This window comes from Caretta caretta, chromosome 2, assembly GCF_965140235.1.
Source record: "Caretta caretta isolate rCarCar2 chromosome 2, rCarCar1.hap1, whole genome shotgun sequence".
NCBI classification, from domain to species: Eukaryota; Metazoa; Chordata; order Testudines; family Cheloniidae; genus Caretta; species Caretta caretta.
In genome coordinates, this window is record NC_134207.1 from 59,652,075 (window position 1) to 60,228,790 (window position 576,716).

Here is a 576,716-nt window from a genome sequence, read left to right on the forward strand (position 1 = left end):
AATCTCTCTCTTTCGGTGGGGCTGACATAAGCCCTGATCTGTGGATGAGAGAGACAGAAAATGAGAGAGAGAGAGATGGGTTTCTTACTTGGATGTCTTCTTGTTTAAAAAAATAAATGAATAAAATAAAGAACAAAATCCCACATCTTGTGCTAATGGTGAGGGCTCTGCCAGCCTCAGCTGCTGAGGAGGGACGTGACTGAGTTAGCTGTTGGTCTGAGCACCACTGGGGGCCCTGGCTGACCATTGTTGCTGGGCATTACTCGGGAGAGGACTGTTCAACCCGATGAGCTCAGTTTCAAAGCTGTCACAGACTGTGACCTGTTAATCTTGCCAAAATCAGATGAGAGTGACTCAAGCAATTAAGATAAGCTAACATCTAAATAATCTAACTTACCTGCATTCTTAAGGGAAAAGTGGAATCTCAGGAATTCCTTTTTTATGTGGCTGTTCAGTTTTTAATCATATCTCAAAGATGGTTGTTACCACTGAGTCTAGATTCTCGCTTGAAACCCTGGGTCCAGCTCTGTTAGCCCGAGGCTGTGTGGGAATCTGAATTTCCATTTCATGGGAAATACCGACGTTTCAAAATCTGTTTTCATTTTGAATTGGAACAAAATGCTGAATTTTAAAACTTTCCCAAGATATGAAATTTTTGAAAAAAATTCCTTTTGGGTGAATTGTAATTTTGATCTTTTTATATTATATTATATTTTATATTTTACATTATAAAAACTTTTCAAATAAAATATCATTTCAAAATGAAAACATTCTATTCCAACACAATCAAAATGCTTTGTTTTGGATTTTTTTCTAAATGAAATTTTGTCAAAATTGACACATTCTTGCAGCTAGTTTTGATTTTTGACAAAATGGAAAATTTTCAACCAGCTCTACTTACCACTTCTCCACAGCATGTCAGCTAAAGTTACTTGCTATCTCACGCAGGTTTTTGCACATCAGAGCAAGGAAAATGTGTATTTCTACTGAGTTTCATTATGTCAGGGGTGAAGGGATGGTTTTTGCTTCTACCTTCCCTGCAAAATAGGCAAAAGTTTTGGCTCCTGTGGATCTCAGGATACTTACAGGAAGTGGGGGAGGTGCTACACTTTCCTCAGGCATTCTTCCTCTCCACAGTAGCATTATTCACTCTCCTGGCAGCTATGCAGAGATCCCCCCTCCATGGGGTTTTACAGAAGCTGATGGGGAGATATTAGTGGTTCAAGACGAAATTCACCCAGACATGAGGGAAGTGTGCTGGGGAGAGAACTGTCTCTCCACTCCACATATTTGCAGGGACACTGCAGTGTGGGTGTCTCTAGAAGTAGGGAACAGAGCCACTGTTTACCCCCATCAAAAGTTTAGCACTCTTCAAGAACATTTTTCAGAGTAGCAGCCGTGTTAGTCTGTATTCGCAAAAAGAAAAGGAGGACTTGTGGCACCTTAGAGACTAACCAATTTATCTGAGCATAAGCTTTCGTGAGCTACAGCTCACTTGCTTATGCTCAGATAAATTGGTTAGTCTCTAAGGTGCCACTAGTACTCCTTTTCTTTTTTCAAGGACATTTTGCTGCTCTCCATGTCTTTTGGCTGGGATAGTTAGTGGGCCATGTTTGCTGTAACACGAGATAATATGCAGACAATAGAATAGCTGAATAGTCCAGGTGTTATCTGTAAGATAGAAGTCCCCCACAGCTCCAGTCAAGATTGGGAATCCATTTGCTACACGCTACACAGACACAGTCCGGCCCCAAACAGATCAGTGCTAGTAGTACTTTTCCCCATTTGTGTTCACAGTACAATAGCTAGGCCAGTGACTGGGAAGAGAGAAACTGGCAATGATCAATTAGGCCTTGTCTACACTGGCAAGTTTCTGCGCAGTAAAGCAGCTTTCTGAGTGGTAACTCCCGAGGCGTACACACGGCCAAGCCACTTAGTGTGCAGAGACTGCGCAGTTGCAGCGCTGTAAAAAACCACCCCGACGAGAGGCGTCCAGCTTCCTGTGCCAGGGGTACAGTGCCACCATGCCAGTGTAGACACCCTGCTCGATTACAGCCCTGCGATTGGCCTCTGGGAGGTGTCCCACAATGCCTGTTCTTGTCATTGGTTTGAACTGTCCTACCCTGCCCTCAGGTGACCAGCTGTCAATCCCACCCCTTAAATTCCTTGGGAATTTTAAAAGTCCCCCTCCTGTTTGCTCTGTGACATGTGCAGTGGTCTCAATGCATGTTTCCAGGTGTCCATGCCCGCTCCACACACCAGGCAATCCCTCACTTGGAGCAATGCCGAGCTGCTGGACCTCATCAGCATTTGGGGAGAGGAGGCTGTCCAGTCCCAGCTCTGCTCCAGTTGTAGGAATTATACCTATAGACAGATTTCACGATGCATGACAGAAAGGGGCCGTGACCAGGACACACTGCAGTGCAGGGTCAAAGTGAAGGTGCTGTGGAACGCCTACCACAAGGTGTGGAAGGCAAACAGCTGCTCCGGTGCTATGCCCATGAGCTGCCGGTTCTACAAAGAGTTGGACGTGATACTTGGTGGCGACTCCACCGCCACTGTAAAGGCCACTCTGGATACTTTGGGGGCTCGTGTGCCAGTCGAGAGTGGGCAGAGCCAGGAAGAGGAAATCTTGGATGAGGATGTGGAGGGGGAGGGGGACCCAGAGGCAGAGGATGACTCGGAGGCCAGAGATGCATGCAGCCAGGAACTCTTCTCTACACCAGAGGAGACTAGCCAGTTACAGCTGTCGGAGCTTGGTGAAGCGCAAACATGAGAGGAGGCACCTGGTAAGTAGATTTGATTTTGGGAATAGCTGAAGCGAGTTGTTGGGGGCAGGAAGGTTGCAGAAAGCAGGCTTGTCTTCGTGATGCATGTACTACCACATGCCTAGTCTGAGCAACGGAAGAGGGTGTTGATTGACTCCTTCACTTCATGGGAATCTGCCTCAGAGATCTACAAGAAACTCTCATGGAGATACTGGGCAATCCGCTGCCTCAGGTTCTTTGGCAGAGCTGCTTTGTTTCTTGCCCCATTAAGGGTAACTTTCCCATGCCACTCTGCCGTCACTGGGGGGAAGGAGGGGACCATTGCTGCACACAGGTGAGCCGCATAAGGGCGAGGGCAGAAGCCGCAGTCTTGGAGAAGACCCTCCCTTGATCCCCTGCCCACCCTCAGCAGCGACATATCTTCCATAATGAACACAGCCTGTGGAAAATGTTGGGGACAGTAATGATTATAAGGCCCCCCCCTACAGTGCTGGCTCTCCCCAAGAGCTACATGCCCAGTGTACAGTACAGTCCTGGAACATTGATTTCCCCTGCCCCTGCAGTTACTCATCATTTGGGGGTCCTGAGGCTCATGTGTGCTTGCCTGGGGTCAGCCACTTAGTGACAGGTATGTGAATAGTGGCTGTGTTTTAAATCAGTGGTCTCTGTGTTGTAAACAATGCTGCTTCTGTAAAATGTTGCATTTTGGCTTCACAGATATAACCTTGGGAGCCCAGCCTTCCTCTTTGTTATTGCTGGCTGAATGGCTGCGCAGAATTAGAAAGTGGCCATGAAGAACTAAATAGGACTTTCTGCGTGATGTCATGATGCCAAAAAAGAAGAATTGAAGGAGTGGCAGGACAGCAAGAGGAGGGACCGAAAGGAGAATGTGGCATGCCAGAACGAAGTCATAGAGCAGTTCTTAAACGTTATGGAGTGCCAAGCAGACACGCTCCAGATGCTACTAGCACTGTAAACCGAGCAGCTCCACACCCACCCTCCCCTGTAGAAGTTGTTGCCAAACTCTTTCCCATGCACCCCCCACACACTGCCAACACACTCTTATCAACCTCCTGGCTTTAGTCTGTACTCGCTGCATTCCACTCCTGCCCTGTGACAGTCCAACCCTGCAGATTCCCAATACCCACTGCACTCAACACCCGTTCCTCTGCAGTTTAGCCCAGCTGAAGTACAGTACCCGCTGCACTGTACTCCAAAGCAGAAGGTTGGATATGTTACCTGGACAAATCTTTAACCATCCCAGGACCCCACCTCCTCCTGGGACCTTCCCTTCCCCCCTTCCCCTCCCTGCGGATGTAATTTTTCATTTGACTCTCTCCTCCAGTTGTTGTCTTTTAACAAAAGAATTGTGTTGGTTTGAAAGCAATCTTTATTCCATTAATTGAAAGCAAAAAGGGCACTGCAAAGCAACATACAATTATGTTAAACCCACTTAGCGCAACATCTGCACCAATCACAATCACCTCCTAGCATTACAAGCACTGCACTCCCGAGCATAGTGGAAATATTAGTGGCTTTCAGCTTCAAATTGCTGTCTCAAGGCATCCCTGATCCTTATGACCCTGCGCTGTGCTCCTCTACTAGCCCTGGTCTCTGGCTGTTCAAATTCAGCCTCCAGGCACTGAGCCTCAGTGGTCCAGCCCTGAGTGAAACTTTCACCATTTCCTTCATAAATATTATGGAGCCGTACAACATGCGGCTATAAGCATAGGAATATTGTCATCGGCCAGGTCCAGCCTCCCATATAGGCAGCACCAGCGGGCCTTTAAATGGCCAAAAGCACACTTAACAGTCATTCTGCACTTGCTCAGCCTGTTGTTGAACCACTTCTTGCTGCTGTCAAGGTGCCCATGTATGGCTTCATAAGCCATGGCATGAAGGAGTAGGCAGGGTCTCCCAGGATCAAAATGGGCATTTTGATTTCCCCTATGGTGATCTTCTAGTCTGGAAAGAAATTCCCCGCTTGCAGCTTCCTGAACAGGCCAGTGTTCCAAAAGATGCGTGCGTCATGCACCTTTCCAGACCAGCCTGTGTTAATGTCCATGAAACGTCCACGGTGATCCACAAGTGCCCGGAGAACCACTGAGAAATACCACTTTTGATTAATGTACTCGGCGGCTAAGTGGTCTGGTGCCAGAATTGGAATATGTGTGCCATCTATCGCCCCTCCACAGTTAGGGAAGCCCATTTGTGCAAAGCCATCCACTATGTCATGCATGTTGCCCAGAGTTGCCGATTAATGGCCCTGCACACTTCCATCAACATGAGTCCAGTGGTCAACTTTCCCACTCTGAACTGGTTAGCGCCCGATCGGTAGCAGTCTGGAGTAGCCAGCTTCCACAGTGCAATCGCCAAGTACTTCTTTAATGGCAGGGCAGCTCTCGTTCTCGTGTCCTTGCCCCTCGTGTCCTCGCTGGGGCGAACTCCTCACACAGTCCCATGAATGTGGCTTTCCTCATCTGAAAGTTCTGCAGCCACTGCTCGTCATCCCAGATGTGCATGATGATGTGATCCTACCACTCAGTGCTTGTTTCCTGAGCCCAAAAGTGGTGTTGCACTGTGGTCAGCACCTCTTTGAATGCCACAAGCAATCTCGTGTTGTAGCTACTACGCGTGGCGAGATCAATGTTGCACTCCTCTTGCCTTTGTAGTTTAAGGAATAACTCCACTGCCACTCATGCCATGTCAGTCAGAGCAAGCAGCATATTGGTCAACAGTGCGGGACCCATTCCTGCAGACCGAAGAGGCAGGGTGTGCAGTACACAAACCATTGAAAGATGGCGCCAAATGTGGATGGAAGCACAGGAATTGCTGGGATGCAAAGCAATGCATCACGGGGCATTGGGACAGGACCCAGGATGGCCTGCAAACCCCTCCACCTTCCCACAACTGTTAGCGGCAGAAAACGAAGAGATGCTCTGTGGGGTACCTGCCCAGAGGGCACTGCTCCGAATATCGCTGCAAGTGCCACTAGTGTGAACGTGCTATTGCGCAGGCAGCTGACAGTGTGAACACACAACAGCGGTTTCCCTTCCGCGCTCTCTGAGTGGTGCTGTAACTGCCAACACTATAACTCTGCCAGTGTAGACATACCCTTAGTCATTAACCCACTTACTTTTGCAGCTGGCTCTTTGGGGAGTAACTAAATAACAGATCCAATACTTTGATGAAACACTCCTTTGCTGACATTCTGAGAGTTATCCTCCTGCTTTTGAGCTACCTTCTGGCAAGCACAGTGTGAATTTACCATTTACATTTTTTAAAATTAAGTAACTTTCCATGTAGCCACTAGTTTCTGCTAATCGTAGAAGTAAAAGCAAAATTTAGAGAAAAACAAGTGAGCAGTATAAAGCCTCCAAATAATATCATTTCCTCCTATTACAACATTTCTTTAAATTCCTAGTAAGAGTTTGCTGTACCTTCAAATCCTTTTCTGGTCTTGGGAGGATATATATTCATAAGACCTGGGTACCTTTTCCTTATAGTGTCACATATTAAAGTAATTACAATATATGTGAGTATTTAATCTAATAAATAGCAGGTTTTATTATGTTGCATGGATTTTCAAAGATTTTGTTAGATTTTATTATAGGCAGAGCTGGTAATGTCATTTATAGCTAAGGTTGCCTGATACTTCCCATTAAAAGACCCTGTTTTCTTTCGTTATAACTTTGCCAAACTTCAACTGTTTGGGCTGAAATTTTCCATGCCTCACGTCTGCCTCAGGCTGAATATTTCTGGAAAGTTTCAGCAAAAATGGTTCAGCAATTTCCTAGAATGTTATCAGGGAAAAAATCCCATTGTTTTTGCCCATTGTGAAAAAAATAATTTTACAATAATTTCACGAGAAGTTCTAGAACCTCCATGCTTTGGCTCAGGGATTTGGTGTTTGGTAGGAGGGGTTGTCCTGGTGTCAGGGATATACCTTCGGCAATTCCCATGAAATATTGCTCAAATATGCCCAAGTTATAGGCCTTGGAAAAATCTGTTTGCACAAGCTCAGTGAAGACTTGTTAGAGTTTCACAGCTAAATTCTCTGAAAATTCTGACAGGAGTGAGCATGCTCCAGCCTGAGGCTGAGCGGGAAAAACCATACAAAAATGCCATTTACCTTTCTTCCTAGTTTCGAAGTGCATGTAGAAGGTGAGATCCAAGGCACCTGTGATACGGTGCATCCTGGGGCAAACCAGTGAACAGGAGCTAAAGATTCATGTGGGGCTTCTCACTGTGGGGCTTTCAAGGAAAAATACTATGGGATTTGAGATAACAGTACTAGGTGAAGGGACATTCAACACATATTTCTGAAGTGGAAGTTGAGGGTGTTCAGTGACCCTATGGATCAGAGCCTTTTGTCCTAATCCGGGAAGCATGTAGCATGTCTGCTCAAGTCCCATTAACTTCTAAAGTGCATGAGGCATTTCACAGTAAGTCGCACTATAATTAGGGTGACCATGTCACCCATTTTGGTCGGGATAGTCCCTTTTTAAAAAGGGACCAGTCCCGGTCATCCTGACTTTTTTGGTAAAAGTGGGTGTTTGTCACTTTTGCCAAAAAAGTTGGGCATACACCCATAGTGGGAAGAACGTGTGCGTGTGGGCAAGTGGGAACACCAGCCCTGTAGGCTGGGGAGACAAGGCTCCCGCAGGTAGTGATGCCAGCCACAGGATGGGGAGGCAGAGTTCGGGCAAGCAACAGCCAGCCACATGGGGGGCAGGCAGTATTTGGGCGGGTAATGATACCAGTTGCTCAGGGGGGCAGGCAGGGCTCTGACAAGTGGCGATGCTAGCCCTGCATGTGGGGAGGGGAGGCAGCAGGGCTTGGGCAAGGAGCAATGCCAGCCCCACGTGGGGAACAGACTGGGCTCAGATGAGAGCCTATGCTCGGGGGAGGCAGGATTCAGGCCAGCCCTGTGTGTGTGTGTGTGTGGCAGGGGACAGAGCTCAGGTGAGCATCTTGGGCCAGCCCTGTGCGGTGTCCCATTTTCCCTTTGGGAAATATGGTCATCCTAACTACAATTAAAATGTTAGATAAGACACAGCAAATGAGGATGATAAATAATGAAGACTAGACCAGGTGGGGATAAGGGTTATACTAATACAGTAACATGGTTACTCTATATAGGCAATTGCACATCTTAGTGATTTGGAGGGGAGCAATAAAGAAAAATTAAGGCAAAAATTGAAATAAAAAGCTGAAACTCTGTTCTTAACACTCTTTGTTGTATCTAAGTATTATATGGTAGTAGATATGACAGGCAAGATCATCTTTGCAATACCAAAGCAATGGCCAGATGATGAAGGACCCAATTTTAACCTTCATTTCTTTTAAACAAAATTCTAGTTCATTTAGTTTTTGGGTGAATTTTCTTTTTTTGTTGTGACGTGGTAAAAATGCGAGAAGTTGCTGGAGCCCTGTTTAATTGGGAGCTCCCAATGGTGCAACTGAACCACTTGCTGCACTACTGGGATTATTTTTCTAAAAAAAATAAAAATTTCCTAGTGTAGACAGAACTGTTATGATTACTTATAAAGATACGAGCTTCTGCTACATGAGATAAAACTGCAGCTTTATTGCTTTACTCAGTAGAAGAAATCCTCATGAAAATGTGATGTCTGTTTCAGTCCTGAAGTTATCCTAGTGAGCAAAACTTTATACAATTAAGCAGGTCTGGCAGATTTTATCCAGTAGCAGCCTGTTCACATGGGGTCCTGGCCATGACTGAGATTCCCAGGCACTGCTATTCATAGATTCATAGATATTAAGGTCAGAAAGGACCATTATGATCATCTAGTCCGACCTCCTGCACAATGCAGGCCACAGAATCTCACCCACCCACTCCTGCGAAAAACCTCTCACCTATGTCTGGGCTATTGAAGTCCTCAAATCGTGGTTTAAAGACTTCAAGGAGCAGAGAATCCTCCAGCAAGTGACCCGTGCCCCATGCTACAGAGGAAGGTGAAAAACCTCCAGGGCCTCTTCCAATCTGCCCTGGAGGAAAATTCCTTCCCGACCCCAAATATGGCGATCATCTAAACCCTGAGCATATGGGCAAGATTCACCAGCCAGATACCCAGGAAAGAATTTTCTGTAGTTACTCAGATCCCACCCCATCTAACATTCCATCACAGGCCATTGGGCCTATTTACCATGAATATTTAAAGATCAGTTAATTGCAAAAATCATGTTATCCCATCATACCATCTCCTCCATAAACTTGTCGAGTCTAATCTTAAAGCCAGATAGGTCTTTTGCCCCCACTGCTTCCCTTGGAAGGCTATTCCAAAACTTCACTCCTCTGATGGTTAGAAACCTTCCTCTAATTTCAAGTCTAAACTTCCCAATGACCAGTTTATATCCATTTGTTCTTGTGTCCACATTGGTACTGAGCTTAAATAATTCCTCTCCCTCTCCGGTATTTATCCCTCTGATATATTTATAGAGAGCAATCATATCTCCCCTCAACCTTCTTTTAGTTAGGCTAAACAAGCCAAGCTCCTTGAGTCTCCTTTCATGAGACAGGTTTTCCATTCCTCGGATCATCCAAGTAGCACCTCTCTGTACCTGTTCCAGTTTGAATTCATCCTTCTTAAACATGGGAGACCAGAACTGCACACAGTATTCCAGATGAGGTCTCACCAGTGCCTTGTATAACGGTACTAAAACCTCCTTATCTCTACTGGAAATACCTCGCCTGATGCATCCCAAGACCGCATTAGCTTTTTTCATGGCCATATCACATTGGCGGCTCATAGTCATCCTATGATCAACCAATACTCCAAGATCCTTCTCCTCCTCCGTTACTTCTAATTGGTGCATCCCCAGCTTATAACTAAAATTCTTGTTATTAATCCCTAAATGCATAACCTTACACTTCTCATTATTAAATTTCATCCTGTTACTATTACTCCAGTTTACAAGGTCATCCAAATCTTCCTGTATGATATCCCGGTCCTTCTCTGAATTGGCAATACCTCCCAGCTTTGTATCATCTGCAAACTTTTTTGGGCTGCATGCGGCCCGCGGGCCGCAGGGTGCCCACCACTGATGTACATAATACCTGTATAGCAACAAATTAAACTAATCAGGAAGTTCAACAACAGCATTTAAAACTATTGGCCAAATTCTTGGCTGATGTAAATCAGCATAGTTTCATTGACTTCAGTGGATCTACACCAGCTTCCACCAGCCAGGGATCTGGCCCATTACAATTTCTTGTCACTTAAATATGTGTGCTTTTTAGGACACATCTACTATTCAGTAGTAAACCACAGCAATTTAAAACTGAGATTTCATTACAAACCTTGGTCTTGTATTAAAAGTATATTACAGTTAATCATGCTGTTAATGGATAGTTTGCCATTCAGTCTCTTCCCTTTCCCTCCAGTGATGCTGATCCATTCATTGATAAACATCTTATGGATATAATAGAGAATAGTTTTTACTTCCTGGCAAGTATGAGCTTTTATTTTATATACACACTGTGTTAATAAATCTACCTATCAGACTATTGCTTTTGTTCTTTTCCGCAAGAGGAAGCCTCTGCCCAAACAGTAAAAATACCTTAAATTTTATGTACATTAAAAAGATCGTTATCTAATGAGTTAGTCTGAAGTTGGCAATGAAGCTCAAATCCAATAGAGGTTAGTTCTTTTTATATGTTGTTTTTGTTTAAGTGCTTTAAGAAATCACCAATCAACTCTAATTGTTCGAAACAGTCTGCATTAACTGTGATTACCCTGTTTAGTTCCCACTGTTGTTGGGGTCTTTATTTTAGCAAAGAGCCTAAGCACTTATCAGATCTTTCTAACAAAACACTGTAGCCTCAGTCCAATGCCTTAACCCTGCTGAGCTATTGTCTAGTTTCAAGTACATCCTGCATCTCTCTATGCCATCTTTGATGGATCTATGTAAATATGGATTGAAAAGCCTCAACCAAACCTTTTGTTAAGTAAATATAGAAATCTAAATAGGCACACAAACAGTAAAAGCAGTTTCATTACATTTTTAAAGCTTGTGTGATATAGTCCAGCCCCACAAAATATACTTATTACGTATATTAAAAAAATCCTTTAAAAAAATCTGAATTCATAAACTTTGAATCTATGTATAAAAATGTTTGTGCATCAGTGTACAGATTAAATGATTTGAATGACTCTAGCCAATCTCGGAAAAGGTTGCAGCTCTTCCTGTCAATACAGATGCAAACAATGAGAAATATGCATTATTAACCCAATGAGACAAAACATTGAAACTTTATTATTTCATGGCCAAATCATGCGGACCTTGCCCAGTTTACAGTCATTCCCTCACTGAGGCTCAAGTAAGGGAGGAGCATTAATGGAGTAAGGATCTCAGGGTTTGGAGCTTTATAATTTTGCACCAATCTAATTGCCTAACCTAACAGGCAATAAAATGAAGTTGGTACAGACTTTATTTATGAAGAAATGGAGGAACCTTTTTATTCATTCTCCTCCATCTCACATTTTGCTGAAAAAGCAAAAACACAATTTATTGATATTTATGAAATATTGCATATCTGGGTAATATATTCTACTTCTTCAAATCTTTATATTTATGAAAGAGTTCTTCTAACATCCCTGATATGCAGGTAAATGTTTTCATTCCTGTTTATATAGATGTGGGGAGAGGGAAAGACAAGGAACCCCAGGTTTTCTGAGCTGTGCTCAGAGGGAGTCCAGAAGTAGGAAGCAGAAGTTGAATTCAGTTGAATTAAGTGGCCTTTGCTACTCCCTGATTCTGGGGTCAGCATGTGTGAGCCTGGTTACTGGAATAAAATGAAGTTATTCTATCTAAAGGAACTGGTGGAAGGGCCAGTCATATTAGTTTCACATAGGGCCTCTCCCTGTCCCCCTTCCACTATTCTCCCCCACCTCTCAGACTACTATGGAACTTTCATCCAAATTGCCTTTCACATTCAGATTCATTACTAATTCTTCTCTGTTGGTCAGAATCAAGTCTAAAATGGCAGTCCCCCTAGTTAGTTCCTCCACTTTCTGGAACAAAAAGTTGTCACCAGTCACATTCCAAGAACTTATTGGAAATGTTGTGTTTTGACGTATTACTTTTCCAACAGATGTCTGGGTAGTTAATGGCTCCTGTTACTACCATGTCTTGTGTTTTGGATATTTCTGTTATTTGTTCTTGAAATGCCTCACCCATTTCCTTTTCCTGATTTGCTGGCTTATAGCAGACCCCTACCGTGATGTCGCCCCTATCTTTCCCCCTTTTATCTTTACCCAGAGACTTTCAACCGCTCTGCCTCTCACCTGCAGTTTCCACGGTATGCATCCGATGAAGTGAGCTGTAGCTCACGAAAGCTCATGCTCAAATAAATTGGTTAGTCTCTAAGGTGCCACAAGTACTCCTTTTCTTTTTGCGAATACAGACTAACACGGCTGTTACTCTGAAACCTGTCACCTCCTTCTGGACTTCAGAATGAGTGTAATATTGTAGATGTGTAATGCAACAGTTCCACTCTCTGTATGCTGCCTGTCCTTCCTGAACAAACTATACCCTTCTACACCGATATTCCAGTCATGCGATTTATCCCTCTGTGCTGCCAATAAAGTCATAATTTAGTTTATGGACTAATACTTCCAGTTCTTCCTGTTTATTCTCCATACTCTTTTCATTTGTGTATAGACATCTTAAGATATCAAGCAGATTCCCCCACTGATTTCCCTCTTGTTGCTCCTATGACCTGATTATAATTTTCCATGTCCCTCCCCCCAACATCTAGCCCTCTGTTAAAGTTGCCTTTTTTATGCTTACCTGTGGGCTTTTGTCACCTGCCCCCTTTGAATCTAGTTTAAAGCCCTCCTCACTAGCGACTTGGTGCACGAAGACTCTCTCTTTTTTTGGTCAGGTGGATCCCAGCTCTTCCCAGCACACTTTCTTCCTGGAACAGCTCCCCAATATTCTAAAAGGCTGTATTTGCACGACTGTTTTCTTCCCTGTAAATATTACTTTGATGGCAGACTATATGGTCCTATTGTTTAGCTGGTATTTCTTGCTAATATTTTTGCATATTGCATTTTTTCATTATTACTCAACCACATCTTTCATTTGTTCAGTATAATTTTTCTGTTTGTAGGTTTTCACTTTTCTTTTTCATTTGACTTGAATCAGTCTCTTTCTTTCTTTGACCTTTTTTATTCTAATCAGGTGCATCTTCCATCTCCCCCAGCTCCCCCCCATATTTAGACCTATAGGGCTGCTATGGTCACAGCTGGGTTGTTACAGAACCTGGATTAGAACCCTGAAATCTCTGATTCTATTTGTTGTTCATACCTCTTCCAGCATGATGCGAGCGAACACCCATTTAGTTACAGAATGACATTGTCTATCAGAGATATACCTTTCATAGGCAGGACAAATGATCTATTTCCGTATCATGTTTGTCCAGTTTATCAGCTTGCGTTGGAGAGAAATGAGGGTATCACAATGTTCAAGTGAAGATGGCATGGTGGTGCAAGGGGACCCTTCTTCCAACAGTGTCTATGACTTGCCAGCTGCTCCTTTGGGTGCCAGGCTTTCGCTGCTGGAGTAGAAAGGAACCACAGTGGTTGTTAATGAAATTTGGAGGTGGTGGCAAAGCTGTTTGTAGCTAAAACCCTTTCCATAATGCTCAGAAGTATAACCCAATGACAGATTGTTGTATTCATTAAGGCCTGTCTTACTTATCAACATGAAAACTATTCTTGGATGGTGAGCAAGTGTCCCTTGCTGATTGCTTTGCGTATATAGATTATACCCAAATACCAGAGAGTGAATATGTAACCTGAAAGCATATTTCCCCCCAGGAAGTACATCCAGCTCTACATCAAGATCTGAAAAACACTTAGTCATTTTTTCATGGAAGGTTACAACCATCATTTTATTTTATGAACCCTCCCTCTGTGGAGACTGATATACAGGCATGTGTAAGCACAAAATCACTGGGTCTCTGTGTGTCCTTCCATGGAGGTGTGTGCTGGGGCAGGAAGCAGGGCAAATATCAGAAGTGTTTGGTGTTATTGCCCTTTCTTGTTTGTATTACACCATCATCTAGATAACCTAACCAAGGTTAGGGCCCCATTGTACTAGGTGCTCTACAAGCATATACTAAAGCTAGTCCATGATCCAAAGAGCTTACAATCTAAATGGACAGACAAAAGAAATATGATTAGCACAATTTTATAGATAAGGAAAAGGGGAACACAGAAATTAAATGACTTGCCCAAAGACACACATGAAGTCTGTGGCTGAGCCAGGAATCACAGTCACATTGCTTCTGCTCCTTTCTTCAGTTCAAGTTTCTGCAGTTGCTTGGGGATGTTTCACAGGTGGTTTAAGAAGCTCATTAGGCTCTTCTGAACTCCCCCATGTTCCCTAAAAGATCATTAAAAGTTTGTGGAAATTTTCTTTCAGAGCATAATTCCCTGGTTACTACTCTAATTTAATAGAAAATCTCAAACCCGTGTTTGTACCTGCAGCTCACAAATGTGAAAATAACATTACAGGTGTCATTACGTTCCTGTCTCCGATATACCCAGGTGTCTCTTTAACATGATGCAGCTATTGAGCGAGATGCTTCATGCCCTTAATAATCTATTCAATAAGTCTATGATGTGCATTTGGAAGTAGTGGTTGGAATAACCATAGAAGCATAAACAATAGTAACAGATGAACACAGTATAATTGTATATTCTACTTGTATCAAAACTATAAGGAATCATTCTAAAAATTAAATATGATTTCTTGTTTTCTACAAATAGAGTACAATTAATTTAATAATTAATCCACTAAAATTTGCATTGTTTTTAGGTTACAGCTAATTATGTAATTTTTTTGAGCATAAGCTTTCGTGAGCTACAGCTCACTTCATCGGATGCATCCGATGAAGTGAACTGTAACTCACGAAAGCTTATGCTCAAATAAATTGGTTAGTCTCTAAGGTGCCACAAGTACTCCTCTTCTTTTTGCGAATACAGACTAACACAGCTGTTATTCTAAAACATATGTAATTTTTATATACTCTTCAGCAGTTGTTATTTAGTGAAGCTGTGGAAGATTCAAGGTGAGCAGTGCCTACTAAGTCTTGATAGGTACAAGTAATTATTCATGGATGATCAATTCCCCTCTCCCCCACCCCCCGAATAGCCTACCTAAAAATGAATTTTGCACAATAGGCAACTGTAAACAAGGTTCTATGTGCATACTAAATTATACAAACATCATATGGGCTCCAAAGAAGTGCTTATTATAGGTTTAACATGATGCATTGTGAGTAATCCCATTGAGTTCAATGGGTCTATTCATATTGCATAAAGTTAAGTATGTGCCTGTGTCTTTGCTGGATCGGGCCCAAGATTTGTATGTGTACACAGTACCGCAAAGAAAAGGAATGTGTTTTAGATGAGATTTCAACAACAAAAACGTGTGATTTCAGTTGTATTCAAGGGACATCAGAAGACTCAAAGGCATGGTAATGATTATAAAGCATATCACCTCCTTAACTGGTTTTGAATCCTGCCCATGTCAGCAGTGTTTATCAGTGGCCCTTTGTGAAATGAGTTGGTGATATCAAAATTCCCAGTAAACAACTGTCCAGGCCACCAAAACCACCGGTGGAAATGATAATCCTATTGGCAGTTCCAGTAGAGTGCTTAAGGAATTGAGTGTTCATGGAGACAAAATTTGCTTGCAGAGGCAATTCTTTTGGAGTAGAGTGGAAGTATATTAGTGATCTAGTGTGTGGAAGGAAGCACTGTTGCTGTATCTTACTGTACTTGTGTGGATAAAGAGAGGACTTCATTAACTAGAGATCAGTCTAGTATCTTTCATGGACATTCATTTAAACAAAACCCTACACAGAAAGCTCCTCTGACTGTTTATATTTTGGATGTTCTTAAAATTTAATTTAATTATACAACATTGTCTGGTGGCAGAATTGTGACATCACTGAAGTAAATTAACCTACATAATTCTGTTTACTTCAGTTCATTTGTAAATATATTCCTATGGAGTCATAAAGCTGTATTTTTCCTTTTATAGCTATGATCTCACAAGCTGTGGTTTTATTTTATAGTAATGATCTCACCCAGGTGAAATATATCTGTGGGAGATCTATGGGAGCTGCAGCTGGTCAACCCCTCTCAGGATTTTGTCCTGTATTATTAAGAACATTGAAGTATATGTGCTCTTGTTTTTGGAATATTCACTTATTGTAGGCAATCCTGTTCCAAGTGGAGAAAAAGCTATGGAACAATGAACTAAATTTGTCTTCAACATTTTTTCTGCTTAAATTTTAGCTCAAAGGTTTTAGTTCATTAAGAACAATGGTTATCAAAATTTGGTTCACTTGTTCGTCAACCTGTGTCAAATATTTCTCAGCCCTCTGGCTGAACAGTTGTGTTCATGTAATAGTCACTTTGAAAATGTCAAATGACCCTTCAGCCTTTACTGAGAAACATTATCTATTCAATTAATGGACCATAAAATGATTTAGGTAAAAGACAAGTCTGCAATGCCTTCAGAAATCCAAGAGGAGAAAGCTAATACTACCTAATTTCCCAAACTTCAAGGCTATAAAAGGTTTAGGAAATGTAAAATATCACTTGCACAGGATTCTGGATAACACTTTAGGAAATCAGAAACTAAAAGGGAAGGAAAAGTGCAGTATCCTATGAAGGCTAAAACACACATTAATGCATGCACTCACACACACTGGTTTTTTTGGAGTGCTGCATTTTACATACTTTCTAGCTAGCATGACTGAAGAACAAGAAGGTCAAGTGATCTGCATTCAGACATTGGTTAGTGGCTGTAGGATTAAAACCAGCACCTTCGTGGCTCCCACAAGCCACTAGATCAAACCTCTTAGACGGTTTTTACTCGGTGATAGTTTACTACACTTCATAGACATTGTTCTACTACAAAATAATATAGTAGGCGTCTTTGTTGGTTTATACGGAAGTTTTAAAGAAAAACACAAAAAACTAAGGATTTGGCTCCCATTGGCTTCAGAAAGAGATTTGCTTGAATAAGGACTGCAGGATCATGTCCTAATTTTCCTAAACAAACAGTGATACTGAGCACCAATGGCATATACACACGGACACCCTCACCAGAGTTTCTGGATTTTAGTGAATTCTCTAAGGCCTATGTCTACACTGGCACTTTTGTCGTCAAAATTTTTGTTGCTCGGGGGTATGAAACCCCCCCCCACCACCCTTGATGCAAAAGTTTTAACCATGAAAAGCGCCGGTGTGGACAGCATTTTGTCAGCAGGAGCCGCGCTTCTGGTGAAGAAGCCACCGCCCCTCATTGGAGGTGGTTTTATTTTGCTGCGGGGAGAGCTCTCTCTCAGCCGTAAACAGCAGCTACACAGCACAGCTTACAACAGTGCGGCTGCAGTGGCCAGCCGCGCCATTGTAAGGTGCGCAGTGTAGACATAGCCTAAGACACTTGTCCTTGGCTTGAGGATTTTTGTCCTGGGTAGTTTACAACGTTAGGCTTAATCCATCAGTTCTCAGTAACTCACTAACTTTCAGTTAGATATGATATATAGTGATTATATCACTTCCATTTATGAGGAGTCAGAAATGGTAGTGTAATCCTTGCATGTTTTCCCTTGGGCTATCCCGCAGGAAGCACACTACTGAAAAATCTTAAGGGTGCGTCTACACAAGAAATACAACAACAGCACAGCTGTGTCTACACCGATGTAGCATGAGTGCAGATACTTGCTACAGCAACAGAAGGGGTTTTTCCATCACTGGAATTAAATCCTCTCGAGAGGAGGGAGTTAGGTTGATGGAAGAATTCTGGCATCCTAGTGATGTCTACACTGATGCTGGGGTTGGTTTAACTACATATCTCAAATGTGAGTTTTTCATACTCTTGAGAGAGGTAGCTATGGCGACCAAAGTTTTAGGTAGACCATGCCTTAAAGAGCAGTCAGAATCAACATGAGAGAGACCAATTTTAGCTCTCCTGTTTCCCCCTTCTTTATTTCTGTCCACTTTACTGTAGTGTCTTACCTACTGGCAAGGCCTCATGTACATTACCACAAGCTGGATTCAAATTCTGCAGCAAGGCCACTGGGTTTTATGGCATTTGGGTGTGGAAATTCTGTGGCAGTCTCAGGTAAATTAAAAAAAGGAAGGTATTTGTTTAATTAAATGTGAAAATGAATGACAAGCTCAGTATGGTGTTATTTATTTTCAATGTCCAATGGACTGCAGATTTTTGTACTGACAATATATTGCATACTGTCATTGTAGGAAGACACCAGGGAGAACTGTGGCTTTTGGCACATGGGAGATTATGAGAGGTGCTTTGGGACAAGTGTATTAGCTGGATGGTTCTGCTAAAATGATCATCAGTCAAATAGTTAACAGTGCTGATACTTTAATTGTTGTCTTTAGGTTCCATTCCATTTAGGTGAATGGGCCAGTTTACACTTCTCTTAGAGCTATTATTTCAGGCTGTATACAGATTCAGGAAATCACCAATGCATCAGAATACCTTCAGTTCACATGTGGAAGGTTTTCATCACAACCATAAGGACTATAAACTTAGGCTTTGTCTATGCTGTGTTTTTGTTTTCTCACCAGTGCAACCCCTGGTATAGATATGTTGCACTGGTGTAAACTAGTGTAACTAATGGGTAACCCACGTTGGTCTAAGTTCTGGTTTATGGTGCAATGCATTTATAATAAGGGTTTGAACTAGTGTGGCTACATTTGTGTAACTCTACCAGTGCAAAAAGGGAGTGCAGAGAAAACAGTGTGGACAAGGCTTTATTTCTCGCTAAAATGGAAACTTAAAATCTGGAGCAAATTCTACAGCCATGGAACTGTGCAGTACATGGGGCCCTATTGTTTGTATTCATATTCAGTCTTGATCTGCAACTTTGGCACCTTGTGCTGTGATATTTTTAGATCTCACAAGTTCACAGCATCAGGCCTAATTAGCTCTTGAATGATTATTGGGATCATGTAGGATGTGAGATTAGTGATTCAGTAGGTGGCACTCTTCCATCTAAGTCACTACTGATGAAACAATCACAATTTGATGAGATATAAAACCAAGGACCTAATCACTTGTGATCATTAAAAACTGCAAGGTTCTTTTTCATGGACTGTCCTGGCCAACTTCCAAATCAGGTAATTACATACAAACTACTTAAAGTCTCCTTTCAGTTTTAATTGGTTATGTTCTTTTTCACTTCCTGTCTTAGACTATTGTGTAGCATTGCTTCATACTGCATACTCCAGAGATGGATTCTAGTGGTGTGTGAAGTGATCCATCAATATTCCTTACCTACATTAACCAACAGGTTTGGTGTACTTAATTAATTAATATTAGCAAAACTCTTTGAGATCGTTGGATGATGCAAGCTGTAATTATTATGATTATGATTATTTATTTTGTATTAATTGAACCAGATTGTGCCACTGGGATTCTGCAAATACTGCTTTTAAAAATGAAGTATAAAATTGAGACTTAAACCACTCATGATTTCCTAGGAAACTTTTTGCAAGAGCTGGGATTTAACAATGGAGCCCTGATTCCAACTTGGGCTATATTTTGCCCACCTAACACTTTGAGAAAAGTAATACAGTTATTCTAGGTTTCAGAGTAACAGCCGTGTTAGTCTGTATTCGCAAAAGGAAAAGGAGTACTTGTAGCACCTTAGAGACTAACCAATTTATTTGAGCATGAGCTTTCGTGAGCTACAGCTCACTTCATCAGATGTATAGTACAGTTATTCTAGTTACCTATGCCCTCAGTTATATTGAGATTTTGCATGTACTCTGTTGATCAACACTTCTAATAAAAGTGGTGTATGGCTGCCACCTACAGGATTTGAAGAAAACTTCTGCTCGTCTAGTGAGCAAAACCTCCACACAGATAGGTTCTAAATCATAGGCGCAATGACTGGAGGAGTGAGGGGGACATTTCCCATCCAGTTTTCAGGCAGAGTAGGGACAGCAATCTCTTTCCCCTCCAATTTTAAGTCTGTGGAGGAGGGGAGGGAAGGGAGGGAAGAGGAAGCCAGTTCCAGACCCCAGCTTAGCAGTAGGTTCAGCATTCTCCTTCCCTCCCCTGTGTGGCCCTGCAGGGGCAGCCCAACCATGGCAGAGAATTACAGGCAGCACCAGACTCAGACATTAGGGGGCGCTAAAGGGAAGAATCCAGCTTCCCTCCTGCTGGCTGCTCTGTGCTCTCACATATAGGGGAAGGAAGAGCCCCTCTTCCTGCAGGCCTGGAGCGCATGGCAGGAGGCAGGAATCTCCTGCCAGCCTTCTTCCCAATGGAGGGGCTGAGGGGGGAAGATAGTGTTGGAAGGAGAATGACAAACCTCCTATTGGGGAGCCTGGACCCAAAGTGGGGGGTGGGGGATGCAGAGCACTGGGGGGACACAGAGAGGCACAGAACTCTGGGTGAGGGAGGACAAGAATGCCGGAGGACACAATTTCATAGCGCTTGGGAGGCAGAAAGCCCTCGTGTGGGGACACACTGAAGGGATACATAAAAAGAAAAGGAGGACTTGTGGCACCTTAGAGACTAACCAATTTATTAGAGCATAAGCTTTCGTGAGTGCTCAAATACATTGGTTAGTCTCTAGGGTGCCACAAGTCCTCCTTTTCTTTTTGCGGATACAGACTAACACGGCTGCTCCTCTGAAACCTGTCGTTATGAAGGGATATAGACAGCAGTACGCATACACACATGCACCGTGTGCCCGCACGCACGCACACACACTTTTATGATATCAATGGAGGAGGAGGGGGACTGCTCATCGTTGGAGCCAGCTGCTTGTCCGCCTCCAACATCGGGCTAACATAAAATGACTTTCTCCTTCCTCCCCCTCCTTTGTGTGTGGGTGTGTGGCTTTAAATTAGCTTATAAAACTGTGGTGACAACTGGCAGGATTTAGAACTTCAGGTGGATGGTGTAGCTGGTATAGAACCTTTGGTATCATCTGTGTGGGCAGGGCTCTAACAGGGCGAGCACGTGGATCTGTGCAGGACCGTGTGTGAACTACTAACTGAAGGAGGAGTTATTAAAAGGGGGGAAATATCACATATAGACAACATATGTATTTAAAAAAGTTACCTTTGATTTGTTCTTTTTCTTTGTAGATTTAATTCTTTCAGTCACACCATATGTATTTTAGGTTGCGTACTAATGCCCTCGTCTGGCTAAATACTGAAACGGCTTTATTGCTGACATTCTGAGACAGTAGCTATGTGAGGGGAACTGCTGTAGACATCTCAACAGGGGGTTCGCTCCAAGACCTGCTGCAGAGGCCTGTATGTGTGGAAGGGGGCAAAGAGTGCAGGGGGCCTGGCTCACCCACCATGCAGATACATCTCAGCTGCTAGGGGAAGTACCAGGTCCTGCTGCCTCTCCTGCTTCTCTGCCTCTCCTGAGGGGAAAAGAAGAAAAGACCCCTGCTTGTCATGCTGCTGCTTCTTAGGGGGAGGGTTCTGCTGCCACTCGTGGGGACAGAAGGCGGCCCATTGCAGCTGCCCTTTCTTTTCTGCTAAGGGCAAGTGGGGCCTACTGTCACCACTCCAAGTGAGGTGGGATGCAGAAGAAGAGCCAGAGGTGGCCCCTGTGTTGTGCTGAGTCTAAGACCCAGAGTGCTGTAATCTTGTCCTGCTTGCATATCACCAATAACTGCCCTGCAAATGGACATGCAGAATTCATCACAGCTGCACATGGGAGATAACTTTTGGGGTCTGTGTAATAAAAATCCATGTTAATAAATATACAAACTGTGAGTCTTGCAAACTAAAAACCTAATGCAAAATTAAAACTGGTTTTGTCCATGGCTAATGCTGTGCTAGAGCTCCTAACGCTGAATGCTGGAAAGACCCTGTGGAACTCTTCCATCTTTTTTATTTCTTCCTATTCAAAATTCACCTTTGTGGTTTGCTCTGGCCTCCTTTTCACACCTTGTAAGACAGTGGCTAATGGTGTGCCTGTGTCACAGGAGTGAATGGGTTGACTCAAGGTTATCAATAGGCTAGAATAGGGATTATTAGCACAGTGAAGAGGCTGCTTCATTGCAAATGGATTTTGTTCAGAGCCAGTAATGGATCAGGGAATGGGGAAGTTTGTGGGGCCAGAGGTCATAGGCACCAGCTTCCTCATTTCCCCAGGGGTACTTAACCCCCCGCTCAGTCCCAGACTCCACCTCCACTCCTCCAAGTTCCCATCCTGCCCTCCCTCTTCCTGCCCCTGCTCTACCCTGCCCCGCCTCTTCCCACCGTTGCTCCACCCCCTTCCACCAGCACCTCCTGCATGCCACTGAACAGCTGCCCCACGGGCAGGAGGCGCTGGAAGGGAGGTGGAGGAGCTGATCGGCAGGGCTGCCAGTGGGTGGGAGGCGCTGGGGTTCTAGGAGGGAGGGGCAGGAGCTGATTGGTGGGGCTGCCAGTGGGTGGGAGGTGCTGGGGTTCTAGGAGGGAGGGGCAGGAGCTGATTGGTGGGGCTGCCAGTGGATGCTGAGCACCTACCTTTTTTCCCCATGGCTGCTCCAGCCCCGGAGCACCCACGGAGTCGGCACCTATGCCAGAGGTCATGTCTAGCAAGAGATTGGCGAGTGGGTGTGGAAGGATTTAGTGCTTGAAATGATTCCCCACTTGCGACCACGCTCTAGTCTGTTGCTGAAATCTCGCCTCTATCCCTGTGACCTCAACCCCAAAGAGGCCTCCTTGCCCTGAAGCAGCATTCTTCCTGCTCTTCGTCCTTGGAGGAGGAGAAGTCAAAAACCGCTCAGAGCCAGTGCAGTGTTCTAGGAGCAGGTTTGGAACACTTTCTTAAACAGCCTGTTATTCTGATATTACATTTGGTTCTGGCCATGACTTCATAAGCGGGGTGGTCAGCAGCCTGGTCTCCTACTTAAAATGTGGAGGTGAGTCTCTGGAAAAACAAAATATGGGGATAAAATGAAAATATTAAACAAATTAATAATAATTTAAAAACAGACCCAAATTGGGGTTTGACTCCAAAGTCACTTTTAGGGCTGATCAGAAAATATGGGTGAGGGAGTAAAATAAGGAGATTTTAACAAAATTTCATTTCCATTTTTTGTTGAAATTTCATCTTCATCAACATTTTCTGACTAGCTCTAGAATTCTCACAGGTTTTTAAAGAGACAAGTTGGGTGAGGTAATGTGGGACTGACTTCTGTTGGTGAGAGAGACAAGTGTTTGCACTACACAGAGCTCTTCTTCAGGTCCCTTTCAAGCACTATGTGGCTTGAAAGCTTGTCTCTCACCAACAGAAGTTGGTCCAATAAAAGACATTATCTCCCCCACCTTGTCTCTCCAATATCCTGGGACCAGCACAGTTACGACACTGCCTACAGAGTTTTCAGTGTAGTCAGGAAGTAGAACCAAGTGTACTTTAAACCACTCGAGTTTCTGGCCACCCATTGGCAGGTATTAGGGCATCACCACATGATTGCAATATTTTTTGGGCTCCGACTTTCATGATTGCATGATTCTTCTAACCATCTTTCAACTCCTCTAGGCCTCTAGTCTACATCCAGCTGATTGTTAAATTTAGTTCAGCTTTACCTACTGAACAAAAAAATGCTTTTATCATCAGAGCGGACTACAGCTACACTCTGCATCTCACCCCCTTATAGAACTTTCTATAGATAGGGTGTTTATTGCTTCTATTCGGTTATTTGTACTCAAATGGCTACATAAATTAGTAAGGTCATGTCTACACTACGAAAGTACTCCAATTTTACAGAAGTCGATTTTGGGGAACAGATTGTATAAAGTCGAGTGCCTGCGTCCACACTAAGCACATTAATTCAGCGGTGTGCGTCCACAGTACCGTGGCAAGTGACATTCCGAGCGGTGCACTGTGGGTAGCTATCCCACAGTTCCCGCAGTCCCCGCTGTCCACTGGAATTCTGGGCTGAGCTCCCAATGCATGATGGGGCCAAAAATTTGTCGCGGGTCGTTATGGGTAAATGTCGTCAGTCAACCCTCCCTCACTCCGTGAAAGCAACAGCAGACAATAATTTCGCGGCCTTTTCCCTGGGTTGCCCGAGCAGACGCCATAGCATGGCAAGCATGGAGCCCATTCAGCTCACCGCAGCAGTTATGACCACTGTAAACACCTCTCGCATTATCGTGCAGTTTATGCAGAACCAGCACCTAAAAAACCAGGCAAGGAGGCGACGGCAGCGCGGTGATGAGGACATGAACACAGATTTCTCTAAAACTGCGGTCCCCAGCAATTTGGAGATCATGGTGTTATTGGGGCAGGCTCATGCTGTGGAATGCCGATTCTGGGCCTGGGAAACAAGCACAAAGTGGTGGGACCGCATAGTGTTTCAGGTTTGGGATGATTCCCAGTGGCTCCAAAACTTTCGCATGCGTAAGGGCACTTTCATGGAACTTTGTGACTTGCTTTCCCCTGCCCTGAAGCGCAAGAATACCAAGATGAGAGCAGCCCTCACAGTTCACAAGCGAGTGGCAATAGCCCTGTGGAAGCTTGCAACGCCACACAGCTACCGGTCAGTCGGTAATCAATGTGGAGTGGGCAAATCTAATGTGGGGGTTGCTGTGATACAAGTAGCCAACGCAATCATTGAGCTGCTGCTATCAAAGGTAGTGACTCTGGGAAATGTGCAGGTCATACTAGATGGTTTTGCTGCAATGGGATTCCCTAACTGTGGTGGGGCGCTAGACGGAACTCATATTCCTCTCTTGGGACCGGACCACCTTGGCAGCCAGTACATAAACCGCAAGAGGCTTTTCAATGGTGCTGCAAGCACTGGTGGATCACAAGGGACGTTTCACTGACATCAACGTGGGATGGCCGGGAAAGGTTCATGACAGGTCTTCAGGAACTGGTCTGTTTAAATGGCTGCAGGAAGGAATTTACTTCCCAGACCAGAAAATAACTGTTGGGGATGTTGAAATGCCTATAGTTATCCTTGGGGACCCAGCCTACCCCTTAATGCCCTGGCTCATGAAGCCGTACACAGGCACTGTCATAAATATAAAGGGAAGGGTAAACCCCTTTGAAATCCCTCCTGGCCAGGGGAAAGCTCCTCTCACCTGTAAAGGGTTAAGAAGCTAAAGGTAACCTCGCTGGCACCTGACCAAAATGACCAATGAGGAGACAAGATACTTTCAAAAGCTGGGAGGAGGGAGAGAAACAAAGGGTCTGTGTGCTGCTTCTTGCCAGGGACAGAACAGGAATGGAGTCTTAGAACTTTTAGTAAGTAATCTAGCTAGGTATGTGTTAGATTATGATTTCTTTAAATGGCTGAGAAAAGAATTGTGCTGAATAGAATAACTATTTCTGTCTGTGTATCTTTTTTGTAACTTAAGGTTTTGCCTAGAGGGGTTCTCTATGTTTTTGAATCTAATTACCCTGTAAGATATCTACCATCCTGATTTTACAGGGGGGATTTCTTTATTTCTATTTACTTCTATTTTTTATTAAAAGTCTTCTTGTAAAAACTGAATGCTTTTTCATTGCCCTCAGATCCAAGGGTTTGGGTCTGTGGTCACCTATGCAAATTGGTGAGGCTTTTTATCCAACATTTCCCAGGAAAGGGGGGGTGCAAGTGTTGGGAGGATTGTTCATTGCCCTTAAGATCCAAGGGTCTGGGTCTGTAGTCACCTAGGCAAATTGGTGAGGCTTTTTACCAAACCTTGTCCAGGAAGTGGGGTGCAAGGTTTTGGGAAGTATTTTGGGGGGAAGGACGCGTCCAAACAGCTCTTCCCCAGTAACCAGTATTAGTTTGGTGGTGGTAGCGGCCATTCCAAGGATAACGGGTGTAATATTTTGTACCTTGGGGAAGTTTTGACCTAAGCTGGTAAAGATAAGCTTAGGAGGTTTTTCATGCAGGTCCCCACATCTGTACCCTAGAGTTCAGAGTGGGGGAGGAACCTTGACAGGCACCCTGGACAGTAGTCAGGAGCTGTTCAACTATAGGCTGAGCAAGTGAAGAATGGAAGTAGAATGTGCATTTGGACGTTTAAAGAGTTGCTGGCACTGTTTACTGACTCGCTCAGACCTCAGTGAAACCAATATTCCCACTGTTATTGCTGCTTGCTGTGTGCTCCACAATCTCTGTGAGAGTAAGGGGGAGACGTTTATGGCGGGGTGGGAGGTTGAGGCAAATCGCCTGGCTGCTGAATACGCGCAGCCAGACACCAGGGCAGTTAGAAGAGCACAGCAGAGAAGCTTTGAAAACCAGTTTCATGACTGGCCAGGGTACTGTGTGACACTTCTGTTTGTTTCTCCTTGATGAAAACCCACCCCCTTGGTTGCCTCTAAATTCCCTGTAAGTCACCCGCCCTCCCCCCTTCGATCACAGCTTGCTTGCAAAGGAAATAAGGTCACTATCATTTACAAAACATGTATTCTTTATTAATTGATTATAAAAATAGGGAGATAACTCACAAGGTAGCCCTGGTGGGGTGTGGGAGGAGGGTAGGAGGGAAGAAAAAGGCCACTTTAAAACTTCTTGAATGCCAGCCTTCTGTTGCTTGGGCTGTCCACTGGGGTGGAGTGGTTGGGTGCCCGGAGCCTCTCTCCCCCGCGCGTTCTTCGGCGTCTGGGTGGGGAGGCTATGGAACTTGGGGAGGAGGGAGAGGGGTTAAACAGGGGCTGCAGCGGCAGTCTGTGATCTTGCTGCCGTTCATGAACCTCCACCAGACGCCAGAGCATGTCCGTTTGATCCCGCAGTAGCCCCAGCGTTGCTTCCTGCCTCCTCTGATCTTCCTGCCGCTGCCTCTCCTCACGTTCATCGGCCACTTTCCTGTACTCTGCTATTGTGTCCCTCCACACATTCTGCTGAGCTCTGTCAGTGCCAAACGACTGCATGAGCTCAGAGAACATTTCATCGCACGTGCGTTTTTTTCACCGCCTTATCTGAAATAGCCTTTGGGACGGAGGAGGGAGGCTTGAAACATTTGCAGCTGCTGGAGGAAAAAAAGGGAGTGAAGTATTTTAAAAGATACATTTTACAGAACAATGGCTATACTATTCACATTATGTAGCACATGTGATTTTGGTACAAGGTCGCATTTTGCATTTTATATTGAGTGCCTGCAGCTTTGGTGTTAGAGATCACACACACAGTGCCAGGCAACAGAATTCGGCTTGCAGGCGGCCACAGTAAGCCATAGCCTTTCGGCTTCTGCAACCTTCATAACAGCAGCACCCTCCTCTCCCATACCAAGCAAAGCACGTTGAGTTGGCCATTTAGTGCTGCGGTTTTCCTGTTAACATGCAGCAGCAGAAACCAAACTAACCGGCCCCGCATCCAATTCTCTGGGATGATTGCTTTACCTCTCACCACACCGTGTGGCTGGTATCAGGGAAGATCCCAGCTAGCCAAACGCAAACAGCTCAGTGCCAATGGCCCCCCTCCCCTCCACCGCGTGGCTAACTGCGGGGAGGATTTCTTTTCAGCCACAGACAAACAGCACAGTAGGAACGGCCACCTTTGAATGTCCCCTTAATTAAATTCCCCTATTTCAACCAGGTTACCATGAACAATATCACTCTCCTGAGGATAACACAGAGAGATAAAGAACGGATGTTGCTTGAATGCCAGCACACACTGGGACCATACACTGCCAGGCTTTGTCATGCAGTGATACCAGATTACTTGTTACTAGCATGGCGTGGTAAAGTGTCCTACCATGGAGGACGGAATAAGGCTGCTCTCCCCAGAAACCTTCTGCAAAGGGTTTTAGATTTCCTCCAGGAGAGCTTCATGGAGATGTCTCTGGAGGATTTCTGCTCCATCCCCAGACATGTTAACAGACTTTTCCAGTAGCTGTCCTGGCCACAAATGCATCCCAAGTCCTCAGGGCTACTTAATCATTAAAAAACGCTTGCTTTTATAACATGTATTATATTTTAAAAGGTACACTCACCAGAGGTCCCATCTCTGGCTTTGTTGGGTTGGGAGGGTATTTCAGTCAGGGTGATAAAAAGATCCTGGCTGTCGGGCAGAATGGTGTGCTGTGTGCTCTCCTCAAGCTTGTCCTCCGTCTCCTCATCTTCCCCATCCGCAAAATCCTCAGGCATGGCGGAGAGTAGCCCATCATCAGAGTCCACGGACAGGGATGGGGTAGTGGTTGCAGCCCCCACTAGAATTGCATGCAGCTCAGTGTAGAAGCGGCATGTCTGGGGCTCTGTCCCGGAGCATCCGTTTGATTCTTTGGTTTTCTGGTACGCTTGTCTCCTTAAGTTTCACGTGGCACTGTGTTGCATCCCTGCTGTAGCCTCTGTCCCTCATGGCCTCGGAGATTTTTTGAAATGTTTTGGCATTTCGTCTTTTGGAACGTAGTTCTGATAGCATGGATTCCTGTCCCCATACAGCGATCAGATCCAGTACCTCCCATTTGGTCCATGCTGGAGCTCTTTTTTGATTCTGGGACTGCATGGTCACCTATGCTGATGAGCTTGCCTGGCCAAACAGGAAATGAGATTCAAAAGTTCCCGGGGCTTTTCCTGTACACCTGGCCAGTGCATCCAAGTTCAGAGTGCTGTCCAGAGCGGTCACAATAGTGCACTGTGGGATACCTTCGAATTGCGTCCACACTAACCCTAATTTGAAATGGCGATGTCGATTTCAGTGCTATCCCCTCGTTGGGGAGGGGTACAGAAATTGGTTTTAAAAGCCCTTTATTTCGAAAAAAATGGCTTCATTGTGTGGACAGGTGCAGGGTTAATTCGATTTAACGCTGCTAAATCCGACATAAACTCGTAGTGTAGACCAGGCCTTTGCCTGCTCCTGAAAGCTCACTGTGCATGGAACTCCCATTAATGCTGGTGGAGTTCTGCATGCGGAATCAAACCCGAAGGCTCCAGTTTTGCAAGGATCTCTGCATGGAGAGATCTCTGGATGGAGAGACCCCTGCATCCAGACCAGTTGAAGTCCAACCACAATCTAATTACAAGATTAGGCATATGTGTGTGTATGCCATGGAGGGTGAGGTGTTATGGGAATAGTGGACAGAGGTTTCCCTTAAACAGGAGGAGGAGGAAACCTGTGATGTCCTCCAGACAGAACCACAGTAACATGCAGTAAGTGCAACATTTAGATTCCTCAGAGGTTTCAAGTTACTAAAACTCTGCTAATTTTTATTCCAGACCTTGTAGTGACTATCCTAGTAGAACATCAGTCAATACAGGAGTCCTTTATGGCTTCAGGCCTGGGCAGCATTGTCTGAGCTGGTCCTGTGAGAACTGTTTAAGATCTAAGCTCTTTCGGGCAGGGTCTGTTATTTGCTGTATATTTTTGTACAGTACCTAGTCTAATGGGCCTTCAATCTGGGTGATCTCTCTAGGACCTAGAGTCTAGGTGAAATGTAAATGTTAAATAAATAACATTACCTACAAGATTGGTTTCACAAATTTCCAAGAAACTGGGAGTTCCAGAGTAAGTATTGCGGGTTGTGCTATTATACTCTTAGAGACTGTCCTCCATATTTCACCCAAAAGGTGAAATGTGGTTTCTCAATATGCTTTTTTTCACGAGAAGACAATTCCTTAGAAGCTACGGGTCCAATCTGGCTCCCACTGAATTCCGGGATAATTTTGCTACTGAAGTGAATGGTAGCAGACTCAGACTGTAATTCTGTATGCTTCTTATACATAAACTCATCACAGGCAGGCTGAGTGGTAACAGGAGAAAAAGCCAAGCAAAGATTGCTCAAATAAGTACAGTAACTCCTCTCTTAAAGTCTTCCCGGTTGACGTTGCGTTGCTGATCAATTAGGGAACATGCTCATTTAGAGTTGCACAATGCTCCCTTATACCATCGTTTGTCGTTTGGCAGCCGCCTGCTTTGTCCACGGCTTGCAGGAAGAGCAGCCCGTTGCAGCCAGCTGGTGGGGGCTTGGAACCAGGGTGGACCGGCAGCCCCCCCATCAGCTCCCCTAAGTTCCCTGTGCAGCAGCCGCCCAGCAGGCTACCAATTGCCGGCAGTTCAGCTGTCCCTCCCCACTCTGCCATGTGCTGCTCCTGCCCTCTGCCTTGGAGCTGCTCCCGGGCGCCTCCCGCTTGCTGTGCAGGGGAGGGGAGAAGAGGGGGGCTAATGTCAGGGTGTCCCCCTCCCCCCTACTCCTGCCCCCTGTTTACCCCTTCTCCATATAGAGCAGGGTGGGGACAGGACAGGGCTCAGGAAAGAGAGAGCTTGCTGGCCTCAGCTGCTGTCTCAACTGCCTGATTTTTTTAAAGGCAATATACTTAGAATGGGGTCAGCGTACTTAAAGGGGCAATGCACATCTTTCTCTCCCACACACAGGGTGCAGGATAGATTCACACCCCAGATTGCCATGAACTAATTGCTCATGTCAACAAACCCTACAGCATATATGTTATTGTTTTTGCTCTCTGTTTGGATCAGTACAACTTTTAGAACAGGAAAATAATGAATGATGACAGTGAATAAGGTATGGTGAACAAGGTACTTCTGTTACAACTTTTAAGACAGCTCATCATTTGTGCTGCAATTAGGTGAAACTTCTGAGATTTGTGAATACTTTCATAAATAGCTAGAGGTTGTCCAAACATCTGCAAATAACGAAAAGGACTCTACAAATGTTAGCAGCATGAAGTCAGCAAGTTAATTTGCAAATATATTTTAAAATTTCTTCATTTTCTAGTTGCTCTATGACAGACTGTTCAAGTATTTGGCCTAAACTGCAGATACTGTGACTGACTGGGATAGGAACAATATTTTTAATGCAATGCCATCATTTTACAGATCTGTCTAAAGAGGGTTATCATTATTTCTTACCAGTCTGTAAAAAGGAGGGAAACACACTAGCGCTTTCTGTAATAGAGCAGATGAGTTTGTTTGATTATTTTCCTCCAAAACAGAAATTTAAAAGATGCAGAAACATTCATGTTTCTGAATCTCAGTGCTGCAGGATCCGCAGTATAACAATATAAACTACTCTTTAAAATAATTAGTTTGCCGAATTTAGTGATCAGGTTGGTTATAAATTAAAATCATGGTTGGTAAATCTCACTTAGGGTAAGCAGTACATGGGAAAACTTACATTCCTAGAAGGGAAACATCAGTCTAGTCTTACTTTAAACTTTACTCATCAGCAACAATGTAAAGTTTCAGAGTAACAGCCGTGTTAGTCTGTATTTGCAAAAAGAAAAGGAGTACTTGTGGCACCTTAGGGACTAACCAATTTATTTGAGCATAAGCTTTCGTGAGCTACAGCATCCGATGAAGTGAGCTGTAGCTCACGAAAGCTTATGCTCAAATAAATTGGTTAGTCTCAACAATGTAAAGTAATTTGTCCATTTGTATATAATGTTGGTTAGGCACAAATTAATCCAACCTGTTTAGCAAGAAGATATTAACAAAATTACAGTATTAAAAAAATGCTCATCTAGGCCAATCCATTTCCCCTCCAAACTTGCCAAAAATTTAAAGTAAAAATCCCTGTTTTAGGCTCAGATGAAGTGTGTGATGTTTCAGTCTGAAAATATGTATTTTCCCAAGTGTCATATATCTTTGCCAAATTTTTTCTTAGAAATACTCTCTCCGCCTTGGTAGTTGTGGCTTCAGCATTGTCAGCAATATTGTATTTTGTATGTTACTGTTGGCCTGGAGTGGGCACTTGATGTACAAATGGAGAGGAACACGCTGTCCCTGCCCTGAAGATTTTAGAGTCTGCAGCAGTGGTTCTCAAACTTTTGTACTGGTGACCCCTTTCACACAGCAAGCCTCTGAGTGTGACTCCCTTTATGAATTAAAAACACTTTTAAAAATATTTAACACTATGATAAATGCTGGAGGTGAAGCGGGATTTGGGGGTGGAGGCTCACAGCTCACGACCCCCCATGTAATAACTTCGTGACCCCCTGAGGGTCATGACCCCCAGTTTGAGAACTCCTGGTCTAGAGGGCCAAAGCCTTCAATGATGTATTTATATGCTTAACTTTGTGCACCTGAATCGCCCTACTGAGTTCTGCTCATCCCTGTCCTCTGACTTCAGTGAGACTATTCATGTGTGTGAAGTTAAGCACATGTGTCTTTGCAGGATCAGGGCCTAAACAGACAACAGATAGGGGAAAGAGGGAACAATGCACTGTTATAGTACTGACAACTGCTGTGAGCCACATAATGCTGGCTAGTGTGCAATTGTGTGTGTAAGCAGTGTCAGGATGAGCTCCACCCTGACATCTGGTGGTGAGGTGTGGCAAGTTGTGGAAAAGAACTTCAGGGGCCGGTCTCATTTGCATAGGCACACCCACCCCGCCTAGAATGAGGCCATAGCTGCCCAAATGGTCACTTTGGCTGCTGTGGGATCCCCAGTGTCTCTGTTATTGGGGCAGGAAGAATAAATTGTTATTACCCTGATTATGGGAACTATGCTTGGAACTGTACTTGGCCTTTTGTTATGATGGAGGGACTCACCATCAACTAAGTAGCACTCGCTAGGTAAGGGTCATGGGTTCCAAAACTCTGTGAATTGAGAGAGGTTGGGAACAAGTATTAATACTTGGTGGCATGGGCCCTTTGGTGAGGGCCTTACATGCTAATTGCACTTCCTCCTCTCTCCACTGTGGAATATCAGAGTTAATTTTGATTTCATTAGAAGTCTAGTTACAGGTTGCTGAGCTCACTTGGGCTAATGGTGCACCAGCACTGAGGCTCCCCTACTACAAGCTGAATTCACCAAAGAGCTGAACTGACTAAGAGCTGAAATCACTGAGCGTTGTGTTAAGTAGTGGGGGAGCCTGAAGATATATTGTGGAGCAGTTTGCAGGATGGCTGGAGTGCCTTGTGGACAAGCTGGTGGAGCAGTTTGTAGGATGGCGGGAGCTGCTGGTGGGATGCAGAGCAGTTTGTGGACTGGCTGGTGGAGCAGTTCGTGGGACGGCGGGAGCTGCTTGTGGGCCGCGGAGCGGAGCTGAGCGAAGGAGTTCGTGGGGCGGCTGGTGGAGCGGAGCGGAGCGAGGGCCTATGGAGCTGTGGGGCGGTCAGCTTCAGATCATGTAAGGTGCCTCTTACCCCTGTCTCATCTCCACCCAGGTTGGGAGGTAAAGCTCTGTAGATAAACTTTCGAACTCTGGGGCTGCCCTGACCAGGGACAGAGACTTTTGGGTCATTGGACTTTTGGGACTTTGGGTGATTTGGGGTTGCTGGACTCAAGAACCAAAGGGAAAGGGGCATGCCCCAATTTGCTTGGGGTGGGTTTTTTTTTTTTGCTCATGGGTTGTGTTATGAATCCTGTTGGTGGTGTTTCCCCAACATAATGCCACATTGTTTCTCTCTGTTATTAAAAGGCATTTTGCTACACTCAGACTATGTGCTTGCGAGAGGGGAAGTATTCCTCTTGGAGGTGCCCAGCGGGGGTGGTATATATTTGTCCCAGGTCACTGGGTGGGGGCTCGAGCTGGTTTGCATTGTGTTATTGGAATGGATCCCCTAGATATTGAACCCGGCCCTTGTTGCTGCCAACTCTGACGGTCAGAAGGGTTACATGTGCTTTTGGGAAATGGAGAAATTCCATAATTTTTGGTGGTGGAAAAGCACTGCAATTGCCTCTTTAAATTTCACATGAGATAGAAATGGACACTTGTAAGGATGTATGTATTTCTTGTATTGCACAATGTACCTAGATAACCTATATGTATATATGTAGTATATCTAGTAAGAAAAAAAAGAAACTATTTTGAGCTCTGCTACAATAACTACGAGAGACAGAATGGCTACCTCAATCGGCAAAAATGTTAACTAGCAACAAGTCAAAGGAAAGACAACCTATAATGTCCCTGTTGTTGAGAGAAGATGTTCTCAGACTCTGGGAGTTGCTTCAGTCCTGCTGTCCAGTGTGCTCATCATTTGGGATGGCTTTCTCCATCTGGAGCCTCAGCAACATGGCACTGGGGACATTGGCGAAGGCCATAGTTATTTTGGACTCAGTAGACTCCTTGAACCCAAGGGTCCTCTCAAAACCCTCAGAGAAAGGGCAACTATTTCTTCATGACCCAGAGTGGTGGTTTGAGTGCCAGACTTGCTTACAATGCGTTTTCAGGCCTTCATTTTCTCCTTGCTGGGTTTCTTGGTGCACCTGATTCCACCTGTCAGGCATTTAGAAAACAAGTCCTACATGAGGTTGTTCTGGATGCCAGAGTTCAGTTGTAGCTTAGGCCATTTCTATACTACTGGTACTCTGGTGGTATAGCTATAGCGCAGTAGTTATGTTGCCATAACCTGTCCTGTAGACACTCATTACAGCAATGGAACAGGTTTTTCCATCTGTAGGAACGCCACCTCTCCAAGTGATAGTAGCTAAGTCAATGGAAGCATTTTTCTGTCAATCAAGCTGCATCTACACTATAGTTAAATCTATGCAACTGTGGGTGTAGACCAGACTTTAGAGACACCATTCATTTTCTGGTCTGGTTGTGAGGTTGCCCAACTGCATGCTGCCTCTCACTCAGGGCAGATTGTAAAGACACAGTCTAGCCCTTAATATTCTTGTGAGAGATTGTATTTGTCTTAGTGTATCTAGGCAGGCAAATCAAGATGGAGACAATTGTTTTTTTTACTTCATGTAATACTGGAGAAAAAAAATAAACTTCCTGCCTTTCAGTTTTACTGTCAGTCTGGGGTTTCTCAGACAGGTGTTCTGCTTTAATATACAGTAGCATACTTCTTTATTTTTAATTAGAAATAATCACTAAAAGTGTTAGCTGTTTTGGATGTCTGATATTTTTTCTGGATACCCAAGCAGCTGTCCTGGTGAGAGGGGTGTGTTGTCATTAATTAAAAGGAAAAATAGTCTTCAGATTAAAGTATAGGACTGGGAGCCAGGGGTTCAGAGACAGACTTTCTGTGTGACATGGACAAATTACTTACATGGGACTTTTCAGAGATGCTGAACACCTGCGATCCCTATTGTCTTCAGCAGAACAGTGCTCAGCATATCTGCAATTCATACTATTAACTTCTCTGGGCTCAGCATTGCAGTACCTAACTTTAGGCACTCTGATTTAGGCACCCAGGCTTCCTGTACAATGCTTGAGACTGGGATCTACAAAAGACGGCACGCTGAACTGGGAGTTGCCTAAACTAGCCAATAGAAAATGCTGAAAAGAGGGGGGTGGCCTAACCTGCACCCTTCAAAAGCAGTTAAGTGCCTAACTCAGGCCAGAGGGAGTTTGTTGTCTAAGCCAGGTCAGCCCTTTTTCAAGAAAGGCTGTGGTACATGTGTGCACATAGACGTCTTCTGCATGCTCCTATTGAATCCTGGGAAGGCAGCTGAAGGCCCCTCCCCCAGCCTGAGGAGAGGAGCCACTGAACTCGGGGTTCAACTGAATGCGGGGGACAACAAATGAATAAACAGGATGGGCATGGGGGTCACAGGGTCATAATAAGGGATACAGAGGGGGACACCAAGCAGAGAACCCCAGACAGCACCCACTCTCCGCATAGGTGTCTAGGGAGCCAGCAGATGCTGCCCAGGGAAACTCTGCCTGGATATGTGATTGAAGGGAGGAATGGAAGTAGGCCCCACAGTCACAGAGCATTTCCCCGTCCAGCATCCTCCTCCTGGTTTTATATATGGCCACTTTGGCCAGTGCTAGGAGCAGGTTGACAAGGAGGTCTCATGACTTTGTGGGGCCATGGATGGGGTGTGTAAACATCAGGAGGTGCGGGGAAAAGTGCAGCCAGAACCTTAGGAGAAGGCTCTGGAGGAGCTAGAAAAGAGGCTGCAGCCTGGTGCCCTTCAGTTAAATGTGTGCCAGGGTCTCTCTCACACTGCAGAAAGGGCAAGCACCAGGGATAGGGGTGAACTGTGCCAGGTACATGCCTGTGCTCATAGCTCCATGAAGGAGCTGCCAACTGATATTCCGAGCAGGCCAGGGGATGAAAGCGGAATACAGGCTGGCCCACCAGGGTTCCTCACCCTCCACAGGTGGGAGAAGGTCAAGTCACTTAGTGTGAGGGAGGGACACAAGGGTGAGGAAATGGAGCATGAGCGTGTACAGATATGCCCCTGGTGAGGTTCGAAAATGAACCGGCTGCAGATCACGCAGCCAGCTCAGATTATGCAGGGTGGGAGCCGATGAGGCTAGCAGGGCAGGGGCCTGATGAAAAGATCCAGAGCGCCAGGGGTGAGCGGGGAGCACCCTCCTGCAGGACCTGCTCAAGGAAAGCCCGAGAAGTGGGCAGTAAGCCTCCCCTCCCCTTCTGGGGTAACTTCCAGGGAGTATGAGGGGTGGAGAGCCCCATGTGCCGAGTGAGTGCCAGGGGATCCACCCAGTCTCTCTGGTCACAGTCCAGGAGGCCTCTAATCCTAGTGGTTCCTCCACCACCAGCACACTGAGTTGGGGATTGTGTAGCAGGGGCTCCGCAAGGAGATCTACCCCCTCGGTGACCACCACTGACGTGATCGCTGAGACCAGCTTCCTGGTAGAAGACCGGCAGCTCGGAGCGGTCTCATGGAAGACCCCTCGGATGGAGAAAAAAGAGCTGCAGGTCGCATCGAAGCCCTCAGAGGCGGCAGAAGAAGACATGTGCCAACACTCTCCATGCTGGACTTCCTAACAAAAGCCAGCACATTGAACTGGGAGTTGCCTAAACTAGCCAATAGAAAACGATGAAAAGAGGGTATAGCCATTGCCTACCCTGCACCCCTCAAAGGCAATTAAGTGCCTAACTCCGGCCAGAGGGAGGTGCCTGGAGTCAGGCGTCTAAGCCAGGTCAGCCCTTTCACAAGAAAGGTGGTGATGCATGTGTGCACATAGACATCTCCTGCATACAGGTGAGCCTCAACATTTTAAAATGGTCTCACTTCCTGTATTTAACTAAACAGATTTCTTTACATGTTGTGGCATGAAAAAACCCAATGCATTTGAATAAAATCTCAGACTCTCATCACAGCTCATTTGTTCTTTCTGCAAGAATCCAGTTCTCTCACTCTTCCCTGTGTTTCCAGGGTACTGTTGTTAAAGTTGGACTGGAGACCTTTCTTAAAAAATATCTGTTTTCTATCCAAAATTAATAACAGCATATGTGTCATTTTAGCAACTCCTGGCACTACAGGTGTTCCACCAAAATATACTCAGAAACTGCACCGCAAAACTCCATAGCCTCTGTATTAGAAAATGATGTTAATGACTAGAATGTAATTCAGTAGTGGCTTGATCTTGTGAAGTTCTGATTAGAGCTTGATAAGGAAACAGTTTCCATATCCCATGAAAATTTCAAAGATTTAAAAAAAAATTCTTATCCCAAATTGGGTCAAAAAGTCAATCACAATTTCTGGGGAACTGAAAAGCCAAAAAACTTTTCAGTTTGGATCAATCAAAGTATTTTGTTTTGATTAAAAAAAAAACTTTCAAAATTATTTTTAAAATAGTTAAAAATATAATTAGCTTGAATTTTTGAAGCCAAATCCTTTCAAACTGGAATTTTTCATTTGGAAAATACTGTAACAAAACCTTTTATTCTGACAATTTAAAAACTTTATTGAACTTTTTCTGAGTTGAGAAATTCATCAAAACACAGAAAACTTTTTGGTTCTGTCAAATTAGCATTTTCCAACAAAAAATCCCATTGTCAAAAAATTCTCAACCAACTGTAGTTCTGAGTATCCACAGGGCTCTCAGCACCTCACAAGATTAGGACTTGTTAAAGATAAAGGGCAATAACTGGATCCTTTTATCTGAACAGGTGTAACTGAGAGCAGAATCCGACTCCATTTTGTTTTCAAAGATTCCTCTCTCTTTGTAGTGCACAGGACAAAAAATGGATACGGTAATTGTAATGCGGTATATTAGCCTTTAAGAGTAGAGAGGGCCAGAAGATCCCGTTCCAGGGAGTTGGACTGAACAAAGGCTCAGGAATGGCATGGTAGCAGAAGAGAAGAACTGGTCCTGGGGAATTAGGAGTTCAATTTGGGGGGAAAAATCCAGGCAACTGTTCCTTTAAGGGCTTGGAATGAGGAGCCCTGTAGTATAGGGTGTGGCAGGGCTCCCCGTCTCCCATCCAGGCAGGAGGAGCTCTCTGGAGCAGGGGCAGTATACAGATTGCCTTCTTACTGGCTGGAGGGAGATGGAGGATTTTCTGACCCCAAATGAAGTCACTCTGAAAATTGAAGAGTGGATTAAAAAGGGAGAACGGTTACAAAGCAGGAAAAAAGGAAAGAAAAGAGTAGAAGCAGAATCAGATGATGTTATCAGCAGAAAAGCAAAGCTGAGGAAGGAAAGAATCCAAAATGTTATAATTGTAAAATCCCTAGCCAAAGAAATAAGATTAGGTGATTGTAACTGGTGAAAGTAGCTCTGACTGGATTAAAAAAAGCCTGGAGGTTATTGTAAGAGCTGCGAGGCTGTGAGATGGGGATCTTTTAGTTGAATGCAAAAACAAAGACAAAGCAGATAAACTGCTAACAACTAAAAGGGAAAGTTAAAATAAGTTCTTGGCTATCAAAGTATTTGACTGAAATGAAAGGGGTAATATAAGGAGTGTTAGTGGGGGGAGGGATAGCTCAGTGGTTTGAGCATTGGCCTGCTAAACCCAGGATTGGGAGTTCAATCCTTGAGGGAGCCATTTGGGGCAAAATTGGGGGTTGGTCCTGCTTTGAGCAGGGGGTTGGACTAGATGACCTCCTGAGGTCCCTTCCAACCCTGATATTCTATGATTCTAACTAACCAGTGATGAGATAAAGTAGGTGACTAATTAGTAAAAGAGAAGGTGAAAACAAGCCATCAACAGCTGTTCTGATTTTATTTAAGGTGGGACTCTACCTGAGAAAGTAGCACCAAGGTTTCAGAAATTCAGAACCAAGCCATATGTCCCCTCTCCTCTAAGGTGTTATAAGTGCCAATGGTATGGGCATGTAACAATTATTTGTAAAGGGAAAATGAGATGCTGTAAATGTGGGGCAGAGAATTCCTGTGAAAATTGTATAGAAGGTGTCATAAATATAAAGGGAAGGGTATACAGAACTATAAAATCCCTCCTGGCCAGAGGCAAAACCCTTTCACCTGTAAAGGGTTAAGAAGCTGAGATAACCTCTCTGGCACCTGACCAAAATGACCAATGAGGAGACAAGATACTTTCAAAGCTGGGGGAACAAAGGGTCTGTCTGTGTGATGTTTTTGCCGGGACCAGGTCAGGAATGCTCTTCAGAACTTCTGGGAAGTTAGTAAATAATCTAGTTAGAAATGCGTTAGATTTCCTTTTGTTAAATGACTGGTAAAATAGGTTGTGCTGAATGGAATGTACATTCCTGTTTTTGTGTCTTTTTGTAACTTAAGGTTTTGCCTAGAGGGATTCTCTATGTTTTGAATCTGATTACCCTGTAAGGTATTTACCATTCTGATTTTACACAGGTGATTCTTTTTCTTTAATTAAAATTCTTCTTTTAAGAACCTGATTCCTTTTTCATTGTTCTTAAGACCCAAGGGTTTGGGTCTGTGTTCACCTATGCAAATTGGTGAGGATTTTTCTCACGCCTTCCCCAGGAAAGGGGGTGTAGGGCTTGGGGGGATATTTTGGAGGGAAGACATCTCCAAGTGGGCTCTTTCCCTGTTCTTTGTTTAACACGCTTGGTGGTGGCAGCATAGGGTTCAAGGACAAGGCAAAGTTTGTACCTTGGGGAAGTCTTTAACCTAAGCTGGTAAGAATAAGCTTAGGGGTCTTTCATGCAGGTCCTCACATCTGCACACTAGAGTTCAGAGTGGAGAAGGAACCTTGACAGAAGGGATAGAGACCAAATGTAGTAATTGCGGTGTTAATTGTAGTCCAGCATATAGAGGATGTATTGCAGCAAGACAAGCTAAGACAAAACTTGTTGATAACATATCATATGTGGAAGCTGTAAGGAGACTCTCAAAGCATTAGGAGGAGAAGGAAGAGACAATCGGCATAAGAAAAGGGGAACTGCAGACAGCCTCATTCTATAGAAAATATGATAAACACTGTAGAAGGAATAGGCAATGATATACTAGTAGTGAAAAAATGAAATTTATTGCATGTATGATAAAGGTGATAAATTGTGCATCACAAACTGGGAAAAAAATAAGAAAAATGAAAATTATAGCAAAGGCAGCAGATAAATACTGGCATCCGATGAAGTGAGCTGTAGCTCACGAAAGTTTATGCTCAAATAAATTTGTTAGTCTCTAAGGTGCCACAAGTACTCCTTTTCTTTTTTAGATAAATACTTGTATGTTAGCAATTTGTTACTGGACCATATTCATGCCATTTTGAATGAGGTTAATGGTGAAATATGACTAGTATGGGGATCTCAATCTTTTGTTGGAATAACCACTGTCTGATAGCACATGGTCAAGAGCTTTAGCACACTAAAAGAAAATATCCTGGAAATGAAAACTATCATGCACAAACATCCTAGGTGTCCAGGAAACATGGCTAGTTGAAAAGCTTGCTTTTAAAATTCTAAAGTTTATTGCCTTTAGGCAAAACTGAAAACTAGGATGGGGATAAGGCATTTGTACTTCCATAAGGGAAAGATTAAATTATATAGCAGTAGAGAATAAAGAAGTAAGCCTAGAATATAGTATTGCTGAGATCCCAGTGCCTGTTGAGATCCCCATGATGTAGCCGTCATGGCGGCCAAACTCGTAGCAGCAATGCTAGCATTACATTGGATTTGAGATGCACACCCAGCGGCAACAGCCTTTTTAAAAAATTCAGTCTGAGGCCTCTTAGCGATAAAAAAGGGGTGTCTCAGTATGTAGAAGTGATTTAATCAATGAAATGATATTTCTAATAGCACAGGTAGTACAGATGGAGATACATGTAGCTGTAGCGTGGATCCCAGTGCATACTGTGGTAACGGAACAAAATGGCAGACAAAGCCGCTCATAACGCTGTGAGAGATGGAAGGATGACATAGAAATACCCTGGAGTAAACAGACATTCAAAAGCCTACTACAGACAAATGTAAAAGAGGAATGGCCAAAAATCTGGATTAATGAAAAAAGAGGAAGAAGATTTTTTTTGAATTGTGCCCTAGAGTTGACGATTACAATGTACTTCAGGTCCTGGAGAGGACTAACAAAGTGCTTTTCTTTCGTGGCCATTGGGACTTAAACAAAAATCTTTTTCGAATAAATAGACACAAAGAGGGACTACGTGCACTCTGTAAGACGGAAGAAACAATTGATCCCCTTTTATGGGTGTGTAAGGGCTTTGATAAAGAAAGGGAAAAGCTTTCTGAGGAATTCAGATGTCTTAAGGTAACACAAAAATCACATGATGTTATTTAATAAGAACATTGGGAAATGGGGTATTATTAAAAAGGCATTGTTACATTACTTGGAAGACACAGGGCAGAGTGAGAGAATATAAACCACTAAGTATCGAGGAATTATCTAGCAGTTGGTGGCGGCTATATATTATTGTCAAATCTGCTCCGCTGTAAAAAAGAAAAAAAAGAAAAGAAAAAGGAAACGTGAGAAACTGAAGGAAAAGTAAGCTGAGCCCAGAGGGTTGAGCACCAGCTAGAAAAAAGGGCTGGGACTGCTGACTTGGGTGGAGCAGATGTTGTCAGAGGAAGAGTTCTGTGCGTGGCAGAAGAAGCAGGGCTAAGTATGAACTTTTGTGATATGGTTATGGACTTTATTTTGGGGACTCTCTGAGGATTGTTTGAACCATTTTTTAAAGGACTCTGAGGACTGTTTGAGTCTTTTCTACTATTAATTTAGCTCTGGGGTACTGCTAAACACAAGATAGATTGTGTAGCATGTTTAAGGGGCCTGCAAGAGGGAGCTAACAGGGGCAGCAGGGAACATGCAAAGCAGTGGCGCAAATAAAATCCATGTCTTACTGGTACAGGGGGGCACCAGCTAAGGCGGGCACATGACCTCCCCATGAGACTTCTCACTGCATCACCCCCAGCCCAGGGCCCCCACGCTCTCCCCATCCCTTTCCCACATCCATCCCATGTTACCTTGGGGGGACGGGGGTGTTCTGTCATCCTCTTGCTGCACTAGAGACTTCCGGGCAGGGCTCTCCCAGGAACTGCAGTGGGGAAAGGCGCAGAACCCCAAGCCCTCTCCTCCGGTGTGGCTGCTGCTGTGTCTTTCCAGTACATCGTATCGGCGATAACTAGCTTGCTGGTATGGCGTACTGGAGCATATCAGCCTACTTGCACTGCTGATGCGAAGTGACTGCTGGCTATGAGGGGTGCTCAGTAGTAAGTGGCCACCCTATTACAATAATAAAGGTCATGTTTCAATGGTAGATTTTAAAAAGATGGATTATATAGCATTGCCATAATTTGGTTTCAATAAAGTTAGGTGCCATGGCGGATTACTTTCTTTATAGCACTGCTGAAAGGAAAGGAAGTATTTTTACTTTATTTTATGATACCTGTTCTTCAACCATCTTCATTCATTCCAACTATAACAGCTGAGAACACAGCGCTTGCTCTGCTATTCCCTGAATAGTGGTGGAAATGGGAGGTGAAGCAAAGGTTAGTAGATAATAGGCAGTCTAGAATAAAACCACACATGCCCATGATTGTCATTCCTAGTTTAGCGAGCACTTGAGACTGATGAATTCTTGCACCTAAATTACCTTCCTCTAGAAAGTGTGGTTCATCCATATACTATCTGAAGCTTTTGGGTCCACAGTCATGCCTGTTATATTTAGCCGGGGATAAAAGGATTTCTAGTTTCAATCTGCCATCCGCAAAAATACTCAAAAGCACTCTACCCCTCAAGAAAAAATGTATTCGCACACTCTCCTGCACTCATACAGATAATGCTTAGAATGCCTTTAATTCCTTCTCTCTGCATGCAAACCCTTTCACTGTCTTATAAATGGTTTTAAAACTCAGAACAATCTGAATCAAATGGTGAACATCATCAGCTGTAGTGATTAAGGCTCTTTTGGGATAAATACAGAGTTCAGCTGCCAGACACAGAGTTCAGTTTCTTGTCATCATTTTTGGAACAATTTGGTCAGCACAGGAATTAATAAAATTGGGATTGCTAATTTCAACAAGGAATCAGAGAAATTATGATTTAAAGTCCCAACTGACATTTCTGTTAATATGTATAATTTTAAATGTATTTATCAGAGCACACAATAATGATGAATACAGAACAATAAACAATAATTTGGCTCATTTTCCTGATGTTCTGAGGAAATGCAAGTAAACTGTGCTATTGTTAATGCTAATTGAAAAGTAGATTATCCCACAGCTCTTTGTAATAACTCTGTTATTATTTTATTGCAGCAGAGACTCCTGCATTCAACATGGGCATTTCTTTGACTGATTGTCAGTACCAAAGGTTTAGAACTGTCCTTTACCACTCTAATACAGCAGTTTATCTGAGAACAAAGGAGTGGATCTCATTTTCAGTCTGCAGTACCTTTTCCTTAATATACTCCTATCTTTCCCCACATCCACTCGCAGCTGCATCACAGATACCGTGGTGACCACCTACAAATATCTCTACTAATAATCAAAAATAAAATATTAAATAATCAATGTGGCTGTAATACCACATCTCTGGCAGTTAGCCATCCCATAGCTTGATTCTCACAGCATCTTCCTCTCACAGCCTGAGGGTTGGATTCAGACCTCACTGAGAACTGCAGGAGCCTTTCCATTGACTTCAGTGGGCGATGGATCATGCCCTAGGAGTATTAGCTCTACATTGCTCTCACGCAGATGGCGTAAGACATCCCCAGATGATCCTGAACCTACATCTGCACGGGTGGCACTGTCCTTCTGACTATGAAGTTTACATCTTGTGTTGTTTCTAAGAATTCTAGGGATGTAAGAAGTTTATTAACATGCCATATTTCAACGTATTATATTTGTTGTAGTCTGACAACAGCACCTACACAATTGATTAAACAGAAGTGTTATAAGCAACTGCTGCTTTTGCCACTCATATTACAACCTAAAACAAATACATAGAACAACTATCTGACCAGACTTGAGGTTCTTGGACCCCACAGTGTATGAGTATGATAGGAACCTAGATAGATAATTATGGCGTTTTACAAGGAATTAAAAAAAAAATTCCCACGTAATTTAACAGTCTGATCCTGTGAACACCTGCTACTGAGCATAGTGTTTACCGTGGCTGTCCCACTGAGTGTTTGCAGGAATGGCACCTAAGTTCGAATGAAGAGATATTGAATGAATAACTGATGATAAATGTGTTGGAAGGACAACAGTAAATAAAAGAAGGCAAAAATAGCCCTTTCAGGGCATGGCTTTCCATGGAAAATGAATTGTTCAAGCTGGCTGCATCATGAATTTCCTATTTCTTTATATTTGTATATACACTTTATCAGTTCACATACTCATCTGGTCGATGGTGTTACGCTGATTCTTACCAACTGATTATATGAAAATGGGATAGAATCTGAGGCTAAAATAGGGAAAGAGTAAGTTAAAAATTACTTAGACAAATTAGATGTCTTCAGGTCGGCAGGGCCTGATTAAATGCTTCCTAGAATACTCAAGGAGCTGACTGAGGCGATATCTGAGTCACTTTGAAAATTCATGGAAGACAGGAGAGATTCCAGTGGACTGGTAGAGGGAAAATATAGTGTCAATCTATAAAAAGGGGAATAAGGACAACCCGGGGAATTATATACCAATCATCTTAACGTTAGTACCTGGAAAGATAAGGGAGCAAATAATCAAACAATCAATTTGCAAATACCTTGAAGATAATAAGGTAATAAGTAACAGTCAACATGCATTTGTCAAGAACAAATCATGTCAAATTAACCTAATAGCTTCCTTTGACAGGGTAACAAGCCTTGTGGACAGGGAGGGAGTGATAGACGTGGTATATCTTGACTTTAGTAAGACTTTTGATGCTGTCCCACATGACCCCCTCATAAACAAACTAGGGAAATATAGCCTAGATGGAACTACTACAAGGTGAGTGTGTAACTGGTTGGAAAATCCTTTCCAGAGAGTAGTTATCATTGGTTCATAGTCAAACTGGAAGGGCATAATGAGTGGGGTCCTGCAGGGATTGGTCCTGGTCTGGTTCTGTTCAATATCTTCATCAAAGATTTAGATAATGGCATAGAGAGTACACTTATAAAGTTTTCAGATGATACCAAGCTGGGAGGTTACAAGTGCTCTGGAAGATGGGAGTAAAATTCAAAAGAATCTGGACAAACTGGAGAAATGGTCTGAAGTAAATAGAATGAAATTCAAAAAGGACAAAGGCAAAGTACTCCACTTAGGCAGGAACAATCAATTGCACACATACAAAATGGGAAATGACTGCCTAGGAAGTAGTACTGCTGAAAGGGATTTGGGGGTCATAGTGGATCATAAACTAAATATGAGTCAACAGTGTAACATCGTTGCAAAAAAAGCAAACATCATTCTGGGATGTATTAGCCGGAGTGTTGTAAGGAAGACCCAAGACTTAATTCTTCTGCTCTACTCTGCGCTGATTAGGCCTCAACTGGAGTATTGTGTCCAGTTCTGGGCACCACATTTCAGGAAAGATGTGGACAAATTGGAGAAAGTCCAGAAGAGAGCAAGAAAAATGATTAAAGGTCTAGAAAAATGACCTATGAGGGAAGACTGAAAAAAAATTGGGTTTGTTTAGTCTGGAGAAGAGCAGATCTAGGCAGGACATGATAACAGTTTTCAAGTACTTAAAAGGTTGTTACAAGGAGGGCGGTGAAAAATTGTTCTCGTTAACCTCTGAGGATAGGACAAGAAGCAATGGGCTTAAATTGCAGCAAGGGAGATTTAGGTTGGACATTAGGAAAAACTTCCTGTCACGGTGGTTAAGGACTGGAATACATTGCCCAGGGAGGTTGTGGAATCTCTGTCATTGGAGGTTTTTAAGAATAGGTTAGTCAAAAGCCTGTCAGGAATGGGCTAATTATTACTAGCAAGGGACTGGACTAGATGACCTATTGAGGTCCCTTCCAATCCTACACTTCTATGAGTCTAGAATATTTGTAGATATTTTGTAAAGGAATGAAGTCTGTTAAAATGGTCTTGATTCGTATTGCAGAAAAAGTGAATTTTATCATGAATTTTGAAAGAGGCGAATGTTGTCATTTTTGGATTTAAAATATTTTGGTTAAAAACAATTCGTCCAATCACAGTTTAGTTTTTGATCTCATACCAATATGTGAAGTTAAACAAAATGCCCAATTTTAAACCTAATTGGTATATTTCCAACTGAAACTATGCCTGTACAATGCAGATGGAAGTGTAACCTGGTCATTTGCTTGTTAATGCCCTATCTCACTGTCACACAGAGGTTGAACACTTTCTTATGCCGTGGCTACTAGGGATGCAATTTGTCTAAATCAGTCTTGCATGCCCTTGCAGTGTACTTGTGGTCCAGCAAGAAGAAGACTCACAATTGCTAAGATTCCTCAGCTACTGAAAGATTTCTGTTTATTTAAATTGCTGCTCTTAAAAATAACAAGCTCATAGCATCGGTTCTATTATTTTTGCTAGCAACATCTATCTGACATTGACAATACTCACTGTCCATAAGCAATATATAACTAATATCCTTAATGACTAAACTGGAATGGGCTTCTTGTTTACTATTTCTACTGCTGCCTAGTTGTCAGAACTAAATGTTACAATGCAGCATTGCTCTGAGCCTAAATTCCAAAATGATTGCGTACTGTTATATCAGTGTGGGTGAGCAGGATTCTAAAAAGGGTACAGAGAAGAGAACAGGGTAGAATGTGGATTGCAATAAGAATTAATTATTTAGGCTCTTTATATGTCTAAATGGTACCGCTGTATAGTCAAACTTTCATTTTGTTTATCTAGTTAATATTTTAATTATATTCTACGGACCAGAACTTCAGCTAGTGTAAACTGGCATACTGCCAGAGAACTAACTGGAGCTACATCAGATTACAGAAGCTAAGGATCTGGCCCTAGGAGGGAGTGTGTGGGTATCTGTGTGTGTGTGTTTGTATATATTTGTTCTTTCAATTGGAATAGATACTGTTTATGTCTATCAAATTTAGAAGTAGATTGTCATGTGCAATGCTGCGAGCCAGGAGCAGTTTGTGACTGAGTCATAATTCCCTTCTTGTTACCTCATTTGCCCCAGTTTACTTCTCTTCTGTGCTGGCTCAGTTGTTCTGGCTGGTGCATTTGGGGACACAGACAGTCTCCGCCCATTCCTCAGCCCTTCCAGCCCACATCTTTACCCATCTGCAAAGAATAGGGACAAGTCAATAGAGTCTTCTCTCCTGCACTGTGACCCTAGATAGGAGGAGTGCTCAGGAAAGTTGGAGGAGCCTATGCCCCCTTATGCCCTACCCAGGCCTGTAGAGCAAGTGACAATTTTGCCCTTAATATTTTGTAAACCTGAATAAATGCTCTTCATTGGTAGGTATCCTCCTCTAGATATCTCCCAGTACCTCAGTATCACTCTTAAAATCAAATGAGCCAGGCTTTGAGCACAATAGTCTAAATTCATCCTTGGTGTAACTCGGGTCTGAATTTATCCCTGTGTTCTCAAGTACATAAGCTTTTTAATGATCTTCTGTGGTGTTGCACCAGAATGTTTTATTGCTGATCACATTGAATTTATTTGACTCCCTTTAATTTTTGTTTCAGAAAATTGTAAACCTGTGTGAGTGTGTTTTATAATAAAATTATATGCAGCTCTGGTGGCTACACTTATAGTTAAGGTTGCCTGCACTTCCATTATAAGGCCATTTTCAATTGCTTATAACTTTGCCAAACTTCTAGCCATTTGAACCAAAATTTTCTATTCTGGGTCTTTGCCAGGCTGATTTTTTTTTTTAAAAGTAAAACAATTCAGTCATTTCTTCGAACAAAGTTAGGGAAAAATGTGATGTTTTGTTCATGAGCACAAACTCCTCTAGTCATTTCAATGAGAACCTCCGTGCTTGCAACAGGGACTTGACATGTGACCGAGCCGTTGCCATACTGTCAGGGATGTGCCTTTTGCTTTCCCAGTAAAAAACCCATCTACATTTGGCGATATTATAAGCCTCTGAAAATTGCAATTTGCACATGCTCAGTACAGGTTTGTTAGAAGTTAGCTGTATTATTATCTGAAGATTCTTCACACAGCTGCTGTGTGCTGTCTGGATTGAGCATGGTCCATATTTACAGAGTAATGGAGCATGCTCCTTGTTTGCTCCTTCTGCTTGCCAGGGGCTCCTGTGGCTCCAGATACAAGAATTGAGAGTTGAAAAACTCTCCTGTGCTCTCAATGCTCAGGTGTAGGTAGCACAGAGAAGAAGGAAGAAGCAATGCAGAGGGGGGAGGAGCAGAAGAGAGGATGGGGTCAGAAGAATTTAAAACCAGAAGAGCACACTCCTCTTCAGAACCTGGAATTGAACCCAAGTTTCCTGAAACTCAATATCCCTCTGCTGTCAGTAAATAGCCATGAAACCCGCTGGCCAAGTGTATGTCATATTCACCTCTAAGGGATGGAGTACTTGTGGCACCTTAGAGACTAACCAATTTATTTGAGCATGAGCTTTCGTGAGCCACAGCTCACTTCATCAGATGTGTACCGTGGAAACTGCAGCAGACTTTATATACACACAGAGAATATGAAACAATACCTCCTCCCACCCCACTGTCCTGCTGGTAATAGCTTATCTAAAGTGATCAACAGGTGGGCCATTTCCAGCACAAATCCAGGTTTTCTCACCCTCCACCCCCCCACACAAATTCACTCTCCTGCTGGTGCTAGCCCATCCAAAGTGACAACTCTTTACATAATCAAGTCGGGCTATTTCCTGCATAGATCCAGGTTTTCTCACTTCCCCCCCACCCCCATACACACACAAACTCACTCTCCTGCTGGTAATAGCTCATCTAAACTGACCACTCTCCAAGTTTAAATCCAAGTTAAACCAGAATATCTGGGGGGAGGGGGGGGGTAGGAAAAAACAAGAGGAAACAGGCTACCTTGCATAATGACTTAGCCACTCCCAGTCTCTATTTAAGCCTAAATTAATAGTATCCAATTTGCAAATGAATTCCAATTCAGCAGTTTCTCGCTGGAGTCTGGATTTGAAGTTTTTTTGTTTTAAGATAGCGACCTTCATGTCTGTGATTGCGTGACCAGAGAGATTGAAGTGTTCTCCGACTGGTTTATGAATGTTAGAATTCTTGACATCTGATTTGTGTCCATTTATTCTTTTACGTAGAGACTGTCCAGTTTGACCAATGTACATGGCAGAGGGGCATTGCTGGCACATGATGGCATATATCACATTGGTGGATGTGCAGGTGAACGAGCCTCTGATAGTGTGGCTGATGTTATTAGGCCCTGTGATGGTGTCCCCTGAATAGATATGTGGGCACAATTGGCAACGGGCTTTGTTGCAAGGATAAGTTCCTGGGTTAGTGGTTCTGTTGTGTGGTATGTGGTTGTTGGTGAGTATTTGCTTCAGGTTGCGGGGCTGTCTGTAGGCAAGGACTGGCCTGTCTCCCAAGACTTGTGAGAGTGTTGGGTCATCCTTTAGGATAGGTTGTAGATCCTTAATAATGCGTTGGAGGGGTTTTAGTTGGGGGCTGAAGGTGACCGCTAGTGGCGTTCTGTTATTGTCTTTGTTAGGCCTGTCCTGTAGTAGGTAACTTCTGGGAACTCTTCTGGCTCTATCAATCTGTTTCTTTACTTCTGCAGGTGGGTATTGTAGTTGTAAGAAAGCTTGACAGAGATCTTGTAGGTGTTTGTCTCTGTCTGAGGGGTTGGAGCAAATGCGGTTGTATCGCAGAGCTTGGCTGTAGACGATGGATCGTGTGGTGTGGTCAGGGTGAAAGCTGGAGGCATGTAGGTAGGAATAGCGGTCAGTAGGTTTCCGGTATAGGGTGGTGTTTATGTGGCTATTGTTTATTAGCACTGTAGTATCCAGGAAGTGGATCTCTTGTGTGGACTGGACCAGGCTGAGGTTGATGGTGGGATGGAAATTGTTGAAATCATGGTGGAATTCCTCAAGGGCTTCTTTTCCATGGGTCCAGATGATGAAGATGTCATCAATATAGCGCAAGTAGAGTAGGGGCTTTAGGGGACGAGAGCTGAGGAAGCGTTGTTCTAAATCAGCCATAAAAATGTTGGCATACTGTGGGGCCATGCGGGTACCCATAGCAGTGCCGCTGATCTGAAGGTATACATTGTCCCCAAATGTGAAATAGTTATGGGTAAGGACAAAGTCACAAAGTTCAGCCACCAGGTTAGCCGTGACATTATCGGGGATAGTGTTCCTGACGGCCTGTAGTCCATCTTTGTGTGGAATGTTGGTGTAGAGGGCTTCTACATCCATAGTAGCCAGGATGGTGTTATCAGGAAGATCACCGATGGATTGAAGTTTCCTCAGGAAGTCAGTGGTGTCTCGAAGGTAGCTGGGAGTGCTGGTAGCGTAGGGCCTGAGGAGGGAGTCTACATAGCCAGACAATCCTGCTGTCAGGGTGCCAATGCCTGAGATGATGGGGCGCCCAGGATTTCCAGGTTTATGGATCTTGGGTAGTAGATAGAATATCCCAGGTCGGGGTTCCAGGGGTGTGTCTGTGCGGATTTGATCTTGTGCTTTTTCAGGAAGTTTCTTGAGCAAATGCTGTAGTTGCTTTTGGTAACTCTCAGTGGGATCATAGGGTAATGGCTTGTAGAAACTCGTGTTGGAGAGCTGCCGAGCAGCCTCTTGTTCATATTCCGACCTATTCATGATGACAACAGCACCTCCTTTGTCAGCCTTTTTGATTATGATGTCAGAGTTGTTTCTGAGGCTGTGGATGGCATTGCGTTCCGCATGGCTGAGGTTATGGGGCAAGTGATGCTGCTTTTCCACAATTTCAGCCCGTGCACGTCGGCGGAAGCACTCTATGTAGAAGTCCAATCTGCTGTTTCGACCTTCAGGAGGAGTCCATCTAGAATCCCTCTTTCTGTAGTGTTGGCAGGGAGACCTCTGTGGATTAGTATGTTGTTCAGAGGTATTTTGGAAATATTCCTTGAGACGGAGACGTCGAAAATAGGATTCTAGGTCACCACAGAACTGTATCATGTTCGTGGGGGTGGAGGGGCAGAAGGAGAGGCCCCGAGATAGAACAGCTGCTTCTGCTGGGCTGAGAGTATAGTTGGATAGGTTAACAATATTGCTAGGTGGGGTGAGGGAACCATTGCTGTGGCCCCTTGTAGCATGTAGTAGTTTAGAAAGTTTAGTGTCCTTTTTCTTTTGTAGAGAAGCAAAGTGTGCATTGTAAATGGCTTGTCTAGTTTTAGTAAAATCCAGCCACGAGGAAGTTTGTGTGGAAGGTTGGTTCTTTATGAGAGTATCCATTTTTGAGAGCTCATTCTTAATCTTTCCCTGTTTGCTGTAGAGGATCTTGATCAGGTGATTCCGCAGTTTCTTTGAGAGCGTGAGGCACAAGCTGTCAGCATAGTCTGTGTGGTATGTAGATTGTAATGGATTTTTTACCTTCAGTCCTTTTGGTACGATGTCCATCTGTTTGCATTTGGAAAGGAAGATGATGTCTGTCTGTATCTGTACAAGTTTTTTCATGCAGTTGATAGATTTCCACTCCATACGGCTAAATGCAGTGCCTTGCATAATGACAGGTTTCAGAGGAACAGCCGTGTTAGTCTGTATTCGCAAAAAGAAAAGGAGTACTTGTGGCACCTTAGAGACTAACCAATTTATTTGAGCATGAGCTTTCGTGAGCCACAGCTCACTTCATCAGATGTGTACCGTGGAGAATATGAAACAATACCTCCTCCCACCCCACTGTCCTGCTGGTAATAGCTTATCTAAAGTGATCAACAGGTGGGCCATTTCCAGCACAAATCCAGGTTTTCTCACCCTCCACCCCCCCACACAAATTCACTCTCCTGCTGGTGCTAGCCCATCCAAAGTGACAACTCTTTACATAATCAAGTCGGGCTATTTCCTGCATAGATCCAGGTTTTCTCACTTCCCCTCCACCCCCATACACACACAAACTCACTCTCCTGCTGGTAATAGCTCATCTAAACTGACCACTCTCCAAGTTTAAATCCAAGTTAAACCAGAATATCTGGGGGGAGGGGGGGGGTAGGAAAAAACAAGAGGAAACAGGCTACCTTGCATAATGACTTAGCCACTCCCAGTCTCTATTTAAGCCTAAATTAATAGTATCCAATTTGCAAATGAATTCCAATTCAGCAGTTTCTCGCTGGAGTCTGGATTTGAAGTTTTTTTGTTTTAAGATAGCGACCTTCATGTCTGTGATTGCGTGACCAGAGAGATTGAAGTGTTCTCCGACTGGTTTATGAATGTTAGAATTCTTGACATCTGATTTGTGTCCATTTATTCTTTTACGTAGAGACTGTCCAGTTTGACCAATGTACATGGCAGAGGGGCATTGCTGGCACATGATGGCATGATGGCACAAGGGATGGTTCACAAAGAAGATGACAGCCTACTACCAGAATCAGTTACTTCATTATTTCAAGTGGCCCAGGACTGTGCTATGGATCTAAATGTCCAAAATCTGCCAATGACCCTTGTGAGAGGTCGATATGATTTCACATGATGGAATTTCTCCTTTTTCACTTTGCTTTTCAAAAAACGTAGAAAATTACATAAAAGCTGTGTTTAAAAGAACACTCAGGTCGCAAAGTCAAGCACTCAAAAGTTAGGACAAGCCAGAATTGGGATTGCCTATCCAACTGTGTAGACTGAGATGCAGTTAGATACAACAATAGGAAATAACTAAGCTTAATTACAATCAAATTTCTTCATCTATGGCCTATGTGTAAGATTTCAATTAATTTTAACTCTGTGTAAAGTTTGAAGTGCCTGCTTCGTTCTTTTGCTAAGATCATTGAGGACAAAAAAAGTGACACACACTAAGTTTCTTAAAGGGCTCTGTTTTTAAATTATTTTTAATTCATAAACTAATGAGTTTACTTGACAATTCTCAGAAAATTCATTCTGTACTCAAAGAGTAAGTGTGGAAAATTTAGGGAGAATCTGCTGTATTTTTGATACAAAGCAAAAGAGGTTGAATCCCTTCCTTAAGTGTGAAATGGCCCTCAACTTTAACTATGGAGTCACAACAGGCACCTCCACAATATTCACATTGAAGTGAATCTGGTAGGTAGGATGAGGCTCTATTAGGAGAGGAATGAAAGTCCAGTGCAATGTAGTGAAACCGTTCAAGACTTTTAGTGTACTATAAATGTAAGATGTATTTTCATTAATTATATCAGTATTAATCAGCAGTAATTAGTTTTTGGCTGTTTGTCCACATATTGGCGGTAAATTGTTTGCCATTCTCCCTGCTTGTGTGAGAGCATGACTTAATTTGATCAATAAGGTATGAACTACGAGGCGTAGCAATAGTTAGGAACAATTCTCTGCTCCTAGAATAGCACAGCTCAATAGGCCTTTGGAAGCCAACTTCCTCTGCAATGGAGAATAGCTGCAGACCAGTTCAATTGTTTCTCCAGCTTTTTGCTTTAAAAATATTGTGTGTGGGTTATTTGGGGGTGTGATGGGTTTGGTCACAGAGATCCCTTTGGGGACTGTGACCTGATGTGCTGAGACTACCTCTGAGTCTGTTTTCTCTGCCAGTTTGGGCCTCCAGAACCCTGTCTTGTTGGGCCAGACACGCTAGCCAGCTGCAACACACACCCAGGGTCTGACCTACGCCCTCAAAGCTGCAGACTTAACTGAAAAGGGGTTAGCAAGTGCTCCTGTTTCTAGCACCCAGATACCCAGCTCCCAGTGGGATCCAAACCCCAAATGAATCCGTGTTACTCTGCATAAAGCTTATACAGGGTAAACGCATAAATTGTCCATCCTCTATAACACTGATACAGAGATATGCACAGCTCTCTGCTCCCCCAGGTATTAGTCACCAACCCTGGGTTCAATAATAAGCAAAAGTGATTTTATTAAATATAAAAAGTAGGATTTAAGTGGTTCCAAGTAATAACAGACAGAACAAAGTAAGTTACCAAGCAAAATAAAACAAAACACGTAAGTCTAAGCCTAATGCAGTAGGAAACTGAATACAGGTAAATCTCCCCCTCAGAGATGTTCCAATAAGCTTCTTTCACAGACTATACTCCTTCCTAGCCTGGGCCAATCCTTTTCTGACCAACGTTGTGGTTTATGGCCTAGGTCCAGCAATCACTGACACCCTCATAGTTACAGTCCTTTGTCCCAGTTTCTTTCAGGCATCTCTTTGGCGTGGAGAGGCCATCTCTTGAGCCAGCTGAAGACAAAATGGAGAGACTTCCAGGGCCTTTTATAGTCTCTCTCTTGTGGGTGGAAACCCCTCTGTTCTTCTGTGCAAAGTCACAGCAACAAGATGGAGTTTGTAGCCACCTGGGCAAGTCACATGTCCATGAATGATTTGACTTTTTGCAGGCCAACACCATTGTTTACATGTTAGTTTGAACGTTCCCAGGAAAGCTCAGATGTGGATTGGTGTCTCCCAATGTCCACTGTCAGTTAAGTGTTTCTTGACTGGACACTTACTGAGAATAGTCCTTTCTCAAGAAGCTGACCAAATGCTTCACTGAGGCTACTTAGAATCAAACACATTGAGATACAAGTACATAGCCAATATTCATAACTTCAAATACAAAAATGATACACACATACAGACAGCATAATCATAATCAGCAAATTACAACCTTTCTATAGACACCTTACTTTTCCTCCTTTGTACAAGATTTGGTGCAACTACAGGACCTTGGTTGCAACAATGATCTATACGGTCACAGTTCATGTCAATAATGTCACAGGGGGGAAATTCATCTCCTGTTAAAAAAACAAAAAACCCAAACAACCTTACATAAAGTACATGTCCCTTGTTAAGCTCTTGCTTGGAAGTATGCAGCATGTTAGTGGAATATTTCCACTGGGGCTCAAGCTTGAAATCAGTGGCGTCTGTGGAAATATGAAAAGCCAGAGTAGGAATATTTCCAAATTCCCTAGCCTCTTTTTCTTCCCATTCAAGCTATGTTATGTTTCCGTTCATCAGTAGGTGTGCAGAAGGTATAGCACACGTAGGGTGAAAACCTGGCCCCAGCGTAGTCAATCACAAAACTCCCATTGATCTCAATGGGGCTAGGATTTCACCAGGCAGTATATCTTTTAAAGAATGGACTAATATTCCATTCGGATGTAGCTATTGGAGGTAACGCATCTCTATGGTTCTCAGATCACTCACTTCCCCCTCTTCTTAATACAATTTATGTACATTTTACAGGGAACACCACCTTCATGACATAGATCACTACTGATCTTATATATGGACCCCAAACAAGAGAAGCTGAATGCCTTCTTTGGGGCACTCTCAGAGTAGTCAAGAAGGGGATCAGTGGAATGAGATTTTTTTAAAAAATCTTGTGACTGTACAACTTTAGGCAGAAAGAATGGATGATTTTAACTTTTCTCCCCACTCACTGGCCACTGTTCCAGTTCTGCCATTAGCTGTACACTCTGGATATAGTGCACAGCTGTCAGGGCAGTTTTTGTTGGCAATTTTTAGTGTCAGTTGGAATGATGCTGCATTTCAGGATGGATTTTTTGCTTTTATCTAGTTACACATTATATAGAGCACACATTACAATGATGAGAATTAATTGGCCCACATTTTCTGTGTGGGGTGTGCATGGGTGGAAGGGTGCTGTATTCTGTTTCTCACATTTTTTGTAACCATTTAGATTTGTTTGAGGGCTTGGGGGCCGTTTTACACAGCCATCAGCTGCATGGCTAAGAGAGTGAGTTGAAAGGGGAATCTTAATTCTTTTCTAATGCCAAAGTTGCCTGAAGCACATTGTGTCATTTTGAACACTTGTACGCCAGGATGGGCACATGCAAAATGGGTGACTAATTCTAATGCTTATAGTAGAGGTTTTATTTCATTAGTTAACATTGTCATAATTTTCAATATAAACTAATGAAATAAAACCTATACTATAGGGCTCTTAATTTTTTACTTTTGGGGCACAAGTTTGCTCAAATTAGCATTTGTTACCTTTGAGTTTTCTCATTTTGTATATACAGCCATAACTAGGAAGGTAAAACAAGATGAAACAATGACAGGCACAGCAAATTGGAATGTATTATCCTCTTTGAATTTGCTAATCTCTTTGCAAAGAACAGGGAATAAACCACAGCATGTGGATAGGACATAGAAGTAAGTTAGAAAAAAAATACACAATGATCAGTTTCCTCTAGACTTGCTTCTAGTCTATATAACATAATGCTCTGAGCTTTGTGCTGAAATGGAGACACAGTTGTCAAGGGCCAGGGTTGTCTTTTAATTTGATATTTCTTGCTCTTATTCACTAAAGCGTGTTGTTTATCTTTGCACAGAGGGAAAAGAATAACCTCATTTGTGCTCCTACACCTTAAAATCCTTAACCTTGGGTTTGGCTCCAGAATTGTCTTCATCTGAGAGGGCAGGCAATCTCATCTTACCTCCTTCCTAGTAGATCTTTGCACTTTGTGTAGGTGGAACTGGAAAAGTGTGCCAAAAGGTAGAAGAAAATATGATTTCTTTAAATCAAGCTCCCCAATGCAGTTCTTTGACTTCACCCTCAGATTCCATATATGGTGCCTCCTGATGGGTCATGTTCCACTTCAGAAAAAAATGTTGAGTAAACCTGTAACTGTTTAGAATTGGGGCACAGTTTGGATATGCATCCAAAATTTGTTACCTGAAGATCAACTAATTACCCAGCCATTTGAGTAACCCTCCCATCCCACACAACTTCTCCTTCCATATGCCTCCTGGCTTTCCTTCCTTCTCTGCACAAGTTTCCTTCTCCACTGCCCCTGGCTTTCCTTACCTAATGCTGTCTTTCTGTGTGGGAGGCCCAACACCTTCTATGCCACTGATCCGGCAGCATCTTGGCAGGTCCACTTCTCTCTCCAGCACCCAAGGGAGGCATGGTAGGCCTTTGGATGTGGATAGATCCTATTAGTTTATGGGATTTTTTTTCTTGTTCCAAATGAGTTATTTTGATAAAAGGAAGAGCCCTCAGAGAAAGTCTGCATTTCTGGCAGGTTTCCTTGTCTGTTCTCTTTTACTCTTTTCAGGGATTCCTAAAAATCAAACCTGGAAGAACAGTGGATGATAGCTGCATACTACCTCCTTCTTGCTTTTTGATAATAAGAATTATACCTGAGCATTCATGGAGGTGTTTCACTAATTCTACTTCTTAGAACACTGACCGACAACTAGACATTGTGAGGGTCATCCTGGTTTCAAAATGCATGGTTTTTCTAACCCCCCACTTTCTCTCTCCCTCTACCTGCCTACTCATCTGCCCTGTTTGGGAGAGTAGACTCACCCCAGGAAAGCACAAGCTTTGCTACCACTACTGTATTCAACTTGGATTTCCCATCAGGGTTGTGGAGGAGCAAGTTAAACTTCTACTAGATCTTCACAGGAGCCTTCCCATAAGAGATGGGGAAATCGCACATCTTCAAGTGTTCTGGCCATACCCGCTTTTGAGCCAACACTTGGTGCACTCTGATTGCTATAATATGCATCTCATTCACAGGTGTGCTGGCACAAAACTGACTATTTTCTGGCCCTAATCACATGATCTGGGTCAGGAAATAAAGTATCTTGGGTACTATTCCAGTTTCCCTCTTTTAAAAGACATAAACACTTAACAATATAATACATCATCATAATAATAATAATTAATAAGCATACATACTAATGCTACCTCAGAACCTCATTGGCTTGATGATCAGATGGCCACTTCGTTCTCAAAATAACTCCTTCTGCAACGACCTGTTGAGCTGCAGAGGTGAAGCTGAGTGCTGGAATCTGAGTTTTTTGCTTCTAGTGTCTTTCATTGTCAGTGGATGGGAAGGCATATGTTAGTCCTGCCAGCACATGAACGCTACTGTAGCATTCTTAATGGCTTCAAGAAGACAGCCAGGCTACTCCGTGGTTTCATGTTGATCTAGTCCTCCTGGGACTGACCCCCAGAGATGTTGGCAAAAAAACCAAAAACAAAACAAAACACCCCAATCAAACCAACAACAAAAAACTGGACTACATTTCCTAGTTACGATGACAAAGGGCACTAGCATGTTCACATGCCAGAGCTCAGTATTTACTGAAACACCATCCTGTAACTTGATATTGCCTGTTTCTCCCCACCACATATCTTCCTTATTGTCATGTCATATCTAAAATTGCAAACTCTCTTTGGGGGAGGGACCTTTTATGCAGCTGTTTTTCTTTAGGGAGCATGTATGAGAGATTGCAGGCCTCAAACCCAAGTGTCCCCAGGCACTGCTCAGACCATGCCACCACCCAGCAGATCACCTGAATCTGTGGAGAATGGGGCCAGTGAAACTCTTGTTTGAAAAAGGCCCTGTCCATGAAGCTCCTGATTGGGGAAGATGTCTAGCTCCACTGATTGGCTGGGAAGCTCTATTTAAACCAGAAAGAGGCACAGGAAGTTGTCTGAGCAGCTAGGGGAATCCTTAGCTGTGTGCTACTATGGACCCTGCCTGCCTACCTGCCTGCCTCTTGGTTCCTGCCTCTCAGCTTGTTCCTGGTCTCTGTCCTCTTTATCGTGGAAGCCCATCTGTTCCCAGTTCCTGCTTTCCTATGTTGCTCCAAGTCCCTGCTCCTACACCCTACTGCTGATGCCAACTCCAGCTTTGACCCCTGGCTTGGCACCTAGCTCTGACCCCAGCTCCAGGGCCTAACTATTAGGCCTGCCCAATCCCCACAGTATGAGCATTTTTAACACATGTCCTTAGCACAAATGTATCAGAAACAAGATAGTAACAAATACAAAAATAAACTTGGCACTTTTTATTTAGAGAAACATTATGCAACAACACAGTCATCAAGTTTTTCTACCTGACAACCTAATCCTAAATTACAGGATGATCTTCCATATAGAACAGCTAACCACTCTATTTAATGAATCTACATAATGTGGTAGTACCTGGTTTTAATCTTTTCTTATCCCATATAAATTCTAACTTCATTTTGATTCGGTGAAATTGTTTGTACAGTATAATGATAACACAATACATACCATTTAAAAACTCACTGTAATCACAATGTGCTTGTCCCGTGGTTGGCATCATGATGCATAAAACCTTATTGGAGTTGTCCTTGGTTCACTTTCACTCAGGGAAGAGCTGAGCCAGGCTTGGGCATGGGACCTGAGCTTTGACTGACTTGTTCAGCTCCATATGGGTGCTACATCTGCCTGTTCTTCATGCACGCTACAGACTTGGATATCCATGTGCAAATAGATCGCATGAATACATACCTGTGTTTAACATATACTGAACAGGGAGTTCTGTGCACAAATCCTGTTTTTGCCAGTGGAATCTGTATGTGTATAACTCCCTGTGCACCACTTTTAAATCTAGTCCTATGTGTAAAAGTCTTTGATGTTTCAGCAGAAGCCCTATGCCAAGATGCAGAAAATGCCCTTGATAGGATTAAATGGGTTTCTTTATTTTCAACCTTATAAGAATCTGGATTATTCAATGGATAAAACTCTGCACACTCAGCAACAAGCAAGTGCATTTATAAATGGGTTAATCTCTTTGTCAGCTGAGTTATTTTCTGGGAATCTTTTGACAAAGGCCCTAGGGCCAACACATCTGGTGTTTATGTTCTCCCATAAGTTGTTTCCCCCTCTGTAAATGAGAAATTACATAAGCCTCAGCCCTTGATAAATATAAGACATCGGCTCTGACGGAGTCTATTCTGGGATTGCATTGCATTAAGAGTGCACAGGATTTTTTTAGATTCACCTACAGTATTTTACCACTTAGGGGAAAGGATATTCTTCTCTGGCATCGCTTTGATTTAAATTACAGCAAAAAAATGTTTTTTCTAAAAAAAAATCCATGTAAACGGGTGTGCTTATGACTGATCCATGTTGGAATGTTACCTTATATTTGCTTTGAATGCTGTGAGTATCTGATTTAGCCCTGTGCTTGTTAAACAGATAAAACGCTGCACACTCAGTGACAGGCAAAGTGCATTTCTAAATGGGTTAATCTCTTTGCCAGCTGAATTTATTTTCAGGGAATCTCCAACTCTCTCCCTCTTCTCTGGACTTCAGTTTACATTGGCCCACGTAAATCTAGTGGTATAAAGCTCAGGTCAGCTCTGAGATTAGAGGTGTGGAAACTGGGCAAAGAGAATATAATCGGTTCCTATCTGCTGATGCGATGCTAATGAGACCGTTACAAAAGTAATTTTAATCCCAAATATCCTAGGTGTTCTGCAAAAACGTGTCAAGCCAACCCGCCAGGGTTTAAGATAAATCCCCTAAAAGGAAGGGGGTATTTGGGCTTTGCCTTTTTGTTTAAATGTGCAGGCTTTTAAAAAATCAGATAAAAATTCAAATGTCCGTATTTAAAAAAAATATGAGTTAAAATAACGTAAACTTTCTTGTTTATGCAGCAAGCTGTCCAGCTGTGAAAAAAATTAGATTTCTGCTTGAGTGCAATTTGGGAAAAGTTCATTATGCTACAGCAGTGAGGGACAATTAGCCCATGAAAGCGCTCAGGGCTAGGGCAAGCCTGCTCCTACCACTGACTTCAGTGTTGAGGACCACTTTAGGATCTGGCCCTCCGGTTATCTGAGCATTTCAAATGATAATTCAGTACATGAGAGGCTACAGGAAAGCTAGATGGATGGTACAGCTACTGTATGTGTCAATAATTAAGAACAAGCATATGCTCATTTATGAGAGGAACTTCTTCAAAAAAAATCTCTTTTTAATTCTTCCCCAAGCTGCTTTGTCATGTAAGTGTATGAGTCCCAGATTGGTATTCTCTTGAATCAGAGGGTCTTTCCTTAGGAGAGCACATCAGAGTATAGTGAAAGAAAGCAGAGTGGGTCTCTCATCAGCCTGAACTGGAACTTTAGAGTTTATTTTTAATCACGTCGTCACACGCAGTCTATTTTCCTTGCCTAGTTCAGCTACTAACCTTCTACAGCAGAGTGACCCAAGTATTCTGTAGTGCTTTTGCATTTCCCTTTTATTTTTTTCTTTATTTTTCCCTTGTTAATTGTCGTGTGAATGTAATTAGATACAGTTTGGGCCAGATCCTCACCTGGTCTACATGGGCACAGTAACAATTTTTACACCAGCAAAGGATCTGGCCATAAGTTTTTCAGAGCCACAACTGCAGTATCTGAAATTGTTCTTGAATCTGGCGTGTCCACTTAAAAAAGACAACCCAGCAGAAATGAGAGGTTCCAGCTAGATACCTGACCTGTGCTATCGGACAATATGGCCAGGCAATGGCTGGGCCAAAAAAGTCAGAGTTTCATCAAGTAGTTATCCAAGCTGAATGATGGCCTTGACGTTTGGAGAGGATTTCTGGATTATATTAACAATGGCATATTGACTTTGTACAATAATTTAATGCACTTGGCTGGATGGCAGTCATTCTCATGTTGATAGGGCTTGTAGTAGTCCTTGGAGGGTTCATGGTATGTGACAGGTGGCCTGATATTTGGGGAAAACAGACATAAGTAAGGGGATTTCCTTACTGAAAACAAGTGCATGTATGTGAGTCTTGGGAGGGTGGGTCGGGTGACAGGTCAGCAGTTAAAGAGCATGAAGCAACTCTTTTATTGAACCCAATGAAGCAGTCTGGAAAGGCACAATGGACTTGGGAAAGATCTGAAATCTTTGCAGGTATTTCGGTTACATTGGTCTTGCGGGGGGAGGGATGGAATGTGTGGGTATTTAAGTAGATTAGCTTTCAGTACAGTGCTTTATATGTGTTGATTCTAAAACACTTTAAAAAGTAAGGCAAGTATATTATCCTCATTTTCCAGATGGGGAAACTTGGGCACGGAGAGGTGAAATGACTTGCCCAAGGTCACACACCAAGTCAGGGTCAGAGCCAGGAATAGAAGCCAGGCGTTCTGATTCCCAGTCTAGTGCCAATGGACCATGCTGCCATCTACGAAGCCTAACCTATTGCTGTGTATGGAGGGGACAGAGGTCTAGGAACTCATGGAGAGGTTCAGACCCCCTACACATTGCAGAGCTCTCTTCCACTGGGGCTTCCTAAGTCCCAACATATAAAGGAGCTTTTGGACAGAGATGAGATGAAGAGGAATGCATGTGAGGCTGGTGGGTCTGGAACTGTGAGAATCGCCCTGGAATTTCCCCACATGGAGGGGACCGCAGGAGCTATGAACGGTAATGCAGGCCCAGACTTTAACAGTGGCTCTAGAGTTTGGTCGAGGTAGGTGATGATTTGAGCCCCTGCCAGGATCCCAAATGCACATTCCTCCACTTGTATGCTGAGATCAGGATTTTACCCATAAGGCTTTAAAGTAAAATATATGAAAAAAGAAAATATCACTAAATCTAAAAGTGATTTTTTTTTACTATCAAGTGACAGCACTGACTTCAGTGGGCTTTGGATCAGGCCTTTGGAGAGGAAGGAGCTGAGTTCTATCTCTAGTCACAATAGTAAAGTCCTGAGCAATCCTGGAATGAAGTATCATGAAGATCATAAAGTCCTGGGCAGCCTCAGATCCATAAAAAAGGCCAATAAATGAACACTTTATTGCTCTTAAGAGTGTTTGCAAAGGCATATTCTATGGCTGACAAAACAGTTTAGTCTTCTGTGAATGGCACATGCTCCACACAGGGCTGGATTATGACATTCTGAGGCCCTAAGCTATGTCAAGTATAAGAGGCCCCATACCATAACAAAAAAAATTAAAATTATTTTCACAGAAAGGACATTGAATATATCAACATGAAAGCTTTATATTTGCATATATACAAAGGCAAAATTATAAAAACAGAATAATAATCTAACTAAAACATGTCTTGCTATATGCCTGTTTGCATTATAAAATAGTTTCAAATTAATAAATTTTCATATATGATTTCTGAATTAGTAGATATGAAAAGTTTATATCTACAGCAACACAAAAGCAGTTACACAGACTAGCTTACTTACTGCAGGTTGTACTGCTTCCGTTATGTCTATTTGCACATCACATTAATTTTGACACTGAAATTTAGAACATTTTCTATCATGACCTTTTGGAGAGCAAATTCTTTGATGTCTTCAAATGATAAGAGTTTGTCAATTTCGATGCACACAATGCTTAGGGCCAATAGCTTTTCTTGTAGCATTTTTCAGACAGATATCTCTCTTTGCGTTTGCTTCTCTGTCCTCTGTCTCCCGCAGGTCCACTAATTAATCTTGAGTAAACACCTTGGACACACAGAGTGACAACAAGCTATAGGCGTGAAAGAGAAAGAATGGTAATCTCTAGACAAGCATTGAGAAAGTGAGAAAAACTAGCTTATATTCAAGCAAATATAATGAATATTATAGGTTTTATAGCCTATAAATCATATATGCACATAGTCTGAAATAACTTGCTCATCAAGTACTCAGAATATTTTGATATATATGTATATCTTCCTTCACTTCTCTCAAAACCCTCTATTTATCCTTTCGTCAGAACTCTCTGATATTTACTGTGAAGGTTCCCAAAACTGAGGGAGGGAAGCCAACACAAATGTATCCTCCTCAAGATCCACTCGACCCAAGTCCATAAGACAATCACCTGCAAATTCAATCATGTGAAGCATGGATAGCGCATGAAGCAGAAAGCGGTGTGCCCGCTAAAATACACAATTGTACGTATGTACAGCTCAAAAGAAGAAAGAACACACTGACACTTAAGCAAAAGAAGAAAAAAAGGAGCGAAGGCACTGTGCGACTGAGCGTGCTGGACCGTAAACAAAAGATGGCGGCTGTCCGGCTATTACTAGCCAAGGGGGACACGATACATGACGTCACTCCTAGCATGAGTCCCATACGACTACGAGCTTGGCAGGATTGCTTGACGACGCTGCCATCTCCGACCTCATATTTTTCCTGGTTTTATCAGCAGTGAGATTATTTATTTATTTATTTTATTTAAATAAGTTATGAAGGCACAGTCAGAATTTTACCAGTAGCAGCTGGCCAACAAAACGCTGCCTTAGGAGACTGATAGCAGACTTACTCGTAGAAATACTATTTCTATAAGTGTAATTAATTGTCTTTTTCTCAGCCCTTGCCTCCTGCCTGTCAATAATGAACAATTAGTGAAGGGTAAGGGTATTTGTGTAGCCAGATGTGTATAGCTTTGCCATATTAGAACGAAAATGTCTATATTTAGAGAGAATCTTCTTTGTCCCATATCTTCTTTATTTATCAACCGATTTTGATAAAATTGGAACTGGAGTCAGTTTTTTCTTTTTTAAAGGCACTTCATATTGTGAGACCCTAAGCTGTAGCTTCGTTATCTAATGCCTTACTCCAGCCCTGGCTCCATAGCTGTGGAGTCAAAGAGCTCCAGCCTGCAAACCGGCCGTGGCAGAACATGGTTTTTGGCTTTTTGTTTGTTGTTTAAATTAAGCTCAGGTCTTTGGGTTTATTTCACAAAGAGCTGTTCCTGAGCTGCACATGAACTGCAGAGCTCATGATATAGGCCTGGAAGCACAACCATGTATTTATCAGGCAAATGTATTTTGAATATAATTAGATCATAGAAGTGCGCAGCTAATGTAAGTCGCCAGATGTGCAGGTCTAAGTTAGTGGGACTGACTGAATATCAATGTTGGTATTACAGGCAGTCCCGGACTTTACGATGTTCAACTTACGACAGACAGCACTTACGACGTTTCTGAATTGGCACCTTGATTCGACTTATGACAATTGGTTTCGACTTTACAAATTATTAATTATGGTAGCACTTAGAGATCCCAATCATGGACACGGCCTTATTGCGAAATGGGCTATACAAATATAGAGGTAGTCACAATCCCTTTCCCAAAGAGCTTCCAGTCTAAAAAGTGGATCTGAGCGACATTTGCACAGGGCATGCTTAGTTATTTTTTCTGTATTTTCACTGAGGTGATGCATAGCAAACACATTGTAGACACAGAGGCCTTGAACACAAACACTTGCATTAATCTGAGACTTTATCTATACAGAACCAGGTTTAGGCCCTGATTCAGCAAACCACTTAAGCATGAGCTTAACTTTTAAGCACATACTTAAGTCTCATAGACTTTAATAGTATGTGCTTAATTATTTTGATGAATAGGGATGGGACTAAGTATATGCTTTAAGTTAAGCATGTGCTTAGCGCTTTGCTGAATCAGGGTCTTAACCGTCAGCTCTGAATAACAAGGAATATCCAGATCTAGTCCCAGGAGCATCCAGCTCTAGCAATTGCAAGTCATACTGTTAACTGGATCCATTATATATTATAATTTTCAGTTGAACTAGGTCTGTCTGTTTCAGTGTTGAAAATTCTAAATTTCTGTGCATACTGATTTACACTCCTGGATTCTTACTTAGGCTCATAACATGCACTCTTGCAAAATCTATCCTCAAACATTTAAACACTTACTTAAAAAATTAAAAGCTAAAAGTATAACAGTAGCTGCTGGGAGCTTTAGTACAACTAATTGTAAATCTGTACTTGTAGACCATTTACTGAAATGGTGACATGGGATACAGGAAACAGTCTACTGAAAGGCAAAGTAGGATCTGATCTGGGAGTGGCAGAACAGTACTTGATGTTCTTTTCTCTTTCCATAAGGTAGGGTGTGTGTGTATAAAAATTTTAATTCTCTCTTGGACTATTATGTAGATAAATTCTAGCCAGTGTAGATTTTCTTTTTGTTGTGGGATAGGATTAGTGATGCAAAAAGCAAATTCTTCCATAGCCAACAATTCATATTGAAAAAACCAAACGTATAAGTTTTTTTTTGTGTGTGCAAATCTGGCAAAACCTCGTTTCCTGACTGATGTACTGTATGGGCATAGCAAGAAAGAGCTGAGAGAGCTATTTGCAGTTGCAGGGGGAAAAAGTGATTTCTAAAAACATTGTCCAAAATCTAAGTGCATCTAAGATAGGTCAGACTGTGGGACGTTCACATAATTGTGTCTACTGCATTAGATTCATTATTGTACTGGCATTTTCTGCTACTAACCTCTGCTTCATAAGATCTGCTGAGTTTCCATGACAAATTGTGGAAATATGTTGATTCCAATGAGAAGCCAAGATTTTTGCTGCAATATTTAGAAGCAATATTGGATGGTAATTCCCTACAATAAATCCTTGCTTTTTCCTTTGTTAAGTCTAACATAATCAGGGCTTTTCTCATACCTCTGGGTTACTCCCCATATCACACTACATTTACTTTGAGTATAGTTGGACTAGCACTGAAACAGTTTATCTTCTGAAAGTCCATAAAGGACTGTTTGGAATCTGTCTTTACCTGGCAACCGGTCTGGTCATAATCCTTCCACGTTCTACTGCAAAATAAATAAAGCAATGGAAGTATCCAGTTATTTGCTTAGTTCTACTCTTAGTGTATAATACATTGTATTTTCTATGAAGTTTATCAAACTCAGTTGGTCTGAAGAGTATAAAGACTGATAATATTTTCTGAATTAACCATATACTGTATACTCTTAGGCAGTAAACTAACCCCACACTGAGTTGAATAGTCATATTTTTATGGTATTCAAGAAGTTTGGATCTGGGGCTGCCAGGATCTTTATCATATTGGTTGCAATACCGTACTATGTAACTTACACCTTCCCTTGTTATAAAGGATATGGTCATCTCATCCTTTGCCAGTTAGGGCCAGATTCTGGACAGCGTCTCTGGGTGAACAAGATGGGGAAGAGTACAAACATATTCCCTTTTCCCAATGCACTCCAGCCCAAACCTCAGTGCTCAATGCCTAAAACAGGATGAGCATAGGGCCATGGGTCTGAAGTGTGCTATGTCCTCTTCAAGGTGATGTAGCAGGTGCATGGCCTGGGAGACTGAGTTCCTCCTGGAGACTTCTATGTGCTGTGCAGCCCTTCTGCCTAACTTCCAGTGCTGCTAGCCATGCATAGGGGAGAACCAGGAAAAAAACAAAGCCTTACCCTAACCCCTTTTTTTGTCACAAATTTAGGATTTCTGGCCATATCAAATTCAAAATAACATGAGATACTGTGTACAAGTGATGTTTCTCTTATGATTAAAATCCCTATGATTTCAAAACCACCTATATTAGAAATTAATCAACAATGTGATAAACCTGCAGGATATAGGATTAGCTGGAGAATATCCAAATAAGGTAAAGAGGGGACCAAGTCTTGAAATCTTTACTCAGTTTTTATTCAGTCTGAACTCCCTTTGACTTTGAGCAAGAATTTGGCCCAGTATAAATAAATTGCAATTAAATTATAATCAGATTTAGGTTAAGTAACCATCCACAGTACGGTTATAAAACAAAGAGCAAATGATATCTAGATGGCAACAACTGCCTTCTTTCTCACTGTCCAGAATTCAGATAGCAAAAACATGGTCCTAAAATTATTCTGGGAAGGTTAGTTTTAAAATATTTGGCCTGACCTATTCAAAAAGACTCCACATTAGAACTACGGGTTCCTCCCTCGCTCTCAGGTAAATTCAGTCTTGCCTCAGCTTTGCTTAAATTGTTTTCTGTGCCTTTTACTGTTGCAAAAAAGAATAATTCTTAGAAAATGGCAAAGTACCACAAACACACCTCCTACTGAATGGTGACAGCATCAGTTAACTACAGTTGTACCAACAGCCATGCTTGACTTAACAGGGAGAAATTCTACCCCAGAAGGAACTGACAAAATCTGGAGTTATAGACACAAATTTAAAGAATTACCTGACTCATTTCCTTAGTATATATGCTGATCACGGGTATTTTGGATTCAATTAATAAGACCACTAAGTGCCTAACTATGTAGTGCCTGATCTAAAGCCCATTGCAATGTGAGCGTTTCCAGTGACTTCAATGGGCTTTGGATCAGGCCAAAATACTATATCTTCTACATAAATGGTGCTTAGATATCACAGAGACAGGCACATTGAGAATGCCTAAACAGAAGGAAGTGCACTCATGAATTCTCTTAACATAAAGTACCAAATCCTGATTTTAAGGCAGAAGCTTGAAAAGTGAGGGCAATAGCACCGTAAAAGACAATCAGCTCCAGAGGCCTCATTACAAGGCAGGCCATACATGGGATCTGCTGAATGTACTGGGCAGAACTATTTGCCATTCTTTCTTGCAAGAGCAACTACTTTGCTGCAATCCTTGCTGATTTGCACATGCTGTGGGAGGCAGCATTTGCATTTGCTGGATTAGGGACCAGGCCTATCCCATCACTGAAACATGGATGGTTTGTAATAAAGCATCAGACTACGACATTAGACTACGAGCCATGAGTTCAGTCCTCATCTCCACCACCTTTCTGTGTGACCTTGGACAAGATGGTAATCTTTCACAGCATCAGGTTGCTGTCTGAATAAAGATTTGTTAATGTTTGTGGGGTCCTAAAACAATACACTGTTATGGGACCATCTAAGCACATAGATAGATTATCTGAAACCACCATCATGGTGGAAATATGCCTGGATGTTCCTTGCTACAGTCACTGTTCTGTCCAATATGTGTAGAGAGCAATAGATACTATTAGTGAAATCCTGGCCAAATTTAAATCAATGGCAAAACTCCCACTGACTTCAACGAAGTCAGAATTCCACCCTGTGTGACTACTAACCATGCTGGCTCTTGTAGGACACTTATTATTATTATTTATTATTTACTTATTAGGCTTCTGTTATTGCCTGCAATGTTCTAGGAGCTTTCCAAATATGTAACAAAGTTACAGTTCCCTGCCTGAAAGAACTCCCAATCTAGGGAAGACAAGCAACATAAAATCCACTTTTTTTTTACTTTTAAATATAATTATCTGCACTGACCTTGCTCCTAGCCATTATTAGTTGACAGGGTCTCACAGGAAATAGAAGTGGGCCTTGAGGAGGGCTTTGAAGCCTTAAAGACTAGTTCAGGGGAGGCATTCCACACATGCCAAGAGTCCATGCCTTAGACTAACGAAACACTGTTTCAAAAATCTTTTCCTCCAGACCACTCAATAGTATTATTCTTTTATGTATTTATCATTCTATTGCAATAATACCCAAATGTCCCAGTCAGGAACAGGGCCCCAGTGTACTTGGCACTGTACAAACATAGAGGAAGACAAGCAGCCATGTCTTCTTTGATGTAGTACTGTATGGTTAGGACTGCTAAGGAGATTATTATTGAAATTGGCAGCTCCCTTTCAATAACGCAGCGGGCTTTGATATATGACTTTTCCATTCTTTTAGGACCTATAGTTCTTAGTTTTGACTTTGATGTTTTAAACTAATTGAACTACTTGACCTATCTATCTGAGTCGGTCTTCTCCCTTTTTTCCATTGTGATCAGCATCCTGCCTATAGTCTATTTTTGATCAATAGTAGTTAAGGAACAGAAAATGGAACTACTTTGTCGTAGAAAATTTTAGTAGTTCTAGCAACTAAATAACTTATGTCTAAAGTTGAATGCAACCATATTTTAGATCAAAACACAATTTGAGAACAATGTTAGCCCTTGAAAGTCTGTCCCTCCATATTACCGATCTTTGTTGATCTGTCATTATCACTGAATGCTGCCATGTCTTCTCAATAAAGTTATTTTACCCTAAAAAGCTTGATATTTCTGGTGCATGAACAGTCTACCCTGTACAACAAATTAAAGGTGCAACTGAACAATTTATCCAGAAATAAGTTTACATTGGATAATCCTATCAGCTGTCTTTGTTCATGATCACAATGTAGAGATTCATAAACCCATTCAGAGAAGATGTAGTCTGCTTGAGTGTTTAAATTCTAATTAATGACTCATAGTAGTCTGATGTCTTTGTCTTCGATTGAAATGATTGGATTTCAAGGCTCTGAAACAATAAAAGCCCAGTACATATTTTGGGTGAAACCATGGAAACAGCATGCTCCATTTTGCTCAAAATAGAAAAGTCAAGTTTGGGACCTCTTAGTCACGAATGACCTTGATATTGCAGCTGATGCAGCGCATTATAATTTGTACAGTCAACTCTGTGTGTGTGTGTGTATAACCAAGGCCTTGATCTCAAAGCTACATGATGCACTTGGCTTTTCTACTGAGCATTCAGAGAAAGTGCTTTGGAAAACTCAGGACTGGTCCCATCCTCACTTTATACAGGTGCAGAGTAGGAAATATGTATAAACCTAAGGTAAACAGAGGTACCTCTTTGCTGTGGGATGACTGGCTCCTTTAGGGTATCACTGTTGACTAGGACCTTGCATAAGGTAAGTTGCCCTAAGTTACATCAACTCCAGCTACATTATTCACGTACCTGGAGTTGCGTAACTTACCCCTGTAGTGTAGACAAGGCAACATAATAAGAGTCAGTCACCACCCTGACCTTAGCATTTCTCAGCTAAATGAGATCTGAATAGCAAGGTCCTAAATGGACTTCATGGAACCTTCTGTTCATCTCCCTTCCCTCATTATAGAAGCTCTGATTCTAGTTTATTTGTGTGTACATAACATTTTTTCTTTCTGTTCTTTCCTTTTCTCTTTAAGTCATACTCATACTTTTAAATCATGTTTTTAATATTAAGGAAGAGAGCGCCTGCTGCCCTTGAAGGTATTAGTTTCTCTGTCTTGTCCTCACTCTGGGAGCAGCTCTTCCTTTCAGTGATTGACAATAGGCACATTTTCTGGAAGTACAGATACAGCGGTGTCATAGCAGGATGGGCAGATTAATGGCTGCAGCGGCAGCAGTGACAGACTTAGAAAATATTTAAGCAAAATTTTCCTCTTACAGGCCTCATTCTAGGCAGGGTATTTTTTTGTAAAATCAATATTTTTTTTAAAAAACCATATGGAAATTCAGTTAATTCAATTCATCAAGCAAAATAGTTCCGGTTTAAGGACAAAGTGTTCTCTTGTTTTCTTATGTCGATACAAGCTTTGCCTACTTTACCAGGAGGATCATAAAGGGCAACTATTTAAGCAGAGTAAGAAAGCAAGCAATTTTGAGTTTGTTTGTCTTGTGATTCAAGGCCTACTTGCTGCATGCTAAGGGAAAGAGAAAAGCACAGAAACTACTGAAGCCCCCAGTCCTGCAATAAGCTCGTGCAGAGTCCCCTTGACTACAGGGACTCTGCGTGGCACCCAAATGAGCTCACTGTAGGACCCAAGTCCTAATGGGAGCAGTATAGATCTCTGTATAATAATACAAATTAAGAAATGTCTCCATTTGAAACAAATTATAGTCTGTGATTCATCTTGAGTAGCATCTTCCTCTCTGACTAGTGCCACTGAAATCAATGGTGCAGCATGTGTATGAGGGAGAGTCACAGAATCTAGCCTTTCATCATCATAAATATACTTCTGGTAAGTTACCTTGTGCATTACTATTCACAAAAAGGAAAGAAAATAGCTTGTATTTAGTAATTGTGCTTTTACTACATACTCAGGGCTGTGTTCCTAATGAACAGTTCCATCTTCATATGAATGTTTAACCTGTTAATTAAAAATGAAATAAGAGTAAATACTTCTCAGGGTCAGATATCATTGTGATAGGTAGTGCTGCCTAGGTTGTTACCTTTCCCTTACCCAATTCAATGCAGCCTACATCCTGCTCCCATTCCGCCCATTCCCTGCCTTTTCCTGACCACAGGGTCCTAGCAAAGGGCAATGATACTGTAGGGGCAGCTGACTCCCTCCACCTTTCACTGCAGGAAGAGGTTGATCTGCACACAGAGGATCCCCTCCACATGTGAATCTGGCCCCTGTCTCTCTTACAGCACTAGCCTAACATGTTGATCATCATCCTATCTTATCCCTGCTTTTGGTGGAAGAGGCATGTAGACTAAACAGACAAGGTGTTTTACAGATTTTTCCATCATACCTACTTGGTGCTGTGGATAGTCCATGTTTTGTCCCTTTACTGGGCTGGCTACATATATCTAATGATGACTTTATAAACATTTGCAATTTCTCCCATTGCACTGGTTATTTCTCCCAGTGTTTTATCTATTTTTCTGTATCTCCAAAAGACTACACATAGCAAATTGGTGTCAGTAATGGGAAAACGCAATCTACTGTGCTCCAAGCTATCCCCTCCTTAGCAACATCTTCAGACAGGATTTCATCTTTTACCTCCATCTCCTGGAGCGTCATACATGGCAACTGGATAAGGTAGAGTAAAGGATCCAGATTCTGATATCTGTTATCCTGATGTAAATCCAATGGAATTCTCCTAGTCCAAGGGAGCTACTTTGCATTTACAACTGAGATCAGGATATGGCCCAAAGATTCCATTCTGGAGAAGTGGGAGGTGGGCAATACTTAATGTCGTCTTTCAGGACTACTGGAAAGCTGGGACATTTTAAAATTCCCACTAGAAATCACAAGTAAGCCTTCACGACTGCAGAGCCCAAAAGGTTTATTTGGGTCAGCAGCGGCAAGGGCTGTTTCTTATTGAAATAAGCCCTCAGAATGCCTCCATCTAAAAAAATGCTTTCAGGGATAAAAGGTGAATAATGTCTTGGCATATGTCTTGGCAATAATGTCTTGGCATATAGCATTTCTTTCCTCCCCACTACAAAATGATCTCAACATTTTTATTGTTATATGCATTCCTCTGAGAGATCTGCAAGTTTTATTTGATGAAGTGAGCCCAGGGTTGTAAAACATGTTCTGGAGGGCAAAATATTTTCCGAAAAATCAACAAAAACCTGCTCTTGTATCTCCTGCTAAATTGGTGCATGTTTACCAGATATGAGTATTTTCTTGGCAATGTGATCTGTTTTTCTTTACGCTCTATGGCTTCAAACTACATAACAGAGCACTCTGACAGAATTATAAGTTGCTTGATGCATTCTTTTTTATTTATCATAGCGTAGGCAGAGAATTTGGTTTAAGTGCTAGAGATGTATAGTAGCTCCAGAGGTTTTGATCTGCTTTACCCTTTCAGATGCAGGGAATGGAACTCTTATTGATTTATCTTGAAATATCAGTTTTCTTTAAGCATTTTTCCCTTTTCAGTCTAGTAATAATGGGAAAACTCCATATTACTGCACAAAATATTTAGAAACCTTTTTAACATTCTCAGATTTATTGAGCCAATTGTGGTAAATCCCATGCTGGAGGTTAATATCCTCCATAGGAGTCTATTCCCCTAGCAATATGCAAGGAATATACAATCCTTCTTCCAATGAGTCTTGAACACTACGGTGGCCAATTTATTTTATTTCTACTCACAATATAATTCAATTAATCATTTAAACAGTGTTGGTTTTGAATGATGAACCTCTTTAACGTTTGAATCCTGGCCTCTCTGTGAGTGCTAAGGCATTTGAGATCCTACTTAAACTTAAGCTGGCAGATCCCCGATTAGTATATTAGGTGGCCGAGAAAGCGGAATGTCCATAACTCAGGAATTTGGTTCTCTCCTGCTTGGTCCAGCAAAGCCTGAGTTTGATGGCAGTCTCTCTCAGATCTTTTCTGTAGGGAAGCTTTATGTTTTGGAAGTCAATGTTTGGTTTAGTCAATGTTTCAACTATCATAACGTTTTGTGTTTTTAGTGGTACTATGGGTGAATCTAGGGAAACTGATACATTGTAAAAAATAACCTGAAAAAGACTCCAGCAAACAAGTTCTCTGTTTGGATACAGAGTTTGGGGTTTTTTAGGTCTGAGCAAACTCTCTCGTCCCCCTGCCGCCTCCCATTTATTAAAAAATATATCAGCCTTAACTTTCTTAAAATATGTTACATAACCCACTAATACGTATTAAAGCTATCCTGTTGAATGGCAAGGCAAGTAACGTTTAAGCTTGACTACGGCCACGACTCATATATCAGACTCAGGTTTACAATGTGACTACAGAATTCTTGCTCCAGGGCTGCTGAAAGCTGACACTGAAACAAGGGGAAAGTTCTCAGTTTCCAGAGAGAAAGACAGTCTTCACTGCTCTCCTTAACCATGGGCAGGTCCACACTGATCTCAGATGAGGCTTCCAATGGGCTATTCAAATTAGCAGAGAAAGGTATAACATGCTCCAACGGCTGGAAGTTGAAGCTAGATAACTTTAGACTGGAAATTGAAGCAGCTTACCAAGGATTGTGGTGGATTCTCTTTCACTGGCAATTTTAAAATAAAGATTCGATATTTTTCTAAAATATCTGCTCTAGGAATTATTTTGGGGAAGTTCAATGGCCTGTGTTATACAGGAGGTTAGACTAGATGATCACAATGGTCCCTTCTGGCCTTGGAATCTATGAGTATGTCTACACTGCAGTGTAAGCCTGGGCTCAGACTAAGGCTTGAGCTGTACCCGCCCCCTTCCGTCTACTAACAAATCTCTCAGACTTGGGCTTGGACCCTGCAGGGCTGGAGGGTCTGAGCCCATGTCAAGCCAGGAGGGTTTGAGGCCTATTGCTTTGCAGGGTAGACACAGCCACACTTGATTTGGGTCCCAGGAGTCCACCAACAGTGTCCCATAATCCCATGGGCCAACTTCCTTTGTCCTCTCTATCCCAACAATCTCCAGTCGACTCAACTGAAAACGGAAGCCAACCCCCTTGGCATACAGCAGCAGCTCAGTGAGTCAGTGTTAACCACTCCATTGTCTTCTGAGCACTGAGTTGCAAACCCATCATCTGAGAGCAGTCTGTGTTTGCAATGGAGACCAAACAGAACAAGCCTTTTGTAAAGTGCACTGCTTCATGGTCCTGGGAACACAGTTAAATTTTTGTGAATCTCGGGTGCGCAGCCAGCAGAACTGTGGACTTTAGCCAGAGTACCCAGAATGACCACATGCACCAGCAGACAGCTAAAAAGCTGGCAGCTTTGCAAATTTGCTGGACTAGTGAGCAATGCAGGGAGCAGATTCAGAAGCCTGTGATGAGGTGTATAAACTCCTCACTAGACTTGAGGGAGTTAAGGGGCAGCTTTGCGCTGAGGAGGCTCTGCCCCTCCACCCATGCGAAGAATGCTCACATTGGAGGTGGGGTTTAAAAGCCAGCCAGCCAGCTCAATCAGGGGCTAGCAAGCCAGGGAGGAGGATGTGCCCTGGAAGCTCCAGGGGAAGACCTGAGCTGAGCCCGCACTGAGCTGGAGAGTGGAGGAGTCACAGCATTCAGCAACTGGGACCAGGGCTAGAAACCCAGAAGGCAACGGTCCCCATGGACAGGCGGCAACCACATGGGGTGCAGACCAAGCTAGGAAGTGGCCCAGGGAAGCCAACTTAGATTCATAGATATTTAGGTCAGAAGGGACCATTATGATCATCTAGTCTGACCTTCTGCACAACGCAGGCCACAGAATTTCACCCACCACTCCTACAAAAAAAAAACCCTCACACCTATATCTGTGCTATTGAAGTCCTCAAATTGTAGTTAAAGACTTCAAGGAACAGAGAATCCTCCAGCAAGTGACCCGTGCCCCATGCTACAGAGGAAGGCGAAAAACCTCCAGGGCCTCTTCCAATCTGCCCTGGAGGAAAATTCCTTCCTGACCCCAGATATGGTGATCAGCTAAACCCTGAGCATATGGGCAAGATTCATCAGCCAGATACTACAGAAAATTCTTTCCTGGGTAACTCGGATCTCACCCCATCTAACAGCCCATCACAGGCCATTGGGCCTATTTATGAATATTTAATTACCAAAACCATGTTATCCCATCATACCATCTCCTCCATAAACTTATCGAGTTTAATCTTAAAGCCAGATAGATCTTTTGCCCGCACTGCTTCCCTTGGAAGGCTATTCCAAAACTTCATTCCTCTGATGGTTAAAAACCTTCGTCTAATTTCTACTCTAAATTTCCTAGTGGCCAGTTTATATCCATTTGTTCTTGTGTCCACATTGGTACTGAGCTTAAATAATTCCTCTCCCTCTCCGGTATTTATCCCTCTGATATATTTATAGAGAGCAATCATATCTCCCCTCAACCTTCTTTTAGTTAGGCTAAATGAGCCAAGCTCCCTGAGTCTCCTTTCATAAGACAAGTTTTCCATTCCTCGGGTCATCCTAGTAGCCCTTCTCTGTACCTGTTCCAGTTTGAATTCATCCTCCTTAAACATGGGAGACCAGAACTGCACACAGTATTCCAGATGAGGTCTCACCAGTGCCTTGTATAACGGTACTAAAACCTCCTTATCCCTACTGGAAATACCTCTTCTGATGCATCCCAAGACCGCATTAGCTTTTTTCACAGCCATATCACGTTGGCGGCTCATAGTCATCCTATGATCAACTAATACTCCAAGGTCCTTTTCCTCCTCCGTTACTTCTAATTGATGCGTCCCTAGCTTATAACTAAAATTCTTGTTATTAATCCCTAAATGCATGACCTTACACTTCTCACTATTAAATTTCATCCTATTACTATTACTCCAGTTTACAAGGTCATCCAAATCCTCCTGTAGGGTATCCCTGTCCTTCTCTAAATTGGCAATACCTCCCAGCTTTGTATCATCCGCAAACTTTATTAGCACACTCCCACTTTTTGTGCTGAGGTCAGTAATAAAAAGATTAAATAAGATTGGTCCCAAAACCGATCCTTGAGGAACTCCACTGATAACCTCCCTCCAGCCTGACAGTTCACCTTTCAGTAGGACCCGTTGTAGTCTCCCCTTTAACCAATTCCTTATCCACCAACTTGAGGCTGACACCATATGGTGACAGGTGAGCAGTTGAACCAGCCTCCCAGGGTCCTGGGTGGGAACCCAGTGGAGTGGGTGGGCCCAGGTTCCTCTACCCTACACTACGCTGTAGCCACTAGGCAGAGTTGCCACCCCAAAAACTGTATCCACTAGGCAGCCTTGCTGCCCCGAGAACTGTATCCACTAGGCACTAACCACTAGGCATGTGACCCTGCCTCACCCAAGTCTGTGTGAAGACCAAGAAAAGGAAAAAGGGGGGTGGGAAAAGGAGAGAGAGACTCTCAAAAGCAAGGAGGGAACAAGAGTGGGGGAGCTATGGAGATAGACAAGCTGTTAAAGTGGCTGGCTGACAGTCAGCAACAACAGGCCGCGCAGCAGCAGTTACAACAGCAGTTGTTTCAGCAGATGGCCACCCATCAGCAACAGCAGGCTGCACAATTACAACAGCAATGACAACAGCTTCTCTGGGAATTGGCTACTCAACAACATGAACAGCAACAATGTCTGGTCCAACAAGTGGCCACCGTCCTCCAACGGCAGGGCATCAGTGCCAGACTGGGGCAGAGGACCCCAGTCCCTTGGTTACAGGTACACCACCCCCACCGCCCCAGTGAAACTCATGAAGATGGGCTCTGAGGAGGACCTGGAGGCATTCCTGGCCATGGCTGAAGACTTCCTGGCCACAAAAAGTGTCATGGGAGCAGCCTCCTGCTTCAGGGGCCCTAGGGCCAGAAGCATCATGGCTGAAGGGTGAGAGGCAACCGGGGACAATGCATGCCTTGGAGTCTGGTCTTAAGTCCCAACCTATGACCCAGCAGCAGCCTGGGCCTGATCACAGGATTAGCTCCCTGTCCTACTGCTTCCACCCACACTCCACTCCCACTCCGCCCCAGGCCCTGCCTCTGCTCCACTCTCTACCTACTTGGCTTCCCTGCCGCTGCGTTCCTCCTCTCTTCCCTCCCACAAGGCCCCTGCCTCTCATGCTCTCCATGTCTCTCCTCTCCTCCACACCCCCTTTCCTCTACAAGGCCCCCACCACCCACAGGGATGCGGTGAGCAGCAGATGTGGGGGCCGAGCAGGGGAGGGGGTGGAGGAGAGGAGGGATGCAAGGAACGGTGGGGACCTCTGTGGGCGGTGAGTGGAGGAGAGGAGGGACACACCAGGCAGCAGTGCGTGGTGGGGGCCTTGGGGAAGGGGCAGAGCAGGGACAGGAAGAGGTGGAGTGTAGGCAGGGCGACCACAGCCCAGGCGTCTGCCGGTGGGGCAGCTGCGCCAGGGGAGGCTTAGCTTAGCCTTCCCTGGCCTCTTCTATCCATAGGCGCTGACTCCCTGGGTGCTCCGGGGCTGGAACACCCATGGGGAAAAATTAGTGGGTGCTCTGCACCCACCGGCAGCCAAGCTCCCCACCCCATCTCACCTCACCTCCTTCTCCGCCTCCTCCCCTGAGCGCTCCAAGTCCCCGCTCCTTGCCTACCTCCCAGTGCTTGCCGCCGCCAAACAGCTGTAGGAATCGGAATAGGGGCACGGAGGGGACAGAGTTGGGGCGGGGACTTTGGGGAAGGGGTTGTAATGGGGGCAGGAGGGGGTAGGGCAGGGGTGGAGTTGGGGCAGGGCCGGGGGCAAAGGGGGGTCGAGCACCCACTGGCACCATTAGAAGTTGGCGCCTATGCTTTTATCTGCCGCCTATGCACGATACTAACATCTGCGTGGTGGTACTAGTGGGGGAAGGCCTGCAGCTGGCAAGCACAACCCTCAGAAGAAGGCAGTGCTTACTGGGTAAAGACCATGAGTAGGCTGGCTAGGGAATGTGCTGATTCATTGTTTCCTTGAGACAGCCTCTGCTGACATGGCAGACCTCTAGCTGCAAGTTAAAGTTGCCCTCTCTAGTAGAATCCCCAGGGAAAGGCTTTACGGCAAACAGTGCAAAATTCCATTCTCTTCCTTCCCCTTCTCTGCAATTTGCACTTCCTAGAGCACCTGCAGGGAAGATGAAGGCCAGCATGTAATCTAATCTGTCAAGCACCTCCTGATGTACTAAGTAGCCATGAAATGCAAAGTTAATAACCACAAGAACTTCCCTTTCTGGAATGAAATCTGCCATCTACTGTTTTAGAGCCTTAAAATCCCATCGGTCCAATTGGAAATTTCCTGCTTTTGAGGGTGGATTGTAACATATAACAGTGAGTTCTGGTTTTAAAAAAACAAAAAAAAAAACCCCTTTTTCCTTGAAGGCAGCTGCAATTTTCTTCCCTTCCTTCTGTCCATCAGTTTCTTTACTCTGTTCATGAGGAGTACAGGTGAGTAGCATCATATCGCATTTAACTTACGCAAATTCAACTATACGCGCTCAGCAAAAAAAGAAAAAAGAAAAACAACAAGATACCTGTAAATAGTGCTGGCAATTCTGCCCACCATTCCACTCAATGAGCGTATGCCCCGGAGTGTGCGTGAGATGAGAGATGTGAATCTGCTGTTCCCTCAGTCGGTCTCGGTTTCCGCGTGCCTCTCCTAGTGTGATCATCTCGCCACGCTGAGTGTGATTCTAGTCTTTAAAGATACGTATTTTTTGTACAACATGGCCCCTAAACGCAAGCCAACTACTTCATCTGGTGCTCAGCTGAAGAAACAGCGATCTGTTCCAATGCTGGAGGAAAAACTGGCTGTGTTGGACTTTTTGAGAGACGGTATGTCGGTCTCCAATGTGGCACGTAAATATGGCCGCAACAAATCTAGCATCTGTGCCATCAAGATTCGAGAGAGAGAAATTTGTCAAGCTGTGGCATCAAGTGCTTCAGTAACTGCTAAGGTGATGAACCAGGTGCATGATAAGACTTCACTAAAGACTGAAAAAGCATTAAACTTATGGCTGGAAGACATGAACCGTAAACGTGTGCCTATTGATGGCAATGCATTGCGAGAAAAGGCTCTTAGCCTCTACGCACTGTTCAAACCTCCCACTGATGAGGGACAGCCTTCTGATAAGATGGAATTCAAAGCTAGCCAAGGTTGGCTTAACAGTTTTAGGAACCGCTTCAACCTCAAAAACGTGCAGACTACTGGTGAAGCTGCATCTGCCAATGAAGAGGCACCAAAAGCCTACCCCGAACAATTAAAGAAAATCATAGAAGAAAAGGGCTATCTTCCGGAACAAGTTTTTAATGCTGACAAGACTGGGCTCTTCTGGAAAAAAATGCCCAACCGCACTTACATTTCGAAATCAGAAAGACTAGCCTGTGGCTTCAAAGCAGCTAAAGACCGTGTGACCGTGTTGTTTTGTGGCAATGCGACTGGGCATTTAATAAAGTCAGGCTTGCTCTACAGAGCTGCAAATCCCCATGCCCTAAAAGGCAAGAACAAAAATCTCCTGCCTGTGTTCTGGCAATCAAATAAAAAGGCTTTGGTGATGGCAGCATTATTTCTGGATTGGTTCCACAAGTGTTTCATTCTGGAGGTCAAGCGGTACCTCGAAGAGAAAGGACTTGACTTTAAAATGTTGCTGATCGTAGACAATGTTCCTGGCCACCCTGCAGCACTCTGGTTTGCGCATAACGACGTTGAAGTCGTCTTTCTCCCCCCCCAATACCACCTCCATCCTCCAACCTCTCGACTAAGGCATGATTCGCTGTTTCAAGGCCATGTACACGAGGCTTACGTTCTCATGGATACGTAGCGCTATGGATGCTGACCCCAATCTTAATGTGATGGAGTGTTGGAAGTCCTTCAACATTGCCGATTGCATCACTTATATTAAACAGGCAATGGATGCAAACAAGCCTGAAACAGTCAATGCATGTTGGCAAAACCTACGGAAAGAATGTGTGAATGATTTTAAGGGTTTCCTGACCATTGACAAAGAAGTGAAACGCATTGTTCAGGTGGCCAGGCAAGTGGGTGGTGATGGCTTTGTCGACATCCTTGAGGAAGAAATTGAAGAAATAATTGAGAGCCATAGAGAAACATTGACGAACGAAGAGTTAGAGGATTGATAAAATCGTCTACAGAAGACGAAGATGATGATGACGAACAGGAAGAGCCAGCAAGTTGGAATCTTCATAAATTTGCTGAAGTGTTCCAAGCAGTGAAACACTTGAATGATTTAATTTCTGGATATGATCTCTCCACGGAATTAAGCCTCAAAATCACACTTAGTATTACGGACTATTTGAGACTGTATCAAGAAATGTTTGAGCAGCTCAAGAGACAACAGTGACAGTTGCCGATCACCATGTTTTTCAAGGAAAAACAACCAGCAGCAGATGAGCCTATGCAATCAACTTCTCGAGCTGAAGCAGAGCCAACCACTGTGTCTACGACTCGCTCTCCATCACCCAAGTTCTCCGTCACCTCTGTCTCCTGGATCGACATCAAGCCCTGATGATCCCCTGTAATTACCCCCGTAATTAAAAATACAGTACTGTAAAATTATATTTTGCATATGTACTCTATTATATACTGTACGTTACTGTATACATTATACATATTACTGTACAGGGTTGTATACACACAATCATGTACAGTATACTGTACTTTATGGGCGATTTAAGAGATTTTCAAGGGTAATTTTGACTATACGTGATTTTTGCCTTATGCACTGACTTTAGAACCTAACCCCCACGTAAGATGCGACTCCACTGTACTAGCTTCTTCTGCTCTGTAATTGTGAGAAGATTGGCACCAAAAGGGGGCTTTTGCATTGTGCTCTGAACATGGTTAGGTTTGGGCTCCTCTGATCTTTTGTGTAAGTGATTTCCATAGTGTTAAGAATGCTCTAACTCTGGCTCCCCAAACGAAACTAATGAGTCATTCTCTACCAGCAATAAGCCACACCAGGGAGTTCATTAGGAAGCCGTGCTGGTGTACATCTCTAATGAGTGAGGTCACTTGTCCTTCAGCATCACGCTGCACAGTGCACTTGGGGCTTGTACCAACAGCTTATTAATGCACACCTTTTTTTGCATATTGCTCTATTGATATTAGTCAGCAGTTGTCAGAGTAGAGATGTGCTGTCCAAGAAATGGTGGTGCTGCCAGGGAGAGAGCATGAATAGGGCAGCCAGGGTGTGTGATGATTCATTGCACTTGTTCTGTAACATACACTGGAAGAGTCCTGTTGGAAATTAAAGCAGAAACCCCCCAATGGAGGCAAGTGGCCAACCCATGCCATCCTTTGGGTGAATCCCCCCCCACTGTGTTGAAGTAGATCAGGTTGGCATAGGAAGGTGTTATTCACATTTCCCTATGCCAGCAAGAGTGCAACAGGCCCCTAACCTGTAATCACTGTAGTCTGACCTTAACGTGGTGATGTTTCTCCAGGGAGTAGAAATTAAATTAAATTAAAACCAAAATTGTAGCTTTTAGCTCTCTGGTCACGCGATTACAGACCGAAAAGTTGCAATTCTTCAACAAAAAAAACTTCAGAAACAGACTCCAACAAGAGACTGCTGAATTGGAATTAATTTGCAAACTGGACACCATTACATTAGGCTTGAATAAAGACTGGGAGTGGATGTGTCATTACACAAAGTAAAACTATTTCCCCATGTTTATTCCCCCCCGCCCCCGCCCACTGTTCCTCACATGTTCTTGTCAACTGCTGGAAATGGCCCACCTTGATTATCACTACAAAGGTTTTTTTCTCTCCTGCTGGTAATAGCTCATCTTACCTGATCACTCTTGTTACAGTGTGTATGGTAACACCCATTGTTTCATGTTCTCTGTGTATATAAAATCTCCCCACTGTATTTTCCACTGCATGCATCCAATGAGCTGTAGCTCATGAAAGCTTATGCTCAAATACATTTGTTAGCCTCTAAGGTGCCACAAGTATGCCTTTTCTTTTTGCAGATACAGACTAACACGGCTGCTACTCTGAAACCTGCAATATTACAGAAACTGATATCATTAATGATGTACAACCTGGTCCTGTGAGGTGCTGCTAACCATCTGTAAATGCTATTGCCTTCACTGGATGTGAATTGGGAGAGTTTAGTATCTCACCATATCAAGCCCAGAAACAGCAGCTGGCAATGTCTTGGGCTAGGGAGCTATCTTGGAATCTGATTAGATTGTTCTGTTAGCTTTAGGAAACATGGATTTTTATTCTCCTAATGGTAGACCCAAGTTTGTGTCTGAATAAGGAAGCAGACAGTTCATTAATACAGTTACTCACCTGGAACTATGGGAATATTGAATGTTTTTCTGGGTGCTACTTCAGAGGCTGGATATGTTTTTATATAATAAATTGTGCAAATTTGTGCTTTCTTGTGAGCTTAGGTTCCATCATTGTGACCTCTATAATCAACTTAATTGGTAAGGTCTCTTCCAGCAAAGGCAGTGACACTGGTTTGCCACAAATGTGTTCATAACTTGGTGGCAGCATATTCATATTGACCTTTATCCACAGCAGACTGCAAATACTTCCTTCACTCAATGAAGAATAATTTTTAAGAGCTAAAACTGAACAAGGGAAGCAGGCTTTTGCAGCAACTGCTCCAATCAGGTGAAATAAGATACCTGGCTCCTAAAACAAATATTTGTATCTTGTTTTAAGACATTTTTGAGCTTTTATCTTAGGAAGCCTTGCCACCGTAAAAAGAAATGAAATTGTACCTGTTCAATGTTGTCTGCTAGTTGAGACTGAGTAGCCTACCTTGTATTTTTGTACGCTAGTATAATGACTTATTCCCATGGACTCTCATTAAAATTATTATTATTATTATTTATTTGTATTACTGTAATGTCTAGGAGCCCTAGTCAGGGGCCAGGACTCCTTTGGATTAGGAGCTGTGCAAACACAGATGCGGACAAAATGATGGTCCATGACCCAAAGAACTTACAATCTATGTAGTGTGACCAGACGTCTCAATATTATTGGGACCGTCCCAATATTTGCCTTATATATGCAACTATCTTCCACCCCTCCTTCTCCCCCCCAAAAAGTGCCCCGATTTTCACACTTGCTATCTGGTCACTCTAAATCTATGTATAAGACAAGAGGCAACAAATGGATACAGACAGATGGGGTGGAACAAAGTAGCAATGAGACAATATTGGGCAGCCTGCTAGGCTGTGACCTCAGTGTACCAGCTGTCTAACCATTATCAAATTTTTTGTAGGCATCACAGAAAAGTTAAGTTTTAAGGAGGGATTTGAAAGAGGATAATGAGGTAGCTGTGCAGATGTTTATGGGGAGCTCTTCTCAAGTGTGAGGGGAAAGTACAAATGTACTTGTTAAATTTTCAAACAAGCGGGTGATGGGAGCTAGCATCAATGGCCAATCGGAAGGTGTCAGGTTCCCTCCCCTCTCTGAACTCTAGGGTACAGATGTGGGTACCCGCATGAAAGACTTCCTAAGCTTATTTCAACCAGCTTAGGTTAAAAACTTCCCCAAGACACAAATTCTTCCTTGTCCTTGGATGGTATTGCTGCCACCACCAAGTGAGTTAGACAAAGATTTAGGAAAAGGACCACTTGGAGTTCCTGTTTCTGCAAAATATCCCCCAAACCCCTTCACCCCTTTTCCGGGGGAGACTTGAGAGTAAACAAGGTGAGCACAGACCAGACCCTTGGGTTTTTACAGATTCTTAAACACAGAACGTTATTATAAAGAAAAAAGTAAAAGAAGCACCTCTGTAAAATCAGGATAGAAGGTACTTTTACAGGGTAATACGATTTAAAACACAGAGGATTCCCCTCTAGGCAGAACTTTAAAGTTACAAAAAACAGGAATAAACCTTCCTCTTAGCATAGGGAAAATTCAAAAGCTAAAACAAAAGATACTCTAACACATTTCCTTACTATGTCTTACTATTTCTATAATTTTAGATGTATTATTCAGTAGGAGCTGGATTATTGGCTTAGTCTCTCTCTTTGTCTAGGAGAGAACAACAAAGAGCACAAACAAAAACCTTCCCCCCCCTCCACTCCCCAGATTTGAAAGTATCTTCTTTCCCCATTGGTCCTTCTGGTCAGGTGCCAACTAGGTTAATGGAACGGATTAACCCTTTACAGGTAAAGGAGGGATTTTATGCTAACCGTAGCTGTATGTTTATGACAGAGGGGAAAATTGACATTTCAGTAGAGAATGAGAGATGATAGGTAGGGTGGGGATAGGCCTGTGAAGAGCCTTTAAAGTGAATACTAACAGCTGATTGTAATGGGTTCCCCCTAACTTCAGATACAAAAATGATAATGCATCCAAATAGGATAATCATATTCAGTAAATCATAACCTTTTCAATGATATGTCACATGCCTTAGCTTGCACAAAATACATCATAATTATGCCATACTCATGTCATAATAATATTAGTATGAAGAATATGGGGCGTAATGTCCCACTTATGTTTGATACAATAGAATGATCTTTGCAGCAGCATTCTGAATGGGTGTGTGTGTGGGGGGGATTGCATTTATCAGGGCCAGAGAAAAGGATTTTATTTGTTTGTTTGTTTGTTTGTTTGCATCAAGATGCAAGATGATGAGAGCCTGGATGACCGTTTTAGTGATGAAGAGGGATACGAGATGTTGTAACTCAGAGATATTATGCAGAAAGAATTTGCAAGATGTGAGGCCATAGAGAGAGCTCCACGTTGAAGATGATACCCAGGTTATGGGCATGAGTGGCAGGTAGGATGGTGGTATAATCCACAATGATCAAGAAAGGAGGGTGAGAGGGCTTGGGCTGGGGAGAAGATAAAGAGCTCTGTTTTAGCATGCGCTGATGGCTAAATATCAGAGAAAGGTTGACAATAAAAGATGTATTTCAACTCACTGAGAAAAAGTTTAAGTAAAATAGATATGTAATTTAGTGACCACAGCCTAAAGACTAAGATTTCTGTTAGAGGAAATACAAAAAGTTTCCAAAATACAACTGAATCTTATTCCTCAAGTCCACCTACTTTGCCTACCATTCTTTCATTGTTGTAAGGAGCATTGAACCAATTGTTAGTTAATCAAAGCAGACATGTAATATTATGATATTCATATCATATACTCTTCATGATCTTTTTAGGATAGGGAATGGGTCAAAATAGAGTAGACTGATGCATGCTTTGTCAAATCATACCTTTAATAATTTGCAGGACTATGTCCAGAATTATAATAGCACAGTAGAAACTCAGAGTCACGAACACCTTGGGAATGGAGGTTGTTCGTAACTCTGAACAAAACGTTATGGTTGTTCTTTCAAAAGTTTACAACTGAACGTTGACTTAATACAGCTTTGAAACTTTCCTATACAGGAGAAAAATGCTGCTTTCCTTTTTTGTTTTTTAAGTAGTTTATGGTTAACACAGTACTGCACTGTATCTTTTTTTCTTTTGTCTCTGCTGCTGTCTGATTGTGTACTTGAGGGCCCAATGAGATGTGTGGTTGACTAGTCAGTTTGTAAATCTGGTGTTTGTACCTCTGAGGTTCTACTGCAGTAGGGATTTAACGAAACTGAACAAACAAAAAACCTCAAAGTTTTGGAAGGGATCTAAACCCTCATGCTTCAGGGTACACACCAACCTCTAACTAAAGGGGCTTAGGAAGAAACTTTCCCTGTGATTAGGTTATTCCATAGCTGCTTTTAGCAGCGTTTCTGAGGGCCACCATCAGATCCCGGACACTGGACTAGGTGAATCATCGTTTAGTCTGACATGGTATGCATGGGCAGTGGGTATCAAAGGCTGGGGAAGGCTGTGCCTTCTCTGACACCCAGGGGTGGCCCCGCCAATTGCTCCGCCCCCAGCCCCCTCCTGCTTCCCGCTCTGGCCCCCTCTTCCCAGTTCCCCTATGCAGTGGCCCCACCGCGGGCCGGGGCTGGCGCTGCGCGTGCCGCCTACCCAGCCAGCGCTCTGGAGCTGGGGCCGCGCCCCCCACCCTCCCGGCACGCCGGGGCTGGGGCCACTCCAGGGCCGGGGGACGCTAGCCTCGGGCAGTGGCCGGTGTCCACGGTGCGGGGCTCTGGGCTGCAGCAGCGGGGAGGGGGCGCTCAGCTGGAAGGGGCGGGGCGGGGCGGGGCTAGCCTCCCCCAGCAGCCAGGGGCGCACGGGCTGCCCAGGATGATCGGGCGATTTCTAGATTCCTAGCAATACTTGAGAGACAAGAGGGCTGAGGCCATCGCTTTTATTGGACCATCTTCTGCCGGTGAGAGAGACGCGCTTCCCAGCCGCAGAAGCGCCTCTCTCTCTGCCACAGAAGTTGGCCCAGTCCCAGATGTTGCCCCGCGGGCGCTGGCCGGTCCTACCCCCGGCTACGGCGAAACGACCGAGCTCGCTCACTGGCTCCTTGAGCGACCGGTGCGGATCGGCGGGGCAGGGGGCATCCCCCTCTCCAGGGCGCACCGCGCTCCCCAGAACCCTTCCCAGGGGCGGCCGCCGGCAGACCCGCGCCCCGCCCGCTCCGCCCAGGAGGCTGCCCCGGCGCGCCTGCGTGGGCTGCTCCGCTGCCGGGACGCGGCGGCGGCGGCGGCAGTGGCCGGGGGGGCCCGCGTCCGTAGGGGGGGGCGAGGCTTCCGCGGGAGTCCGGCTCAGCTTGTAGCTCCCGCCTCCAGGACCGCGCGGAGCCGAGCCGGGCCCTCCCATGCCCCTTCCCCTGACGCAGCGCCTCGCCCTGCGGGGTGAGTAACAGGCTCTTTCTTCTTTATTGTTGGTCCTGGCAGCCCTCCTGGGGTTCAGTGACTCTCCCTCGTGCCGCGCTTCCCCCGCCTGCTGTGTCTGACCGTGCTTGGGTCGGAGGCAGTGGACGGGCGCGCAGAACAGTGCGTGGGGGTCGCTGAACGTACAACACATGCAGGTTGTAACTGGCAGCCACTCAGCGTAGAGACGCGCGTGCCCTTCAGCGTGTAACGCACATGCACATTATTGCACGGGAGTTGCTGCACTTGCCAGCTACATGGAGAGAGTGTGGGAGTCATTGAAGGTGCTGTGTGTGCATGCACGCGTGCGGCTTATGCTGTGAGAACAGGCTGGAGACATGCTCGTTATTGTATGTGGGTCATTGCACACGCTAAGTACATGGAAATTATTGCACGAGTTGTATGGTAGTGGCAGCTGCTGAGTTGAACTGATACCCTCCACCTCGACCCCTACTTTCTCCCTTTCAGTGTATTTGTGTCTGTCTTCACCGGTTGCACAAAGCGGAGCTGGCCGGAAAGACAAAAGGAGAGCTGACACACAAAGGCCAGCAGTTACTCTCCCAGATGGCGACACACGCAGAGACATATTTCACTAGCGGTATACTGATTATCATGTGTGTGCACTACATATGAGTAGGTTTGCATGTATTCTGTATATGTACTGTATGTCTCTGTGTATGCATGTAATCTGTGCGTGCAGTTACAGCTCCATTAGCTCTTTGTGCCTGTGTATGTACCAGGTGGATCTATGTGTATTGTAAGGACCCTGTTTGCTTTTCTCAAAAAGAAAAGGCGGACTTGTGGCTCCTTAGAGACTAACAAATTTATTTGCTTTTCTGTGTGCTGCATGTGTGCATCAGATGGGTGCCTAGAGAGAGTCGCGTTTCTGAATCTCTTTGTTTCCTGTGTCCTCTTCTTTTCCTTGTTTTGAGAAATACCGCTCATGATTTCCAAGTCTCCGTAGATTAGGAAGCTAGCCAGGCGAACTCGGTGTGGGATGCAGACAGTCTGCAGTGTCCCTGATATTTGTAATTGAATATTTATTCCAGTGTGTTTATTTTTAGTACTGAAAATAAAGGAGTTGGTATGTTGACCTTTTGCTGATGCATTTGGCTGTAAATAATAGGATCTCTCTTTGAATGAGGCACATGAATTTTTTATATATATATATATATATATATATATATATATATATAATATTACACATTCATCTTATACAAATATCTGTACTTTTGTTTTCACAGATAACATAAACTGAGTGTGTTCAAATGTCTTGCAGTTCTTCTATTTCAGTGGGAGCAATCCAGTAGGGGGTGGTTATGATTATGAAAATGGTTATAATTAGTTCCCTCAAAATAAAATGAATCTGAGTGAGTTGTAATTGAGAGGTTAATTATGAGACCACTACAAGAGAGAAGCTTTAAACTGGACAGAGTCAAGGGAATGGGTGTGGGGTGGGGGTGAGGGGGGTATACGATTGCTGGGAAAGGGTCTCAGACGTCCTGCTCTTATTGTTCAGGAGTGGAGAGGGAGTTTGGCAACAGAACCCTTCATGTCCTTTTCTAGTCTCGGGTCAGGGAGCTGCAGTTGGGAGCTAGTGCCGGGCAAAGCAGGACAAAAGCAGCACACTGACCTTCTGCTTGATCTCTCTGCGTTACAGATTGGCAGATTTAACATCAGGAGGTTTTAAACAGGATTCTGTGCCGACAGCCTCCCCGCTGCAGCCTGCGGATAGGAAGAGGCAAAGATGCAGATGACCAAGAGCTCTCTCTTGCCCAGGCTGGGCTGTACCTTACACCCTGGCACTTTTTCATTGTTAAACGTGGCCAGTTAATCCACGTGGGAAATGTTCCAGCAGAAGGATAGAGGCACCGTCCAAGCTGTTCATAGCTCGGCTGCTAGGATAGCTCCCTGAAAAGCTCTAAGAAGGATGGAGCCACAAAGGACACCGCTAGACATGTGCTCTTATACATTGATATGTGCCACGGTTAGTTGTGTGTTGGAGTCGGAGAAGTAAATCCACAGAGAATATGTTACACTTCCTTGGGTTTGCATGATGAAACGGCAACGGAGGTTCTAACTGAACAATACGATGTGTCCAATGTTTTTTTTTTTAACTTAACCCAAACTAGAGTTGCTGCCAGCATGGCGTCGAGGGCGATAAAGCAGCAGCACCCATTCTCCCCCAGAGAACAGCAACTGGAGGATCAAGCGGAGAGCTTCAGGTCCAAAAGTTTGCCGGCTCTGAACAGGTCTGCTCCTCAGATTACTGCAACACAAAGCACCCTCCTTGAGGCAGAACGGAGTTTCCTGCACAGTTTCCAAGAAAGGTCTGACCTGAGATGTGGCCTTGACACCGACAAATCAGCTCACAGTAACGGTGCTGGTGCTTCTGGGACTGTGTTTTCTTTCACAGCCTCCAGCTTTTCAGGGATCAGGAGTTTCACTGAGAGGACAGACTGTAATAACTTTGCTGGCACAAGCAAAGGTGTTTCCCCAGCTTCCACGTTGCTAGCTCTCCCAGGTAGAAAGTGTCTCAGCATGGTGCTGACAGATTCCCGTTTCTTCTTGGTGTGCATGTGCTTTCTGACCTTCATTCAGTCCTTAATGGTCTCTGGGTATCTGAGCAGTGTTATTACCACCATTGAAAGGAGGTACAGTTTGAAAAGCTCTGAGTCTGGGCTGCTGGTCAGCTGTTTTGATATTGGTAGTCTGGTGGTTGTGGTGTTCATCAGTTACTTTGGGGGGCGCGGACGGAGGCCGCTCTGGCTTGCCATAGGTGGGTTTTTCATTGCTCTTGGGGCTGCACTTTTTTCTTTACCTCATTTCATCTCTCCACCATATCAGATCCAAGAATTGAACTCTTCCCTCTCTAACGAGGGCTTGTGTGTGACTGGCAATAATACCGCCAAAGACCATTTGGAGTCACTGGCCTGTGTCAAGGACTCAGGTGGAAATGATCACTCCCTCTATGTAGCTTTATTCATTTGTGCACAAATTCTCATTGGCATGGGCTCCACACCCATCTATACCTTGGGACCAACCTACTTAGATGACAATGTCAAGAAAGAAAATGCATCACTGTACCTAGGTAAGGCATCTTAGTAAAAATAACTGTAAGCTTTTTAAAGGGACACCATTGGCTCAAAATCTAATCCTTTTCAAAAAATGAATTAAAGTTAGTTCCAGGTATTACACCTGCCCTGAGTTTCCCTGCTACTTTTTGTAGTGTAATGGTGACATTTTAAAATTTATTTTATTCTCTCCCCTGCTGTATTGACCAACTCTCTTATATATAATCAGTTAGTGTCACTTGTTTTTGAGAAACTGTGACACTGACTACACACACACGGTCTCAAATGTACAGTGGGTCTTTTTCTCTAATGTTTGTCAGTTATAGTAATTTTTGGGGTTATAAATAACAATTGTAGGTAACAGTTTTTCAGAACTAAATGTTATTTTACAGTTTACAGTGTTCCATAGAGATCTTTGATAATAATGAAGCCTTGTATTTCAAAACTTCAGCTAACATACGTTTACCATAGAATCATAACATTTTGTGAATACTGTGGAAGAGTTGTCATATTCGAATAACATACTTTATTTTCCTAACATTTATTTATCCTTTTTTAGAAATGTGTTTTGGCACTCATCACTAAATCATCTGAAAACTTTACATAATTTAAAAAACATTAGTAAAATAATGGGAAATAATCAACCTCCATGGAAACGTCACAAAATTAAACAGTCCCTCCCCCACATCTCAACTGTTAAATTGATCCTTAAATCAATCAAAAACGTGACCAGAAATGCATGTCAGGCTGTCCCCTGAAGTTCTCCAACCTTAGATTTTGGCGGACAACTGGTAGGAGATATTAGGTCACCCCCAGAGAACAGCCGGCACCTGGCCCTTGGTAGTTTAATCCTGAGAGTAATTCCAATGATGGAAGACAGGTGATCTTTCAGATAATTGGGTCACAGACCAGTAGGCTTTTAGAGATCAAGGCTAGCACTCCAAATGTGCTTATGGGGGAAGCAGTCCACTGGTTTCCATGTTTACAGTAGTATTTTGTGTTATCCTATTTTAAGCTTGCTTACATTATACTGTACTATTTTAAAGGAAAGTAGAGTCTCTGTGAGGGATTGAGAGGACTACTAAATGGTTTTGGATGCTCATCGTTACTGTTTTTGTAGAGTTATTGTCATTGACCTTAAGTTAAATTATTTTGCCCTCAAGTTAACCTTAAAAGCAATAGTTCCATGGAAAATAGGCATTCATGAATGAAACATGCTTAATGAAGTGAGAAGGTTTGCATGTAATTACTGTATTAAGCAGAAATATTAGATCACATGGGGAAGGCCCCAGGCTCACTATTTTTGTTCCTTTTGACCTATTCATCAGCAATCTGATTGTGCTCTGAACCATTTTTAAGCTAGTTCTCTAAGCGGTGTCTTTACAAAGCCCAAGGCATTTTGGGCAGTGCTGGTTTTCAAAAAAGACCTAATATGTTTTATCATAGTGAAATATTGAGTAGGCAACAGAGTACCTTTCCTTTCCCTCCTCCCCCCTGGTTAAGTGGTATTGATGTAGAAATGCAAAGTAGCATGGAGTGAGCTTTCTTGGTTTTTGGAAGGGAGGTAAGCAATCAGGTCAGGATAAGTAACTATAGATTGTAGTAGCAGAGAAAGGGATTTGAAACTTTCACGAAAAAGAGAGAGATTTCTGTGGCAAGCAGAAGGACAGTCTCTGAGTCCTGGGTGAAGAGGGAAGCAAGATCAGGATTCTGAAATTGTGTGTTTGTAGTGAAAGTTTTTCTGCTTGCCCAAGTGCTCTGAGTGGAGGACATTGAAATAAAACAAATACTTTGATTTTCATTGTATTAAAAGACTGTCTTTTAGATTAGCAAAGCAAAAGGGAGTTGGAGATGTATGAAGAAATGGATGTGAGCCTGGAGTTATAGGACTGATTTTGCTCTCACTTACCCTGACTGCAACATTATTGGCTTCAGATTCTTTGCTGCAGATGTACAACTCATAAAAAGATGTGTTTTATTTAGGTGCCTAACTTTAGGCACCCACATTTGAACCATTTAGCCTATGAATCCATCAGTGTAGGGATTATGGGGAGAAAAATGTCAATGAATACAATACAAAGACCTCTAAAATAGATTTGTTGTATATAAAAAATATCACAGCTTTATAGTCCAGTATCTCAGGAGCTTACAGGGCTATAAGCAAGTGTTGTTTTCCATTGGAAATCTGGGTATTGCCTCTCTTCAACAGTGTAAAGCTCTGTGGGATTGAATAATATATTGGACTTTTAAAATTGCCACTTGTTCAGGACTGAATGTTGCACATTTGGGGCTTAGATCAGTGATATTATGTTGGTAAACTTGATATTATATTTCATCTTTTGTGAAAACAGAAAACATTTATCTGTTGATTTAAACAAATAAGGCTATTTGAGACTTGCTCAGAGGATTGAACTCTTAGAAGTCCTGATGATGAGATGGATTAGTGGGCAGAGGGCAGGCAAGGTAGCTGATGGTGAAGAATAAATGCATTTGTCACATGGCTCTGCAACTTAGTCACGTGGGCATTACCCCCACATCTGTGGTATGTAATATTCAATTTTCAATTCAATGAGACTTCGTCAGGACAAGCTAAACAAATGTTAGCAAAGTATAAATGTGTGTGGGTTGTGTGCAAACAGAAAGGAAGGGATGGGGTTATGGGTGCTGAGAGACGTTCTGAAGAGAAAAAACAATGAGCTGATGCTTAGTAAAGCATATCTCAGTGAGGAGCATGTATTTTGTTTTTTTTTAAAAAAATCTTTCATATTTCAAAATATAAAGACATTGACATAGGTAATTGAACTTGTTCTGCTTCTGAGTATTTTGCTCTGAAAAATATTTCTTAATTGAGACTTTTTGTTTATAACCATACAACTTTAAAAAAGTTCTGCAAAACCTTAGAGCTTAAAACCTCTTACAACCCTTTAAGGCTTGCCCATTTTTACACTAATTGTAATTCTGTAAAGCCCCTGCAGATCATTAATCCTGATTCTACGAAAACTCACCGTATGGGGCTGTGGAAGCTATTTTATTTATTTTCTAAATTAATCCAGCTCACGGGTTGAGTGGCAATAGCATATCCTCTTCATGCAAGCTCAGGGTGGACAGCTGTTTTAACGTTCCTGGCTGGAAGTCCTGCTCTCAGAAAACACATTTGATGCTTATACATAGTCTCTTGGCTGCCTACACTTCAGCCCATCTGTCAGGATGGCACTGTGCCAATTTACAAGGTGGTATGTCATTTTTATTAAGACAAAGGTGCGAAGCAGTGATGTGCAAACTGCCCAAATATACACAGTGCTGTAAACTCTTCTTTTTTTCAAAAAAAAGTTTCTTTTCTGTAACAGCAATGCTGCACTGATTCCACATGCTACTTAACACCTGTTGACACTTTTGTGCCAACATATGAATAGTGAGAAAGTATAAGATGTGAAATTTGGAGGCCCTCATGTCTTTGAAAAAATCACTATCCTGGCAGGCACCTGAGAAATATAAGAAGAGTCAAAGCAGCAGAATCCAAAACAGAAGCGGGCAATCAGTAGGTTATTTTTATTCAGTACTCCATTCTCTTCCTTGTAGGCTCTGTTATTATGAGACATATCTGCTTTCAGTGGTCTGATATATGCAAATTATCCACTAGTGGCCCATTTCTACTCACATTTATATCAATGGCAAAGTCCCATTGATCTCTATAAGAATTGGATTGGGCCTTAACTTTTTTTTTTGTACTCTTGGCACCATTCCTGCAAACTGACAAATTTTAAAACTGACTTACACGTTGAATAATTCTAACAATCCAGTGAAGGTGTTCTTGGATGCCTTAAAGAACCATGATTTATGCACTTGTGGCTCTTGATTATAATTTATCTCCTGAAAAGATGAGATATTGAGCATTTGATGGGAAGAGTGTTATTAGGCACTCATACCCATACCCCTCACGCTGTGTAAAGGCACTTAAGCTCACCTCTTCCCAAAATTCCCTCTTTGTTTCAGAGCACTTTATTATTTGTACTGGAAATATGTCATATTTTTTTGGTGGGGAGGAGTTTAAATAGCTCTCCTTCTACCTTCCTACCTATCTTAAATTCTCCCTGTTTTGAACCCAGGAAGTTTAATTATATATAATATAATCCAAACATAGAGAAAGCTCTTTGGCTAGATTGTGAGTTCCCTGGGGCAGGGACAGTTCTCTTATTTCTTGTTTGTACAGAACCTAGCACAATGGAGTCCTGACTGTTGATTGGGGCCCTAGGCACTACTGTATTAATAAATAATAATTCTGGAATGCAGTCTAATACTTACTGTTCTAACATTAAAAAACTTTTCTCTCTACATTATGGCACATCCGTTAGTGGGGATCCAGCATCCGTCGTCTTCTGTTAGCTTAATTTTCGTTTGACATTTGAAGTGGGATCACCAAAGCAAAAGCAGGGATCCCCTGCTAATTTCAGAACTAGGGTTGCCAACTTTCTGACTGCAGAAAACCTAACATCCTTGCCACGCCCCTGCCCTGCCACTTCTCTGAGGCCCCACCCCCATTCACTCCACTCCCCTCCCTCTTTTACTTGCTCTCCCCCACCCTCACCCATTTTTACCGGGTTGGGGCAGGGGGTTGGGGTTCGTGAGGGGATGAGGGCTCCGGCTGGGGGTGTGGGCTCTGAGATGGGGATGAGGGGTTTGAGGTGTGGAGAGGGCTCAGGGCTGGGGCAGGGGGTTGGGATGTGGGGGGGTTGAGGGCTCTGGTTGGGAGTGCAGGCTCTGGTCTAGGGCCAGGGCTGAGGGGTTTGGGTTACTGGAGGGGGCTCTGGGCTCGGGCCGAGGGGTTCGGAATGCGGGAGGGCATGCAGGGTGCGGGCTCTGAGAAGGAGTTTGGGTGCCAGGAGGGAGCTCAGGGATGGGGCAGGGGTTGGGGTGCAGGATGTGAGCTCCGGGAGGGAGTTTGGGTGTGGGAGGCGGTAGGGGGTTGGGGTATGAGAGGGGGTTCGGAATACAGGCTCCGGGCACTGCTTACTTCAGGCGGCTACCGGAAGCGGCCAGCATGTCCCTGCGGCCCCAGGTGCAGGGGCCGCCGGGGGGCTCTGCACATTGCCCTTGCCCACAGGTGCTGCCCCTGTAGCTCCCATTGGTTGTACTTCCCAGCCAATGGGAGTTGTGGAGCTGGTGCTAGGGGTGGGGACAGTGCGCAGAGCCTCCCTGTGTAGAGGTGTGCGCGGAGCCAGGGCAGGCAGGGAGCCTGTCTTAGCCCTGCTGCACCACCGACTGAACATTTAATGGCCTGTTCAGCGGTGCTGACCGGAGCTGCCAGGGTCCCTTTTCGACCGGGCATTCTGGTCGAAAACCGGATGCCTGGGAACCCTATTCACAACTGGTGGTAGGATCCAGATTGGATGGCTTATGAGCACTGATAACTGCAAATTAAAGGTTTCAAGGAGTAAGTCTTGTACGTAGCCAAGAATAATGCCACCAAGGACTTTAAAAAACAGTAGTGGGAAGGTAAAGCTAATACTTGCTATTTTATGGACATCCAATGTTATACCAATAAAATAAAAACCATCAGGATCTTATTAAAGGGGAAAAGGCAAAATGCCACATTTATTGTGAATACAGAAAGAATCACAGTAAGCAGTTAGTTATAGTAAAACATTCCATTCAATTTCATATTTATTCACACACTCATTCATACACACACACATACAGGTTCTGTAAGGTTGTTATAAAAGTTACCAGCCTTAGAGTTGCTCATGCCAAGCCACCTGTCCAGGTGGCCTGAACATGAAGAGGGAGCAGGGCCTTGTCAGATGCTCATCTGATGCTCCTGGAAGTTGGTTTGCAGAATCAGACCCCAAAGTTCTCACTTTTTAGAGTCCATTTTTATAGGAGTTTCTTCCTATGCCAGTCTATGGGAATTGCTTCATCATACTGTTGCTGAATCAATCAGCAGATGGCACATTCCTGATGGCTCTGTGCTGCCAGATGTTATCTTGTTCTTTGGTTCTCCCATTCTTCAGGCTGTTGGGTGGATTCCAGTCTGCCCCCCGGTTGTCCTCTGGTTATTTCCACTTGACGCCTTCTTCAGCCGATGGACACTGGATTCTTAGGCTGGCACCTCCCTGATCATTCAGTTATTATCCACAGCAAGCATCCATCCACATACATCCTCTATCTCTATTTTAATCACAATTGTTAACAAAGCGAGATGAATACAACAAAAGGGCAGGGAGTCTCTGGGTGCTGTTTCTGTTGTTACAGAGTATTGCTTTGAGTCTCTCTCTGTGTGAGTAGTAGTTGTTACAAAGAATTGCTTTGAGAACAAGACTCTGTGGTAGAATGTACTAACACAATTAGCAGCTTGCAAGTTTCACACACAGAGGGAGAGAAACAGTACCAAAAACCAAGAGACCTCTTAATTAGCAATACCCTGGAATTTAAACTATGGAGAATCAAACTCATTTGTGATTTTAATACAGAACTTCTTTAATGTGATCCAACATAATCCACCTTTTGAAGCTAAGATTTATAATCGTCAGTGTCACTTTCTATGTAGCCTATTCAAGAGAAGGTACTGTGAGGCAATTTGAGTTTGTGATTCCAATTCATCCCACATACATGATCCTAGTGATGTATCTTTACTACAAGGTTCTGGGGCAACAAGCAAGGTGAGGCACACCCACTTTTGAGGAGTCCATTCAGTACAACCTCTAGTGTCCAATAGCTTCCCTCCCTCCCCAGCCCACCGGCTCGAGGTCCAGGGTAGCCAGAAGGATCCCATGTGTAATATGGGGAGTGGGCTAACCTTCAATACCTTTGCCTCCAGGGACTGTTGGCGTGCAATTTTGACAACAATTTCTCCCATTAACAAATCTGGTTTTACAATACTGGAAACATATTGCATCCATTCATATTGATAAGTGTCAAAACAAAGGAAGAGATCATTGTTTAACAAATGCATCAAACCCTTAATATTTCCCAATACGACCCAGAACATTTTGTGTTCCAAAGTAGCTAGGGCAAGTATCTGCCTTTCAGTGCATCCCATAGCTATGGCTGTGTAGTTTTCTATTTCTAAATTTTTTCTTATGCGTAAGCCATGCGGTAGTATTAAGCCATTGCCAAAGATTCCATCGGTTACCCGGACCAATTTTAGGTTACTCAGACCAATTTGGACCAAGTCTGCATTGGCATGTACTTATTTTTTGTATCAGGCTGTCCTGTAGCTGTGACAGAGAGCTTAATTTATTTTTAATTACCTGCAGGTCTGCAGTATTTTTTTTTTAAAACACACAACAGTGCTAGCGACGAGACAAAACATAGAACACAAAACACATTTCTATTGTGACAGTAGATTCATGGTATTGGGTTGCTCTTCAGCTGACATCAGCTTTTCCTGATTTTCTGAAAGACAAAAGAACATGTTTCTATCCCTTTTTGGGGTGGCAGATTATTGCTTAAAATATTTCTTTTACAAATACCCTTACTGATTGCAGGCAAAACAGAGGAATTACCCCCATATTTTCCTGTTTTTGTTCTATAGGTAGGCCAGGTTTCAATGGCTTCTATCTTTTAAGGGTTATGGGGAAATTATCCCACTGTTTAGTCCTTAAATTCATGAGGTGGGGTACTTCAGTTTCCCTTCTTATACAGCAGACCAAGTTTATAATGTTTTTCCTGCTGTGTTAAGCTTTAAGTTTATTTACAGTAATAGCTGAGAAGCATCATTACAATATGACCTTAAAGGATTTTTCCAAAAATCATACACACTATACATTGTTACAGGGGTAGTTGTTATCATTAAATTTATTAAAATTATCTTTCAGAGTAACAGCCGTGTTAGTCTGTATTCGCAAAAAGAAAAGGAGTACTTGTGGCACCTTAGAGACTAACCAATTCATTTGAGCATGAGCTTTCGTGAGCTACACCGATGAAGTGAGCTGTAGCTCACGAAAGCTCATGCTCAAATAAATTGGTTAGTCTCTAAGGTGCCACAAGTACTCCTTTTCTTTTAAAATTATCTTGTTATCCCATGCCTTTTATTTAGACAATTTGTTTGCTGACCAGGTATGTCCTTTATCTGCAGCTTCTTTGTGCTGCTAGTTCTTTCCTTCCTTTATCATTTAGGTAATTTGCATTTTCACAGACGCTTCCTGCTTTTGGATTTAAACCCATCAGCAGCTCAGAGACTATATCTTAAAAGGGACACAATCAACTTCCACCAGAGTTTTGATTACTTTTTTAACTTCTGCTTCCAAAACACACAGCAATCTGAAAAAGAAAACTCAACCTATTGTGGCTCCCTTTGGAACCCTAATAGCATTTTAATTAAGTAGCATGGTATGTTTGCATTTCTTTTGCCCCTTGTACAATATACCCTGCACGTGTTCTGGGGAAAATGCCCATTCCTTCCATAGTTTAACTTCTATAACATTATCCATATCCATTTTTACATAAGGTGTAACTATTTCTTTTTTTTGCTTACAGAGTTTTCATGCACCTTTATCAAAGTGACAGTCTGATTACACAGAGCCATTTTAAGGCTCAGTGTTTCTAACATTGCTTCTTTTTGTTTTGTGCACCTCACCCCTGCTGTTGCTTCAGAGGGGCACTGTCTTTTTTAATTTCTTATTATTTATTTATTTTCCCCCTACAGCTCTCATCTGCTATTTTGTTACAAAAGCAAACAAACAAACAAAAACCAACCAACCAAAAAAAAGAATCCAGAATTTTTTTCTATTCTCCTGATTTTGACTGCCCTGCTGCAGCAACAACTTAAAAACATTTTAAATTTTGTAAAGCATTAAGTTACCTTTTAAGTGTAAAATGCCAAATCCCAAAGCTAAACAACACTAATCACCTGTGTCTAGCGGAAAGGTCTGTCAGTTTTGCAACTTTGAATTAAAGAGTCAAATGGATTTTTAGTGGCATTATTTAAAATAAAAACAAAACCAATTGGTCCTTAGAACTTTACATATGTAAAAAATGCAGAACCAGTATACTGGTTAGATTTTTATCTAGAATGAGCTCGGGGGACTTGCTTTTATCTGGGCATTGTCATTATTCCTTCTCTTTTTAGATCTGATCAACTTCTCTTTCACCCTATTCCTGTTTAGATTAATATTTGAAAACTGGAGCTCCACAGGAGTCAGGTTGTGAGGTACATTAGTGTAGCTGAGATAGAGGAGATGGTGAAATTACTCACAAGGGAACTGGGGTGGTTGATAAACTGATACACTCTAGTGGAATAGTGTAAGCAAGGCCTCATTTGTATGTAAGGGAATGGTATATTGGAAACCCACTATATATATTTTGAGACATTTGATGCAAGTTGTACTCTCTCTATGTATATTTAAAGAGGAATTGTTAAAATAGCTGCAAATTTATTTTCTGTAAATAAGTTTTATTAAATATAAGACAAATCAAAAGACTTGTATTTAAAAAAAATGCTTTTGTTCCATTGAGACTTCCCTGCTGTGCACTGAACTATTGCAGCAGTACATGAAAACATGAACATGAAATTCATTAGTGACTGATGCTAAGCTAGTTTACTTCCAGTGTTCAGCCTGAGAACGATGGAAAAGGCAAACAAACAAAATGAAAGGTAAATTTGATTTTTAGGCCACACTGTGGCCTCTTTACATTGCTCTGGTTGCATAAAGGCATAGGAATCCAGGGAGATTGTCCCATTGACATATGGGGTGGGGGGCAGGGAAAACACATTTCCTCCCCCGTCAACCCCCACTGTGCACACATGTCAAGGGGACGTATTTCCTCCCACCAGTACAGGGCTGGAGGAGCCGTCTTGTATCAACCTCCTGTGTAGCCCCGGCACAGGGACCTGGTCAGAGCACAGAGCCCTCAGCTGTTCTGCATTAGTGGAGTAGCCTACTAGTGACCAGTAAGGTTGAGTTAACTCAGAGGAGCCCACCGGGTGCTCTAAATTGCATTGGAGGTCAGGGAGGCCCCTGGCAGGGCTCAGAATTTGGAAGGTACAAAGGTGAATCAAACCTGTCTCTGCCCCGCGCCCTGCACCCCCTGAGCTACAGATTTGGGGCCATAAAATCCTTTCTGTTTCCATAATTTAATTTACTAGAATCACAGGTAAGGAAAATATTTTTTTAAATAGGATTTTTAAAATGATTGTGTCTTTCAGTTTGTTAGTTCTAGCCAATGAAGTGCAAGTTTAATAGTGAATTTAAGCTGTTTGTGGTGAAAACAAGTTCAGTAGTAGTTTATAATCCTCCTGTTTCCAAACATAACATAATTTCTACTAGTGTAATGAAATATTAAGGACTAAAGATTCTGTGCACCTGATGAGCAGTTTATATAGACTTGATTTAATGCAGCTGTCTTGCAAAAGGATCAGTGAGAGTATCCATTGGAAAATTTATTCTCTGGGGGGGAATATAGATAATGTGATTTTTTTTTGAGTCTTCAATATGTTGTCTTAAAATAGGAACTTCAGAAAGTGAAATTCTAGAAGTCAGAAATGTTTTTATTTCAGTAATAATGTCAATAGTGATGAAGTAATTGAAGGCAATAAATGACTTTGAGGTTGGCTGAAGGCTGAAGTAAAGCTCTGGTATTTTATAATCACAAAAGTCATTTATTGCAGCTAGAATCCAGTGCCATATGGCGGTGCCTCTTTTCTTCACCAGTCATGGGGGTTGGGTGGTCATGGAGGTGAGGGGAAGTGTATGATGCTCCCTCTTTAAGGTTGGTGAAACTTCTGTGCTCTGCAGGAGGCAGCGCAAGGCATGATATTTCCTTGAGGTTGTACTGACATGATAGAACTACACAATCTACAATGCATTACTGAGGCTTAATGCCACAATTCAGTCCTTGTTGAATAATTATTCAATAGCAGAGCTAAAAAAGGAGTAGCCTACAGCATATAACCATGTTCTAAAATTGGCTTCTAACTGGCACCTGCACTTACCTGGATCTCTGAAGGCTCCATATTGCTCTGGGATCCATCATCTGCTTCAATGACTGAATACTTTCATGGAGCGGTAATTATGTTATATTACAGAGGTGTTGCTGTTCTGCATGTGCTCTCTTGACATGTGCTCTCTTGAGTGTAGGGGGAGAATTTCTGTATTTCTGTTTTGGCATTAATACACACATGCCCTCTTGAATTCCAGACAACAACAACTAAGAATCCATCTTGGCTGCCCTTCTCCCCCCCACTCCTCAGGTATAGTTTCCTGCCCTTTCTGCTGAAAGGCGGGCAACCGGGCAACTGTGTGACATGTGATCTGCCCAGTAACAGCAGGGTATATAAGGGTTAGCATGTCAGAGGGAAGCTGCTGCCCATCTGAGTGGCAGAGTGCTGGGCCACAGAAATGTGTTGTACTCAGGTGCGTAAGCCAGAGCACCATGTCTTAGGGTTGTGGGAGGGTTTAACACACTTGCATGCAGGGAGAGCTGCTAGCTGCCACCCTCTCATCTGGAATTTGTACCCACGATGCTGCAGGGAAGGAGAAAGAAGAATCACCAGCATCAAGCAGAGTTACCACCTACCTGTTGCCTGAGGTCCACTCCTCACCCTGCTGAGTCACCTGGTCAGTTCTGGACCTGATCTGCATAGTGAGATCGAGGTTCCAGACACAAGCTGCAAGAAATGGTAGAGCCCTTTTAAGTCCTCCATATCCCTCACCTGGGACCCATCTTAGGAAGGGAGTAAACCCTTTTTGGTCACAGTATAGTTATAGTGTCACCTTTACCTATTTATCTTGCTTACCTATATTGGGAGTCCTTTATAACATACCCCATTTACTTACCTTGTTTCTAATAAACATACCTGAGTTGGTTTTTATTTTGGGTGATCTTAAACCCCGATGATAGATGTGGGTAGGGAGATGAATCTTTCGACTGGTGTCTGGCTATCCTAGAACCAGTCAACAGGAGGAGGAAACAAGTAGCTGGGAATGGATGATAACATCCCTATGTTTCCTTCCATAGCTGCTCTAGTGACTGTTGGAGCACAGAAGGAAGGGAGGTATCTTTGAAGGAGCAATCTCTCTCATACCAAAATGCTCCTGCTCTGGAGGTGATGCCACAGGTACAGAAGAGTACAAAGTCCTGACATCCCTCTCGTCAGCTCCACACCTTTCCACTCCGCATTGCGAAGGGAGGAGGGAAAGTTGGCTTGATTGAGTTGTCAATCATGGCTCAGAATTAGAAGCTTTTGGGGGCCCATTGTGAGAGGTTTTGAGGGGAATGGCTTGAACCTTTTTGCCACTAGTGTTTAGAGTCCCTCCAAACAGAAAGCGGATAGACAGTTCATCTTGAAATACCTGCTTGAAGACTAGATGGGACAACTGCCGGTCAAACAGACCAGATTAGCATTTGTGACAATTAAAAGGAGATCAGTCCTTCTATGTGAAATGAGATCAAACTGATTGATTAGTCTCTGGGATTAACAGCCAGGAAAGCTAATGGAAAAGGGGGATGAGAGAGGCTGTTAAAGGCTAATGTGTCCATTTGTTCCTTCCCAACCCAAGATTAGGATGGTAGAGGATGGTCTCCAGAGACAAATGAAGGAGTACACAATATACTATAGTTATGAGTCCCTCCAGATTTCCACTGACAGAATTCAAATCTGGGCCATTGTAATAAGTAGTAAGATTTTAAGTAGCAAATGGAGTATTTGATTTATTAATGTAAGGAAACAACAGAATTAGGTCATTAACCTCCCCTTTCCCCCCAAACAAAAACCTAGCATGGTTCAAATACAAAGCCGCACTTTGGAAAAAGCTCATTGTTATAGTTCTCTATTGTTGAAGATGTAGAGAAGCAGACAAACTGCAAGAATAACTGTAAAGACTAACAAAAGGACCCCGTCATGGTACCATGCTTAAGGGTCACTAGATGTGAGAAGTACCCTTTAGATTGTTCATACTGTCCATGTTGTGTGGAGGTATTGGTGGAGAAAGCATGTCTGTAAACTGGAAGAGATAGACCATGTACAGATACTGCGTGGGTTGCTGAATACTTGTGTTAGAAATGTTGACATCACTGAGGTTTATGGTAGAAGGTAGACATTTTCCTATATTTGACAGAAGAAAATAAACAATGGAGTAATATATCAGGAATACTATGAACTTTCCCTTTCTCTTTTAATAAAGATATTCAGCCATTTCAGCCCAGTTGTGTTGTGCTGGTGGAACCTAGGCTTTGGGTCTAAGGGCTGCCCCAAGTTCTAGTTGCTAGAGTGACTCCTCTAGGCTAGAGTGGGTTCAGCCTCATCCCTGGCCTGTCCAGAAACTATCCACATGCTGAGGAAGTTGGTGGCATAGAACTAGCTATTATGTCAGTGAAATCTCTGAATGTTGTGGTAGGGCTATTCTTTGTTGCCTTTGTGCCCTCAGTGTGGCTGGTGAATAAAGAGAGCCAGTGTCCAGCATCTGTGCTGTATTGTGAGGTTTTTGTATGCAAAAGCACTGAAAAATAATATGAAAGAGAAAATTCTTCTCTTGAATATGTGCCTCGCTGCATTTTCCTCAGAAACTAAAAATAAAAAAGTCCTGTTCACATTTTCTGATTTGTCTGTGAGTAACAGACAGTTTGATGGATTTAGGGGAACCATCAGCTGGTTGCTTTCTAATATGGGAGACCTGATTTGAAGAGTAAATGTGTGAGTGTGATTATATGGTTCAGTTTTTTGGTACAGACTTTTGGTTATGTACTGTATACTTGTGCCGATTTTTGTTATATATAGTGCCAAAATAGACATTAATCCTCTTATGTGGGATTGTGAAGCAAGTATTAAGAGAGCACAAGTCAGTGCCATCAGTTCAGAGCAGTTTTTTGGTAAACATACTTGGCATTTTCATCTTCCAGTTCTATAATACTTCTTAATATTTATTTTTAACTAATTCCTTTTTTTCCAGTTAGAGCTGCTAATGTTTCACAATAGATGTTTTAGCTGCAATCAAGACCTCTAAGTATTCATATTTATAACGGATACAATTGCTTTAAAAATGCCATTGGGAATCTGAGTTGTATAATTCAGCATATTTCCTAATATATGAGAGTGCGAAAACAAATCATTTAAGATAATTTATTCTGTACAAAATGTTTAAACTCTCTTATGGGTTATCCTAAGGGTTTGAAACAGAATGTATTACCTGAAAACTATCTTCTTCTTAAGAAAATGTGAAGTTGGCACTAGTGCTTCATGGCATGGAGGAGTTAAATGTCTGTTTAGAAATAAAACAAGTTAAAATGTAAAAAAGAATTCTCAATATTTTTTTAGTATTGATGTGTTTGTGCTCATGAAGAGCGATAGATATGAAAACTTACTACTTCTGAGGACTAAACTGAATGCCGATTGTAAGCAAGAAAAGGTTACTACTCAGAAGGTTAATAAATCATGTATATTTGCAGGAATGTTGCCATTGATTCAGTGAGCGCAGGAATAGACCTGTGCAACTTTTAATTTATTTTTGTAAATTATTGTGAAAATCAGGGTCCAGACACTTCAAGGAGAGATCAGGGAGTCTGAACCTCAAAGAATAATCAGTTGAATCAGCTGGTTGCATACAATGTTATTGTGTATAAATGTATGTCAAGTAAGGTCTTTTATGGAAGCGTGTAATATTCTGACCTGACCTTGATGGCCATTAGGCGGTGTGTGTAGAGTTATGGATGGATACATGTGTATATATGTAGGTAATTGAAACCAGAGTGCAACTACAGCATCACCTCACAATAGGGTGACCATATGTCCCGTTTTGGCCAGGACAGTCCCTTTTTAGGCACTGTCCCAGCCATCCCAACTTTTTTGACAAAACCGTGCAAAACAGTTGGCAAGATCAAACTCGACAAATGCCCAGTTTTGCCAGAAAAGTGGGGTGTGACCCTTAGTGGGGTGTGGAAGAACATGCAGGTGGGTGGAGTGTCGAGTGGCAACACCAGTCTAGCACTGGAGGGAGGACTAGGAAGAGTGCCTTGGGGAGGCTCGGGCCGGTGGACGGGAGGTTGGGAGGGCTCAGGCCATCCCTGGGGTGGGGGTGTGTGGGTGGCAGAGGGGGCCTTGGCTGGCCCCAGGGAGGGGAACCTCAGGCTGGTCCTGCGTGCGGGTGGGCAGTGGGTAGGGCTCAGGCCAGCTCGTGGGGTGTCCCATTAAAGTTATTAGAAGAACATTGAAATTGAAGAGAAAACCCCAGTCTTGAAAAACTAAGGAAGGAGAGAGTTCCCCTGCTCTGTGTAACCATGAATTACCATTGTCTGGCCTGGTCTACACTAAAAAGTTAGGTTCATCCAACTATGTTGGTCAGGCATGTGAAAAATTCACTCTTGAGTGATGTAGTTAAGTCATCCTAACCCCCGGGGTAGACAGCTGTAGGTTGTTGAAGGTATTCCCCTGTTGACTCAGTTGCTGCCTCTTGGGGAGGTGGATTCCCTATGCTGATGGGAGAACTCCTCCCATCGGTGTAGGTAGTGTCTACACTGAGGCGCTACAGTGGAAAGAATAAAAAAAAATCTGCAAACCATGATAAAAGGGAAGGGCTTTGAAGTTCAGGCTATCTAAGTGGGCTGCTGTCAGTGAAACACTGGATCCCGTCTGAGACCGAGGGCATGCTGGGAAACTGTTAAGAGGCCATAGACAACTTGTATTAGAAAAGGGAATATAGTTTATACAGAAGTGTAAAACCTGAGGTTGCGTCTTTATAGTTATTTGCTGTGTAACTTGTATGCATTTGTTTTTTCTTCCTATTTAATGTTTGTATTTGTGATTTTTCTACTAAGTACATTTTTTGTTTATTTGTACCCTAAGCAGGTCTGTGGTGTGCAATCTGGGTGGAGTCTACAGCCCCAAGAGAACTGATAACTCAGGGGCAGGTTTCACTCCTTTGGGAGTGTAACGATACTGCCTCTGACGGGACACAACTGAGAGTACCCATTCAGGACAAATTGCTTAGAGCAGGGCAGTTACAGCCCAAGGCTGCGGTTTCTCCACCTTTAAGTCACACCAACCCATCCAGACAGAGAGGACTTTGGTTTTACCCCACTGGCTAACTATAAGTCATACAAGCAATTCCCTTAGACACTCCAGTTTCTGAGTATCACCACCAGTCCACCCGTTATGGGGATGAATTGTTCGGAAAACCAATACCCCAGTAAAAGAAAAAAGGTTCTCTTGATTCCAAAGGACCAAGCCCCAGACCCAGGTCTATATACAAATCAGATCTCACCCACAAATCATGCTGTTCCAATCCTTTAGAATCTAAAATCTAAAGGTTTATTCATAAAAGGAAAAAGATATAGATGAGATCTAGAATTGGTTAAATGGAATCAATTATATACAGTATGGCAAAGTTCTTGGTTCAGGCTTGTAGCAGTGATGGAATAAGCTACAGGGACAAATCAAGTCTCTGGAGTACATCCGCAGTTGGGATGGGTCATTCAGTCCTTTGTTCAGAGCTTCAGTTTGTAGCAAAGTCCCTCCAGAGGTTAGAAGCAGGATTGAAGACAAGATAGAGGAGATGCAGCAGCCTTTTATATTCTCTGCCCAATGGAAGATCACAGCAGAAAGATGGAGTTTGGAGTCACATGGGCAAGTCACATGTCCATGTATGACTCAGTTCTTTACAGGCCCATGCCATTGTTCACATGCTAGTTTGAATGTTCCCAGGAAATCTCAGATGTGGATTGATGTCTCCCAAAGTCCATTGTCAGTTAAGTGTTTCTTGATTGGACACTTACTGAGAATAGTCCTTTCTCAAGAAGCTGACCAAATTCTTCACTGAGGCTACTTAGAATCAAAACACATTGCGATACAAGTACATAGCCAATATTCATAACTTCGACTATAAAAATGATACACACATACAGACATCTTACACGACAACCGTTGTACGATATTTGCTGCAAATATATAATAGTGGTTGCAACAATGATCTATTTGGTCACAGTTTATGTCAATATCGTCACAGGTGCTGATGAAGCAGAAAGGAAAAGTTTTAGTGTTTGATAGTTAAGAACTTGGGATGGATTTGGGGAGACTCAGGACCTGAAGGGCTATAGGGGTCACTTTACAAGGAGTAACTAGGCAGGTGGAAGCCTTTGTAGTGGTGCCAGAATTTTGAGCTATAGCAGCATAGCATTAAGGCACCCAAAGTTACAAGGCAGGTGGTGACAGAACCCCTTACTGGTCTGGGTGATCCCCAAAATGTCACAACTATGGACAAATCATCTTGAGGTTTCTATACCAAGTATACATAATAGTTTGAAAGAATAAAGTACATTTGGATTGCTAAAGATTTTATGAACCAACAAACCACTGTTAAAGCTTCAGGAAAAATATAAAACTTAAATTTCTTTTACACTTTGATAAAAGCGGAGAAATGGTGTCATGTTTCCTTGTTAACAGATCTGGGTTTGGTGGCAAAAGTCTTCAGTCCTTAGTAAAAAGAAAAGGAGTACTTGTGGCACCTTAGAGACTAACAAATTTATTTGAACATAAGCTTTCGTGCATGCATCCGATGAAGTGAGCTGTAGCTCATGAAAGCTGATGCTCAAATAAATTTGTTAGTCTCTAAGGTGCCACAAGTACTCCTTTTCTTTTTCCTGGTTGGTTTTAACTAGCACACATCCTCTAATAGGAAAAGCACAGTGTGCCCCTTTTCAGAGGCTACTGGCAGTGAAGCTCTTTGTTTGCTGTTATCTTCCCCCAGGAGATCTAGTATGTCACTCATGGTATATTCAGTCTCTACTAGCCTACAGAGTAAGAATGTTGTGGTTGTTTCCCATAGCTGCAAAGAATGCTGTCACTGTAGTGCAAACTTACTTGTTTTGACATTTTGTAAATGTTTCAGCAATGGCATTCCACAGCAGTACTTTATTAATAAAGTGCTAAATTCTGCACTGACTTACTCCCTGTGAAACACCCCTGATTTCAGTAGAGTTTCCACAGGGGGTATTTGGTTCAGAGACAGCAGCAAGGAAACACCCACAGACTTTCCAGTTTTGTTTAGAGTATCATTAATGACCAGAGTGCCACCCCTTACATGGATCAGCAGTTACTCATACAAATAGTCCTATTGAAGTCATTGGGGCTACTCGTGTGAGTAAAGGGGGGAGGTTTCACAAGTTGGGGCAGAAAAATGTGTGTGTTGAACTTTATAATATTATTTTACTGTGCACATTGTCTACTGCTATACACATTCATCAACTTTTATATAAGATTATGAAGTTCTTAAAATTTGCTTTCTTGAATACATCTATTTATATACTAGAATGGCTAGTGTATATCCTCACCTAATCTATTTTGTATATCTGAAGCATAATTCAAAATACTGATGTAGGATCATAGGTGTTTAATATAATTATTTCTGTAACAAGGAAAAGTTTGAGCAAAAACATTTGGGTTTTCTTATTCATGTGCCTTCCTTGTGGCACATCTCCCAGACATTTTTTTATAAGTTAAATGCTCATATTTTAAAAGGCTTTTCATGTATTGAAAGAAATGAATAAACTACTTCCATTACTGCCACACAGGGTGGATAAAAATTGATATTTAATTTTATTTTTAATCAGCTTTTTAAAATTGAAATCAAATACAACTTATTTTTAAAAAATAGACCTGCTTTAACTAAATTTGAAATTATGATATCCTATATTAAGGCCTAAACTTATTATATAGGGCCTGATGAAATTCATCCTAGAATACTCAAGGAGTTGACTGAGGAGATATCTGAGCCATTAGCGATTATCTTTGGAAACTCATGGAAAATGGGAGAGATTCCATAGGACTGGAAGAGGACAAATAAAGTGCCAATCTATAAAAAGGGGAATAAGGACAACCTGGGGAATTATAGACCAGTCAGCTTAATTTTGGTAGCCGGAAAGATAATGGAGCAAATTATCAAGCAATCAGTTTGCAAACACCTAGAAGATAATAAGGTGATAAGTAACAGCATGGATTTGTCAAGAACAAATCATGTCAAACCAACCTAATATCCTTCTTTGACAGGGTAACAAGCCTTGTGGAGAGTGGGGAAGCAGTAGATATGATATAGCTTGACTTTAGTAAGGCTTTTGATACTGTCCCCACGCATGATCTTTTCATAAACAAACTAGGGAAATATAGCCTAGATGGAATTACTATAAGGTGGGTGTGTAACTGATTGGAAAATTATTCCCAGAGAGTAGTTATCAGTGGTTCGCAGTCAAGATGGAAGGGTGGAGTGGGGTCCTGCAGGGATTGGTCCTGGGTCCAGTTTTCTTCCTCATAAATGATTTAGATAATGGCGCAGAGAGTACAGTTACAAAGTTTGCAGACGATACCAAGCTGGGAGGTGTTGTAAGTGCTTTGGAGGATAGGATTAAAATTCAAAATGCTCTGGAGAAATGGTCTTAAGTAAATAGGATGAAATTCAATAAGAACAAATGGTTGATTCAAGGAGTGTGAAATTTTTTTCTCCTTAACCACTGAGGATAGGACAAGAAGCAATGGGATTACATTGCAGCCAGGAAGGTTTAGGCTCGATATTAGGAAAATCTTCCTAACTGTCAGGGTAGATAAGCACTGGAATAAATGACCTAGGGAGGCTGTGAAATCTCAGTCATTGGAGGTTTTTAAGAACAGGTTAGACAAACACCTGTTAGGGATGGGCTAGTTATTACTTAGTCCTGCCTTGAGTGCAGGGGACTGGACTAGATGACCTATTTAGGTCTCTTCCAGTCCTACATTTCTATGGTTCTGTGATTTGATAATCTATTGAAATCATTTAAATTAATTACAAAAAATAATATTACGCAGTACATGTAGGGTCAGACAGAGGTTTTTGGGGGCCTAGGACAAAATCTGAAACTTCCAAAAACATTACCATGGAGACAACAGAGTTTAAGAAGAGGGAAGGAGATTGGGGTCTCAGACTTGGGGGGTCCCTCCCCTCTGCCACAGGGATGGGGAGCTGAGGAGGGCATGGGGGATCAAAGAGGGCTCAGGCCTGTGGGGTTGCTGCCCTCCTCATGGGAATGAGGTGTGGAGGCTCTGCCTTGTGTGTGGCTGGGGGGCCGCTCTCAGTCCTGCCTCTCCTTGAACCTCTACTCCTGCTGTTGGTGGGAGTGTATCCATATAGTCCCCCCTCTTTTCTAGTCACTTGGGGGGACAGGTCAGTGTCCTCACACTGACTTGGTCTGCTGCTGCAGTTGAAAGTAACTCCCTGGCTCTCTGGCCCCGAGTCTGAACCTATATCTTGGTTCTTGGCTTAGTGAGTTACCTCCTGGCCTGGTGCAATGATGGCAGTGACGGTGGGATCTGGGCCCAGCTGGGGTGGGGGACTTGTTCCCTGCACTATCAATGGTCAGGGTCAGTAACAAAGCATCTCTACCACCCCCGACAGAGTGACAAGGGGCTTGATGCCAGGTGCGCTAACCTCCAGGCACCTATCACACTGTTGAATCATCATAATGTAAAGCCCAATTAGTGCTCCAAAATTATCAACATGGTGGGGGGCACCGGCACCAGAACTGGGGGAAGGCAATTGGCCATGTCCTTGTACTTTTTAACAAAAGAAACATAAGCACAGAATTCATGTCCCCTGCAGATTTTTCCCTCTCCCTGGCAGAATAGTAGATTCTGCCAGGGAGGCGCTGCAATTACACCTTTTGCCCATCAGGGGCTGCAGTGATGCCAGAAGAGAGGGCAGCTGGGTCACCACTGGAGCAGCCAACTGCAGAGCGGGAGGGGGCGCTTTGGCCTTGGCACACCCCACACCACCTTCTACCAAGGTTTCGACGCCCTTGGCTGGGAGGGGTGGAGTGGGGAGAACCTCGGGATTACTGTTCCTCTCCTGTAGAGAGGTTCACTAACCTTTAGAGCATCATTCTCCCTCCCAACATCCTGGTTCTTGCAGAGCTCCTTCCACAAGGTTAGGAATCTGCAGCTATGTAGAGGGTGGGGGAAGGTGGTCTGTATTGTTTCCTGCTCAAAGTCTTGCTGAAGTCCAGTGCAAAGTAAATGCATCCTGAGGCTCATACCATGATTGTCTTTCAGATAGCATGGTGATGACTGTGGTAGAAAAAGCTGAATAGAGTGGTATAGACTAGCTTTTTGAGATGGAATGCTGAACTTCAGTGGGTGTTTGAGTACCATAGAGAAAACTTAATATCTTAACTCCAATAAGGAATTTTCTTTGGTTCTGAATATATTATCTTTACACTGAGGTAGTCAAATAGCTTTACTTTTAAAAAAGGGGAAAAACCAAAATACTCCAGCAATGGGTAAAAAGTTAGATGCCCTAATGAATGTTAACTGGTCTGCACAAATGTTAAATTTTAAGATTATGTTTAGATACCTGTTTAGAGACAGACCAGAACAACACATATGTCCAGAAGAAATATCTGTCAAGACCCATCTGCTCTACTTTGCTTGGGCTTCTGGTTTTAAGGCTAAACTCCTTTCTTTTCCCGCTTGTGCTGTAGTTCATGCATCCTCGGAAAGGGTGTTTCTATAAAGGTAAAGAAGGGACACCCAATCTTTAGAATTAATCCAGGTCATGAACATTTATATGTGTATTTTCATCAAGGATTTGAAGTAACTGAAGAGGGAGTAGACTTCTGTTCTTCATCATTAAAGTTCAATTGCATAGTATTCTTCTATAGCTTTCCTAAACACTGCTACCTGAAGTTGCACTGAAACAGTTATGACAGGCTGCTCCTGGGACACTGTGTAGGACAAGTGTTTTGGGAAGCCATTCTGTAGTTATATCATGGTCTCTGGGAAGGAATTCTGAGAGGAAATTGAACATACTACTTGATATGTACTATATGATAAAAATATTTTGGAAATTTCATAAATGTTTGACTCCTAGAACAAAATATCTCCAGAAGAATATGAATAGCTTCTGTTTCTTATTAGTTTTGACTGGAATAATTGTATCATGAGTGAAAAGTGCAAATCAAGATATATAATAAACTTTCTATTTTCATATAAATAGTGAAATATTTTCTCCCCAAAACGCAACTCAGACTCCTTTCCAAAATAAATTAAAAGAGGCTGTTTCATCTCCACTGGAACAAATTTAGTATCAACAGTTTTGAAACTTGCTGACATAGGCAATAAGGAGAGAAGGACCCCGCGCTTTGGGGGCCCCTGTGCTTCAGTGGAACGTGGGGTCCAGGGCGGCCTGGGAGGCTAGTGGGGGGCCTGGCACCAACAGCAGCAAGTGACCCGGTCCCAGTCTGCCCTGCTCCGCTCCGTCCCGCCCTGCCAGCTCCCGGCGTTGCTCAGGGGTGTGGGTGGAAGCTGGAAAGAGGCAGGGTGGGGGCTTGGCGGAAGGGGTGGAATGGGGGTATGGGAGGGAGGGTGAGAAGAGGCGGGGTGAGCTGGGGATAGCTCTGAAAATATAAGCCCAAACATTGGTGGAGCTAGGCTCATGTTCCTGAATATTGATGAAGCATGGGCACTATGGGCCCATATAACTTGCCGCCTACGGGAGGGAGATACCTTTATGAGACCTACTGAATCTGGCATATAACCAGGTGAAAGGGTTAGAAAGTATCAATCACATCCTGTCTCATGCAAAATAGGGTTTAACAGGGATTGAGGTGGTGCTGGCCTTCTGGGGTGAATTTCACCCTCAATGAGGAAGCAAACTGTCTTAGATTTACTTTCCCAAGATTTTGGAGTGGCAACTATGAGTTGTCCTGTCTGTGGAAAGGAAGGTGCAGCCCATTAGAAATGAATTAGTGGACATCACTTCAAACAAGAAAAATTACAAAGTAAGAAGTGTTTATTACTGTTGTTCAATAATACTTGCTAAGGACAAATACCCAATTTTGCTTGCAGATCTGCATGGTAGTCCTCAGTTGCAGTATTTTGATCTTCGTGTATGTAAGGGTTTCTCAGTAATTCAGATGTATGGAAAGCAGAATATCAACGTTTACTATCATTGTTCAGTTTTGAGAGGGGAATTTTGCCCTAAGTGATTAATGTGATTCAGCAGATGGTGATTTTAATGCATTTGGTTCAACAGAGCAAAATTTGTTTTTTCATGCATCTTTCAAGCTCAAAAAAATCTTAAAATCAATGAGCAAAATATTGACAGTGCATGGTCTGCAGCCCTAATGTATTCAACCATGGTTTGCACAGATTTGGAGATTATAATCTGATTCAAGCCAGTGATGTATCAGTCCAGTGTACTGTACATAAACCAATCACATCAGTGCATCTAAAAAGTAATATCTGTGATTCAATGGATGATTTATTTATTTTTGGTTTAGAAGAGTATCGCCAATGTGAGCATGAAATATGTTGAGTTCACTGTGTAATACATTTATTTCAGCATTCTGTGTGTGTGTTTTACACACAATATAGACTTAGATTTCTAGCTCTTCTTTTCAGAATATATTATAGCCAAATAATTTCAGATTTATTTGAATTAACATAAAAACAGCCCTACTGGGTCAGACCAAAGGTCCATCTAGCCCAATATCCTGTCTTCCGACAGTGGCCAGAATAGGTAATCATCAAGTGATCCATCCCCTGTCATCCATTCCTAGGTTCTGGCAATCGGAGGCTAGGGGCACTGAGAGCATGGAGTTGCATCCCTGACCATCTTAGCTAATAGCCATGGGCGGACCTAACCTCCCTGAACTTATTTAGTTCTGTTTTGAATCCCGTTAGAGTTTTAGCTTTCAGAATATCCCCTGGCGCCCACTTCCAGCTTCTGGGAAACAGAGGCTAGGGCCACCATCCCTGCCCATCCTGGCTAATAGCCATTGATGGATTTATCCTCCATGAACTTATCTAGTTCTTTTTTGAACCCTTTGCAGGTAGTATGTTGAGGTGTCTCTGACCTGCTTTTATCAGCAAATTGTTTCACAGATCCATCCTTCACGTGTGCTGTTATGTCTAAACTGTGTGTATCACAGCGCTGTATACATTCACTTAGAGCTCAGTTCTGCCTCCCTACGTCCAGCAAGGGTGGTGGAATTGGGACTTTAATCTTTTGACATTCCTTCAGTACCTACTAGAGGCACAAAATCTAGGTTAAGGGTAGGTTGGTATCAAATATAAAAGATAATCATTATAATATTATAACAGTAGTGATTTGAGTGCCTTATGTAATCTATAATCTCAATATTATTTTTAGTTCAAGACAACTTGTTAGTCAAAGGGATTTTTTCTTTTTTTGTGAGCAAAATACATCAAACGGGAGATAATATTTTAATCAGTGTCATCTAGACGCTGATGAAAATTTGCAAACAAAGCCAATAAGCAAGAGCTATCAAGAAATTTGATTATTACCTGATACTTTTCTGAATTGTAAATGTTAGTGGCACAGTTCACTGTCTGAGCCTTACGTATTCTCATTAGTTATGCCGATTGCAGTCAGCTTATTTTTCTGACCCTCATTGTTTAATTTACATTACAAACACTTTATAAAACGACCATTTCATACCTGAATGAAGGCATTCCAGTGTGAGAATTTTGAAACATCTTTTATTGCCTAGGTGCACAGTCTTCATTCTTTTTGCACAAAACACTGAGGGGAACTAATTCAACCATGCCCTATCAGCTATTATTGTATAATTAAATTTCAACTTCATATCAGCAGAAAAATTCCTGTAATATATGGTGTAATAATGCATGTTTCTGTTGAGAAAACTAATATTATGTAGTTTGGAAATCCCAGCAGAACAAAGATCTTCCTTTTAGAGTAAATTATAGGCTTCTTTTATGCAAGTATTAAGTTTTCTTCAGTTGCATAAGTAAGACTGTGACAGACCAAGGGGAAGGATATTAGAGGCAAGGTGTTTGTAAGGATCATTGTCATGGGCACAGAACTCTGCTGATCAGAATAAAGAAGAGAAGACAATAGTGATTGCAGAGTTCAAAGTATCCTGCTTGAAATGAAATGAAGTGATTTATAAATAGCTGATATTTTCAGATGGGGCAATTGTGAAAAGCAGAGACACAGAGTGAGTACTTGGAGGAAGAACAGATGTGGATCAAGTGGAGGGAGAATTTATACTCAGATTTGATGACGGTGGTTTTCTCTTGTCTACATTTAAAGGCATGGGATTTTTCAGGAAGAAAATAGATGAGAGAGTGGTCTTGAAGAGGAGAAAGGGGTTTGAAGTTCACTATGAGGAAAGAATATTGATTTCAAATTTGAAAGAAGAAGGCAGGTCTAATGATAGGTGGTGGATGGGGGGAAGTAATTGCCTTGAATGTTGCCTGAAAAAAATGCTAACTTCTAACAAAACAACTTGCAAAAAGATTTAATATAAAGAATTCAATGGCACCAGTTCACAGATGAATTCACAGTTGCATCAGCATAAAAATCATTTTTCAGAGTAGCAGCCATGTTAGTCTGTATTCGCAAAAAGAAAAGGAGTACTTGTGGCACCTTAGAGACTAACCAATTTATTTGAGCATGAGCTTTCGTGAGCTACAGCTCACTTCATCGGATGCTTAGAGACTAACCAATCTCTAAGGTGCCACTCGTCCTCCTTTTCTTTTCACTTAAGGTGAGCTATTGCCAGCGGGGGTGGGGGGAGAGGGAGGAGAAACCTTTTGTAGTGATAATCAACTTGGGCCAGTTTCAGCAGTTGACAAGAACATCTGAGGAACAGTAGGGGGTGGGGAAGGGGAATAAACATGGGGAAATAGTTTTACTTTGTGTAATGACCCATCCACTCCCAGTCTCTATTCAAGCCCAAGCCCTGGTCTACACTAGGACTTTAGGTCGAATTTAGCAGCGTTAAATCGATTTAAACCTGCACCCGTCCACACAATGAAGCCCTTTATTTCGACTTAAAGGGCTCTTAAAATCGATTTCCTTACTCCACCCCTGACAAGTGGATTAGCGCTTAAATCGATGTTGCCGGCTCGAATTTGGGGTACTGTGGACACAATTCGATGGTATTGGCCTCCGGGAGCTATCCCAGAGTGCTCCATTCTGACCGCTCTGGACAGCGCTCTCAACTCAGATGCACTGGCCAGGTAGACAGGAAAAGAACCGCGAACTTTTGAATCTCATTTCCTGTTTGGCCAGCGTGGCAAGCTGCAGGTGACCATGCAGAGCTCATCAGCACAGGTGACCATGATGGAGTCCCAGAATCGCAAAAGAGCTCCAGCATGGACCGAACGGGAGGTACGGGATCTGATCGCTGTTTGGGGAGAGGAATCCGTGCTATCAGAACTCCGTTCCAGTTTTCGAAATGCCAAAACCTTTCTGAAAATCTCCCAGGGCATGAAGGACAGAGGCCATAACAGGGACCCGAAGCAGTGCCGCGTGAAACTGAAGGAGCTGAGGCAAGCCTACCAGAAAACCAGAGAGGCGAACAGCCGCTCTGGGTCAGAGCCCCAAACATGCCGCTTCTATGATGAGCTGCATGCCATTTTAGGGGGTTCAGCCACCACTACCCCAGCCGTGTTGTTTGACTCCTTCAATGGAGATGGAGGCAATACGGAAGTAGGTTTTGGGGACGAAGAAGATGACGATGAGGAGGTGGTAGATAGCTCACAGCAAGCAAGCGGAGAAACCGGTTTTCCCGACAGCCAGGAACTGTTTCTCACCCTAGACCTGGAGCCAGTACCCCCCGAACCCACCCAAGGCTGCCTCCTGGACTCAGCAGGCGGAGAAGGGACCTCTGGTGAGTGTACCTTTTAAAATGCTATACATGGTTTAAAAGCAAGCATGTGAAAGGATTACTTTGCCCTGGCATTTGCGGTTCTGCCTTTGCAAAAGGTTTCTGGGGAGGGCAGCCTTATTTCGTCCTTCATGGTAGGACACTTTACCACTCCAGGCCAGTAACACGTACTGGGGAATCACTGTAGAACAAAGCATTGCAGTGTATGTTTGCTGGCATTCAACCAAAATCCGTTCACGCGGTGGGAGGAGGCAAAATGCGACCTTGTAACGAAAGCACATGTGCTATGTATGTAATGTTAACAGCAAGGTTTACCCTGAAAGAGTGTAGCGACTGTTTTATAAAATGTGTCTTTTTAAATACCGCTGTCCCTTTTTTTTTCTCCACCAGCTGCATGTGTTTCAATGATCACAGGATCTTCTCCTTCCCAGAGGCTAGTGAAGCTTAGAAAGAAAAAAAAACGCACTCGCGATGAAATGTTCTCCGAGCTCATGCTGTCCTCCTACACTGACAGAGCACAGACGAATGCGTGGAGGCAAATAATGTCAGAGTGCAGGAAAGCACAAAATGACCGGGAGGAGAGGTGGAGGGCTGAAGAGAGTAAGTGGCGGGCTGAAGACAGGGCTGAAGCTCAAATGTGGCGGCAGCGTGATGAGAGGAGGCAGGATTCAATGCTGAGGCTGCTGCAGGACCAAACCAGTATGCTCCAGTGTATGGTTGAGCTGCAGCAAAGGCAGCTGGAGCACAGACTGCCACTGCAGCCCCTCTGTAACCAACCGCCCTCCTCCCCAAGTTCCATAGCCTCCACACCCAGACGCCCAAGAACGTGGTGGGGGGGCCTCCGGCCAACCAGCCACTCCACCACAGAGGATTGCCCAACAAAAAGAAGGCTGTCATTCAATAAATTTTAAAGTTGAAAACTTTTAAAGTGCTGTGCTTAAAGTGCTGTGTGGCATTTTCCTTCCCTCCTCCACCACCCCTCCTGGGATACCTTGGTAGTCATCCCCCTATTTGTGTGATGAATGAATAACGAATGCATGAATGTGAAGCAACAATGACTTTATTGCCTCTGCAAGCAATGATTAAAGGGAGGAGGGGAGGGTGGTTAGCTTACAGGGAAGTAGAGTGAACCAAGGGGCGGGGGGGTTCATCAAGGAGAAACAAACAGAACTTTCACACCGTAGCCTGGCCAGTCATGAAACTGTTTTTCAAAGCTTCTCTGATGCGTACCGCGCCCTCCTGTGCTCTTCTAACCGCCCTGGTGTCTGGCTGCGCGTAACCAGCAGCCAGGCGATTTGCCTCAACCTCCCACCCCGCCATAAACGTCTCCCCCTTACTCTCACAGATATTGTGGAGCACACAGCAAGCAGTAATAACAGTGGGAATATTGGTTTCGCTGAGGTCTAAGCGAGTCAGTAAACTGCGCCAGCGCGCCTTTAAACGTCCAAATGCACATTCTATCACCATTCTGCACTTGCTCAGCCTGTAGTTGAACAGCTCCTGACCACTGTCCAGGCTGCCTGTGTATGGCTTCATGAGCCATGGCATTAAGGGGTAGGCTGGGTCCCCAAGGATACATATAGGCATTTCAACATCCCCAACAGTTATTTTCTGGTCTGGGAATAAAGTCCCTTCCTGCAGCTTTTGAAACAGACCAGAGTTCCTGAAGATGCGAGCATCATGCACCTTTCCCGGCCATCCCACGTTGATGTTGGTGAAACGTCCCTTGTGATCCACCAGAGCTTGCAGCACTATCGAAAAGTACCCCTTGCGGTTTATGTACTCGGCGGCTTGGTGCTCCGGTGCCAAGATAGGGATATGGGTTCCGTCTATAGCTCCACCACAGTTAGGGAATCCCATTGCAGCAAAGCCATCCACTATGACCTGCACATTTCCCAGGGTCACTACCCTTGATATCAGCAGATCTTTGATTGCGTGGGCTACTTGCATCACAGCAGCCCCCACCGTAGATTTGCCCACTCCAAATTGATTCCCAACTGACCGGTAGCTGTCTGGCGTTGCAAGCTTCCACAGGGCTATCGCCACTCGCTTCTCAACTGTGAGGGCTGCTCTCATCTTGGTATTCATGCGCCTCAGGGCAGGGGAAAGCAAGTCACAAAGTTCCATGAAAGTGCCCTTACGCATGCGAAAGTTTCACAGCCACTGGGAATCATCCCAGACCTGCAACACTATGCGGTCCCACCAGTCTGTGCTTGTTTCCCGAGCCCAGAATCGGCGTTCCACAGCATGAACCTGCCCCATTAGCACCATGATGCATGCATTGTCAGGGCCCATGCTTTCAGAGAAATCTGTGTCCATGTCCTGATCACTCACGGGACCGCGCTGACGTCGCCTCCTCGCCCGGTATCGCGTTGCCATGTTTTGGTGCTGCATATACTGCTGAATAATGCGTGTGGTGGTTAATGTGCTCCTAATTGCCAAAGTGAGCTGAGCGGGCTCCATGCTTGCCGTGGTATGGCGTCCGCACAGAAAAAAGGCGCGGAACGATTGTCTGCCGTTGCTCTGACGGAGGGAGGGGCGACTGACGACATGGCTTACAGGGTTGGCTTCAGGGAGCTAAAATCAACAAAGGGGGTGCCTGTACATCAAGGAGTATTTCAGGCAGGACTGCACGGAGGGTTCCAATAAGAAATGGTGCACCTAAGTTATCGTTGTTATTGGAACAAGGAGGTTAGCCTGGCCTCTGATTGATACATGGCTAGATTTACCTCGCTGCACCTTCTCTGTGAGTGACTGCAGTGTGACCTAGAGGAATGAGTCCCCTAGACAGGGGAGGAGGCAAATGAGTACAAAACAAATCTGGTCTATTTCTTGTTTTGACCCACTCCATCTATCTTTTACATCTTTGGCTGGCAGCAGACGGTGCAGAAGGACTGCATGCCATCCACATCTCATGGCTGCTCGGCAGAAGATGGTACAGTACGACTGCTAGCCATCCCCATCTCTTGCCTGCCTGGCAGAAGATGGTGCAATACGACTGCTAGCAATCCTCATCTCTTGCCTGCCTGGCAGAAGATGGTACAGTACGACTGCTAGCAGTCCGTATCGCCTGCCCGCTCACCATAAGACGGTTCAATAGGACTGACTGCAGGACTAAAGAGAATGACCTGGTCAAGTCACTCCAAATTTAGTCCCTGCGACCATGTCTGCCCAGGCTCTCCCAGCCGACGCGGCCAGGAGCACCTCGGACACGACGAGGATGACTACCAATCGTATTGCACCGTCTGCTGCCAGAAGGCAATGGGTTGCTGCTACTGTGCAGCAAAGCCGTACCGCATCTGCCAGCACCCAGGAGACATAGGGTGACGGTTACCTGAGCGGGCTCCATGCTTGCAGTGGTATGGCGTCTGCACAGGTAACTCAGGAAAAAAGGCGCGAAATGATTGTCTGCCCTTGCTTTCACGGAGGGAGGGAGGGAACGGGGGCCTGACGACACGTACCCAGAACCACCCGCGACAATGTTTTAGCCCCATCAGAGTGCTCCATTGTGACTGCTCTGGACAGCACTCTCAGATGCCCGATTGTTTGCCATTGCTCTGACGCTGGGAGGGGCGCATACAGAGTTGGCTTCAGGGAGCTAAAATCAACAAAGGGGGTGGCTTTACGTCAAGGAGTATTTCAGGCAGGACTTCACGGAGGGTTCCAATAAGAAATGGTGCACCTAAGTTATTGTCCTTATTGGAGCAAGAAGGTTAGCCTGGCCTCTGATTGATACATGGCTAGATTTACCTCGCTGCACCTTCTCTGTAAGTGACTGCAGTGTGATCTAGAAGAATGAGTGCCCTAGACAGGGGAGGGGGGGAAGCAAATGAGTACAAAACAAATCTGGTCTATTTCTTGTTTTGATCCACTCCATCTATCTTTTACATCTTTGGCTGGCAGCAGACGGTGCAGAAGGACTGCATGCCATCCACATCTCATGGCTGCTCGGCAGAAGATGGTACAGTACGACTGCAAGCAGTCCGTATCGCCTGCCCGCTCACCATAAGACGGTTCAATAGGACTGACTGCAGGACTAAAGAGAATGACCTGGTCAAGTCACTCCAAATTTAGTCCCTGTGCCCATGTCTGCCCAGGCGCTCCTGATCGACCTCACAGAGGCGACCAGGAGCACCTCAGACATGACGATGACGGCTACCAGTCGTACTGTACCGTCTGCTGCCACAAGGCAAGGGGTTGCTGCTACTGTGTAGCAATGCCGTACCGCGTCTGCCAGCACCCAGGAGACATAGGGTGACGGTTACCTGAGCGGGCTCCATGCTTGCCATGGTATGGCGTCTGCACAGGTAACTCAGGAAAAAAGGCGCGAAATGATTGTCTGCCCTTGCTTTCACGGGGGGAGGGAGGGAACGGGGGGCTGACGATATGTACCCAGAACCACCCGCGACAATGTTTTAGCCCCATCAGGCATTGGGATCTCAACCCAGAATTCCAATGGGCAGCAGAGACTGCGGGAACTGTGGGATAGCTACCCACAGTGCAACGCTCCGGAAGTCGACGCTTGCCTCGGTACTGTGGAAGCGCTCCGCCGAGTTAATGCACTTAATGCACTTAGAGCATTTTCTGTGGGGACACACACACTCGAATTTATAAAACCGATTTCTAAAAAACCGACTTCTATAAATTCGACCTTATTCCGTACTGTAGACATACCCTAAGTTAATTGTATCCAGTTTGCAAATTAATTCCAATTCAGCAGTCTCTCGTTGGAGTCTGTTTTTGAAGTTTTTTTGTTGAAGAATTGCCACTTTTAGGTGTGGATCAGAATCTGTCCTGCAGCGTATGAAGTACTTGTTATGTTCAAAGTGCTTTACAAACATTAACTAATTCATCCTCATGATAACTTTGTCAGGTAGGTAGGTATTATCCTCATTTTGCATATGGAGATACCAAAAGACAGAGAGGTTATGTTATTTGCCAGAAGCCATAGAAGGAGACTTTGTCAGAGCTGGATTAAAATTTAGAAGTTGTGATTCCTTGTTCATGTTCAAAACATTACTTCATACCATAACTGTTTCACAAGACACAAAGTTCACAAGACATAAACTTCAGCACTGATAAGGGTATATTTATGTATATATTTTCAGTATAATTGAATTTATATTCCTTATTAACACAAGATCGTCTGATAAATTACAATATAGTTTGTTAAAAAACAGGGTGTATTGATTTAAATCACCAAGTGGAAAGCCTCAGTTTTAATCAACTTTTCTATTTGTACTTCAGTTATTTTCTAAAGTAAAGTGCATTCTCATTGGTTAATATAACCATTAAAACATGCTGATTTACAGCTAAAAAGAGAGCCTTTACACAGATTTGAGGCATCTTTTTGCTACCTAGGAGTGTACACTTTAACTATATACATTTATTTAAGCAATTATGCATCATAATATTTTCAGATTCTTATTAATTGCACATTTTTAGTTTGTTAGAAAATGATGAATGATATTGCTCATTTACTAGATAATCTTTTTGCTCATGGTGTGTCAAGCTGCATTAGGATGGTAACTGAAATTTAATTAAACACACATAACATATAATATTTATTTTTATTTTAAAAAAGAGCCCTTAATACAGTACATGACCTGTCGTGTCATATTTATAAAGTTTGACCCGGAAAGTTTTCCCCTGATTCATTCTTTATATAGAACAGCAGCCTTTAACTCAAAGTTTGTGATAGAAGCTCATGGATTCACCATTTTTTTTATTTGAATGTTTTAAGAGATTATAATAAGTTTAGAGTTTAACATAGTTTTATTAAATTCAGATTTCATTTTAAACTGGTTTATTTTTTTTAAAAATGTATAGTTTAAATATTTGTTAAATATTTGTTTAAATAACAAACTCAAAAAATCCAATTTAAATTAAAAAAATCCTATTTTGTGATTTTTTTTTAAAAAAAAACATTGATTTTCATTGACCCAGTTAAGAACAAAGAAATGTATTGCATATACCATACTTAATCCACTAAGTAGTAGATTTATTACTTTTTTGCTGATTGACATTTATACTATTTCCCCCCCCCCCCCCATTGTCATGATTGTGCTAGTTTTGGTGGCTGGTTTATTATTTACATGAATCTGAAAATTTAGTTAAGGGACAAACCATGAACCGAGATACCTCTATTCTGTTACTTTCAGTAAAAATCACCGATTCAGTAGAATCACCCTGCACTTTAAGCAGGGGGTGGTTTGTCTGGCTGGCCGGGAGAAGAGGACAATGCTTTCTGTCTTGGTGGGAGGAGGGGAGACATATGACTGCTGGAAGAGCAGTCAGCGTGGTGAATCACTGCTTTCTGGCTTGCAGGGAGGAGGGGGGATGTAAAACTGCTGGAAAAGTAGTCAGCGTGGTGGATTCCTCACTACATAGGAGACTACTTGTTAGTCTCTAAGGTGCCACAAGTCCTCCTTTTCTTTTGCGGATACAGACTAACACAGCTGCTACTCTGAAACCTACATAGAATGAGGAGTTTTAAACGATCAGCATGGGGCTTGGCCCCTCCCTCATTCACTTGGAGCAGGCTGGGCAGCACCCACCCTTCGACCCTATTTAGGTCACAGATATGCTGGGTGTTTTGCTATATCTGTTGTGGGCATCATGCTAGCTGCCCTGCTAAAGGGGGCTGGGAAAGAATTTTTCCCTTACCACCATATTGGCCAGGTGCAGTGGGTTTTTTTCTCGCCTTCCTCGCAGCAGGTTCAGGTGGGCTCTGTTCATGCACAGCATGACGGGCAGTGGGCCATATGTTGCAGCTCTTTATTTAACTGTATAGCAGATGTTCAGTGCAGGCACTCCATAAATTAAGGCACAAAAGAATGGAAAAAATGGCCTGGAAAAGGAATTAAGGAGAGGTGCTTGCTAATTGAGCAAGGTGGGGGGTAGTTGGGGACTCCTAAGGTTAGTTCAGCAGGGAGCCAACCCCCCATCATAGTCCACCTTAACCCCTCCTACAAGGTGGGTGGTCGGAAAGGTCCCAGCAAGGGAATTGCTGGAGGGACCTGGATGAAAAGGGGGGTTGGGAACTGGTGAAAGCCCCTCTCCCCCACCCGCCTGGAATTGGATGGAATTGGTAAGGTCCGGGCAAGGGAATTGCTGGAGGGACCTGGATATATGGTGGGGGAGCTGTGGAAGCCCCCTCCCCGCAAATTAGCTGGAATTGGTAAGGTCCTGGCAAGGGGATTGCTGGAGGGACACAAATTTTGCACCTGCACTACAAATTTTTTATCCACTGGGGTAGTCCCAGACATCTGTCAGTAATAAAGTTGTGGCCTAATTAAACCTATATCTAATGTCTCCTGTCATTCGTTTGGCCTAGCCAGACATGATGCCAAGTGGATTTTCATCACACTTTCATCACACATCACATTTTCATCAACCCCTAACCATCCTCGCCAACAGCAAACATAAGTAGTAACACTTCTGGTACTGTTAAAATTGTGTTTATTCAAAGCAACTTCCAAATAATTTTTAAAGGACATCTGTCACTGTGATTTAGCAACTGAGGCTGGGATTTTCAAAAGAGTCTAGGGAGCCAGACACCCAACTCCTGATAAATTTCAGTAGGAATTGGGCACCAAACTCCCTTTAGTTTCTTTGAAAACCCACCCGGAATTTTCAACAAATAATGAGTTTGTGGCAAATTGATTAAAAGCTTTGATATGGTTTACAGATTGTTTATGGAAATGTAGTCTCACGATAAAAACATCCTAATATAAATAACTGAGAGCACTCACTATAGAGTAGCTTGTGTCTCTGACGTCTGATATAACCAAGACAAATCCCAGAGAAAATTCAAAGTACAGTTTGATAAGCAAAATCTAGATGGTAAAAGCTATGTTCTAGGGATTCCTATATTAATTATTATAATTTTATTTGATCTTTTAATAGGCCTAATGCTGGCTAAATGTGTGTGAACTTATACAGTAATGGGAACTAAGGGACGTCTTCTCCTGTACACTCCTGCTACTTTGCACTGGTAGAAAATCATCTTAACAAACTAGCTGGAGATTCCCCCAACACTGATGGAATCCCTGGGGTGGCACAGTGCTGGCCTAGTGGCTCTAAGTTACCTCCTCTTGGTGCCGCACTGTGTGGGTAGAGCACCTCTGCATCCCACTATTCCTTGCTGTCAGAATGACCCCTTGTGGTGATACACATCAGTTCTAAGGCTTTTCTGACTTTGGTGGTTTTAACTAGCCCCTGATAAGCCCTAGAATCAGGGAGACACAAAGGGAATGTAAGGCCACCTCTGATCCTCTCCCATATAGACTGCTGAGACCCAAGTGGAGAATACCATTTTCTTTAAGTGTTTTGGTTAGTATGGACATGTAAAGAGAAGGTTAATAAAGTGATGATTGTGTTTGCATATCCAGTGCAGTGGTGTCAAAATGATGACCTTGCACAAATTCATAGATTTTAGAGCCAGAAGGGACTGTGATGATCACTTAATGTGACCACCTATGTGGAGTAGCCATAGAATTTCGCCCAACAATTTCTTCTCCTAGCCCATAATTGCTGGTTAAGATAGAGGCTAATTTTTAGAAAGACATCCAGTTTTGATTTAAAGTGATGGAGAATCCACCATATTCCTTGATAGATTGTTCCAATAGTTAATTCTCTACCATGTTAAATGTACCTCATTTCTAGTCTGAATTCGTGTAGCTTCAGCTTCCAGACATTAGATTTTGTTATGCCTTTATCTGCTAAATGAAGGAGCCGTCTAGTATCAGAGACTAAATATTAAATCAAATAATCTCCTAATCTAGATACTTCAGAATCAAAGTCTTCATGCCTAACTCTTCTTGTGAGACGAAAGGAAGAAACAGAATGAACAGCCTTTATTGACAATATAGTATTTACAGAATAAATGAGAGGGTTCTTGGACAATTTCCAAAAAGCATCTCAGAAGAATAATTAAATTATCTAATTAGTGAAATAATTATCTTTGTGGTTAATTTTTAAAGCCTTCAGTTCTCCCAGATCAGCTGTGTATGCTCTTTTGAAATATCTCAGAGGCATCCTTCTAGTAACATAAATCAATTTATCCTGAGATCAGACATTGCAAGTTAGTAACATTTTTGTTCATATTTATTAACACATGAATGACAATTACTGTACATGGAAGTGAGCTGTAAATAAAACCCTGAATCACAGACACATTTCATAGCTAAAATAAAAGCAGACACATCTAATTAGAATAGTTTAAGACCAGCTTTAGTAACAGTAGTTTGGTGGCTCTTTTTAAAAGCAAGACTGTTGGTGTATAAACCATGATATTAAATAGAATTGCTTGAAAATTTTCCAGTGGAACAATTTTCCTTTGGAAAACTCTGATTCAATGAAATCAAAACATTTCACAGAAACTGTATTAATGTTGTCAATATTTTTACATGGAATTATCAAAACAGTTCATTCCAATCAAGTCAAAATGTTTCTTGTAGACTTCATTGTTTATATTTTTATATTATAATATACAGTACTTCAAAAGTTGCCGCAATGCTTCGGTGAGATCAGTCTGTAACCCTGGTAGGTGTGGAAGTAAATGGTGTTGCAAAGTTCTTAAGGTGTGACAGTGTTTTAAATTTGGTTTCAAATATGGCTCCAGACTTACCATGGACAGGACTTTACATTTTACTGTACCAATCATTATTTAATAATTACTTATTCACACTGTCACACCTTTAGACCTCTTTGAGTAAAGAACGGTAGGAAAGTAGTTTGTTCAACAATACACTAAATGTTGGATAATATAACTACCGGGGTCAGCTGCAGGCTGCTGTAATAATGCACATTTGCTTAAAGGCCGATGTACATACAGATATGAGTAATAAACTGTAATTATTGTTTCAGATGAAGAATGAAAATATAACAGCAACCAAAGGGTGGGGGAGGGAGAAGAAGAAGAAGCAATAGAGTTAGGATAGAGTCACTTGATCTTTCTTATAGTTTAATATAAAAGGTAACAATAGAACTCATTTAGCTTGATCTAAAAAAAATCCCCAATCACCAATATCCTGAGTAATGGATCTAGGTATAGGGGTCACAGTTTTGCTTTTGAAAGGAATTAATTTAAAATGTGTTTGAATTTCTTCCTGCTTTTACTAGTTTACTTTTTATTAGTGACTCCTGTCCCTCTGAGGGTGAGCAGAAGAAAACTGTATACAAAATCCTTTGACTATCACTGACTTTCCCCCTCTGCCAGGGAATGCTTATCCTAGCTCAACCCACCCCTTACAGTTTCTCTCCTAGGCACAATGGTTCTGATTTTTAAATAGTTTAGGTGAGTAATTGAACGTGCAAAATGTGTCTAACTTGCATATCCAAATTGTAGATTTGTGTGCAGTTACCCAGTTTGTACATGTAGTTTCACTAGGGCATGGCTGTACTCTTAAAAATCTGGTCCTTGTGCCAGTGATCTTCCTTTGGAAACCTACGGCCCTGCACCACAAAAAGGACTAAAGAAACCAAATTTTAAAATACTTCCTGCTTGCACTGTTTTGCCCCCACTATGGGCAGGACATATGATTTTATTCATTTTTTAAAAAAATATCAAGACAGGGTTATTAAACAAGGTCCACAGTACACTTTAGGAACTGGCTGCCCTCTATTCAGTCTCCCCTGGTCCTCTCATTCAGCTTGTCTGGTGCCTGCAATTCTAGCTCAGCTCCCATTATGAAATTTCCCAGTTCTCTTTTGGACTTGCTGCTCGGTGGTGGAGTTGTGGCATCAACTTTTGATCAATACTTCTGATCAATACTGATCTTCACACTTCTCTTGTGCTTGTCCTGTTATCCATGATCCTAACTGCTCAACTACTATAGGGCTTCACTGGGTCTGAACTCCTCAGTTTCACTGCTGTCTGTTACTTCAGCGGTTATTTGCTGTGTGGTCTACAGCTTGGCTGTGTATTGTGAGAAAAAATACATCCTTCTGTTTGTTTTAAACCTGCTGCCTATTAATTTCATTTGGTGCCCCCTAGTTCTTGTGTTATGAGAAGGAGTAAATAATACTTCCTTATTTACTTTCTCCACACCAGTCATGATTTTATAGACCTCCATCATATCACCCCTTTGTCATCTCTTTTCCAAGCTGAAAAGTCCCAGTCTTTTTAATCTCATACGACAGCTGTTCCATACACCTAATCATTTTTGTTGCTCTTTTCTGAACCTTTTCCAAGTCCCATATATCTTTTTTGAGATGGGGCGACCACATCTGCACACAGTATTCAAGATGGGGGTGTAACATGGATTTATATAGAGGCAATATGATATTTTCTGTCTTATCTATCCCTTTCTTAATGATTCCCAACATTTTGTTTGCTTTTTTGACTGCCACTGCATGTTGGGTGGATGTTTTTAGAGAACTATCCATAATGACTCCAGATCTCTTTCTTGAGTGGTAACAGCTAATTTAGACCCCATCATTTTATTTGTATAGTTGGGATTATGTTTTCCAATGTGCATTACTTTGCATTTATCAATATTGAATTTCATCTGCCATTTTGTTGCCCAGTCACCCAGTTTTGAGAGATCCTTTTGTAGCTGTCTGCCTGGGACTTAACTATCTTGAGTAGTTTTGTATCATCTGCAAATTTTGCCATCTCACTGTTTACCCCTTTTTCCAGATCATTTATGAATATGTTAAATTGGACTGGGCCCAGTACAGACCCCTGGGGACACCACTATTTACCTCTCTCCCTTCTGAAAACTGACCATTTATTCCTACCCTGTGTTTCCTATCTTTTAACCAGTTACTAATCCATAAGAGAACCTTCCCTCTTATCCTATGACTGCTTACTTTGCTTAAGAGCCTTTGGTGAGAGACCTTGTCAAAGGCTTTCTGAAAATCTAAATACACTATATCCACCGGATCCCCCTTGTCCACATGCTTGTTGACCCCCTCAAAGAATTCCAGTAGATTGGTGAGGCATGATTTCCCTTTACAAAAACCCTGGTATTACTGTGTCCCATTAATTATCCTCTCTGCCCCCAAGCTAAGTAGAAGAGAAGATACAACAGCTAAAAACAGCCAGCCAGATGGGGGAGTACAAGGAAACAATGAGGCAATACTGGTCTGCATGAGCGGTTATTTGTTTTTGTTAACACCTTTTTAACTTGTAAGACTCATAGACTAAATTTAGGAGATTCAACATTGTAGCCCCATTTAGTTAAAGTCTGAGAGCTCACAGCAAACATGTGTGTCCTAAAACATCCTCCCTGTATTGGGACATCAGTCTTCCACATAGTCCTTCATGGCAACTGGTATCTCTGCAGCACCATGCCTCAGTTTACTCTTTTCATGCCTCCTTAATACACTCCTGTGATAAAGTGGGAATGTTCTTAATGTTTTGTCTGAATACTCTGTGTGTGCTTCTGTTGCCCCTATGTGTTACTCAAGTGTCTAGATGGTGAGATAAGGCTATGTGATCCTTGCAAAGACCCCTAGAGGGCCGGTGTGACTGCTGACTGGATGCCTGGACACAGACAATGGCTGACACTCTGTATACTGGCAACTGAAGGCCAGGCCCATCCTATGCAAGAATCAGCTGGAGGTGTTGGAGAACAAAGTGAGAGGTGGAGGCCAGATGATCTGTTTGCCCAGGAAAGAGACAAAGGAAGGAGGAGGGCAGCTGCGCGTGACTGAGGCTGGGCTGCTGGAAGCTGGTCAGTCTGCTGGTTTGGGACTCAGTGGGGAGAGCCCAGGGCGCCCGATGGACTTTCCTGTAACTTCCTGCTTTCTGTGCTAACAAGATCTGTTCTACACAGTGTTCCAGATGACTAATAAACCCTGTTTTACCTCGCTGGCTGAGAGTCACTGCTGACTGCAAAGTTGGGGTGCATGGCCCCTTTGGAAGGCATTTAAGGCTTCCCCAGGTGTCCCATTCAGGTGGACTCACTGCAGGGAGCTCAGAGCATGGAACAGGGGTGCTGAATGCGCCAAGATCAGACCCAAGGAGGCGCTGAAGCCCAGGAGGCTTGTCCTAGTGAGAGTGTGCCCCGAGGGGAGTCACACTGCAAGAAGGTCCTGTCTGACTTCATTCAGAGCAGTTCCAGAGCACCGAGCCTGTGCACTCCATGACAGCTCCGCTCACGCTGCTCTCTTCAAACACCTCTCGTTAGGGCCTTGGTTTATAAATATAGAAGTTCAGAACAAAATTCCATAATAATAAAATGATAGACAATAAGTAAAGTCTACAAAGTTCAATTCAATTCCCTATTTTTAGCAGGCCACTCCCAGCCCTTCCTAGCTGGAGTCTTCATTTCTTCTTCCCTAAAGTCTGCTGTTGGCAGCCTGTCCCAGGCTTCTGTCCTGCTTGCACTCCAAGCCAGAGGTTCTTTCAGGCCCAAACCCTTCTCCCTATCAAAAACCTCTTGCAGGAACCACCTTATCACTGTGGCTCTTTTGCAGTCTCTGCCACAGCTTCCTTTCCTTGTTTTCTGTTCCCCTGCTTCTACAGAGACCAGCTCTTTGTAGAAACCAGCTGATCTCTCGTATCAGGCCCCATTGCAAGCTGTTAAAGAGGCACAGGTGCGCTGGGCCAGTTCCCTCTTGAATGAATAAGGTGAGTGGGATTTAGCTTTCTGTGTTCGATTAATGCAGAATGAAGAGATGAATTTATTTTTTGGACTCTAGAGTCTAGGACTTATTTTAGAGTTGCTGTAACAAGGGACTCAGGCTGATAGCCCGGTTAAGTGCATCACATTCTGGCTTGGAAATAAAGTAATCATTGCTTTTGTGAAGTTTACCTGAAGGTTACTTGGGGATTTCAGAGTTCTTAAATCAAAGTTTCGATATTTGCCTTAGGTTTTGGAAGTGCTTATGAACATGGCTGGGGAACTAGGTGGGCTGAGCTTTCTTTGGTTTTTAATTGCTTCTTTAATATAACATTCCCTTCAGTAATCTGAATATAGTTGTTTTTGGACAACTGGCAAAGACTGTGGTGTTTGCTCTTATCCTTAGAGCAGAGTTTCCCAAACTTGGGACGCCGCTTGTTCAGGGAAAGCCCCTAGCGCGCCAGGGCGGTTTGTTTACCTACCGCGTCTGCAGGTTTGGCTGATCGTGGCTCCCACTGGCCGCGGTTCGCTGCTGCAGGCCAATGGGGGCTGTGAGAAGCAGTGCGGGCCGAGGGGCATAGCAGCCGCTGCTTCCCACAGCCCCCATTGGCCTGGAGTGGCGAACCGCGGCCAGTGGTAGCTGCGATTGGCCAAACCTGCGAATGTGGCCGGTAAACAAACTGGCTCGGCCCTCCAGGGGCTTTCCCTGAACAAGCGGCGTCCCAAGTTTGGGAACCTCTGCCTTAGAGGATTTAGAGTAATAAAGGTTTTTATAATGTTGGTTAAAGACATCAGCAGTCTCTGGGCTGGACTGTGACTAGCCCTGTATATGGATTCAAGGGAAGGGCGGGAGGCCTCCGAAGCTCTGCAAGGGTAAGGGAGTTGAACTGCCTGGTAGCTTGAGGGCGGGATGGGGAAATCTCCATAATGAAAGTGTTCATTTGAAATTCTAAGAGTGGGAATTCAGAAGACTTTTCTTTCCCCTTTGCAGGTGTTGTCCTGTAGAAGACAATCTGCAAAATAATGTAGATATGGAGCTCACTCTGTCTAAGAATAAGTTCTTTGTCGTCTGAATGGAGCCTCTTTTAGTGAGTCAGATAAAGTTAAACTATTATTCTGCGATGTATTATTTCATACTAGTTTTCATTTTTATTTCTACATATACTTTTTGTTTTATGTAGTTAGTGATGTTTTGTGGGATTTATACACTTGTCTTAGCTTTGTGACATATTATCACAAGGCACTTTAAGCAATTAAAGTAAAAATGCCCAAAATGTGTTGCTTTCCGTAATTGGGTTCTAGAAAATAGCAAAGCATTGGAAGCAGAGGGCAAAATTCTGCCCTCAGGTTCATCTGTATCACTCTCATTGACGTCAGAGTTATTTGCATTTATATATCTGAGAGCAAACTTTCTCCCCAAGTGTTACATGCGGAAATATGCCTCCTAAGCTTAAGAAAGTCTATGTTGAGTGTTCCTTTAATTGTGCATTTAACGAGATATTGACACTGCCAGTCCCAGCCCACTTTTTTACACTTTTACTTAGGGATGCAATTGATTTCATGCTGTTTGGCACCATGTGGAAAATGTTGAAGTGCAATTTTCGCTTGCAACTTAGGCCTTGATCCTGCAAACACATGCATGCTTAACTTTAAAGTGTTTGCAGGAGCCCCCCGTTTGTATGGACACTCTTTAATCAGTTTAGGAATGACTAAAGCTGATTCATCTTAATTCAGTAACAAATTTAAGCGTGTCATTAGGCTGATTTAACTACATTGATTTAGGAAACCCGCAAAGAAATTGCACCAATATAAATAAGTTGATTTAGGAAGATATGTCTTTTTTAAAATTTAGCTCTACAGTATATATCCAGCCAGGTTGGATTATAGGCAAATATTTACATGTAGGTATAAAAGGAGAAAATCCAGATTTTTTTGGGAAAAAAAGAATAATATTACATAAGAAACATAAAAAAGGCCCTAGTGGGTCAGACCAATGGTCCAATCTAGCCTAGTTCCCTGTCTTCCGACAATGGTCAATGTCAGGTGCTTCAGAGGGAACGAACAGAACTGGCAATCATCAAGTCATCCATCCCCTGTCATCCACTCCTACCTTCTGGCAATCAGAGGCTAGGGCCGTTGAGAGCGTGGGGTTACATCCCTGTCCATCTTGGCTAATAGCCACTGATGGACCCTCCCTGAACTTATCTAGTTCCGTTTTGAACCCCATTATAGTTTTGGCCTTCACAACATCCCCTGGCAATGAGTTCCACAGGTTGACTGTGTGTTTTATTTTTTATTATGTATTGTTTTATACCTATCTGAAAAGAAAGGTAAAACAGACTCCCTAGAGCTGGGGTGATCGTGACAAGTTGGCCATTGCTTTCAGCTGTCAGGTTAAATGAATGAAGTGTCTGATAAAAAGTCCCTGTAAACACTGGGGTAGATTATCTTGGGGCAGCCTCTTTGGTTGTTTCAAAGTTCTGGTCAGAATCTGAGGGAGGAGAGATATCCCAAAGATATAGCACTGAATTAACACAAATTTCTTCTCTCCTCTGTTGTCTATTCTGGATATATGGACAGAAACTGGGGCAGTATGCCTTGTTTTATAAACCCAGTCTTAGCATTGTGCACATATGTATTGAGTCATATGGAACTATGACTGGTCGTAATACTTTTTACTGTAATTCTTTATCTTTGTGGCTCAGTGAGAGACTTAAAGAAAGTAGCCTTGTGGTGGCAATATCTTTAGAGAACTCCACTTCTAAGTAAATAACCTATTTTTACTTAGTTTGCTTGGACTGATTCTTCTGTCCTCAGTGACATTGTAATCATTTTCTCAGGAACCAATTTTGGTGTTATAAAGTATGACCTCAACTGGAGAATAAGCAGTAGAAGCAGTTTAGAAACAACAGTTCTTTAAACCAGAGTTAGGATGCTGTCTTGGTCCAAATGATGAATTCCTAGTAATAAATTAGGAAGAGAAAATAGAAGATGCAGTGTTTTTCACGTGGTATCAGCCAGTCCTTAGACATATTTGCATATAAGAATTTAACATTCAGCGTTCTGTAATAGAATGGTAATGCTGGAACATTCATCATTAGTCCTTTAGTTTGTGCAGTAAGCATGTAAAATTCAGTATGCTTTACTTGCCTGAGACTCATGTCTTAATTCATCTTGTGCTAAGTGGCAGAAAATATTTTCTATACAAAGATTGAGGATCCCTGCTGACGGAGTTTAGTTGCTCCATTTATTACGTTGAGTGGAATGGCTGGTTTGATATACCTTTTAAGTCAGTGTAATGCTGATACATTTTGAAAGGAAATGATTTAGAGATTTTAACTGTATGTTGTTATCTGAATTGTAACAATGCTCACAGCATTGTTTCTTCCTGAGGGAATAACTGAATTTGAAAAAAGTTTATAAACACATAGAAATGTTTCGTGTGTGCTTATGGAGAAAAGAAAAAAAATTAGCTGAACAGGTGGAGGTAGGCTGGAGCGCACAGGAGAGAGTGAGCAGGGCCTCTGCTGCATGCTGCACCCTTTTTGGAAGCCATTCTGCCCTTGTCCCATGGGGTCTGGTCTCCAGGAATATGAGGGAATGGGAAGGGGCAGGGTCTGGAAGCAGCTGTTACACCTGCAGCGCTCCCCTAGTCACCTCTGCTCTGAGCATAATTAAAATGTGCTATTCACCTGCATTAGCCTTTGGGAGGGAGGTGTTGCATAGCCATGTTCATTGTAAGGGTATCTGAGTATAGATTCTCCTGTGGAAAATATCTGCTATCTGGTGTGACCATAGTGAAGAAAAATGATCTTCAGAAGTATTTTTATGAGCTGCTGGGGTCATAATCTCTGGCCATAGTGATACAGCAGCATACCTATAGTATGTGGGGGAACTCCATCATAGGCAAGGGAATCATCCCAAATATGCCTCCAAGTGTATGATGAAGTTTTAACAACGGGCTCCTATGGGCCCCCTCCAGTATAGTATTATCCCAGCCACGTCAATGGGATTACTTGTGTATTCAGCTTGCTTCTGTAGGGGGAACAGCATCTGCATCCCCATGTCTGTCTCCTCCGCTTTGAACAGTCCTGGTTGAAAAATATCAGACAATATTTAATATAATATATATAGACATTAAATATTGTATTTTGACATCAAAACAGAGTTTTTGCCTTATTGAAATTAAACAGCTCAATAGTTCTGTATCGAAATTTTTCAACATTTTTGTTTCACAAGGACTTTTGAAATTTTGGCTTTTCATTTAGATTTTGGATGAAAAAAAATTGAAATGTTGTAATTTCCTTTGGAATGGAAATTTTGTTTTCCAGCCAGCTCCAGTTATCAGTACGCTGCCATGTTACCGTGTGCTTTATTAACTCCAGTCTTGTAGAAAATTGTCTCCAGAAGCAAAGTTTTAATCAGGGAAGCATGAACTTCACAGCATGGACTTCACAATGGCACCATTTAAAAGTGAATATATTACACACATATCCATAAAGAATAGATGATGATGTCGTGTAGCATTATTTTCTATTAATATCCTTCTCCCTCATTTCCAGCTAATTACTCACATACAGGCCAAATTGTGAATGGCCCATTACAGTTGGCACATGGTATACAAAATTGCAGTACTTGTGCACAGAGACTACTCCATGCTAACAACTCCTGGGACACAAGCCACCAGAAAAGGGGTAAGGCAATGGCCCCATCCCCCTCAGCAATAGCTCAGACTCCTAAAGAGTGATGCAGGGAGCATGCTTTCTCTGTGAATCAGGGAGCTCTGGGAGTCATTATACTTCTCTGAGCGTAGTGTGACTCCATACAACTTCAAACAGAGGGCAATAAATAGCTGCCATAATCATGCCCTAAATAGAAAAGGCAGCTAATTTTTGTAGATTCAATTTTTGATTTCAGTGAGAGCTATGCAGAAGACATTATAAAAAGTAGATGAGTTATATGGTCAACACAAATAGAGAGTGGCTCCATAAATGGCTTCCTCATTATGCCTTTTCAAGATGGTCAGTGCTTTGGAAAAGAGCCTTAATCTATATTTGTGTAATGATACACAGATTCAAAACTAGCTCTTCTACCACAAGGAAGGAGATAATATTATTATTTTATAACATAGGTATTTAGTTGGTGACCTGAGAAGTTTAAAGATAACCCGCATATATAAACAACTATAAAGATTAGGGTTTTGAGGCTAAGAGACACATTCAGTACATAATTAATTTAAATTAAAAAAATCTTCTAAATATTGTAATATTCTTCTCTGTACCACTGGATGCTTCCCTTCCAAGTAATATTTCAGTGTCCATGCTGTGACTTTACACAAGCCACAGGACCCTGTGGGAGCAAAGAGGCAGCCTTCAAAGGTTAGGTAAACTCAAATATTCTGCAAAAATGAATGAATAACTTTTAGGTTTTATTTAAAAATGAAAACTGTCCCAAATTGCTTATTTTTGCAGAAAGTGTGGATTTACCTAATCTCTGTAAGACAAGTCCATGTTCCCAAGGAGTTCTATGTAGTGCAGGTGGCAGTGAAGGGACAGTCTTCTCAACTTTCTTTGTATACTACTTATACTACTCATATAATAGTGCTACCATGTTCCCAGAACTGTTAGATCTCTCTCTAGCAGAGATGGGCTGGGAAGGTAGAGCTCAGATAACACTTTGGAGATAACATTAGTGTTAAGCTATGGTTCAGGTTTTGGATTAGAGGCAAAATCAGGGCTAGGATTTGGATTAGATAGTGCCAAATTCTCATGAGCAAATTTTGGTCCACAACAGGACCAGAAATCTCCTGGGACCAGATGTCCTTACAAGATTTCTTACATCTTGGGACGAGGTTTCAGCCTCATCCAAACTGAATCTGAAACACTATTACCTTTTGGGGATTTTTTTATTAATGCTGAATCAAAACCATAAGTGTAGGTTCAGATCCAGGGGTTCAGATTTGAAACCCCAGAAATTCTGAGGGTTCAGATTGGAGGTGCTGGTTTTAGTCCATCCCTAATCTGTGCTGATCCGGTATGGAAAAATAATATCTGCTAAGAAAATGTTAACAAGTCTTGTGACAGAGTTGTATATATATATACACACCATTCTAAAACCCAAAAGATATCCTTGGAAACCCGCTAAAGTTAATTTCTCTACCTTTTATGTTCTCGAACAAATTTTTGTTGCTGGATAGTGGAAAATTTTAGGGTTTCTACTAGATGACCTTGACAATCACATTAAGAGGCCATCTCCAAAAACATGATCTTGTATATCCTGTCATTAGTTAGACTTTTTTAGTGCTGTGCAAATGATGACGTTTTGGAGGCAACCGGTGAGGTCAATGCCAGAATTATAGCCTGGCTGGTGATATCTTTATGTACTTTCTTTGAGCTTCTTAGGGTTAGCCATCCAATTTGTTTTCATCAAGGTATTTTTTTAATACACAGATATTCTATCAGTTATGCAGGATAGGAAATCTGTGAAGAGCGTACATATTTCATTTTTTGCACTTGTTTCCTGATAAAAAATTGTTGTTTTAAAAAAATATATATTTATTTTTATATCTAAAGTGAACGCCTCACTCTAGTTGAATCAAGAAACCTTCCCAGTCAAGGCTGTGCATCATTGCAACCCTCCCTGGCCATGGACAGCTGGATGGGATTGCAGTAAAAGGCCATCATGGCTCCTCCTAGCTTGATGTTGAAATAGATGTTGTTTCACAGCAACTTATTCTTTAGAGATTCACCTTTAGAACCTGTCAGAAAATTTCATGTGGGAATTTTCCGATTTTTCCAAATGGAAACATTTTGCTGAGATGGCTCAATTAAATTAAGTTCCAATAACGCACTGCCTGGTTTTCTGCCAGCTTTCCTGCCTGGCTCCTTGGCAGCCCACTTGCTGGACTGCCTTGGAGGCAGGGACTGGAGGACTTCCAGGATCTTCTGTTCTGGGGCAGCCCACCAGGTAGACTGCCTCAGAGGTGGAGTTCCATTCCTTTTCAAGGAGAATTTCAAAATTTTAGATTTTTTTTTTTCCAAATCAGAAGGTGCAAGAACATTGTAATAGACAATTATGGAGTAACTTGTCTACTAGGTTACTCACCCCCATCAGTTAGTAATTGGCTTATATCCTGAAGCATGAAGGCTTATCTCTTGTCTAAAAGGCACAGGATGTTTGATGCATCTTGCCAGTAAAATATATTTAGAGGAGCTTGGAACTTGTACAATATACAGTATCTCTAAAATACATTTGAAATTTTAGGCAGCATTCCCATCTCTAATGGAATGGAGTGTACATTGTTATTTTTATCTCTACTGTACACTATTTCTGCTTACGATTAAACCTTCTTCAGAGTTACTAACCATACATAATACAGCTGCTGAGTAGTGTTGCTGCACTTCAGCATGCTGTATGTAGCTGTATTTCAGTGATGGGATTGGAGCTGGGCAAACACTGCAAAAATATTTTCCTTAAATAACTCTGCACTTTCAGAGAACTGTTTGCAGTCCATCCAGAGGGGCAAAAAGGTTGAAGAAATATAAATAATGAATAAATTTGATGAAATCATTGTGCTGTTGCTGAAAAAGGGGCTCAATTCATTGCATAAATTATTCAGAGTGAATTATTTGTTTGGCTCTGGTTGATATATACTGAATGGGGCAAATTCTGCTAATTTCTGGAGTTATTCCATTGACTTTAATGGTTACAAATTCTACTCAGAGTTTATGGTCTAATTAAGAGAGATTAAACAAGTGAGTGTGACAATTGGAGAGAAGGAGGAAAGAGAAGAAAGGAATGTATAGATTTATTGCAGGTGAAGATTGAGAACTGCTGTTAGTCTCTCACTTTCATGAGCTTTAAATTCGTTCACTTAAAAAAAGAAAATTAATGGAAAAAGTGTACATCATGTACCAAAAGGCTGTTCCGTTTAATTAGAATATTGCAGGTAAGATAAAGCCTGATAGACTAATGAGATAACATGAGCTATGTAGAATTGAGTCTGATGGTAACAGTTACATACTTGTTTGTTTATTCAAGGATCAAACAAATGAGCAATGTGTCAGCAAGAAATTGCTTAGTATTTAGAAAAAAATGTAGTATTTAATGGCTTCAGGAACACTGCATGTTTCTAAAATGCCAAATCAGTTTGGAGAGATTAAAAGCCTTCTGGGCATGTCATGATCTCTTTGTAAGACTCACGGCATCACATAGTCCAAGTTGTAAGTAACAAGAAATTTGGCAAAGTATAATTATTTTTAATCAGGGTTCCATAAATAATAAAGATGTTCTGTTTAAAGAAAAGAAGTTAAGAACTCTAATAAGTCTATTTAATCAATTTGCAGTGTAAAAGCATTCCGGTCTCCTGTATAGGCAGTACTTAGCCAGAGGGCTAAATTCGGCTGTTGGGCCTATAATGAGGATCTCAGATAAACAGGCTTCTTTTTTTCCACAAGAATGTGCCCTTTCATCAGTCACATCTTTCAAATCATAAGATGAAAACGTACAAGTTAGTTGGATTTAATCAGGCATATTTGGTAACCTTTTTGTATTTTTTGACCTGTGAGATGATATATGGATTTGGGGCTCTCGCTAGGTAGGTGATATGCTATATGAATAAGCTATTGAATCAGACATGTTTATTGTAGGAGAAGCTAGTAGCATAGCCTGTAGTTAAAGTTACCTAACCCTTTCCAGTATAAGACCCTGTTTTTCAGTTGCTTGTTACTTTGCCAAACTTTAACTATTTGGATTAAAACTTTCTATATCTGGTGTCTGCATTGGGATTCATTTTTTCTGGACAGCTTCAGCATCCAAAGTTTTCAGGGAATGAGTCAGGGTTTCCATGGAAAATAGTTTGTGATCTTGTAATTAAGGACTATATCATAATGCACATGTGCAAGGGGCCAAATTAAGGTTGCATAGGCAAGTTTAATTCTGACATTTCAAAATTTTTGAGATTTTGACTTTGTAACCTTAATATTCTTTTATTACAGTTTTTAATGAAAATGCAGCTATTAGTATGATTATTTGATTATGTATTGCCTTATGTTGTTTTATATTTATCTGGTCACAATTGGTTATATTTTTGTACTTGTATTTTAAACTTTGTAAAATGTTAATACAAAGGATATAAAAAAATACAAGAAACATTTTCAAAATGATTACAGAATCAAATATCTATCTGAAATACTCTACACAAAATGCATAAGCTGATCTGAAAGAATTAGAAAACAAAGCTTTCTCACATTTTAATTATCTATCAACCCCAATGTCCAGTGTGTAGATCCCACCCCTTGAAGATTATAGAAGCTGTTATTTTGAAGACTTTTGGGTGCCAAAACTCCCTCCGTAAAAGGCATATAACCTACATTCTGTATCTGTGAATGTCCTCTCCTAAGCCCAATGAAGCATGTACACCTGGCTCCTTGGCACTAACAGAATGGAAACTAAACATTTAAACATACTCCAGTTAAAATGTTTTGATAACTTTTCTGATCTTCTGAAATCCATCCAGAAGGAACTCAGTTTTTAGTGAAGATAAAACTCTGGGCTTTCAGCAACAAAAGCACAAATCCTTACCACTTGTGCTAAAGTGATAAACTTTACCATCAGTTCTTACCATTGGAGCTATAATGGTAAATTTACTTCACTAACTGCTGGAAAGCAGCAGGCTATTATTTTCTATGTGGGCCAGCTGCTAGAGGGACATATGTCCCCATGCCCTTAACCAGTGTATTACATGTACTAACAGATGTAATCCACCTTCATGTTCCCATAGAAGGGATCTGAACTAGTCAGCAGTTAAGATTGGCATTGCCTTTTTCCTCTTTTTCCACAAGGACCTGATTTTCTGCTCCCTGTGGATCTGAGTGGCAACATTAGGGGCCTAGAGGAAAAAAGGATCTTTTATCTCACCATCTGTTGCCAGGTTCCAAAGGGTATTTAAATGACTGAGACTGGCCTGAGCCTCACACATTCCAAACTTGAACCCTCAGCTTAGTCCTCTGAGCAATCACGAAACCACCCTTTGTATTCATTGCAGTAGAGACCTTTGTCTTAAAGTTTATCAGTTTGTACCAACAACAGTCCCTGACTTTGTGGAAACACACTTCGACATTCTACTTGAAACAAGACCTTTCACTACCTTCACTTTCTTGGAACTGCATGATGTCAAGTGGAAGTTTCATTCCTAAGATGTTAGAAGAATGATTAAGTACTAGCTCAAAAGGATAAGTCCTTCCAGAAAATGAGGATGATTTTTGTTCTCTATGGCAGGCACAGAAGTCTCAAAGTCTCTAAAGCTGGCATATTTGAGTGGGTCAAGTTCTGATATAAATAGACTGGATAAATAGAAATCGTATAATTAAGATATGCTCTACAAGATACATAGCAACAACGTGCACATCTCATGTAGAAACCTTCAAGACCAAATTTTCATTAAGAAAGTTAAAGTATGATTTGTTGGATCCTGAAAGCTTTAGTGTCCTACTAATTCTCTCTCTCTACCTTCCCTGCCCGATGTTGTTCGACTACTGAATGGTCGTGTGGCCTAGGGGGAATAGAGTACAGGACTGGAATTCATAAGTCCATGGGTTCTCTTCCTGAAGCTAACTGGCCTGTTGGATGACTTTGCATTCTGTACCTCAGGGTTCTCTTCTGGAAGATGGGGATAATGGTACTGACTTCCTTTGTAAAGCACTTTTGTGATCTACTGATGAAAAGAGCTATAGAAGAGCAAACTATTGTTTATTATTAATTCCCAGTAGCTGTTCAGATCCAAGACAGTGTCACCTCATCTACCTGGTGGAGGACAAATTACCTAGCAGCCATCTAGATTGATGGATGAGTATAGTATGAGACATATATAGTAACAAAACTGTCCTATACAAAAGGAGTGCTTTTAAATAAATCATAATAATGTATTAAATGTAAGTTGGCTAACTGTACCGAATATACAGAATATTATTCTTAAGCACTACATGTTGAAACTAAGTCCCAGATCCACAAAGATATTTATATGCCTAATTTCCATTGAAATGAATGAAAACTAGGAGCCTATACTTTTGCAGGTCTGGGACTAAATTCCATGCGTACATTTGGTCAGTTATAGACATGTAAGTTGGGTGCAATTTTCTTGTTGAAAATTTCACTCATCTGTGAACATAATGGAATGGATATTGTCCAGTTGTCTAATGTGATGAAGGACTGCACCTACAGCATTGCAAAACTTGCTTTTGAATGTGGAGTGTCACAAGCTAACATCCTGGGCTCTAGATTCAAAAGGAATGTAGGTATGATGGCACTGAGCATTACCATGCCTTGCTGTTAGGTGCTTAGAAAATCATTGGGATTCACAAAGCCTGAGTTTGGCGCATAGACTGCCCATACAGTGAACGGGGAGATATAGGCACCTCAGAATAGGATTCCAAAAGCCAGCATGCTATGTGGCTCCTTGCGTAAACTAGCCAATGGGAGATGCTAAAGTAAGGGGTATGTACTAATTCCTGCTCTTGTCTTGGAGATAGTTGCTTAAATCTGGGCTGCTGGGAGGCTCCACATTCTGCATGGGATTCTCAGATGCAAACCCTCTCTTGGCATTAGGTGTCCATGACATTTTAGCAAGAAGGCTGGCAAGAAGAACTTTTAGTCCAGTGATTAAGGTACTCATCTAGATGCTGGAGACCTCTGGTTCATGTCCTCCTCTGCATCTGATCAGACAAAGGGATTTGAACTGGGATCTGAACCCCTGGGCTATAGGATAGTCTGATGTGGGGAATCCCTCAGTCTCTCCTGTTGTGCCTGTGTTCCTGTTGTGTGTGTTCCATTGTGGATAACTCATGAAAGAATATTGGGTGAGAGAAGAGAGTGTGCATGTAAGCGTGAGAATGAGTCTATAGTCTGGTGGTTGGAGCATTCATGTGGGGGATCCAGCTCCTCTCCTCTAATGACTTATGTTTTTAATTATTTAGCCACAGTGGAAAAGTTTCAACGGGAGAAACTGGGGGAGTCCCCTCATTAAAACATCCTAGAGCCCAGTGACTTGGGCATTCACGTGAGAGGTGGCAGATCCCAGTTCAAATGCCTTCTCCCCCTGAGGTGGAGTGGGTGGTCTCCCACATTCAATGTGAGTACCCTAACCGGTGGTCTAAAAGTTATAAGGGAGATGCTCCTTCTCTCCTCCCACCAGCTGCTGCTTTGGGTAAGCTCGCCTATAGGGGCCCCATCCGGTGGGCAAGCTCTGAACACCCTTTCCACATTGGGTCTGGCAGGCAAGAGAGACGGAAGGACGCCTATCTTCTCCTGGTTCATGCATCACACTGGGGCTTAGGCATCCAAACTTCTGGCATGGAGCTGCAGTGTACACGCTCAGAGGAAGAACCGTAGGTGCCTAGGCAACTTGCACTGCAAAAATATAGTCTCTGGGCATTTTTAGGCCCCCTACAGGTTTTGGAAGTGGCTGAGTGAGGGTTTTGTGAATTCTAGTGGGGCCTGATTCTGGAATTTAGACACCTAAGTGGCAGGTAGGTGCCTATGTCCTTTGGTGAATCAATCCCCAATTTCCTGTTCTGCAGCATATTTTTTAAATATAAAGAATTATTGAAAAGCATGTTTATTACTAATGCATGACTTAGCATGATCTGATGTATTGTTTTTCTCTTGTATTTTTGTAGCCATCATGTATGTAATGGGAGCACTTGGTCCTGCCGCAGGTTATTTACTAGGAGGAGTTCTTATTGGTTTTTATGTTGATCCTAGAACAACTGTTTATATTGACCAGAGTGACCCTCGATTCATTGGAAACTGGTAAGAATCAACTGTTTTTCAACACTGACTATGAGTTATCAGTGGTACAGGTCCCAATCATTCGTTGGGAAATATGAGATATCTCGACTGCCTGTTGAAATATGTAGAAAGGAAGCCAGGAGAGAGACCGTAGCTAACAGTTACTGGATCGCCGTAGGATTCAGCAGTACAGACCTAGCAGGCAGGAAAGGTTTGCTATTGACAGACACAAACACATACTATTAAATGGATACAATGACACCATCTTCCTACTGCTGCAGGACTCCTTTTGATTGGTGCTCTGCATATGGTACAGGAAAGGTGGGATGAAATACCAGTACTATATAGCACAGCAGCAGCATATCTAGATGTATGGGGTCACTGCTGTCACACCGAGGCAGGATCATGTGGTGATCCAGAGCAGTGCTCTGCCCAGGGAAAAAATAATAGGATCACTTCAAAACATACCAGCCCCATGTGCTCTTGTGAATTGTGCAGATGTGAGTAAAATAGGTATTTTTGTATTAGAACATCTTATTGAATAATTTCTTTGTATATTAAAATTAATTATACATTTAAAACTGTGCTAAAGACATTCTCCAACCATTAAGTACTGTACTGTTACACCTCTCAGCTCTTGTATCTCATATGACTGAGGGTATGTCTACACTAGAGTTGGAAGGTGTAAATTCCAACTCAAGGAGACATACGTGGGCTAGGTCTGATAGAGCTAGAGCACTAAAAATAGAAGTCTAGTTGCAACAGCATGAGCAGCTAGCTGACCCAAATATGGAGAGGATTGTACTAGCCCCTCCTGCTGCTTGTACCACTCTGACTATACTCTATCTTTAGCAAGCTAACTCAATCCGAGTTAGTGCAGGTATGTCTCAAGCTGGAATTTACACCTTCTAACTCTAGTACAGACATACTCTTAGTTTGTAACTGGCTGGAACTCACAGAACTAAAGATACAAATCATTAAAATCATTCACCAACAATTGGTGGGTACTTAGCTGCTGCTGCGGTATAACAATTGTCATGATTATGGAATATGTCTGGGAACATAATGACTTGGTGAGCATGTGGGATTTCCTTGGAAATGCCACCATGAGCAGTCAGGTTCTGAAGCGAGTGTATCAGGCTTTGGCTGGCCTTCCCAAAGCAGTTCATAAGTCTGACTTGAAATTGTCATGAAGGCCTCAAATAAGTGGTCTTTGAAGATTTTGTAGTCCATTATTTCACATGGGAGTATACACTTCGCATCTGAGCAACTGGTTTCCTTGCTGGTTCAGTTCAGTAGATACTGCAGTATCTTTGAATCATTTTGTTGGTTCATATAAGTTAGAGATGAAGTGGCATGCCTATGTTTTACTGTTGCCAGATCCTTGATGCAGTTCCTCTCTGATTCTCAGCTCCAACTTGGAGGTTTAGATTCATAGATTTATAGATACTAAGGTCAGAAGGGACCATTATGATCATCTAGGCTGACCTCCTGCACAACGCAGGCCACAGAATCTCACCCACCCACTCCTGCGAAAAACCTCACCTATGTCTGAGCTATCGAAGTCCTCAAATTGTGGTTTAAAGACTTCAAGGAGCAGAGAATCCTCCAGCAAGTGACCCGTGCTCCATGCTAGAGAGGAAGGCGAAAAACCTCCAGGGCCTTTTCCAATTTGCCCTGGAGGAAAATTCCTTCCTGACCCCAAATATGGCGATCATCTAAACCCTGAGCATATGGGCAAGATTCACCAGCCAGATACTACAGAAAATTCTTTCCTGGGTAACTCAGATCCCACCCCATCTAATATCCCATCACAGGCCATTAGGCCTATTTACCATGAATATTTAAAGATCAATTAATTACCAAAATCATGTTATCCCGTCATACCATCTCCTCCATAAACTTATCGAGTTTACTCTTAAAGCCAGATAGATTTTTTTTGCCCCCACTGCTTCCCTTGGAAGGCTATTCCTTCTGGCTCAGGTCAAAGCCTCAGCCAATAGATCAACAACTCTCAAATGTCCTCAGCATCAGTCTTGGACTTCCTGAGATCTATTCTCACTACAAACACTATGTCACCATTTCCAGCAGGCCAAACCAAGTTGGAGCTGTGGTACAACCTGGTTAATACTTTCTGCTATATGACTGTAGCCATATCTTGGGTGTGTATATACCTAATTCTGACAACCCCTTCCTCCACAAATTAGTCTTGAAATTATTCCTTCTCTGGAATGTAGTAAAGCCCTTAGAAGATCCATTCAGGTTTTTTGTTTTATTAGTTTAAATCCAGTGAAACAATGTTCAAGACAATGATCTTTAAATGGCTGTTAGACTGAATTTTCACTGTAGTGGACTAGAAATCCATACTCCTGAGTTCTATGTCAGTCATTCACTGTGTGACCTTGGGCTTAACCAGTCTGTCTTAGTTTTACTATCTACTTACTTCACAGAGGTGTTCTCTGGGTTAATTTTGTGATCAAAAAGTGCTTTGAGATATTGAGTAAAAGGCATAAGTGCAAAATATGTTTAATTCTTAGCAATTCTTCAGGGCATGTTGAAGTTTATTTGGCCAGAGATATGTCAGAAATGATAGTGAGCCTCAGATTAGTACTTGTCAAATGATTTGCTGGGCATCCAAATGGGTGTATCTGTACTGTATAGTTTTCCAAAGTGGGGCATCATGTATCCACATTAAGCTTATATGTATTATGAAATCTGTTTTTGAGTTGAGTGGAGATTTACTCTGTCTGCCCTGTAGGTGTATATTTTTAAAGAGAAATTTTTATATTAGTTTTTCTGTGTTATCTATTTGTTGACAGGTATCTTTTTCCCAACTATGTGAAAGAAAGTTTTTTTTCTTATTAATGTTGCATTCCATGCCTGTTGCACTGGAATGTTGTTAATATCCGTTCTCCTTTTTTTCTATAACAGTTTTTTTCATTTCCTATTTCTATTCTGAAACATCCCTAGAACATTTTGGTTTCCAATAGTAGGATCTGTCAAAATTACTTACCCTGGACAAGAGAGAGAAATTTTCAGAGGGAAATAATTTTAATAGGCTCTCATTCGTCCACCCATTTTACCTACAGAGATGGGGATATTTTGTTATGTCTTTTGTGTTACCATTTTGATGTTAAAAGGAACTGACGTGTAGGGTAAGTATTACATCTATCAGCAGGTATGCTCAAGTCATCCACTGGTGCGGAGGCTTAATGGCTTAAAATATTCAGTTATGAGAGTTCCATCCAAGCCACTTGTTGGAAGCATGAACAAAAGAGCAAAGAGGTATTATAATTATAGAATATGAATTACTGGTAAGTAATGTTCCACAGAACAGGCATAGCATGGACAGCAGCACTGAAATGTCTTCCATATTACTTCACCAATGTGCCTTAATTCTGACCTGGTACCACTTTGAGCAAGAGTGTGTTTCTTTCTACATGCCCATTCATTATTTGGTTGATCCGACGAGACTGCCAAAACATGTGCCATTTGTGATGGTGAAATTGGACTAGGTCACTACTGTTTAGTGCCAAATTTGAACCAAAAATGACATAGAAGTAAAAGGCCAATCCCATATGATCCACCTAGTCCTTCCAGGAACTGCCTAAATCAGTACATAATCCTTAATAAGTAGATTTCCATCTCCAGTCTATCTTGATCTGTTCATGGTATTGCAGATTAGCTGTTTTTCACCCCTTAAATACTGATTCAGGAATATTCCTGTTCAGGACCAGAGGCTGGTCTTTGAACTTTGGCTTCACAAGCTTCTTGACATTTGATTAAGTTTAAATAAACTTCTGTCCTGAAGCATTTACTGAAGTAATTTGCTTTCCAACTTATCCACTGTAGAGAAACACTATTGAAAAAGTAGCTGGCAAATTATTATAAGAGTCTGTAAAAGAATTTGGCCAGCTAGTATTAGGCAATTGTTTCTGAGCAATGTGTGTTTGGTTCTTGATTCTGAACCACTAAAATTAATGGGTGTTTTAAAAACGGACTTTAATGGTGCAGGATCATGTGCTCGTTCCTTTGACACATTCATTAGTCCAGTTGCAGGGAGATCCAAAATGTAGCCATCCATGCCACTAACATCTATTTTATGGGGGTCCAGAAATTTCCCCCAAGGAGGGGAATGTCATTTGGGCAGATTTTATTTGATTGATTTTCATCTCAAAATTCTAAGCGTTTTGCAGTCCTTATTTCAGAGGTTTGATATTTTTTTTCCAAAGTAGCGATACATTTTAAGATAAGGTTGAAGTTTAAGAAGAGTCACATTTGGGACCTGGCAGCCTCAACCGTGTCCCTTGAAGTAATGTACTGTCTGATTGTCTTTCTTTGCTTGTGTTAGATCTGTGAAGTGCCTAAATCCACTTGTCACAGAAACCTAGGGGAAATTATATTAATAATCAAAATAATAATAAGTATGAAGATAATATTGCAGAGTAAATGTAACTATAGGGAGAAAGTGTTGGTTGCCGTGGGTTCTGTTTTTTATTAGAAAAAACAACAACCCTTCCTTTCTTCCTTACAAACATATATTATGCAGAAATGTAATTTGGTTTAGACATTATGAGGTCAACTGAATCCAGTAAGAGCCCTTCTGAGGACATCTACTGTTCTAACTCTTCATCTGAATTTCAGTAGAAATTCATTTTGCTCAGCTTATTGAATTCTGGGTCGTTTTAATACATCTTTGTAAAATGCATTGAATAAGTTTGATCTTCTAATGCTGCCTTTCATTGTCTGTTCCACGCAAGAAGTTGAAAGGAATTTCTTCTGCACTGTCTGGATCTTTCCTAGCTTCCATTACTTTTGTTTGACCCTAGTACTTGTTAAGATACCTTTTGAGGTGTGCCCCATATCTTTATCCTTCAAAACACTAAAAAATTTTCTATCTCCTGTGTTCTAATTAATGTAAATGTCATTTGCCTATTCATAGATATTTAGGTCAGAAGGGACCTATTCGTTCCTCATTGTTAATATTGAAACTCCTTATCTCTTTAGTCTGTTGTCCAATTCTTTGATATCTATCATGTAAGTACAAGATTACGTACAATGCTGCAGTTGTGTCATCTCTAGCACTTAGTATTTTGCCCACAGACGACTGGTGCCTCATGTGATACAGCATGGCCAGAGGGCGGCAGGAGAGTGTTTTTTTGTTTTTTGTTTTGGAAGCAGAAAAAATTTTTATTTGTGTAACACTTACAAAGAATTACCAAAGAGAATAAAGCAAATTATGCAACAAAACAAAAGCAAACACAAGGTATAACACAGCAGCCTTCGGGAGGGAGAAGTGTTCAGGCTAGCCTGGGCCCAGAGCGGGCGGGCTTCCTCGACACTCGTGGTCTTCCACTCCCTCGAGTTATCTAGTGCCACGCCCAGTGTCAACCGATTATTCCTCTCCTGAGAGTGCCCGACAAGATGGGCACGACTGCGGGGTGGGCGGTTTGGGGTGGGGGGGAGCTGTACACCCACGTGTTATAGGACCCTTCCTAGGTGACAGTGATGACGGCATCCACAGCGGCAGGGGCTAGGGCCTCTCGCTCTTCCCCTCAATCAAAGGGTCAGGCGGAGGGAACCCGACGGGCTCACCAAGCAGAGAACCTCGGACAGCGCCCACCGCTCCTCAAAGGCATCAAGGGAGTTGGTGGATGCCGCCCAGAGGAACTCCGCCCGGATACGTGAATGTACTGAGGATCGGAAAACGGCCCTACAATCGCAGGACGCTTCATGAGCCAACCTCCCCTCTCTGGTTTTATAAATGGCTGTTTTAGCTAGGGCTAGGAGGAGGTTAACCAGGAGATCTCGCTATTTTGTGGGGCCACAGATGGGGAGTGTATAGATAAAAAGGTGAGGGGAAAAATGTAGCCAAAAGCGTAATAAAATATTTGTGAGGAGCCGGAAAAGGGGCTGCAATCTGGCACACTCTAAATATACGTGCGCCAGGGTTTCCCTCACATTGCAAAAAGGGCAAGTATCCGGGATGGGGGTGAAACGCATCAAAAACACGCCCGTGCTCACAACTCCGTGAAGGAGCCGCCAACTAATGTCCCCGACGGGCCTCGGGACCAAGGTGGAATACAGGCTAGCCCACCGGGGCCAGCAGGAGAGTGTTTTGGTTTTTTTTTTTTGAAGCAGAAAAGAATTTTATTTGTGTAACACTTACAAAGAATCACCAAAGAGGATAAAGCAAAACTATGCAACAAAACAAGAGCAAACAGAAGGTATAACACAGCAGCCTTCAAGAGGGAGAAGTATTCAGGCTAGCCTGGGCCCAGAGCGGGGGGGCTTCCTCGACATTTGTGGTCTTCCACCCTTCTGAGTTACCTGGTGGCCTAGAGCGGGGGGTCTTCCTCGACACTCGTGGTCTTCCACCCCCTCGAGTTACCTAGTGCCATGCCCAGTGTCACCGATTATTCCTCTCCTGAGAGTGCCCGACAAGATGGGCGCAGCTGCGGGGTGGGCGGTTTGGGGTGGGGAGGAGTACACCCACGTGTTATAGTACCCCTCCTAGGTGACAATGATGATGGTATCCACAGCGGCAATGGCTGGGGTTGGGGTCTCTTGCTCTTCCCCTCAATCAAAGGGTCAGGCGGAGGGAACCAGACGGGGTCACCGAGCAAAGAACCTCAGACAGTGCCCACCGCTCCTCGAAGGTGTCAAAGGAGTCGGTGGACGCCGCCCAGAGGAACTCTGCCCAGATACGTGAATGTACTGAGGATCGGAAAACGGCCCTACAATCGCACGACGCTTCATTAGTCAATCTCCCCTCTCTGGTTTTATAAACGGCTGTTTTAGCTAGGGCTAGGAGGTTAACCAGGAGATCTCGCGATTTTGTGGGGCCACGGATGGGGAGTGTGTAGATAAAAAGGTGAGGGGAAAAGTGGAGCCAAAAGCATAATAAAATATTTGTGAGGAGCCGAAAAAGGGGCTGCAGTCTGGCACACTCTAAATATACGTGTGCCAGGGTTTCCCTCACATTGCAAAAAGGGCAAGTATCCGGGATGGGGATGAACCGTGTCAAAAACACGCCCGTGCTCACAGCTCCGTGAAGGAGCCGCCAACTAATGTCCCCGACGGGCCTTGGGACCAAGGTGGAATAACGGGGCCAGCAGGAGAGTGTTAGAAGGGAGCCTTATTCCCTGTAGAGGGAAGAAAGTTTGCTATAGTTTAATTAAAGCACCTGAAGCCAGTCACCTGATAAAACCCCCCTGCTTTAATCAGACAAGGGAAGGAGTTGAAGCAGAGTGGATTGGTGTTGGAGTAGAGAGCAGTTTGGAGGAGTTGAAGCAGAGTGGATTGGTGTTGGAGCAGAGAGCAGTTTGGAGGGAAGCAGAGGAGATTTGAAGAAGTGCTGTGGTGGGCTAAGAAGACCAAGACCCTAGGTAAAGGGACACCTGGTTTGTGCAGGAAGGGAAGTAGCCCAGGTGTAGGAACCGCTCGTTCAAGTGGTTTACCGTTATCCCTAGGGCCCCTGGGCTGGGACCCAGAGTATAGGGTGGGCCTGGGTCCTTCCCTCTCCACTCCTCTCCTCTAGGACACTAGTGGGGCAGTTAATACCCCAGTTCAGGAGCGAGAAATGGTGTCCTGAACCCTCCCCAAGAAGAGAAAGCGCGAGACCCATCAAAGTAGTGCTGGCAATTTGCCACACTCCCCATTGATCCCCTTGATCGATGCTTTATGTTTTGGTGGGTATGTCTACACTCCAGCTGGAACGAGGTTTTCCAGCGTAAGTGGGTAGATGCACTAGCATCGCTCAAGCTAGCGCACTAAAAATAGCAGTGTAGCCAAGGTAGCAGCTTGGGTTAGCCGCCTGCGTAGGTCCCCAGGGATCCGGCAGGGTCATACTCAGGCAGTTACCCCAAGCTGCGCCCCTGCTACTCCAGCTGTGCTGCTATTTTTAGGGTGCTAGCTCAAGCAAAGTGAGCAGGTGTCTGGGAACCCATGCAGGGAGCCTGTTCCCAGCCGCATTTGGACATGCCCTGAGATCCCAAAAGGAATTATTACTGTGTTTTGACGCACTGTACGAATTTATTCTCTGGGTGATAGTGCCTGATAAAACTCCCATTTCTAATGCAAACTTCTCTATGTATCCTATCAGCTGAAAGGGGTGATTTTCTGTTTACCTACTATCAAAACTACATAGCCAAAACTTGCCATCACTTCATGTTTCCTAGCCATTATGAAAGCTGTCTGCGTAGTTTTTAGTGCCTGGCTTGTCCTAGCTCTAACCACTCTTGATCCCATTTTGCATGGCACACAAGTCATCACACATACATGTATGTCAGATTAGGCCCAATTTAAAATTATATCCTGTATTTCTCTGTGCATTGCAAAAGGGGGCCGAATGCTGTTTCCTTTATTCATGTAAATAGTCCTGTTGACTTTTGTGACTATTTTCCTATATGTAGTGTATACTATTCGGTTCAGTGTCTTTATGTGAGTGGTGCTGGGTCCCTAGGTGCAGGTGATGAACAGAGATGTGAAATTCAGCCCTACAAACAGTGATTTGAAGTGCAGGGGCCTGACTCTCTTCTCACACTGGTTTTATGCTGGTGTAACACCATTGATTTCAGTGGATCTGCTCTTCATTTACATCCATGTAAGAGGGATCAGACTCAGGACCAAAGACTTCAGTATTTTTTGAGACACATGTTTTCAGTAGGTTGGAGCAGTTCCGTTGGGCAAATTGTGGACTCTTTTCTTAAGGCTGGACTTCTTTATGGAAACACCCAGGTAGGGGACAGGAAACTTCATAATCTCCACCCACCCTCCTCCCCCTCCCCCCCCCGAATAAACCAGGAGTCCACAAACCCTTTCCCCTTACTGCAGATCTCTTGAGATGAGGAAGGACCTTAAGAGCTTATCCTATATCCCCTGCTCTGGTGCCATATGGCTACCAGCTGGCAGTGTGGGATTCGCCATCTGGCACCTGTCCCTAAAATCCCTTTTTGAGGAAGATTCCCTGCATGGAGGGCGATCCTGGAGAAAGTTGTTAAAGCTTATGGGCTCCAGGCAGTGGCAGGCCTTATAGTGTGGCAGGCAGGGGGTGTAACACCCTCCTCTCTCCCAACCCACTGACTTTTAGGTGTATTTGTGGCGCCTTTTCAAGCCAGTAGGTATAATTGAAAGTGGCACTACTGATGACCCATTGTCCCTCTTGGTTCTGCCACTGCTCAAAACCTGGCTCTGCTACTGGCTCCAGGGAGGATGATCTGCATTCCTGCAGCCATTCACCTCCGTCCTACACACTTGATCCTGCAAGATGCCTTCGTCTGATCCAGGGAATGAGACTGTGCTTTTCTATAAATGCTTGATCATACCTGCTGCCTATGGGAAAGCAGAGATCCATCTGTGCATAAGGGAACCCTGGGCTCGGGTCTCCAAAGGTCCATTTTTTAATCTGGCAAAATCCCATTAATTTCAGTGGGAATTTGCCTGAGTGTGAGCTAAGTAAATCTGAATAAAGAGCATCTCCTCAATATTTGGTATGGTATTGTTAAAAGCAATAAACTCTAGAGAGCACAAAAGTGACATTATTGTCATATCAATTGATACTTTCTAGGTAAATTCTTTTAAAATTAAACTGAATGATGGTGGTGTTCTTAATAGATGCTTCCTTTGATTTCATTTTGCATTCAGTACCCCAGAAGAAGCTTTGTGTTGACTCTTCTGTTAATATTTTTATTGGTTTTCCAAACATTAGTGTGAACTATGGTTTTCTGTCTAGTTACAGAAAGTGATAGCCACATAGTTTTCTTTGCTGTTTTTGTTCCACATAATGCATTAGCTCTCAACTGTTACTCGTATTTCCTCACTTTAGGTGGAGTGGATTCCTCCTTTGTGCCATTGCAATGCTCCTTGTGATATTCCCAATGTTTACTTTCCCAAAAAAGCTCCCACCGCGACATAAAAAGAAGAAGAAAAAGAAGATGAGCTCTGATGACATTTCAAGTGATGATGATGTCATGAAAGAGAAAACCAACAGCAAAAGACAAGTGGATAGTTCAATTCCTGCTTCTATGGGATTTGGAAAGAATGTTAAAGGTAAAGCATATATATTTTTTTTAAAGGAGCACATGTACAATAGGGTTTAAGATCGTACACAGGGCTATATTCTGGACCTGCATGAATTTAACTGAGGGCAGAATTTGGCCATATTATACTTGTTGATATTAAAAAGAGATGGATATTTTTGAGGAGAAAAGTTTTAATAGATGGTCTGTTCTTCTAATTATAAAGCACAGTTACGATTGACATACTGAATGCTGAAAGCACAGTAATATGAATACCTTTTCCTTAAATTATCACAGTGTGTTTAATATTTAGCTGCAGAGAGGTAACATATGTGCTTTGTTTTAACAAATGTCTTCTGTGCTGAGAAAAAAATGAATAGTTTTTTTTCTACAGCTTTTTAGCTTGGCTAAACCATATCTATCTATCTATCTTATTTATTTACTTTACTTATTTATATGACCTCCATTATCATAGTATCTGAGTGCCTCACAGTCTTTAATGTAAATATATACATCTTCACTGAAGCCATATTATTCTCATTGGAATAAAGTGCTCCTCTTACTTTTAATAAAAAGAAAAGGAGTACTTGTGGCACCTTGGTGCCACAAGTACTCCTTTTCTTTTTGCGAATACAGACTAACACGGCTGTTCCTCTGAAACCTGTCTTACTTTTAATAGTCTGTCAAAAATGGAAAAAGGAATCCTTGCTCATCATCTTTTCTTGTATTGGGGCAATAAGTTGTGGAATATTTTATTATTCCATATACATTTTCTGCCAGTTTGATATTAAGTTTCTATGGGTCTACTTTCAGAGTGCTATGTTTTTGTCAGTTTCTGAAATCAGGAAATAATAATAATACTCACTAAAGCATAGGGATCCACCAGTAATTATACAAGACTTAAATTTTATTCAATAACATTATTAGTGTAAACTCTAAACATTGTTGAAATGTAAAGAAAGGACAATAGTGTCACTTTTTAAAAAATGCGTGAATTTAGAGCTCGTGAAAGAGAGATTGATAGCATAGGCTTAATTAAGTAAGGCATAACGTGGAGTGGTACAGGACAAGATTTCTGCTACAGTTCTGTGAATCCATCTGGGTCTTTATACTATTGCTGTTCTAATTTTGGGTACCTGTGAAGTGGTTGTTAAAGGTGCCAAGTTTGTGGTATTTTTCTGATTAGCACAATGGGAACTATGAAGAGACCATGAAAGCTCCTGTCATTTGTGCCATTAGACAGAATTTGAACTCCCGACTCTAGAAGTATGTCTGCACAACAGTTAAACACCCAGAGCTGGTCCATGTCAGCTGACCTGGGCCAGCTGCAGGTGGAGCCTGAGCCTGAATGTCTACACTGCAGTTTTATAGCCCCAGAGCCCAAGTCTTGTGAGCCTGAGTCAGCTGATCTGGGCCAGCTGCAGTTGTTTAATTGCTATGTAGACATAGCCTAGATGTACAGTTAGCACTGGACTGAATGTTACAATTGCTCTTAGTGTTGGTGACAGTCCTGAATTTTGATCACATATTTATAAATAATCTGTTCTTTTAACCATTTTGTTTAGCCATTAGACAAGGGGTTAACCATACTAATGGTATTCTCTAATGTAATTGTAAGGAGCATCCGCGCACATCTGTAATACCTTTCTTTGCAAGGCATTTGCTATCTCTCAGATGTGTATAGTTATAACAGCTGCAAGTCCTGTTAGTCTCTGTGGAAAATTGATAAAATAATGGAAAGTCAAAAGGGCCATGATTGTGTTGTGTGCTGGTTGTCTTGGCAGTACAATAACTGGGTCATAACCAGATGTGCATAGCAAACAAGACAGAGGTACAAGGTCACGTTCTTTAGAATTTCCTTCATTTTGTGTCTCAATCAGAGGTGAGTAGTGATGACACAATGGTGCATTCAGAGGGGCTCAAAAGATAATGGATTCAGAGGCAAATAATTGGATGTAGTTACTTCTCTAGAGACTGCTATCCGCACAGCACTAGTGGCTTTTATTAGGTAAAATTGTTTTCACAAGTCGATGTAGCCAGTTGGATTTCTTTCTTCAGGCATTAGGGGCATGCCATTGGCAGAAGTAATTCTGAGCTCTCTGGCTAGGTCCAGAGTGTGTCACTAGCTTTGGGAGATCTGGGAAACATGAGCACGTTTCCTGTTATCAGCATGACATGCCCAAGTCTCTCAAACTGCACAATATTTTAAGATGAAGGGCCTGTTCTGTTTGTACAGGCACCTGGCCACAATAAAGAAGAAAAACAAATTAATTTTTTTAGAGAGATCCTTCCAGATACTTACTCTGAAGGAATAACAACCAGTAGTTTCATATTTCCTTCTGTTTCATGTACTCATCCTAACTACATATAACAATGGTACATACTGTATAAGGATCAATTCACAATTTTTTAGTCACTGAAAACATTAGTAAATCACCCCAGTATTGGCTATTGTATTAAAAGTTTTCAGTTTCACCACAAGAGAGATTCACCATGTGGAACGGTTAAGAACTGCACTATATTTTGGAGGTGAGAAAGATGTTGAACAAGTTGAGATTGCTCAAGGAAAAGAGATTTGCCTTAAATCATGATAGCTTTTCAAACAGGATGCCTCGAGTCAGGTGCCTAACCCTTCCCTGTAAAAACAGTGGCAGTACACACCCAAATCCACACAATGGATGGGGAAGCCACATTTAGCCTTTAGCTCAGTGGCTAGGGAACTCCCCCAGGATATGAGAGACCTTTGTTCAATTCCTTCTTCTACCTGATGAGGAGAAGGGATTTGAACATAGGTTTCATAGCTCTCAGGTGAGTGCCTTAATATATGGACTATGGGATATTCTGATGAGAGGGGGTCTCTCTATCTCTCGAAGCCATTCCACTTTATATAAAAAATATGTATTGGACCAGAGAGACAGTATGACTCTATAGTCCGGTGCTTAAGGCACTCACCTCTGAGAGAGAGGCACTTTTTGAGAATGCCTACTGGATCGGGCCCTGCAGCCAGGATAGGTGTGGGAATGCTGATCTTCACGTGGTTTGAGAGTCCTGCTGGGGCTTAGGTGTGAGGTAGGCACTCAGTGCCTAAATTGAGGCATTGTGCCCAGCAGCATAAATATAGGTGCTCATGGGACTTTAACATAAAAAAATGTAAGCACCAAGGGATTTTGGGAGCCTCCATAACTAGGCAGTAGCCGAGCAGGGGTTTTAAGAGTTTTGGTGGCACCTACATGATGGAGTTAGGAGCAGAAGTCCTTTTGTGGATCTGAGCCCTTGTAAGCAAAACAAAACAAAAAATATGGTAAAGGACAAACATAATTTAAACTCTTGAGGAGAAGTCCAAGCCAGACTCAGAAGAAGAAATAAAAGGAATGGAGTAAAGAGAAAGTTGGGTATAACATATGAAGGAAAATAGAGAGTACTGTACAGTGTAAGTATCTTGGGCCAGAGCAGGTGTATAATATATAAACCAAGGTTTGATCCCATAAGTGCCGATAAATCATGAACACAAACAGATGGACTCATAGTTTTCCTTTTACTATGTAGGTTGCATAGTTTCATTGTATGGCACTGTGCCTGCGTACCCTTCAGCAATTACCTCAGCTAAGCATATTGTACAATTAGATTAATTAACCTGCAGCTGGCATGGTATAGAAGATAAATACTGTACTGAGTTTAAACATTCTATAAACTCCTCAGGTACATCAATTAAGTGGATTTATATCATAATCTCTGCTTTTCTTTCTAAATTATATGTTTTAAATAGAAATGGGCCTATATCCAGACAGTCCTGAACTTCGGCGTTTACACATCTCCCAGTCCTCTGTTTCATACTGTTTCCAATCACTTTTGCAAAAGAGAATGGCAGCATGCTGATAGTCCATTATATGTGAGGACACAGCAAAAGTTTCAGAATTGCTGGGTTGATCTTGCTAGAGCCAGACTTCAGTCCTGCACCTAGAAAGAGTTCAATTTCGTATTCTATAATGGGCAAATATTTCTCTGCAAAAGTCAGAAGACACTGGAGAAACACGCTACTGGCTCAGTGCTTGAGGTCTTCCATTAAAATAGCAAACGTCAGGAATTCAATAGACACTTGGACTGGGAATCAGGAGATTAGTATCTTAATTAAAACTGTCTTTAGATAGGTTTTTTCCTCAAAGCATTTTATCAAAAAAATCCTATTTAAATTAAAAAAATCCGATTTAATTGATTTTTATCAACCCTGCCCAGGTTCCTTCCCAACAATTTACTTCCCTCTCCCTCAGCTCCTCCGTTACCCCTGACTCCCCCAAGCCTTTGCACTGCTCCTGAGGGGTGCAGGAAATATGGTTCTGTATTGTAGTTTAAATGAATTATTACTCAGAGTTCTGTGTTAATATGCCTAGTGAGGAATCTATTTGTCAAAAGCATTTCCTCAGTCTTTTTTTTTATTGTCTGTATTGTTACAGACATAGAATCATAGAATATCAGGGTTGGAAGGGACCTCAGGAGGTCATCTAGTCCAACCCCCTGCTCAAAGCAGGACCAATCCCCAATGCCCATACTTGCTGACAGGCATTTTGAAATAAATGACCAGAAATAATTGAAACTGGTGTGATTATATTGTGTTATTTTGACAAACAAAATTTGCAGAATTTTAAAATACTGTGCACAGAATTTTTAATTTTTTGTGCAGAATTTCCCCAGGAGTAAATAAAGTAGCTTGTATATATTGCTGTTATAAGGGTGATTTTTTTTTAACAAGTAATGTAACTGATAGAGATTTATTTTGTTTTCTTCCACCTAATCTTTTTACATGGTAAGAGAATGAAAGGGCATCCTTAGAAAAGGACAAAATGGTAGAAGACCGCAAGTTCTTGTTAAACAACAGTCGTCTTATATTTGTGCCGTTGATGTACAATTATGCAAAAATAAGTGCTAATATTTTTGTTTTAATAAGAAACAGCAGTAGGATTTCAAAAGGTTTCATGACAACTCTGAAGCAAACGACTAGGCTTGTGATAAGCTGTTGTTTATTTACAAAAATAAAGATAATACTTGAAATATTGGACACTTGGATATTGTAGAGACTTTAAGGATCCATTATTTTATACCCACAATTCCAACATATTGTCCTATCTTAAATAATTATTATGACTGGCAAATTTAGCTATTTTCAATTTTTTCGCTTATTGTACCCATTTTGTATAGTTTTTTTTATTCATAATGTAATTAAACTTTATAAAGCTTCTGCCAGACAGAGTTTTGTTTTTCTCATGTTAGGATAGTAGTGAAAACCTAATTTTGGATGTGCATTTTATTTCCATAGTGGATTTGTTTAATTTGCACTAACTTTATCCTCTGTGCTAGAGAACTGTAGTTTAGTTTCCAGAGAACTGTGGCTCATACTGATATTAAGTTATATAGCTGGAGCCTGAGGCTGTTACAAGGTGACTTGCATTGTATAATGTCCAGAAAAAAATCTCTGTTTCAAGCCAATAATTTGGAATAATCAAATTAGAGTTTGCCTCTGAAGAATCTATCACAGGTTTTATAGGAGACCTAATGTATGGTACAGGACATTTAGCCCTGGTCTACGCTGCGGGGGGATCGATCTAAGTTACGCAACCTCAGCTACGTGAATAATTTAGCTGAAGTCGACATACTTAGATCGACTTACCGTGGTGTCTTCACCGCGGTGAGTAGACTGCTGCCGCTCCCCTGTCGACTTCGCCTGTGCCTCTCGCGGAGCTGGAGATTTGCGGATGATACTAAAATTTGCGGATGATACTAAACTGGGAGGAGTGGTAGATACGCTGGAGGGGAGGGATAGGATACAGAAGGACCTAGACAAATTGGAGGATTGGGCCAAAAGAAATCTGATGAGGTTCAATAAGGATAAGTGCAGGGTCCTGCACTTAGGACGGAAGAACCCAATGCACCGCTACAGACTAGGGACCGAATGGCTAGGCAGCAGTTCTGCGGAAAAGGACCTAGGGGTGACAGTGGACGAGAAGCTGGATATGAGTCAGCAGTGTGCCCTTGTTGCCAAGAAGGCCAATGGCATTTTGGGATGTATAAGTAGGGGCATAGCGAGCAGATGGAGGGACGTGATCGTTCCCCTCTATTCGACATTGGTGAGGCCTCATCTGGAGTACTGTGTCCAGTTTTGGGCCCCACACTTCAAGAAGGATGTGGATAAATTGGAGAGAGTCCAGCGAAGGGCAACAAAAATGATTAGGGGTCTGGAACACATGAGTTATGAGGAGAGGCTGAGGGAGCTGGGATTGTTTAGCCTGCAGAAGAGAAGAATGAGGGGGGGATTTGATAGCTGCTTTCAACTACCTGAAAGGGGGTTCCAAAGAGGATGGCTCTAGACTGTTCTCAATGGTAGCAGATGACAGAACGAGGAGTAATGGTCTCAAGTTGCAGTGGGGGAGGTTTAGATTGGATATTAGGAAAAACTTTTTCACTAAGAGGGTGGTGAAACACTGGAATGCGTTACCTAGGGAGGTGGTAGAATCTCCTTCCTTAGAGGTTTTTAAGGTCAGGCTTGACAAAGCCCTGGCTGGGATGATTTAACTGGGATTTGGTCCTGCTTCGAGCAGGGGGTTGGACTAGATGACCTTCTGGGGTCCCTTCCAACCCTTATATTCTATGATTCTATGAGTCGACGGGAGAGCGCTTGGGGGTGGGAGGGGGCGTCGATTGATCGCGTCTAGACTAGATGCGATAAATCGATCCCCACTGGATCGATCGGTGCCTGCTGATCTGGCAGGTAGTGTAAACATATCCTTAGAGTTTTACTTAGCCCTATGTAGACATGCAATATGCAGCCCAAAAGGATATATTAAATAAAGCTGCTAGTTTTTAATTAATAATGAACTTTAGCATATTAAATTGAGCTCTCAGTAACCTGAAAGATGTGACTAGAAATGTACTCAAATTAAAACCCCAGATCAGAAGTCCAGCAGAAAATATCAATTTAGTATCTCTATAATGAGCTATACCAAAATCCTGAATCCAAACACTCCTGAAACTGAGTTTCATCATGTAGATTGAACTATGAACTTTACCAAGTGTTGTGACATTTGGATTTGGCATTTTATAGAGATACTGTGACTCAATCCTGAGTCCAGAGTTCAGCTTCCACTGTTTGGTTTCATCTTATTTCTAGAGATAATACTTAGTTTATCATCATAATAAAAGGACTGTTCTATTTGTGGTGGCCATTGTTCTGGAAGTTAGAATGAACAGAATATAGTCCATGTTTTGGCCAGCATTCACTCTGTTGTGAACTATTGTTCAGTGCCTAATTATTGCATCGTTTTCCTTCCAACTCACTACTGAAAACCAAATTCATCTCTCTCTCTCTCTCTCTCTCTCTCTCTCTCTCTCTCTCTGATGGGATTGTTCATGAAATTACAGATGGATCATGGAGAATGCCAAAAACTGCTATACTGAATTCTCAACTCTGAGGGAGGTTGGGCTAGGAGACATGGACTAGCCAGTCACAGTCCTCATCTTCTCTCCCTTTCTGCGGTGCTTTGTAAGGCTCCCTTCTCAAAGAAGAGAAAAGCGCAGGGCATGGCCCTGCCAGCAGGCAGCAGTGGGAGTGGGGGTGACCTGTCAATCTAGGGTTTTCTACTGTGCTCATCACCACAGCAGCTGCTCACTACATATGTTTAAAAACACCAAATAGGCAAACTGAAATCCAGTTTCCAGTGGCAATAAAATCAGCCATGGCTTTCCCTGCCTCCTCCTCTCCAGTCTCATGCTCCCAGCAGCAGAAGTCCACTGCTTTGGGAGGCTGCCAGCCACATATTTTTGGGGGCGGTCATGGCTGCATGGTTGCTGGTGGGGTGCACTGGTGCTTGTTCTGCTTCCCTTCCCTATTAATCCAGGTTTTGAAGGAAAATGAGGTTCTTGGTCCTCCACCTTATCTCAGGGGGACCATTTGTACTGCTCCCCTCCACCAGCCCAACATTAGCGGTTCTCTTCAGCAGCTTGGCTAACCCTGGGAGCCCAGACCCTCTGCTGTGATATCTGAGGTCCTTCAAAAATTGTTTTAAAAAATTGGCCCAGTTAGGGCTATAATTAACATTGACAGCCCCCTAGCCCCTTTAAAAATCACCCCACAGACTGAGGAATGGGAGATACACTAGGAGTTAATGCTATTGTAGTGAATTGGATATTTTTCTCTTAAATTTCCTTTTGAATGTGTGATAAACTTGTATTTTTATGTCTTGAATCTGTAATATAGCTATCATAAAATTTTAGCAGTGTTTCCTTTTCATCCTTGTCATTCTAATTTGGTTTCCAAAAATGTTTATTGATATATTTTTGGCATTGTCAAGAAACCGTAACACCATCTCCTTACATTTGCATCGATATCTTCCTGCCCCAATGTCACCTTATTTCTTTCTGTTTTGACATTGCAATATCATAAATGTTCAATAATAGTGATGCAGGTTTAACTACCTTGGCTATTCTAGAACATTTACGTTTCAAAATAAATGAAAGCTTCTTAGCACAATTTATGGATTAGTTCTTTCCACCAAATTTTATATTTAAAGTTTAATACTTTTCTTTGTAAAGCTGGCAAGAAAACATTTGAAACTGGATCAAAATGATAAATCCTCCCATCTATAATTGATTTACTAGAATTTTGGAGGACTAGAAGAGATTAAAATTGGATGCAGACAGACAGTTTACATGCTGATTTGCAACATGACCACTTTTGAAATGATAAGGGCCTAAATCTGTCTTGCTTTGGTCATACAAATAATCCCACTGAAGTCAACTGAGCAAGGAGAGCAGGATTTGACCTCAGAATACTAGACCCCACAATACGTGCTTTCCAACAAGCACACCAACTCAACCATTCATCATCTCTGTAATATGTTCAATCTGGAGCCCATTAAAGTGTTCAGTGGGTTTGGGATCAGTACATTCCCACACAAGAAAATGTTAAACTGGAGTTAAGGCTAATTGAAAACTCTGACCTGTAGTGACACCATGAACGGGAAAATAGTTTTTAAAATCACTTTTGTCTAATCTAGGACCATAAACATGAAAATGCATGAATCATAATTATATGGTTATCACATGGTATCACTACAGGGCAGAGTGAGGGTTGTTTAGGTGCCTTGACTATTAATTTCTATATCTCCTCATGTTCAGATTTCTTTTAAGTGCTTGTTTTTGGGATAATTACAACGTTGGGTTTTTTTTACCTTTAAGGTACTGTTATTACTCCTGGGGGAATTTTGGCGCCACTGCGCAATTCAGAATATGTGCAGAATTAATGTTCTGTGCAGAATTTCCCTTTTCTCTGCAGAATTGGTGCTGCAGAGCTGCTGGCTACCATTAGGGACCACTGGACCCAGCAGAGCCCACCTCTCCAGCTCCCAAATACAGGACACTGCCAGGGAGGATGGGAAGGGGGAGCTGGAGCATTCCAGGTGGCTGTGGTTCTCAGTACTTCCTGAAGGAAGGAGGTGGCATGCAGGAAACTCTGTACAAGCCCGGGACGCAGCATCAGGCTTTTTCTCTCTCTGGCAGGAGGTGGTGAGGTTATCTGAGCTGGCGGATACCCCATGGCTGAGCTTAGGGGTTGCAGGTGTCTGGGCTGGCGGCTGCCCTGTGGCTGGGCACTGGGCGTGAGGGGGTGCAGGTATTTTGGCTGGGGGGGCCCTGCAGCTGGGCTCTGGAGGGGAGAGGAGTGGAGGCGGTATGTGTGTCTGGACTGGAGGATACCCCATGGCTGGGTTCTGGGGGGAAGGGGGTGCAGGTGTCTTGGTTGGGGAGGCCTTGCAGCTTGGCTCGGGGCAGAGGGGGTGTGGGTGTCTGGGTTGGGGGGGGCGCAACTGGTTTTTTAGGGGAAGCGGTGTAGATGTCTGGGGTGGGGGGCACTCTATAGCAGGCATCTGGGGGGAAAGGGGGTGCAGTTGTCTGGGCTGGGAGGGCCCTGACGCTGGGCTCTGGGGGGGAGGGGGTGCAAGTGTCTGTGCTGGGGGGCACCCCATGGCTGTGCTCTGAAGGAAGGGGTTGTGGGAATCTGGGCTGGGGGTGGGTGGGCGCATGGCTGGGTTCTGGAGGGAGGGGACAGAGAAATAGGAAATGGGTTGTCGTAGGAGTTTCTTTAACTCTCTAATCCTGGGAAATCTTTTTTTCTTGTCTGTTTTGTTACAGTCATAGTTGCCAACAGGTATTTTGAAATAAATTTCCAAAATAATTGAAACTGGTGTGATTATACTGTGTTATTTTGATAAATAAAATTTGCAGGATTTTTACATTTTGTGCACAGATTTTTTAATTTTTTGGCACAGAATTCCCCAGGAGTATGTTATGTGCTTTTTAACTTTCAGTATGTTAGATTTACATGCATTATTAACAAATATGGCTAAATATCATATCCTACTGGTTACCTTCCCAAATTATGGCAATATCATCAATGGATCCCAAATACAATTTTTTAAAAACGTTTATTTAGGCAAAATTACAATAAAATGTTAACATACTACAAGTAGTAGATTGATTTATATGGCCTATCTTGATCATGCAGAGTGCAAGAAATAATCTTTTTTCCTACAGAAACATCAGAATTTTTTATCTTCAGAAGTGAAAGTTACATCAAAGAAATTCTGAAATAACTTAAAACTTTTCCTGCTTTTTTACTATTTCAGCATTACCATCCAAAGCCTCTCTTCCTGCAAGCAGATGGGCTATAATGACTCCTATGCCTGTGTAGGGCTGGAATAGGGCCTAGAGGGGTACATTCAAATAGCAGAAGAACACAGGAAAATATTTCCAGTCCAAATTATAGATACTCTTTTCTTTTTTTAAACTTCGCAAATATGGCTGAATGTTAAGAAACCATTATTTACAGTCCATCTCAAAGGAAGTCAATTTGTTTTTCTTTTCCATTCATTATTTATAACATTTATTTGTCATTTTTGTCATTTTGTAGAGCTTCCAAGAGCAGCTGTCAGGATCTTAAGCAACATGACATTCCTTTTTGTGAGTTTGTCATACACAGCTGAGAGTGCCATTGTTACTGCTTTTATTACCTTCATTCCCAAGTTCATCGAGTCACAGTTTGGCATCCCAGCTTCCAATGCCAGCATCTACACTGGTAAGGCATTGCCTTTAGCACAACATTGAAAGGATTATCATTCTCTAACCACTGAAACAAAAGCAATAGAGGAAAAAAATAAAACTGGCTTTAAAATGATAATCTTACTAAAGCTAAATAATGTCTAACTTTACTTTTTCCATTCAGAATTCCAGTAGTTCCTTGGGTGTTTGCTATGTTTGTTTACTAAAACGCAAACCAAATATTGTTGTTTTTATTTTGTACAAGTGAAGAACTTGCCATTTTTTTTAGGTTATATTAAAGTTTTATTGTGAGGGGAAAAAATAAGGGGATATACCGTCACATTCATAGACCTTAAGGTCAGAAGTGACCATCATGATCACGTGCAAGTTACAGAGAATCTGCCATTAGTTTAAAAGGTCTTATAAGTTCTTATATTATTTAATATTAATTTCTTAAAAGCTAATTTTACTTTGACCTGCTCAACCTTTATAATATTCTCCCTTCCTTTCTCTCCGGTGACCAAATGACTCGTCTATGCCCTACTCATTCATCTTCCACCTGGACTACTGCAATCTCCTCCTTGTTTATTTATTTATAACAGCCTTGCCACAGTCCAGCCCATCCATAATGTTGCTGCCAGAATCATCTCTCTATCACGTAAATTGACAGGTTTCAGAGTAGCAGCCATGTTAGTTTGTATTCGCAAAAAGAAAAGGAGTACTAGTGGCACCTTAGAGACTAACCAATTATTTGAGCATCAAGGATCTACAACCTATCCTGAAGGACGACCCATCACTCTCACAAATCTTGGGAGACAGGCCAGTCCTTGCCTACAGACAGCCCCCCAACCTGAAGCAAATACTCACCAGCAACCACACACCACACAACAGAACCACTAACCCAGGAACCTATCCTTGCAACAAAGCCCGTTGCCAACTGTATCCACATATCTATTCAGGGGACACCATCATATGGCCTAATCACATCAGCCACATTATCAGAGGCTCGTTCACCTGCACATCTACCAATGTGATATATGCCATCATGTGCCAGCAATGCCCCTCTGCCATGTACATTGGTCAAACTGGACAGTCTCTACGTAAAAGAATAAATGGACACAAATCAGATGTCAAGAATTATAACATTCATAAACCAGTCGGAGAACGCTTCAATCTCTCTGGTCACTCGATTACAGACCTAAAGGTTGCAATATTACAACAAAAAGACTTCAAAAACGAGACTCGAACGAGAGACTGCTGAATTGGAATTAATTTGCAAACTGGATACAATTAACTTAGGCTTGAATAAAGACTGGGAGTGGATGTGTCATTACACAAAGTAAAACTATTTCCCCATGTTTATTTCCCACCCCCCACCCCTCACCGTTCCTCAGACGTTCCAGTTAACTGCTGGAAATGGCCCACCTTGATTATCACTACAAAAGGTTTTCTCCCCCCCCCACTCTCCTGCTGGTAATAGCTCATCTTAAGTGATCACTCTCCTTACAGTGTGTATGATAACACCCATTTTTTTCATGTTCTGTTTGTATATAAATCTCCTCACTGTATTTTCCACTGAATGCATCCGATGAAGTGAGCTGTAGCTCATGAAAGGTTATGCTCAAATAATTGGTTAGTCTCTAAGGTGCCACTAGTACTCATTTTCTTATCACTTAAATTATGTACCTGTCCTCTTGGAGAGATTTCACCAGCTCGCCATTGCAACGTGCATCCAGTTCAAACTTTTGTCCTTGCTTAAAAAGTCCTACCTTATACAGCCCGACTGATTTCACTGGGGCTCTGTGTGGGTGCAAGGGGCCCCCTACGCAGAATAATTTACAGAATTGGGGACCATGTGTTGGCCCTGCTCTCTCGACTCTGCTGATGAAAGCAGCCTTTGCTTCTCCTCTCATTTCCTTCTCTCTCTTTGTGCTTTCTTCTGAGCTGCCTCCTTCATTCCCATGCATGGAATGACCTCCTCAAACCTGTACACCAGCCCACCTCCCTCTCCTTGTTCAAATCCCTCCTAAAAACTCACATCTTTCATCTCACCTCTGAGAACCAAGGGAGAGAAACACAACATTTAAAAAAATAATACAAAACTATCAAGATCATACCACCCTGAGTAACTGACCTGTTACATACCTCCCTGTGTAACAAAGCCCCTGGTTGGGCCCATCTATGGGGATTGAACCCAGAAACTCTGGAGTTAAATGTATGACTTTCTACTGCTTGAGTGAAAAGAGCTGGCCCAGTAACTTGGAGGCAGAAACACACTCATAAAACTCTTATGTTGTTCAGCCTCCAGAGGGAGACAAAAGTCCATGCTGGTATAATACGGATTACGCTTGTCCTTTTCTCCCTGTTTTTGTTGGTAATTAACCCTGCCTCTTTTGTGAAGCCACTATTAAATTGTCAGTCTTTCAGGGCAGGGACCACATCTTTGAAAGGCATCCACCGCTATTTTTGATACTCAGAAATAATGAAGAAATAATAACAAAACAAGCAATAATAAGCCTTGATCTTTCCCTGCATGGCCTATTTTGAACTTCTTTCAATATGCACCATTTTAGAAGGAAAACCATTCCACCTTTTCACTTTCAGTATCTTTTCATTTCTGTAGTCAGAAACACTAATTCTCTTAAAGGTATTCTCTTTTCCCATTTTTTCCTGGCTCTGAAGCAGTTCAAGAGTTCGTTTCTGTACAACATACATTAAAAATTCCATAGTTCTTGAGATGCACAATGACCTTATGAAACTCATGGTCACAAATGATTATTGAAGCTAGGAGTTTAGCAAGATTAAAAACAGGGATGAACATTTATATGATAGACTATCCAGTTACATTAAATAAGATTAAAAAAATGGGAGGGATATAAATCCACATGCTTCAGGACATGTGAACCATTAACTGAGAATGGTAGGAAAAACCTTCCTCTATAGGCAAGCTATTCCATAATTGCCAACTTCAAGGGTTTTTTTTTTTTTTTCCCCATCTGTCTCTGAAGCACAAGTTACTGGCCACCATCAGAGACAGGATACTGAACTAGATGGACCACTCATCTGATCTGGTGTGGCAATTCCTATGTTACTTGGAGGCAATGCATCAACAAATCCATGGCCATTATTCAAGTACTCCAAACTTCAAAATGGAGTCACTTCCCCACCTCCCACCGCCGGCTATGCCCCAGCGGGTGAGTGAAGTACCAATGGACTGGGCACGCATGATCGCTTCAGAAGAGAAGGGAGAGCTATAGGAGAAAGAGAGAAAGCTGTCTGGTTGCATGGATCCAGGAAAGGAGAGGAAGCAGTGTGAGATGGAGAGACAGGGAGAAAGAGGATCTGAGTTGGAACCTTGGATGTCTGTCTAGTCTGGGGTGGGTGGGAAAAAAAGAGCAGTCTTCCTGGGATCCTGATCGGGACAGTGGGAAGTAGCAGCAGTGGGAGTTCTCTGTGGGAGCCTGTGGAGTGGGGAGAGACATTCTGTGCAGGGCACGAAATTAATGAACTATATCATACAGATGCTTGCAGTGATGTTGTAGTCGTGTTGGTTCCAGGATATGAGAGACACAAGGTAGGTGAGGTAATACTTTTTATTGGACCGTCTGTGGGTAGACGGGACAAGCTTTTGAGCTTCACAGATCTCTTCTTCAGGTCTCCTGAAGAACCAGTAGATTAGTTGAAGAAGAGATCTGGGTAGCTCAGAAACTTATCCTTTCTACCAACAGAAGTTGGTCCAATGAAAGATATTACTTACTTTGTTTCTCATATAAAATATAATGGTAGTTGTGATTTATGGGACTAATTCCAGATGATGGTTCTAGTGGTTATACAAACTAGGAGTTTTGCTCTCATGGTTTATGGCATCACCGGTAGTTTTGATGGAATTATTGACCCATAACTCACATTAGAGGCTGTATACACACAAGAACGAGTGCCAATAAAACATTCATGTGCCAATAACACACACAAAGGTTGGGAAATTCCAAAAAGTTAGGACTAGATTGAGCCTTTGCTGTATCCTGAGTATGGAGCAGTTTATAGCTGCACTGCCCCAGAGAAGATCCTCAGGGAGTAATTGTGACTCTTAAAAAATTAACGTTCCCACTCTATTGCCCACTTACTAGTGTGGGGGGTGGATAATTTCCTACAGTTATTTAGTAACGTTTAATTTTTCTAGACGAAGGTAAAAGAAGATTTGGAGATAGCCAGTGTACACAGTTACATCAGTGGAGCTTGTAAATTACTTGTACTGTTTACAAGCTCTTCTAGCTTCAGTTGCAGTGTAATTTTGTAAATTCTTTGAACCAAAATATCAACACTTCAGCTGTGCGCTTAACTAGCTGTACACACATGCTCAGTGCATCTATCTTTGTGTGGCCAGCTGAAGACCTAATGAGATTTTGCACAGTGCATTTTCAATTGGCAATTTACAAACAGCCATTTCTTTGTTAAATTTCATTCAGTTTCTTTTCTCAAACAAAGCAAAGGCATTAGTCTTCAGTGAGGATTAAATCCATGCCAGATTTCAAGTTTTGAATTTGAGTTTCCTTTGCTGAAGTCTTTTATTTAAAAAAGAAAAAAGTGGTTAGAATTTTTTAAATGGGAAAAGTGTAATTTTTCCGCCCACAGTGAACAAAAACAAAACAAAACACAAAGCTCTTAAACTTTCTAAAAACAAACAACAAGAAGTTGACCTCAGGGCAGAGGCTAAACTTGGAAAATTTCAGCTCAAAAGATAAAATGATTCAGTAGATTATAAAAGTTTGTGAAGAAAGAGGGTTATATTTTGCAATTTAAACCATTTTGCATTCACTAGTAACTTCTACTGTTCCTACATATAGTAATATACCGTAAACTGGTACAACTTCTTTTCTAGGAAAGGTGCAGTGTACAACTCACACAGAATAGATTTTTAAAATCTCTTTGCTACTACCATTGGAAATGCAACACTGGTAGCAAATATTGCAGATTTCTGTAAGCAGACTGTTAGTAGCTGCTATAATCATCTTTTTCTCCTGTGGGAAAGCTTCAAGTGCTGCAGCATTCCGTCAACAGCAAAAAGGACAGATCCCCAAAATTGCTGACTGAAAATCTTGCCTTGGGGTACTATACACAGCATCAGATTTTGTGCACACACAAAAAATCCTGTATGCCAAATTGTATTGTTTTACAATTATTTACATTATTTTATTGTAAAATAAAGCAAAGTGCAATACAATGACTTACTATCAAATCTCAGTTTTTAGTTCCATTATATGACTTTGAAAGTGAAAAATGAATACCGCAATTAGTTGTTTATGCTTTGCTTTGGAAGCTCCTCTGGAAGAGCCATTGTAGTAATGACTATGTTGTTTTGATAGTTTATTACCTTCCATTTCACATACACTGTATGAAAAAAAATATAAGTATCAAGTTCTGCTTTGCACAAGGGGCAAAATTGCATCCCAAGCTCCATGATATACTGAGAGAATGTATACTGCTGCAGGCTTCCCTCTGTGCTACCAGCTAGCTGCAGGTCAGCATGTTCCTGTCCCCTTCCCCTAAGGGTGAATTTTTTCCCCTGAGGGACACAGAGGAAGAAGCCCATGTGCTCCTTGAGTGCAGGGTTTGCAATTGTTCCCTAGTTCTTGCCTGAGCGGGATGAATGTGGAAGGTGGGGGGCAGGGGGCGGCAAGCATTCTCCTTATCCCCTTAGCTCCTGTTCTAGGGCCAAGGACAGTCTGGCCCAGAATGGATGGGAGAGCAGGACAGCTTTCTGTAATAACTGAAAACCAAGCAAGACAGAGGTAGCAAGGTCATTGAATGCAAAGGATGGGTCAGAAGGATGTAACTGGAAGAATGAAGGTAAATTAGAGGGAGTGGGGAAGGAGAATAAAACAGTGTGAGGGGATTTTTTGCAGAAAGTTGGGAAGAGCAACAAGATGGGCAGTACACAGGGCCAGATCCTGACTTGCTGTAAATTGATATAGCGAAGGACTGATGCTTAAAGAGCGTTCCACATTGTCCTACTCTTCAGTCTTATATTTGTGCGCTACCTCAGAGCAGGTACTGCCTGGTGGACTCAATTAATCAAGTTATCATTTTCCTATTTGTCCTTTTGATAAATATTGAGAGAGAAAATGTTCAGAATGGGTGAAAAGGTTGGAATTATGTCCTTCTCGCATTCATATCCAATATTTTATTCTCCTGGGAGCTAACAGTTCTGAAGTTGTTCCCTCAGAAGAAAATAAAATTTGTTAGTCTCTAAGGTGCCACAAGTACTCCTTTTCTTTTTGCGAATACAGACTAACACGGCTGCTACTCTAAATCCCTCAAAAGAGACCTTCTTTTAGAAAGAATTAAAGATATTAAAGCCCACCCTGTTGGGAGATTGAGAGGTCTTTCTAATTCCACACAGAATTATTATTAAGATCTTAGGTTCACAGTCGACGCACTAATTATGGTCCCAGGGATGAAGCCCCTCGCCCTGCCTATGGCCCAGATCCCTGTGCAGACCCAGGAGGGGTGGGGCTGGCTGGTTGTTGGGGTTCTCCAGGATACCAGCTGCGAGACCCTGTTGTGGGGTGACTGTCTCTCTTTGGGACAGGATCCAGGCCCTGCTCCTGTAACTGCCGAGGGTTTGAATTTGAATCCAGGGAACCAATCGGTGGAGTGGGAAATGGTCAGTGAAAATGCAGATGACCTGGCTGGCAGCAGGGAGGAGCTGCTAGGCTCAGGATACCTGCCTGCCTGTAACCAGACCCCTGGGGCTGGGTGGGACAGAGATGCTCCCCGCCCCCTTGCGCACTGGAAAGGGTGCTCACGCTGGCTCTGGTGCAGTGAGGAAAAAAGCGAGCTCGCTGCCTACCCCCACTGGGACAGCAAGGGCAGCGCTGAGCAGTGGGAGCTGAGACCCCAGCTGAGGGGGTGGGGAGACACAGGCAGGGCAGGTTATCTGTTGGGAGTGGCAAGGTGCTTGGTAAGGAAAGTCTGGATGAGCCTAGGCAGCCTTGTGAGCTTTGTCTAGTCAGCAGGGTGGAAGGCGAGGATAGTGGAAGATGAGTGTCCCTATACCTTACCTGTTACCTGGGTGGAGAATTGTGACAGTGAAGGAAATGTGCCTGTGTCTATCAGGGGTATTGACTTGCCCGTGGAGGGAGCTACCCCAGTCTCCAAGCAGTTGTCTGTGAACACCCCTGTGTGCTGGGACCAGGGGAATGAGATCCCAAGCTGTGTGTCTGGGAAAGGAGAATGTGTCTCCAGCTCTTTGTCTGGGGAGCGGACAGAAGGGGCCTTTCAGCCTGTGATAGCTGACGGTAGTGCAATTGTCTCAGAGTTGGTTCTGGATTCAGCTAAAGCCCAGGAAGGGAATGGTCCTAAGTTTGTGTTTGCTAGGGAGAATGGCACGGTAACTAGGTCGCATCCAGTTAGTGTCTATGTAAAATCCCAGAGACCAGACAATTCTGGTGCTTGTATTTTGCCTGTTGCTAGTGTGTTGTTGGGAAAGGGTGTAGCAACTCTGTCTAATCAGAGTGAGATCCTAGCCAGGGCACAAGGAGAGCATAAAAGTGATTTGATTGTGTTACCTACTGAGGGTGTGGAAACCTGTAGCAAGAAGGAAAAGATTCCTGAACTTGTGTGTGGCAAAGGGAAGGAGAATGCTTCTAACCTTTTATCTAGGAAGTCTGTCAGTTTGCCTGAAAGGGGATTGTGTAGGAATCTGCCTGATGGGCCAGAGGTAATTCTGGATGTAAGTGAGACCCAGAAAGAATCTGTTGTTGCTCAGGAAAGTGTTCCTATAGAGCAAGCCCTAGGTAAAGAGGGTCAGGGCAGAATTTCTGTGAAGGGTGAATTGTTGCATAGAAAAGCCCCTAGGGAAAGGAATCCTCATGGTAGTCTTTGCAAGCAGTTTACTGCAACTGAAGGGTGTGAAAGTGATTTACTCAAGAAAGTTTCAGTTCCTAACAGCCAGAAATTTTCTGTTGTAAATGAAGCTACTGACTTTCCTGTTGAAAGATCCAGTGTGGATAGCTTTGAGAAGGTCTCAGATGAAGTGAAAGCTGTTAAGAAAGTTAAACAGTCCTATAACCAAGTGGCTGTGTTTGGCCAGCTTGTTGGGGAGACAAGGTTGTTGAGAAAAGGATGTCTCCATGCTAGTTCTGTAAGTGAACAGTATATGGCCCAGTTCAAGTTGGGGGCTCTTAACCAAGAGAGCCCGAATTGCAGGCCTCCAGACTGGAGCGCGGGGAGAAGACCTGATCTCAGTTTGACCCCCAGGGGTTTTGGGGTGGCAAAAGGGCACGGGCCGCATAAACCTTCCCACATGCGGCATGCGAGTGCTATTAACCACCCCTGACCTAAGGGAGGGCGTGAAATTGGAAGGGCCTGGTGTAACTCCCACCAAGGAATAGGAGAGATGCTGGGGAATCCATGGGAACGTTGGGGGCTTCAAAATTCCCCAGGTCACCGGCTAAAGTGACCCCACTCAGTTCGGTCTCGAAGGGGGGAGAGATGTGACGAAGCGGGACTGTTCTTAATGTTTCCTCTGAATATTGTGGGAGTGCCTCAGTTTCCCCTATGCCCTTCTTAAGTATCTAGGTGGTGGGAGAAGGGTGTGTGATCGTTGCAGAGCCCTAGAGGGCAGGTATGTGCAGGGGTCTGGACACAGAGAATGGCCAACACCCGGTTTCCTGGCAACTGATGGCCTGGGCCCTTCCCCCGTGCAAGGTGAGAGCTAAAGGGTTGGAGAACAAAGGAATCAGGTGACCTCTTGGCCCGGGAAAGGGACAAAGCCCAGAGGAGGAGGTGCTGGAGGGGGAGGCGTTTGGGGCTGGTTGTGGACATGGAGTGAAGTGTAGACGTGGTTGTCTGGCTCACTGCCCCCCAAAGTGGACCCAGCTGAGGGGTCCTGTTCTCTGCACCTACAAGTGTGGCATTGCTTATCACTCTTATTTATTAACACTTATTTTCACATTTCCAACCTCACATTTGTTACAGAGATTTCCTTCTGCAAATGTTTGTGGGTAAAGCGGGGGAGGATGTGAATGTTCTGTTACGATTGCAACTATATTACAAAATGTTTTTCAATAGACTTTTGTTTTACATATCCCATCTTTTAAAAAAATAAGAATGCCTATCATGATTTTTTCAGCCCCCTTTCACTGGTTGCAACTGTCTGAAAGCTGCTAAATTCACATTTGATGCTGAATGAATCTTCATGAGCAAGACCATCACTTAAAGATGTACAATAAGAAGCAATGGGCAGTGAGAGCCAGGAGAATCTAGGAAAAACAGGAACTTTGCACAGTTTAGCAACTCCACAAGGCACTGGGAGAGAGGGCTAGCCCTTGGCCCCACTACAACACTACCAATTGATGTTCATAGCAGCAAAGTCACAGTTCTTGTCCATAAACTTGTCAGGGCTTAAAGTTTATTGTGCTCTAAATTTTAAGTGCCAAGTCTTTCGAGTGGTGGAATGCTAAGGACCAGATTTGGATACCTTCACTCACAATGAGTCTGCAAGTAGTCCTGTTAAAATCAACAGGACCACTCATGAGACATGGTAATGCTCAACATGAGTAAAGATATCAGAATCTGGATATCAGCTGGTTAGTCTATGACCATAAAAGTTTACAGAGCTCCTAGAAAAAAGGCTCATTAGTTGTTAGAACGAGTTTTGATCCTGCCCTGAAGGTTTGGATTAGTACATATACTTCACTGGTGCTCATCATGGGAATAAGAAAAGCAGGATTTACCCCAACATTTGAACTAATTCTTCAGAATTTCACTAATTAAACTGGATCAATCTGCATTCCTTGTGATGTTCTGGGGACTACCCAGAGCAGTAAGAGGTCCTGTCATCACCTGCCCTGTTACCTTTGGGGTCTTTGTGCTGTGCAGCTATGTTTTGATTCCCTGCCACCAGTAGCCAGACCACTCTGAAAAAAATACAAATCAGTATTTCTGCTTGTATATGCAAAATTTCTTTTTCTGCTGCTGGGAAAATCATAAAGAAGCTTTTATTAATCCTTTGACATCAGTCCAGAGCTCTAAAACTTCTGACTCAGTTTGCTGGTAGTGAATTATTCAATGAGGGCCGTATTGTGGAATTTGTCATAATCTAATTAATGGGTGAAACCAATATTTATTTTCTATTCTCTCTTCACAGTTCCTGTTTTAACCTTACATTTTACTTTCCTCCAAACAGGTGTGATTATTGTCCCAAGTGCTGGTGTTGGCATTGTGCTTGGTGGCTACATTATTAAAAAGCTCAAACTTGGTGCAAGAGAGTCTGCGAAGCTGGCTATGATTTGCAGTGGCGTGTCTTTGCTGTGCTTTTCAACACTTTTCATTGTTGGATGTGACAGCATTAATCTAGGGGGCATAAATATCCCATACACAACGGGGTAAGTGTCTTTGAATTGGTGATTCTAATGCCAGCTATTTGCAAAAGCCTGCTAGAAATCTAGCTATTTTATTTTATTTAAAAACGAGCTATTTTTGAAGTCCATTCATCAAACAAGATCTTGGTGAATACAGTCAGATAAATACATAGTTTGACTGTATGGCCAGAATTCTTTTATTTTACAGCTGATTGACAATAAAAGCCTATCAAACACTCATTTGGGTGGCCTAGGTATTCTTGGTCCTGCCTGAGCCTAAAGGGGATAGATGGTTGAACTTATTTTGCCTGATATCAAACCCATTCAAGTATCTTGGTTTTGAAGTTCAGTTTTGAACTCTAACACTAGTGGATTTGTGTTGCACTCGGAGACACCGTGAAGAAAGCAGAGTGGGAGGAGAGAAAACTATCCAATAAAAAAATGGGGTCAAAGAGGGGACAGAGAATAGATCACATGTAAAACAGAAAGGAAGAATGTGAGAAAAGGACGAGAGAACAAAATAGAAAAAAATCAAATAAGAATATAAATACTGGGTCCCATCTTCTTGTGGTGTTATGTGTCTCCTTTGTACCTCTCTGCCAGCAGAATCTAGCCATAGAGCTGGGGAAACCAGCCCCTGAAGAATCATCCAAATGCCAGGGGGATCCTGCATTGTTGTAAAGCTGGCCTGGTGTCTCCTATGCCACGGACCTCCTTGATCCTGACTCAGATAGGTAGGGGCCAGTGCTGAGGGTCAGGCTGTAGCGTGAAATGATCTTGGGGAGGTGGCATCGTGTCATACTGCCTGGCTGAAGAAGCAGGAAATGGGGACAGAAACCATAGGTGCATTATTTAGCAAGGAAGGAGTGGCATAGGTTATCAGTCTGCAGCTGAAATGCTGTGACACCGTCTGGCAGTAAAATGAAGAAATACAAGTGAACAGAAATCTGCCTTTAATATGATTTGTTCTAAATCTTTCAGATGAAATGTAGCTAACCTGTTCTTTCTTCAGTGAAGTAAGTATTATGGCCCCACTGTCACAAACAAGAGAACTGAGGGCTTGTCCACATGAGTAAGTTGCTCTGGTTTAACTTAAATTGTTTTTTAATTGGTGTAGTTAAACCAGTGCAAACCCCTGTGTGGACACTCATATTTCAGTTTTAAGAGTAGCTTGTAGCAGTTTAGCCTAAACTAATTCCTAATTGACTTCAATTAAACTAAAATAAGCCTTCTTCGCTGGCTTTAACTAAAGAGGTTTAAAGTAACTCCTTTAGTTAAACCCACGCAACTTTCTCATTTAGACATGGTGGTAGACATGTTAAAAGCTGAATCCTTCTAAATATTGATTGCTGTCAACTCCTATTGAAATCAAAATGAAAACTGAAGTCACTGGGACTTCATCAGTGTCAATGGAAGTTGAAGGTGCTCAGCACATTGCAGGAGTGGGTCCTGTGTGAATTACTTAAAGCCACATAGTAAGTCAGTTGATCTACAGATTAATAAAACAAGCAGTACTGACCCCCACATTCATCTTTACAATCTGGTCATCAGCGTGATAAACTTCTAGATTCATTCAGTTGTTATCATTTGATCTAGCTGTAAACCATTTCATTAATAAGAAACTCTTTTACTCAGACATCAAAGAAGCCAGCATTTAAAAAAAAACATATGCACATTTTCTAAAGGAAATTTTTCATTTTAAGGATATCAAAAATAGATAGATCCTTCTTGAAAGTTAAGCTTGTAATAGATCCCAGTTACTAACTCTGTGTCTCATTTTCGTAAGCAAATGCAGAATCTGTTTATAACTATTTCTTTTTGTGGTCAAAAGTCACATCAAAGTAATTTCCTTTTTTCTTGCTTGGACATAATCGACCCATCCAATAGAAAGGAGAGTGAATAGCTGTGTTCTAGTTAGCATAAAAAAACAAACACAAGTCTCAAAATTCAGGAAAACAGGTGATGATATTTCATAATGTAAATGTAGTCTACCTATATGAGGCATGTTCTAAATTGGGGACAGTAAATGGACTAGGAAGCTCAGGTGGATTAAAATATGTTTGGAAAGATTTTCTGCAATTTTACATTGGACACAGGTAGTTTTGAATTTGCTAATTTGTCATTGCCGACTTGTGTTATCAGCAAGGTTCAGGGCAATTCTGTATTTCACATTTCAGCATCTTAAACGATGCAGCTGAATGACTCTAGCCTTGCATCTAAGGACAACCTGACATACGTAACATTTAAATACAACATGAGTGCCCTTCCGCCAGCAGTATAAATTAGGCATGGTCTTATGCAACCCTAATTTGCACTGGGCTGGGCAGTTCAGTATTAGGGAGCTGGCTTCCTGAAGCTCCCACTCAGATGTAGAGGAGAATCAGGATCAATGTGTCACAAAGGGAGTAAAATTCTGCCTACCAGAAGAATTGAATATGAGGAGCATAAAATACTTTAAAGAAAAAGCTTAACTATCTATCTGATACGTCACCCTGAGATTTTTTTGATGGAAGCAAGATACACAACAATTTGAAATTGAGAAAGATGCAAAAGATGGCATGATGTCACTAATCGATTTCAGCCTGAGCCCCAATGTCTACAGTATACTTCTTGACCTATTGGAACAGTTTAAGAATTAATTGCTGAGAACGATAATTAATTCAGTCATATAAGCCAAACCAAATAAATAGTACCTGGAGACAAAGGGAATAAATGTCAGTGAAATGAACAGATCTGTTTTTTAACCACAGTGCGCAACTGTGAAATCGTTTGCCATTGCAAAGCATAATAGTGCTCAGCATTTTAGGGTTGAATCCTGCAAGGTTCTAAGTAGTTCTGCGAGGTGCTGAGCACCCTCAGCTCCAACTGACTGCAGTGGGGGTTAAGGAGCTCAGCCCCTTGCAGATGTGCACAGCACCTCACAGAATCAAACCAATAGTACCCTCCATAGGAAGATCTCAAAACCCTTTACAAATATTTATGAGTTAAGCTTTGCCATACCCCTGTGAGGAATGCAGAAGTAAGAGCATATGAACTGCAGTAGTCTCTGTTCTTAGATATCCGGAATATTTAGAAGATGTGTAATAAAGAGAAAAAAATTAGCGAGGGGCAGATTGTACTCCTCAAATCCATGTATAGAAGGGCCCTACTGCACATAGGCCTCACCCTTCCACTCAGAAAGGGGAGGTGCCCCATAGCGCAATCCCCGCACTATGGAACCTCATAGGGAGTCCGCTGTGGGATCAGGAATTGTGGAAGATGGGAAGAGGGCGAGCACTGGGCAGGTCTGTGTTGGCTAGTGGTGGTGGAGACCACCAAAATTATTTCCTTGTGATCCAGGCTCAACACAGGCCTCTTTCAGCCTGCTCTACAGAAAGCCATTTTTGCATTTCATGAACATTAAACTGTCTTACCTGAAAATAATCAAAATAGCTGCAAAGAGACTCTTCTTTATTTGTCAAATGAGAGAAAAGGATGATGCCTTTTCTTGTCCGTTCAGTGTATAGGGAGAGAGACTAGCCAGGGTAGGTTTCCAGGGTGCTTATTAGCAACCAAAGTCCCAGTATTAGTTTAATTCCCTCCCGTCTTTTTATGATATGTAAAATGTACAACACTGGCTGGTTTGGGTTATATTCTTCTATTATTCTAGAGCAGTTAAAATTATTGTAGATAAATTGAAAGATATAATTGGTTTGTTGGATTTTTGGGACAAATAATACACAAAAAAATCTCAACTTCCCATCCCAAGCATCAGGTTTTGCTGTTATGTCTCTCTCAATCCAGTCAGCCAATCAAAACTAAGTGGCTCAGAACAACAAAAAATGAACGTAGGTAAAAACCACATCATTCCTAGCTTCAGTTTCCAACTCTAGCTGCACATATAATGCCACATGACACGGCTTCTGAACTCTGCACACACAATGTTCTACACCAGTGGTTCTCAACCTTTCCAGACTACTGTACCCCCTTTCAGGAGTCAGTTTGTCTTGTGTACCCCCAAGTTTCACCTCACTTAAAAACCACTTGCTTACAAAATCAGACATAAAAATACAAAAGTGTGGCAGCACACTGTTATTGAAAACTTGCTTACTTTTTCATTTTGACCATATAATAAAATAAATTGATTGGAATATAAATGTTGTACTTACATTTCAGTGTATAGTACAGTATAAACACATCATTGTCTGTATGAAATTTTAGTTTGTACTGACTTTGCTAGTGCTTTTTATGTAGCCTGTTGTAAAACTAGGCCAATATCTAGATGACTTGATGTACCTCATCAAGACCTTTGTGAACCCCCAGGGGTACACGTACCCCTGTTGAGAACCACTGTTCTACACCTTAAAGGTTCAGTAACTAAACCCAGCCTTTCCCACGCTTTTCTGCTTGCTCTTTGCCATTTCAGAAGAACGCTTGGTAGTTTGTCTATGAGGGAATCATATTGTACAAGGAAGAAGCATTGAAGAAGCCAGTCATGTAACATCCTTCTGTGCAAATGGTTTACTCAGACACTTCTCAAAACCACAATTTTCCCAGCATGCTCTTGGCAGCCTTTTAAACAGTGGATCCAATTTATTGATTATTTTGGGATGATGGTTAGTTTAATCAAGACAGAAATATCTTTGCTATGTAGCCAAGGCTTCTCCTTTTCACTTTTTATCCCAGATTTCAGATTGAAGACTTTTTAGGCTGTAAGCTCATCGGGGCAGGAACTATGTTTTCTTTGTGTTTGGAACTGCCTTAGTACATTATATGTGCTACTGCAATCTCAGTAAATAAAAATGAAACCACATGCAAATCCATTTGCTGTTTATAACATTAATGCCTTCCTATATTTTGGATTTATCTGTGGATTCCTTCAATTCTAAGCTCTTTGGGCCATCCTGTGGGGGTTGGGGGTGTGTGTGTGTGCACATTGCCTAACGGAAAGGAGTTCCAGTCCCTGATTGTGTATCCCTCAGTATGAATAAATAATAAGAGGCCTCACAACTCTTAAAAGTCTAGACTCTGCATCTTCCTTCTCCCCTTCTTACTTCTCCCTCCCATAGATTAATAGTTGGAGAGAAAGAAAAATTGAAACTAAAATCCTTGTTAGAAAGTAGATTCCCCTTTATCATTAGACTGTCTAAAAGCTCTTCCCCTAATTAGGTCTGCCAATATTATATAAATGGAAACGAGATATAGAACAGTCTCTTTGAGAGGTTAACCAATGCAATTTATCAAATGGAATTTTGGGATTTGTCTCTGGCGTGTACATGTCTCAAACTTGCAGCTAATCATATTAATGAAAGGAGCAGTGGAGCAATTTGTAACTGGAAGACGAATTCAGGAAATGCTGTCATTTTGGACCAAATTTTAAAATGTGCATGTACCAGTCTTCTTTGGCAGCTTAAGGCCTCTAGTTGCAGAAGAGTTTAGGTTACAGATGCTCAGGCATGACAGCCTAAACCAGTAGAGTTGGCCACTCCTCAGACATAGTGTCCTATGACAGTCGGAATGAGGTGAGTATTTTTATCCAACAGCTTTCTGGAAACATAGCTCAGCTTCAAGAAAACAAAACAATCCCCAGTAAGGGAGGGATGGTTGATGACTGGTTCTTCAAACCCACACAGGAGTTTTTCCTGTGGTCACAAATTCATCACAGCATCAGCTCAGAACAAGCATGCTCATCAGTCTGAATCCCTTCTTTATGCAGTTTGGATCTTTGAAAAGACCATGAATAGGGAATCAGCCAGACAATGGGTTTCCCTTTCAAAGCAGAGCTTTGAAAGACTGAGTTCCTTACTACTGGGGGGAATTCTGCACTACAGTGTGTACGCAGAGTTCATGCCCCCTGCAGATTTCTTTGCTTCCCTGCAGAAAGATGATTTCTGACGGGGTGTGACGAAGTGGGACTGTTCTTAATGTTTCCTCTGAATATTGTGGGGGTGCCTCAGTTTCTCCTATGCAGTTCTTAAGTATCTAGGTGGTGAGGTAAGGGTGTATGATCATTGCAGAGCCCTAGAGGGCAGGTGTGTGCAGGGGTCTGGACACAGAGAATGGCCGACACCCGGTTTCCTGGCAACTGATGGCCTGGGCCCTTCCCCCCTGCAAGGTGAGAGCTAAAGTGTTGGAGAACAAAGGAATCAGGTGACCTCCTGGCCCGGGGAAAGGAACAAAGCCCAGGGGAGGAGGGGCTGGAGGGAGTTTCAGTTTGGGGCTGGCTGGGACATGGAGTGAAGGGCAGACGTGGTTGTCTGGCTCACTGCCCCCCAAAATGGACCCAGCTGAGGGGTCCTGTTCTCTGCACCTTCATGCTCTGTTTTAGACCATGTTCCTGTCGTTTAATAAACCTCTGTTTTACTGGCTGGCTGAGAGTCACATCTGACTGCGAAGTTGGGGTGCAGGATTCTCTGGCTTCCTCAGGAGCCCCGCCTGAGCGGACTCGCTGTGGGAAGCGCACGGAGGGGCAGAGGATGCTAAAGCTCCGAGGTCAGACCCAGGAAGGTGGAAGCTGTGTGAGTTTTGTGTCCTGAAGACAGTCTGCTCCCAGAGATGAGACTTCCCCAGAGTCCTGACTGGCTTCACGGGGAGCAGTTCCAGAGCATCGCCTGGGGACTCCGTGACACGGGGAAGCAAAGGGAAGCTGCAAAAAACAGTCATTCGTCCCTTCCCAGAAGCGTGGGCCCATTGTTTCAGGTGCCCAGAGCACCCGGTGGATAGTTAAATCACCACAGGCATGGGGACGCCCCAGTCAGTGGCTCCTACCCTGCACCGGGCTCAGCTGCTAGTCCTGGTTGGGCTAGGATGAGGGAGGATAAACTTTCTCTTCCACTGCAAGGAATGCCTGGGGCCAGATAAGACCCACCCCAGAAATTTCCCCTGGCTGCAGGAAGCTCTGGTGCGGGGGGCTCTGCTGGGGGGGGTCTGAGTAAGGGGAGGTCCAGATATGCACGGGCTGGGTGGATAGGGGAGCAGCTCCCTGTACAGTGACCCCTTTGCTCCTTCCTATCCTGCACCCCATTGCTCCTCAGCTGTGGGAGGTGGGAAGGGGTCACTGTACAGGGAGCTGCTCCCCCATCTACCCAGCCCATGTGTATCTGGCCCTTCCCCTAGACCCCGACCCCCCCAGCTGAGCTTCCCACACCCAAACCCCCGTGCCACTGAGCCTTACCCCTCTGCATCCGAACCCCTGCCAAGCCCCTCTCCCCTGCATCCGCACCTCCCTCCCCTGCACCACTGAGCCCCCTGCACCTGGACCCCCACACCACCAAGCCCCACTTCTCCAGCATCCGGCCCACCCCTCACTGAGCCTTCCACATCCAGACCCCCTCAACTACAATGTTTCTTTACATGGAAAAAATAATGTATCTTCAGTTTTTAACATTATTTAGCAGTTGGAAAGGAGAACAACTAGCACCATGCAATCAACCAGGTCTCCACAGACTGCTCATGGCCCATGGACCACAGGTTGGGAACTGCAGAAATAGGTCATACATACCAAGGTCAGATACATACACATTGTGGTTACAAGCTCTAAGAAATAAGGCTTCTTTTGAAAATAAACCTTTAAGACTAAAATGTCAAAGTAGCCTCAATTCAGCGTCTAATTTTGGGCTTCAGAATTCATGGGTACCGGTGATTGTATGTGCTTATGTTTTGTTAAACTGGTTTACTGATTTGTGCATATAAATACAACATAGCAATGCAAATCAAGCAGTTTAGACAATAATTAGAGCTGGCCAGGATACTGTCTTTCCCTGACACACAAAATATGTGAACTTTTGCAAAAAAAACTTTTCACCCTGAATTGTGACAAAAGGTCAAAAATTCAAAATTTTTGGTGGGAGTCAGAAACTGAAAAAAAAATTCTGTTTCAGGAGAGCTGAAGTGGAATTTTTTCAGCTTGCTCCCTGGGCTGCCCAGGGAGTCAAAGAGCACAGAGAGCCAGCTGTCTGAGGAGCGCAGCAGCCTGGAGACCCTGGGAGTCCCTAGTTCCACAGTAGTGTGGGCAGGTGGGCTGGCAGGAAACCAGGCAGGTTTCTTGCAGAAACCTGTGCAGTTCCCATAGAATGTTTCGATTTTGATGAATGGGCATTTTCCAGTGGAAAAATGCTGAGTCAGAACATTTCTGTCTAGCTCTATATATAACTGCATGACTATGCAGACAAAAACATACATAAATAAATACCATTTGTGTGTTGCAATCAGTGTCTTGGCACCCAAACTTGGAAGGTGCTTTGGAAAATAGGACCCTTCCTTTCTCCTGGTTATCTCCTTAGCTTGAATCACTGTGGTGTCGCTTGAAATCTGGAAAGATAATACATTAAATAAACACCTGAGATTGTCGGGATGTTAACCTGTCAGCTAGTTATGAAATACTTCAAGACTAATTATTGGTTCTTGTAGTGTAGTGGTAATTCCACTTATAGTCCTGGCTCAAATCAGGAAGTTCAGAGCCTTGTCTACTTTTAACTTTTTTTGAACGTCCAAATATTTTGCGTTTTGTTTGAGTTTTGAGCAGTGGTTCACATCAGTTCTTGTTTTACCCCAAGAGCCTGCTGAAACAAAGATTTCACAAAAAATAATAAAGTTTTCAGCTTTCTAGTATAATACAGTTAAGGCAAGTTTGAGCTGATAGCAGAAAGGCAGGAAAGCAACAGATCTGCTACCAGTCACAACTTTTTAATTATATACTCGAACTCTAGCTTGTATCTAAAACTGTACCATGTCTTTTTGGGGCACAGGAAATAGATTTCTGATAAAAACTTCTAAATAGACCATGAAGTGTGAAGATAGGAGCTGAGTTTGTGAAAGTCAATACCTGGGATCCCTAAGCAAATAAGTATTTAAGCTGTACTATGTAATACTGTATTGTCTGCAAAAATGCACCTCGTACAGCAAGGCAGAGGTATTCAGAAAAAAAAATCATTATATGTAAAAAATAAACCTTGCAAGATTAAGCCATTAAGCTGCAATCATGCCCCTTATGCCACAGAAAGTGTCGTGACAGGCACAGTAACTGTATATACATGAGGATTGCAATCTGAGTGTCTCTGTGTAAGTGCAGGTGTCTGGGACAGCATTATCCCTCACACTATACTTATATCACAGATCTGGAGGCAGGCTGCAGAGCAAACTTGTTAGGAGCCTCTCCTCAACTTGCAGCAGTCTGAGGGCCTGAATACTGTTGTGCTCCAAAGATCTCTGTCATATATAGCCCAGAGTCATTGCACCCTACATTCCTAATGGTTGTGGATTTCATAGATGTTGGCTTTAGAAGAATTAGGTTTTTATTAGTAAATGTCAATTTCACCCCCACACACACACACACACTCCAATGAAAAAACTCTTTTTGTCGATAATAATAGAAAATTACAGATCGTCAAAGCAAGAAAAAAGCTACTTGAGAACTTACTAGAGTCAAAATCCAGTGATTTACACTTTTAAATTAGGCTTGTTACAAATGGATTAGCAGATAAATAGTAAAATCAGGTATGATTTGTTGATTTAAGTATATTTCCTTTGTATATTTTGACATGCAGTGTCGACATTTTGTGTTTTAATGGTTTATAAAGCTTTCACTTTTTGAATATCAATGTCTACTGTCATTAAATAATTGTCTGACCTCCCCTCCCAATAATTCCCCACAACTGTGAAAATTTAAAAAGATAAAAATTTAAAAAATGCTTAAAACTCATACTTTTGTGCACCTGTGAAAATTGAAATAAATAAAAATCTCAAATAATGCTTAAAATAAAGGTCGATACTAGCCATCAAAATTACATATAAAAATTGATTTCTGCCAAGCCTCCATATACCTCATAAAAGATAAACAATAGAGTACATAGAATCATAGAATCATAGAATATCAGGGTTGGAAGGGACCCCAGAAGGTCATCTAGTCCAACCCCCTGCTCGAAGCAGGACCAATTCCCAGTTACATCCCAGCCAGGGCTTTGTCAAGCCTGACCTTAAAAACCTCTAAGGAAGGAGATTCTACCACCTCCCTAGGTAACGCATTCCAGTGTTTCACCACCCTCTTAGTGAAAAAGTTTTTCCTAATATCCAATCTAAACCTCCCCCACTGCAACTTGAGACCATTACTCCTCGTTCTGTCATCTGCTACCATTGAGAACAGTCTAGAGCCATCCTCTTTGGAACCCCCTTTCAGGTAGTTGAAAGCAGCTATCAAATCCCCCCTCATTCTTCTCTTCTGCAGGCTAAACAATCCCAGCTCCCTCAGCCTCTCCTCATAACTCATGTGTTCCAGACCCCTAATCATTTTTGTTGCCCTTCGCTGGACTCTCTCCAATTTATCCACATCCTTCTTGAAGTGTGGGGCCCAAAACTGGACACAGTACTCCAGATGAGGCCTCACCAATGTCGAATAGAGGGGAACGATCACGTCCCTCCATCTGCTCGCTATGCCCCTACTTATACATCCCAAAATGCCATTGGCCTTCTTGGCAACAAGGGCACACTGCTGACTCATATCCAGCTTCTCGTCCACTGTCACCCCTAGGTCCTTTTCCGCAGAACTGCTGCCTAGCCATTCGGTCCCTAGTCTGTAGCGGTGCATTGGGTTCTTCCGTCCTAAGTGCAGGACCCTGCACTTATCCTTATTGAACCTCATCAGATTTCTTTTGGCCCAATCCTCCAATTTGTCTAGGTCCTTCTGTATCCTATCCCTCCCCTCCAGCGTATCTACCACTCCTCCCAGTTTAGTATCATCCGCAAATTTGCTGAGAGTGCAATCCACACCATCCTCCAGATCATTTATGAAGATATTGAACAAAACCGGCCCCAGGACCGACCCTTGGGGCACTCCACTTGATACCGGCTGCCAACTAGACATGGAGCCATTGATCACTACCCGTTGAGCCCGACAATCTAGCCAGCTTTCTACCCACCTTATAGTGCATTCATCCAGCCCATACTTCCTTAACTTGCTGACAAGAATACTGTGGGAGACTGTGTCAAAAGCTTTGCTAAAGTCAAGAAACAATACATCCACTGCTTTCCCTTCATCCACAGAACCAGTAATCTCATCATAAAAGGCGATTAGATTAGTCAGGCATGACCTTCCCTTGGTGAATCCATGCTGGCTGTTCCTGATCACTTTCCTCTCATGCAAGTGCTTCAGGATTGATTCTTTGAGGACCTGCTCCATGATTTTTCCAGGGACTGAGGTGAGGCTGACTGGCCTGTAGTTCCCAGGATCCTCCTTCTTCCCTTTTTTAAAGATTGGCACTACATTAGCCTTTTTCCAGTCATCCGGGACTTCTCCGGTTCACCACGAGTTTTCAAAGATAATGGCCAATGGCTCAGCAATCACAGCCGCCAATTCCTTCAGCACTCTCGGATGCAACTCGTCCGGCCCCATGGACTTGTGCACGTCCAGCTTTTCTAAATATTCTAAAAACATCAAGCTGAGTGACACCAACTGCCATACGATAGACATCCTTAGTGATAGTAATAAGCCATCAGCAATATTTTAGGCAGACCCCATTTCGGTAATAAACTCTTTATGAAAAAAGTAAATTTGTTGACGTAGCTTTCATTTGTCCTTCTACCCCACCTTCCACTCCCTTGCTCTCTGCTCATGCCACCCTTTGCACTCTGTGTTTACTTACCACACTGGGCCTCCATGCCACATAGAGGGACAGACCTTCTGCCCCTGACCGCCTGAACTACACTAGTTCTCCTGCCACTGGGTCCACTGTGGGAAGGGGAGGAGACTCCTCTTAGTGCCTTGGCCAAAAAGCCAATAATCTATAAGCTGTGTTATATATGAGCAAAATGAAATAAGTTTCTGTTGGCTTAAAGAATTCACTTCAGCTCTCAGTATTGCAGAGCCAGATGAAATTTACAGATCCAATACAGAAAATCACAGGAAGCAATAAACCAATGTCTTTCTATGCTGCTTCCTCTGTTCCTCCACTTATTAAATGAATTAAGCAATATGGAAACAGAGTGCAAAGCCCAGAAAGTGCAATAGAAATACAGATGTAAGTATAATCTGCTCCATTAAAAAGCCGGTCACCATCGTAAATGGGCTGTATACTCAGATCAGGAAATAACAGTTGTATCTCATTTACTGTCATGAGGTAACTACTGATAAATGAGATACTCTTAATGGCGATCCCAAGTATTCATTAGAATTTGTAAATGATTTCACTTTGGTCATGACAAGCCCCTTTTGTGTTTGTATTTCATGAACATTAATGCAGTCAAGTGTTAGTACTAGAAAGAATGCTAATAGGAAGCAAATTTCAAAGTAGCATGCATGAGAATTTGCGAAAACTAAATTTCAGATTTGCACATGGGAGTATTCATGCGAGAGGTTCTTACCGCCTGATCCAAGAAACAAGGCTATGTGACTTATTTCACCAATCACAACTAACCAACACAGTTCAAATAATGACTATCAAATACTGGAAGAGTATGCTTCACAATCAGCCCAAAGATTTAAACAAAATATACACATGAAATTAATTAAGTCTTTCCAAATAAATCTGTCTAGCAAAAAAATTAAATCATTATATCTTATACTTTCTCATTAATAAGGAAGAGCGGGGTAGGCATCTATTCCTTTTATCGTCTGTGATAGCTCTTCCAAGAGGTGTCTAATTTAAATTAATATGCAAAGGCTTTTTATGATAGACTCTTTTTTTTAAACTTTGTTTCTCTATACTCACTGTTTATAATCCTATTTCCACCTTTGTTTTCATTCAGTGATTTCTGGTACTCATCTCTGAAAGCTAGTCCCATTTTGTAATTTCTTCATATCACACACCATGCCCTCATCTTACATTACACACATGTTGTTGACACACTTGCAGTACCTCATAATGCAAAATAACATATTGTTGCATTGACTGATGACCTTCTCTTGGCAATCGATGAAGAACAGCTGTTCATGTTGATATTGTTAGATCTCCCAGCTGCTTTCATTCCAGTCAGTGATGAAGTGTTGACAGGACTGCAGTCTGTGCTGGGAGTGGACAGGGCCCCTCTTCAGTGGCTTTGTGCCTTTGTTGCTGAGAGCTCCCAAAGGATAGTGTTGAGCCCATGATCTTCTACCTGGAGGGTTCTAACAGGCTATGACAATGTTCTACTCTGGTTTTCCTTCCTAAAGCAGTTATAACTAGATGTGGGTCAAAGCAGTTTTCAATATGCTGGTGACACCCAGCTTTATAACTATATCTTGCCCAATGCAGAATGTGGCCAAGTGTCTTTCCCAGTGTCTGGGTGAGAATGAGACATGGATGACTGAGACTCTGTCTGGATAAGACTGAGGTGATTATGGTGGTTGGGGGAGCAACTGGATGAGTTGAAGGAGGCTGTATCAGCCCCCACTCCGATCGAAGGTATTTGGCCATCAATTTTAACCACAGTTGACATTTTGATGAGTTCTACATTTAAATAATCCAACAGCAGCATTGACTTGGACTGCTTTTTCTGTCTCCATCTGGCTGAAAGGCTGTGACCTTTCCTTTCGGATGTGGGCTGTGCTATTGCAGTCTGCTTCTCGATCATCTCTAGAATGGGCTGCAACAGTGGACTCTAGTGGGACTACACCTTAAATCGATTCGGACACTGAAGCTGCTGCACTGTGGGATAGCTTGCTTGTTCAGTGTCGTCTCCTGCAACGAGCACGTGATGCCAGTGCTCTGGGATCTGCTGGCTGCCTGTTGGCTTCAGGGTGGAATTTGAGGTGTTGGTTCTGACATTTAAGATCTAAATGGCCTATCAGAGATTGTCTCTCTCCCTGTGCCATTCTGCTGCAGCCGAGATTGGCTGGCGCTTCTGTGGCAGATGAGAAATGTTGCTGCTGGCACAATGCTCCCTGTGTGTGTCTCAGTTCTGGCATTCACCCCCCTCACCTAAAACAATCTGTTGACCTTAAGGGCACACAGCAAAGTCCTTTGTTTGAGAGAGGTTTTAGGGAGGGCTCAGGCAGTTGAGGCTTTTTTGGGAATGGGCAGGATTGGGAGATTAAGGTTTCCATGGTATACTGGGGTTCTGATCTAGGACTGGGGCTCATATGTACTACTGCAGTACAAAATAGAAATAATCATTATGGTTTCTGACTGGTGGGTGGTACCTGGAAGGAGATGTGCTCTTTCAGTTTTGTTATGATTTTTGCATTGCAGTTTTCAGTTAAAGTCACTGATGCTTAGAGACCAGGATGAGCATGCTTTTATGTTACTCACATCCAAATAAATAACTAGAGTCCATGCAACCTTTTTAATACTAAAAATCACTAAATAACCACAGGAGAGATGAAAGGGGGAGTTTCTCTGCACGTACTTGTTTAACATGCTGTTCTAATGTCATCTATTTTTCCTCTCCTCAGTCCTACACTCACTATGGCACACAGAAATCTGACAGGTAGCTGTAATGTCAACTGTGGATGCAAAATTCATGAGTACGAGCCCGTCTGTGGATCAGATGGAATAACATACTTCAATCCATGTTTGGCTGGCTGCATCAATGGTGGAAATCATAGCATAGGGGTGAGTGTATAACAAACCCATCCAAAATGATGTAAATTTATACTGTGGGGCCAAAGGTCAGCAGATCTCAGCTGGAGTGGATGGGTACAGAAAGGATGAGCGTACCAGCTCCAAGGTATGCTTCTTCCTAGCTTCAGAGAATCTTATCCACAAGTGCCCTGTGTGCATGAATTTCTCCATGTTTCAAGATGGCAGGAACACCAGCTGTCCATGAGATCATCCCAGCCTTTGGCAGTATGGGAATTTTTAGCGTAAGTTGACACTAACTATATCGACATTAACTTACACCGAGTGAACCACCTCCAACCAAAGGGATGATTTGGAAATGACGATGGGACCATGGCACTTATAGGAATTGTACTCCACTATAGCAAGGTGGCAGGGAGGCTGGGTTTGCAGCACAAGCACGGAGTGTTTTCATTGATGGCCTGGACCTCTGCTCATGTCCTACGTTCGCTGGGTTGTAGAGGCTGAACGCTTCTTTGGGGGTTGCCTGGTTAAAGCTTGAAAAATACAAAGGAAAGTTGGTGACTGGAAACTTAGTTTCTGGGCCAGTGCACAGGAAAATTGGTGAGAGTAGCATCTGTCCCTGTTGTCAACAGAATACTTTGGGCTGCCAAAAAAACAAGGCTTTGGAATTCATTCGGTATAACACACAGAAAACAATGTAAGACCAAACATTTTTATAAAATATTGTCTTCTATAAAGTATTGTCTATTAAAATAGAATAAAGACAAAAGATAGGAAATCGTGTGAAACAATGTTACCTTGCTTTCAGCATCTAGAAACCACATTCATTACATGTCACACTCTTGCCTTACAAACTTGTGCCCAGTCAGTGAAACATGAGAACTGTCAGTCCTAGGACAATAATTTGATATTTTGTTTTGACAGAACAGTTCTAAATTTGAAGGTCCATATAATCAGTGTAGTGCAGATAAAATTGAAAGCTTCCTTTTACAAGATATTGGGGGGCTGGGAACAATTTTGTGGTAACTAACTGCTATAGGCAGGATTCACAAGAGCCACTACATGTGTAGTTAACTTTAAGCACATTCTTAAGACCCATTGGTTTCAGTAGGTCTTAAGTATATGGTTAAGTGCTTTGCTGAATAGAGTTCATAGTTCTGACCTTTGCTGCTTTTCACATATTATTAAAATAGACCTATTAATTCACTTAATCATGAGGAACTTTGAGAATGCTTACCTCTCACCATGAATTTCAAATGGGTTAAGCAACCTATTAACTGCAATAAATGATACTAAGAAAATGTTCATTATCTGTATCATAATGAGTACACACAAGGGGGCCAAATTAAGGTTATACAGGCATCCTTAATTCTGGCATTTCCGAACTTTTGATTGCTTTATTTTGCAATCTTAACAATATTCTTTTAACATAGGTGTGTGTGTGTGTGTGTGTGTGTGTGTGTAAAATTCCCTCTGTTTTTGAAAAAAGTTATTCCATCCTTCCGTAGTGACACCCACATGGATCATCAGCAGAGCTGAAAACTTTAGATTCATCAAAAAGACTTCTGTCTCTCAGAGATGACTCGTGCCTCCTGATACTAGGGGGGAACAATGTAAAGGGGAGAGGCATGTGACTGCCCCACATATCGCCTCTGGGAGGAACCTTCCAGCCCCACCTCCTGAGTCAGAGCAGCCAATCCCACCAGCTCCTGAAGGGTTAGGGCCACAGGAGTGGGACACATGTGACTCTGAGCCGGCTGGGGTTGGTCCCAGCCAGGAAGACTCACAGCACCAGTGTATCCCCAGAGATGCCTTTGCAGGCACCTCAGCATGGGAGGGGTATGGACAATGTCCCTACCTCCAGCTGAGCAGAGGGACCCTACTTCTAGCGCCTTCCCCAGCGACCCCCCCCCTCCACCCTACATCTGGCCCGGGGCCGCCACACTCTTCTTGCCAGAATTACCTGCTGGGGGGCACTGTGTCCTCCTCCCGTTGTGCCTCCCCCCAGTACATTTTCAGTTTGCTCAGCCCGGGTGAGGAGCAGAGTGGGTGGTATGGAGTCACTTTGCACGCCAGCTGATTGTGGCCACTACTCTGTGCAGCACAGCAATTGCCTGAGAGAGAGCCCAGCTGGGGGTGGCAGCAGCCTATCCCCTCAGCTCCCTGCCCAGGCCTGGCTACCCAGGTACAAAGGCCGAGCTAGCCGGGGCGTCCCCATCCTCTGCACAGTCCAGGCTCTGGAAGGGAATGTGTTCCAGTGGGGAGACTTCTGCCCATTCCCCCACAAACTTGACCTCATCTGCTCCATCTCCTCCAATCTGTCTCTGACCTTTCACTTTTCTGCTGCTGGCTCCTTGTCCCAGCCCCATTCTCCTTGCCACATAATACCCTTTTCCTCTCCTCAGGCTTTTCATCTCATCCCGGTCTCCTTGCCCAGCCAGTCTTATTTCCCCTCTCCCTCCTCTGCTTCACCCTGTGCTCGCTCCCCATCCTAATCTCCCTCCTCAGTCTTCCTCCTCCCTGTCTCTTTGCTGCAATCTACCCCTCCCTGGCTCCTTGTCCAAGTCTTTTTTTCACATACACTCCCTGTACTCCCCAGCTTCTTGTCAGATATGGTTCCACCCTCCCATGCCCCCCCCCTGGTTCCTAGTCCCAGTCTCTAACCTCCTCCCGCTCAGCATTCAGTTTCAATATCCTTTTTCATTTCCCTGACCAGCTCCCAGTCCCAGACTCTCTGCTTTCATTTCCAGTGCCTGGCCCCAGCCCGAAGTAGCCAGAGCAGCCATGACAGAAAAAGCCCAGCTTCACTTCTGTAGTCCTGGGCTGGAGACTGCTCAGTTGCTGTATGGGGAAGGCATGTGTATAATCTGGTCAAGGAAGCTGTGAGGGGATGCAGCATGCTCAGTGAAGATGTACTCTTCGGAGATTTTTCAACTGTGATTTTGAACTGCAAACTGTGATTTTTCAAAGCCTTATCACTTGGTGAGACGAGGGCAGATTTTTGGGAGGCCAGAAGACACACCCCTCACACAAAGGCCACATCCCTGCCAAATTTCAAATCCCGTCTTCAAAAGCATGGGGGCATTAGAACTGTTCAGAGAAAAGATCACAGGAAAGTTTAATGTGGGCAACACATATTTTTCCCTAGCCTCATTCTCAGAAACGGCTGAACCATTTTGGCTGAGAGGTGCCAAAAAATCCAGCCTGAAGCAGACAGTATGGAAAGTTTCAGTACAAAGGGTTAAAGTTTGGCAATGTTATAAGTGACTGATGGGAAGTGTCAAGCAAACTTAATAATAGGAGCATTATCTCCAACCCTGCCTAAAACTAGGATAATCTCTTATGCACAGAATTCCTTTTTAAGTGGTAGTTTTTCACTACAGAGGTTAAAACATCTATGTGGTAAATATTGCACCTTGTCTTGGTTGAAGAGGCAAAAATTGTAATATTTTATGTTTCTCCTCTTTGCTTTTCTTAGGTAAGAAATTATACTGAATGTGCCTGTGTCCAAAGCCGCCAAGTTATCACTCCACCCACTGTGGGACAGCGCGGTCAGCTCAGGGTGGTTATTGTCAAAACATACCTGAATGAGAATGGCTATGCTGTTTCCGGGAAGTGTGATCGGACCTGCAGTACACTTATCCCATTCCTTATATTTCTGTTCATAGTTACCCTTATAACAGCATGTGCCCAGCCGTCGGCAATCATAGTGACGCTCAGGTAAGAATCTAGCTGTATACCTATCTAGATACATATATTATACGTATCGTTAGTGTTTGTATCACGTAAGAGAGACTGTTGGCCAGATCCACAGCAGGTGTAAAGCAGTGCAACTCTATTGAAGTCAATGGAACTATGTCTGTTTACACTTGTTAAGAATTTGATCCCTTATTTATAGCCATAACTAGGGCCCTACCAAATTCACGATCCATTTTGGACAATTTCATGATCATAGGACTTGTAAAAGATTCAGTGTCATGGTTTCAGAGACGTACATCTGAAATGTTACGTGTTGTAACTTTGGGGGTCCTGACCCAAAATGGGGTGGTGGGAGGTCGCAAAGCTGTTGTAGGGAGGGCATGGGATTGCCACCCTTACTTCGGCGCTGCTGCTGGCAGCTCTAAAGCCAGCGCCGCGGCTAGCAGCAGCACAGAACTGAGGTCACTGGGTATGGGGGGGTCGTTACTTGTGGTGGGGAGGGGCAGAGCCGGCCTCACCCATGGCAACCGCCCAGGGCCCCGGGGTCAGAGTGTGCCGTGGACCGTTCCCCCTGCCAGCCAGCTCAAAGTCCCTTTAATGCCTGAGCTGGGGAAAGGCAGGACTGAGACGCTCCAACCAAGGACTCCTACCAGGGTCTAGCTGATAGTCCCCATGGGGCTGGGGAGGGATGGGACTTCCTCCAGGCTGCTCCCGGTCTGACCCAGCCTGGGAGCAGCCCGTGCAGCGGAAGAGAAAGTCCTGTTCCTTCCTAGCCTGGCCAGGACTAGCAGCTGGAGCCTGGCACATGGTTGGAGCCCCTGGCTAGGGCACTCCCATCTCTGCTCTTCCCCACGGGAGGTGGCTATAATAGGCCAGGGGAGGTTAAGCATCCCCTAACCCAGCCTGTGGCCCCACCCTCGCTCCTCCTATCCCCTGAAGCCAGCAGGGGCTGAGCTCAGGCCGGCGGCCTGGAACTCGGGGCTTGGCCAGCTGGTGGCTCGGGCCAGCCAGCGGCTTGGGGCAGGTCAGGCCAGTACTCGGGCTGGCCGGTGGCCTGGGGTTTCAGCCCAGGACTCGGAGCACCCAGTGTGGCTGGGGCAGGCCTTCTGGCATCCCTGAGCTCAGGGCGACGGGGGCAGGTGGGCTGGCTCTCAGGGCAGTTTGGCTGGGGCTCCTCTGGCTGTAGTGGGTGGGTAGAGGGGCCTTGGGGCTCTGGTGGGTGAGGGGGGTGGAAGGGGTGGGGGTATGGGCAGGGCCTCAGGTGGAAGGGGTGGGGCTGGGAGGGGGCTAGTCTCCCCAAAACAGTGGTTCATATACCACTAATGCTCTATCCTACAATAGCTAGATATCATGGCGGGGGGTGGGCGGAAGGATCAGTTTTTATGGTCTGTGGTGCATTTTTCGTGGCTGTGAATTGGATAGGGTGCTACCCATAAAATGATGATGTATATACTTTGTGAGACAAGAAATGTCCAGCAGACACAGCGCAAAGAGAGAAATGTAAAAAAACCCAAAACCTCAAACCCAAACTGGTTAGATTTTCAGGTCTGGAACAGGAAAAACTCTTAATATTTGGCTCATCTAGATGTCAGCCCAGAATGGATATTGTTCAAAATATCAAGAGGGGCTTGTACTCATCTATTTGTCTATTAATTTCTTGAAACTTTTAACTCAGCCCTATATTATACCTTTTCCTGGGTCTTCCTTCCCCCCCGCCCAAGAGCTTTGAATGGTATCAAGTAATTATTGTCTTGACTAAAAGAATGTATATTTAAAATTAAAAAGCGAAGCCTACTTCTCACTGGGATGCAGGTCACTTGCTAGGATCATCTGGCTATATCTCAGTTAATCAGTTCCCTGCCATTTCAGGGGACTCAGGCATTGGTGCATCTCAGTCTCTGCCTGTGGTACACATAGTTTAGTATCCCAAGAGCTGTAATTGTTTGGTCTAATTCTGCTTGTTGGGCTTCTTATGGGGTTGGCTGGGTGACACTTAGGGGCCTGTGGTATACAGGAAGTCAGACTCCATAGATGATCTGGTGATCCCTCTGGCCTTAAACTCTATGAAAAACCATGATATGGTCTTATATTAACACAATTGAACAGACATAGAGTTGCTAGACCAATATTTCAGTTTTAGAAACAGTGAAGAGGGAGAAGTTGAAAGAACTCAATTTTTTTTAGCATGTTTTGCAAAGCGCATGCCGACTTTCAACAGATACTAGGGACAGAAAGAATTAGGAATTTATGTTAAATACAGTGAGGGTTAATGTAGTGTCAGGTATGGTGCTATATTATCAGTATGTGTTAACAGAATAATTTTAATTTCAGTCACTAGGAATAAGTATTTAGAAACTGTTCAAAGTTACAGTCCAGCTAAATTTACACACGTACATGTGGGCTTCCATGAGACATCATCAATGGGGTGAAGAACGTGGGAAAATAAAAGGAAGCTGCCCTATGACCATATTCCTCTTCTTCTCTCATCCCAAACATGAAATGTTAGAAACCAAAGCCTAAATTAAGTCTCTCATATTTACAGTTTAATCTCAGGCTTCTCATTGATAAGGCCCTCTGTTAAGCACCCAAAGGTTTACTTTCCTAACTGTACAAGCTTTTTGGGTCTTCAGAGTTTAGAAGCTTGCCAGAAGAAGCTGTCTTGTCAGATATCTAGTTGGACCAGAACTAATGGTAGAATGGAATCTCTTGCAGTATTTTCTTGGGTTTCATAGGAACTTAGATGTGGGGACATGAAATCAATTAAAATAATAATTTAAAAAAGTTAATCAAAGCAGTCTTTTTCAGACATCAGTATGTTTCGTTGTAGTGTCGGAATACCAAGATGAACTTCGGAGCTTTTTTATTTCACTCAAACCAGTCTTCCCCACCCCTATTGTGACTATAGTTCCTCTACATGGACTTAAATGGAGGCACAACTTACCACCGTGCTGGCAAGACGACTCAGTAACTTGAGGACCCCTGATCTATTGCCCTATTGAGTCAGTATAAGGAGGTCTGGTAGCATTGCCCATCATTAAGATTACATCACTTATTACCCACTGTTCCCATTACTCCGTCCTCACTGAGCATGCTCCATCCCCTTACAGCTGTTATGTGTGACTGGACTTCTCCGTACACCATCTCCACAGACTGACTGAATGTGCTCCCCTCAGCACAGTCCTATGGGGCAAAGCCAGACTTTCCGTATAAAGACCGCTCATAGTTCCTCTGGGCCAAGGTGGGCTGGTCATTGGCACTAAGAGAAGGGATCCTGTCTCTTCTATGCACTCAGTGACAACCTCCTCACACTCCCTGGTACTCATACAGCACGGAGAAAGAAGCTGTTTGACTCAAATGCAGAGGGAACAAGAGTTGGAACAGGAGAATTGGATGGGGAGAGTAAATTTGGACAAGGAGACTTGGGAGGGGAGACTGAGACTAGGTGCTGATGGGGAAGGGGGCGGAGAGGGAAACTGAGACTGTGAGATGGGGGAGGCAAAGACTTGGCTTGGTAGATGGTGGAGGAGAAAGGTGGGCTGTCTGGGTAAAGAGACTAGGATTGGGAGCTGGGAAGGGAAATGAGGGGAGACTGGCAATCAGTGGGTGGAGGTGGAAACTGAGATTGAAGGAGGAGTTGGAGAAGAGACTGCGACTGGCTGGGTAAGTAGACAGGAACTGGGAAGGCGTGGGACATGGAGAAGGAGATGATGGAAGGGAGACCTGATGGGGAGCCAGGGATGGGGGAAGAACTGAGGCTGGATGGGCAAAGGGGCTGAAATTCTGAGCCAATTGGGGAACAGAGGTGTGTGGGGGGGCGCAATGACTGGAGGTGAGGGGGAGATACACAGATTGAAATGGGGGCTGATTGGTCAAGGAGACTAGGAATAAGGAGCTGGGGGTGTGGTGGGGACTGGGAATAGCCAGGCAAGCATAGTGAGGAGAAGGAGCTGAGGTTGAGTGGGGGATAGCTGGGCAAGGACACTGTGGCCAAGCAGTTGTGGGTTTGGGATGGGGAATGTTTGGGAAAGGAGCATCGGTGCAGGATATGGGGAAAGATTGGGGCTGGTTATTTAGAAGGGTGAGACTTGGACTTGCTGGGCAAGGAGCCTGGGACTTGGATGAGAAGCAGGAGGTGGAGACTGGGAATGGCTAGGTGAGAAGAAGTATAGGGAACTGGGGTGGGGCAGAGACACAACTGTGACAGGAGAGTAAAGGTCAAGTTTGGGGGATTGGGCAGAAGAGTCTGTGCCGTCTAAATCACATTTAGAATGGAACCCAGGATTCTTGAGTCACATCATTCCTCTGCTATGAGCAAATAGCTGTGAAACCCACCGGCAATGTGTTCTAGCCTCCTCTTGTGCTGGGCCACGTAGGAGGACAACCTACTACTGCTATCAGTTACTCCATGAGCTCAAGTGGCAGAGTCTATGTGGTGGATTTAGCAGTTATGATCCTCCTGATGAGACGTATGGTACCACGTGATGGAATTTCTGTATTTTCAGCTTGCTTTTTAAAAACCTAGGAAAGCACATGCCTGCTCTCTCTCTCTCACACGCAGCATGTTAAAAGAACATTATTAAGTTGCAAACTTAAAAATTAGCAAATGCCAGAATTAAAGTTGTCTGTATAAGCTTAATTCACCACCTTGCGTGTGTGTTGCAACACAGACTTTAATTACACGATCACATGCTGCTTCTGCCACAGGCTTGAGTACACTCTACCTGTAGGTGTGAGTGTACATGGACCGGAACTGGGCTCCACAGTTGCAGAGCAACCTCCGGCCCCCCCACCCAATCCAGCTTTTTCCTTCTCGAGTGATCAGGAGGTTTACGGAGACATGCAGCTAGAACGTCACTAAAAGATTCTGGAGGAGCTGGAAGAGAGGCTGGGCTGACGCATAGGGAAGTGAATGAGGCAGGCGACTGCAGGAAGAGGAAAGGATGGTTAAGGCAACTGAATGCATCCTTGGAAATGGGAGTGTCTCCCTGGCTCTGCCACAGCGTTCCTGGCTGATGCTAGTATTGCCGAGCTCCCAGGATCAAAGTCAGCACCCTGGCCCGCAGCAGATCAAAATTGATGTGTTGGACCCCCCCGCCCCCAATTCATGTGTTTTCTTAAAAGAATGATTATACTGTGTTTTCATCTTTCATATGATTTTTGCTCTCACCTGCCCATCCCCCCAGCGTGTGTACGACAGTTAATGTTGCCCATTCTCCCCAGTTTGTTGGGTACGGTGATTTTGGCTTCTGCTGCAGGAGCTAGGACGTCTGCCCAGTAATGAGTTCTGCTCCCTTCCAGCCATCCACATGCCATGAGTTCATGCCCTGCGCCCCCAACCTCTCAATTCTGATCCCCCCTTCAGTGCACCCTCCCCCCGTCCACTTCTGCTTCTCCTGGGGTTCTTCACCCACCTCTCCCAGGTCTGGGGGTGGTGGTAAGGGTCCCTCGCCTTCGTCGATGCTGGGAGTCAGTTGCAAGGGCTCATCCTCCCCTTTTGTCCCTTCCCAGGCTGGGTGTTGCAGGGAGGGGGAAGGCAAAGATGCATCATCCTGTCCCTGTTGCTCATAGGAGCGAACCCGCCCAGAGCTTCTGGGCTCTTCAGCTCCCTGCGCCTCTCCTGGTTGCTGTGGGGGGTTGGAGCGGGAGAGAGAGCTCTGCCTAGTCTGTCCTAGGTTATTCTGTCCTAGGAAGTGGGGTGGGCAGCCAATCAGAAGGCTCAGATGCACTGAAAGGCTGGAGCAGCTTTTGTCATCACCAGACGGGCTCCAGCCCCAGCCAAAAACTTGACACGTGTGAACAGATGATTGGCGTTGGCAACACTGAAGTCACTTATGCCAAACTTCTTAGAGATCGCCACTAAAGGCCAAAATCACAAAGGAACTTAGGCACCTAGCTCCCACTGTTGGATTTAGGCACCACTGACAGTCGCAAAATCCCTGCTCAGCTGCTGCCTAACTCTGGAGGTGACTAAATTCCTTAAGTGTTTAAATTTTCACTGTTAAAGTTCTCTAGGACCTCAGTTTCTGCCACTGGGCATGTGTACGGCTGCCTCAGGCAGGCCCCAGGGCGTGGCCCATGCCTAAGACCCAGCGGGACTCTCAAACTAGGCACGGACCCCACTATTTTGCCTGCAGAATGAAATCCAATAGGTGTGCTTTGAGCACAGCTAACTCCATGCAATGCGTTGCAGGGGGCAGTGGCCTCCCTTACAACTGTTAGCCCAGTGCTAGTGCACTCCCCTTTCTGCCTGATTAGGAGAAGGGATTTGAACAGGGGTCTCCCACCTGTCAGGTGAGTACCCTCACCCATAGGCTGTGGGATAGTCTGATGGGGTGCTCTCTCAGTGTTCCCTGTGGAAACTGTGCCGAGGTGCATAATTAACTATCCCTTGGGCTAGAGAGAGAGAATGACTCTATGGTCCCCTGGGGAGGACACATACCGGAGAGGTGGGAGACGGCTGTTCAAGGCGTTTTACCTCATCAGGGTGAGAGCGGAATAGACCCTGGATCAGCCACATCCCAGGAAAGTGCCTTAACCACCGGGATAAAGCTCATTACGGAGGGTGCCTCCTACCCCCCCCCCCACCCCACCTTTGGGTGGAGTTAGGTGTGTGCTGCTGCCTTTCTTACAAGAAATGGTGCTTAACCAGAGGTGCCTAACTCCAGGATCAGCTTCATGGCTGTGAATCTCAAGCAGAGATAGGTGCAGGGGCACCAGAACAGGGGGGCAGGGGGCCATGGCCCTCCTATTTTTGATAGTGGATGGGCCTGGCCCTCTCCTCTTCCCCCAGGGTGTCTTCCCCCCACCCCACCGAGTCAGGCCGAAAGCTGTGAGTAGCCCAGGCACCTCCACCTGCCCTGGATATGGGGGTGGGGGGAACCTAAGAGTAGTCCCTGGCTTATGTCCCCACCCCCAAGGGCCCCTGCCCACAGCAGATGGAGGGCCCGTGGCTCCCCGCAGCTGGCCAGAGCTGGGTCCGGGGGTAAGAGCTGCACGGGCAACTGAGGGGAGCCACGGACCCTCCACCTGCCCTGGGCAGGGGCCTGGGGCTATGGTCTGGGGGCTGCTCTCACCTCCCCTGGCGGGTGTAGGAGCCCTCACTCCCACGTCCCACTCTCGCTTCCAGCTTGGCTGGGGGTTGGGCTTGGGGGGGAAGAAGAGGGGCAGGGGTGTGGCCAAGGGGGGGATTCTGCCCCCCCCACTTTTGGGAAGGCTCTGCTGCCCTTGCGTAGGTGCCTCTTTCAGCCTGGAATTAGGCACTTAAAGCCCTTTGAGGGGCAGGGCTCAGGACCCCTTTGCGTGGTATCTCTTAACCAGCTCCCCACTTGGCAGAGTGGCTTTTGTGAATACCATTCTTGGGCGCTCTCTTGCTCACTCTGTCATTGTATGGGTAGCGTGAGTGCCTACTCAGGGTTATGAAGTGCACTGAGAGGTCAGCTGCCTAAGAGTTACAATGCTCTGCATTACAACAGCTCAGTGCCCTTAGTTAATAGAGGCCTAATTGTGCGTTCTACATTTTTTGACTCCCTGATTTGAGACCCTGGGGTCTGATCTGCAGAAATGCTGAGCACTCAGATCTGCAGCTGAAATCAGTGGGAGCTGTGCTTTGACCATATGACGTGCAATAAGCACTCTGAAAAATCAGGCCCGAGGAGTATGGGCCTCAAAAATAGTGGCTACTTTTCACCTTTGATGGCTCGGCTCCCCATTTGTAAAATGGGGCTAATACCTGCTCATCTCATTGCGATGAATGCCATAGAAAGGCCATGAGGAAATGAACAATTCAGTTTTCAGAGCAGGGTTTGAATAGTGTGCAGTAAATATGCTATGGGGGAGGGGCACACATTGACTAACAAAGAGAAAACAGAACATTGCAGAGCTCTCTTTAAGGGAGCACTATGGATCCTGTGCAATGAAGGACGCTTGGGGCCTGTGGAATAAAAAGAGAATGTAACCGTCTCAAGAGAATGTCTGGGTTAGATTTCCCTGCACTTTGTCCGTCTGGGGATTGACGGTCTGCTCAGGCGGTCAAAGGGGACCGCTCTGGTGGCAGCAGCTGAGTTTAGTGTGTGCTGAAAGGACTCAGTGGCAGCGGGCCTCACGTTAGCGGTGCATGTTCATTTGTAGATACTAAATTTAACAAAACTCCAGTTTTAAAACTGGCCCTGGTGTGGAACGGTAAAAGCGTTATGTAATTCAAGACTGTGTCATAATGCATATGAACAAAACAGCCCAATTTAGATTAGAAAGGGTAACTTAATTCTGGCATTTCCTAAATTTTTGGAGCTTGTCTTCACAACCTTAGTGTTCTTTTGAGAGAGAGAGAGAGAGAGTGCAGGCGTACACACAAAATATGTAGTAAACGTGTGCTTAAAATGGGCTGTTATTTAACCTAAGTGTCAGACTATGTGAAGACTTGGCTAATTGTCCTAATTTATAGTATTTCAAAATATTTAAACAGTCTAGAGGGAAATTTTGTGGTTTACTGTAATTATATATAAATGGTACCACAGATACATTGCTGCTTTGTATTCCGATGTTTTAAAGACCTGATCCTGTTCCCACTGAAGCCAAAGGGAAACCTCCGCTTGACTTCAGGGGGGTTGGATTAGGGCCTTGGTAAATCTGTCGTATGCTTCTACTGATATGTTTTCTGATCTAGCTCAGATGTGCACTCACTGAGAGAAGTTCCATTGATTAGATTATCTGGGAAGTATTACCAGAAACCATGAGCTACTGTAGAATTGTGTTACAGACCTTTCTAACAGCTATGGGCTAAATTCTGCAGTCCTTACTCAAGCAAGACTCCCGTTCAAGTTTATGAGATTTTTTGCTAGGTTTTATCCTCATTACCAAATAAACTGAGGAAATTTCAGCGGGGGTTTATTACAGCTGGAGAAGACCAGGACAGTACTGCCAAAACAGTCTAAAAAGATTATTTGTTGAGACTATGTCTTCAGAAGATACTCTCTTTTCCTGCTAGGTCTGTGGAAGATGGTGAGCGGCCTTTTGCACTAGGAATGCAATTTGTTTTATTACGAACTCTTGGTAAGTCCTATAACAAATGTAAGCACTGATAGCTCCCTGAACAACACCATTTGCAAAATCCTCACAAAATTCTCCAGAAACAAATATTCTGTAAAACAGGGAAATTCCACCAGTGAATAGCAGTAGGAGCCGAAAATCACCATTGAACCTAGCAACTTTTTTTTTACACTACATTGGTTTATACAAACCACATTGCACTGAATTGGCCAACCAGCACCATGGAGACAAAGACACCTACATTGACAGAAAATAAACACCTGGATTTTGCACCATTCTTTAGCAGTAGTTTTCTACCAGCAGTTTTAAGCTCCCATTCCTTCAACACTTCCCTAAAGTAGCAGTTGCAACAGATTATAGCGGATATCTTTTTATTGGGAATTTCCATTGGAATTTCAACAGCTCCCTTTGTTCAGCAGCCTTTTCTTTGTGTTACTTTGTTGCTAGCCTTTCCTAGATAATTTTATTCGCTAAATGGTGCAGCTGGTTGAAACCTTTTTTACATGAAAAGTAAAAATCTATGCAAAAGTTTTCACAGAAATGTCAGTTAATTTTTGAATGGTAAACATGTTTTGAAAAACGATTTTTCGTTGAAAATCTGGAAGAATTCCATACACGGAAAATTGGGGGGAAAAGCAAAACTTTTTGTTTATTTTGAATCCCCCCTCCTTTCCTACCAAAGAAAATACCATTTTCTAGCCTGTTCTACCAAATAATTTCCAGTATCAGCTCTTGGAGAATTCTCACTGGGACCCAGGGTGAATGGCTTCATTTTCTGCTCCCTCTGCCGCTGCTTCCTTTGCAGCAAAACGTTTGCAAAACGTTTCAGGCAAAAACAGGCATTAATATTGGTTACTGCTGCACCAGTTCCATATTTCTTATTTGTCTGTTGCATTCTTTACACATGATGACTCCGTATTTACCACTAGAACGGAGTAGAAAATAGTTTTCCCCTCCCCCAAGACTTTTAGAGGTTTTGAAAACTTTACCATCCTGAATCAGGTCAAACTGTTAAAATCTTGTACATTTTCACAAACCAAAAATCTCCCCCAAAATTTGGATCAGGTCAGTGAAAATGTTGTGTTTAGATTTTGACTTACTCACATTTTATTTCTGATAGATTAACTTACATTTCAAAACAAAAAGTCATTTCAAACTGAAAAATGAAACTTTTTGTTTTGAAACTATCAAGCCAGGTTGTTTCAACAATTTCAAAACATTTGTGAAATGGGAAATTTGTTGAAAGTGACCCTTTATTTAATACAGGATGTTTTGGTTTTGATGAATCGGCTTTTCCCCATGAAAAACATACTGTCAAAAACATTCCTGGACACCTCTATTTACCACATTAAGAACCACAACCCCATTTTCTGCATTGGCCATAGGGTTGCCAATTTTGGTTGGATGTATGCTAGGAGATTTCATCACATGACATAAGCTTTAATTAAAGATTAATCTTTAAGTTTTGGAGACTCCAGGCCAACCCTAATGAGCCACCCCAGCAGTGGAAGGCTGTGATTTCATCTGTTCTTCCATCCTGAACAGCTGTCTATGAATATCAAACAAGGCAGCTCACCCTATAGACCCAGTCCAGATTTTAATATTTTTCCTAAATGGAATTTGTCATGAGATTTTTTTTTTAAACTGGTATTTTTGTTTTCTTCAGATGCTAGATTACCCTTCCAGAAACCAGTTCTCTGCTTTCTAAGACAAGACATGTTTGTATTTTAGTGACTAATTCCTAATTAGTCTTCTTCAAAGCAGAAAGCAAGCTTGTTAGGTTATTATTTACACAAAGATATTCCTATCAAGCTTCTGAAGTAGTCAGATCTTGCCTGACCAAAGCACTTTAGGTGTTCAAATACTGCCAGTAATGATTATTTATAATGAAGAATGAGAGGAGAAGGCTGGTTCGTTCCATCTAATAACTAACCAGGAAATTTTGTTTGAAGAGGATTGTTATGACTTGTTACAAAATGTGAATCACGTTTCTAGGACAAAGAATGAGTACTTAAACTGAGCCAACTGCACTGGTAGCAGCCTGGTGAAATTGAAGCCTGTTTGCATGGAAGAGAATCTCTCTTCAAAGGGACAGTTCGAAAATAATAATTCTGTTCTCTGTCATTTTTCATAAGGGCAGCTACTTGTGTTTCATGCTTTAATATTTTGCTCAGTTCTACTGGGTAATTCCTGTAAGGACTTACTGCTTTCACATCGTTCACGTGTTTCCTAAAAAATGCTATTTGCACGGTTAGGGGTCAAATGTAATTTTGGGAAGATCAGTGGGCCAGTCTTCCAGTTGTTACAATTTAGAGATTTACAATTTACAAGTCATACCAACATTTCCTGGCCATACCTCTGCTAGGCTGTGGCATGGCATACCCTTGTTTGCATGCAGGAACCAAAAAGCTTCTATAAGACATCATTCACACTATTGATGTGAATGTTATGTGTCAGGTTCTCAAATAAAAACATTTAGGAGCCCAAGCAGAATAGAAGGTCATAAATAGTCTCTCCCCCTAGGAGGCAAAGAGCCTCACACATTTGTGAAGAAATTGCTAGCAGGAAAGTATTCAGACTAATACAATTATTATTTTTTATTGGGTGAGTGCCACTGTGTTTCAGCTGAATAAAATGAAACATGGTCCCTCTCTCAAAGGCTGAAGGGCCTGATCCAGTATCCATCAAAGTCAGTGGAGCCATTGACTTCGATAGGAGCTGGATTGAGGTGTCACCGTCTAACAAAAGAAACTTATGGTAGACAACCATTAAGTGCAGGAGCACTGGCTAACCATGTGATGGAGATGCCGTGGTGAAGATGGTAACATCTGCATAGTGAAAATATATTTTTTAAAATATTGGGCTCCATATTGTATCACTAGAAGTGGGACGTGGAGGCTAACTGATGGGCCTTGTGGGGAAAAAAATTATTCCATCATGATATTCAGTGGCCATGACTGAAGAGCCATGTAAAAGTAGAGTATGGCTGCATTGCAATGTTCCCCCCCTCAATGGCAGCAAGTCTCAAAGCTCAGGTCAACTAACCCGGGCTCATGGGGCAACAGGGTTAAAATAGCAGTGTAGACATTCCCATTCAGATTGGAGTCTGGGCTCCGAGGTACAACCCCCTCACCGGGTTTCCAAGCCAGAGCAGGGATGTCTACACTGCTATTTTTAGCCCTATAATATGAATCTCATGAGCCCAAGTAAGTTGACCCAGTGACTCCGAGATTCACGGGCACATGTTTTTTTTTTTTGCAGCGTAGATGCACCTTGACTGGTATTGGCCATTGTCCTTCCTTACTGTCCCCTTGCCACCCCTTTGTCATGTCTAAAAATACTCCCTGATCCTACAGACAAATAGGGCACATTTAGCTTTACACGTGTGAGTAGTCTTATTGAACTCAGTAGGACTACTCACACAGGTGAGGATCAGTCGGGCCTCAGGCTCTGATTCTGGACCTCCCCTAAGCATGTGCTCAAGTCCCATTGACATCAGTGGGACTTGCAGTTAGCATTTTCACACATGCTTAATAGGGATGCTTTTCTGAATTAGGGCCTTAGTTTGTAAGTTCCTTAGGTGCAGTGACAGTGTTTCATTGCTTTAGGAAGTGCCTACCATACTTTTGGATGGTATTAAAATAATAATAATTAGAACAACATAAAACTGGGCTATTGCATTGTACCTAGTTGCTTAAAGTTTTCTAAACACTCACCACTAAATATTATGTTTTGTTACTATTATTACAGCTTACATTCCTACTCCAATTTATTTTGGGGCTGTTATTGACACCACGTGCATGCTTTGGCAACAGGATTGTGGTGTGCAAGGATCTTGTTGGGAATACGATGTAACTTCATTTCGCTTCGTTTACTTTGGATTGGCAGCTGGTCTCAAATTTGTGGGATTCTTTTTTATTTTTCTGGCCTGGTATTCCGTTAAATATAAAGAAGATCAGCTACAGAGGCAAAGATGGAGGGCTTCACCTGTAAACACAGTGAGCGAGATGGTTGGCAATGCTGGACCTCAACAAAACTATGCACGGACTCGATCCTGCCCTACTTTCAGTGCTCAGGGGGAGCACGCTGAAGACGTCTGTCTGGCACAAGGAATGAATTACATAGCCCAGACATATCCTGACCCCTTTTCAGAAGCAATAAATTCCACAACTGAAAATGCATTGGAAGAAGTCACTGCTGAAATATAGACCCCCAGGCTTGAAAATGTAAAATTCAGTTTTGTTGGTTGATTTAAATATGGCGCCTTGTGAAACACCCGTGCCTTCTTTTTTAATCTACATGTCACATGATAAACCAACAAAATTTAAAGCAAACATCAATAGCATACTTGAGGGCTGGATACCTCAAAATGACCCAAGTTCTTATTTCTCCCTTCCAGATAATGAAGTTTTAAAAATTTGTGTTTGTAATTACTTCGGGTGTGTCCATTAAATGTCCCTGCTCTGATCTAGTGTCAAAATAAGGGTGAGGTATTCTAAATGGCAGAAATCAATAGAAGGGTGACAGAAATGTGTATCATTGATGCCAAGACTTTAAGAAAATGTTTAAAGGGATCATCAATTTTGCATCCCCGAATCATGGTTCATAAAGATGAGTAATTACTGTGAGTTCTGCTACAAAGCACAAGTGAGCGTGTCTAAACTATGCAATTTATCTGGATAATTGTTGATGCAGCATGTTAATTTTGCTTTCAAAGTCTTTAATCCAGCTGAACTTGAATGGGGCTATTTTAAGACAGATATAAGATTTAAAAATGGACATAACTGTTTGAAGTACTGTTGATAACATTTTAAGCCATAGAAAAGTTATATAGCAGGTAAAGTTTTCAAATTCTAAGACATCATATCCTTATCCTATTAAAATGTACGTTCATTTTAATTTGATAGGATGTAATATTATTCAGTCTAGTACACAGGATATGAAAGTATAACTCAGTGTGAAAAACTACAGTATTAATTTGTAATAACATTAAGACATGATAATCATACCCATAGATTAGAGACTATAACAAGTAGATGCATATTTCTGTAACTACCTATGCAGTTATCTGCTATAGGTGGCTATTGCTAACTTCAAATCCATGCTTTTCTCAGAAAACACAGTATCCAGGTTTAGTTTGCCAGGAACTGCTTGGCTGTCCTTAGGAAATGCTTGGCTATCTTTTGCAAATGCATGCAGATCTTTTTAAACAAATTGTTCTGGTTTTCCACTAAGTGAAAATACCCAGAGAGTTTGGATAGCTGCATTTTGGGACTGCACTGCTACCATTCCGCACAGACCTTAAACTGAATGCAAAGGGGAGTTTGCTCCACATCTGCCCCCACCCCCATCTTCATTTAAAACTCTCTGTGAGGTATGGGGGAAATGAAGAGTCAGCTGACCCCTTCCAGCGGAAGATTTAGGCACAGAAGGCACCTCCATTCCAGGACCCACACGGCATGTTCTGGCATTTGATTATTCAAAACATTTTAATGAGTTTTCCCACTAGATTGAATCTTCGAGAGACTGTTTCTTTTTTATCTGCTTCCTGTACTAATTCCTCATCCACAGTCTTAAACTGAGGGCATTACAACTGGCTGTTGCTGACATTTAGTGATATGTAAGGTGGAAGGTTGTGATAAGAAGCCAGAGTTATATTCTACTTGCAGGTGCATGTCTCAGAGCATTTGGGAATAGAGGAGGGGATCTTGTCTTTTGTGAAATTTGGTTGGTGAGAAGCACGCGAGTAGAAGCCATGATACATACAGTAGAAAGAATTATTTCTAAATAGATATAAACAATTTTGATGAGGGTTCAGGAATTTCAGAGGAATTTTTTTTAAAGTTACAACTAGAACAAATTGACTAAGTCAGAGAGGACCAAATCCTGTTTCAATTAACGGTAATGGCAAAATCTCCATGGGCTTCAGTAGTCTCAGGATTTGGTCTGTAGAGTATAGATTTTCCTCTCTTGCCAGCTTCCTCCTTTTCTGACTGGCATCTGAAGTTACTCACCATGCTGGCATCAGATCCTGGTTGAAATATTGACTCCATTTATTCCAGAATGTCTTGATTAGTTTATGACTCTTGAGCCTCTAATGACCATCTATCTCTGTGGGTGAAAATGTACAGAAAACTGTTACATTGCTCATCATGTAGTATCAGTGACTTTAAATAGCAGTGCAGTACTTTAGGAACCTACGATATAGGACTGGAAAAGACCTCCTGGGTCATCAAGTCCAGTCTCCTGCTATTGCAGGCATCACCATAATATAATCCCATTCATAAACTCCACCTTTAAAACTAGTTAGGATTCTTACCCCACTACTGTTATCCAGTGACTGTTTCAAACCTCACTCCTCTGGTGGTTAGCAACCTTGTGCTTTCCAGCATAAATTTATTCATGGCCATTAATACCCATTTGTTCTTGTGCCCTTTAGCTTAGATAGCTCTTCTCCCTTAATTCACCTCTTGTTATTCTTTGGATATTAATATTTAATTTGAGCCTTATTTAATTTTTAGAATAGTCCAGTTCAGACTACAAATAAGGTATATTTTTAACAGTGAGGGTAATTAACAACTTACCTAGGGATGTGGTGGATTTGCTGTCACTAGAAGTCTTTTAATCAAGACTGGATGGCTTTCTAAAAGATATGCTCTAGCTCAGCCAAAAGTTATAGGCTTGATGGAGGAGCCACTTGGTGAAATTCTCTGGCCTGTGTTATACAGGAGCTCAGACTAGATGATCACAATGGTCCCTTCTCGCCTTAGAATCTATGAGTTTTGATTAATTTAATAGCATAGGGTCAGATCCGACCAATAATGTGTTTTTCAGTATTCAGTATGCTGTTTGAGCACGGTGTAGTGTCCTCTCTGCTCCCACTGACGTTAGTGACCACAGAGACTGGGCAGCACCTTGCAAGTGGTACTGGGCTCCTTGCTAGAGTAAAACTGGGGTGAGGCAATGGTGAACCAGGCCCAAGGTCTCCTATTGTAGAGTTTTGGGGGTCAGACCCTCAGCTGCTCTAAGGTGATGTAGCTCTATTGAAGTCATTTACATCAGCCTATTATCGGGTTCTTATTTAGAGTTTGTATTCTATTTCCTCTCCAGTTTGTAATGCTGTCTTTATAATTCGACAGAGAATACTTTCCTCCCAAGTTTACCCTGGTCCATTTCCAAGAGTTTATTTATTTCTAATGGAGTTAGAGTCATTTTAACACTGATCTGCTACATGGTGCACCAGCATTGCAAATAATAAATTCAAGCCTATTCACGTCAGGTAGGTAGAACTCCCACTGTGGGAGATTTGCCTGAGAGGAATGCAGGATTGATTTCCATGTTCGAGAAGAGTGTCTGAGTTAACCTACCAGGTTACAACACTTAAGGTACTTTACCTGTTGGGCTTGAACTACTTCACATTGTCCCTTTAAAATGTTCAGAATTGGACAGTCCATTTCATTGGCTTCATTTTTCAATGGGAAATTAGAGTTTTTTATGCCCTTTAGCAATTTGTAGTGGTTAAATATAAACATTTCCATAGACTAGATTGTACACATACAGGTAGACAGCCAACATTTCTGTAAATATATACTGTGACTAAGTGTAGCTAGTAATATGAATCATCATATTGCAAACACCTACAAGCCTCTCATTATACAGATAAGCTGTTTTCTGTTAATTTACAGATCACCTTATAAATGAAGATGGGTCTGACCCTTCAAGTTCAGACCTCAGTTGAAACTGTCCCAAAATGTGGGGGTTATTGAATTTAGGCTCTTTAGTTCAGGCTGATCTCTACTTTTAAGATCACTGTATAATCAGTTGTTTGTATTGTATTATTGTTTTTCCCACACTTCAACCAACTTGTCACCAGATTTCCTGTTACAAGCTACTGTTCAGGTGATGGGATGGGTAAAAAGACTCTGTGTTCGAGGATGCCTGAAAAAAGAAGTGTCCAAAATGTTCTTCAGTTCTAGGAAGAATGAAGACCCTTCTGTCTTAACATCCTTGATCTGCTCTGGATGAATAGCTAAAGCATGTCATGGTGCTAGTTGTTATTGAAGTATTTCATGAGGCATGTTCACCATGATTAACTGACATTCAAAATATTTCATTTATGTAACGGCATGTGCTTTCATTTTGAAAATCTGGAAATGTTCCTGCAAAGATCATAATTACCAGTGGGCCAAATCCTACAGTCCTTACTTAGTCTTTCAGTGGGAATATTGCTTGCACTACAGGATTTGGTTTAGCATTAACAACAGTACTAATATAAAACTATAGAACCTGTAGAAACGTAGTGTATGACTAATTTCCAGTAGAACATTACCTGTTTTAATATACCTTTATGGAGTACTGCTAAACAGTTGTTCAAAGTAAGGTTTCTGTGAACTAAAAGATTGGGCCAAATTCTGGGGATACTTAACTAAGCAAAATTCCTACTGCAGTCAATGAGAATTTAAACTAAAATTAAGGTACCTGAATTTGTCCCATTAATAATATTCCTCTATAAACTACCAAAATGAAGAGCCAAAGTCAAGGGCCCAATTCAGCCAGTTGAAATTCACTCCAGGTATTTTGTCATTTGTTTCTGTGGAGACCGAATTTGGCCTGTTTGTTGGTTTTGACCTTTGAAAGGTAATACCTTTTCTGTCTTACTTTGTGTGGACTTAACTGGGCTAGGGATCAACGGGGATCATTGAGCCGACTTATCAAGATGTGTGCCTGAGAGCAAGGCAACCAAAATTTTACCTTCTGGAAGAAAACATTTTTAAAAACAAAAATTATCGCAGAGCTGTATTAAACCAAAAAGTTGTACAGAAACATATAAACTCAGTTTTTGTGCAGAAATGCAAGTTGAAATCACTGTTATAGTGGGCATTCCTCATAAAGGTCTGCTCCTCTCTCCACTGGAGTAAATGGGAGTTTTGCCATTGACTTCAATAGGAGCTGACCCAAAATGCATACCTCTCCCCCTCCAAAAAATCTGGGTAGTGGCTTAGGAGCATGGAATTACACTGGCCTGTAATTATTTAGTTTAACAAAGCGTTATATTGAATAAACTGGTGTTAGGTCATTTGTAGTGTGTGTATATGAGTGTGTGTGATAAAAGAGAGGGACTAATTGTTAGGTGCATTTGTTTTTGCCTACCTTAAGGTTCTTTTATTGATATTTCTCAGCAGAACTTAGAATAATGTTTATGATGTATAACACACTGTGGTTAATGACATTTACTGTCAACATCTATTGTAAACGTGTTTACAAGAAAACCCTTGAATACTTGATATTTGAAAATAAAAATAGCATATCAAGCGTGTTTTCTTTATGACAAAAAAAATCACTTTTGTGTGTGTGTGTGTGTGTGAGTTGGTGTGCAGGGCTGTGCACACCAGTTGATTACGGAAGATCTGGATTCAGTTAAGGCCCACTTGTATGCATATTGGAATCAATGCAGGTCCATCCATTGATTTCAGTGGACACTGGGATCAGCCTCTTAGGGCCAAATCCTGATCACATGGAAATCAATGATAAAATATCCATTGCCTTCAATAGACTGGGCCCAAAGGAATTGTCACAAACAGCGAAGATGATTATTACAGTGCTACATTTTGCTTGGGGGAACAGAAAAAAAAGGTTTTTTGAAACGTACTGTAACATACATCTAGCTATGGTTGGCATATGTTTATATTATTTAAAAATACACCATTTTGTGACAAATCCAATACATTTATAAGAACAATTTAGCCTGAACGTTATGATCAGCCATTTCTACATACATCTTCTGTCTGGTTATGAGGGTAATGCCCACTAAACTGTGAAACTTTGGACTACTTAGCTGTTTTAAGGGTGAAACAGTTGACTATTCCTGAACACAAGAGGCTTTGCATTAAGGGCTATTAGAGCACAAATTAAAAAATAAAGAGGAAACCCCACCAATATAGGCCTCCATATAAGCAGAGATTTAAGTGATGCTTGCATTAGTTGGCAATACACGTATGGAAATCCTGTTCAGCGTCACAGTGACCCACGCAGAACTTCCAGATCAGAAAAAGAGTAGTTTCCCCTCACCAGCTTCAGAACTGAGCCCTCACACTGGGGGAACTGCCACAAAAGGGATAAAAATTATTCAAATGCTGCTGGAACTTGGCTCCTTTATATGACAGTGCCCCTTTGTTTGGTGTTTGATAAATGGCCCAAAACAACATTTCCGTGAATTCTTGTTGATTCAGGGCTTGATTCTGTCACCCTTGAGAAGTATCTTATTCCCACTGATTTCCAAGAGAACTCACCAAGTCAGGTGCTACTGAAAGCGAGCAAGGGGAGCAGAATCATGCCTCAAGTGTAGTAAGTGGAGTCAGCCTCACGTGCACACGGTGGAAACGAATTAAATAATTAATTAATATTTTTAATTGCACGGAGGCAGCAGGAAATGATGGAGTCAATATTCATTGGTCACTTTCCATTTCAATTGCAAAGTAAGAGTCCTGCAGTTTAACTTTTTAAATAAATATAAAGAATAGAAAAAAAAATTCCATATGGATCCCTTCTAAGGTCTGAGCCTTTACTAAAACTGTCCTGGATCAATAGATTTTTACTATCTGGCACTATCAAGGGCATGGTTGCTACTTTAAAAATCAGTAAGATGGGATGATCTTGACAAAGGCTGAGAGCACTCCAGCATCGTATACTGAGCAATCCACTCTCTGGCAGGAGTGAGCGTGTACTGCTCCAGAGTGACATCTACTGGTTGATCAACAGTAGCTTAACTTGCATCCGATGAAGTGAGCTGTAGCTCACCAAAGCTCATGCTCAAATAAATTGGTTAGTCTCTAAGGTGCCACAAGTCCTTTTCTTTTTGCGAATACAGACTAACATGGCTGCTACTCTGAAACCTGTCAGTAGCTTAATTAAGCTCCTATAAAAGATAGGTCCACCCTCATAACTGGAGAAATGTCATTTGAGGCTACCAGCAAAACTCCTTCTTCACGATGGCATGATGTGGTCCATGCTGCTTAAACTCTCCATTACCAGCCTTGACCAGGATGCAGCCTGAAATGAAGGTTACTCTATATGGGGGAGAGACAAATGTAACTTATAGAGGCCATCACTGGAATGGGTGGGGAAACAAAGGGGCTTGATTCTGCAAAGCTTTACTCGTGTGGGCAGCCATTTATCATGCCATTTGTCTCCTTTACTTCAACTGGAGTAAGGGTTTACTGCTTTGGGCACTAGCTACTTTGCAGCACCTCCGGTAGGAAAGATATATTCACAATCACCATGAATAATTTGTAACGACATTTTCTAAGCTTTTTCTCCATTTGTGGCTGGATTCTTAAGACAGTACATGTAATTAAATTAGAATTATTTTAAAAGGGTAAATTTACTATGAAAATGTGATTATGTGGACTTCTCTGAAGCAGGTAGAGTAGAACACCTTTTATTTCAAGAAATATTGCTTCTAGACTTCCCTGAAGCCAGAATTGTTCTATAAAAGTATCACAGAAATATTGTACAAGATTTAAAAAAAAACCACAGTTTTTATCCTACTAACTTGAAATCTATTTACAAATAGCATCATTCATGACCATAAATACGTTTGTTCTGTCATTCAGCCCCGGCACATACATCAGATACACAGCTAGTTAATTTTAACATAGTCACAGAGTCCATCATAAAGACTGCTTCTTAAAATTATTAAAATCCTACTAAAAGAATCTGCTTTTAAAATAGTTCAACTTAAACACTTAAAGCAAAAGAACAAAATTTTAACCTGCAGTGCTTGCAATAGACTAGAAAGCCCACTAAGCTAAATAACATATAACAAAAGGAACTTTAGTGTGAATTGGAAATGGTGGCAATACATCTGTAGGAGGTGATTCTTTTTATTTTATTTATTTGCTACTTATGTAAAAAAAAAAACTAAGAAAGATATTAAGTTACCAACTGTACAGATTTTCAAAGTCAATTTTGTATTATTCTTTACAAATATTAAATGTTTGGTAGAATCCAGGAAAAAAAACCTTTAGAACACATTACAACAACAAAAGAGGTCTAGCCTACTACTCTGACCTCATGTATCTAAAATATGTAACTCTAATATGATTTTACCATTCCCTTTAATGCCTTTAAGAAAATATTTTAAAGTCACAATAATTTCTGAAAACATCAAGCTATTGTCCAGACTAATAAAACCAAAAATGGTGACAAAGCATACTCTACTCATAGAAACCTTTGTAAGGATATCAGCAAAAAAAATCGAGAAAAAATCATGGATTTTTAATACTGATGGTATCAATAAGTAGGGAAACAAGCCAATTTAAAAAAAAAATCCTCATATAGTGAGCATCCATGAGCTCTACCTTTCTGAAAATACATTTCTGAAAGTCAAGGCAACAAACCATGCAATAGTTTCTGCTAAAATAATATTTGACCAATCTGTTTTCACAATCCGTGCGGTAGCTCTTTCTTGTCAACCCATTTTATTATTTCACAATTACATGAAACAATGAGCAAACTAAGAACATGTACATGATCAGATTAATAAATGGTCTTGGAGACAGATTACAAAAGTGCAATATCATTTTACTCAAAAGTGTGACATGAAAGTGTGACATTTTCCAGTGGTTAAAAATAATTTATCAAAAATACATTATGCAGATAGCATGTGTGGACTGAGACATTCATTTATATGGGACCTTTTGGAAACAGAAAAAGTAACGCTAAGGAAATCATTACTAGTCTAGGAAATGTGTGCATCATTGCACTATAAAGTTAACACTGTTTCTTTTTTAATACTGTGGGAACCTAGTTTCTCAATTATGGAAAATTAGTGCGAAAGTATGTGTATATATGAAATAAACACACACACACACACAGACACACACAGAGCATTGGGCTCATTTCAGCTGCAAAATGTATCCGCAATAAACATGGAATGTCAGTTGTCATGATTACCATTACTAGTTTACTGATCAAAAATAAAGAGAGCCATATATGGTTTACAATTTGATCTAATCCAAGGAGAGTGGAGATGAGGCACTGCCTTCTACATTTAGGATTTTTGAAGTCTCTCCTTCAAAGTTATGTTCCATCTTTTCCAACATAGTCTCCATTTTCTGAGCCCTAATAGATTGATCCCTGATTGAGACATTTACAGCTTGATGAACAGTGGGTTCATCAGAACTCACAGGAAGGTATATCTGATCTTCAAAAATATCCTCTACTGGGTCACTGTCCTGGTGAGAGTCTTTCTGAAGAATGTTAACTGTCTGTAGAATGAAGCTATGCCCGGACTCCAGCTCTGTCAAACCATTTCCACTTAAATGCATTTCAAAACTGTCTAACTCTTTACCCTCCAACCACTTTTCAGCTTGTTGATTTCTCCAGTGTGCAGAATTCAAACTCCTTTTCTCAGGAATATCATTATTTAATTCAAGTTTCCTCACTTGATTTAAAATTACAGTGCTCAAAGCTAGGGTTGCCAAGTCTGTTGGCACGATAGGCTGCAACTCTTCTGCAATCAGACCACTTGAGTCTTCGTCTGACTCGGCAGAGGTCAGTCCTCCCCAGGTAAATGGTAGAGGTAATTCATCCAAGTACCCATTGTTTCGAGCGGTTTTAGTTTTGTCTGTTTTATTTTGCTCAGAGTAACTGTTCAGCAGTGCAAACATTCTATCTAGATCCTTCAAGTAATTAGTCCAGTCATCCAGACTAAGTCTATAGTTGTATCTGTATTCGTACAAACTTTCATTCACACTGTATAAATCTTCCAGTCCTTGCCAGTTGATGTCCTCAGTGAAATTTGGCAGATTAGCCTTCCCATCCATCCCATAATTGTCCCCTGTTAAAAGAAAGAAAAAGGTCTGATGGGAACCACCACCTTAGAAAAGCATGTAAAGCTTCCACGTACATTTCTTTATTATTTAAAAGCAGTAACCATTCCTAACGTACTTGGCTAATGAGTATTGCACTCCACATTTTTCATCATATCAGTAACTCGGCCCTAAAGGCTAAATTCTGATCTTGTGTGTGCACATGACTCCTGCTGAGCAGAAAGATACACATTCTGCCTTCAGCTACTCCCGCGTAACCACAGTGAAGTCAGTAGAAGAGCATGGGTGTAACTAAGAACAGACTCTGGTCCAGAGGGAACTTTATGCATACAGACAAGGCCAAATCTGCCCCCCGGATACTGCAGATAGAGACAGCGAAATTGCTCCAATATACAAGCAATCCATTGGTCTTTCAAAACTGTCACGAGTCCTTTAAAAAAAAATGATCCACACTGGAATGGGGAATAAACAAAGCAACAATAAAATATAAATGGTAGGTCAATCCTGCAAGCCCTCAGCAAGTAGCTCTTCCGTGAAGCGAATAGGAATTTGATGCATGGATATTTGGTGCATCTTGTAAGAGCTACCACTTCAAACTGATTGGCTGAATTCTTCCTTCAGATACACAAGAGGAAATTCTCTTTAATAAACAGCAGTTATAGATATGCTTGGAAGGATGCGATTTTTAAAAAAAATCCATAAATGTCCATTTCACCACATGCACTGATGAAAAAAATACTAATCAAAATTCACAGAGAGGCAATGTAACAAAAGTACTGCTTGAGACCTTATTAGCGATTGATTCAAGGATATTTGCTTTGATATGTGATGTTGATAGTTTGTGCTTTAAGTGTTATAAAACTTTAACATTTTGAATCTCAAAGACATGGTCTTTAAATAATTATTGGGTTGTACCCCCCCCGTAATTTCCCTCAACTATGAACATATAAAATCAATAAAATTAAAAAAAATCCATAAAACATCAATATTATTCATCCATATTATTAAAAAAATAGAATTCTGCCAAGGCAAGTTATAATGGATTTTTTAAAATTTTATTTTGTAAGCATGAATCTCAGTTGACAAGGGCACACAGATGAAAAGGCTTTGTAAAAGCTCTTCAGGTGAATTCAGTTATAAGACTAAGCAATTTTAAACCAGTAACTCATTTTGTGAAAAAGTATGCAGCATATAACTTTAGTGGTGCAGCAGTTTAAAGATTCTTTTTAAATTTAAAATCTATATTGCAATGTCTCTTTTTTTTTGGTTTGTTTTTTTAAATGTTGATGGGAGAAGCCCTCCTGTTGATATAGCACTGCCAAGTCAGGGGTTAGGTTGGTATAATTGTGTCACACAGTGGTGTACATTTTTCACACCCCCTGAGCAATGTAGTTATACTGACGTAAATTTATAGTGTAGATCTGGTCTAAGAGGACGCTTTGGCCAGTAATGCAGGTCTGATGCTGCACTCTTTGGCAGAAAACCATGAACATCTTCAGACCCTTGCCTGGGAAAGGAGTGTCGTCGCAAGTCAGCTGGATTTTATGTTAGCTCATCCAAGAAAAAAAAGAAGACAAAACATTAAGGAAACCTCTCTCTGAACGTATTTGACGTGATCAAAGTCCCCAAAATATATGCTGTAAAATGTATTACCCGAATTGAGTGTAAAGTAGCATGAAATTTGTTTTATAACATGTAACATCCCTAATGGATGGGAACCTTAAACTCATTATATTTTCTAAAAGGATTCTGTTAAACTCTGTGGTTTAGCCCAGAAGAAAGAATATAGAAAAAGATAAAACAGACAATGGAAAATTCTTCCAAGGAAAGCAATGGAAATGTCCTCACTGGCAAGTTCTAAACAAAATTTAATAATGAATGACTGAAGATGGCTTACAGAAACTCTGATCCTACCACACTGCGGGTGGGATGGCCTAGATAACATTTTAGAAGTTTATTATAACAACATATATAATCCAGTAGTTTTATTTAATAGTTTTAATCCATATTGGATCCTCCATGCCACTAATGGCTCCTTAGTCAATTTATTTCTTCTACTTTAACTTGCCCTCTCTGTTATTCACAAGGCTAAAGCTAGTATGTTATTCGTGGTGCCAACTCCTCATGGATGGTTCCCTCTTCCTTATTCAAAGACCAAAATTATTTAAAAATATATCAATGTAAGATTCAATTTTTATAAATTCCATCAAATTAATGTATTGAACGTGATAAAATTTAAATGACTAAGCACTTCATTATTAATTAATTAAATGAAATAAGAAATTGGGTTTTGACTGGTTGTACATGACAAAAGAAGTCTCAGGACACCCCAAGTGACACACCCTTGTGACCAGATTGTTCTGAAGGAGTTGGGACATGCTACTCTAACACAAAGCTTTGTTCTTGTGCAATTTGCTGTGGAATGTCCCCCAGAGCCACTTCCATATTGTGGATGATGCTTTGATAAGCAAGTGATTTTTGAGCGGCTGTACATGACCAAATAAATCTCAGCTCACCCCAAGTGACACGTCCCTCTTCTGAAGTAGTTGGGACATTGCCACTAGCTGAGCCAAACGTCTGTTCCTGTGCAACGTGCTGCATCATGTCACGCCCCCTTTCTATTTCCATGTTGTACATAGGGCTTGAATAAGGAGCTGGGTTTTGACTCGTTGGATGTGACAAAAGTAGTTTCAGATCACCACAAGTGGCATGGCTCTGTGACCATCAGGTTTTTCTGAGGGAGCTGGACATGCCAACTCCCCAGACCAACAGGTGACATGTCCCTTTGACTGGTATTTCATTGTGAAGAGATGAGGATATGCCACTTCCAGTGGTGAACCTATAGTTCTGGTCTGACAAATACATTACCCCAACTTTTGTGTGTTCTTTGTTAGTAAACATACAATCACGCATGTAAAAATAATCAAAAGTCAATATTCAGCCAACTTGTTGCAAACCCAGCTGCAGTGTTTTCACAGAGATTATATGGTAGTCACAAATTAAGAAATCTTTAGGAACTTTGGTGTGTTGTTAGATGAATTAAGAAAAGAAAAAATGAGTAAATGTATTGAAATTTGTTTAATTGTGTTACTGATATAAATCTTTTGTTAAGATTAGTAGGGTGTCTTTTGCTCATTACACAACAAAAATATGAAGACACTGCTTGGGCACAGTCGGCTCCCCAATAATCATGTTTATTAACTATATGCAAACGTACAAGGCTTAGCATAGTGCACTCTTCTGTTCTGAGTGGTTTCTGATGGCTTCTGAAATACAGAAAACAGTAAACACCACTAGCCTGCTTATAAGAATACTATCTGATTTCTGTATTGAACCAACTAGTGCTTTTAGTGTTGGTGTGAGATTCATACAGCATAAATGCGACATGGTACACTTACATGGAATTTGGAGAATTCCGTCTGTGGTTAAAATATCTCCACCGCCTTTTCTTTTTAATCCCAAAATTCTATCATACTGTAGTAATGTGAGACCTGAGTTTGGCCAAGTTTGTGGAAACATACAAAATGGTTGCCAGTGTTGTATATTAACCCAACACTTTCGCTTTAATAAACTCTACTGTTTATGCAAGTAATTCTGATGACTTCTATAGAATTAAGCCATAGTTGAAATGTTATTTTAAATACTAATGCTATATTCACTGTACTTGGAAAAGAGCTACAGCAAGGGACCATGAAGGATTTGGGCCGGGGGGGAGGGCAGGGGCATTTTCATTTTTTTCTGAAAAGTCAGTGAATGATATTTGAAAAGACGCAGGTAACTCTTTAAGCCACATCCACCAAACTGCGTCTTGTCTTCTTTCAAGTAATTTGCTGTCAGCACAGAAATTTCTGATGGGAATAGCCGAGAGTAAATTTTGAATCTTTCTGTGATCAGACTTAACTGCAAGTGTAATGAGTAAGAGTCACCATTCATGAAATGGCATGTACTCACTTGATAATCTATCGCAAAAATGCAGCCGATGAAGTGAGCTGTAGCTCCCAAAAGCTTATGCTCAAACAAATTGGTTAGTCTCTAAGGTGTCACAAGTCCTCCTTTTCTTTTTGCGAATACAGACTAACTCTGCTGCTACTCTGAAACCTGATAATCTATTTCACTTTGACTCTGCTCTTGTAAAACAAGAAGAGAAGTTGCTATTTATTATAATACAAATATTTCACTGAATTGAGCAGCTGTTGCTGTTAGTGCTGGTGACACCTATATTTAAGCATTCCTGAGGATTTGTGCGATAAGACTTGATTTTGCACAGAAGGGAAGTTTCCTCACAAAATGCTGCACATAATTGCTGCAGAATTGGGTGCTGCTTGACTCCCCACAAGAAGGTTTTTACGGTCTGTAATCTTGATACAACCAGCTACTGCACCAAACATCCACATGGAGAGGAAAATGAGATTCAGAGATTTTCAGGCCAGAAAGGACCATCAGATCAGCCAACTTCATCTCCAGCACAGCACACAGAATTTCATCCAGTTACCCTGTACTAAGCCCAGTAACCGTATGTGCTCGACTAAAATATATCTTCTAGAGTGGCATCCACTTGTGATTTAAAGACATACATAGATGGAGAATACACCACTTCCGTTGGCAGTTTGTTCCAATTTATGCCTAAATTCTTTATCAACCAAACTGGCAATGTCATCAAAGAATGTTTGTTCAACAAAACCTTTTTTTCATAAAACCATGTTGACTGGAATTAATTATATTCCTATTCTTTAGCAACTATCAGCTTTTCCATTATCTGACTGGGATTGCGGTCAGGCTAACTTGCCTACAGTTACCCAAATCATATCACTTGCACTTTTTGAACATTGGAACAACATTACCACCCTTCCCATCTTGTGGAATGTCCCTGGTATTTCAAAAATTATTAAAAAGTAACATGGGTTGTCCAAAGATCTCTATAGCCAATTCTTTTTGGACTCTTGGGTTCAAGTTATTAGGGCCTGCTGACAAGCTAGAAAATAGTTAATCAGCCTCATGTGATTTGAATACATCATACTGCTTTATTCCAAATACCAAACAGAAATATTTATTAAATACTCTCTGCATTATTATTAAACATTTACCATCTCCATCTAGTAATGTGCCTATACCCCTATGCCATTGGTAGGATTTCTTTAGTTCCTAATATTCTTAAAAATTTCCCAAGTGTAGTCCTTAGCCCTGCTAGTCATGGATTTTTCCCTGATGTCTTTAGCTTCCCTTATCAATTTTCATAACTTCTAATATATATTGAGTGCTATTTTCCCCTTTTCCTTATATCATACATTGTTTGTTTTTTAGTTTCTAATTGCTGCCTCCACTTCAACACTGAATCAGGATGGACTTTTAACCAAAGCTGTCCTCTCTTGAATGTGGAAGTTGTTTGTCCATCTAAAACTCTTCTTCAAGAACTCCCAATTTTCAATCACATTTTTCTGCCTAATTTTTTTCTCCCAATCAATTTCACTCATAATTTTCCTTAGCTGGGGAGATTAGTCCTCTTGAGCACCAAGTATATATATGACTGGTTGGGACTTTTTGCCCATATTAAATGTAATCAGGTCATGAGCACTAGTCCTTAGGCAACCTCCACCATCCAGGCTAGTGATTAATTTATCTTCATCTGTCATAATGAGGATGAAAATAGAGTTACTTCATATTGAGTGTTATAAAATTATTTATAATTTTTAATAACTGGAATGATGTTTTATTAGTGGCTTCATGAGACCTCCAGAATATGTTTCCCAAATTGAACACCCCAAGAATAGCACTATTTCTGTCAACGCATTAAGCATCTCTCAGTAAGGAGTAACTCATCTTGTTCTCTGGTTGGATTTGGCAGACTGTAGCAGACCCCACCACACCCTGCCCTGGGCTTTGTTAATTAGCATAATGAGCCGAATACATTCTAGGTCCTGTGGGTCTGAGTTATCAATAACTCTAAAACAGGTAGTCGTGTTTTTTATGTAGCGTGCCACCTCTCCACCCTCAATACCCATTCTAATCCTCCTGAACAGGTTATAACCAATTACGTGAACTGTCCTACCAGGTTTCAGTAATTCCAATTAAAAATTTTTTTCCTTATCAATGAGAGTTTCTAATTCCCCTTACTTGTTACACAGACTCCTAGTTTTGGTACATAAGCAACTGAAAAATTCTCTTGACATTCTTTGCCACATTTGTTCATGACATTCTGAGTTTTGGTTTTGTACTGAATTTGCCTCCTTGGCACCCTCTCAGTGCATTGGTAGTTTAATGCCCAACTATTTGCTCCAGTTAGTCTCCAAACAAGGAGGTTAGCCCCTACCTGTGAGATTTAGGACTTCCTGTTTGTACAGACAGCTCTCCAACTGAAATGTGGTCCAATGTTCAACAAAACCAAAACTTCAGCCTCACATCGGTCATGCAGTCAACTGTACACCTCCAGTACTTTCTGCCTTCTCTCACTTATTGGACTGGTAAGATGTCTGGGAAGATCACTTGGACTTTCCTTTTCTTCCACTCTCTTCCAAGATGCATGAGGTCTTCTATAATCTGTGCAGTTCCATGTGATGCTGTATCATAGGTTCCAATGTGTATCATCCTCAGTGGAGACTTACCAGACAATTTTTCACTGTCTAATTCTGCTGTCACAGCTCATATCTTCACTCTAGTCCAGGGGTTCCCAAACTTGTTCCGCCGCTTGTGCAGGGGCCGGTTTGTTTACCTGCTGCGTCTGCAGGTTCGGTCGGTCCCGGCTCCCAGTGGCCGTTTGCTGCTCCAGGCCAATGGGAGCTGCTGGAAGTGGCAGCCAGTATGTCCCTCAGCCCACGCCGCTTCCAGCAGCTCCCATTGGCCTGGAGCAGTGAACCGTGGCCACTGGGAGCCGCGATCGGCCGAACCTGCGGATGCGGCAAGTAAATAAACCGGTCCAGCCCACCAGGGGCTTTCCCTGCACAAGCAGCAGAACAAGTTTGGGAACCACTGCTCCAGAGAGATATAACCACATCCTATAGTTCCTGTGTCCTTTGCTGAATTCTCTGTCCGCTCTTCTTAATATGGAGTTATTGATGATGATTATTTGTATTCTTAGGATGGTTAAAGAACCTTTCTTGGTTCCTGCTTATTTCATACAACAAGGACACCCATCAGTATGTCCCCTGTAGCTTTCTGTTCCATTCATAGAATCATAGAATATCAGGGTTGGAAGGGACCTTAGGAGGTCATCTCGTCCAATCCCTTGCTCAAAGCAGGACCAATCCCCAACTAAATCATCCCAGCCAGGGCTTTGTTAAGCCTGACCTTAAAAACTTCAAAGGAAGGAGATTCCACCACCTCCCTAGGTAACCCATTCCAGTGCTTCACCATCCTCCTAGTGAAAAAGTTTTTCCTAATATCCAACCTAAACCTCCCCTACTGCAACTTGAGACCATTAGCTCTTGTTCTGTCATGTGCTACCACTGAGAACAGTCTAGATCCATCCTCTTTGGAACCCCCTTTCGGGTAGTTGAAAGGAGCTATCAACTCCCCCCTCATTCTTCTCTTCCGCAGACTAAACAATCCCAGTTCCCTCAGCCTCTCCTCATAAGTCATGTGTTCCAGTCCCCTAATCATTTTTGTTGCTCTCCGCTGGACTCTTTCCAATTTTTCCATATCCTTCTTGTAGTGTGGGGCCCAAAACTGGACACACTACTCCAGATGAGGCCTCACCAATGTCGAATAGAGGGGGACACACATCCCTCGATCTGCTGGCAATGCCCCTACTTATGCCCCAAAATGTCGTTAGCTTTCTTGGCAACAAGGGCACACTGTTGACTCATATCCAGCTTCTCGTCCACTATAACCCCTAGGTCCTTTTCTGCAGAACTGCTGCCTAGCCATTCGGTCCCTACTCTGTAGCGGTGCATGGGATTCTTCCGTCCTAAGTGCAGGACTCTGCACTTGTCCTTGTTGAACCTCATCAGATTTCTTTTGGCCCAATCCTCTAATTTGTCTAGGGCCCTCTGTATCCTATCCCTACCCTCCAGTGTATCTACCTCTCCTCCCAGTTTAGTGTCATCTGCAAACTTGCTGAAGGTGCAGTCCACGCCATCCTCCAGACCATTAATGAAGATATTGAACAAAACCGGCCCCAAGAACGACCCTTGGGGGCACTCCACTTGATACCGGCTGCCAACTAGACATGGAGCCATTGATCACTACCCGTTGAGCCTGACAATCTAGCCAGCTTTCTATCAACCTTATAGTCCATTCACCCAGCCCATACTTCTTTAACTTGCTGGCAAGAATACTTTGGAAGACAGTATCATAAGCTTTGCTAAAGTCAAGGAATAACAGGTCCACTGCTTTCCCCTCATCCACTGAGCCAGTTATCTCATCATAGAATGCAATTAGTTTAGTCAGGCATGACTTGCCCTTGGTGAATCCATGCTGACTCTTCCTGATCACTTTCTTCTCCTCTAAGTGCTTCAGAATTGATTCCTTGAGGACCTGCTCCATGACTTTTCCAGGGACTAAGGTGAGGCTGACTGGCCTGTAATTCCTGGGTCCTCCTTCTTCCCTTTTTTAAAGATGGGCACTGCATTAGCCTTTTTCCAGTTGTCCGGGACCTCCCTCGATCGCCATGAATTTTCAAAGATAATGGCCAATGGCTCTGCAATCACATCCGCCAACTCCTTTAGCACTCTCGGATGCAGCGCATCCAGTCCCATGGACTTGTGCTCATACAGCTTTTCTAAATAGTCCCGAACCACTTCTTTCTCCACAGAGGGCTGGTCACCTCCTCCCCATGCTGTGCTGCCCAGTGCAGCAGTCTGGGAGCTGACCTTATTCGTGAAGACAGAGGCAAAAAAAGCATTGAGTACATTAGCTTTTTCCACATCCTCTGTCACTAGGTTGCCTCCCTTATTCAGTAAGGGGCCCACATTTTCCTTGACTTTCTTCTTGTTACTAACATACCTGAAGAAAGCCTTCTTGTTATTCTTAACATCTCTTGCTAGCTGCAACTCCAAGTGTGATTTGGCCTTCCCGATTTCACTCCTGCAAGCCTGAGCAATATTTTTATACTCCTCCCTGGTCATTTGTCCAAGCTTCCACTTCTTGTCAGCTTCTTTTTTGTGTTTAAGATCTGCAAGGATTTCACTGTTAAGCCAAGCTGGTCACCTGCCATATTTACTATTCTTTCTACACATCGGGATGGTTTGTCCCTGTAACCTCAATAAGGATTCTTTAAAATACAGCCAGCTCTCCTGGACTCCTTTCCCCCGCATGTTATTCTTCCAGGGGATCCTGCCCATCAGTTCTCTGAGGGAGTCAAAGTCTGCTTTTCTGAAGTTCAGGGTCCGTATTCTGCTGCTCTCCTTTCTTCCTTGGGTCAGGATCCTGAACTCGACCATCTCATGGTCACTGCCTCCCAGGTTCCCATCCACTTTTGCTTCCCTACTAATTCTTCCCAGTTTGTGAGCAGCAGGTCAAGAAGAGCTCTGCCCCTAGTTGGTTCCTCCAGCACTTGCACCAGGAAATTGTGCCCTACACTTTCCAAAAACTTCCTGGATTGTCTGTTCACCGCTGTATTGCTCTCCCAGCAGATATCAGGGTGATTGAAGTCTCCCATGAGAACCAGGGCCTGCGATTTAGTAACTTCTGTTAGTTGCTGGAAGAAAGCCTCGTCCACCTCATCCTCCTGGTCCGGTGGTCTATAGCAGACTCCCACCACAACATCACCCTTGTTACTCACACTTCTAAACTTAATCCAGAGACTCTCAGGTTTTTCTGCAGTTTCATACCGGAGCTCTGAGCAGTCATACTGCTCTCTTACATACAATGCAACTCCCCCATCTTTTCTACCCTGCCTGTTCTTCCTGAACAGTTTATATCCATCCATGACAGTACTCCAGTCATGTGAGTTATCCCACCAAGTGTCTGTTATTCCAGTCACATCATAATTCCTTGACTGTGCCAGGACTTCCAGTTCTCCCTGCTTGTTTCTTGCATTTGTGTACAGGCACTTGAGATAACTTGCTGATAGTCCCTCTTTCTCAGTATGAGGCAGGAACCCTCCCCACTCGCGCTCTCCTGCTCATGCTTCCTCCTGGTATCCCGCTTCCCCTCCAGAGACAGATTCTTCTGTAGTTGACTTGCTGAATATCTGAAATGTTTTGATACTTCATGTTGCATTGAATGCCTCCTGGCTCTTCCCCCCTCTTGATCACAATTGCCTGTCCACTTCTTTGGTGTCTATTCTCTCCAATTCCCTTATCAACAATCCTTCCCTTTGTGGTGTCTGTGACAATGATTTCTGAATTTGGTTGTCCAAGAAGTTTTCATTTTCTTTGATGCTGCACAATGTTGTGACTTATGCTTCCAGAGCATGAAACTTCTCTTCCTGTACGGACACCAGTTTGCATTTCATACACCAGAAATCTATTTTGCCTTCTGGAAGAAAGGGCAACATAGCACACTGAAGGCAGGTTGCAGCAGTTGTTCCTTCATCATCCATATCTTGTACCTGGTGTGGAGCCATACCTAAAATAGGAATCACACTCTCTCGCTAAGCTCCCACTGATACTTATCTAGTTTGCCATTCCTGTTCAGCTGGCAACTGACATATACTATGCCTCAATGCTCAGCTCCCTCCCTTGCAAACTGGAAGGGAATAACCATTCAGAGACTTCAAACACTGGTTCCATTCAAAGCCCCAAGGGTCCCAGTAACAACCCCCTCCCAGAGACACAAACAGAGCTGTTTCACTTGGCCAGTTCAGGGACCCACAGCCCAGCCATAGAAACCTTCAAAGAGAAAAAACAAACAACAGATGGAATGAACACAACACTCACCTAGTCCCTCTAACTGCAAGCATAGGATCCACTGCGACATCCTCTAAAAGTCCCATTTGCTGCTTCTGTTACCTGGCTAAATGGTGTCTAAGTATTCATGGGGAAAGGGGCCACAATGATTTCCAAAGAAAAAGTTTAAAGTCAGGGAGTTCCATGTCTCAGCTACATCAGAACAGTTTAATGGGGTGACCTGAGACATATTTTGTGTAGCCTATAGGAATAGATATTTGTTAGGTAAGGTATAGGCATAAGTTAAGGCAGAAAAGCAATAAGCCTACAGGTCTGAGGCCTGTAAGACAACAGCTTAGCTAAACAAGGCATAAGGCCCAAAGGCCTTAGCATAAACAGCTAACAAGAAGTAACCCTAGATCATAAGCTATCACAAGATATAATGCTGTACTGACTAAACTGCCAACAGGTAACCACAAGATACTAGTTTATACCAGTTTGGGATATTTTAAGTTAGGAACATCAGCAGATGTCTGACCACAAGAGTGTCATGGTAACTAATTGATGTACATGTTAACAAGCTTGAGGTAAAAGCCCTAATAATCTATAGGAGAAGGGCACCCCAACAATAGTAGCATGAGGAACTACAAATTAGGAAAAGGGATCGAAACTCCTATGGAATATGCATTAGGTATAGTGGTGTCAGCGTAACACATTATAAAAGTCAGGTTTCAGAGGAACAGCCGTGCTAGTCTGTATTCGCAAAAAGAAAAGGAGTTCTTGTGGCACCTTAGAGACTAACCAATTTATTTGAGCATGAGCTTTCGTGAGCTACAGCTCACTTCATCAGATGTATACCGTGGAAACTGCAGCAGACTTTATATACACACAGAGAAACATATTCTCTGTGTGTATATAAAGTCTGCTGCAGTTTCCACGGTATACATCTGATGAAGTGAGCTGTAGCTCACGAAAGCTCATGCTCAAATAAATTGGTTAGTCTCTAAGGTGCCACAAGAACTCCTTTTCTTATTATAAAAATCGTATCCCAGCCTGTGTGCCTCGTGAGATGTAACTCTTGGGAGATGCCAGGATAACAAGCACTGGTGATGGTGAGAAAGATGATGAGAATAACTAATACTTCAGGTCCTTTTGCAAGGGATGGTGAGAGCATATGGCTGTTCAGATGCACATTCTGTATTATCTCTATCTACCTTGCTGGGTTAGAGTGTTTGTAACTTGCTAATTGAAAACAGAAGGCTTTTCCTAATTGTGAGTGTTGCAACTACGCATGTTGGGGCTCCCAACTAAGCTTTAATTTTAATAACCCTGGGCCTGATCTTGGGACAAGAACCTACAAAACCTCAAAAAGAAAAGGAGTACTTGTGGCATCTTAGAGACTAACAAATTTATTTGAGCATAAGCTTTCGTGAGCTACAGCTCATTTCATCAGATGCTTATCTCAAATAAGTTTGTTAGTCTCTAAGGTGCCACAAGTACTCCTTTTCTTTTTGCGAATACAAACTAACACGGCTGCTACTCTGAAACCTACAAAACCTCAGTGTGTTAACTGGGAATTCTTAAGTAGTCAATATAAATTAATACACGATCAATAGATTAGGTAACATTTGCCATGTAGAGCCAGTAAACATCCAGCTCCTTAGTCAAGCTCTACATACAATATGGAAGTAGACATGTGACAGGGACATGACATGTGAATGCATATTGCTCAAGAACAAAGCTTCAGGCTGGTGACTGCTCCTTCGGAACAGTCTAACAGTCATGGGGACAAGTCATCTGGAGGGACTCGAAACATATTTTGTCACATATAGCAAGTCAAAACCCAGCTCCTTATTCAAACCCTGCCATGCAATACTAAAGTGGGGTGGTGGCAGATGCATAGCAATATATTTCGCAGGAATAAATCCTTGGGTCATCTGGTGGCATATCCTGACTACTTCAGAAGAGTATAATGATCACATAGACTTGTTACTTGGGGTGACTTGAGGCATATTTGTTATATTCATACACTCAAAATTCAGCTCCTTATCAGAACACCATCCACAATCTAGAAGTGGGGTGGAGGGGTCACACTTCACAGCATATTGCACAGCAATGAAGCTTCGGGTCAGACATTGCAATATCCCAGCTGCTTCAGAAGAGTACAATGGTCACAGCTATGTGTCACTTGGGGTGACGTGAGGCACATTATGTCATATACAGGCAGTCAAACTCCATATACAAAATGGAAGTCTGGCCAGGATGTCACAATTCACATCATATCACACAAGAATGAAGGTTCAGATCAATGAGTGGCGTGTCCCTGCTCCTTCAGAACAGTGCAGTTATCACAAGGACTTGTAATTTGGGGTAACCTGAGGACATGTTTTGTCACAGACAGCCAGTCAAAACCCAGCTTCTTATTGGATTATTCAATTAATACATAAATTAACAAATTAGAATTTTACTTTTTTATAACATTCAATCACATTCATTTGATGACATTTCTAAACATTTCATCTTACATGGATGTATTTTCAATAACTTTGGTTTTTGAATAAGAAACTGGGAAAACAACCAGCTTCCCCCTCATCTCATATTCTCATGTTTCACATAGGCCAGAGGAGGCTGGATATAGCTACCTATTCCTTCACAGCTTTTACTCTTTGCTTCACGGCTAGCTTTGAGAGTTTGTAAGAAGAAGCACAGTCCACTACACTATGGCAGTGCCAAGAGATGAAAAGTCTGGCTTGGAAAAACACTCATGAGGTTCTTTGTTTGCTAATTTGGGGCTCGAGCCTGCTCCATTGGAGTCAAGGAGAGTTTGGGCATTGACTCCTCCAATGGAAAGTGCCTGAATCTTACACATAAATTGGCCTCCCTTCACTTAACATAACTACGTAAAATTTGGAAATATTTTAACTTTTCTAATAGTATCTTCTAAAAAATATACCCTTTCTTTAAAAATTGGTGTGCTAGATCCTATTTTAACACTCCCACCCCCAGTGCTCATTTGTCTCCATGGTCCTATGTTTCAGTTTAGTAGCCCTATAACTAATTGACAAATTCCTTACAACAGAAAACCCTCTCTGTCTGGACTGGCTGTGTTTACTGGTTCTGGTGAGTGAGCAGGGGGAGAGTAAAGTTGTGTTAGTCTTCTTTCTGAAAGAGATGTAAGGAAATCAACCACAATGAAAGAAACATTGAATGGTCATGTGAGAGCCATCCTTATAAAGCAAAATAAAGTGACAACGACTTTCTGCCTGCAAAAAAGTACATTATAAAGGATTCAAAGAAGAAAGCTAATTTCTTTCTTAAAGAAAAAAAGGCACCTTAACATTTTACTTATCAAGCGTCACGATGCACTAAAAGCATCTATTAAAATAATGAGGTGAACAAACTGAACTGAGCAGTTATAATAAAGTTCCAAGAGCAATTTTTTTTTTCCAAAATGCAGGAACTAGATTCTGATACTCAACACATTTTCCTGAAATGTTACAATCAATGATGGCCAAAGCCAAGCTGTATACAATGGGCTGGCAAGAACCTGAATTTCATAAAGAAACACATCAAATATTCTAAAGAACACAACAAGGTAACTCTGTGTAAATTAGCAATTCTTGTAAGACTTCCCCATCCTAAAATGATTGACCTGATTCTACCCATGAACGTAAGAATTACATTTCAGCTTCAACTTAAAGCCTAACAGGAGTTGTGACATACATTGCTGTAAATAGTGGATCCACCAGCCATAGGAATCACAAGGACTGTATCATCCTGAGGGCTGAAATAGCAACCATACAGCCCAGGCAAGAGTATGTGGATATTTTTAACCAGGGCCATCACAGAACCGCTTCTGCAGCACATAGCTTGGTTATTCAGACTGTGTGCTAGAGGCAGGATTTGCCCAAGATGTTCAAACTCTCTCCGAGTGCCCTGGAGAGTTAAACAAAGTCTAATTTATATTTATTGACAGTATTAATCAACGGTTACATTTTAACTCTGTCATTCTCCGTTGGTAAGGCATGGAAGAAAAATGTGCCTGAAAATTATACATCGGATTCTCTGTTGCATTCGCCTTACGCTGGGCAGAGCAGCAAAGAGGCTTAAGAGAGCCTGTCATAGCTCCCTGTTTACTTTCCTGGCCCCGAGTACAGATTAAAGCATCCAGAGGGCTGCTTTAAAATATGTCTGATGGCTACGGTCCACTAGGGATCATACGCCAGCTGGGGATTGTTGGAGCATATTGTACTCTGGCCACACACCTGACACACTCCTGCACTAGGCATTGAGGGGATGGAGAGATGGAAGACAGACAACCTCAGCAAGAGACTTGAAGAAGGTTTCTGCTCTCTTTGCACTGCCTGAGTGGTACAAAAAGAATTGAGTGGGGCATGAATCTGGTCCCTTATCTTATAGGCATAACTACCATCAAACTATTTAAGGAAGTATTTTGGAAACGCCAGTGTTCTTCTATCAATTCTTTGTATAGATGGATAAATAGTTACATTAACCCCTCCCCCCCCCAGGTCTATGGTAGTAAATGGCTGTGACCGTACTTCACAGAAATTGTCATCTTTGTTGTGTACCAATTAACTGTAAGGAAGACATGTTTTCAATAGGAAAACCACTCAACTTAGGCAAGTTTTGACATATATTTTAATTCCAGGAGTAAGTGCAGGTATTGGGGTGGGTGGTGGTGGTTGTTTTTCTATTTTAATTCAATTCACTGTTTGTTTCCTGTAAGCAAATGTAATCTGGAGTTGTAGATAAAGATAGGCCAAGTCAGGGAACCTTATATCTAATGTTCTGGTTCACTGCTAAGCGGCATGCCCCACTTGGACAGTGCAGTGTGGCAATAGCCACACTTCCCACCTATAAGTGGAAATGTATCCTCCTATTCCCTTCAGAATCCTCCAGACAAAACCCTAGAAACCAGACTTTGTGCTTGGGGCATGAATTTAATCCCTAGAGTAGCTCAAGGCAAAAAACATCCATTGTCGGCAAATCTGTACCTCACTCTCCCAACTCACACCATACAGTGTATCAGTTTAGTTCATATCCCACATTACACCCCCATTTCACTGGCTACTGAAACTAGGCCAGCAAAGTCTCTCTTGGTTCGTTAGTGTATTAACAGATATGATTATGAGAACATCAGCCTGCTGGTTAAATGTGGATTTCTAAAAAAGGATAAGAAACAAAACCCAATAATGAAAAGCTCACTGAGAACTTATAGGCCTACAAAATTGCAACATTGTAAACACAGAGATCTATTTTCCCATCAACATTCTGTGACTTTCTTGTGGGGAAAAGAGGCTAGATGAGGTAATAAGAGGGACGCACCATTAATAAAAGTTACCCTTAGAACTCTCCAGTGCATCAACTTAAGTACAGCGACTACAATAATTACAATTTTACTATGCTTTTGTTATAGTAGCACAATTGTCATTTCATCAGGGATCTAATTGCCAAATGACATACTATTCTGCATGATATATAGAGAAACAAATTGATATACTGAAAATCCCATTGCCAACTAGCCAAACAAGTCTCATTTCAGGGCCATGATGGCAGCAGAAGCTGTTTAACAGCAGCCAAGAAGTGCAACTTTTTGTAATATATAGGAAAAACAGAATAACTTATACTGCAGTTTAACCAACAGGGAATGCAATATTCCCATTTCCTAAAATGAGGGCATGCTGATTGGGTAAGCGACTTATTTCAGGCACTGTAAACCCACAACTCAAGAATGAACTTGAGAGGTTTCATAAATTGAGATAAAAGTGTAAAGGAAAAACAGAAAAATGTTTCCCCCTGCAATAAATCAAACCTTGTTAAAAATAAACACAGAGAAGGAAAACAGGGAAAAATTGTATATGATTAATAAGGAAGTGCTTTTGTTTATAAAGTATTTTGCAATTTATCAGATAAACAGACTAAGACTCAATGTAGAAAAATGCTGCTAAGGCTAGATACATAAACACACATGTTGGGATTCTCTTCTCAAACATTACTCAAGCTGTTATTCATGGCTGAGATTCCTTGAAGCTTCCTAAGGAATTTGGATACTCACATCCCATTAAGAATAATGACAAATGGACATCAAAATCCCGAGGCAGTTTGGAAAGTCCCAGCCTGTGTGTATAGCTCATGGTTACTCTGGGCAGCTATTTATGTGGAGTCAAGATCTGCCTTTCAATGCACATGTGTGGCACAGAGGTCCCATAACAGGTGCTTCCTGAATTCATCCATGGGTAGAAATGGGCATGCAGTGTTCATTCTCTACATAGGCATTAACTGTACTGTGTTCTCTGTGGACAAACTGTACTGTGTTCTCTGTGGACATATATGCCTGCAGCCACAACACAGCTAATATGGTTGTACTGGCCATAAATCAACACATTTAGTTGTGTGTTAAATTATTAACTAAAGTATTTAAATACTCAATACATGTAAGCTGAGCTACTAAGCAGGCCCACATAATACCCAAGCAGTATTTTAAGAGACTCACAACAGCATGGAGCTGCATCCTTTTTAATTCTGCACAGTTTTGGTACATGAAGAATAGGTTCCTCTCGGAGATTCCTTTCAAAGATTACTAAGAAATGGTTAAGGTTTCTTTTATAAATGTCACATATTCACAGGGTCCGAAGGGTCTGAACCAAAACTTTGGACACAAAATCCTTTGACCTTTGGGAATCTCTGTCTGGACCTGCGCTTTACAGGTCTGTATTATTTTAATTGTGCTACACCTATTACTCTTCCCAATAGAATCATTTTAAACGACTTGGTGAGTGGTTAGAATGATTTCACTACTAGACTTCATGAGAAGATGTAATATAATGATATATGGGGCTATTTATTTCATGCAGCCCTACAACATAAAAATTCCATCTCTGTTAGATGTAAAGTTAAAGGTAGCAATAAAAATGCTTGCAAGAAAGTCTTCATATGAGAGATTAAAAAGGATGGTTTTATTTTTTTAAATAAAACTAACAGAATCCAAGAATCTCATTCTCCCTTTGTAGTAAATAACTGTTTCCCATCAGGCTTTAGCAAGAAATGCACAAAACTGTGAAATAACATGAGGTTTCACAGAACAGCTCATCATATCCTCAGTCATGAAACTACACAATTGGGAAAGTACAAACTTGGCTCTACTGGGAAACAGCTGCTTAAATTAGAGATTTATAAAATATAAGATGCATGATTTTGTTTGTTTCCTGACTCCTGTGTTTGATACACAGAGCTAACAATCACACACTCTTTGCTTGCCCCATAAAACAGACCATTTATACAACTGTAGTCTCCTGAGACCCAGTTATGCCCTCACTTACACTGGTGTAAATGACGAGTAATTCCAACAAAGTGTATGAAGCTGAAAAGGTGTAAAACTGATGGAAAATGAGAACAGAACCAAGCCCAAATATCTGGGATCATTTTCTACCATTAATTCTACACTTAACCTGTAGAGTGGACAGTGCAGCAGATACCAATACAGTGATGTTATGACTTCAGCTTTCTCAGTGTCTCTGTCCCTTTTTCTGCTCTCTCCCTGAATCTGTTTTCCCCACTCATAGCAAGGAGTGGTGTGCATACAGTATGCTTACCTACAGCAACCCCACCCCTAGTTCAACCTCATCCAATGCCCATTGAAGTTAGGGAGAATATAGCTATTGACTTCAATGAGTGCTTGCTCGGGCCCTTGGAGTATAGATAAATCAGAGATTATATTTAAACACATTTGTTTTACATTTACAAAGCAGCTGTATAGTCTTCTTAAATAAAAAACACCACTTTGTTCTTTTTGCATAGATTCCCAATATAAACATATAAGAAATACAGGCATGGAATCATTAAAATGAGCTGCATGAAGTCTTGCCATGACACTGAGCTAAGTTAAATGCAGAATGGCAGATCTAATAACCAATGGCCAAGTTCAGTGGAGAATATTGTTAGAAAATGCATGCACCAAAAGCTATGTCGTTTGCAACATGGCAGGATACAGACATTAGTTGAAATGGACTGGATCATGCAATTATTTGGAAAGAAGCTGCTGAGGAGAATAAAAAAGTGTGGATACCTGTGTGGATCATAGCTTCCTCCATCTTTATTTCCTGATATAGGAAAATACAAGAGTAACTTTTGTTAGTGTTTAGAACTTGTAAAAACCATTCACAATGTAGTTTCCATGCACAGCATCTAATCCTAAAAAGAAATGTATTTGTGTTAAATATAGACAGAGCTGCAGTCCAACAAAAGTTTCCTAAAAGATGTGTTCAAAGAATTGAAAAAATCCCATAAAAATCAGATTAGAAATGATAAATTAAGAGAATTTTCATGGAGAAAAGAGAGAAAAATAAAGAAGCAATGGCATAAAATACGAAGAGAATATTCCTGTAAAAGCACACTTTAAGGTCACCCAAAATGAAGTGCAACAAATTCCAGGTAAGTGAAGTATAAATATCACTTAATTTTTTTTAAATTCAGGAACATTTGTAAAGGACTTCTCATATCTTGCTCTCCTTAAACACAGCAGGGACGTCTGTCCATTAAAAGTTTGCAACATACATTCTTGGTTGCAATGTAGAGTTTGCAGTTAATCACTCCTTGGTGGGGATGCTATTGGGAAGCAAAGACTAACAGAATTAATCCTGTAGGAGAGAATGGAAACAAAGTCCTACAAAGCTATCTAGAGTGTAATTAAGCAGCATTAGCATGTTCTTCTATTATTTTTTAGTGTAATGGCTTGGTCACCTTCCTGCCCAATACTTTGTAATATCCATCTATAGTAACCCTACATATCTGCAATGAAACATATCTGCAATGCATTGATAATGCTGTATACACAATTAACTGCCAGGTTTTCAGAGAGAGAGAGAAAGAGAGAGAGAGTTGTAATTGATCCATTTAGTAATTAAGAAAACAAAAGACACCCTAATAAAAACATACATGAATAGTGCCTTCTTTCAGATTTTTTCTTTTTTACCTGTTTCAAGTCCCTTAGGTCGTGGATTGCACTGCTTGTAACCTTGACAACTTCTCAATTCCATTAGCTGCATATGTAATTGATTCAAAATGCCTCTTTCCACTGTGTGTACTGTATTTGTCAGCTGGGCATCAGAAAAAAAGAAATATTTGTTAACAAGAGTGCAACCATACAGAATATTAGTGCTGAAGCGTTTGTAACACAGAAATGGGATTACCTGATAGGGATCAGTGTTCATATCAAAATATTCCAAGAATCCAGTTGCAAACTCACAGAAGAGAAAATTGTGTGTCTCATTAATTGTTCGCAAACACCAGTAGGTGTTGTTGTTTGAACTTGTGCAAGCACAGAAAGACCCCACTGTAATTGGGAGAAAACAATTAGCTTTAGATATAAAATAATAAACATTGCTTTTCTGGTAGCAAAACTTATATTGATTTTAATCGTTTTACTTTATTTTTCTAAAAAGTTCTTTAGTTTTAAGAATAAACCATTAGATTCTATTCAGAAACACAAAAACATATATGAAAATACATATATGTTTTAAATGACAGGAGACATGAAATCCTGTGGATAACAGGCCAAATTCTGCCCCAACTGACATATGATGTAAATCTGACTGCTCTGGGGTGAATTGGATGTAAGGGTTTAAAAAAAAGTTCTTGTCCTCAGTTGCTCATGCAGAATGAGATTCAGTGGAGTTGCTTAGTATATAAGTCAGGGTAAAATTTGCACTAATGTTCTAAAAGTAACCTTAACCTCATTGAATATATAGGATGTACGTTTCATGGAAAATTCCACCCACATGGTGCTATTCTGCCCTCCTCTAGAAGCTAGTGAGAGCTGTCTGTATGTTGTCAGTGTTGTGGCTTGAGCTCCATTTGTTAGGGAGTATACATGATGAGAGGGAGAGGTAATGTGGCAGACAGGAGAGAAGGAGGTACATTATGGAGACTGAAGAGGGGGAGGAAATGGAAATGTGAAGATGGGTTTGGACTGTACCTAGAAGCTGGCACGGGATGTTGCAGTGTGGCATTGGAGGAAGGGATTTGGAAGAGTTGCTGGGGGCCACTACGAAGCAAGAGGAGCAGAGTAACAGAGCTGGAGGGCAGAAAGGAAAGAGACAGGACTAGCAAGCAGGAGTGAAGTGGCACTAGTAGGAAGAATGAAGCCCTGGAGGAGCAGTAATGGAGGTGATGTGTACCATCGAGGAAACCCCAAGGAAGAAGCTGGTATGGGCCATCAAAAGGTTTTCAGCATCACTGACACACAGCCCTCTGAGGTGAGTGGAACCAGCACACAAATATGATGGTGTAGCAGAATGAGAGGGATAAATCATATTATATTTAATAGCATAACTACTAACTTAAAATATTCTATATGTGCAATGTCTGAGTTAAGTTTACGATGATAATGTTAATGTTTATCTTTTCCTGATTTCGGAGTGTTTAAAATCAAAACCTTAAAATTAGCATGAACTAACTTTTGTATTCAGTTTCCCTGCTTTTTATGTTTGTTTGATTTTGTTTGTTTTTGTCTTTGAGGAAAAGATAAGAAAAAGATCAATCAATTACTTTGGGTTAAAACCAGAAGTCATTACTCAATTTATGCTAAATTCTTACCCCATCAAAACTCTCAGTGCAGCTTTGTGTTACAAATGTGCAAAATATCACTACAAATGTAAAACCCAATTTTTATATTTCCACAGTTTGCAATATTTTTCTTTAGCAAACTGGTCTGAAGACTAAGGGCAGAATGTTAGCATCAATGCAACTACGACAATTTCTACCAGCTGAGTATCTGTCCCTAGGTCTCAGTGCGGTCTAGCCACCTGACAATTTTCAGCTTCTATAGAACAGCTATTCCTAAGTTATACATGCCAAAAAAACACCTAAAAATTGTGGAAAAGAATTATTGGATTTTGATTAAACTTTCAAGAAAAAACGAACAAATAAACAATCCCCTTTGTACTGTGATCAAACCTTGAAACTTTCAGCCCCCAAAGAAGAGTTTTTCAGACAGTTACACACAACTGAAAACAATGGTTTATAATGGAAGTCCTGTAGATTCCTTAAATGTAATGTTTGATATAGTACTAGCCTAGATAAAAATTACATGGACTATCAATAAATTCTCTTCCTTCAAGTCAGGAGATGACCCCTAAGGGCCAAGGAAAAAATCCTCCTGCCAAATTTTGGCATAACATTAACTAATGTGAAGATTATGATAGTTTTTGGGTCTCCCCTTGTTCACAGATCCATGACACCAGATTTTTATGTTTTTGTCTCATTGAGTCTGATAATTATTATGCTCTCAATGAACTAAACACTAAATTCAGCTGATTAAATTCTGTCCTGATTGACTCTCCATGTAACTCCTATTCAAATCAACAGGGTTGCATGGGTGTAAATGACAGCAAAATCTGAGCCACTGTATTCATCCTCACTCTACTTCACCCTGTCAAAATGAAGTAGTCATTTACCAGAATTTTACAAGCAGTATTATATGGGTAGGTAGGAAAATAAATGTGCATATAGACAGGAAATAATGGAACTTTTTTTTCTCTTTTAGGATCATAAAACAGCATAATTAGAAGTCCTCTGAAATATTTAGACATCTGGGTCTACAAGAAGAGGAACAAAACCAAATAGATGGTAATAAAAAAGCACAGGAACATGTCTTTTTTGTGTTTTGTGTTTCTACAGTCTTAATTGAGGCCTCTAGGTATTTATATTGCAGTTATAAATAATAACTACAAGTGAAGTTCTTCATTAATTTCTTTACAGGGCAATTACTACTTTGTGTGCATTTTGTGTCAGGAACGTAAGTGCCTGCTTTCCAAAATAACGCCCTCTTTGACTGTCCTATCTGGAAATTATCACATGAGACAGGAGAATGAACCTCATTAAAGTCTGCACATGGAGGTAAGAAATACTCACAGTTCCAGAACGGTGCTGTCTGCCAGTGGTTATTATCATGGGTAAAACACGTAAGTCCAGGAAGGCTGCATTCATCTCCTTTCTTCTGGCGTCTTTTCCCCTTTCTTTCCTTCTTTCTCCTGCGGGTCTCTGTGAATAGCTGAAGTTTGCTGTCCACCTCCTGTGCTGCTTCTCTGTTCAGAGGGGAAGCAATTTGTAGTTCACATAGACTAATTTCTATTTGTTTGAAAAGGGCTTTAACAATTATGTTTATTTGAGTTTTTAAAAGGTTGAATGCTTGAAACTATGTACCAGATAGGGAGTCTAATTAAGGGTGGTCTTTCTCTCTCCCCCCCCCCCCATATCTCTTAATATTGTAAGAAGATGCTCTCATCACAAGTAAATTGAATAGATGCTGTATCAAGTACAGGAAGTAAAGGACCCAGCTAAAGGTTATCAAGTCAGTCAGTCCCCAGAATGATTCATTTCATCCATTTCAGTGGGATTTGTGCCACTGTTTTTAATTTCCCACTGCCCGTCCTGAACTTCAAGTTGGGCAGCCAGTCAAAAGTTGCCAGCTTCTGGTACCCCCAGATAACAGCCGTTTTGGACTGTGGCTCATCGTTGATATTTCACAGTTACTAAAAAGCAAAATAAAACAATGCCCAGCTGATGGCAAAGGGAAAAACGACACTTACTTGAATGGATGAAGATGGCTCTTCATTTTCTCTCGGGCCTTCACCCCTTTCTCTTTGTTATAATAGCTACAGATAATATTAAAAACATCAGCTTTTCATGACTGGATAAAACTTAATTCATTTTCTGCAGTCAAAGCAAAACAGAAGTACACCATCTGTTTTATGTTCTCACTTAAAATAGATACTATTATTGTTTTAGTTGAATGTACAGTCTGTTTTATTTCACTAGCAGAAATGACTTATATGAGCACATACTATATCAACATTATTAACAGAGATGGGTCAAAATATATAACCAGAATCCAAACACACCTAATGCTAAAATACAGATCTGGATCTTAATTCATTCATGATGGCTCCTACCTGTAGAATGGGTTAAAGCAAAATCCTGGAACCAAATTTTGAGGAATTTAGGTTCTGGATCCAAACTCTGCAGCTTGAATCCATATCTGGATATTAAACTTACAGTAGCCAATGTTAAATCTTTCCCACTGTATAAAAGCTCATGAGTTCAGTAAAGTAAATCAGTAAGGAAAACAGTGCTTCAGGTGAATTTTTCTTACCTCTTTTTGCTACAATCACATTCATCAGGTTTTCTTCTTTTTAGGTGTCCTCTCACTTCCCTTAAATTCTTAATTTTATCTTGGAGAGCTTCAATCTGCAAAGCACATTTATATGCAGAGTTACACTGTGATGACATCAGAGTTTAGAATCTTTATTAAGAATAGATTTTGAAATCCCTCTAACCTCCTTATCAATGTAGGCCTTGTGGTCCTTCCAGGCTCTGGATGATTGGTACAGTTCCCTCTCACAGTGAATGGTGTCATTTGGAAGAATAAAACACCTATAGATGCATTTAACAGAACAGCGGAGAGAGATCAATAGCGTTCCTTGTGCACATTCGCCTCTTCCCCCTTTTTCCAAAGTCTCTTCCTGTCCTCTCCTCCCTATAAAGTTTTCCAGTTGTACTCTGCCCTCTGATAAGTAATAAAATAGACCAGTGGTGGCCAAACTTACTGACCCTCTGAGTCGCAGACTATAGTCTTCAGAAGTTTAAGAGCTGGGCACACCTGCCAGGGCTTGGAGTTTCTGCCTGGTGGCAGGGTAGTGGAGCTAAGGGATAAACCCCAAGCCCTGGCAGGTGCATCCCATGGGGCTGAAGTCCCTAGACCCCCCTCTCCATGATGGGCAGAAGCCCCTAACTCTACCACCCCGCCATAGGGCAGAAACCCCGAGCTCCCCATCCCGCAGTCTGGTAGGTGGGGAATGGGAGGGGTGCTTGGGGGGGGGGTCCACGAATGCACTTTAACTGTAAAAGAGCTGCATGTGGCTCAGGTGCCATGATTTGGCTGCCCTTGATTTAGACTCAACAATGGCAGCCAGGGATGTGTGTTGGTTTAGTAGTCCCAAATAATTGCCTCCATCTGTTTTCTCTCCAACATGGAGAAAACTCCTTCTTGGCACGGGCTCTGTGCCTGCTATGTTAAGATGCAACACCATTAACATGCTGGGGATTCTCAGTCCAATCAGAAACAAAACCAAAGTATAAAACTCCATCAAATTCTTAATCTCCCTTTAATCAGAATTGCCACTGCTTGTACAGCCACCAGCTGCAGAGAGGTAGGTTTTTTCCTCACAATCTCGGCACACTACCATGAATCCCCATCTATGAGCACACAATTGGTAAGAATGGGACATGATTGTCCAAAGTAATGAATTAATGCCTCATCAATTTGCTGTGATACAGAAGAGAGTTCAAGACATAAACAATGTGAATAGTTGCGTGCTAAAGTATCTATAGTTATGAACAAAATAAATGGATTAAAGACAGCTATTCAGGATAACGGTTCTAGCAAGAGAAAACAACAGTGAGAAGGCCAAGACTGACTTAACTGAGAATATCTAGTGTTGCTGTACTGTATTGGTCCCAGGTTGTTAGAGAGAGACAAGGTGGGTGAGGTAATATCTTTTATTGGACCAATTTCCGTTAGTGAGAGAGACAAGCTTTTGAGCTACACAGAGCTCTTTTTCAGGTGATCTGAAGAAGAGCTCTGCTTAGCTCGAAAGCTTTTCCCTCTCACCAATAAAAGTTGGTCCAGTAAAAGATTCACCTTACCCACCTTGTCTCTTTAACTGAGAATAGACTGAGAGATAAATACCTGCATACTGTTTTCCCAAAGTTTCCCTTACTGACATTCTCACACAACTTCCTTAACTGTGTATTTCTGAGATTCTAGGGACACACCCTTCACCTGCCCTGCTTCAATTTGATTTCCTTATGCCTCTGCTTCAGAAGAAAATGGAAAGTCATAGACCCATAGGAGTTAGAGATGGAAAAGGTGTACAGAGTCTCCTACTCCAATCCCTGTCATTGAAAGTGAATTATAGAGCTGGTTGGAAATTTTCTGATAAAACATTCTTTCATTGGAAAGTGTTGATTTGTTTAACCCAAAACTGTTTGTGGAAAAGAGTCAGTTCTGATGAATCTCCAGATTTGAAAAACTTTTGAAAAAATGTTTCGTTTTCTGGGTTGGAAATGTTAGTTAATTTATAGTAAAAAGGTTAAAAAATATAGATGGTCAACATTGAAATGAACTATTATGAAATTATCTAAATGAAATGTTTTGATTGACCTGGTCCTTTTTTTTGGATTATTGGTTTGCAAAATTTTTTGAGATGTTCACTTTTTGCTCTGATTTGTTCTGATTTAAAAAATTGGGGAAATTTTTTAAAATCTGAAAAACGCTTGCAGAATGGGAAAACTATTTGCTGTCCATCTCTACTCAGTTGTACATAGGCTTAATTTGCTTTATTTGAGTCTCTGGTGCCAAGTCTTACATTAATACACACAGCTAGGAAAGCTGGAATCGCTAGGCCCAATTCTGCCCTCACTTACAAAGGTACAACTCATCCCATTGGCTTGACCTGTGTAGGAGAGGGCAAAATTATAAAATCATTCTTTTATTATATTATTGTGTTGTGTTATATAAAGTGTAAAATACTGAAAAAGGATAAAGAAGAAAATGCAAAATGTGGGAGAAATTTTACTTCAAGAAAAACAATATAAAGCATTCATACTTGTGTGTCACTCTGACAGAATCAGGTTGTCCAACAGCATTGGTGCCATCAGCTATCATTTCTTCTTCTTCACCATCATCGCTATCTTCTGAATCCTCCTCATTTTCAGTGTCATGGCGCTTACTAATACTTTTGGAGTGTGACACTTGTAGTTCCTCCTCCTCCAGGTTTATGTCAAATATTTCACCTTCAAATTCCACAGACAAGGACCGAGTTTGGCGAGTATGAACAAATCGTGGTTTGTATTCTGCAACAGGAGGGGAAAACATATTCATGCTTATAGATATACAAAAATGGATTTCATAAACAGGCAGCAAATTTCAAAGGGCAAGAAGGATGGACTTGTAACAAAGCACAGACTTGGAGATCTCAGATCTATTTATGGCTTTGCAAAGACTTCCTTGACGATCTTTGGCAAATTAAGGTCCAAATTTGAAGAAGTGGCCTCTTACTTTGGGTGCTGTAATTCTTATGTATTCAACTTTATACAACCAGGGCCTGATTTTCAGACATGTTGAGAAACCAAATCTTCAACTGAAATCAATGGGAACTGTGGGAGCTCAGTACTTCTGAGAATCAAGGTGCAGGGGGTCCAAAATAACTTGTTTAAGAGATGGTGGCACTTTTTCCTTTCAAAGTTAGACATTAAAAGGACAAGATTCAGTTATGTAGCTGAGATGGCTTTTCCAGGTATAAGCATATCATGGTGCTCTGATGTTTTGCTGCATTGCAGAGCTAGAAATGACAAGATTCTCCCACTCTCATGGGGATCCGGCACTCATTTCTACCCCTGGAAGGGACTGAGACTCTGGACTTAGAAATGTCACAACTTTAAACATAGAAATATATAGAAATACAGAAGTTTTTATGGGTTGCTGCAAGTCCTGTACAGGTGGACTCATGGTAACTAAGACACCTGGCTTTAAAGATGGAGATATTAAAAATACCCTCCCAAATAACATGTTAAATACCTTCTAAAACATTGTTAAGGTATTTTTGTTTGGTTAGTTTTTTACTGTTAGACACGTGGCATACATGGAATACATGATGGTATAAAAATTTATTTGGACTGACCTTGGATGACCTCCACAACTCACTTTTTTCCCCATTTGTGAGCAATGTAGCTTTCCCAAACACATGTTGATAAAACCTATATATTACATCACACCATGCTGCATTCCACCCCTGGCCTCCCCAAACCCACCCAACCACACCCACACCGAGCAATGTATTAATTCATACATGAGTAAGTTTGTAAGATCAATGGGATGGGGGAAATTTTTCCTGTAAATTTCAGAAGTGCTGAGCACACTGCTATTACTCAATAGATAACAACACATTTGAAATGGTAGAAAGAGACACCATCTTTTGTAACAAAACTCTTATGGCATTTAATTATACATGTGTTAAAAGTCCAGTGCTAGTGTGTTGTTGTATGGGGAAATTTTGGCAAACATTATGGGATGAGATAGAATAGGTGAAGTATTTCAACACTCAAAATCCATGTCTGATATGAAATACTATATGTAAAATTACTATTGTCATTAACAGTTCTCATTTATCTTGTAGTATAACATAGGATGAAATGATTCCTGGAGAGTTCTGAAAAGGTACGGAGTGACAGATACTGCAGATCATATCACAAGCTTTCTGCTAGTTTCTCTGAGACAACGACATGAAACCTCTCTGTAAGAATCTTTTGAAAGCATTGATAGTGAGCCTCATTTAAAATTTTTTTCAAATGACATAATCCTCACCTAAACTATTTCGGTGGATACCTTTTTTAGAGCTGTCAGCTCTAAAAAAGTGTCCTACTAAGTCAGTGAAGATGTCCACCTTTCAGAAGAGAAAACCAGTTACGAAGTCTCTCTGATGTAAAAACCTATAGTCTAGAGTGAAGGAATAGGCAAAGATTTGCAGGGTGAATGAAACAAACACTGAAACACTGAAACAAACCTTTGCAAGACTACAAACTCCTCCCATGATCTTTATTAATCAAATGACTGATATACAGTTTGGAAATATTCCAATCTTATCAGTAGGAAATCTGAAAAACTGGGTCCTGAGCTGCCCTTACACTGTGCCCCACAATCACCAGGCCCTTCAGACTGTATGCAGCTTGGACGGAACTCAGAGGGGATTTGAAGCAAGAGGTTAGGCTGGGACAGGGGATGAAGAGGTGCTCCTTTCTGTCGTGCCAGAGCCTGCCCTGCTCACAGATTTCCATACCGATAGCTGGGTAGGAAGTAGTAAAGCTCACGGCTCAATACTTCCACTGCGTCCACTTCATGGCTGTTACTGAGCGGCCAATGGCAGCACAGCTTCTGATGGAAGGGGCCCCAGCAGAATAGAAGCAATCTCTGCAGTACAGCTCCTAGCTTGGCTGTCTCTTTAGAAAGGCTCCTGGTTCTCAGAAATCAGAAATGGCACGGACTTCAAAACCTGTGCCCTTCTGACTCCCTATACCCAAGTCCTCCCAACAGAGGGTGGCTGAAGGGAACTTCACAAATTGGATCTCAGAGAGATTTTGCCCCGACCTGGCCCCTCCCAGGTGTTTCTTCTGTGGGAAGATGTGAGGTAGCCTCAGGTCTGAATTGAAAATAATCACAGTTCTAGTCTCTTGCCAGCTTTGTTTATTAGTGAAAAAAGATGGGATGAAGTGAAAAATGAGGCAAGATAATTTTAAGGCATAGGAAGACAAACCTATAAACTGCAGGAGACGACTGCAACAATTATTGCTATAGAGATAGCCTGGAAAGACAAGGATTTGTACTGTAACAAATCCATGGCCTTCTAGGGCTTCACAGCTGTCACTATGGCCAGTTGTAACTTTACTTTGATAGTGGGGACAGAACTTTGATCTTGCTGCTTCAAAAACAGAGTTTTCCAGGAGACGCTCCAGTAGCTGATTGCTTATGACGTACCGATGATGCTGATTCTAGCCAGCAAGAGTCAATTCTAATGGAGTTCATTGGAGTATAACATTATTAAACACAAGAAACTATGTTAATGCAACACTTAGGTTGAACAATTAGAGACCCCAAAGTCAGGAAATGCCTAAGTTATGGCTGAATGCACAACTGTAACTTCTGTCCTCTGAAGAATGTTACAGGCTTTAATTATATCATCACAGGCTATACCTGAAATAATACAATATAGTATCATAATTTTTTCTGCAACATCATATATACGTGCAGCCTCTTGTAATTTTTGTAAAATTTTTGTATGCTTACACAAAATTTCATGTAAATTCCATAACCCACAATGCTGTCTAGACCCAGTAGAATACAGTCTGTCCTTGACTCAGGCTACCTGAACCCAGCTGCTCTTGGCAAGAGTGTTAGAATAGAAAACACACCAAACATGAGAAGATGGAAAATGCTGATCTCAGTGAAGAAACAGAATATATATTTTCGTTAAGCCCTTTACATGGCTTTTGTAAAGGGAAATCATACCTCACCAATTTATTTGAACTCTATGAGGGGGTCAACAAACATGTAGACAAGGGTGATCCAGTAGAGATAGTGTATTTGGACTTTCAGAAACTTTTTGACAAGTTTTCACCAAAGGCTCTTAAGCAAACTAATAGGATAAAAAGAAGGTCCTCCCATGGATCAGTAACTTGTTAAAAGACAGGAAACAAAGGGTAGGAACAAATGGTCAGTTTTCAGAATGGAGAGAGGAAATAGCGGTGTCCCCTGGGGATCTGCACTCGGACCAGTGTTCAACATTTTCATAAATGATCTGGAAAAAAGGGTAAACAATGAGGTGGCAAAGTTTACAGATGATACAAAATGACTCAAAATAGTTAAATCCAAAGCTGATTGAGAAGAATTACAAAGGGATCTCACAAAACTGGGTGACGGGGCAACAAAATGACTGATGAATTCAGTGTTGATGAATGTAAAATAGTGCATATGGAAAACATAATCCCAACTATACATACAAAATGATGGATTCTAAATTAACTGTTACTGCTAAAGAAAGAGATCTTGGAGTCATTGTGGATAGTTCTCTGAAAACATCCACTCTATGTGCAGTAGCAGTCCAAAAAGCTTTTGGATGTTAGGCACCATTAGGAAAGGGATAGATAATAAGACAATAAATATCATAATGCCACTGTATCAATTCATGGTACACCCACACCTGGAATACTGAAAGCAGTTCTGGTCACCCCACCTTTAAAAAGATATATTAGAATTGAAAAAGGTACAGAGAAGGGCAAAAAAACATGATTAAGGGTATGGAACAGCTTCTGTATGAGGAGAGATTAAAAAGACGGGGACGTTTCAGCTTAGACAAGAGATGACTGAGGGGGGGATATGATAGAGGTCTATAAAATCATGAATGGTGTGAAGAAAGTGAATAAGGAAGTGTTAATTATTCCTTCACATAACACAAGAACCAGTGGTCTCGCAATGAAATTAATAGACAGGAGGTTCAAAACAAACAAAAGCAAGTACTTCACACAACACACATCCGATGAAGTGAGCTGTAGCTCAAGAAAGCTTATGCTCAAATAAATTTGTTAGTTTCTAAGGTGCCACAAGTACTTCTTTTCTTTTTACACAACACACAGTTGCCCTGTGGAACTTGTTGCGGGGGATGTTGTGAAGGCCAAAATAAATTCAAGAAAGAATTAGGTAAGTTCATGGAGGATAGGTTCATCAATGGCTATTAGCTATGATGGTCAGAGATGCAACTCCATGCTCCAGGTGTTCCTAAGCCTCTGACTGCCAGATACTGGGACTGGACGACAGAGACCACTTGATAATTGCCCTCTTCTGTTCATGTCCTTTGAAGCATCTGGCATTTACCATTGTTGGAAGACAGGGTATGGGGCTATATGGACCATTGGTCTGACTCAGTATTGTCACTCTTATATTCTTATATTAATTGACACCTGCTTTTCAAAGTAGTTATGTTTTCTCAGTGCTTAACACAGAAAATTAAGCATTGGTATTTTAAACTTGATGGCAGTTTCCCTTTACATCACACTCCACTAGAGGGCACTAGATTCTAACTCGTTAAGTTACAAGTAGGCTGTTTTACTGGCACTTAAAAACTTCAGGTGAGTAGGCTTTCACTTTGACAGCAATCAGAATGCTTTAATGTTTGAGATGCAAAAAAACAAAAAAAAAGTCTACTGCAAATATCCAAACATGTTAACTGAATATTAGTGATGAAAGAAAATGCTTGCTCAGGCTACTATGCCTGTAATAATTACCTAGATTCTGTAATTTACTCTGCAGGTTTTATCTCCAACCGGTACAATAGGTCGCACCAAAACATCATCATTGCTACAAACTGGCCTAAATAACATTTCTTATCGTGATAACAGATTCTGGTAGCTTTTGATTTTTTTTTTTAAAGCAGTAATTACTCAAGTACCGACTGCAAATTACATGTGCATTCATCATATATCCAGGTGAAAACAACTCCTTGCTGGTAAAACACCGCTCAGTTAACCCAATGCCCCCTTTCCTGAGTATCTAAGAGCTCTGAGATCACCTACTTTGGGCACTGGGGTTTCTCATGAACTGTCTTTGATTTTTTCTCTGGGTCCTGCTGGTTCGGTAATCAGCATCTGCACAGATGCATTCTTTGTCTTTATTGCTGTATCCCTGGGAGTGTATGCTTCGTGTTCTCTTTCTGATCGCGAACATGTCGCTGGATCCCTTACACTTGTGAATTCGAAGCTTGCCAGAAGAATCCTCAATGCACTGCCACTTCTGTGAGAGGAAAAATAAAGATGATTTCCCAATGCAATTCCAAGCTCTGTCTATTTCGGATTCTTTTTGTAGCACATAACAGGCAATGAATGCCTTTGAAGGCTAAACAATTCTATAAATGAAGATTTGAGGAGGAAAACATTGTAAGGATTAAGTTCACTCACATTCGTCTCAAAACATTCTATCGTCCTAGGCAAACATGAATTTGAATGAAATCATTGGAAATCTGCATTAAAAAAATACAACCCAGCCAAAAAAGATATATAAATCAAGGGAATCTAGACTAAACACATCCTTGAAAAGAGCAAGTAAAAAGCGTTAGTTTACTCAGCCACAGAGTACAGCTGTAAGGGCTGTTTTCACCAATCCTCCCTCCCCTCTTTTTTCTTTGAAAATACAAACTTTGTTTCTTTGTTCTGTGACTTGGAATTTCTAACATGAATCAGGAAAAAAATGTAGATGAGAGGGAAAGACTGAGATCAGGTCAATTAGAGGATTCTATGAAAAAGGGACAAATTCTGATTTGATTTATGTCAGTGCATGAAACTATTAACTCACTCCCTTAACAGAGGCCAGTGTCGAGACCTGCATCCTTTAGTGTGTCCACTCAAAATCCTGCAGCCACAGGACACAAACATTGCTGTCTCCACATGTTTTATGTACAAGGACAGAGGAAACAGCAAGTGTATTACACCCCCAGTCATGCTCTAATAGACTATGCCAAAAATGTGCAGAATAAGTCATATACAGCCTGTTGGAGAAGGGAGGGGAAGACCCTTCAGGGTAGACAGAGTGTGACCATGGACATTCTCATCTGGATGCCTTTGACTTGCTGTTTATACCAGCCTTGAGGGGAAAGCAATTTGGTCTGGAAGGGAATTGCTGAGACCAGCTTTGTACATGTTGCGAGTATCGTAGTGAGGAAGAAGGAATTAGAGAAAGCAGAATTCCTTCCAGCTGGTCTGCACAATGTCTGTTTGGTTCAAGTGCCAACAGCCGTGAATCCAAGTGGAAGATTCCACCTGGATTTTTGCACAGGGTTCCACTGTTTTCTCATTTGGATATTAGAAAGCAGTTGGACTTTTACTTCCTTTACATACCATTATCAGTCTTAAAATGCCATACTCGAGAAAGATATTTAAAACTCTTAGCCCACTTCTTTTAGGAGACACACAACTACACTGCCACAGGTTGCTTTATTTTAATCATCTTACCTTGGTAAATTTTTATCATGTACCATTTCCTTAAAACTGTGGCCAAGGGACTGAGAGCTGCCCTGCTATGGGCTGGCAGTGCTCTGGACACAGTCAATGGAAAAGTGAATTTATGGAAACAATCTATGTCAATATAATCCCCTTTATGTCAATATAACTGAATCTACACTAGGGTCTTGCACTGATTTAACGATATCTGTTTCTAAATCAGTGTGTAGGCAGGCCCTTCAGTCAAAATGTTCACAAGGTTTAGTACCTCACGTTAAATACCTAAATGCATAGTTAGGTACAGAAATAAAATTGGCCTGATTTTCAGGGCGGCTGAACATCTTAGGCATCTTAAAAACAACAAAACAAAACAGACCTCTTCAGTTAGGTGCTTTGATAGGAATTTAATTCAGTGTTTGAAAATTGTGGCCTTAATACATCTCTATCAGAAAGATGGGGACAATACTTTGAGGACTGATTAGCAGAATCTTATATAGAGCTTCCAACATGATGTTATGAGTACTACTAATACATACTCTTGAATCTTGAATTTTGGGGGAGAGGGATAGCTCAGTGGTTTGAGCATTGGCCTACTAAACCCAGGGTTGTGAGTTCAATCTTTGAGGGAGCCATTTAGGGCTCTGGGGCAGAAATTGGGGATTGGTCCTGCTTTGAGCAGAGGGTCAGACTAGATGACCTCCTGAGGTCCCTTCCAATCCTGATATTCTATGATTCTAAATACACTGCATTAACATTAAAGTTATTTTCTGATTGTTTTGTAATGCCCGGACTTCTCCGCCAACAGTGGTCCTTCATGTCTTTCTAAGAGTCCTGAGGATTCCCTCAGAATGATGTATTCTTACTGGGAACTATCCTTCTGGCAAAATGAGAGTGGATGCAGTTCCTCCTGGAATCCTTCAGCCCCACTCCCACAGCAGAGCCACACAAGCTTCTTCCTTCCATCAAATAACGGTTGCTCCGCTCGTTTCCGAGCTGTTCCCACGGTGGTTGAAGGGTGAAGGAAACAGCCCGAATGTTAAACTTAAACACCTGACTAGTATCCTATTGTGCCACTGCTGCTGTGGTCAGGACACAACTGAAACAACTCCTGAAATGAACTTCATGTATGCCCCCAGGAAAACAACAGCCATACAGTTTACAGCAACGCAAAAGAGAAAAAAGACGTTAAGTCAAATATTCTTTAATACCCTACATATAACCATAGCCAACTTTGCTAATAAAAGCTCAATGCCTGAAGTCGCCTGCAGCTTAGTTTAATAATTGCAGCACATTTTTATTCACCTATGTTTTCAAATACTGATTATGAATCACAGCACTGTGACAGCTCACTCCAGCTTTATGAGATGCGCTAAAGATCCTACGTCCAATAAGAAAATCATCTCTTCTACATATTTACTTTACTTTGACCGATCCAGTTACAGTAAGTTATATCTGAAAGAGAAAAAGCCTGTACGTATTCGCTTGTCTTCTAAAACGTTACAATTATATGGACACTTTCACATAAATCCCTACTGAGAGGGGCTTACAAGAGCCATAATCATTTGCATTTACCTCTCAATGTTTACTTCTAAATGGTTCCTATGATAGTAGAAGAGTGTGGCCATCATTATAGATATTTATAGGATTGCACCAGAGGAGTTATTGTATCTATTAGATATAAACACACATTTAAAAACACAGCTCTATTTTTAATACTATTTACACATGTAGTACTCTTTAAAAATTCTGAGTAATTATTTTTTCCCCCTAATATCAAATATAGCAGTAGCTGTAATTCTTACTTCCTCCATTGGAGGTTGATTCAATGCTCAAGTAAGTCTTTTCCACCTCTTAATAGGATCTATTTTTTTAAACTGTCTATGCATAGATTTAATCGATAAATACTCTTGGATGAAATATGTATGAAATGTATTTCACAGCTTCCCTTGAATGGTTTTGTTCATTAAAAGGGTATCTAAGTGTGAAATAGTTTAGAATTCTACAATGTAATTTTCTTACTATCAGTGATCCCAAATCCAAGACAGAATAGTTATGAACTGACCATATGTTATAGTCTAGAATACTATAATGATCTCTTCTGGTCTTAAGATCTATACAATGCATGAATGAGCAGAAGAAGAAAGCTATGATCAATGTATTTTCCCTCAGTCCTCTACCTTTCCCCCAAATGAACACCAAGATGTCCTTTACCCTGGCTTCACAACCTCAAGCTAGGTCTCTGGATCCCCAATCTCTCCATCAAGGTTACATCAAAGACAAAATGTAGGCACGTGCACAAATGAAACATTCATTTGATAACCTTAAAGTTGTATATGTTTTCTTATTTTTTCATGTTTATTTCCTTCTCTCTTTCTCATTCTTTTAATTTAATACTTTTCTATTCCCACTTACAGCTTTCTTTTCTCTTCCTCAACTCCAGTTCTCTACCTTTTTTCGTTCCCTTTTCCCTTCCTGTGTCTCACTTCATTTATTCCCCATCTCACTTACTTTCTCTGATTTCTTTCCTACTTTCACATATCTTTACTCCTTTCATGTTTTCCCCCTGCCCTTCAACTTAACCACTGAAGTGAATGCAGAGGAGAAAGTGATATTCAGCACCATCCCACTATGGATGAAGTCCTGAGACTTCATGGAGTCTTTAAACACAGGACACATCTTCAGATACATCAATTTCAAGGGAGCAATGCCAATTTACATCAGCTGGGAAACTGGCCAATACTCTCTACATGGAGCTGAGATGCTTTGGTCTACAACCATGGATTGTTGGTGCCTCTGCAGAGCTATCTCCTTCACATGGCTGGAAGATGCAATGGCAACTTAGAGAAGGAAGAGGTAATAAAAGAACTGAATTTTGCTAATAAGTGTCAGTCACTTGGCTCTGCTCAGGAGCTGGAATTCAGCTGCATGACAACAGATGCACATGCCTCAATGAGAACGCTGGTGCTGGCGTTACAGTTAAAGAGCAATAAAAAAACTGAGCATTAAATCTTGTCCTCAGATGACTTCACTAGCAGTTATGAGTTTGCATTTGAGGGCAAAATTTGTCCCTGATTGGGTAAATTGAAAGGCATAGGGGACCAGATGCACTAACTAAAAAGCAGCTCTGAGTACATGATCCCTTAACTTTATATTAGTGTTGGCCTAGTTCCAATCTTAACTTACACCCTCTGTTAACAAGACAGACAACTGTGAATGAATTAACAACAGTGTTTGTGCCCTGGCTTTCAATTTCCAAATTCTTATTGGTTTGTACCACAACCTCAACATTAAGTTATATGTCTTTATTCAATATACTTCAGGCACAAAATATATATAGACACTCAGGCTGAGTCATTGTGGTTTACTGCACAATAAATACCCTACTTAAGAAGTATTTAAAATGAACATTGTTTACCTAATAGACTGTGACAGCTCCAAGGGAGTTGCTGCAGCCTATCACATAGGGAGGAAATTAGACAATTTGTGAAAGGTGTCTTAGCAGTAGGCATGCTCAGAGTTTTATGAAAGGTAATTACTGCACATTTGCACTAGACACTTTAATGTTAAATATATAGACAAGTTTTATAACCAAGCTATAAACCCCTGAAAAACAGGCAACCAGAACTATAACACAGCTACACTGCATTTACAGGTGCTGTCCAATTTCTGTAATGTTCCCTTGAGTAAGCAACTTTGAATATTGCTTTTCAGGCTGGAGGTATTCAAGAAAAAGCAAGTAGGGGGGAAAAGAGTGCAGCTGAAAGCAACTTTAAGATCACACTCCCTTCACCTTCCTGTTATACAAGGATGATTTAGTATTGATGATGATTAATATAAAATGGTATGGGTAGAAATATTGTAGTGAACGGTAGCTGTGTACCCCTTTTCTCTGCTGGACAGAATCAGAAGTGGTTGTGTCTCACAGGTGCTATAGTACTAATAGCTAAGGGAGGTTTTATTTTAGCTCAAGTGGTGACAGACTGTGCTACTGGTGTAGGAAGATCTGAGCTCCATTTCAGTTTTCACCATGAAGTTTCAAGTGGTAACGGTGTGCAGCGTACTGCCAACTGTACTGTACTTAGCTGGCAAGAATATATAGTATATAATATATAACATATTAGCCACATTTTAGTCTGCTGAACTGAACTAGAACACTGAAAAATCAGGTTCAGCAGATATGATAAATCCTTAGGGGTAGGGGCCCACCTCTTCCTATGAATTTCCATAATGGAAACAGGGGGCTCTGATCTTCACTGAGGTGTCTGGGCACGACTGGTATATAAATATTAATTTGCATTGTGATGTTTTATCATGATACAAATATTGCACACAAGGAGAAAGTGGGTGCAGCTCTCCCCAAGATGGCCTCTGTCAGTAGAGCACAGAGAAGACAAATTTGGGATTGCCAAATCTTATGGACAAACCTTCCCAGGTTCCTGCATTCCTAGTTAGCATGGTATCACTGTTAGACACTAACTTATCAAGTTAAAATTCACCTGGTTGCCTATTATAGATCATATAGTAAATCAGATCACTCACGGTTCTGAAGCCCACTGACTCAGGAACATTGATATACAGTAATCTATAATACTAATGTTGCAAATTTCTTCTGTTGATCTGTATCACACCTTCAGTGTTCATAATGGTGTGGAAATTCACTTATTTTGTATTTCTTAAATATTATTTATTGTAGGCTAAAAAGAAATCAACAGATTATTTTAAATAATTTTTAAACTTGTTTTTTATCTTACATTTACAAATAATCTCTAAGAAATTAGTGTCAGATCTGTTCTTTTATTAAAAATATTTTCCCTCCATCATACATGTACAACTGGATTTATTATTGTAGGGTTGCTCACAAGCGCTAGGCTACAGGCCCAGATATTTTTATTTACTTTGATGGGGGGCAGAAGTATTGAAGCAGTGAATTGACGGAAAAAAACCCAACCCTACAGAAATAACATTTGCAAACAGTTGTGTGATGAAAAGGAGGGTAAATTTTAGGCTAGCAAACCTTGACAGTGTCAGTTAGAAAATGGAAAGAAGGGGAAAAAAGCCCTAGAAGTTTTCAGGAAACTGTTAAAATGCACACTAAGAATATTTACTGGATAACTTTGTATTTAAGACACTTTAAAATATGATTCACAGAAGACTTAGGGACATTTAAAATTGCATAATAAAAATGATCCCCTATTTATCACTGCAAAGTATGCAAGAAATGCATGAAAGGTATTGTTCAAAAAGTTGAACCTCAACCCATTTTTTACCACCAAAAAAGGTAACCATTTGTTCCCAAAATTAGCTTCCAAAATATAGAGTTAAAGATAGATATTTTAGGGTCAGGCTGGATAGATGAGGAAATCATATTTATTTGCCAATTTTTCCATTAAGGATATTTACTTTCCGACTGACAGTTTAAAGATTACTTTAATTTGGAAGAAAGTCAATAGTGGAAGCATTTGCACTTAGGTCGCATGTTGAGTCTGTTAATGGACACCAAACAACATACATAACCTAAGTAACCACCTCTACTGGATCTTCTACATATCCTTGCCAGCACTTAAGACTCAACATCATCAGTACAGATTCTTCTCTGATCTTCTATCAAATGTGTGCTGAATAACCTAAAAGGAATGCTTCAAGTTCAGGCTTAAAGTCAAATCCACCCACAGATGCACCCGAATAGCACCCACTGACATGCAGAGATAGAATTTGCCCATTAAGTTACAATAGCAATACCAATAATAATGATATTCCGAATGGGTCAAAGGATTCTTAAGACTTAAAGCCATGCTAGACTTTGGGGTCAAAAACATCCAACAGAAGGTTGAATTTAGACCACAGTGTATTGGACATGCAAGAGTCCTTGGAAAGAAGAAGGACCACAATTGCTGGAACTATGGAAAATGTGTAAAGCTAAATTCATGCATAATCTATGGTTTTTTGCCCTAGAATTTATAAATCCTGAATGGATATGGTAAATAGAATAAATGATTCAGAAAGGTGACATTCATTCTGATATCGTGGTTTTAGGGGTTTCTGATAAACTGCATAGCATAAATAAAACAGAGATACAGTTTCTCTGAAAGGCAACACTGAAGCTGAGAAGGGTGATATTACTGAAATGAAAGTATTCCCTGACATGGACAAAAATAAATGTATGCACTAAATTAGAGGGAATTATAAATGTGGAAAAACTGCATTCTGTTTAAATGAAAAGCTACATATCTATTGTTAAAATATGCTATTTTTTCATGATTTGAAGGAGTATCTCTAATGATAAATTTCAGAGTAGCAGCCGTGTTAGTCTGTATCTGCAAAAAGAAAAGGAGGACTTGTAGCACCTTAGAGACTAACAAATTTATTTGAGCATAAGCTTTCGTGAGCTACAACTCACTTCATTGGATGTATGATGCATTCATCCGATGAAGTGAGCTGTAACTCACGAAAGCTTATGCTCAAATAAATTTGTTAGTCTCTAAGGTGCCACAAGTCCTCCTTTTCTTTTTTCTAATGATAAAGTTTTCCTTATCATCACTTTTGGTTGGCATGTTATATACAGGATGGTGTTTCAACAAGGGAGGGACAATTCCTGATGATTCTTAGGAATCACTGGGTGACTCATCTGCACCTCCGTTTCTGTCAGCTAGGTGGGATTCTGGGTACCAAGACAGTTGGGTGAAGGAGCAGGGACAGGCTGGAGTAAGGAACAGATGGAAGAGCACCCACAAGGTCCAGTTCAGCAAAGCACTTATGTATGTGCTTAACTTTAGGTTTATTTGTAGCCCCATTGAAGGCAACACGATTGCTCAGATGCTTAAAGTCAAGCATGTGCTTAAGTGCATGGCTGAATTGGGATCCCAAAAAGGGTAGCAATGAGGAGCAGGTGGAGAAGCAGTGCTGGGCTGATGTGGTTGTAGTGGCAGGAGGAAGCCACCACATACCAAGACCAGTGGTTACCATTTTAGATAGCCACTAATCTGAAACCTGACTTGTGTAAGGATGAATCAGGGAAATACCCCTGGATTTGTGAACAAATCAGAGCCAGACTGGGTATTCATCATGTCCCTAATTTTAACCCTGTAATTGCCAGTAACAGACTTGTATTTGTTTATATATAACTATATTATATTGTTGGAAGAGATTTATATTCGTTGTTGCATCCGACGAAGTGGGTATTCAGCCACAAAAGCTTATGCTCCGATATGTCTGTTAGTCTATAAGGTGCCACAGGACTCTTTGCCACTTTTACAGATCCAAACTAACACGGCTGCCCTTCTGAGATTTATATTTGTATCTCTCTTTTGAACAAAAAGAAAGTAAAGCAATATTGACAAAATAAGATGATTACGTGGTAAACCAAACTGGCAACAGTTACTGTATCTATTTTTAGGAACTTCTTTCAAAATTTTTTTTTTTTAGAGCAGACAGAACATGGATCATTTATTTGGAGAATGACAAGCCAAGACAGCAGGCACTATTCATTATCAATGCCCTATTATTGCTGGAATTTTTGGGAAGTTACATTGAAATCAATAGGTTTAGTGAGTGATGTTATTATGCTGTATTATAATTTTAGCTGAGTTTTAGTGGGTGCCTGGGATCTGGCCGTCAATTTCTGGCTAGCCATCTGACACTTCTATTGAGCTCTTACCGGCTTATGTGTTTTTATTCATACTCTGCAGCTGGCCATAAAGTTGACCTTTACAAATGTATGGTCTGAGGAATATTTATTTTATGAGAACATAGATACTTGAGCCAAACCAGACTACACCTAACAAGCTACATTCTAATTTCCTCTAAAATATTATCTGTAGGTTGATTGATGGCAGGAGTCCTCTTAGCATTACAAACAGACAAGCTTTTGATTTGATATCAATATGATAACATGAAGCAAAATAAAATGAAATTCTGTCATTTGAAAGCCTAATGTAAAAGTATACATGAGATATACATAAAATGCATGTACAGACTACATAAAATGCTCTTTGGTTTAAGGCCAGAAAAGTTTTACAAACTTACTACAAAATTCATGTCTGTATTCAGTGGCATCTCTCTAGTGACTATCAGTGAAGACTTGTATGACTATAAAAATGTTCTAGCTTACCCTAACTTAATTTCATTATACAGGCCTTAAGCCCATTTTTAAAAATGGAACCAAACCTGCAATATTACTTTAGGGCAGTCCCAAACTATAAATACTCAAGAGAAAATACAACATTTTGCATCTCCCAGTGTCAGGTGTGTAATAAAGGAACACAGTCATGCTGGTGAGTTATGGCTAGGGCTATGATTTTGTCACAGAGGTCACGGAAGTCACAGAATCCGTGACTTCCAGAGACCTCCATGACTTGAGCTCCACTGTGGGCGGTGGGGGGACCCTACAGCTCCAAGCCAGGCCCCCCTGGGTGGTGTGGGGACCCTGCAGCTCCCCATTTTGTCATACATATTTTTAGTAAAAGTCATGGACAGGTCACGGGCTCCCATGAATTTTTCTTTATTGCCTGTGACCTGTTCATGACTTTTACTAAAAATATGGGTGACAAAAACTTAGCCTTAGTTATGACATTATACCTACTAGCTTGGATTTAGTTCATGAGCATGCATGTGATGCAAACACATGCGTACAGTTGCACCATCTTCTCCATTCCGTCGGCTGGCTCAGTTCATTTTAACTGGCATCAGATTGCCACCTTACAAGTGCACGATTCTTGCAAGATTCAATCCTCTGCTGTCCACAAGACCAGAGCTGGAAGGTAGTGTGTTGCAGATGGTAGAAGATGTAGGCCCATAAAATAAACAAGCCCAGTGCCGAATTTGATGTTGTTGGGTCACCCAACTCAGAAGTTGGAACTTAAACATTGAACTTCACAATCCTCACTTTGGAGAGGTCGAATTTTTTTGTGTCAGGAGGAGATTTAAATATAAAACTGTATCTTTGTGAAATTTTAGACTTGGAGGGTGCATGTTTAATAGTTGATTGGATTCTGAATTTCACAGTGGATTTGATAGTGCAGTGGAGATAGGTGTGACATCAGGTAATGGTATCCTGGTGGACAATTTAAATCCCATGGGTCAAATCAGCTCTTGGGGTAAAATTTATTGGTGAAATACCATAAGTTACAAGGGAGACAGAATGAAGTGTAAGTGATGCAGTATTTAAACATGTACTCATTTGCTATTTGGTTGGTGTCCAAAGGAAGATGATGGGAAGACCCTATTAATTGATTTCAGTTTAAATTACATAGGTGGATCTGAGGGCAGAATAGATGCTGTGGGGTTAAAATAAAGTTAATCTAGGGAGAGATTTGTTCAGGCAACAGTTAACCTTCAATTTGATATTGATGATGTAAGATTTTCTTTTAAATATACAATTGTAATATTTTAATATTCTGTCATACATTTGTACTGTTATTGCATTACATATCTATGGCTGAAAGTAAATTTTTAATGCACAAAGGTATGTATCAGATATTTCCAATTTTAAAACACAAACACCAATGGATGGTGTTTTATATATAAATACTTCCTCCTTAATTACAGGAGCTACAAACAGAAGCAGCAAACGGGAATTCTGAAAGGGAGTTGAAGAAAGAGAGACTACATGACCCTTAGGTTGAGTTTGAAGTCTGTTGGCTTGTTTATTGTATGCTTGCCTGATTAAAGTTTATAGTGTGCTCTGTTCTGGGGGCTGTGTGATGACCAAGCAGGCTGGTAGGTGAGGCAGAGAGCTTACTAATGAGGCTATAGCCTGCTCTCTACTGATCCTTGATCCCTTCAGGATCCCTCGATAAGTGGGCAGGGCTAACTCAGGGAGAACAGGTGTTTGAAAAGCCAGCTCCTAAGCTACCCGAAGAGCTAGTGAACAAGGGAGTATTGTGATGAAGTTTAGAGACTGAGTGTGAGAAGCAGATACACCTAACAAACATACTCTAATCTTAGGCCAATAACCTCCCCCACTCCAAAAAACCCAAAATCCTCGAACCACCCCGCAAAGCAAAAATAATGCAGGCAGAGGTCCAGCAGCAGAGCGGGGGCTATCCAGTTTATTGCACTCAATGCAACATGTACTGCTTTGAGGGCAGGTAGCAGATGTTTGCATATATGACCCTCAGATATTGCTCTTAAAACCAGAGTTGCTGAACTGGATTAGCTAAGGGAAACAGAGAGGTACACAGAGGACACTGTCAGGGACACAGGAAAGTGGTGCCACCCCCAATCTAACAGCCTTTGTGCTGTTGAGGAGGATGAAAGTCTCAGGGAAGGAGAACATCAAGCTGGAGCAGAGGGAAATGATCCCATATTTGGGACACTCCTTCCAGGTGATGATGTGGTATCCTCTCGTACTGATGATACCTCTCTGGGAGAGGGAACCCCAGTTATTAGGAAGAGGCAGGTAATAGTAATGGGAGAATTGATTATTAGAAATACAGATAGGTTTGTAATGACCAGGAGAACTGCATGATGAATTGCCTGCTGGGTACAAAGGTCGTGACATCTAGATAGACATATGTGCAATTCGGGGAAGGAGCTGGTGGTTGTGATACATGTAGGTACCAGTGACATAGGAAAGGTAGAAGAGAGGTCCTGGAGGCCAAATGGAGGTTACTATATAAGAGATTAAAATTCAGAACTTCCATGGTAGCATTCTCTAAAATGTTTCCAGTTCCATGCACAAGGCTAGTTAGACAAGCAGAATTGCATTGATGAGACAATGGTGTTGGGATGAGGTATTTATTAGGAACTGGGGAACCTATATAGGAAGGATGGACTTCACCTAAACTAAAATGGAACCAGATTGCTGGTATATAAAATTAAAAAGTTCGCAGAGGAGTTTTCAAACGAAGGGCTGGGGGAAAGACAACAGGTATGGAGAAGCACACAGTTCAGACACATCCTTTAGGAGAAGATTTATTAGATGGGATACTCTATATCCTAATAAAGAGGAGAGACTAGAAGTTGATAAACTACAGGTAAAAATGGAAGAGAAACTGTCAAACAAAAAAGAATCCCATTCAATTACATCACATGAAGGCAGACAATCAATATTGAAAAATTTTATAAATGCTTGTATACAGATGCTAGAAATCTAAATGCTAAGATGGGTGAACTTGAGTGCCTGGTATTAAATGAGGATATTGATATAATAGGCATCACAGAAACTTGATGATAATCAATGGGACACAGTAATACCAGGGTACAAAATATACAGGAATGACAAAATAGGTCAGTGGGAGGAACGTCACTATATATGAAAGAAAGCATAGAGTCAAATAAAGTAAAAATCTTAAATGAATCGAACTGTACCATAGAATCTCTGTGGATAGAAATTCTGTGCTTGAACAATATGAGTATAGTAGTAGGAATATATTATCAACACTCATCAGGATGGTGATGGTGACTGTGAAATGCTCACGGAGATTAGCGAGGTTACAAAAAAAAAGGAAACCCAATAATAATGGTGGATTTCAACTATCCCCATACTGACTGGGTATATGTCACCTCAGGCCAGGATGCAGGTATAACATCTAGACACCATAAGTGACTGCTTCTTGGAGCAGCTAGTCCTGGAACCCACAAGGGGAGAGGCGATTTTTGATTTAATCCTAAATGGAGCACAGGATCTGATGAAAGAGGTGAATATAGATGAATTGCTCAATAATAGCAACTGTAATATAATTCAATTTAACATCCTTATGAGAGAGAGAGTGTGTGTGTGTGAGAGAGAGAGAGAGAGAAATATCAAAGAAACCTTACCACAGTAGGATTTAACTTCAAAAAGGAGAACTACACAAAAATGAGGAAGCTAGTTATACAGCTGGAACAATTTGTATAGTGTGGTGCTGAGAGCCACTGAACCAAACCGTAAACCCAGTATATGATGGAAACCATCTCAAGCCAGGCAGTGGGCAGCACAGAACCCCTAGTTCCAGCACCTATGTAGTTATATAGAAATTAAAAGGAATAGGCACAAAAGTGAAATGCCGGAAAGCTTCATGAAAACCATTTAAAACCACCAAAATAGAGGCTCAAACTAAATGTATACCCCAAATAAAAAAAAAACCCGTAAAAGGAACAAAAAAATGCCACCATGGCTAAACAGCAGAGTAAAAGAGGCTGTTAGAGGCAAAAAGGCATCCTTTAAAAATTGGAAGTCAAATCCTATTGAGGAAAATAGAAATAAGCATAAACTCTGGCAAGTAAAGTGCAAAATTATAATTAGGCAGGCCAAAAAAGAATTTGACAAGCAACTAGCAAAAAACACAAAACCAACACCAATTTTTTTTTAGTTATGTCAGAAGCAGGAAGCCTACCAACAGTCAGTGGTGTCACTGGATGATCAAGGTGCAAAGAAGACAAGGCTGTTGCAATGATGCTAAGTGAATTCTTTGCACTGATCTTCACTGCAGAGGATGTGATGGAGGTTCCCACATCTGAGGTGACAAATCTGAGGAACCATCCCAAATAGAGGTGTCAGTAGAGGAGGTTTTGGAATAAATTGATAAATAATAATAAGTCACCAGAAGCAGATATTCACCCAAGAGTTCTGCAGGAATTCAAATAAGATATTGCAGAACTACTAACTGTGGCTTAAATCAACCTCTGTATCAGATGACAGATAATGTAATGCCAATTTTTCAAACAAAGGTTCCAGAGGCGATGTCGGCAATTACAGGCGATAAGCCTAACTACAGTAACAGGAAAATAGTATGGAACAGAATTCTCTGAGACATACATGAACATGTTAGGGAAGAGTCAACATGGTTTTTGTAAAGGGAAAGCATGCCTCATCAATCTATTAGAATTCTCTGAGGGTATCAAAAAGCATGAGGACAGGGGTCATACAGTTGATATAGTGTACTTGGACTTTTAGAAAGTCTTTGACAAGGTCTCTCACCAAAGGCTCTTAAGCAAAATAAGCAGTCATGGCATAAGAGGGAACGTCCTCTCATGGATCAATAACTGGTTAAAAGACAGGAAACAAAGGGTAGGAAAAACATGAAGGGGAAAGGAGTCCAGGAGAGCTGGCTGTATTTCAAGGAAATACAGGTTGAGGTTACAGGGACAAACCATCGCGATGAGTCGAAAGAATAGTAAATATGGCAGGCGACCAGCTTGGCTTAATGGTGAAATCCTAGCAGATCTTAAACATAAAAAAGAAGCTCACAAGAAGTGGAAGGTTGGACATATGACCAGGGAAGAGTATAAAAATATTGCTCGGGCATGTAGGAATGAAATCAGGAGGGCGAAATAGCACCTGGAGCTGCAGCTAGCAAGAGATGTCAAGAGTAACAAGAAGGGTTTCTTCAGGTATGTTGGCAACAAGAAGAAAGCCAAGGAAAGTGTGGACCCCTTACTGAATGAGGGAGACAACCTAGTGACAGAGGATGTGGAAACAGCTAATGTGCTCAATGCTTTTTTTGCCTCTGTCTTCACTAACAAGGACAGCTCCCAGACTGCTGCTCTGGGCATCACAACATGGGGAGTAGATGGCCAGCCCTCTGTGGAGAAAGAGGTGGTTAGGGACTATTTAGAAAAGCTGGACGTGCACAAGTCCATGGGGCCGGACGAGTTGCATCTGAGAGTGCTAAAGGAATTGGCGGCTGTGATTGCAGAGCCATTGGCCATTATCTTTGAAAACTTGTGGCGAACAGGGGAAGTCCCGGATGACTGGAAAAAGGCTAATGTAGTGCCAATCTTTAAAAAAGGGAAGAAGGAGGATCCTGGGAACTACAGGCCAGTCAGCCTCACCTCAGTCCCCGGAAAAATCATGGAGCAGGTCCTCAACGAATCAATCCTGAAGCACTTACATGAGAGGAAAGTGATCAGGAACAGCAGCATGGATTCACCAAGGGAAGGTCATGCCTGACTAATCTAATCGCCTTCTATGATGAGATTACTGGTTCTGTGGATGAAGGGAAAGCAGTGGATGTATTGTTTCTTGACTTTAGCAAAGCTTTTGACACTGTCTCCCACAGTATTCTTGTCAGCAAGTTAAAGAAGTATGGGCTGGATGAATGCACTATAAGGTGGGTAGAAAGTTGGCTAGATTGTCGGGCTCAACGGGTAGTGATCAATGGCTCCATGTCTAGTTGGCAGCCGGTGTCAAGTGGAGTGCCCCAGGGGTCGGTCCTGGGGCCGGTTTTGTTCAATATCTTCATAAATGATCTGGAGGATGGTGTGGATTGCACTCTCAGCAAATTTGCGGATGATACTAAACTGGGAGGAGTGGTAGATACACTGGAGGGCAGGGATAGGATACAGAGGGACCTAGACAAATTGGAGGATTGGGCCAAAAGAAATCTGATGAGATTCAATAAGGATAAGTGCGGGGTCCTGCACTTAGGACGGAAGAACCCAATGCACAGCTACAGACTAGGGACCGAATGGCGAGGCAGCAGTTCTGCGGAAAAGGACCTAGGGGTGACAGTGGACGAGAAGCTGGATATGAGTCAGCAGTGTGCCCTTGTTGCCAAGAAGGCCAATGGCATTTTGGGATGTATAAGTAGGGGCATAGCGAGCAGATCGAGGGACGTGATCGTTCCCCTCTATTCGACATTGGTGAGGCCTCATCTGGAGTACTGTGTCCAGTTTTGGGCCCCACACTACAAGAAGGATGTGGATAAATTGGAGAGAGTCCAGCGAAGGGCAACAAAAATGATTAGGGGTCTGGAACACATGACTTATGAGAAGAGGCTGAAGGAACTGGGATTGTTGAGTCTGCAGAAGAGAAGAATGAGGGGGGATTTGATAGCTGCTTTCAACTACCTGAGAGGTGGTTCCAGAGAGGATGGTTCTAGACTATTCTCAGTGGTAGAAGAGGACAGGACAAGGAGTAATGGTCTCAAGTTGCAGTGGGGGAGGTTTAGGTTGGATATTAGGAAAAACTTTTTCACTAGGAGGGTGGTGAAACACTGGAATGCGTTACCTAGGGAGGTGGTAGAATCTCCTCCTTAGAAGTTTTTAAGGTCAGGCTTGACAAAGCCCTGGCTGGGATGATTTAATTGGGGATTGGTCCTGCTTTGAGCAGGGGTTTGGACTAGATGACCTCCTAAGGTCCCTTCCAACCCTGATATTCTATGATTCTATGAATAAATGATCAGTTTTCAGAATGGAGAGAGGTAAATAGCTGAGTCCCCCAAGTATCTGGGCTCGAACCTGTGGTGTTCAACATATTCCTAAATTATCTGGAAAAGTCCGTAAACAATGAGGTAGCAAAGTTTGAAGACAACACTAAATTACTCAAGATAGTTAAGTCCAAAGTAGACCGTGAAGAGTTACAAAGGAATCTCACAAAACTGGGTGACTGGTCAGCAAAATGGCAGATAAAATTCAACTTTGATAAATGCAAATAAATGCACTTTGGAAAAAATAATCCCAATTATACATACAAAATGATGGGATATGATAGAGCTCTATAATATGAATGATGTGGAAAAAATGACTAGGGAATTGTTATTTACCCCTTCACAGGGGTTTCTAAATGAAATCAATAGGCAGCAGGTTTAAAACAAACATAAGGAACATAAAGAAGTACTTATTTACACAATGCACAGTCAACTAGTTGTCAGGGAATGTTGTGAAGGACAAAAGTATAACTGGATTCAAAAAAGAATTAGTACATTCATGGGGGATAGGTCCCTCAATGGCTATTAGCCCAGATGCTTAGGGATGCAACCCCATGCTTGAGGTGTCCCAAAACTTCTGGCTACCAGAAGCTGTGACTGGATGATAGGAGATGGATCATTCGATAAATTCCCGTTCTGTTTATTCTATCCAAAGCATCTGGCACTGGCTTCTGACTGACGACAGGATACTGGGCTAAACAGAGCATTGGTCTGACCCAGTACGGCCATTCTTGTGTTCTTATGCAATTACTGTAGTAAAATAGTCATAGCAAATATTCACCACTGACTGAAAGAAAACTTCAAGCCACTATAATGAACCCCCCCCCCCACATAATTGATGCTCGTTTAACTGGGTTCAACTCCACTATAGTCATAGGGTTATACCCAGTTAAGCCAGAGACAAATTTAGCTCATAAACGACATAAAGAGAATATACAGACTCAGATTCTCTGTAGTGCCTAGCTTCTGGCAGGAACAGCAGATATGGGGGCCTTCAGGGAGCCTGCTAATGCTCCCTGATTCTCTGGCTATTTCTATCATGGTAATATCCCAAAGAACCATCCACCAGCTAGGTACAGCAGAAGCACAGCACATTCTTCTCATGCCACCTTTCTGCCCCTTGTTTGGTTTGTGGGGAAGGGGCAGGTAAGGAGCCTGCTACTCGAGCTCTGTAATTATTGGATTCTCTCCCATGCTGGCAGAGGGAATATGGACAGTTTCCACAGTTCAAGCTGTGTAAAGGGAGCAGTGTGGCCAGAGAACTTGGCCCATGGTACTGATATATTGGCCTAGATCTGAACCAAAAACTCTGGATCTGACCAACCAAATAAGTTAGGTGGGGAGAGTGTGACAAAGGTTGGAGTCTGAACTTTAATCAGTCTCTAAATTTCACAGCAGGCCTCTAGCTCACTTATAAGCCAAAGAAAAACCAGCATCTGAACATCCCAAACTGTGAAGGAGAGGAGAAGGGGTTTGAAATACAGCTAGACAGATACATTGAATATGTGCAAAATTTGGAATTTTTGCACCCATGTGGTCAGTCATGCATATAACGGGCTGTGTGTAAGTGACCACATCCAATTTGTGTGTACTTACCATTTGGTTATGTTAGTATATGCTCTCAATTACATATACCTAACTTTGAAAACCAGCCACTTTTCGCTGTAAGCAGAATTATTATTAAGAAACGCATTTAGTATTTTATCCTGGTTTGTCTTGTTCTATTTATGCAATATGGACGAGTTAACTCTGCTGTGAAAACCTGGGACCAAATTTGTCCCTGATATTACTATACAGATGTAAACTGAGTTACCACAGGAATGATTTGTCTTATTAACTTTAGTTCAGGCTGTGGGTTCCTGAAGGCTGTAGAAATGTCACGGCTAATGTTAGAAAAATAATAGGCTGATTTATTTGTGCTGATATCCTTAGAAATGTAACCCAATCATTAGGACTAAAGTTTGTCATTGATTTTTTTCCTAAAGACCTTTGGTTACAAACAGACCCTCATATAGCAGCTCAGGGCTGCCTTTTGGGCTCCATGAACCCATGGCTACAGAGTCCTTGCTTATTGGAGCCCAAATCAATCACAGCTGTGGGAGGCAGCATTAAATACCATTGCTATTGCAAGCTCCCTTCTAGCTTAGTGCCTGCAACCAATGAGATAGCTGATCAAAAGAAGGGCAGCTAGATGGCTTACTCCAGTGGATAAGGGATAGGACTGAGAGCAAGGGATCCTAATGTTGCAGCTCTGACACTTGATCAGCTCACTTAATCTTACCTTTTCCACGTGTGTATTACAAAAGTTATTACAGAATCATAGTTTGGCATAAGATGAAAAAAGCACATGAAATAATTGCAAGGAAAACAGTTTGGTATTTTAAAACTCAACACTTTAGTGTCCGAAGGCCTAATTGAGACCACTGATCTCTCAGTTTTTGTAGAAATATTCAGCTTGCCCCCACCAATTTTAATCGCTGTTTGCAATGGCAATAGTTCGACACTTGAAAACCTTGCCCTTCAATGAGACTGTGATATTGTGTATACTAGGGTTACCATATTTGAACATTCAAAAAAGAGGACATGGGGGGGGGATTTGCTCAAGCACCCCACTCCCGCCCCAACTCCACCCCTTCCCCTCCCCCATTCCAACCCCTTCCCCAAAGTCCCCGCCCCAACTCTGCCCCTGAGCGCACCATGTTCCCCCTCCTCCCCCCTCCCTCCCAGCTACGTGAAACAGCTGTTTTGTGGCGCAAGCGCTGGGAGCTAGAGGGAAAAAGCAGGCACTCTCTCAAGTGACCAACACATACTTTCTTGAATGATCAACATTCACGCTCTTTCTTGAATGATCAACTCTTGTTTGGGGAAAAATAATAATGGCAAAATCCCGGACGTTTTTAGATATTTAAAAATTTCTCCCAGACGTTTGATTTAAGAACCAAAAAGCCAGACACGTTCGGGAAAATTCGGACGTATGGTAACCCTGTGTGTGCCCTTTCAAAAGTGGCTGTGTTTTATGAGCATGTGTGAGGTGAGAACTGTGGCAAAGGACTCTCTTGATGGTGTGCCAGCCAAAACATATTCCAGACCAATCAGACTACTTTAAAGAAATTTTGGGTGAGGGAGAAGATGAACCTTATGCCTATGGAAAACTGTACAGGGAAGGTTTGATACTAGGGCTTTTAACTCTCCCATCCTTCTGGCAAGGTAACGACCACTAGAATTGCTACCTTAATAAAGAAGTGTAGCAGAGAGCAAGTTGCAAGGAGTTCAAAGGGTGGTCCCATCAATTTTGCTAGGACCAAGATCAGACTCCAAGGAGGGATAGGATCTTGCACATGTGCATACAATGCTGACAAAACCTTCAGGAGTCTGGTGACAATGGGGGTTGGAGAAAAGTGATCTACTATCTACTGAGATGTGGAAGGCTGACATAGCTGCCAAAGGCACTCTTATAGAGCTAATAGCCAAACTTTGTTTTAAGTATAGAAGATAATCCAGTATGAGACCCAGGAGTGCCCACTTTGGAGATACACCTTTCTGATGGGACCCAATGGAGAAGCGCTTCAACTTAACCAGGTAAGTGCTCCTACTGGAAGGTTTTCAGCTATTCAGAAGCACTTTCTGAATGTCCTTTAAACAGGATCTCTCAAATGGTGTTAACCATGAAGCAGCCATGCTCTCAGATGGAGGGCTGTGAGGTTGGGATGGAGCAGGCAACTGTGGTCCTGGGAAATGATGTCTGGATCCAACAGGAGAGACAGTGGAGGCTCATAGGGTCGAGTACCAGTGCTGATAAGGCCATGCTGGTGCTATAAGGATGAGGCAAGCATGATCTTCTTTGACTCTGAATAAGAACTTGGGTTGCAAAGAAATTGTAGGGAAGGTATACAGGAGGGATTTCTTCCAGGATAGGGGGAAAGCATCCATCAGCGACCTGGGCTGAGACCTTCCCAAGAACAGACCTGACGGCATTTTCTCACCAACTTATGAGAGCTTTCATGCATTTCCTCTGCCTGAATATCAAGCACAGAGGCCACCCTTCTCAAAAGATCTTGATGAGCTCAGTGGTCCTCTGGCAGTGGAGAATCACTTGGCAGCTCAGTAGCTTCATCTGGTGATGAAGGAGAGGAAGCCACAGGCTTTTGAGGTGGCTGATCTATGTCTTGCTGCAGGGAAGCTGCCTGAGTGACTTCTGGCTGGTTGGTACTGACCGCACTACTGAGAACCAGAGAATGATACCCTCTATGCTGATGCCACCAGCCTGCTCCCAAAGATAGTAAACAAGAGGGTTGAGGGGAAGGATACCCCAGGCGTCCAGAATGGCCACTGACATGGGCCGGGGAAATATTTGGGAAATATAATCATCCTATTTTTAATTTAATTTTTATACGGACTCTCCCCGACTTACGCAATCGTTCCATTCCGGAACGCCTCGCATAACTCGAATTTTTGCGTAAGTCAGAAACATATACCCGTCCACTACGCAAAAAAACCCCAAAACCAACCCTCTTATTTCTAGCTTACGGAACTTTTTCCATAAGTGCAAATTTGCGTAAGTCAGGTCTTGAGTAACCGGGGAGCATCTGTACTTTCTTACTTATAGAGACATTAGGCAAACGTGGTCTCGTTAACCTATTTCTGCTAGACCTTGTGCGGTATGTCACCACATCATTCCAAGAAATACATTCCATTAGGGTGTATACAGTTCTGGAATCATTTGTTGCTCACCTGTCCTGGTTGCTCACAAGCTGTCTGGTATCTCGCTTGCTGGCATAATTCTTTTACTCTCTCATATTTTGGTAAATGGTTAGACTGTTGGGCATTTTTGTTGGGTTCCTCCTTCTTGCGCAGAAATTTGCTTTCAAAAGGGAAAAAGAGTTAAAAATTTTATAGGCAATGCACTCAAACATTGAAGGGGATACATTTAATTAAAAAAGCAATGATATTCAAGATTTAGCATCTGGTGGCCATCTTCTACGACAGTGGTTTTTAAACCGTGGGTCGCGACCCCATTTTAATCAGGTTGCCAGGGCTTGTGTCAGACTTCAGCCCCGGATGGTGGGGCTCAGGTTACAGGGGCTTTAGCCCCCCTACCCAGGGCGCAGGGCTTGGGCAGGCTTAGGCTTCGGTCCCCCCTCCTGGGGTCGTGTGGTAATTTTTGTTGTCAGAAGGGCGTTGCGGTGCAATGAAGTTTGAGAACCCTGTTCTAAGTTAAAAACATTCATGTGCTTGTCAGATATAGAAACAGGAGCTTTTGCAGTAAAGGAATGGCCCAACTGACATACTGGAAACCTACACCAGCAGTCATTGCTTCTCTCTAGGAATTATTAGTGTAGTCATACCCACAAGTTTATTTTCACAGACTGTCATGTCATAAGTGCCATAAAAGGAATTATTGTAATACTTTTACTCAGAGAATTTTCACAGTAATATAGGGCAAGGCAAGGCAAATAATAAATTATGTGAGAAAATGTTGAAAAGCTATATTTATGAATCTCATTTACATATTGACCTTTCCTTTACTTCAATCAAATGGAGAAGGATTCCTAACTGAGGTGAAAACTATAAAATTAACTTATAGAAGAATGTTGCACCATCACATCAACAGCAGGACTTGGAGAAGAGTGATGGAATGGGAAGGAAAAATCAGCCCGGTGACCAAGTGAACAGCTGTGGGTCTGAGGTTAAAGAACAAATCTAGGCAAATGGAAGGGATGGGCCAGTAAAGTTGCTGTGGAAAGCACCCACTCAAATCTCTTATGAAACAGCCTAAGAAGAAGAGCCGCCAGTTGCACAGCTTGCACTGGGAACAAAGAAACCCTGTCAGTGTACTTGCAGACTTTACAGCCTAGCTGACCACTAAAAAGCACAAGCAAGCTTGCCACTAGGCAAGTTTCCCAAAACTTTCTCAGCTTTAATAATTACCCTCTTTCCACCAGAAACGTATCACGCCAAATTTTGGTCTTCTTGTTTGTTCGAAACCTGAAAGCAAAATATTATTATTTACTGCTGGCATCTGTGACTGTTTTTGAATAGCAGCATTAGTGTTAACAATTTATTTGTTTTTAAATGACCTCTTGGCTCATGTATATGTACAATTTTATAAATGTGCTATTTAAAACAGTTTTGAAATGTGAAAGCTGTGGTCATTGGGCTTGACACTGCTTATTTTGCCACAATTTCTTTTCCATTCAGCTGTTGATTTACTCAGGTGTTTGCTGCTGAATAGGCTTTGAGAAATGGCAATGACCCACCTGTTTCCTGGCTTTTCGAGGTCCAGAAGTTTTAGGACAGACTTGCCATCCATATCTGGAGGCGCGTCAAGTCCTGCAATATCCAGAACAGTTGGAGCAAGGTCAATATTCAGCACTATCTGAGGCACTCTGCAAATTAATAGAAAAGGTCAGAATTGAATCATGTGTAAGATATGTAACCCTTCACGTTCTTTCAGAATTAGAATAGCAATAAATGTGTATGAGTTCTTTGAAGATGAAAAGCTCTATATAAGTGCTAAGTGCAGAAGTTCCCCCTAGAGGGCTGTGACTTTGAGGATGACAGACCAATATCATTCGATACTGTCATAAAGGGCATCTGAGCAAGGTTCAGTTACATAAGGAGTTGAAACAGGCACGTTATTCCTCCCATCTTACTCATAATAAATCCATTCTGCTAAGCCAGAAGAGGAGCAATAGATGTCCTCATTTGAACCTAACTTCTTTAAAAATAAAGGACAAAGCCTAACTATCCAGGGCTCTAAATAATACAATTTTCTATTACACATTTTAACCAATTTATCACACACAAAAAGACAGACATGCTTTTGTTCTTCTAAGGCAGTGTCCTGCATTAACAGAGTATTCTTTATGAAAGGAAACCGAACACTTAGAGTGACCATCAGATGTGCTTAGAAACATTTCAAATGAGATACAGCAGCTGTGCTGCAGACATAGGAGAACGTACACTGATCCCGGCTCTACACTTGGCCCACGAATAAAGAAAGGAACTCGAATATCAAAGTCATATGGCATTGACTTTCCCTTGACAAGTCCAAACTGCCCAATATGGTAACCATGGTCAGCAGTGTAAATGATGTAGGTATTCTCCAGTTCTCCTGTCTCCACAAGCATATGGTATAACTGAAATATAGCATAGGAAAAGCTCAAAATCAAATATTGCAAAACATTTTTTACATAATCATAGTTTTTCTCATTTAAACCTGTTGGGCCAAATGTAACAAACTATTGGGGAAACTATTGAAACTAACAGTTATGCCAAGGATGAATTTGGCACATCATGTCCTTACCATGGTGCAGAAAACTGAATAAAATGTTGTTTTACTACTCACCCACTAGGTCTACATCTTGACATACGAGAGTTTGCTTCAGGGGGGATTTCAGAAAGTTTACTTTGGCAATTTCTGGTGCTATTTGACTTGTGTCACCACTACCCACAAATCTCTATATAATCATTGTAATACACTGCTTGGCAAGTTACTATCTCTACAACAGATGCATTCTTGGACTTGCTCAAATGTGTTATTAGTTTGTAAGCATCTCCTCCCCTTCAGTTAGGGGCTTGGAAAGAGGCTGTACATTTTATTGCTACTAAATGTTAAGGGAGTCCCTCCTTTAGCATCAGTGGAAAGGCCTTTGGTCACGGAGAGGGGTTTTGGAACAAAAGGTCAACAATTCTATTCCTAACACCTCATGTGTCATATTATATGTAGTTAGCTGTCCCATACATTATCTATATGCTCACAAACACTAACAGTCTGACACCTGATTTTTGGTCTGTACTTCAGTGAACCCAGATGCCCAGAACTTAGTTGAAGGATGAACTGTGGAGGGAATAGGGTGGAGCAGAGGTAACGTACGAGTGCATGTGTGTGTACATACGTGCCATAGCCCTCTACAGATGAGGAACTTGATTATTTCTTTTTATATTTGCTCTATTGGCTGAGAGTGTGAAACCGATCCTTTAGCTTACTGGACACACGTTAATTTTTCCCCTTTAAAAAGACACCTATTCTACTGCCAGTTAAAAAAGTGGACAACAAAACAGCTGTGTAGCATTACCAGTCAGAGAATTTGTAGTAACTCGTATTTTCACAGGTAGATTTGGGTTCCCTATCACTGGGGTTGCCAGGCATCTGGTTTTTGATGGGAATGCCCGGTAGAAAAGGGACCCTGGCGGCTCCGTTGGGACTGCCAACTGGGCCGTTAAAAGTCCGGTCTGCAGTTCAGCAGGATCTTGGGGCTAAGGCAGGCTCCCTACCTGCCCTGGTTCCGCGCTGCCTCTGGAAGCAGCCGCCAGGTCCCTGCGGCCCCTAGGCACTGGGGCGGCCAGGGACTAGGAGGCTTCATGTGCTGCCTTGCCCCCAGCGCCGGCTCTGCAGCTCCCATTAGCCAGGAACCACGACCATGTGCCTAGAGGCCGCAGGGACCTGGCGGCCGCTTCCTCAGAGTTGCAGTAAGCGCCGATGGGACCCCGGACCCCAACCACCTGCCCCAGTCTGGAACCTCTCCCACACCCCAAACTCCTCATCCCTGGCTCCACCCTAGAGCCCTCACCCCCCTGTACTCCAACCCCCTGGCCAAATCCGGAGCCCCCTCCTGCACCCCAAACCCCTGATCCCCAGCCTCACCCCAGAGCCCACACCCCCTCCCACAGTCCAAACCCCTCATCCCCAGCCCAGAGCCCCCTCCTGCACTCCAAACCCCTCATCCCAGCCCAAGCCTAGAGCCTTCACCCCACCCCAGAGGTCGGGCAGGGCAGGGGTCTTCAGTTTTGTGTGATTAGAAAATTGGCAACCCTACCTATCACTTTAGGAATATAAACATGATTTTCTTCTCACTTACATGGGGTAAATCACAAGTGAGTCAACTGAAGTTTAATGGAATTCACCAGCATAAGGTGAGTAGAAATGAGAGAAGAATCAGACCTGGTATACAAGTTACAAAACTGTGTAATAAAACAATTGATCCTTGACATTTTCAGTTGCTCACCCTTTCCATGGAGTCATCAACTGACATCAATGTCTGAAGCCTTTTGCGCTGTAAGACATTTGTAAATTCCATGTGGATAGGCAGCATAGGCCCAGTGTACTGCATGATCCAATGTTTATCCATGTTTGGTGCGTAGTTATAGCTTGGAGTTCTGCAAAAAGAAAGGAGGGAATTTGCAGAATTTCACACAATAACACAGAAATTACAGGAAAAAAGGAATTGATCAGTGATCCATCTAATCCATACCCCGTTTCTGATAGAGTAAGTAACAATCCTTTAGAGCATGGTGAAAGGAAGGCTGTAGTGGACAGTTATAAAATAACCTGCCTTTAGGTGGACATTTCTTCCTAATACCCACCAGTTAGTGTTTGTTTTATGCCCTGAAGCTATCCCTTTAAATCTATATAAATATATACACACATACACACACGTGTATGTGTGCATATGTGTGTCTGTGCATTTCTCATTTATAACAATCACAGGTAAAATCCACTAAGTAATTTAGGAGCTTAATCATATTTTCAAAAGTGGGTTAGGAACCTAAGTCCCACTGACTTTCAATGAGAAGTAGGCTCCTAAGTCACTTCTGAAAATGAGTTACATTTGAAAATGTTATCCCACTTCTCTAATTTGATCTCATTTTACTTCTTATGAGTCATTTGTTCATAAAACACACTCAGAGCTGGGCTTAATTCAGCAGGGTCACACGTTCTTTTCTGCAGTGGGCCAAGACTAGTTTTGCCATATTTGTAGCTCGAAGAGGAGGATTAGCAAAGCTGTGTGAGGTGCCTTGCACAGCGCCAAATTCTAACATGTACCTGGAGTTATCTCTTACTTCCATGACCTCTAAAAGTCTAACTCATCTTTAAAAAGGCTCATGTCACAATGACAAAAATCCCATGTAATCAGGCACCTTCACATTGCACGAGCCAAAAGGTCAAGTCAGCAAACTAAAGGATGAAATTCAGAGGTCAAAGAGGATTATTCTTCCAGTATTATTAAGGGAGGTTGCAAGTGTACCTCACAAGAAGAATTTATCCCTAAATTAATCAACTTACAATTAAGCTCACAACAAAGACATTTTCCCAGTGGGACAGGGACACATTAGCTTTTCTTGCTTCATTAGAATAGCAGCAACTGTGTCATCAGTGTTTAGTTTTTGATGTCCCCCAAAGAACTGAAGTGCTGATTTGTTTCATCATCTCACCACCATTGTCAAATAAAGGCAAGCTCAGGAAAAGCGCACATGTTTTGAGTTCTATCCTAACCAGTATGGTAGATACATTTGCAATTATTACCTATAATGAAAAAATATATTTGTTTATGTATGGGCTAAATCCTGCAGGAATATAATCTTTGTGTTTGTCTCTAAAGTATCATGAACACCTATAGCAATATATAGGTGAGCTATAGCATCAATACCATAAGAATCATAAGAAGATCTTAGCATGGAATCTACATAATTATCTTGGTCAAATCCCACACTACTGAATCAAAAAAGCATGACTTCTCAGAGTTCCTACAAATGTCCAGAAACAGACAGAAACTCTTTGGTGGGTGATGGCATGTAAATTTAAAAGTGTAAGAGGGAAATCACAGAAACACAAATATTCCATCTGAAATAAATCACGGTTAAGGAATGTATGGAAAAAATTAAACATGCAATATCCAGTGTGTCAGAGCAGCTCATTAGTCCCATTAGCCCTATTTTATATACAACAAACTCATCTGCCTCTTAAAAATTAAAAACAGAAACAAAACAAAATCCATGTACTGTAATTCTACCAACTTGTTGATCACTGCTCCTGATGAGTTCAGTCCCCTTCCCTATGTGATGCAGTCATTTGCAAGACTGGGGCCTTAATTTATATTTTTAAATATTTACCCTTTCTTTTTCTTTTCCTTTCACTTTTCTTTATTATTACATTTTATTATGTTACATATATCATTATGTAATCTTGAATCAATCCATCATTAAATTGAAAAAATGCAGGTAATGTGAAACCAAATTAATTTTATATCTGTTACACATACTGAATAAATATGGGCATATTTTTACTAGTTTAAATATATGATGAAAATAACTATTACATGTTTAATATATCTAATTTGGCAGTTTTTTTAAACCATACATTACACATACAGCACACATGTAAAACATCAGAAACATGTGGATTTTTCTTCCCTCTCCTTCCATATCTCTAGCAATCTGTAGAAAACAACTATTTCTGGCACCACGCCAACTCTTTAGCTAGAGATTAAATAAACGAACCACACCCCCTTCCATCAATTCTGACAGTTTTAGGGAGAAATGACACTGCGACTAAGTTTTTTAAAGAGAGAGAAATACAAATAACTCTCTCTGTACTGCAGAAATATATCTTGCAGAAAGAGATACATACATTAGCAGGTTTCAGAGTAGCAGCCGTGTTAGTCTGTATCCGCAAAAAAAAAGGAGTACTTGTGGCACCTTAGAGATTAACAAATTGATTTGAGCATAAGCTTTCGTGAGCTACAGCTCACTTCATTAGCAGGCATTTTTCACACACTAAAGAAAGCATGATTTTCGTGTCTGTTCATGTCAAGTATAATAAAATCTATACATATATATTAAAAATCATACTAGAATGACAGCCCTGGTGAAGAAAGTCGTCCCAGTGTATATATAGTTTGAAGAAATGAGCAATTTCCCACACTGCCCAACCAGTGTTCCAGAGCAATTTTGATCTGGAGTGGTCAGAATATAGTTCAGTCTCCATGACTTGTTTCTTAGCTTCTCTATGGAATGGATACCGATTTGAAACACTGCGTGGTCTAGATCAGGGATCGGCAACCTTTGGCACGTAGCCTGCCAGGGTAAGCCCCCTGGTAGGCCAGGCCGGTTTGTTTACCTGCCGCATCCGCAGGTTCGGCTGATCACGGCTCCCACTGGCTGTGGTTTGCCGCTCCAGACCATTGGGGGCTGCGGGAAGGGTGGCCAGCACGTCCTTTTTATTCATTTTTCTTGTTTTTTTTTTAAAAAACATGTCAAATACACCCATCACCCTGTCCCTGGACACACATATAGAAGTTAAAATGATTTATTGTTTGTTGATCAGCTATGTATTAGTCCAGAAAAGAGTGACCTTGAGATGAGCAACTGCCCAATGTCCCACTCTGGGCCAGTACCAAAAGGAAAGCACAGAGTCACTCAAGCATAGCCTTGCCAAGTCCAACAGGCAAGCAAAACCTCAGTGGTGTCAAAGATTGTGACAAATCTAAAACAATTAAGATACCCAACTATTGCCCATTGATCACCAACCAACATATTTCAGGTCAGTCTCCAGGCCATAAGCAGGTCGAATGCAAGACTCAAAGGAATCAAAGAAATCAGTGGATTTTAGACACCTGAATTGCTTCACATTAATACTCTCAATAACCTTATCCAAAAAGGGAAGATTAGAAACATGGCAACTGATGGCAAGACAATGACATTCAAGAAGTTTAGAATTAGATCTCAGTTCAACACTGAGGGCTGTAATCAGCGATGGCCAATAAAATGGAGGGGATAATAAACTGATTTTAATTGGTTAATTTTAGTAAGTACTCACAAATATTCCACCCATGATGTAAAGTGGTGGAGTGCCCTGAGTGCGAACCTAGAGCTACTTATGAGTAGTCTGGCACAGGAAGTAATATAGTTATAGCCTATTTCACTTTGCACATGAAACTTTAGTGGATGGTGGGAATTCTAAGTTTTTCCTTGTCTCTTCATTATATATGTTTCCTCTCCTTTTAAAATCTCTGTTTTGTGTTTCTCCATCAGGCATCAGTATTGCATATTTCAAAGAATGCCAATTCTAGTGCTGCTCCACAAATTGTCTAGAAGACAAATTCACCTCATTTTGTAACCACCTCCTGTTTCACCCAGAGATTAAAAATACATTTTGAAAGTGTTTATGAAAGGTTTTAACTGTACCACTAATCCCTGGAGCACGGCTGTTAAAGAGTATCCATTATAAGCAGGATGCTTCTGACAATGGATCTGGGAACAGGAGACTTAAGGCCTACCTCAGCCGCCCGCTCACCCTCTTGGCCGCACAACTGGTGGTCATTGCATGGCTGACTTAACTGTAGCTTGGAGTCATCTTATCACTCAGCAACGAGCAAACATATTCTTTATGTAATTATGTATTACAATGGAAAAATTCACATATACTAGCACAGCGCTGCAGACTTACTATCTCTGCTATTTAATAAACCCTATTAGATACGGCAATCAAAACCTGCTGTTTACTCTCTACTTCATACCCATATGTAACTGGGGTAGGAGTACTGCATGCGTGGACTGAAGAGACAATGGACAGACACTCTGTAAACATACCTGAATTGTCATAAATGGCCTCCAATTAAAATATGGGAGCAATTAGTTTATTATATTAGTTCATTATTACATCCATTTAAATGCTTAACTGACCCTCAAATCACATCACTGGAGGTCCAAAGGGTAACATATAAGGGACAACTGCACCCAAAAGTTTGAGCCTACATTTAATTGTGGAAGCAAAATTGTGCTTGCAATATTGACGGCCAATTTAATACACAGCGCCTTAAAATGTATTGCTTAGCAAAATTCTCTGAACACGTGGATAACAAACCTTCACATTACTTTACTTAAGATTAACCATTGGAAAAACAATGAGGAAAAGCAGACATCTATTTTTAAACAACAAATGTTGCCCCACGTCAGGAAAAATGGTAACCCATCATAAAGGGCAACAAGAATTCACTATTTAAGGCCCTGATCTTACAAATGCTTAATCACATGAGTAAGTATACACATGAGTAGTCCTGTTGAATGCGCACATTTCCGAAGTCCTTAAATTAGTGCCATTAGCATGGAGGCCTCCAACTGCATAGCCTATTTAGATTGCAATCTCCTCATGAAAGGCACACAACTTCTTTTATGATTTGTGCACTGCTGGCATTTTAATATATTAAAATACATCTTGGTATAAATATATATTGCTTTACAGTAGCTGCAATCAATATGGAAACTGCACATATAGTACACATACTGTGAGTTAAAGGTTAAACATCCATTTGGCTGTAGTTTGGGGTGGGAGGGGAAAAGAGAGTTAATAAAACAGTCTATTTACAGCATTGATACATTTTTCTATTACTCCTGAGTTAGTCCTGTAAAGGTTTTATTTTTAAATCTATAATTTTATTTCTATCAATACAAATAAAAAAGTAACTTAAAATAGATTGAGGGGAAAGGAAATACATATTTTACTTCGTGACATGCATATGGACTTATCTACAAAGTGATTTACTGCGCAGCAGGGCCAAGTGTAAATCTGCAGGGCACCAGCTGCACTTTGGTACTTTCATTGCACTTCAGCAATGTCCATCCGGACTGGTATCACTAGCCATAAGCAGACTGAGCAACTGCTTATGGTCCCAAACCGCTAATTCACTGTATTGAATGTGGACTTTTTAACAAGAGAATTAGCATGTGTTGTGTTGGTATATTTTCTGGTTTGTGGAAATAATGCAATTTTTAGGGGATGGGTAAGTGGCAAGGGGGAGGCAAAATTATTCCTGCTTAGGACCTCCTAAGCATTAGCACCACCTCTGCTACATGATGAGTTAAGCTGGTGAGTTGTAGATTTCCATTCAGGCTTGCCGCACAATAACTCTCCATCTTGATAAGCTTTATGAGATAACTAAGTAACTACATAACCTTATATTTATGAACATTGTGCAGTCTTCCCTCTTTTCCTATTACCCATTTTTTGTTGCTCTCATTTATTGTATCTTCTTGTATATTTAGATGTTAAGTTCTTTCAGGCAGGGAATGTGTTTTATTCAGTTTCTGAGGTGCCATAGGGTCGCCAGTAGGGGTGGCGATTAATCACAGTTAACTCACGTTATTAACTCAAAAAATTAATTGCGATTAATCTCACTTTTAACCATACTGTTAAACAATAAAATACCAATTGAAATTTATTAAAATATTTTTGGATTTTTTTACATTTTCAAGTATATTGATTTCTATTACATCACAGATACAAAGTGTACAGTGCTCACTTTATATTTTTTTAGATTACAAATATTTGTACTGTAAAAATGATAAACAAAAGAAATAGTATTTTTCAATTCACCTCATACAAGTACTGTAGTGCAATCTCTTTATTGTGGAAGTGCAACTTACAAATGTAGATTTTTTTAGTTACATAACTGCATTCAAGAACAAAACAATATAAAACTTTAGAGCCTACAAGTCCACACAGTCCTACTTCTTGTTCAGCCAATCACTAAGAGTAACAAGTTTGTTTATGTTTACAAGAGATAATGCTGCCCACTTCTTATTTACAATATCACCTGAAAGTGAGAACAGGTGTTCACCTGGCACTTTTGTAGCTGGCATTGCAAGGTATTTACGTGCCAGATATGCTAGACAGTTGTGTGTCCCTTCATGCTTCAGCCACCATTCCAGAGGACATACTTCCATGCTGATGACGCTTGTTAAAAAAAAAGAAGTGTCAATTAAATTTGTGACTGAACTCCTTAGAGGAGAATTGTATGTCTTTTTCTCCGTTTTACCTGCGTTCTGCCATATATTTCATGTTCTAGCAGTCTTGGATGATGACCCAGCACATGTTGTTCATGTTAAAACACTTTCACTGCAGATTTGACAAAATGTGAGATTTCTAAAGATAGCTACAGCGCTCGACCCAAGGTTTAAGAATCTGAAGTGCCTTCCAAAATCTGAGAGGGACGAGGTGTGGAGCATGCTTTCAGAAGTCTTAAAAGAGGAACTGTCCGATTCGGAAACTACAGAACGCGAACCACCAAAATTAAAATCAGCCTTCTGCTGGTGGCATCTGATTCAGATGATGAAAATGAATGTGTGTTGGTCTGCTCTGCTTTAGATCATTATCGAGCAGATCCCGTCATCGGCATGGACGCATGTCCTTTGGAATGGTGATTTAAGCATGAAGGGACATCTGAATCTTTAGCGAATCTGGCATGTAAATAACTTACGACGCTGATTACACCACTGGTATGGGAACGCCTGTTCTCATTTTCAAGTGACATTGTAAACAAGAAGCAGGCAACATTATCTCCTGCAAATATAAACAAACTTGTTTGTCTGAATGATTGGCTGAACAAGAAGTAGGACTGAGTGGACTTGTAGGCTCTAAAGTTTTACATTGTTTTATTTTTGAAGGCAGTTATATTTTTGTATATAATTCTACATTTGTAAGTTAAGTGAGTGCTGGGCAATTCCCGAGCTGATCTGATCTCAGTGTCTGTGTCTTTCTGCAGCTGGGTGTGGCCCTACCTGTGTGTGTGCTAGAGGAGGCTCGAGGGCCTGGCTTAGCGGGACAGGGTGAGGAAGCTCAGGCTGGTGGAACAAGCAGGCTTAATGGCACCCCAGTACATCAGGTGGCACCCTGGAAGTGTGTGTGTGTATCTGCCACACTGAGTTCCTTAGAATATAGCATAGAGAAGTTTATACTGTGACAAGATGGCCAATGTTAGTATGGTGGGTCCTGTGCTTTTCTTAACAGGGGGGCTAAGATACCACCCCTTGCTCCTGCTCTTGGGCTGCAGAGGTCCCCGCTAGTGGCCCAGGAAGGTGGTAGAGGAGGGAAGCAGGGGAGGAATCTGGGTTTGCTCCTCACTCTGAGCCGCAGCCCCTCTCAACCCTTGCGGGTTCTTACCCTCTTCCCCCTTGGGTGGGGTACCTTTGGGCCTTAGATGCTGCGGTAGGGAGTCTCCCTCCCCTGCTGGGGCAGAGTGTCCCTTACGTCGGTTCTCTGATCTTTCAAGTCTCACAGCACACCTCCAAGCTCCAGTCCTCTCTCCTTCCTCCTTCTCCTTGACTGCCTGAAGCAGGGGGTTTTATTAGGTTCCTGACAGGGCCTTAATTGAGTGCAGGTGCTCCAATTAATCTGTAGCCACCCTCCCTAGTCTACAGGGAACCATGCCTTAATTAGCCTTGGCCTTATATATTTCCCCTCTAGCACTCTACCACTGCTCCCTGGCCCTCCTGTATCACAATACCCATTGAACATAATTGCCTTTTTACTTTAGAAAGTCTTGTTTCTGCTGCAAGAGGGCTAGAGAGTTATGGAGATAAATAAACAAATCCCAATAATTAAATTTATGTCAACATTTCTACTTCCAATCCTTTTTTTAAAATGATGTTTCCAACGAACTGGATGACCACGTCATTCATGTCTAGGTCATCAGTTCAAATAGGCCTCAGAGTAGTAGTGACAAGAGCCACTGAACATAAAAACGGCCATACTGGATCAGACCAAAGTCCTGTCTTCTAACGGTGGCCAATGCCAGGTGCTGCAGGGAGAATGAACAGAACAGGATAACCATCAAGTGATTCATCCCCTGTCCCCCATTCCCAGCTTCTGGCAAACAAAGGCTAGGGACACTATCCTTGCCCACTCTGACTAATAGCCATTGATGGACGTATCCTCCATGAATTTATGTAGTCCTTTTTTTTTAACCCTGTTATAGTCTTGGCCTTCACAATGTCCTCTAGCAAAAAGTTCCAAAAGTTGACTCTGCGTTGTGTGAAGAAATACTTCCTCTTGTTTGTTTTAAACCTGCTGTCTAGAACTTTCACTTGGTGACTTCTAGTTCTTGTGTTTGTGAAGGGAGTAAATAAGGAGGAGTAAATAACACTTTTTTATTACTTTCTCCACAGCAGTCATGATTTTATAGACTTCTATTATATCCCCCATTAGTCATGTCTTTTCCAAGTTGAAAAGCCCCAGTCTTATTAATCTCTCCTCAGATGGAAGCTGTTCCATATCCCTAGTCATTTTTGTTACCCTTTTCCGAACCTTTTCCAATTTCAATATATCTTTTTTGAGATGGGGCGACCACATCTGCAAGCAGTATTCAGGATGTGGGCGTACCATGGATTTAATAGAGACAATATGATATTTTCTGTCTTATTTTCTATCCCTTTCTTAATGATTCTCAACATTTTGTTAGCTTTTTTGAGTGCCACTGCACATTGAATGTATGTTTTCAGAAAACTATCTACAATGACTTCAAGATCTCTTTCTGGATCTAACAGATAATTTAGACCCCATCATTTTATATGTATAGTTGGGATTATGTTTTCCAAAGTGCATTACTTTGCATTTATCAACAATGAATTTCATCTGCCATTTTGTTGCCCAGTCACCCAGTTTTGTGAGACTCATTTGTCCCTATACGAAGTAATTTTGTGATCCCAGTCTAGCTTCTAGTGGATAAGTGCCCACATTACAAAAAAGACCACCATAATTGTCAGGTTGTTGACAGTCTCAGCAGACACATCAATGACTAAATGGGCAAGGAGAATGAACCATTGCCTCACCCCTAGACCTAGATTACACCTGAAGGGCAGTATCTGAGGCATGTTGGGGGGAAGCTTATGTTGATTCTTTTCATGCTGCACTCATATTGTGAATAAACATCACTCACCTGAACTCTCAGTTCAGCACCTTACACTTTTAAAAAAATTAAAAAATAAAGTTTTAAAATCCTAAAAACGTCTGGTTTGTATACCACTTCGCTTTTCTGAAACCATTAATGCCATTCTTGGGGTACTAATTCGTTTCTTATGGTTATAGACAACCATAGATTCTGACAGTGGTCCTCCTGTCAGGCTGAAAATTTTTTATTCAACACAGCAAGAAATGTTCTGGATTTCCATTTCTGACATTTTTTGGTAATGTGGATTTTTACTTCTAAAGTTTGTTTATATCATATAATTTTATTTTCTTTCAGAAGTGCTATAAACATCTCAGGCTTAATTCACAGTTGTTCTAAGACTACTCTATGCTGGAGGGTAAAAGGGACCTAAAGTGCCAGAGAAGCGTAAGGTGGCCTTAGTTTAACTAAGAATTTAGACTTTCATGGGAGCCAGAGAAAGTATTCTCTAAGTCAGAGCCTTAATGCTAGGTTGTGCCATGGAGTAGGACTCCACTTTATCTGACAGACACCTGGATAGAGCCATCTTTTGTATATGTAAATTTCATATTTAAATACAGTATTTCCTAAAGTCTAGCCACCCAGCTTCACAATGGTTGACATCCATTGTGCCAGCAGAATCGCATATTCCTGCATTATGTATTTAATCTTTTCAAATACTGATTTATTCTCTGGAAACAATTTTTTGAGTGTAGATGGATGGATGTGGCAGTATGACATATTTTCAGAAAAGACCACCATGCCAACATGGGATAGATACCAAACAACAGCCAACACTCAAGGAATTCTTTTAACTCTGCAAACACTGTATGGATTAGGAAAAATTCCAAGAGCCCAGAGACGGTGTTCTTCATACTTATAAAAAGATTTCATCCTTTACTGAATCGAATATGAGAAAGTTTGATTTTCACTTTAAATTGAAGATGATTGAAGTTAACAAGTGAACATTTGTAGTAAGGATTCACAGCAAGCATTTCATAGTCTTGCTTGTCTTTTGAAGTGTTTTCATTCAATGTGTGAGCGTTCATTCGTATGGTGGAAGTGGAAGGATAGCGCTGTGAAATGACAGCAGTGTGCAAGTCCATCTTTTCGGTTTGGCAATATTACCATATATATTTTTGACAAAAAAGGATTAAAAAACAATATGAGAATTTCTACCTGTGTGCATTTGACTTTCTTCTTTCACTCAAGTAGGTGAGGACACAAAAGAAAAAAACAAATATGAAATCAAAGAGGAATGGAAATATTGCTATGGCAGCTATACTGCAGCTCAATACATGTGACCCAATAGCTCATTCCTAATCAAACATACCTCTATTTTTTTAAACAGCTAATATTTTAAACAACAAACAATACAGACTCTCAACCAGCAATGAACTGATACATAATTTAAGGGCATGTTTAAACTACTGTCTTATTAAACAGAATCTCCTCTTGCATGTGGCTGATAGACTTAATTCTTGGTCTCTAGGCATTTTTGGTCTCTAACCTTCCAGCTCAGTTTGCAAAGCCAGCAAGCAGCTTTTGACCTGGTTTCCCTTCTTTTCTGGAGATAAGCATTACAGTAACACGATATCACAACTACATTTTAAAAACAAAATCGAAGGTCAGATGGTTGTAACCCAAGGTCAGACAAAAGTGATCCAAATGATGCTTGACCACCAAGGAAGAAAACCCAAGGGTTAAACGTTCAAGTTACACTAACCCAGGCAGGAGGGATTTTATTGCCCTTGCACTGTTTTCACAGGGACAGCCACATATTTGTGTGAGACACTTAGCTTCTTTCTTTTAGTCAGAACATGTTGCTAATGCTTTTGCTATAGAAACCAGCTATTTAGTAGCTTCATGCACCCAAATTGGCAGTTTGTCTTCAATTTGTCTCACTTCTTTGTCTGCTGACTGAACTCTTAACCTGCCCAGTCATTCACAAGAAATACAAAACAATCCACCCAAGTCTCTCTCTCGTGGCAGCTAGAGAAGGAACACTTTACAACAAAGATGCCAGGAAATCCAGGCCACCAAGGTAGACAGGAAGAGACACACCTGATTCATGCTTTCTGGCTTCCAAAACAAGCATCTTAGCAGATTAAAGCTATTTTGATTTCACAGTTTTCTGGTCTATACAGATAATAGGAAGAGTAGTTTGCACAAGCACGCAAAGCAAAGCAAATTTTCAAATGGACAACCACAATCCACAGCTTCACCTATTCAGATAGCTCATGTAACATTTCTAATGGACTTACAAAACAAAAACAGGATTTTTTATGTTCCTTTACTGTTAAACCTTGGGGACTTATTTACTTCATTGGTTCCACCAATGCAAGCCAAGGAACCCAGACTCCAAACACAAGCAGTCATAAAGTCTTCAGAAACAGGATAAAGCAGCAGAAACTTCCTGCCCTCTGGGTTCTACCTGGCAGGACAGATCCTAAAATGAGCTGGTTATCCCAGGGACAGGAAGGACAAGGCCAACAGGGACATGTGCTGATGTAGTGCCTCTCTGCTGAACACAATCCCTAAGGGAAATCTAACAGTATCACCTCCTAGCCTCCCCTAAGATGAATCCCAGCTATAGTTAAGAGTGAAAATTATACTACTCTTTGCCAAAGGGTAGAGAGAATCTGCCCCATTAACTTGTGAACAATGTCTTATTGTATCCTCAGAACACAGAAGGATAGCACCAATTCCAAACCCAATATCTAGAACTCTTCTCAAGAACTGGTTTCCCGTTAAAGTGCGTACTTAACAACTGAACTTACAATACCGGTACTTGTGAAAGCAGGCAGGCATTACCCCATTGCCTAATATAGCCATGAACATTTGGGCTTGGTTTGCACTACTGACAAATGTGAGAATGAATGTGTGATGTGATGTTCACCCCACACAACGCAGAGCATGTTAAATGAGGATAATTAACCTGATAGGCTGCAGCTAGGGAAGAGCAGAGACTGAAAGCCTGACTGAAGATGGAGCCCAGCAGAAGAAGAACAGGAGGGGCTAGAATAAAGCCAGGAAGTTGGCAGCAGATAGGAGCTGCAGGTGAAGTAGCCTGTAGTTGCTCCTAGGAGGAGGGAAACTCAGAGACAGGAGGAAAAAAACATGCAGGAAAGAGTGAAGGGAAAGAGCAAAAGGTCTGGGAGAAAGCAGACCACAGTTGCTAGACATAGGCTAAAGCCAGTGTGCCCCCCATCCCCACCCCAGCACCCCCACAAAGCCGGGAGCGATGAGCGGCTGAAACTGGCAAATCTCCCCCCACCCCAAGCCAGGAGCCAAGAGCCCCAGCGCGCTCTCCCCCTGCCCCCATGAAGCTGGGAGCCCCCCCCCTACACTCATACACAGCCCCTAGCTATGCCCTGCCTGCACCCTGAGCTACTCCCCTACCAGTACACAGTCCCTAGCTATGCCTTGCCTGCATCCTGAGCTACCCCCTTGCCTGGACACAGCCCCAGCTACCCCCTCCCTGCACCCTGAGCTACCCACCTGCATGCACACAGCCCCTAGCTACCCCCTCCCTGCACCCTGAGCAATTTTCAAACTTTTTGAACTGAATCCCCTCTTTGAGTTATATTTTTTGGTTGCATCCCCCCACAGCCCAGACAGGCTGGGTGGCCTCCTGAGTGAGTCAGGGTGTGGAGGTGGCGCTCGCTCGCTCCCTCCCTGGACCCCGCTGTGAAGAGCTGGCTCAAGCCCTGCCAGCTCTTGCCCCTCCGCCAATAGAAGTAAAACTATGCCTTCGCCCAAAGGTCCCACCCCGGCCTGGAGCCCCAAGTTCCCCACCCACGCTGGGCCCTCGCATTTTTATAGCATGTTGAGGGGGCCTCATCAAGGAACCCCTGGACCAGATGACCTCCTGATGATCTCCTCTTTCAACCCTAATCTTCTATGAGTCTAAATTGGTCCACATGATCATGAATGAAAGGGCAGGTGGTAATCGGAACAATTCCTGTACTTCACACTGTGAAAAGAATATGCATAATCCATATCTAGGGGGTTAGAACAGGAGATTTCCAGTCAGAACTCCTCCTATGTTATAATCTAAAACAAAAATAAATTCATTTGGATCTGCTGCTGCCTATCACCTACTTGCACACATTAGAATATATACCTGTAGAACAACACACAAAAAGGGACGTTGTACATGTGTCCTCATTTCCTCAGATAAATGCAAAACCTTTTAATTAACAATTTATTGGACCCAAAGCCAGTAGGGACAGTCATTAGAACAGTAGAACCACCTTCCAAAAATAATAAGCAGCATGTTATTTAAAAACACAGACTGACAGGCTGCTTGGGAACCAGGCTATTGCTGTTCCGTAAGCAAGCCTGGTGTGAACATCTGCACAAAAGCTGCCGAAGGACGATGCCACAACGAACATATTCAGTTAACCAGCTCTCAGGAAAACTATATCCTAGAGGAACATGAAGGAAGTAATACCTTTGCAGAAGGTTCTCACAGTGTCTACTTGTTTCAACATATTGTAAGAAGCTGCCTTAACAAAATGGCCAAGAGCCTTGTACTTCTCTAATAAAGAGCTCTTAGTCTTACACCACTTCCCCAGAGAAAAGAGTTCCTCACGATGGTAAAAGTTGGCATTGTACGTCCCTAAAGGAACAAGCACAGTACAACATACAGTTGGACTAAAAAGGAGTTATATTTGCTACTCACTACAGATCCCTCAAATGTATGGTCCTGCAGCATCTCCATGAAAAACAATAAGAAGCAATACACATACCCAGAGTTGGCAGAAGCCAAATTTTACTTACATGTGCTGCGAAGCATTTGGATAGAGCTCTGAAAATTGTGGTGCAGAATCCTCAGGGCCGTGAGGGGCAGCATGGCTAATAACCATCATTATGGGCCTATGGGGATACATTCTCTTAGACATTTTGAAGTAATTAATGCTCTCATTAGTGATTAAGTCTGTGAAGTAGTCCTGTAACATACATTTAACACAAAATAAAAATTACAAAGTGCATCATTAATCAGATCACAGTATTATGTTATACCAAGCAATCATTAGCGCTTAGATCAGGAAGTAAAAACGTACCTTCAAAGAGGCACATGATCATAAAGAACACAGAACACACCAGGCACTAATTACTTTCTTAGGAAGGCATATTAGATGGGAGTGTATTTTGCAAAACTCTCTTACCCATAAAACAGGTTGTATTAACTGAATATGATTACCAGACTTGGCAACATGGTGTTTTCCAGCACATAAAATAGAGCCGATATATACTACTTAAATTTTGTTAATAAAGCTCTTCGACAAAACATAATGATACCAAAGTGCAAGAAACCACCCATACCTAATATCATTTCATATTTACATCTAAGTCCTTATTATGTGCTTTCTTCAAAATATAGATTTGTCTCTGTGCGACCTGGGAGAAGGCTACAATACTGAACATATTAAAAAAATATGGTTGCCTAGGAATGTCTTTATCAAAGAAATTGCATTTAAACATATAAATATAGGGAGTACTTGAATTCCTGCAGGGTCTGTTCTTTTAATTATACAACATAAAGAATTGCAGCTGCTGAGGTTAAGGTTGTTACTTGCTAATAAACTGGCTTAACCTGCAGCCAAGGTGGCAAATGGAAGTCTACAAGGGAAAGGGAGGAAATGGAAAGAAGAAAAAAAGATGAAAACTTAAATTAAACCACCTGCCACCTCTAAGCATTCTTTGTTGGCCTGGCGGTCTAGTGTGAGTTTCATTGAGAAAGTTCCGAGATGATGTTTGCAATTTCAAGCACTTTCAGGCATGACTAATCACATGTTGTGAATTCAAGACCCCAAACAGCTGCAAAAGCAGTGCCTGAGGGACTGGATCTGTGTCCCTTGCATGTCAGTGTTAGGACAAGCCAACCAGCTGTAATCTCTCTCTCTCTTTTCCCCCATCCCCCTCCCCCCCCCTCACACAGCAGATAAAGTAGTCTAGATGTTAATGCTCCTGTAATGATGTGAAAGAGACTGACTTCTTATTTATAGGAACCATGATGATCCGGTCACCTACCAGGGCACCAGTATTTGGGCAATTTTTGATATCTCAGTCCCGTAAAATGAATTACCCTGAGAGGAGGTCATTGAATGGGTTATTGCTCTCTTAATTTTCTTCCTATTTTCATAAACATTATACATTCTTGCTATACACAGAGGATGTGGAAGGAATTTATAACTAACCAGTATTCTTTATTTTCTTTTTTACACTTTGTATCAGTGTCATGTAATTTCTATGGGTGGGGAAATCAGAAACAGCTATTGTGAGCTTCCAATGAAATCTCATTACATGGGTCAGAAACTACAGCTGCAACATCTGTATCATCCTCCACGAGCTCCATTCTGAGGAAATTCCAGCTTGCATAAAGTGATTTGGAAACTACAGAATTTCCAGTGCTACACACTTCTGAGAAATCTCACTGCAGTGGGCAGGTCTCCTTGGCATACATTCCAAATGTTGTCAGGAGTGCAAACAAAGTCTGAAGTTGTCTAACCCTTGTTTTTTGCACTTATCTATTCTCATTCTCATACCCAGAGCCTGACACCACAGACACACTATTTCCTTCCCCCGCCCCCGCCCCCCCCAGTATAATGGAAAACAGCACCAGATAAGCTTTGCTTAATATGGCTAATAACTAGCAATACTCAGCTATACCATCATCTTAACATAAGAGATCAGCAACACAAGACACAATATTTTCTTCAAGAATGGCCTTTATTCTTTTTTCTTACATGGAGCCATCCATTTCTGAGAGAGAGAGAGAGAGAGAGAGAGAGACCAGATTAAAGACCCTTTGTAGCTTTTTATTCATTCTACAATGGCGCCTTTAAATTTGAGAAACTGATCTCAAATTATCTGATTCTATGACTGTGAGAAAATGACACATGTACTCTTTAGGTGTAATCAATCAAAGGTAAATGTGTCTGGACCATACCTTTGCATAATCAAATCCATGTTTCTCTTTGTAGCCATTGTGACAAACGGAGTAATTATAAAAGCGAGAGTTCTTGATTAATCCAACCCACTCTCTCCACCCAGGAGGGATGTAGCTGCCATTGTATTCATTGAGGTATTTCCCAAAAAAAGCTGTGAAGGAGAAAAAAGGCACATACATCAGGGAAATTTTGGCTTTTCACTCTCAATTTTCTAGTTCATCTCAAAAGCATAAATATGTGAATGAAGGGTCCTATTTTACTGTGGACCACATCAACATAAAAATGTGTTAATATGAGTCAAGATGTTGCACGTCTGAAATTCAGATAAAATAACCGCCAATATTAATAGTTTCATATTTTTAAAATTAAAATGAGGTATTTCCCAGACCCTGTTGCCAACTCTCCTGATTTTAGATGTTTTTCTTAAGCCCCAGCTCCTGGAGTCATGTGATCATATGAGACTCTTACTTTTCATTTAAAATGAATAAGTTTCTAGCAATCATGGTTGTAGAGAAAAGTTTGAAAATGGACTATATGGTCAAAACCCAGAAGGTAAATTAAAAAACCCAAAATTTTTTAGAATCTCATGAGTAAGCCAAATTTCACATTGTTTAGGATTTGGCTCATGATTTTTGAATGTTTGTAGTTGGCCATACTGCTACACTTCCTGGCTGGATACAGGAGTTGCGGACATTGGTCTATGGCAGGACTCATAGCAATCCCTTGGAACTGATGGGCAAAAACGCAGGACACTGTCTTTGGGAAAGAAAATGCTCCTTCTTAGAAGAGCCTAGTTTGAGAAGGTCAGTCTGTTACTACAGGTTCTGTGAGGCAGAAGTGAAGGAGATGAGAGGACCAAGGAAGCAGGCTATAGGTCTGCTGCTACTAAGAGTGACATGCAATAACATGGACAGTTCTTTCCCTGAGAGCTGCTCCTGATCTATTGCCAGAAGCTACCTCCTTTATCCAGAGCTGGTAACTCTCAGAAGTCAGGTCCATTCATTTGCTATTTCTTCCTTCACCCCAACACCCCAAGTGACTGCAGTTCCTCATACCAGTTCCCAGAGGGGAATGAAGAGTGGGTGAATCCTTCAGTGGATACACTTTCCACTGTCTACCTCATCAACAGTCAGAAATGAGGGGCTTTCCTGTGCACACCAAGCCAGACTCCTTTGGGGGTGAGTGACCAAGAGGATGTTTCCCTTCCCACAGGCAAAGTCCCTATGCTGGTAAATTGCCTATAGTTCCCCGGTGTTGTTCTGAATTGTACCTCAGACATGACAAATGCTGTTTTTAACCAGGAAATGGAAGCAGCTAGGGAAACACCAAATTCAATCTGAACAAAAAGCACATGTGTGGGAAGGTTTACAAAACAATTCCCAGTGGAGGGCGGGGGAGGTTACCATGCCAGCTTCACCATTTGAATTTGAAAGTGCTGGAAAAAGGGGAAAATATCAGAATGTTCAGTCTGATCTCCTTTGGCATGTGCAGGGGTGCCTGGGCTGGGTGCCCGGTCAGAGTAGCGAGTGGAAGCCATTCTCCCTGGGATCCCTTATCCCTGCCTTCCAGGGTGCAGAGGGGGCACATTCACTGCTCCATAACCAGTGGTGTGTGTTTTTCCTCTGACACTTTCATTTTATGTCAAACTTCAAAACAAACAGACAAAAATATATAAAAACAACAGAAAAAAACACCTTCTTTGAACACCCCATTTTAAAAATTAAGAATTGCAAGGTTTCATTTTAATAGATTGACAGCTCTGGAGACTCATGTCCTAATTATCTTCAGAAGAATGGGTTAACACTGATCTGAGCGGCTGACCTTTGCAAATGGAGGTGTGACTTCCATTTGCAACAGAGTGCAATAGACTGCATCACAGATTGTCAGCGTAGACAGGACTAAGGAACTATGGGATACATCCAGAAGACTTCCGGGACCCAAGTCAAGCTGGGGCCATGTGCACACAGGAAAGCAATAGGCTTAACACGCGCTTGGGCCCTGCAGGGTCCTGCAGCCCTAGGTTCGAGTCCTAGATTAACACAATTGGTGTGTGGAAACAAGGGGATTAGGGGCTCAAGCCCAGGCTTAATTTTCTGTGTAGACATACTCTTTAAGGCATCTTTCCTAATCCTTTAATTCATGTGGCTTTCGTCTAAAACCTCTCCAATTTATCAATATCCTTCCTGAATTCTGAGCACCAGAACTGGACACAGCATTCCAGCCGCAGTCATACCAGTGCTAAACATAGAGGTAAAATAACTCTCTACTCCTATTTGAAATTCCCCTATTTATGCATCCAAAGATTGCATTAGCTCTCTTGGCCACAGCCACATCATGATCAGCTGATTATCCACCTGGACCCCCAAATCTTTTTTTCAGAGTCACAGCTTCCCAGGATAGAGTCCCCCGTCATGTAGGTATGGCCTACATTCTTTGTTCCTAGATGTACACATACAGATGTTTACATATTAAAACACATATTGCTTTTTGCACCCAGTTTACCAAGCGATCCAGATCGCTCTGTATCAGTGACATATCCTCTTAAATTATTTACCACTTCCCCAATTTTTGTGTCATCTGCAAACTTTTTCAGTGATGTTTTTATGTTTTCTTCCAACTCATTAATAATTACGTGAAATCGAATGCAACCAAGAACAGATCCCAGCAGGACCCGACTAGAAACATACCTATTTCATATTATTCCTTGTTTACAATTACATTGACACCTATCAGTTATCCACCTTTTAATCCATTTAATGTGTGTTATGTTAATTTTATATCTTTCTAGTTTTTTAATCAAATGTGATTATAAATTCAAATGCCTTACAGAAGTATATTACATCAACACTATTACCTTCATCAGCCAAATTTATAATCTCATCAAAAAAGACAAAGTTAGTTTGACTGGATCTATTTTCCATAAACCCCATTCTGATTGGCATTAATGTTATTAGCCTCCTTTAATTCTTTATTAATCAAGTCCTGTATCAGCTGTTCCATTATCTTGCCTGGGATCTAAGTCAGACTGACAAGTCTATAATTACCCAGGTGAGCCTGTTTACCCTTTTTAAATATTGGCACAACATTAGCTTTCTTCCAATCTTCTGGAACTTCCCTGGTGTTCCTAGACTTATTACAAAATCAACATTAATGTTCCAGCGAGCTCCTCAGCTTGCTCTTTTAAAACTCTTGGATGCAAGTTATCCATATCTGCTGATTTAAATATGTCTAACTTTAGTAGCTGCTGTTTAACATCTTCCTGAGATAATGGTGGAAAAGAAAGAATGTTATCATTTGATATGATTACATCATCTGTTTTTCCCCAGAACAGAAATATTTATGGAACAGTTCTGTCTTTTCTGCATCATTATTGATAATTCTATAATTTACAACTGGTAATGGACCAATACGATTGCTAGAATTCTTTTTGTTCCCAATATACTTTAACAATGCCTCCTTATTGTCCTTACACTTTACTGGTCATAGATTTCTCCGTCTGTCCCTTTGCTTCCCTTGTCAATTTTTTATAATTCCTAGCTTCTAATTTATATCCATTACTATCTAATTCCCCTTTCTTCAATTGTTTTTTATATATATTATATATAATGTAATGTATCTTTCTTTCTTTCTTTTTTCATAGCTGCCTTCACTTTCCCTCTGAACCAGGTCAGTTTTTTAACCAATATGGCCTTCTTCCTCAACTGTGGCTTCTTGGCCATTTAGTAAAGTGTCATATACCATTTACATTTCTCTGATGAAATTCCTCCTCCCAGCTGATTTGGTTCATAATTATTTTCAGCTTTGTGAAATTGGCTCTTTTAAAGCACCAAAATATATATTTATATCACTGGTCTGGACTTTATTCTGTTTGCACATTACAAAGTGATCAAGTCATGATCACTTGTACCTAAGTTACCATTAATTGCTAGTTCTGTAATCAGTTCTTCTTTATATTTGATGAGGTTTAATATAGAATTCCCTCATATTGGATGCAACACTTTTTGATTAGTATGATCCATGCGGTTTACATACCTGTCAAGTGTCATTCATCTGGAGTGACAGTCACACATTGGCCTTGATGCCACTATCATGCCAGCGGAATTTCACTCATAAGAAAGGCTGCGAATCATTCACGGAGGTCACGGCTTCTGTGACTTTCCATGACCTCCGTGAATTTTTCAGCACTGGTGCAGCTGACCTCAGGACCACCCCAGCAGCTGGGGAAGCCCAGGGGCCAGCCGCACCGGATGCTACTCTGGCAGCCCCAGGCAGCTTGTCCCCGGTGCTTCCCTGGAGCAGCGATCTGGGACCAGTGGTGGTGGTGGCAGGGCCACGGGCCATCCTCAGCCCGGACCAGCGGTGGTGGGGCCCTGGGTTGCCCCCCGCCTGGACCAGCGGTGGTGGCGGGGAGACCCTGGGCTGCCCCCAGCTGGAATGGCAGCGGCAGTGGGGCCACAGGCCACTCCTCCCAGCAGCGGCAGGGGGCCCCAAGCCGCCCCCCTCCAGTGGCAGGGGGCCCCAGGCTCCCCCACCCCAGCTACAGCGGGGCCTCAGACTCCCACCCTCAGCAGCAGTTTTCAGGAGCGCCCACCTCCCAGCAGGTAAGCTTAAGTCACAGGTATTTTTAGTTAAAGTCATGGACAGGTCATGGGGCTGTGACTTTTTATTTATTGCCCGTGACCTGTCCGTGACTTTTACTAAAAATAACCCATGACTAAAACGTAGCCTTACTCATAAGCAAGGCCTGAAGACAGTGAGCAAGATTTTCTGTCAACTCCTCCTCCTCCCAGCTACTGGAGGCTATCCTGGGACTACTTAGTAGGTGGCTACATCTCCCTCCTGTTCCCCTCTCACTGCTCCCCCTGTGACTCTTAGGGGAGAACCGCAAGGCAGGAAGTGGGGCGGAATAGAATCATAGAAGATAAGGGTTGGAAGAGACCTCAGGAGGTCATCTAGTCCAACCCCCCGCTCAAAGTAGGACCAACCCCAACTAAATCATCCCAGCAGAGCTTTGTCAAGCCGGGCTTTAAAAACCTCTATGGTTGGCAGCACTGCGGTCGTGCTGAGAATCTGCATATTTCACCACCAGAAGGCAGCTAAGATGTGAATCTCTCACAGAACCAGAGGGGTTACAAAGAAACTTAACAAGAGAAAGGACTGATGGGGAGAAATATGGAAGAGGAGGCATTGTCGGAAGAGAAGCCATAGGGAAGGGCCAAACAGTAGGCAAAGAGAGAGACAACAGTAAAGAAAAAAAAAAAGAGAGCTAAGAAAGAGACTGGAACAAAGAGAGGGAAAACACTGCGGATACATGTAAAATAAATGGTAATCTTGTAGCTAAAGCACAGGACTGTAGTCAGGAGTACTGGTTTCCATTCCCAGCTCTGCCACCAATTCACTGAGTGACCGTGGGAAAGTTGTGTCACTTCCCATATCTCAGTTTCCCATCTGTAAAAGGAACATAATACTAACCTGCTTCCCCTATAGATCAGAGAACTGAGAACCTTCAGATCCTGGGATCAAAATATTGTCATTAAACTGTTATGATAGGTGGGGCTGGTACCATCGCTTATAATTAAGGCTGGCTGACACTTTCCATTATAAGGCCCCCTGTTTCAGTTGCTTACATTTTTGCCAAACTTTAACCATTTGGGCTGAAATTTTCCATTCTTTCTGCCTCAGGCTGTTTTTTTTGGGCAGGGGGCAGGGTGGATTTTTGTTTATTTTTAATTTCACCTGCTGACGCGGCAGGTAAACAAAATGGCCCGGCCCGCCAGGGGCTTTTCCCTGCACAAGCGGCAGAACAAGTTTGGGAACTACTGGACTAGATTGTAGCCTCAGGCAATGCACATTTTTAGAAGCAGCTCAGCAAAGCTATGGGGCTTAGGAAGCCATTTCTATTTGTAATGAATAAAACAGATTATGGCTCAATGGGTAAAAAGTCTCACTAAAAAGCAATGCAATTTTCAGGGGACATCTTTTCACTATTGTGTGTAATGGACCCCACGGGGACAACAGCAAAGATAAATGCAGATTTTTGCATTTTAATAAGACAGGTTTTATCTGCATTTTGGCAGTTTTACTAACTGTTCCCAGGACACGGTGTTATTTTTCATGACATGTATAGTAGTTTGCTACATTGGAATAACTGCAGTCTGTGTGACAATGTTCAATGAAGTTTATGCAAATAATAACATGGCAAGGTGAGCAGTTATCTGGATATCCTTATGGCTTTGGAATGTTTTTGTCACTGCAAAAGATAAACATTTGGCGAAGCGCAAGTATCTAGTATAAATGCACTCCTTCAAGCTTGTCATTGATTTTTACCTTTCTCCCTAACAATTAGCAAAAGGTCTTGAACTGGATTGGGGCCTAAAATAATGGTATCTAAGGGGTTGCCCAGGTGCAAGCCTTGGGAGAATGTGACCCAGGAATTTTGTGGATTCTGAGGGTGAGATTTTCATAATTTACTAAGATTCACCGTCTTGCAATATCAAATATATTTTATATAAGATCTTTTCCCAATCTCTTTCTTACTATCAGACTATTTTGAAGACACTGCACCACAGAATTAGTCATGTCACTACCATCTGTGCCAGTGGGTGTCATACAGCTAGACAGTGTAAATGCACTGCAGAGACATCCCTAGCCTTTCACAGACCAAAGGACATTTATTGCATACAGGCTGCAGCTACCCATCAAAAATGTTTGCAGGGACATTTCTGATTTTAACAAAACAAATAATAAAACAAAAAAAAAAATAACCCAAACAACCAACCCATAAAAAACCCACCACACCTCTAAAAACACATGGCACAGTAAGGTTTACTCATCGTGACCCAGACAACTGGTTTAGGTAGACAGCCAACTTCCTTGAACAAAACTAGCTATCAGGAAACCATTTACTGGAGTTGCAAAGAACTGTTTGTATGAGATTTCCGTACTGACGCAGAATGATTCAATGCTTTTGGGGACAGAGCCCAACACAACTGAAAGGCCAGTACTATTCCAGTCACCTCCTCCTCACTTTCTTCCCATTAACCTAACAACAATTTCAAAACTGAAAACTTTAGTTTTTTTTCTCTCCAGAGGTTTTTTGCCTGGTTACAACACTACTTTGCAACATTATAGTACCTCTATCAAATCACAAACAACAATTAAGGTTCACAACACTGCTGCGGAATATTATAAGCGGTATTCCACTTATGCATATGGGGAAACTGAGGTACAAAAATGAGTTTAACCTACAGCTTGCCCAAAGTCATAAGGGAAGTCTGGTGATAGTGCCAGAAATAGTACTCAGATTCTTAGTTCCCAGTTCTGTAACTTAACCATAGTACCTTATGAAGAACTCCGGTTTTCTATTTTTACAGCTTTGGGGGTATTTCCCACTATCTGTCAGTGTTATAATTGTAACCATAAAATATTTAGGGTTTAATAACTATAACTTGAATACACAGGTTGTTAGCCCAGTCTTTATATATATAAACAAAATGCCTTTATTATAGGCCCGGCTGGTAGCACCACCCATTTTTTAGGGTTGCACAGTCCTTCCCGTTATAAGACTGTTTTCAGTGGCTTATAACTTTGCCATACTTTAATTGTTTGGGCTGAAATTTTATATGTCAATTGTCTGCCTCAAGTGGAATTTTTCAACCAAAACCGTAGCCATTTCCAATAACAAGGCTAGGTTTTTACCATGTTAAAATTTCTGTGAGCTTTTCTTTGAAAAGCCCTAGCACCCCCATTCTTTGGAGCAGGGACTTGAAATTTGTAAAGTGGGGGGTGATCTTTCTGTCGGGGATGTGTTTTTTGCTGTCCCTGCAAAACTCCGCCCAAATCTGGCCTAGTTACAAGCCTTTGAAAAAAATCAGTTGAGACTTCCTGGATTCCCTAAAAATCCTGTCAGCACTAAGCATGTTCCAGCCTGGGGTTGAGCAGGTCTTTCCCTGCAGTGGCAGCTCAGGGCTGTGCCAAGTCAGCACCAGAACTGAGAGCAAGAGCCTGTCTCTCATCTGCTCTCAATGATCTGCCCCCTGCTGACCCAGGCAGTGTGGAGGCAGACATGCCAAACCTGTGAAAAAAATGCAGACATTGGGCTTGTTTTTGGGTTAATTGGCTTGTGAGTTGCTTGTTGGCTAGTTTTTGGCTTGTAGCTTGTTGCTTCTTCTTTTTGATTGGCTCCCGGCAAGCAGGAGCAAGGGTGGGGTAGGAGGGAGTAAGGGGTGCACAGCAGGCCCACCACAGTCCCAGACTGCAGGCCGGGAGGATCTAGTCACATAGAGTGTTGGGGTTCTTAGGGATTGGCTTGTTTTGGCCTTGTTTTGAAATGAGATTTGCTTGATTTCTGGCTTATTGTGAAAGTTGGGGTGCTTATTTACTGTGTGACAGTTGGCAATTGTGTGTGGAGGAGGAAAGCTGCCTGATTCTAAAGCAGAAGGGACAACACATGGACCTGGGGAGTAGACATGGAGAAGTAGACTGGAATAAGGAACTTGGGAGGGGATGGAAGCTGGGACTGGAGGCTGGCAAAAAGGGGAGAGGGCAACTGAGTCTGGGAGCCCAGGAAAGAGGCTGGGACAAGGATCGAAGAAGCAGTGGGGGGAGACACTGAGATTCAAGGAGCCCAGGGAGGGAGATTGGGACTGGAAGCCAGCTGGAACAGGGAATGTGGGCAGGGAGGTTACTGGAGGTCAGGGTGGGAAGGGGCCTGGGAATGGCTGGGTAAAGAGGTTTGGAGAAGCAGGGTTTACTTGTTGGGGACACCAGGGCGTGATGGGCAAGGAGACTGGAACTGGGTGAGAAGCGTGAGGAATGGAGAATGGACTGCCTAGGTGAGGAGAATGGGACTGAGATGAGGAGAGAGGAGTGGCAAAGAACAGGACAGGTAGGAGGGAATAGGGCAGAAGGGATCAAACTTGGGGTGGGAGGAGATAGATTGAAGGGTCTGTCTCCACAAAAGCATACTCCTAGAGCCTGGAATGGAACCTAAGATTGCTTAGTCTCACCATTTCTCTGCTGGCAGCAAATATCTGTGAAGCCCCCCTAGTATTGGTCTGCACAGAGCCTGACAACCTGCTACTTCTATCCAACATTCCTTTATCTTAAGTAGTAGGGGTCAGTGATAGATCTAAATGTTCCAACCTTGCTGATGAACCATGTGGGTGACAATGTGGTGTCACGTGATGGATTTTCTGTTTTTTCCATATATTTTTTTAAAAGCTAGGAAATCACACACACAAATAGCATGTGATCATGTAATCAAAGACTGTATCATAATGCATACATACAAGGGAAGCAAATTAAGTTTGCCCAGGGAACCCGAGCTTTTATCTCACAAGGGAGTCTGCTATTGCTATCAATTTTACATGGAAGGCATTCAGATACTTTTAGTGATGAGTGGCAGTACAGAACCCTAAATTAGCTAGCCAGATAGCAAATACTTTAAAAACTCTGAGCAGCTTTTCAGGTGGATATGGTAAAGGTTTGTGAAACAGGTCAGATGTGGATTACTAATCTATAAATCAGGAAATGTTTCTAGCACTTAATCCAGAATTTGAAGGCAGTGCTACAGAGCTGACTTTAACATTTAAGACCCACATAGAGCAGAAAAACAAAGGGCCTCATTCTGCCACCCTTACTCATGTTGAGCAGTATTTTACTTCACTAGTAATCTCACTGAAATCAACTGAACTTCTCAAAGTAATATTCAGTGTGAGTGACAGTGGCAGAATTAGGCCTAAAGAGGATAAAAATGCTTGTTCGGTTTTGTATTTTAAACAGGATCAAGGAGCTCTGCAGGACTGCCAGCTTTGCCAGAGAGAGTTGTATTGTGGGGAGGGAGATGAAGTGGAAGCAAATAGATTTTAGGATGTTAAATGCAGCAGTGCTAGGAGAATTGGTATAAAGAGACATTCATTCTCTCACTGTATGCTTCAAAAGTAATCAAATCCTGTGCCTAACCTGTTAGCGGACACAAACTTCTTTGCCTCCAAATACCTTGTAAAGATTTGTGCTTCTTTGGTCTTATGAAGGAGAGTCTTTATGTTCAAACAATACAACTAGACAAACTGTACCCTGATACCTTGCACAGCTCCTGTATCTTTATAAAAGAGTCAGGCTGGAGCCTAAAATATTTACAGACTTATTCTTAAGGATCGATGATGCATATATGAACTGGAGGTTTTACATCAAGCTGAAGCATAGATGAGAGGAATAAGAAGAGTTCTTTGCAGATAGAAAAGGGAGCGCTCAACTACAGAAAACTACCAAGAATTTACAAGAAAACTATCAAATCTTATTGCCACTCACCAGAACAATTCTTAAATTAGGGGTTCTCAAACTGGGGGATCAGGACCACTCAGGGGGTCGTGAGGTTATTATATGGGGGGTTGGGAGCTGTCAGCCTCCACCCTAAATCCCACTTTGTCTCCAGCATTTATAGTGTTGTTAAATATATTAAAAAGTGTTTTTAATTTATAAGGGGGATCACACTCAGATGCTTGCTATGTGAAAGGGGTCACCAGTACAAAAGTTTGAAAACCACTGCCTTAAATATATGTTTCTGTTCAGTTTCAGAGAATGAAAGTGAAGATTACCCCACACTAAAGTTTAAATTCTCATCTTCATCTTGTTTCACCCCCACCATACACATCTTCACTCCTGTGAGGTCTCTGGTATCAGTTTCTGCAGTGGCCCAAATATCTTCCCTCATAACTGCTTCTCCACAACTTGGCCTTAATACTGACCATAATCATGGCAAGAGCTGCTGGCTCAGAATCACACGGCCATGATGATGCGCATCTCTCACCTAGGTGTAACTGCTCAACAGCCTAGTCCTCACCTGAGACATCCAGATATGAAAATATGCTTCCCAGTACAAGTGGGATTCCTTATTCAGTCTTTGGCTGTAAATCTGACTAAATCATTACAAATAGGCAGTGCTACCCTCACTCATGACACACACCTTTTCCCTGCTCCAACACTGAGCCACTGCTTTGCTCCTTAAACCTAGTTCGAGACACTTTTGCCTCATTTTAGGCAGAGATTTAAAGCCTAAGAACTGTCTCTTACCTGTCCGATAGCCAGTGTTGTTGAGATACACTGCAAAGGTACGTGGTTCATGCGTTGCTTGCCAGGAAGGAGAAGAGCAGTTTTCGTTGTTGGTGTATATGTTGTGGTTGTGAACGTATTTCCCTGTCAGCATGGAGGACCGAGATGGGCAGCACATTGGGGTGGTTACAAAGGCGTTGATGAAGGTAGCACCTCCATTCTCCATGATCCTTCTAGTCTTATTCATCACCTGCAAAGACCCTGAAATAAAGAATAACTGATTTTACTATACCACTACTAAGAAACATCTAAAATATATTTATGTCATGTCACCTGATATTTAAGTATATAAATGTATAATTACATTTGCCGTCTGTTGTTGGCTTGGAACATTTAATTGACTAGCTCTAATTTTAAAGAAAAAGTAAACATTGTAGATCATGTCACCAAAAACACTTTGCAAAATTCTAGGAAGTTTGAGCTCTTTTCTTGCTCAGTCACAAAATAAAAGTGTAGATTAATCTGATAGGCAGATTCACAAGTCAGCAGCCGGTTGAACATTATTGTGCAAAGATAGATGGTGCCATAGAACACATCTCCAAAAGACAAGTAAAACAGGTACCATTCTAAGAATTAATAAGCTCTATTTGACATTGAAGACTCAACGAAATTCTCTCCTTTAAGGGATAAGAAATTTTAATATTTGCCCCACTTCTAACTAATTTTTAATTTGATTTAGAACTTGATCCTGCAGCCCCTTACTCATGTGAATATTCTAACTCATGCGAATATTCTAACTCATGCAAGTTGATTCCCATTGAAGCCTGGGACTTCTCACACATGCACTATTTATAAATGGCTATTTGACTTCTCAAAAGGATTAAAAAAAATATTGTTTTACTGCAATACATGCAAAACAAATAAGCCCTTACAATATTAATGGAGTATTAGGCTTCAACAGCTTTTGCAGTCACCCAGCCAACAGTGATTTAATTATACATTTATCAAGTAGCAAGCAAAGCACAGAGTTATTTTTTAAAAATCACATTAAAAAGAGACCACATGCATTGATAATAACCTCACTGGGTGAAATCTCTCCCCGTACAGAGGAGCAGCACACAGGCCTCTGCAATACCTAAGTTCTGTGTTCTGAGTCAGCTTAGCATTTGTGGTTGAATCAGCAAAATGATTTTTGATAGCAGTCCCAACCAAACTCCTGATCATTATGATCACATCATTATGCCTGGGTCTAGCCTAAGGACTTGGAGATGGTTATCTCAGGGTTTGTTTTTTTTTAACCTTTTGAAGCTCAACAAACTCATGTTGCAGAAAAAGATGAGGGCAGTAGGTGGGATCTTCAGGTGTTCAGCAGCCTCTTGCTGTGAAATGGTGAGCCCGGTTGCTTGTGCTAGGGTCTGTGAGTACTTGCTGATAGCTACCAAAGTTTTGCAATGGTCAGTTGTCCAACAAGCCAGGAACTCTTGGGGGGATGGGATGGGGGGCGGGGGCAATAGGCCAACAGTCACTAAGGGGTTTTGTAGTTTTACAGCTTTGGGGAATTTTGAGAAGTGGATTTTAGCTTCTCTTATTATATTTTAGTTTACTTTGCACAGCTCAGAGCACTTTGCTTACAGTCAGTTTCAGTGTTTCCCTGTTCTTCTGTATGGGTCTATCACAGAGAAACAGGAAGAAGAAAAATATTTTAAAACCATGAAAAATGGGATTGTAAAGTCACAAAATTGCTAGGAAGGCTCAGGGCCAGGTGTAGTATCTGAACTTATCTTTAATTATTTTGAGGGCTGTCGATTAATTGCAGTTAATTCACACGATTAACTACAAAAAATTAATCACGATTAAAAAAATCGTGATTAATCACGCTGCAGATTAATCACTATAGAACACCAATTGAAATGTATTAAATATTTTTGTATGTTTTTTACATTTTCAAATATATTGATTTTGGTTACACCACAGAATACACAGTGTACAGTGCTCACTTTGTATTATTATTTTTTATTACAAATATTTGCACTGTAAAATGATAAAAGAAATAGTAGTTTTCAATTCACCTCATACAAGTACTGTAGTGCAATCTTTTTATTTATTGTGAAAGTGTAATTTACAAATGTAGATTTTTTTTGTTACATAACTGCAATCAAAAACAAAACAATGTAAAACTTTAGCACTCACAAGGCCAATCCGTCCTATTCCTTGTTCAGCCAATCACTAAGACAAAGAAGTTTGTTTACATTTACGGGAGATACTGTTTCCTGCTTCCTATTTACAGTGTCACCTGAAAGCGAGAACAGGCGTTCGCATGGCACTTTTGTAGTTAGCGTTGCAAAGTATTTACATGCCAGATATGCCAAACATTTATATGCCCCTTCATGTTTCGGCTAAAATTCCAGAGGACATGCTTCCATGCTGATGTTGCTCATTAAAAAAATAATGTGTTAATTAAATTTGTGACTGAACTTCTTGGGGGAGAACTGTATGTCTCCTGTTCTGTTTTACCCACATTCTGCCATATATTTCATGTTATAGCAGTCTTGGATGATGACCCAGTACATGTTCATTTTAAGAACACTTTCACAGCAGATTTGACAAAATGCAAAGAACATACCAATGTGAGATTTCTAAAGATAGCTACAGAACTCGACCCTAGGTTTAAGAATCTGAAGTGCCGTCCAAAATATTCAGAAGTCTTAAAGATCAACACTTAAATGTGGAAACTACAGAACGTGAAGCACCAAAAAAGAAAATCAACCTTCTACTGGTGGCATCTGACTCAGATAGTGAAAATGAACATTCATCGGTCCGCTCTGCTTTGGATCGTTATCGCGCAGAACCCATCATCCGCATGGATGCATCTCCTCTGGACTGGTGGTTGAAGCATTAAGGGACATCTTATCTTTAGCGCATCAGGCACGTAAATATCTCGTGATACCGGCTACAACAGTGTCATGCGAATGCTTGTTCTCACTTTCAGGTGACATTTTAAACAAGAAGCGGGCAGCATTATCTCCTGCAAATTGTAACCAAACTTGTTTGTCTGAGCGATTACTGAAGTAGGACTGAGTGGACTTGTAGGCTCTCAAGTTTTACATTGTTTGATTTTTTGAATGCAGTTATTTTTTTTTGTACAGAATTCTACATTTGTAAATTCAACTTTAATGATAAAAAGATTGCACTATAGTACTTGTAGTAGGTGAATTGAAAAATACAATTTCTTTTGTTTTTTACAGTGCAAATATTTGTAATAAAAAATAAACATAAAGTGAGCACTGTACACTTTGTATTCTGTGTTATAATTGAAATCAATGTATTTGAAAATGTACACAACATCTAAAATATTTAAATAAATGGTATTCTATTATTCTTTAACAGCGCGATTAATCGTGATTAATATTTTTAATTGCGCAATTAATCGTGATTCATTTTGTTAATCTCTTGACAGCCCTAATTATTTTTAAACAATTTAGTCGATTTCAAGTTAACTGGTTACCCCAAACACTGATTTGTTGGTTTTTGTGGGGTTGACGTATCAGTGTTAGCAACTGAAATTTGACTTCGTCTTTTGTATCAAATTTCCCTTTTTTTTGTTTAAGTGGGAGATGGAAAATGAGGAATTGGTGTTTTTGACTTTGTGGGAGTAGGGTTGCCAACCCTCCTAGATTGGCCAAGAGTCTCCCAGAATGGGCCTCAATCTCCTGGCTACTGAATCCAATCCAGGAGATTTTAAGCCCCTAAAAGTCCAGTGGCCCCGCGTGGCTCCCAGGAAGCAACCGGCATGTCTGGCTCAAAGGCGCAAGAACCGTGGCCTATGGGAGCTGCAGGGGTGGTGCCTACAGGCGGGGCAGTGCGCAGAGCCTCCTGGCCAGGCTGCCCTTGAGCCTAGGAGCCGGTCGCTTTCCAGGAGCCGCCCAAAGTAAGTGCCGCCCAGCTGGAGACCGCACCTCTTCCTGTGCCCCAACCCTCTGCCTCAGCCCTGAGCTCCCCCACACACCCTAACTCCCTCCCAGAATCCACACCCCATACCCTGTCCTGAACCCCGAACCTCCTGCCCCAGGATCAGCCCGGAGCCCCCTCTCCCGCCCTGCACTCCGAACCCCTCAGCCCCATCCCCAGCCCAGAGCCCGCACCCCCTCCCACACCACAACCCCGTGCCCCAGAAAGTGAATGAGGGTGGGGGACAGCGAGCAACAGAGGGCGGGGGATGGAGTGATGGGGCAGGGCCTCAGAGAAGGGGTGCGTCAGGGGCATGGCCTCAGGGAAGGGGCACGGCAGGAGGTGGGGCAAGGGTGTTTGGGTTTGTGCAATTAGACAGTTGGTACCTCTATGTGGGACTCCTTACATCTCTCCTTTGAGTAGTCTAGTCTGCCACAATACTGTATATGTGACCTTTAAAGATGCACACTTTGCAGGAATGGGCCCATGGTGAGTCGAGTTCATTACCCTTTCACAGATGCTCTTTTCACCCTGCAAACTTGTATAGAAATGTGTATAGGAAAATATTCAACTAAATATAGACAAAGAGCAGGGATTTAAAGATACAGAATTTAGGAAAGTAACTGCTCAGTTCTGCTGCTGCTACTACTGCTGCCGCAGTACATTACTGTCAACGCTGGGACTTGTGAAGAGCAGATGGTGATCTTCCCTTACATTCCTGAGACGCTGATTGTGATGTCCCCGTGCCATAGAGCCAGACCCTGTGGATAGGATCCCACTGATCATTACATACAGTTCAAAGCAAATACAATTTATTAAACAGCAATCAATTAAAAAAAAATAAGGAAAAAATGGAGAAGGTTAAAGGAAAATACATAACCCCACTCTGTGGCATGGGGATATCACAACCAGATAAGGGAAATTCAGTTTGTTCCTCACAAGTCCCAGGCCTCCTTCTCAGGCCCTGGCTGTGCTGCAGGGATGCTGCAGGTCAGACACTTGCTCTGGCAGTGGCCACACGCCCTCAGGCTTTAGATGGTAGGACCCTTCTTCCCAGCATCGCCCCTGCCCCGTCGGGGTTACGATCCCCCTCCAAGTCTGACCTGTGAAGCCTCTTGGCTGGGGGCATCTCCCTGCACTGGGCCCACTGCCCAGGGTCCCCCTTGCTCTCCCCAGCCGCTCACCTCACCCGGCTCCGGACTGCTCCAGCCCCAGCTGCAGATTCACTCTACCTCAGCACTGTGCTCTGTCTCTAGCTCCCTGGGCTGCTTCTCTGGCCCCTCTGGCTCTGGTTTCTACAGCTCTCCGGGCTACTTCTGTGCCTCTGCTCCCAGCACTGACCTGCTTCCTGGGCTGCTTTTCTGGCTCCTCTGGCTCTGGTTTCTACAGCTCTCCTCCCAGCACAGGTCTGCTCTCCAGGCTGTTTCTGTGACTTTGCTCCCAGCACAGCTTGGGCCCCTGCTCTCTCCTTAGCTCGGCCCCACTCTATCTGACCCAGGCAATTCCAGCTCACACAGAGGATGGGATCCCCTGGCCTCCTGACTCCCTCATTAGCCTGCCTGCCCTGTCAGTCAGGTTGACCTGAAGTTTCACATTGGCCTCTCTTCATTGTTCCAGGGGACTGTGAGTGTCAGGGTCCTGATTTCCCATTGACCCTTCCCCTTACTTTTGATACTGGGAGCTAGCCAACCAAAAAACCCCCCACTGAGTTTTAGTAAGGGACCAACAGTCCCCTTACATACAGCAAAATACAAGTAGGATATGAGACTTGCTGGTATTAACAAGTTACAATTATCTGCCATCTGCAGCTCTCCTCACTGCCTGTGTACCTTGCCATCTGGAGACAGTCCTCGGGGCACACATGCAGATTATGTCAGACAACAGGACAATGATGTTGTACGTGTCTAAATTGGGGAGGACCTGAAGGGTACCAGATCCCAGGGAATGTCCAGTCTGGTCATATGAATTAGGAAATTTTGTCAGATCAAAAAATTCAGCCTGACTGCTCAGGATATTCTAATGGAGACCATGTCCAGTAGCCAAAGCTTTATCCCAGAGCAAAAGCTTATGGGAGGAAGCATTACTGCTACTGGAAATTTTCTTCCAATTGCCCCACAGATAGAGGTCTCTGAAACTGCATCTGCTAACCAGATCTCACAATCACAAAACAAAAAGCATTTCTTTGGTTCCCATGCAAGAATGCAGCAAGGAGAGAGGACTTTTCAAGTCTCTGGATACGTTCAGAGTTTCTGTTCCTGTGTGTGCCTCTCTCAGTACTGCAGAAGTTCTACTGAAGGTGATGAACAACAAACCAGGAAGATGCCTGTTGAGGCTCCCCACACTGGCTGGCCCGTCTGTGATTCTACTGTATTTTCAAGCTCTCAGTGGCCCAGCTTAGAAGATGCTATTTCCCATATGTGAAAAATAATACATCTTTATTCCCCATTCATAAAAACAGATTAATTTTGATTTCAAGAACAGGTCATTATGTTTATTTTATGTATGTGTGTGCGTGGAAATAAAGCCACATTATTTCCCTCTTCCCACTATACAGGTATCAATTTGCACACACTATAGCAACAATTCCCAATTTGTGGGTCACAACCCCAAATCTGGTACCTACAAAGATGTTTTCCATCAACTGGAAATCCCAATGAGATTTTATGAGTCCCATCTCCTTCATGACATTATACATTATACATTGTATAATGTACTGTTGTACTAGGGGTTGAGTGAACCTGCGTGTGTGTGTGTGTGTGTGTGTGTGTGTTCTTCATTCAGGATAAATGTAAAAAGCTATCAAGCACGTTTATGGAATAGATAGCTGGAACAATAGAGGCGACCCCCCAAAACATAGGCCACATGCAATGCTGCACAGGAATCTGAGCTATGTGGGTGGAGGGGTTTGACTGCAGGCTGAATGCAAATGGAGGGGACCATATGAGGGAAATTGAGAGATTGACCATGGAGACAGACAGAGAAGGCAGCAAAGAAGAAGTCCCAGAGACAGCCAGAGAAGCACGCGGGTAGCCTGACTCTGAAAAAAAACAGTGAAAGACTTTGGGTAGAGTGCTGGCTGGAAAGAGGCTTGGAATTGTGAGCAAAGAAACTGTATCCTGCTGTTTGATTCCTACTGTGTTCAGGGTAACAGGACTTTATGTACATTCCTTGTAAAATACACAGAGTTGCATCAAAGAAACAGCTGACTCCATCAATTTCTCCTAATTGAAATAAGTTATTCACAAGGCCCTGAATATTGGCTAGCTGCTTGGGTTATAAGGGGAAACATTATTATACACTATCATGCACTCTGTGGTAATTCCCAGCTTCCTGCAAAATTTTATTTTAGATTTTATTTCACTGTTCTGTATAACTCTAGGACACATGGGAGGTGAATTTTATGTATTTTGCTTCAATGATTCTACACTAAGAAGGCAAACATCTTCTATTACAAAGTATGTGATTTGCATAGTTATCAGATATATCGTGCTCAAAATAGAATAGAGAATCATTTATGTTGGAATCCTAAAAGAGTTTGTTACATTCCATAAGTCTTAGACCTCCTGATGCCATGGCATAACCAACTCTAAATATTTTAAAGGAACTGAGCTTTGCCCACGTGGGGTCATAAACAGAAAAATGATGACTCATATGTAGAAAATAATGTATCTTTATACCTTTCAAATAAGCAGAATGATCTATTGTTGAAACTGCAAAAAAAAAAATGACATGCCTTGGGGACAAATCCTGGTTCAATGTGCAAAGGGTATGTACATTTTCTATGCATGGGAAAACTATGCAGGGATTGTGGAGAACAGAACATTCCTTCAATACAGTGGTGAGGCATATGTACAAGCAGGTTGCAGTGGTTTCAGCCCTCTGTGAACCCCTAAGCAAGTTTCTGAGTCAGCAGTTCCAGTAGGTGAACAGAGAGATTTACTACATCCTTGCTACTCTCCCAGCATACCTACAATCCCCTCTCCATGGTCTTGTGAAGACAGCTGCCAGAAAGCACTGTTCTGTGTGCACTTTCTTTTCTACATGGCCTCTACAGCCTGGCCCAGTGCCCAGTGGAAATGGGCCCCTGTTTAGCCGTAGAAGGGAGGCCAGGGCTTGACCCTTGTACAGAAATTTCCAAAATATCTGAAACTAAAAGCAACAAGTCTACATAATAGCTCTAGAATCTCTTAGACGAATAATATAGGATTGTTTATAACCACTGGATGGCCATTTATTACACTGCACGGTTAAATAAACCAGTGATTAGAGAAGACACAAATAAAATAGATTAGACAGACAGATCTAAGGGCTCAATGGAAAACTCACTATGCTCAATGACAGGATTAGCCCTAAGATAAGAAATATGAATTTATTATTTGTGGACTAACAGCCCCAAAAGTTGTACAGTCATTACCAAATCATAGCAAATACAAAAATGCCCATAATTATGTAAGTTTAGTGGTTAATATCTTTCTAGAGCATTTAAGGGAAAATATGCCAAGAAGGACTTCTTGAAGATCATATAAATATTTTAAACACTTTTTTTCCTCAGAAAATTATGAGAAAATCATTTCCTACATGTTGTCCAAGTTGTGAACAACAACAACTGCATATACACAGGACAACTAAACTGGCCTCCTTTCCTATAATTGACATGGTATGAAAATAGCTTAACTTTAAAGATATTTAAAAATTACATATAAATAATATAAACTTGTGAGCTGAAATTAGGTCAAGTTTGCATGTGTGTGTAAGATATCAGATCGTATGCTGTACATGACAAAAAAGAAAATATAGCTTTTTATCCATCTGGTACCATGCAATAGGTAACAATAGCATCAACTTTTTAAAGAGTTATATAAAAGCAGACTGTCAGAACTAACTTAAGTATTATTAATTGAATTTCTTGTTTTTTGAAACTGTTTTTGGCCCTATATGTTTTTACATACTGTATTCCTCCCAACCTCCTAGGTTAACATGGCTGATTGTTAGATACTTATCCCCTAAACTGGAATTAGTTGAGTTAAATCAGATGAGCAATAAAATGTATAATACAATTTTTAACAATATAATTTCCAAATTGGTGAACCATGTCTGATAACATTGCAGAACAGGCACATTTTTGAATGTCAATTATCATGTATAGCAGAAGTTACTGAAATACATGTGTAAAGAAACCGAGTAGCAAATAACATAATTATGTCTCACCAAGCTCCACATCTTGGTCATCTGTTAGTACGAGAATAATGTTGGGTCTGATATTTTTTCGCTCCTGCTGCACACGTCCTCTGAATCTTGGGGATTTGACAGTAGTACAGAGACTTCTTAGCAAGTCAGTACTGAGCACAGTCAAAAGGAGTGCAAAGCAATAATATTTCATTGTAGTTTCAATATCACAAGCAAAATAATTGCCCCAAAGTGTCTGTTCCTTAGTTTTCAAGATCTGTGGAGAGAAAAAGATTAAAATTGAAATGCTGCCGAAACAGTGAATAAACTGGCAAAAACGTTTGGAGAAAGGTGATATTCAGAAGTCAAAACTAGCAAATACAGAGTAGTGTGACAGCAACTCACGTAGATTAATAGTAGTTTTATACTAAGTCATCTTCTGAGAATACACTGAGACATTTTGCAACGTCACTTTTCATTTTACTTTTGCTCCAAGTTAGTCTATGTATTCATACAACTTCCCACGTACACCTCACACTTCACACCACACACCCCTTTTTTGTTTTCAGCACAGTGTTCCTTAAATGCAGTACCTGGGTGTAGTAATGAATTGCTATGATGCAGAGATGTTCAGAACATCTGTAGGAGGAGCTCTAAAAGAAGGTAAAAGCAGAAGACGTGTTAGTCAAAGACCTCACAACTTATTGTGCTCTGAACTAACTCTCCGGAATTGCACATCAGAGCTTTTCTTTCATCTACTAAACGAGAAAAATAGAAGAAATCTACGTTCACCATTGCTTACATAATGGCATATCTTCCTTGTTGGTTAGACGGCACCTTTGTGTTTAGAGGTAAGTGAAATATATAATCTTGTCATTGCCATATGTCTTTGTACAAAATTTATAATCATCCTGTGAAATTCTCAGAATAAGAAGTGTTAATTTCAGCCGGATGACACCTGGAAAGCAACAGAATTATTTTAGGTTAACTCACCTGCATGAGATATTAAACACTCATGAAGCAGACAGAACAGCATGGCTGTCATTTGTAATCTGCATTGTATCACCACACTGAAAAGTCATCTTTCTACTGACAGAGATCTCAGCTTAAGTGACATCCAGACAATCTTACCCAGCATTGTGAAAGCACGTAACTGTCTCTCATCAATCAACGATGGAACTGAGTGCATCATCTATAATGCACAGTACCTCTGGCAAACCCTTCTCCTCAATGCTCCCTTTTCAGATTCAGCTCAGTATGCTTCTCAGAACCCCCCTCCCGGTGCTTGTCAGTCAAACAGCCTTGCTATTGTAAGACTTGATGCAAGCACCGAAGTTTTGCTTTGCTGCAGCAGATCTAAACCTGCAACTGAAAATGATTGATTGGTCTTGGGACTAAAGGTTAGCCACTTACACTTCAACATTTTTTGCATGACTGACTGAAGCCCTGTGAAAACATCACATTACACAGTATGGGAAAAAAGCTTGGAGTAATGCCATCTCACTTTAGGGCATTAACTTGCTGAAAGCATTTTTTTTTATTAATTTTTATTTTGGGACTACAGATAAACTGCAGAAGCCTCATAATTTTTTTTAAAAAAACAAGTCACACGGGAAAGTCTGCATGGGAATTGGGCTGCCCCGGCCTTAATTATAAGGGAGCACTCTTCCTCAGAAGGTCAGCACTCTCACACCTGAGACTTCATATTTAAACATGCAGCATTAGCTAGTAGCAGACAAACACCTAATTTAATGGGAGCACTCCATAACAAGAGAAAAAGGGGCCCATCACTCATCTAAAAATACAACAAAAGCTGATATACATCTTGTGAGGGAGAACTTGACACAGACTGCTAGAAAAGGGATACTGTGCTTGTTTTCACACACACCTGTTATTTTAAAAAAAGAAAAGGAGGACTTGTGGCACCTTAGAGACTAACAAATTTATTTGAGCATATGCTTTCGTGAGCTACAGCTCCCTTCATCGGATGCATTCAGTGCATTTTTTTTTCCACTGAATGCATCCGATGAAGTGAGCTGTAGCTCACGAAAGCTTATGCTCAAATAAATTTGTTAGTCTCTGAGGTGCCACAAGTCCTCCTTTTCTTTTTGCGAATACAGACTAACATGGCTGCTCCTCTGAAACCTATTATTTAAAGCTTCACAAGATATCCTATAAACAGTTTCATACTGCTCACTCTGCAGGTTGTAATGACACCAGAGGAGTGTGAATGTCTTTCAAACAAAAATCCAAGTGTCTGTTGCAGAGTAATCCTGTCTTCCATTGTCTGTTCACCAACAAACATTCTGGTCTATGATTGACTTTAGGGCAATGCAAAGCCAATACGCAGGGATCGGCATTTAGTGTTATATACCATTTTAGTGATTACAGGACATTCAGATAAGTAGACTGTAAGTCTGTAATTAGGCTGGAGTGACTTTTAAAAATACTTCAGTTTCCACATATTTGTTCCAACTCACAGAAAAGCTGACAAAGAACAGGATCACTGAAGAAATAAGATTTCTTCTGACAGACACCACAGGCTTTTGATGCAAAAGCAAAAATATAATTTCCCTAACTGTCTGATCTTTAAATAGCAAAACTTTGACTCACCTCACAAAGCTGGAAAAGATGTGTGAAGTGAGAGTCAATGTTTCATTTCTTATATCAGTTGTACTGTACAGCAAACTTTTTCAGACAATGTTGACCCAGAAAGTGCAGTCATCCTGACTGCACTGAGCAAACATTGGCACCAACATGTTTGAATAATCCCCCGCAGTATGAACTTCGAGTTCCTGACAATTACACCTCAGTGCTAATAAAATTTAGAACAGTCCAAACCAACATTACCAGCTATTCTTCAACTTGTTTGGGCTATACTAGTCAGTCAGTGAGGAAAAAAAAAATCCTTTAGCCTTAATTTTTTATTTTATTAAGCAAACATCCTAGTCAGACAATTCTTTTCTAGAAATAAAAGTATGAAGTTACTTTCCATCTATTTAATTTCTTTTTCTCTTGATAAGGGAGGACAAATGACTGAATTGAGCTAAAACTTAAAAAAAAGTGACTCTTGCGCAAAAGCACAGAAATGCAATCGTTGATCACTCATAGAGCTCTGAATAACGGTATCCTCCCCCCCCCCCTTTTTTTTTTTGTACAGACAATTCTTTATTCAAAAGTGACCTTTTAAAACCTTCCATCCTCTCACAGGCTGGTTTCCAGCTCCAGAAGGCAATGAAGTACAGAAGAAAGCAGACAAAATGCAGAGCTTGATAGAGGAGACAAGGATGCAATGTTTGTGTTGGATACTCTTTCGGAGCCTACGAGTGTCCTTAGAGACATAGCAGTTTGTCTTGAAAAAGTCAAAAATAGGAGAGATTTTTAAGAGAGACCTTTTTTCTTTACACATGGCAAGTAAACTTAAAGGACTGTGCAATATCCAAAAGTCAAAACTCGACTACAAGTTCCCTTTTTCCAGACAGGTAAATGAGAACACTGATTGTAATTTAGATCGAAGCTATATGGAAAGTTTATATGTTTTTTATCAGTAGAACATACATAATGACAACTGAAATCTTAGGAAAATGGAAAACAAGAGCAAAAGAAAATTAAAAAAGACCATCTTTCCTCATTTGGATGTAATTTTTAGTTCACAGTCACTCTTTTTTTTTTTCATTTGAACATTAGGTCTTAGCTTGAGTTCACCTTTCTAACACGGGTGCGACAAAAATGAAAACTTAGCACTTCTGCTGGCATCCATATTGGTATTCTCAGAAGACAGGCTACGACTGATGGACATGAAGAATGAACTGCCCCTCATGCAACCCTTGAGATAATTCCTCCAGGGGAGGCTTAAACTAGATCAGTGTAGCAGTGGGAGGAGACTTGTGCTGCCACAGTTTGTGGTATGGGTAAAGAAGGCTTCCCTCTCCAGGGCTGTCAGTAGGACAACATCACTGGAAGGGAAAAAGGGAGGAAAGGATAATGACTTTACAAGCAATTCTCACATTTTGGCCAAAATTGTCAGGAGTGACTAGTGATTTTGGTGTCCCCACTATTTAGTGCCTGACTCAATATACCATAGAGGAGGGCTGATTTTCAGAAAGAGCTGAGCACTTTCCCTCTGAAAACTGGACTTCTTTACAATGTCTCAAGTTGGGCACCCAAAAACTGAGGAACAATATATCACTAGTCAGTTTCAAAACTTTATCAATACCAGTACTATCCTGGAAATGTTTTGGCTTTTTGATTCTAACATATTTCTTGATAGTACCCCCTTGCAAAGAATATGAATAAAACTCTTGCTAGAATTCTCTAGGTTTAAATGCCACTTTTCATACACTTTGTATAATATCAATTACCCACTAAACATTCCTAAGTTTCTTTCTTCATTGTATACTTTAGAGGCCTAAGGGCAACTCCACAACCAGAGTCCTGGAGAAGAGGCCTCCAAACATCATGAGTCCCCAGCTTGCCTTTTTCTGGCAGAGGGAACCTGGCTTACTTGTATGGATCACTGATATGTCCCTAAATCTAAAGTCAGGCTTGGAGATAGTGAGCTAAGAAGCTGTGTGAGTGCCGGTGTGTATGATCATGTCACCCTCCAGTGGCTTTTCCACAGACATGGTAACGGAGCTACTTCTACCAACTAAGGGGGAATCTCCTGTATCACAGGTGGTATGTCCTGTGGTTTTGGAGCATCAGAACAAGGATTGTAGTCCTGGCTCTCCAGGTACATGTGCTCTATCTAATAACTGTCTGTTGGCTGCAGCGTGTAAATTAGTTTCAATAGGAATCCTAATGCAAGAGGCTTCTGCCCTCCTTATGTACTGGATGGTTTTGTGATTTAGGGTTCTATTCCCATCCTTGCCACAAAATCCCACTGGACAAATCAGTCTCTCTATATTTTAAATTTCCCTGTCTGCAAAAGTGGGTTAATTAAATATTGGTACTATAAATGCATGTTGTGAACCTTAACTAACATTTTGAAGGTGCTTTGATACCCCATGATGTAAGGTACTATGAAAAAGCAAAGAAATTTTTATTAATAGTAGTAAGGATACTAAGGATTCCAATATTAAATAAAATATAATAACCACCCATGGCATAACCATGATGGCCTCACCATATTACATATTACAGGCTGCTTCATCTCCTCTACAAGATAGACCACCCTTAATGAATGGGGAGGAGGAGAAAGCCAAAACACAATCCCAGACAAATTATCCTCATAGGACGTTCCAGATGAAAACAAACCAACACCACTCACTATGAGAAAACAGTCCTTCTTGACCACAAGTATGGTGATCAGTATAACTCTCTGGATGTTAGTGTAGATCAGCTGATTCAACAGGCTCTAAGTTTAACAACCTTGAAAAGAATCTGACCCCAAAACCCCAGCTTTCCCAGTTTCAGTAATACCAGAGCCTTCCTGAGAGAAAAGAAGAAGAAGAAGAAGGTGGTATGGGGATGCTAACGGTATTTTATAACTGCCTGCAGAGGCCACTCAAATTGACTGGTGGGGCTTCTAACCTGCCAGGCCCTGCATGGCAAGTCTCACACCAAAATCTGACAGACCTGGATGGATGGAAAAGAGCACCAACTTGGTGGTGGCTTGGCCAACCAGTCTCCCAGTGGCGGTCAGACTCCATGCTTCCCACCTATCACTTTCAGTCATTTGTTTTAACACAATGCAAAAACCCAACAGTGATTCTGAAATATCTGTACTGACTAATTCTGTAGTACTTAGTTATGCACAGCACTCATTTAACTTAATGCAGAGAAGCTCCAGGATGGGGTAGAAGAGGTCTAATTCATCCCTCAACACACATGCACAGCTTCTATTAATCTTTAATGTACAAACATCAACGGGAGATGAGACCCCTTAGTTTTAGTATTTAACACAATCTGATTTATAACAGGTACATTGTTAGAGACTTTGCCTGGATCATGAAATTGTTAATCATACAAGTATAAAATTATATAACAAAAGGTCATGTGAGGCTATTTATTAAATTTGCATCAAACCAACCTGGTAGTTCAGAAGACTTTACTCTTTTCAAAACATATTGCCTTGATGGGCTGTAAGATTGTACAGCAGTAATAAAAATAAGAAGTCTGCATTCTAGTGTTATATTCAAGTATTTCAGTTTAAAAATGCTGACAGAGATTACTATAATGAGTTAAGTAGTGCTAAGACCTTTCTCAAGTCCGACACTTATATCTGCTCCTTAAAACAAAACAAACAAAAAACACAGCAATCCCTTCCAGGCTATCAGGCACAACAGAGTAAAGCAGCATTTCAATTTCCTGTGGGATATCAAGCCTGAAGCCATGGAAAATACTTTTACAGTACAACAAAATCAGGAAACAGCAGGATCCACTACCTTCTCTTAAAGGTTAATCCACTAATCTTACTTGTAAAGCATAGGATTTATAGCAAACACAAAGTATGTAGTTGCTATCTAGGTCTAGCCTCTATCTATTTGATAAATGATATATTTTGTCAGTCAATCAAAGTTATCTGCTCACCTTCAAAATATAATCGGTCCATTATTATGATGTTTTATCAGGCTAGATTAATAGATCCACTAATTATAATTTAAAGTAACTGCAGGCTCTCAGAGATTCATAACCTACATTTTAACATAGTAATTTCACAAACAACTGCAGACAGGAGATTGCCACTAACCAATTTGAAAAAGGAAAAGCCTGGACTCATCTGAAAGCACACACATTTTCTAATCTACTTCTAGAATTGTGTACAAGATAAAAAGCATCTTTATTAGGAGAAAATTTCCAGGAGCTCTACCATAGTAATCTTGGGGATTGCCAAATTTCAATGAAATTCTCAAAATGCATAGTTGTATGAGAATCAACTTGCTTGGCAAAAAAAAAAAAAAAGGCAATTTTTACTTCAGTACCATAAAACTAGAGTTGAATCAATCCTTAAAAAATTCAAAACAAATCAAGCTTTATCTTTTATATTAACTATACACTACATGAAACAATAGTTTAAGGGAAATTTCTAGCATATCTATCACAAGAAAAGTGCCTTTTTGTTAAGTTACAAACTTCTATTAACTCAATTTCCTACATTTATTTTCTCACCATCTAATTTACTTTATTTTAAAACTTCATATTTCAACACAAACAAGAAGTGCACTTGTCATACAAAGGAGGCTGATATAATTAAGCAGATGACGTGCCCCACAAGAAAAACCAGCCATTCATGAAAGCTGGTCACCAGAGGCCATTTCAAACAATGCATATTTCAAGTAATCTAAAGTAATCCCTTCTCTCTACTGATTTGGTTTCCAGGCAGTCTTAAGCACATGTGTGCAGAAAACAGGAGGCTTATTAAAACCTGATGTTATATTGGAAGCTATAATGCAATAGGCTTATGATTGAATTCCCTGTCTGTGAGCCTTCAAAGAGAAAAAAAATCAGTTAAAGTTATACGCTTATTGAATTTATGAGCGCCATGATCTATGTAGTTTATTAGCATTTGCTAAATAATTAAGACAAAGAAAAGTAATTAGATGTGCACTAGGTTTTGAACAGACTTCTAATATCAGATTTTGATCTTTTTAAAAAAGTTAATTATATCTTGACTTTCCAGCTACAAGCTAGCGTCATTGGCAAAACACGCCACGTATTTTTCAACTATAAACAGTGATCTTTGTGTATGAAGGAATTTAGGTAATTTTAAAATTCCTTTTTAAAAACCACATATCTTTTCTGTAACCCTGCTCTGTTCAACAGAGTGGGACATTATTAAAACATACTGTACAATAACATACTAAGGAGTCAGTGATCCAGTAAGTTGTCTTGAATCAGGAGATCATATCACAGCAGTGAACAACAGGGACACAGTTTTTATATTTTAAGCAGAACTGGGGTACATTTAAGTATGACCTGCATGACTTGGAAATTGTGTAGAAATATACTTTAAATATGTTCTTTCCCTTAGAAAATAAAATAAAGGACACTTTAAAATAAAGGACACTTTAAAGGCTTGATGTTTAGATTGATCTCAATATATTCCCTCAAAGAACTGCATCTCTGATCTGAGGACTTTTAAAAAAAATTGCCAAACACTTTGCTTTTTGTATACAAATGCACATAGTTATTTACTAGTAGCTTAATTTGAATATACACAAAACATCTTGTTTAGTACAAAATGCACACATATATTTATGGCATTATATGCACACTAGACACACACTAGGCAGAATATGCTGACATCCATATTGTAATGTATGTTTAGACACATAACACATATACGTGCCCATAAGAGACTGTATTTTATTTATGTAAACATATAGTAGCACTTCTTGTACTTTTGAAAAAGCACCTCATACGTACACCTAGATGTAACGTATAATCGTGGGATTTTCAGAAGGGCCTAAGGGATTTCAGTGGGAGCTGGCATCTAATTCCATTAGCTGCTTTTGAAATTCTCACCCTTATACGTTAGAATTACTACATTAATTGATTTTTAATATACATACAGACATAGCATTTGTGCACGTCTATATCTGTCAATATACACACACTTGATACATTATAGAGTATCTAGGGCATCCACTGACTTTCTCTGTGGCTTCCCAGTTGAAGGCACAATCCTGAAAACCTGTGGTCATGCGAGTAGTTCCATTAAAATTCAAATTAATCAGTAATCCCAATCAATTCAAACTGAATTTAATTGGACTATTAGACTGAGTAAGAGAGTGCAGAATCAGGCTCTTAAAGAACTTTTTTTTAAGCAGGATCTTCCTTATCAAGTAACCTTCCAATTCTAACATGCACACCTCAACGTACATAAGAACGTTATGAAAAGAACAAGAGGTGCATGAAGTTCCTATCTGATAAGCCCTACAATATAGAGAAATCAGCATATTAATAATAGTAAACAGACAGTCAGAGCAAACAAAACAATCTGTTACAGAAAACAGATGCTTCATATCCTTTTCCATAAAGCCCAGTCCGTGAGGAAGGTGCACTGACTCAAGGGATGGCTGATCATATCACCAGGTGTATCAATGTCATTTTTAATTGCCTTTTTTATAATATAGAGGGCCCAGGCATTCTCTCAGCCTCCTCAGCTACATCACCAATAGGGGTTCAAAGGTAAATGAGCATCCCAGAAAGCAAAGGACTTTTATCCACCTTAATGATAATTCTTCCGACCCCCCAGCACTGCTATTATCCTACAATCCCCATTCCCAACATTAAAGCCATGCTCATAGCACACACCTGCAAACGCTTGGAGGGGATTCTTAAGAGTGACCTGTAACTGACCCACCACTAGGAAATTTAGAATATCATCTCCACTGTACCTATAGTCCAGTGCCAGAAGGAATGGCATTCCAAAACTTCATGCCACATCACAGCAGGTGAAAAAATAATATACATCACTCCTGTATTAATATTTAAAGGGATGCTCACCTGCTTTTAGATCACGTTTTCAGACTTGGTGTCTAAAGCTGGACACTTAAATCCACATTTAGGACCTGATCCTACAAACACTTAAGCTCATGCTTAACTATGCAAGTGAATAGTCCCATTGAAGTCAACAGAACTTGACTTTGGGGGAGGGGAAGGTGGAAGGGTAGGATTTTTTCTTAAATTGGAGCTGAATTGGAACTCTCATGAAGGGGGATACTTTCTTGAATCAGGACCTCTACGAATATTGTAGAATGAGTTACCACCAGTATTATTTGCAGCAAAAGCAAATTATATGTAAATATTGGGATTGTGAATTTCATAGATGTAATTTTTTCCATAAACCAGATTCTAAAAATGTTATGCTCATCCAACAGAGAACAGAAATACCCTGTTCAGCTTCCTTGTCAAAACAAAACTAATCAACACAATGTGAATTCTGAATATCAAATACTCAAAGAACTGCTTGCGTGCAATCTACAGACTGAGGTCTAAGAGACAGACTGATTTACTGAAATCATTCCATTAATGGTTTTGAATCACAAATGAATTTGAGACACTCACAACTGACTGGTACACATATATGCCGCCCGCCCGCACTTTGAGAGTGGAAATACCTGCATGTGTACTTTAAGAACAGTGATAGTATTACTGCAGGTATTTGCTCCTCCAAAGTGTAGGTGCACGTATGTATGTGCATGTGCAATTTTACAAATTACAATTTACGAGCTGAAGCACCATACAGGACATTTGGCTCAATAAGTTCCTATGTGCAAATGTTTATTTCCAAATTTCTTGCCTATTAGGAGATGCGCCAATACAACAACGAAGAGATTTGATTGTACGACATCTTTAAAGATAGTTAATTGTAGGCCTGTGGGTGAGCCAACTTTCTACTAAGATGCCCGATAGAGCATCAGGCTGAATTTATTTTGTTAGCAACTATGGAACAGGAAAGCAATTTTATGCTCAAGTACCTGATTATGCATTATGAATGGAACTTGGAAACCAGTGCCAAGAATGGAAACTGTTAACCATTAGGGTGCAGCCTTTTAAATGATACAGTACAGGCCAGAGATGGGCAGGGCCAAATTCATCAAAAAACACTCCCAGCTAATTGGAGTCAAAGAGGCAAGGGGCAAAATTTTATATTCATGCTGCTTTCTTCAAGAGCTAGATCTTCAAGAGATGTGGCCTCCCCTTTGAGCTGTCTCCCCATTTATGACAATCAGTGTCAGGACACCTTAATGTATGGTTCTACTATGTAAAAAAAATTTAAGCTAAATTGAACTGTCATTACAAATATCACACATCTTATACTGCCACAACCCCCTTGTCTGGATGGACAGTTTGGCACAAAGGTCCCTGTACTCTTGGTTAATCAAATAGCATTACTGGACTCACTATTTTAGTCCAGTCTACTTTGGTGTTCATTTAAAGGCCCCTTACTCTTAGGGATGAGTGAACTGGAAGTGAGTAAAATAAGAACCTGCTGAACTTTTGCCCCAAACTCAAACCATACCTGAATTTAACTTGACAACAATATTGCTGATCAATATTGCCTCTTTGTGTCCTTGTACTCCCCTGTCAGTCTGTCTGTATCCACCTGTTGTTTTGAGAGTAAGCTCTTTAGGGCAGGGACTGTCTTCTGTTCTGTGTTTGTACAGTGCCTAGCTTAACGGGGTCTTGGTCTATAACTGGGGCTCCTAAGCAGTATGATAGTACAAATGATTATTTTTTATTATTAATTATTATTATTCTAAAAGAATGAATTATGCGTTTCAAAAGAATTTGGTTAACTCTTCCCCCGTCACAATTTTTCTACCTTGGTTCCTCCCAGGTTCAGAAATGTGAAATTAGATTAGAAATGCTATTTTCCCCATGTTTATGGTCTTGCTAGAAGCAAGAATTTAGCGATAGACAAATAGGCTAATGTTTGTATTTCTATGACATTTACATTACGGTGAGTCCTAATACTCAGATCAGACTTGGATCATCAAACAACATTTGAGTGCAGTGCCTCTTTCATTACCTTCAGACTTGGGATCCTCTCCCTTTGACTATGGAATTCCCTCTCCGCCTCCCTTGTCACTGCTTATAATTGTGCAAAAAGACAAGGTTATTTTCCCAAATAAAAAATGTTTAAACACTAAAGGCCATATTCTGCTCTCTGTTGTGCTGGAATGACTCTGGACTTAGACCACTGAAGTTGATGGAAGACTTCCCATTGACTTCAGTGGTTGTTGGATCAGACGCTTACGCAGGTGCAACTGAGAGCAGAATTCGGTTCAAACCATCTTTGCCTTTGCTATTGATAAACCTGGAGGAGTTAAAATATTCAGGCTTTGAAAAAGAAAATTAACTGTGAATAGAGAAAAGAGGAGTATTTGCAATCTTCTTCTCCCTGACTAACATGTAAATGTAAAGAGCACAGCTGGAATGAAACAAATGATCTGATTGGTTGTTGATGAGTCACGTAGGTATAAACGCTTCACATTTACCACACTGAATGCTCATAATATAGGAGCTAATTCATGTGCCATGAATACGGTTCTGTATATGGGGCTCTTTAAAATAAACAAGCAAATATGACTAATTTATCAGGATTGAAATGACTGTTTTTCTAATGGGATCCTCCACCCTCACGTGGTTGATTTTAAAGTGAAGTCTCCTCGTAGCCAACCTAGATGCAATATTCCATGAGTTCTATTTTACTCAATGAAACTGTTATTTCTTTCAAATATGGAATTTCATATTTAGTAGCACTGCTGACAAATTCCAGTTGCCTTTGAAAATATCACTCAAGCTGCTTTATTGGTTTGCTAGCAGACTGCAGACTTCTAGGGTCAATTCTGGAGACAATAAATAACAAGCATTTGCCAAGGATCTCTCACTAAATCAGAAAAATCAGAAGTTTAATATTTAATGTTCTAATTAAAACTTTTTTTTAAATTTACTTTGTTACCCTTCAAATCCATACAGGAGGAGTTAGTCTCCTGGCAGTAGGTCATTAAGCACTGAACTGGGACCCAGGAGAACCGGATTCTTTTCCTGCCCCCTCCATTGGCCTGTTGAATGGCCTCGAGCAAGTCACTTCACCTCTGGGACTCAGCTTCTGCACTAGCTGAAGGGGGATAATGGGAGTTGCCTCTTTTGCAAAGCGCTGTGAGATCTACAGCTGAAGAGGGTGATGTAGGAGCCAGGTATTATTGTTATCTGCACCTACATATTCAACTCATTTGCCAAATGTGTGTATTTCTATATCTCAGTTGGTGAATTTTAACACAATTTTCTAACCATAATAAAGCGACTTATCTGTATGAATGCAGTGCCTAGGAACCATATTCACAGACCAGGGCCCCACTGCACTAGGCACTGTACTCACATGGGCAAGAGTCTCCTGGAGGCAAAGGGAAAATCGTAACCAGGCCTAGCTGTGTAGTTACCTTATTTACACCACAATGGCATCATGACTATTACATGATACAAAATAAATTCCTATTACTTCTAAAGCCAGGATATAAGTTGATTGTACTTGAAGATGTCATTATGATCATACCACACCAGAAGACACTGTTTTCATGACAGCTAATGGACTTCTCAGGCTTTGTCTAAAGCAGGATTTGAAAGGTGTTAGCTAACGTGTTCCTGCAGAATCTTCTCCATGGCAGGAGTCGCTCTTGAAGGCAGCCGTGGCCAAGGGTAAATCCCGGTAGCACATGTCCATTGAGGTAAAGCTGTCGGGGGATGGAGCCGTGGTACCTCCATGCAGTATGCCCTAGCAACCAGGGATCCTGAGTTTTAGGGCTCATTTAGTGGGACGGAAACATTATCCCCCTGACAAGAACAATCAGGGAGAAACTCTGCAAAATTGACAAAATTGTTCTCCTCTTTATTGCCCTCCCATGGGTTTTGCTATGTGAGGATGTAGCCGACACTGAATATTAGTACCCAAAATCTCTGGACTGAAAGGGTCCTGTATTCTTGTGCAGTTCCATGCTGCAGTGTGTAGGAAATTATAACAATTTACTACACAGCAAAAGCCCAAGCAGTAGTACAAAATTCTCACTATGTGTCAAACAAAGAGAGCATGCAGAAGACTTTATTTTGTTTTTTTACCAAAGAGGATACCCTGCAAATACACCATACATTTCAAGCATCTCTACAGTGCTTTTCATCCAAGAAATTTAAATCTGCTTTATGAAATGTTAACTACATTAACTAAATACTTCAAACCACCTTAATACTCTCTTGAAAAGCACAATTCTTCTAGGAAACCTACATATCCTAATCCCCCACCTCCCAAAAGCAGAAGACAAAGATCATGCAAGCAACAAGACATGCACTTTAATTAGTCCGTCAGACACCAGCTTTTGTTCCACCCTCTTCCCCATCTTATTTTCTATTTAGACTGCAAGAGTCTAGGGGCAGAAACCTCATCCTCTTCTCAGTTGGTAAACTATCTACCAGACTTTTGGGCCTATATAAATATTATAATTAAAACATCCAAACACTTCAGTAAACATAGAGTAAGAATGGACTTGAAATCAAACAAGCATTATGTTTACTTGTCACATTATACCAGCTTATTTTTCCATAATCTCTGATACAACATACTTCATTTACCTTTTTGTCAAACTGTTGTATCAACATTGCCAACTGTTTGTAAGAATCCTTCATGTTTTCACCGACTGTATTGTTTTCTCCCTTCAGGTTTTCATATAATATTGAGGTACACATGCGATTTTCTATGGAACAGACTTGGAAAACAGGTTTATTAAAGCCCCTGGTTCTCTACGTAATGTTTATGAATCTGCAAATGAACCGCTCCAGTGTTTTAAATAACACTCATAACCCCTGGGTTATAGCAGTATAGTGGTAATGAGATACTCACTGCTCACCAAAGGAAACTACTGTAGTTTATACTTGAATAAGAACAAAATCCCCAAACTATAAATGCATAAATTTGCTACACACACACACTATAATGGAAAAGTAGGTTCTGCCAGGAAATTGTTCTTGATAAACCAACAGTTCTGGGCATTCTATGAACGAAGGAATGAATAAAAATACCTAGATAATACAGAATAGAGCAAGTCAGAAATTATCACCCTAATTGTAATCCATATTTCCCAGTCATTCTAATTACTCTAATGTTTAAGGATATGTATGTCTATTTATTGCAAATATTGTTTCCTAGCTTCTACGGTTTACAAAGACTTAAAACAAATGGTATGATTTGTCAAATTAAGGTTGTGGACCTTATTTCCACATTGAACATTTAATATTCTGCCCAGTACCCCAAACTATATCTCCAATTGTAATAATCAAATGATACAGGTTTTAGTTTACAGGCGAGGACACCATGGGAGTGCAATCTTGGGAAGCAGATAATTGTAAGAAAATAACAAAGAGCAATTGCTAATTAGGTTTTCTTTTAGTGTGAAATTACTTGAAACAAAGGCAACTGATTGATCAGCACAGAACATATGTATCTCCTAGACAGTATGAGAAATGCCACAAGTTAGCATCTACTACATGCCTAAGTATTGCTTTATTTAAGGTTTATTGCTTAAAAGATAATCCTTATGCCATATGTTAGGGGAATAACCAGTGGTAAAGGACTTTTGGGCCTATATTTGTTTCTTCCTCTGGAAGGTCTACGATAGCTAATAATAGTACTACAATCTCTTATAGAGCATCTTCTATCCAAGGGCCTCAAAACACATAAAATATTAAGTTATTTAATCTCATCCCCGTGAAGTAAATACTATCATCCCCATTTTACAATAAGGAAACTGAGACACAGAAAGTTTAAGTGACTTGCCCAAAGACACACAGAAAATCTAGAACACAGCCAAGAAGAGAAGCCACAGATTGTATCTTAACACAGCTGCACTGAGTACTTTCAACAAAATGCTTTTTTGTCAACATATGCTGTTTTGTTGAAGCTGAAACATTTTATGGAGCTGTATTAATTCTGACTAAGTTTTTGACTGGAAAGTTTCTGCGGTCCAGAAATCCTGCCACTTCCTGAGAGACATGAACAGAAAACCCCAACCTTCTGGATCTGAAAATTGATGTGACAATACAATTGTGTCATGGAAACATTCAAAAGGTTGTTTTCATTCCAATGTGGAAAACAAAATTTGAAAACCTCAGAAGTTGTTGTGGAATGGAATTGTGGTCCTCTGGCCAGCTCCAATCTTAATGAAAATAAAAGTGAAGATCTTGGAGTTGCGCTGTATATAATGACAGAGACTTTAACTACAAGGCCTCCATTACATCCCAAAACACTATTGAGGATGCTATGCTAGAGAAACTTTCCAAAACTAGCACTGTTTTATAATTTGTTATGAGTCATTAAATGCCATGCTAGCAAGGACCATGAACCTGGCACCATTAATGGTCACCAAAGTAAGCTTCTTCAAAGGTATATTCCTATCTCAATTCCATCCATCCACCCTTACATCTCAGTTTGTCTAACATCTCCCCTTGCCTGTCCTGATGTTAATTTCTCATTTTATTTGTAAACTGAGTACATTTGATTAAGAAATAATTAAGAACAATAAACATGGAACTCTATAATGCCATATTAAGGGACTCTGCAAAGTAAAACTGTGGTTTAATATTCTGTCCTTACATATTGCAGTAATCTAATGACCTACATTATTTCTGGCAATATTTGTAGCAATTTAGAGGCTGTAAAAGGAAACTGCCAGTACAGTGGAGAGAATTATACCAGACAAGATAAAAGCAACTATGATGCAGCATCTATACCATTACACTGGCACTAGAGGCGAATCACACTAAATTGTCCATTAGCATCTTGTGTTAGGACTATTTATATTGCCTAGTGTGAGATGCATCCGTGCAATAAGAATAATGGCTACAGGCAGCATTGAAGGTTTATTTTAGCAACATGCATGCTTATGTCATACATACACATACATAACAAGAGAGTATTTTCTCATGTTTGTTTGATCTTTGCACGCATCACATTTCCTCACCTCTTACTCATAAGAACATAAGAATGGCCATACTGGGTCAGACGAAAGGTCCATCCAGCCCAGTATCCTGTCTACCGACAGTGGCCAATGCCAGGTGCCCCAGAGGGAGTGAACCTAACAGGTAATGATCAAGTGATCTCTCTCCTGCCATCCATCTCCACCCTCTGACAAAGAGAGGCCAGGGACACCATTCCTTACCCATCCTGGCTAATAGCAATTAATGGACTTAACCCCCATGAATTTATCCAGTTTTATAACCCTGTTATAGTCCTAGCCTTCACAACCTCCTCAGGCAAGGAGTTCCACAGGTTGACTGTGCACTGAGTAAAGAAGAACTTCCTTTTATTTGTTTTAGACCTGCTACCCATTAATTTCATTTGGTGGCCCCTAGTTCTTATATTATGGGAACAAGTAAATAACTTTTCCTCATTCACTTTCTCCACACCACTCATGATTTTATATACCTCTATTATATCCCCCCTTAGTCTCCTCTTTTCCAAGCTGAAAAGTCCTAGCCTCTTTAATCTCTCCTCATATGGGACCCATTCCAACCCCAGTCATTTTAGTTGCCCTTTTTTGAACCTTTTCTAATGCCAGTATATCTTTTTTTAAGATGAGGGGACCACATCTGTATGCAGTATTCAAGATGTGGGCGTACTATGGATTTATATAACGGCAATAAGATATTCTCTGTCTTATTCTCTATCCCTTTTTTAATGATTCCTAACATCCCGTTTGCTTTTTTGACTGCCGCTGCACACTGAGTGGACGTCTTTAGAGAACTATCCACGATGACTCCAAGATTTTTACTCCTGATTAGTTGTAGCTAAATTAGCCCCCATTATATTGTATGTATAGTTGGGGTTATTTTTTCCAGTGTGCATTACTTTACATTTATCCACATTAAATTTCATTTGCCATTTTGTTGCCCAATCACTTAGTTTTGTGAGATCTTTTTGAAGTTCTTCATAGTTTGCTTTGGTCCTAACTATCTTGAGCAGTTTAATATTGTCTGCAAACTTTGCCACCTCACTGTTTATCCCTTTCTCCAGATCATTTATGAATAGGTTGAATAGGATTGGTCCTAGGACTGACCCTTGGGGAACACCACTAGTTACCCCTCTCCATTCTGAAAATTTACCATTTATTCCTATCCTTTGTTCCCTGTCTTTTAACCAGTTCTCAGTCCATGAAAGGATCTTCCCTCTTATCCCATGACAACTTAATTTACATAAGAACCTTTGGTGAGAGACCTTGTCAAACGCTTTCTGGAAATCTAAGTACGCTATGTCCACTGGATCCCCCTTGTCCATATGTTTGTTGACCCCCTCAAAGAACTCTAATAGATTAGTAAGACATGATCTCCCTTTACAGAAACCATGTTAACTTTTGCACAACAATTTATGTTCTTCTATGTGTCTGACAATTTTGTTCTTTACTACTGTTTCAACTAATTTGCCCAGTACTGACGTTAGACTTACCAGTCTGTAATTGCCAGGATCACCTCTAGAACCCTTCTTAAATATTGGCGTTACATTAACTATCTTCAGTCATTGGGTACAGTAGCTGATTTAAAGGACAGGTTACAAACTATAGTTAATAGTTCCGCAATTTCACATTTGAGTTCTTTCAGAACTCTTAGGTGAATGCCATCTGGTCCCGGTGACTTGTTACTGTTAAGTTTCTCAATTAATTCCCAAACCTCCTCTAGTGACTCTTCAATCTGTGACAATTCCTCAGATTTGTCACCTGCAAAAGATGGCTCAGGTTTGGGAATCTCCCTAACATCCTGAGCCGTAAAGACTGAAGCAAAGAATTCATTTAGTTTTTCCGCAATTACTTTATCGTCTTTAAGTGCTCCTTTTGTATCTCGATCATCCGGGGGCCCCATTGGTTGTTTAGCAGGCTTCCTGCTTCTGATGTACTTAAAAAACATTTTGTTATTACCTTTTGAGCTTTTGGCAAGCTGTTCTTCAAACTCCTTTTTGGCTTTTCTTATTACATTTTTACATTTAATTTGGCAGTGTTTATGTGCCTTTCTATTTACCTCACTAGGATTTGACTTCCACTTTTTAAAAGATGCCTTTTTATCTCTCCTGCATGGTTGTTAAGCCACGGTGGCTCTTTTTTAGTTCTTTTTCTGTGTTTTTAAATTTGGGGTATACTTTTAAGTTGAGCCTCTATTATGGTGTCTTTGAAAAGTGTCCATGCAGCTTGCATGGATTTCACTCTAGTCACTGTACCTTTTAATTTCTGTTTAACTAACCTCCTCATTTTTGCATAGTTCCCCTTTCTGAAATTAAATGCCACAGTGTTGGGCTGTTGAGGTGTTCTTCCCACCACAGGAATGTTAAATGTTATTATATTATGGTCACTATTTCCAAGTGGTCCTGTTATAGTTACTTCTTGGACCAGATCCTGTGCTCCACTCAGGACTAGATCGAGAGTTGCCTCTCCCCTTGTGGGTTCCTGTACCAGCTGCTCCAAGAAGCAGTCATTTAAAGTATCGAGAAATTTTGTCTCTGCATTTCGTCCTGAGGTGACATGTACCCAGTCAATATGGGGATAATTGAACCCCCCCCCATTATTGAGTTTTTTATTTTGATAGCCTCTCTAATCTCCCTTAGCATTTCATTGTCACTATCACTGTCCTGGCCAGGTGGTCGATAATAGATCCCTACTGTTATATTCTTATTAGAGCATGGAATTACTATCCATAGAGATTCTACGGAACATGTGTGTTCATTTAAGATTTTTATTTCATTTGATTCTACATTTTCTTTCACATATAGTGCCGCTCCCCCGGCACGACCTGCTCTGTCCTTCTGATATATTTTGCACCCCAGAAAGATTGTGTCCCATTGATTGTCCTCACTCCACCAGGTTTCTGTGATGCCTATTATATCAATATCCTCCTTTAACACTAGGCACTCTAGTTCACCCATCTTATTATTTAGACTTTTTTTAGCATTTGTGTACAAGCACTTTCAAAACTTGTCACTGTTTATTTGTCTGCCCTTTTCTGATGTGTCAGATTCTTTATGTGAATGTTTCTTGTCTGATCTGGCCCATACTTTCTCCTCTTCCATCCTTTCCTCCTGACTAAAACCTAGAGAATCTCTCATCTCCTCTAAGAGACGTCTCTGTCTGATCCACGTGCGCCTCTGCAGCAATTGGCTTTCCCCAATCTCTTAGTTTAAAAACTCGTCTGCAACCTTTTTAATGTTAAGTGCCAGCAGTCTGGATCCACTTTGGTTTAGCCCATCCTTCCTGTATACGCTCCCCCATTCCAAAAGTTTCCCCAGTTCCTAATAAGTCTAAACCCCTCCTCTCTACACCATCGTCTCATCCATGCACGGAGACTCTGAAGCTCTGCCTGCTTACTTGGCCCTGCGCGTGGAACTGGAAGCATTTCTGAGAATGCTACCATAGAGGTCCTGGATTTCAGTCTCTTTCCTAGCAGCCTAAATTTGGCCTCCAGGATGTCTCTCTAACCCTTCCCTATGTCACTGGTACCTACATATACCACGACCACCGGCTCCTCCCCAGCACTACACTTAAGTCTATCTAGATGCCTTGAGAGAGCCGCAACCTTTGCACCAGGCAGGCAAGTCACCATGTGGTTCTCCCGGTCATCACAAACCCAGCTATCTATGTTTCTAATGATCGAATCTCCCATTACTAACACCTGCCTTTTTCTAATGACTGGAGTTCCTTCCCCCGGAGAGGTAACCTCAGTGCGAGAGGATAACCCAACATCATCTAGAAGGAGGGTCCCAACTATGGGAAGGTTTCCCTCTGTTCCCGTTGACTGATCTCCTGCTCTGGGCCTTTTATCCTCCTTAACAGCGCAGGGGCTGTCTGACCGGAGGTAGGACAAATCTACAGTGTCCCAGAAAGCCTCATCAACATACCTCTCTGCTTCCCTTAGCTCCTCCAGTTCTGCCACCCTGGCCTCCAAAGCCCGTACAAGTTCTCTGAGGGCCAGGAGCTCCTTGCACCAAATGCACACATGCGCCACCCGCCCATAGGGCAGGTAATCATACATGCTACACTGAGTGCAATAAACAGGATAGCCCCCACTCTGCTGCTGGGCTTCAGCCTGCATTTTCTTCTACAGTTACCTAGGTTAACGATAGGGTTTTTGTTTAAATCAAGAAGTTTTGATTATAGTTTAGTGTAAAGGTTTTAAAGAATGGCAAGTGTGCCTTGCCCCCTTCCAACTCCCCTTCCAAACTCCTGGTACTAACTCAGTAATGCAAAAAAATCTGGTTGATGTTGTAACATTCATGTTACAGTTCTTTAGCAAATTCAACCTGCAGCGATCACACACTTTCAATTAAAATATCCCGTAAGATTATCTGAGCATTTAACTCCTGTGAAGATCTAGGGTATTCATCATCTATGGGGTATTTAACATGAATGACTGCTGTAGAAATGTTGGCTATAGTTAATTGTGCATGACATCACTTGTAGCAAGTGCAACATATTTATCTCAAAAAACTGTAAAATTAGCACAATTACGCTAGTATATCAGATAGCAAATATTGTTTCAGCAATTATCCTAGCTCTTTGTTCATAGGTCCCTAGACTCCAAGTTCTCATGGAAAAAAAATCCTCAGAACTTGTATGTGCTCCAAAAAAACCGCACTTGTTGGCATGTGAAAGATTTAGGAGCAGCTCCCATCTCTTGGAGTTTCATTCAATTATAGAACAGATACCGGTAAAAGGCATTTAATAATCTGCTCTCTCATCACAAGAATAATTCCTGAATCCCACCAAATATACTGGGGCCTGATCCTCATTTCCACTAAGTCTCTGTTCCATTGCTCTAGCAGCATAAAGTGCTTTGCCGAAGCAGTAGAAAAGAACCTTAGTGTAAATGACGATTTGGCCCAGTATATTTTGATTCAGGAACTAGTAGCATGATGAGAGAAAGGTAAGTTTATGATAAGTTTATGGAGGGGATGGTATGATGGGATAGCCTAATTTTGGCAATCAATTGATCTTTGACTGTTAGCAGTAAATATGCCCAATGGCCTGTGATGGGATATTAGATAGGGTGGGATCTGAGTTACTACAAAGAATTCTTTCCTGGGTGTCTGACTGATGAGTCTTCCCATGTGCTCAGGGTTTAGCTGATCGCCATATTTAGGGTCGGGAAGGAATTTCCCCCCAGGGCAGATTGGCAGAGGCCTTGGGGGTTTTTCGCCTTCCTCTGCAGCGTGGGGCACGGGTCACTTGCTGGAGGATTCTCTGCACCTTGAAGTCTTTAAACCACAATTTGAGGACTTCAATAGCTCAGACATAGGTCAGGGTTTGTTACAGGAGTGGGTGGGTGAGATTCTGTGGCCTAGACGATCATAATGGTCCCTTCTGACCTTAAAGTCTATGATTCTAGGTTTATAAAATACCTTTTACCTCTATCTGTTCTATACCCATAATGGATGGAAACCCCAACAGATGGGGACTTTTACCATCTAGCTATCAGAGTTCTGTAGACTTTCATTAGATGTTTATTAGGGTATCAAAACAACTGCACGGCACTGATGTATTTCACAATGACTAATCATAATTACATAGCATCATACAATATTAGTAATTACGGCTTTCACAGCTCCTTATTAACCAGCCTTTTAAAAAAGAATTTGACACTAGACGATTTGACACTTACATTATTAAATGTTTGGGTTGATTTTTTCACAAGCACTTCCTGAATTCAGCAGTTTTTCTCTGATGGGGAGTGATTATACATTTAGTGAGTACCTGCTTCCTTCCTCCAACAAAACTGAATCATGCAAGCAAACTAAAGCCTTTAGCAATAAGTAATGTACATGAGCAAGTGATTCTTCGAAGAGTGTTCTTTCAGATTATGATCGCTACCACCAAGGCAATAAATGGGACAGCTTCCTAAATGTGTGATTGTTTCCTTCCCATTCTTGCAGTTTTCATTATTATGTTGGCAGCAAAGGACAAAAAAAGTAACACCAATAAAAGCCCACCACCATTTAAGTCAGGACAGAAGTCTTTAGCTGTCCATTTTCATTCTTGGTGTAAATCCTTTGATTTTTAATCTCATATTATAGTCTGCTGTAAAATGGTGTTTTTAAGAGAGCCTGTATTTTATATGATACTATATCAATTATTTCATAAATCCTACATAGCTATAATAAAGCAAGCATTTTGCTGGCAACGGAGTAGACTGCATTCATCAGGAAATGGGCCCAATCCTATGACACACTGAGCTACTTCTGCAAGGTGCCAAGTGCCTTCAACTCTAATTGACTTCAGGATCGTCTCCCATATGAAGGCAAAAATAACAAAGCAGTTTCTTTAAAAAGAGGACAACACTTAAATCTTTTAGGTGCCGAGGCACACCTACAAATGCATAATGTCTGACTGTAAATGGTAAATCCTTTCACAACCGTAATGCATCTTTTCACACAGCAACTAAAGCTATAGTTAACTCAATGGATTACTGGTCACTGGTAAATCGGGGCTAGATTGTGCCTGTTCTGCACAGCCCTGTGAAATGCAGTTACAGAGCAACTTCTGTGACTCTTCTGCCTTACGGAGGCAGAGCACTTCCCAGGGCACAGAGGGGGATGCAATCCGCTACATGCATTTAAACAGTGTAGCATATTCCCTGCAGCACATATATGGTGAGTGGTGAATAATGGAGCCGTGCTCCCCCATAGGTAGCAACTTGGGAGCAGCCTGGCATTCCCCAGAAGGGTATAAAAAGCCTTTACATGGGCCATGCAAGAAGTAGATCTCTCAACAGTCCCAGGTTTTGCGGGTCTGTCCTGCTTTGACCTCCCCAACCCCCACAGTTCCACTTGAGGCAGAACATTTCCTGCATTCACGGCCTCCCAGGGGTCCAAAAGGAGCAGTTTGCCCCAAGGCCTCCATTTGAGAGCGCACCCAAACTTGTGGCTTTGCATGGGTTTGCAACACCACTCAGGTTTGGCCTGGTTGCCCCTCCGTCTTCGGAAGGCCAAATCTGAGTGGTGTTGCCACCCCCTGTGCTAAATTGCAATGCCACTCAATCAAATTTGGCCTGTCTACTCCTCAACCTCTAGAGGGGTGGACAGGCCAACCCCGAGTGGCTCTGCGCCCCACTCCAGCCACCAGAAATGTTGGGAAGTATGTAAAATGGGTGAGGCTCGCTGCTTCTTCCTCCCTGCAGTGCCTGCTCTTGTAAGGGCCAGCAGGAATCGAACCCTTCGTGAAGAATTATTATCTAAATATATAAAGAATATAAATTCAAGTCAATAGATACATAAAAATGTTAATGCAGCATTAAAGCAGTGATAAATATTGAGAGTGTTTTAAAGTAACTTTTTTCTTGAAGCTTTACTTGACAAACTGGATTTAAAAGGAAAAAACACATTCTGCTCAACAGCGAAATAGGCTCCCCCCTCTCAAAAATAAGTAGCATTCTTTATGAAATGACGCACAGAGTTCGGTTGGAAGGTTATTTTGTCATTATAGGGATCTGAATTGTCTCTCCTGCCTCATATAATGAAAAACTGCATTTAACTGCTTGGCTCACAGAGCACTTGAATGGAAAAAGCAGAAGCATCATTAATAGTTATCCTTTTCTCCTACCGATATGCATGCTCCATTTTGGAGTCTCAGGAAATCCAGCAATTATCACATCAAAGGTCATCAGTCGGCTACTGAAACTTCAATCCTCAGCGGAAGAGCTGCGGTTGCGAACTCTTCAAATCACGCCAGCAATCTTTTTTCATTCCCCCTCCTGTGACTCTTGTTGGTTTTATTTAATCAGCTTAGGAGACCTCCCTTAGTTTTCCTGTGATGACAGACACTATACTCGACATCAAAAAGATTTTTATACCATTGTTTTGTTTAAACCAGGGGAATAAGAGAATGACTGTTTAATCATTCTGCACATTAGGTCCAGTCTGAAACAGTATTAAGGACCATAATTCTTTTCTGCTCCGGCCTCCCAGAAGAGAGTTTTGTTAAATTCTAAACTCCATCCTGCTCCCAGTGAAGTCAGCAGCAAGACTCTCATCGAGCTTGACAGCAGCAGTAACACTTAAAAATGAAGGTAATCATAACAACAGAAATGATAATTTATGAGCGTTTCTGTTATTGTATTAGCAGAAACGGGCAGGGGGACTGATGACTGGAATGAAGAAAGACTTCCACTATTGCCAGCGCCAAGCATCCAAAATCATGAATCAAGCCCCCAAAATCATCAGGAAATTGGATTAAAAATAATAAATGCTAGGTTCCTTTTATTTGTCTTTAGGTTTTGGAGCCTTTAGATTACATAGTTTCAAGATTTTCAGCAGCCACAAAGGTAGAAAAGTAAGATTCTCACAATGGCATGATGCCAGGAAATTAGGGTCTAAGAAAAACACCAAATATGATGACATTCCTCATCAAATTGAGAGCACTGGCAACACTGAAAGCCTAGATTCTTTAGCTCTGAAGCAGACAGAATTCTGATGATGCACCATGAGTGGAGTATGATGTTTTCCAGACAGGGCAATGCTATAGAATAAGGCCATATCTAGGCCACAAAGTTTGGTTGACGCAAGTTGCATCAGCTTAACTGCCAAAGTTAGTAGGCCACTCATGCATGAGGGTACTTGGCTGCTTCCATCAGCTGTGCATACTCACTAGGAGCGAGTGTGTCAATACAAAGGCTGGTGTACTAGGGGTAGGTATCCCCATGTGCCACATACTGCTGTCCAACTCTATAATTTTGGAGAAATTTTTGCAACGTGTGTTAGGGTAGAAATGATGTGCCCAGGGATTTCTGGGTGCTAGTAGTCAAGTTCCCAGCATGCAACTTTCTCCATCGCATGATGCCATCCATCTCCCATAATTTTCTCACCTTTTTAAGATATCTTACAAACCTGTGCAGCACTTTTTGGTGTCTGCCATCTCTGACAGAAGCATGAAGCCTACAGAGTACTTTTTCATAAGCATTGAAAACACAGGACCCATGAGCCTTTTGTATTTACAGATCTGCAGGAAGAACTGCAACAACAGGAGACCTGATGATTTCTTCACGGACGAATTGCTAAGGGACATAGTGAAAAACAATTTAAGGTTTTTGGTGGCATTCACAGAGCAGTTGCAGATGGTGGAGTGTTGTTTCAGATGGTGGAGTGCCCAAATTTTAAAAAGGGAAGAAAGAGAACATGGAGAACTACAGACCGGTCAGCCTCATTTCAGTCCCCAGGAAAATCATGGACCAGGTCCTCAAGGAATCCATTTTGAAGCTCTTGGAGGAGAGGAACAGTCAACATGGATTCACCAAGGGCAAGTCATGCCTGACCAACCTGATTGCCTTCTATGATGAGATAACTGGCTCTGTGGATATGGGGAAAATGGTGGATGTGACATATATATTGACTTTAGCAAAGCTTTTGATATGGTCTCCCACAGTATTCTTGCCAGCAAGTTAAAGTAGTATGGGCTGGATGAATGGACTATAAGGTGGACAGAAAACTGGCTAGATTGTCAGGCTTAACGGGTAGTGATCAATGTCTCGATGTCTAGTTGGCAGCAGGTATCAAGTGGAGTTCCCAAGGGGTCGGTCCTGGGGCCGGTTTTGTTCAACATCTTTATTAATGAGTTGGATGATGGGATGAATTTCACCCTCAGCAAGTTCGCAGATGACACTGTCGGGGACTCGGACCCCAGACGGCACGGTTCGTTGTCTGACCGCAGAGAGACAGGCAACACCAGCAAAGGCCAGGTATAAGCTCTTTATTGAAGAGTGCACACAACAATAGAGAGCAGCCCGTCTCCGAAGAGAACCAGCTAGCTCTTAGGCAAAACTAATAGGCTTTTATAGACAGGTCCATCGCGTCACAGATTATTTGGTTCTCTTCGGAGACGGGCTGCTCTCTATTGTTGTGTGCACTCTTCAATAAAGAGCTTATACCTGGCCTTTGCTGGTGTTGCCTGTCTCTCTGCGGTCAGACAACGAACCGTGCCGTCTGGGGTTCGAGTCCCCGACAACACTAACCTGGGTGGAGAGGAAGATATGCTGGAGGGTAGGAATAGGGTCCAGAGTGTCCTAGACAAATTGTAGGATTGGACCAAAAGAAATCTGATGAGGTTCAACAAGGACAAGTGCAGAGTCCTGCACTTAGGATGGAAGAATTCCATGCACCACAACAGGCTGGGGACCGACTGGCTAGGCAGCAGTTCTGCAGAAAAGGACCTAGGGGTGACAGTGGACGAGAAACTGGATATGAGTCAACAGTGTGCCCTTGCTGCCAAGAAGGCCAACGGCATATTGGGCTGTATTAGTAGGAGCACTGCAAGCAGATCGAGGGAAGTGATTATTCCCCTCTATTTGGCACTGGTGAGGCCACTCTTGGAGTACTGTGTCCAGTTTTGGTTTCCCACTACAGAAGGGATGTGGACAAATTGGAGACAGTCCAGCGGAGGGCAAGAAAAATTATTAGGGGACTAGGGCACATGACTTACGAGGAGAGGCTGAGGGAACTGGGGTTATATAGTCTGCAGAAAAGAAGACTGAGGGGGGATTTGATAGCAGCCTTCAACTACCTGAAAGGAGGGTTCCAAAGAGGATGGAGCTAAGCTGTTCTCAGTGGTGGCAGACGACAGAACAAGAAGCAATGGTCTCAAGTTGCAGTGGGGGAGGTCTAAGTTGGATATTAGGAAACACTGTTTCACTAGGAGGGTGTTGAAGCACTGGCATAGGTTTCCTAGGGTGGTGGAATCTCCATCCTTAGAGGTTTTTAAATCCCAGCTTGACAAAGCCCTCTCTGGGATGATTTAGTTGGTATTGGTCCTGCTTTGAGCAGGGAGTTGGACTAGATGACCTCCTGAGGTCTCTTCCAAACCTAATATTCTATGATTCTATAATGATACCAGTCGAACTTGTCACAGAGTGGTATGGGAAAGTGTCCACAAGAGAGGAAGAAATAAGGCAGCCTTCCTTAGAAGCCTTTGGGAAAGGACTGCAGAGGATCTTCATGGAAGTTTCATTGAGGTTTCTCAGAAGGATATAAGGGACATCCCTCTGTACACAAACAGAGTGCTTGGTCTGGCCACCCCTGACCAACACCACAGGGGAATGAAAAAAACTGCCTCAGTTTGCTGTACGAGAAGAGATAGCAATGCATGTAAAACAATGAAAGATGGCCAAAGATGGGACAAGCACCATCTTTAAATTTAAGCACTGTAAGGGAAAAACACATACACCTGAGGTCTCTTGAGGCTTGTCCGTGCTCAGCTGGTGGGACTGGCTAGACCGTAGCAGAGTCTCAAACAGGTCCTGGCATGTGGCATTGCTGACCCCTCTCCCCCCGCCAGTGTCTCTCCTCTCCTCCTCACTGATCACAGTAGGGGTCTCTGTTTCAGACTCCTCCAAGGTATCCAGGGGGTTTGGTGGGTGCTGGTGGTGTCTCCACCAAGGATGACAGGCAGCTCATTGTAAAAGTGGCAGGTCTGCAGCTCAGCACCAGATCAAGGCCTCTCTGGCCTTGTGGGATGCCTGCCACATTTCCTTTGTTTTCACGAAGCACTGCTTCTGATCCGCGTTGTACCCCTTTACCTGCATACTCCATGCAATCTTTTAATTGATGTCCACATTTCTGTGACTTGTCCCCAACTGTGCCTGCCCAGCCTCTTTTCCCCACAGGCCCAAGAGACCTAATGCCTCCTGTTTACTCCTGACAGGAGTGCATCTAATGTATGGAGTCGGCTTGGTCAGTAGGGAGAGATGCTAGGTGCGCTTGCCAAGGTGGGCAATTCGAAAGAGGCATTTCAGAAACATGCTGGTGTGTGGAAGGATCTCCATGACCCTTGGCAGTGGATTTTACAATTGTGACCAGAGTGGTCACTGTTGCAAAGAATGGGGCATTGTGGGATAGCAGCTGGAGGACTGTTAGGGTCAACGGAGGTCATACAGCGTCTCCGTTCACTGCATCACCCTCAGCAGGTTGACCATGGGTCTATGCTCTTCAGTGAGGTGGTATAATTGCGTCTCTGCAGCAGGCAGATGATGTCAGTCAGACAAATGTGAGTGTAGACACATGCATGAACAGGTTGATGCAAGGTGACTTATGTCAACCTAGCTTTGTAGTGTAGATCAATCCTAAGAGACCAAACCATCATTAATTCTGACTTTTTCAACTCTCATACTTTGCACAGTGAATTTTTTTGGATATCCAGGAAACCCAATGCTAATCAAAATGTGACCTTTTCTGTGTCCTATACATTGCTGAGTTAGGGTAGGTGAACTTTAGTAGGCAACATAGTGGTGTGCAGTCATTAAAATAATTAAATTATCAGAGGGTTCAACTGCAGTTTCTCTGATGTGTCATTTCTTTTCTATTGCTATTTCTGGCTGTAATCATATAGTCAAGGCATGCAGTCAATTCCCATTGGCTAAAAAAGCCCTTCTTCCCTCACATTTGAATCTGACAGAACTGGGAGTTTGCCTGCACACTGCCATTAGGCAATGCCCAATAGTTTCATGCAGCTTATTGATATTTAATTGTGTTCAATATGCTCCCTAATGTCTTCATTAAAGACACACAGTAGGAGTGTGGAATACTCATAGGTACTCTCTGTACTGAATTAAGCCAGGTACATCCTGCAGACCCACATTGCGAGTGGAATTATGAATTCCTAGCTGTCTTTCCCTCTCACCATAAACTAATTTGACATATGCCAGTATGAGGGAACTCAAGGAGGGAACTCAAGAAGGTCATGTAAACATGACCAAGCCAGAGTTGCATCCCTCCTCATTGGCTCCCTCGCTTAATTCATATGGCCCTTATCTTAGGCCAGGTTCTGAGTGGGAATATGCAGGGGCTTCCCACTTCCCTCAACTCCAAACATCTTCAGTGGCAGCTCGGCTGGGTTCCTGCTATGGTTGGGTAGAGGAAGACTGGTGGTAGATTTGTTTCTTCCCCCAGACCCATTTGATAGCATTTTCTAAGGGTACGTCTTCACGACCCGCCGGCTCGGCGGGTAGTGATCGATCTATCGGGGATCATCTAGACGCGATAAATCGATCCCCGAATCAATGCCTGTACTCCACCTCACCAGAAGGAGTAAGTGGAATCGATGGGGGCGTGGGTCTCACAGCCTACTCCAGCTCGAGCCTGAATGTCTACACTGAAATTTTTTGCCCCACAGCATGAACCTGTGTGTCAGCTGACCTGGGCTTTGAAACTCAGCAACACAGATTTTTTAGTTGCAGTGTTGGTGTACTCTAAAGATCTTACAGCCCTCGTCAAAGGTATGCAGTTGTCAACACTGGTGTCCTGGCCAAACTCCAACTCAGGTAGTTGCATTCTACCTAATTTAGTGGTCTGAAGGAAGTCTCTGGCAGAGATGGCGAGTGCAACATGAAAGAGCATGTGTAATACTGTCTTGGAGTATGGTTAGATCCTGGACAGTTCTTAGAAGCTGAAGTAGCAGTTGAGACCGCAAAAGAATTTAGCTGTATTTTGCTAGAGGAGCAAGACTTTTCTTTTTGGATGCAAACCTCACTGCCAACATCCATGCCTTTGTCCCTTCAACACTAGACGACTGTAATGAGCCGTATGGGACTGTGTTAGGAACACATGAAGAGCTGAAGCTTCTGCAGAATGCTGGGTTACATGAGCATTACAAAATGCAGGAAGCATAGAAAGTGATACCTAAGTGAGCACTGGATTGGTTGGCTGATAGTGATGTACCCAAAAACGAAGCACTGGTGTTCTATAAACCAATGGTTTGGGTCCTGGTAAGCTAAGAGTCAATCTCTCTCCCTGAGCCAAAAGGGTGCTTGGTTTGATTCCCCTCAATTAAAACGTGAGGGGATTAGAAGCAAGAAATTTTTCCATGCTGGGGGAGGGGGGTCTTGATTCTGGAATTTACTTCACCCATTGGTCTGCCAGAGCTCAGATTTGTTAACCTGCTGAGCATGCTGCCCATCTGTTTTGCAAGCTTTTGGGAATGATGTAGGATTATAAAGGACGGAGTTGGAGGTTGCAGAATGGCAGAGGTGGAGTCTTGCCCTCTTGGAAGAATGAATTCATTTTTTCTATGGGGGAGTAAATGGAGATGAAGAATTTGATAGTTGGAAATTTAAATTTTAAGTGATGTAATATGCTTACACTTTAGTATGAATAAAAAAATAAATACCTCCAGCACCTTCCACTTGACACAATAGTCTTCACTTCTTGCCCTAACCTAAATTATGTATTCTTAGACCATGTGTGTTAATAAACCCACTGCATTCAATCCCCTAAAGAAGACTTCATTTCAGTGCTGAATGAAATAATGTCAAATATCTACCTTAGACATTGAGGCTTAATAAGTTAATATTTGCATAGCATTGAGATCATTAGATGAAGAGCTGCCACAGAAATGCTAAAGTATTTCTAATCTATCAATACCTTTCTCCAGTACAATTTAGTAGTTTTCTGCCCATCTGATTTTCTTCTTATGTTTCAATCTGCCCAAGAAACCTAGTTCTCCATGGAATGTCCATGCTGGTAGGGACACATGAAATTCATTTCTTTGTAAGCCAACATGATAATTTAGAGCCTGATCTTGAACTTTTTGAAGCAAGGTTGTTCAAAATAAAATATAAAAATGCTTGTACAATTGTAGAAAAGTGAGGAAACATCCCAATATATTATTGTCTAGAATTCTCCTCACTCCTATTTTCTTTTACTTTAAAGTATCAAGGGCAATCATTCATCCCAACCAAACAATAGTCTGTTCCAAAATTCCTCTTTCACATATGGAAACTTTATACAGTGCAACAATAGCAGCTTTATCAGCCCTTATACATTAATAAAACTCTAAAAAAAATATGGAGACTAGGTTTTCAATAGCATTCTAGGAAGAAAATGTCTAATGCAAAGTTTTACAGGCTAAATATATATAAAACAGCATGTACATGAACCTTTCACTGTGTATTTTCCAAAAGCTATTAATCATGAGCTGAGTGTCAGTCCAGGATGAGTATTCAAATAGTCATCATGATGTAAAGTATTATTTAGCAATATTACATATCCTTATAATAAATCTCTTATTGACAACTTAAAACCTCTCTCCTGATGAACCAATCTATCAAGAGTGGTTTGGGCTTTTCAGAACACTCCAACAGTTATTGCGGAAGTCAGTGAAAATACTCACTTGCCTCAGGGTCGCAAGAACAGTCCTCTAGAGATGAATGCTGAATTGATATGTGGGACCTCAATTCTAATCTTAGATATGCAGGAGCAGTTATTGTAGAATCAGTTATATTGATTGTACCTCTATTCATACACAAAGTATCTACTAAGTAAGTGGTGAGACAGAATCTAAGAGCTTTAAAACCTAAAGAAAAAAAAAAAACCAAGCCCCTCGGTTTTTAACTGTCAATCAGTTTTGCACAAAAACAAGACTAGAACCCCATTATGAAAGTCAAGAATTTTCTCACTTGGGGATGAAATTCACTCCTGTAGAGAGAGCCACGCACAAGTCCTATTTTGAGGACATAATCGAGACTAAAGTAGTGCATGGGTCTTGGGCTAGTCCTATGTACAAGGATGAATTTGACAACTTCTGAAGGTGCCACAGTTCAAGGCAATTGCACATGTATGCCTGGGGGGGCCTCCATAGTCCACCCAGGGCACCCACTCCAAGCTTCCAGCGCCTCAGTCATCTCATCTCTCCCCCTCACACTGGCACTGATTTTCCTTCATTGTTTCTAGTACTGATGCTGCCTCTCCCAGTCCACTCTCTTGCTCCTGGTATACAGGCAGCTGAGTTTCCAAGTGTATTTTGTCCTTCTCCATCTGCATTTTCTCCCGTTCTGTCAATCTGCCCACAATGCTCGTTGCAGTGGTGCCACTGATCCCAGTGGTTGCTGCCTCTGTCAGCTTTTCCCAGGTCTCCCTCCAGGGAGTTGGCTCCAAGATTTCCAGTCTCTCTTTTTGCTATTCCTTTCTCAAAAAGAGTGAGATTTTCTCTGTGCTTTCCCCTTCAATAGTACTGGTTTTCACTGCTGTTGGCACTTACGGCAATTCACACTGTCACTGGTCCCACACATGTTGTCAACATATATGTTATGCAAGGCTACTGCTTCTATATTCTCCTTCCATGGACCCTCAAGGGCACCCACTCTAAGCTCTCAGCTCCTCAGCCCCAGAGTTTTTCCAGGCTGCACAGTTCCCTGCCTACACTGTGAAAATCCCAACATGACTGACTGCCTAAACAGGCCAACATCTGCCCTTCATTCTCTCCAAAAGCAATGAACAGCTGTAACTCCCAAAAGTTATGTTACCATACAGCCTTCTATAAGCAAGCATATTTATTTAATGTGAAAGCACTACAGAGAAAACATAAAAAACAATAAAAGAACATATACACAAGCTGATAAGCTTATCAGAGATCACCCTTCCCCCCCTCCAGCAAGGGCTCTGGTTGGTGTCAGTCCTTCAAACCCCGCCATGGGTTTTGTGGTTAGAAGTTCATGATAGCCTTAGATCACAACCAATGCAACCATGAGTAGTTCAGTTTTTCCTTTATACAGCTTTGGCCTTTGATCTCAGCCTGATGTAACAGGTGATCAGACGACAGAGGTACCCTCCTCAGGGCATAGCTTAAAAGCCTAGGTTATTGCTTAACTGGCAGTGAAGAATTTGCATTCACATCCTCCTGGAGATTCCCCAGGCAAATCATTTGATCCTGTTTATCCCAAAAGTCATTCTTGTCTGACGTTGTTCAATACAGTCCTTAGATCAACCAGGCCCACAGTAATACATAACCTTTACATTTAATACTATGGATTCTAAAGATACTTAAACTGAATTCAGTAAGTTTTTTTTCAAAGATATTGCAGGAAATTGCCATATCTGTCAAACAGAGTGCTCTCAAATTTAGAGTAAAGGCTTCAAAACAACCTTAGGAGGTGCTCAGCACCTCACAGGACTAGGCCTCTAACTTCTGGTTTTTATACTGTTTTTTGGGATGGATGGACAGAGTGCTGTGTGTGCTTAGTTGAAGTTGCTTATTACTAGGTTTTAAACGTTTATGCAGCAGCCTTAGAACCTGAATGGCAAGGATACTTAATAAGAACCATGGCAGAGAGATTGGTATATGTAAGTAAGGTATGCAAATGTAGCCATACACAAAGATTCAGTTACATTTGAGGCCACCTAGCAGAATAGGAGCCAAGATCAGCCCTTATACGTATAATGTACCACTCATAAAAGTTTTGATGCAATCAGTTTTTATTTCACACATATGCATGCACCTACATCCTTTCTTACACAGTGTTTTATTTTAGAGATGGGTGGATTGGCATAATTTCTGAGCTATTCTCCATCTCATCCCATCCTCAAGAATCTATCAAAAAGGCACAAGACCTAAAGAAATATATGATGTACTAAAATAAGCTGTCAGGTTTCGGAGTAGCAGCCGTGTTAGTCTGTATTCGCAAAAAGAAAAGGAGTAATTGTGGCACCTTAGAGACTAACAAATTTGTTAGTCTCTAAAAGTGCCACAAGTACTCCTTTTCTTAAAACAAGCTGTGTCATACACAGAAAATAATCTGCTTAGATTTGTCAGTGATTAGATTTCCTTTTTCAATACACAAGATACTTGATTCATTATTGCAATAAAGTGAGCCTGGACTGTATATTTATACATTATTTTCTTTCCTCAATACAATTATATATCAGTTCTGTCAAGCCTCATATTTATCTCCTACTTAAGCAAGAAAAAACAAGCTATTATGACTCTCTAATGCATTCTGCAGTGGGAGGGGGATGATTATGTTGATGTTCAAGAACACTGCCATAAATCAGAAACTTAATTATTTATGCAGATGGGGGATGCGTAATACCTTATAAAGAATGGCATCCAGGCAAAATGTAACTACTACTCTGAAAATATTATCTTATTAAAACCTCTTCCCTGTGCCATTACAAGCAGTGACAAGTTCTGCTATGTCACTGCAAGGGGAGGTCAGCCACAAATTTTGTCCTGAGCCTTCTGGTTTCCTTTCCCCTAGGACCAAACTTCCACTCCAATCTCAGCTTCTTCTCCTTCCTCTCCCCAGTCAGCTGTTCTACAAAGAGCTGTGTTGGCTCCTAGATTGTTGGTGAAGAGCTAGAGGGGGAAGCTCAACTAGGACCCGCAGTTCACAGGTACTCTCCCTTTATATCTGCCATGCAAGAGGGAAAATCAGAGGGAGTTCCAATCTTCTGCCTTTCACAGCCTGTGTATGAAGACAATAAAGTAGTAAGAGTGCAGACTGGGAGAGAAGGGAAGGGAAAAGGAGAAATAAAACTCGGAGAGAATTTGACAAGGAGTGAAGACAGAATAGGAGAGAAAGAGGCCAATAAGACAAGTGGAAAAAAGAGGCAAGAAAGTTTGTGTGTAGAGAGAGCCTTTCACTGGTTTAATTTTGAGTGGGAGAAGGAAGAAAAAAGAAAAGTTGAGAATCTGTGCAGGCAATTTATGCTTACTGGAGTCCTGGTCTTGAATCTTCTCCTGTGCTGAATAAATTTTGGCTGCAGCGTAGGTGTCGCGTTGCCAACTTTGGTTGACTGAATTCCTGGAGGTTTTATCACATGACATTGTCTTTAATTAAAGATTAATTTTTAATTCCTGGAGACTCCAGGACAGTCCTGGAGGGTTGGCAACCGTATTCAGTGAAACTCCCCTATACTCTTGTGAAGCTGAGATGGCTTAACATGTGCAGACACAAACGTCTATAAAACAGTGACTGGATAAGCCACATGTATGCATGTATATACAGTCCAGTGAAACAGATGTGGGAAAAGAGTTTCTGGGTTCTCCTTTGAATTGGTGTTGTGTTTTCCCTAGTGCAGTAAGGATTAAAAAACTTGAACTAGAATCAGTAGTCACTCTATTTATGCATAAACTGAGAGAGAGAGAGAGAGAGACTTTGCTCCATTCTCTCCTCCTTTTGTTAGCCAGCAAATTTCTCTCTACCTACCAAAGTGCATTAATTGTCCACTCTTCTAGTTCCTTAACTCATTCCAAAATTTGGGGGTCTACTTTAGCATGGGGAAGTGCATCTACAGAGTAGCCCTGGCAAACTGGACTTTCTGTTGTCTGACTTATATGCTAAGGTTTGGGCCTTGGCCACATTGCTGGAGTTTTATACCTTAGGCAACAGTTATATTTTGCAAAATTTTATTTCAAAAACTTTTGATGTTTTGTATTATTCTGTCTTCAAGTACTCACATATCCCTCATTGACACAGAAGCCAACATATGTTTTCCCATTCCTTTCTACAGTTTCACAGAATCATAGATGTTATAGAAAAGATCTACTAGACCATTCTATTTTATCTGGTTGCCAACACAGTAACTGCTGTCTCCTAAACTTTTCATATTGTTTTGTTCACCTTGATTTTGAAAGCTATAAGGTTTCTAGCACTGTGTTTGGGAAATCCTCCCCACTTTTCCTACTGTGATCCCATGTTTCAGCTACTTGATAGTTTCTGTGGCACGTGCGTGTCTGAGAATCTAAAAAATAAATAAATACATCTATGCTAGTTTCTAGGCCTCTGCTAGCTTCTGTGGCATCTTCATAGGAGGCTGCTGATGTTTCTCTCCAGCCCAGGAAGGACTGACACCACACCCAGAGGCTGGAACACCCTGTTACACAAGCACTAAGGAGCATGACACATCCATGTATAGGGAGTCTGGCATTGAGTGGATGAGCAAATCTGGTTCATGAAAGGACAGGAGGCAGGAAATGTGAGCTAGCTCATGACATCAGGGCTCAAAAGCCCGTTGGGCATTGTGATACACAGATAAAAAACTGCTGCTCTTTAGCCAGTTGCTAAAATGTAAACTACTGTGCTCCTAGAGACTTTGATGAGAACACAGCCTTCCTTCTGAATACACCTCACTGCTAGGACATGCAGGGAGAACCAAATTCTGCTCATTAATGATTGACATTCTCCGATGGAAGGTTTATAGAAGGCTGCAGAGCCTCCATCTGAGGATCTGAACACATTTTACAAACATGAATGATTATGCCCCACAACAGCATCATGTGGCTACTAAACTTTAGTGCTGTTAAGTGACCTGCCTAAGTTCACACAACAGGCCTGACACATCTAGGAAAACAATACATTATTGTGCAATTATGCTGAACTCCAATCCTAAACTTTAGCCATTTAACCAGACTTCCTTTCTTAGGACAGGAATACAAGAGAAGATTTCAGATGTAAGATTAGGACAGTTCTGCTGTTATTCTGTTCTAAATGGAGTTGTAAGTGAAGTTCAGCTTGTCATTCCCAAACATTTTCAAGCAAGAAATGAATTAAAAGAAAAACTGGAGGTATTTGAGAGAGAGAGAAAGAGAGAGAGAGAGAGAGAGCTTTCCAATTCATTTTATGATCAATAAGAAGTCTATTGCTTAGGTAGAGCCAGCTTCAAAGTTACTTGCTATTTAGCTACAGGCATAAAAATTCTTTTGGGGGGTCTGAGTTAAATGAAGCTATAGATTTGAGGTTAGGTGTTAATAATTCTCTCTGCCTCATGTTCAAAGGCACAGAGCCTCTCAGGCAGATGCTGCTGTTTGCCAGCTTCGTTGAATGAATGCTAAAAACATCCTGATCTATTCTTAAACAGAGAAACAACTTGTCATTACTTGCACTGTCAATGTCTGAAAACATGCGACCTTTGCCACTGGTGAACAGCACCTAATAGCCCAAAGGTACGTTAAATTAGTTTAAGACAGAGCTAGCCTGACACCAACATTAATTTAGGTCTTGCGGATTTGGTAGAATCATGATTTTTTTTTTTTTTTGGTAGCTCAGAGCAGGTCAAACATCCCATTTTACAGAAGCAACTTTGAGGTCACACATCTAAGGGAAATACTCATTATTTAAATTAACATTGGCAAGATACATATAGGTATATATAAGAAATTCTAACTCATTCACATAATTACATTTTAGCCTACTTTCCTCTTATAGTTTTGGCTGCACAAGTTATTCTACTTCACTAAACTGTTGTGTAGCTTTGATGGCACCTGTAAATCCCACATTACAGAACTGGCTGTATTTCTAGGATGGTGAAGTGATTCCTGAGGTAATTTATACAAATCAATAATATGACTTTCTAAACTTATTTCTTTCTTGATATTTATAACATGTAAATGCAGCAAAAATAAAACATCAACTGTTTTATTGCCTCCAAAACATACTACTGTATACACAAATCAAAGTAAAAAGAAAAGGAGAACTTGTGGCACCTTAGAGACTAACAAATTTATTTGAGCATAAGCTTTCGTGAGCTACAGCTCACTTCATCGGATGCATTCAGTGGAAAATACAGTGGGGATATAGTTTTAAACCCCGGCAATATACTCATCAAGAAAAATACTTAAAACACTTAAAACACTTAAAATGTTGCACTACTGTGAAAAGTGGGCATTTCAAATGGCTCCTTCTTACTCAGATCTGCTCCCTGGAAACATTAAGAATCAGAACTACTTACTTTAATAGCAAAAATAAGGTTTTAATACTGTTTACTCTTGTTAGCCCTGTAATGCTAATACAGCTAGAAGAGAACAAGTTGCATTTTAGTCCATCTTGTGTATCAACTAAACTGTTCGACGTTCCAGTCTGATACACCTAAACAAAGCCACCAAAGGCAAGGGGGTTGCACAGATATCTCTGTGGGCATAAAGTAAAGATAATGGAGTTGCATAAGGGAAACTGAGTGCCTAATTTAGCTTGCAGTACCTTTAATACAGAAGGTATGCAAGATAGAAGCTCGTTTGACTCTCAGAGCCTTGACAAAGTTTGTAATGCCTCCATTTAGAGCAGTGGTTCTTAAATTGGGGTGCACGCCCCCGCTGGCTTTCTGGGGGTGTGAGACATGCCAGATTTTTTTTAGAAGGTATGTCATAAATATAAAGGGAAGCGTAAACACCTTTAAATCCCTACTGTAACCCTTTCACCTGTAAAGGGTTAAGAAGCTAGGATAACCTCGCTGGCACCGGACCAAAATGACCAATGAGGAGACAAGATACTTTCAAAGCTGGTGGGGGGGAGAAACAAAGGTTCTCTCTGTCTGTGTGATGCTTTTGCCGAGAACAGAAAAGGAATGGAGTCTTAGAACTTAGTAAGTAATCTAGCTAGATATGCATTAGATTCTGTTTTGTTTAAATGGCTGATAAAATAAGCTGTGCTGAATGGAATGTAGATTCCTGTTTTTGTGTCTTTTTGTAACTTAAGGTTTTGCCTAGAGGAATTCTCTATGTTTTGAATCTGATTACCCTGTAAGGTATTTACCATCCTGATTTTACAGAGGTGATTCTTTTACTTTTTGTCTTCAATTAAAATTCTTCTTTTAAGAACCGGATTGCTTTTTTCATTGTTCTTAAGATCCAAGGGTTTGGGTCTGTGTTCACCTATGCAAATTGGTGAGGATTTTTATCAAATCTTCCCCAGGAAAGGGGGTGTAGGGCTTGGGGGGATTTTGGGGGGAAAGACGTTTCCAAGCATATATTTGTTAGACGCTTGGTGGTGGCAGCAATAAAGTCCAAGGGCAAAAGGTAAAATAGTTTGTACCTTGGGGAAGTTTTAACCTAAGCTGGTAAAAATAAGCTTAGGGGGTTTTCATGGAGGTCCCCACATCTGTACCCTAGAGTTCAGAGTGGGGAAGGAACCTTGACAAGGTAAATCATCGAAAACACAAATTAAACACAGGCACGTAAGTACAACTACTTTGTTTCCTCAAACCTATGTATTTATTAACATTATACATTTTTTAATGATTACTGTAACATACAAACAAAAATATATCTAGGTTTAAAGAACTGACCTACTTCAATGATTTTTGATAAGGGGTGTGAGAACATATTTGGGAGAACCACAGGGGTGCAGGCTGCAGTAAAGGTTAAGAACCACTGATTTAGAGGATACATCTGTGTACTTGTAAACTGAGCATATTTGACATGGAATTTGATGAGACACAACAAAAAGGGAACCCCAAACAGTGACTTTTTCAGAGTAGATCCGTATTTTAATAATAATAATAATAATTAAAAAACCACTAAAAAGAGTAACAGAACAGCTCAGTAACAGAACAGTAACAGTAAGCCTGGAGTTCTTTCTGGGGTGAAAAAGATTGTCTCCTCCCTCTCATCTTCTCCTTTCCTTGTGCCCCACCCAACTCTTGGACCCTCTTTATCCCTTCCCTCTCCCACTGGGAATTCACTTCTTCCCATTCCGAGATATATTCCCTGCACGCCTCCTCAAGCCAACAACTAGCTCTCTGCTGCTCTCCCATTCCAACAGTCTGCCAAGTCTTTAGCTCTGAATGGGTTGAGATACAACCTGTATACTGGGAAAGAGGTTTCCCTCCAGGTGTTAGGCAGGTCATTTCTGGACTCTCTCATTGCAAGAGCTAGACCATCTCTCTTCCTCCCTCCCACACCACCTCCTAGCAGCCATGGAAAGCCTGAATACTTGCCAGTTCTTAAAGCGTCAAACACTTATCTTGTTTCCTACAGATTAAAAATTTGTGCAAATGATCAAGCCAAGTACATTGAGTTTAAGGGCCTTCTGCCAACATCAATTCAGTGCAGGTCAGAAAAACATAATCCCTCAAGAATATCAGGTATAGTCTCAACGTAAGGTTCTACAAACACCCACCTTCCTTGCTTTGACATGGTTCATGGTCACTAATTGTAATGTTAACAAGTCAATCCAAAATGTGGCCCGAATATAATATCTGCTTTCTAATAGTTTTCCCCCAGTCATGTCCCTTTTTTGGTTCTATGCACTACTATTAGCAATAGTTATTTGTAGTTCTGCATTTTCACTAACAGGTAGTGCTCAGAGTTTCTTCCTGTGTTTCTGTTTAGTTCAGGAAACACATTATGGGGAGGGTCTATTTAAATAGAAGATACTATTGGGGTTGCCAGGTGTCTGGTTTTCGACTGGAGCACCTGGTTGAAAAGGGACCCTGGTGGCTCCAGTCAGCACCGCTGACCAGGCCGTTAAAAGACCAGTTGGTGACTCAGAGGGACTGATAGGCTCCCTGCCCGGCTCTGCGCAGCTCCCGGGAAGGGACTGGCATGTCCCTCTGGCTCCTAGGCAGAGGGGCAGCCAGGGAGGCTTGGCACGCTGCCCCCACCCACAGGGACCGCCCCAAGTGCCAGCTCCACAGCTCCCATTGGCTGGGAACCACGGCCAATAGGAGCTGTGGGGGTGGTGCCTGTGGGTTGTGATGGAGCACCAAGTCCCCCTGGCTGCCCTTCTGCCTACGAGCCAGAGGGACATGTCACTGTCTCCTGGGAGCTGCCTGAGGTCAGCACCTCTGGGAGTCCGCACCCCAAATCCCCTCCTGCACCCCAACCCCCTTGGCCCATGCCAGGAGCCCCCTCCTGCACCCTGAACTCCTCATTTCTGTCTTCACCCTGAAGCCCGCACCCCCAGCCCAGAGCTTTTACCCCCTTATGCACCCCAACCCTCTGCCCCAGCCCTGAGCCTCCTCCCACACTCCAAACCCCTTGACCCCAGCCTCACCCCAGAGCCCGCACCCCCAGCCCTTCCTGTACCCCCCTGCCCCAGCCCGGTGAAAATGAGCAAGTGAATGAGGGTGGAGGAGAGCGAGTGACAGAGGGAGGGGGGATGGAGTGAGTGGAGCCTCGGCAAAGGGACAGGACAGGGGCGGGGCCTCAGGGTTCGGTTTTCTGCAATTAGAAAGTTGGCAACCTAGGTACTGTTAATATTAACAAAATGTTTGTGAAAGAATCTGAAGAAGCATGTGAAGGATGCTTTCATTCCAGTAACAACTGAAGTGTCATCACATCTTTATTTGCTTTCAATTAGCTGCACAGATGAACCTACTCATGGTTCTGGCTGTTTATAAATATAGAGCTAATGGTGATCAAGTCTTGCTTTGTTAAAAAACAGTTACATTTTGTTGCTGTAATAATCTTACTTTACAATTGTACAATCTCTTTCATCCCAAAGAGTACTGTGCAAGCTACAGGCCTGGTGAATTGAGGTGCTAAGCATGCCTTTTCTGGGAGTTAGGAGTGCTCTGTAACTTGAAAGATCAGGCCCTATATATAAACAGTACCACAGCCATCCCAAGGATTGATGGAGGCAGTCTGATATCTATCCAAGGTTTTTATATAATCCCCATTATCATAGGATCTGAGGTACTTCCTAATGGTTAGTATATTCATCCACACAATACCCTTGTGAGGTAGCAGAATACTATTACTCCTACGCACAGAGAGGCTAAGTGCCCAAGGAAACACAGGAAGCCTGTGGTGGAGAAGGGAATTGAACCCTGCTCTCTCAAGTCATATGCTTGTGCCCTAACCACTGAGCCATCATTCCTCTCAGTAGTATACCACAGAGTACAAACTGAGGGGCACAGGGGTGGGTCACTAACTTGATTAATTGGTATTACAGATCATCTGTCTTCATACACACATTTCAACAATGGACAAATCTGCAAATCTAGCTGGAAATCCTATCCTCTTAACCTTCAAATGAAAAAGTAAGAGCAGAATGTGGTCGATTTTTCCCCAGAAGGAATGTTTTCCTGACTTTCAACATTTTTTCAGGTGAGGGACTGTACTTTAAACTGAATACAAAGGGATTGTATATCTGACACCCAAAACTCAGATCACCCAAACTGTCTAATATCTCATCTTGATGTAGAAAACAGTCCATTTCCCTCTTAGGGAACAAAAGACTAACAACCTGGTGTGACAAGGAGCAAAACAATGTTGTTCCAGATGCTGAATTCTAAGGGAGCTACACTTATGACAACATTTCTTTATCCACTCTTTTCAGCCCCAATTCAGTAGAACATTTAATTATTGAAGTCGATATGATATGGGCACATACTTAAAGTAGGACATGTCCTTCAGGGCTTTCCCAAATGCGAATGGATTTAAGTGATTTACTGAACCAGGATGATACACCACTTTCCCCACCCACCAAACAACATCCCCCAAGCAGACATGTTAGTATTGGTTGAGCTAACCTTACGCACCTATTTATAATGCAAACATTATTTACCATAATAGGGTAAAAAGAATAGGAGGACTTGTGGCACCTTAGAGACTAACAAATTTATTTGAGCATAAGCTTTCGTGAGCTATAGCTCACTTCATCGGATGCATCCGATGAATTGAGCTGTAGCTCACGAAAGCTTATGCTCAAATAAATTTGTTAGTCTCTAAGGTGCCACAAGTCTTCCTTTTCTTTTTGCGGATACAGACTAACACGGCTGCTACTCTGAAACATAACAGGATAAACCACCTCCTGAACACCCCCTTGTGACCAGAGGCCATTCTGCAGCACCCTGCTTCTTTGATGCAATCCACCCCCCTCTTTAGGGCCCCTTAAGAACCACACACCCTCAGTCCAAAGGTAATTTAAACACTCCCCTTCTAGGGTCCAATTTATTTAGTCCTCTGGGTACACACTCACCCTCCACACCCCAACCTCAGTTCAGTTTCTCTCACTCCCTTAGAGAGCTCCCAGCCCTCCTTCCCAGATCTGGGTCCCAATTCTATCACCACTCCAAGGCTCTACCTGGCTGGAGCTCACTCTTCTGACTCTAAAAAAAGAAAAGGAGTACTAGTGGCACCTTAGAGACTAACCAATTTATTTGAGTATAAGCTTTCATGAGCTCTGAGTTCCAAACTCTCCTGGTATTAAGGCATGAGGGAAGACTCCCAGCCCTCCTACCTGGGGCAACTCCCCTAATCCCCACAGACTTCACCACACCTTCACTTTTCCCTCCTGAAGCTTCCTGCTGTTCTTATAAGGCTCATGTGTTCTCCATTACATAACCTTTATTTCCCCAACCTGGGGAGGTGAGTTAAACTTGTCAGAGGTGAACTGCAGTCCATCTCCCCTAAGGAACCAGCAACCCTCTGACACATTTTGAACTTTACTGGGTCTGAACAATTATGTGTGTAGGCTGCAGTTTTTGTTTTGTTTTGTTTTGGGCTTGACTGTTTTTTTCATTCGGGTTTTAATACAGAAACTGGGAAAGCTATTTCATTTTCAGGATTTTTTCCCCATGCCCTGAATGTATCATTCTAATCCTAATGATGTTATAGGGTTCCTTCCTTATAAGATATTTTGAATCCCCCCCCCCAAAAAAGACACTTTTGGATCAAGTTACTGGCGGTAGAAACATGTGACTGGAAAAAAAAACTGCATTCTTCTTACACGCTGATTCAAATGGAAATATGGAAGAGGCTGTAGGCAATCCTCTTGCAAAATCCATTTCTTCAAGCATTCTCTAAAACCTATTTTAAAAGTGTTTATATCTGACCACACCTATTTTTAATTGTGATGCCACTTCATAGCAGCAATTCCCTACCAAGGCACAATAATGCAGCTGATACTAGCTGGGCAGGGGGTGACTTAGCTAATATGGTAGCTACAACTTAAATACAGGAAAAGATTCATAAATAGTTCCAAGAGACTCACATTTAGAATCCTCTATCTTGAAAGCATGACTTAACTATCATTAGAGCTAAATGTCAAGCACCAGATTTTCAAAAAAGTCTGAGTATAACAAGCCATGCAAAAATGTGTACATTTGGATGCATAAATTACATGCACAATTACAGTGAGTTTACATGCACATCCAACTAGTCATTTGCAGGAGCAATTATTACTGCATACATAATTTCTGTGCACTAACGCAAATGTATTTCTGAAAAATATGGCTCAAGTGTTAATTGACTCAAGTGTTAACTGCTTATAGTAGTTAACTGATGTTGGTTGTTAAAACATCAATGGGTAATGTCTCAGAAAATCTAACTTGGAGATGAAAGTATTATTAATAAATTATATACATTAGAGACATAATGTTTAGGATTCAGGTGAAAAAAAACTGTCTCTTCCCTGTTGTTGGAACATTCCACTTGTTTCAACTGTAGCTTAAATGATAACGCTTCATTTTATAATAAACTTTCTGAAGACATTCCTGATGTCCTGCATGGATATGGATTATATTTATGCATACCTCATACTGAGCATATGAGATAGTTTCTTTGTAGGAGTTACCATGACCTTAAATCTGTGGGAAAACAAGCACTTTCTTGAAATGTTTCTCACCACTGACAAACTTTAGTTAATGATGGGTGAATCTTAAAAGATTCAGGTCAGATAAGCACTGTAAAGTTCAGATATTTATCCAAAAACTCTCTAAAATGTAAACTTTTTGGATATGCAGAAATGGGCTAGAAGCCATCCAATAAGACACATTCCTAATATTTATGGTATTTTTTTGCTTCTGGTCGGGTTGGAATCCTCATGAAAACTATCATTCATGTTATGTTGTAACTTCTTCTGGGCAGAACTAAGAAGCGTAGAAGTTCACCAAAAAAAGTTAATCAAGAGTTTTCAGATTTCAAAAAGAACTTGGTTTAAGTTTGTTTCAAGTTTTGAGAAGATTTGAGACAGCCTGTTCTTTGATCCAAACTGGTCATCCATCTTTTATTAGACATTGACCCAAAAAGCAGAACCTGAAATTTTGGATTCATATCATGCCTATCTCTACTAATTATTTATTGATTGATTGATAAGGTTTCACCTGCCTTTTCTTTCAGGTAATATAAAGTGCTTTCATCACTGTGATCCACAATGAATAGTTTTTGTTATTTCCCAGATAATGAGTGAAAGCAATTTAGGTAAATCTATATGGATGAGAATGGTCAAACCCCTTCTTGAATAAGAACAGTTCTGTTTTAAGAAAGGACAAGAAACCTTTAGAAAAGGACAGATGCCTTGTTTGTCATTTGGCAAGTGACAGAGAAGTGGCTAGAGTACAAACAGGATGGCTTCTAGGCTTTTGTAGACCTTGAAAAGGCATCCAGTAAAGTGGACAGAAGTATGCTCACACCAGTGCTGAGAAAATATGGAGAGGATTTAATAACTATGGTGAATGAACTACGTAGATCACCTAAAACAGTGATCTGAACATATTTTGCAGTGACAAGCTCTGAATTGGAAGTTGGCCTGCATCCAGGGTCATCCCTCAGTCTATTGCTGTTTATCATATTGATGGACTACGTCAGCAGGAAGAACCCAATGGGAAAAGGTGAGCAGCTGTTATATGCAGCTGGCATAGCTATAAGGGCGTCCCCAAAAGAAGACCTGGAGGAAATAGTAAACCAGTGGTGTGACAAACTAAGCAGGCATGGGATGAAAATGAACATGACTAATATTGAGGTCACGTGGGTTGGTAGAGATGTGACAGGGAAACTGCATACAAAGATTAACGGAGTATGACTAAACCAGACTGACCAGTTCAAGTACCTTGGTGGCTGGGTTATGAGAGATGGCAAACTTGAAAGTGAGATACAGCCCAAACTGGGGCATGTTAGAAGAGTGTGGAGTAACATCTCAGGAGTTGTGTATGACAAGCATATCCCACTGAGACTGAAAGGCCAGGCCAAAGAGACAGCAGGTTCAACGCCTACAGGTGTTTAAAGTGAGATGTCTTAGCGCAATAAAGAGAGTTACGAGAAGGGAGAGATTGTGAAATGAGAGCATTATGACAGAAGTCAAAATTAGCAATGTGGCTGACGAAATGCAGAAAGTGCAATTTTGCTGGTTTGAACACAGAGGATGAAGGAATAGGACCTAGGGAAAGTAGCATGACAGAAAAGGGCGGTTGGAAACAGACCTTGAGGAAATCCGAGGAAGTGATGGATGGATTGCATCAAAGAAAATGGTAAGCAGATCAACCTTAGTGCTGCTTCGGACAGATGAAGATGGCGTATGTTTGTATGAAGACCCAATCCCAGGTGATGCGGGGGAGGAGGAGAAGCAGGAGAAGCAGGAGAAGACGTAGTATATGGGGAAAACCATTTAAATAAAACAAACACACACACACACACACACACACAACTATTGTCAAAAACTAAAGCCTTTCCAGTTGTTGTGAAGCAGCCCTTATGGATGTTCTATTATGGAAGCCATCTCTCTGTTTAAAAATAATGATGTATTCATAGGAAAATGATGATGATGATGATGATGAAGAAATACTTTTCACTCTAATGGTAACTAAGGACAATGTCAAACAGCATCTACCAAAGCTACATATTTTATCAGCGGGTCTGAATAACTTGCATCCAAGAGTTTTAAAAGAACTGATCAAGAAGCTCTCTGAACTGCTAATGTTGATTTTCAATAAGTCTTGGTACACTAGGGAAGTTTCAGAGGATGGGAAGAAAGCTAATGTTGTGCTTATATTTAAAGAGGGCAAACTGATCCCTGTGAAAATAATGGAATGGCTGATACGGGACTTGATTAATAAAAGAATTAAAGGAGTATAATGAAATTAATGACATTCAACATGGAAGACAGATCTTGTCATCTTAACATGATTTTTGTTTTTATGAGATTACAGATTTTGTTGTTAAAGGCAATAGTGTTGATGTAATAATTTCTGGAAAGCGTTTGACACGGTGACACATGCCATTTTGATTAAGAAACCAGAATGATGCAAAATCAACATGTCACACATTAAATGAATTAAAAACTGGCAAAATGATAGGTCTCAAAACAAACAGTAAACAAGGAATCATTGAATGGGTGTGTTTCTAGTGGGGCTCCACAGGGACTAGTTTCTTTGCCCTGTGCTATTTAACATTTTTTATCAGTAACCTGAATGAAAACAAAAATCATTACTGATAAAGTTTGTAGATGACAGAAAGACTAGGGGAGTAGTAAATAATGAAGAGGACAGGTCACTGATACAAGGCAATCTAGATCATTTGGTACGCTGGGTGTAAGCAAACAACATGTGTTTCAATGTGGTCAACTGTAAAGTCATACATTTAGGAATAAAGAATGTTGGTCATACTTATGGGATGGGGAACACTATCCTGAGGAGCAGAGACTCTGAAAAGGACTAGTAGATCATAGTGGGTAATCAGCTGAACTCGACCTCCCAGTGTGATGCTGTGGCCAAAAGGGCTATTTTGATCCTTGGATGCAGAAACAAAGGGACCTTGAGTGGGAGTACAGAGGTTATATTTCTGCTATTTGTCACTGGTGTGACCCATACTGGAATACTTTGTCCAAAATTCCAGAAGGATATTGAAAAATTGGAGAAGGTTAAGAAATGAGCCACAAGAGCGATTAAAGGATTGGGAAACTTGCCTTGTAGGGATAGACTCAAGGGGTATGTCTACACAGCCCATGGCAACAAGCCTCCCAGCTAAATGTGTTGAATTTAACAAAGAAAGATTAAGGGTGACTTGATCAGAGTATGTAAGTTCCGACATGGGGAAAAGAACTTTGATAACAGATGGGTCTTCAGTTTAGAAGACAATTGTCTAAAATGATCCAATGGCTGGAAGGTAAAGCTAGACAAAGTTAGACTAGAAATAAGGTGCAACATTTTAACTGTGAGGGTAGTTAGACATTGGAATAATTTAGCCAAAGTTTTGGTGGGCTCTCCATCACTGGAAATTTTAAAGTCAAGACTGACTGGTTTTCTAAGAGATATGATCTAGTGCAAACAGGAATCAATTCAGGGACAGACTAGATTATCAATGTAATCCCTTCTGGCCTCATTATATATGAATCTATAGATATATATTTTAAGCACTGCTATTGAAAAATAAAAATTAAAGAAAAAAAACGATAAAACTTGTCCCATCAATTTTAATGGAGCAGCCAACAAGTCACTCCATTATGTAAGACATCGCTATTGTGGGAGTGGGGGTAATCAACCAAGTGCATGATCTGATAGGCTGAATAGTCCTATGTTCTTTATAAGTATCATGAAATGCTGTCTGAGGAACCAGCAATCAAATTTACCAAAAAAATACATGGTTAGTTAACATTAAAATATAAATGGGTTCCAAACCAGATTTCCATCCAAAACCCCCTGAACTTTGGGAGGTTCAAGAAACAGATCTGAAAGTTGAGCTTGAACCTATTGCTGTAATAAACAGTGGCGAGATAGAAGAACTAAAGATAAGGTTAGTGAATAAATGCACTCACTAGCTTTATCCCTCTGCGAATATTGGACTTAAATACAATTGAGGTCACATGTAAAGTACATTTGATTCTCCTAACTGCCTTTCATTACTAACGATATCTCAATTTTAGACATACATTTATTTCTAATAAATTTATTTATCATAAACTTACTATTTTCTCACATATATTTGCAGATTATTTCACCAGAAGTAATAATTCATGTAAATGAGGTGACAGGAAATGTTATTGATGCTGAAGAAATGAATCTCAGAACATGTCAAGCTTGTTGCATTATATCTCGTGATTCCCATTGTATGACAGTCCCAAAATGTGTTCTGTATTTTGACTTTGGCAGGTTGAGAAGTAAGATTTGATAGTCTCTCTCTAGTTCTTTAATGCATATTTTCCCACATCACAAAACCACCAGGCAATTTGCTGTACTAGGCAGAATCTGCCTCACAGTTATCCAGGACTTGAAATAGACAATACTGTAAATCTTGTCTGAGTTGCATTGGCAGAGCTATAGGAAACAGCTCACATAGCACTTGCCTGCACTATGGCCAGCTGCATTCAGTGATATTAGCTTCTTGCTTTCATGATCACTGACTTCATGTAAACTAGAAAAAACAAACCATTACTTTTGTTTGGTATACATCTTTTCTTTCAGAAAAAAATTCCCTTTTATCTTGCCATGACTATCCTTGGCCTTCAAAAAATGAAATATGTCTTTTTCATAAGGACTAGAGAGGCATACATTTTGTTCACGTTATTTTTGAACAAAAGAAATAATTTTATGATGCCTTGAAAATAATGTTAATAGTAGCAAAATATGGATTGCTCAGCTATCTTGTATAATCATTTACTGATTCACTATAGCATTAAGGGTCCTTGACTTAATCTTTAAACCTTTAAAGTTTGACAGGATGGAACCTACAGATGATTTACTACAGTTTAATTATTGACCTAACTTAATACCTAGGCTATACTGCAAATGCTTGTGCCATGGATGGTTTAATTAATTACTGGTCAAGTATTTAATTTCTGTACCTTTGAAGATTTTCTGCTGCTAATATGACTTGGTTAATTTTCATAGCATTGATAGAAGTCTGTATGTCTTGTCCAGTTATTACATTCAAGACCTGAAAAGAGGGAAAAATGAGATATATTGCAAACTGCTGTGTATCATACATTTTAATTATCTCACAAGCCCTGTTCATTCTGAACTTAAACTATCTTTTGCAGAACCAGGTTCAGTCATGCTCAATTACCCTGATGTACCAGCCTAAAGTAGTAAGTTTCCATTGTTAAAATAATCAAAACAATAGAATTTACAATAATGTTGAATGTTTCCTGACTTCCTGATGGTGCTATCTTCATTTCTGATGAATTACATATAAATGCATAACTACATTTCCTTTGTCTCGAGCCACATCATCAGATTGGACTTCCAGTTGAGAAAAGTCATTAAGGCAGATCTCAATGAGAATCACGAGAGCTATTCATCGGTAGATATTCATCTGTGGCATGTATTTGTAAATATTATTTTGATAATTCAGTTTTCAATAGACAGTAGAATTTTGCTAATGTACATACTTTAGGATTCATAAGTGATAGCATTTGCTAGCTATTTCTTAGCAAAAATTTACCATAATAGCAATGAACTGTTGTGAGGTCTCAGGCAGTATTACTGAGACAATTATGTTTACTCACTCTGCGACAATGAGTATTAGTACACAGTAAATTATAAATAATTATATAATCTTTAGTTGTGAAAATAAAAGTCCTATGGAAAATCACACGGAAATTCCCACAAAAATTACAGAATTATATCCCTACTATTTTAGGTTTTTTGGACCATCCTTTATAGTTTAATAGAAAGTTCTAACCTTCTTGTATAATTCTAAAGTATGGTTCCAAATATCTATACACAAAGATATACATTTATATGACTCTAATAGCCTACAGAATGTATATCTATGGAATCCTCTTAAATTTCAATACCTAACTTAAATTCTTTCTGAATCTCTAGGACCTTTCCATAGGTTAACCTTTGGGGTTTTTTTAATAGTTGTCAGTTCATTTACTTGATAATTTGCAGTCTGTCTAGCTCTCATTAGTGCTAACTAGTCCAAATTGTTTTTAGACATCTCAGATACAGCTACCAATTGCAGTTTTTTTTTAACTGTGTGCTATGTTGAAACTGGACTGATCCTTTACACCAGAGCTAAATTCATCATCTTTCTTCTTCCCGTGGTAAGCAACAATAAATATCTACTTTCCCTTTGAGGACTACCGAAAGGTCCAGAATATCCTCATTAGGAAAGCTGTGGTTAACTGCATAGATCATAGCACTGTGAATAATACATCCATGTGGGAACATTACTTCATGTGCAGTTAGTTACATGAGACCAGAAAACCTAGGAACAAGAAGCCAAACTCCCAATGGAAATTGGGGAGTTTCCAATTTTCAATGCAAAGGGGAAAAAATCTGAGAAAATTTGAAATCAGGTGTCTTGAAGCACGTACAGCTGTAATATAGTGCCATGAAATGAAATGGAGCCTGAGCTTCTCTAATGCAGAACAGTCAGCACAGTGGCACATACAGAGCTTGGCTGATGACTCATCATGTCAGCTAATCAAAAAGGATCATGAATTTTAAAGTGCTGGCTTTTATGTAGCCAAGATTGTGAAGGTCGGGATAAATTTGAATGAGAAGTTGCCAGTATTTGGAAACTTAAATTACTTTATAGTTGTTTTGCTAAAAACAAACGCTTGGAAAACTGCATTTTTGAAATCTTACCTTATGAAAGAAAGAAATATGGTCATTTTTTCACTCTTCCACAGCTCAGTCTTTTCTTACTGTAATAAATATTTGAAAAAACAAAAATATTAAAATATTCTAATCAATTAGTTAAAGGTCTTACAAGGAAAAAAAGATAGCATTAGGGCTAGTCTCTGTATTATTATTATTAGGAATGTATTCCAACATAGTAAGAATGTTGTGCCCAGTGAAGGATTTAACCCTGTACTATAGAAATCAATGGGAGTTTTGCTATTAATTTCAACGAGAAAAGGTTTCAGTCTTAAGTGCAAATGCATTGCCAACGTAGTTTGCTTAATTTACCAACAGGTCTCTGTTTTACACCCCAACTCCTTTCTTGGGAGGGATATGTTGATAGTACTCTGTGTCTGTAGGTGGAAGTGGCTTCCTAAATCTGTTAGTGCAGATGCAAAACAGAAACACAACAAGATTTCTTTAAATTCTAACCTTAAAGTTTGGGGCTAAGCCCTTTTTCCAGTAAAGAAAAAATAAATTGCATATGCTATTAAGTTTTCAAGTACGTAGTAGCTGTGAAAATCTGCAAAGGCTCCATCTTAAAAGACTAAAGTCCAGAATCTTGAAAGGGTAAGAGATATATATGACAAAAAGCATACAATTATAAAGTAATCAGAGGGAAAGATTTAAAAATGTTCAGATCTATTTCTGGATTATTTTTCTCAGGTGTCTAATATTTTTGTATTTTCTGCCTATAACCTTCTAATTTAAGTAAGAAAATGCTAATGTGATATTTAAGATAATCAGAGCAACATGGTAGATTTGTGATTTCTACTCATTAAACACATTCAAACATTTTGTTCCCCATTAAGGTTATACATAGGTATAGGCAGCCACTGAAGATTTTCTGTCTGCTTTTCCCTGTGAATACCCTTAATACTGTGCTCTCTTGATCTATCACGCTGGGCTAAGCATAGGTGAACTGGTTGGCTAAAATAAGGACTCACTCAGACCTCTGCCCAAAACTCAAACATAAAAGTGTGGTTACATCGCCTAACCACTTGTTCCTCATTGCTTTTGCATGTTCAATTGACAAAGGAGTTTACAATGACTGTACCTTGCTTTGATATTTTTATAGACCCTTTATTACCAACTCATTTGAAGAAAGATAGCCAAACTATTGAGTTTTCATTCTGTATCATTAAAATGCAAAAGGGACATTTAAAACTAGATGGGACAAAGCAACAATAAATGCACAGAAAGGAGCAATCCTTCACTGATAGGGGAGCTGCCTAGCCAATGTGCTGGGTAATTTTCATCTCTAATTTCTATCTGAGGAGAAATCCTCAAGGGACATAAAGCCAATTTAGCCACCTCATGCCCTAATGCAGGTGGAGGGATGTATGGGTTGGGGCCAGGGCACACTATGCACTCTGTTGACCCTGATCAGTACAATGGTCCCTTGGGAGGCATCACAAAATAAAGCAGTCCTTAGGTTGATCTAGCATCTACCTGCAGCTGGTTCAGTGCCTACCCAAAAACAGAATCAGGGGAGGAAGAAAGGTGTCTTTCAGCTACCTCATCAGAGTTGCACCAAGTTCAATTCCCATTTAATGGACGGAGAAATGAGGCATAGATAGGTTGAACGATTTGCACATGGTCACCCAACGTTAAAGACAGAGCTCTGAAGATAAACTGAATTGTTGGTCTCTAATCCCTGGTCAGTGGAACATGCTATTTCCCACATAGCTTGATTTATCACATTTTATGTAGCGTTACAAGCAATTTTTCCTCAACAAAAACTGTGGTGTAGCGAAAGGTCAGATTGAAACAGGTCAAGGCTGGTGCCATTCTACTGAGTGTGTTACCCAGTCACAATCTGAAGTATGTGCAAAGGATCAGCCAGTATATGCAAAGAGACAGAAAGTCACAACATGAGAGAACTGGGAAGGTTGTACAAGTGTTATTCCCCCAATTTTGAAAAATAAATAAGGGCTGCCTATATTTTGAGAGAGTCACTTGTTGTAGTTACACTCCTAGTGGATGGCCACCTTAAGGGCCAGATTTTTCCTCAGCAACATAAGTGCAAATCCCCTTGAAATCAAGAGGAGTTGCACGAGTACCAGAAAATTGATTTTGGCTTCAAACTTGCTATTAAAGGAGTATTTTTTTCTATTATTGTTGTTGTTACGGGAAACAAATTGGAAGAAGTACATTGGGAAGGAAATTGCTTCACAAAGGCCAGGAATGTAAACACAAAGAAAATAATGAAAAGTTGGTCATGAAAAAAGAGCAGTTAGAAAAGTGGATAATGCAGAGAGAGGATAGCTAAAAAGCTGCCCTCACATATCTTCCATGTTCACATTTTAAAAAGTTGACTGTACACATATGGCTGCAGGCACATTTCCTTCCCTACTTAGGTTTTCCATGATTTTCCTGGAGAGGGATTAATTATTTCTTATCTTCTGTCCTGATTACCACTCTATCCCATATGCTGACTAATGCTACACAGATGAATAAAAAAGGCGAAGCCAAAAAGCAGCAACAGCAACACGGGAGTAGTGAAACATTGACATTGCAGACACTTCTGCAAACAGAAAATAAAAACAGTGATCTCGTGTGGAAAAGAGATAGTAAAAGAACCATATACACATGAGAATTTAGGGCCTAGGCTAATGCCCACTGAAGTCAATTAGAATCTTTCCATTGACTTCAGTGGGCATTAGACTGAGCTCTTAGAGAGTTTCCATAAATCTGTTTTCTGCCTCCACATGTACATTATAGTACAGTAACTGCCAACAGAGAACAAAGGGGTTGATCAAGATATAACATGAGAAGAGCTAGTGATTCCACACTGCAGGTGTTTTGTGAAATTTGTTCTCTGATTTCCTTTAGGAGCTGCTACCACTGCTGGGCTTCACTTTGCTTCTTCAGTTTCTGTTCCCTGCTTCACTCTTTAGTTCTTGTATACAATACAGGAAATCTGGTTACAAACAATGCTCCAGTGCAGACAGGAATTTAAAAAGTATTGCACACAACATATGGGAATGCAGGGCCTAAACAGTATTTGTAGGCTAGCTGGGCCTTAAGCAGCTGTCACATATTCGATTGGGGATGAGTAGGTATTTAGCAGCTGCTGGCTCCTCTGTTGCTGCTTTAGCGTATAGCCCTTGCTGCACCATATAAACAAACAGTAAGACATGGGATGGTATGTTATGTGCTGGGATATCACCACACCTGGGACAGACTGTGATTCTGAATCCTCTTAATCATTCAAGAAGTAGCAATATCCTACCGTGATCTATAAGGGGTTGTAATGATCTTATCTGATCTCACATAAGAACTATAGTTGAGAAACTTCTTAGGAAAACCCAGGTTGCTCTGGGAGATATTGTTGGTGAGTCATTAGAGGGGCAGTTGTTTCATCTCTGAATCAGTGCTGAATTTATGTGCTCAGCACGATCCCGGAAGTGAAGTCTTTCACATGGGATGAAAATCCAAGACCTGTGTTTTCCTTACAGATTTAACTGGAAGTTATTCCTCATTACTTCCTACAAACAGTTCTGCTGATGGAGCATGCTGGTCCAACAGCTTCATATTCCACCCCAGAGTTGTTTCACTGGAGTGAAACAGCTCTTGTGTATACAGTTGTGTAAAGTGCTAGGATATTTTTTTTTTTTGGTGTTAAAGATTCTATAAATATAACTTCTTATTGCAAATACAACATGATCAATTACATGGAAAGTAGTAAGTTTAGTAGTAAACTTTGCAAATACCAGCGACGGGAGAGGTGAGTCCAACGCCAGTGTTTTTTGCTAGACGACTTTTAGGACTGATCCTGGGAGGTGCTGAGCACCACAAGTTTCACGGGAGTTGCAGGTGCTCAGTTCTTCTAAGGCCTTGTCACCACTAGTCTCTTCCACCTCTAACATTTCTCAATTGGTGCAGCTCCAGTGGTGATAATGTTGGGAGTTCTAGCGTAGACAAGACTTTGATGGCTACTGGCATTGTCACAATGTCATTTAACCCCATTCAGAACCAGTCCAGATGACTAGGTGGAAAAATGTTATCAAATGCCAACATCTTATGGACATTAGTGCCCTCACCATTGCTACTGCTTATGGAGCAGCACTGGTGAAAGTAATAGTGGAAAATTTCACCAAAAAAGACTAGTGCAGGCAAGGCCAATAGATCAGACCTACAAATCAATCAGAACTTTATTTCTAGTTGTAAAATAATAAAGAGCGACAGTGATTAAAATTGACGTGTTATGCTTCATGGGCTTTCCAGAACTCTCAGAACTCAGAGGAAAAGGATCAGTAGCATATTATCTAGTTGACTCACTTGTCATGCTTGTAAAGATTCCTTATTAGAAAAACTGTAAAAATTAAGTCAGCTCCTTCAACAGTATGTTCAGCAGTGGGAATAGAATTACAGCACCAATCTAATAAAGTGTCAGCTCATTTTTATTCACGGGGAAATAAATGCATGTTAAAATCTGTTAATAAGTGTCATTCTCAGGAAGGATGTGAAGCTGTTTAGTCTTAGCAACAACAAGCAAATTCCTGCATTCCTTACTCAGGTAAAACTCATCAACTTCAGGCAAAGTGTCCATTAACTCTACTGGGAGCTTTTCCTGAGTAAAGAATGCAGGATATGACATTATGTGATCAGCACTTCAATTTCATATTGTTTAGAAAGGAAGTATTCTGACAGAAGAATATCACCGAAACAAAAAATATCATATTTTTTCTAGATCAAAAACCTTTGATCACTGCATTCTCCCTCATGATTTTGTGTATCTGACTGAAAAACTGCTATATCATTTGACCTGGAGGATCTGGATCCTCCACTTGGAAGACTTTGATAGCCTGACACATCAATATAGTGTTGAATCGTACAAATGCATAGGCACAAGGCTTCAAGTTTGCTTCCAATTGTTTTGCTAGCTACTGACAAAACCAGAAACTGCTGTTCTGTTTGCAAAGCCCAAATTCTGCTTTCTGTTACAACAGTGTAAATCTGGAGTAACTAAAAAAAGTTAGTCCAGTTTTGCTCTGGTATAAGTGAGAGCAGAATGTAAGTGGTAGGCAAGAGGAATAGGACACACCCTCAAAAGCCAACTCAGTTCATCTGATCAGCCAGCCCCTTTATTATTCAACTTCCATTTTTACCAAATTACACCTTTACTAAGGGCCGGATTCTGAAACCTTACCCAGACTCAGTGGAACTTTGCTTTATAAGTCCCTCATCACCATTCCAATGAAATTAATCACAGGGTAAGGGACTACTCAGTGATCATATGGGTGGCAGAACCTGACAGAAATTTATTTTCTGATTCATGCTCATTTATACCAATGTGCCTACTCAGTCTATAAAGCATTCTTAAATGCATTTCTTTTATGCAAATGTGGGGGAAGGAAACAAACAATTTGAATGTAAAAATATATTTATCTCAGTTTGGGGTGGGGAAGGTTGGGTCCTGACTAAAAAATATGGAAAAGAAAATAGTTTTGAAGTCAACTCAAGATAAATGAGGGGAGAACAGGAAATTCTTTAGATGTGACTTGATGGAGGTTAATAAGCCCCCAAGTATGTGTGTGCTTTCTCAGCTGATAAAATATCAGCATCTCTATCTGCCTCACTGTTCTGGAAGATATGTTTTTTCAGCAGCCAAGTAAGGTTTGTTGTTTAGTGAAAGACAGTAACTAGAGGAAATGATACTTTAGAAAGGAAAAGAAGAGGTTTAATAATGCAGGGTTTCCTAAGTCTCAGCATATACTTAAAACAAGAAAGCCATTGTGGTTTGCAACCTGCCTGTTCTGAATTCCCCACCTTCCCTCGCAACATAAAGATTTAATTCACAGTAGCATAAAAATCAGTGCATCAAAAAAGCATTATAAACAGAAAGACAGTCTAGCAGCAATTTAAAACATTTGAGAGGCAAAGGAAACTACTGACTCGGAAGTTTGCCTCTCTGTTTTAAAAGTAAGCACATTTTGTGCTTGAACTAAAAAGGTTAATTATAAATAATGAGAAGGCTATTTCACAACATTATTAGAATGTCACTATCTTTTTATGTTAATTAATGGAAATGGGTAAATATCCCATATGCAACGTTGTTGTAGTCATGTTAGTCCCAGGACATTAGAGACACAAGGTGAGTGAGGTAATACCTTTTATTGGACCAACTTCTGTTGGTGAGAGAGACAAGCTTTCAGCCTGAGGAAGAGCTCTGTGTAAGCTCAAAAGCTTCCCTCTCTCACCAGCTGAAGTTGGTCCAATAAAAGATATTACCTCACCCTCTTAAATATCCCATAGACACATCAGAGAGCTCTGCCTTCTATTAAGAGTTTACAGTACCATTAAGTCAGAACTGCTAGAAGGAGTTTCATCATATTTACAATAGTTATTTTCCATGGGCTGAAATGTGACCAAATGGCAGCATGAATGTGAATGGAAAAGATACTTCTCCCATGACATTCTTTCTCAGTGCTTTGGAAAATCTTATTGGGTGGTTTCAGACTCAAGATGTGAAAAAATAAAGGAAAATCTACAAGGAGTTATTTCTGAAATTGAAAACATACTTTAAACTGATTTTCCTATGCATTTATTTTGTTTAGATTAATTAAGACCTCTGCTTTATGTTAGCCCAAAAATAGTTAACATTTGTAACATATTTACTGAGGTTTAAACAGTTATGTAATGGCTTTGTATCTATTACAAAGCAAATCTGTTTTAATAATCAACTGAAATTTTGTTTTTAACATACAATAAGTGGTTATGAGTCTAATGAGATACACATTTAGGAGCATTATGATGTTCCCCAGTAAAAAACTGATTTTCTTCTAGCTTTACTAAAATTTACTTACCAATGTTTATAAATCTGGATTAGCTATGTTCCATAATTTGTCCCAACATTGCCACATTTCGTCAGCGTCTCTCATAACTACGTACGAACTACGTAGTGAGGAATCAAATGAAGGTTTGGCTTATAATCAGAAGAGAAGAAATCCCAAACTAAAATAATTCCAAAAAGCTAAAACTAGTACAAATTTTCCCAACTCTGGGCACATAAATATTTAAGGATTGTTGTTGTTGTTCTGGTCGTGAATGTGCACTTCACTTTTTACTACATAATGGTAAAATGACTTCATTCACTAACATTCAACTTTTCCACATCCTGCCCATCTGCAGGCAGCAAAGTCTGGACTACCCTGCGGAGTGGGAAGCAAGAGTTATATTAGCCCACCGACATGAAGTTACTTAATATTTCAAGATTCTTTCTTTTTTACAACCCATGCTTTTCTGCTCTCTTTATTCTAACCTTTAGTTGATGCACTGCAAAGTCTTCCTCTGGTCTGCAGGCTGTAACACTGTTAACAGCTCCCGTCCCTTGAAATTTTGTTGGTGGTGGTTAGCCCCACCAAGATGCCAGAAAACACACACACAATATCTCTGGCTAAAATCTTGTTCTTCTGGCACATGATATATGACTTGGTGGAACATGTATGCTCATCATATACTTTCACATTGTATCTAAACTACCATTGTCAAAATTCTAGAGCCTGGTCTCCCACACTCAATATAAATTATTTGAAAATACGCCTATTCTACTTTGTCTCCCATTTTATCCCAGCCCTTTCAGGATAATTTGAGACCCCTGCCACCCAACTGGCAATGATTTCTAGAAACAAATAAAATAGAATAAGTCACAAAAAACCTGACATACTGAGATAGATCAGCCTCTCTCTCAAAGGTATTTCTATGGCCCCCATCACCATAATATCTGAGCGCCTCACAATCTTACATGTATTTACACTCAATAGCCCTGTGAAGTACGGAACTGAGGAACAGGAAGACTAAGTGACTTGCCCGTGGTCACAGAGTGAGTCTGTGGCACAGCAGGGAATTAGCACTTGGTCCCTCACTGCTAGTACCCTAATCACTAGGCTAGAAGATGGAGGAATTTAGCTAAACTGATGCAACTTAATTTAAAATTGATCTAGTTAAAGCAGTGCAAATCCCTAGCGTAGATGCACCTAAACTGGCTTAACCCTCACTTAAAATCAGTTCTAGCTTGCCTCAGTAAGTCACTGAATTTAGCTAAACCTATTTAAGTAAGTGTTAAGCCAGTGTAAGTGATTTAGGGGGTCTGCATTGGTTTACAGTGATTTTAAGTCTTTTCAGCATACATAAGGTCAGCCTCAGAAATAGTGACAGCTGAAGAAAAAGCAGCTATAGTTACAGTAAAAGTGAACTGCACAGCAAGCAGCTAAGCAAACTGTGTTGGCCACTATTATTCATGTATTAGATGCCAGCGAGAAGACATGAAAAGATGGGAAATGAGTGAATAAGAAGCTATGCAGTAAATTAAGAACAGATAAATACAGTGTTGGGAACCACTGAATTAAGGACGTACTTCCTGGCCAGTCAATTCAGTGGAAAGGTCAAAAACAACGTGAGAGTGATTGCTTTTTTCCAGGATTAAAGCTTATATCATGCAGTTAGTATGAGTGTTTGAAATTTTGAAATAAATATCACAAACAAACCAATCCTAGAAGATCTGTGCAATTCTCCTTCTCTCCACAACCTGTCACTTTTTATTACTCAGGGAAATGAAGCTCAGATGTGGAATCTGGTTTTCAATGAAGACTGTTTTTTACCCAATATTCTAAATGGGGTGAATAATGCACAAGGAGGTCAAATCAATTGCACAAGGTCACAGAGAAATCAGCAGTTTATCTCAGATTAAAACCCAGGATGCTCCTGGCTCTCATTCTCTTTAACCTCTTGGGTCTCAAGCAATCATTCTCTCTCCCGAACACAGTGATTCCCATATTTGCCTTGAAATAAAGAGAAAGGAGAACTTAAAAACTGTGTTTTCTAAGACAACACCAGCTGCTGGTAGAATTAGTATGTTCCTAAGAAAAGCTTAGCAGAGAATAAATTGACAAACAGCTGATGCCATTCATAAAGTTTTTAATTTCAGCCAACCAGGAGCTTTTTGGGGAAAAGCAGAATAGATGTGAGCTGACTCAACCAGGTGAAAATCAGCAGACTGACTCACTGGAAAAATCAAATTACCTAGACTAATTATTAAATTAGTGGGTAAAAAATTCTTAAAAGGAGCTATATACCAAATTAATAAATCCAAGCTATACTGGTTAACCCTTTAGTCAGAGGTAGAGGGAAGGTAATTAAAAGGCAGCTAAAAATAACCTTCTTCAATATAAATGCTAGTAACGTATATTCATGTATACATTCATTACATAATTTAAAATTAAGGATACTAGAACAATAAAGGCATAGAAGAAGCAACTTTTCCAAGGATTAAAATACCATGACACAGAGTTTGCCGAAGGAACAGGCACCATGCAATAGGGGGAAAGAGAAACACTGCCGATATCAATGATGGGTGATAATCAATGTGCAGAAACGAATGCTATAACATGAAGAGCCGTGTGAAGTTCTGCGATAATGTATAGCATCAGAGGTTTACTTTGAATTTCAGTTCTAAATGACCCTGAAAATGTCTAACCATGGTTGAGGTTAATTTGAAATTCACCCCAGGCAATTCAAGGGTCACAAAACTCAGCTAAAGGAGTCTCAAAAACTTTTGGTGGACTTGACTCAAATTTTAGGTTTGTAACAAAACCCCAAGCCCAGATAAATCTCACTTGGCTTTGGCTTCCATGGTTACAAACATTTTGGATAGTTTTGTATTCAGGCGGAAAGCAAAGAAGCAGTTTGAAAAAGAAGGACAACAAAGGTGGTTGCTAGCAGGTGAGTGCTGCTGGAGACCTACAGGGCAGGTAGAGGAAGTCAGTCATGACTCATGAACTAATTTTACAGAAATACTTGGCCTGGAGCTTCACATTTAGGAGAATTAACTATTTAGCGGTAGATTAGGAAAGATTATGCAAGATTAGAAAGAAAGTGACAAACGTCTAGATATACAGCAGGGTCGTTTTCATATATTGTTCTATAAGTATCCAGCATAAATCTAGGAAGGATGTCAAGCATAACTTTATTTGAAGCACAATAGCTTTAACTGAAAATTGGGAGTATCTAGTGCTACCTCTTTATAACAGAGGAAGCAACTTTCTTAAAAAATAATCTGTGTTAACGTAATGTTTCTACAAAGAGCCTGATTGACAGGCCAGGAAACTGAAGTCTTCTCTTACAGAACGTGTACAGCATAGGCAGCAGCAGAGTGCTTCTCCCCAAACTTCTCCCCACTATTTTACAAGTGTCTCAATCTTCATCCACAGGGGTAAAAGGCTAACCTCAGCCTCTCTAATGAGATTTTTAACAAAGGGTGCCAGTTAGTGTTAATTGTGTTACTGTGGTTTGTGATGAGAGAAAGAGGAGGTGGCTAATAAAAATAAGAACTAACCCAAAATGAAATAAAAGGAGGACTTGTGGCACCTTAGAGACTAACACATTTATTTGAGCATAAGCTTTCATGAGCTACAGCTCACTTCATCGGATGCATTCAGTGGAAATGCAATTTCCACTGAATGCATCCGATGAAGTGAGCTGTAGCTCACAAAAGCTTATGCTCAAATAAATGTGTTAGTCTCTAAGGCGCCACAAGTACTCCTTTTCTTTTTGCGAATACAGACTAACATGGCTGCTACTCTGAAACCAAAATGAAATGTGAGGTTAAGAAATGGTTGGTTATTTCCTGCTGCTGCACACTCACCTCGTCCCATTGCTTCTGGGCTTATCTCATAGTGGCATTCCAAAACATATAGTTGTGTGTGGCATTGCAAACGAAGGTTCCTCAGAGTGCAAAATTAAGGGTATACTACCCTAATGGCAGAGCGGGCAAGAGGGAGAGTTATATGTGGACCTGTTTCCCTGAAGAGTGTTGCAGTTGAGGACAGAGCAAGGAGTCTCCCCCTCAAAGAGTGTTGTAATTAGGGGTGCAAATCTTTCTCTCTACAGATTTCTCCAATGTGGAGCTCTTCCAGGTGCTCCTTGAAGGCAGCTGCTGTAGCCAAGGAAAGATGGAAACATCCACTGTTACGATACCAGTGTGCTCCACTCTATATGTGAACAATTAGTAGATACGGCGCCAGTAGATGATGCTCAAAAATATGTAGCATAGTTCCTGGGTTTTGTAGGATCAATACAATTAGTTGTTCACTGCAAATATGCAGATCTTCACATCAGCTCTTAATACCCTCAACACAGGATCAGAGGAAAGCAGAGGCTGGGAAGTAGGCAGTAGATTCAGGTAAACACATGTTTTGTTTCTGAGATTTACTCATCAATGGTTACTATGGCTCTACAGTAGGATGAAATGGCCCAGAGGAGAAAGGCTCTGTATCCCATTACCAGTCCCTCAAACCATTCTGTCCCCTAGAGAGAGCCAATGTAACTGTTTTGATTTAAGGAAAGATGACTGCCATATCTGGAAAAATGAAAATGGATGATGGAAAATATTCTATTTTAAACTGGGGAAGCTGAAGTTGCAATATTTCCCACTTAACCTCAATCAACAAAAAAGGACAACAGAGGCCAAAGTGGTTAAGCAGAGAATAGAACTATACAGAAACATCCCTGAAACTAGCTAAATTCACATTTTTGCTTACATTCATTAGAAATCATTTGAAGCTTCTTTCCAACACCAGAAAACAGTGACAAAGTCCTACATTAGGAGAGCCACAGGGTAAAAATCTTAGAGGAGGACAGGTTTCAGAGTAACAGCTGTGTTAGTCTGTATCCGCAAAAAAACCAGGAGTATTTGTGGCACCTTAGAGACTAACGAATTTATTAGAGCATAAGCTTTTATGGGCTACAGCCCACTTCATCAGATGCATTCAATAGAATATATAGTAAGGAGATATATATACATACATACAGAGAAGGTGGAATTTGCCACACAAATTGTCAGAGGCTAATTAATTAAGAGGAGAAAAAAAACTTGTGTACTGATAATCAAGATGGCCCATTTAGACAGTTAACATACTGCATACAGCAGGAGAGAGGGAGAGAGATGGGGAACTGGTGCCTCCCGGGCTTTTCTAATTTTATCAATTCCTGGTGTGCTAGCGGCATCCCAACATGTCCTTCCATCCCATCTTTCCAAGTGCATGATAGGCTGCACAGTCCCCTGAAATTACATGGTTTCAGCCTCAAAAGATTTTAGTTTTATATGAAACTCCAAAAAGAGAAGCAAGTTTTCTTCCACCTCTCATAAAAAGGCAACCAAAAGTAAAAGTAGGCTTTAAGGTTTGAGAAACCTGTCCCTCCACACTAACCACTAACTTGGCGAAACTTAGCATTTTCACTTTTGCAGTGCCACCTCTCCATGCCCACGAGAGACACCCGAATGTAGAGATGGGCCAATCAAATAATCCATTTTGCTAAATGGCATGATTATTAGTGTCATTTGTCAGGAGATAGCAGCAGAGCCTGAGCTAATTCACTTGTGGCTGGTCTAGGTGAGAGGTACAGGAGAAGCACTGATCACCAGTGACCTGAGACACTGATAGATGGAGATAATTTATTTTCTTCCCAAGCTTGCAGTGGAAGGGATAGAGGCAAACACACCCCTTTGTTGGAAGGGGAAGAGTAAAGCCTACTCTTCAGGTGACTCCAGTGCACCCACCCAAGTTCCTCCATTCCTCTAAGGGAAAATAGTAAACAACCACTTCCCACACAGCTGTATCAGAGGGAAGACCCCCACAACACCAGTTTCCCAGGTGAATGTGCAACAGGTGAAGACTTCAGCATGCTCTGGAACTTTCTGCCTTCCCAGCCTAGATGCCCCTTTCCCTGGTATTCCTAGAGCTGTCTTTTGGGAGACATTTTTCTGCACACACCTACTCTGGCTGCGGCTGTTCTCTTCTCCTGCATCCTGCTGCAATAAGTCTGAAAACAGTCTTCCTCCCAGCCCTTTAACTGTAGGACTGAGAGATCCCCAGAATTAATCTGACCATTAGATGCAAGATGAGTGAGTGGGCTAGCCACTTATTTCCTGAAGATACTGAAAATCAGGGAAGTGGAAACGATACTCTGTCCTTGAAAGTCAGGAAAGAAACTGGATCTTTCATGAGATGGGATCATATGGTAAGGGGGCTGGAGGGAGGTGGGATCAGACTGATATTTAAGCTAGATGATATTCAGAACTAGATGTCTAAATACCATCTAACAGCAGGGCCAACAAGCTAAGCATGTAACCAAATATGCTTCACTCCATCCAAGTAACCATCAATACTAGGGCAAAGCCCAGTTTGTATTTAAAAAAAATTCTTCCTGGAAGAGTCTTGTGTTTCTTAGGTTGTTCTGCCCGCTACAATTCATATTCCTACTTTGCCAGCTCTAGCAGTTCCTTATCTATCCGTCCACGTTTGTTTATGGTGCCCAGCACCATGGTGTAGAGCACAAGTTGCAGAGAAAGCTGTGATATATATACTGTTGTATATAAATGCTTTCCTCTTTCCATCAGCATAGGGATTGACTCATCTTTGGCAGTAGCAACATTCCAGCTGTCAGGGGTTTGGTTCAGAATTGTGTGTTGTAATGCACTAAAGTTTCCAGTATCTACTGCAGCAGCTTCAACAGCTGTGTGCGATCTGCACTAAGTATTTAGTTAACAGTTTTGTTTATTGAGTCTACTCTAAAACAGAACAGGTGAAAAATCAAAAGTGTGCTAGTTTCATTTGAGAGTATAATTGCAGATCTCACTCTCCCCATGCAGAAGGGTGAGGGGAGGGGTCAAATGCCTTCACAACAGCACTCCCGCTATCCCTACATCAACTCCATGAATCCATTGATGCATGCACAGGGAGTGATGGGGCAGAGGTAGGAAGAATGCACATAGTCCCCTCCATCCCTCTACCCCATGCCCTGTGGCAGTCAGGGAAAACAGTTAATCCTACATGCTTAAGTGCAGGGGAGAGAGACACTATCAGAGAACAGAGCCACGGGGGCTCAGCACCTCCATATGGATGACCCTGTGCCCCCAAGGATTCCAGGGGATTCAGAGGGTTTGAAGGCCACAACCTCTCTTTCTCTCGTGAGGCAGATGGAGGAATCCCTGGTGCATCAAATGAAAGGATGCAGGAGAAGGTTTCCAAAAAGGAACCTCACAGAGTTCCCGAGCAGCAATGCAGCTTTAAATATAGCACAAAATTATAATCTGCTCCACTAGATTCTGTTTACACTGCAAGATAGAACTCTCTAAAATGTATTGAGGGACAACCACATTGTAAGTATTTCATGTTGCTGTGGCGCAGACAAGCTCTACATTCAAAATGCAGGTAGAGATTTGTTTATACGAAGAGAAGGAATTGAAGGACACAATGGGAATGCAAGATGGTAAACTGGAGGAAAACTTAAAAGGCACACTTACTTGTTTTTGTGGCTTTTGGGGAGTTTTTTTGGTTTGATTTTATTATGTCTCCTGCACATGCTCCTGAATGAAGCTACTTGTTATTTGTTTGTGGAGTCTGGTGTCCACAGAACACATATTCTGACTTTTCTCTTCCACCTCCCTTTACTTTCCCCTCTCCCACTGCAGGCACACTCCCAAGGAGCCTCTCTGTACCAGTGAGACAGGGATCAAGACTCTTCAGTATCACTATGAACTGGAATCTGAATTCACACAGCAACAGAGTAGAGGAAGCCTTAGCCTATGAGTCTGCATGCCAGCTATAGGCTCAAAGTTACAGTGAGATAAGAATGTTGACTTTCTACTGATACTAAGATAAAAGGAACTAGCATAATGCCTGGCAGATAAACAGAATTTGAGTTTACTTCAGAACATTTTTATTGCTCTAGCTATGGTAATCCACTCCCTCTAATCCCTCATTCTGGTGACCAAGCAGATATTGATACAATCTCAGTTAATACACTGACTCCAAATGTAAACAAGATCATAGGAATCCAGAGTATATTTTCTTATCTATTATGTTAGATATAGATTAAAGAATTAATATATTAGAGCTAATCTATTCTCTTTAATAGAAATAATGGAGAATGACAACAATTAAGGAAAGTTTCTGATAAAATGGAATTCAATGATTGATTTAATATTTAATATTTTTTTAAAAAAAACCCATCAACACTCTAGGATTACTTTGAAATCTAACATCTTTGCGTTATGCAGTCCTTGGGAAAACTGAAAGTGAAGAGGCATTCTGTACTTATTATTTATTGTATGTTCAATTTATTATGGCACTGCTGTTCTCTAATTTTGGACTGGCATGCCTCCCACGCAGCCAAATTAGTGGGAGGCAATCCTCAAAAGGTTTAGAACAGCTAAATCATGAAACATATGATATTGAACCTTTCAGCATCTTTTTTCTCCATCTTCCATTCTCCTTCTCCTTCCCCCAAGTCAGATATTCCCCTCCCCCCATGATTTCTTCCTTCTCCTAACCCCAGCAACTCCCTATATGTGACTTGCAAGATCTTTGATCCCTTTATATTTCTCCTCCATTCCCATGCCCCCCCAACCCAGTAAGCACCAGTGCTTAATTTGTAATGAAAAAGGGGCTGAGGCTCAAGCAATTTTTTTTTACATTCACAACTGATGCAGCAAGCCCAGAGGTGCTGGGGCTATGAACTGCCAAGTCTTGAGGTGCCGGGACTCAGCCTTGTCAAGCCCTGGCACAAATTAAGCACAGGTAAGCACTGTATCTTTGGTGATAGTCTATCAGGTGGCAGCAGTGGGTGTTGCAGACATACTTTGTTGTAATACAGTCAAATAATTTAGAATAAATGAAGTAGGCCCTAGATACTCCAATTATTATCGGCCATCACAAACCCCTGTAGAGTCCCTTTGACTTGGATGAAGCTCCTAACATGTGCACTGGTCTGAACTAGTAGATCCAGTTGCAGGCTCAGGGCTTTAATTTTGTAAACAACTAAGTCTTTTCATTGATAATTTGAAAGTAGGAAAAGTGACTTAATTCATCTCCAATTATTCTCTAAAACGGTTTAACCAGCTCTTCTCCTCATCTTTGAAATCCAGAGTCTCAGTAAATTCTATAAAAAGTTGAACGCTCATCCTGTGGAAGGTGAAGATGACAGATTCAAGCAACAGGGAAGAGCTATTTCAAAGCCATTTAGAGCAAGTTAATGCTCACCCCCATTTACTCATCATCCCTTGCTTGCAGGCTAACTTTAAAACCCAAAGGCCTCATTCATCTTCCTGTTACACTCAACCTTATGCTCAGCTGAAAGACATTATATTCTAATAATTAAAGGTGCTTTTGCAAAGCAGCAATTCAATGTATAGTTCTGCTTCTCTTTTCCTTCTTTGTAATAGTTTCTCTTCAGAGTTCATTTAAAAGTATAGAAGCGGTAAACAGACACTTCAATATTCTGAGTCACAATGGAGCAATTCTCTCCGTGAAACCAGATATTTTTTCTATGAAACTACACACATTTATCCCCTTAGTCATCATGTTTGTCCATGCTTGAGACTCCATCCTCATTACAAGGCTCTGTTGTTACACACAGCTCTACAGTGTGCTGGCTGTCCGTTGCAATAAAACATTAAAAAGCCTATAGTTTTATTAAGTAATGTTTCAGAAATGCCACAGAAATGCCACAATGAGAAAGGGCAAAAGTCATTTTTTAAAATATATTTGTAAATTGCGGATACAGTATTGCCAATCCCAAGCATTCACAAATGATGAGACTGGCTTAAAAGTGATAAGGCTTTTATTGCTTTTAAAATATATTTTGGGTTCTATTTACTTGCCTTCCAGTTTGTGAAACTTTAGGTTGCAGTACCTTCATTTTTTCGAGTTTTTCTCTGCAACCATGAGGGCTAGATTTTTTTTAAAATGAGCTCAGATTCTCATGTAACCTCTTGATCCCAATAGTTGGGGCTTTAAGAACAACACTAAATATCACAAGACCTGTATTAAAAGTGCAAGTACTGCAATTGGTAATACTACAGACATTTACGTTCATAGGCTCATTAACACTTTTTTCTCTTTTTCAATGAAAGTAACTGAAAGCAGTGCATGTGCTGTAATAATGATCAGCTTCAAACTTTGAAATTACAATATTGGAACATACCATTAGCCCATTTTTGTGGAGGTTCTTGAGGAAAGTAACCTTCCTAATCCCCTACATGCCCATTCTCCAGAACCAAGTACTCACCATTCATGTACCAAAGTGCTCCCATTCTTCTCCATGGGCAAGGCACCCCAGCTGAACTTCATCTTCCCATGATGCACTGCAGCCACACAACTGCTGTGTTTCACTGTGGTGCATCATGGGAAATGTAGTCCTACCAGGGAGTCCTTCCTATAGAGAACTGGAGTGTGAGGCACCAGAATGACAACTCTCATGAATCACCAGAATTGAAGTTTTTCAGTTTTCAGGTGTTCAGCTTTTCAATTAAAAAATTAAAATTTCTGTGGAAAATTGGATATTTCTAATAATTCCTCTGATATTTGGGTCCAAAAAGCAACTAGTCAACTAAATCCACAGTACAGCCCTGATTCTCATAGGGCTGACACAGCTCTATCTTGGAGCATGCAAACCTAGTTTTCAGGAAAATTATTGTGTCTCAATTTTTTAGTGTCACAACATGATAATGTAAAACAGGGAGATAGCAGCAAGATGTGTTTGGGGGTTCCACCAATATTATCTTTGCTAGGAGGCCTAAAATATTCACAAAAATAGACTTTGTAATGTAATTTGTAGTTATAGATAAATTTGTGCAATGCTCAGGGTTGGAAATATGCTAAGGCACATTTTTAGGAAAGTCATGGAAGTCTTAGTAAAAAGATCAACTGTTACAAAAATGCTTCACTGTAACCAAATGATTAGTGATGGTCAAGTCTGAAAAGGTTCAGAGCTTCAGCACTGTGACCGCAGCTACCCCTGTACTCACACCTTACTGCAATAATATTTATAAAAATATGCCTTGTAAGGTATCATATGAAAGCTAACAACATGCTGATTATTTATATTATAAAATGCACGTGTTAAGAATATATATGAAGTTATGAATTCCCTCGGTATGATGTTACTAAAACATGTTTAAGACCAGATAGCCAAACCTAGGTGAAAGGTGATAAACAGGTCTGTCCAAGCTATCTCAAGACACATATTAACAGTAAACAAAGCCATTGAGCTAAACTGGTGGGGGTTATTGTGATCCTGAACTGAGAGATAGAGAATTAACCAGGCTTCTGAACCCCAGAGAGACCCAGAAGTCTGAATCCCCAGGAGGCCTTCCTGATTTGTAAGACAAAGCCATCTCTTTGGGGATATACGTGTAAGTAGGGTTTGAATGAGTTCTCCCCTGACATCGAGTGATGAGCTGGTGGAAAAAACTTCAGGAACAGATTGTGTTTGCATAGCCACACATACTCTGCCTTGATGAACATGTAAGGGGACTGCTGCCCCCTTACTAACATTCAGGGGAGGTGCTTTGGTTGGCTAGCTCCCAGTACTAAAAGGGGAAGGGTCTATGGGAAATCAGGGCCCTGAGACTGACAGTCCCCAGGAACAATGGGGAGAGGCCAGTGCTTCAGGTCAGCCTGAATGACAGGGCAGGCAGGAGGGGAGGGATAGCTCAGTGGTTTGAGCATTGGCCTGCTAAACCCAGGGTTGTGAGTTCAATCCTTGAGGGGGCCATTTAGGGATCTGGGCCAAAAACTGGGGATTGGTCCTGCTTTGAGCAGGGGGTTGGACTAGATGATCTCCTGAGGTCCCTTCCAACCCTGATATTCTATGATTCTAATCAGGGAGTCAGGAGGCCAGGGAGGTCCCTTCCCCTGTGGGAGCTGGAATTGCCTGGGTCAGACAGAGTGGAGCCAAGCTAAGGAGAAAGCAGGGGGCCCAAGCTGAGCTGGGGAGCAGAGCTGTGCCAGATCCAGAGGGAGCAGACCCAGTGCTGGAGCAGAGCCCCAAAGCCAGAGGCACAGCCCAGAGAGAGCAGACTTGCCCTGGGAGAAGAGCTGCAGTGGCCAGAAAAGCAGCCCAGGAAGCAGGTCAGTGCTGTGAGCAGAGTCACAGAAGCAGCCTGCAGAGCAGACCTGTCCTGGGAGCAGAGCTGCAGCAACCAGAGCCAGGGGGGGCCAAAGAAGCAGCCCAGGGAGCTGGAGGCAGAGCAGCAGCAGTAGCAGCAGTGCTGAGACAGAGTGGTGAGCTGGGGCTGGAGCAGTCTGGAGCTGGGTGTGGTGAGCAGCTGGGGAGGTCGAGGGGGACCCTGGGCAGCAGGCCCAGCACAGGGAGATACCTCAGCCAAGAGGCTCTGCAGGTCAGGCTTGAATCGTAACCCCAACAGGGCAGGGGTGACACTGGGAAGAAGGGTCCTACCACTTAGAGCCTGAGAGCGTGTGGCCACCACCAGAGCAAGTGTCCAACCCACAGCATCCCTGCAGCATCGCCAGGGCTTGAGAAGAAGGCCTGGGACTTACAAGGAACAGACTGTGAACTGCCCTGACGTTCCAGAGACACTGTTTGTGATGTTCCCTGCCACAGAGCAGGGTGATGTGTTTCCTTTAACCTTTCCCATTTTTCCTTATTCTTTTAAAATTAATTGTTAATTAAATAACTTGCATTGCTTTAAATTGTGTGTAATAATCAGTGGGTCAGAGAAGTGCCCAGTGCAGAAAGAGTTCCCTGGAGTGGGAACACCCTAGCCCCTGTCCTAGGTGACCACAGCATGGTTGGGGGGTCAAGGCCCCCAGAAATCCTGGGCCCAACCTTGTCGGGGTTACGAGGACTCTGCCAGACAGGAGAGTGGAAGGGAAGTCCTCAAGGGCAGGGAGGCCTCTGGGTAAAGGAAGTGGAATCAAGGACTCAGATCCTTTTGCTAGCCCACTTCACCGGGGTAGGCAAAAGCCAGGAAAGTTCCCCACAATAGCGGGACTATTCCCCCGCTTACACGCAGAATGACAGAGCTGCTGTGCAAAAATGATCACTTTTGGTTGGTGTTGGGTTACAAATCATTGAATGCAGGGGTAATGAAATGTAGTTGTCATTATTGTATGAGTAAAGGGCAGCAAAACTTACTTAGCCTGTCCTGATTGAGAGGGTCACTCTCAACTGAACCTCACTCACTTAGCAGGGGGTAGGGATGCCAAATCCCAGTGATGATGAGGGGTGTGTGGACTCTGCTTAAAGAGTTCTTGACAACATTTGACCTTCCCCTCTCCAGTGCTTATAACAGAATTGATTAGACTCAGTTGAGAGTCATTATTTCTATTCAGGGATTACCAGATCTGAATCACTAATGATTAGGTCTACGCGCTATGCCTTAGATGCGGTGTAGGAACAATGGTGAGATGAAAGACAATGCAGAGGCTGTGGCAGTGAAGTTCCCTGCTACTCAGTGAAGTCACTAGGGATCTGAATTAAGCAGTAGAACCTCAGAACATGGGACTGAAGAAATGTCAGTGAGCAACCTGCAACAGCAATGTAAAGCAGCCGCAGCATGTGACCAGTGGCAGCGGAGGCGGCAGCAAACAGCCAGTAGAAGAGGTGCACAGCCACCACAGAGACATTGCTTGATGTCCCTGCTCACTTCTTGGGTGGCAGGTGAACCCCTGTGAACACACTTAAGAACTCCGGGGCTTTGCTAATCAAGGATAGCCAACTGCGAGTGAGATGCAGTGAAGGGTGTTAAAGGGACAGTCATTCTTTGGACTTTCCCCCACATGGTGGGAAACTGAGGCAAAAGACTTGCCCAATGCACTGTGGAGTTGCATTTGTTTATGGTCTCATGCCTTTGAATATGGTAGTGGTGTTTTCCCAAATTAACACTTGGCTCCCTTTCCCTTTTATTAAAAGTTCTTTATTGTTATACACAGACTCAGTGCTTGGGAGTGGGGAAGTGTTGTGTTTTAGAAGTGCCCAGGAGTAGTATTAGGTTTTTCCAGATTACTGGGTGGGAGATTGAGCTGGTTCTGTATGTATAGAGAACCCCTAGATATTGAAGCTGGCCCTTGTTGCTGTCAACGCCATTTGGCAAAAGGGTTACGTAAGAAACAGAGACTCCAATCTTTATCCTTCACCTTAGGAGACAAAGAAAACAAACAATTTGATCTCTGTGACGGATCCTGACCAGGCTAGCCAGTAAAGGCTAGAAAGGAGACTGGGGGTGAGAGAAACCATCTTAAACAAAAACTGTGTTTTGCTAGATTAAGTTTTAGACTTTTATATGTCTGTTTTCACTTTTGTTTTCTCATAGCCATCTCTACCTTTCTCTCTTTTACTTTTTATCCCTTAAACCATGCTCTTTTGCTAATCATTTTATTTTGATTTCATTACAAATCATCAGTACTGTGTAATTTCAGTAAAGTGTATGCTTCTGGAAAGCTGACAGGTTGGAATGTTTCATTGTCTCTGCAAAGGCAGCAAATGTAACACTTTCTTTATGAGGGTCCAGTGAGAGGGCCTGGTCCCTGCAGCAGCATGATGTGGGAGCGAATTTGGGATTGGCAGGATACTAAGGTCAGCCTGCAAAAAATAACCAGGTTGTGCAAAAGCCAGGGTGTGGCTTGTGGGCTACTGGCAGGCTGTTGGAATCAGAATTCTGGACCAAAGCTGAACAGCTATAAGACACCCAGTAGAGCGCTTTGTATCCGCAGATATACGCAGACCATTTTTGCGGATGCAGATACAAATTTTGTATTCACATAGGGCTCTGCGGCACACGCTCACCCGAACGTAGCGGCTGTCACCCAGCCTGTAGGTTTCAGCTCAGCTCTCTGTGAGTCACGCAGCAGCACGCTGCGCATTCGGGGAGTTGTAGTCCCCAACTTGCTCTGAGGGAGGAGGTAAACTACAACTCCCAGAAGGAAGTGAGCCAAGCACCATTTTGAAGGTGAGGCTGTTCTTTAAACGAGCAGGTGGCAGTGGCTGCATGCATTAGAGCTGCCACAACTGAATACAGGTGTTAGGGTTACCAATTTTCTTATTGCAGAAAACCGTACACCCTTGTCCCTCCCACTCCCCTGCCCCTAGGCTCACCCCTGCCCCATCTCTTCTCTGAGGCTCCGCCTGCTACTTACTCCATCCCCCCTCCCTCAGTTGCTTTTTCTTCCCCACCCTCTCTCACTCACTCATTTTCACTGGGCCAGGGCAGGCTGCGGGAGGGGGTGAGGGCTCTGGCTGGGGGTGTGGGCTCTGGGGTGGGGCTGGGGATGAGGGGTTTGGGGTGCAGGGCCAAGGGGTTTGGAGTGTGGGAGGGGGCTCTGGGCTGGGGCAGAGGGTTGGGGTGCAGGAGGGGTAAGGGCTCCGGTGTGGGGCCAGGGATGAGGGGTTGGGATGCAGGAGGGGGCTCCAGGCTGGGGCCAAGGGTGGGGGCAGGAGAGGTGAGGGCTCCGGCTGGGGGTGTGGGCTCTGGGGATGAGGGATTTGGGGTGCAGGAGGGCACTCTGAGGGGACAAGGGGTTCAAGGGGTGGTAGGGGGATCAGAACTGGGGTAGGGAGTTGGTGTGCGGAAGGGGGTGAGGGATGCAGGCTTCAGGCAGCACTTATCTCAGGCAGCTCCCAGAAGCAGTGGCATGCCCCCCCCCCACTGGCTCCTACGCAGAGGTGTAGCCAGGCGGCTCTGCACGCTGTCCTATCCGCAGGTGTCACCCCTGCAGCACCCATTGGATGTGGTTCCCGGCCAATGGGAGCTGTGGAGCCAGTGCTTGGGGCAGGGGCAGTGCACGTAGGAGCCAGAGTGGGCACACGCTGTTGCTTCCGGAAGCCACGTGGAACCAAGGCAGGCAGAGAACTTATCTTAGCCCCACTGTGCCGCCAACCGGGGTCACTTTTCACTGGCTGTTCTGGTCAAAAGCCAGATGCCTGGCAACCCCCGAATTGTAGCGGGGGAAAGCAGGTAGCAGGGCAGGAGGTCTCTAGGGAGAAGTGAGGCTGCACAATGGCTTGTGGAGTTTAGAGCCCTGCAAATCTGCAGACAATTTTTGCAGATCAGATGTGAATACACCTTTTTGTATCCACACAGGGCTCTAGTTACAAGGCAGATAGATAGTGACGGAACCCCTTACTTGCCGGGGTGAGCCTCAAAACACCACGTGTCAATAAGCACACAGAAGAATAAAGGGAACCCCGAGGGTTGTGGAAGTTTCCCCATCAGTGGCAAATTTTAAATCAAGATTGGATGTTTTGGGGATGTTCTATGTTATGAAGGAAGTCAGACTGGCTGATTGCTAGGTCGCTTCTGACTCCAGAATCTATGAAAGACCTATCCAAACTCCCTAAGGGCACGTCTACACTTATCTCCGGAGCAATGGATCCAGCAGGGGTCGATTTATCGTGTCTAATGAAGATTTATCATGTCTAGTGAAGACGCGATAAATTGACCGCCGAGCGCTCTCCTGTCAACTCCGGTACTCCACCGGAACGAGAAGTGTAGGCGGAGTCGATGGGGGAGCGGCAGCAGTCGACCTACCACAGTGAAGACACGGTGGTAAGTAGCTCTAAGTACATCAACTTCAGCTACGCTATTTTCATAGCTGAAGTTGCGTAACTTTAGACCGACTTAAGTTGCCCCACGCCCCGTGTAGAGCAGGCCTAAGCCTTGCCCACAAAGCTGTTTGAATGACCACTCTGATTTTGGGGAACTCCAGATATTGAGAGTAACTCCAGATATTTGTGTAAATAGGATCACTTGTCAAGGCCTTTTAGTTGTGAAGATAGATATTCTTAGTGTTATGAATCTTCAAGGATTACAGATGGTAAGTTGGGCACTTTCTCATAATACAAGAACCTGGGGAGACTCAAAAGAAAACTAATGAGGCATTTTTGAACATGAACACACTTCCACGAGATATTGAGGCAAACACCTTAGCAGAAAAGTCCACTACCTTTGTTCTTTTTGCTTCACCATAGAATTGTCACTGAATTCCCATTCCCTGTTAATTTTGCAGCTCTCAGGGCAGTCAGAGTGAAGTCCTCAACTGTTATCGCATCAATTTACCTCCCCTCTCAAATAAATCCCTAAATGCCATGGTTTTATACATTTTTAAAAAGCCAGGAAAATCATGAAATCCATGACTCTCATGACATCCATGACAAGGGTGAAACCTTGTATGGATAAAGATAAACCCTGTCCTTACATAACATTTAAAACTCGTCATACTCCTTGGACAGTACTATAAAATTGAATGCACTCTGTAATGTACAGAATACTAGATAATAATTCTCTGTAATAAAATGATCTAGTCAGAATAGAATTTGCAAATCATTCAAAAATCATTCTTTCCATAGCTGCCTAACTTCCTATGAGTGTGGGTTTATAATGTCTTCCACATTTGGAAATAATGTCCCAGCATCACAGCATTTTAAATAGTTTGATTTTATCAGTCCCTGCCTGGAGTGAGAACTGTGATTATAACTCTCACACCAATACTTGCCATAAATATCCCTTTCCTACTAACACTGTCCTATTTAGCCTGTTTTTGTTTTTTTTAAAGTATTTACACACCACTTGGAAAAATACCAACTTTTTAAAAAAATGTGAGTTTACACCAAGCATATTTAAGCTTCTCTCTCTAAAACTGAGTCACGCCAGTGAAAGCTCAAGGAAGGCATGCCAATATGAAACTTCAACTTCTGCTGCTTATGACTTGAACAAGCTCACCCACCTCGATTATAAAGTGCTAAAAAGAGGAAGCCCCTGACAATTAACAAGATGACACATAATTAAGACAACCCACAGCAAAACACATTCTGGCTAGAAAACAAAGTTCTTGGGCTCTGACTTTTGCTTGCAGCAGTGGGTTAAAAAAAAAAAGATACTTAGGGAAAACAACTACAAAGTCAGTCTGTATCTGACCCTGTCTTCACTGTGGAGGAACATGAAAAAAAAATCCTATTTCATTTAGGGTAAACCTCCCCATATCACAAGAACAATTGGTAATACAGACATGCCTGGGATGTTCAACATTCTACCAAGCAAACTAGTAGCAACAAAAAATGCAGTTTTCATGCAGCAATTTTTAGATCTTTTTTGTACCTCTGGAATTTCTGACCTTGTGTGTCTATCGGCAGATCTGTTGGGGGCACAGCAGTTGTATTGGTCCAGCTCTTTTTTCAGATTATTTTTATCTCACTATGAGGGACATCTTTGTGAGCTCTGAACACTTTTACAGCTGTTAGGATGCTAATGAGAACTTCATGTGTACCCAGCACAAGTGCTCTCAAGAAGAAAACAAATGTCAAACTGAGGTATGTGGAAGACGCCATAAATATGTCTTTGAATGTTTACCATCTGGAACAGTAGATTACATTTTGACAAGAAGCTGGACTACCCTGTGGGCATTGTCTTTTAAACAGCCCACTCATTAGAAGGGAAGGGAAAACATGATTTAATGTCCCCACTTTCTTCATAAGCTTTTCTGATGGTGTTGGGCAAACTATTTTTCCATAGTAAAATAATAAAAAAGATGGAAGTATATTTATCCAAACATTTTCTTAAAAGATTAGATCTGATGGCCCATCTGACAGAAATCCATGGAGAAGGCAGCCTTATAATTAGACTGTGACTGCAGAATGTGCAGTGCAATTCACATTCCTGAAACTGCTGCACCTTGTCTTTGTTAGCAAGCTAAGCCATATCTTCATGGACAGAAATTGTTTTAAGGAACTTCACATCAACCAAAACCAGGCAGAATAAAGTGAAGAAATCAAATTTAAAGTTAAAGTAGAGTATTCCTTGTATAGGAGGTCTTAACACAAGCCTAGTTTGGTATTTTTTTTTTTTAAACTGCAAAAGTTTCCACTGCTCATTAGAAAGATAAACTGGGCTGAGTGAAAAGTCAATATGCTCCAATTTCTTCACTCAACCCCAGTCAGGTTATGCAAAAAGAAAAGGAGTACTTGTGGCACCTTAGAGACTAACCAATTTATCTGAGCATAAGCTTTTGTGAGCTAAAGCTTATGCCCAAATAAATTGGTTAGTCTCTAAGGTGCCACAAGTACTCCTTTTCTTTTTGCGAATACAGACTAACACGGCTGTTACTCTGAAACCAGTCAGGTTATTCTGTCTTATTAGGATTTAGTTAATACTCTCTTTAAAATTGCTGTGAGGATACAGTTTTATTAAAGAATTTGTTTGAAAATACAAGCTGAGAACAATCTGTAAAGCGTCCAAACAGTCTGTTCGACTTTTTTTTTTTTTTTTTGGTTTGAGGCAAAAATATATGTGCAACTTGAAACATGGTTTTGTGGGCACCGTTACACAGTTGAGTGCCAAAATCACAAAGTACCAGCCATAAATCCCCTTGCTCAGTCTACTAAACGGATCTTATTTCAGAACAGATTGTATACAGAATATCTCACCTGTATATGGTGAGGACAGTGTTAGATTTCTTTCACAAGTGGGAGAAACCAATTATTCATGAGCACCACAGGTGTGAGAGAGTTACTGCATGGAAGATCTGTTGTAGTGGCAAAAGGAACACATCATTTTAGTTACTCCATAAGGGAAGACTTTTAAAAGGATTTATTTTAAAATAAGCCACTTCAGCCTTCAGTACCTGTCAAAAGAAAGACTAGAGGAATAAACTGGGAAGATTAATTCTAAAATATCCAGAATTCAATTTGTGATCACTTTTTTTGTTTTTTTATTTAATTTGGTGACTTTTTTTCTCCCCACATATCAGTGAAATTAATAGTCATTAAATGAAAGTGATAGTAAGTACTTACAGTGACTAATTTCTAATTAAATTTCTGCCTTTCCTCATGCCTAATGGTAAAAATCTCTTTACATTTAATTAACACTTCAGATAGCCTGTTTAGAATCTATAAATATAGCCAGCCTTTAATGATCCGTTATAGTGATACAGTACTACTTAGTTTTCAGTGACTTGTAAAACTTTCACAAACAGATCTGCAAATGAATTACATCCATCTGCTCTGCTGCAGCTGCAAGCGCAGTATTACATTGTATTCTTTCACTTCCTCCGTTTTCTGCTTCTTTCCTAACTTTAAATCCATGTGTAAGCCAAGCTAACTATACTCCAATCATCAGGAGCCCAGCCAGGTCTCTATAAAGGAGTCTTCAAACTTTACAGACATATCAAATGTACTTTCAAAACATTTTGGTTCGTTTCACAATGAGGCAGACAGTCCACGCTGCATAAAAGCAGTTAAGCATCTTGTCAGAATCTCAGAAAAACCATGCTAGGATTTCCCCCCCCCCCCCCAATAGTTTTCACTAATTCATTAATGTAAACATAGAAATGAAACTACTATGATAGCACTGACGATCTCTCACTTACTGAAGGTTTTTAGCACATGTGTGAGAGCGAGGGGGAGACATTAAGTAGTAGATACACTGCTCCAAACGAGATTTTCTAATCTACACCTTCAAAAGCGTGACCTTAACTGCATTAAGAGTGTTAGTTCTATGAAGACAGCCAAGCATCAAGCTATGGTCGCAGTTATCTGTCAGCCATACAATAGCTGCATTGATAAGGCAGCAGCAACTGGCTTTGACAAGTGTGCTGTGCTAGCATTCCGTTCAAAACCATGAAGGGGAAGGGGGTGGGGAGAGGCATTAAATGTCTTTTACTTTACCTGAACAAACTGCTTTTCTTTTAGCTGCTGAAAATGAATCCTCCCTCTTCTCCCAAAAGCTAAGTAGCTCTTCTTTTGCTTGCAACTCACACTTGCAGAAGACCACACAGCTCCAGCAAGGCAGCCTCCCTTCCCTAATCCCCACTCGAATGTGATGACACACACTAACCCCAACCATCTGTTGAAACACGTCCTCAAGCACTCAGCACAGCGGTGTGTCAAGACGGGCTGCCCAATCCAATCGCTGGGGCTGGGTGTCTCTTAAGGAGCTGGAGGCAGAGACAAGGACAGAAACTGTAGCTCTGAGAACTCTTAGCAAAGTAACCTGAGATTTTGGGAGAGAAAAGGGCGGCTATAAAGTAGAAGTGGGAGGTGCTGGTGGGAAGGTAGAGGGAGTGGATTGTTCTGGTGGCCAGTTGTGTTATTTCTCACAACTCCTTGTATTCCCAAGGGACCACTGGGACCCTCACAGTAGGATGCACAGAAGCAGGACAGCAACAGTTTTTATTGCAGGTCTATTGAGGGCAATCTCCTCTGAGAGACACTTTCCTAAAAAGAGATAAAAGATGCAGCTTGAGATCCTGATAAAGTGTTAATGTAGGAGTCGTTTGCACGGAAATGAGACATTTGCATGTTGAAATCCAAACTCCCACCTTCCCATGATTACACTGTGGCTGCCTCCAGCATTCCTGGGGAAAAGAAGGGAGAGGCAGCTAAAAAGCACAACGTTTTTATACAGCATAGAGGTCTGCACTGTTTACCACAAGTCTATGCTTCTCAATATTTAATGCTGATAGGTGGATTTCTTAAACAGCACATTTTCAAGGGCTAAAAGTTGGTTACTCCTATTATTTTCAAAATTGTCTTCTTGAACATGCAAGGTTTTTGTAACTATTAAAACTAACAGCAGTGTCTCTTCATTCTGTGATTAAAAGCACATTCCAAATAACTCATGGACTACTTTCCTTTAAAGTTTTATTTTCCAGATTCTGATCAAACCAGGACAGTGTCCATCCCACCCCACCCCCACTCTATTCTGGCTGACTCTCCCACCCTTCTCTCACACTCACTCTTTTAAATGGAGATGTCCTCAGAAATTTTAATTAAGATAATGTTGAAATAAGAAACGGTACAGAGTTCAAGCATAGAAGTTTCTGGTTGTCAGGGGATAAGGTACAGATTATCAAGGGGTGTAAAATTCGATTTAGGAGCTGGTGGAGTAAGGATTACATAATAATCTGCAATCTCCCTGACTGGGGGTAAAAGTTTAACCGGTCAGAGTACAGACATTGAGATATGGGGTAAGTTATCCATACAATGGCTACGTTCAGTAGGCGGAGTATAGTGAGTGGATACGATGGTGGGGATGGGTCTACCCTCATTTGGTGGGATTTAATGTTTAGTGGGTTTATGGTTCCAGTTCATACGGTCCGATGGGGAAAGCCTCTCAGTCTCTTTCCCACAGTAGGTGCACAATGTCGTACCGGCTCATTCCTCCTGGTACTGTCTGTGGCCGGTGATGTGCTCGATGTAGATGTCCCTGGACCATCGGATGGTGTCCGAGACCATGAGGCGCCGCATTTCCCTTACATGTAAGCATTCTATAACCAGTACATGCAAGTTCTCAGGCATCGGGATTTGGGATAGCTGGGTTCTATTCCTGGCTCTGCCTATGTGACCTTGTGCCAATTTCTGTGCCTCAGTTTCCTATCTATAAAATAGGGATAGTGATACTTCTCTACTTAAGGGATGCCTTAAGGATAAATTCATTAATTTATGTGAGAAACTCAGATACTACTGATAAGTGCCCCATAAAAGCCTATACAACAAATAGATGCTTCCTTCCTTGTTCACTGAAATACGATGGTGAGAGAGAAACAAAACAAAAAACCACCCAAGGATCTTCTACTTTGTTACCAAGTGCCTGACTTGCCGTTTGCATTAAATCTACATTTTACATTATGACAGATGTTGCATTTCTTTGAACTGGGAAAGGAAAAGCTAAAAGGAGAAGTGTTGTTCTGGCATTAAAAGTTATTCCAAAAAGTGCTAAAATCCAATGTGTAGAAAGGTTTGCAACTGTAAACAGTTTTAAAGCACTCTGCACAGCCATCTAAAAGAGAATATCTTTAAAGCCCAGAAAGGTTGATTTGCTTGTTCTTTAATACCTTGGGCATATTGTTGGAAGCTATTTTAGAATCAGTAGTGGGGGGGGAAATGAAATATTTTATAAAACATGAGTTATAATTTGTGCTCAGTTAGTAGTTGCCACAATTCACCTGTAGAAAGAAAAGAAAAAGAAAAGAAAAGAAGCACTAGAGAGTACAGATTGCATTTGTTCAAGTTCTTCCCAGAAGTGATTATATGGTGTCTGTTTCAGCCTATTAAATTGAAACTGCCTTCACAGATGTTCGGTATTCACTAAAACACTACTCCTTAATCTGCTAAATCCAGAAAAACAAGCAGCAGAACAATATTTTCAACAATGCTAAGTGGCAAGGCAGGGATGAAACTACTGTCCCCTTGGGTATCATAAGATTTTAAACAGTGACAATTATTGCTTCAAGGCAGGTTTTTGGTTATTTTATCCTACCAGACTGAGGTCTGGAAAGAGTCTGAACAACTTTGTAGATTCAGAAAACCCTGGAGGCATTATTAAACTAGTTTGTGTTCTCTTTTAACTAACAAAAGTAAGAACCTAAGAAACTGCAAAAGTGTTGAATAATAATTTTACAGTATTGTATTAGTAATGCAAAATGTATTAAAAATACAGAACAGTCAGATGTGGAACATCAAAGACACAAAAAACAATTTATTATATATCATATATATAGATTCTGAATCTTTGCATAAATCATTGATCATCTGAGGACTCGCTCTGTTCTATGTCTGCCATATGAGAAGCAACTAAATGTTAATATTTGAAGCTAGCTTTAGTTAAAATTGTTATATTTCGTTCTAGCAATATGAAAAGCAATTATGTACAATACAAACATTTTGATATAATGCTTATGTACCTATGTAGACATACCCATTATATGTGTGTACATATACATATGGTAGGTATCTTACACACATACTTGGACCTAATTCTGTTATCATTTCTTTATATCAGTCTAAATCAGGTGTACATCCACTGATGTCAGTGATGTTACAACAGGGTAAAAGTGGTATGAGATCATAAAGAGGACTCACAATTGTGTATTTTACACACATGAACACACAACAGTCTTCAAAGAGCTTTTTCTCTTAAAAAAAACTTGAATTACAAACTTTCACCTCCAAAAACAAATTTAGTTACAACCTTTAAGCATTATGCATGATCATGTTTTCAAATAAAAAACTGTTGCTGATTTTGTATGATTTTGTAGGATAACGTAACTGCTTCTCCTGTGACTCTTCTAGTTTGCAGTAGAAGTGACTGTTTATATCAACTATACTTTTCCATTATTTCCCCTGTACCCCAACTACCATCTGCAAAGAGTTTAGGTTTTAAAAGTGAAATTAAAGCTGCACTGAAAGAACTGTACCTGAAATATTGTTAAAATAATGCATCAGAAAACACATTCTCAGGTTGACTCTCAAAACAGTGAACTCCTTGCAGGGTCAGACTGACCCCACTCAGATAAGACTTGTAACAAATTGAATAATGCACTGTTGTAAGTAACTCAAGACAGTCCTAATATGCAAGATTAATTGTAGGTAACTGTGATATTGAAAAATAGTCACTCCTGTTTTATTCCCACAGTTAACATTTCTCTTCACTTATTAGCTCCAAATAGTTTCCATGGTAACAAACTAGCCCTTGTAAGTCAGTGCAATGAGCTTCACTCATCTTTGTCTAGACTCATCCCCTCCACAGATGGCATTGGCAGTTCAGTTTTGTATATGCATGTACACACACACAAGTTAAATGTAATTTATGGTAAGCTTAAAGTTTTAAACTCTCAAAAGTAACAAAATGCAACCTTCATGGTTCTTACAGAGAGCTTAATTCAACCATACTACACATATGCATGAGACCCACTCTTGCCTTCACTGTATCCCTATAACTGTTGTTGTAGTCAATTAGACTTCTACATACATATATGAGGGTAGAACTGGTTCCCCTGTTTATTAAATTACAGCTAAAACACCACGGATAGATAATCCAGGTATTACTTGGGTCAAATTCTGGCTTCAGACTTGTACACACACTCCTGTTGAAATCCATAGGAGATGCATGCATGTATCCAAGAGTAGTGTGTGCCCATTCGGTAAGTCTTGGTCTCCATGTGTCCTGTGGGAGAGTTAAAGTTCCTAAAAACTTCAGCCAAGATTTTAAAAAGATTTTAAAAGCTTAGGTACCTGAAGTTGGGCTCCTAAGTCAAAGTAGCCTGAATTTCACAAGCATGGAGCACACAGTAGCTCCTACTGAAGTCAATAGGAACTGCAGGTGCTCAGTACCTTTGAATAATCAGGCCACTTTTACTTTAATCCATATTTAGGCACCAAAGAGACCAGTTTTGAAAATTCTGGCACACACACACATTTTGTACGAGGGATGTGTATGTGTGTGTACATCTCCCTCGCCCCCCCCCCCCCCCGCCCTCCCACATACAAAATAAATATTTTGAAAGAATGCTATTAAGGATAGATAGTCAAGTATTCAGTTTAGGAATTGCCAGAATTAAAATTACTTCTCAGTACAAAGGATGGCTGGTATTAACATAGTTGATTTTTTTACTGTAGTTTCCTAGGATTTATGTTATGTTTTGGTTTCTTCTTCAAAAATAGAAAAAGAAAGGAAAATAATAAAAAATAACTAGTTATATTAAGTGCAACTGTAATCGTCTTCAGGGTTGAAATGTAAGAAATAGAACATGGGTAGATGGAAAAGTGGGCAGAGTGCAGGTGAGGTGGTCAAAAGTTCATAATAAGGTCAATTTATCACAGGGCTCTGCAATTTATCAAAAGATTGCCACCACTACCACCCCGACACAGGAGAAGGTCAAAGGAGAACTGCAGTGGTTGTCAATCCCAAATTTGTGTTGTTTCACTTGCATCATCTGCACTTTTTCTTAGTTATTGCTTTCCCCTCTAGTAACTGATTGCTTAGTAATTTATTTTCAAATAAGCCAATACTATACAAAAAACTAATTAAGCAAGAGTGCCTCTCACATAAAGCTGTTCACTTTAACTAAGACATCCATTAAAGAAAACCTGCCAAACAACCAACCAAAAATCACTTATTTGTCATGTCATCCTTAAGAAACAGAAAAAGCTAGCAAGACTTTTTCCCAGACTAGGGACTACCATGAAGATTTAATGTACTTGAGAAACTGTGGTTCTTTTCCCCACTGCTGTCAGTTGGCCAAGAATCCCAACCCCAGCCCAGTAAACAAGTGATCAGTCAGAGTCTGAGGAGAGCTCACTCCGCCAGACACTTAACAGGGCAGAAACAAATGGAGGAAGGAAAATCAACAGTCTTAAAGCAGTCAGCATAAGGTAAGTGATTCCATGGTCCCTAGTATAGAAAGTGCTTAGGGGAGAGGACATGTGAGGTCTACAATGCTTTAAACTGTGAGAACTCAGTGAGCTACAGGCTCTCATAATTTGTATTGACTTCACATTTTTGGACCCAGCTCAATTTCATTACAGCAAAATTTTGAGGTAAACCATCCAAAACTTATAGCAAAATTGAAAATATGCCAGCAACTTAGAAGACAAAATGGCTGGTTGGCTTTTAGTGTGAAATATTAGCAAACTGGGGACAAATAATCATCTTTAAGTCTCTCCATCTTACATAGTTCTCATCACTCTTACTCTCCCTCCCACGTCCAAACCTTGTAATAGTACACACACCAAAAAAAAAAAAAAAGTGAAGGGCAAGAATGATTGATAAGTTAAACTCACCAGACTCTGTAAAAACTTTCATTATGAAGGTTCAGCCTGGCCATTTCCCCATGAGACTGCCTCTAATATTACATATAATCAAGGTACTACTTGCCTAAGAAAACAATAAGATCACCAATGTTGCTCTGGACAGAGCGTGGGAATACAGACAGTTTCACTTACAGATTCGTTTTTTCCCTAGAAGTTCAAGGAAGTAACAGTTGTCCTTTTATTTTTACAGTGACAATTGATCACCAACATCCCATAACACTTCAAGAAAGTATTAGTTAACCCCTTTGCAATCTCCTCTAGAGCCAGATTGTGAGAGGCCCTTGCAAGGGTGTATGGGAGCAGAGGCAGCACAGAAAGACTTCACCCTCCACACTGCACAAACCTCTGTTTTTAGGCTTTTGGGGAAGCACAGGGACTGCTCACTGCTACTCCTGCTCCCATTTCCACCCATGAACTACCTGAAAAGGGGGCACATGTATCATAGGGAGTATTATCTGCACACCTCCAATGTGGAAGGAGCAGAACCAGGACAGAAAGTGCCTGCCTGAGCCAAAATTTCCCTGGTGCTCTCTCTGGGGCAATGGGCACCACCTCCTATACAGGGAGATGACAAAAATGCCAAGATCCAGCCCCAAATGTGCAAGTATAGACAGGGCCCTCTGTACTTGCAATTCTTAGGCTAAAGGCCCTTTGTTGCTAGTCCCCATACAAATAGGAACCAAGTCACATGGCAAATTCAGGAAGCAAACAGTAACAGGATGGAAATGTGAATTGCCCAATGTACTTTAAATGGCCAACTGAAATGGAGATGGTCAGACATTTTTGAGGAAACGTTTTTAGTTGAAAAATGCTGATTCCTCAAAACTGAAACGCTTTGCAGAAACACATTAGCTTCTATGGGAAGGTTTCTCAGGTCCAGGATGGAATTTCTGGTCAGAAAGTGAGGAAAAACCTACCTCTCCAAAACAGCCTGCTCTGCCTGATTCAGATCAGAGACTTGAATCCAGTTTTTCTATTACCTAGCTGCCTACCCTAACCACCAGGCTATAGAGTGACTCTCTCTTGCTCACAATATACTTCTTTATACAAAGGCAAACAGCTTCAATAGCAGTGATTGAGAGAGAAGCACTCGCATTAATTATTGACCACTAGATAGGCCACTCACCTGGGATGTGGGAGAGTACAGGTACCTGCTCTGCCTGAGGTAGAAGCTCTGGGGTGGGTGGGTCGTAGTCTCTCTCTCTCCTTTCCTCATGAAAATTTTTGAAAGGTCTGTTTTTGGTTCTTATACAGAATAAAACCAAATGTTGAAACCTCAAAATATTTCTCAAAATAGAACTCTTGTTTTCTGGCCAGCCATACTCTGAGACCTAAAGATGACAATGTAAATGTATCTGATTAGCTGTTTGTTTCTGGTATAAAGAGATAATACACTTCTCCCATAAACCCAAAATATTTACTATGCTTTCTTAGGCATCTATAGCTCTGTATTTCTTGACTCCATTGCCAAAACCTCCAGTTTACTTCCTGCAGACACCCACAACTCACTTCTGTGTTGTCACTACAAAAATCTGCAAGAACAGAAAAACTGAAAATGTAGGGAGAGCGTAAAAATAATATCAGCATAAATAAGGCAGGGACTCCAGAGCTGTCTGGATTATTTGATAACTAGTCAATAAAGCCTCCATTTTAAAATTGAAATTAAGCTCCCAGAGAATTTCCTGACTGCTGAACTAGAGTATCCCAGAAAAATAATAATTGCCAGGCTGGATAAGATCAGAGGTCCATGCAGTCCAGTATTCTTCCTCCAACAGTGGCCAGTATCACGTTCTTCAGAAGAAGGTGGAAAAAACCCTGCACTAGGCAGTTGTGTAATAATCTGCCCAAAAAGAACATTTCTTTCTAACCTCCCTCAGTGAGAGGTTGGTTTAGACTCTGAAACATGTTTTCTGATCTTGTCTAAAAAAATCCTTATTATTGTAACTCTAGCTATGCTTGTTACCCATCTAACTGTTCAATCTAGTCTTGAATCCCGTTAAACTATTTGCTTTGATATTGTATCAGTGAGTTCCATGAACTAATTGAATCATAGAATCATAGAATATCAGGGTTGGAAGGGATCTCAGGAGGTCATCTAGTCCAACCCCCTGCTCAAAGCAGGACCGATCCCCAATTAAATCATCCCAGCCAGGGCTTTGTCAAGCCTGACCTTAAAAACTTCTAAGGAAGGAGATTCTACCACCTCCCTAGGTAACGCATTCCAGTGTTTCACCACCCTCCTAGTGAAAAAGTTTTTCCTAATATCCAACCTAAATCTCCCCCACTGCAACTTGAGACCATTACTCCTTGTTCTGTCATCTGCTACCAAAGAGAACAGTCTAGAGCCATCCTCTTTGGAACCCCCTTTCAAGTAGTTGAAAGCAACTATCACATCCCCCCTCATTCTTCTCTTCCGTAGACTAAACATCCCCAGTTCCCTCAGCCGCTCCTCATAACTCATGTGTTCCAGTCCCCTAATCATTTTTGTTGCCCTCCGCTGTACTCTTTCCAATTTTTCCACAGTTCCAATTTTTCCATAATTGCATATTATGTGGAAAAGTATTTCTTTTTATGAATTTGAAATTTTCTGCCAGTCATTTTAACTGAATGTCCTCTTTTCCTTGTCTTATGAGAAAGGGTGAAGAGAAGTGCCAGGTCTACTTTCGCTATACCACTCAGTATTCTGTGTATTTTTATCATGTCCTCATTTATTTGCCACCTCTTTCCAGTAAACTTCATATATTATATACAAAGTTGAACTGATATCCTTATCCTGGATAGCTTCTTGCTGAGCAGCATTAAGTCACTTTGCACCAGGGGCTGGCTGCAGCCAGAGTCCAACAGACTTTGAGGTTTTCCTGTTAACCCAAATGGGAAATGTAAACTTGGGGTGTTCACTGGATACCTGCCGGAAGGCGGCATGATTACACTGCATTTTGGGACAGTCCCAAGGTATGAGTGGAAAGCTCCAGCCACTGCCTGGAAGTAACTTTTGCAACAAATATCATCCTGCTCTGACCAGCTAGTTGTCAATGTCCAGAGGCCTTTCTGGAGAATGCTCAGGGAGACCTTCCTTCTCTTCTCCCCTTCAACTCTTCCTGTTCTGTGAAAGCAAAATCCATTATAGTGGCTGTAACTGGCCTGTGGTAGTCTATTTCCTGGCTCTTCTTGAGTCTAGCCTAATCCAGACCCTCCTTTCATGACACATTCAGGTCTATGCAACCATTATTTACTATTAACACCAACCTAATGACAGAGTGTTTCACACCTGGGAGAGAATTTTAAAGGGACTGCAGTGAGAAGTTGTATTACTTGGTTTATAGTTCCATTTTGGGAATAGGTCAGAGGGAGCAAGGGATAGTCCATGTGGTTTGCAGATCACTCTTCCTTTCCTCTTCCACCCCACCCCCCCGATTATACCTGCAATTGGGAGAAGGATGGAGCCAGACAACAGTCTGGTGTTTTGGGGATAGTGCAAAAGGTATAACTTCCTACCATGCCACTTCTGATTTTTGCCTGGCTGGTTTGTCCTTGTTTCAGGGCTGCTCATAGAGCTCAATGCTGACAATGACAATTTGCTTTTGCAGCAACTTTCAAGGTTTTGGAATGTCTTTTGGTTCCACATTGGAACAAAACCAAAACCTTTTGAACATTTTCACAGCAATGGAATTGTGTCCAACGGTCCATTTTTGAATGGAGAGCCTCAGGCTTTCGATTCAGGAAGAAGTGTGGAAATGTTAGTGAATGAATCCCACTGGTTAGGGCACTGGCCTGGAATGTGGGAGACCCAGATTCAAGCCCCTGCTCTGCTTGATTCAAAGAAGAGTTCTTCCATTCCTGATCACTCCTACTCAAGCGTGGAGCTGATCAGGGGACTTGAACCTACGTCCCTGGCCAGTTCCCCAGTCAGCAGGCCATAGCATGAAACTGTCTCTTTCTCCCTCCCTCACCCCAATCCTGTTTCAATGAAACAGCATATTTCAATTAATATGGAAATGTTCCAACCAGCTATAGCTGTGCACACTGCACAGTTTACTCCAGCTCTAGACCAGCTTTGTGATTAATGGGGATCCAAGTTCTCTCTCACACATACTTAAGGCAATTCAGACCATGAGATGCTCCCCTGGTCCCACTACAAAATGGCAATAAAGAAGTAACGCATTATTGTCCTCCTCCTGGAGTTGGAGATAGGATGTGCTTGTGAGATGCAGGCTTTCCATGGACAAAGGATCACCAAAATATAGGTACCTTTAATGGGCACTTGCTTTGTTGTTACTTAAGGTCAACCATGCATATGAACATTTCTGTAACTCCCACTTGGGGTAGAGTTTTTGGGGCTGACAGAAGCTGATAGACCAAGAATCAGGATTAGTGTCTCTGGAGAGCAGTTCATACTTGTTTTTATGAGAGCTTCAAGTAGCGTGACCTTTTGCTTAAATAAGATAGCCTGATACAGAAATATCATGAATGGACTTCCGATGCTTGTGCTGCTCATAAAGCCAAGTATATATTGTGCTAGGGAGAGCTCTGAAATTTTCTTTCTTTGCGGCATTAAGAAAAGTAACACAGTGCCACTATTTCACAGTAGCATTCTTGCCAGATAAATGCATGTGAAGGTTCTCTGAGAAGCAGCTGCAAGCAGACATCCACTGAGATCATGGCCTTGCCAAGAAACCAGACCTCGCAGATGTTAAAATTTCTACTTTACCTTCTGAATAAAATCCCTTAGGAATTCTATTTTAAATATACGCAGCTTGTCGTTTGTTACATAGAGACCCTCCTTTTTTGTAACAGCAGATGAAGTTTCAAAGAGCTGAAGAAAATACACTGACATAAACACTTGAAATAATTCCAAGTTATTCATCTAGCATCATGCTATTATAGCCCTAATCCCACAGTCACACCAAACAGGCAGAACCTTACCGAAGTCGATCAGGTTCCCCATAGACACAAACATCCACTCGCCTGACTCTAGCTGCAGAGCTGGACCCATGTGTGCATGTAGCTGTTGATGCATCAGCAGCACGCAGGACATAATGAGAAGATAATTTTTCAAAAGCTGTATCACACCAGCAATAATAATGATGTGCTAATAAATGTTAGTGTTAACTACAGATCATGCTACATAGACAGCCCTGGAAATCCCGTTTCCCCCCTCTTTACAAAAGTAACAAACCAAACAAAAGTAATGGAGTTTATTGGCTATTTTGGAAGTAGCTTAGACTGAGGATCTGATCTGCCTCTTTCACGGGCTTAAGGAAACTAGTGGCAAGACATTTGCCCATTGAATGAGAGTTGTCATTAACTTATCCTTTGGTCATTTTCATAACATGTTTTTCCATTGGAAATCAAGTACATTTCCTTTGAAATAAAGAGAAATAGCCTGTTAAAATTTTGTTGATTTTGAAGGAATTAAGGCTGTTTGGTGTAGATTTTCCCCCCATGCCACTGCCTTTCTTGAAATTAGCACAACTTAAAGCAGCTTGCATGAACTCTTTCTTATGCTAAACAGACCTTGTTAGTTTAACTGAACAAAAGCTTTGATTGTAAATGTAAATATGTGTGAGAATCTAGAGTCAAAGTACTTGGTGGTTTTTTTTTTTTTGAATGACTTGGATCGGTGCAGGTTTCCAAATAAAGATTTTAATTGCATCCACTTGCACCGATTATAATATCAAAGCACAGAAGTTATAAAAACAGAAGGTTCATGCACAATGGTTATTTCACTGTCTGTTTTGAAAACAGCCTAAACTCAGTTATAACGATCATGTCTTTAAAGCACTTTAAAGATGATCAGTAACAGAACAGTCTGTGGTTTTTAACTCAAAACGCAACATAAAATCCTAGCATCCAAATTTTGCTCTTGTTAACATTCACAACACAATGGAATTTCAATGGAAAGTACACGTATTTAAATAAGGGCAGAATTTAAATAATGTTATAAATACAACTTTAATACCTAGTTCCAAATGTTTGAATGCTCATAAGATGTGGTTTCTGTGGGATGACGCCCATCACATTAACTTACATGTTGATGGAACAACAGCGTCTAGTACTTACACAGTGCAGGACCACACTAAGTCACACTGATGACCAAGAAACCCACCACAGATCACCAAGATTTGCAAATTAATGAATAAGGGGAAATCTTCAAAGGCATGGAAGGGAATTAGGTGCCTATCTCCCATTGACTCTCAAGGAGAGCCCTTTGTGCCCTTGAAAAATCTGCCCTTAAGTGATTTAAAGCCATTCAAACAAACAAAGATTCTACAGCACAACATGTATTTTCATCATTTATTTTAACAAGTGTAATTATGTTGTATTCATATTTGATAATTGCCTGATATCGTCTGTAGTATGTTTATGGTATAAATAAATGAGGCCACAATCTTTGATGAGAAGCAGGGGACACCACAATGCTTTTTTTGTTCCAGAAGTGGATGAGGGAGGCTCTGCTGAAGTGCTTCACGATTTCAAGGAGCTTTGCAAACGTTAAGTGATAACAAAAAAATATTGTACATTCAGGCCCCATTCCCACAAAAAGAACCAGGCAAGTGGACCATGCTGCCTGCTTGGAGCCTCAGTGACTTCAATGGGGCTCAGCACAGGCACAAGGGTTCACTCATGCAGTTCTCTTTACAGGATTAGGGCGTTATCTCCTTCATCCCAAGGATCTGAAAGCTCTTACAAAGGTGAGTATTGTTCTCATTTTACAGATGGGGAAAATAGTTAAGCTAAGCAACCTGACAAGTTCCCATAGCAAGCTAGTGGGAGTGTCAGGAGAACTCTTAGTCATATACTTAGTTTATAGGACTACTGGTCTTTCTATAACTTGTGTTGATTTAACTCCTTGGTTTTTTCCCCCTTCCTTATCAAGGACCCAATTGTGTCTCCCTTACTCATGCTGAGTAGTTCCATTGAAATCAATGGGACTACTCATAGAGTAAAGAGCTGCTCAAGGTATGGAAAGAGAGCATAATCAGACCTCAAATCAGCATACTATGTACATTTCAGCCACAATCTTTATTAAAGTGGCCAACTTTTGCCCCCAGATACAGGACATGTGTTGCTGCACTTCTGAGGATTTATAGGGAATTTCAGTTTCAGATGTGTTTAAACTGGCTGTCTTACTTAAATCTCATTTCTGGCTAGTCCCGTTCTCAGGTTTACATTGGTGTATAGAAGCCCCTACTGTCTGACAGGTGGAGACTTGGGGAAGAAGGAGACGGACAGAGATAGAAATTGTGAGAAAGGAGATATTTGCTCTATTATCCCCACAAAAAGCCAGACCTAAGGGGTGCTGAATGCCCCTCAATTCCCAATGTGTGTATGTCAGAGGGAGAGACAGAGAGAAATAATTGGGTCCAGAGATGTTAGTATATTAAAAAAATGGTGCAAGGAGACTAAGAGTAACAATGTGTGATTCTTTCAGCCATGTTTAAAATGGGGTAATAAAAGTGGGGAAGGGTGAGGACATTCACCCCAGACTGTATCTCCACCAACCGGTAGTGGGGATTAGACAGAGAGAGAGAGAGAGAGAATGACATGTGACACACATTTGTGATAACTCACGCAAGCACTAAATACACTTTTAAGAGCCGAGACCTCCAAATGGTAATCATAAATGACAAACTGCATCAGCTGTAATCTTATCTCATGTCTACTACTGCTTTCTTCCTTCTGGCCTTACATCCAAAAGAGTTAAAGGGGCAGATTCTCCACTCATGTTCAGGACATTTACACTTTTCAGGTGTTACAAAGGGGCCAGATTCTAGCCTCAAAGACCAGCAGGGAATTCCCCGGGACCAGGAGAACTCCCTGAATGCAGACAGCTGGCAGAGATGGCTTCTGCACCAGCTGTCCCTCCAGCATAGAGGATGTTTCAGGGCCAGGAAGGCCATACCTATCTTTCAGTGGCACAAGGTCTGTTAAATCTTCTCTGTCAGTTGCACAAGTTAGAGCAGCCCCTCAGCAGCTCTGATACACCGTAAGGCTGACAAGCCCTCAAAATCAAGAAGCCTTATTCCTCGACACCACCAACCACAACGTGATTTGTGCCCTGAGTAGAACTCTTCCATGGGGAGAGAATCTGACCCAATGTGTTTAAAATATTCTTCTGGAATCCTTGTCACCTCCTGGCTTTATTTTTCAGTGTTTCAATATACTTGTCACTGTCATCTCTGCCTTTCAATCCCCTAACTCCTATAATTGAACCCGAGGGGTAGTTTAAATGGCTGTGAACATCTTTGAGGGGATTATGTTTTTAATCATGCTTATATGATGAATATTTGAGGCTATGTATTCATTGGGTAATCAGTGATAAAAATTTAAATCCTCCAAAAATGTTAGCCAATTTAAAGCACCAAGGATTCAGTTAAGGGCATTAAGGGATTAGAAATTAGAGATAAAGGTAGCCCAGGGGCAAATTCAAAGTCATTATAAAACCCTGGTAAAAACGAAACACTCTCTATGGTTTTAAAACAGAATTAAAAACTCGATGCTTTTCCCAGGAAAAAGTGGTCATTTTATCAGACTTCTCTCTTTATCTAGCTGACTTTGAAACTGCTCTAGATGCCACAAGAGTTTAACTACATGTTCTGTATTAGTGCCGGCCTGAGGAAAATACTCAGCGTTTTTCTCCCTGGCCAGCCCTGAGACAATCAGCAGTTTCTACTATGGCCAGGTGGAGAGCAGCAAAACATAGTAGATAAGGCACAGAACTGCAGCAGAGGTGAGGGGAAGAGAACAGTTACATGAAACACAGCTGGCCCTCACACACAGCAAATGCCACTCTGTGTGGTAGGGACCCTGCAGCTTTTGGGTGGGGCAGAGCTGGGGAGCGGCCTTTTCCATATCATTCTCCCCTGCTTCCAGCAACAGTTCCCTCCCCTGTGTGTTGCTTTTCTCCTTTTAATCACAAAAGAAGAAAGTAAAGATATTTTCCCCAAAGCATATTTATATTCTATTTTTAAATGCACTCTGACTTAGTCCTAAAACGCTGAATAAACTTCATCAGGGAGATGAGGGGGGAAACATCTGTCTACTCTAAAGTAGAGAATTTGGAGTAACTTAAGCACCTGTAGAACTGAGAAGTGTGGGACTTAAATCAAATGTGCTCACACACCAATTAAAGAACAGAATTTAAGAATGAATCCTTTTTAACTATTTTCATACCCTAGGGCCATAAATCTCAAATGCCTAAAGTACCTAGATCTATATTTGCACAGTAAATAAGTGGCCTGATTTTCAAGAGTGCTGAGCACTGCAATTGCTATTGATTTCAATACATCTATTGATTACTTCAGTGGGAGCTGCAGCTGCACAGCGAAGCAAGGTCCTGGCCCTGATGTGCTTAAAGTCTAATTCTGGATGTGATATGAAAAATAGTCAGGGAAGGGATGTAATATGGAAGGGTGGCAATAACATGGTTACTTGGCTCATGCATGTGAATTTCTGGAGGGTTCATTAAAAAGGATTTTGACTTTTTTCCAGTAATTGACCTGTTTCTTTAAAACATCATGGAAGTAGTGAGTCTTAAGGGGAGGTAGCTGAATGAAGACAGGGCATTAGCTTTGCACAACAGAGCAGGGAGAACATTCTATATGCAGGGGCAGCATGGAAAAAGGCATAGAGACTCTTGGGAGAGTAATAGGCAAACAGAACAGTGAGACTAGCTTCAGGGCCAGAACAGGGCAGGAAGGTGGATAGGAGGAGACTGCACTTAAAAGTAGTTAGCACTTTTGCAATAACTACATTCATTATAGCAGTACTCAGTGTTAGAGGGGAAAATTCTGCTCTCAGCATACAGCCAATAAAGTTATTTTGCATTTATGCCAGGGTCACAGAGCAGGATTTGACTCACAATCTCCAGGGAACATCTGCCTTTTGGTTACAATATTTTAAACATAAGTTGCCAGAAGCTGTGTTAGAAAATCCAATAGAAGCATTTACACACACACACCTCCCAAATGCAGCCTTTCCCATTGTTGCCATATTGAACAAAAGAATTATATTAAGAATTTCTTAGTATTAAATAGCTCTACAATATTTGCAATGATAATACAGTAAATACAAACACTTGGACACATAGTTCATTTCCTGGCCACTCATAAAAGGACATCCTCTTCCTACTTGTCAATTTCACACACCACTCTTTATATTCAGAGCTAGTGGCTTGCATTTCCCCACCATTGTAATAGCTGTTCTCTCTTCTAGCTACCAAAGCCTCACATTCTGTAACCTTTGCCCTTTCATTCAGTCAGAGCCAAAACACTACCTAGCATAGCAGAGCATAAAAAAAAAAAGCTAGCATAGCAGAGAAAATGGAAGTATGAGGCTGTGTAACCACATGTGCTATTATCGTGCCCTGTTTGTGACTGAGGTTTATTTATTAGAAGCTTGTTTTGAGAATTTTTAATCCATTCAAAATATTATAGGTTTAACATCTTTCTAAAGCAACCAAAACTTTTGAAGATCTGGGTTCTACTCAACAGCACAATGCCTTTAAAACTGAACCCTTCTCCCATTGTGGGACCTTCTCCCATTGTGGGAACTCAAGGAAAGTAAATATTTAAAGAAAAAATAAATTTACCTGCTTCTGCTTTGTAGTCTCCCTGCTATTATTATGAATTACTCAGAATGATCTTTCTGTCCAAAACATCAGCTTTTCGCCTGACACAAGAGAACTTCACCTTCTTTTTGATCCTACAAAAGAAGCCATGTGGAAATGATTGAGAGTGACGTCACAAATTCAGCATTATGATTTAAATTCAGGATCAAGCAGAAGGAGGGGGGCGAAATTACATACATCCATGATTGCTGTGTTTGAGTCTTTCATATGCAAGCTTAAAAAAGACATCCTGGCTATGAAAACCTGAAGAACACCATGTGTTCTTTAATAAGAACAGCTGTTTGTCCTGGTGTCTTAGGCCAAAAATTCTCCTCCTCCCCTGGCTTTACTTTTGTGCAGACAGCTAAGCACTTTTTGGTTACTATTCTCTGTACCATAAGTGACTGCTGTCTTTTAGAAGGAAAAGCATGTATATATGTACATGCAGCACCTGAAAATCAGGTACCCTTAAAGTGTCTCAGGTTGGGCACCCAAAAAATTTCAAGCACCCCAAATGACTAGTGGCTCCTAAAAATCTTGGCCCAGGTTATTCATAACTATAGTATATATATGTAAAATGCTTTGAGAATAATAATTTTTAAAAAATATGGAGAAATTGGAGAGGATGCAGAAAAGAACCACAAAAAATGAATTGAGGGCTAAAGAAAATGCCTTGCAGTGAGACTTAAGGTACGTATGTCTACACAGCAAAAAAAGCCTGAAAAAAACCCCAAAAACCTGCGTCAGGAAGCCTCAGGGTACATTTACACAGCCATAAAAGACCAAGGCAGTGGCCGTGGCCGGCCCAGGTCAGCTGACTCAGACTGGCTGGGCTCAGGCTGAGGGGGTAAAAAAATCTCTGTGTAGACATTCAGGCTTGGCCCTGAGCCTGAGCTTTGGTACCCTCCACACTCCCAGACCCCCATTCTCCCAGGCTCCAGCCAGAGCCCGGATGTCTATACAGCAATTATTCAGCCCCATGAGCCCAAGTCAGCCCAAACAGGCTGACCAGGCCCTGCCGCAGGTTTTTTATCCTTGTGTAGACATACCCTCAGAGTCAGATCACCTAACATACAGGGCCAAAAAAAGCAGTGTAGACATTTGGGCTCATGCTGGAGTCTGGACCCTGAAACCCAATGAGGGGGATAGGTGTTAAAGATGAGGTCCAGCCCAAGCCCAAACGTCTACACTGCTATTTTTGCCCCAAGTCCGTTGACCCGGGCTCTGAGACTCACTGCCAGGGGTCTTTTTTTGCAGTGTAGACGTATCCTTAAAGAGCTCAGTCTGATTAGTTTATCAACCCGATTGAGAGGTGATTTGGTTACAGTATATAAGTACTTTCATGGCCAGAACACATCAGGTACTAAATAGTTCTTTTAATTTAGCAAAGAAAGGTTCAACACGAACCAATGGCAGGAAGATGAAACCAGACAAATTTAAATCAGAAATAAGGCACACAGTTTTCACAATGAGGGTCATTAACCACAGGAACAAAGTACCAATGGAAATGATGGCTTCTCCATCTCTTGGAGTCTTCAGATCAAGACCAGATGCCTGCTTGGAAGATATGCTTTAGTTAGACAAGTTATTGGGCTCAGTACATGGTAACGGAGTGAAGTATAATGATCTGTGTTATACAGGTCAGACTAGATGATCTAATGATTCCTTCTGGCCTTAAACTCTATGTATCTATGACAAGCAGCAATAGTTCTTTGGAAGTTTTGTTTGTAGGTGCAATAGCTTTTGATAAGTAGCTGAAGCAAAAAGAGTAGAAGTTACCCTTCTTGTTAGTAACTTGTTAGTATAGAACCCAATGGCAATGAAAGAAGAGGAGGGTGGTGAGACAAGAAATGGTAATAGGTGGTGATAAGAAGCCATCTAGAGACAGTATAGTGACTGGCTGCAGTAAGAGCAAAAATGGCTTAGTACAGAGAGAGAGGGCTCAATCCTTCGGGTCCTTAAGTGGCATGGAGATGGATGTATAGGGGAAATGTGCATACACTGAACAGGGACACGGCCCACAACCACACTATGGCCCTCCTACAGAAAAACATTTAAGTACATGCTTAAACCCATCTATTTTCAGTAAAGCTTGCTTAACATTAAACCTCTGTTTTGCTGAATAGGGAATAGGGATTGACTGCTGGATTAGGGCCTACATAGGTACTATGCTCAGCATGGTGAGCTGGCCATTTCTGGAGGCATGTGTTGGAGGTTGGAGTCTGGCGTGGGAACCTCTCTCCCTCCTCCCAACCCTGACCCAGAGATGAAGAGGGCACCAGCTCTTCTTTTCTTGAGGGGAAAAGAAAAAGAGTACTCTTGCTATGGACAGAATTACAGCCAACTCTGTGCAGCTTGATCTTCAATCCCATAGGGTAGTGAGTAGCTGCCCACTTTGTGGAATAACCCCCACCTCACTCCACCCCTATACAGGACTGGGTCTAGAACCCTAAAGGCATGGAGGAGAGCCTGAAGTCATGAGGCCTGTGGAAGATAAATGCACCTGCCACCAGAATGGGTAGGGAATGATAGCATTCTGCTGGAGCTGAGAGAGAAACGTGGCCGAAGAAGCATGAAGGGGCAAAAGAAAGAGAGAAAACAATAAGTCTAAAATAAAATAAAATAGAAGAGAAATTGGTTTGAATATATCATAGAACTTTTGAGACTATAGGCATCCCAATGTTTTCCTGATGCTTTACAAAGCTGTGAATTGCACATTGATAACACAGTAGCTGGTCCAAAAAGCACTTTCAGAGCCATTTTCTTCAGATGAATTCAGTTAGAAAATCTAATATAAAAACATGGACATATGAAGATCTTCCCCTTCTCCAAAAGGCTTCTAGACTTTACAGAAACTCAAATTGATCCCTGGCCTCTCTTCCCTCATCCAACATACAGATTGCAGCAGCTTCTGTGGAGCCAGGCAGCTCAGCTTCATACCCACAACCCCTCCTTTTTCTATTGCATGGAACACACCTGTGACAATAAGGAACGTGGAAGTGATCAGTTTATCCACTTCAACCACTTAGTGAACGTAATGCTAGAGGACGGGAATATTTATAATCCCCCCTCCCTTTGTCATTAGGTATTTGAAGTGAGAAGACAGCAAAGGATTTCCCTGAGAATAGCCATGTGCAAGTATTCAAAAGCCATTTTTTTGGTGTAAGGAGAAAAAAAGGGTATCCTTCACCACCAATAAACAATAAATGAGTCCTAAACTCTTCCTTAGCACTAAATACAACTCAATGCTGTGGAAACATTTCAATTTGATAGTAATTCCAAGGACTATGTATCCCCTGCTGTGTGTAGCCTTCATTAACCAAACCAAACCAAATTAAGATAATAACATTAAGTCCCAAGGGTGGCTGGCTCATTTCAATATTTAAGCCTTTCTTCACTCCTCCAGCAACATTCATGTCAATATCTTAATACGGGAAGGAAAGCAATTTACATACCAGAAAACACGTGCCCAAACTCAGGCAGTTGTCCACAAAGCGGAAATAATAGCTACGTCTTTTTACAGAAAAGGACAGAGTAGGTGCATAGCGTGTGGCTCAAATTTCACTCCAAAGGTAGATTGCACAAATGTGTTAATACCACTTTCAGCTGAAGAGAAAAACCCAAGCTGAAAATCTGTAAGATTATTTTAATGACTGTCGCCACACTCACCGCTGCAACTACAGGAACAAACTTCTTATCAGCACCTTCATTACCAGTGCAGCTCCAGCTTCCTGAGTATCATTCTTCACTACAGCTCCCACCAGTGCCACCACCAGTGGTGATTTACGGCGCTGAAGTTTGCTAATGCAGACAAGACCATTTACTGGAAGTAGTCCCATCTGACAGCAAATAGTTGCTATATATTAATCTTACAATGAGAGACTATTTTAAGGATCAGATTGCAAGCTGTATCTGAAGTGTGAGCCATTTTTTGTTACTCTTTTAAATATCACACTTCAATCTAAATTTCCAAATACTGTCATTTCCACATAATTATAAAAATTAAACAAATAACTTTTTGTATTTTAAACCTCTCAGTCTCTTCAGTTTTTCTAGTAAACAGAAGTGATCACAAAATCATATGGTTTTTGATACAAGTATGTAAGCTTTATCAAAGACCATAGCATTATTTCAATGATTATGTATCTATTAAGTAAACGGATTCTCTTCATGAATTGCACTACATACAATTAAATTAGATGGTAAAGGTTTCCATCTATGTTTAATGACACAGGCAAGCTATTTTACAGTACTTTCACTTGATAATCCAACTTTACATACAGTCTAATGCAAGAAGGGTTTGTAAACATAATGAGCCACATCCTTAACTGGTATGAATTGGCATAGTTCCATTGATTTCAGTGGCGCTATGCCAATTTACAGCAGCTAAGGATCTGGTTCAGTATCTTAAAATGAATCTCGTACAGCACTCCTTATTGAGAAAATAGGTATGTGGTTTAAGCAAGGAGCATTGTGTAAAACTGAATAATCTCCTGCATGAGTTATTTCTATGTAGGTGACAGGAAACTGTCTCCACCGCAGCATTCCCCTGGCCATGTGGGGTTTTGTGCCCCAAGCATAAGAACGTAAGAATAGCCATACTCGGTCAGACCAATGGTCCATCTAGCCCAGTATCCTGTCTTCCGACAGTGGCCAATGCCAGGGGCTTCAGAGGGAATGAACAGAACAGGCAATCATCAAGTGATCCATCCCGTCATGCACTCCCAGATTCTGCCAGTCAGAGGCTAGGGACACCTAGACCATGGGGCTGCATCCTTGACCATTTTGGCTAAAAAGCCATTGATGGACCTATCCTCCGTGAATTTACCTAATTCTTTTTTGAACCCCGTTATATTTTGGCCCTCACAACTTCCATGGGCAACAAGTTCCACAGGTTGACTGTTCATTGTGTGAAGTAGTCCTTCCTTTTGTTTGTTTTAAACGTGCTGCCTATTAATTTCATTGGGTGGCCCTTCAGTCTTGTGTTATCTGAAGGAGTAAATAACACTTCCTTATTCACTTTCTTCAAACCACTCATGATTTTTTAGACCTCTATCATATCCCCTCCTTAGTTATCTCTTTTCCAAGCTGAAAAATGCCAGTCTTTTTAATCTAGCCTCACATGGAAATTGTTCTATACCTTTAATCATTTTTCTTTCCCTTCTCTGTAACTTTTCCATTTGTAATGTATCTTTTTTGAGATGGGGCGACCACATCTACACGCAGTATTCAAGGTGTGGGTATACTATGGATTTCTATCATGGCATTTGATATTTTCTGTCTTATTATCTATCCCTTTCCTAATGGTTCCTAACATTCTGTTAACTTTTTTGACTGCTGCTGCACATTGAGCGGATGTTTTCAGAGAAGACTTGTTTTCCATGAAGACTCCAAGATCTTTCTTGAGTGGCAGCAGCTAATTTAGACCCCCATTATTTTGTATGTATAGTTGGGATTATGTTTTCCAGTGTGCATTACTTTGTATTTGTCAACACTGAATTTCATCTGTCATTTTTTTGCCCAGTTACCCAGTTTTGTGAGATCCCTTTGTAACTCTTCACCGTCTGCTTTGGACTTGAGTAATTTTGTTTCATCTGCAAATTTTGACACCTCACTGTTTACCCCTTTTTCCAGATCATAATATGTTGAATAGCACTGGTCCCAGTACAGATTCCTGGGAGACACCACTATTGACCTCTCTCCATTCTGAAAACTGATTATTCCTACCCTTTGTTTCCTGTCTTTTAACAAGTTACTGATCCATGGGAGGACCTTCCCTCTTATCACATGAGTGCTTAGTTTGTTTAAGAACCTTTGGTGAGGGACCTTGTCAAATATCAGAGGGGTAGCCATGTTAATCTGTGTCCACACAAACAACAAGGAGTCCGGTGGCACCTTAAAGACTAACAGATTTATTTGGGCATAAGCTTTCATGGGTAAAAAACCCACTTCTTCAAATGCATGGAGTGAAAATTACAGATGCAGGCATAAATATACCTCCGTGCAAGAGATCCACTTCCTGGACACTACAGTGCAAATAAGTGATGGTCACATAAACACCACCCTATACCAGAAACCTACTGACAGCTATACTTACCTACATGCCTCCAGCTTCCATCCAGGACACATCACACGATCCATTGTCTACAGCCAAGCCCTAAGATACAACCGAATTTGCTCCAATCTCTCAAACAGAGACGAACACCTACAAGATCTTTATCAAATATTCTTAAAACTACAATACCCACCTGCTGAAGTGAAAAAAACAGATTGACTTCATGTGTCAATATATTTATGCCTGCATCTGTAATTTTCACTCCATTTTTCTGAAGAAGTGGGTTTTTTTACCCATGAAAGCTTATGCCCAAATAAATGTTAGTGTTTAAGGTGCCACTGGACTCCCTGTTGTTTTTGTGGACCTTGTCAAAGGCTTTCTGAAAATCCAAGTACATTATATCCACTGGATCACCCTGGTCTGCACGTTTGTCTGACCCCTTCAAAGAATTCTAATAGATTGGTGGGGTATGAATTCCCTTTACAAAAGCCATGTTGACTCCACCAACAAATCATATTCATTTATGTGTGTGATAATTCTGTTCTTTACTATAGTTTCAGCCAATTTGCCTGAAGTTAGGTTTATGAGCCTGTAATTGTCAGGATCACCTCGTGAACATTTTTAAAAAATTGGTGTCACATTAGCTATTCTCCTGTCATCCGGTACAGAAGCTGATTAAAGTGATGGGTTACATAGTACAGTTAATTGTTCTGCAATTTCATATTTGTGTTCCTTCAGAACTCTTGCGTGAATAATGTATTGTCCTGGTAACTTATTACTCTTTAATTTATCAATTTGTTCCCAAACCTCCTCTATTGACATCTCAATCTGGGACAGTTCGTCAGATTTGTCACCTAAAAAGAATGGCTCAGGTGTGGGAATCTCCTTACATCCTCTGCAGTGGCAGAGCCAAGGGGGTTGGCCCTTTAAACATGAAGATTTCTGCCTTAGTCCAGGGACATCTCTGAATCCATGCATTTGCATTGCCACCAGTGCCTACCCTGGCCTTCCCTAACCATCCTGCTAGGGATTCCACCGGCTACTGCTCATGGAACCTAAGTCTTACCACTGTGTGGGGGTTGAATTTGACCCACAGATTATTCCAAAACCGATTAAAAGCAACTAAATAAAAGAGGGCCTATTCATGCATCCCTTCCTAAAGCAAGTGACTTCAATGGCATATTTGCTTGAGTAAGGACATCTGGGCTGGGCTGGGCTTCTACTTTTGATAAAGAAACAGGCAATTTGCAATATATTCTATGCTAGGATTATATAAGAAAATGCTATATTAAAAGAACATTACGGTTGCAAAGTCAAGCACTAAAAAAAATGTCAGGAAATGTCAGAATTAAGGTTGCCATTAATCACGTGCACTTAATGATGTAGGGTTCCTGTGGACAAAAATAGAAAAAAAAAGTGGGCCCAAATGAGATTAAATGGGCAACCTTCATTGTGACATTTCTAGCTTTTGAGAAATTGACCTTGCAATTTAATGTCTTTTAATATTTTTGTGTATAATTTCCTAAGGTTTTTTAACAAGCAAAGTGAACAAGCAAATTCCATTCTGTAAAACCATATTGACCTTACACATGGGTCATCATCAGCAGGTTAGTGACATTTGAATCCAGAGCACAGAACTCTACCATTTGAGCTAACAGAGTAACAGCAGCAGCACTAGGCTATTATCCTCTCTCTGCCCTAGCCAGGAATGGGAGATGGGACACATTTTGCCAGAGGAGTTCACAGATATTTTCTAGACAGCACAAGAAAGTTGAGATTCAGGAAACTTGGGTTCTGTTTCAAGTCCTGGAGTGCTCTAGTGGTTATAAACCCTTCTGCCTCCATCCCCCAGGCTCCCTTTGCTTCCATCAACCCCCTCCCTACCCAACTCTGATCAGCCCTCCTGGCCTGGCTCCCGTTACCCTTCCCTCCAGCTGTAATGTTGTAGGTGTTTTTGTTATGTGTATTGACACCTGGTGGCCAATGTGAGAAAAGCTATTTACTGTTAGGCTATGTCTATACCATGGTCAGCTAACTCGGGCTTGCGGGGCTAAAAATTGCTGTGTAGATGTTTGGGCTTGGGTTGGAGATTGGGCTCTGGGACCTCCCCCTTTGCAGGGTCCCAGGGAGCTCAGGCTCCAGCATGGGCCCAAATGTCTGCACAACATTTTTACAGACCCACAGCCCAAGTCAGCTGACCTGAGTCAGCTGCAGGTGTTTAATTGTTGTGTAGACATACCCTTAGAAGCTCCAAGTCGGTATGTACTGAGCATGCTCCAGGGGGCAGGTGTGTGTGTGTGTGTGTGTAAGTTTTTCCAAAGATGGAAGTTAATTAGTTTTCTGTGTAAACCTGTACTGGAATAAAAGATCTCCTTTTTCAGTTCCAGTCTGCTTTGGGTCTCCATATACTATCCCCACAGATACCTCATCTGATCCCCCTCTGTTCCTGTCCTGTATCCCTCCTACCTCCCACTGTACCCTACTGCTTCTCAACGCTCTGAATTTCAGTCAGGCTGCATCTGCCTCTTTCTCACAGATGGCATTCCAGCAGGAGAGGCATCCCTGTTTTCAAATCTGCCATCTGAGGCCACAAAAACTTGTAGCTGCCAGGTAGGGCAACTGCATGGAAAGTTCTGCTCAGCCCCCGCAGCCCTGGGATGGAGCATGCTTAGCCCAGTGGGCATGGAGGAAGAGTATGGAGATGCAGCATGCACTCATTGCAGATGAAATCTTCAAACAATAATCCTGTCAGGGCCTCTATCAAACTTCTACTGAGGATGAGCCAACTGAAGTCTTCAGAAGCTTATAATTTGGCCAAATTTGGGATACCTCAGGAATGGCAAAAAGCATGCCTCGGACCCCAAGGCAAACCTTTGCTAAATTTCAAGTCCCTGATCCAAAGCTTCCCTGTGAAACAATTGTAAGATTTTTTTTTTAACATGGGAAAAACATGTTTTCCCCTTACCTGAGAAATGGCTGATCTATTTTAGCTGAAGCTTCCCCCCAAAAAATTCAGCCTGAGAAAGACCTTCAAAATGCAAATTTTCAGCCTCAATCATTAAAAATGGGCAAAGTTAAATGCCACTGAAAGCAGGGCCTTATAATAGAAAGTGTAAGGCAACTTTCATGATATACATTGCTACTAGTATCACCTATATGAGGAGATTGGCACCTTTACAATTTGATGGAGAAACCATCTGTCAGAATGTCTAAATGTTTGACTAAACCCCCTCCCTCTTGCCCCCAAGTTGTCTATGTGCTGTAAATAAAAGTCCTGTGTAATATATCCTGTATATTACAAATAAATAAATAAATGATTCATCTATGCATAATAAATTAATTGGTGCCGATTCATAGCTACTCAGAAAGAAGTAGCTTCTTCCGTTCAACTTGCTGTACCTGGAATCAACAAGATGGATGGTAACTTCAGTGCTCAGTTACTTACTTGTTCTTGTATCCCACCTTCCTAATCCCAAACTATTTTGGGCCAGATCACGGCCCATCCTGTGTACCAGTGGAAGGAAGTAGAGGGTGTATAAGGCACCCTTTAACTCCCTTGTGCCATATCACTGCTCCCTGTGTGTGGTGGGAAGCAGGCTCTACAGAGCAGCTACATCCCTCAGTCACACAGGGGAGGAAGGATGGTCTAGTGGTTAGACTTGACTCCATCCTCCCCGACGCACCAGGTGCTGGAGTTCCACTGACCCACTGTGGAGTGTACATGCTGACAAGTACAGCTTCCCTCCCCAGAGCAACTGAGAGACAGATTCCCTGAGTACAAAAAAAACTCCCTTCAGAATTGCTCAAGGGACAGCACAACAGTGTGTCGTCCCTTGTTGTCGGCTAGATTGTCAAATTCTTTAAGGCAGACATATTATCTGAATTTGTCTAAAGTCCTTTTCTATGGTGTTGACAACCAGCAGCTCTCACTGACTTCAACTGGAGCTGCAGGTGTTCACCGCTCTTGAAAAACCATGCCTTCTATAAAAATGAGTACTGATGAAGACAGATATGGGCTCTATGGACAAATTCTTTACAGATTGACTTGAAAAACAATTGTTTACTGTGCATCTTACAAGCCTGTAAAATAGAGCAGAAAATTCTTTCCCCATTTGACAAACACTGAATTATTTCCTGTGGTTTTAATTCCAGGGACCTAAATTAAACACCCTCCTCCTCCACACACACACCTTTTTGGCTTGGTCACCTCTTTTTGTGATCTGTTGATATCACCAATAAATTAATCAAGGCTCTCAATGCAGCACTGGAATACCGAGCATGCTAGTTAATTCATGTTCCTTCTGATGGCTGGCTGCTTACTCTGATTAGAAGAGAACAAATTCTGTTGTCATACATAATCAATGGCTATTTGTAGAGAAGTCAGATTTTTTTTAAAAAAAAAGATGTTTAAAGTAGAGAGGAAATTCTCAGATTAAACCAATTTTAATCTTTTCAGGATCCTGCTGATGCCACAAAATAATATAAGATCAGCACCCCCAAAACTCTTTTGAAGGCACATATACAAAAATGAGTGGCCCAATTTTCAGTCACACCATTGCTTGCTAGGAAACAGGCATTATGTAACATTTAATACTCTTTCCAGTGCAGGTCGGAAATGGAGAGCAATGATCACCTCAGAATCTACTTCACTATTCATGACATGATTAATGTCCGGTTTGGTGGGGACAGACTGTCTCAGTGCTCAGTACTTCTTGTGTGCTGGCAGTTGCCAAGCATTTGGGTTTAAAGAGAGTGAAATCTGTGAAAGGAAAAGTTATCATCACCCTTACTTGAAGAAAACCTTCCCCCACCCCCAATTTATTTATTTGTGTATGTGTGAGAGGCTAAGAAAAAGAATTTATAAAAAGAAACATTTTGCCTCCTTTCCTCAAATTGTGCAATTAATATTTTATCATTTTTTGAAAAGTACATTTAAAAAAATTCAAGTACTAGAAGCTTTTCAGTGTGTAAATTGTTTGAGCAACTGAAGTATCGTTATATTGTATCTTATAATTGATAGTGGATCCCTCGTATTAGTTTTGTAGGTAAGTATTACATACACACCCAAACAATGGAGGGCTATGGCATAACGTTTTTATTGACATAAATTTGGGATGACTACATTATTCAGATGCTATGGTGATGGGTACCATATAAGACATTAAAAGACCTATGAGTAGAAAAGCAATGATTGAGTTTTGCACACCATCTCAAAGGAGTGCTAACAAAAATGTTATACATTGCACACCATGGTAAATACAGAATATATAACATTTTTAAAAGTTTGAGAGTTTTAAAAAACTTATTGGTAATTTTTGGTATCCACCTGTAACCCTGGATTGCCATAATTACTATAGACCCCATGCTTAGAAAAAAAATGAAACATCTATGAAATATTGGACCCTTTAAACTTTTAATCCAACTCTAGTAGTTTTTGTTAAAAATGCACTGTGTTTAGACCAAAGGGTAAGTTGAATCAGGCAGATGGTTCATAAAGATTAGCCAGTAAATTCAGTGGGGAATTTCTGATTTAATTTCAAAATCAACCTAAAGGGCTTAGTTATTGGGAATTATTTTAGTCTTCCCGGGCTTTGGCTGCCTATTGAAAAAACCACTGCACGCAACAGAATTATTCTTTACATCATAGTATTACATAGCCAAACTCCTTGGTAGCAGTATGGGCTTGCATGAGGGTGGGAAACATAGCTATGTTTTATTGTAAAAGAAAGCGGTTGGATGTTCCTGCTAATTTAAAACCCACATAAGGAGTGCTCATGTCCTATGTCACAATAAAATAAGTCAGACATTTGGATAGAGATGGTGTTCCTTCCGATGCTAGTTTACCTGAGGAACATGTGCAAGAACAGAGAACTCAAGTACCACACACTCCAGACCACGGACAGGACTCATTGGCTTTTATAATGGGAGTGCTGGGTACTAGTAAGATGCCATGCCAAATGCACATTTCGAAATCTACACTAAAGGCTCAGTTACACTGGCTGCAGTGCACAGGACTCGCATGTTGCAGTCCCCCAATGCCCTGGACCTATTATGCCATACACAGGCTGCCCTGGCTTTACCACTCAAGACACATAATTTAGCTCCAAATGTATCTCATATAGTGGCAACATAACCTACCCCACAATCCTACAATGGGTTTTACCTATTATCTCATTGGTTGGATTACGTAATTGATTAAATTTATCCGATTCCTCTCTCCACAGAAGTTTCTCCATCATGACAGAGGGGTGGCTGGCCCAAACCCCATGCATGAGATTGCAATGCCACTCACTCAAGTAGGTGAAATTCCTTCAGTTTGCACACACACCTGTATTAGTGAAAACTAAAAACAACCTGCCCCCAACCCCCTGGATTTGGGCCCTAAGCACATGTCCCATTTGCCTAAGCATTAATCCAGGCCTGCCTGTATCTCTCTTCTACCTCATTCTGCAGAGAATGGTAGGGGCTTCATCACCAACTGCATCGGCAATTGCTCTTCACCTAGTTCTAGGGCGGAGATGCCCCAGAGTGCACTACAGATGTACTCCAGGTTTTCCAGCCGTGCAATGATTTAGAGGTGTCTCTGCCAAAGGTCATGGCAGAGGAAGCAGTGGGACCAGACTGCACATTCAAGGTTTCACTGCTACACAATTGCCCCTAACAGATTCTCACTATGATATCCGGGGAACTGGATTTTGGACTGGCCCATCTAAATGACAGGAGAAGAGAGTGGGTCCGCGGAGTGCCCTCTGAAGATCACAATGAGAAATGTGAGTCAGTAAACTGCCCTTTGATGATTTCGCTAGGGAATGGGCAGGTAAAAAGTCACCTTAGAAGATGGCTAAAGGAAGGAGGAAGTTTGGGACATGTTGGTAGAAACAAAGGATATGGAGAAGGAGGATACCATTCCATTAAAAAAAAATCCAAAGTTGAGCCCCAAAATCCCTAAGGTTCGTAAAAAGATTTGTAGAATCACAGCAGTGTATATTTGGTTTGTAACTAAATCTGATGTGCATTTTGGGGACAGCGGTGTGACATGTTCTTGTAAATGAGATAATTGGGCGAATTATATATAAAATCTGCTACATTCCCCTGCCTGTCACACCCCAATGGCCCCCTCTCTCAGGGGGTCCCCTGGGAGAGGCAGATAAGAATTGTATATTGCTAACGCTGTCAGAAGCTTCGCAAGGCATTTAGGGAAGGGTCAAAGGTGTGAGTGTGGAGTGGAAGATTCCTTTGTAGGCTCTGAGAGGCCAAAGGGGTGGGAAGAAGAGAGCAGAGAATGGGTTAACTCAGTACTTCAGCTAGCTCAGTCCGAAGATAGACACTGGTCCCAGTCCAAAGTCACGGAGTCCGACGAGAAGTCTGCAGCTGTATTCATATCTTAGCCAACCCCAGCCAGCCATGAGAAAAGGAGAACTAAGATGAGCATGACTGCAGAGATTGCAAAAACGAACGAGATGGTGAAGGCAGGGAAAACAAAGTTTTGTGGACCCTGGACAACCCATGCATGGGACAAGAACTCCCATCCACCCCTCCCCCTCTTCTTCTTACATTACACCCAGGCTTGGCCAGCCTCAGGTACTGCGGGTGTGAGTATGAAAGTGGGTTAGGGCTTGGGGCACTAATGCTTTCTTTCTTCCTTTGAGTGACGAGGGAGCAGTCCCAACACTCACTGCTGTTATTTTATTATTTTAATCAATAAAGCTTTAAAATTCAAACACTTGGTGTCCTTTTCATCTCCTCCCCTAAAGATCCTGTGACCTCAGCCGGATCTCCTGACGCCCCAGGCAGATTGGTAACATAAATCTGTCACATGCCTACCTATCATCTTAACTCTTTACTGTTGTACAGGACAGAATCTTGTCTTTTCAGAAAGCATTCTGAAGAACTTAACTCAGGGCCATTGTATTTAAACTCTGAATTTAAGTTTTTTAATAGCTAAAAGTCAGGGTTTCAAAAGAAATACATATAATTGCTTGGCATACAAATAGTCCTCTGTAAGACAAACAATCAAACAAAACATTTGTTTAAAAAGTTGTTGAAATATTTAAATAACTTTTAAAATATGGCTATTGGTAAGAATGTCAGTGCCATCCTTCCTATACTGGCTTTCACACTCCAGCTGCTGCTGATCCACGGGACAAAAATGGTTTGAAATATCTGCACCACACTTCTGCAATTTCAGCTGGACATTTACATGTCTTCATTTAGCATGCACATACATTTATACACTAATCTCTGATCTTCTCCAGAGACCATTGCCTGGTCCACAGTGTGCCTTGAAGTGTAATGCAGAACGCCTGAACCATCAGAAACTGAAATGGGATGGTAATTTCTCTCTGTCATCAAACATGTTTGCCCTGGCAGTAGAGCAAGTCAAAAAGTTTCCAGATTGTCAAAATAGTTTCTCACACTTTCAGGCTAATGCTCGTCTCTGGAATTGAATCAGCAGGGTTCCTTTTGATTGTGGCCAGCACTGGCACCTGGGCTGGTTCCTCTGGCTGTAACCTAGAGAACATCCCTCCTCACTTCTCTGGCTCCAGCCAAGGACTGACTTGCTGACAGCAGGCAGCTTCTTTTATTTCAGCCTTCTGGGCCTTGACTGGATGTTGCTTTTGGCTGCTGGAGGTCCAGATTTCACTGGTTTCCAAAATGGCTGCTGTACTCCTCTTGGAATATTGTTTCCTGTGGCAAGGTCCACAGGGAAACAAGGCATCCAGCAGGGGCTGCAAAGGCCTGGTACACTCTTTCATAGGATGTGTCAAGGTTCCTCCCCCACTCTGAACTCTAGGGTACAGATGTTGGGGACCTGCATGAAAAAAACCTCCTAAGCTTATCTTTACCAGTTTAGGTCAAAACTTCCCCAAGGTACAAAATATTCCCCCCGTTGTCCTTGGACGGGCCGCTACCACCACCAAACTAATACTGGTTACTGGGGAAGAGCTGTTTGGATGCGTCTTTCCCCCAAAAATACTTCCCAAAACCCTGCACCCCACTTCCTGGACAAGGTTTGGTAAAAAGCCTCACCAATTTGCCTAGGTGACTACAGACCCAGACCCTTGGATCTTAAGAACAATGAACAATCCTCCCAACACTTGCACCCCCCCTTTCCTGGGAAATGTTGGATAAAAAGCCTCACCAATTTGCATAGGTGACCACAGACCCAAACCCTTGGATCTGAGAACAATGAAAAAGCATTCAGTTTTTTACAAGAAGACTTTTAATAAAAAATAGAAGTAAATAGAAATAAAGAAATCCCCCCTGTAAAATCAGGATGGTAGATATCTTACGGGGTAATTAGATTCAAAAACATAGAGAACCCCTCTAGGCAAAACCTTAAGTTACAAAAAAGATACACAGACAGAAATAGTTATTCTATTCAGCACAATTCTTTTCTCAGCCATTTAAAGAAATCATAATCTAACACATACCTAGCTAGATTACTTACTAAAAGTTCTAAGACTCCATTCCTGGTCTATCCCCGGCCAAGACGACTACAGACAGACACAGACCCTTTGTTTCTCTCCCTCCTCCCAGCTTTTGAAAGTATCTTGTCTCCTCATTGGTCATTTTGGTCAGGTGCCAGCGAGGTTACCTTTAGCTTCTTAACCCTTTACAGGTGAGAGGAGCTTTCCCCTGGCCAGGAGGGATTTCAAAGGGGTTTACCCTTCCCTTTATATTTATGACAGGATGCTTTTGTATTCATTCACTATATCTTAGGTTCTTGAATGGAATCCATTGATATAGAATTTGAGCACATCACAATTTAATCGCATTTCTTCTTAACACTCCCATGGAGTACGAAGTACTATTATTTCCATTTTACAGAGGGAGAACTGAGGCACACAGAGACTAAGACCCAGATCCTCAAATGTATTTACGCACCGAACTTCCACTGGCATCAAGGGGAGATAGGTGCCTAAATATCTGTGAGGATCTGGGCCTAAGTGACTTACCTAAGTCTGTCCCAGGCTAGTGCCCTAGCTCCTGGACAATCCTTCCTTTCTGTATATGACTACAAAAATCCAGGATGCAAAATTTATTCTGATTATATAGTATTCACATATAACTTTCATTTCTTTTATTCCAGCTGAGATATTTCACATTGTGTTCAAGATACTTACTGAGAAAGAATTGCAAGTGGAGAAAAAATAATTTAAAAACCTTTTGTTAGGGGTTTACTAATGGACAGCAACTTAGCAACTCTCAGTAAAGGAAAATTAAAGATGGTGGGTAAAATTTTTAGAAGTGCCTAAATCATTTAAGAGCCTGTGTTCATTGACCTTCAAAGCCCACCCAAGTTACTTAGGATTTTTTTTTAAAGTGTGATATCTGTTCAAATGATTAATCTGGGCAGCTTGAGTCAGATGCACATGTTAGAAACCAGGTGTGACAAACCCTAGAAGATGCATACAGAAGAAAGCTAAGCCTTTGCAAACTCTAAAAGTCAAAAATCCTAAATAAAAAGTGTCTAACTTGTGGAAAGAAAACCAGAATTTACGGAAAACCAAGAAAGATCTTGAAATATGGTCATATCTAGTGGAGAGGAAAATAATCCAGTTGCTTTTGCAGAAAATACATTATCGACAAAGTAGCATTACACAGAAAAGTTTTCAAATTCCCAAGCAAGCAATCTTTGACTATGTGCCATCTCCTCAGGAATAATAGGGCAGGGAAAACAGGACAGAAACTAAAAGTAGGTGCCAGGTAGAAGGAAGGTACGGTGTGGCAGACAGAAGCTTGGTAATAGTGACTGTAATATAATTAAATTTAACACCCTTGGGAGTGGAAAAATACCAAAGAAGCCCACCACAGCAGCATTTAACTTTAGAGAGGGGAACCACACAAAAATTAGGAAGCTAATTAAATGGTAATTAAAAGGAATAGTTACAAGAGTGAAATGCCTGCAAGCTGCATGGAAACTTTTAAAGAACACTATAATAGAGGCTCAAATTAAGTATACCCCAAATTAAAAAGACTAGTAAGAAGACCAAAAAATTGCCACCATGGCTAACAAAGTAAAAGAGGTAGTTAGAGGCAAAAAGGCATCTTTTAAAAAATGGAAGTCAAATCCTACTGAGGAAAATAGAAAGGAGCATAAACTCTGGCAGGTCAAGTGTAACAGTATAATTAGGCAGGCCAAAAAAGAATTTGAAGAGTAATTAGCAAGACTAAAAAACTAACAGCATTTTTTTTGTAAGTACCTCAGAAGCAGGAAGCCAAACAATCAGAGGTGTAATCAGTGGACGATCAAGGTGTTAAACGAGGACTCAAGGAAGACAAGGCCATTGTGGAGAAGCTAAATAGCCTAACTTCAGTACCAGGAAAACTGTTTGAACCTATAGTAAAGAACAGAATTATTGGAATGAACGTGAGATGAACGTGATTTGTTGGTGGAGTCAACATGGCTTTTCTAAAGGGAAATCATGCCTTACCAAGTTTTAGAATTCTTTGAGGTGATCAAACAAACATGCGGACAAGGGTGATCCAATGGATATAGTGTACTTGGATTTTTATAAAGCCTTTGACAAGGTCCCTCACCAAAGGCTCTTAAGCAAAGAAAGTAGGGATCAGTAACTGGTTACAAGACAGGAAACAAAAGGTCGGAATAAATGGTCAGTTTTCAGAATAGAGAAGTAAATAGTGGTGTTCCCCAGGGATCTGAACTGGGACCAGGGCTTTTCAACATATTCATAAATGATCTGGAAAAACTGGTGGCATAAATTTGCAGATGATACCAATTTACTAAAAGTAATTAAGTCCAAAGCAGACAGTGAAGAGTTACAAAGGGATCTCATAAAACTGGGTAACTGGGCAACAAAAGGGCAGATGAAATTCAGCGTTGATAAATGCAAAGTAATGCACATTGGAAAACATAATTCCAACTATACACACAAAATGGTGGGGTCTAAACTAGCTGTTACCATTCAAGATAGATCTTTGAGTCATTGTGTTCTATGAAAACGTCCATTCAATGTGCAGTGGCAGTCAAAAAAAGCTAACAATTTTAGGAACCATTAGGTAAGAGATAGATAATAAGACATAAAATATTATAATGCCACTATATAAATCCATGGTACTCCCACACCTTGAATACTGCGTGTAGCTCTGGTTGCTCCATCTCAAAAAAGACATATTAGAAATGTAAAAGGTACAGAGCAAAAGATTATTAAGGATGTCGAACAGCAGGGGGGATGGATGGAGAAGAGAAGGTATTCATGAATACCTCCCTCTGTCTGGGGAGCTATTCATTAATTTGGAAATCCGAAGTTTCAATGGCCAGCACAAACACAAACAGCAGAGAACCCTGTCTTTTGCTTGTGCCTAGACTGAATCTCTATGAAAGGGAATTATCTGTGATTAGAGACGCTGTGTGGGATTTGTATAGTATTTTAATTCATTTGCTGAAAGTAATACTTATTACAAATCATTCTACAGTAACAAGTAAGTAGTTCCAATCAAAGCCTACTCTATAGGTTCACACAGATCAGTGGCTTTGTGGCTAACATTGAAGAATTTCATAGCATTATCTGCTAGGACTCAATCTTTGAAAAACAATTTGATCAATTTCATTTTATAGACACTATGCCTGCAATCTGCCAGATTTTAGTGAGTAGTTTATCTGTTACACTGGTCTGCAACTTCTAACCACAACAGGCATTTTCTCTGTTTTTTAAATCAATATTATTGAGGTTTTTGTTCATTGGTAGAAGGTTTTCTGTACTGAAGTAGTTAAAAAAAAGCTTTTAACAGGTGCTGTGATAATTGTTCCTTCAAGCAAAGATGTAATTCATATGATAATCTGTCATCATCTGCCATTTTGCCCTTTCTCTCTGCTATATTGATCTCAGCTGCCATAATTGGCGTCTTCAAACAATTCACTTTCCTCTGCTCTGAGATAGGGGAATTGTAGGTTTTGTTTTCTTTAGCCCCTTTCATTAACTTGTGTACCCTCAATATAAATTTGAAACTACAGGAGAGCTCTTAGTAATCCATGCCATGGAATTTTGCTTTCATGCAACATCCAAAAGGTTGAATCTACAGTTTTGGAGGCCATATAAAATAGATATATAGTTAATTTGAGTGTGATCTTGCAAATTCTATTAAATCAGATAGTCCTTACTCACATGAGTAGTATCATAACAGTCAACTAAACCAACTGTGGGAATAAAGATTGCATAAAGAGGCCTGACAATCACTTTATTTTCTTTTTTGTTGTTTTTTAAGAGCACTCAATAATTTCATAGTTGTAGGTGCCAATCCCCATATTTCAGCACCCCCCCAAATTATATTTTTAAATGTAAAATGCCCTCACACTTTTGTGAATACTATTATATACTTTTCTATTGTATCCTACATAAATCAACAGCTACAGATACAGTAGTTGACTTTACAAGATGTGTGGTGCTATGTGATCCCCATCATCCCTACATATCTGCAAACAGAAGTCAAAACTATAAGATTACTAAGAATGTGGTTAATGGTCTGAAGTCAAATCTTCTCTCACACCAGACTCAGCAAGAAATCTATTGGGTTTTTAAGTACATGGATATGAGAGGGGGAAGAATTTTATGAAACCTAAAAGTTACTATACACTACAAAGCGTGGCTGTTTCCAGGGTTAAGATTGCAATTTCATAATCAGATATACTAAAACTAATGCTACATTTCCAGGATTTCAATAGAGGCTTAGCGTTATAAAGAAGAGATGCAGTCCCCAACTTCAGGCACATCATTTACAGCAATAGAGAACAGGAAAATAATTACTGAAGCAGCCAGTTGGCTGAAATGAGGAAATACTGAGTAAGCAATTATCACTTTGTAATCGCTGTGACCATTACCCTCTTCTATAGTTTCCTTTAAAGCACATCTTTTGCACCTGGCACTTCAGTGAAATGGCAGCTGAAAGAGGACATTAGGACATGTCCACAATAGGTTGCTCCCCTGCCTTCAAGGAGCAAGTGGCCATTTCAGTGGGTGCAGATGTTAATGTAAGAATGGTCACTCATAGGTACTATTCTTCATTGGTAATTTTAGAGTCCTCGTTTGTAGTCAACAGCTTGAGCTCTTTAATTCATGACACAGTCTTTATGTTAAAAGGTCTCAGGAAAGCTTTGATAGCTTCTGCTTCAGATGTTTTCAGCAGATTGTGAAAGTACTGTGTTGATATAGAAGGCCATGTAGAATTCTGATATTTATTTACAGTAAAGGCCCTCATTATTCTTTTCTGATGCTCTCTGTGTAAATTGATATGCATGTCAGACCTGTAGCTTGCTGAATTCTGTAACACACACACACAAATTTGTGTGATAACTGGTTCTCATTAAACTATTAAATGGGATACTAAAAGGTAGCTTAAAATCAGGTGCATTTAATAAAACTCTATTTGAATTGGCACACATGCTGTTCCCATGTGTTTTTCAGTTAGCTAGTGTTGCAAGTTTATCATATATATTACCTCTGGTTAAATGTTACTTCACTCCAGTAAAAATAGGCATCATTCACAATTTCTAACAAATGCTGTTACAGTAAATCCATGGCCAGATCCATTAGCTAAATGTTTGACACACCCACTACATTTACTGTATTTTGGAAAATTATTTCTGCTTCTCGATTAGATATGGGTTTGGAGAAAGAAAAAAAGTCTAGAAAATTCTGTAGAGGATACGTTTTCACTTTTAATCAAAACACAGCAGTACACTGATTATTCACCACAGTTAGCCCTACTTATTAAAACAGGGAGGATCCTTTTAAATAAATCATTAGGAAAGTGTTTACATGACAGAGTCCACATTTAAAAAAACATGTCTCATGTTCAGACTGGACTTCAATAGGAAGGAAACATTTTACAGGTTGTGAATGGAAAATCTTTTTGGGAAAGATAAATAGGACACTTCCATGGAAAGACTTATTATTCCCTTAGAAGTCTTGTGCCATGAGAACCTGCCCTCTAATAGGGGAGAAAAGACTGTCACTCTGTCCAGAGCTAGCCAGTGCAGCCTCTTCAATGGACCAATATGAATCATGCAAGATTGAAATAAGGCAGACCGGACCCTGACTTAGGCAAACAAACAAAGATTCCAAAACAAATCCCTACTCCAGCAAGGCAGTGTGATGTACACTGCTCCCAAACTGCCAAGCAGGCCCAGGCAATATAAATTTGGTATCCTTCCAACTTTAAAGACATTTTTATGTTCCTTGGATATTACTGATTTGTTGATATATGAACAGCGTTTTAAAAGAGATTCGTTTTAGACCACCTGTGCTCACATTCGTGATCATGCAAGCCACTTCTCCTCCCATTTGTGACCCTTTGGCAGCTTCTGCACTTCCTTTTGTCAAAGAGCAATATTAGGAAAGTATTTAAAGCAATTTAGCAGCGGGAAACAAAAAGGAGCCAGCATCCTGTGACCAACCAGCTCTCTGGACCACCAACAAGATTACCATGGAGCATAATCTGGCAATCTCCACTTTACAGCAATACCAAGGAAAAATAGAAACAGAATTCTTCCTTTCATTACTAAGATTATGATATTCAAATAGAGCTTTACAATTAAGTTCCTTATTTGGAAAAAAGACTCTGATATTTTAATTAATAGTCATGTCCATAATAAGAGATTTATGCCTGTAAATGCCTCAGCAGATGTTTTTCATTGTAATGGCAGAGAAGCAGTGTCTTTTTTACATTACTATTTTCTTTCCTTAAACTGAAATCAGACCAGAGGTCACTGCAGATTTTTTTGAGAGGAAAGTGGACACACATACAGTAAACACAGCAAACTTGACTGTGAAAAATAAATCAGAAATTTCTCAAAACAGGATGAACTCAGATTTTCTGAGTAATGCAAGCATTTGGAAAAAAAAGCCAACTGAAGTTGTAATTTTCTTTTGAAGTGAGATTTCTCAATGAGGAAAAAAAACGAGGGGTCCTTGAGGCACCTAAGAGACTAACAAATTTATTTGGGCATTAGCTTTCGTGGGCTAAAACCCACTTCATCAGATGCATGCAGTGGAAAATACTGTAAGAAGGTATATATACACACACACAGAGAACATGAAAAAACGGGTGGTTTTTTCATGTTCTCTGTGTATATATATAATTTCCTATGGTATTTTCCACTGCATGCATCCAATGAAGTGGGTTTTAGCTCACAAAAGCTTATGCCCAAATAAATTTGTTAGTCTCTAAGGTGCCACAAGTACTCCTCGTTTTTTTTGCTGATACAGACTAACACAGCTACCACTCTGAAGCCTGTCAATGAGGAAAGCAACTTGTTTTGACTCTGAACTCCTGAAGTATTTTGGAAAGCTTCATAAAACCTAAAAAACCCATCCAAACCCAAAGGAAAACATACAAACAAAATATTTGATTCACAAACTAGCCTCTAAAATATCAACTTGTTCCATAGGTCTCCACCTGCCAAGGATGAAATCTGGGACAAAGATCCAGAGGACGGTCAAAATCCTTGCCTTACACATTAATTGTCAGATTTGCCCCAGAATTAGAGACAAAGAAATAGGAAAATGCATAGCTGGAAAGGAGGTAGGATTTACAATTTTTAATATAAATGTAATGCTTTTGAAACATGCCTGACTGGCAGCTCCAGAGGATGAAGAATAGCTACAACACAGACAGCATTCCTATTTCCTCAGATTACCCTGTGAATGTGCCTCATTCCTGATCTGAAGATAGGAAAACCAGGTAGTTCAATATCCCTGTCTGTTTAAATCCTTGACCTCTCAGCTGGGATAGCCAACAAGGATGCTAATTAGAGTCAACTGTGATGTTGATATCCATGCACTGGGAACCAAAAGGTGACCAAATTCATTTTATAACAGATCATATGGTGATAAATTTTTGTCTGATTAGAATTGTACCAGTATTTTATAGGTGACAAGTACTAAATCCATTACCAGTCCTCTAAACCATTCAGTCTTGCATGGGTTTAATTTGTATAATAATCCAGATTCAGCAATGACATAAAATACATGTCAAATGTAAATGAATATTAAAACGGATTACAAAGTAGCATGATTTACACTAATTTGCCATTTTGTGAGTGTGCAAAAGTGATTGGGTATTTGGTGGGGAAAAAAATTAAGTCCTGGCATAAATCAATGAAAGTCAATTCTGCTGAATACCAAACTGAATTCGGGCTCAGAAGTGTTAGAGATTGTGCAGGCTTAAGCAGCATGTGAGGGGAGGTAGAGGAGAGAAGAGAGCATATAAAACAAACCACTCCCTATAGCTCTTTTTACTGTTATACACCCGTTCCATTTCTTCAGAATGCAAATTACATTTTTTTTGCACCTCTATTGGACGATACATTGGTGCAAATTACCCACGTTTGAGACACAAGGCCATTTCTTGACCATTTTACACCTGATGTGTAAACAAACTATTTACAGCAATTCTAAATTTGGCCCAGAAACTTCTATGAGAGATCCACCTGCTTATTCCAAGCTGCATTGAGTGAATTTGGCTGCCTATCTCCATTTGAAATGCATGGAGTAACACCCAGGATGAAGTGAGCCAACTCTACTCAGTGTTCTGTAACCAGTTTCCTGCAGCAGTCTACTGATTCAAAGTGATAAAACTGTGGTAAACCAGAACTCCCAGCCTGCATGAAATAGAGGTTCTATACTTTGTATAGTAAATTTGAGTCAAAGTAATAGACAGTTAAGACAAAAGTCTGATAAATATGATTCAACTGAAAAGTATGGCCCTTGCAATGTTTATCATTACACTGCGTTAGACTGCATTAGAGCAGCAAACAATGGGGTGTTGTATCACACAACCGGCTCCAGATTATCTAAGTAGTTCGCAAGAGGGATCAATGCAAAAGTTCCTCAAATTGTCACCAAGCATTTTAAATAGTTATAAGTCCTTAGTTGTTGACCATAGTGGTTTATTTATGTCCTGTATGTGCACTGCTGAGGCCATCAAAGCAAAAAATAACAATAAACCCCACAGTTCTAATTTTCCTCTGGGTTCCTTCAGATGGGATGCTTGCTGCCAATTTTAGAAAAGGCTTCTACATATTACAGTTAACATAAATCCTGAGTGTCTCTGGATTAAGTTTAGAAGTGTGAGCAACAGGAGTGATGTAGTGGTGGGAGTCTGCTATAGACCACCGGACCAGGGGGATGAGGTTGATGAGGCTTTCTTCCGGCAGCTCGCGGAAGCTACTATATCGCATGCCCTGGTTCTCATGGGTGACTTTAATTTTCCTGATATCTGCTGGGAGAGCAATACAGCGGTGCATAGACAATCCAGGAAGTTTTTGGAAAGCGTAGGGGACAATTTCCTGGTGCAAGTGCTAGAGGAGCCAACTAGGGGGGGAGCTTTTCTTGACCTGCTGCTCCCAAACCGGGAAGAATTAGTGGGGGAAGCAAAAGTGGATGGGAATCTGGGAGGCAGTGACCATGAGTTGGTTGAGTTCAGGATCCTGACACAGGGAAGAAAGGTAAGCAGCAGGATACGGACCCTGGACTTCAGGAAAGCAGACTTCGACTCCCTCAGGGAACGGATGGGTAGGATCCCCTGGGGGACTAACATGAAGGGGAAAGGAGTCCAGGAGAGCTGGCTGTATTTCAAGGAATCCCTGTTGAGGTTACAGGGACAAACCATCCCGATGTGTCGAAAGAATAGTAAATATGGCAGGCGACCAGCTTGGCTTAACGGTGAAATCCTTAAGCGGATCTTAAGGATAAAAAAGAAGCTTACAAGAAGTGGAAGGTTGGACATATGACCAGGGAACAGTATAAAAATATTGCTCGGGCATGTAGGAATGAAATTAGGAGGGCCAAATCGCCCCTGGAGCTGCAGCTAGCAAGAGATGTTAAGAGTAACAAGAAGGGTTTCTTCAGGTATGTTGGCAACAAGAAGAAAGCAAAGGAAAGTGTGGGTCCCTTAATGAATGAGGGAGGCAACCTAGTGACAGAGGATGTGGAAAAAGCTAATGTACTCAATGCTTTTTTTGCCTCTGTCTTCACGAACAAGGTCAGCTCCCAGACTGCTGCGCTGCGCATCACAACATGGGGAATAGATGGCCAGCCCTCTGTGGAGAAAGAGGTGGTTAGGGACTATTTAGAAAAGCTGGACGTGCACAAGTCCATGGGGCCGGACGAGTTGCATCCGAGAGTGCTAAAGGAACTGGCGGCTGTGATTGCAGAGCCATTGGCCATTATCTTTGAAAACTTGTGGCGAACGGGGGAAGTCCCGGATGACTGGAAAAAGGCTGATGTAGTGCCAATCTTTAAAAAAGGGAAGAAGGAGGATCCTGGGAACTACAGGCCAGTCAGCCTCACTTCAGTCCCCGGAAAAATCATGGAGCAGGTCCTCAAAGAATTAATCCTGAAGCACTTACATGATAGGAAAGTGATCAGGAACAGTCAGCATGGATTCACCAAGGGAAGGTCATGCCTGACTAATCTAATCGCCTTCTATGATGAGATTACTGGTTCTGTGGATGAAGGGAAAGCAGTGGATGTATTGTATTTTGACTTTAGCAAAGCTTTTGACACGGTCTCCCACAGTATTCTTGTCAGCAAGATAAAGAAGTATGGGCTGGATGAATGCACTATAAGGTGGGTAGAAAGTTGGCTAGATTGTCGGGCTCAACGGGTAGTGATCAATGGCTCCATGTCTAGTTGGCAGCTGGTGTCAAGTGGAGTGCCCCAGGGGTCGGTCCTGGGGCCAGTTTTGTTCAATATCTTCATAAATGATCTGGAGGATGGTGTGGATTGCACTCTCAGCAAATTTGCGGATGATACTAAACTGGGAGGAGTGGTAGATACGCTGGAGGGCAGGGATAGGATACAGAGGGACCTAGACAAATTGGAGGATTGGGCCAAAAGAAATCTGATGAGGTTCAATAAGGATAAGTGCAGGGTCCTGCACTTAGGACAGAAGAACCCAATGCACAGCTACAGACTAGGGACCGAATGGCTAGGCAGCAGTTCTGCGGAAAAGGACCTAGGGGTGACAGTGGACGAGAAGCTGGATATGAGTCAGCAGTGTGCCCTTGTTGCCAAGAAGGCCAATGGCATTTTGGGATGTATAAGTAGGGGCATAGCGAGCAGATCGAGGGACGTGATCGTCCCCCTCTATTCGACATTGGTGAGGCCTCAGCTGGAGTACTGTGTCCAGTTTTGGGCCCCACACTACAAGAAGGATGTGGATAAATTGGAAAGAGTCCAGCGAAGGGCAACAAAAATGATTAGGGGTCTGGAACACATGACTTATGAGGAGAGGCTGAGGGAACTGGGATTGTTTAGTCTGCGGAACAGAAGAATGAGGGGGGATTTGATAGCTGCTTTCAACTATCTGAGAGGTGGTTTCAGAGAGGATGGTTCTAGACTATTCTCAGTGGTGGAAGAGGACAGAACAAGGAGTAATGGTCTCAAGTTGCAGTGGGGGAGGTTTAGGTTGGATATTAGGAAAAACTTTTTCACTAGGAGGGTGGTGAAACACTGGAATGCATTGCCTAGGGAGGTGGTGGAATCTCCTTCCTTAGAAGTTTTTAAGGTCAGGCTTGACAAAGCCCTGGCTGGGATGATTTAATTGGGGATTGGTCCTGCTTTGAGCAGGGGGTTGGACTAGATGACCTCCTGAGGTCCCTTCCAACCCTGATATTCTATGATTCTATGATTCTAAATGTGTTGCTTCTCCACAATGAACCACTGACACTGCTACCATAAGCCGAAATACAAGACTTTCATCTAGTTGTGATACATTAGTATATTGGATCCATATATTAATCAGAATTTTCTTGGACTAGATTTTATTGGATGAGCCAGAGCAGCAAGTGATTGAATTCAAGATCAAGTTTTTATTTCCAATTACAGGAAAATACCATTCTGTGTGCATTATACAAGTCTTTTACTGCATATTTTACACCCTTGGTTTACCCTTTCACAATCTGTGGATACTAACTGGATTTAATATTACATTTAAATTAAATGACAGAATTTCTAAAAATGATGTTGCATCTCAGAATGTTAAATGGAAATTTATAACTGATAGAGTAAGTGTAAATTTAATGCCTTTATGCATCTATAACCCTTATAACCAGCTGCTTAATATGGCAGCATTTGACTTTGTTTCTCCAGGGAAAGGGTAGAAAACAAAAGCTGTGGGAAGGAGACACGGAACTTGTGTCTCTGCACATGTGCCACAGAAAGCAAGGCAGAGAAACTCAGCTAGAAAGATCCAGAAACTTCCAGAACAGGGTGTGGTAGTTGCCAGACATCCTTAGTAGCTGTTCTGAGGCTGTACAGGCAGTTTTCATAGAATCATAGAATCATAGAATATCAGGGTTGGAAGGGACCCCAGAAGGTCATCTAGTCCAACCCCCTGCTCAAAGCAGGACCAATTCCCAGTTAAATCATCCCAGCCAGGGCTTTGTCAAGCCTGACCTTAAAAACCTCTAAGGAAGGAGATTCTACCACCTCCCTAGGTAACGCATTCCAGTGTTTCACCACCCTCTTAGTGAAAAAGTTTTTCCTAATATCCAATCTAAACCTCCCCCACTGCAATTTGAGACCATTACTCCTCGTTCTGTCATCTGCTACCATTGATAACAGTCTAGAGCCATCCTCTTTGGAACCCCCTTTCAGGTAGTTGAAAGCAGCTATCAAATCCCCCCTCATTCTTCTCTTCTGCAGGCTAAACAATCCCAGCTCCCTCAGCCTCTCCTCATAATTCATGTGTTCCAGTCCCCTAATCATTTTTGTTGCCCTTCGCTGGACTCTCTCCAATTTATCCACATCCTTCTTGAAGTGTGGGGCCCAAAACTGGACACAGTACTCCAGATGAGGCCTCACCAATGTCGAATAGAGGGGAACGATCACGTCCCTTGATCTGCTCGCTATGCCCCTACTTATACATCCCAAAATGCCATTGGCCTTCTTGGCAACAAGGGCACACTGCTGACTCATATCCAGCTTCTCGTCCACTGTCACCCCTAGGTCCTTTTCCGCAGAACTGCTGCCTAGCCATTCGGCCCCTAGTCTGTAGCTGTGCATTGGGTTCTTCCGTCCTAAGTGCAGGACCCTGCACTTATCCTTATTGAACCTCATCAGATTTCTTTTGGCCCAATCCTCCAATTTGTCTAGGTCCTTCTGTATCCTATCCCTCCCCTCCAGCGTATCTACCACTCCTCCCAGTTTAGTATCATCCGCAAATTTGCTGAGAGTGCAATCCACACCATCCTCCAGATCATTTATGAAGATATTGAACAAAACCGGCCCCAGGACCGACCCTTGGGGTACTCCACTTGATACCGGCTGCCAACTAGATATGGAGCCATTGATCACTACCCGTTGAGCCCGACAATCTAGCCAACTTTCTACCCACCTTGTAGTGCATTCATCCAGCCCATACTTCCTTAACTTGCTGACAAGAATACTGTGGGAGACCGTGTCAAAAGCTTTGCTAAAGTCAAGAAACTAGTAGTTTTCTTTGTAGGCACCCCCCTTAACATGTCACATCCCATTCTAAGAGCTGAGCCAATCAGAGCAAAAAGGTTGAGGGTGGGGCTATAAAGGAGTTTAAAATCAACCCTGTGGACTCAGTGACTGATCAACACCAGACTAAGAATTTTGCCTGCTGTGAGGGCTTGGTCCCAGTACCACTTTGGATACTTAATTAGTAATGAAGCCCTCTGTTAGATTAATGTGTGGTCCACCCCTATGGTGTGTTTTATGGATCTAGAGGGAGAGCTTGGGTGGTAGAAGCTCCTTATTCATTCCTCTTGGGTTATACCCCTCCACCCATGGAATTTGGAGGCTGTCAATGTTTTTGCTGGAGCTCCAGTGGCCTGAGCTTCCCCTTTCAGCTCAGGCCACCAGATTTTCTGCCTCAGGTGGTGGAAGAGGTTGGCAGTTCAGTTTCTCCTGACCATTTCATTTACAAATATTTATTTTTACTCAATTTTGCACAGTTGCAACTTACAATCTTCTTCTTCCTCTTTTCTCCAGAATGGGTAAATAGCAGCCTGCTGGTTTCAACCAGCTGGATCTGCCCCTGCAGCACCTCCCTCTCAGACTCCTCTGCCTCCACTCAGGCATGGCAGAGCTATCCTGCAGCCACCTGGTTTAAATCTATGTGGTGCTCCCTATATGAGGCAGCCCTTACAGGCTCTATGAAAGGTGAATTATGTCCTCTCTGTTCCCAGCCAGCTGACCCTTGCAAAGCTGGATATGGGTCACAGAGATAGACCAGCATGTTAGGTCCAACTCTGCAAAGAGCCACAACTCCACTACAGAAAATCCCCCTGTTGCTCTCCGCTCTCCCCCTTCCTCATAGCTGGATCCTCTCCATCTCCCTGCCCCCTCCCCCTTCTGGGCTCCCTCTGCTCCAGAGCTCAGTCTGACGCAGAGCCTGCCTGCCCATGCGATGCAGGTAGGATGCAGCCCGAGCTGAGCAGGAGCTGGCGTGGGTTGATGACCTGGCACCTCCCCCCAACCCATGGTAACTGGATTTTGTGTCCACTCTGTACATCTGACCGGACACTTCCAGGACCCTTTTTCAGCTGGATTTTCTGATTGAAAACCAGTCACCTGGCAACCCTAAGTGGCACTAGGTTGCTCCTACATTACTTTCTTGGGTGCTAGCCGGTCTGAGGGAGCAGGCAGGCAGGCAGACTTTCGGGGACATCTAGCATTCTAGTTCCACAATTGAGGTATGTGTACTAAAACCCCTCCTCCGTTGCATGATCCACAGGCTGGGATGAACAGAGTACTGCCTAGAGACCATAGATTCCAAGGCCAAAAGGGATCATTGGGATTATCTAGTCTGACCTGTACAACACAGGCCACAGAACTTCCCTAAAATAATTTCTAGAGCAGATCTTTTAGAAAAACATCCAATCTCATTTTAAAAACTACCAGTGATGGAGAATCCACCATGACCCATGGTAAATTATTCCAATGGTTCATTACCCTCACTGTTAAAAAAAAATGTACAGGAACACCTTCATTCAGACAAGGAACACCTGCAATTAACAGTCTGGGCATCAGAAGAGAAGTGTAGTTCAGCACAATTTTCCCACTAACCTCTGATGCAGCTTGGTATCCAGACTGAACTCAACCAGGGTATTTCTTTCAGTGGTCTGGTCAAATTCGCATTTCTGGTGAGAGGGGAAACAGAAAGCGCTTCGGGGCAGAAACGGTCTCTTTGGTTGTGCACTTCTCAGCACAATGCGGCCTTAACTTCTAGATGCCATTGTGCTAAAAAATATTGTAATAATCCCAAAGTTCGAGTGATCTTGCTACACCATAGATTCTCCAGGAGATCTGGTTGGAGTAATAAAACCAAGCACTTTTGAACTGTGGGTACCAGCCACAACAGCATTTTGTAGACAGACACATAGGATCCTTCTTTTGAATATCAGGTGCCAAGTTTAAGCACACTGATAAATTAGACAAGCCTATGGCTGGCCTTTCCAGTTGCCATTATCTCTGAAAGGCAGGCTTTGGAATTAGTTCCCATGACCATACAAGAACCACATTGCCTCTTTCATGAGGACAAGATTATTCTTCTAGCTCCTCAAGCCTTTCTGTTAAAGGTAAGTTCCTTTTCGCACAATTCTTGAGAAATAGTTCTCCAATATTGTTCTAATCCTTAGAAAGCTGTGGCATAAATAGGTATTCCTAGAGCTCTAAAGACATATATTAAGGATATGGAATACATACACCAAACGTACCCTGTTCATCTCATTCCATCCAAAATGCCAAGGCCTCAGAGCCTCAAGGTTGCTGCAGGGAAGACCTAAAAATCCTGCATGAGTTGGCATACTAGGCATTTGAGAAACATCATAGAAGTCTTTAGAGGAACTGGAGGAAAAGTGTATGAACCTTATCTGACAAAGATTTGTAAAGTAAGTTTCTATTCCACTGGGGAAACAGCCTTTGGTAGAAAGGTGCTACTGATTGGTTCCCTCATAACTTCTTAATTTGTTTAAAAAATTCTTGCTTTAGATGGATAGAACTTCTATTCTTGCCTATTTTCCCACTATAATAATTGAACTCTGCTATCTTTTCCTCCCTACTTCTGGAATTCATTGCTTGCTACTTCCCATGAGTAATGAATGGGGAGAGAAGCTGGGCAACAGAATGAGAAATTTCTTACCTGATCATTTTCTTTCTGTTAGCAGCTTCTTTCCAAATTCAACCACCCAGGTAGCCTGGTAAATGCCCACAATATAAATTATTTATTTCTCTAAAGGGATACTTAGACATCTGTTGTCTTATGATTAATTTAATACATTATATCAAGTTGTCTTAATGCTAACAAATGCTTGCTGGCATGTCTACAGCTGTGGAAGAGCTCTTCTGGTGGCTTGAGCTGAAGAGAGCCTCCAGCAGCAACACTGGATTGTCTCCAAATTCCACAGGGTGGTAGGCATTAGCCCAGGCATAATGAATTTGGAGAGAAACTGCTAACAGAGAAAATTATCAGGTAAGAAATTTCTAAATCTCTAGAGGCCACAGAGATTGTGGAATTTACATGTAACTATCAGAAAACTGCTTTGAATTGGGATTCTCTCAGTTAGAGAGAATGGGGCAGAACTTACTGAGGTGAGGGTTTTTGCAGGGCCGTCTTTACCCATAGGCAAAGTACACAGCTGTGTAGGGCACCAGGCTGCATAGGGCACCTCCTGCTCTAGCCCCTGGACCCACCTCTTCCCCAGGGCCCCCACCTCTGCTCCACCCACTCCCTGCCTCTTCCCCCCTTCTCTGCCCCAGCCCCGCCCCCACTCCATCCCTTCCCCAAAGCCTCCGCCCCCACCCTGCCACTTCCCGCCCCTAAGGACTGCAGCAGGGCCGGGCCTGCACTCACTGGCAGTGGGAAGTGCAGCAACTTGGCCCCAGCCACGCCGCCGGTGAGTGCTGGCGGGCGGTTCCCCTCTGTGCCCCCAAGCCAGCCCCTCCCCCCACGGAGGCCTGGGGCCAGTCCCCCTCCCACATAGAGGCCTGGGGCCCCACAACCCCCCTCCACGGGGGGGCTGCGTAGGGCTCCAGAATAGCTAGGGATGACCCTGTTGGTTTGTGAATTCTTTCCTGACTTGGCTGGGCTTATGGGAAAACAATGGTGCCTTATAAAGTGACAGCCTTAAAGAAGTCCAGGAAATGGCTATTTTACATGGGGAGGAGCTGACTTGGGCTCTTGGGGCTCAGATTAAAGGTATGTTTAATTTTGATGTTGGCATTAGGGCTTGGGCTGTAGCCTGAGCTCTGAGACCCTCCCCCCTCATAGTATACTAGAGCCAGGGGCAAGCTCAAACCCAAATGTCTACACTGCCCAGTGAACTCAAATCAGCTGTCACGGACCAGCTGCAGGTGTCTCATTGCAATGTAGACATACACTTAAAAACCTCCTTCTTAGGTTATTAAGAACAAAAAGAATCCTAAGTGTATTGGTCTCTTACTAGATGGAAATGGTAAAATAAATAATAATGCAGAAAAGAAACAATGGTTCCATAAATACGTCTGTTCTGTATTTGGGGAAAAAAGATGATCTAGTCATATTATGCACTCTTTATATTCTGCTAATATCTCAGAAGGATGTTAAACAGCAGCTACTAAAATTAGACATTTTAAAATCAGCAGTTTCAGTTAACTTTCATCTAAGAGTTTTAAAAGAGCTGGCTGAGAAGCTTGCTGGATCATTAATTTTTATTCAATACATTTTGGAAAACCAGGGAAGTTCCAGAAGACTGGAAAAAAACTAACATTGTGACAATATTTAAAAAGGATGAACAGGATGATTTAGGTAATTATAGGCCTGTCAGTCTCATGTCAATTGCAGGCTAGATAATGGAGCGGTTGATACAGGACTCTATTGATATTAAAGGAGGGTAATGTTATTAATGCCAATCAATATGGGTTTAAGGAAAATAGATCCTATCAAACTAACTTGATATCTCTTTAATGGGATTACAAGTTTGGTTGATAAAGATAAGACTGTTGATGTAATATACTTAGATTTCTGTAAAGCATTTGACTTGGTACCGCATGACATCTTTCTAGATTTTTAAAATCAAAATATTAAATTAACATGGGACATATTAAATGGATTAAAAGCTCACTAACTGATAAGTTTCCAAATGTAATTGTAAATGGGTGTATTACCAGGGCTTAGGCAGTCAGGCTTAGTGATCAGAGCAGTGGCAGTCAGAAGCCAGGAACAGCACCAAAGATCAGATCAAGAGTCAGGAAATAGGGATCACAACCAAGAGTCACAGCTGGGCTCAGGAGTCCAAGAGCAAGCAGAGAGGTAGCGCTGTTACATTGCTATAGCTGGTAAGGGAGTCCATTTTGCTACATGGAAACTTCCTGGAATTCCTCCTGGGGTAAATAGGATGCCTGGACCAATCGGGGGCCATGTTTCTAGTGGGGTACCACAGGGATCAGTTCTTGGCTCTGTGCCATTGGTACTCAGACCTCAGTTCAGGAGCCAAATTAGCAATCAACATTACCCAAAAGAGCCACAGCTGTGTGAATTCATGGTTTCATTTACTATAGTACTATATACTCATATTTAAACAGTATGACTGGGAAAATATTTAATTTTTTAATATATATATATTATTCTCACATCAAATAAGTTAGTAACTTAGTGCAAGTTGATAACTTAATTGGTTAATAACATAGTAAAAGCATCCTGATTGTATGGTTTAATTATTAACCAGTGTTTTAATATTGTGGTGCAATGAGCTGCAGGAAACACATTAAAGAGCCACTTCAGGCTGAGTATCACTGCTCTATGCTATTTAACATTTTTATTAATGACCAAGAGGAAAACAAAATAATAACTGAAAGTTTGCAGATCATGCAAAAATTGGGGAGTGGTAAACAGTCTCTCCTAGTGAAGCTGTTCCACTGTGGATAAATAAACAGTGATTGGAACAAGAGGACTGGACTCAGGGTCTCCCACCTCCCAGGTGGTTGCCCTAAGCACTGAACTACAGACTAACTCACTCTTGCTTTCTTTCTGGCCCAATGAATGTTCCACTTTGGTTAAATACTTAAATAGTCACGTTCAAATCCTTTCTCCCTCTCCTGTGGAGAGGGGGAATTGAACCTGGCTCTCCCACATCCCAGGCAGCTAGTCTAATGAGTGGGCTAAAAGTTATAAAGTGGGCAGCATCACCACCTGGATGTTTCATTCATGTACACTTTGAGAAGTGGACTGCAAACCAGAAGGCACTGTCAATTTGTCATCATTGCAAAAACACTGTCTTCTATACCACTGTGGCAAACTACAGAATAAGCAGTTTAAAATCTATACCTCCCTTGGGTTATTAAAATAGGGCATATATAGATTTCCAAAGACCACCATAAATGTAAATAAACACATTATAACTCATCACTATCTCTAATTGAAACACTGGTTGCCATGTGTTATGAATATGTCTTTTGGCAACTGCTGCAGATTAATCATGGAGAGTGAAATGAGGATAAATATTTTTCCATTTGGCATACACACCCTTCTTAGCTTTCTCTCCCTCCTGCCTCGGTCATGTCATTTTTCTGAGAACAGAGGAGCAGTAGCAGGGGTATAAACTTTAATGGAAATACTTGTGTCTACTTTAGAGCATACTCACCAAAATAAGGTTAAAGAGGTTACATTTGAATAAAGCCAGGACATTTCAAAACCATCTATAAACACTACATGGCATTTCATTGTTCCTGTCTAGATGGGGTTGGAGGGGAAGCACTGGGTTGTGACTGTCAGATAACCTTCTTGATTCAGACAGACCAAGATAAAACATGCACTGTACAAAGCACGAGCTTTTAGTTCATTGGAGTCTTGTGCATAAGCCTTGTTTTACAAGCATATTAAAATAAAGCACTTCCATTGTCAGTACTTGGCTGAGAGCTTTTGCACTGTAGCCCTGATTCTCTGGAAGCTTCACACATTCTTCACCTCTGTGCCATAGAGGAATCTAAGCATCTGCACAGATTCACACCACCAATGATCGTCATAATGAGAAAAACACTGCTTAGTGCCCATAAACAGCCCATCCATGTGTTTTGGTGTGGAGTAAGTCGTTATATTCAACGAACACATGCTTTCCATTCCTGGAAGCTTGCAGGCACTGTGAAGAGCATAAATAGACAGCATTGATAGCCAACTCATGATGTGGTAGCAATAAAGAATTTGTTTTACAGTACACCAATAGGCCCCAATCTGGATTGGAGCCCAGCTATGCTAGATGCAGTGCAAGGACACATTTTGGAGACCAACTCTGGGATTCCTGTTCCTCAAACAAGTGCTGGTAAAATAAACCAGTATTTCTTTGATAAGCTTATTTAATTTTTTGGAGGGGGACTTAAATACACCAGAGAAACTGAGCATATTAAGCTCTGTGAGGTCTATGTGGAACACCCATTACACACAAAAATATTGCTAACTGCGCACAGGGGTTCACACTACTGCTTGGATCAGACTTGCTTTGAGTAAGGCTAATCACTGGGACATCATCCTCCACCATGCTGACCTCCAAACACCGCAGTAAAATTGACTATTGGAAAATAGGAATAAAGTTACAGGATCTAGACCTGAATATGCTGTAAAATTGGACTGTCTCTAATTTAGAATAGGACAGGAATTGTGGACGGAATAACCCCAACAGTACAAATAGTCTTCTTCCTACTGTATCGGGCTGCATCATGGTGCAGATCACTGCTTAGCTGAGATGGTCTGTCTGGTCAACTTCTATGTTTTTACTACACAAGGGTCCAGTTTGTTGCAAGCTGTACAAAAACACATTTGTGCCTGATTGCCCCAGCAATCAATTTCCAAGCAATCTACTTCATTGTATTTTTCCAGAGGTCTTCCTATGAGCCTGCTATCAGCTAGCCAGAAGCCAGTGTGAACACTCAAGTAACCGTCTAGGGAGACGAAGAAATCCAGGCTTAGGTGAACTGGATCATTCAGAACACCTCAGCATATGATCAAGTTTCCAAGCACTTAAGTTGACGTGAAGTGCCAAGATGTGGCATGAAAGGATGAGCAGGTGAGACAACATGGCCTGAAGTACTAGCAATATGCACATGGCGTCCTTTACAGCAAATTTAAACAGCAACATTCTCCAGAATTAAGATGTAAAATGAATCAGCACCTAGAAAAGACTGAGGTGATGCTGGTACAAAAGGGAAGTGCATTGCAGAACTTGCTTCCTTTACAATGTTCCTAACCATCAGTAGTTAGGTCAGTCTGAGGTGCTTGGAGTCCTTTTGGACAACTCCTTGCTAGTGAATGCCCAAATAGCCAAGGCAGCAAAAAATAAAAACATAAAAATAAGCCTTCTTCTAACTGCAGCTAGCAAGGAGATGGCTGCTATCCTATTAAAACAGACATAGCAATGGCATTTATGATTGCAGCTCCTTATGTCTTTGAACAAAGCCACACACCCTGAAAAACCTCCAACGAGTAAGAAAATACAGCAGCCTATCTGTTTAGTAACAGATACTGTGAAAACATCAACCCAGTGCTCTGTCTCTAAACTGGTTTCATGCTGAATGCAGATTCCACTTGAAGGTCTCTGTCCTGATATTCAAAGCCCTCCGTAGGATTGCTCATTACTACGTGAGAAATTACCTTCCTCAATAGCTAGGTTCCACTGGAACAACTGGATTGTCAACCAATACAGGGAGGCTTGCATGTACAAGAAGCAGAATTAGAAATGGTTGAAACTGGTTTCTTTTTGGGGGGAATGTTTAGGTTACATTTTTAGTATATTTTTATTACATTTTGGACAAATTTGGGGTTTCCTTGAAATGAAAAACATTCTAAATAAGATATTCATTTTGAATTTTATTCTGCTTCAGTGGGAGAAAATGAATCCCATGTTTTCTTACTTTTACCTTTACTGGAAAAAGGGAGGATGTAGGGAAAGGGTAAAAAAGTGAGATGAACTGGAGAGACAAAGACTTGATTTTTTTCCTCTGCTGAGGAAAAAAAATTAAAACATTACTTTCTCTCTCTTAAGCAAGAGAAAGTAAATTAAAAACTGAGAGAATGTTACTCTTCAAAGTGAAATTATCAGGTTCCTCACTTTTTAAACCTCCTCTTTTTAAACTTTACAGGTGGGAAAAAAGTGGGTATGTGGTATAAAAAATCAAAATCTAAGAGAAAGTGCTATTTCCCTCAATTTCAAAACCAAAAAAATTCTTAAATAACAAAGAGAGTTGGGTGTTTTATTTTGAATTTTCTAAAAAAAACATTAAAAGTCAAATTGTTTTTGGTTTTTTTATAAAATATTTTGTTTTCGATGAAGTCTCATTTTTCCACAAAAAAAGTTCCATTAAAAAAAAAAAGTCAACCAGCTCTTGCCTGAACTTTCAAATGAGCTGGATGGACTAGGCTGTGGTTCTCATCCTGGCAAGAGATAAAAATGCTGGGCACCTAACCTTTTGAGAACTAAATGCAAACTAATTTCTTCAACTTAACTTTCCTTTTCTTGCTCATACATCCAAATCCCTCAACACTAGCCAAGCCACTTCTCCTACAGACAAGGAAAGAAAAGAGAGACTGAGTGGTGGTGGTTGTTGTTTCTATTTTAAAATACCTGGGAAGGTTTTCAGATATTACAGTGTTGGCGGCCGCAGACAGAAGAATGAAGGAGTAAATCACAGAAACTTGTTGGAATGAGACTAATCAATGGGACACAGTAATACCAGGGTACAAAATATATTGGAACAACAGAACAGATTGTGCTGGTGGAGGAGTGGCACTATATGTGAAAGAAAGTGTAGAATCAAATAAGTAAAAATCTTAAATGAACCAAATTGTACCATAGAATCTCTGTGGGTAGTAATTCAATGCTTGAATGATAAGAATATAGCAGTAGGGATATACTACCGACCACCTGACCAGGATGGTGATAGTGACTGCATAATGCTCAGGAAGATTATAGAGGCTATAAAAAACCTCAATAATAATAGGGGATTTCAACTATCCCCATACTGACTGGGTACATGTAACCTCAGGGCGGGATGCAGAGAAAGTTTCTTGACACCTTAAATGACTGCTTTTTGGAGCAGCTGGTCCTGGAACTCACAAGAGGAGAGTCAGTTCTTGACTTAGTCCTAAGTGGAGCACAGGATCTGGTCCAAGAGATTAATATAACTGGACTGCTTAGTAATAGTCACCATAATATAATTGAATTAATATCCCTGTGGCGGGGAAAACACCACATCAGCCTAACATGGTAGCATTTAATTTCAGAAAAGGGAACTACATAAAAATGAGGAAGTTAGTTAAACAGAAATTAAAAGATACAGTGCCAAAAGTGAAATCCCTGCAAACTGCATGGAAACTTTTTAAAGACACTATAATTGAGGCTCAACTTAAATGTATACCCCAAATTAAAAAATATAGTAAGAGAACCAAAAAAGTGCCACCGTGGCTAAACAATGAAGTAAAAGAAGCAGAGAGAGGCAAAAAGGCATCCTTTAAAAAGTGGAAGTTAAATCCTAGTGAGGAAAATAGAAAGGAGCATAAACTCTGGCAAGCGAAGTGTAAAAATATAATTAGGAAGGCCAAAAAAGAATTTGAACAACAGATAGCCAAAGACTCAAAAAAGAATAGCAATTTTTTTTAAGTACATCAGAAGCAGGAAGCCTGCTAAACAACCAGTGGGGCCACTGGACGATCGAGATGCGAAAGGAACACTCAAGGACGATAAGGCCATTGTGGAGAAACTAAATGAATTCTTTGCATCTGTCTTCTTGGCTGAAGACGTGAGGGAGATTCCCAAACCTGAGCCATTCTTTTCAGGTGGCAAATCTGAGGAACTGTCCCAGATTGAGGTGTCATTAGAGGAGGTTTTGGAATAAATTGATAAATTAAACAGTAATAAGTCACCAGGACCAGATGGTATTCATCCAAGAGTTCTGAAGGAACTCAAATGTGAAACTGCAGAACTACTAACCGTGGTTTGTAACCTATCATTTAAATCCGCTTCTGTATCAAATGACTGGAGGAGAGCTAATGTCACGCCAATTTTTAGAAAGGGCTCCAAAGGTAATCCCGGCCATTACAGGCCAGTAAGCCTGACTTCAGTATCGGGCAAATTGGTTGAAACTATAGAAAAGAACACAATTGTCAAACACATAGATGAACATAATTTGTTGAGGAAGAGTCAACATGGCTTTTGTAAAGGGAAATCTACTAGAATTCTCTGAGGGGAGTCAACAAGCACGTGGATAAGGGGGATCCAGTGGATATAGTGTACTTAGATTTTCAGAAAGCCTTTGACAAGGTCTCTCACCAAAGGCTCTTAAGCAAAGAAAGCTGTAATCGGATAAGAGGGAAGGTCCTCTCATGGATCAGTAACTGGTTAAAAGATAGGAAACAAAGGGTAGGAATAAATGATTAGTTTTCAGAATAGAGAGAGGTAAATAGTGGTGTCTCCCATGGATCTGTACTGGGACCAATACTATTCAACATATTCATAAATGATCTGGAAAAAGGGGTAAACAGTGAGGTGGCAAAATTTGCAGATGATACAAAACTACTCAAGATAGTTAAGTCCAAAGCAGACTGCAAAGAGCTACAAAAGGATCTCAGAAAACTGGATGACTGGGCAACAAAATGGCAGATGAAATTAAATGTTGATAAATGCAAAGTAGTGCACATTGGAAAACATAAATCCCAAACATACATATAAAATGATGGGGTCTAAACTAGCTGTTACCACTCAAGAGAGAGATCTTGGAGTCATTGTGGATAGTTCTCTGAAAACATCCACTCAATGTGAAGCAGCAGTCCAAAAAGCGAACAGAATGTTGGGAATCATTAAGAAAGGGATAGATAATAAGACAGAAAATATCATATTGCCTCTATATAAATCCATTGTATGCCCACATCTTGAATACTGTGTGCAGATGTGGTCGCCCCATCTCAAAAAAGATATATTGGCATTGGAAAAGGTTCTGAAAAGGGCAACAAAAATGATCAGGGGTATGCAACAGCTGCCATATGAGGAGAGATTAATAAGACTGGGACTTTTAAGCTTGGAAAAAAGATGACTAAGGGGGGATATGATTGAAGTCTATAAAATCCATGACTGGTGTGGAGAAAGTAAATAAGGAAGTGTTATTTACTCCTTCGCATAACACAAGAACTAGGAGTCACCAAATGAAATTAATAGGCAGGTTTAAAACAAACAAAAGTAAGTATTTTTTTTCATAGAACGCACAGTCAACCTGTGGAACTCTTTGCCAGAGGATGTTGTGAAGGCCAAGACTATAACAGGGTTCAAAAAATAACTAGATGAATTCATAGAGGATTGGTACATCAATGGCTATTAGCCAGGATGGCCAGGAATGGTGTCCCTAGCCTCTGTTTGTCAGAAGCTGGGAATGGGCAACAGGGCATGGATCACTTGATGATTACCTGCTCTATTCATTCCCCCTGGGGCACCTGGCATTGGCCACTGTCAGAAGACAGGATAGTGGGCTAGATGGATCTTTAGTCTGACTCAGTATGGCTGTTCTTATGTTCTTATGGGTGTAGTTTGGGGGGCAGGGGAGGCGTTGCCCTCCTCAACTGTAAGCCTAAGGCAGGCACAAAATTTGCCAATCCCCCTCCACGAGCAGCTCTGTTGGCCTGACTGGAGATGCTCCCCCAAATACAAAAGTCAAACTATGCCTATGGAGTAAATCTGTGATTAGATGTTACCATTCTGGATAGAGCTTTTTTTTTTTTTTCCTGTCAGAATCACCTTGCCAGAAGGGTTAGAATGAGCCATTAGGCTCTGCCCATAGTAAGGGCAGCGTGAAGGCTGCACTACCTCAGGAACAATCCCCTTGTTCTGGGTGCAGCTTATTCCTCCCCGTGTGTTTAGCACCTATCTTGGCTAGTGAGTGGAAGGTGTAAGTGAGGGGGCAAAGCCTCTTCTTCCTGCATCTTGGTTTGTATGGGGAAGCAACAAGAAAGTAGTTCCTGCTCTTTTCTCCTTCCCACAGCAGGAACCACTATCTGAGCAGCCATTGTATGACTAAATGAGAGAGATTAAGGGTGGAGCTTACGTTCCTTTACTCCCTGTGTGGCTGAATAAGGGCTAGGACAACCTGACATTTGGTGAATGGGGCCTGATCCTGCAAACCTTTGCTCATGTGGGTAATCTTTACCATACAAGTTGTTCCATTAGACAAGACTCAAATGAGTAAGGGTTTGAAGGCTAGGTCTCTAGAGATGAAGGTGATGAGAAATGGTTTTCCCAATTACTTATTGGAGCTTTAGTTAAATACTGTTGAGCCAGCTATATGATGACTTTTTGAAAACAATAATTTCATGAATGTAGGCATTTTATTTTGGTTTCTGAATTGTTCACCAGCCATTTCTGATTTCTGCAGAAGCATTCAGTATTCGTCAAACAGGTTACTTGTCAAAGTGTGGGGTTGCGTGCAAACTGTTCACTTGACTATTCACCACCATTGGTACAGGATTACTATGTATTTTCTGCTCCAACACTTGGATGACACACTCTTCACCAAGAAAAGCTGAGTAATGAGTAACTGTGAATATCACATTTCTGGTCCAAATGTGAGGAGCATTCAAGATTCAAACATTTTGGGGAATATTTGAACATTTGAAATATTCAATAAGAACAAATATTGGGCCAGATTCTGCTATCCTTAGTCATACTGAGTTATAAATTACTCTCCAAGTCATCCAGTTTAATGCAATGGGGCTACTTCCATAATGAGGTACTACTCAATGTAAGAGTGGTAGAATTGTCTCATGATGAATAACAGCAAGTAGAACTCATGTAGTTTATCGACAAATGTATTTGTGGCTCAGTTTTTCCATTCTGTAACCAAATCTAATCTGTAATATGCTTTGGTTCTCAGCAAGGGTTAAATACTGAAACTGATTCCTTATTGCATATGAAGCATGGAACTGAACAATTTAGATTAATAAATTATTTACAAATATAGTACAGATGAAGAGTTAAACTAGGTCTGTTCCCTTTTTCAAATTAGAGGTTATATGAAACAGCATATATCTCAAAATTCCATAATATTGATGAGCAACAATGCTAAAATATGCTTTTTAGATGAAAAAAACCCACTGCATTAAGAATAATGTCTTACAAGTGTATGTTACATGTAGCATAAGCAATAATAAAACTTTACAACATATAAGCAGCTTTAATGCATCTTATTGTCAAATACCCCAGCTGATCAACAATTAGAAATATTTTATCCTCCAAGTGTGAGTAGTAAAGGAAATTTTACTTTTTTTTTCTACCATTGCACTTTGAGAACTGTCCCCTTTAATATGAGAAGACAGAAGAGCTGAATCTCTTAAGTACACGCAAAAGATAAAGAGCAGGCGCTGTTGTGAAATATATGTCAAATCTTGGCAGAAAACACAGCTGGGCCCCCTTCAGTCTAGTCTGTTAACTATCCTCACTGGGTTGAAATCCAGTCTTTTCCTACAAGCACCAAGCTTTTGTAATGTTCTCCCGACCCACAGCTGGCCGCCTTGCTCACTAAATGCTTGCATATGCATAAACAGAACAAGGCATCCTTTCCCTGTATGCCCCCTGAAAGCCTCAAAAGCTGAAGTAAACGGTAGCCTTTCAAGAAGGGTCTTAATTAGCACCCATTGTTCCTTGTCTGGCAGTCCAGGCAGAAAGGCCCTATGATTTGAAAAAGAAGATCACAGCAGGAATCTAACTTTGCAATTGAATCAATCTGCAAACTCCACAGGACTTGTACCCTGAAAAATAGGAGGGACTAGATTAGGGCATTAATTATAGTGGCTCATTCACAGTGCTACAGTTAAGGGAAAACTGTAGGTCAGCATTTCTCTTTTATATTTTTGAAAGGGAAAACAGAATCATAAAAATTCACAAGAAACTGAGACCAGACATACAAGTCTAGGCATAAGAGTGAAATCCAGTGTTAAGTCTATACATCAACTTTAACCTGTAGTGTTTCCACCACAGATAATTATTTTGAAGACTCCTGAATTGGTTAAAAATAAGAAAGCATTTCAGGATGAATGATGATTTATTCTTTTGCTTTGGTGGGAGTAGATCAGACTGAGCGCAGAGCCTGTACTTGGGATTTTGTGTACATAAGTATATGAGTTTAACATCTTTGGTATACATGGTCAGAAGAAATGTACAGTGATAGCTATGGATACTATAGATTCAAGCATGGAATGCTCCTCCTTGATTGGAATGCACAAATTAAGACAGAGCATTTCATGCTGCGGGCTAGTTTCTCAACTCATTATTAGGGATGAGTGGTTGTAGCCGTGTCAGTCCCAGGATATTACAGAGAGACAAGGTGGGTGAGGTAATATCTTGTATTGCAGAAGTTCTCAAACTTCATTGGACCACAACCCCCTTCTGACAACAAAAATTGCTACAGGACCCCAGGATAGGGGACTGAAGCCTGAGCCTGCCCAAGCCCCCCCGGGGAGGAGGGGGCAAAACCAAAGCCCCATCTCCCCAGGCCAGGGGACCAAAGCTGACACCCAAGGGTTTCAGCCCCAGGCAGAGCGCCTGTAACCTGAGCCCTGCTGCCCAGGGCCAAAGCCCTTGGGCTTGGGCTTTGGCCCCGGGCCCCAGCAAATCTAAGCCAGCCCTAGCAACCCCATTAAAATGGGGTCCCGACCCACAGTTTGAGAACCACTGTTGTATTGGACCAGCTTCTGTTGGTGAGAGAGAAAAGCTTTCAAGCTTACACAGAACTCTGCTTCAGGTGTGGGAAACTTACTCATAATGTCACAGCTAAATATTAAGGATGGGGACAGTTACACGCTGCATTATAGAACCCGTGTGGTTCTTTTCTATCCATGGGTGGAACCTCTCAGGCCACGCTCTCGCCGTTCTCGTGATGGGGGTGGGGACGGAACTTATTTAATCATATTTACCAAACTTCTCTGCAAGAACTATATTTCCCCTCCCCCTCTATTTCCTTGCTTTCTGTGCTAATTTCAAAAAGTGGAAGATAGCAGTCTGTGTGCCAAGGGAAATAATGCTGTAGCAAATACCTCATTTATCGCAGTAGCTATCAGCAGGCAGCCATCTATCAAAATATGGGACGGGGACAATAAAGCAACATTATTGCTATATATAGAATGTGCATCTGTATAGCTTACAGGAGAAGAAAGAATGTAGAAATGAAACATTAAAAAAGAATGAAAATCAATTCTATGGTTGGTAACTCTTCCCAGCTATTTTATACCAGCACCATTATTTTCTGGATATATTCCACAATGTTGTAAATACAACTCATTCACTAAAATGGGCATTTTTTCCTGTGAAAAACATTGCCTATTGATGAGAAAGTAGAAAACCAGACGTTTTCAGCCTGCCCCCCCGCAATTTTTGATTTGCAAATGCTGCCATGGTGTCTCATGGAGTTGTAATTCAGGTGACTCATGCCTAAAGCTACATTTCAGTCATGGGTATTTTTAGTAAAAGTCACGGATTGGTCATGGGCAGGAAACAAAAATTCACAGCCTGTGACATGTCCGTGACTTTTATTGTATACCCCTGACTAAAACTTGAGGGGGGGGTGGGGGCTGAAGGGGGAGCAGGCAGTGGCACACAGCCTAGGACCCACTGCTGGTGCTGGGGGGAGGGGAGGTGACAGGGCCAGCAGGCTCCCTACATGACTCCATGCCTCCCACCAGCAGCAGCAGAGTTTGGGTGTGGGAAGGGGCAGGGGCATGGGATGGAGTGAGGTGGGCTCTGGGCGTGGCTCCCCGGAAGCGGCAACATCTCCCTCGCTCAACTGCTAGGCGGAGGCATGGCCTGGCAGCTCTGCAGTGCACACTGCCTCTGCCTGCAGGCACCACCCCTGCAGCTCCCATTGGCCCATCTCCCCCTGTCCCATGCTCAAACCCCCTCCCCCTCCCACACCCAAACTCTGCTGTTGCTGGGGTGGGGGTGGCGTGGTGACCCGAGACTGCCCCAGCAGCAGCAGCCTGGGCGACTGGCACAGGGGCTTTCTGAGCTGCACCTGAGCCAGGCACATTGGGCGCTGCAGAAGTCACAGAGGTCACGGAATCCATGAATTCCATGACCTCCATGACAAACTTGCGGCCTTACTCATGCCCCTTTTTCCTGTTCAGGCTAGGCTCCTCATGGTCTCCCCTCCCATACACCATGGTCTCCCATCTTGCTGAGCGACTAGTGCATCATGGGAGATGCCATGTGTCTGGGACTTCCAGTCAATATTGGGAAATGGGGTGACAAGGCACCCAAACTGCAACCCACATAAGGCATGACGATAGCATTTATAAATCAAACTTTTTCACCTGTTCAGTTTTTCAATGAAAAGGCAACATTTTCCATGGAAAGCAGACACTTCACAAAAGGAGGTTAGAAAAAACAGTTTTCTGTCAAAACTCAGTATTGCTGGAAATTTTTCAGCCAGCCCTAATAATGACCCTTGTAAAAGTATGCTTTACATCACACAATGAATCTGCTGAGACTTTCCATGCTTTCAACATAAAAGTAGCTCTTTTCTTTGTTTTATTTTAATTCAGTAGAGTTTTCCTCCCAGATTGTCCAAAATTAGAGGAAATAACTTAATACTCCTAACTTTCCCTTAGGAGAAAAAGGGTTAAGGAGCTTTTCATCTTTCTGAAGTCTCTTTTGCACAGGTCAACACACAATTTTACAAGTGAGGGACACATTTACCTAGTTGTCATGGTGAAAGAACACACATGGAAAATTGGCCATATAGCATTTAGTTTGACATTTAGAGAGGTAACATACAAGAAATCCTGCCAGGAAGAAGGTCCATGTTGCCAACCTTTTGTACCTTTAAGAATCATTGTTTTGCTACGGGTGTTTAAACAGAGTAATGAACTGTAAATCAATTATACCAATCTTTCCCTTAAGAAAATCATTAACAAATTCTATAAATATATCTGACAAATTAATAAAAGGATTTGCTCCATTCCATTAGTGAAACAACAGTAAGTTTCAGAGTAGCAGCCGTGTTAGTCTGTATCCGCAAAAAGAAAAGGAGGACTTGTGGCACCTTAGAGACTAACAAATTTGAGCATAAGCTTTCGTGAGCTACAGCTTACTTGTAATGTATTGAAAATAGGCCTTGATTGGCCATTGCTGTAATTTTCAACATACATATTTTAAAAGAAATAACTGACTTAGAGCTAAATAATTTCTTGAAAAAATAATCACAGGTATTTAACATCTGAGCTTTGAACCACTATTTTCACTGGAGTGATCCATGGCAATAGCAAGTTACAGAAATTGGCAGAATTGTAGAACACACACCTTTTAAAAAAAAACACTTGCTTCTTTCTAAACTTTTAAAGAAAACTTATGTAAAAGAAAATCCCATCTTGCCATCAGGGGTTAACTACTGCATGGACAGCGGACACTATAGGGATAATTGCCTTCTAATAACTGCCTCCACTATGTGCAAATTAAAAGGTTGGCCTGGAAAGTACAAGAGTACTAACATGATGAAACGGCAGTAATCAGTTCCAGCTAAACAAAGAAAGACCAACAGCTGGCTGCTGATTAGCTTGCCACTAGAAATTAAAAATAATTGAAGATGTGTTAATTCCAAAATGTCTTGCTTTTCAATTTATCACTGGTAAAGCTGAGAAAATTAAAATATATGTTGCTAGATATGGAGAAAAAAGATATAAATGTGCAAATTCTATAGAATTCAATTTGTGTTGTGCTCCCTTCCATGAATTGAACCCTGCAATCCAGGTGACAAGGCATGGAAGTGACTCCCCTCCTGAAATTCATGAACTCTTGTCTCCAACAGATGCTCTCCATAGGCAGCTACTTCCAACAAGCTCCAATAATCTAGTCTTAGTTTAAATATTTTTGGGGAAGACCTTACTTGGCTAGTGATTCTTGGCTGCATTTTTGTCCCTCTGTGGACACTGCAGACTGGCTTAAATTAGAGCAGCCCTCACATTGCTCTAGCTCAGTGTCACTCACTAGCTGAGTTTGGTCACTACCATAACTTTCTCTTTCAGCTCCTCCTTCCAGCTACTATGGGCCCAAGACTTTTATCCCCTCTCCACTTCTTACTGCTTCCTCTACCAGCTCTACTGCCCTCACTGTGTCTCTCAGTGTAGCTCAGTAGGGCAAGAAGTGGGGAATGTTAGGCAGCGAACACTGATCTTTCTGGGCCCAGAGAACAGGATGTTCCCAGAAATGGTCATGGTGTGAGGGACGCAGGAATAGAGGGGACTTATGACACTCAGGAAGAGAAAGGACTGAATAAGAGAAGTGATGAGAGGGACACCACGCCATTGCAGCAGGAGACTCCGTGGGAAAGGCGGAGGGAGGAAGGACCAGGTGGCAGGCAAAGGGATAACGATGAAGGAAACATGCAATAGGAGACCAAGTGGGATAGGCAGGGAACAGGAAAGAAAGAAAACACTACAGAGAAAATTGGGGATAGGATGGTCTTGTGGCCAATGCATAGGGCTGATAGTCAGGACTCCTGGGTTCCACTCCCAGCTCTGTCACTATATGACCTTGAGAAAACTGTGTCCCATTTACACTTCAGTTACACGTCTGTAAAATGGAATAATATTATTGACCTACATCTGAGATAAGTGATATTATCTCAAGATCCTGAGATGGAAATATTAGCATTTCTTTATTATTAGATAAGAGGCCACAGGCTGGATCAGAAAAAGCCATTTACTTTACCTGCAAAAGTGACACCTGAAAAGCTTGGCAGCTATGACTTTATCAGCTCTACTTTATATTACATACCCAATTGTGCATCTCTCAAGGACCTTTCCACAATACTAGACTTCCCTACATAATCCAGGAATAGGGTATTTAGGGAATAATGTGACAAGTTATCCATGTGGAGGCTTGACAGGATCAGGTTAATATTTCTATTACCATTTTTTAACAATACATACATATAATAGCACTGAGAATAAAAAAAGACGGTGATATGTAAAATTAAATACAAAACTACCTGGGGGACATAGATCAGCATTCATATCATGCTCCCTGTCAGTACCCAGCAAGGACCAGGGAAGCTAATGCTCCAATCAGTGGATCAAATTTGGTGATGAATCATGGTCACGTGCCACCGGAGGCACTTTGACCATATGCTAAGAAGACTATGACATTCTGGTTGAACAGAATATTATTTCTATCCAGCTAGCTATTTTTAACATAGAAGTGATGAGTCCTATTTTTGTCACAGACATGGATGCTGCTCAAACTGTGTCTGAAATGGGGCTGTGCAAGACAAAGGAGAGAGAGAACAAAGCTGATATTCCCATTTTGCTGTATTACATTCACCGAAGGAAGAGAGGGATGGTGTAGAGAACATGGGGGTTTAAAGGTAATATTTAGTAAACACTGCATTCATGAGAAGCAGCAATGAGAATTAGAAAAAGGGTGTTATAGCAGTAATGGTGAATTTCTTATTAATATGTGTAGATAGGCTCATATGCAATACTGATATTGGGTTCCAAGTGCTTGCCTCAGAGGCATTTGTAGTGTTAAAGGTTATGTGGTCAAGAGGAGGAAGGTAACTAAGTAGAATACCACAAGAATCAGTACTGTACTCATAATATTTACCACCATGTACTGTACATAAAATAACACAGAAGAGAAGCATATCACATAGCCCAGGGTTACGTGATTGCCCAAAGACAGACCCTATCATAATGTATACACACAGAAGGCAACATTAAGGTTGCCCTTGGAAACTGTCTAAGCCTCCTGGCTTTTGTGCATTTAATCCTTCAACCTAGGCTCAAGAGTTCATTTTCTTGTCCCTAATAAATGTATTTGCATAAACACTTCTTATCCATGTATGATACAATTAGATAACTTGTTCTAATATAACAAAGATTAGAAAAAGAATCCCCCTAAACTCAAATTGTGCCTCAAAACAAATATGAAAAGGCTGCTAGATCTGGTTTACACTGTACAAATTTCAGGACTCTAAATTTTTTCATTATTTACCCTGAAATAAATGAGAGGGGAGACAAAGAACGCATTTTAACTCTGCTAACATTGTATCCAGGCAAAGGGAGAGATTCTCAAAGAATCTGTTAAAGGAACATGTATTTCAGGTGTTTAAGTTATGACAAATTAACATTGGGCTCACAGTGCAAACAAAGGCATTAATAGGAACGGACATGCCTGTAAGGAGGGAATAAAAAACTTGCCTGGTTATATTTTTAAAATCAAGAGTTTACTTTTGGTAATGCTACTTCTGTATTTTTACGTCTGGATTTGCAGTGTGTCAATCTTCACAGCATTTAGATACCAAATAATAAGTAAAATCTCTACATTCTTCTGGGAGATCTACATCTTCTGCTTCATTCTTGGTAGAGTATTGAGTGCTAAGCAAGATGCTCATCTGGATAAACAAAATCCCCAGTATCTGACACAGTTAAATGTTCTGATGAATATATGTTTATTTGTATATTTAAAAGTAAAGCTGTTCCAAATTCAGCACTTGCATTCATGGGTGATTTGGCCCACTTTCTCATCACTTCTATTCACAGCAGTTTGCACAACAGCTATCTCCAAAATTACAATTTTCTACAAATGTGAGGACTTGAATAAACTCTACCAAAGTTTGCCTAGTTTCAAGCTGAAGCCATGCAAAACTAGTAGGTTTCATATTGTTTTCACACAAAACAATAAATCCTTCCTTGGCACCAGAAAGAGGTTCACAAAAAAGTTCATGGACTTCATTTGCAAATTTAGCTTCAGTGTAACAGACAAACGTTGGGATCACATCCTTATTCCTATCAGTTTCTCAAGCCAAGCATGGTTTGGCTCGGTCAATGTTTGAATGAAAGACCTCCAAGGAACACCTACTGTGTGTACGTAGTAGAGGAAGTGGTGTTGGTATTCAGCCAGTAGCCCTTTTCCCTTTGAGTTAATAATGCCCCTGTACTGGAGCATTGGCCTTTTGGAAAACTGCCTTTCAGATTAAGTGTAAAACCAGTACCCAGACAAATTTTGGTCTTTAATCCCATTACTCTTTGTTGCTGGAACTCTGGAACAGGGAAGGTATCTGAAAATACCAGTCAGGTGGCAAATGGGAAAAAGGTAGGAGGATTTACTTGAACAGTCATGCAGACAGGAGCAGTCTGTGCATGTTTGGGAAGAAAGTCAGAGGATAGTAACAGCAGGGGAGGGGAAGATAGGGAATAGTAGACCCACACATTGGGTGGTGAGGGATCGAGAGGAAAAAGCAAGTGCTGGAGTTGGGGCACGGGCTTTGGGACGAAAGACACTGTATATGGCTAAGTTTTTATTTTATCTGACAGATCTCAAAAGTAGTTGTCAATGGGGAATCATCAAATGAGGGTGTTTCTAATGAAGTTCCACAGGGATTGTTACTAGCTTTGGTGCTACTCAGCATTTTCATTTAAGATCTAGAAGTAAATATAAAATCGCTGCTGATAAAATTAGCAGATGACACAAAGATGGACAGAGTTGTAAATAATTATAAGGACATGGCAGTCAGAGAAAGCGATCTGGATCATTTGCTAAGCTGGGCCCATTCAATCACAATGTATTTTAATACAGCCAAATGCAACATTATGTATCTAGGAACAAAGAACCAGGCTTTACCTGCAAAATGGAAGACTGTATCCTGGAAAGGAGTGACTCTGAAAAGGATCCAGGGGTCATAGTGGACAAGCAACTAAACATGAGCTCCAGTATGATGTGGGAAAAAGGAGCTAATGCAATCCTTGGAGAGTAGTGAGTAGGAGTAAGGAGGTGATTTTACCTTGTATACAGCATTGGTGAGACTGATACCAGAATATTGTGTACAGTTCTGGTGTCCACATTTTTAAAAGGATATTGCAAAATTGGAGAGGGTGTAGAAAAGAGCCATAAAAATGGTTCCAGGGATGGAGAAATGCCTTACAGTGAGAGAGTTAAAGAATTAATTCACTTTAGCTGAACAAAAAGAAGATTGAGTAGTGACTTGATTACAGTGCCTAAGTACTTTCACAGGGGGAAGATACTGGTTTCTAAAGGACTTTCTAGTCCAGCAGAGAAAGGCATAACAAGAACCCATGGCTGAAAGCTAAAGCCAGACAAATTCAAACTGAAATTAGGCACAAATTTTTAATCCTTTAACCATTGGAACAAACTACCAAGAGACATGGTGGATACTTCATCTCTTGATGTCTTCAGCTAAAGACTGCCAGCCTTTCTGGAAGATATACTTTAGCCAAACACAAGTTACGCTTTAGTTAAACATCAGTTATTGGGCTCACTACAGGGTAACAGTATGAAATTTAAGGGCTTGTGATACACAGGCGACCAGACTAGATCATGTAATGGTCTCTTCTGGCCTTAAACTCTATGAATTATTAATTAATTATTATTTCTACAATTATTATTAAAGGTTCTTATTCGAAACTGTTAAACTACCTCACTCTCATATCCCCTTAGTCTTTTCATTTATATTAGCCACAGAAGCTAGATAAATTGTTTTATTAGACATATCACTTAATCAAAGTTTTTTGTGTATTTGTCTGCACAGCAGAACAATCAAAAAGTAGTGTATCACTCCCAGCATAAACTGTTAAATGGATTTGAAAATAAACTTGTATGTTTCAGTGAGCATTTCTGATCCGATTCTTGATCATTCCTCATCTTCCTATACAGTGACATTAATTGCAACACTAGCAGTATGTATTAGTCCTTGAATGACACTGCATCCTTTGAAGCTAAGCCAGTAGACAAAGGCATCATCGTGGTTGTGGGTAGCCTGGCAGCAAACACTACATGCTTCTCATGAGAATTTTTCTTAGAAACCTGAAAAGCCATAGGAAGCATTTGAAAGTGATGGGGAGGCAATGCTAAAAACTTGGCAAAGTTCTCTTTTTTTATACTTGAATTCTGCTCTTCAAGATATCCTTCTATTAGACAATGCAGGCTTCAGACTTCACTCTCTATTATCAGAAAACTCTGTTGCCTAATCTGTATAGACAGCAGACAGAGGAGAGTCGAGGAGTTTCTATGGAGATAGGAATTGGGGAGGAAGTGCATTTTCTCTTGATTCATCCAGTCTTCCTGATCTTATAAGGGGTCATTATAATCATTTATCTCTCCCTCTGCAGAAAAGATGACATCCCTGGGAGCAGTTGCAAGGCATGGTTCTGCTTGGCGGGGTTATGCTTGGTCTTGAGTTAGGATATTTGATACAGCTTCACCAAACCTAATATTGCAAAGGAAAATTCATACAATGTTTTGTTCTTATACTATATATCCAGTATATAATATATAGAAGCCATGCATCTGCCCCGGTCACTGACTTGATCTTAACTGCTTTCAACTAATAGGAAGCGATAACATTCATTAAGAGCTTATATACAGTAACAGTATTTCTTAAAGGCACAATGCTAAAATATATTCCCATGTGTTTTTTCAGTAAATCCAGGCAGTTTACAGCAGACACTCAGGAAGAAGGTTTGGAATGTGAGGCTGTCTTAATAAATTGGACGTAAGAGCACACAATACAGATATGTCCCAAATGATCATTTGTCAACTCTGGGAAAATTTTAGTGAAATTCCACACAAGCATGTTTGGCTCCTGACAGCAGCTATTGACAATGGGAACACTCATATGCCTGGCCCCTCTACATTTCTCCTGGAGGAGAAATGTATCACTAGGAAGTGAGATGGGGGCAGAGAAGGGACAGCTCTAAGACTGGATTTAAAAAAAACAAAACAAAAAATCCCTCTGGTTTGGTTGCTGTCAGTTTGTGTTGGTCTGGAGATGCTCCTTCCCCTGTATAAGGTATCATTTGAGGGGGGAAAGGGAAGGGAGGACTTAAAATATCTCTTTTTGTGAAGGTTTTTTTAGAATTATCTGCCTTTATTTTATGTCATAGCAGGACCCATTTTGACATCTACTTTTGTAATAATTTTGCTGGGCAACTCTCTACTAACAATCTAAAGGGACTTTTGTATGGAAATATATTTACCAATTTATAGTATTTTGTGAAGGGTTTTTTGTTGTTTTTTTTTTGTTTTAAAAAATACTAGGGAACTAGACAATATATTTTTACAGATACTGTGGCAACATCTAAAGGACAAGGAGGAATTCTCTTGTTCTTCCATCCCCACTGTATTCTCCTTCAACAACAGGAGAGCACATAATACTGTACGTGACTGTACGTGAGGCTGAGATGTTATCTGTCCTCTCCTCATGCACTCAATCATTGAACCGGCAATCCACAGACTGTTTTATTACCTTCGGCAGCTTTGCAAGCACGTTTTGATACATTTGAATCTATTTTTGATTTGTTTAATAATAAGTAAAGTTCTGTAGAAGAAAATGTGAAAGGTTTGGGTTTTTTGGGTGTGTGGGGGAGCCCACATCATTGCAAATACTAACCTAAAGCACTGAAACTCTCACTAAAGTTTAATGAATAGTAAGAACTAGCCATCATAAGGCAGAGTTACTAAAAGAAAAACAAAAAACCCCTAAATCATGTAATATAAGAACTTCTGGGGTTACTTGGAAATCTGGAAGAAGTGAAATTATGTGACTATTAGAAACCTCTAAGATTAGAGCAACAAAATTATAAGTGCTGATAACCTGAGAATTGTGACACCTTTTACCTTTATCTTTACCAGCATAATCTGTAATCTGTCTTTAGGTCATGTTTTAACTGTTTTCTCATTTCTGATGGAGCAGGAGAGGAGTTGTGGAAATTGTGTCAAGAAAGTTCATAGAATATCAGGGTTGGAAGGGACCTCAGGAGGTCATCTAGTGTGACCTCCTGCTCAAAGCAGGACCAATCCCCAACTAAATCACCCCAGTCAGGGCGTTGTCAAGCCTGACCTTCAAAACCTCTAAGGAAGAAGATTCCACCACCTCCCTAGGTAACCCATTCCAGTGCTTCACCACCCTCCTAGTGAAAAAGTTTTTCCTAATATCCAACCTAAACCTTCCCCACTGCAACTTGAGACCATTAGTCCTTGTTCTGTCATCTGCTACCACTGAGAACAGTCTAGATCCATCCTCTTTGGAACCCCCTTTCAGGTAGTTGAAAGCAGCTATCAAATCCCCCCTCATTCTTCTCTTCTGCAGACTAAACAATCCCAGTTCCCTCAGCCTCTCCTCATAAGTTATGTGCTCCAGCTGGACTCTTTTTTTGTTGCCCTCCGCTGGACTCTTTCCAATTTTTCCTCATCCTTCTTGTACTGTGGGGCCCAAAACTGGACACAGTACTCCGGATGAGGCCTCACCAATGTCAAATAGAGGGGAATGATCATGTCCCTCAATCTGCTGGCAATGGTCCTACTTATACAGCTCAAAATGTCATTAGCCTTCTTGGCAACAAGGGCAAACTGTTGACTCATGTCCATCTTCTCATCCACTGTAACCCATAAGTCCTTCTCTGCAGAACTCCTGCCTAGACATTCGGTTCCTAGTCTGTAGCAGTGCATGGGATTCTTCCGTCCTAAGTGCAGGACTCTGCACTTGTCCTTGTTGAACCTCATCAGATTTATTTTGGCCCAATCCTCTAATTTGTCTACGTCCCTCTGTATCCTATCCTTACCCTCCAGTATATCTACCACTCCTCCCAGTTTAGTGTCATCTGCAAACTTGCTGAGGGTGCAGTCCATGCCATCCTCCAGATCATTAATGAAGATATTGAAAAAAACCAGCCCCAGGACTGACCTTTGGGGCACTCCACTTGTTACTAGCTGCCAACTAGACATGGAGCCATTGATCGCTACCCATTGAGCCCGATGATCTAGCCAGATTTGTATCCACCTTATAGTCCATTCATCCAGCCCATACTTCTTGAACTTGCTGGGAAGAATACCGTGGGAGACCATATCAAAAGCTTGGCTAAAGTCAAGGAATAACACGTCCACTGCCTTCCCCTCATCCACAGAGCCAGTTATCTCATCATGAAGGCAGTTAGGTTAGTCAGGCATGACTTGCCCTTGGAGAATCCATGCTGACTGTTCCTGATCCCTTTCCTCAAAATAGTTCAAAATAACTAGATTTTTAAAAAATACATTTTCCTGATTTAATTTCTTTAACTCAGTTTGATAGAAAAACATTATAAATTGTGGAGAAGTCGATTTAAACCAATTGGAATTCACAGTGTTATTCTGAATTAAGTTCATATTACTTTGTTATATGGAGGAATTCATATTAATTGATTGCAATGATGAACCTTCACATAATAAAAGAAGGCTGGTGTGTATGACTCTGATGATGTACTATTGTAATTATTGGATCCTGTGGCACACAGGCACACTGGTTTTCACCACTCTGTCACCATCTCTTGTCAGGCCTGACATACTCACTACACCTAAACATACGGTTGTCATAATCTGTGTCTAAAAAGATGTTATGTAAAGCATCACCTACAAACTGGTAACACACTGGTCCCCAAGATCATGGTGTGGTGTATTTGTGGGGTGTGCACAGAGGACTTTTCTATAGATTTATGCTGGCAATATGTTACTAAAATTTATTTAAATCAAGCATGTTAGGGGGAGTTGATAAACAGGTGTTCTCCAAAGAGGTCAACACCTCAAACCAGGTGTAGTCAAATTAAATGGGCTATTCATTTGTATTGAAACTTGCAGGAAGAGATCATTCACATTGTAAAAATCACCAGTGGGGCAAAAGACTGCCTGGGGTCTACACCAGACAGCATGGTGTCAGACCCAACCGGGAAAAGAAGCTTTGTTTGGGCTTACTTGTCAAACACACATTTCAAAGGTTTCCTGGACTTTAAAGAGAAAGGGGAGAAAACCCCATAGTTATCCATTACCGGGCAGATATAACAGACCATAGCTCTTGTACATCTGAGAAAAGTGGATCCTTCAGCCAAGAAGTCTCTGGGAACTGAACATAGGTGAGAAACCTGCTTAGGCAAAGATTGTAACTTGTTAAAGTTCAGTTTGTAGTCTTAGAAGCATATTTTCACTTGTGTTTGTTGGTAACCATTTTTATCCTTTCTTCTTTGCACTTGGTATCACTTAAGCCTATGACTTTTTGTTTAATGAACTTGTTTTACTTTTACTATAAATCAGTTCAGTGCTGTGATTAAAATAAGTGTTTATCAAATTCCAGTTGAAGTAATGAGCTGCATATGTTGACTCTTTAAAGAAGCAATGAACTTAACTTCTGAGAGTGTTCCAGGAGAGGGCTGGACACTGCAGAGAGATGTCTCTGGAGAACCTGGGATTTGCAGTGCACTGTAGGTTACTACATGGCAAGGTTAAGACTGGCAGAGTTTTGAGGTGTTTGCTGGTGAGGAAGACAAACTTGTGTGGCAGGGAGCTGACATACAGTCGAATGTCCAGTATAGCTCACTCTTGCTGAAGCAGAGGGATAACACAGTGGCTCACAGTTTTGGGTGTCCTGAACAGCATATCACAAGTGGTATTATTGTTAAGTATTGCCCTCTTAGCCTGCCAATGTGTGCATTATTTATGTTGCAGCACCACCCAATAGCCCTACTAAGGATAATGTTTCTAGTTCTAGGTGCTATATAGACTTGAGACGCTGTCCCTTTCCTAAAGTATTTACAATAAAAATAGGTTAAACCAACAATTGAAAAGATAGGTAAAAGCTAAATATCAAGTTATACATATCTTTTCAGATGTAATTTTTAAAAGTCCAGTCAACCATCCTTCCTTTCCTGCTGAGCAAGTGCCCTGGACAACTTGCACCTCCATTGCCCAGGTGCCCAACTGTACAACCTACAGAAAACAGATTCAGGTCCATAATTACAGTGTTTGTTAAGCCAACAACAAAAACACACACATACACCAAATATTCAGATGGTGTCTGAGTTACTAGACACCGAACACATCAAATGGAAATCTGTGTTGGCAATTCCAGCTGCTCTCCCCACTTTCTAGAGACCAAGGCTTCTTCCTTCACTATGGGGTCTCTCGGGAAAACTGTTAACACCCACTGGAATTCTGGTGGATGGACTGCCTTCCTCTAGTATTCCTCAGGAAGACACCAGGCAGGGTAGCTCTCACATAAAATCCTGTTTGTCTTCTTCCCTCCCGTACACTACATCAGGAATCAGCAAAGAGCCACTCCCTGCTGCTGCCATGGAGAAGTTAATTTGTTTGTCTATCTTAATGACAAAAAGATAACAGAGAAAATTAGACAAAATGGCTGGTGGCAATCCTTCAGACCTCTTGGGAAAGGCTTGGCCAATCAGGGAACCAGAAGTAATACCCTGTGACTTACAAACACACAGAACCAACCAACTCAGTTCGTAAATTGACAAAAATTGTCCCACACCAACATTTGTCACAACACTTCTGCCAATATCCTAATAGCAAAAAATAGTCAGGAAAATGTGAAGTCTGTAGTAAAATTGCTTCAATCTGGCCAGGCAATTTTTAACAAAAAGACTTTCTTACAAATACCTCACCTTCCTCAAGTAACTTATTGACAGTACACATCTGAAGGAATATAAAATACTTCATACCGGAATTAATAGGCATACACTTGGATTCAGAGACATGAAAGATAAAGTTGAGACTGGATCACTTCTGTGGCTTCAACTTACACTAGGGATCTGATTCTGTGGCATGTCAGAAGATTTCAGCATTCATTGAAAGAAATGGGATTTGCGGATGCTCAGCACCACATAGACCCTTTCCGTTATTCTCAGAAATCATTCGCTCATCCCCAAAGCTAAAATTGATAGTGAGAGTACAGTCAGGCCCTATGCATCCACAGAAAGTTCTAAGGCAATGGAATCTCTGAATAGACTATATTCAGAGTGAAACTAATAATAATCCCTAGTGATCTCAGCTTCAATGAAAATGACCTCAGAGGATACAGCAGTAACAAACTTAAAAAAATTGTGGCATAACTGACAGCCACAAAAAATTCCACTTCACCATTGAAGTGCAACGGGATTTAATAAAGGCTATCAAAACTGGCACACAGACCTGTTCCTAGACAGAGGCTATATACTTGAGAACTATGCAAAATATTATGTAGCATGCATGTGACTAAGTCCTTTAGAGAAGAAAATCCCTGAGACTGTGTTAAATTAAATGGGATTATGATTTTCACTAATCTGCATCCAATGTGACCATACAAGGGTATTAGTTGGTAATATTTAATATTTAAGGAATTAGACAGCTGGTCACTGCTGTTATAGAGCTAAATTCAGTGACTGTTTAGACATGAAAATGTTAAATATTCCATCGTTAAAGAGGCAGTATGATTTATAATGTCTGAATTAAATGTTTGTTTCATGCTCCGTCTGGCAAATTCAATGAATTTAAGTACAAGGAAATTGATTATGCTTAGGTGAAAATGTGAAGATCGTTAAAAGAGGAAAACTCAAAGGAAACACACTTATGAATATAAAACACATGGAAAATGTCTAGGGTGGGACTTTCAAAAGCCTAACTGGCCTAACTCTGCTCCTTCTGAAGTCACTTATCAAACTCATATTGACTTCCACGAGAGTAGAGTTAGAACAACACTAAGTGAGCTTTCAAAACTCCCACCTCTAGTGCCTTATAGTCTTTTCAATGACATAGAAAAAGATTTACATAGATAAGCTCTTAATTGAGCAAGATATCTAAACCAGACACCTGGGGTATGTCTTCACTACCCACCGGAAGGCGGGCAGTGATCAATCCAACAGGCATCTATTTATCGCGTCTAGTCTAGACACGATAAATTGACCCCCAAGCGCTCTCCCACAGACTCCTGTACTCCAGTGCTGCGAGACGCAGCAGTCGACTCACCGGGGTGGAGACACCATGGTAAGTTGATCTAAATACTAAATACGTCAACTTCAGCTATGTTATTCACATTTGACTAGTATTTACTGAGCATTTACAAAGCACAACTTCGATCGATCCCCTCTCCCCCCTCCAGTGTAGACCAGGGCCTGGACAAAAATGGGACAACATTTATTTACCCACATAGTGGTATCTTAAATACCACTGTTGTCCCTAGTAACTGCAATCAGACATAACTGTGGTAAGTATGTGGTATATGTTGTAAATCATTGATACTTTAATGGCAACCTCTGTAAAAGCAGATAGATAACTCACTGTCAGGGTTCCCTCCCCACTCTGAACTCTAGGGTATAGATGTGGGGACCCGTATGAAAGACCCCCTAAGCTTATTTCTACCAGCTTAGGTTAAAAACTCCCCAGGCACAAATTCTCCCTTGTACCTTGGGTTTAAGTAACGCTGCCACCACCAAGTGATTTAACGAAGAACCAGGGAAAAGGACCACTTGGAGTTCCTCTTCCCCCAGGAATCCCCCCAAGCCCTTACACTCCCTTTCCTGGGGAGGCTTGAGAATAATATCCTAACCAATTGGTTACAAAATGATCAAAGACCCAAACCCCTGGGTCTTGGAACACTGGAAAAATCAGTCAGGTTTTTAAAAGAAGCATTTTATTTTAAAAAAACAAAGGTAAAAATCATCTCTGTAAAATCAGGATGGAAAATACTTTACAGGGTATTCAGATTCAAAACACAGAGGATTCCCCTCTGGGCAAAACAAAGTTACAGAAAACAGGAATAAACCTCCCTCTTAGCACAGGGAAAATTCAAAGAAAAACAAAAGATAAACTAATCCGCCTTGCCTGGCTTACCTATACTGGTTGCAATATCGGAGACTTGATTTGGGATGGGTTGGAAAAGATGGATTTCTGTCTGGCCCCTCTTAGTCCCAAGAGAGAATCCCCACACAAACAAAGAGCACAAAAATACCCTTCCCCCCCAAGATTTGAAAGTATCTTCTTTCCCCATTAGTCCTGTTGGTCAGGTGTTAACCTGGTTATCTGAGCTGTTTAACTCCTTGTAGGTAAGGAGGAATTCTAGGCTGCCCTTAGCTGTATGGTTATGACACTCACAGTTGAGATTTGCAGTGTTGTCGTAGCCATGTTGGTCCCAGGATCTTAGAGAGACAAGGCGGGTGAAGTCATGTCTTTTATTGAACCAACAAAGTTAAAATGATCAGTTTCAGATCCTGCCCCTGCACAGACTCATGCACATGCTTAAACATGGTAGCAGTCCTATTTAATTAAAAAAACAGAAGTGCAATATAAAATATATTATTACTATTAAATATAATTACAAGGAAGAGTAAGAGCCTAATTTACAGACCACTGAAGTCAATGGAAAGATTCCTATTCAGTTCAATTGATTTTAGAGATTTTAGGTGTCTTTGCAGATAATTGTTCCTCATCAATGTGTTCAATAATTAGATTTAATATTCAGAATCTCTTTTCTACTGTTACTTTTTAAAGAACTTTGCCACTATCAAGGTTATCAAATCTCATTCTTTTGTTTTACTAACTGTACAGCACATAGGTATACATACTACTTTACCAACAGTTAAAATAATTGCTCTCTAAAGAACTTACAATCACTTTGCTGGGAATGAGATTTCACTCTGAAAATTATTTATATCAAAATGGCATATTTTTACTCAACTGTTCTGCTCCCTGAGTGTATTCACAACTATATCTGCCTATTTGAGGGACAAAAAGAAGTTTTAAATGCTTTTCCAAAAGTGTTGCAAAACCGGTACAGCTGAAAAAGAAACACAGCCTCAATATTAATAATTAAACTTCAAATACTAGTCAAATTCTTGCCCCAGTGACATCTGTGGAAACCCCACTGAAGACAATTGTGCAAGTGTAACTGAGGACTTCATCTGAAGACCATTTCGCTTTATGAGTATACACAAGGTCATAATTTGGCCTGCAGAATTTTTATTATTGACGATAAGAGTGTGAAATATGATCACTTGACTCTCAGATTCCAGGCAGAGCATATGCAGGGACTATGGAAAACAACATTCCTTGCTTGTAAATTAAATGTGGTATGGAAATCATTCAGGGACATAAGCATGGAACCACCATGATGCCACTTGTACAGTCTTTTAAAATTAAAACTGTACTTTACATAGTACCATAAAAAACCCCAGCTACTCAGTCATGCTAAAATTCCCACCTCAGTAGAATCATAGAATATCAGGGTTGGAAGGGACCTCAGGAGGTCATCTAGTCCAACCCCCTGCTCAAAGCAGGACCAGTCCCCAACTAAATCATCCCAGCCAGGGCTTTGTCAAGCCTGACCTTAAAAATATCGAAGGAAGGAGATTCCACCAACTCCCTAGGTAACGCATTCCAGTGTTTCACCACCCTCCTAGTGAAAAAGTTTTTCCTAATATCCAACCTAAACCTACCCCACTGCAACTTGAGACCATTACTCCTCGTTCTGTCATCTGCTACCACTGAGAACGGTCTAGATCCATCCTCTTTGGAACCCCCTTTCAGGTAGTTGAAAGCAGCTATCAAATCCCCCCTCATACTTCTCTTCCGCACACTAAACAATCCCAGTTCCCTCAGCCTCTCCTCATAACTCATGTGTTCCAGTCCCCTAATCATTTGTGTTGCCCTCTGCTGCACGTTTTCCAATTTTTCCACATCCTTCTTGTAGTGTGGGGCCCAAAACTGTACTCCAGATGAGACCTCACCAATGTTGAATAGAGGGGAATGATCACGTCCCTCGATCTGCTGGCAATGCCCCTACGTATACATCCCAAAATGTCATTGGCTTTCTTGGCAACAACCACACACTGTTGACTCATATCCAGCTTCTCGTCCACTGCAACCCCTAGGTCCTTTTCTGCCGAACTGCTGCCTAGCCACTCGGTCCCTAGTCTGTAGCGGTGCATGGGATTCTTCCATCCTAAGTGCAGGACTCTGCACTTGTCCTTGTTGAACCTCATCAGATTTCTGTTGGCCCAGTCCTCTAATTTGTCTAGGGCCCTCTGTATCCTATCCCTACCCTCCAGCGTATCTACCTCTCCTCCCAGTTTAGTGTCATCTGCAAACTTGCTGAGGGTGCAATCCACACCATCCTCCAGATCATTAATGAAGATATTGAACAAAACCGGCCCGAGGACTGAACCTCGGGCACTCCACTTGGGGCACTCCACTTGATACCGGCTGCCAACTAGACATGGAGCCATTGATCACTACCCGTTGAGCCCGACAATCTAGCCAACTTTCTATCCACCCTTATAGTCCATTCATCCAGTCCATTCTTTAACTTGCTGGCAAGAATACTGTGGGAGACCATGTCAAAACCTTTGCTAAAGTCAAGGAGTAACACGTCCACCACTTTCCCCTCATCCACAGAGCCAGTTATCTCATCATGAAGGCAGTTAGGTTAGTCAGGCATGACTTGCCCTCGGAGAATCCATGCTGACTGTTCCTGATCACTTTCCTCTCCTCTAAGTGCTTCAGAATTGATTCCTTGAGGACATGCTCTATGATTTTTCCAGGGACTGAGGTGAGGCTGACTGGCCTGTAGTTCCCTGGATCCTCCTTCTTCCCTTTTTTAAAGATGGCCACTACATTAGCCTTTTTCCAGTCATCCAGGACCTTCCCCGATCCCCATGAGTTTTCAAAGATAATGTCCAAAGGCTCTGCAATCACATCCGACAACTCCTTTAGCACTCTCGGATGCAGCGCATCTGGCCCCATGGACTTGTGCTTGTCCAGCTTTTCTAAATAGTCCCGAACCACTTCTTTCTCCACAGAGGGCTGGTCACCTCCTCCCCATGCTGTGCTGCCCAGTGCAGTAGTCTGGGAGCTGACCTTGTTCGTGAAGACACAGGCAAAAAAAGCATTGAGTACATTAGCTTTTTCCACATCCTCTGTCACTAGGTTGCCTCCCTCATTCAGTAAGGGGCCCACACTTTCCTTGATTTTCTTCTTGTTGCTAACATACCTGAAGAAACCCTTCTTGTTACTCTTAACATCTTAACTCTTAACATCTTAGTTGGGCATTAAATACAAAACATACCCATAAATGGAAACCATGAGGCCTGCACAACCATAGCTTAACTGTTTGAGATGAAGAGTTCTTGACGTAGAACCTGACTTCTTTCTATCTCAGAATTACACGTATGACAATAACATTTTGTATACCAGAACATAGCTATGCTTGCTGTAGTAAATAGTAAGATACTTGATAACTCTACACTGGACTTTTGATTATAAACAGCAACCTGCCATATTTTGTTGAATTATAAACAACCACCAAATGGTAAACTACGCTTCATTTAAAAACTGAATCAGTTAATGCCTTTCATTTTGAATCCATCAGTTTCTCGCTTTACATTTTAAAATACAAAGATAACCGTAAGTAAAGGGCCAAATCTCCAGGTACACCAGAGCAGCATTTAGCCTTCCTGAAGAGAGAGGACATCAAGGCAGCTTTCCATCCATTAGTCCTGGGAGCATCCAGTGGCTTGCTCTATCCCCATGATAACTAAGTCAATTGCATTGGCTTGTAATGGCCTGCTAGCAACTATTACATTGATGGGGATTGGCAGAGAGCAGGATGCTGAGGGAATGGAGGGTGGCCACTGGCAGGGGAGAACTGTCAAGCTGGCTGTGCCAGTTATACATCAGCCAAAGATTCTCTCATGAAGGAGGAATCCCCAGTTATCCAATTAAAGAAGCTTGGGGTCCTCTCTGAACTACTGCAGCATCACAAAGGGATATAGTGGGGCTAAGGATCTGGGCAAAATGAAGATTATTATTGAAATTTGAGAAAATCTTTCATGTTTTATTTTATTTTTGAAATAAACTATGCTCAGAACAGAGAACTTGGGTAACAAGGTGTTTTTGATTTCTAATGTACCTACTTTAAAAAAAGCTTCCTTTTTTAACACCTGTATAATATGTTCAGCATTTTCCATCAGAAGATATCTACAAACAGAAAATCAAATTTACATAAGAATGAGCTCCACTTCTGTTCCCACTTAAGTCAACAGCAGTTTAGTCATTGATTTCAATGGAATAAGGAATGGGGCCATAATTGTATGCGTCTGTGTAGTAACTTTTGAAATACAGTATTTTAGCTGTGCCCATGTTGCATTTACATCATTTTTTGCATTTAACTAACAAGCTTTTCCTAGAATGAGAGAACAGATTTTGTAAAATGAAAACGGGGCAAGCTCAGGACTGGGCTTCAGAGGAGAAACATGGTATCAGCAAAAAAGTGGTGCACAATGTTTTCTGCTCTCCTCATAAAGGGAACAGAATAGAAAGAAACAGTTGATACGCATGCTAATATAGAAATTTACACTGAATATTAAAAAGGCCAATAATCATAGGAGAGGCTAGTTCTCATTACACAGGAGTGATTACTAATACTGTACAAAAGACCAAAGGCTAACATCATCCTTGGTGTAACTCCATTGACCTTTAGTCACAGATCTGGTTAGAACATAAATTATAAACCACATTGGCAAGTGTGTCTGCCCAAGGGACGTAGAGTCAGATTGATGCCTTTCAAGACTGAATCCCCATTCTGGCACTTCGAGTGCAGAAGGTGGGGGCCCGCAAGGATTTTAAAAATTAATACTTGCCACTCCAGGCTTGTATTACACTCCCAAGGTTACATCCTTTCTCTGACCTTGGCTTGGTAAATGCTGCCACCACCCAAATGCAAAAAAAAATCCCTTTGAACCCAGGGAGGAGCACTTGGGAATTCCTCCCTGTGGGGTAGCCTCAAGCTGTGGCTACCAGCTAATCAAACAACATGCACAAACCTCTTAGGACAGCAAAAATCCAATCCTGTTCTTGAGATAGGTAAATTTTATTAGAAACAAAAAGGAAGAAAATACATCAGGAACTTAGGCTTTTGCTAGATTTTAAAAGAGCAATTCCAAAAATCAAGTACCAAGAATAGCTTTCTTGGAGTCCAGAATTACAAGCAAACAAAAGCATCTGGGGTTAGCACAGAGGAGATCCACAAGCCAAAATAAAGAAATAAACCAGATCATGTCTATTTAAATATTCCTAATTTACTTACATGTTTGGGGAGGTTTCAAGTGAGTAATTCTAGGTACAACCTGATGATTTCTCATACCTGGTTTAAAGCTGCTTATAGAGTAGTGATAGCCCTGACTTTGCTCTGTTCCCCCCTCCCTGGAGAACAACCACAGACACAAAGGAGAAGCTTCCTTCCCAATTTTAAAAAGTTCTAGCCTTCCCACTGGCTCTTTTGGTCAGGTGCCCCTTTTGTTTACCGGGGGGCGAGGGGGACGACACACTTTTTTTTTTAACTCTTTACAGGTAAAGCAAGCAGAGAACAGCTACCCAGAGGGATTTTACAACTAACTGGCTGGCTGGGTGTCCACAAAAGGTGGCTTCATTTATCACTCCCACCCACAAATCACAGATGGTGCTGGCCAGCCTGGTTCAGGTCGGGTCCATGCCAGCTGGGATTTTTTTCCTATAGGTTTAGTAAACAGAATTAATAAGATACATGCATCTCTAATTTTACTAATATTTACATGAAGAACCAAACAGTACTTTTTACATTTTAAGGACTACAATGATTTAGAATGAAGGGACATTTTTACCCGGCTGATTCTGGGAAACCTTCCCGGGAGAGTGCATCAGCCACTTTGTTAGAGGCTCCTGAAATGTGTTGTATCTTAAAATCAAAGCCTTGAAGAGCTAAACTCCACCGACAAAGTCTTTTGTTATTCTCTTTGACTGTGTGAAGCCCCTTCCATGCAGCATGGTCAGTCTGCAGGTGGAACCGCCTTCCCCAAATGTATGGGCATAGCTTCTCCAGTGCACACAGAATGGCGTAACATAGTTTTTCTGAGACTGACCAGTGGCTTTCCCTCTCAGAAAGTTTTTTGCTGAGAAACATGAAAGGATGGCATTGTTGATCTGGTCCTTCCTGCATTAAATCTGCTCCCACACTACGCTCAGATGCATTTGTGATTATGACGAATGGTAGGTCGAAGTCGGGGGCCCTCAATACAGGATCAGACGTAAGGGCCGCCTTAAGCTGGTTAAAGGCTGTCTGACATTTTTCAGTCCACTGAACAGCATTTGGCTGTTTTTTCCTGGTCAGGTCTGTCAGTGGGGTGGCAATTTGACTGTAGCGTGGTACAAATCCTTGGTATATCTGGCCAAGCCCAAGCAGGATTGGACCTGCTTCTTTGACTTAGGGACAGGCCAATTTTGGATAGCATTTACCTGTAGGGGGTTGATAGTATCTTGACCCACTCGGTGTCCAAGGTACGTTACCCTGTTTAGGCCTATTTGACACTTTGGGGCCTCAGTGGTTAATCCTGCCTCACTTATGCGCTGGAGACAGCTTGGAGGTGCTCCAGGTGTCCTGCCCATGAATCCGAGAATATAGCCACATCATCAAGGTAGGCAACTGCAAATTTCCCAAATCCAGCCAGAAGGTTATCTACCAGTCTCTGGAAGGTGGCGGGTGCATTTCGCAGTCCGAAAGGGAGCACATTAAATTCATACAACCCTACACGGCTGGGGCATCTAGCAGCACTTGCCAGTACCCCTTAGTTAAGTCTAAGGTGGAGATGAACTGGGCACATCCTAGTTTCTCCAATACCTCATCTGTGCATGACATTGGATAGTTTTCTGGGAGAGTTACAACATTTAGCTTATGGTAGCCCACACAAAAGCAGATTTCCCCATCTGTTTTGGGAATCAGAAACACTGGACAGCCCCATGAATTCTCAGAAGGATGGTTTACACCCATCTGTAACATGTCCTTGATCTCCATCTCCCTTTCTATTGTGGTTTTGGCTTGAGGAGCCATCCGGTAGGGTTGGGCTCTAATTGGGTGAGCATCACCAGTGTCAATGGAGTGGTACGCCTTTTCTGTCCATCCTGCGGTGGCTGAAAACATTGGCGCAAAGCTGGTGCACAGCTCCTGGATTTGCTGTCACTGCTTATGTCCAAGGGTCATGGAAAGGCTCACCTCTTCTACGCCACCATTGACTTTCCTTCATAGTAGACTTCTTCAGGCTACTCAGTGTCATCTCTCTCCTGGGCTGTAAACCGGAGAACCTTGATTTCTCGGGAATAAAAGGGCATTAGAGAATTAACATGGTATACTTTAGGTTTTAGGTTAGGGTCTGGGAGCGCTATGAGGTAATTAACAGCTCCCAGGTGCTCCTGGACTATAAATGGCCCAAAGCACTTTCAGGACCACGACTTGGTCACCTACTCTGAAGGAATGCTCTCTGACATGTTTATCATACCAGACCTTTTGCTCTTGTTGAGCATCCTGTAGGTTTTCTTGAGGAAGGGCTAGAGAGTTCTTGAGAGTCTTTTGTAGGTTGGTTACAAAGTCCAAAATGTTAGTTCCTGGACAAGATGTAACCCCCTCCCATTGCTGCTTTACCAACTGTAATGGCCTCTCAACTTCGTGGCCATAAACAAGTTCAAAGGGTGAAAATCCCAAACTGGGATGTGGTACAGCCCTGTCGGCAAAGAGCAACTGCTGCAACACTAGGTCCCAGTCACTGGAGTGCTCATTCACAAATTTACGTATCAAATCCCATTAAACTTCTCCACTAGGCCATTCTTTTGATGGTAGTAAGGGGTGGCAACCAAGTGGTTCATCCCATGAGCTTCCCAAAGATGTTTCAGGGTCCCTGCCAGGAAGTTAGTTCCTGAATCTGTAAGGATGTTGGAGGGCCAACCTACCCTGCCAAAAATGTCTGTTAATGTCTGGCTCACGCTTTTAGCCCTGGTGTTGCTTAGTGCTACTGCTTCTGGCCATCAGGTGGCAAAATCCATGAAGGTCAGTATGTATAGTTTCCTCTGGGTGTCTTCTTAGGGAAAGGACCCCGAATATCCACAGCTACACATTGAAATGGAACCTCAATGATGGGGAGTGGCTGGAGAGGGGCTGTCATAAATATAAAGGGAAGGGTAAACCCCTTTGAAATCCCTCCTGGCCAGGGGAAAGCTCCTCTCACCTGTAAAGGGTTAAGAAGCTAAAGGTAACCTCGCTGGCACCTGACCAAAATGACCAATGAGGAGACAAGATACTTTCAAAAGCTGGGAGGAGGGAGAGGAACAAAGGGTCTGTGTCTGTTTTGTATGCTGCTCTTGCCAGGGACAGAACAGGAATGGAGTCTTAGAACTTTTAGTAAGTAATCTAGCTAGGTATGTGTTAGATTATGATTTCTTTAAATGGCTGAGAAAAGAATTGTGCTGAATAGAATAACTATTTCTGTCTGTGTATCTTTTTTGTAACTTAAGGTTTTGCCTAGAGGGGTTCTCTATGTTTTTGAATCTAATTACCCTGTAAGATATCTACATCCTGATTTTACAGGGGGGATTTCTTTATTTCTATTTACTTCTATTTTTTATTAAAAGTCTTCTTGTAAAAACTGAATGCTTTTTCATTGTTCTCAGATCCAAGGGTTTGGGTCTGTGGTCACCTATGCAAATTGGTGAGGCTTTTTATCCAACATTTCCCAGGAAAGGGGGGGTGCAAGTGTTGGGAGGATTGTTCATTGTTCTTAAGATCCAAGGGTCTGGGTCTGTAGTCACCTAGGCAAATTGGTGAGGCTTTTTACTAAACCTTGTCCAGGAAGTGGGGTGCAAGGTTTTGGGAAGTATTTTGGGGGGAAAGACGCGTCCAAACAGCTCTTCCCCAGTAACCAGTATTAGTTTGGTGGTGGTAGCGGCCATTCCAAGGATAACGGGTGTAATATTTTGTACCTTGGGGAAGTTTTGACCTAAGCTGGTAAAGATAAGCTTAGGAGGTTTTTCATGCAGGTCCCCACATCTGTACCCTAGAGTTCAGAGTGGGGGAGGAACCTTGACAGGGGCCTTGATCTGGTCTTGGGGCTTCTCCACCCTCTGGCACACCTCACAAGACTGGACATAGGTAGAAACGTCCTTGCCCATTCCCTCCCAGTGGAATGACTTCCCCAAATGGTTTTCGGTCCTGTTCACCCCAGCATGACCACTAGGATGATCGTGAGCTAAGCGCAAGAGCTTTTCCCTATACTTAGTTGGAACTACCAACTGTTTCTGAGGATGCCAGTCCTCCTTGTGCCCACCAGAAAGGGTTTCCTTGTATAAGAGTCCTCCTTCTATGACCAACCTGGACCCATTAGAAGAGCTGAGAGGTGGTGGGTCACTCCATGCTGCTGTTCAAGCTCCCTTGAGTCTCTCATCTGCTTCCTGCTCTGCCTGGAACTGCTCCCTTGATGCTGGAAACATTAGTTCCTTGCTGGGTTGTGGACTTTGGCTTGGTCCCACTGGAACCAATGCAGGGTTGTTGCCGTTGACTGTGAATTGCTCTCTGCTGGTGCACTAGGTGGTATTTCAGGCTCCGGCTGAGCCTTTTGCACCAGTTTAGCCGCTGCTTCAGGTGCAGGCTCTGTGGCGCCCTTTGGTGCTGGCTCCCCTGACTCTAGTGGGGTTGCAAGTACAGGCTCTGTTGCTGTCTGCTCCGCCAGTTCCGATCCTTGGGCTGGTTCTGGCTGGGTTCCAGGAACTGGATTTACAACTGCTGCCATAGACTCTGGTCTGGAGTCTCTTTCACCACCTCTGGCTAGGTTCCTGTAGGAGGCTCAGGAATGGAGTTAGGTGTGGAGGCCTGTTTAGCCTGGCTGCAGGTGACCATAAAAGGGAGCCCCCCCTTCATTTATCACAATACCCTTATTTACTTTGACTAGTATTTTACTCTGTAGACAATCATGTTGATATCAAAGAGGTTGCTTTGAAGAATAAGGTACCACTCAGAATGAACAGGGGTGTCAGAATCTGGCCTTTTACAGGGGAGTTTACTTTTTAACATAACTCTGGTAATAATCTTATTATGGGGTTCCCTGATTAAAATATTGTCTGTCAATGACCTCCAGAAGAAATTTGATCAATCAAGTATAAAGATCTCTTATCTAAGCATCTAATGTATTGCAAACCTGGAATGAAATTTAAAAACTTTGATTTTTCAGTCCTGTATGTCATTACTAGTAAAAGATTTTGCAGGCTACAATCCATCCTCAGTTATAATTGTTCAGTTGAAGGTAACAGAGGACAGAATTTGTCCCTAAAGTTAGAATTTAACCTTTCCTTTGTTGGTGTGCAAGCCAGAATAGAATCCAACTCATTGCCTCAATGCCATGTTGATTTTTTGGTGCTTATTTTATCACTCAAACTAGCACGTAAAACTGTCTGTATGCATGCAGAAAACCCATCTGTTAAAAAGCTGCCATTTTTAAGCAATCATTTTTCTGACCTCAACCTTATTTTATAATATGAGGTTCTCTCTTACCGCTGTGAATTCCCAGTTTTCTGAAAGTGGTTTGACATCCAAGTAAGTGTCTTGAGTTTATTAGATTTTGTTAGCATTCTAAGTCCATAGCTGACTCTCAGCAGATCTGCAGGCACAATATTTATCATGCAAAATTATGCTGAGAAACCACAGTGTAGAACATATTTTAAAACATTTGTTCTTTTGCTAAATGGATGTGACTACTTGCAGGTGTTGTATAGAAGGCAATTATTTGTATGTCCGTCCACAGAACAACAGCTGAGGGGGCTTCAAATAAGTGAGTCTAATCACAAATCATTTCTGGACAGTGAGGCATGGTTTGGCAGAACTTTTTCAGATCACAGTGCTCTGACCTTTTCTGCACTAAAACTAAATCAGGTTCCCAGTGTTCAAATCTGATCTTGATTTACCTTACTATCTAGTCCTAAGGACACAGCACATCCATCCAATTCCCCAGCAAAAAGAGAATGTTATCAGAGAAAGCTAGCAGAAATATTTATGCAAGAATTAAATTATCATCAGCAAATACTTGCAATCTATTAAAATGATAAATTACTGCTGAATTATTCCATTAAATGTACACAGAAAACTTACAAAGACTAAATTTCTTAACATTTGTCTATTTCTCTGTAGGTAAACTACTGATGTCTTTTCCCCAACTTAGAGGAAGAAGGGATAAAATACATATTTGATTTTCAGAGCAGACATTCATTGAACCAAGTTTCTGAACATCTTAATGTATGGTGGAAAAAAGTCATCCTAAGAAAAAAAATACAGTATCATCATCAAACCAAAAATGAATTGCTAAAAAACAATCTTCCTAACCATCTCTCTAGCCCAAAAAATAAACTTTTCTTACGCAGAGTTAAACCTACCATAGAGGAATAATGTACCTCTGCCTCATGAATAAAAGCAAAAATAACGTATCATCATTACAGTATCAAATTAGCAGTGTTAATTGCCCATATTTACAATGATTTAATAATCTCCCATTATGGCAGCCACAGGGAGTTGAGAAAGCGTGAGGCTGTAAGTATTCTTGGCGTCAGCCAAGCATAGAATCAATGTTAAAGATGTATTAAAGCTATTTAATGCATCTCCGCTGATATTGGATTATTCTCCATTGCACACTTACTAGCTTTTTGTCTAGTCTAGCTTTAAATATCCCAAGCGACTGGGGATGTCACCAGTTTGGCTTGGGAGATTAAAGACTAATGGATCTCACTGACAGTGACATTTTCTTGATATTCTGCCTAAATTTTCCCTTAATTCCTTCTAATTCTGATAGGTAATGTCTCACCCCTTGGGGTGAAGGATGTTAGAGATGTCTCTAATATTTTATTAATATTATATGTTCCATCTATTAGATTGTAATTGTGTTTATTATAATATTTCTAGGGATTAATTCAATGGCCACGTAGACAGGAAGCTACCCAATGAGATGGACAATAGCCTAGATAAGAGATCCTTAACATGCACCCAGTACTATTAACTGTGATGTTCTACCTCTACCTCCTGATGAACTGCATCAATCGGTTGGACCAGATTCAGGACATACAGGCAAAGAACTATGCGACTGATAAAATGTCTTCCCCTGAAGCACAGTGGAGCAGAGACACAGCGACTGTGGAAAAGTAGACTGAACCCTGTCCCAGAAGTGTGGGGTGTCTGGATAAGTGAGGTTTAACTAACCTTTCGGCAAGACATATGAATGCAAACTGTTGTGTTAAAAACCCTTTGTCTGTTATGCTTTGAGATTAAACAATAATTGGTTCACAAATTCATGCACTGGTAACACCTCCAAAGGTCAGCCTTGTAAGTCTCCAACACAGTCAGGCCTGCTGAAGAATCACATGTGGGTACACATGGTTCTGTATCTTTGGACCCAGCCTGAGACTGAGAGAACTGCGGGATTCTACCTTGAGAGAGGTGAAGGCACAGCATGTAGCACCTGAGAGAGGTGCACTTGGAGCAACTAGAGTATGCTCAAAGGTGCAGATAGCTCTGAACCATGACACTTGGAATGTACACCTTTTATATAGCTGTAAATCTTGGGTACTAAGATTAGCATGGATACAACAATACTCCTAGATTAGTGATGTAGGTCAGCAGGGACTAATGCTTCGTATATTTTTAAACTGAAGCACATGAACAGTTTACTATTCAATTTGCTGTCAGTTTGAAGGAATCTGCAATGGATAATAGTTATCAGAACAGGTTAACTAGGGTATATGAGGGCGCGGGATACATATTTTACAAATGTATGGGGATGTGGAGATTTACTTGGCCATTTTTAAAATCACTTTTGCCTCCTACATTCACACTGAACAAATATACTCTGCCTCATCACAAATATCCTAAAATACTTCTGAAAGACTCTGCTTTATCTTCTTGAATTGTGACCCTATGTAAATGACAAGGTGTCATGGTTGCTATGCTGATGCCTGTCCTGTAACAAAAAAAAAATGTGCTATTAATTAAATATTGTCGGTAACTGGACAGCTAAATTATGATATCCCTATGTGTGTTGGTACCTTTGTTAGGTATTTTATTTTCTCTTTGTCTTCCCTTGGAATTATCAGCCTTTTAGTAACCTCCCAACCCTAGATTTTGCGTGCCTGGCTCATCCACAGGTTTCTGAGTCTCTCAAGGAGATATTTTTTGGTTGAGTATTTGTGATCTAAGAATTAAGCACCGGATCTTTTATATTAAAAATTGTAGGTGGGTTCGGTATTCCTTCCAAAAACATCTTTAATTTGGCTTCATGTACTTCCCTTTTCAGAATCATATCACCATCACTTGCCTCCCTATGACTGTGAATACCAGTCCGACCTGAATGGTACAGTGACACTAGGGACAGCATGTGTTGCTAGTCTCAGCTAGCCTATTTTGTTAGTTGGTGCTGCTGCAAGCAATTCCTCCAGATGATGTATGATTTCTGTATTGATGTCTAACATTCTACCTATAACTGTGATATACATGACAGGTTTCAGAGTAGCAGCCGTGTTAGTCTGTATTTGCAAAAAGAAAAGGAGGACTTGTGGCACCTTAGAGACTACCAAATTTATTTGAGCATAAGCTTTCGTGTGCTACAGTTCCCTGCTTCGGATGCATAAAGTGGAAAATACAGTGGGGAGATTTATATACACAGAGAACATGAAACAATGGGTGTTACCATACACACTGTAAGGAGAGGTTTCAGAGTAGCAGCCGTGTTAGTCTGTATTCGCAAAAAGAAAAGGAGTACTTGTGGCACCTTAGAGTCTAACACATATATTTGAGCATAAGCTTTCATGAGCCACAGCTCACTTCATCAATCCACTGAATGCATCCGATGAAGTGAGCTGTAGCTCACGAAAGCTTATGCTCAAATAAATTTGTTAGTCTCTAAGGTGCCACAAGTCCTCCTTTTCTTTTTACTGTAAGGAGAGTGATCACTTAAGATGAGCTAATACCAGCAGGAGAGCGAGGACTGGCCTGTCTCCCAAGATCTGTGAGAGTGATGGGTCGTCCTCCAGGATAGGTTGTAGATCCTTGATGATGCGTTGGAGAGGTTTTAGTTGGGGGCTGAAGGTGATGGCTAGTGGCGGTATTTTCTTTGTACAGGGGGCCTGTCCTGTAGTAGGTGACTTCTGGCTCTATCAATCTGTTTCTTCACTTCAGCAGGTGGGTATTGTAGTTGTAAGAATGCTTAATAGAGATCTTGTAGGTGTTTGTCTCTGTCTGAGGGGTTGGAGCAAATGTGGTTTTATCGTAGAGCTTGGCTGTAGACAATGGATTGTGTGGTGTGATCTGGGTGAAAGCTGGAGGCATGTAGGTAGGAATAGCAGTCAGTAGATTTCTGGTATAGGGGGGTGTTTATGTGGCCATCACTTATTAGCACCATAGTGTCCAGGAAGTGGATCTCTTGTGTGGACTGGTCCAGGCTCAGGTTGATGGTGGGATGGAAATTGTTGAAATCATGGTGGAATTCCTCAAGGGTTTCTTTGCCATGGGTCCAGATGACGAAGATGTCATCAATGTAGCGCGAGTAGGGGCATTAGGGGACGAGAGCTGAGGAAGTGTTGTTCTAAGTCAGCCATAAAAATGTTGGCATACTGTGGGGCCATGCAGGTACTCATAGCAGTGCCGCTGATTTGAAAGTATACATTGTCCCCAAATGTGAAATAGTTGTGGGTGAGGACAAAGTCACAAAGTTCAGTCACCAGGTTTGCCATGACATTATCAGGGATACTGTTCCTGATGGCTTGTAGTCCATCTTTGTGTGGAATGTTGGTGTAGAGGACGACCCATCACTCTCACAGATCTTGTGAGACAGGCCAGTCCTTGCTTACAGACAGCCCCCCAACCTGAAGCAAATACTCACCAGCAACCACACACCACACAACAGAACCACTAACCCAGGAACCTATCCTTGCAACAAAGCCCGTTGCCAACTGTGTCCACATATCTATTCAGGGGACACCATCATAGGGCCTAATCACATTAGGCACACTACCAGAGGCTCATTCACCTGCACATCCACCAATGTGATATATGCCATCATGTGCCAGCAATGCCCCTCTGCCATGTACATTGGTCAAACTGGACAGTCTCTACGTAAAAGAATAAATGAACACAAATCAGACGTCAAGAATTATAACATTCAAAAACCAGTCGGAGAACACTTCAACCTCTCTGGTCACTCAATTAGAGACCTCAAAGTGACAATTCTTCAGCAAAAAAACTTCAAAAACAGACTCCAACAAGAGACTGAATTGGAATTAATTTGCAAACTGGATACAATTAACTTAGGCTTGAATAGAGACTGGGAGCGGATGGGACATTACACGAAGTAAAACTATTTCCCCATGTTTATTTCCCCCCCGCCCCACTGTTCCTCAGACTGTCAACTGCTGGAAATGGCCCACCTTGATTATCACTACAAAAGGTTTTCTCCCCCCACTCCCACCCCCCGCTCTCCTGCTGGTAATAGCTCATCTTAAGTGATCACTCTCCTTACAGTGTGTATGGTAACACTCAATGTTTCATGTTCTCTGTGTATATAAATCTCCCTACTGTATTTTGCACTGAATGCATCCGATGAAGTGAGCTGTAGCTCACGAAAGCTTATGCTCAAATAAATTTGTTAGTCTCTAAGGTGCCACAGGTACTCCTTTTCTTTTTGTGATATACATGGATGATGTCATGTACCACTGTAATACTTGTAGAATGAAGATTGCTGTACTATAGAAGAAAAAAACATAGAAAAATAAGACTGGAAGGGACTTGGATAGGTCATCTAGTCCACTCCCCTGATCTGAGGAGTACTAAATGTTATGTAGTCCATTCCTGACAGGTGTTTGTCTAACCTATTCTTAAAAATCTCCAATGATGGATTTCCCACAACCTCCCTAGGTAATTTGCTCCAGTCCTTAACCACCCTGACAGTTAGGAATTTTTTCCTAATATCCTACCTAAACCTCCCTTGCTGCAAATTAAGCCTGTTACTACTTGTCCTGTCCTCAGTGGCTAGGAAGAACAATTTATCACCCTCCTTTTTACAACAATCTTTTACGTACTTGAAGACTGCTATCATTCCCTCTGTCTTCTCTTCTCTAGACTAAGCAAACCCAAATTTTAACTCGTAGGTCATGTTTTCGAGAACTTGCATCATTTTTGTTGCTCTCCTCTGGACTTTCTCCAATTTGTTCACATCTTTCCTGAACTGTGGTGCCCAAAACTGGACACAATTCTCCAGTTGAGGCCTTATCAGTGTTGAGTAAAGTGGAAGAATTACTTTTCATGTCTTGCTTATAACACTCCTGCTAATGTATCCCAAATGATATTCCCTTTTTTTGAAACAGGGCTGGTTCTATTAAATAGCTTCATCAATGATTTAGGTAATGACACAGAAAGTACACTTACCAAGTCTACAGATGATACCAAGCTGGGAGGGGTTGCAAGCGTTCTAGAGGATAGGATTAAAATTCAAAATGATCTAGACAAACTGGAGAAATGGTCTGAAATAAATCGGATGAAATTCAATAAGGACAAATGCAAAGTACTCCACTTAGGAAGGAACAATCAGTTGCACACATACAAAATGGGAAATGACTCTTTAGGAAGGAGTACAGTAGAACCTCAGAGTTATGAACACCAAAGTTACGAATTGACCAGTCAACCACACACCTTATTTGGAACTGAAAGTGCACAATCAGGCAGCAGCAGAGCGAAAAAAGAAAGCAAATACAGTATAGTACTGTGTTAAATGTAAACTACTAAAAAAATAAAGGGAAAGTTTAAAAAAAGATTTGACAAGGTAAGGAAACGGTTTCTGTGCTTGTTTCATTTAAATTGAAATAGTTAAAAGAAACGTTTTTCTTCTGTATAGTAAAGTTCCAAGCTCTGCCAACCTGAAGACATCTAACTTGTCTAAGTAATTCTTAACTTGTTCTTTTTCTGTTTTAGCCTCAGATCCTACCCCATTTACACTGATGTTCACTATGTTAGTCATCTGATCATTGCATAACTTTTTGGTGTACTTAAAAACAACAATCCATTACATATATCAACACTGGCTATAAATATGGGATATTTCAAGGAGTATATCAGTGATTACATTGTATTCAGAGTCATCAGAAATCAAAGAACAGGAAGTATAAATTAATGATTATTAATATTTATGCACATATCCAGATAGAAAAATGGAAAAACTTCATTAAAACCCTAGCAAAATAATCAATAAAAAAGAAATCTATTTAATAGCATCCTTAAACTGGTATGTTTACAGTTGTACTATTTAAATGAATTTTATGCTAGAATCATTGTAGAAAACATGGTTAGGGTAGAATTAACATGGAGAGCAACCTGAAACTATAATGGGGTGGTTTATGTTGAAATAATTAGTTTGCAGACATCAGAGAAAGGAGGCAAACCAGAAAAATCAGAGATTATTAAAATTACGCTATAGATTCTTACTTTATGAAAAGTCTACTGCCAGAGTTTAACTGTTTAGGTAAGAAGTTTTTTCTAATCATTTAACAGAATGAGATAGAATTACGTTTGTTCCACGAAGCTCTGCTTTGCTCAGATAAGAGCTGTGTAAAGTGGCTTTGGCAGAAAACAAACAAACAAACAAACAAACAAACAAAACCCCGTTTGATATAGTGTTAGTGTTATGGTCAGACTTTGAATAACTATGTAAGATTTCATTATGGGGTGCCCTGTGTATGCATGTGACTTACTAATTGTGAGCCAAAATTCAGGAAGACAGATTCTTTTTTGAGATTTTTTTTGTATACATAATATTACAATAGACAGAAGAGGATTTTTTCTTAAGGCGAGTATTAGAATTCATGACAACTACCACTTTGACAGGAGTAAAAAGCGTAGCCTTCAGTTCATCCACAAAACAGTTTACAGAAGAGGCAGTAGCAGTAGGCTCTCTCACATTGCTCCACTAAACTTTCACTTTGTTGACCAGTAGAGTCACATTTAAGGATAGTTCAGAATCCAAGTCACCTCAGTCATTAGCCCTTCTGCTGATGCTGTCAGTTGCGGTGGTGTCTGTAACATGGACACCTGTTCACAAGGCCCAGAACTGAGACCTACTCATTTTACACAAGCTTTTTCCATCGTGTGAGCCATATCTTGAGAGAGACCACATTCCTCCTATTCGTAATTGTTGGCCCATTTCCCCTCCCACTGATGACTGAATAATATCCTTGTAACAGCTACAGCCATTGAGTTCATGAAAAAGTCATATTAGTAAAGTATTTAAGGTACTTAAAAGCTTCTTTTAATTCAGTTTACCAACTGGATTCCAGACAAGCCAGAATCATGTGACTAACTAACTCTCTGCTAATTACTGGTGCCCAGCAACCTACAGCCCAGGGCTTGGGAGCCACTGACACAGACCCAATAGACATTAGATAGTAAGGGCATTCAGTCACTACCAGCCAGTCCTGTAACCCAGATGCCAGAGGCAATGCAAAGAAAGGAGCGCAATGAAGATTTAAAGGAACAGTGGAAAGTCTGGTAAACACTGAACATTGACTTTAGAATTGCTCTGTGCTGAATAATCTGCCATTGGGACTGCAGCTACGTAGTACATTCTCTCAGAACATGCAAGCCATATTTGTTTCACTGTTTCAGTTGAAGACTTTTTTTTTAAAGTTTAAAAACTTTATAGCAGTTTTAGTTTTTTGTTCGGCCATGGGATCACTTGCAAACAAAACTATATCTCAAACACTGATTAGCTGAAGTTAAGGTTGTAAATATCTATCGGATACTTAATTGAAAAAACCCAAACAGCATAGCAGTCTCTGCTATGAAAACAAATTTCTCTCTCAAAAATATGAATAAAAATGCCCCTGTTTTAAATTATGTTTTCACTTAGGTAATTGATAGATAAGTAAAAGCTTACAGTAACTCAATTATGGCATAGTTCTTGCATGAGAATATCCTTAAGAATAATTTAAAAGCTTAAAAATTGCTCAGTGACACAGGTTTGGTGAAGCTGACAAATTGTGCTGTCTTCTGTAGAAATTGCAAGCAGCACAGGGATAGATCTCACTCTTCATAGAATAACAGAATATCAGGGTTGGAAGGGACCTCAGGAGGTCATCTAGTCCAACCCCCTGCTCAAAGCAGGACCAGTCCCCAACTAAATCATCCCAGCCAGGGCTTTGTCAAGCCTGACCTTAAAAATATCGAAGGAAGGAGATTCCACCAACTCCCTAGGTAACGCATTCCAGTGTTTCACCACCCTCCTAGTGAAAAAGTTTTTCCTAATATCCAACCTAAACCTACCCCACTGCAACTTGAGACCATTACTCCTCGTTCTGTCATCTGCTACCACTGAGAACGGTCTAGATCCATCCTCTTTGGAACCCCCTTTCAGGTAGTTGAAAGCAGCTATCAAATCCCCCCTCATACTTCTCTTCCGCACACTAAACAATCCCAGTTCCCTCAGCCTCTCCTCATAACTCATGTGTTCCAGTCCCCTAATCATTTGTGTTGCCCTCTGCTGCACGTTTTCCAATTTTTCCACATCCTTCTTGTAGTGTGGGGCCCAAAACTGGACACAGTACTCCAGATGAGGCCTCACCAATGTTGAATAGAGGGGAACGATCACGTCCCTCGATCTGCTGGCAATGCCCCTACGTATACATCCCAAAATGTCATTGGCCTTTTTGGCAACAACGGCACACTGTTGACTCATATCCAGCTTCTCGTCCACTGTAACCCCTAGGTCCTTTTCTGCAGAACTGCTGCCGAGCCATTGTGTCCCTAGTCTGTAGTGGTGCATGGGATTCTTCCATCCTAAGTGCAGGACTCTGCACTCATTAGATTTCTTTTGGCCCAATCCTCTAATTTGTTTAGGTCCCTCTGTATCCTATCCCTACCCTCCAGTGTATCTACCTCTCCTCCCAGTTTAGTGTCATCTGCAAACTTGCTGAGGGTGCAGTTCACACCATCCTCCAGATCATTAATGAAGATATTGAACAAAACCGGCCCAAGGACCTACCATTGGGGCACTCCACTTGATACCGGCTGCCAACTAGACATGGAGCCATTGATCACTACCCGTTGAGCCCGACTATCTAGCCAGCTTTCTATCCACCTTGTAGTCCATTCATCCACCCCATACCTCTTTAACTTGCTGGCAAGAATACTGTGGGAGACCGTATCAAAACCTTTGCTAAAGTCAAGGAATAACACGTCCACTGCTTTCCCCTCATCCACAGAGCCAGTTATCTCGTCATAGAAGGCAATTAGGTTAGTCAGGCATGACTTGCCCTTGGTGAATCCATGCTGACTGTTTCTGATCACTTTCCTCTCCTCTAAGTGCTTCAGAATTGATTCCTTGAGGACCTGCTCCATAATTTTTCCAGGGACAGAGGTGAGGCTGACTGGCATGTAGTTCCCCAGATCCTCCTTCTTCCCTTTTTTAAAGATGGCCACTACATTAGCCTTTTTCCAGTCATCTAGGACCTTCCCCGATCCCCATGATTTTTGAAAGATAATGGCCAATGGCTCTGCAATCACATCCACCAACTCCTTTAGCACCCTTGGATGCAGCGCATCTGGTCCCATGGACTTGTGCTCATCCAGCTTTTCTAAATAGTCCCGAACCACTTCTTTCTCCACAGAGGGCTGATCACCTCCTCCCCATGCTGTGCTGCCCAGTGCTGTAGTCTGGGAGCTGACCTTGTTCGTGAAGACAGAGGCAAAAAAAGCATTGAGTACATTAGCTTTTTCCACATCCTCCGTCACTAGGTTGCCTCCCTTATTCAGTAAGGGGCCCACACTTTCCTTGACTTTCTTCTTGTTGCGAACACTTCTGAAGAAACCCTTTTTGTTATTCTTAACATCTCTTGCTAGCTGCAACTCCAGGTATGATTTGGCCTTCCTGATTTCACTCCTGCACACCTGAGCAATATTTTTATACTCCTCCCTGGTCATCTGTCCAATCTTCCACTTCTTGTCAGCTTCTTTTTTGTGTTTAAGATCAGCAAGGATTTCACTGTTAAGCCAAGCTGGTCGCCTGCCATATTTACTATTCTTTCTACACATTGGGATGGCTTGTTCCTGCAACCTCAATAAGGATTCTTTAAAATACAGCCAGCTCTCCAGGACTCCTTTCCCCCTCATGTTATTCTCCCAGGGGATCCTGCCCATCAGTTCCCTGAGGTTGTCAAAATCTGCTTTTCTGAAGTCCAGGGTCTGTATTCTGCTGCTCTCCTTTCTTCCTTGTGTCAGGATCCTGAACTTGACCATCTCATGGTCACTGCCTCCCAGGTTCCCATCCACTTTTGCTTCCCCTACTAATTCTTCCCGGTTTGTGAGCAGCAGGTCAAGAAGAGCTCTGCCCCTACTTGGTTCCTCCAGCACTTGCACCAGGAAATTGTCCTCTACCCTTTCCAAAAACTTTCTGGATTGTCTGTGCATCACTGTATTGCTCTCCCAGCAGATATCAGGGTGATTGAAGTCTCCCATGAGAATCAGGGCCTGCGATCTAGTAACTTCTGTTAGTTGCCGGAAGAAAGCCTCGTCCACCTCATCCCCCTGGTCCGGTGGTCTATAGCAGACTCCCACCACGACATCACCCTTGTTGCTCACACTTTTAAACTTAATCCAGAGACTCTCAGGTTTTTCTGCAGTTTCATACCGGAGCTCTGAGCAGTCAAACTGCTCTCTTACATATAATGCAACTCCCCCACCTTTTCTGCCCTGCCTGTCCTTCCTGAACAGTTTATATCCATCCATGACAGTACTCCAGTCATGTGAGTTATCCCACCAAGTCTCTGTTATTCCAATCACATAATTCCTTGACTGTGCCAGGACTTCCAGTTCTCCCTGCTTGTTTCTCAGGCTTCTTGCATTTGTGTATAGGCACTTGAGATAACTCTCTGTTTGTCCTGCTTTCTTAGTATGAGGCAGGAGCCCTCCCCTCTCGCACTCTCTTGCTCGTGCTTCCTCCCGGTATCCCACATCCCCACTTATCTCAGGGCTTTGGTCTCCTTCCCCCGGTGAACCTAGTTTAAAGCCCTCCTCACTAAGTTAGCCAGCCTGCTTGCGAAGATGCTCTTCCCTGTCTTAGTTATGTGGAGCCCGTCTCTGCCTAGCACTCTTGGAACACCATCCCATGGTCAAAGAATCCAAAGCCTTCTCTCCAACACCACCTGCATAGCGATTTGTTGACTTCCATGTTTCGACGGTCTCTACCCAGGCCTTTTCCTTCCACGGGGAGGATGGACGAGAATACCACTGGCACCTCAAACTCCTTTATCCTTCTTCCCAGAGCCATGTAGTCTGCAGTGATCCACTCAAGGTCATTCTTGGCAGTATCATTGGTGCCCACGTGGAGAAGCAGGAAGGGGTAGCGATCTGAGGGCTTGATGAGTCTTGGCAGTCTCTCCGTCACATCCTAGCTCCTGGCAAGCAGCAGACCTCTCGGTTTTCCTAGTCGGGGCAGCAGATAGATGACTCAGTCCCCCTGAGGAGAGAGTCCCCGACCACCACCACCCGCCTCCTTCTCTGGGAGCGGTGGTCGTGAAACCCCCATCCCTAGGACAGTGCATCTCATGCCTTCCAATTGGCAGAAGTACAGTCCCTTCTGTTCCCTTCCCTCAGATGTATCATCTAGTCCACTCTCCGCATTAGTTCCTCCAGAGAGAACATGAAAACGGTTGCTTACCTGTATCTGCGTTGCTGGTACATGGACACTCCCCTTTCTTCTTCTGAAGGTCACATGCTGCCAAATTTCTTCACCGTCCTCCTGTCCCCGCTGCGCAGCCTGCTCTGAATCTTCAGAAGATTGTGTCCGTAGAAGCATATCCCGACGTCTGTCCAGGAAATCTTCAGTTTCTCTTATGCACCGCAGGGTTGATACTTGTTTCTCCAGACCTTGAACCTTCTCTTCCAATATGGAGACCAGCTTGCACTTTGTACAGACAAAGTCGCTTCTGTCCTGTGGAAGAAAGACAAACATGGCACATCCAGTGCAGGTCACAACAGCTGAACACTCCCCATCCATATTACCGTCCTTCTACAAGCTTCCTCAGGAGTTGTAGTAACTACTCAGAGAAGCCTGCAAGACGTAAGCCTCAGTGGGCTCTCCCCAGGCAAACTCCCAGGCAAACTCCCTCTGTTAGCCTCTCTGCTGTTTGCCGCTCAGCTGGTTCGCAGCTGACTGGCTTTTTATTACAGTCAGGCCCACTCAAGGCTCACCTGGAACAAAGCACTCCCAATTCACATTTTTCAAACAACCAATCAAGCATGTGGTCAAACTGTCCCCACAACAGACACTCAGATACTCACCAACACAGCTTCCCTAATGCAGCCCTAAGTGTACCTCCTCTCAGACAGATCCCAGGCAAACTCCCTCTGTTAGCCTTCCTCAGACCATCCCCTTCCCCAAGGGACTGCCTATTTCCTCATCCTCATTCCAGACTCCTGGCTCCCTCTTCTGATTCCATGCTTCTAATTCCCTCCTATCATGGGAAGAAAGTGGTCTTGTCAGAAGGGAATACAAAATGGAAATTTGGTGGCAACAGTTTCTATGACACAAGATGAATCCCCTTTATCAAGAACACAGGCTCCCTGTGAGAATGAGTCATCTCCTCAGGAATAAGAAGGGAAAGCATATCAGGAGGTAAGAAAACCTTCTGACCTGAAAGAAGAGGAGATATGGAAGGCACTTACAGAATGGCCACTTTTGAGCCCCAGTTTGTCTCTGACACATTTAAAGGGCCAGCCTAGAAAAGCATGCTAGGAAAGGGGTTCCTTTAAAGGGGCAACCTCATCCTGAGAGGACAGATTGCACTGCTATAGCACCTCATTGTAGACACTACCTAAGCCAATAGGAGGAGTTCTCTCATCACTGAAGTTAATCCACCTACCCGAGAGGTGGTAGCCAGGTTGATGACAGAATTTATCCTTCAACCTAGCACTGTCTATTCGGTGACTTAGGTCAGCTTCACCACGTTGGTCAGGGGTATGGATTTTTCACACCCCTGAGCGAGGAAGCTGAGTCAATTACATTTTCTATTGGACTCCATATGCGTCCAGTCTACAGGAGAGCTGGCTGTATTTTAAAGAATCCTCATTGAGGTTGCAGGAACAAACCATCCCGATGTGTAGAAAGAATAGTAAATATGGCAGGCGACCAGCTTGGCTTAACAGTGAAATCCTTGCTGATCTTAAACACAAAAAAAAAGCTGACAAGAAGTGGAAGCTTGGACAAATGACCAGGGAGGAGTATAAAAATATTGCTCAGGTGTGCAGGAGTGAAATCAGGAAGGCCAAATCATACCTGGAGTTGCAGCTAGCAAGAGATGTTAAGAATAACAAAAAGGGTTTCTTCAGATATGTTAGCAACAAGAAGAAAGTCAAGGAAAGTGTGGGCTCCTTACTGAATAAGGGAGGCAACCTAGTGACAGAGGATGTGGAAAAAGCTAATGTACTCAATGCTTTTTTTGCCTCTGTCTTCACGAATGAGGTCAGCTCCCAGACTGCTGCACTGGGCAGCACAGCATGGGGAGGAGGTGATCAGCCCTCTGTGGAGAAAGAAGTGGTTCGGGACTATTTAGAAAAGCTGGATGAGCACAAGTCCATGGGACCGGATGCGCTGCATCCAAGGGTGCTAAAGGAGTTGGTGGATGTGATTGCAGAGCCATTGGCCATTATCTTTCAAAAATCATGGCGATCGGGGAAGGTCCTGGCTGACTGGAAAAAGGCTAATGTAGTGCCCATCTTTAAAAAAGGGAAGGAGGAGGATCTGGGGAACTACATGCCAGTCAGCCTCACCTCTGTCCCTGGAAAAATTATGGAGCAGGTCCTCAAGGAATCAATTCTGAAGCACTTAGAGGAGAGGAAAGTGATCAGAAACAGTCAGCATGGATTCACCAAGGGCAAGTCATGCCTGACTAACCTAATTGCCTTCTATGACAAGATAACTGGCTCTGTGGATGAGGGGAAAGCAGTGGATGTGTTATTCCTTGACTTTAGCAAAGGTTTTGATACGGTCTCCCACAGTATTCTTGCCAGCAAGTTAAAGAAGTATGGGTGGATGAATGGACTACAAGGTGGATAGAAAGCTGGCTAGATAGTCGGGCTCAATGGGTAGTGATCAATGGCTCCATGTCTAGTTGGCAGCCAGTATCAAGCGGAGTGCCCCAAGGGTAGGTCCTGGGGCTGGTTTTGTTCAATATCTTCATTAATGATCTGGAGGATGGTGTGGATTGCACCCTCAGCAAGTTTGCAGATGACACTAAACTGGGAGGAGAGGTAGATACACTGGAGGGTAGGGATAGGATACAGAGGGACCTAAACAAATTAGAGGATTGGGCCAAAAGAAATCTGATGAGGTTCAACAAGGACAAGTGCAGAGTCCTGCACTTAGGATGGAAGAATCCCATGCACTGCTACAGACTAGGGACCGAGTGGCTATGCAGCAGTTCTGCAGAAAAGGACCTAGGGGTTACAGTGGACAAGAAGCTGGATACGAGTCAGTGCCCCCTTGTTGCCAAGAAGGTTAATGGCATTTTGGGCTGTATAAGTAGGGGCATTGCCAGCAGATGGAGGGACGTGATCATTTTCCTCTATTCAACATTGGTAAGGCCTCATCTGGAGTACTGTGTCTAGTTTTGGGCCCCACACTACAAGAAAGATGTGGAAGAATTGGAAAGAGTCCAGTGGAGGGCAACAAAAATGAGTAGGGGGCTGGAGCACATGACTTATGAGGAGAGGCTGAGGGAACTGGGATTGTTTAGTTTGCAGAAGAGAAGAATGAGGGGGGATTTGATCGCTGCTTTCAATTACCTGAAGAGGGATTCCAAAGAGAATGGATCTAGACTGTTCTCAGTGGTAGCAGATGACAGAACAAGGACTAATGGTCTCAAGTTGCAGTGGGGAAGGTTTAGGCTGGATGTTAGGAAAAACTTTTTCACTAGGAGGGTGGTGAAGCACTGGAATGGGTTACCTAAGGAGGTGGTGGAATCTCCTTCCTTAGAAGTTTTCAAGGTCAGGCTTGACAAAGCCCTGGTTGGGACGATTTAGTTGGGGCTTTGAGCAGGGGGTTGGACTAGATGACCTCCTGAGGTCCCTTCCAACCCTGATATTCTATGATTCTGTGATATGGACCTGGCAGTTCGAAATAAGAGTATTGCTTCAGTGTGTTATATACCACCATACTCCCCTACTAATTTTCACAATCTTGCTTGTGGTCCCCTGTGGTTTCCTGCCTGTCACCCCCCCATTGTGAGTACAGTGTATGAATAATATTGCGTTTAAAAGCTCCAGCTTAGAGCCACACAGTTTATAAACTCAATGGGGCCCATATACTTCTAGAACACCTTTTCTGATGTGCCTCAAGTTTTCCAGAAAAAAAAAATCCTGCCTCTGTAAAATTTCAGATGAGTTTTTCGTTTGGGTGAAATTGTTGGGGATCAAAATAGTTTTCTGTTAGAAGCTGCTGCACTCTTAGATCTCCATAATATCTGTAATCTCAAAGGAATCCTTCAGGATGACAAAACTCTCAGGTCTCATGAAGTTTAAGTCCAACCACCCTTTATGGTGTTCCTTAAACAAAAAACACACACGGGGGAGTCTGATATTGTTGGTTTGAGGGGTTTTGTTTTTTTTAAAAAACACGACATTCTTCATCTTACACGAAAGAAGTGAATTTTTCAGAAAGTTAAAGGTATCTGAGTTACTACTGAAATGCTACACTACTTATAGAATGAGTGCTGCCCTAGGCTATTCAGTATTACAACTAAACCATAAAAGCCATAAATGTTTAGAAAATAAGTTTTTACAAATAGCTTAGATTGCTGTTCCGATTGTAAATCCCATACCACTCTTGGTATTTTATGTCAGCCATTGGGAAGAAAATATTCATGAAAGGAACCACAGACATCAGCTTCGCTGCAAGCATTTTCAGTTCATTATATACAATTAATATCCTGCTATATGTAGACTTATAAAAGTGCCTTCTCTTTGTTCCACTGTTTATAATAGTGATGTGCAAGACTGCCAGTAAAACTGAAACTTCAGGACATTGTTTTTAGAGTTTCTAGTGGAGACCATTTGAATAAAATAAAATAAAAAAAACAAAACAATAACAATAGTGGATCTGAAGGGATCTTTTGGGGACATTCCATTTCATGTATATATTTACATAAAGTAGTCAAGAGACATTTAAATTTATAAATGGTTAAAATGAACCACATTGCCCATTGCAAAATTTCAGTGCAGCATATTCCCCAAGCTTCATTGGGGTAGAGGGTGTCAGGTATGCTCATCCCTTTTCAAAGTATGACCTGGTCTATTGGAGAATGCAAACAGTCAAATATTTCAAACCACTTGAGGCACTTTGAGTATTTTAAAGCCTTGAGTTATGGTACAAATTTATAAACCTTTGAGTACCTTGCCAGTAGATTTTGTAATCACTCTGAGCCCATGTGCTATGTAAGCCAAACTTATATCTTCTGTGAGCCTTAACTTTCCTTCATTAATAGTTGTACCTCTTCTCACTACTGAGAAAACTTTAGAATAAGTAATGAATAATAAAATATTTTTTAAAATCTAAACCATTGCTGGGCTTTCTAATCTATCCTTCATGCCCAATGGTATTTCTAAGCACCTAAATTGTCTATTCTTTTCTTTTTAGTGTCAGCAATCTCCTTTGTAAAGCTTTCCAACTCATATTTTATGATTCCCTGTCTCTGAGTTCAAAATAACTTTACATACCATATTCTTTAATGCTGCTTATTTTGCCAAACTAAATCTATTAGTTTTTGCAAAGTAGCTCCCTGCTGTCACTTATGAAGTACTTCCCTTCTGAAGATACCTACAATCTTCTCTTTAATTTCTGACATGGAAATCTGGGGCTAGGTCTGAATCTGATAATTACGTCAGTTTTATCCTAGTTTTGACTTGGTTCAAAACATTCAAATAGTTCCTCTGACACTGTTGGGGGAAATGGCTCATATTGTTTATTTTTCTTTCTCTGCCTTAATATTGACAGGCCACTGATGGAGAATGGTGATAAATGCTTCCATCTATATTATTTTTTATTTATTTTAAGTATATGATTTTGATTCGGCTCTGATGACAGCGGTCTCCAGTCAGTCACCCCCTCTTTCCCAACAACAGCACCTGCTGTAGTGTAGCTATATTACTCTTCCTGATCTTGTACCAGCTCTTGCATGTGACTCTGAAGCATATGTGGAATTGGTGGAATGCCACATAGATTTTAAAACCTTTTCTTCGCCCAGCTCAGAAAAATATTCTGGAAAAAATGTTAAGGGCCTGACAGATTTCCATTTTCATTTCAACCAATGTGCTAGAAGTCCATTTATTCAACCGCGATTGAAAGGAGAATAAAATACTTCTCAGTCAATATCCTGTCAGTTGAGCCCACTTGGATTTCAGTCCTCTCATCCCAGACCCCAGTGATGAGCACAAGAAAGAGCTGGGGAATAAGTGAATGAAACAGACACTTGAATCCTATACCTAGGCTAATGGGACAGATACGGTCTTAACAGAGCGAGTCTTTTCCTTACTAGTCATTAGGGGAAAGACTGGGTTTCTGCCAGTGGTAATCTTTCCTTCCATAAATCTTATAAAGCTGCTCTTAATACTTTATGTTTCAGTACCAGCCTGATCATCTTCTCACTGTGATTTAGCAGAAACCACCACATGCTGCCAAATAACCTATACAATTATAGGATTTATGGGGTGCTAAAACACCCTATAGGCAAGGCCATCAAAGAAAAAGAGCAGCTTAGTTATTTTTCAGCTTGCAGTTTTTTAGAGGAAATCGTCAACATGGTAACAGTTTATTACTAAATCTAAAGCATTTACATATTTACCAGGAGAACCTGCTGGATATGACAGAGCACATTGTTAGACACAAGTTAGAGATAGGGTTTATGATCCTTGGTTAATTCATTCATTTTTGAAGAGACTTAGGCAATTCATGAAGAGACACCCACAGCCTGTCGATCAGGAGACAGGCATTCAGCCTGCTTCCCTCGCTCCCTGCTAGAAGATGGGGGGGCGTGGGGGATAAAAAAAGAGTTCAGTAATTTCAAACTTGTTAGCTATAATTAGAGAGTAGTGGACTGGGAAAAAGGCCAGTGGAGTTATTGAACCTAGTTTTTCCAAGAGCACTGGGGATATGTGGGGTACTAAATAATGAAAGTCTAAACTCCTTCTACGAATAAAATAAAGGTTTGAAAAATGTTTGCTGGGTGAGTTAAAATTACTTTAAAATGGGAATAGGATCTGCTGCTTCACCCCAATACTCTTCTCGGCCAATTTTGCAGATTATGAATAGGACACAGCAGAATTTCCAAATAAGCTTAACTGGTTTTATAGCTTCTCCGCCACATTCTTCCACAGAAAAATGTCTTCTAGTAGAAAAACTACAGCTGCCTACTTTGCAGACTTTGTACACTAGGATTGAGGGTTTCCATTATATGCTCGACAGTATTGTTCTTAAAATGAACATAGATACCAGTATTAACAGTATGTAATATGTATTATGCCTTGGTTATTGTAACCTCCTCCTCTCTGGCCTTCCCACCTCCTTCCATGGTCCCCTGGAGGACATCGAGAATGTAGCAGCTAAAGTCCACTTCTTTGCATGAACATCATTATATACCTTGTTGAATCCCTCCACTCATTTCCAATTCCCTATCAAACCAAATTTAAGGCTGTCCTCCTAGACTTCAAGGATCTGCACTATGTTGCGCTGTCAGTGGTACATGCACGCTCCTCTCTCTTGCCACGTGAACCCCTTTTTTCTCTTAATAATGCCAGTCTTGCCTATTTCCATGCCCTCTCCAATGCTACTCGTACACTTGGAATAAACCTCCTTACCCAGTGTGCCAATTCCTACCTGTGCCTGAAAGCTTCTCACAAATACTATGGCATCAACATTCCCATTTTTATTTTATTAACATGTCCATCCATTCCTAGTCTTTAGCCGTTACTTTCCCCTTTACATCATTATAGACTATGAGAATCCCATTGATGCCAATGCGAGTTACCATCGCTTCAGCAGGAGCAGAGTTAGGACAATGTTGAGTGTCTTTAAAAAAATCTCACTTGTGTATGTGCTGTGGAACCACATTCTAAATGAAGGTGCGTTTGTCCTAGTAGTTTCTTCCTGTGCAATAGCACTGACCATCTGACTGTCAGTACCATTGTCTGAGGAACAATTCATGTTCTTTTTACTGGTATTTGCACTCCCAGCAGATAGTACATTGCAATTTGCAGGTATAAAGTAGATTGCAAACACAACGTAAAGAATGAAACACTTTTTCACATGGCCAGGCTACAGATTTAATGTAAAACAAAGTCTTCAGGAACAAACCCATATCTCCAAAACAAATATACAGACCCAAATATAACTCTAGTACAACGCTATTGAAATCAAGGCATTATGTGACAATCAGTATTCCAGAAAGTATCCCAGTCTTGTACTACCCGGCTTAGCTAACAAACTTACAGTACCCATTTTTCTCTCTTGTATAGTGCAGTTTGTGGCTTTAATCTATATAAACTGTGACAGGGTGGGCCAGATGGCTACCGGAGAGTGATAGAAGGCAGATATATTAGCCCCAGGTTAAGTAGGTCCCTTTTCCCTGGGTAAGGTAACAGGGAAGGTTCCAGAACAATCAGGAACCTTCTGGAGACAATTAAGACAGGCTGATTAGAACACCTGCAGCCAATCAAGAAGCTGCTAGAATCTATTAAGGCAGGCTAATCAGGGCACCTGGGTTTAAAAAGGAGCTCACTTCAGTTTGTGGTACATGTGTGAGGAGCTGGGAGCAAGAGGCACTAGGAGCTGAGAGTGAGAACGCGTACTGCTGGAGGACTGAGGTGTACAAACATTATCAGATAGCAGGAGGAAGGTCCTATGGTGAGAATAAAGAAGGTGTTGGGAGGAGGCCATGGGGAAGTAGCCCAGGGAGTTGTAGCTGTCCCACAGCTGTTCCAGGAGGCACTCTAGACAGCTGCATTCCACAGGGCCCTGGGCTGGAACCCGGAGTAGAGGGCAGGCCCGGGTTTCCCCCAAACCTCCCAACGCCTGGTCAGACACAGGAGGAGTTGACCTGGACTGTGGGTTAATGAAAATGGCCAAAGTGAGGGCTGCTGTGAAGCTCCGAGGTGAGAAAATCCACCAATAAGCGCAAAACCCACCAAGGTAGAGGAGGAACTTTGTCACAAAACCTACGTAGGTTATGGAACAGACATACACAAACAGATCTCATTGACTTAAATGAAGTCATGGATGAATTTGGTCCACTGTGTTTAGGGAGAAAGAAGGAAGATGCTAACAAAGGGAGGGGAAAGAGGAAAGGAAACAAGGTAAGTGAGCTGCTGTAAGGGGAGTTAGAAGGATCAAAGAAAAGGCACTCAGAAAGTGGTATAGTATTAACGCACCTGATGCCAGACTTAAAACAAACAAACGGTACAGTAATGGACGAATAGGTATATTTGTAAAGGATGTGATAAATAGAGATGATCAAATAAATGATTTTTCAGTTTGTCAAATTTGACCCAAATAGTTTTGGTATCCCTCAAAAATGCATTATTTGCCAAAAAGAAAAGGAGTACTTGTGGCACCTTAGAGACTAACCAATTTATTTGAGCATGAGCTTTCGTGAGCTACAGCTCACTTCATCGGATGCATACCGTGGAAACTGCAGCAGACTTTATATACACACAGAGAATATGAAACAATACCTCCTCCCACCCCACTGTCCTGCTGGTAATAGCTTATCCAATGAAGTGAGCTGTAGCTCACGAAAGCTCATGCTCAAATAAATTGGTTAGTCTCTAAGGTGCCACAAGTACTCCTTTTCTTTTTGCGAATACAGACTAACACGGCTGTTACTCTGAAACCTGTCATTATTTGCCAAAGTAATTCACTCAGCTTTAATGGTAATGACTATGGCTAAAATTTTCAAAAGGTCTTAAGAGAGTTGAGAGCCCAAGTCCTATTTTGAGCCGTGGGTTCCTAACTTAGTGCAGCAGTCAAATTCGAAAGGGACTTTGGCTTCCGTCACTTGGACACTTTCCAAAATTTTGGCTAAGAGCCTTCAATACTTTATGATAGGTATTAGTTGAATGCAATGACAATTTTTAGGTGACTGGTAACTGCACTTTATACAGTGAAAATCCATGTACAGTTTATATTTTTATATTTTTGCCAAAAAAGTAAAAACAAAATAAGCATTCCCTGACCGGACCCTCTGCCCCCATACCACACTTAATTTTTTTTAAAGGAATGTCCATTCAAAATTAAGATTAAGTGTAAATTCTGTTTTTGCATCTTTATGTTCCTTCTTACACTACAGTGAGCAGGCAATTTTCTATTTGGGGATTTGCAGTTTGGCAAGGAAGTTGACCCAAAGTTCTCCAGAGCAATGTATTTTGTCTTTGTGAGTCACGCAGAGCTTAGCCAGGTGAAGCAGTGCAACTTCAGATACTTCATCCACAATACCTCTTTTTTAGTCCTGCCAACTTCCTCCTTTTGTTTTGAATCGTTTGGCAGACATCAGGAAAAAAAATGAATTGTGGGCTCCCTTCTGGAATATATCCTCCTTCCTCTTTGCTGCTACAGCACTGCCCCATCACTCATATTAAAGAAAATTGCGACCACTGTACTTCTGCCTTGCTTAGTACATTGGGATTTCCTGGGTGGCATTCAGTTGGCATTGCTGGCTGCTTCCATAATGCAGTAGGTCAAAGAAAAAAATCACCATGCATTTTAGATCACCAGCTTTGCTGGATTGGGACCATAGTGCTCATCAGCTAGCAGAAACAAAGCCTAAGAGATTAAAGGGATTTCTGCCTCTGGACATCCATTCAGAAGTGTTGGATTGCCTCTTACTGTCATAACAGCCAATACTGAACCAATGTTGTGGATGGAAAAGTCTGGACAATACTTAGTAGAAATAACAGAATACAAGAGGAAATTAATGTTGTCAATATCATGGACTTAGCTGTATAACATTAAAAATAAGTAGTGCATGTTACATAGGTCCAGACCCTACCACCACTTCCTCTCCCTGTATTTATGAACCACTATTATTCCGGTGCATGGAAAAGGGGGTGAGAGGTGGGGACAGGATGCTGGGACCCTCTATTGGGAACCACACCACTTGCGCTCCGCAGGGCTGTGCTCCCTATGCCTTACTGTGCATAAGGTTTGTGAGGGCACGGAAGGCAGAGGATTAGTGACTGCACAGACCCTTTGGCCAGGGCTGTCATGTAGCATTTGTGGAAGGAAACAACAAAATACGTGCATCAGCTATGTAGCACAGAACATACAACAGTAACTAAGAAGTGGCAGGGGAGTCAGCCTAGGAAAGAGCAGGTTCTTTTCCCCCATATTGGACCTATATTGATATCTTCCATGCCTTGCCCAAGTGGGTTACTTGGCCTGTGGACAGGAATGAGAATTTGGTCCATAAAAAGGGAGAGAAATGAATATGTAAAATTATGTATGTACAGTTAAGTTTGGATTGAGAGTTGGATGTACATGTTCCCAGAGTTTTTTGGGTGTTCAGGTGCTGTTTTGTTTTACCTCCTTAGAGCGCCACAGTCTTAACTATAGGTTTCAGAGTAGTTTGAACCCCAATGCCCGCCACCCTAAAGTAATACTGATAATATTAGAGTGCCATTATGTAAATCAGCGGTAGCTCCCTCACCTCAGATTTGGTGTTCAGTTCTGGTCACCCTATCTCAGAAAGAGGTTCAGAGAGGCAAGATGAGAGTGATTAGAGGCATGGAAAAACTTTCTAATGCAGAGAGATTGAAAAGACGGGGGCTATTTACTTTACAGAAGAGATGAATAAGAGGAGATAGATATATATAAATGAATGGTGTAGAGAACATGTTTCGGGAACTTCTATTCATCCTCTCTCATTATAGAATAACTAGAGGACATTCAATGAAAGTGGAAAGACAGCAACCTTAAAACCCACAAGAAATACTTTCCCACATAAAACACTACTAGTCAGTGGAATTAATTGTTACAAGATATCATTGAGGCCAGGTGCTTAGCAAGAGTCAAAAAAAGTGAATAATTTAACATGGATAACAAGAATACACAGAGTTATGCTAGTAAGGATTAAAAAAAAACCCTCCAACCAACCAAAACAAACAACAACAAAAAACAACTCTCACACTTCAGGACATAAACCAGCTTCTATCTTATCTGGGTTAGGAAGAAACTTCCCAGAAAGGTATTCCATATCTGCCTACTGCAAGGTTCTGGTAGCTTCCTCTAAAGCATCAGGTATTGGCCACTGCCAGAGATAGGACAGTAGACTAGATGAAGCACTGGTATGTTCTGGCATGGCACTTCTTCCTAAATTCAGAAGCATTTGGATCAAGGGTTTTGCTTTGCGCCCATCAGGCAATTTTCATTTCTCTCTCTCTCTGGCCAGGCTGTAAATATGCTGAGAACAGCCTCTTTCTTGTGTGGCATTTCAATGATTCTGAGTCTGGTCTCAGTTAGGACCACAAGATGCTCTGGTATGTGAAACTTAAAAATATTGGGCCAAATTCTCAGCTGGCATAACTTCATTTTCTTCAGTGTTGTGCCTATAAAGAATTTGCCTCATTCATTTATTTATATTTTTAAGTCCTGCAAAAGGCTAAGTTTAAATTCTGGATAGTGATTTAGATCAGTTCTTATTTGAGGAGGTTCAGGCCAGTTCTTATCTTATCCAAACGAGTTTGTCCATCCTAATGCACACAGCTCCTCCATTTTTATCCATTCAGTTGCCCACAGGTCATTTCTTTGCTCTTAAGTGATTTAATGTACTCTAGTGCTGGAGTCCTCCACCTTTCTAACCACAGGTTATAAGGTCCACTTTTTTGGCAGGCTTCATTCTAAATGACTAACATTCTACAAAACATTGTTTGATCAGTATTTCATCCCATATCTTTAAAACTAAGGGTTTCCTGCTCACTCAGCGGTGGCAAGGGACTTTTCATGCAAACTCAGAGTGTGCAACTCTGAGCCAGACTAAGCAAAGTAAATGTCTCTTGTGGATTGGTTTTGGCTAAATTGCAAAAGGAGAAGACATTAAAACTATATCTTTAGTTTGGGATTTCCCAGAACCATCAGGATCAAAGGAAAGAGTGACCTTCCCGTGCTTTCAGATCCTGTTCTTTCTTTTTCAGGTGAAGTGAGGGGTAGAGATGGGACAGACTGCAGAAAAAGAAATATGACTGTTTCTAAATGTAGGGGATCCCTAAGTTACCTGCAGTTATATTTTGTAGCTGTATACCTGAGGGGTGCACACCAGCGACACATTAGTTTGAGCTGAGCAAATTATTTTACGCTAATAAATCACTTGGCGCATTTTGCCTTTATTCCTTGTTCATGAATTATCCACAAATGAGGCATGGTTATAAATGAAGTAGTTCATTAATCACAACTGTTGAGCAAATAGATGGTGCACACACCCCACACTGACTGGTTTGTTATGCTGGTAGCTTGTAAACACTATTTATTTGCACTGGTCGATCACATGATAATGTTTTTGTTTCCTTGATTAGCTAACCTTTCATGAACAGGAATAGTCCTAGTCATTTTATCTGGAAATTATTCATGAACATACATGATTTACCTACAATAAATTTACTGTACAAAGAAAAAACTTTAAAACAGAAGTGGAAATAGTCATGATTTTTTGTTTTGTTTTCTGAGTTCACCATTCAACTAAGTTTAGTTAGCTGATTGCAAGATACAATGCTTAATGGGATTAGAGAAGCCAGAATTCAGAAGACAGTCCAGCAATCTGATTTGATCTCAGAGCTTTACAAAGTCATGCTGTTTCAGTTTGGAATGCAGTTGCAAAATAAATCCTTGCACTTCATATTGTACTATCCCTTTGCATAACTAACGAGTTCCTTTTCTGCTCCTCTGTTTGACGTCAGTGAAATCCCAAAGAAAGAATAGTAACCTTTTCAAGGTACTCTTTTTTAGGGTTGGCCCATAGGAGGGGGGAAAATACCACGGACAATAGTTCACTCCTCAAAGAAGGTAAATGATTTCAGAAGTTTTCTTCTTTTTCTCTTCATGCTGTGCAGCACTAAATGTATATAATTAGAAGGATGTAATAATTAGAGAGGGATAAAAGGATAATTTCAGCCTTACTCAAGCACCTTCTGTGCCACCCCTTATGAGTCATATATACTTTAATGAGGACTTCTTATGGAAAGAAAAAGTGAATGGGACCATACTATGTGGTTGCATGATTGTGAAAACACTCTCACCTAAAAGGGCACATTTTAATTAAAAACTCCACTATTTATGCAGAACTGAATTACTCTTTTCACAGGCACCAGCATTAGTTATGATTCTGCAGACAAAGACAACATCAAGTGCCACCTGAAAATATAAAGCCAAGAGACTACAGAAAACAAAAAGGGATATTAAATATTCTAAAGAGAATGTTGTTAAAAAGGGAGTTATTCACACAGTTATAACCCATTCTCCCCACCCCAAGGCAGAAACTGAATCCACTTGTAAATCCCACCACAAATAAGTGAGCTAGGAAAGGCACCTGGTCTCATCAATGCTGTAATTCTGCTAATAAGAGATTCTCCATTATGGAGCTTGCAAGCCAGTACTCTGAAAAGTCTGTCTGTATATATGGAAAAACCTGAGAATGGCCAAGAGTCTGGCACAAAGCAAATTATGTAAATAAGGAAAACTTAAGAAATAAAAGAATGACAGATCAAGCATACAACAGTTCTGGAGGAGAAAGATGGAATCAGAGGCGCATATAAAAGAAAGGAAGATAAAAACAGAATTAGATCAGGAGTGTGAGTCTCTGATTTCAGCTATACCAACGAGTAACTTTACACTGTCATGAGATCAGAATCAGGCCCCTGCGTTTTCAGGCTGACAGCTATGATAGTAAAGGGGATATGACAGATAGTTCCATTTGTTATTGATATTAGTAATGGGCAATCATAGTTGTATTTAAACAACTTATCAGAGAAGTTAAACTAGTGAAAAGTATTCACTCGGTTTGTCATGAAGATTCTAGCTAGGAGAGCTACCCTACTGTGATTTTGGAAAACACAAGTTGCCAAGTTCAAGAACCATGTTCATGACGATTTCTCAGGTCATAGTTCCACAGAGCAGCCAGCCTATATTTTGCTTAAAAGTTTGTGTACCTCCTTTTCCAAAAGTAGGTGAGGGATATCTCTTGTATATTGAAGGTCAGCACTTTATCCTTTCCCCAGTTCCTGTCCTATGTAAACGTCTTGGTGTATTAATTCCGTTATAAATTTATTGAGACATGCACAAATCCATTCATTACTGCTCCACTCTTACAACTCCTGAAGGAGTTTTCAGGTACAGAGAGCCACTAGTTTCAGAGTAACAGCCGTATCAGTCTGTATTCGCAAAAAGAAAAGGAGTACTTGTGGCACCTTAGAGACTAACCAATTTATTTGAGCATAAGCTTTCGTGAGCTACAGCTCACTTAATTGGATGCATACTGTGGAAAGTGTAGAAGATCTTTTTATACGCACAAAGCATGAAAAAATAGTTTCTCATGTAATTGTCATAACAACAAGTATCATGTGGACAACAATATAGAGAAAATTGGGATTTGTTCATTTACAAGTTACAGCCTGTCTCCGGAAATGAAAGATCCTCTGTCTTTGCAGGAGAAAAAGGAACCAGCTGGGATTAACTAGCTCAAGAAAGTGAAAAAAAACTTGGGAAGGACAGTTGTCTCTGTCACAGACTGCAGAGGAGGGTCAGATTTGATATTGAGTATACCTTCCATACAGCAGGTGCAAGTGGACTCTGACTGAACGTTACAGGAATGTATATGTATAAGTAAGTCAGAATGAATTTTATTGGTTTATTATTTCTAAACTAATCTGATTAGGTAACTTCAAGATCTTAGAAATAACTAGCTGACCACAACCTTCCTGTATATAATCAGACGGGCTTATTTTGTACTGTGTGAGTAATACAGGAGGACTAACTGATCATAACATTTTTAACATCTGCTCTGTAGTGTCATAGTAAGTATCAGTTCTCAAAGAAATCTAGATTAGAGAACAAAAAAATCAACGACACTATAAAAGTGAGGAAGAAAGGTAGATGTATGTCAACAAAGAACAAAGGAAAGAATGTTTTATTAGGGTTTTCCCCAAACTATTGTTGTTTGTACTCCAGTAGTAGGTAGAGGCCTCAGTTGGGATCGTGACCCTATTCATATTTCCTTCTACTTCCCTTCTGACTCTTCTTTCGCATACCTGTCTTTTAAGGGTATGAAGAACCCATAAATATCTACTGCTCCGGAATGACTTGTGAATATACTTTAGTATATTCACAGTAACCAAATCTTCAGTTGAGTATTTGAAGCAGTGCCATGAGAAACAGTTCTATTAGAAAATAACTCAGAAAACCATTGGAACTCTAATGAAAGTCCTTTATACATACATGAAATACTGCTTGTTACTTCAAATAGCTACACACACATTTTTTCTATAAGCATAAACAACTTTTATTTTGGTGCCAAGACATTTTTCCTCAAGATTTAACAGAGGAAATAGTTGAGTTGAAATTGCCTTAGTGTCTAAAGACGCTAACAATTTGCAAAATACCTTTATGGTGCAGAGCTATATGATCAAAAATGTGTTTTCTGAGAAGTAACTGACTCAGAAATTCTTGTGTGAACCACAATTTTTATTGCTTATGAATTTGTTACTCTTTTTTTTTCTTTTGAAAGTCAATAATAATGCTTATGAAAAGGGCCAAATTAACAGGCCTGGAAATTGAAATGTTGTATTATTCAAAGAACAGGAACAGTATGGGAACCAACAGTACAAGCCTCCACACACTGCTTCACAGGTTTACCTCAAACCCGACCCCCAGGTCACTAACCTATACTGCCAGGTTTCAGAGTAACAGCCATGTTAGTCTGTATTCGCAAAAAGAAAAGGAGTATTTGTGGTACCTTAGAGACTAACCAATTTATTTGAGCATGAGCTTTCGTGAGCTACAGCTCACTTCATCGGATGCATACCATGGAAACTGCAGAAGACATTATATACACACAGAGACCATGAAACAATACCTCCTCCCACCCCACTGTCCTGCTGGTAATAGCTTATCTAAAGTGATCATCAAGTTGGGCCATTTCCAGCACAAATCCAGGTTCTCTCACCCTCTGCCCCCCCACACACAAACTCACTCTCCTGCTGGTAATAGCTTATCCAAAGTGACCACTCTCCCTACAATGTGCATGGTAATCAAGGTGGGCCATTTCCAGCACAAATCCAGGCTCTCTCACCCCCCCCCCCCCCGCAACTTTTCCCGGGGACACACACACACACAAACTCACTCTCCTGCTGGCAATAGCTCATCCAAACTGACCACTCTCCAAGTTTAAATCCAAGTTTAACCAGAACGTTGGGGGGGGGGGGTGTAGGAAAAAACAAGGGGAAAATAGGCTACCTTGCATAATGACTTAGCCACTCCTAGTCTCTATTTAAGCCTAAATTAATAGTATCCAATTTGCAAATGAATTCCAATTCAGCAGTTTCTCGCTGGAGTCTGGATTTGAAGTTTTTTTTGTTTTAAGATAGCGACCTTCATGTCTGTGATTGTGTGACCAGAGAGATTGAAGTGTTCTCCGACTGGTTTATGAATGTTATAATTCTTGACATCTGATTTGTGTCCATTTATTCTGGTCGCTATCTTGGATTTAAACTTGGAGAGTGGTCAGTTTGGATGAGCTATTGCCAGCAGGAGAGTGAGTTTGTGTGTGTATGGGGGTGGGGGGGGTGAGAAAACCTGGATTTGTGCTGGAAATAGCCCACCTTGATTATCATGTACATTGTAGGGAGAGTGGTCACTTTGGATAAGCTATTACCAGCAGGAGAGTGAGTTTGTGTGGGGGGGGGCGGAGGGTGAGAAAACCTGGATTTGTGGTGGAAATGGCCCAACTTGATGACCACTTTAGATAAGCTATTACCAGCAGGACAGTGGGGTGGGAGGAGGTATTGTTTCATGGTCTCTGTGTGTATATAATGTCTTCTGCAGTTTCCATGGTATGCATCCGATGAAGTGAGCTGTAGCTCACGAAAGCTCAGGCTCAAATAAATTGGTTAGTCTAAGGTGCCATAAGTACTCCTTTTCTTTTAACCTATACTGCCTCCATCTGGTTTCAGAGTCAAATATCCTGGTGTTAGGAATGTTAGTTCTAAAATTCTTAACATTTGGAGCAATTTGGCAGGGGCTTCAACTCATTCCTCAGCCAAGAATGCTTATCTGCCAATTGTCAAGGTGGTTCAGAGTCTTGGGGGTCTTATTGGACTCATCTCTGCTCCTTGATTACTGTGCCAGTAATGCTTTTTCTCAGCCTGTATGGACAAATTATATCTTTTCCTCTCAGATGCAAACACCTCTCTCACACCTCTATGGTGGACTACTCAGCAAGTTTGCAGATGACACTAAGATGGGGGGAGAGGTAGATAAGCTGGAGGGTAGGGATAGGGTCCAGAGCAACCTAGATAAATTGGAGGATTGGGCCAAAAGAAATCTGATGAGGTTCAACAAGGACAAGTGCAGAGACCTGCACTTAGGAAGGAAGAATCCTGTGCATCGCTACAGGCTGGGGACCGACTGGCTAAGCAACAGTCCTGCAAAAAAGGACCTGGGAATTACAGAGGATGAGAAGCTGGGTATGAGTCAGCAGCGTGCCCTCATTGCCAAAAAGGCCAATGGTATGTTGGGTTGTATTTGTAGGAGCATGGCCAGTAGATCAAGAGAAGTAATTATTTCCCTCTATTCGGCATTGGTGAGGCCACACCTGGAATATTACATCCAGTTTTGGTCCCCCCACTACAGAAGGGATGTGGACAAATTGGAGAGAGTCCAGCAGAGGGCAATGAAAATGATTAGGGGGCTGGGGCACATGACTTATGAGGAGAGGCTGGGGGAACTGGGGTTATTTAGTCTGCAGAAGAGAAGAGTGAGGGGGGATTTGATAGCAGCCTTCAACTACCTGAAGTGGGGTTCCAAAGAGGATGGAGCTGGGCTGGTCTCAGTGGTGGCAGATGACAGAACAAGAAGCAATGGTCTCAAGTTGCAGTGGGGGAGGTCTAGGTTGGATATTAGGAAACGCTATTTCACTAGGAGGGTGGTGAAGCACTGGAATGGGTTGCCTAGGGACATGGTGGAATCTCCATCCTTGGAGGTTTTTAAGGCCCAGCTTGACAAAGCCCTGGCTAGGATGATTTAGTTGGTGCTGATCCTCCTTTGAGCAGGGGATTGGACTAGATGACCTCCTGAAGTCTATTCCAACCCTAATATTCTATGATTCTAAAAGTCACTACTGAGGCTACTATTGAGGGACATCAGGATTCTTCGGTGAGCTGCCTACCTTCTAGTATTGGTAGGACAGAGAATTAAAAAGCACATCATAAAGTTGCTCCTTGTTCCACGTTATCCCCCAATTCATGTTTGGTACAATTCAAGAGTCTTAGTCATTAGTGTTAAAGTCCCAGGTTGTTTAGGATTCAGCTATCAAGAAGATAGAGGAGGTTGTAGAATCTCCATCACTGAAGAGTTTTAAGAGCAGGTTAGACAAACATCTGTTAGGGATGGTTTAGAAAATATTTAATCCTGCCTTGAGTGCAGGGGCCTGGACTAGAAGACCTCTCGATGTCCCTTCCAGCCTTACCATTCTATGATTCTATAAGATTGCTTCTTTCCCAAAAGCTGCACTCATTGGGAACTGTCACTTGTTAATCCTCAGGGTTCAATGTGTGTGCACCTGAGGAGGAAATTCACAGAATCAGACCTTGAATATTGGAATTCCCTTCTGCTAGTTGTCTATCAAAGTCAGAGTCTTGCTACTTTTATGGCATGATACAAGACATCTTTGTTCAGACTGACTTCTTTAAGGTTATTGGACTCCCTCTGGCAACTGGTCCCCTGGTTGGTTAACCCTTGGCTCTGCTTTTTAAAAAGAAATACATGTGAAACAAATAAATGAATTATTTGAAGTGTGCTTATTGGATAAATCATATGGTTTGAAACTTTATGAAGGTTAATATCTGTAACCCTATTAGAAAAGGAAACTTAGTAAATATTTGCCAACATGTTTAATATTAGGATTGGAGTATGACAACTTAATTGTACAACAATTCTCTCTCTATTGCAGAAGCCTGGCACTGTGAGTTGCTTATGATTAGGTCATAAGATAAGCAGCCTGGTATAAGTACGGTTGGTAATAGGCTAATACAGAGAAATTGTTAAGGCTTTTTCCAATAACTAGGCCACCTGAAATGTTATTAGTGTTATCCCTTCTTACCTACATTGTACTTTGGCTAGAACGCTAAAATTGGAGTGAATTTTAGGGCTGCATGAAAATTGGCATTTTTCTGAACTTAAACCAGACGTTTTGTTTACATGTGCTCCATTCCTTCAGATTCACTTGGAATTTTAGGTTCATGTGTAGCCAAACCAACACCACCTGACTGAGCTCACTGTGTTTTTTTGTGGCTTCCTACTAAAATGACAGTAGCTTGGAGGAGAAAAATAATTTGTTAGGGACTGATCCAAAGCCATTGCAGTCCATGGAAAGACTCATTTTGACTTCACTGGGGTTTGACTCAGGCCTGTAGATCTTACTGCCTATCTCTTATATAACACTAGCCTCCTGTGTCCTAATTTATCATTCAGAAAAATAAAAAAAGACTTCCAAGGCCTCTAAAGTGCAACTTAAATCAACCTGCTCTTTGCAGCTACCTTTTAAACCGATTAGAACTCGAGCTGCTTGGAAAATGGGGGGGGGGGGGCGGGACAACGACAAACATTCTATTTTTCATCAAAGTGTGATTTAAAAGTAAATTTTGCAACCAACTCTAATTACATTCAAAAGTGTTCCCAGACCTGCTTTTGTTAATTTAAGAAGTGAGTCTGCTCCAACCAGGGGTCTGCACGGGGTGGGGGGGGGGGGAAGGTGGCAAGGAGTTGTGGCAGGGTCACAGAGCTCCTCCAAATTTAAATTCCTGTGCATGCCCGTGGCTCCAATTGAAGTCAATAACAAAACTTTCAATGAGTTAAATGGTGCCATATCAGGTCATATGCCATAAACATACTGTCACATAATTAAACCAACCTCTGTTGAAGTAGAAGTTAATGTAAAGGTGTCTATACGAAAGAGTTAGATTTTTATTAAAACAGGTGGCCAAAAGCTTTCTTGGATACTCTAAGTTCTCATGTCAAAATACACTTTAGTAACTAATTTAATTGGGGATCGGTCCTGCTTTGAGCAGAGGGTTGGACTAGATGACCTCCTGAGGTTCCTTCCAACCCTGATATTCTATGATTCTAACTAATAATAAATAAATAAAATGCAGAGTTTGCTTATTTCCCTCTCCAGTCCCCCCCCCTTTACTTAAACAGTAATATTTAGCTCTTATATTGCATTTTCCATCCTTAGATTTATGCACAACTTCTCTACACGACTGCCATGCTTGTAAACTAGCCTGTCTGTGGCACCCTTAGTTTAGCCCGGTATGAATGAAATGCAGCTAAAATACTCAATCCCAGAAAGACTACTTCATCTCCCCGTTCTTTACAGGAATGGTCGATCAGATGCATCTGGAATTGCCCCTTGAAGTTAGTGCCAAAGAGTATTTAATGAACATTGCTGAAATGGTTGGCAACCTCTCCTCTGGAAACTGAAATAAATATTACCTCTTTTGATCCACTGGCCTGTAGCCCAGGATACTATAAGCAATAATCAACTCACTTCTTTTAACACTCTTCCTGGCAACACAAACACTGGTGTCATCTCACAGGAGGTCTCTCATGATTTCTCACCTGGAGTCAAAGTCCTTAGTTAACAGTGGTTGGCTGGGATAGAACATTCAGCAACTACTAGGATACTGGTAAATATAAGTTTCAGAGTGGTAGCCGTATTAGTCTGTATTTGCAAAAAGAAAAGGAGTACTTGTGGCACCTTAGAGACTAACAACTTTATTTGAGCATAAGCTTTTGTGGGCTAAAACCCATGATGAAGTGGGTTTTAGCTCACAAAAGCTTATGCTCAAATAAAGTTGTTAGTCTCTAAGGTGCCACAAGTACTCCTCGTTCTTTTTGGTAAATATAAACAAATCTAAGTTAACAGGATGTATGGAATACATATCACTCAGCATGGTGGTCTCCATAAAAGAAGCAACAGATACTATATATAAAATAAGTTCTCTTTCCATATTATATACATATATTTATAGCAACTCATGGATCTCTCTCGTCTGAATAAAGTTTGGTTTTACACAGTGCCATTCATAGTCAAGTTATCACCAAGTGCTTTATAAAAATGACTGAATTAACTGTGGTTATGGCAAAGGTTGAAGGCAAACAGAAACTCTATTGTATGACCTCATTAACAGCTTGTGCATAACCTTGGATATTATTACTTTCTTTAGTAAGAGAGGGAATGTTGGCCAAGCCACTGGATTCATTCCATAATCTTTCTGAAAAAGTGCAATGTGATCTTCAGTTACCAGCTGGAGAGCCAACGGGGATGGGCAGAAGGGACCTTGATTAAACTTTTAATGCATAAGACAACACATCTAATGCAAAGAGGTGTTCTCCATCCACAGAGCACAGACTCATTTCTTTAATTAAAGGCTGGGATGGGCTCCACCGGTGAAATTGAAACCAATTTCACACCCAATTTAACCAGAAGTATTTTTTTTAACTTCCTGCAAAAAACAACAACCAGTTGGTTTCGAACTGCATTACTTACATTATCTGGCAAAATAGTCTGACAAGATCAAGTGACGGAACTCTATCACAAATTAATCTCAGTGTTGTACTGTAAAACAATATGTCTGTCCCCATTTGTAAGCATATATGAATAATACGTCAAGAAGTTCGTGGCATGAGTTATATATGTTAGAATGTGAAGAGGAATATCAATAAACTACCTACGCTTTACAAACAAAACAAATTTGGAGAAAACATTTAATGAAATGAACAAATGCAATATTTTCCTGGTTCTCCACTGCCAACAGCATGGCTAGGCAGCATTCAGCTTGTCAGATGAACCAACAGCTAATTGGTCTGTCAGGAAGGCACATTCATCGTCCAGAAACCAATCTGTTAAATCAGAGGGAGACTAATCTACTGGATAAGAAGACAGTCATCTAGCCAACGGAAGAGAAATATCAGCCAAAAGACAACTTGGGACCAATACTAAAGTAGTGGGACTACTCACAGTAGGAAGCACTCTGCTTAGGCCTGGTCTACACGAGGGGGTGGGGATCGATCTAAGTTAGGCAACTTCAGCTACGTGAATAATGTAACTGAAGTCGACATACTTAAAGCTACTTACCACGGTGTCTTCACTCTGGTAGGTTGACTGCGACGCTCCCCCATTGACTCCACCTTTGCTTCTCACTCCGGTGGAGTACTGGAGTCGACGGGAGTGTGCTCAGCGGTCGATTTATCGCATCTTCACTAGATGCGATTAAATCGACCCCTCCTGGATCGATCACTCTGGAGGGAAGTGTAGACATGCCCTTAGTAGTATGTTTTACAGAATCAGGCCCTTAATTAGGAAATCAACTAAATGTAACAAGAAGCCAGTAGATTAAACTGACTGTAATCCAATTGTGACGTACAGCCCAATTTAACAAGGTATTTATGTTGCAGCTGAGGTACTGTTATCTGTGGGTAATTTACAGAGTCTGTTTATTTTATGAATAGTATTGTTAAACATTTGCCCAGAGCTTGGAAAGGAGGCTCTTGTTTAATGTAACATAAATTTGAAAAAAACAAACATATAACACCCCCGCCCCCCAGCTGTTCCACTGCCTGTTGCAAATATTGTACAAGCTAGAGCAGTCAATCACATGTCTATGTTGGCACAGCCAATTCACTACAACCAGACCCTGAGCCTTCAATATCCCAATATTGGTTTAGAAAGATGACAACTCACTGTACCTGTGCTTACTTTTTCTTTGTTAAATTGACTGAGATCTAGCACTGTAAAACCATTACTAATTTGCAGAACATTTCTGGGTGCTGTGAGGGCTTGGGTTATACATTAATAATATTATTTTTACAGAGACACTCAAAGATTCTAAAATATATACAAAATATAGCCAAACTGGCAAAAATGTCAGGAACTCTCCTACCCAACCAAGAAGAAAGAATTTCCCCACTCAGCAGAAATCTGAGTAAATAGATTGGGATCCGGTGACTTAAAGGTCAGTAAATTTGGGCTCTCAATGTTTGTGCCTGGGAGGGGACAGTCAGTGTAAGTAATTACTTGACTAAACAACCATTCATTTGTGTTTGTTTCTAACACTCCTAAGAGGAGTAGTTATTTCACAGACCTCTGAGCAGTCATGAAGTGTTTGTGTAGCCAGTAAATATATGCAAGTTAAGTACTTGCCTTGAAATCTGAAGATGTAAAATGCTACTGCATTGACCTCTGTGACCTCCCAAATATGAAGAGAAATGCAAACTGGCAATATTTGTCTAGAGAATCTGATCCCCAGTTAGTATAAATCAGCTCCCCTGCATGGAGCTACATTGATTTACACAAGCTAAGGATCTAGCCCCTGTAGCCTACACATTAGTAGACATTTTTACACATTATACAGGCTATATATGAGCCATGTATAGTGCTCAGTTCTTATAGCCAAGTATCATCATTATTACTGAATGTGTTTCTGGAAGATCCTTGAAAGAAACACTCTAGCAAGGTTCTGTGCAAAAAGAGTGCTATTTGCATCTCTCTATGTATACATTTTTAACAATATATATTCACACCACAAAGTACTCCCTCTTTTCCTTTCTAGATTCAGACTGCCTTGTTAATCTCTTATGAAAATGTGTCCAGGTTTATTTTGTCTATCTATTTTTACTTTTAAAAATACTGACCTATAATTTAAACTTTTATGGAACCAAGTAGGAAGAAAATATTACAAAATACAGCTGTGTGTGTGTGTGTGTGTGAGAGAGAGAGAGAAAGACTGACACACACACATGCATGCGCACACACAAGAGTTACCATAAACTAATTTACTAATGCCCCAGTGTCCTAGCAATTAAGGCACAAATATATCTTCCATGTTCCATTTTCCTAAAATCTTTCATTGAAGTGATCCTTGTCAAAACTGGTCCTGTACAGTGATGGTATGTTGTTTTCATACTGTACTGAAGTTATTTGTATTTATCAGATTTACATATCCCCAAAGATGTGTGTTGGGTGTTAATGCCACAAACCTATAAATCACTAAGAAGAATAGAGGACTTTCCTAAACATTTCCCCTGGGCTTGTGGTTGTGACAGATTTCTCACTCATTGTAAATTCCCCTAAGGGCTGCCTTCAGAGACACCAACATAGGAAAGGCAAAACTTGGTTCCCTAGTGTAGCAGTGGGGAGTTGGTATAAGTAGTTGTGCCCTTGACTTCTCACTGCTGCCAACTGAAAAAGGTGGCCTTGGGTGAGAAGCTGGGGAAAGGTTGGAATATTCAATGAAAACTGAAAAGATCAATGGAGCAGTGAGGGAACAATAATGTGCGGATGCTCTGTCTACCTTGCTCCACTCTGAAGTGCAGACATCTAATTTTAATTTAGATTTATTTACATGTTCTTTTCTCATATTTAGGAACCCATACAGTTCTTTCTGGCTAAAAAATTGTGCCTCCATTCTTACCACCATTATCTTCCTTCACATTTATAATCCTTTGTGTGCAATAGTGATGCCAACTCTTCTTGTTTTGCTCTGAATGTTGTAATCCATTTAATTCTTTTTCAACTTAATTTTACAACAGATTTAATAGCCTTAAGCATTTATTAATTTCCATAAGAATGCTTATATTGAGCCTGATTTTGCTCCTCTTAATCACATAGCACTTCAGCCCTACTGTTAACAGGGCGACTTGCAGAGTAAGGTACTACTCAACATTAGGGTGGAAGAAGCAGGCTCATTGTGATGAAATAAAAAATAATAATTGCTTAGCACTGTCTGTTTAATTTTTCTCCCCATTGTTGGTCATCCTCCGCTAGAACAGAGTCATAGAATCGTAGGACTGGAAGGGACCTCAAGAGGTGTTCTAGTCCAGTCCCCTGCACTCATGGCAGGACTAAATATTATCTAGACCATTCGTGACACATGTCTAACCTGCTCTTAAAAATCTCCAGTAATGGAGATTCCACAACCTCCCTGGTCAATTTATTCTAGTGCTTAACCATCCTGACAGGAAGTTTTTCCTAATGTCCAAACTAAACCACCCTTGCTGCAATTTAAGCCCATTTCTTCTTGTCCTATCCTCAGAAGTTAAGGAGAATCATTTCCCCCCCTCCTCATAACAACCTTTTATGTACTTGAAAATTTATGTCCCCTCTCAGTCTTCTTTTCTCCAGATTAAACAAACCTAATTTTTTTTTTCAGTCTCCCATCACAGGTCACATTTTCTAGACCTTTAATCATTTTTGTTGCTCTTCTCTGGACTCTCTCCAATTTGTCCACATCTTTCCTCAAATGTGGCACCCAGAAATGGAAACAATACTCCAGCTGAGGCCTAGTTAGTGAGCAGAAGATTTACTTCTTTTGTTTTGCTTACAACACTCCTGCTAATACCCAGACTGATGTTTTCCTTTTTTTTTTTTGCAACAGTGTTACGCTGTTGCCTCATATTTAGCTTGTGATCCACTATGACCCCCAGATCCTTTTCTGCACTACTCCTTCTGAGGCTCTCATTTCCTATTTTGTAGGTGTGCAACTGATTGTTCCTTCCTAAATGGAGTACTTTGCATTTGTCTGTATTGCCTTTCATCTTATTTTCTTCTGAACATTTCTCCAGTTTGTCCAGATCATTTTGAATTTCAATCCTATCCTTCAAAGCACCTGCATCCCCTCCCAGCCTAAAATTCTTTTCTTCTCTACCACTTTTAATCCTTTCAGTTTGGCACATACAGATTTTTCCTATACTTTGAATGGAGATGAAATCAAGTGGTTTAAACAACATTGTTGACAAATCTTTTAGTCTGTGATAGATGGTGGGAATTGCAGCCTATGATGTAGATGGTTTGCAATGTCTCATGTGACTGACTAGTCCAATCCAAGATTTGCATGATATTTGGCAGTTACTGCAAATGTTTGGTTTCAGAGTAGCAGCCGTGTTAGTCTGTATCCGCAAAAAGAAAAGGAGGACTTGTGGCACCTTAGAGACTAAAATTTATTTGAGCATAAGCTTTCGTGAGCTACAGCTCACTTCATCGGAAATGTTTGTATCTTGGTTGGGAGCTGCTTGCTACCTACAGGCTCTTTTCTCTTCAAGCTCTAGCAGCCAGCTTCTGTCGTGGACTTTGATACCCTAATGGAGACAATGGCGCCACTGGTTATGATCATTTGCCAAGATTTCCCATTGGTCAGGATCAATTCCAATTTCCCTCATATCTCGCTTGCATGTGTCTTTATAGTGAAGCTTGGGACATCCTGTTTTTCTTGTTCCCGCTGATAGATCCCCGTATAGCATGTCCTTGGGTATGCATCTGTCTTCCAACCTACTCAGATGGCCCAGCCAGCGCAGGGATCTTTGCTTGAGCAGGGCTGTCACCGTTGGTAAATTTGCCCTTTTAAGATCCTTTCTGTTGGTGACTTTATCCTGCCATTTGATGTTGACTATTGCATCTGGTAAACCAATGGCTTCTGCAGGACCTCCACCAGATATAAAACTTTACCACATTAACTAGTGGCTGTCCTTTCAGACTCCATCATCAGAAGGAGCAAATTCCTGTGGCATTTTTAAAAAAAATGACTGAAAAACTTTTTGACTGAATAAGAGAACAGTTTAAATCAGTGTACTAAATACTGGTTCTAATGCCTTTACACTTTACATCCAGTATATGGTCACTGTTTTAATGAGACGTTGTCAAAGATGGCAGGTCCACAACCTCAATGCATCTTTGTACCACAAGTGTAAAGCTTATTTGTGCAGAGATGGAGCTTTTTAGGGGCCTGGTCCCAGATCCAGATTGAACTCAAACAGAAACTAAGACCCATCACAAATTTCACCACCTTCTTCTCCACACGTAAGGTATGCTTCTTCGACCTGCCTTCTCTAATATTAACGCATAGCAGCATGTACATATTGTAAACCAACCATTTTACTGCACACACAATTCCCCCTCTGGGGAAACGATGAGAGAAAGAATACACCACATGTAACAAATCTTAGCCATATCACTTAACTGGAAGACATTTGGACACTATGGTAATGAGGGCAGTAAAAGAACCTGTATAGAACAGAAACACCTCAATGATAATAAAAGCAGTCAGTACTCCAAAACATCAGATGCTATAATCTTAAAACCCAAGCTCTTCAGCTGGGCAAACTAACCTGAATGACTTCCTCTGACTACCCCATCACCACGCTTTCTTATGAGCTGAGACGGGACTGAACTGTATCAGTTTCAGTTCCCTGCAGCCTGCAGGGCTTGCCAGAAAGGACAAAGGGACAAGTTATGGTAAAAACACATTTTTGGGATTATCAGATTGACAGTCTTGAACTAATGATGCCCCAAAACTTTCATACTGTGGTTTATGTAACAAACATATTGTGTGCATGGGATGCTGTCACTATGAAGTAACTATTAATGCATATTCAAAGGACCAGCCCTTATTCCACATAGGAGAGCTCTGCACCAGTCTGAATTACCCTGAGAATACTTTGTAGCTGTTGTTGGGGGACACACAACTCCCTTAAACCTCTTAGTGGCATATACAAACTCTTCCCAATGTTTAAAAAACGACAACAAACTCCAGCTGTTGATGTTCATAGATGCCCAAACAGAGTACGTAAAGTTAAATCTCCATATTTTTAAATGCTTTACTGCTCAGAAGAGATCAATGAAACATTTGAGAGCTGCAGGTGCACAGCCTCTCTGAAAATAAGGTCATTCACATAGGTGCCTAATTACGCAGTTTACCACCTAACTTTAGACATTATATTTGAACATTTTTGTCCAATGTTGCTCCTTTAATTTTTCATTGTACAAACTCATTCAGAAGGTGTAAAAAAGAGCTGCAATTTGGCAGTGAAGGTGGGAAGAAAAGAATTAACTTGAGAGCCTGTCTGGGCTTTTTCTAAAGTACTCCCTCTTGCTTTTCCATAAGAATGCTTTGCTCTTCAGATCATGTTTGCACTCCAACATTACAAGGATTCCTGACTTTGACTTTTCTTCCTGCTTTGAGCACTGCTATTAATGACCATCCTGCTATCCCTTGACATCTTTAGGGAAATATTTCCTGGCTCTCTACTGAACAATAAAATGTTTAAACACTGAAAATAAACTCCATCTGCTAGTGCTCTTCGACACCCACCAACATGGCAGCAAGTAATGTTAATGACTTTTCAATCTCCATCTTTCCTTTACATACCATAGCTCATCTCCCTCTATTGGTACTTGCTTTAAGTTGAAGACAGCTTGATTTAATATAATTGTAGCCATTTGGTAGTCTGGGGAAGTTTTACGGGGAGGAAGGGTGTGTACAGCTTTTATAATACGCATACCTAAAGTAAACAAACCCCAGCAAGTCTAGAGAAGCTGTGCAATGATGAAATGCCCATTCTACAGCTGCAAAGTGAATATAAAATAATTCCCCAAGCTACAAGCAAACTGTATTCTGGCTCTCATGGCAAGAAATGTACTGACCTAAGGCTTACCTGAAATCATCATGTTTCACAGATAACAGATCAGATATTCTAAGGTATTTAGGAAAGGAAATTTTAAATACTGTATTTAAATAGATGAAAGGCATGATCCCACTGCAAAGTGTGCAACTTTGAGATCTTATGTCCTTAATGGGTTAGGGTTTGTCTACATTTAAAACACTACAGCTCTAGTGCTTCAGAACAGACACTACCTATGCCAACTGGAGTGATTTTCCCATTGGCATAAGTATTCCACCTCCATGAGGGGTGGTAGTTAGGCTAATAGAAGACTTCTGTAAATCGAGCACTGTCTACACAGGGACTTTGGTCAACTTAACTACACTGCTCAGGGATGTGGATTTTTCACATCCCTGATCATCAAATTTAAACCAACCTACTTTTCTAGTGTAGACCAGGCCTAAGATTCACACCATTCCTTACTTACCTATGCCCCTAAGAGGACTAATGATTATACATCACTTGGAAGATATGCACAGACTCTGATCACTGTAAACAGATGAAGCTGGTCAAGAATTTTTTTGACAAAATGTTTTTCATCAAAATATGTCGATTCGACAGAACCAAAACCTTTTATAGAAATGTATTGGTTTTGATGGAATTACTCATCAAAACGAGAGAGAGAGAGAGAGAGAGATGTGGGATACCCAGAATCAAGTTTTGCTCTGAACTGCTCTCTATTGGGTCTTCGTTTCAATAATAATAATAAATAATAATAATAAAATAAAATTCAAAAGATCTAGTTTTTGTTCTGCGTTAGAAAAAACCCAAATTTCAAAACCTCAAAATTTTTCCCAAAATGGAATTCCTGTTTTCTAGCCAGGCCCATTAACATGTAAAAGAAATGTAAATCTACTTTTTTATTTTACGTATAGATGGAAAATTAAGGTATCCCAGAAACAAATGTTGAAAGATGACGACATTTTAACAGGTTTCAGAGTAACAGCCGTGTTAGTCTGTATTCGCAAAAAGAAAAGGAGTACTTGTGGCACCTTAGAGACTAACCAATGCATCCGATGAAGTGAGCTGTAGCTCACGAAAGCTCATGCTCAAATAAATTGGTTAGTCTCTAAGGTGCCACAAGTACTCCTTGACATTTTAACAGTGACTACTGATTTTGTAAAAATATTGGGATAAGTCTGCTGAACATACACTATGCAAAATCTGTTTTGAAAAATAATTTTAAAGCACTTAAACCAACTTAAATTAAAGTTTTGGCAACAGTTATTCTTCTTACCTTTAAAAGACCACAGACACTTTATTGAAAACTATACAATATGAAATATATTTTATCAGAATCTGTTTGTAGTGAATGTTTGTTTACATTCTGGATTTTCTTTCCCATTGCTGCTGATTACCAAGGGATCTGTGTGCAAACTGAAACTCTTTTCTTATAAATTCACCCATCTTTCCTGCTGCTTTATTTGATCATTGTGCCATAACATAATTTTATTACACCAGAATTGTCACTACAGTGTGTTGCCACTGTAAAAACTAGATTCTAAATGAATCAGTTAAAGGAGCAAAATGATTTTAAATGGAGTAAATTTTTATAAACAATTCATATATCCTGATGATCACCAAATTAGAGAAGACACACAGAACTGTATGAAATCATTTACTGAAGTTTGTCATATTTTATTTCAAAGATTTTTGGACTGAGGGAATTTTGTTAAGGTTCATGCAACTCAGAATTTATAGGACTGCTGTTTTCTCACACAAGAGTTCTGTGTAACTACATTGTCCACACTGATGAGAACCCTAATCAGAAAGGAAGACAAGAGGGTGGGTGAGCCTAGAACTGACTGGAATATTTTCCCCCCAATGAAAATTTCAACTTTCATTGAAAAGAAAAACAAAAAATTCTCAGTTTTTGGCAAACTGAAAACTGAAATTTTTTTGGTCTGGTGTTTTTGGTTTTCTGGCGGAAGACTGAATATTTTCAAGGACTTCCCATGAATATTTTTGCTTAGTGGAAAACCCAATTTCCCTCAAAAAGAAAGTTTCTACAAAATGTTTTGACCAGCCTTAGGTGAACCTAGGAGAGATAGGTTTCAGAGGAGCAGCCGTGTTACTCCTGTTCTTTTTGCGGATACAGCTATATCCGTATATATACAAATATATCTGTATGTATATATATTTTTTTCTTACTATATGTTCCATTCTATGCATCCGATGAAGTGGGCTGTAGCCCACGAAAGCTTATGCTCTAATAAATTTGTTAGTCTCTAAGGTGCCACAAGTACTCCTGTTCTTTCTAGGAGAGATAGTAACTGGGATGTCAATTATTCTCTAGGAGCTCCATCCTGTTCTCACTTCAATCTAAATTACTAACTGGGGCGTGTTCTTAATTGTGAAGAGAGAGTGTATTTTTCACATTATTAGAAAATAAACTGTTCTGAGAAAGATGTAATGGCATCAGCATTGCCTGTATAATGTATATTCCCTTGAGAAGTTACTTGCAAGAATTATGACATCCAAGATGTCAGCACTGGTTTAGATGCAAGTAAAGTGAACAAAATGCATGATTACAGTACCAGTCATTATCTCTAGGTTTGGACATTTGGATGAAATATGCTGCTTTGATGTGGGCAGAATTTCTATCTAGAAAGTTGTTTATTTTCTTAAAGGAAAAGGAGCATAAATGTGCGTTCTCGGTTTCACATCCTTCTTAAGGACTGATGAATTGGCACTGCAGTTGTCATATAAAGCCAAAAAGGGAAGTGGATAGAATCACCTCAGCAGGGCAAAGCTGTCTTTGAAGTACAAAGTACAAATGTGGAAGAGAGTAAATACATTTTGGTTAAAAAGTGATGTAACCTGTTGAAGTCCCTAAGGCATAACATGCAAGTCCAACAGCATGCAGTCTCTATATAGTATGTAGTTGGAACATTTTTCTGAAGAAAGTCAGACTTGCTCTACAAGATGAATTTCCTGGCAGCATGTGGCATACCCTCGGAGCTACTCCATTTGATCATCAGTTCCCTTTCAGATCTATTAATGGTCTGGAGAAGTTAAAAGCTAGAAGTGAAGTCATAGCAACTTGTAAGCTGGTGGGTTCCCTCACCTACCCAGGAAAGAATAGGGCCATACCTATGCTTCTTTCAGGCCTTTGCCTGAAGGTTATCCCCCTGACATGGGCCTTTCCCCTTGAGTCTCACCCTGGAAAAAGAACATAAACCATTGCTGAATGGTTCTTCAAAACCATTCTTTTAAACCATTGCTGAATCACATGACAGGCAGGCAGTCCTTAAACTAACTGTTTTACCCTGATGTCACTCAAGGCTCCATGGGGCATTAAATGACAATGAAAGAGCAAAACACCAGACAAAGCTGTTGTTATGAAGCATTGGCTAGTTAGAAATTGGGAAAAAACGGAACAGAACAACCCCTACACACTCTGGAAGGTTTTGTTTTTTTTTTAAATCAAAATCTTATTTTCCAGTAAATCGTATTTCAACGAGAGCCCCTTATTTTTTCACAGTGGCCTTGAATGTTTTGTAGAATTTAGCGTATCAATAACATTTAGGATGAAGTTTGAATTACAGAATTCTTTACCCCAACAATGCTCTTTAGACCTACTCCTTGTGGGCTAGTAGAAGCAAATCTAAGCATTGAAGTTAATTTCTTACAAAATATCTGATAGTCGACTTAATTTTCTCATTGATTTTATTGGAAGGCAGTCAAAGGCTGGCAGGATGAAGGGCTCCAAGTTGTTTTCAACCCAGTTTATGAAGAGATAAATGTACTCTATTTCTACATCCTTCAGCATATTTGGAAAATATTTTATTACTATACACGCTCAGAATTCAGCAGTCTAAAGCTGACAGGACAAGTTGCTAGAGCAGTTAGTATCTTACTTTTCTGCCAATGCAGAGCTCCAGAGAAACTGCTGAGCTACTGAACCTCACAAAACAAATTCCAATGCTCTGTTAGCGCTGGTGTCTGTGCAACCATTTATCTGAATACATGAATTCTGCCCACCACATTTTGCGTGGATTGAAATATGTGCTATATAAATTTGAGAGTGGATGAGCTAACTAAGAAAAAAAAACACCTTTCCTTCAGAGCCCTATCCTTTGTCTAATGGGATTTACCTTACAGTGGCCAAGATCACGCTCCCCAGATCAATACATGCCTCTGCCTATGCAGAAAGGAGGTTGTCAGCCATCCTACGACCTTACAGATGACTTTCAGAGAACCCTACATCAGGAGGGGAACTGCATTAACTTTCCTGCTGAGAGCTACCTTTCCTATAGAATGTCCTTCAGTGACATATATATCATGAAATATATAACTCACTTGGATACTTTACAGAATAGTAGAATCCTAGTAGTTAAAAATGGAAAAGACCTAGACCTTTATCTTGTCCATCTTTTTGCCAATGGAGAATTATTCACTGCAGTTTTTTTCTTGAGGGTTTTGTTCAGTGTAGTTTTAAGGGACTCAAGAACCAGGGCTTCCGTAGTTGATTTTAGGAGATACTTACAGAGGTTACTAGACCTCAAAATGATTAATATTCCTAATATTCAGTATAAAATGTGCACTTATGTAAAACAAATAACTACATATAGTTCATGTATTCTGGTTAATGTATTTTTATTTTTCATAAATTTATAATCAACCATTTACAGTACTAAATATGTATAACGAGCACAGTGGTAATATGATATTCCCATTAGCCTTTGAAGTTTGCTGTTTTCTAAGATTAATCATTTACATTTTCCAGTTTTGTCCATGATTTATGCCTCACTCTAATTATAGTTAGTGTAATATATAGAATGGCATAGGACAGTATAAATCCATAAATCTATAGAGTGTTTAGAAGTTCTAGTTAGCCTGGGCTAGTTTCTGAACTGGGAAACACATTCTGAGGGAAATTCAATCTAGAAAATATAGATAGAGATAGACGAGATTAGACAGACAGACAAATAGAAGGAAGACGCCTACCATACAACTTTCTGCTCTTTCATTAAGAACCAATTGGGAGGGAAGCCCTTGGGGGAAAAATGAAGATCCTTGCTTTATAACTTATTAATGACATCTTCAACTGGTCTTTTTAGTCCATTAAAAGTATTGTCATCTTATATAGTAGAGTTCATCTGTGGTTATAAGGTTCAGAGTAACACCTAGTTAACACCAAAAGAGTTTAGGGTTCAAGGTCTAATGAAAGAACTGCAGTAAGATGTTCCTGTACTAAAATTTAGCTCAAATAGAGCATCAGAGGACGTGTAAAGGCAGAGATGATATTGTGCCTAAATAATAGAGATGATATTGTGCCTACACAGACTGGACAAAGTAGACACTTCATTGGCATACAAACTAGCATTAGCAAGAGCATACACTAAATGACTGTAACAGGTCTTTACATCTTTTGTTTCTGCAATTTTGTAAGTGAGAAATGCTTGAGAAAATGAAAGACGCATAGTGGAAAGTTCTAATCTGCATTACAGCCCAAACTATGATATATTTAACAGAAATTAGAGACTAGCACCTGGATTCTCAGGTTTGCCAAGTTCACTTTATTCCACCTGGATTTAGAGCAGCTGGAGATTTGCACTGGAGAATTTCCCCTGTGTAGGGGAAATCTGTCAGTGTAAATCTGGAGGAAGCTTTCACTGCTCCTGTGTTGGAACCACCCCTACCTGGCAGAGGGAAAGGGAGGGAGGATACTGGGGCAGGGATGGGACATGGCAGGAGAGAATAGGGGAGGGAAGGGATGTGGCAGAGCAAGGCTTCACTATTCCTTAGCCTCCACCATCATAAACATGAAACCTCTTTTACACTTAATCCTCTCATCATTTGCTCCAGCTCCATTGGGCAACTGGCCACAGGAAGAATTAAATTTCTTGGCATCAAGCACATGCTTGGTTAGTGAAATCAAGTAACCTAAATATTGGACAAGATCCATTTTGTGCTCAACAAAATATGGTTAAAATCCAAAATAAACTTATGAATGTCATTAATTAGTTACTCTCTCACTTTGCGTGATCTCCACTGACTTCCTATGAAAACAACATCTTCTGGTAGCTGTTGACCAATACAAGAGGGTATGTAAAATGACCCAACATTGTGAGACGTAAGAGTTGGAGGAAAGCTTTGAACAGTACTCAGGAAATATACACAAATTAATGTTTGTGATCATTTTTCTATCAGTGTGACTTACTGGAGATATAATTACATTGGTCTCTACAGTGGAAGCGTAGGTCTGTATGGGATTACACTATATGCCCTCTTTGCTATTAATATGATATGCAAAGACCCTCTGAACAAAATTGTGCCTAAAACCTTTACTCACACATGCAACTGCACTTTATAAATAGATTTATTTTACCCAAGAAAAATCTACTGTAGGAATGTCAACATTTTAATTTGTTTTTCAATAAAGAAGTATACATCTTCCAAAAATGACCAGAAAACTTAAAATGAACAACAACAAAAAATCATTGCATTCTTTCTTGGTAACCATTATATCTCCTTCCCAAACTTCCCATTTACAGTAAATGACTATATATAATAATTATTGTGTCAAATTCATCCATAGCATAACTCAGTGAAGGCAATGGAGTTACACTAAGAATGAATTTGGACTGTCCTCCACTAATTGAAGAAAAGGCAACTGGATTTCCCATCCAGAGGTTTCAAAAATACTTTTTATCTTCATGGGCTCCTCCAAAATTACATACTACCATTTAATGTTTAGTCATATACACTGTCTAGTAATCACAGTTATAATTGCTGCTATTCATCAGTAAAGTGGATGAAAAAATGCCAAAAATCATCAAGAGGTTCAGTTCTCAATTATTATTACTATTTTTGAAGTGAAAGGAAAAACAAGACTTTGCTCCTCACAATGCAAACATTATGGATTTCTCAGCTATGCAGCTTTTACTCATTGCCTACTCCCCACTTCTCTTTCTCCGATGAGAACCTATGTACTGTACCATTTAAATAATTTTTCAACAGAGCTCTGTTTCTTAGCCAACACAGCAAAAGACCAAATGATTCTGGGAAATGCCATTCGATGATATATTTCTATGAATAGAAAACTAGTTATATACTTCAGGGGAAAAAATTGAAGGTAATAACCAAATGACTGTGCCTATGTTATTTGTTTTTACCTTTCTCTCTTATTTTTAAGCAGCTGTCAGTTGTATGTACTTTTATCTCTGAATGAATTCAGATGCATGTGTTGTACTTGTTAACAGAATTTTAGGCATCTTATTTTCTTTGCTAGTAGCTCATTGTAAGCTGCAATAATGTATGTTACATTAAAAAACATATATTATGTAGTAATATTTCCCAGAGGGATCTGGGAAAGAGTGAACCTATGTCTAACAAAGTTTAATATGCCATGCAATGACAAAGTAGAGAGGGATTTTGAGACCCTAGTTTCAAACACTGATTGTTTAACAGGTTCAGTAAAAACTCTTCACACCTCAGTAATCATTAGACATTCTGGTTATCATTCATTTCCAGTTTGCCAGGAATGGGCAATGCAGCTATATATTACATACATACATATAAAATGAATGATAGCCCAATTCGTAAAGCTGCATACAGATTAATTTGCTGGATCTAGCCCTTAGGGTCTACAACAAGGTTTTAAAGAAAATGTTTATCTTATCAAATTATTGACTTTGTAGGTTTCAATATTTTTATCTTCCTATAATGTAATTTCATGAGAGATAAATTTATCTTGCACAATTTTCCTTTTAAATGGCAGTCATTGTAAGTAAGAAACCACATACAAGAAACTGGTCAATAAAAACTTTTAAAGGGTTTCCAAAATAACATTAAAAAAGACATTGTTCTTAGTGAGTCCCAAATTCAAATTACATTTCACCGTCCAAGAAAATATTAACAAGCTGCCAAATTTGTCCACATAAATCCCAAAGATCGCATCTATTTTCATGATGTATATTGAGGAAAGAGAGATATTTACCTTACATATTTACCTTACTAGTAGAGCATGTAGCCTAATGGTCTGGGTTTTTAAATTTGTTCAAAGGGGCAAGTTTTTTTCAGAGCTATAAAGAATGAGAAAACCTGTAAAGAGGTGATTGCCAGCTGAGGTCAGGATAAATTCCTGTCCCTCTGGTATAATATTGAACAATTAGACAGTTTTAGTATGAGAGTCTCTCCCCACCCCACTTTTCCCAGAGCACATGGTATAGACAAGACTAAATGAAATACCAGATGATCTATCTATCTCAGTAGTCTGTCTCCAAACAGCAGTTAGATGCTTCAGAGGAAGGTACTTATTGTGGGAAGAATGGAAGGGTAGTGTGTTGCTAAGCCCAGGCAAAGTAACTAAACAATGTGTGAAAGGCTATTCTTCTTGCACTACTCCTGATGCAGCTAAAACAATGCTGCACAATGAAAAACTCTGAGTTTGGGAGCGCCTTATGAAAGTGGTAGATAAGTTTTGGAAAGCACCTGTACTTTTGTATGCTGCTCTGAAGTGAACAACTGAAAATGTGATCTAGCCATTACAACTGTTAGGAAATTTATTGTCACTGTGAACATCAGTATTGGTATTTATTTTCTGGGAGGTCTCCTAGAATTTTTATTTTGGGCTAGATTTTTACCTTTAGGCAAACCTCTGCGTATGGAGCAGCATGTAGCTACAGTGCCTTGGGGGAACTCCAGAAAGGCATTGTGCCTCATAAACACAGTTCCTCTGGAGCTCTCTGTGACAGAGTGAGATATGGTTGGATCAATTTGTGAACTCCATTTTGTATTAGGATCTCCATTTTGTATTATATGCTAAACACATGTCTACCAAACAAGGCAAGGTTATTACAGTGTATTCCAGAGATTACCCTGCCAACTAGGTGTCAAGCATGCTTCCTGAAAGACTATCACAGAGAAGCCATCTGTAGAAGGGTGGACTCACCGCTATCTAATCCCCTTGTTGCTAGGGGAGTCATACCAGTTCTCTCCTCTCTAGCACCCCCAGCCTTGCAGTGGTCTGCCAATTTTTTTGACTCAGCTCTCTGGCCAGGTCACATTCTAGTCGCACCTCTTCCAGGTTAAGAGAAAGTCCAACAAACAACAGTCTTATGTCCTTACGAAAGTTCTTCAGCCTCAGTTCTGGGCCACATGGTCCTCACACTCTCCTCTCAGAGCTCTCAATTGTCCTTACCTCCTTCTGAAGGTCATGTGGTATAGACATCCCAGTGGCTGGTAGGAACCCAGGCCCTCCCACTACACTGGGTTCTAGTCCATGGACCCTATAACCAGTAGCTAAGATCTTTTGCTTCAGACCCTTTGCAGTTGCCTCTCTGGACTTCTTTCTACCAAAGCATGTGTCAGAAGCCATCTCCCATAGCCTTCCAAAATTTACCATTCTTTCAGGACCAGGACTTGTGGGGCTCTCTGCTGGAATCCCCAATAAATCCCAAACCAAAAATATAATTAGGGCCTCTGTTTTTCACAGGATATTAATTTAATTTTTCAGGGGTTATTTTTAGAAATTTTTGAGTTCTATGCAGATGTCCAAAAATCAGGGTTTTTCAGGCTTTTGCTTTATATATATAGTGTAATTAGAAGATTTTTTTCAGGTACTTCCTCACATTCTTCTCTAAATAGGATATACTTCAATTTTTATTATATCTATAAAAATGATATCTTAGTTTAAGCTTCGTATCCTTGTTATTAAACCCCTGGTTTAGAGGTCAGTGCATTTCATGTACCTCTCCCTGGCACAAGGCCTACATTTTTTTTTTTTACAAACATATTTACCACAAATATAAGGTAATACTTAATAACTCTACAGCACTTGCACACCAGTACCTTTTTCCTTTGCTGCTGCCCCAATGAAATCCTGATGATCATGGACATATTCTTCTCGGGATTTTGTGCAGCAAGACTTTTTTGAATTGCATCCACAATTTGTAATACAGTACTGTTTTAAATCCCATGTGTCCAAGCCTCCCTATCTAGGGAGTATCCAATAGGAATGTAGAAATTTGCTGCCACTGAGGGTATCTACACAGTGGGGTAATATGCTCTACAGGAGTGTGCTGTTTTAAACAGTATTACATTTACGTGCACTAGGGAAACTTTAGTGCTCACCAGCAGGGACTACATGGACCAATTAATGTTCAACTTCTTAGTGCGCTTTGGAAATAACACATTACTCCACTGTGTATACAAGCCCTCAGTATTTGGGGTGGGTTTAAAGTACCAAGTATGAATTAATGTAGGCACAAGCCATGGAACAAGGACACCACCTATATAAACAAACTGCAGTGGGAAAAGGATGAAGTCAATATGAACTGAATAACCCTTTCTAGTGTTTATTGGATAAACACCAATTTCTCTCTCTCTTTTTTTTATAAAGATTGGGGGTGTTTTATTGGTTAAAACCAAAAATCAGAAATCCTAAATAACAATTTAAACTAATCTCTGCCTTGCTTGGTTGCGACTTTTCATGCCTAAACTCCCCTTGTTCTGTTCCTCCACCAAATGCCTCCCAGGGCTCTCTTTCTGGAAGTCCAGGTCCTATCCTTTTATCAGGGTTTCTTACCACCAGAGTCTACTGCACTTCCAGTGGCTGCTGTGTCTCTCCTGGCCTCCTGACAGATTTCTCTACTTCAGAGAGGATCCCAAGGCCAGCTATCTCCATGGGATTTCTCCTTGACCCTCTCCAATCTTAAGTTCCAAAGAGTGACCACAACCACCTTCTGCTCCAGACTTCCCCTCTGTATACTAGCCACCCAGCTTATCTCCCAGCTGGGACTTATCTTTAATTAGGGCTGGCCCATTATCCAGGTGCAGCCAGGTAGCATAATTGGCTTCTCAAGCCCACATTAACTGTTTCATTGTCTGTGTGGGGTACATACCCCATCCCACCATCAAAGAGCAACCTGGAGCCATACACTAGCCATATACATCTTTCAGCTCCTGGCCCAACCCTACAAAACAATGGCTTTTTTACCCTGGGGTACCAGTGTGACTGGTGGGTCTGCAGCTTCTCAGCCTGGCCACATGGGTAAAGGGAGAGAAACTGTATTTAAGAGAGGGGCTTCGCTTCACATGCAGGGACTGTCCATCACCACATGCAAGAAGACCAGGCTGGAGAGAAAGAGGCAGGGGGGACTCTGGCTAGCCTGAAACACAGAAAAGATGCATAGATGGCAGAGATGTTCTTGGCAGAGGGTGCAGCTCATGACTTTTGTTATTTTGCAAAAACTTGTAACTCTTCACTGCTTTTTAAAGAGTAAAGTGACTGCGGTTAAGGAATGCCTTGGCTAAGCCTGTGTTCCTTGCTTTCCTATCAGGCTGTCCCAAAGGAGTTGAACTAGAGTGCTCACAGCTAGGCTGAACTTCAAGAGCATGTATAAGCAACTGGGCAGCTTGGAAGGTCAACCGAAGCATTGCTTTCAAGGTGTACGGTGGCTGGACTGTGGAGTCCCACATCCTAAGGAAGGGCTAAGACAAGAGGTCTGGCCTGTGAGTGTGCCCTATAGACCCAGAGCTAGAAACAGTGACTAGAAGCACATGTGACCCAGCATTTAGGTGCATTTAGAGCAAACTGGTATCTGAACAGAAGAGTTCAGTTTTAACACTTCCCTTTTTTACTGGGGATTTGTAGAGGACTGATACAGCATATTCACACCCATATGTCCAGCAAGCTCCTCTGGCCAGCGTGGCTCTACCTGCTCCTTGCCCCCTCTTTATTCACTTGCTTATCACCTTTGGGTTATGGCAGAAGGCAGGGAAAGTGTAATGTTAAATGCATAGCATCTAAAGCCAGGATGCACATAGGGCCTACACAGCTGCAGAGAGGATTTGTGAAGAATTTATTTCCCCATGCAGCTTTGTAAGAGGAGGACACAATCTAGTCATTATTTTCTTCTACAGAGGACCTGCATTGGACTGACCTGTCCTTCTGAATGCTGGATGTGTCTCTATCCAGAGTCTTACAAAACCACTTGGGCTGAGCAAATCAAGACAGTGTTCTGGGGACTGAGTGCATTGTCCGAATAGCACTCTAATCTTAGAGAATCTGGGTCCAAGTCCAGGGCTTGAATTCCAATCTCAGCCTTGGCAGCCCATTGCATGCTAAAACCTGTCCAGCTTTTATTGTAACCATAGCACTGATGATGATCCTAAACTGTGTTCTTTCAACCATCAGCCTGTACAGGATTATCATTTGTAACTATTGCACTCATTGCATAAATATTAATAAGCTGGAGTGCTGCAAAACATCAAAGTAATATGTGATTCACTATATCATTTTCCTATGAAGTATTTTATAAATGATGCATTAATTCTGTCAAGATGAATCCCATCAACATGGCTCATTAAATCTGACATTGGCCCAATTTTATTTTGATCTGTTGCACAGAAAAGGGAAAGAAAAATTATTTTTATCTCCTTGAAAGCATCTTCCGTCACTTGCCTTGAAAAAGAACAACAATAAAAGTTTTGCTTTAAGGAAAGACTTTTTTCTTGTTACCTGAAAAGTTCTTGCAATAGATATTTCACTTTTATGCATTATATTGCATTATATCTTAATTAACTTGTGAATGCTAGCAGACCCTCATTGTAGTTTCCCCCTTCAAATAAACACAGTGAACTACAGGTCAGATTATTGGCCCTTTGTGCCACTGCCTCAGATGGGCAGCTGAGGATTCCCCCAGCACAGGGGACAGCTTAGATAATGTAAAGACCACCTTCTCCACTCAGCAGAGGGCTGGCGAAGGGGATGACCTGGTGTGCTGTTGAAAATGGATAGGAGTACAAAGTATCTGCTTAGCATTCTATTGGCACTTTTGACTATGAAAGATCTACACTGGTAGGAGTTAAATGGCTAGACAGTCCCAAGAGAGAAATTGTAAGCTATATATAAAAAAGGAGTTAGTCCAAAGAAGATTTTTCTACACAAATGCTAAACGTCAGCTGTTAAAGGCCACTTGATGTTGCTGTATATTGTAAAGATACAATAATTTTCACTGAATCAACAGAATATTCCAAGGAAAACATGATATATTTCCATTTATTATGCTAGTATTTTTCAACATGAAGTTATTTCCAAAATAACAGCACAGAACTCTCCAATTATATTTAATTACATATGGTCAGGCTCAACTTAGTCAACTGAAAAATTCTACAGTTGAAATGACAACTGTAGTGGAAGTGAGCACTGGAAATATACCAGACAGAAGAGTACTTCTCCCGTGATCTATCTGGGTTTCCTACAAATGTCTCAGTGTTGTCTTCTCAAATCTCCTCTGCAATGTAAGACCAAGAAGCAAAACCAGAAAATGACAGTGGGGTTTATACGTGTCGTTACATTATATTGGTAGCAATGTCACGCACTAGTTTGAGAGCAACTCTCAGGGCTCTTCTTCCTTCAGTCAGTCAAGCCTGGCTGTTTATCAAGATGACATACTTGGCTCCGAGGAAAGGGACTAGCTGCATCATACAGTCTTTCAGCTTCTGGTGTGTCATGGATGACAAACATGCGGGGGAGAAGGGGGTGTGCTCAAATGTCATATGTCTGTATATCCCATATCCATAAAATGTCAAGAGAAGTATGGTATCATAATGAAGGCACCATGAGTATGGTAGAAAGAGAAAATGTACTAGAGTGGATCTAAAAGGGCAAGGTGGAGAACATCAATGGTTTGTGGTCAGGGGCTTTGAAGCAGAGGCAGTGCTTGAAATCTGGATTAGTATCACCCAAATAAATATATTACTTAGAAGACTAAAAAGTACTATTACTGATAAATAAATATATTGTAAATTATAGCAACATCATACTAAACAAGAATGTTAAACCTTTATGATCATTACTATTTGTACTTACTTATAACATTCCTATTTGAATACACCATTAAGACAGTTTCATTCTTTTATTACATATTATTGAATATATATTCATACACACATTTTTATACATATAAAAATAAAATTAAAAGCTAAACTAAGCAAAGGATCACTAGTAAGGCTGCGACTTAAAGGGTATGTCTACACAGCCATTACTAAGGCTACGATTTTGACACAGAGGTCATGGAAGTCACACAATCCGTGACTTCCAGAGTCCTTTGTGACTTGAGCCCGTGGTGCCTGGGAGGTGCAGGATTCCCCCACCGCCTCTGGTGGCTGGGAACTGCAGGGGTCCTGAGCTCCTGGCCTTCGCGAGTGGCAGGGCCCCTGGGAACTTCTGGCCACAGGGAGTGTGCCCCAAGTTCAGAGCCACAGGCAGTGGGGGGACCCCGCAGCTCTAAGCCAGGGCCCCCTGGGGTGGTGGGGGGACCCCACAGCTCTCCATTTTGTAATGCATATTTTTAGTAAAAGTTATGGATAGGTCACGGGCTTCTGTGCATTTTTCTTTATTGCCCGTGACCTGTCAGTAACCTGTCACGGGCTCACAGGGCTTGGGCTGCGGGACTGTAAAACTGCAGTGTAGGCATTTGGGCTTGGGCTGTAGCGTGAGCTCTGGGATCATTCCCCATTGTACGGTCCAGAGCTTGGGCTCCAGCCTGAACCCAAATGTCTACACAGCAGTTTTACAGACCTGAAGCCGGAACCCTGCAAGTCCGAGTCAGCTGACCCGGGCTAGCCACAGGTGGTTTAATTGCTGGGTGGACATAACCTAAGAGGCCCACCTAAACAGACTCAAATATGACTATGTCCTGCTTGGGTGTTAGCATCATGTAAAGCCAGTTATACAGCAAATTACTGCCGGAAGCCAAATTTACAATGGAGTGCTTTTGACTGAGACTCAGGATTCAGCATGGAATACGTGGTTAGCTACAATTGCTGAGGTTAGTCTGCAGAGAGCTGTGTGTTATGGACAATGATTAATTACGTGATAATTAACTAATTACAATGGCCGCAAAAATACGCTTAGTTAATTCAATGAGTTATTCATACATGTAGTTCTAAACAGGTTCTTTTAAAAATATTGAAATGCGTATTTTTAATAGTGTCCTAAAATACCTAATATTTCTGTGTTACGTTCAAGTGATGGTGAGTAATGAGGTTTTGAGTATGCTATTCATTGTATTAGCTCACTAGGATCCGGGTTAGCCAAGTGATTTACAGAACTGCAGTATTTGTGAAAGAGAGAGATGGCTAATAGAGTTTCTTTCTTTTTCAGAGGCATATGATATATCATTGCATTCAGCCAGCTATGTTACAAAATGAGACATTTTGTCAATAACTCCCAAATGGCAGACAACAGCTATATTTTAGGGGATCAATTATGATCCTGAACCCCACTGAGGAGGGGAAAGAGTCAGTGTGCTTTCCAACAGGCAGAGTACAGAAACAGGTCTGGGGAGAGCCTGGGAAGGGATGCCCTTTGCTGCAAATGTTGAACAAATGTAACCAGCATTCCCCCAGCACTGCCCTCCTAGCATCCAAAGCATTCCCACTGGAGCTGCAATTGCAATTACTGACAGCAAGCTAGCCACTTCCCCTTCAAGCCATAGGTAGCTTGGTGGAGTCCTGCTCCCTGAAACTTCTCCCTTTTGTAACACACCAGCCTGGGGATAGGAGTGTCGAGGGAGGAAGCAGTAATTCAACTCCACGTATTTTTAATTTTCCTCTAGTGTAGGAGCCATAACAGCCATTAATACAGTCATCATGCCTAATATACAATTACAGGCTTTTAATAAAATTTATATAACAATGTATTAATAAATGGAGATGATTATATCAATTACAGAATAATATAACGGAAGACATTTATAGCCACATGTTAAAACAGACTAACATTTTCCAAGATAACAGCTAAACAGGCTTAGAATGATCTCTTGATGAACTCAAATGCCGTTTTCCCATGGTGAGGAAAAACATTTTCCCGTCATGAAAGGGACGAATCATAATCAGTCTGTCACATATAATTTGCCAATTTGCAATGCTTGAACAGCAGCAGGGCAAGGCACATATTTCAAACATTGCTATTGATAGAAGAGTTTTACAGCAGCTCCCAATTACTATGCTGGATAAATATCTCGATTGAAACCAGTGGTAGACTAGATAGCCATGAAGGCATGGTGGACTGGAACCAAAAGAGTTGCCTGATTAGTTTTGGTTTTGAAGCTGCTAATTATTTAAACATGTGTGGGAAATCAGCCTCTGTAACACATCGATCCAAACTAACAGATGTTCATTTTGGCAACTGCAATTGATCTGCCAAAAAAGGAAAATCTTACCTGCCAAATTGCCTTCTATGCATCTAAAGAAGAGGCGATCAGTCTGTATCTGATGGTTCTATAGTTAGCATTTCAATAAGGATGCAAACTTTGCATCCACTTTTGAAGTTTCTAAAATGTACTTACAAAGCCGTGAATGCCATAGCTTCGTGCTTCTTGCAGATAATGGCTATTTTCAATGTCAGAAATTTCAACTGTAATTGTCGCTACATTTATTAGCGCTACAGGAAGTCATATCATGCAGAAACTTCTTCCCAGTCAAATCACCATTTTATATGGCTTGAATAACAGAAAAGATGAAAAGAAGAAGAAGAAACAGAAGAGATCAAAACTATTCTCAGCTAAGTAATGTGAAAAAAATCCTTTTGAATACATTATACATCTTATAATTTTAGATATGTTATAGCAGAAAACAGTGAAAATGTTACCATTAGGGAAGATAAAGCAGAGAAATAATGGGCCTTATCTCAATCTCATTAGAATGTGTTTCTATTCTGAAAAAGCAACTCTGTAAAAATGGCACCATGAGGTTCCACGCCGATTGTCTCTCACTGATTTCCATATAAAGTGTGTTCCATTTACAAGTAAAATTGAATTTTTTTCTTATGTAAATACAGGCTGTTTTCTGAGAGTCAAGCTGGACTCTTTCTTTCCTGTCCACAATCACCAGTGAAGGTTTTCCCACTTTGCCACTTGTGCAAAACCACTGTCCTCAATAACGTGTTTGCACAGCTGTAGTTGACTGGTGTGGTATTGGGGGCTGTGCCTCTCAGGGCTGAGCTTCGCAGACAGAGAGCCTGGGCAAGGCTCTGTGAAGCTCTATTTGTTATGCACAGCTAGTTGGACCCAGACCCAGAATAAAGCAGAGCTCTTTCAAGCACCTCAAGCACTGAGTGATCACTGAACACAACAGGAACAAGTCTGCTGGTGATGATGCAGGAGGGATAGAATCCAACTCATTCTCTCTGTCTGCGTTGGCTCAGAAGGAATCACAGGAGATTAAAAAAATGGAAAATATCCATGAATTATTTGTTGTCACTAAAAGGATCAGATCTGACTGAGAACACAAGGGAGAAGATCTGTGGAACAAAAGTTGCTATTTTTACATTGTCCCTTTTCAGACTAGAACTGAACTTTAAATCTTCACCTGTCTCAGAGTTTGTAATGTCTAATTAGGCATTCTGGAGGCAGGTTGATTGGAAAGGAGGCATGGCACTTTTAACAGTCACACAACAGTTTGTTTGGGCTTCTGGAAACACACTGGATGTGTACAATGGCATTGGGGTTTAGAGCCCTAACATGTTAGAACCCCCTACTGACAGAATTGGCAAGTCTTGTGATTTTATCATGAGTCTTGCCATATTTGTTGTTCATAAAGCCCCAGCTCCTGAAGTCCTGTGACTGTGAGAATCTCAGCGTTCACGTGAAGACAAAGTAAGTTTCTAACCCTCAGGATATAAGAGAAAAGACTCAAAACATAAACCAAGTGTACCCTAAGGGCTCAGAAACCAGAAGGTACCCAAAGAATAAAAAAAATAATTTTATACAATCATATGCTTTTAAGCCAATCTCATGATTTTGAAATGCTTGGAATTGGCGGCACTGCAGTCTCTTCCTTCCAGTCACCTTGGTTTCCTTCCCAAACACTAAGATGAAGTCTCCCTCTCTGTACAGCCCCTGGAGGAATGGCCTCCCACCCCACTTCCCATTTATGATCTCCTGCCTTCCAATTTTCCCCAATGCTTCACTCCTTTCCCTCTCTCCTCAGTGTCCCCCAAGGGGCGGTCCATTCCCAGCTGTTCAGTTTTATGGAATAATCCCTTCAAGGGCCTCTTTCTCTTCTGCCTGTTCCCTGCGCATTGATCTCTCTCTCTCTCTGACTTCCTGTCTATTACCATTCAGATAATCAGCATTAGAAATAGGAAGTAGCACTAAAGTGGTGGAGAAAGGGAATTGCAGGGTTTTAGCTTGGAAACTTGAGGAGCCAGATGTAGACGTTCCTGCAGGATGGCTTTCTTCTCCTTTCCTCTCCCAGAAAACGTTCAGAGCAGTCTTTCTTTTAAGGCAATTTTCTGGCCCAGCCAGCTGGATTAATGACGGCTAGTAAATAGTAGAGCAGAAGACTACTGGAGTGGTGTGACTTGGATCATGATGCATAGATGGTGCAATCTTACTCTGTCACTGCAAATTAAAGGCCTGCTTCTGCTCCTATTATGTAGTGAATGGGAATTTTGCCATTCATTTCAATGGGAGCAAGATTACAGACCAACATTAATTTACTTTTGGAGGCAACTTCTTCAAGGCTTCAGCACAACATCATCAAAAACTTGTAGACATTATTTATTACTCCCCAACAACAAAAGGTCTGTTTTTAAATGAGGGAGGGAAGCATTGAAACTGATAATCCAGATACAGGCATGTTGAGATCCAAAGCTCACCCCATCTTGTTTATCTAAGTGGCTTGCCTAATCCCAATGTCTGATAGCATCAGCAAAAGAGAGTCAAAGGAGCAGTTTTCCAGGCAAAGAGTAGTCAGTTTCAGAACTATCAACACAGATAAACAGTTTTAAGGCAGTTTCTCATTAATCTACATAATTCATGGCAGTTGCTCATTGATGACAAAACACTGAAATGCCGGACGAGGTAAAACTTGGTCCAGATATTTAGGTGTGATTAACCTGCAGCCAGCGCAGGACTTTGAAGCGGCATTTAAGTCGCCTTCCACTCCCCTGATCATCAGGCAAACTGGGGGCTGAACCAAGCTGCTGGCATCATTCTAAGCAGCCTAAAGGACTGTTCTAAATTACAAACCATAGAAACCAACCCACCCACTGCTGGCTCACTGAGAACACTGCATTCTGGAACTACCCTCTCTTATCCATCACCACCCCCTACATCTGTGAGGAATTTGGGGTGTTGGAATTCCCTTCAGAGGCTTTGTGTGACCTGGGGATTCACACTATATCATGGAAATCCCTGGTTGCCCTGTTAAGGCAGTTTTCTGTACCCTTTTTACACTGGTAGAGTAGTACAAAGGGGATGGAGCTGGGGGAAGGCATCTGACATTTAGATGTAATTAAAAGAGAATCAGTTTAGTCCACTAATGCTCAGGAAAGCCACATTGGTAAGTGTTTTTTTAACCTTTTATTGTTTATGTTTAAACGCCACTCAAAGTGTTGGATAACTTAAGCCAATTTTAATTTAAAAATGCAATAGAGTTTGCATACTAGCATTTGAAATGTTTGGATTAGATGCCACATTTTTCAAGGTGCTCCCTTTTTTGTTGCGTTACTATATATTTTCCCCCATCTCTCTACAGATCTTGACAGCATTTCACTGGTGCCTTGGTAATGTTTGATTGTATATGGCAGAACACATTTTAACAGAATGACAAATTCTGTCCTCGCTTAAAAATCAGTGGGTTGAATGGGTTATAAACCTGAAGAAATTACAGTTCAGTGTATATGGTTTAGACTGAGAATCCCTATGGACACATCTGAAATTCCTGTAATTTACACTCCCCTGCCACCATCCCTTGCCCCTTGGTATGCAGCTGTATATATGTTTGAAGTCTAAAGGATGGGAAAAGAAGGAGCATTGTGCACAATGTGACAGCTATGCACATGGAGAAAAATAAAAGATAGAAGTGGAACCTGTTTTATCCCAACATCAGCCCACTGCACTTCCACATTCACTTCACAACAGATTTGGTGCAAGTGTTCACCCTGTTTTCTAGGTGTCTACAGCAGCAGCTTCATCCGTAAGTTGGCCTAATTGGAATCTTATTTTTGCCTCACTTATTTTCTCACTCCTGTCAGGAACACTTGGTGCTGGCATGTGTTGCAATGCTTGGGAGGAAAGACTTATTTCAAACAAACCCATTGACTTTTCAACTTCTCTGTTACCACAGCTTTCAAAATCTAATTTACCCTTTTGGGGGCCCCCATCATTCCAGAGCAGAGACTGGACAAAAAGAAAATAATTTGTTCACTTAACAGAAAGAAAGTCTATACTCCCAAAACAAAACTAGTCAGACAGCTATCTTAAAATTAACAGGCCTTGCTGACTGATTCCTTCTGGGGCTTTTCAACAGTCGGGTGACAGTGGGCTGTGAATACAGATAAATGGGAGGTTAAGCAATCCTTCATTTTTCTAGAGGCTTATTTTGCCCACAGATAAGGAACTGAAGACGGAATTAATATTTGTGACCAGTGTGTAAGAAAACAAGAAAGGATAACAGCAATAAAAACTCATTCTCACAGTCCCACCCTCCTGAAAGGTTAGCACTCCCCCTTAACCTACATATTTTGTCTGCTGAAAAAGAGTGTAAAAACAAAGACATTACCTGGCAACCAAAATTACAATGCAAATACTAGCAGAAAGTTACAAAGACATCACACCTACCAGCCAGGTTTTACAGATGATGTTTTACAGCCCACTTACTGCAGAGGAGTGTTTTGTGAATTTCTGTAAAGAGCTTTGCAAGATATAAAGTGCAAGAGAAAGAGCAAGTATTAGTATGTAACAAAAATTTGCTACTAGGGAGAGGACAAATCCATTCTTTTAAAAGAATGGTTGCCCACACGCTAACTTTATTTGGCCATGTCTGGCTACATAAATTAATTTCCTTATATATACAGTAGCTTTCCCTCCAGAAGGAAAGGTCCATTCTATTTTATTTTTATTCTCCTTATCCTGTACTTATCCAAAAGAGAAAAGGACAGAAACCAGAAATGCACTGGAATTTTTGCCAGAGACTGCTACTACTATATAGTGATACTATCGTGTAAATTTTCTTTTCTTTTAGTAACTAGCAAAAAAAAAAATCACATAGTTTTATATATATATATCTGTATATCCTGACTTTTGTCTGTTGAAGCTGAAGCAATGCTTAAATTCAGATTTAAGTTGGAAACTCTGTCCTTAATCCACTCTCTTGTTCTAGATATTGCAAAGGTCCCAAACTGGAGAGATTTATCAACCACATATGTTACAAGGCCTTGGTACTACAAAACTGCTTAAGGAATTTCAGTCTTATTAATTTAAAATTTCCTGGAATTTGTCCATTTAAGCCTTACCCTTAACTTTATTTTGTACACAGTGGAGTTACAAAAACACAAAAGAAAATAAGGGCTGGTCTACACCGAGAAGTTAACATTGGCATAGCTACATCTCTCAGGGATGTGAAAAATCCACAGCTGAGAGCCATAGTTAAGCCGACCCAACCCACAGGTGTAGACAGTGCTATGTCGATGGAAGAATTCTGTCAACATTGCTACTGCTTGGAGAGATGGATGATGGACCACTCCACACTGCTGCAGCATTTTAAGTCTAGACATAGCCAGGGGGGGAAAGATTGCTTTTTGAAGTGTAAGAATCACAGAACCATAGAAATGTAGGACTGAGAGGCAGAGCTGGCACTAGACATAAGCAGACTATACAATTTCTTAGGGCCTCAAGCAGCCTGAGTGGTCCCACTATGTGCTTTTTAGGATAAGAATTTGCCTGTTTTAGTATTGGTGGGGGAGGTAATATTCCTGTTTAGGGCCCCCAGTGCTCTAGCCCCGGCTCTAGTGGAAGGAACCTCAATAGGTCTTCTAATCCAGTCCCCTAAACTGAGGCAGGACTAAGTATTTTCTAGACCATCCCTGACAGGCATATGTCTAACCTGCATTTAAAAACCTCCAACGTCAGAGATTCCTTAGCTGCTCTGTAATTTGTTCCAGTGCTTAATTACCATTCCATTTAAGAAGTTTTTCCTAAAGTCTAACCCTAAATCTCCTTTGCTACAATGTAAGCCATTACTTCTTGTCCTGTTCTCTGTGGTTAAGGAGAACAATTTATCACCTTCCTTTTAGAACAACCTTTTACGTACTTGAAGACTTATATCCCCCCTCAGTTTTCTCTTCTCCAGACTAAACAAACCAATTTTTAAAATCTTTCCTAGTAGGTCATGTTTTCTAGACCTTTAGTCATTGTCATTTTTGTTGCTTTCCTCTAGACTTTCTCCAATTAGTCCACATTTTCCTTCAAAGTGTGATGCCCAGAACTGGACACAATACTCCAGTTAAGGCCTTAACAGTGCAGAGTAGAGTGGAAGAATTACTTCCCATGTCATGTTTATAACGCTTCTGTTAGTACATCCCAGAATGAAGTTAGCTTTTTTTGCAACTTGAAGACTGACTCCTTATATCCTTGGTAGCTTTTTATAGTCTATAATTAGGGCCCTACCAAATTCATGGTCCATTTTGAGAAATGTCATGGCCAGAGAGTTTTAAAATTGGTCAGTTACACATTTTCAGATGTTTACATCTGAAATTTCAGGGTATTGTAATCCAAGGGGTTTTGAGGACGGGGTTGCAAAACTGTTGGGGGGGGGCAGGGAGTCACAGGATTGCCACCCTCACCTCTGTGCTGCCTTCAGAGCTTCTGAAGGCATCACAGCCATGGAGCTTCCTGCAACCAGAGGAGGTACCCGGAGGTGGAGGTGGGTCTGATCTACCACCCGAGAACAACTGTGCAGGGCAAGAGGAACTCCTGTCCCTCCCCTGTCCAATGTACTAGCAGCTGGAGCCCCATGAATGGTAGGAGCCCTGGCTGGGGCACTCCCAATGCTCCCCCTCCCCTACCCTCCAATAGCTAGATTTCAGCGGGGCACTCGGATTTCGCAGTCTGTGACGTGTTTTTCGTGGCTGTGAATTTGGTAGGGCCTATCTATGATGTAAATGTACCTTTTAAAAGCAGTTTGAAAACATGCATTATAAATTGGAAAATCAAAGTCTCTCAAAGACATATTTTGGCATTGTGTCATCCTGGCTCAGATTAGGCAATCATGGAACAGAATGCTGGTTACACTACTGATGGTTTCCCTACTAAGAGGATCTGGGAAGACATAGATGTAAATGACTCCTTATTTGTTCCATAGCGGTATTATTTACAATATACTGTGCTATACGTACATGGTAAATGTACAGTAGAATTCCATATTATGCTATCCTGAGTCTCTGAGAAGCAGTTACTGAAGCATTTATGGTCTGCTCCAAATCCCACTGTATTCAGTGGAAAGACTCCCTATTACTTCAATGGGCTTTGACTTCAATGGGGCCAGGATTTTACCCCATGAGTAGAGGTATTAGATTCTGGCACAAGATGTGTACTGTATAAATTAACAGTAAGGGTTTGAGCCAATGGAAGTCTTGCCATTGACTTCAGTGGAGCCAGGGATTTCACCCATGTTGACTAGTCCACAATTTGTCCTACTGATTTCAGTGGATCTACTCACAGTCTAAAATACTACTTGACAGGAGTAAGTGTAACAGAATCTGGTCCTTTTTTAAAAATCTTTTTAAGAGCAATCATTTGTGTGGTAAGATAAAAAAATTATGAAAACTGAACACTTTTATTAATTCAGACTGAATAACTTACAAAATATCAAAATAAATTTCATTGAAAGTTTATACAAAAAACACTGCTATCCTGTCAGCCAATCAAGCCCTCTCCTCTGGGCTGTATTAGCCCTAACTTCACCTTCCACATTAATAATAGGTGCACCTCAATCCCTGAGTTCCTTTTGAATAGTACCCCTGTGATATCCTGCCCTTGACACTGGTTACTCACAGAATTTCCAGATCCTCTGTACCCAAAGGTGCAGTGTACCCCAACTGACCAGTTTTACCTTAAGCCGCTGCTCCCATAAACCACACAGAACTTGTGAGCACTTGAGATAAAAACAAAAGTAGGTTTCTTTAAGAAAGAATAAAGATTTAACTAGAGAGTGATGGAAACGAGCATTTAACATAAAAACAAAAGATTAAACATGAATCTGGTTCTACACATTATTAATATTTACCTTTCCTATACAATGAAGTAGATTTCCCCCAAAAGTTCAGTCTTTTGCAGAATTGGCTGGTTTCAGACAAACCAGGATCCAAATATTAATGAATACCCCTTCCCCACACTCCTCAAGGGATTTTCTCAGTGAAAGGATCCAAAGCATCCTCCCCCACACTCTGTTATGCTGAAAACAGCCTTTTGTTTCTATTCACATGGTGAGCCTCTGTCTTGTTGTAAATTTTCTTCTTTTACCTTTAAGTGGTTTAGACTATTTCTTGTTGTCTCTGATGGTTCCCCATTCAAAGTTTTAATATTGCACAAGGCTAAACAATTGAGCCTTTCATAGCGTCACTGGGCAGACAGGGTGGGGCGACAACTCCCTCTTGCCCAAAAGGGCCATTAGTGAGACATCCTGGTGACTAATCTTGACTTTTTACTCTAAGTCCATAAAGCATACTTTCAATATAAATACACTATTCCTTAAATATTATCCATACATACATCTCACAATGATTATGAATCATGACAACTTACGAGCTTTGTGTAGATACCTTATATGTTACTCTTTATGGCTAAATATCCTGCAAGACATTAGTTTGGTGTAATGAGTTTGACAGGTCTGAGGTAAAAGTTGTTTACAAAGAACAGGAGACCCTTTGCCAACGTGTCTCTGTGCCACTTGTAGAAATGAGGGATTTTAAAAAGCTGAGAGAGTCATTCTTATGTAGAAAGAAAAGGAGTACTTTTGGCACCTTAGAGACTAACAAATTTATTTGAGCGTAAGCTTTCATGAGCTACGCATTCGTAATGCATCCGATGAAGTGAGCTGTAGCTCACGAAAGCTTATGAACAAATAAATTTGTTAGTCTCTAAGGTGCCACAAGTACTCCTTTTCTTTTTATGAATACAGACTAACACGGCTGCTACTCTGAAACCTATTCTTATGTAGAAAAGTGCTACTGGTTCCTTATTCTTAGTAGAATAATGAACTTAATATAATAATGAATTCAGTAACAAGTGGGTTTATGTCAAAGTGCTATTCCCAAATAGTAGCCTACATATAACAAGATAACATAGTAATATAATGCTGGTAAATGCTTTACAATATTTAAAAGAACTTCATAAATATTTACAATCAGGAAAACGATGATCTCTGCTTCTCTATAATTATGTTTCTGGCTTTCATCATCTGAGATAATGTGTTTTCAGACTGGCACTGATGAATGCTATAAAAAAGTCACTTGATATTCGTTAAGTGTAGTGAACCATAGATGCCCCTAAAATAGCAACCAACAAAAAAATTATTCCAGCTAACACTTCCATTAGCATACCTAACTGAAACGGTTGCATAATAATGAAGGCAAAAGTGACTGGATAACCATGATGGAAACCCTTTTCTCTCCTACTGTTATTCAGAATTAAATGGTATTTCATGGGGCTAGATGTTTAACAAATTGCTCTAGTCATCGCTTCACAAATATGTGCAAGTTTACACAGTGCTTTACTGACAGATAAATACACATTTACTGCCCACAATCTAAACTAGACAAGGCAAATGCACACAAAACAAAACAATGGCCAACATTTTAAGGGAGGGCTGTTGATAATGAAAGGAAGGGTAGGAAGCACTGGCAAAACTGCATTTTATGGACGAGGCGGCACTGGGTAGAGAACAAGAAAAACAATCTACAAAGACTTGTCTCCCTTTATATCTATTTAAAATGCTGCTACAAAGAATATTGTCCTGGCTCATCACAAGCAGTGCCCTATTTGCATCCATCCTTGCTCTTTGGGACAGTGGCCATCATTTGGTTATGCACTGTGTGTGCAAGGCAGAGCACAATGGTGCTATGATCCCTGATTGAGGCCTCTAGGTGCTACCATGGTAGAGATCATTATAAAGGAAAATCAATGTTAAAAGTACGTTATTAAGGTTGCAAAGTCAAGCACTCAAAAGTTAGGAAATGACAAAATTCAAGTCGCCTATTCAGCCTCAGTTCAGCTCCCTTGTGCAAATGTATTAGGATATAATCTTTGTTTATGTAATCACATACTATTTTTCCATGGGACTGCTGACTTATTCAGTGCACAGGATGGATGGCACTCACCGAATCAATTCAATCTTTCACTTTTTCCCAATTCTTCAGTGTGTTGCCCCAGGACTTATTCACAACAACTATTCAAACCCTGCGCTGAAGACAGAATTATTAATTACCATATGAGCCTTTCTATAGCACTCATTGCTACAGTATCTGAGTGCTTCACAAACTAAATTTATCTTCATAACACCCCTCATCCAGTTCCAGTCCTGGTCTTCCCTTGTGGGCTCACTGTCTGACTCCCAATCTCCCTCCAGTTCCCAGTCTCTCCCCGCCTCCACATGCATCCTAGTACCAGTTTCCCTTTTCCCATCCTAACTCCGTGTCCCCAGTCTCCTTACCCAGTCAATCCCATGTTCCCCCTTCTGGCTCATCATCATATCTGTTTCTCCCCTCCTCGTCTCCCCCGACACCCAGAACTGACTCCCAGTCTCCCTCCGTGGGCTCCTCATCCAATCTCTACCTCTTCCCTCCATCCTATCCCTGACTTCTTGTTTTATTCTTTTTGCACAGCCAGTCCCAGTTCTCCCCTGCATCCCAGCTCCCTGTCAGATCTGTCTTCCCTGCCTTCCACTCCATTCTCTCCTGTCACAGTTCCAAGGTAACTGAACCTGTGAGTCCTTCCTGGGCCCCTTGTGGGCACCCCCACTCAGGGAGACAACACAGCTTGGCAAACAAATTTACATTCCATGTTAAACTATTTTAGGTACCTATATGGCTTTCATCCCTGTGGTATCAGAGCACTTCACAGACTTTAATGGATTTATCCGCAAAACCACTAAGGCACAAGTCTAAGTGACTTGACCAAGGTCCCACATGAAGCCAGCAGCATAACAAGAAATTGAACTCAGGTCTCTCAATTCCCAGGCTAGCACTCTAAGCACTGAACCAGCCTTCCTTAAGTATTTATAAGGTGTCTATCACATCTGTGATGTTAGGATGCAGATGCTGGATATGTTTGCTCCTGGAAACTATCCTGATTATATTGACTATATATTACTGTGTTAATTTAGTGTAATTAAGAGTGGAAGTGAGGTCCTTGCAGGACAATCTAAGGAGTATCTATCTGCCCTGAGGGAATTTTTTGAAAAACGTGTCATTTGGTGCTACCCAGTTCATTTTAAAGCACTATAATTCACTCCTCAGATCCACATTTATGATCCACTTTCCTATCAGACTGGTGAAAACATTTCAACATGAGACCCCAAGAGATCCCACCAGTCCCCACTAGCATATCACTGGGAGGCTGGTGGGAATTAAAGAAATACTTATCGTAATATTTCACATTCATAAAACAACTTTAATCCAAAAGGATACAAAGCCCCCCTCCACACTTTTGGAACTATACATATACACATCCCTTTCATGTATACTGGTGCAAATCAAGTGTAATCACAGAAACCAACAGATTTACGACCAATGGCAGTGAGACAAGAATCAGGTCCTTGTACTTCACCAACTAGTGAAACGGAGGCAACAAGATAACATCACAGTGCAAAGAACAGACAATCAGGAAGAATGTCTGTATTCAATTAAAATTCAAACAGAAGTCATTATAAATAAAAATGATTATACAACATAAATGGAATAATAGACACCCGTTATATTACATTCCAGCGTTGGGTTACCATTAAGCTTTTAAAGTTCTTGCTCCTGTGTTGTGGGGATGTGTAAACTCTTGATCTATTAGTGGGAATCTCTTTTCTAATGCTTAAGGATAAAATATTTAATGAGCATTTCAATATTATCTATTCATTGTAGGTGGTAGTGTAAGAACTTCACAGAAAAGGAATCCATTTGATCTAATATATGTATTCTTTATATGCTGTTATGAATACCATATTATGCCTTTTGATGTAAATACCCATATGTGACCCTTATGGAGTTCTTTCCAATTATTTTAATATGTTCCTCATTCATTTTCAATGAACAAATGAGAGTTGTCATTTCCCTCCCCCACCCCACATATTTAGGGATTTTAGAATACATGCAAGAACAATACAAACAAAACCATTATTGTGATTATTTTATTACATCTGAATTGAAAGTTTTCTTAAGTGAATGTTATAAATTCTTAATCAATGCTGAGGGAAAACATAGTTCAGGACAGAGGGCAGATTCTACAACCAATTACCAGGCAGTGTCAAGGGGCTTTCTGGGGTGTAAATGAGGAAAGAGTTTAACCCAGAGAGTGGTCACTACAATAAAAATAGATAGGTTTACTTAATCCGGACTGTAAGAAGAGAGCTGTTCAAACATGGTTTGAAAATTATGGTTATATTGGCACTGCTTATTATATATCTGGGCAGCATCCAATCATTGTTTCTAACTCTAGGCCTTTAAGGCACAATCCCGAGTACAGACCTCCTCTCTGGCCTCTTCCTTAGGATATGGGACACCACAGTCAAAGGCCCTGAAACCAGTGTTCTGACCTCTCAATCCTCCCCAGTAAGTTATATATGCTCCCCAGAATTCACCTCCTTGCATGGTTTGGATTATAGTTTAACTCTTCAAGGATGTGTGGCAGGTAAAGTAAGGGACACAGGGATGGCACAGAAGTTTCTAAAGCCACAGTAACTTTTACTTGCCAAGCATACAGTAGGTACGGATCTTTAGGAAAAGAACAAAATCCTGTATGCTCTTTCCCCATAGTCTATGTTCACTCCTTCTTCTGAGTCTTTAGGCCCCAGCAACCCTTCTGTAGCGTCTGGTGGTGTTTGGCTGGTGAGAGAGCTAATCATGCTCCTAAATAAGGTTTCAGGCCCTCTGTCATGTGAACCATAACCAGTTTCAGAGCCTCAGGCAGGTGGTTAAAGTCCCAACCCCTTGGACACGCACTGGGAGAACCTGTTTCCTTAGCCGAGCCTCTCTAGGAAATCCATTGTTCTGACAAGTACCATTGGTGACTCTGTTAGTCCATTCCGAGATGTATGAGGTGCAACAATAAGCTGCCTTAGCCTGACCTTTACATCTCTAGGCAGTCACAGCTACACATTCAAAATGCAATTCTCAGTCTTCAAAATGATCATTACAATATCAAGGAATGGCCTCAATTTGATACAGGCATATACAGACCTATATCAATTTATCATAAGATGATCATCTACGACTGTCCCCTGTGCTACCTCTGCTCCTGTCTGAGTCTACAGCACTAGGGTCCAGGATATTAAGCGGTGTGGGAGGTGACATTTGGCAATCTTGGTTAGCTTTTCATACTGAATCTGGCCTGATTCTAAATCAAACCCATTATTCTAATTTTGAGAAATGTAAATGCATGTTGTTACTTAACTTGAAAATGTTCTGCATGTCTATGTGAATGTCTTATGTACTACTGATTTGTTAAGACAGAAAATTACCATATTCCCAGAAAGTACAGGATTTTCTCAAGCAGGAAATTATACCCTTTACCCTTACACTGTAAGACATTTAAATGACCTTTAGTCTGTGCACAGCCGCCAAAATAATTACAACTATCAATAATGGTGCAGAGCAAAAGCGTCCAATTGGCATTTGGGTTCTGTGGCTGCCAATCATGCAGAATGTGTGCTCAACGTCATGGCTCCACTACTGGAGAGGATACAGTATATGAACTACTGATACATGTAGCACGTACTCTACGTCCCATATGCATCTGCAGCAGGATGACCAGATGTCCCAATTTTATAGGGACAGTCCTGATAGTCAGGGCTTTTTCTTATATAGGCTCCTATTGCCCCCCATCTCCGTCCTGATTCTTCACATAAGCTATCTGGTCACCCTAATCTGCAGAGATTTGAATACCTCTCTGGAAATGGTCTCTTTTAGCACTACCTGCTGGATCTGCTCCTATCCTAGGATTACTGTGTAGGATATGGTCTACCAACTACAACCACTTTCACTGGATGTTCCTCCTGCCTTTCCCTGTCATTGATAATTTGTTGCTTAGTGCTGAATCTTTGCACTGTATCACTTCAAATCCCTTTAAGCACATTCAGGGGTAGCGCTGCCTGTCATCTTTCCATTGATTCCTATATCTCCAATACAGTTTCTTTAGTCACTTCCCCTTCCCAGTGTGTTTGAATGAAGGAACCATTGCAACCAGCATTCAGACAGACAGCATTCATTCTCTTCACTACATAACCAGTAACACCATGTCGTGTTAGACCAATGAAACTGATTGCAAAGCTGCTTGAGTTTGAATTTACTATGCGGTCCTAGCCTGGAGAAAAGAATGCTCGTGCCGATGGCCTGCCTCTTTTGGTTACACTGGGAGAAATTAGCTTGTGTTCTGAGTGATGGGTTCAACATCTTCTCTATTAATTGCTGCAGACTGTTGCAGTAGTGATAATTAAGATGGGCCATTTTCAGCAGTTAACAGGAACATCCGAGGAACAGTGGGGGGTGGGGAAAATAAACATGGGGAAATAGTTTTACTTTGTGTAATGACACATCCACTCCCAGTCTCTATTCAAGCCTAAGTTAATTGTAACCAGTTTGCAAATTAATTCCAATTCAGCAGTCTCTCGTTGGAGTCTGTTTTTGAAGTCTTTTTGTTCTAATATTGCCACCTTTAGGTCTGAAATCAAGTGACCAGAGAGATTGAAGTGTTCTCCGACTGGTTTATGAATGTTATAATTCTTGACATCTGATTTGTGTCCATTTATTCTTTTACGTAGAGACTGTCCAGTTTGACCAATGTACATGGCAGAGGGGCATTGCTGGCACATGATGGCATATATCACATTGGTAGATGTGCAGGTGAACAAGCCTCTGGTAGTGTGGCTGATGTGATTAGGCCCTATGATGGTGTCCCCTGAATAGATATGTGGACACAGTTGGCAACGGGCTTTATTGCAAGGATAGGTTCCTGGGTTAGCGGTTCTGTTGTGTGGTGTGTGGTTGCTGGTGAGTATTTGCTTCAGGTTGGGGGGCTGTCTGTAGGCAAGGACTGGCCTGTCTCCCAAGATTTGTGAGAGAGATGGGTCGTTCTTCAGGATAGGTTGTAGATCCTTGATGATGCGTTGGAGAGGTTTTAGTTGGGGGCTGAAGGTGATGGCTAGTGGCGTTCTGTTATTTTCTTTGTTAGGCCTGTCCTGTAGTAGGTGACTTCTGGGTACTCTTCTGGCTCTGTCAATTTGTTTCTTCACTTCAGCAGGTGAGTATTGTAGTTGTACGAATGCTTGAGAGAGATCTTGTAGGTGTTTGTCTCTGTCTGAGGGGTTGGAGCAAATGCAGTTGTATCGTAGACCTTGGCTGTAGACGATGGATCATGTGGTGTGGTCTGGGAGAAAGCTGGAGGCATGTAGGTAGGAATAGCAGTCAGCAGGTTTCCGGTATAGGGAGGTGTTTATGTGACCATCGCTTATTAGCACCGTAGTGTCCAGGAAGTGGATCTCTTGTGTGGACTGGTCCAGGCTCAGGTTGATGATGGGATGGAAATTGTTGAAATCATGGTGGAATCCCTCAAGGGCTTCTTTTCCATGCGTCCAGATGATGAAGATGTCATCAATGTAGCACAAGTAGAGTAGGTGCAATAGGGGACGAGAGCTGAGGAAGCGTTGTTCTAAGTCACCCATAAAAATGTTGGCATACTGTGGGGCCGTGTGGGGTACCCATAGCAGTGCCACTGATTTGAAGGTATACATTGTCCCCAAATGTGAAATAGTTATGGGTGAGGACAAAGTCACAAAGTTCAGCCACCAGGTTTGCTGTGACATTATCGGGGATACTGTTCCTGATGGCCTGTAGTCCATCTTTGTGTGGAATGTTGGTGTAGAGGGCTTCTACATCCATAGTGGCCAGGATGATGTTTTCAGGAAGATCACCAATGGATTGTAGTTTCCTCAGGAAGTCAATGGTGTCTTAAAATCATGGAAGAAGGACATACTCCATTTTAGGCCAGTTGGTGCTCGTTAGGTTGATCCACGTTCTAAAGTAAATAAACAAAACCAGCCCAATACACAGTATACAGTCCACTGTTCTTTCCAAGAGCAATGACATACTACAAAGGTTTACTTGCACACTTATTTCTGAGGTAGAATTTGGGCCTGCCATTGGTTTCCATGTGCGCACAACAACCCTCATCTATCATACTATAAATATGGCAAAGATATTAAAACTGGAATTATAGGAATTACTTCACTACTGGAGCTATATGGATCCTGTTCGTGCTATCAATACATTTCTACAACCACCAATTTGATCCCAGATCTTCCACTATCTCAACTGCTTCCTGGCAGTGAGAACCATCATCTCCTCATCTTTTATGCCTGATACATGGCCACATTGTACTATGGGTTGGAGAGTTCACTTCAATCACTCTTCAGAAAACACACTGATTGGAATACCCTACCTATATCTATAACTTCTGATAAGACTCAGATACTGCACCATAGTTAGTTGAGTGGTCTCCTTATACCCTGACTGGTATCTTGAGTAGGATCCTAATCCTGCAATGAGCTCCGTCCCCTCCATCTAATATGCGTTTTTCTTGGAACATAATGGTAAAATAGTGATTTGCACACCTGGCATGGAATATGAATGCAAGAATAATATGACTAGACAATGCATTGTCTTAAATATATCAAGTTACATTTAAAATATTATTTTAAAACAAATCATGTAGCAAAAGCTGATATTTAATAGTTAATTCATTATGAAACAAAACAAAAAAAAACAACCACTTTAACCCAAGAGACTATACACAACATTTACAAGACCTATACTAAGAAACCTTCATGAAACAATTATAGTTTTGGTACTATAGTAACTATAAACAACAACACAGTAATGCTCTGTTCCATAAATTCCTGTCTCAGTTAACTACAGTAAATTCAAAATAAAGCATAGAACATCTGTTTTCATCTAGAATATTATTTACTTTTTCCATGTTTTTAACCTTGGCTAGTTATGTTCCATTTTAATTAACAACTTGACCACATCTTCCTTGTTATTTTGGAATGAAACAACTACAGGATGCCTTCTGATTTATTGTATTCTGAAATCCAAATATCTTGTAGAATGCAGAGACTGCCAGATGGGAAGCTGATATCCAAGTCCACCTTCAGTCTTTTAGTAAGAAAACATTTTTCTCAGACTACATCCTCAACAACAGGCTCGTTTGTTGTTTTTGCTTCTGGTTTTCATATTGACTCAGACAAAAGGTGTGCACAGTATTAGGTGACTCATCAAAGTCATTTTATTTTAGAAGTGTAATTAGAATGGTATGAAATGCTGTAGTTTAGCTTCACAGAAATTCACAAACTCCCCTCCCACCGCCCCCACACCCCCGTTTCAGTCCAGGAGGGCATGTGCTCACAGCTACTGAGTTTGGGGTTCAAAGTCAAAATCTCAACATGAAAGAAACAAAACTACTCATTTTCAAGTGGTTTTGTACAGAAAACACCAGAAATAGCAAATTCCATGCAAGAATGTACCCCATGTTCATTCAAAACAAGGGCTTAACTTCATTTGAAAAATTTGTGAACATTTTGATAACGGTGGTGAGAGTTTCAAGTTGGTGAGGAACCCCCACTCTTAGGAGAGTTTCATGTGGTTATAGAGTCATGAGCATTTTGCATAACATGTACACATTTAAATCCCCTGGGGGTAGCGTTTGGTTTTTTGCCCCCAGCAAGTCCTTCAATGCAGTAGAATCAGTGCTGCTCCATCTCACCAAGGATAAAAGTGGTGGAGGGCACAAGGATGAACAATCTCTGGAAAGGAGGCCTACACCTCCTGCACAAAGCTCTATGGGGACTCAAACCATTCAAGGACCTAGGGGGTTGGGGTAGGATGGGGTCAATGGATCCAACAAATGCAGAGCCATCTGCTATTTCTCCCTCAGCAGTGTGGACTATTGCAACCCTGAAGCTGCAACAGCAAAAGGAGGACACCTGGTGGGAAAAGTCCTTCCTCCTGGTGCTTGCAGAGATCCCTGGTGATTTAGGCCCAAGGTTTGGCCCTCAATCTTTATAAGAAAATGATTTTTAAAAACAAACATAAAAAGCCTGTTGATAAATCCATAGTAAAGTAGCAAAATGACTTTCATGTCTGACGCATCCACTTTCTCTTCTTATGTTTTAGACAGCAAATAATCATATGGAGGTCTCACTGTGCCTTATATCTATATCATTCTGCCTTCCAGAAAGGCATTAGATTATACAACCCTTTAAAAAAACTGGTAATAGTATTAAAGCTGATAGCATTTTTTTCAAGTGCAAGAGATACATAATTACCATTTTCCATTTTTTTTAATTGTGAATTTCATTAATGTTTGTGGAACCAGCAACTGCATGTGAAATGAACATTCCATGAACACCATCATGCGTAGTATATTTCATCACGTTCCCTTTAGAATATCAGGGCCCCACACAAACTTCAGGTTATTGGAGATACTTAGTGTTAGCTTTTTACATGTGGAATCCAGTCCTAAAACCTATCTGCATGGGGTACTCTAACTGAAGTCATGGGGATTCCACATGTGGAGGCATTACTGGATTGGGTCCAAGTTTTTCCCCCCTTAACAATAGGGAAAATTATCATTACTATGTCAAAATATCATTTCACAAGACTTCCAAAAGGACATTTCTTTACAGTCTCACAGCATGTGCCAGTTACAGCAGGTATATATAGGTCACGCTCTGATAGGGTACACAAATATTTACTTTTGCTCCCAAGTGTTAAATGCAGAAGGAGGGAGCATAAGAACATAAGAATGGCCATACTAGCTCAGACCAATGGCCCATCTAGCCTAGTAGCCTGTCTTCTGACAATGGCCAAGGCCAGATGCTTCAAAGGGAATAAACAGAAGAGGGCAATTACCAAGGGATCCATCCCCATCATCTTGCAGCCAGAGTCTCAGGGACATCCATGAATATGGGGTTGTGTCCCTCATCATCTTGACTAATAGCCATTGATGGACTTATCCTCCATGAACTTATCTAATTTTTTAATCGAGTTATACTTAGGACCATGGGGTCATAAGACGAGGCAGAAAGGAAGGAGCAGTCTCGGCTGTGCTGGGGCCTTCCCTCCTTTCCCCACCCAAACTGCATGTGGAGATTATGCTTGGAAGGAGAGGCAGTGGGAGGAAAGATTTCTCTGCTCCTCCCTGCTGCCATTGGCTAAGGTGTGGGGGGATAGGTGGGTGACTGGAGAATTGATTGTCTCTCATGAGCTTCTACTTTCTGTATTTGAAAGGACATGCAACCAATGGTCCATCTATCTCAGTATCCTGTCTTCTGACAGTGGCCAGTGCCAGATGCTTCAGAGGGAGTGAACAGAAAAGGGTACTTTATAGAGTGATCCATCCCCTGTTGTTCAGTCCCTGCTTCTAGCAGTCAGAGGTTTAGAGACACCCAGAGCATGGAGTTGCATTCCTGACCCTCTTTGCTAATAGCCATTGATGAACCTATCCTCCATAAACTTATCTAATTTGTTTTTTGAACCCAGATATAGTTCTGGCCTTCACAACATCCCTGGGCACTGAATTTCACAGGTTGACTGTGCGTTGTGTGAGGAAGTACTTCATTTTGTTTTAAACCTGTTGTCTATTAATTTCAGTGGGTGACTCCTGGTTCTTGTGTTTTGTGAAGTGGTAAATAACATTTCCTCAGTCACTTTCTCCACACCATTCATGATTTTATAGCTCTCTCGATATCCCAGTTCCTCTCCTCACAAAGTCATCTCTTTTCCAAGCTTAACAGTCCCCGTTTTAAAATCTCTCCTCATATGGAATCTGGCCCATACTCCTAATCATGTTTGTTGTTCTTCTCTGTACTTTTTCATTTCTAATATAACTTATTTGAACTGGGGTGACCAGAACTGCAGCAGTATTCAAGGTGTGGGTGTACCATGGATTTAGATCTTTACTGATATTTACTGTCTTATTATCTATTCCTTTCCTAATGGTTCCTAACATTCTGTTAGCTGTTTTGACTGTCACTGCACATTGAGTGGATGTTTTCAGAGAACTATCCACAATGACTCCAAGATCTCCTTCTTGAATGGTAACAGCTAATTTATACCCAATCATTTTTGTATGTATAGTTGGGATTATGTTTTCCAATATGCATTACTTTGCATTTATCAGTCACTAATTAAACTGGAGGAGCTATGCAACTTCATAAATTAGTACAAAGGACACTTAAAGGTCCAACATAAAAATGAAAGTGTGGTCATTAGTATTTTCTATCACTGACTTGTCTTCTCTCTGAAACACAGTGTAAGAGTTGTTGGGAGGTTTTATAAGTTCATGTATTTGCTGGAGAAGGGAGAGCTTTGAAATCTACACAAGGGAGAACATGTGCAATTGTTATAATTAAAACCAATCCACATAAAAACAAAACAGTATCCACAGATATATAGTCTGACATCATGGTTTTCTGGGGGAGCAGATGGTCAGATTCTATCTCCGGAGGTCTCCAGGGTTACTTGTCCCCATCGCATCTAAAGAACAGGGAAGAAGTATAGAAAGTAGAGAGGAGCTTGCCAGCTAGGCCAACTGCCTCCTACAGTCCCAAAGGCATAGCTGCCGAGTTATGCTCAACGACATGTGTGAAACTATATGCAAAATATTTAATATTCTAATTTACTTATTTATAAATAATTTGCATAAAAGCATAAATTTAAGCCTCCAAATTCTGTCCAAGCAGTGGTGGGGGCAAGACTTGGCAGTTGTGTAGCTGGGGCATGCGTGGGGGTGGATGAGTGGTAGCTGAGGGGAACTGGGGAGTCTGGATACAGTCTAGGGATAGTTGGTTGACAGCTAGTATATTTAGTTGAGAGCTTCAAAGGGCAGGGATGCTGGGTGTTATTGAGGTTGGGTGGGTGCTAAGATATCTGGGACTTGTAGCATAGGTGAGTGAGGGGATCTGGGGTCCATCTAGGGGCCTCATAGATCTGAGGACAAGAAATGTCTGGAGGGTTGGGGATCTGGTGTCTGGCTGGGGTTTCTGTGTGGGCCAGGGTTCTGGGACTGCAGAAGAGAAGGGGTTTCTGAGGAGCTGGGAGTTCACTAGGTTCTGGCTAGGCAGGAGAGGGTGTCTCTGAAGACCAGGTACTCGGGGGGCAGGTTGTGAAAACCAAAATCCTCAGCCCAAGGATTTGCTGGAGCTGGCTGGGAGGTCGGAGCAGGGGCCTGGTTAAAGGAGCCTCAGGCTAGTGTTGAGCCCTCTCCTGTGCTGTCCCCACCTCTCACTACTGCTGTAGGTTGCGCCTTCCCTGCTCAGATTTAGCATGGGAAACAACCAGAGGAGAGGCAGTCAGACTGCTTACAACTAGGCTCCACAGTGGTAACTAGCAATCCCTGGAAAATCCACAGCTCCTGCTCACGATTCAGCCAGATGAAAGGGATTCATGACAAGGCTGCCAAATGCATGTCACTTGAGATGTATGACACTTGGCAGCCCTGCAAAGGTCTTTTGGTGGGCAGGAAACTGTCTGCCTCTCTACTCCCCACCAGTAAGGCAGATGATGAAGGAAACACTCTATCAGTGCAGCCATTGACTAGACTGAGGTAGAGGCATATAGCACCTAATAGGTCTTACTGCAGGAACTAAAGGAAGCTAAGGAATTCTCAGGGATTACCTAACAACCACACACCTACATATTAGAGATGATCATGACCCAAAATGTTGTCTGACAAAAAGATATATCTATCTTTCTACATTCATAGTATTTTTCTATTTGTATTTTTCTTTCTGTCCCTCTCTACTTGTTTTTTTCACTCTATTTTTAATGGATTTTTCTCTCTGGTCCCCCCGCCCCGCCAATATTGTTTAAACACAATACAAAACCAAGCCAAATTGAACTTTTGAACCTATAATGTTGGAGGGAGTTTGACATCAGACAAAACAAGTTTATCCAGACATAGTAAGTATTTTACTTCAGATTTATTTCCTTTTCTTTAGTAAACATCACTTCTGTGCAATTATGATATTATTTCAAAAAGTCCACATCTTAGGAGCATCTGGTAAAGCCAAGAACTGTTCCTACAAAATAAAATGCTATTTCAGGAACAGTTTTTCATAGACTGTGTGAATCAGTGCTCTGGAATGGGTGTCTGTCCAAACGTTACAATTCCATGATTGAGCTGCCCAGAATTATTAAAGCCCGATTGTGAAATGTAATGGTGGGTAAGTTAATGCTGGGGTCAAAAATCAGTTGAGCAATTTCCTTGACTTTCACACTATGTAGAACAGCTGCCATGATTTATAGATTACACTTGTTCCATTACATTGTGATACTTGGCAAAGCTATTTGTGATGCTGCACATGAAGGACACTATAGAAGGAACATTATCTAAGTCAGGGGTTCTCCAGCCTTTTAATTCTGCAGACAACTATACAAGAGACAGTGCATCTCACTGATCTTATACAGTCCCAATACACCATTATACTAACAACTTAGTTTGCAAAACATTTTATTTTGCATATCTTTAGGAATAGCTTTGTGGAGGACCAGCAATCTATAGACCACAGTTTGAGAGCCTCTTCACTAACTTAACTTTGCCAGAACTGAGCTCCAGACTTTTCCTCAAAGCTTCCCCCCATCCCTCCCTTCCTCCCACACAGTCTTTCAGTCAAGTCTGTAATCTGGGCTTCTCTGACAAGGTTGTCTGCTCCTTAGTGTCTAGTTCACCCCACCATGTGACATGGCCCTTTAAGGGTCCAATATAAAGACCGAAGGAGGATAGAGATAGAGCGAATGTGTCCCTGAGAATTCATAATGATTGGAGTAGGTATCCTGTCACTGTTCCTTTAAGGGCCTGGGGTCAGGATCTTTGCAGAAAGGGAGGGGCAAGGCCCCCCTCTCACCCAGCCAATAAAAAATGAGCTGCAAGAAGGAGCCAATATAAATGCTGCCTCCTCCCTCATAGCAGGGCAGATGTCTGCAGACTCTGCAGGGAGGTTTCCGTAGTTAACAGGGGGAAGACAACTGCTGGGGAAGGTCTGCCAGCTGAACCTTCCCAGCCTAAGGCTGGGAGAACTGATTGGAGGGAAAAGGGCCAGCTGCGGGAGAAGCTGCCTGAGGCTCTACAGCTGGTCTAAAGTCTAACTCCTGCTCCAAGGAGGAGAGCTAAGAGGCTTCTGAATTAAGGAGAGGGACAGAGCGATTGATTGAAGTACAGCCTGGCTCCAGAAGGAGGGCTGGGGCCACCTGAACAGTGGAGGAAACTGACCAGGACTTTTACATGGACCCAAAAAGGGCATGAGTCAGAGAGACTAAACAAGTGAGATACCTCTGCAGAATGAGTGAATATACCTCTTAACAGGGTCAGGCTTATGTTGGAAGTGTGAATAAACTAGACCCTGCACAGAGGGGTTGAACTGACCCGGTCTGGGTAACAGTTTGAGAAGACCCAAAGGGCACTGAGTGCAAAGCATACTCCTGTGGGAATTCTGCACCACTGCACATGTGCAGAATTTATGTCCCCTGAAGATTTCTTTGTTTCCCCACAGAAAAATGACTTTCTGATGGGGAAGCAAAGGGAAGCCACAAGAGCGGTCATGCAACTCTCCCCAGCAATATGTTTCAGGTACCCAGGGCAGCTGGCAGAGAGGTAAATCACTGTGGGGTAGGAGGCAGGACTGGGGAAGACCTGGATGGTGGCTCCTACTCTGCACCGGGCTCAGGTGGTAGTCTGGGCTAGACTGGGGAGGATGGGACTTCCTCTTCCCCTGCATGGCATCCGGGTCCAGGTCAGACCCACCCCCAGGTTTCTCCCCCAGCTGCAGGAAGCTCTGCAAACTCCCCACACACACACCTGCTTCCTGCTCCTCTGCTTCAGGGGAAGGGACCTCTGTACAGGGAAGTGCTCCCCCATTCACCCAACCTTCATGCATCCAGAACCTGTAATGCCCAGACCCTCCAGCTGAGCCTCACCCCCCCACACACACTCAGAATGCCTCCCAAAGAGCCCCACTGCCTCTGCACCTGGATCACCCCAACGAGCCACCCGCACCTGGATCCCCACCCCACTGAGCCCCAACCAGTTGCACCTGGATCCCCACCCCACTGAGTCCCACTCCCCCAGCATCTGGCCCCCCCCACTGAGCCCCCCAGACCCCCCTACCGAGCCCTGTCCCCCTCACACCCAGACTCCCCCTCCCCACTGAGCTCCAACCACCTTCACCTGGACCCCCCATGCAGAGTCCCATTTCCACTGCACCCAACCCCCCACCCCAACAAGCCCCTGTCCATCCAGATCCCCTGTGCACCCAGATCCCCCACTCAGGTGCCTGCGCCCAGATTGCCCCACACAGAACCCTTTCAACCGACACCTGGTTCCCCCCCACACTAAGTCCCTCCACACTTGGATCCTGCCTTGCTGAGCCTGCCTGCCCACACCTGGTATGGAGGGACAGGGCTCTGGGGTGTTTCTGGGGCAGGCGCAGTCCTTGCATTGTGCCAGGGTTGAGTGCAGCCTCACTGCTGAGTCCGTGTCCCGGGGGTAGGGGGAGCTGCACAGTGATCTCCCACCTCTGTGCAGCCAGTGCTCCCCAATGCCATGCTGGAGCCTCCACATTTATTTGACAAATAAAATTTGCAGACTTTTAAAATATTGTGCACATAATTTTAATTCTTTTGGTGCAGAATGCCCTCAGGAGTAAAGACACTTGCAGGGCCACAACAGGTCTCTCCAGCATGCCATCTTGTGGCATGCCCTATGACAGCTTCATCTTTGAGTTGTCCCTTTTTTTTGATACACTCATCCTGTCCATATCTATATATTCCTGCTCTCCTGCACAACAGCTCTGAAATCTATCCTTTCCTTGGGCCACTCTGCAAAAAATCTTTGGTCCAAGCTCTTGAGTACGGCAACCTCCTCGTCCCCCTCCTCTTTGGCCTTCATGCCTGACACTTTGTTCTCAAAGCTCCATTCAACATGCTGCTGCAAAGGAGATCTTCCTGGCTTATTGCTCTGACTACATCACCTTCTTAAGTTCTTCCATTGGCTCCCCATCTTCCAGTGCATCAAACACAAATTTCTTGTTTTAACTTTCAAAGTCCTCCACTATTTAGCCCCACCCTACCATCCCACCTATTATTTCACAGCGTCAAGTGTCACTTCTGCTTCACCAGTGGTACCAGCCTCAGTTGTTTGTATGCTCAGTTCTCCCACAAGCACATTTGTGTCTTCACCCATGCTGCCTCTCATAAATGGGAAAACATGCCGTTAAAATCTTTAATGCCACCACCTTATTCTTCTTCTAAAAGGGAGTTTCAGGGTCCCCAAAACTGTATTTGTCCCAGTACTTTTGGTCCGTAATAGGGCCAAAACTGATTAAGTGACCTTGGATTCCCAACCCTATTATCAGAATGAGGTTGGCAAAATTTAGTTCTGTTCAGACAAAAAGATTTGATTTTGCCCATATCTAAACAGAAATGCCATCCTTCTGGAAGAATCTATTCTGCAGAAAATCTTGCTGCACAACAATATCAAGTATTGATGTGATCGGCTAAAGTTCTGTCTTATTAAATTCCTTGACTCTACTATAATGCAGCTAATTACCAGACCTAAAATTTTGTTTTGACAGAGTTAAGAATTCAGCTACTACAGAATAAGAACAACCTTGTTGGAATGTTTTTGGATATGTAAAAATATTTGACTGCAAAGACACTTTACCCTAAGGTGAAAGTTTTGAAAACCAACATTTGAATGACTGGACATCCCAAGTTAAACTCTCAATACAACACCAACGTTGTCCTTCCCTGTGTCATTAACCATTCTACACTAGATCCCTGTAATACTCTTCCAGCATTTCTTTGTTCACAATACCCATGCTGTACCGTCCAGTATTCTGTACTAATACATGAACCGCATTACGCTCATTATTAGATTTGACCAAATATTTTACATACACAGAGTTTGGAATTTTTTTCAAAATTTTGCTTATGCTAACTCTCACATTTTTTTAAAAGCTTACTCGATTATCACTATTTTTCCATTGCCAAATTTCTCCTCTCTCTTGGACCCATCCATGAGAAATTTCCATAAACTTCATTTTTATTTTTCCAAAATCAAAGGACAGAGTTTTTTGTTTAAAAAAATTAACAAGTTTATAATGGAAAGCTAGATATAACTATGGAATTGCTACCGCAGCTTCATCACACCGCATGAAAGACTGTCAGACTTTCAGCACTTGAAAGGAGTTTTATTTTAAAATCTTTCCATATGTTAATCAGACTTTCAATCTACTTTACACATTTTGATGTTAAATCCACCAAGAGACATAGATATTATATTCAACCACCATCAAGTAGCATTAGTCTTATGAGAAATACGAAGAGATTCAAAGTTGTGCCTCATGATTTGTGAGCGTGCATTTAATTAAGCTTAGCTAAGTCAAATTGCAATGGAACATTTACAGTGCTAAATGAGATGCTCTTGAAGAATGATGCATTTAATATGAGCAACAACAACTGGAAAAGGACTAAACCAATTCAGTGACCTTTGCATTCTTGCACAGGGCATCATCCACCACAAAGATGCCAGACAGATGCCTAAGGAAGATAAAGCGTGCACATGTGTGTGCATGCACAAGTGTGTGTGGGTGGATAGAGGGGAGAAATTTAAAAATAAAAATTTGAATAGTAAAATTTCTCTTTGTGTGTATGTCTAAGACATATGGCTTTGTCTTCACTGGAATATGTCTATCTGTGGATTCACCTTACTGAATATTTTAGAATTCTCATAGGATGGCATTTCATCCACATTGCTTAGAGGCAGTCCATTCATATGCCAAACTTCTTATCACCATATACTCAAACAAAAATGTCCAGGGAATCATCATCATGAGTACATACCACAAATATAATCTTGTTACTGTAAACTTTGTTTGCTGTCAGAGTGAGGAAAAGGATAAAAATGATTCCAAAATCCCCCAGATCCAACTTCTGTCTAACAATAAATGACTCCCTTGAGGTAATTTCCACAGCTTTTTCTCCCACTGGATTGTTCCACAAAGGTAAATCTGGTGAAGCAGACAGAAATTGTAATTCATGATAGCCATTCTCTTGTTAGGATGGACTATATCAATGAGGAATTGAAGACTGTATTCCTTTTAAGGGCGTGGAGCTGGTAATGCTAAGAAGGGAATTAAATGGTGTCAAAGGGGTGACACAAGGCTTCTCTCAACACAGAAAGAAGAGAAATACTACCTGCTTTTAGAAAACTGATTTTTGCTGTCTTGGGCTTGTGAAGACTTGGTTCTGTTATAACAGAAGCTATGGGTCAGATCCAGCTTAACTAGCTACTTGGAAATTCCCCCTTTGTAGGGCATGACTGAAATATCCCTGTGCTCTGGCTATACACCACTGCTGGAAAACACTGTGGGGACTCTGGGCAACTACAGGTATGTTGGAGCTGCCTTTGGGATGCTCTAACTTATATCAAGAACTGGACTGGCTCCCAGCTGCCTGCAAAATCCAGTCTGATTGTGACCTGCTGAAGAAATGTCAAAATTTAAATTAATACGTGCAGAACTACTGCAAATTAGAGTAACCAGAATCCTTTGAATTTTTCATCAAACTTTCTCCTTATTTATTAACATACTTGAGATTGATAAATTAATTGTGAAATATAAAAAGACCAGTACCAGAGTCTTTGACAGCAGCGATTAAAATGGTTACAATGAACAGCAAGTACACCACACCCCAAATCAGCCATTTGTATTTGAACAAGAACATTACGTGGACTAATGTAGTTTCATGTGGTTTCTAGGAAACCTTTCATAAAATTAATGGCTGGAGCTGTCACTATATGAGGCAAGATGATTTTTGAGTTTGGCTTCCAGACAGTTAGTTTGGGTTCAGCTGTTCAGAACAGTTCACCCTCATTTCCCCCAATTTATTTTTAGCAGACACTGAGATATACAGTTTATGAAAATGAGCAATAGCAGCTGGAGTTGGCATCCCATTGTGCACTCTAATACTATTAGTGACATAAATACATTTGGTCAATAACCAATATCTTTACCATTACATTGAAGATGAACGAGAAAAAAAACCCTTGTGCAGTGCACAGATAGCAATTCTCTATTTAAGAAGTATAGATAATACACCTTCAATGCTGGGATATTTGTCATAAGCAATAACATTAACATGTCACATTTGATCTTCTGGTGAATCAGGGCCCTTGAAAAGCCTGGGGGATTTCGGAGGCATCCTCTTCTCTAGCAAGATATCAAAAACTGCTTCAATTGAGTCCAACTTACAAGTAAAATTAGTTTATAGAAAATGATTTGTTTGTTTTGTTTTTTTTTAAATTCAGGTCTTATTTTGAATGGGAAGAAGGAGAAACGTGAGTCCAGACTGGATGCATTATATTTTGGGACACTATTACGGAGGGGTTAAACCCATAACACACAAAATTATTTCAGCCCCTGAACTTAAATTTGTTAGGGTTAAACCTGATTTTTAACAGAATTCCAGATCCTCAACAACATTCAGTGCTTTTGAGTAGGAGCCATTTCTCCTTCATGGCTCATGCAGCTCCCCATAGTGATGCCATGAGGAATGTGGTGGGTTTTTTTGTCTCCATTATATTGACAACACTGAATGAAGAAACATGACTTACTGTTCAGTGAAGATGCAATTGAATATACATATCTTGTTCCAGTAATAAATATAATCAACACATCAGTTACATTTTCCCCCATGGATTAAACTTCAAATGTCCTAATTTAAAACCAATTGTTTTAGTTTTCATCCTCTGCCTTTGAAATTGCTTGTGCATTACTTTGCTTTTTAAAAAACAAATATGCCATATTTTTAAAAAGTTCAAACATGCTATCCTAATATGGTCCGCTTGAAATGAACTAGGGAAGAGAAACAGAAGCAGCACAGAAAAGACCAGCAGCAGTCTCAATACCTAAAGGGACACAACTTTCATTGGACTGAGCCAGAGTCAGAAACAGGCTAGGGAGGAGAATTTCAAGGGCATAGATGGCAAATAGATGCCTAACTCTCATGGATATCTTCTTCTACATGCTCAACCTTGTCATAGGGTGCAGGGCTTTGGAGCTGTGCTCTGGCTCCGCTCCAGCTCCAGGCAAAAACCTGCAGCTCCACTGCTCCGGAGCTGCTCCAGCTCCAGGCTCCGCTTCAGAGCCCTGATAGTGTGTCCAGATTTACAAATGGAACAGGATTATAAAAGTTGCAGCATTCCCATTTGACCAGACATGTCTGTCCACAAAATAACAGACTGAGCAAACTGGCAGCTGTCATTTTATTTACTAGAACATGAGAGCTATGACCTTGTACTACTCAAATTATTTTATAGCAATTAAAATTAAATTACTCAAAAATATAATTACTTAAGAAAAAAATTAACTGAGCTGTACATTAACCTATAAATGCTCATTGCCCTTAGGGGAATTCTCAGTTTGCTCCAAAATTGTATTTGACAATACATTTGTGTATTTTGCTTAGCACCAGCAGCACCACTACCACTATGGCCTGATCTACAAGAACCTCAGGAACAGGAGATGTGCTGTGATGGTATTAGAATTCAAATCCAGCTACAGCAGTGGTGGTGGGCCTTGCCACATGGGGATAATTTTTGTTGGAGTGTAAAGACGTTCTGCTGATATCAAAGATTCTATTTCTGTTCAGTTTCTCCTACCATTTCCACATAAGCCAACTCTGACTCAATTGTTGCTAAACCTCTTCTGTAGCTTAAAGTCCCAGTCTTCTTCCTCTTATAGATGAGTAATATTTTCCCTCTTTTATTTTGGCTGTTCCTTTTTGCATTTGGGTTTTTGTCCTTTGTCCTGATATCTAAGGACACTTTGTATACTCTGTTAAGGTCAGAAAATTACTAATCCAGCTACATATAAAAACAACATGCTGAAGCATCAGTCCAAGTAGGAGGCACTTGGTGGAATTCCACTTTCTGTATGCTTGAAAGGTTTTCTGGAACAATAAAGAGCCATACATGACTATATACGCAATCATAACATAAGACAGGCAGATGTTGTTCTTACCAACTCCACCCATTCCCAGTTTAGTTAACATGTTCTGCCTATTTGAGCTGCTTAAGGAAGGTAGCAGTGACAATGACAGCCTAAGCATAGTGTACCCAATGACCTACTGTTTGCATTTTTTCCATGAAACAAATTAAACCAAAAGTCATAATAGAATAGAAGTGTTTCTATCTCCAGAGCCAAAGGAACATCTGAAAAGAAGAATAGATAGGGGGATTTTCCCCTGCCTCAATAATTTATTTTTTTTATAATTAAATAGTACCTCCCCCCCCCCAAAGAAAAAGAAAAAAAAAGAAAAAGTTAATTCAGGCTGGAGCAGTCCCATAGCTGCAGGTGTCTATGGGACTTTTTATTTAATCACAGATGTCAGAACTACATTTGTCCCCACTAGCCCAACAGTGGTGGAACAGAGAGGTATCATAACGTGGTGAGATAAGGCCTAGAGGGTGGGTGCATGAAGTTCTGTTTTTGATTTCTTCAAGCCAGAAGATAAACAATCTCTAGAGCAGAAGCTGAAAGAGAAACCCAAGGAAGCAGCCATCCAAGACACTCCCATGTGCCAGGTGCCCATCAAGAGCACTGAATGACCCTCTCTTTCAGCAGCTGCCTGCCTGTCTTTCAGTCCACCCTCTAGTGATCAACCTAATTCAAAATTAACTTGTTCTAGTTCCCCCACAAGCAAACCCACTCAACTTCCTTCCCACTGCCTTGGTAACAAGTCACAAGCCCTGGCACTAGAGCTAGGCAAATCAGTGATTTTTTGGTTGACAGTTCCGAACATTTAAAAAAACAACAACCTGGTTTGGGTTGAGTCTATTATGACAATTTTTGAATTTTCAGTGAATTGAAGAAGTCCATTTCAAAACTGTTCCACTGCAAGGAACTGAAGCTAGGTCTCCTACGTCCCAGGTGAGTGTCCTAACTACTGGGGTAAAGGTAATCAGGAGGGTGTCGGGTGGTAACAACAACACCACCTCCTCATTCTCCACCTGTTTTGTGAATTCATGTCAAATTCCATGAATAGTTCTGGGCCCAGCTCTACTTGGCACCAACCTGACTTTTCAGCTGCTCAGATACACCCTTTAGTAAGTGCCCTGGTCCCTCCTCCCAGCTGATAACACCTGGTGCCTAACGTCTGCGTAAGTCCACGTCTCGACTAAGTAGTCCTATAATGAACTGCTGACTACAATACAGGCAGCAAGTCAGCTATCTAATCGCTGTCCTCCATACCCCAACATTCCTGAAATTCACTAGAATTTTGTTCATTTTGTCTATAATTGGAGCATCATACGGCAAAAAAACCCAAGATTGTTAGTCACCAAGACTGGTGCCACTGAAGAAGCACAATATAAAAACCTCTTGGTTCTGGTGCACAAAGTAAGCCAGCTTGATTCTGCTCCCTCTAAACGTAATGTGAATCAGCCCACCGACTTCAAAGGGAACAGGTTTGGGCTCAAATGGTTAGTGTGGAAACTGAATACAGCACTTGACTTCCCAGAAACCACAGAAGACAGGCGTATGTGACAGGCTTATTTAACTAAAATAGACAAGTCTTAATCAAAAGGTTTAAACTAACAGAGCTAAAGTTACACCTGGGCAATTCCACTAAAGTCAAGAGGCAGCACAGATGAAAATGTAAATGCCAAATTTTGCTCATTGTTTTAATCTTTTTAGATGAACTAAATAAAATATACTGGCAATTCAGTTACAGGCAATTGCAAATAAAATAAAAATATATCAATAGCAAGCTTCTAGAGAGGTTTATAGTAAGTAAAACAAATGCTAAGCCTGTTTTAGACTGCTGACGCACACATTCTCTTTATGCAACACTAACTGTAAACAGGATGGCTCAGTGGAAAGAGGTAATGGGAGCGGGAAGAGATTCCTCAGAGTAAGAATACTAATGTCTTATAGCATCAGTACCAACATACTGTGGTGACTGGTGCTCTGTAAAAACTTACGATAGCTAGATCTGTGATAGTTGCCTGATGATTAACTAGAACCTCTGGCTTTATAAACTGTTATTAATAAAAAAAGAGACGTTTATTTTGAAGAGGTTGCTGATGGTACAGGAAACAGAGGCTGATATTTAAGTTCAGGAAGAGCTAACCACAGAGGTGGCTTTGCCAAACATCACTGTCTACCTCTTACAACAAATAAGTCTCGTTCATTCCCAGCACAGGAATCATTTGGGTTTTTTTAGTTTTTAAACATTTTTTTCTCTTTTTCTATTATTTGCTCAATTTCCTGTTATTTTTCCACCGTCTGCAGTGGTTACTGTCCTTGTTTGGTGCTTCCAGCCAATACCCAGTTCCATCTTAACCACCTCCACTCCATTTCTAGTCTGAATAATGAAATAAAAATAACTCCTAAACAAAGTCCCTTTTGGAACAAGCACAACCAAATCAACTAAGTCTCTCTCTTTGAGCAGTGTTAAAAAGCCCAAGAAGGTAATGTCTTAGGTCCCAATTCAACAAACTATTTAACCACACGCTTAACTTTAAGCATCTGTGTGGGTTCCATTGACTTCCACGCACAACCTTTAAAAAAAGCAGGCCAAATCCTGAAGTTCTTATTCAGTTTTTACTTGGATGAACATAGAGACTTCAATAAGAGCAGTAACAAGGAGCACCTACTGACTTTAGGTAGCAGAAGTAGCTAGGAAGCTTTTTTTCCCTCCTTTGTTACCTCCTTATTGGACTACTGCAATGTGCCCTACATAGAACGAGCCTTAAAGACCACCCAGAAACATAATGAGGTTGCCTACTTCCTCCACCCAGTACAGGGAGCAGGAGTAGTGCCTGGTTTTGGAATGTGCTTCCCTTAATGATGAGACAAAACCTGAGGTTCTATTTAAATCCACGTCATGTTGCCAGACCTGTACGTTCTGTCTGAAGGTTTCCTCTGTAGGTGGAGTTTTCTCTTTGGGGTGGAGATAGTTCTGCTCCAGCTGACTCTTGTCATTCTTCTCATTTTATAAGTTGCTGGTTTTAATTGTGCCCAGAGAATGTGACAGGCACTTTAAAAAAAATTAATATGCAAATTTTATTTTCTGATTTTACATTGTGTACAACCTGGGTGTGTGCAGGAGGGAGGTGGTGTTTGGTAAGACATATCAATATGAGGGGAGAGATGCCTGAGTAAAAGCAACAACTATGTCATTCTTTGAAATGTGCTAAACACAAATGCAGTAACAAAGCAACATATGTCACATAGGACAAAATGCAGGTCTTGTATCTAATAAATTCTTATTATGGCTGGGATTTTTAAAGTAGCATTAGGGACTAGGATTCTAACTGCCATTGAATTTCTCCCTTACACTTCTTTGAAAATCCTAGCCTAAGTGTTTTATATTGCACCCTAGCTGTGGCACTGGCAGGCCAGATACGAGCTCTTGCCCAGGCTACAGGCATTAGCTAAGAACTGACAAACTCACAGCTGGAAACCAGACCAGGTCACCTGTTATGTTAGGTTTGCTCAAAATAGGTATTGTCTTATAAGAAAGTGTTTAGACTGTATGAAAAGCTTGGATGTTGCTGCATGTATTAATCTCACTTGTAATATCTCATGTTATAAAGTAATATTTAAGTGTTTGCTCGGTAACTATAACTCCCCACAGTCAGGAGAGAAACATTACCAAGTGTGAAATATTAGTTTGCCACAGGAGGTGTGATCTGCCCAACAAATGAAGGCCGATAGACACCAGACAAACCCTTGAGAAACATCAGAGGACAAAAGACTGTTGATTTGTGCCCTCCCCCCCCCCCCCCCCATGAAGAGGAGACGTTAACGTGAACTTGTCCCATCATCTTGAACTCTGGGGGAAAGAACAAAAATCCCTGACAAGAAGAAACTGCATCTTTTTGGTTGTTTGAACTCAGAAAGGCCATAGGCTTTAAACCAGGGGCGGCCAACCTGTGGCTCCGGAGCCACATGCGGCTCTTCAGAAGTTAATATGTGGCTCCTTGCATAGGCACAGACTCCGGGGCTGAAGCTATAGATGCTAACTTTCCAATGTGCCAGGGGTGCTCAGTACTCAACCCCCTGCTCTGCCCCAGGCCCTGCCCCCACTCCACCCTTTCCCCTGAGCCTGCCATCCCCGCACTCTCCCACCCTCCCCACCAGAGCCTCTTCCACACTGCATAACAACTGATCGTGGTGGGCAGGAGGCATGGGGAGAGAGGGAAGGAGAGGCACTGATTGGCGGGGCTGCCAGTGGGTGGGAGTGGGGTGAGCTGATGGGGGGCTGCTGACGTATTACTGTGGCTTTTTGGCAATGTACATTGGTAAATTCTAGCTCCTGCTCAGGCTGGCCACCCCTGCTCTAAACTGAAGCCCCAGGGATTGCCTCCAGGGTCTGCCCTGAAAGACACTTTGAACTGACAGATCACTACAACTCTGTTACTCTTAGGATTCAGATGTAACTCATTGGTGTGTGTATGACTTGGCCTACACTACATACTTACTTTGATGTAACTACATCATTCAGAGGTGTGAAAAATATCCCTGAGAGATGCAGTTATACCAACCTAACCACTGGGTAGACAGTACTATGTCAAGAGGAGAGCTTCTCCTGCCGACATAGCTACCACCTCTCACAGAAGTGGAGATATTAAGCTGTCAGCTTGTAGCGTTTTCACCAGATGTGCTACAGTAGGGCAGCTGCATCGGCGCAGCTGTGCCAATGTAAATTTGTAGTGTAGACCTGCCCTATGTTTCTTTGCTTTGACCTGTAAATAACTCTCATTCCTTTTTCCTAGTTAATAAGCCTTTAGATAATTTGGTGTAGGATCTAGAACACCAGCTGATCTGGGGTAAGTGATTGGTCTCCTGGGACTGGAAGCTACCTGAAGGTGGTGTGATTTTTGGTGTAAGTGACTATTTATCACTAAATCCAGTTTGTCTGTGTGGCAAGATAGACTGGAGAGTCTAAGGGGACTGTCTGCAACTCCATGATAAGACTGTTATAGGGATCCAGGAGTTCACATTTGTTACTGGCTTGGTGAAATTTAATTGTAGAATACACTACCAGTTTGGGGTGTCTGCCCTGAGGTAGGCACTCAGTCGTGAGCCACTCTAGACGGCATGACACTAGCATACGAACACTGGAATTAATCCAACATACGTATAGTTGGGCCCAGGTTTCCCAAGTCATGCTTACACATTTGTGTGTGCCAAACATGCCTGTGCTCAACAATCAAGTAGAATACCATTTCCTAAGAAAGGAACTACAAATATTCTCCTTTAAGTCTGTCCCAAAACAGGGTCGAAAATTTCTGAGCAGGAAACACAGACCAAAGCTATATCCTTGAATAGTGTCCCTACCCTTTCTGACAGTCTGTACTCTGATAAAGTGTCTGCAGTGCTCTCCTTGTTTAATTTGGATTCACTAGCCAATCTGAGTCCACTACCTGTCATCTTATGGTGACCCACTTTCCTGAGGTTGTACCTTTCACAATTTCTTCCCCTTTCATAAATACATTAATACCATTTGACATCATTTCCACACAAAGAATACAACAAATTCCAAACAAGGAAACCTAAAACCCTTTATAGAACTGCACTATGATGAAATTATAACTTATGTAAAGGAACCCTAAGAACCAAGTCTCCCCTTTTACCTATTGGATGAGCAGATTGCTGCTTTTCCCTCTAAGCCTTCTAGCTCCAGGCCTCACATACTTATTGCTGATTTCAACATTCTGGGCTTTGAAGAGGAATGGAAGTCTTTCAGTATGTCAGTCAGAATAAATCAAATGTCAAACGTATGCTTATTTAATCAATAAAAGCAACACTAATACAAAAGTTAAATGTTTACAGATTGTTTGGTGTGTATCACTATTCTTCTTAAATGTATGCCTTTAAGTCCAAAATGCCATATTAGGGAATTGGGAATAGCTGAGAGATCAAAGTGCATGACTTCCACCTGACTATAACCCTTCCTTTAGAGAAAGCCAACCTTCTCCTTCAGAATCTTTTCACTCTCCCTTCCATACCCTAGCCAACCATCATGCAGTTCCTGCCTCTGTGTTCACTGCATATAGCTGCCACTCCTATTTTAGCCTAGTTGGTATAGGGGCATCTGTTAATTGTAACAGCTAGGCATGGTCCACATCCAACCCCCACCATCTGCCATCAACCTCTTAACCATCCTGCCATTAGAGCAATCCCTAGCTACCACCTGATTTCTCAGAAAACATACACCTCTGAATAGTGGGGGAAAAACAGGTGTGATTTCTGTATAGAAATAAAGGAAGACATTAAAAATATATAAAGCAGCACATCACTATCATCCCAATGTCAGCAGCTGAAAACGAAGTGGGCGGGCAGGAAATAAGCTCAGTTTATGAGCTGCTGTTTTATAGTCATGTATGCAGGGCAATGTCAAAGAGGAGACAGAGCTTGAGAATGTTTCTATGAAGAACAATCCCTTTCCATATATAGCTTACTCATTGGTGCTTCATCCACCCACAAACATCCTTTCAGAATCTAGGTCTGTTTCCATTCAATTTCCAATGTTATCTGCAGACAGCAGTGAGGTTACATTTACTGATAGACAAACTTCAAAAGGCTTGTAGGTTCAAAGCTTATATTAGCTTATCTGAACTTCTTAGGTCTGGAAATCTAACAGTATCAGTCTCTCGCATGATATTTCCAATATGTTCTGGTTAAAACCCAGCTGAAAACAGAGCCACAGTTTGAATTAACAGGGTCCAGGACAAGACATGGATTCTAATCCCTGATAGGCTTAAAGGGGGTTCCGGAAAACAGTGGATGTTGGCAAAATTTGAAAGCAGATAAGCAAAAACTTTGATTATTGATAAAAAAAAAATCTACGACTTTTTGCACTAAAAATAGGTACATCTCATGCTTTATAAATTACTGTAATCCACAGCAAAATATCACAAGATTTCCCTACTAATCAGATAATACAAACAGTTTTTTATTTACACAAACGTCAACAATGAAACCAAGAGGAAATTTTACAACTATGCACTCCATTTAAGTAGATAGCATGCCAAAAACCCTTCTGCGTGTTTCAAATTGAGAAAGTTATTTAAATCCTCATTTCAGATAAGTTTAAAATGCAAGAATATACAACAACATACCAAATGAATTTGTCTTTTGACATTATCCATCGTAGATAACATATAATGAAAATGTACGTATATTCTCTCTCTCTGGATGTGTGCACACACAGAATTTAATGACTTTGCAAACTTTCTACAGAATAAAATAGCACAGTAATTTACTAATTCCCTTTACTCATTTTTGCTGTCATTACTCCACTCGTTTCTCTTCTCTTCACCTCCTTTTTCTGTCTTTTTTTCCAGTGTTTAATTCCCCACTAAATAACTCCCCCCTCCCTGCTTTCTAAACCTCTCCCTTATATTTATTTTCATTCTCCTTATTCTTCTCTTTCCTTGAACTCCTATACCCACTTTATTTGGGCAATTCACTGGATTTCTTATTCATTCCTCTCCCCTTGTCTCTATTTCTCTGCCCATTCCACACTCAACCCTTCTCTCTGTGGCTCCCTTTCCAGACCCTCATTTATGATTCACCTGCCATTTACAAGAAGCTGATCTGAAGCATTACAGTAATAGCCTTTCTTTGGAATGCCAGTACATCAGCTTCTAGGCAAACCCCCACATCCAAGATGTAACTCGAGGGTCAACCCCCCCCCAACATTTTATTAATCTAGTAAATTTAATCACTCAGTGTGAAACCCAAGAAATTAAATTTGCCCCTTTCATTTGAAACGTTTTGCTTAAAGCTACCTTTCTGTTCGCTCTCATTGCCGAAACCTTCCCTGACTGGTGTTCAAACAAACTACTGAGCTGTTCCACCTCAGAATTTTAGGTGGAGCAATGTGACTTGCCTTGGCAATTTATGAGCTCATTTATACACAAGGCACGATCCTATTTGAATATACACTATATATTTCTAGGTACTTTATCCTTTTAATAGAGCTATACATTATTAACGGTGCATAAAACTGCAGTGACAGTATTTTATCTTGCTCTGACTTGATCACACTTTTACCCAGGATTTCAACAATGTTAGAACTGAAGCAAAATTTGGCCATTACTTGATGTTGCATTTCATTGCAAATAATTCACACAGCATTAGTTGTTTCTTATTTCAGTCAATTCATTTTGCTCATCTGTATTTACAAAGGATGTTAGTGAGAGATAATAGTGTGACTAAAAGTTTTGGTGTTACGTAAATGTTATATATGATTTATAACTCTTCCTAACCTATTGCTATGGGCATAGATCTATATTAGTAATCTGCAGAACTGCTTAAAGACTGGATTTTCACATAACAAGTGCAATAGGAAATGTCACAGCTCATATCACATTTCCACCCACTGGCATGGCATCTGGTTACAAAAGATAAATCAAATGTACTGGATGAAAATTTTCTGACACAAAGTAATTGAGCCCTTTGCTAGAAATAGGGGACTATACGTTGGGCATGTGTAGAAGGGCGGTATTTTGGAATACCTACAAGTGGTTAAGTAAAACAAGATTAATAAAGAAATTCTAGGAATGGAAATATACACTTACATCAATCATAAAAATGGAAAGAAATTAGCACTTGCATGGGTTGATATAAACTGACTCAGTGCTCTCTGCACACCACCAATATATATCTATATATGTTTTAATTTTTCTTGAAAAGGTTTGGAGACATTTTACAAAGTTAAATGCTTACCTTAAACAAAACCAAAACAACCCCAGCATGTCATCTTTATCTTAAACATGGTGGCCTCAGCACAGAATGCATTAACCTTGTTTGCAGAAGACCGCTCATAACATGCAGTCCATTTGAATCTCAGTAAAATATAATTTTGAGAGATTGCCAATTTCATAATGTTCTGGGGAATAGTTCACCACTGGTGTTCTCCATTTCCTTTTTTTGATCCTCCTTGAGAATCAGCCAAGCAAATGCTGGCTGAAGGTATTTGATAGCTTATAGAAATGTCTCAACATGCAAGCTTGCAACTGATCTGAAAAAAAATGGACCAGCACTTGCAGGAATAAAACTTGACCTTCTGGCTGGAGTTCTTGAAACAGAGAATTTTATAATAAATAAAAGGGCCAACAGGATGTTTCTTCAGGTTAATTTACACTAGTCCTGCTTTATATAGATCTATACATACAGTATTAAGGTGTACTCAGTTTTTTTTTAAAAAACTTGAGTAAATATCCACCTCCTTACATCATAACAAAAATTGCAAATTACAGTTTGCATCGTTCAGTTATCAGACACCCTCAGAATACTTGTTATAGTGAAGGATAATGGAAACTGTGAGGGATCACTGCTGAGTAAAACAATCCACTTCATATTTAATACATTTTGATATAGCCCAGACTTTGACTATGTAGATGAAGAAATATGGAAAACTTCTACCCTCCTCCCCCCCCCCTTTTTTGGGTAAAAGAAAAGTCTAGCCTCAGTTCAATTTTTTTCTCTAGCCATTGTGACTGTTTCCATCTTGTGTTACATTTCTAAATGGTAGTATTTTTGAAAAGTAAATTTATTGTTCAGTGCTGGACTGACAGTGCTGGAAACGAAAGTCCTCTGTTTATTGACAAAAACACGCACAGCTGTGCAAACTTCCCCTTCCTAGCCTTACTTATGTGCTTCAACCTTCACTGGAAAAGCCATGTAGAATTAAGAGAAGATATCACATTTTTCAATCAGTCCTTCACCTCTCAGCTGAGAATGTCAATTGCGATGGTAGTTTTCCTGACGTGGACACCTATCCAGCATGTTTGTGTTGGACTGAACTTTCTGGTTTATTTTGGAGAGAAACCAGGTTTCTCGGTATTTGCTGTGTGAAAGCAGGGTCCTTTAGTAAATGTTAATGACACTGAAGTATTAAATGATTGCCAGCTAAGTATCACAATTACTGTGGCCCTTGTTTTTAATTCTGATTTCAGTGGCTGGTGTCCTTCCTCCCCTCCTTTAAGACAAAGCTCACCTCTTGTGTAGCATTTTCTCCTAAATTGTTCTTCACTGCTCCTTCCTTTCTGCCAGTTATTTTCTAGAAGGGAAGGCACAATAAGTCGTCACCTCAGAGTTTAAGGTAAAGTGAATGCATAGTAAAGAGCATATTTGAAAGAATTCTGTTTTTCCCATGCTCCTTTTTTTCATATTTACCATGTATTTGCCGTGCAACTGTAACAAGCCTATACTACTGCAGTAGCATCAATTCAACGATCCTCTTCATTCAAGTAGAAGAAATGTCTGCTTTTGATGTTGACAGTTTCTAGTTCTATACCCAGCGATGTCCAGTGGTGGTGGTGGGTCGTCATAAAATGGTGGTTTAGTGGTGATTTGAATTCTATGTTCCTCAGTTACTTGGGATGAGCTCTCCCTGACAGAGGAAGTACACAAAACTCTGACTAGTTGTATGACCATATCTACCTCTAGCATAGGAGCTTGTGGCTACCACCAACTAACGTAGTTATTCCTTTAGCTGAAGTGGTAGAGGTATAGGAATTTGTTGCAGATAATCCTGTTCTATGCTTCCTGATGCCACATGCTGGTGGTCATTGTGAAATTTCTTGTGTGTTGTTGTTTTCCTTTTTCTAGATGCTATTCTCCCCATAAAAGCACGTTTAACAATAAAATAGCCAGGTATTTTCCATCTTTCCTTGTTGTACTGAAACTAATTTAACAAAGTACATAATTGACTCAACATGCCTTTAATACATTAATGTGAAAAAAATAAAAACATAAAAACCATTGCAGATTTCCTAGTGGTTATGGTAGAGCAACTGGTAGAGCAGATTGTGATTAAATGGAAATTTGCAGAAACTACCAAGCAACTATTTGATGCATCATGACTTTTTGGCAATTTCTGTACTACACACACACTCATTTATACCCAGAATCCTTTACACAGTTCTCCAGAGGAACTAGTATTGGCCACAATGGAAGTGCCTATAGAATTCAATCACATTAATAAGACTTGCTTGCTTTTTCTTCAGTGTTTATTTTTCGTCTCCTGTTTGATTAGATTAAGTTTTGGGCTTGAACAAGTGCAACTGACATAAAAAATAGGCAAGACTGGAGATGTCTAATTTGAAAAGTCAAATAAAAAGAAAACACAGCAAATCCCAGACACAAAAATGTATCATGTTACACACAGCCTTACCCATCCAATCAAGTCAACAAACATCAGCAAGGGTCCACTGAATTCTATTACCCAGACCAGTTGTACGCACAGATCAAGTGTATTTAGCGGTAACCTGATTTCTAGATACAACATACTTCTACTTTTCTGCCAAATTTGTTAAGCCTAGAGTGTTTATAATACCAGATAAGGAAATGATATATTATTCTACCTTTAGTAAATTTCTTGTACACATCAACATGTATTTCTCTTACACATTATATAAGGTTGCCAACTTTCATTATTTTATCATGAGTCTCAAATATTGGATATTTGACTTAGTGTCCCAACTCCAGGAATCCTGTGGTTATGGGAGAATCTCAGGGTTTTTTTAAAGTATATTTGTAGCTCTCTTAGTTGCAGAGAAAAGTTTGAAAACATGAACTTTGTACACCCTTAACTATGAAAAAGCAAAAGGTAAAGAAAATAATCCAAAATGTATTTTAAAAATACTCATGATTGTTAAGCCAATCTCATGCATTTTTGGGCAGTGGGGCAGGGGGAGCTGCGTAATGAGTTTTGAACATTTGGGGTTGGCAGTACTGCATATATTTCAATGATGAAGTCAATGTTTTTATCTAAACTGGATTCTTTCTTAGATCATTTTTGTTGGGCCATTGATCTTATGACATGTATAATATGGAGGCTTCATCCATCATTAATAGATACACACCAACTCATTGGACATTTATACACACTTGTTGCCATTGTATTGGATCATAGGACTCTTCAGTGCAGTTGAGCAGAACTAACAACACTTACTTAGGGCCTCCTTGCTTGCATTTTCTCCTGCTCCGTACCTCAAGTTTTCAGCTGTCACCACCACATTTAGGTTAGTGAGCCAAACTCAGCACTGGAATAAGTGGGCATAACCACATTAATTTCAATAAAGCAATGAACTTGCATTTATTTGCACCAAGATTGAATTTGGATTAGGGTATTTCTTTTAGAATGAAAATAATATTAGTAATAACAACCAGCAATAACATTTACATTTTCAAAGTGCTGTACGAACATTAACTGCAGTGATGAAGAAGATAAACAAGTGTAATTTGGAGTACATTAACCATTATCTTTTGGAGCAAAGAGTTCGAAGTATGAAGAGACTGTTTTAATGAAGGTCATTATAATGGAGATTAATGAAGGATGGAGTCAAATCAAAAAAGGATCTTATACAAGAGCTAGGTAAGATCTGTGGAACTGACCACCATATTAATCCCAGCCTTCCAAAAAACAAAAAAAATAAACTAAACAAAAAACCCACCCACTTAATTTGGAGTCAAAGCTCAGGATATATCACCATTTAAAGTAATGTTAAAGCAAATTGTGATATTTTGTTAAAATATCAGTAGGGCTTCAGTTTTCAAAAGAGCCTAAGGGACTTCCCATTGAAGTTATTCTGTACCATTTGTTTATTGTACACAATGTGTTTGGTGCTGTACATCACACAGAAATGACAGTCACTTTGTACACAAAGAAAAATGTGATAACCAATCATCAATCATTCACTTTCTTTCTTCTCTTGGCTTCATAGCTGTTTCTGCTTGGTTCTGCTCCAACCTTGGCTAATTCTCTTTCAGCATCTACTTCAGTGGCTTCATCCTCTTCTGTTCCCGAGTCTGTTGAGATCCTTCATGGTTACATGTCCAGTTCCCTCTTCTTCTCCCACTGCACTCTCTCTCTCGCTGCAAATTCATCGGCTTCCAACTACTACATTTATATATTTATAAAATATCTTAGAATATTTGATTCTATGAATTGATTACAAATATCTGCAATCTGAGATGTGCTGCTTGATTGTAACTGGTCAGAAAAGTCACATGGTCTTGTTTCTCTTCCTTGATCACGTGTGTGAACAAGCACTTCAGGCACAAATATTTGTCCACACAAATTAAAAATTCAGTTTCCACAAACATTTCTGGCAGTACAAGTCAGCTGTTCATGCAAATCAAACAAAATAAGATGGCCAAAGTGAATGGATTTAAAGACCTCAATGAGTATTTAATTTTTTTATATATATTATTCCCCTACTCCAACAAGGACAGAACCAAACCCATGTATTGAAATATAGCGGATATGTGATGTAATTAGTGCGGGAAGAAAGCCAGTCTCCTGACTCTCCACTGCACTACATTACTAGAGAAGAAGCTGTCTCAAAGACTTATTTAATATTTCTGCCTGTACAGATATCACCAAGAAAAATTGAACAATGGTAGAGAAGCACATAATTAAGTCTGCTTTAAACTGAGAAGCTGCTACAATCTAAAAAGAGAAATGCTGTATTAAAGGAGAAAATGTTAAGCAGATGCAAACAATTTTTCAGCATTTTCTCTAAATTCTCACATAGGAACTGACTGTTAATGTTTAGCAATTATTTTGCACTTTTATAGTTCGCTGTCATACTGCAACATAAACAACCATTTAAGAAATCTCTGGCTGTAATTTGACACTATTCCATTGCTTTTGAATTCTGTACTCATGTTGTCTACTGTGATCTTGCATTAAGTCTACCTGGTTAATGTCACACTGCTCCAGGCCTATGAGGAATACTCAGAAGGGGTTTGGATTATTTCAGCTTTTCCATGAGAACTCCTCCCCCCGCCATTTTGATGATGTATCATAGTACTCCAGTTTGGCTTTGTTATCAGAGTGGATTTGAAGCTCCTGGGTGCATGTTAAAATGACTCCTGAGACCTTAGTTCAGCTACAAACACACGCCTCAGTGTAGAGCACAAAAGCCGAAACTTAGTATCTGATGTGGTTTCTTGGAAATTCAGAGAAATTAAAGTGTGATGAGACTGAATAACTATTATAAAACTGAATAGTGAGCATCAATGACATATTATTCATATAGTATTATACTGTAGGGACTTCAAAAGAATAGCTAAAAAATAAACCCAAGGTCTCTGCTTGAAGAAGCTTACAATCTAGTAAAGTCAACACCAACATTATAAAGGATTTGTGGGGTGACAAAACAAGAGGGAGTGGAGAATT

General features: G+C 41.5%; 2 protein-coding genes and 1 long non-coding RNA gene across 15 annotated transcripts; 1 reads left to right on the plus strand and 2 right to left on the minus strand.

Annotated features, from left to right (window-relative positions):
• The first annotated feature begins 86,848 nt into the window (after positions 1-86,848).
• SLCO5A1 (solute carrier organic anion transporter family member 5A1) lies at positions 86,849-211,995 on the plus strand. Of its 5 annotated transcripts, none has more exons than XM_048840906.2 (10): positions 86,849-87,014; positions 88,693-90,123; positions 142,962-143,094; positions 152,900-153,123; positions 164,047-164,211; positions 174,364-174,562; positions 188,880-189,039; positions 192,488-192,729; positions 201,692-201,756; positions 205,504-211,995. In XM_048840906.2, the coding sequence occupies exons 2-10, from the start codon at positions 89,178-89,180 to the stop codon at positions 205,959-205,961; spliced, it is 2,592 nt and encodes an 863-aa protein (XP_048696863.2). In that variant the 5' UTR covers positions 86,849-87,014; positions 88,693-89,177; the 3' UTR covers positions 205,962-211,995. The 5 variants fall into 5 exon arrangements, with proteins under 5 accessions (XP_048696863.2, XP_074981243.1, XP_048696866.2 ...); XM_075125142.1 differs by having other exon boundaries at positions 88,693-89,811; XM_048840908.2 differs by lacking the exon at positions 86,849-87,014 and adding an exon at positions 87,221-87,316.
• A 1,179-nt stretch (positions 211,996-213,174) lies between these two features.
• Positions 213,175-388,783, minus strand: SULF1 (sulfatase 1). Of its 9 annotated transcripts, none has more exons than XM_048840901.2 (23): positions 388,458-388,783; positions 360,957-361,015; positions 359,204-359,295; positions 310,506-310,661; positions 310,297-310,356; positions 309,746-309,980; positions 300,611-300,850; positions 289,537-289,688; positions 287,364-287,533; positions 273,105-273,255; positions 271,060-271,235; positions 270,354-270,482; positions 270,025-270,081; positions 268,828-268,957; positions 247,550-247,766; positions 242,035-242,281; positions 239,704-239,800; positions 239,520-239,614; positions 238,957-239,022; positions 238,280-238,452; positions 235,558-235,700; positions 235,341-235,464; positions 213,175-215,593 (listed from the first exon to the last, which is right to left on the minus strand). In XM_048840901.2, the coding sequence occupies exons 6-23, from the start codon at positions 309,915-309,917 to the stop codon at positions 214,764-214,766; spliced, it is 3,369 nt and encodes a 1,122-aa protein (XP_048696858.1). In that variant the 5' UTR covers positions 309,918-309,980; positions 310,297-310,356; positions 310,506-310,661; positions 359,204-359,295; positions 360,957-361,015; positions 388,458-388,783; the 3' UTR covers positions 213,175-214,763. The 9 variants fall into 9 exon arrangements, with proteins under 9 accessions (XP_048696858.1, XP_048696859.1, XP_048696856.1 ...); XM_048840902.2 differs by lacking the exon at positions 310,506-310,661 and adding an exon at positions 387,219-387,316; XM_048840899.2 differs by lacking the exon at positions 310,506-310,661.
• A 97,987-nt stretch (positions 388,784-486,770) lies between these two features.
• Positions 486,771-488,071, minus strand: LOC142071006 (uncharacterized). Its single transcript, XR_012666953.1, has 3 exons — positions 488,030-488,071; positions 487,373-487,645; positions 486,771-487,137 (listed from the first exon to the last, which is right to left on the minus strand). It is a non-coding gene; the product is annotated as an uncharacterized LOC142071006 (long non-coding RNA).
• Between the last annotated feature and the right edge of the window lie 88,645 nt (positions 488,072-576,716).

What these genes read in the sequence shown, in the direction of transcription:
- SLCO5A1 (XM_048840906.2), top strand. Translation starts at nt 89,178, where the DNA reads ATGGCGTCGAGGGCGATAAAGCAGCAGCACCCATTCTCCCCCAGAGAA. An exon ending in AAATGCATCACTGTACCTAG is followed by an intron (nt 90,124 to 142,961) that starts GTAAGGCATCTT and finishes GTATTTTTGTAG; the next exon opens with CCATCATGTATGTAATGGGA. An exon ending in ATTTGGAAAGAATGTTAAAG is followed by an intron (nt 153,124 to 164,046) that starts GTAAAGCATATA and finishes GTCATTTTGTAG; the next exon opens with AGCTTCCAAGAGCAGCTGTC.
- SULF1 (XM_048840897.2), bottom strand. Translation starts at nt 310,867, where the DNA reads ATGAGAGACAGTTACGTGCTTTCACAATGCTGG. An exon ending in CAACACTGGCTATCGGACAG is followed by an intron (nt 289,689 to 300,610) that starts GTAAGAGACAGT and finishes TCTCCTTCACAG; the next exon opens with CTTTTTTTGGGAAATACCTC. An exon ending in TGTGATTGTAGCAAAAAGAG is followed by an intron (nt 239,023 to 239,519) that starts GTAAGAAAAATT and finishes TATTATCTGTAG; the next exon opens with CTATTATAACAAAGAGAAAG.